This window comes from Mytilus trossulus, chromosome 3, assembly GCF_036588685.1.
Source record: "Mytilus trossulus isolate FHL-02 chromosome 3, PNRI_Mtr1.1.1.hap1, whole genome shotgun sequence".
In the NCBI taxonomy this organism is placed as follows: domain Eukaryota; kingdom Metazoa; phylum Mollusca; class Bivalvia; order Mytilida; family Mytilidae; genus Mytilus; species Mytilus trossulus.
The window spans coordinates 36,795,899-37,337,186 of NC_086375.1; the positions used below are offsets into that span (position 1 = coordinate 36,795,899).

Genomic DNA, 541,288 nt, shown 5'->3' on the forward strand with positions numbered 1-541,288 from the left:
TCATAAACAATAAACAAACTAAAGAAAAAATCTTTTATTTCTCAAAATTCATAATTTTATTGTCCCAATCATTTTTGATATAAAACTGTATACATTAGTTTCACAACTCTTAGGTTTATTTTATTATCTGTAAATCAAGTGAACATATAAACAGCTATCAGAATCATCTGATTTTGATGTTAATATATAAAATCTGAAGATACAGATAGCCAACATTTCCACTGGAACCACATTTTATAGATGTATTTCGCTCAATTTTTTTCTAAAAATTTCATTTCAATTAGTTAAAATAGTTTTTTTTAACTTTTTTTGTTTAATTTTTCATATTTCACTAGATATACATCTTTGTGCACTCTGAATAGTACAACAACTCTTTTTTTGATTATCATTTTTTCTTTTTTAATCTTTTTTTTCTGCCATTCAAGTCACGAAATACAGTATAATTTTTTTTACATTTCGTCATTTTAAAAGTTTCTAAAGATTTAATTTCATTTTAATATATTCAACGTAACTCAAAACACCTGTATTTCTGTGACTTGGATTAATAAATACTTTTAAGCAAAAATGGCATTTACAAGAGATCAAAGGCAAAAGTTAAGGGAATTCTTTTTTTTTTATAAAACTAATTTTGACTTTGGGACGGTAAACTTTTGAGACATCCTTAACTTGTACCCTATATAATTTGATTTAACCGTGTATCAAAACTATTCACGATCTTACCCAATGTAAATGATCCTGCATAATTTTAACTCAGAACATCAACATTAGATAAAATTAGGATTACCCTCAATACAAGGTTACTGTGACATCATTGACACATGTCTGGTCCACGTTGAAATCATGTGATGACCTTAATGAACTATGCCAACGATACATGATGGCTGTTCCAACATGAAGCCAACTATATAATGAGTAAAATAATGATATATGATTATGATAGCACTTATAAATGAACATTTTTGTTGAGTAAATGTACAATCATATACAACAATCAAATTGTGAGCTTTTCACTAGTGGCAAAATATAATCGGCTAAAAAAGTTCCTCACATTTCACCACATGCATTAAACAGGCATATAACAAGTAATTCCTAACTGGGCAAATGAAACAAACCCTAAGAAACAGGTATTCATATATCCAGCAGGCTTATTTGTTTCTGCTCTTAAATAACATATGGTTTTATCCTCTTAAGGTGTCACACATTATCTATCTGTTAAATTTTGCTGACTAATTTTTGTCGAGTGGTTGAACATTGCAAAACAATTTTGCCTTTTCAAGTCAATAAAATTAAAACCAAAGCAATCTTTTGGCTTCAGAATCAAAAAATAGATCCTTACACCTACAGAAAGTAAATTCATACATTATCACACATCCATGTGGTAAAATATGATTGAATAGTAATATAAAAACCAAAATATCATATCTATACTTTCTTGAAACTGATCAAATCTTTTAGATTTTTTACGAGCTTTTTTTCCCAGTATATAATCATTATAAATCTAAATTCATATAAGATCAAAGTTACTAGATCAATTTTTATATCAAATGCTAAAAACATTAAAACAGCTCTTGTGACAATCTGACAAATTTAGGTAAGTTGCAAGAAAGTGTAGATCACTGTATTTTTAGTCTTTGCTGGAATGAACACATAGCATGCTACCTAGAAAAATAATCAAATAGTATTGCACTGTAGAACAAATCTGCAAAAAACAATTGAATAGGAAAGTATGAATGTGAAATGGAGACTCATATAAACTTCAACAATCATAGCCCTACAATATCTTTACTTTATTCTTTTAATTCTCTATAAATTTTTTGACACCTTTTGGGTTTTTTCACTTTTCTAATTCACTTGACGTTATCAAATAAATCAATAACATTGATAGAGATAAAATAATGACTGTTGAAATTTACAAAGCCAATGATATGCATGCTGTATCATTATATGAAGTTTGAATTAATATCAAATTAGTGGTTTGGCAACGACAAAAAGTAGCACCTGATAATTTTCTGGATAGTTTATTCACCAATAACATAATTAATCTAATATCATTTAGGTGAAGTTAAAATTCCTACATTCTCATTCGACTTTTTTTAAATAGGAATTAATTTTTGTTTTACTTGGTCTTCATTGTATCAAGATTTAAAGATTTCCAAACTGAAAACATAAAGTTTCTTTTAATGAAAAAATACATTTAGAAATGAGAATCTAGGAATTAACTTTATCTAGCCTTAAAATTGCATCAAACAAATTCTAGTTTAACTGTTACTAGATTATTGATAAGATGAATTTGAGGCCAATTTAAATTTCTTTACATTTTTTGGATTTCAGAATCATTTATATTCCAGAAATATTTTTTTTTAATGTTCCTAACAAGCCCTTTCCAATTCATTGACAAAAAAAATGAAACTTAACAATTCATATAAAAAATCTAAAATAAATATGAAAAATAAAAAAATTCTATAATTTATAAAATATAATGATAACTATCAATAAATTAATTTTAAGCTGCTAAGCTTTAATTTTTCAAACAAATACCAATGAATAAATAAAAAAAAATTAACAACAATTCAAACTTTCAAACTTAAAAAAAATGAATAACAAACAGACTAAACACTTTCTCACCATGAGAAAAAGTGTAAGAAAATACAAAAAAGCAAAATAATTTAGCATTTTTTTCTTTTAATTATGATTCAGATTATCAACTAATCTCTGTGAAACAAAACTATGTAAAAATGTATAAACTGTACCAGTATATTCAGGGTACCAGTATAGCCAGTGTAACAGCAGGATTCATTTTTGTGTTTTAAAATCACTTGTACAAATGTACTATACAATATTCAACCTATTCAGAAAGTAAAGGAAAGCTGGCAAATATTCATGCATACAATTACTTTAAGACTATGTTTTACAATTAAAAATTGATTATTTGAATGCAGGTCTTTGTATAAATCAGATTGACCATTATACATCAATACCACAGAAACCACTTAGAATTACATACGTCATACAGAGCCACGACTTCATCAGCCAAGTCTACTGCTATTTTAGCAGTGTACATTACCCACAATTTGATTCTTACAAAGACCTGATCCAACATTTGCTGGTACAATTCACCAATAAGTCTTCTTCATATAATTTGAATTTGTATCATTGAAGAGTCAATAGTTAAAGGCCAACGACTAAATAATCTCTCCAATGGTTTAAAAAAATAATTTAATCAAATATTTGTTCAAGAGCAGTCTGGAGATTTTGACAGATTCAAGAAAGTAATATTGCTGAAAATTTAATTGATTTTTTTCTTCTTCAAATTTTGCAGTGATATTGAAACACAGAAACAAAACAGCAATCTATTAGCTACTACAGTACTAAAAAAATAAATAACATACAACACTGAAGGCCTTTTTTACAGCTGACAAAACTACCATGTTAAACCCAGAGTACCTTACTACATAAAAAAATTCACACCTGATTTAATAAGAAAACTTACTTGACCATATAATGCAACACCTCCAATCTATATACTTTTTTAGGATAACTGCAGCTCTGCATTTTAAGGTTGCAAAGCAGAACAATACTAAAATCATGGAAAATGAAAATTTAAATATTATTTTGCAGGAGCAATTATGATTTGCAAGCCCTAAATTCAGAACAACATTTATCTTCAGAAACATATCTTGTTTTTAGCATCTTCCAAGTTATTACATTGTGATTATTCCAACATTATATGTACAACCTTTGAATATCAAGTGATTTCACTTAATCTTTGATATTTGTGGACACACTGATATGTAACATTACAATGCATTTTGTACATTCAATAATTTAATGTAATGTTATTCATCCTCCATTAATTAAGAATATGTACTCACACTAACTAAGCCTTACACATTAGACTCTAGTTATAACATAAATTTCAAGCTCTACATAGCCTTTACTAAAAATTCATGCAACACCACTCAATAAAAAAAGCTCCTCTTACAGCATAATTAAACCCGTTTTGTACATATCAACACAACCAGGTTTCATTATACAAAAGTCAATTATGTCGTCTGCTACATAACACAATCACTGATAGTGTTATAATCCTTTCCCTCTCTTCATCACACTTTTCATAAAGTATATGAAGCGTTAGCATTTCGTTGCTACAAAGAACCTGAATACTATATTCCTTCTTTATATGTCCTTTTCATATTTAACGTTTTTCTTATCCAGTTCTAAAACTCCATCAGATTTAATAAGATGACCTTTAATTTATTCCTAATCCATATTCTTATAGTTCATAATATTTTCAACCTCTGAATTAATTCCTGAGTCCTGGGGATAAACGCTATAAATATCCTCTAAATATATTTTCAACAACAATTTTCATCATGAGTTTTCACTATGTGATTTTGATTTTTCCTGATGTTAGTTGCAAGACATCTCTGGTATTGAGATACCATAAATAAAATACTTGATTCATATCTGTTTTCGACAGACATCTGATATACAATTCAGATTCTATCTTTTATACAACACTTAAAGACAATTGGCTAAAACAAAAAAATGCCACTACAACAACCACTAGTACACATATTTGATAAATATTATTTGAATAAAAATAAATATACAACCATGTGGTCTTATAGTATGACATATATACAATGTAGCTGCCTTTTATACACATGATGAACAAATTTTTGTTACAATGTGCTAAATTACCGGAATTTCTAAACTTCTAAGGGACTGGTAGTTTTGAACGTCAAAATTTCATAGTTTCGTATCTAAATTTTTAGTTTTGATTATCTTTTTGTTCAGCAAATAAATTATGAAATGTATTGCATAGGTATAATTAAGTTGTTCTTTCCCTGATTAAAAATTCTCCCTGAATGACGAAAGTTACTGATTTCAACTTTTCCGAACATTCTATTCTTGGCGCCAATTACATCATCATTTCTTAAACTATTTATTTTAGATCTTGTTCCCAAAAGCTTTTTACTTCATATGAGCACTGGAGTAAGATACTCAAATATAAGTACTGTATTTCTATAAATAGCACTATTACTCTCTCTTCGCTATCATACCGGGCATGCTGGGCATGCCCACTGAGACACTTTTGTACATATACTCTTGACTACAGAAATCAATCGATTTTTTGTATCTTTTTTGCAATTTTTGCTTATAGATTATAAGTACACGTCTATGTACAATACAATGACTCATTTATATATATTGATCTGTGTAACCTTTCTGTTATCGTGAGATTTCTATAAGTACAAAATCATTATGTATATACACTTTGACCTTTAAACTTTGACCTTTAGATTGGAGGTGGGCCATTTACATATCTAAAGTCAGGTGCTATGGAGAAAGACCAGTTGCCTAACTCAGTAACAGTCTCTGGGTTTAATATGTAACCTATACCAAACATTAAAAAGACTGCCGCTGCCTGAACATAACGTGACTTCAGCCATGTTGATGGTGATGAAAATGACGATGATGCTGCCGATGACGTTCTGCCACTATTTCTGAAAGTAAAAATATAGCAATATAAAATTTGTAGAGAGAGGTAGAGAAACAAGGAAAAAGCAATTGACTATGCAGGTTGAGGAAAAACATCAGAAAATTAGATTTATTACTGATGTAAATTTTTGATGGGGGTCGTGTTCGTTTGTCTTTTGTTTTTCAAAGTTGTGTTTTGTGTGCTGTTGTTTGTATTTCCCCATGGTGTTGTCAGTATGTCATTGACTAATGAGTTTGATTTTCCTTTGGTATCTCCTGTCTCTCTATTGACTGTTTACAATATGGAGAAATTTACTTATAACAAAAATAATAAACTGTTATCACAGAGATATGTCTCGCCTTTTTGTAATTTTGGCAATGAATTGTGCCAATTAATGCTAATACAATTGCAAACCAAATATCAATGACCTACCACAAGTGGATCCCCATAAATTGACCTAATCACAAACTAATACATGTAATGTAAGCAAACCAATCAAAGTCAATAGACCATGACTGAGGGGATGGAGCCAAATAATCTCCATGGCAATGAGATGTGACAATGCTAATACATCTGCATACCAATTATCATTGAGGTACCACAAGTGGATCTCCATAAACTGACCTAATCACAAAGTAATACATGTAAAGTAAGCAAACCATTCAAAGTCAATAGACCATGACTGAGGGGGCGGAGCCAAAAAATCTCCATGGCAATGAGATGTGGCAATGGTAATACATCTGCATACCAATTATTATTGACGTACCACAAGTGGATGTCCATAAACTGACCTAATCACAAACTAATACATGTAAAGTAAGCAAACCATTCAAAGTCAATAGACCATGACTGAGGGGGCGGAGCCAAATAATCTCCATGGCAATGAGATGTGGCAATGGTAATACATCTGGATACCAATTATCATTGACATACCACTAGTGGTTCCCCATAAAACTGAGCTAATCACAAACTAATACATTGTTGACGCCATCGCCGTCGCATACCTATGTCTCGCTTTTTGACTCCATCAAGGCGAGACAATAAAATTGAATAAAAAAAAATAATGTCCTATTGTAAAAATGTACTTTTGTATATTTAAAGTAAAGAAGCCCATAACATCCAGATTAAAAGAAATCATATATACAATTGAAGAAAAAACAAAATAAGTGTCTTTTGATTGGTATTTTCGCCCAAAATATCAGCTCTTTATTAAATTCTTTATTGAATTTATATCACATATTTATTGATATTTTAATATCTACTTGATAGCAGCTAGTCTGGCACTTCTATACCCAAACTTACTTTTCTAATTGTGCTGCCAAGTCCTGATTGATTGTTCTCAGCAACTGTCCACATTTTCTCTGAGCTTCAAACAGCTGATCATGTATATCAGACATACTATTCATCATTTGAGTCCTGGTATCCTCATTTAGGTAGTTTGATAGCTGACCTCTCAGTACCTGCAGTTTCTGACTCTTCTCCTCATAACTTTTTAAGGCCTCATTTATCATCTGAATAGATGAAGTAAATGTTAATAACATATCAAATTGAAAATCTTAAACCCTAATGTCGTGTGTAGGATATAAAAAAAAAAGAAACATATCTAATGTTACTGATATTTTGATGTCAATTTCTGAAATTATGAACCAAGTAAGAATGACTGATTGTTTTAATTTGTTCAATGTGTCAATATTTATTACATATTCAGGTAAAAAATTAATCAATAAATATTTTAGAGGGTACTGTAATACTGAGGGGCATGCAATGATGTTTAATTGTGCATAATGTTATTCTTCAAATTTAAGGCATGAAATGTTTATTCACCATTCCAACTTAACATATCAGTATATTTATTAATCATACACAGCAGAACAAATGCCTTCATGATATTCATAGAAATTGAAGACATTATATCTATCCCTGTTGTGATTTAAAGTTTTGATGTTACGCTGATGTTTAAAAGCTCTCAATTCATGTATGTATAAGTTTGATGATAAACTGAAGTTTAAGGCTTATAACTTCTTTTTGTATGTACCTGAAGGCAAAGATCCTCTGACTGATCCTCTTGTGACTCCAGCCTAGAAGCCAGAACTTCTACATTGAACTGCTCCTGCAATAGTTTCTCCAGATCCTGTCTGGTTCTACTATAATCCTGCCAGATCTCATGGATATGTTCTAGTTTTGCCATCTCCTGACTAAGTCTGCAAAACAAAAACGAATTTTGTGTCAAATAACTGAAGGTCAGGTTTAAAAAGTACAAAGAGCCTTAGAGGACAGGAAAGAATTTCTTTTAACGATTTCTTCAAGAACATATGTTATCATTAAGTATAAGTATGGCCAACATTGTGATTGTGCTTGAACTTCTTCAAAATAATCAAAAGTGTCAGTGTTCCTTTTACATCATGTCTATTTTTAATGCTAATACAATTCATCTTGTTTAAAAATCATGTAATATCAGCATAATTATTTTTCTTTTTTTTTTCCAATCAGAAATAAACTATAACTGTGAATGGACTCACAAAAGTAATCCAATGCCTCACAAAAAACTATTACTGTGGATACATTTATTTTCGTGGGTACCAATTTTCGTGGATTATGGAAAACTTGCAAGTTCTTGGATATTTAATTTCGTGGTTTTGCAGAAGTCTACATACAAGCCTATAAAAAAATTTGTAATTCGTTGAACATTTAATTTCGTGGTTCACCAGTACCCATGAAAATTGGTATCCCACGAATAATAATGAATCCACAGTACCACATATAGCATTGAAGAAGTTAAGTTCAGTTATCTCCCCTTTGACATGTGGAACTGGAATTATATGACTTGAAACTGTGTAAAGTTTCGTCACTATACTGCTTGCAAGTAAGGAGGATATGGGCTTTCAAGGTACATTGAAAGACAGAGTGTTCCTGTATTAAACCCCACTTATTTTGTGGGGTAGAAAAAGAGAGCACTGTAAGATATAAGAAAACTCTGACAGCTATATAGGTGCAAATTTCTACAGCAGTACAATTTGTTATACCTTTGTGATCTTTCAGACATGGTCTGCCCAGCTAATTTTGTTTGAAATAGCAATTGGTCCAGATTAATAGAGGGGTGCTCCAGTTCGTAGACTGATATTTTATCCTCTAAGTGATAGAACATATCCTTTGTTTGTAACATAGTCTCATGTTTCTCCTGCAATAAAGTAAAATTATCTTATATAATAGATTGATTTGACTACTGTAATTCTGAAATGTTTGCATGCATTTATGATTGTGACTTAAAGTTATGAACAAAATCATGAGATTACTTTTTGCGATTGCAGTAAATGCTGCATTTAAATAATGCCATAAAAATTTTGTAAAATGTACAATTATTCTTATTATACTTTCAAAACAATACATTTATCAATACGTACACATATAAGATTTACACGATCAGGTCTGTTTATTGGGGTTACTGGTTCAACTTATTTAGTCAATAATGCATATGATTTTTTATAGGAAAATTATCCATGAACTGTTACATTGAAGAATAATTTTTCTGAAATATATCATTGTACATTCAGACATTTGGATGTATGAATAATAATAACTACCTTAACATCACTGAGACACTGTTCAACTTCCCTGATGTTTGAGAATTTATGATGATTTGGAATGACATCACAACCATTGACCTTGGATTGTATGTCCTCCAAACATTTATATAATGTTGACAATTGTTGTGACTGTAGTTGTCTGTCACTGGCAAAGGCATGCAGCTTCTCCCATTGGTACAGAATTTCTGAAATATTTATACAGAATAAAGTATCTTGTAACATCACATTTAAATTTGTATAAGTGTGTTCCAAAAGGGAGCATTAATTGAAGAAGGCTTGACCTGGGTTCATAAGACTTATAATGGTACACAAAAAACGTTCATCCATTTAACAGAAATATCTCTCTGGTTTTCTTTCCTTCATCTGGATTTTTCATAAAATTTCATTGCATACAGTTTCCCCTACATTTTTATCTGATTAGCATATAGGCTTTAGTTGTTAATGGAAAAGCAAGATAATGGCAAAAAAATATGTATTTAAGGTAAGATTTTATTTTTTTTCTCAATAAATCACAACCTTTTACCAGGTCAGGTTATCACATTTCATAATATTGAAGCATTGTGTGCTTGTTAATATTAGCTGTCAGGGGATAGTGTAGTATAATGTTATTTGCTATTTCTGTCTAAATCTGTTATTTGACTTCAAATTCTAGTAAATGTAGTTTTCTATTCATAAATATGAATTTTAGTATTTTTATTTTCTATATCAAAGAAAATAGTGGGGATTTTCTGACTGTTGAAGACCCTGGACTGTTTTCTGTTTTGGTTGAGTTGTTGTCTCTTTGACACGTTCCCCTTTTCCATTCCCATACAAAAATAATTTTCATAGTTTTCCTAAAGAATTACCTTGCAATGTATCAACATCTTCTTCTTCATCAGTACTAACAACTGTTCCTAGATGTTGTAGTACTCTCCTCAAACAATCTATGTTGGTCTGGCAGGTAGCTATAACTTCAGCCTAAAATTGTAATTATTAAAACTATTAGTACAAACAATAGACAATTAGACCATTTTGCATCCATACAGCCTTTATCCTTATATGTTAATTGTCAGTTGGCATTTGTCGGACACTAAAATATTAACTTAACTCAGAAATCAATAGAGCCTTATTTCGACTTTTGGCAAATCTAGCATAGGGCTTTGCTCATTGTTCAAGGCTGTACGGTGACCTATAACTGCTAATTTCTGTGTCATTTGGTCTCTTGTGGAAAGTTATTTCAGTGGCAATCATAACACATCTTCTTTTTATATTTAAATCATTTTACTCAATAAAGGAAACAGCCTAGACTATAAGATTTAATCTACATACAAGCAATTATTTTCTTTTTTATGCAGCCAATAAAAGAAATATATTGCCCCAACTGTCACCTAGATACACATAATCAATTTCAGGTTTATAATTTCATGAATCTGCATCAACATATTAATCCATAAATGTTTTAGTGTTATAGCTATTTCATATACTGTAAATTATTGCGAGATTTTAATTAATGCTGATAATGTGACTAGGTGAGTATCGCAGAAATAACCAGATGCTCCGCAGGGCGTAGCTTTATACGACCGCAGAGGTTGAACCCTGAACGGTTGGGGCAAGTATGGACACAACATTCAAGCTGGATTCCGCTCTAAATTTGGATTGTGATTAAATAGTTGACACAGCAGAGGTTTCTGACACAGAATGAATGTATTCAAATGAACTTAAAATTTTTGTTTTCTCTTAGAGCAATTCACTATGCTGTTGAATATTAATCCTCTCAAAAAAATGTTTGAAGAAATTTTCTTTTTATTTATGAAATTTCAAATGAGAAAAATTGAACCCAATTTTTTAATCACATCCCCCTTTCCCTTATTCCAAAACTAATTTCAATTAAAATATTCTAATGGAGTTTGCAACAATTACTACTCATTTAAATACATCATAAAATATTAAGATGTAAAAAAACTGCTTGTTATCACTGAATGGTAAAGATTATTTAAATTTATCAGTTGGTAGTAAAAAGTGAATATACATTGTATATTGTATATAACAAAGATTTAAGTTGATTCTGGACAAAGAAAGATAACTCCAATTAAAAAAAAATCTTGCAGATATTTCTTGCTTACTATACTGGACAAAGAAAGATAACTGTTAATTAAAAAAAATTTTGCTATTTCACAATATTGTGAAATTAGATATTTCTTGCCATTGCACAATACTGTGCAATTGAAAAGACTTGCTATTGCACAATACTGAATATAATAATTTTAGATCCTGATTTGGACCAACTTGAAAACTGGGCCCATAATCAAAAATCTAAGTACATGTTTAGATTCAGCATATCAAAGAGGCCCAAGAATTTAATTTTTGTTAAAATCAAACTTAGTTTAATTTTGGACCCTTTGCACTTTAATTAAGACCAATTTTAAAACTGGACCAACAATTAAGAATCTACATACACAGTTAGATTTGGCATATCAAAGAACCCCAATTATTCAATTTTTGATGAAATCAATCAATGTTTAATTTTGGACCTCGATTTGGGCCAACTTGAAAACTGGGCCAATAATAAAAAATCTAAGTACATTTTTAGATTCAGCATATCAAAGAACCCCAAGGTTTCAATTTTTGTTAAAATCAAACTAAGTTTAATTTTGGACCCTTTGGACCTTAATGTAGACCAATTTGAAAATAGGACCAAAAATTAATATCTACATACACAGTTAGAATCGGCATAATAAAGAACCCCAATTATTCAATTTTGATGAAATCAAACAAAGTTTAATTTTGGACCCTTTGGGCCCCTTTTTCCTTAACTGTTGGGACCAAAACTCCCAAAATCAATACCAACCTTCCTTTTATAGTCATAAACCTTGTGTTTAAATTTCATAGATTTCTATTTACTTATACTAACGCTATGGTCCGAAAACCAAGAAAAATGCTTATATGGGTCCCTTTTTGGCCCCTAATTCCTAAACTGTTGGGACCGAAACTCCCAAAATCAATACCAACCTTCCTTTTGTGGTCATAAACATTGTGTTTAAATTTCATTGATTTCTATTAACATAAACTAAAGTTATAGTGCGAAAACCAAGAAAATGCTTATTTGGGCCCTTTTTGGCCCCTAATTCCTAAAATGTTGGGACCAAAACTCCCAAAATCAATACCAGCCTTCCTTTTATGGTCATAAACCTTGTGTTAAAATTTCATAGATTTCTATTCACTTTTACTTAAGTTAGAGTGCGAAAACTAAAAGTATTCGGACGACGACGACGACGACGACGACGACGACGACGACAACGACGACGCCAACGTGATAGCAATATACGACGAAATTTTTTTCAAAATTTGCGGTCGTATAAAAACTTGCATTAAGATATCGTAAATATACATGTATTTCTGTATGCAGATTTTTAAGAAATTGTAATATTCAATCTGTCATTTTAGTCACATCTTCCAAAATCGCAATAATAAACGCATACAATAATTTCTGAATTATAAATTTCTGAAAGTTTTGTAAATTTAGAAATTTGTGCATGCATTTATAATAATGATTGTTGAAAAATGCACCAAAAAACTAACATTATTATTATAATTTCAGGAAATGATGAACAGAAAAAATGCTATCAAATTTAACTGGAGTTTTCAATTTTTTTTAAATTTTAGTAATGATTAAATAATAATGAAAATTTCTGAATTTATAGTATATTAAGATGAAGAAAAATCAACAGGATTCAGAAAGAGGTTGATTTTTATATATATTTCGGTCACCTTAACTTATATATAACAATATACTTTTTCGGATACTTGATATGATATCATTACTTTAAAAAACAAAAGTATCAAAACATGTTCTTAAAATAAAATCTTATGTGAAACCAATACCACAAGATTAATGAAACAAATGATTTTTTTCTCATCTCATATCCTTATAACACATGGCTCATTACTGAGCATTAAAACTCAATATTATATCTCATCGTAAGGACTTATCTAACCTAATAGGATATTGATCCTGTATAATGTGTTACTAAGTCAAATCATCTGTTCGAAGTAATTACATATTATAAAATGTTTATCAATATTGGTGGACTAGCCATAATTTAAACAACAATATGTTTTTCCTAATTTAATTTTTCAAACCTTTTCCACTTCAACAGCGATTATCATTTTTTATCACTAAAATAACTCAGTGGTTTTGACACAAAATATCGGTCCTTTGGGGTAAATTGTATTACTGTTCACAAACTACATGGTATAATCATTATAAAAATATCATAGGAAGAATTCTAATTATATCTTTCCTGTCTTGTGGGAATTTTGAAAAGAAACACTGTATAGCTAGGCTATCCTATTTGTTATATTCTAAGAATAGCTGCATGCTACCAATTTTTTATAACCTACATTTGCAAACATCTTAAAACTAGCAAACAAATTTCATAGATGCTATGGAAAATACAAAATATTTAAAAATTGAGAAATTTCAATGCACTGCAGGCAATCAAAAAGTGGTGCAGTGATTTCTTTTATATAGAATATCCCATGGGTCAAAGAAAATAATGCAAGATATATTTATCAATAAAGCATTTTTTTTTATTTTACTTACATATTTGCTGGAGTTAAGGTCAACTCCTGTTCCTTGGAAATCTTTGACCTTTTTCTTTAGGAACTGATCTGTGATTTTGAGCTGTTTGGCAGAGTCTTTGATGAAGAAGTATAAATCTTCTAAATCAGAATCAGAGTCATAGCCATGCTTACTGCTCTGATTGGTCTGAAAAGGTAAAAAAAAATATTGTCATAACCATGCCAACTGCTTAATCCTAAAAAAATATATATCAGAACATCTGCCGTAAAGTGAATTAAGGAATCAAAGAATTAATGAAATACCTGAATGAAAATAGACCTATGACAATCTGAGAAAGAAATTTCCTATTCCAAGCCTTCAAGTAGACAGTTTTCATTTTAAATTCTATGTACTGTGCTCTGACTTCCAAAAACCCATATAAAGGGCCATTAGATATCATAGCAATCTCAAACTAATTAGTGGGATACTATTTCTATGTGAATTAAGTGGGTAAAGGGACAACTATGTTTATATTTTAGTGTATATCAAATTTGTCAAAGACCAGATTGAGACCAGGCTAATATGAACTAGGAATATACAGTACAACCTGCCTTACCAGAAATTCTTCATGATTGAATGTTTTTTTATGTTCTGGTAGAATAAATCAGTTTTCACATCATCAGGAACAGAAAGGGTAAGGTCAGAATTAATTTTACAATACTGCAACGATTGAATCAGATGACACAATAACGAAACTAAATACAAGTACCCTATGCAATTGCAAATTTATATCAAACTACAACATTGATAAAACAAAATGGTTTCATAATAATTTTTAAAGACAAATTCATCCTAATCTGAAGCCCTGTGATAATTTTACATGTTAATGTCTTGTTAACTTGAGATTTAAAGTCACATTGAATGCACTTTAACAATTGCATGATTATTTTGATATAAGACACCAGACCACCCATCTTAAAACATGATCTTTGTTGGGGTACTGAAAAACTCAATACATCTTACAGGTAAATTGTGCAGTTTTAAAAATGAACTATGATAGAGACGTAGTCACGCAGGGATGATATGGAAACTATGCAGAAATGACTCAAAATTGTGCATCTGGTGCATATATCTGGTCATAGTTGAATTAATTCATTATGTGTTGCATATTTTACCGTTTAAAAAAATATTTATTTTTAGCCTTCAAAATATTTCTAATCATGCAAAACACATAACCATCTCATTTTAGCAAGAAAATATCAATAAATAATTTGAATTAAAAGCACTGCCGTATTATTATCCAAATTAATTGGTTCAAGAATAGACCACAAAGGAAAAACTTGAGAAATTAAACAGTGGAAGTTTTGTTCATTAATGAATATTCCTAATAAAGCTTCACCGCAACTGTTACGAGTCTATAATTAGCATCGGAAATAACTTTCCTGTCATCATATTGGATAATTATAATTTTTTGACATTATGTCTTCCTTTACATCAGAGAAAAAAACACAATTCTTATAAAGTAAAGACTAAAATAGCTTATATATCCTGACAAATTATATTCAAGCTTTTAACTATTTATTATCTTTAAAATTTACTGAAGCTTCTTTATAATCTAGGTGAATAATTAGGATAAACGCCTACATGGATCTTGAAAGTCAGCCTGCTTCCATTTCTGTGACGAAAAAGTATGCCAACAAATCAGAGGACTGCCAGTCACTGGAGAAAATTAAACATGGACAGTTTTGCTTAGTATAATAATCATCCCTAATGAAGCTTTCTCACTGCTTAGTTCAATAATTAACCTAGGAAATAGCTTTCCTGGTGATTGTAATTCACGACATTGTTTTTCACAAAAGATTATCTATAGAGCAGGAAAAATCCTTCTAACTTAGTAATGCTAAACAAGCACTTTTGTCTTAAACAAAAATCCCTTAAGCTTCAGAATCATTTATTGGCTTAAATTAACTACAGTTAAAAAAAACCAAGATGTACTTTCAACATTAATCTCAAATTCAATGCTATGCCTAACAGGAATACGATCAACCATCTAAACACTGGTGCTTCTCATAATCATTTCAAAGTACAATTATACTGTTGAATTCAAATTTGAAAAAAAAATATTGATCCATCATTGTACTAAACCATTTTAATTATACCACATGATTGTTTCCCCCCTAAAATATTTATATTCTTATTCGTCATGTATGTTAAAGACTTGTGCGTTTCTTAACATGAAAACCAGATGCATTTCTAGCTACATTGAAGTCCTTCTGCTGTTGTTTTTTCTATGTTCGGGTTGTTGTCTCTTTGACACATTCCCCATTTCCATTCTCAATTTTATACTTAAATTTTCTTTTATCTTACATCATATTCTTTCTATGCTTACTAAGGTACATATGTTCAGCATTTAATTTTTCATTTTTAATCATGACACAGGAATTCAATACTCAAATAAAACAATCGTGATGTCTTTGTCATTAATAACAAATAATCGGATTTATTTTTACAAAAATATTTTATTGCAGATTTTTTAATGTGAACACTAGCAATAAAATTTGTACTTTGTATTTACATGGCTGAAATATGTGAAACTGCACGTAGCGAACACTGTGTAACATGAATATGCATTTTGCATTATCAAATAACGGACTTGACATTTTTATGTTCTTCCAACTTTTAACCCAACCATTGTTCATCAATAACATTTTTCTTGTTCTATAACCGTTCTATTAATAAACTGATAAAATCTTTTCAACTAGCAGCACTTGGTCTATAAAAATCACATCTAACCATCAATTTGTAAAATTATTTTTCATTCACAAGCAATTAAACAGATCATCCATTTACGACAGATCAAATTATTCGCTAATAAAATTTCTCTATTTGAATTTGTGATTCCAAATGATCACTTTACACCCACACTTCTTGATCTAACAGACAAATTCTCGACAATATCTCATTAGTCACAATTAATGACAATCACAAAATCAATAAAGAACAAGCTAAAAGAAGTGTACCAATTTCTTAATGAAATTTGCCATTTCCCCCAGAAAGAGCATAAGAAAATAACCCTTACAAATCCTTACCAATTTTGGCTTTGACTTCTTTTTAGCCATAACATCTCTCACAATGGAAGAGGACTGGGCAGAGGTTATTTCCTCATCAAATTCCAAGTCCTGCTCTAGCTGGGCCCAGGAGATAGGCAATTCTTCTTGGTCCTCACCAAGGGACGTGTAGACTGTTTGCTGTTTATAGAAAAAGACATATATTGTAGTAACAAATATAATTTTCATATCTGAAGTTTGACAGTGATTTGATTTACAAGATAAAATTTTGTCATATAACCACATGCATAAATAATGAAACTACAAGATTGTAAAGAAAAAATGCTTGTCTTCATTTCTTGCTCAATTTCAATGTACTTTTTTCCTCTAAATTTTCCTCTGATTTTAAGTAAGAAATAGTGCTATCTAACTACTTTTGTTGTTTTAAGAATTGTTGCACATCAAATTGATATAAATATATTGTATCAATAACACAAGAGTGCACACACTGAAATGTCTCGCCTTCTTTACTAATCATTGATATTATGTTGATAGTCCTAAAAATAAAGCTTTATTACAACTGTCACATAAACTTAACATTAACCAAGACAGCTTAACAAAGACTAATGAACCATGAAAATGAGGTCACGGTCAGATGAACCATGCCAGGCAGACATGAACAGCTAACAATGCTTCCATACATTAAATATAGTTGACCTATTACTTATAGTTTTAAAAAAATAGACCAAAACACAAAAACTTAACACTGAGCAATGAACTGTAAAATTAAGGTCATGGTCAAATAAAACGTGCAGGACTGACATATAGATCATAAAATATTTCCATACACCAAATATAGTTGACCTTTGGCATATAATATTAGATAAAAAGACCAAAACTCAAAAACTTAACTATAACCACTGAACCATGAAAATGAGGTCAAGGTCAAATGACATCTGCCCGCTAGACATGTACACCTTACAATCATTCCATACAACAAATATTGTAGACCTATTGCATAAAGTATAGGAAAAACAGACCAAAACACAAAAACTTAACTACAACCACTGAACCATGAAAAATAGGTCAAGGTCAGATGACACCTGCCAGTTGGACATGTACACCTTACAGTCCTTCCATACATGGAATATACTAGTCCTATTGCTTATAGTATCTGAGATATGGACTTGACCACCAAAACTTAACCTTGTTCACTGATCCATGAAATGAGGTCGAGGTCAAGTGAAAACTGTCTGACGGGCATGAGGACCTTGCAAGGTACCCACATACCAAATATAGTAATCCTATTACTTATAATAAGAGAGAATTCAACATTACAAAAAATCTGAACTTTTTTTTCAAGTGGTCACTGAACCATGAAAATGAGGTCAAGTACATTGGACATGTGACTGAAGGAAACTTCCTAACATGAGGCATCTATATACAAAGTATGAAGCATACAGGTCTTCCAGCTTCTAAAATATAAAGCTTTTAAGAAGTTAGCTAACGCCGCCGCCGCCGCCGTAGCCGCCGCTGCCGGATCACTATCCCAATGTCGAGCTTTCTGCAACAAAAGTTGCAGGCTCGACAAAAACTGACCATATGTCTCTGAAAATTAGTTGTTTCTGACATGAAATCAGTGCTTTTACTGGTACTTGTATGCATTTTTTTCTTTAGATGTATAGTTTTTTTTGCTAAGAGATACAGGTGGTATACATGACAAAGGTTATTTATCCACAGTAGTTAAGACAGAGAAGCAGTTTTATCATTTAATTCTTGTTTGGTTTCAGAAGTGTTTACTAACATAAGACTGGGAAGCAGCACTATCATCATGGTCATCTGATGATCCCTGTTTTGTTACATACCTGGTGGTAGTTATCCCACCAAACTGGTTCTGACATGGAAGCAGTACTATTGAGTGGATCCTCATCCTCTGTACAGGATATGTCCGTCTGGGCTGTCACGTAGGCATCTGACACTGAAAAATAAATCAATGATGAAAACTAGATTTCTAATTTTTATCTACACTGATTTACTTAAGATTAATAGAAATCTATATATGAGTTGATTTCATTCTGTATGGTATCTTTTAATAGCAATCCATTTTTACTTTAAATGTCAATGTTTAGTGTTTTCTAGGTAATTTCATACAACACAGTTCATTTAAGTCGCCTTGGATATTTTATTCTTATTTCTCTAGAAACTTCAAATATTGTGTTTTATTCTTATTTCTCTAGAAACTTCAAATATTGTGTTTTATTCTTATTTCTCTAGAAACTTCAAATATTGTGTTTTATTCTTATTTCTCTAGAAACTTCAAATATTGTGTTTTATTCTTATTTCTCTAGAAACTTCAATTATTGTGTCTTATTCTTATTTTTTTTACATTAAATAAATCAGGTTCTGATATTCGGCCAAAATAAACCTTTATGTTTATGTCTACCAAGGGGAGTTGGACATTGTTGTTTAAGAACCATTACAGTTCAAAAATTTGTGGTTAATCACTGTATAATGTCCAAACATTTCTCTGCAGTCTTTAAAAATAAAATCATTGTAACTATCTTATGTTTTTGTGCTAGGTGGCAGAAAACAGTATTTTTTGTTTGGCCTTAAGAAAAATAGGGCTCATTTGAAGACAAATCATATATTAGTAAATTTTCCTAAATTATGATTTTGAAAATCCATTGACAATAAATACTATATTGACTGAATGGTCAATTAAATAAGTAGTGAAATTTTAATTGACCTTAATGGAATGTACTTTTCATTGATATTTGTGTAGCTAATATATATCTACCATTGTTCAAATAAAATACACACTGTATATCTCTATTAAAATAGTCAATATTTTAAAAATGACCTGTGTAGAATTCAACTTAAATTCAATATTTTTTTAAGGGGAGAGACTTCTCCAATCCATGATGAATGCTGGGTGTAAAAATGGCAAAATAAAATTCTTTTTGGCGCGTTACAAGTTTTGATTCTTAATCTCAAAGATCTCTCAAAATCAAAATTAATAGTTAAGTTTCATACCTTCAGTTTCTGGATCAGTAACTTCCACACGTGGTGTAGTATCATACAGTTTTCTCTTAACACCACATTTGGGCAAAGTCGATGAACGGAACTGTTTTGGAGTTTCATATTCCAATGTATTTATTGACGTCTCTGATTTGGACAGTGTCACAACCTCTTTATCACTAACATCACTGAACTGAATCACGCTCCATGGTCTATCTTTTCGTTGTTTTCGCTTTTTCAGTTTTGATGTGTCGTGGAACCTAGGGAGAGTTGTGGGTGACAATGAAGCATCGGAATTGAAATCCAGCCCCAATACGCTATCACACAATATTTCCTGATCATCTGTTGCTGTGGAGAACTCATCAGCGCCTTCATCACTATCCTCGCTACTTGCATCACATGAACTGATCTCAATTATCTTCGGAGGAGATTCAGATTTCCTCTTTACAGGAGATCTCCTTTCTCTTTTGGGAGACTTATTTTCACTGGTTGGTAATTTTTCACCAACAAGTGTGTCAACCTTTTCAATCAGTTTACGAATATCATCACAATCAGATTCTGTACTGGTGTGACCAGTATTGATAGGGGATACAGAGGTACCACTGCTATAACCAATGTCTCGGCTCTCAAGTCTGTGTTTGTTCCTTCTCAGCATTTCTAGGTCAGAATCGCTGCATTCCGATGACATTTTAAACTCCACTTCACTGACGACTGCACTGTCTTTTCCGCTGAAGTCCCCGGAGGCATGAGAAAGGCCACAGTTAATGTCAGTCTCTTCAACACATGTACTACTATCCTTTTGATCGCTATCTTCTGCAAGGGGAGATTCAACAAAATCGGCACAACGATTATTCACAGTGAAACTATCATCAGTGAGAGGACTGGATCCAAATTTTTCCCATCCAGAATTTTGTGGTATCCAACCTGATAAGAATGATGCTGATGAAAATGGTTTCTGAAATTAAAAAAATAAATACATTAAAACATGCACCTTGTAAAATTAAATATATTTGATGAAAAAAAATCTCAATTTTGTAAACAAGGTTTTTTAGCATACCAAAATCAAGTTTAAACTATCTGTTAATAATGAGATTTGGCCTTATGAGCTTTTTCTCCAAGCATCAAATTACTTTTAGCCCTGCTGAACTATATAAACTCATACATTCATGAATATATCTTCATCTTTATAAGATAATTCATAACAGTATAATGCTAACCAGGATATACTATATCCTTTAAGATGCACTGATACATATTTTCATTTTTAATAACAAAACAAAATTACTTCAGTCTTGAAAAAAATCCTTCTCAATACTTAATCTACAAATTAAACTTGACAAAGGTGTAAAAATCAATTCCCATCAGAGAGAAAGTCATAATTACAATTTTTATTATTCAACGTAATGATTTAATCTGGACATCATAAAAAAGCTGATAAGTCTTTTAATATAAATTATTACGTTAAGGAACAAAGAAGAAAGTTAACAAAGAGAAAATAAAAACCATTATAGCTTCCAGCATCATTCCCACATTTATTATTAAACTTGTAAGACTCTCTGTTCTTTGAAAGGTAAAGAACCATTTAGTATCCATGGAAACATCACTGAAGCATGAACTGTGAACTTTCCATTTTGTTAAGTTTTGATTGAAAATTTTATAATAACACTTAAAATCCAGGTATAACTGATGCAAATAATTTTTCATGTTTTTAATATCAGAAAAATGTTACGTCCTTTTGATCAAGTCCAATTTAGACATTAAATTTACATCAGAAGATTTTATGGGTGTTTTTGTACTTGTCCTTGAACATTTTCAACCCAATCTCCCAGGATTTGAGACATGTCATACAGTATGATATTATTTATACAAAGTTTTATATGTAACTGACACAGCCATATACGGGAGTATATATTTACCGCTGTTTCTATGAGAACATTACATAAATTTGGAAATAGAAGTATACCCTATAAATTAAGCATGAAAATTATTATTTCATTTTTAAGTACTAAGTTATACATAATTTAAGCTCAGAGCCTTTAAGTTTATTTAAATATTTGTTTAATATTGATTAATCTAATCCAATTTTCTGCATCTGTGTAATATTTTCTATTTCTGATGCAATATTTGTTTTTAGCGCCTAAAGGTATATCGAACACAACTTTATTATATGCATGTGCGATATTTACAGTTGATGTAATGCCGTCTGGCATGAAATGCACATGAGGTTTAACATGGTAAAGTATTGAGGTACTTGTGTGAATTGCAAGAGAATAACAATTGACCTTTTTAATAATGCAAAACATGGTTTTTTTCTGATTACCATGATTACCAAAATATTAAGTTTTTATGATTGCTGACCTTAAAATTAAAACTAGAGGCTCTCAAGAGCCTGTGTCGCTCACCTGTTACTGTATTTACTGATGTCGGTCATCTTGGTTGGTAGGTGGGGTCATTAGACACTTTTTAAGAATAGATACCCTAGTAATGATTGTGGCATAGTTTGGTTAAATTTGGCCCATTGTTTTAGGAACGAAGATTTTTGTACAAGTTATAAAAATGACGAAAAAATGTTCAATATTGACTATAAAGGGCAATAACTCCTTAAGGGGTCCTCTAATAATTTGATCATGTTGACTTATTTGTAGATCTTACTTTGCTGAACATTATTGCTGTTGACAGTTTATCTCTATCTATAAAAGTATTCAAGATAATAACCAAAAACTGCAAAATTTCCTTAAAATTACCAATTTTAGGGCAGCAACCCAATAACGAGTTGTTGGATTCATCTGAAAATTTGTGAGGGGATAGATCTTATTCTGATGTACATTTAAATCTTAAAAATTTTGCCCTTAACGTCTTAGTTTCAAAGATATAAATCAAAAACTGCATTTTACAACTATGTTCTAATTTTAGTCATGTCGGCCATTTTGTTTGGAAGGCGGGGTCATCAGACACATTTTTTAAACTATATACCACAATGATAATTGTGGCCAAGTTTGGTTAAATTTAGCCTTGTAGTTTCAGAGAAGAAGATTTTTGTACATGTTACAAAATATAACGAAAAGTTGTTAAAAATTGACTATAAAGGGCAATAACTCCTTAAGGGGTTGACTGACAATTTTGGTCATGTTGACTTATTTGTAGGTCATACTTTGCTGAACATTATTGCTGTTTACAGTTTATCTTTATCTATAATAGTATTCAAGATAATAACCAACCAGATGCTCCGCAGGGCGAAGCTTTATACGACCGCAGAGGTTGAACCCTGAACGGTTGGGGGCAAGTATGGACACAACATTCAAGCTGGATTCAGCTCTAAATTTGGATTGTGATTAAATAGTTGACACAGCATAGGTTTCTGACACAGAATGAATGTGTTCTAATGAACTTAATTTTTTTGTTTTCTCTTAGAGCAATTCACTATGCTGTTGAATATTAATCCTCTCAAAAAAATGTTTGAAGAAATTTTCTTTTTATTTATGAAATTTCAAATGAGATAATTGAACCAAATTTTTTTAATCACATCCCCCTTTCCCTTATTCCAAAACTAATCTCAATTAAAATTTCTAATGGAGTTTGCAACAATAACTACTCATTTAAATACATCATAAAATATTAAGATGTAAAAAAAGTGCTTGTTATCACTGAATGGTAAAGATTATTTTAATTTATCAGTTGGTAGTAAAAAGTGAATATACATTGTATATTGTATATATAACAAAGATTTAAGTTGATTCTGGACAAAGAAAGATAACTCCAAATAAAAAAAATCTTACAATTAGATATTTCTAGCTTACTATTCTGTACAAAGAAAGATAACTCTAATTAAAAACAAAATTGCTATTTCACAATATTTTGCAATAAGATATTTCTTGCCATTGCGCAATACTGTGCAATTGAAAAGACTTGCTATTGCACAAAACTTAATATAATAATTTTAGATCCTGATTTGGACCAACTTGAAAACTGGGCCCATAATCAAACATCTAAGTACATGTTTGGATTCAGCATATCAAAGAACCCCAAGATTTCAATTTTTGTTAAAATCAAACTAAGTTTAATTTTGGACCCTTTGGACTTTAATGTAGACCAATTTGAAAACAAGACCAAAAATGAGGAATCTACATACACAGTTAGATTTGGCATATCAAAGAACCCCATTTATTCAATTTTTGATGAAATCAAACAAAGTTTAATTTTGGACCCCGATTTGGACCAACTTGAAAACTGGGCCAATAATCAAGAATCTAAGTACATTTTTAGATTCAGCATATCAAAGAACCCAAACGATTAATTTTTTGTCAAAATCAAACGAAGTTTAATTTTGGACCCTTTGGACCTTAATGTAGACCAATTTGAAAAAGGAACAAAATGTTAAAAATCTACATACACAGTTAGATTCGGCATATCAAAGAACCCCAATTATTCAATTTTGATGAAATCAAACAAAGTTTAATTTTGGACCCTTTGGGCCCCTTATTCCTAAACTGTTGGGACCAAAACTCCCAAAATCATTACCAACCTTCCTTTTATGGTCATAAACCTTGTGTTAAAATTTCATAGATTTCTATTTACTTATACTAAAGTTATGGTGTGAAAACCAAGAAAAATGCTTATTTGGGTCCCTTTTTGGCCCCTAATTCCTAAACTGTTGTGACCTAAACTCCCAAAATCAATACCAACCTTCCTTTTGTGGTCATAAACATTGTGTTTAAATTTCATTATTTTCTATTTACTTAAACTAAAGTTATTGTGCGAAAACCAAGAATAATGCTTATTTGGGCCCTTTTGTGGCCCCTAATTCCTACTCTGTTGAAACCAAAACTCCCAAAATCAATCCCAACCTTTCTTTTGTGGTCATAAACCTTGTGTCAAAATTTCATAGATTTCTATTAACTTAAACTAAAGTTATAGTGCGAAAACCAAGAAAATGCTTATTTGGGCCCTTTTTGGCCCCTAATTCCTAAGATGTTGGGACCAAAACTCCCAAAATCAATACCAACCTTCCTTTTGTGGTCATAAACCTTGTGATAAAATTTTATAGATTTATATTCACTTTTACTAAAGTTAGAGTGCGAAAACTAAAAGTATTCGGACGACGACGACGACGACGATGACGACGACGACGACGACGACGACGACGACGACGACGACGCCAACGTGATAGCAATATACGACGAAAATTTTTTCAAAATTTGCGGTCGTATAAAAACTGCAAAATTTCCTTAAAATAACCAATTCAGGGGCAGCAACCCAACAACAGGTTGTCCGATTCGTCTGAAAATTTCAGGGCAGATAGATCTTGACCTGATCAACAATTTTACCCCATGTCAGATTTGCTCTAAATGTTTTGGTTTCAAAGATATAAGCCAAAATATACATTTTACCCCTATGTTCTATTTTTAGCCATGGCGGCCATCTTGGTTGGATGGCCAGGTCACCGGACACATTTTTTAAACTAGATACCCCAAGGATGATTGTGGCCAAGTTTGGTTAAATTTGGCCAAGTAGTTTCAGAGGAGAAGGTTTTGGAAAAGTTTACGGACGACGGACGACGGACGACGGACGCCAAGTGATGAGAAAAGCTCACTTGACCTTTCAGGTCAGGTGAGCTAAAAATATGGGCCATTTTCAAGAAAATGTTTGAATGTTACGTTATCTCCTGCATGAAAATCAAAATTAATGTAAGAATTTGATGACAGCATATGGATTTAGGCCTTTTTCTGTCCATTATACATGATATACATGTAGAAAAAAAATCCTAATTTAGCAATCAACAAAGGAAATTCTGAAATGCATTTGGAAAGTTGAACTTGAAATAAGGTTCATTTTAATATCTACATTATAAATGAAATGATCCTTTTGAAAAAGACACAATTTTGAAGACAAATATCCAACTGACTGACTATTCATACTTCCCGTTTGTAACCCGAATTTTGACATTTTTTTTTATCTTGGCCTAAGATCACTATTAAACTTCTTTTTCAACATCTATAATTTGTATGGCCTAAGAGCACTTTGTAACTTTTAAATTAACCTCTAAGTAGCACTGTAGGTAGAAATGGACAGATTCAAATTTGTTGTCTGCCTAAATGGCAGCAATTTCATTGTGTCTGTCAAGACCAAATCTAATGGAGACAATGTTTTTATAATGAATCATTCGTGTTTAATTTCCAAAGATAATAGTTTCTAAAATATTACAGCCAAAAAGTTTTGTTTGCTACTTCAAACTTTCTAAAAATTAGATTCACTTCAGTTGAAACACCTTTTAAACAAATTCTTATCACATTTATTTTAATGTTTTAAAACGTGAAAGTTGTATAAAAATTACAACTTCCTGGAAACGGAACAAGAAATCAGAGTGCAAACTACTCAATCAATTACCATAAAGTCATTGCAAACTATTTGACATCAAGTTTTAAAAAAGAATTGTAAGGAACTCACACGTCTGAATTAAAATCCTAAAACTCTAAACAAAGTATCCAAAATGCTCAGCTCAATTCAGTTTAAGTGATAAATGTTAAACTTAGTCTCCATTAATTCACAAGAAATTGATAAAATCCTAACGTGCTTCATACCTGGATATCACCGAGAGAATACAAAGAGATCACCTGAAAGTCAATTTACCTGGACTTCTGCAGATTGTGCATTAATTCATTGATTAAACAGAATATTACGTAAAATGCACTTTTTTCTTGCATCCATCATTGATTAAGCCAAGAGGGGACATGATTTCTCTATTTGCAAAGTACTGTGGGACTACCTGCATACGTGGTACCGGCCACGAGCATATGACATAGAAATCACTTCAACAGCTTGGGGATTCAATTCTTACCTGCAAGATTGATCAATTTATCCTTTTATCCAATTTATAATATCTTTTTTTAGTTGACTAATGTAATCGATATTCGATGTAAACCTTATTTGCTAAAGTACTTTATAGAACTTTTCCATAATCCAAAGTTTTTATGTATTAGATATACCTTGAGGGCGTTAGCCAGAACGCTTGTGTTTAATTTACACCAAGATTTTATTGTCAATGCGGAATGATAGTTTTAAATAATTTAGGAGGGGGGTCTTTCAGCAATTTGATTATATGTTTTTGAAAAGCTTAATGAATTCAGGGTATCCATAAAAAAATATCGAACTAGTTATTTTAACACAAGAAAAAAGATTATTTTTAAGGTCATATTTTTATCTCCAAGCAACAATTTCATTCATAAAAAGAAAGCTTGCAACAACTAAAAATACATCCTAAACAGATACCCTTTGACCCAATTTTGTGGTATAGTAAATACTAATTTGACCCAGTTTCGGTTTCCTAAATAAAAATTGATGTATCCCTGAAGAAATAACACAGCAAATGATTGTAATCATTGATTTCTGTTCTCTAAAGTAAATACTTTCTTGTCTCCTTATTTAAAATTACTTCTTCATTTATCATTCAATTCTTATTAAATTTTCTCCCTTTCTTTATATTCTTTGTCAATACCTTACACAGTTAAGAACTTGATTTAACCAGATGCTCCGCAGGGCGTAGCTTTATACGACCGCAGAGGTTGAACCCTGAACGGTTGGGGCAAGTATGGACACAACATTCAAGCTGGATTCCGCTCTAAATTTGGATTGTGATTAAATAGTTGACACAGCATAGGTTTCTGACACAGAATGAATGTATTCAAATGAACTTAAAATTTTTGTTTTCTCTTAGAGCAATTCACTATGCTGTTGAATATTAATCCTCTCAGAAAATGTTTGAAGAAATTTTCTTTTTATTTATGAAATTTCAAATGAGAAAAATTGAACCCAATTTTTTAATCACATCCCCCTTTCCCTTATTCCAAAACTAATTTCAATTAAAATATTCTAATGGAGTTTGCAACAAATTACTACTCATTGAAATACATCATAAAATATTAAGATGTAAAAAAACTGCTTGTTATCACTGAATGGTAAAGATTATTTAAATTTATCAGTTGGTAGTAAAAAGTGAATATACATTGTATATTGTATATAACAAAGATTTAAGTTAATTCTGGACAAAGAAAGATAACTCCAATTAAAAAAAATGCTTGCAGATATTTCTTGCTTACTATACTGGACAAAGAAAGATAACTCTTAATTAAAAAAAAATTGCTATTTCACAATATTGTGAAATAAGATATTTCTTGCCATTGCACAATACTGTGCAATTGAAAAGACTTGCTATTGCATAATACTTAATATAATAATTTTAGATCCTGATTTGGACCAACTTGAAAACTGGGCCCATAATCAAAAATCTAAGTACATGTTTAGATTCAGCATATCAAAGAGGCCCAAGAATTTAATTTTTGTTAAAATCAAACTTAGTTTAATTTTGGACCCTTTGCACTTTAATTTAGACCAATTTTAAAACTGGACCAAAAATTAAGAATCTACATACACAGTTAGATTTGGCATATCAAAGAACCCCAATTATTCAATTTTTGATGAAATCAAACAATGTTTAATTTTGGACCTCGATTTGGGCCAACTTGAAAACTGGGCCAATAATCAAAAATCTAAGTACATTTTTAGATTCAGCATATCAAAGAACCCCAAGGTTTCAATTTTTGTTAAAATCAAACTAAGTTTAATTTTGGACCCTTTGGACCTTAATGTAGACCAATTTGAAAATGGGACCAAAAATAAAGAATCTACATACACAGTTAGATTCGGCATATTAAAGAACCCCAATTATTCAATTTTGATGAAATCAAACAAAGTTTAATTTTGGACCCTTTGGGCCCCTTTTTCCTTAACTGTTGGGACCAAAACTCCAAAAATCAATACCAACCTTCCTTTTATAGTCATAAACCTTGTGTTTAAATTTCATAGATTTCTATTTACTTATACTAACGTTATGGTGCAAAAACCAAGAAAAATGCTTATTTGGGTCCCTTTTTGGCCCCTTTTTCCTAAACTGTTGGGACCTAAACTCCCAAAATCAATACCAACCTTCCTTTTGTGGTCAAAAACATTGTGTTTAAATTTCATTGATTTCTATTTACTTAAACTAAAGTTATTGTGTGAAAACCAAGAATAATGCTTATTTGGGCCCTTTTTTGGCCCCTAATTCCTAAACTGTTGAAACTAAAACTCCCAAAATCAATCCCAACCTTTCTTTTGTGGTCATAAACCTTGTGTCAAAATTTCATAGATTTCTATTAACTTAAACTAAAGTTATAGTGCGAAAACCTAAAAAATGCTTATTTGGGCCCTTTTTGGCCCCTAATTCCTAAAATGGTGGGACCAAAACTCCCAAAATCAATACCAGCCTTCCTTTTATGGTCATAAACCTTGTGTTAAAATTTCATAGATTTCTATTCACTTTTACTAAAGTTAGAGTGCGAAAACTAAAAGTATTCGGACGACGACGACGACGACGACGACGACGACGACGACGACGACGACGACGACGACGCCAACGTGATAGCAATATACGACGAAAATTTTTTCAAAATTTGCGGTCGTATAAAAAAAAGACATAATTCTACTGAAGAAATTCACCGTTTACAGTAACTCTATTTTCTCTTTATGTACATGGGTTAGGAACAAGACTCCATTAAAATAAAATATTTTAATATTTGACTGATGCAGAAGAGAGCAGAATAAATTTCTTAAATAATAGGTTTTATTGACCTAAAATTTTATTAAATTTCTTATACCAGGCATTCATGTTGAATTCTTATAACACTTTTGTATTAGGTAGAAATCATTGTGGTATTGAATGCAATCAATGAGATATTTCTATTACAATTTGACACTCTGTTCAAAGTCATAGTAGAAATAAATGTAGTATTTTTATTACAATGTTATACTTGAAATAAATGTATTTTTATTACAATGTAATAATTGAAATAAATGTATTTTTATTACAATGTAATAATTGAAATAAATGCATTTGTATTACAATGTAGTAATTGAAATAAATGCATTTTTATTACAATGTAATAATTGAAATAAATGTAGTATTTTGATTACAATGTAATATTTGCAATCATTATAGGATATTTTAAATTCAATGTTATAGATTTGTTACCAACGTTGTATTCCTTTTATAATGTTGCATTTGAGTAATATTTGAAATAAATGTTGTTTTTCTATTTGTAACTAATGTGGTATTTTTGTTATAACATTATGTTTATTTAATTCAAAGTACATGTAATACTTGAAATAAATGTTGTATTTTTATTACAATGTATAAATGTCTAGTTTAAAAACAAATATCAAAGGAAACAAAGATGATATCAGTTGTTTTACATATTTTACCCATATAGAAGATCTAATGCATTTTAAATTAAACTCACTCAGAAAAATATAAGTCAATTTATTTATCTATTCCTAACTGATTTTCAAGTGAACATATTTATACTTTTATTTCCTCATTTTTCAAATGCAATAAAAATCAAAGAATCAAATTTCAGTTACGCCTTGAACAGTTTAAATGGCTTCAATAGAATAATAATCATTTGGCTGTGTCATAACAACTTAATTTGAACCATAAACATCTCATTTAAGATTCAAATTTTATTTAAATAAACCGAGGTGTCAATCTTCCTCACCTATCATCAGCCCACCATTATATTAGATAAGTTGACTTAACTTTTATTGATTTTGCCCTGAGACAATCTATGTGCTTTATTTACCAAGTTTGTATCATTTATTTATTACTGCTAAGAACTAGACCTCTTCAATTAATTATAACTCAATTCCTTTGAACTCTAGATATAGTTAAATAATAGCGTTACACAACTCAGAACGAGACAGCGTCATACTATCAAGATCATCAACGATATTAAAAAGTCTCGCTCAGGTAATCAAAGTCACAAGCGACATCCTGATGCGAGCTATATCTTGGTCGTTTTATCCCAACATGAAGTGAACCTTTGTTGTTTTGTAGCGACTTTGATATATAATTTTTCCACAATAAACTACAAAGAGAATAATTGATTCGTCGGTAAAATTTCTTTATAATGAGATATTGCCATGTATGATTATGTTTCATCGTGAGCAAATAGCATCGCATAATGTGTGATACAAGTTATGTCAATTTTCCCTAAATGAGTTAATCAGAAATATAAACATGGTTGCTAGTGATAGCAATAAATAAAATTCCTTTAATCGTATTTATCCATACAAAAAACTTTAAAATGGAATAGCAAAATTATGGTAGCTTATGGTGATAAATCTTGAAAAAAATATCACTTTTTCCCTAACTGAGTTAATCAGAAATATAAGCATGGTTGCTAGTGATAGCGACAAAATGAAATTCCATTAATCCGATTTATCAATACAAAAAACTTTAAAATGGAAAAACAAAATATGATAGCTAATGGTAATAAATCTAGAAAAAATATCACTTTGGCTTCAGTCCAAAGTCCTGCTATGCTATCTCTGTTTTCGTTGGTGTCAAGCTATGACTTGGACTATTTTTAAGATAACCATACACACTAAAAATAAACAGACCATTTAAACAATCATCAATTGTATACTATGCTTTTAACCTTTTTTTCAACTTTGTCAAGTATTTGATAAGCTTGTATAAAGATAATCACAAATTTGCGTGAAAACATATCTGAACGTATGCTTAAATTTCTTGACAACCAAGGTAAACCAAATTTAGAGTCACAAAGCTATTTTTATTTAGTCTTTTAGGTTACTTTTTAGCCCTCTTTATATGTTTTCTGTAAATTGTTTACCTCTCCAAGTGGGATTGTGTAAAAGTCATTTTCCTTTTATGATTTCTTTATATTCTGTTTGTTAAAAATTTGTCATGAAAATTTAATCACTATTTATGGTTCTTTGGAGTTTTGAACTAATTGTTTCTAACTATCCCATTTTTCAAACAATCAATTTCTTCAAAAGGTTTTTTTTCAAAGCATTTTCAGTTGTTCCTTATACAGTTCTTCAAGTATTTCATATGTTTTTACTATTATTTTATGTTGTTGGAACAGTTTATCACCGTTTACAGTCAAGTGTCAAGTTTAAGAAATTGTTAGAGATCTCTAAAATAATTTCTGAAGTGAAGTGTGAGCTTTCAATATATTTTTCATTTTAGCGTCAGCATTTTAAAAAGTCTTCTTTTTAGCAATAAAAAGAATAACTTTTCAATCATTCTCCTTCTTGAGTAAAGACTACCTTTTTAGCTTTCAAGGCATTTTCCAGTCTACATTGTGATTCTAATGACTGGAGCCAGACTCCATGCCATCGTCGCTGTATCTGTTGGGCAGCTTGTGCGTGTTGAAGCAAATCTTCTTCAAGTTCATCTTGTAATCTGTCACTAAGTTTTAGTACTGCATTGATATTCCTGGACCTGGATTCTATGTCTTTCTGGAGCACCTGGAATTAAAAAGAAAGAAATTTTTAAAAATAATTTCATATCACATAACATTTTTGTACTTTTCCATCTCAGAATCTGAAGAACAATAGGTAAAAAATATGTGGTATAATTGCCATATGAAACAACTCTACACAAAGAAACCAAATTCCATAAAGGGTCACTGTACCGCCAGCAACAACAAGAAAAACCCATCCCCATAAATGAAAATAATGCCACATGGTTGGTTGACTTTCCATTGCTTTGATGCCTTAAGATTCTAAGAAAGGGAATTCCTATTTGATTGTTTAATAGCTTAATAAGTGACTGGTATAGATTGATAGTGTTTTAATCCAATGATATGATTGAGTGATTTTTACAATCTCTTCAATTCAGTTTGTTTCTCAGTCAAACTGAATGTTAAAAAATATAAATGTTGATATTTTTTGTCTCTCAGTCTAATACACACAAACAATTAAATGTAAATAAAACTGAAAAATTGACTTTATATTAAAGAGAAGTTGTACTAATATTCTGGAAAAAACTATATTTATAAATCTAGACCTTTCTAATTAACAATGTCCTCAACACCAACATTATAGAAAAATAAAGATAGATCCATGCAGTTTGCTATTGTATTCAGCTTGGTTTTGAGATACAAATTCAAAAGCTCAATTTTTTATCTGAATTTTCTTAGAAACTCTATGTAGATCACTGAATTATATACATTCAATTTAACACAAACAGAAGTAGATATACTTTAGTCCAGATATTGTATTTCTCTTGTGATTTCATAGACTTTAATATTACCTACTAGGCTTTACTTTCAATCAATGATTATATAAAGAATTAATCTAAAATATTATTGTCTTTGGTCACAATTCTGTCTTTGAAATGCAAATAAAGTATTATTTCAAGTCATTTTAACTAATTCTATTTTTTATTGTAATATGATGCAAAATAGAAAGATCACAGTCCCTTCTATGTTTTATTGTACTTCAAAACAGAAAGTCATGAAAAGCTTTTTATTCAAAATCACAGCCTGCAATTCTGACTTTGTTTATAAGTAAATCGTATATAAGAAAAATTAATGAAGATCCCGCTGATTCCCAACAAATATTGTAATGATTTCCGAAGCATTTCCCGTGATATATTGAAGTTGCAAAGAAATGACATAGGTTAAAAAGTACAACTAATTCATCAACAATAATATAATCAATAAAAAACAATTGTCAGGACAAGTTGGATTAAGAGATGAATCTATTTTGTATTCCAAATTATGTATGGACAAAAATGTGTGTCAATGTCTGTTGTAAAGGTCATCATGAAGGTTGCTGCAAAAAATAGCATTTTTCATCACTTAAAATGGATCTCATCCAACTTCTAATATTTCTATTTTGAAAATGACCATGCAAAACCTGAGAAAAAAACAAGTACATGAGTTACTAGGACACAATGCCCTACTCATGTAATTACATTTCTTTATTCCATGTTCACTAAACCAAGAAATCTAGGTCTAAATCCTAATTTGGCATATAAAATCTCATCTGTGTATAAAATGTCAACGCAAAATCTGCTGAAGGATGTCAATTCATTTTTATAAGTCAACATTTTTTTCTTATGGGGAAAAAGAAGGATCATCAATCAGAAACTTACATAATATATTAGGTGAAATATTTCAAAGGTCAACATGAGGGATAATATCTTGCAAGGTTGTAACTGATATACACAAAATATACCTGGACAATTCTATAATATTCAATCAGTTTTGTACTTTACTATAAGTGTAGCATCTGTGAACATTTATATGCAAAATCCACTAAATTAAAACAAACACAAACAACATTCTTTTTGAAAAAAATAATTTCAAATAGTAAAAAATATCTTCATACAAGTTAATTGACCAAGTTGATCAATAGCAGTTTAAAGCCACGTCAGCGCACATGGACCTTGTCACAGCTAGAACAAATTTTCCAAAATACCATAAAGTATAGAACACTAATGTAATTTAGTTGTCTATATTTTCCCAATTGATTTAAGATGGATATAGTTTATCTTATAGTATAAATCAGTTATTCCCTGCACTGGTCTTTTACAAGACTTAATGCTGTATGCTATTTTTAGATAACTAGATTCCTGTCAAATTAACCAAATTTAGAACAGCTTGAAGCAAAAAACAGATCGATATGCCAACCACTCTAAAATAATGTTGATAACATTTGGAAGGATTATTTTAGTTTATTTCTGGAAGTAAAAACATTGTTCTGACGAGATTCGATTTTCTATGCCTCAGTTTTCAAAGTTGATTATCAAACACAATACAAACAACAAGCAATGACCGCTTTCTTTAGGGACGAAATGTAGACTTCCTGAATAGAATTTCTACACAAACAAAGAATAAGAAAATTTCATTTCCTGTCTACAACAACTGGCCATTTCCTACGTTTCCTTCCATGCTGAATGGACTGATATAATTTGTCTATCTGGAATTATTTGTCAATGTCAATTTGCATCTGCTAAATGGACTTTATATGAAGGAAAAAATCACTTGTTCATTTGTTTATATGGTTGTGGATATTAACGAAATTTGGTTATCTACAATAAAAAGATGTAATCGCTTTTGTCATTTCAGTCCCTACTAGATTTAGCTAATGCCTTATATTTCTAAAAACAAATCCACATTTTTTCTTGTGGGAGTTTTTTTTTCATATGGGAAAAAGAAGAACTAATCCATTAGAAACTTGCCATACTTCATGTGCACTCTATAATTTCTTATGAGAAAACAAATATTTTTTCCTGGGAAACATAAATCACATATCTGTAATTCATGTGCGGTCCATAATTTTTGTACAAGATACGTAATGATAAATTTGTCTTGTTAATTTGAGTTGTAAATGGATAAATCTAGTTTAACATAAAATTATTACACATGCTAACAATTTTGTTTACTTCAGATCCATTGTAAGCAATGATTTTAATATGAAATAAATTTTAAAAAAGTTATAATATCAATCTCTGATCTAATTTTCAATTCAAATAGGAATATTTCATGAAAAATTGAAAAACAAGGAGAACCAGATGCTCCGCAGGGCGTAGCTTTATACGACCGCAGAGGTTGAACCCTGAACAGTTGGGGCAAGTATGGACACAACATTCAAGCTGGATTCCGCTCTAAATTTGGATTGTGATTAAATAGTTGACACAGCATAGGTTTCTGACACAGAATGAATGTATTCAAATGAACTTAAAATTTTTGTTTTCTCTTAGAGCAATTCACTATGCTGTTGAATATTAATCCTCTCAAAAAAATGTTTGAAGAAATTTTCTTTTTATTTATGAAATTTCAAATGAGAAAAATTTAACCCAATTTTTTATTCACATCCCCCTTTCCCTTATTCCAAAACTAATTTGAATTAAAATATTCTAATGGAGTTTGCAACAATTACTACTCATTAAAATACATGATGTAAAAAAACTGCTTGTTATCACTGAATGGTAAAGATTATTTAAATTTATCAGTTGGTAGTAAAAAGTGAATATACATTGTATATTGTATATAACAAAGATTTAAGTTGATTCTGGACAAAGAAAGATAACTCCAATTAAAAAAAATTCTTGCAGATATTTCTTGCTTACTATACTGGACAAAGAAAGATAACTCTTAATTAAAAAAAATTTTGCTATTTCACAATATTGTGAAATTAGATATTTCTTGCCATTGCACAATACTGTGCAATTGAAAAGACTTGCTATTGCACAAAACTTAATCTTAATAATAATTTTAGATCCTGATTTGGACCAACTTGAAAACTGGGCCCATAATCAAAAATCTAAGTACATGTTTAGATTCAGCATATCAAAGAGGCCCAAGAATTTAATTTTTGTTAAAATCAAACTTAGTTTAATTTTGGACCCTTTGCACTTTAATTTAGACCAATTTTAAAACTGGACCAAAAATTAAGAATCTACATACACAGTTAGATTTGGCATATCAAAGAACCCCAATTATTCAATTTTTGATGAAATCAAACAATGTTTAATTTTGGACCCCAATTTGGGCCAACTTGAAAACTGGGCCAATAATCAAAAATCTAAGTACATTTTTAGATTCAGCATATCAAAGAACCCCAAGGTTTCAATTTTTGTTAAAATCAAACTAAGTTTAATTTTGGACCCTTTGGACCTTAATGTAGACCAATTTGAAAACGGGACCAAAAATTAAGAATCTACAAACACAGTTAGATTCGGCATATTAAAGAACCCCAACTATTCAATTTTGATGAAATCAAACAAAGTTTAATTTTGGACCCTTTGGGCCCCTTTTTCCTTAACTGTTGGGACCAAAACTTCCAAAATCAATATCAACCTTCCTTTTATAGTCATAAACCTTGTGTTTAAATTTCATAGATTTCTATTTACTTATACTAACGCTATGGTGCGAAAACCAAGAAAAATGCTTATTTGGGTCCCTTTTTGGCCCCTAATTCCTAAACTGTTGGGACCGAAACTCCCAAAATCAATACCAACCTTCCTTTTGTGGTCATAAACATTGTGTTTAAATTTCATTGATTTCTATTTACTTTAACTAAAGTTATTGTGCGAAAACCAAGAATAATGCTTATTTGGGCCCTTTTTTGGCCCCTAATTCCTAAACTGTTGAAAATAAAACTCCCAAAATCAATCCCAACCTTTATTTTGTGGTTATAAACCTTGTGTCAAAATTTCATAGATTTCTATTAACTTAAACTAAAGTTATAGTGCGAAAACCAAGAAAATGCTTATTTGGGCCCTTTTTGGCCCCTAATTCCTAAAATGTTGGGACCAAAACTCACAAAATCAATACCAGCCTTCCTTTTATGGTCATAAACCTTGTGTTAAAATTTCATAGATTTCTATTCACTTTTACTAAAGTTAGAGTGCGAAAACTAAAAGTATTCGGACGACGACGACGACGACGACGACGACGACGACGACGCCAACGTGATAGCAATATACGACGAAATTTTTTCAAAATTTGCGGTCGTATAAAAATCATGAAAAAATTTGATTTTAAATAAATTTGTAAAATAAAAGAATATCCATAAGCATTGTCATATCTTCTAAATAAACACCAAAAAAAATGTTGTAAAAATATTTCAGTGACTAAGGTTACTGTGCAACAAATGCAAATAAACGCAAATAGACGCAGATAAGAATCCTAATCTTACCTTATATCTCTTAAATTCAAAATAGGATCTGATCTAAATCACGTTTTTTAAATCCTTTGTAAAAAAAATATCCTTTTTTTTTTTTAAATTTCAACCTTTAAAATAGCACTTTATTCCTAAACAAAAAGATTATTAAGCTTAAATGATACACTGAATAAACTGTGGTGTATCTATTCCGGAAAAAGTTTTGTACTATGATTACACCTGAAGCATACCTGGACAGGTGAATGTAATATTATTGATCTAACAGCAAACATGACGATTGGTTCCCTCAGGTTATTATAAAAACTTGTTATTAATTTACTATCAAATAGGTCCTGAGTAAACTAATATAGTACTATGGTGTAATAAAATATAGGAATACAAGGGATCAAATCAGAGCACTATGGACTAAGTTACCTAATATAGCATAAATATGATACATTGAAAAGAATAGTATTGTGAAAGTCAATAACCAAAGGCAAAAATCAGGATCTACGACTAATTTACATAAACTGCAATATTGCAATGTCATAGAAGATCAGCTGCATAAGAAAATTGTAAATAGTCATTTTTTTTAGTAAAATTCATAGTGATGATGCATATTTTTTTTATTTTTATTTTTATTTTGGGAACAACAAAGTTCTTTTAACATCTGGGGATATAGAATCTATTTGAAGGAACATGTGATTGTGTGATGTTATTTATGAGTACAATGTACATATTAACTGTATTTCCAGTTACAAAAAATTTAAGCTACAAAACAATATGGAGAACTATGGAAACAAAATAGTTCAAATCAAAATGTATTTGTTACTATGAAATGGAAAGATGATTCCTTAATATTTTTACAGATTTAAATGACTAAATAGACAAATTGTTCAACATGTTTCCTGACATATACTGCATTTTCAAATATGAAGAAATTGTCCAAATATAGATTATATAATCCCACTAGTTCTTTGTTTAATGGATGTACACCTTCTAATAGATATTTTGACATTTTGCATAACTGCATATGATCATTCAAGGTCATTAATGACTAGCTACTTAAGCTATTTCTGTCTCTAAATGACATTAAAAATTCAAATTCAATGACTTCATTTTTTTCTGAAAAATATTAAGAGAAACCAATAAGGTGAAAATGGCATTCCAATGTATAGTGACAAGATAACTATTAGCTTTATAACATATTTTGATAGCCCATTTGTCACCTAACGTACAAAATTTATGTATATAATAAATACTTGTACCTATAAATATAGGTTATTGACAATAGTTAAATCAATGACAGTCATATACAGAGTGGACACACACAGATAAGTATTACAATACCCTGGGTGATAAAGATCAAGCCAATTAAACGCAGACATGACCATAATCAAGACATGACATCATGTGACATACCTTATTATTACTGGATGATTTACATGATCTTATTAGCAACAGCATATATCACCCTAAATCGATACCAAACATAGCAAAGATCTTTAGACTACATTATTTCAAAGCAATTTGGACAAAATTTATCTCTTGTGAATAATAAATAAAGTATAATATTCCTTTTACAACATAATTCCATAATCTATTAATGAAATGTTTCAATACACAACTGGACTTTTAGTACATCTACCAGTTAAATTTCTAAAAATTTAAGACGAAAAACAGAATTTTTGCCTCACTAAAGTTATACCATCAGGAACACAAGTCCTTCACATTCATTTTGGTTAATGGAATAATAACTGTCACAAGTCATTCTGCAAACATTTCACAGAAAGCTATCAGAAAAATCTATGAGAAAATACTGGACATGTGGGATTTCCTCAACTTTTCTAACAGAGACCTTGTCCAAAATAGGAGAGAGAGAGAGAGAGAGATATGGAAAGCAAAACCTTTTAAATAAATTTGAAAAGTACCAATAAAATGCCATATGGACTAATTTAGACCCAGAAAGACACAACATCATGCTATGGTATTAAAGTTATAATGATCTTTCTGCTACACTTGACATTAGAATTCTACATAATCAAAACATAGACTATAAATAGGATTAAGTTTAAGTAGTGTAAACTAAGAAGATTATATGGTCTAAAAATTAACAATGTGTGAATATGACAGAGGTCTGGAGGTCAAAAGGTCTTTTTATCTAGAAAATCGCCAGAAATACCATATAATTTCATGGTAGACTGAATAGGATTTTCAGTATGAAATGAGTTATGATAAATATGCAGTCCATTTCATCAGGCTGGTCATTGAAATCTATTGAGATGCTTAAAGGATCGTGAAATAGCTGTAGCAAGGTTTCAATAGAGCATTTAATCCTAATCTGATAAAGGATAAGTATAAAGAGTAAGTGATTAACACCTGTATAGCTATATTTAGGTGTTGGAAAATATGAAAATGCTTCTAGCAAAAACTAACACCTCCTGCTCGTACAAGGCACAGCAATAAAAAAATCAAGACAAATGTTATATTCAAAACACAAGTCAAGTGTCAAGCATTTTGGAAAACTGATAAAAAGTCCATAAAACACTAGATAACTTAAGCAAAACAAACAAAATCTTGAGAATGTCCTGGGGTGCTCAGACAGGGTAAACGGTTGTTAGATATGATGGTTCATGTATCTTAGTTTGGCCAGCACATTCTTTATGCATAATACATGTAATAGTAAAGTTCATACAGATGACATAAAAAAATATCTTTACTTAAAGATACTAAATGTATTGGCAAAAATATTAAGCTTCCATAACTAAACATTTCATCCTGAAGCAGCTATTGTGTGGCATATTTATTGTTAAAGCCATAAAAAATGGTGAACTGATCCAGAGCACATAATATTTACTTCAAACAACATTTTAATTATTGACAGTGATTTTATCTATATTTTACTACTTTTATTCAGAAATTAATGTACAAAACATCTTACCAAATATGACAGACACTTTAGTCCTACATGGATGAGGTATTTGGAGATATGATTTATTGACAAGAGGAGATAAAAAGGTGTCTTCAGGGTTAGGAGGGTCAGAGACAATACAAATATGATAAAACTGACAAGTTTGTAAAACCTTGGGCACTTGATAACACTTTAATAATATTTGTCTGTGTATTCTTCAGACTACAATTAAGGCTTTCTTAAAACAAAATGTGTACTTATATTATCTTTCCAGAGTTTATCTGAAAGATAATATCAACCTGTTCATATTTGAAACAATGGTGTTTTCCCTATCAAGCTGTATTTCTATTCTTTGAATATGAAATAAGAAAAATACAGGTATATACATGTACAAAAAAACATCTTTTTTATCATTTCAAACTATCAACTTTTATAATAACAACAAAACATTATGACCACAAACTAAAACAATATTAACACCTCAGCATTTAAAAGAGAAAACACATTTTGGGGCTTATATCACTGTTTACAAACATTTGTAAGATACAGTTTCTATACCAATTTGTTCCTAAATATTGCATTTTACTATAGTATCAAAAATATTTGTTGTAATTTTAAAATTTCAAAGGAATTCTAAGGCTGACATAGTTGTATAATTGTTAAGGAACAAGTCAACAACACTCCAAAATGAAACATTAGAAAATCTGAAAAACAATCAGACCATCTAATGTAACAAAATCTTTCCCTTATTCATTTACACAATGAAGTACACTTCAAGAAACTGAAAAGTTCATTTAAAACAGAAACAGTTTGCTCTGAACCAACAATCTACCCTTTGTTGCCGATATAAAAGTTCAATGCAGATTAAAATCATGATAGGGTTAAAGTATGGGTCAACATGTGTAAATGTTTCTCATTTTAACTGAAGAAATATAAAATTGTTAAATTGTTTGCTTAGAAATCAAAATAATATTATAACAAATTTAGTGGGCATTCTCATGAATTTCAAAATACTTGAAATTTGTAGAAAATTCAGTACTGTTATTTCATAGGTCTTTGTAAGTATTTTAATTGTTTCATGTATTGTACACAACAAAAAGGAGAAAAACATTTGGCTTGCCATGAAAATGCAAAAATTACCACTCCATATATATAACCAGATAACTGTACTTTCATAAAAGTTTGCTTTATATCTTACAAGTCTAAAAGGTAGAGAGAATTTGAAGTACATTGAAATAGGTCTAAAACAACATTTTTAAATATGAAGTAGTGTTTTGATACTTTTAACTAAATAGGAATAACAATATTTATCTGTACAATCATATAACAATCATAGGTGTGGTCTTTTAACAAAGTCAATTTCAAAAGACTAACAAAGCAATAAAAATTTGTCACTGTTTAAATAATTTGTCCTTTTAAATTAAGTCTTTAAATGTTTTAAATGTTTTAAAGAGATTGCCATTAATCATAGGTAAAAAAAAATACAATGACACAACCAAGAATGTTACATAGATGACATTTTATTGTACTTATATGTACTATCTATTACATTAATGCACAAAAGGGATAACAGAAATAAAAACAAAACATGTGATAGAAGAATATACAACACAAAACGCCTGCATCTGACTCTTCCAAAAAAAACAGACATACAAACAAAGACAAATTACATTGGACAAGGCACAATATGTATACTAAAACCTAAAAGAAATACTTTTCAGCATTTTAAAACATTTACAATTGTGAATATCATAAAAAGCACATTACAGAAACTGTGCATGGACATTGTGATTACCAATTATCTTTGAGCTATGGCTTACTCAACTTTAATAAATTATATAACATGGTGTATCATGCTGACAAATTTTCAGAAATCTTTGATTTGCAGAATGGGAGTTAATTGGGACACCAATTACAAAACTTCCTCTGTTTTGTGGTTTCTGAGAAAAGTAGGACCCGAAATTTAGGTGATAGATTGAAACATGGATAGATGTAAAGCAGTATACCCTCTAAAGTGGGGTTATAAATGAAGCTTTAAACAAAATTTTATATATGTATAGATGAAGAAGAAGATATACTAATGATGTTGCAAAGTAGTTCAAAAGTAGTTTTCCAATCACCAAAAAATCTCAAACAAAGCCTTCTCAAAAGTTTAATAATTGTACCTGAGAGACAATTCAACATGACAGTTTAAATTTATATTATTAAATATCAAGCACCAATTAAACAGATAAACTAAATACTTAAAGGTTAAAACAAACATCAAATATATACAAGTCAATCTATATGTTGTCCAATAACTCCATTTATATATCTATACTGTGACAAGTGAACCCTGACACAAACACCATATGCATACAAAACATTTCCACGTTTCTTAAACGATTGTTTCTAAAGTATATAAAAATAACCACAAGACAATTATAAAATGAATATTATAATTGACAGGAAATGAAATGAACATCATACCTTTTAAATATGAGAGCAAGCGTAACACGTCCCTTGTAGATCATATCCTTAAGTAACAGAATCGGTATAAAAATGTAAAATGATAATCGCTATACTCAAAAGAAAAGTCACTGGAGCATGAAAAAGATTTAACTTCCAACCTGTGACTACAAATAAAACATAACAAGCATGAATAAGTATGTAGACTTGAGTAGGATGCGGAAAAAATGAGAATGTTACGTGTAGTTCTCAATCGATCAATTGTTAACTGATCTATTTTCTGAAGTTAGATATTTGTAAAGAGTTATAATGATCTTGTACTCTTTATCTGTCTGGGGCTTTAATCATTATTTCTTTTAAAAGAAAACCTTGACTCAAAAACAAAAGGTCCTAAAAACAGATTGACACTGGCATAAACTTTTAACTTATAACAAACAATTGCCTTTCTAGTATGAGAAAGCAAACTAAAACATATGTGAAAGGTCAAGATAAAATCAAATTTTCATGACCTTGAAAAATTCAGCACCAAAGAATTTATTTGCATTGAAATCCAAAATATCGTGCTCAAAATTTTCAAATTCATATACAATCCATTTATGAACATATTACGGTAATTATATTTAAATGTATCACCCGTTATTGATGGAAAGTTTGTTGGAATAACTTGAGGAGTGGCATCTTTTAAATATAAAAGCTTGATGGTTCAATTAACTTCCATAAAATGAGAAAATCTATTATTTGAAGGATGGTGGGTTTAAATCTATACATAGTTGAACAAAAACTTGGAAAACTCACTTTAGGAGTAACACTAGTTTTGATCATACTTGTTTTCTTATGATAAATCACTTTCTGTGTTAAGTAACTTAGAAGAATCTGATATTCACCATTTATGAATTATTCCCAAATATATATAAGATGTGGTATGAGTGCTAATGAGACAACTCTCAATCCAAATCCAATTTGTTAAAGTAAACCATTATAGGTCAAAGTACGGTCTTCAACATAGAGCCTTGGCTCACACCAAACAGCAAGCTATAGAGGGCCCCAAAAGTGTTGCAATTCAAAGGTGATATCTTATGACTGTAATAGTGTAAGCTTTCAGTACCATAATTCCATTCTGAGTTCACAAATTAAAAATATATATAACCATTTTAGAAAAATTTCACCTCTCCTCGATCCACATCAGGTATTTTCCCCTGTAATTACAATTTTTTTCCCTTTTCATGTAGGCATACGAGCCAGAATAAGTGACTATATATAGATTGGACAAGATACAAATTAGGCTTACCGTTATCATACATAAAATCCCATATGAATAAACCGGAGTAATCACTATCGGAAAACAATTGCACTGTGTTCTTTATGGCATACAAATATCTTTTCAAAATATGATTTAAATTAAAAAGTCTCCCTGAGTAAAATTCAGTTGATAGTAGTTTTTGTGATAACCTTTAGAAAGTTTGATCGGTTAGTTCATTTATTTAGTATTGTGTATTGATTTTATCGCTGTAAGTTAGCAGCAGGCTGGAAACAGCTTGTATCGACTCTCTCTAAGGAGACGCTATATAATCCTTCAAGCTTAACATCTAATTCTTCTTTACTTACATTGAAAAAAAACATATATATCCCTGGCATTTAAGAGATATTGATTTATAAAAGAGTCATTTACAAATTAGTTTTTAAGCAATCAAAAGTTTGGTTTTTTTTCAAATCCATTCAGAATTTAAAGAAGTTCCCTTAAATCCAATCACTTTAAGACAGACAGATAACTTTCCTAGAAGGACATGGAAGTTGTCGAAGGATTTTTGTTTTTAAGTAATACAAAAGTTCCTTTTCCATTCAGAAGTCAAAGATTGCATTTCAATCACTTTAAGACGGATATTAACTTTCTGAGAAGAACAAGGAACCATGTTTGCTATTTATTACATTAATATATAGTCTGCTTTGACATAATTCTAACCCCTAAATAGATATTTACATGTAAATACATATCATTATATAACATGAAAAAAATCACATAAAATGTCCTCTAGGCAAGCCCTGACATCTTACACATTGGTATACATGAACTCAGTTATAAATATAGTTATAAAATTTTCCATCAAAAGAATCCCAAAATATGTACATATATCAGTACATGTGGTAAATTTCATCAGAGTTGATGAACAGTCCACTGTAAATTCATATGTTTTTTTATGGAATGAGGAAAAAAGTATTTTCATGGATATTTGAATTCATGGTTTTGCCTGGAAAGTCTGCATGCAGGCATATGGAAAATGTCTAAACACTTAAATTCATGCTTAACCTGTGCCCACAAAATTCAAGGTAATAGATATTCCACAAATAGTCATGAATGCACAGTATTAAATTTATGCCACAGCAACTTTTCTTTTGACAAATGGCATTTTAAAATATATATAAATAAAAAGAAGATTGCCAATGAGACAACTCTCCACAAGAGACCGAATGAAACAGAAATCAACAACTATAGGTCACCAATGAGCAAAGCCCATACTGCATAGTCAGCTATAAAAGGCACAAAATGACACATGTCAAACAATTCAAATTAGAAAACTAAAGGCCTTATTTATATGAATGATTTATTTCAATAAAGTTAACTTGATTAAATCTACATATCTAGTTGTTCTTTCCACAGAATATTTTTTTCGTTACATCAAAAAGGGTGTCTTTACCAAGGCTTCAAAAATTTCCTGACGACAGCAGGACATTTTACAAAGAAATATTTTTGATGGTCAATGATCAGCTGGATTCTTAAATGTAACTGGAAGGATGCATAAGATATATGTGTCTAAGAGTCACTCTTTACATATATGACAGCATCAAAGTATCGTATGTCCATGCCTGGCCCTTTTGTTGACTTCCTATTCAATGATGTCCATGCTGTCACATTAAACAGATCCATGATGTGACGTACTTATAGACATTAATCCTTATATAAATCATCAAATGCAGTCTTATAAACTATAAATAATGTTAATTACTATGCTATACTGGACAAATTGGTCAATATATATTCTTTATTACTGGTCAGTTTACTGTTTTTCCAGGTGTTTACATGAATGAACATCTAAAATTACCATAACAATATTTATGATTGCTATATGACAAAAAGTAAGTACAAAGTTCACGAGAACACAAAAGACATACAAAGGAAAATAAAATACAGCTTATAAAATTTTGAAGGGAAATGAGACAACAATCCGACCAAAGAGCAGAAAACAGTCAGGTCACCAATGGGTATTCAGCACAACATGAAAATTCAGCACATGGAGGCAAGCTTCAGCTGGTTATAGAAAACAAAATATATATTCAAGTGATTACTGTAAATAAATTCAGAAATTATTGCATGCATTAATTACTGCGATTTTTTAGGAATTTACAAAAATGCAAGATTTACTATTCTGATTTCAGGAAAACCTGCAAACTGATAAATGTAACAGGTATCAGAATGCAAGTTCTTATTTCTGCAATACTCAACCACTTGCATCATTTGTATCAATAAAAGCATTGTAATAATTTCTGAAATTACAGTATTTAACAATGTAATTCAACCCAAAACAACATTAAAGCAAGACACTGCCAATTAAAAGCATTCAACTATCTCTATCAAGAAATCTAGTGAAAAAACGGACCTCCTTTTTAAAACAATATTCTGTGACAAAAAAATTGATAAAAATAGAACAAAATTGATACCTGATGAGAAATTCCCACTCTTCTTTTCAACAGTTCATCAGTACAGAATGAAAAGTGGAAGGATTTAGTAGTTACCATCTGTTCCCACAAAGTAGCTTAAACCTAATCTCTCGTTAACCAAATATATCCATTTAACACTTATTAATGATATAACATGGATCAGTCAAATAATATTTACATTTACAAAATCCCACCATTTTGTTTTGTATTCAGCAGACGTCTTTGAAGACCACTTTTGTCAAAAATTGCTGGAATGATTTCGCAAAACTATAACTTCATTAAAATAACTTAAGTGTTTTTCAAGTACAATAAGAACAACTCTTAACAAAGATTCGCATGGAAAATTTATAAAGTAACAATGCTTCTTAAACTGGTAAAATTTTGTATGGCATTTATGTCTGTTGCCATGGAATCAATGAAAGGTAACATTTATTGCACAGTGCGCTTTCAGAAACCTTTCTAGAATTAGAAAGACTATTCATGTTCAATTTATAGAAAATTTGACCCAAAACACATTAAAGCCTATACATCTCAATTAACCGTATTTTCATTCTCTGCAGTATTTGAATGAACGATTTAACGGAAATCTTGAGGGATTCTTAGAACTACTGTGGCAGATATCTTACTCCTGAAGGAAACTGATTGTTGCTTTACATTTAGATGAGTGATCAATATTTCATTGAAAAGACAGGATTTCCTGTGCTTTTCAAAGAAAAAAAACTTTTATCACAGAAACTTGCTACAGACTTATGCCAATCACTGCCTATTTTTACTTCAGATGGAGTAAAAAAGGACAAACTTCTTAATCAAGACATCTTTCATACAAAAATTATCATGAATAGCACTATTATTTAAAAGACTTTTTTATTCAATATTTAAAAGAAAATGGCAGATGGACTAATCATTTGTAAATCAAATAACTAAAAAGATATTAAAGTAGTAAAAATTTAAACAAAACAAATCATAATAAATATATATTTTCACAGCTAATTTTTGTTAAAAATGTAATTTACAAAATTGACAATGTAACAATTATCATTGAAATATTTGACAAAGTATCGTTGCATTATATTCTCTAAGGGGATAAACTGCACCGATAAAATCCTCAATGGTGCCATTTCAACTGAAAGCAAGTTATTTCTGATGCAGTTCTGCATGCATTTGAAAGTCAGATATAATCAATTATTATCAAAATTGTAAAGAATCTAATTTCAATCACGTAGTATTATATAACATCAGAGACGACATTAATAAACAGGTTCATATGACAAAGAAAACTTGAATTACTAACCGTGCACAAAAAGAACAAACAACATGTGATCAAATTCTGGAAGGAGCCAACTGAGACATATCTGTATTATTTCAACAGTGCAAGCAACAGACTGCAGACGACATATGGAAAGTACTGTTGGAACACTAATGAAAAGATTTTCTTTAATTCACTGTTATTGTTGAATAATAACCTGCATTTTTAATTCAAATTATGCTACAAGAACGATAGCATGAGTAACCAGTACATGACTGGTTTCCCATGCTATTTTTGATGCATTTCTCTATAGACATGTATACATTGTAGTCACCAGTTGATTGCTATAGACTGTTGACCTCTAAATATCATTTGATTTTCGTGTCTTTGGGTTGCTGGTTCATCTATATAAAGCCCACATCACTTCTTTTTCATACAATAAGACAATTGCTTGTCCACAAAATTAGATTTTCTGTCAGTGAACCAATTACATATATTTTACTGACAGCAAGGTAATTATAGAGGTCAAGGTCTTTGCAGGTACATGTACATGTATAAATATGCTGATCAAAGAAAACAATAGACCAGGAACTAATTATTCTAAGCAACTGTCATGACTGATGTGCTGAATAAGGGACATTGGATTAATTAAATAAAATAGTTCAAAGCATCAACATTCACTTGATTTTGACTTTTGTTTTAACTGAGTATCTTACTCAGAATTCAGATTATGACTATTTATACATGTACCATATCTGATTGTTTCAGCCAAAATGATTGTGAGACTTCAGAACCAATTTGCAGCTTTCAAATGCATATGCATATTATTGAAGGTTACTTCTGTTGAACATTATATAAATAAAAAGATGTGGTGCGGATTCCAATGAGAAAACTCTCCAAAAGAGACCAAATGCTGTAGAAGTTAACAACTAAGCCTACATTTCTTATTTAAAATTCAATGAGGAAAATAGCATAAACAACAGGCAAATGACTTACACGTGTTGTATTGAACAAACAAAATGGATTCTTGTCACAAAACAAATCACACATGTGTTAGCAAAAGAACAATGACAATAACCTTCAAGGTGCTTACAGGTATGAACACCCTGAACAAAGGAAGTGACAGACAGACAGTTTCTCCATCAAAGCAGCTAATATTGGCTAATGAGCCGAACAAACAAAATAAGTCGGTAGTAGGAAATATTTCAAAGCAACACTTCTGTAATTTACCCCATTCTCTCATCTAGCTTATCGATAATATACAATGCAATGATTAAGAGTGCCATTTCAGTGAGAACAATGTGAGATTCAAAGTCAATTACATAGATTTAGATTATATATGTTCTTTTCAAAGCAACACTTCTGTTATTTACCCCATTCTCTCATCTAGCTTATCGATAATATACAGTGCATTGATTAAGAGTGCCATTTCAGTGAGAACAATGTGAGATTCAAAGTCAATTACATAGATTTAGATTATATATGTTCTTTTCAAAGCAACACTTCTGTTATTTACCCCATTTTCTCATCTAGCTTATCGATAATATACAAGGCGTTGATTAAGAGAATCTTTCAGTGAGAACCATGTGAGATTCTAAATCAATTAAATAGCTTTAAATTACATATGTATGTTTCTGCAAGGCAAAGCATATTGCATGTGTTGACTCACTTTGATCAAGAGAAACTGACCTTTCTGACAGCGTGTCTGCATGTAATCCAGAACTTTGATCAACGACATGAAAATCCAGAAGTTTGATCTAATGAATCGATTTCATAATCTGAATGTTAATTTCAATCAAATTACACTAACAAACATTATATGTCCTCCTACATTGACATCCTACTCTATGTGTATTACGTGTATTTTGTATTTCCTACCTACATTAACGAGCGTTTTACCTGTCACTGATCAATCATCATTGTGACAATTAATATATAACATCACAATTAAAACATTTGTCAAAGTGAAAAGGACAAGATTTTTAAATTAAAACTTCATTTTTTTTTCAAAGCTTAAAATCAACATGTTTCGTAACATGTATTTTTTTTTACATGTACTTATATTGTCTTGATCATTACGTGTTCTTTACGGTAAATACATGTAGTGTATCATTAAAATACTATATAAAATGTTATGTACATACATATTTTCATATGAATAAACGTTGTTCATGTTAAGCCTGAAATTAATTTTCCTTTAAACTTATACCCTTCGGTTGAAAAAAAATGGCTAATTTATTACTGAATTTTAATAAAAGTTCTTATGCATGTGAACCTTTCAGACAGATGCATGATATTTTATTACATACTTTAAAATTTGCATTAAGGTTAAAACTCATTTCCTAAATTGAAAATTTATTGCCAGGCTCAACTCTGATTTTATTTTGAAAAAGTAATTTAGATTGCACAGTTTGGTCTAAATGAATTTCAAATGCAAATTTTGCTTTACTAGAATCAGTATTGGAAAATCTATTGCACAAATATTATATAATAAAATAGGAAAATTGACTTGAACCTATTCACCTGGTGGGATATTGAATGCGCCGTAAGGTAAAAATGGGTGATGAAATACAGAATATCATATTTTCTCATCGTTGATTATGAAACTAGATCTTGTGTTTCTTTGAATACTAAACGGTGTCACTGTTCAATTGTTAATACTGAATCTTTTTATTTATGATGTCTAAATCATTTCCGTCTTCTCCAGTCTAGCTATGTTCTACAGCCCACAAGCTATTCTTTTTAGTTTTTTTCCGCTGAATATCCGGTAGAATGAAGTGAAGACACTGTCAAACAATAAATGTATCGTATTTCAAGAAAATGGTAATTCTTTCTGGCATCTTTTTTCTAAATCCAAGTGGATTCAAGACTTTGATTTGTCAAGTAATGTTGTGGTTAAACAAAATGGCATGAAGTCATAAGAAAATAAACACTTTCATGTAAAGACTGAAGATTAAAGATTTGACAGTCAAAAAAAATATAGATTGCAGGAAAATAAAAGAATATGTTTCAATTCAAAATTTGTTGTTTTCTAAAAAAAAAATTATCAATTAGCATCCTTTAATTCAATGTCTGTGAAAACATAGCTCTATTTCAAAATCTTATCTTACAATATACATAAATTTATGACCAAAAAAAAAACAACAAAAAAAAACATGATTAATCTACATTCCTTTTAAACAATATACAAAATTTATTGTATATATATGTGTAGGAGAATGAACTTCAACTACATCAAAAATAACAATAACCCAACACCATGTTTACAACTTTCATCAATATATTTGGTCCAGTAAAAAATATTTTTGATTTATACATCTAATGGATAATATGTTTAACCTCAAGCCACTAAAATCTCATCAAGCCATTAATAGTCTACTTAACTCATATTTTTTTCTGAAATATCACTCACATCAAAGCATTCTTTTATCTATTCTTAAAATGTTTTGTAAAAGTTTGGTCATGCTGATCATTTTTATATTTTTTTTAAAGTGCTACTTAAGTATGCAATTTTTTAAGTACATTAAAAATGTAAAAACATGAAAAGTTTTTACAAGTCAAAAGCTATAAGACAGATAGACTTACTTCCCTTTAGTTTTTATTTGAATTACTTCCCTTTTCCCACTCAACTTTTCCTCTAAAAAAGAATAAAAGTAAACACTTTGTTTTGACCTCTTAAAGTTATGGATACCAGCTGGTAATCTATATAAAGTCAATGTTATGTCAACCCTCACCAGTATACTTAAATGTCTTTTTTTCTTAAATAACCATGAAATCAAAGCCTGTCTTTTTCTGTCTTTATAATCATTTTAGAACATTTAAAATATACAAAAAAAAAAAAATTTAATCTGAAAACAAATCAGAAGCTACAAGACAGTTTGACTTATTTCCCTTCCTTTTTTAATTTGAATTACTTCCCTTTTCCCATCTAAGTATATGTTGTATGATTGCCAATGAGACAACTTCCCACAAGATAACTATTTCTCTCAAAATTAATATTGTTTTCATAAACAAGGTCTCTGCATTAAAAAAAATCTTCAAATTGCCTGGATTTGTCTGAAATATTTCTAATAAAATTCAGAAACTAAATGATTGAAAGTTATTCTAAAGTTTGTATACCAGAATGCAAATTACATAAATTGATAATGGTGACAATAAGGGTGATTTGGCTTCATATGAGCTATAGATATCTACAACCCCTTTTTAAATAAAAAACCTAAGTTTTTTTTTGGCTATCTCTCTACTAATTCTCACAAAGTCATGAAAAAAGGTTAAAGATGCAAAATAATGAAAATGAAAAAAACAAAACAAAAAAAAACATTTGCTGATTATAAAAAGATGATATTTTAACAAGAATGTGTCCTCAGTACACATATGCCCCACTTGCACTATCATTTTATATGTTCAGTGGACCATTAATTAGGGTCAAAACTCTTATTTGGCATTAAAATGAGAAAGATCAGATAAGGAACATGTGTACTAAGTATAAATGGATTGAACTTCAACTTCATAAAAAACTACTTTGACCAACAACTTTAACCTGAAGCAGGACAAACAGACATACCGAGACTAATAAACAGACAGATGGAAGAATGGACATACAGCTTACAGACCAGAAAATATAATGCCCCTCTACTATCGTAGGTGGGCCATAAAAACAATTTATAATACAGGTAAATAAAAGATAAATTCAAAATGAACTTTAAATAAAACATTTTTAAAACATAAAGAGAAATACCTTCAGATACTTGTCTAGTACATGTAGTAATTTGTATACCTTTAAAATTTTGTCAAAGACTTGCTAGCAAAATAACAGAGCCTATTTTTATATATCTAAGATCAAGTCATTTCAGAATATCTATACACTAAAAGCAAAAGATCAGTGAAATATATAATTATATCTAACAACCATAATAGAGTCTTTATAATTTGATTATATCACTTTAGAAATTACATTTCTAGACTAAATGTCTTTAAAAAAATCAGAAATCTTTGGAATCTTCTTTGCTGCATTTACATGCACTTTGCATTTGTGAAACAATCTTTTATATTATTATTTTTCACAAGCATAACATTGGATTAAGCATTTAATAATGCATGAAAATTTGAAGGAACACTGGTTACTGGTAAAAATTCAGTGAAATAGCTAGGTGATTTGCTTATTTTCTATTCTATTCTATTCTATACTCGTAAATGATTTACAGAAATGTACGTAATGTAAAATGAGGATTGGATATTTTGGAATTTCTTAAAATTCATAGTTTTAACATGAAATGAATTGAATGCCTATTTTTGAGAAATTACTCCCAAGAAAGGATGGGTTATTTCCCTTTGCATAAAATCTGGTTACCTCCCTTTGCCCATTCGGTCCAACTTACCTGATGAATTTGCAGTAAATGTAGAACTTCTTCATCGTTGGTATTTGAGTGGAGTGTTAGCGAAAATAACTTTTGTTCAACTTCATCAAGCCATTGAGCCAATGATTTTAGATCCATTTGCATGTCTGAAAAAAGTAAAAAAGATTTACAATTACAGAGGATCTTTTCTTTACTGTGAATTTATCTATATTTTTGGGGTACCAATTTCAAGAGTATTTAGGGAAAATTATTCTTATAATGGATATTTCATTTACTGGTTTTGCCAATGTTTTTGTTTATGCCTATGTAAATTGGTTCCTTGATTATAATATCAATATATTGTTTACCAACTTCAAATATACAAACCTTAGAGAAAATTGACATCCCATTAATTAATAAAGAATCAACTGCAGTATTTTTACACTGAATAGAAAAAAAATAATTATAGTGCTTTATCATGGATGAAATAGACTGCAAATCATTAAAAGATCCAAGTCACAAAACCATGTGTCTATAAACAAAGCTCAGCCATAACAAAGTAGTTTGTTATCATAAAAACAGAAAAGAACTGCAGAGCGCTACTGTATTCACAATTTTTATCAGAGTAATATATCTACATAAAATAGATTCATCTACACTGTAAAAGGAAGAGTAAAATTGATTTCTTGTATTGGCTTGATCTTGATAATATTATGAAATCACATATTATTTGTTATTATTTCATCGCCAATTATTAATCATTTGAAGCTAGGAATCTATCCCATAATGGTAGAGACTTGATTGTATAATATTAGCGCTACACCTATTGATTGTGTAATCGTAAACAATCTATGTAATTGTACAGAGACATCGATAGATCGTTATTACCTGCTATCATGCAATCAGTGTTTCTACTTATATCTTTACAGGAAACAGTTTCCTCGACCACCTTCCACTGCTGGTGAAGGTGTTGTAGGCATGGGGTTACCTCCTCTTTAAACCCCGGGTGGCGCTCCACTAGCTGCTGGGCGTAGTCATTGATGAGGCGAAGTCTGGGAGATTGGTTCAAAAGTTCTTCTTGATCCTTCTGTTAAAAAGAAGAAAGCAGCACTTTATATGTAATCGAATTATTCATAAACTCTTCAATATGCAATTAAAATTGATTTTTTGGCATAAATAATGCAATTTAGGGCTATATAACTGAGATGTCAATCAATACTGCACTGTTAATTGAATAATGATACATGCAATTTTTGCATTAGGTTTTTGCAATTTTTTATGTGGGAAAATAATTTTACAGGAATACTTGCATAGATTAATGGCACAGCTTATTGTTGATAAAACAAATTAGATTATTAAATTAAACCTTTTTAAAAGGGAATACAAATGTTCTCAATAAATTAAAACTGGAATAACTTAAAAAATTCACAAGATTTTGCTTGTTGCTGCAGTCAGTTTTTATGGCAGCAATGACTTTTCTTAAAGAGTCTTGATTAAGATATTTTTGAAAACATTTTGGCTGAGGACTATTCCAGAAATAATGAATGTTGAGAGGGGAGGAGGAGTCAAAAAGCACTTTTTTATACCACACCATGCATTAGATTATAATTGAATATCTCATATAATTGTTATAAGGCTATCCATCAAATTTTAATACAGGTGCCTTGTTTTCAGGGTAAATTCAAAGGAATGTACTGCTCCCAAAATAAAATGATGTAATATGTATGACACATAAGAGCACAAAAAAAAATTATTTAGGTTTAATCATGAAATTAAAAGATAATGACCACAAGAATATAAACACAACAAAAATATGTCCTAAAAGTTTCATCCATCAACATGACAAAAACTCTTGACACATAAACACAAAATGACAAAATAAATCACTCTGTTATATAATTTGTGTTATGTAATGAATTATTTTTTTGGCACTGAATCATTAGTGTATTGATTTTTAGATGCACAGACATTCCTGGTTCAAGGAGAGCCATAACACAGCATTCTTGAAAATTTAATGTTACTATAAAATCAGGAAATTTCATATCACTGATCAGCAGTAGATATAAAATGTATCATTTACGTTCAATATGTTTCTGAATGTTCATGATAATAATTTGCTTTTTGGGATATTATATTTTTATTTTTATCAAAAATATTGTAATTAGCATACATGGATATCCCAAGCAAAAACATGTTTGCATAAAAGAATGCATGATCATAAATTTCATGTCATTGGGATTACTAAAGAGTACATGTTTTGCATTATTAAGATAATAATTATATTATCTTAATGTAAGAGGATAAATAGATGAAAAACAGCAGTGAGCATGGAAATAAAAGTTTCCTAGCATTTCAACATGCTTACAACATATGTCTATATAAAGAAGAAGATGTGGTATGATTGCCAATGAGACAACTCTCCACATGAGAACAAATGATAGTTAAATGAACAACTATCCTACTATAGGTCACTGTACAGCCTTAAACAATGAGCAAAGCCCATACCACTTACTTAGCTGTACAAGACCCCGAAACAACAAAGTAAAACCAAGAATACTAATGGTCTAATTGTTTGTCCTGGAGCAGACCCTTGCTTAATAATGAACCAAACAAAGTATAGACAACATATATTAAATGAGGATAAAAAGAGAAGAAGTGTATAAGTCTATTATACAGAGCTATGAAATTTGCAATGATAGATCAGAAGCCACAATAAGAAAATCAAAGTAACAGGATGCTGCCATAAAATGATCATGTAATATCATTGAGTCACACTTTTTTTTGTCTGCCATGGCATTGTCAGTTTGCGTTTGAATGTACATGTTGATATACTTCCCCTCTCTTTTTCAAAATGCATAAAATTTGAGCCAGTACCTAAAATACCTTCCAGTACTAACAGACATTTTGATAATGAAAAGAACCAGGTAATAGACAGATTGCAATGCATCATGTCACAGTAATGGCTGCAACTGCTTAGATTATAATAAGAGTAATGAAAATATTCCCTGCATAAATTTTACCTTGATAGAAGATTAGAATCATCAGCAATAAATATGCAAAAATAAAAACCTCATGAATAACTTTGGTCATTAAAATTGTAAAATCTACTAAGGATGGACCACTTACTAGCAACAGCAGTTAAAAAGTTTATATTGTTATTGTTTGCCATTTGAATACAGTCAAGACTGAAATAAAGTGCATCTAGCCATTATCACAAGTTTCTATTTCACTCTTTCTAGAAATAAATTAACACATATATGTAATAAAACCATGAAAACCATTGAGCCAACAAAGTTAATGGGGAGAGACTGACAAATTTTTATTGATGTTTGAATGTGGTTTTCTTTTCAATATTGAAAGTAATTATCTTTATTTAGGACATTGATAAATGGCTATATTTGGTAAGACTTGACAATGATGCGTTCAACTGTTTCATCCATGAAAATAATAGTTTGAATGTGTGTTTTTTTTCAATACTTATAGTAGTTATCTTTTATTCAGGACGTTGATAAATGGCTATATATGGTGAAACTTGACAATGATGCATTCAACTGTATGAAGCCATCATCCATGGAAATAATAGTTTGAATGTGGGTTTTTTTTTCAATATTTATATTAATTATCTTCATTTCGGACATTTATAAATGGCTATATATGGTAAAACTTGACAATGATGCATTCAACTGTTCAAAGCCATCATCCATGAAAATAATAGTAATTAAAAACGTACACCAGTGTTTAAAATAAGATGAGAGTGCCATGGATACAGGTTTAAAAGTTCAAGTATGATTTACAATGTATAAACTTGGCATAACCCTGCAGCCATCATAATAAATCAGATTAAAAAATGTGATATCTAATTCATCATGTTTTCATATTCTTAATAACACAGTAAATAAATACATAATCCTTTGTCAAAACTTGCCAATTATTATAAAACCTTATAAGTATCATCAAAGGACTGTGAAATGTAATACCAACAAACCAAGTCAACCCTAGTTCATCTTTACTTTAAGAATTGGAAGGTGTTCAATTATCAGTAAAATTTCACACAAAACATTGTGACCTTATGTATAACACATGTACTACGAAGATTACACATTTTAAAGTATACATTTTAATAGTAGAAAATGGTGGCTCCTCTATTATTATAATATCCGCCTGAAGAAAGAGTTCTTGCTCAATTTTATACACTATACATATATAGCAGATTGAATTCGGTCACTCATAAGAATGAAGACTTTCTCTACATTGACCCAAATTTGTCATTGGATCACCTTCAAATGTGTGAAAAACAATCCTTTTTAACTGTGATGTCAAATGTTTTCGGTTGTGACCTTAAAAAATCATGAGAAAAACTTTTCTTTTTCTTCAATGTGAGACTATAACTTGAAATAGGTGTATAATAAAGGCCGATTTTCTCTGGATAAGGAGTACACAGATATACTTGATAATTTAGTGCTTTTGTAAAATATTTGAAGAATAGTGACAATCATCCTATTGGCAGAGACTATTAACACTCGGATGGGGACGATAAATGGCTGACCCGTGTTAAGAGACACATTAAAGACACCCTTGTAGATTTCGAAAAAGAGTAGGCTAATGCCGCAACAAGGCAGCACTCGCACCAGCAAAGTGGAAAGGGATTAATATAAGTTGTAAAACTTGTTTCCCAATCCACTATAAATAAATATGTTTAAACTAAACTAAACTATTAATACAATTTTCCAGATATATATAAGGCATTCAGTCCATGTTTCATAGATTTCCGGTTAAGAAATTCCAAATACAAGTGTAATACCATTTGCATAAATGAAGGCTTTTTCAATTGTGATTGTATAATATTCAAAAATTATTGAAAATAAAGAAAGTACCATGTGCTTTTTTTCTACTGAGTTCTTCACTCCAGTATTGTTAAAAGAAACATGATCAATCAAACATTCTGAGGAGTCAGTTCAGGCCTAGGTCTATCTCTTTTTTACAATCAGCTGTAGTAACTACTAAAAGTACTGTGGATTCATTTATTTTCATGAGTACCAATTTTCGTGGATTGATGACAAATCACATATTCGTGGATATGTAAATTCGTTGTTTTGGCAAATTCTGCATACATTCCTATAGAAAATCTGTATTTCGTTGAACATTTAAATTCGTGGTTCCCCTGTCCCCACGAAATCCACAAAAATTGGTATCCAACGGATATTAATGAATCCACAGTAAGTCAGCCACCAACATGACCAATGCAGACATAAAAGTTGTTAGTGACTAACAGACAGTCAGACAATCAGTGGCAAATTATGAAAGCTTGAAGCAGCAGTTGAAAGTGACTGGCAAAGGAAGAGACCCAGTTCACAGGTTTAAAGTGAAAGGATCTGACAAAGCATAACAGATTAATCACCTTTTGCAAGTGATGGCTTTTCAAAGATATAAAATTGAGAATGGAAATGGGGAATGTGTCAAAGAGACAACAACCTGACCATAGAGCACACAACAGCAGAAGGTAACCAACAGGTCTGCAATGCAGCGAGAAATACCCTTACCAGGAGGTGTGTTAAAGATGAGCAGTTTTCAGTAATGAATGAGTGGACAGCAAGTTGACCATTGGTTTCTTAATGGTTGGTAAAGTATAGTTCTGATTAGCTGACAAACAACTATTTAAAATCACAAGAAAATAAGCCATCTTAAAATAAACAATCGTTCCCTTAGTATGGATGTTGACTTGACTTATTTAGCCTGACACTCAACAAGTTTTTAATCTAAAAGCAACATGGATTTTTGTTGGTTTCAAGAAAATGCAATTAATTTCACTGGGGTCATTTTTCAGTCTGGACATAGTCCATTATAGGTAGTGTCAGCTTTCTAATGGACAACATGTTCTATCCACATTTATCATAGACATATGCTTCTCTCTTGTAATTTGTTTCAATAATGACCACTGTAAACATGCCCATAAAAGGGAAGATAACTTTGACATTAATCCCCTGTAAGATTATTAATTGCCTATAAATTTCGTTTTATAGTTTGATCAATATGTTCAGCATCTGCTTGTGTATTTCTAAGTTCTCTGTAGCATTTCAGCCACCAGCAAGATAATCTATGTATCAACAGATCTTGTAAGGGAGGAGAAATTGACAGATAAGAATATATACAGTGTTTTTTCATTAAATCTATTTACAGAAATTTATCCATGATATTCAACATTGATTTCTCTGATTTTAAATTTTATGAAACTGCTATGGTATAACTACCAACCTGGGTATTTTCCTAATTCTCAATTTGGTAGAGTATTGGTATTTTTAAATAAATTATATGTAGGTATATCCCCATCTTTATTATGTTTATAGTGATTCCTAGTAAGGTATTTTAATATTTGATTGAGTTTCTGTAAATTTTACCGCTTTCTAGCATTAAATTAATTACCAAATACGTTACAGCTAATTTTTTACCTTTTGGACATTGGTCAGAAATTTTCTGGATAATATGAAATCTAAGTCTTGCTGTTAATAAAGTTCACTCCCCCCTTTAAAAATGGCATCAATATTAATGAACTTCCTGATTTTGGAGTCTCAATTTGAAGTTAAGAACCCCCCTCATCACATGACATTTCTCTCTCTCAACATGATGTAAATTTATAAACTACTAATCAGGTTAATGTAGAACAAGTTATTTAGACATCAATCTTGACTATGCAGAGATGGAAAGGTAATAGGGACCCATATGTCAGATAAAATCTAACTAATGAAAATTACTTGTAATCATTTCTAGTTGGATTAACCTGATATTGTATGGGCTATTTTCTTAACCCAATCTGACTTGATAACACCAATATATTTGTGTAATAGAATAACATGCTTCACACACAGTTCATTACTTTCCATGATGTTAATTATAATACACTAGAGTAATTAAATCACACAACCATATAATTGATGTAAGAATGTGGAATACATTAAATTTTCGAAGAACACTGGCACCAACACTACAACTTGATGGACTGACATAAATCATGATGGATCAATGCTAAATGCTTTAAATGTCCAGCGGCAAATATAACATGCATATAGGATGATATATAATATGTAAATGTCAAATAAATAATCCCTAATTAAGACCAATATGCCCAGCCAGAAATGTGACATATTAGATCACAATATTACAGTCTGTTACAAGACATTTACCCCATTTGTTTTGACTTCAAGTTGTCAAGATTTTTGGTCTTACTCCTACTAGTCCAGTATATAAAAGTAAGAAGATGTTGTATGATTGCAATGAGACAACTCTCTACCAAAGACCAAACATATAGGCTAGTAGCTATTGGTCACCATACAGCCTTCAACAATGAGCAATAACAAAACCATATAGTCAGCTATGCTCTACTTAATTTAGAGACTAGAAGATTAACTTTAGAGTATGGTAAGACTAACAAGAAGATTAACTTAAGAGTATGGTAAGACTAACAAGAAGATTAAACTAACAACCTGTCATACTTAAGGCAAGCATTGTATAGCAATCTACTTCTGTGTTGATACTGAAGGTGTTCACTAATGAAGGGGAATACAAAAAAGTTAAAATAGTATACATGCAAAATATCCATTGACATTGAATATAAAACCTGATGATCAAAGAATGTTTACAAGACCAAGTCATGTAAAAGAAAGAAGGAACATGAAATACAACATCATAAATTGACTTTTTGCACTACATGTACCATGAAATTAATTTTGTCGAATTAATTTGGAATTCCATAAAATACTGGCACCTATTTGGACATCAGATCTTCATTTTGAAAATTAGAAAGTTTACAAGAACTGAGGAAAGAGGGTAAGCCATGTAAAGTGAGATGACGCAATATTGAAAATAACCAGCTGACATACAGCTGATTTCCAAAGAAGATAGATGTAGAAAACACAGTTCATCTTAGATATTTGAGGAAAGTCATAGGTTGACTTTGTAAATATGTATGTACAAATTATGAGATGAAAAAAGACAAAATGGCATGCTTTGATGCACATATCAGGAAGTTGTACATGTCTCCAAACTGACTTGTTGTAAACAAAGTCGTGAGAAAAATTACAAATCAGAAATTTTAAGTAACCTTGACATGCCATTCTTCAAATGAGACAAAAACATATTTTTCTTTGATGAAAGACTTGACCAATTTTTCCTAGTTGTATTAAACATGTTTAAATATTCTTCAAATGAGACAAAAATATATTTTCCTTTGATGAAAGACTCAGCCATTTTTTCTTAGTTATATTAAATAAGTATTTAAACATCATCAAAGAAACATTTTTGTAAAGAAGCTGCAACAAAGACCTCCTATTTCATTCTGCATCAATAATTCCTTTTTGTAATGTAAGATATGCCAGAGTCTATCTATTCATCTTTGCCTATTTACATTATAATAATAAAAATAAAACACCAGTTAGTCTAAACACTCATCACTTCATCAACCCTAACTACTGACAATGGTATGATATAATATGATCATCTTCTATTAAGTGCTTCTCTAAAGTGTTTTAGATTTCACTGATGTCTTACATGTTACGTAATATCCTCTTACTGATAAATGTGTGACTATGAGTGTGTGTACCTGTATTACATGTATTAGTAAGCAGTCTAGAACTTTTTAACCTAAATTCAGATTTTGTTTATTGATGTTTTAATATATAAGTCTACCTATTTGTTATATTATAGCTGTCCGACTTTATTTACTTGATTAAGCCTTTGAAGTTTTTACAAAATTTATATATCAAATCAAATCAAATAATTTTTATTGCCATATAAATCAAAAACATGATCTGTGACAAACATAACATATATATACAAATATACACAATACAATATTAAAATACAAAATTTTTACACTACCAACACAAAATTATGATTCAGATGTTTTTTCAGTGTGCTTTCAGTGTTGTTTGATTGCTGTCTCACTGATATCCCCCATACATTTCTTTTCATTATAACACATACCCTATCTAAACAGACAAGTATATGATTCAATTTGGCCACTTCTAGTTCATACATAAGTAGCTTAATATTCAAAAGCCTTCTAGCTTGTCTGTAATGACTGATTAAAACTACTTATATGCCAGAAAACTGTAACATAAACTACCTGTCGACAAATGTCTGCACCTGAGCAAGTGCTTTCTAAGGGTTAAACATTCTTGAGAGAAGAAATATACTGAAACAATGTGCAAACTAAAGAGAATGCATCTTGTTGAAGTATTGATAATTGCAAATCTTAGCACATTAACCTGGTCTTAAAGGAATAAAACTTTGCTCAGTCCTCAGAGCACAAAAATCATGATCAAAACATGAAATCCAGCAATTTGATTGGTTGATTTTCGAGTCTGAGTACACAGATCATGCTCGAAAGTTTAATGACCGTGAGGCCTGGTATGAGAGTCTGGATAGAGTTTGTAGAAAGAATGATGGACAAAAGTTAAGTTAAGAAGAATTGGCCTAGAATATTACATAATGCAGAAATTAGGATTCCTCTTTTTATGCACCACTAATATGAGACCATTATTACAGAATAATGCATCTTTTAACTTAAAACTCATCAGAGACCATTTGATTTCTAGACATCAATGAAGTTAGAATAGATTGACTGCTTGCTTGCAAGAAAATTCAAGCATAATTTAAGCCATGATAGACAAGAAGCGCATAAGCAGCTTACAACATTTAAGCCTTTAAGGTCAAGGAACAGTAAATGGGTTATGTCGCAGATTTTGCTAAAAAATTGCATACAACCTTGGCTCGTTGAACTACAACTGAAAATCGAAAAAAATATACATTTATCTCTTTTATTTTCTGAGAAATTGCAGATTGATTTCTCTTACTATGGGTGAACATTTGTATAGGAAGCACATAAAATCGACGAAAAACCTTCTAAAATTTGTCTTTAAATCGCCAAATCTATAATTCTACTCTATAGATTTTTCTTAAAAAACTATATATTGTTGACACATAAATTTCTGTTTTAATGATATAAAATAATCATAGGGTCACCGACTTCGTTTTTTGTCTAATAATCATTTTGCTACCTTAATGGTAGTGAAAAACGTCAAAAATCAACGTTTTACGGCCTGCCACGCGATAACGTTACGATTATTTCGACGTTTTGTTGGATTTTTTCACAAAGAACGCATCTTTGAATGATGTATACCGTAAAAACGAAGTCGGTGACCCTATCTTTATTTTGCATCATTATAACGGAAATTTATGTATCAACAACATATAGTTTTTTAAGAAAAATCTATGGAGTAGAATTAGAGATTTGGCGATTTTAAGACAAATTTTAGAAGAGTTTTCGCCGATTTTATGTGCTTTCTATACAAATGTTCACCCATTTTGTAAGAATTCAATCAGTAATATTTCAAATGATAATTGAGATAAATGCATTATTATTTCGATTTTCAGTTGAAGTTCATCGAGCCAGAGCTGTATGCCAAATTTTACTGAAATCTATGACATAACCCATTTACTGTAACTTGACCTTAAGTACAAGGTAATAGAGTGCATATAAGGTGTTTCAGTAAACTTTTCCAATGGCAATGGTGAATTTTCGTAATGAATGTTGGCGATTGTCAGTGATTTACTGTCAAATATCTCTGTATATTCCATAAGTAACGAGGTATACATGGCTAGGTCCTAAATCAGAGTGTTCAAATATCCAATCATCCTTTTAAGAGTCATTTTCTAAGCACTAGCATAAGTGATTTTTTACTGTATCCCTTGTGTAAAGTAGTTTTGTACCTGAATAACAGATCTCCCATCAATACATGTTATATAAGAGTAATTACCTGAACTAAATACTTCTCCGATAGCATCAAACTACCTGTTGATTTCTGGGTAGTCTGCAGCACCTGAGCTAACCATGATGTTAGCTCATGATACTGTTTACGAAATTCTGTTAGCGAAACTTTATTGTTCTCACCAGACGTTTCCTCATCAGAAGTCTGAAAAAGAAAGATCGCAAAATATAGAATTCTACCTTGACATGGAAATAAATAATTCAGTTCTGTTAATTTTTTAATCCTCATGCTGTTTTTTACTATTGATCGATGATGGTTCTGATTAAAATCGGTCAACCACAACAAATCAATCAGCAGGATTAATGGCAGACACTTTTAATATTTCATAATTCTATCACAAGACAATATTGATGATCTAGAATGATGACACAACATAAAATCTATATATCTAATTTAAGCTTAATAGTACATGGTACTACAATATATCAAGGGATTCATGACAAATAAGCTTCGTTAAGCACTATTTCCTATTACAGCGTCCATAAGACATTATCGTCATGATCGTAACAGCTACAATCTTTTTTAGTTTGCTAATTATTTTTTGCATTTCATACTGAGAAAGAGTGTATAATATGTGTTTTTTTGCTACAAATATTTTTTGACTTGTTGCATTAATCTGTCTATTCTTGTATTTCAATTTTTTGTAAAAGATGATGACTTCAAATTTACAACATGTACCTAATAGTAGCATACAGTATGTAGCCTTGGCAGCCAAAAGTACTAATTAAGGCCATAAAAACATAAATTACCTGTCAACAAATGTCTGCACCTGTATAAGTGCTTTCTAAGAGTTAAACATACTTGCAGTTTTGTACATAGCTACCTTAGTCAATCTTTCTGGTCAAAAACAAAATCTGGATGTGATTTTAGTTTGTAGACTTGAGAAAAATTTACATTATTATTGAGGCATTTTTCTAAAGGCCCTTATCATTAAATTTGGCAAAAACCAGAATGATCGGAATCAGAGGAAATAGCTTCTTCCTTGTTCTCAAAATCAAAATAGTTCTTGTATAAACTTCTCAAATGATTTACTTTTTTTAAAGAGGTACAAGGTAGGTCTGTTTTAAAGCTCAACAGCTAAAAGCTTTTTAAAAAAAATATTGGTGCTATTTTAGAATTTCACAGTACATTGCAACAAGTTTATGTTGATACATTTGAATATCTGTCATGGCTGTATGTAATTTCTTAGCTTAACAATGCTTTTACATATATGCAGCCTTCATTCAAGGATGTGATTCTTATACCGAAAAATATTTCATTATGAACAATGACTTGATCAAATCCTGTAAACATTATACAAACTTAAAGGATCAAAGGAACAGCCATGCAGAGGTGCCCTTAGGCCAGAACACTGTACAGCTCATCAGGCTTATAGATTGTAATCAAAAAGAGATAACAGTTGCCCAATGCATCAAAATAGTATTAGTTAAGCCAATTATTAACCCTCAAACCAAAGTTAATTGGTATTTACATGTGTTTATAGCATTTTAATTATAAGTTAGAGCTACAGTTTTATCAAAGACAATACCAGTAACAAATACATTTTCAGGAATCTTGTTTTTGACAGATACCTACATGCATGTGCCTTTTCTATCTAAAGAACCTCATCTGAGTTTGCCATCTGTTTGATTTTATTGATTTTGTTATTTAGGGAGTATGGTATATTGATAGTGGATCAGTGATTCAAATTATTTCTAGACTTGGGGCTATTTTTAAGCCTAGAACATATTGTGCAGATGTCTTCTGTATTTTTATGTGCTTGTTTTCCTGTCTTTAGGCCTAAACCAAGCTTGTCCTGTTATTAAGATTCTGATGATAAATGTACATATAATCATATGCATCTCCAAACATAATAAAAAAAATGCATTTTGTTGCCTTTTTTTACTTTAGGGATTCATATACTTTAGGGTAAGGGTTTATTTATAGTGATGGTTTATAGGTCAGGGCATGTTTTAGGTTAGAGTTAGATATAAAGGTCAGGGCTAGGGTTAGGGTAAACTTTGGGGTGAAGAATACTTCAGTATAGCTCTGTAAGATTTGGGCCGTAAAAGGAAGCCCATTTTTGTACAGAAAATACTGTACGATAAGCTTGTACTATATACATGATATATATTCAATCAGTAAATAACAAGGGAGGTACTTTAAAAATTTTATAACTGTAGAAATCAAACCATCTTCAAACCCTTTTACTGACTGTCACTCTAGCAGATACAACAGGATATGCGTTCCTTATTGATATTTCAGAAGCAATCACTTTTGCTATCGTGTGCAGCTGATACTTGTCTTAGTTTCTAATTGCCATTGCAATACATTAGAATTTACAATCATGAACAGCAGATTTTAATCTGTGATATGTAATGCATCTGCTTTACTGATACTGATAGTCGGTTATGGTACATGCAAGTACAAATCCAGGATTTGATGTTAGGGGCGCTCCTCAGAACTAGAATTTATGAGGACCATATTATGAAAAATTTAATGGTACATATTTTATTCATGAATTACAATTTTTCTCCGTTTTTTAAGAAAGGCGGTGGGGATGTCAGATGTGCCCCTGTCTGAGCAACAGGGGTAATCTTTGTCATATATTTCCCCTAACGAAACAAGTCCCTGTATGGCATTCTTCTATCAAACACTATTTAACCCTCCCCAATAATAAACTTCCTTCATGTATATATACATTTAATATGCTGTTTGTAACTCAAATAAATCTCAGTGTTTTTATGCATTACAGGTAAACACTTATGGAAATTTTATTCAAAAATATTTGTTTATTACCTTTTAATAAAAATAAATAGACACTTTCAGTTGTAAAACAAATATTGATAGATAATACAATGCATATAAATTACTATTTGTCAGACTTGACAATACATATAGATAGATAGATGAATTGTATATCAAGTGTGTGAATTTTAGTTAAATGACCAAAAAATATATGTATATGTATATGTTACTACATCTAGTACCAGAGTTGGCACAAAATTCTTTTCGACTTTTTAACAAGGAACTACATGTATTGGAATCTGGAAAATTGATAAGAAATTTATTATGAAAACTAATCCAATTTTGGAGAGTCACCAGGCAATTGGGGTTCTTGGTTATGCGAAATGTTTTGAAATGCAAAGAAAGGGGAGGTTCTAACAAGAACATTCCTACATTTTCCCTCCCTCCCTTGATGGACCAAATGATTTTTGTAAAATCATGTTTGGATTTATAACATGTATAATGAATCATTGAAATAGTTGGGAGTTAATTAATGATTATTGGAAATTAAACACCCATACTCTAGGTATAGGTCAACATTTTTACATTGACATTGCCAATCATTTTATTTTCAAACAAGTGTGTTGTCCAATTTAAAGAAGACAAATTAGGTCAAAACAGAAGTGTTACAATGTATCATATAAAGTATATGCAATTTATGACCTGTATGTTTTAATATTTGCCCTAAGTATAACATACTGCTTGACTTCAGTCAAATAGACGCTATAAAACTGGTCCCCTTATCAATTATTCATATTTTGTACTTATAAATAAATTGGCGCAAAAGCATGACATATATTGATGAGAAGAGGTAACTGTCCATATCTGTTACTTTATATTACACAGAAATGAAGTAAATCGACTATGACAGGTATTGTGTAGGGTTGTTTATCTGTACAATCATCTGAATATTAAATTATAACCGTACCTTACAGGCATCCAGAATATCTTTATCAAAAAGGTACTGGAAATTATCTGTAAGTAGCTCATATTTACTGTACCGCCTTCTGAACTGGTCCTTCAAAGTACCTGCAGGGGAGGTACCAGGAGTGGTACCAGGGGTACTCTGCAAACTATCATCCATCAACTCCGAAAAAGATGGCGAGTGAGCTCTACTGCTGACCTGACTACTGACTTGGCTACTCGTTATTGAGACATCATCCATCATGACCCTCCTTCTTTTCGGTTCAGAAGGAAAATCCAAAATTCTTTTTAAATCAGGACTCGAAATGTTGTTCCTTTCCATCAAAGCAGGACTGTTGGTTCGACCGCTTTCAACAGGTGAAAAATTTAGTGATTGAGATGACATTTTATCCACTTTTCTTAACGGTGTTGTTGACATTTTTGATTTTTCTGTAGGATGTATGGTATAAATTCCAATTAACAGATCACTGTAAAGTAATATCTTGTTTCCCGCTTATTTCAGCATCAGGTGACCTTGAAATTTGAAATTCTTCCTTTTTGAACATTATCTTAAATCCCCTGATCACTCAGAATGACAAGAATTTTTTTGTAATTTCCTTTTTCCTTGCTGAAACAGCACGATATTTTCCTTAACTGTGAATCTGGAATCCAATTTCTAGGTCATTGATTCTAATGTCTGCTCAACATCTCTGGGTAGTTACTATAAAAAAACAAAAAATCAATCATAAACCATTCAAAACTCATCAAATATTACGGCTACAAATATTGATACAGATCACACGAATTAACAAGATTTAAATCCATAAAAATTCTGCCATAAAATGGCTGCTGAGGTGTAACATATATACACATCTCTAATTGTTCTATTTTTAGATTCAGTGATGCATTTGAGAAGAGCCTGCACATGTTCAACTTCATTCATTAAATTCCTTTGGCATATTTTGGCAACAAATGAACTTTTCAAAACAAAATCAATACTCTGGATTAATATTTAACTGATCATCTTAATTGGTAGAAATATAGTGTGACCTTTTAATATTACACCTTTGAATTCATGGCGAGGTGATAAACATGCTTGAATGACTTGTTAACATGTGCTTACTATACTTACATGGCGTTATTTATTAGAAGAAGACCTTGGCATTTATTTTTCCCAAAATTAATCAAAAGTATTTGTTTCAAATATACTGAACTTGTTTTAAAATCTGTAATTTCTCAGTAATACAGTAATTACAATTTGAGGCGAAACATCTAAATAAATGAAAATTAAAAGATATGCATGTTTATAAATCAGAAGCCAAAGGCCATATTTTAGGATATACAAACTAACAGGTTTATTATGTTTGTTTATTTCTTATTCTGTCAGTTTTGTCATATTCTATCATGAATAGTTATTGCATGTTAGGGTAACATCAACACATACTACCATAAACCCATCTAACCAGACAACAGTGTTATGCTGACAGCAATGATGTGTGGTCACACTTCTGGTCAGTTTGAATTTATAGACATCCAGTGCTCTGAACTTCTGACTCATTGTATGACCAACTATTGTTACTTTTTAAGAATACATATATATATAGCCACTCCTCCTCGGGAACTGTTTTATTACTTATGTTATACCTGATTCAAACATTAAGATATTTAGATCTGCATTACAAAAACTTAGACTTATCTGAATTCCTAACATTCAAACTTCAAAGTCATTTAAGTCTGGGTGGTCATTATATTAATCCCATTACTAATCAAGATTCCTAAGGCCAAAATATTAAAATTTTAGTCAATTAAGTGTTGTGGATACATCAAATCCACTTTCTTCATTACTAGAAGTGAAAAATCTTCAAATAAAATTCTATAAAAAAAAAAATTACGCAATTGTCAATTCCTAATAATGCTTATGATCAACTTAAGTGTGATAAAATTGAACCTAAAATATCCTCTTATACTGACTTGTGTTATATCTAAAACCGTTGAAACACATTGACCCATGATGACGTAAGCCCCCTCCAAGATTAAGTATCATTTTCAAATGTCATATTTCAGACTATCCTATCTTGAAGTTTATCATTATCATATCATAATTTTTCAACAATCCTTCATATACATGTAAAGTGGTTAATCTGTTTGGCAACTATCCAACCATTGTTTGTATATACAAATAACTTAAAATAAGCCATCTATATAACACATTAAAACACCAAATATTCTTCAAAGTGATAAATTCATTTTATTTTCATTCCTATTATATTTTAAATCCACGATTAATCCATTATTACGAGGAAAAAAACAATATTTACATTATTTATTACGAACACCTTACCTGAACAGGTCCTGATTATGTCCTATAGGTTTATGACACAACTACGACATGATTTAATCACCTTTTATGTAACTCTTATCTTTATTTTTTAAATAGAAATTATTACTACACAGAGGAAATAATTGTGTCAATTTTTGGTTTTGTACGAATATGACAAGGATATTTTCAACTTGTACAATGTACACAAGATATTGATATCCAAGTGTAACATGAATGACTTTAAAAGTACAATTTTAAGAGATTCTAATTAAGAATATAATAACAATTTTTTGGGGAGATTTTTTTCTACTTGTACATCAAAGTTATTGATATGTAGGTGAAACATGAATGTCTTTAAAAGTATTATGAAGATTTCATTCCTTTTAATTTACTAATTTTTATTTCTATCTAATTAAACAGAATACTTCACATTTCTATAAGGCACTAAAACAAATTGTCTCTCTCCATTTAAGATTCAGTTGTATAGGGCAAGCATGAGTAAAATCAGTTACATATGGATAAGCCAGGGATGGCCCCATATACATTTAGTAGTTTCAAAACACATTTAACATTATATAATAAAGTTAATAATGGTCCATAGATAGGGATCATCATAGACCTGTTTTACAAAAAATGGAAATACTTTGACCTGAGGATCAGACTAACTTTACAAGTTTTATATGTCAGTCACAATGACATTTCACAGATTTGTGGTTGTAATACCGAATACTTTCTCATTACAAACATCAAAAGTCTACATCAAAGAATGTCATAACTAGTTGTTATACTAGTACATAGATATAGGAAGATGTGGTGTGAGTGCCAATGAGACAACTCTCCATCCAAATAACAATTTAAAAAGTAAACCATTATAGGTTAAAGTACGGCCTTCAATACTCTTTATGTATATATATAAAGAGGAAGAGACCAAATGGCACTAAAATTAACTATAGTTTAGTCCAGTAGAACTGGCTTGCCAAAAAATAAAGAAGGTCCAGGTCATACTTCAGTCATGCTGATGGAAGGATGATACATCCAAAAATACATATCTAGGTCAGGACATTTCAAACTTTTGGCCTGGACATACTTCTTTGACCAATTTGTTTTAAATATATGCCACCGTGATGGTCATATGCTGTGCATGATTGTATGACACACATGATTGTATGGCAGTACACTTAAATGCCAATTGCAATTGGCATTTTTAAGACAATATGAAAAGAAGAAAATTGTATAGAACATCTCAGAAAAAATAACTTGAAAGCAATAAACAATTTTGGTTATAAATTTTTACGCCATGTAATTTTATAATTTTTTATTTCTTTTATTTCTCCCTTAACATGCTTAAATTTGTCTCATTTCATGTTTATTATTTTAAATATATGGAGATGCTTTTCTTTGTTTTGCCGCAAGCTTTTCAAAATAAATGAAAATGAATGCAGAATCATTTTAACCATTGTTGATGAACAACATAAAAGGATAGTCTGAGACTAAAAACATTTTTTTCTTCATAATTTTCACATGACAAGGGGGTCATTCAAACAGACCTAATTTTACAAACTAATTGAAATTTACATTTACACCCCACTAGTTTAACAAAATACCCTATATTTCTGATCCACTTCAGAATTTTCTAAGTGTGAAAAATAAGACACAAAAGCTTTATGAATAAGTAAACCACAGATTTAAAATAAATAAACTTTTCTTCAACAGTTTTATTTAAAAAGCAATAACTGGACCCAATTTAAACCAAATAATAGCGCTTTTTTCTGTAAAGGTTGTTAATATTGAAATCCTTTGTTTAATCTGAATGCTAATGTATATTTTTAACATCAATTTCTGATACAAAAGATGATTGTCAAAATCATTAAATCAGAAATATTTTTACTATTTATTTTTAACTGATTTTTTTTTCTATTCAATGGAATTAGTCATTGAGTTCACAGACTATTCTCCCCGCTGAAAACTAATGCTATTAAGGGCATTCCTATATAAAATGGTCTATAAAAAGTGAATGGATGAATCAATATACGCTTTTTTCAGAAGATAATTGCACCTTATAAATGGAATATTTTAGATACGCTTGAAAAAAATTCTATAATGTGAAATATGAAGTAGGATTGCCATGTGATTTTTTTATCCTCAATACCTGCAAGCTAATGACAATTATGGCGATAATGTTTAATATTGTTTTTCCTTACCTGTAATTACAAATAACAAAGACGTTATTGATATTCCATCAACAAACTTTGTCATTTTTTTTCCTGAATTTTATCCGTCCCACTAGCAACCAGCATGAAATACAATTCCCTGATGCTGGGTATTTAATCAATTTGAAATAATGTGGAAACTATAAGAGGAAACAACTGACAATCTTCCCTGTCATAAGACATTATATTAATACAGATATTTCCCGATATTTGATATAACTTCAAATAACATCTATCCATAATGATAAACAATGATACAATGCCTAAGGTAAAATCTGACCTAATCATGGAAGATCTCCTTGACAACAAACTGGTACTGGTCAAGCTGACCACTTGGGACTTGTTACATTATGGTCAGTAATGGCAATTATGTTCATTATTCATTTCAAGAATGTGTTTAACTGGCCAATAATTTCCTAATATTCTCTTTAATCAATGTTAATTAGTCAGAATTCAAAGGTCACCATCGAAAATAAGAAACAAAATTACTGATACTATTATTTATGAGTATTTCAAATATCTCTGAATAATTAATACAATTTCTTGGAATGCAAAGTTCATCAACTAAATATGGAAACAAATTGATGAGCTAGACAGCTTTTGCCAATTAAAATGCAGTTAATATAAAAGTTGGTTTGTATGTTGCAATAGCATTTGTAGAAATAAACTTAAACACAATCATTATATGGCATTCAAAAGCAGTCAAAAGAATGCCCAAGGTTTTTGTGAGATTTTTTAAATGTATACATTTATTTGTTTTATCCAAAATGTCCTTAAGATAATTGAAATAATTTGCCACTGGACATAAAGCAAACAAAAGTTGATCATTTTATCCCTCAACTGATAAAAATTAAACTGTCTGTAAACATGGTAAACGTACCCCCTTGGAGTTGAATATTATTCATTAGCTAGCAGTTACATGTTTGTAGTTGGGAGGCTGGAAGACCTCAGTTTTTGAATTGAAAGAGCTTTTACCATCACTGCCAATCAGACAATTCACCTCAGTTTTTGGTTGGCTTTCTGATTCTCAATCTTTTTTTAAGTATATGGTTATAGATTGCCACCTTGATATTCTTTGCCATTTTTACTCCTGTTCTAAGAATTCTACTATTGTGAAGCATTAGACCTACTGAGAATTTTTACCATATTTGAGAGGGTAATGTTGAATTTAAATCTTTCTTTCAACAAAGCCAAAAAGTCCTATCTTTGGAGTTAAAGGAGTCATCATTTTCATACAATTTCTTCTAAAATTGTCATTAATGCATTTCACTGAAACCTTTCAAGCCTAGTATATATATATATATGCTATAATCTGCTAAGATTTTCTTTTTTCTTTATATGATTAATCATATTTAAGCTTTTTAGAGAAAATCCTTAGCCCATCTCACTCAATTATCTATGGTAATTCATTATAACACATTGCTGCAGGTGTGAAAAGAAAACTGTCCTAACCATAAGCTCCTTATCTTTTGTTCCTAAACCACTTAGTGCTAGCATGTCCTGCTAGATTTAACAATACCATTCCCTGGACAACAGGAAACTTGAAACCATCCATCAAGATAGAGGATGCTGGGATTGATTTTTTAATAAAATTTCGGTCAGGTAAATAGTAATGGAGGATATTGATGTTATTGTCCTACACAAATTTTCAATAGCCTGTTGATCTAATTAATCATTAATTGTTTGATTCAACAATGCATGATAGCTTTACTATTATCAATCAATCAGCATGTCATTCAAACTAAAAACAAAACTGGCAACCAAATATAATGAATTTTCTATAAAGGTAAATTCTATAATGAACATGATGAGAAATTCTTTGCGAAAAAGTATAATCAAGTAAAAATGTGTCAAGTTCATGTTTTTATTCCTTAATTTCAAGTATATATGCTTTTAATTAATAGGATAAAGCTCTCTTATAATTTTGCACACTTATGGCACATTTTCCTTCATACATGTCATAAGTGGGGCATAATAATGTCCCTACATGAGTACATGTATCTAGAAAATTTTAATTCAAATTTGTAAAATTAAGCACTGATCTTCATTATCATTCTAGGCAATGTATCAGAATTCTCCAAAAGTGATTGTCAGAAGGTTTTGACTGCTAAAATTTCCAAAAGGACCACAACAATTTTGGTATTTTGCAATAGAAATAATAGTGAGGACCAGCAGATTTTTTCAAGGACCTACAGGAAAAGAAAGATTTTGAGAACTCTGATGTATCACTAAAAATGATTCTGCTATGCAAATGAATCAAATCTGTTTATAGCGTTTCAGGTTTAAGATTGAAATGAAATAGTAATACCACCTATACCATTTACATGAGAATGGGAAATGGAATTTGTAACAGCAGACTAATTGGAAAACAACAATAGCATTTTTTTTATTTCTATTCATGCGGCAGTTTTGTTCTGTTTAAAACTATTTTCTAATTTGTCTTTTAAATGTAATTTTACCCCAAATGAACTTCTTCTTGCTCAATGTACCTACTGAAGCCTGTTGCTTTTTTTCCATTAATTGAAAATCAAGCAATTTGTATCAATATGCCACTTCTCCCTGGCTTCTCTCTTGCTTCACTCCCGTTTTATTGCAATTAATCATGTAAATATACCATCTTTCATAATTTGGTATCAATTTTTAATGAAAAAAAATATTTCTACCCTCATAAAGGTGAAAAAAAAGGAAATGATGACCTAATGTTGAACCCAAGATTTCTTTTTTTAAACATCAATTTTCTATGACTAATTCAGAGTGGTGAGCCTGGCAAGAATTGTTTTTAATATTGATCTGAAAGCCTACCTATGAAGGCTTTATGGTGTATAGAGGAAATAAGCTTCAGTGTAGGGAGTATTATTACAATCGGCAATTTAGTTCTATAACAGCTCGTTTTCTCTGTTACTAAACTCATATTCCCTATTTATTAATATCAGAATTTTTATTAATTAAAATAAACTAATATAAATCATATGATATTATTTCCTATGTTTTTTTACTGATTTCTGTTAACCATTCTTTTAAAGACAACAATTCAAGTGTAGAGAATAATTGACCGACAACTGCAAATTGATTAAAAGATGTATTAATGTTGATTTTACTGGTTCAATACCAAAACTGTTTTGGGCCACATGGACTGTAAATATCTAAATAATACTTTCTTCAATTATAAATACAAACCTAAAGTGTTATTACAGTCACACAGATCATGGTCATACTGTGCATTAACTAAAGCAATTTTAAAAACAATGTTTTTTCATTATTGAAGATAGTGTGGTTGCCTATACATGTTTTGTGTAATTGCTAAATCAAGTTCATTTGAACTCTGGTGTTTTTAATAGTACAAATATAAACTACTTCTGTTATGAGAAGAAAAGGGTAAAATTGAAAAATAAAGTTGCTTAACAAATCATTTTGGTGCTCTCTTTGCTCTCCACATTTAGGCGCTAGGTATCAACAAATTTTTTTTTAAATTAGGACAGCATACACACATTTTGCCAGGGAATTTCATAAAAAAAAATACTTTAGAATCTGTAAATTATGTTTCAAAATAGATTATAACAAAAAAAGTACATCATATTTGAACTTGCAAAAACACAAATTTTAAAATATTACATGCTTCCCTTTCTGTGCAGGAATGACAAGATAATGTTAGCAATGAGAGAATATGTCATTGCTATTTAAATCTTCAATGAAGCCCTAAATGTCCAAGTGCAGATCTAGCATGGTATTATACATGTAGCAGATTAAAGACTTTTATCATATATTTAGTACAAAATACAGCTATTTTGTATATCTAATAAAGGTTCTTTTTTCCAGTCTGTATCACCTACCCTGTATCGCATACCCCGTATCGCATGGCTAAACCCGTATCGCATACCCCGTATCGCATGGTAAAACCCGTATCGCATACCTTTTTTTTTTTTTTTTTTTTTTTAAACTTGAGTCAGTTTTTTTGGGGTTTTTTTTGCTTAAGAATTTTTTTTCTATTAAAAAAATTTTTTTTTTTTAAATATTAAAAAAAAAAAAAAAAAAAAAAAATAGGTCAATTTTTTAATGACGTCATTGTTTTGTATGTAACGTCACGAACATCAAGTTTTTACAACAATTTTTTTGGCACACTAAATGCAACTATAAAAAATACAAAACACTCAATAATACAATAATAAACAAAATATTTTCAAAACTACAGATTGTAAGGTAACCTAGGTGCTTCGTATAAATAATTGAGCAGTTATTTTAAAGCTTTGAAACAAGACAAAAGCAGAACTGAAGGTAACCCAGTGCTATGGATCAGAAAACAGTTCATATAATATAAAACTCTTCTGTTTAAATATATGATAAAGCGTATAATACATGGCAAAATCCGTATCACCCTCGACCAACATCATCCCTCGGGCCTAAGGGCCCTCGGGCTGATATTGATGTCTCGGGATGATACGACATATGATACGGATTTTGCCATGTATTATTCTCTATTTAATTTGCTTTTAGATTATTCAATGATGTGGTAGATAATTATACACTTATTGGCCATGGTTTATAGCAAGTTTGTTGTCCCTGAGTTACTTATATTGGTCTATTACTTTTCTTAGTTATTTTGTTGTTTTATAAGTCAGTTTGGTTCAATTTTGTAAGCAAAAGCTCATATTCATCATTGTCCTCAAGATGTGCTTTTGGTTACTTGTATCATTGGATTGCTGTCTTTAGTTTTTGGCCTAAATGCAAGCTGGGACTATTACAGCTTTGTATTTTGGCTTAAACCCAATCTGGGACTCTTGAACTTTTTAACTACTCCTAATGTTTTATTCAAGTTCAATTTTCAGTCTTATATAGGTTCATCTTTACTGTTTACCAGTAGTCAAAATTACCTAAACAATTTACTCTTGAGTACATGTAGAAATCTGAAAAGTATGTAATATTTGTAGTGAGATGTAAGTGGTTGACATTGACACAGATGAACCCTGAATTCAAATGTGCAGGATAGTTGTTCAAGCAAATACATGTATGTGTATATATGTTTCTGTCTGGTTTTATAAATCTCAGGCCTCTGGTTATAGGGACAGGACAATTTCATTCAAATCCACTATTGGAGACAGAATGTCTTGATAGTAACATTTGTGATTATTTTTCAAGGAAATTTTGAATATGATATTACTATGACCTTAGACTACTGTAACATATAGATTCGGTGTTGATTACAAATGTCATTTCAAAATTGATGAGAACCTACCCTCCCCCTTTTTCTGATGTTTAGTAGTTTACCGATGCGTATTATTCACCCAATGATTTCAAATCAAATGAAATAAAATAGAAATGGAATCAGTGATATCTGACCCCAACTGTCAAGACTACATACCAATCAAATACTGTTTGTTTCTTCTTCTTTACTTTGACAAGTCGAATATCCGCCACACGTTTTTGCGGGGATGACCTGGATATCCGATTTGAAATTCGTATTCTAATTGGACACTCGTCATATTCTAAATATAATATGGAAATCACCTAACAGGTGCCCGATATATCTAAATTACACAAATTTCATTCAAACTAAAGTAAACAAATATCCCCTTTAAATTAAAAAAAAGAAGTAATTTTACCTTTTAACGCCATCATATTCCTCTTGCTCGAGTCAGTAGTCTCATCTAAACTTCAAACCATCATAAAACAGGTTTTCCGTCCTCTTTTACAGACGGCTTCACCTGGCTTATAAATACGATATCTGCCAAAGTCTAGGTAAAATTTAACATAGTTGTATGCATGGTCAACATTCCGAAACGAAACAATAAAGATGAATAGAATGTGTAAAAAGGCGGTGAATAAATTAAAATGATATAGGTTTTTATTTTCTTATGGTTGATCATGAGCCAAATTTTTACATACAAACCATGGATTTATATAGTAAGACTATACAAATCCTTGTACAAACTAAGACAACTGAGATAGAAAGAGCATAGATGTAATACCCATTACACCTATGGAAAGAGCAAGGGTTCTGATAGTGAAAATCTTTGTTATGTAATGAAAAATAATTCAAAAGATAAAGTTGGGTCAGGCAGAGCCTGCCATATAATACAATTTATGTCTCTAGTACTGACAAAGATCATAATAATATTACATTCATTCTGGGAACAGTATGTTTAACATATATATATGTATGTTCCTGATTCATTGCCATTTGGTACTTATAGTAACTTTAAGTAATCAAATGTCAATTATAAACTAACTGTGCCGGAAAATAAAATATACAAATAAGCATTTACACATCCAAAACAGCATGACAATTTCTCCTATTTTTGTTACACTCACACTGAGACTACTATAACACTGTGTTATAGTAGTCTCAGACTCACATGACAAAAGACTCGCAAGGAAAGTTGACAGAATTCGAATTTGGCCAGTTATAGGGAGAATGTAATCTTTCATCGGTAACTTTCTGTAATATTTGTTTTTTCGCGGTCTTTTTTGTATCATGGCCTGAAGGCAGACCGTTGGTTTTTCTTTTAAATATGTTTTGCACTTGATATTTTTGCCAGGGCTGTTCTTGGTGACTATAATGAATCAGGGAATCCTCTCGTTGTTAACATCCATGCATATGGTAACCTATACCAGTCCTTAAATATACTTTGTTATTTGCAGTATACCTCATAGTCAAATGTGGGAGTGCTTAATTGCTTTGTTTTTTATTGGGTTCTTTTTGTATTGTATTTTTTTATATTAACATTTCTCCGCACAAACTACTAATGCCTCATGTTTGTCTTTTTAAAGTGAAGATACACTTACCGGGTGCACTTGAGTGAATTTCAACATAGTATTCATTGAATAATAATACATTGCTACTATTTTGTTGAGTGTATTTTCTGTGGTATATTATTTTATTTTATTATTTTTATAACACTTGTTATACATCTTTTATTGTGTGTGTATTGCATATGTTATTGTTTATAATAATATTGTCTGTATCATATGCCCTCCTGGGGCCCTAATTAATTTGGAAAATATACCTGGGAATATTATACTAAGTATATAAGACTCCCAGCCTATACCGGAAAATGTTTGAGTTTTTGATTTTACCATTTGTTAATGGACTTTCCGTTTTGAATTTTCATTAGAGTTCGGTACTTTTCACGGTTATTTTACTATTTTTATCCATGTTATTTAGACTTTGTAACATCTTCTTATCTGATATCGTGCCTGAATGATACTGAGAAACGGTCCATATCTATTGAAGACGAGCAGTTTCTTTTATCTTTATCAACTCAGTCTCAAATCCTTTTTTTGCTGGAGGGGGGAGGGGACAATGAACATATGCTAGTATTAGATGATGTTTGAAAAAAATGCGAAAGACCCTACCAACGAAAAAAAAAAGGCAATAAGTTGAAGATAACGGAATGCAGAGAAGACCATTCATGGCAAGAAAAGAAAAACAATCAAAGACTGAGCTACTCTGTTACTCCGAATATATATATATATATAAAAAAATGAGACAACTCTCCACACTGAAGAGACAAAAAGACCGTGCAGACGGTATAGGAGATCCTGTTCCATATTTGACACCCTTTGTGTTTCTCATATTAAGTGTGTTGACAAGTAATTTCAATTATGAGAGGTTGCACTGACAAACTGTTGCAGTAGTATATTTTGGCCAAGATTCTAAGTTCAAAGGGGTTAACTCCTAGAAAAAAATCAAAGCGCTGTAAGTACCGTAGGCAGTTAACCAAAAACCAAGGCAAACATAATTATGAAAACATTTTTTTTTTTAAGATTTAAAAGAACAAACATTAATCATTCATATATAATTGTACATTTATGTTCATTTAATGAATTAATCATGAAGGCAAATAGTTCATACTTTATCAAGGTTTTCAAAAGCAACGCATATATCAAGTATATTTATTGTTCGTGGTCTGCACTCTGCAGTGGTACAAATTCGCAGTGATTACAGTTCTTCTAAGGCATGGCGTAAAAGAGAATTTGTTATTTAACCTTAAAAATATCACAGAATGTTTATGCATCGGTCATTTGCATTACATAACCCTTCAATGGAACTGAATGTGAGAATTTGAAATAGAAACCACGCATATCGTGACAATTAATAGACAAAAGTGTTACCGGTAGAAACAGAACATTTAAAAATAATTTCAAAATATCACAAAGAACTCATAGTATATTGACTAAGAAAACAAACAGAAAACTTAGACAGAAAGAAGGAAACCGCTAACAAACTAAGTTTGACTTTCTACCTTAGTGGAAATTTCGAATAATATGTGTATATGACTTTTACAATAATATTTTTTTCGAAGTGGCTAAAGGGCGATAATTCAAATGTACATAGAGGCTACAGTCATTGAATTAGAGATGATCAGAAATATCCTTAAATTCGTTTATTGAACCAATAACTAAACCCGATGATGGCCGTGATACGTGATTATACAACATGACAGTAAATCAATTCATTAATTTGATTGTACATACCATATCATATTCAAATTAAGGAAAGGCAGAAAATACAATTTTATCCTAAACCCAACCGAAATTACAACGATAATACAGGAAAGAAAACTGTGGTTATCTCCCTTTGCATGTAGTAAGCATGCTTTGTACAATATACGTTTGACAATATAGATAAATGTTTTATAACAGTAATATATATTCACCCAATTCACTGAAGAAGTTTGTGGAAGATAAAGTCTCTACGACTATAGGTGACTGTATTGCACAACACAAAAGGTCCCATGAATCGATCCTTAAACTTCTGACAAAAAATTACGGAGATACCAAGGGAACATTCAAAACATAAAAGACGAAGAGAATTGGCTGAGCGCCTAGCAAAAGACGGAAATTGACGAAAATTGGTTAACCGAACACTAAACAGTAAACTTGATATAAAAATAAGAAGATGTGGTATTATTGCTAATTTGACTACTATCCACCAGACTTTCAAATAAAGTGGATGTAAGCAATATTGGCAACCGTAAGGCCTTCAAAACTGACGAGAAAAATCCCAACCATATCGTCGAGTTAGACATGCTTGTAAGCGCTCAACCCTCCCCTAACATATGACAATGATGTTACAACACAGCCATTCCCTTACCTATGACAGTGCTCTGCAACAGCTTAACAGAAAAACGAGCAGTAAAAATCAGTTGCAACCGATTCAACTCAAATGATCAGTATATAATGCACAGAAATAACTTCAGGTGACATCAAAACAATAGATAAAAACAACGAAATTAGAGAAATGTTTGTATTAAGAATTATTCAGTTTACATTGATCCTTTCTAATTTTACGGTCTTTATACACAATATAACCGTAAAAATAAGAATGTGATATCCCGTTTCAAATAAGAACTTTACAGGCTTTACAGCCACACTTTCTAACATAAATCATTGTACGAATTTGGTAAAGGTATCAATTGATTTTATGGTAACGAAATCCTTATTTTGATAGTTTATCAGTTATTCATACTTGTAAATATCATTCATTGAGATCTCAAACACGACTAGAAACACGCGCATAGCGACAAAGTAGTGCAATAACCACATAATAATAAGAAGGGACAGAGGGACATCATCGTCCGCAAAGGGAACATTAACAATTGGGAACGAAAAAAAGTATCTTTTGTCGTTATTTTTGCGGGTAAAACTGAAAAATTCAAATCTAGCTTTAAATATAAGGACACTGAATTATTTCTGTATTTGTAAAATTTAATTTAAGTAAGTTACTTGGGGTAAATTTCTGTGGTGATATAAGAAATTTCTTGATTTTTTAAAGGCGAATAAATTATCAATTGTTTTAAATTTATGAATTGAATGTAAATTATACGAATCTATACTGAGTTTGTCCACGAACTGTGACCCATAACAATACAGGGACTAGCGTCTGCTATCAAAGGGTCTTCATAGGTGTCCATAGAAATGCCTCCAACCTATCGATTGCCGAAACAATCATAAATGTTGTCAAGAAGAAAATGTAAAGCTATAATCATATCCTTTATATTTACAGTTCCAAAATCATATCTAGATTCATAATTCTCAATTAATTGAACTGACCATAATGTATCCAAAAACATTTAAAGAGTGTTTGTCACTCCGAAAATAGTTATTAAAAATAACTAATTCTTAAATACCAAAGAGGGAACAGAACACTATTACTAGAATCTGAGATGAAACTATTTAAAGGGTTGTATGTGACGATTAAGAAGCCAACGCACCACAAGTACATATAACAATTTTCAGAGGATGCCTTAGCCTAAGCAGCAGTAGTGACTTGATACTTTACTAATAGACTCTATATGGAAAGCATGGCCGTGAATGAAGATGAATGTATAATTTCATTTTTAAGGACTTCCGTGTACGGTGTAGTATTTACGTCATACCATTTCCTCATTGGTGACTGCTTTGTCGATCGGTACGGACACAAAACTCTTTTCGAGCACTTGACCAATTTTGCTTTAAATCCTAGAAATTGGCTTATCAATGACTCTTTTATTAATTTCTATGTCATTTTATGCCGGATATTTACATGATATGACGACACTCGTAACAAAGGGCAAATAGGTTAATATAAGAATCATTGGTTAAACCATAGAAAGGGAGAAATGTGATAAACTTTAAATCTATGGAAACAGATCAAATATAATTATTAAAACTATATGACGGTAGAAAGTTGCTCTCCAGCAAGCAAATTCCAATAATTGTGAAAGAAACATTGTATAATGGCAGGCACTACAAACACGGGGGCTCAGACTGTACCAAAAATAGGGTTGATTTCGTGTACTCCGGATGGGTACACATATCCTGACATGCCGACTATATGGAAATAAAACCGGCAATATTGAAAGGGTTTGGTATAAATCTTAATGCGAGTTAAATTGGTTTAAAAAAAGAGTGCACATGCACACAGAAATGTCTCGTCCCCTCGACTCAACATTGATATCTATGTTGATATTCCTAAATATAAAGCTTTACTACAACTATCACATAAACTAATAAGATCCAAGAAAATGAGGTCGTCGTCAGATAGACCAAACGAAAAATACATGTTCGCCCTGCAATCTTTCAATACACTAAATGTAGTTGACCTATTGCTTATAGTTTCTAAGAAACAGACTCAAAGAAAACTATATAATCATGATTGACCAATGAACCATGCTAGGCAGACATGCACACCTTACGATCAATCTATAGGCATTACATATAATGAGTTGACCTATTGCTTAAAGTATCTTAGAAACAAACTTAATAATGAAAACTTAACATTGATCAATGAACCAACAAAATGAGGTCAAAGTCAGATGATACCTGCCAGACAGACATTTACAGCTTACAATCATTCGAGTCAACAAATATAGTGACCATTTGCTGATTGTTTAAGACTGAAAAACGGACCTATACACAAAAACATAACACTGAGTAATGAACCGTGAAAATGAGTTCAAGATCAAATTGAACCTGCTAGACTGACATGTACATCATAAAATAGTTCCATACACTGGTTGACCTATTGCATATAGTGTTAGAAAAAAAACAAAACTCAAAAGCTTAACTTTGACCACTGAACCAAGGTCAGATGACACCTGCCAGTGGGACATGTACACCTTACAAGCCTACGTACAAACACAAAATAAAGTATACGTATTGCATACAGTATAAGAAATAAAGGCAACAGTAGTATACCGCTGTTCGAAATTCATAAACCGATTGAGAAAAGGCAAATCCGTGTTACAAACTAAAACTGAAGGAAACACATCAAAACTAAGAGAACAACGATACAAAAGAAACACTAAAACTGCAACACACACAGAAACGGACATTTTAAGAAAAAAAATGGTCGGTTGAACCTGGATTTGCGGCTAGCCAAACCTCGCGCTTTAATGGCAATGTTAAAAATAACGCTAAAGAAAAACAGACCTAACTATAACCACTGAACCATGAAAAATAAAGTCAAGGTCAGATGACACCTGCCAGCTTGGCATGTACACCTTACAACCCTTCCATACACCAAATATACTAGACATATTGCTTATAGTATCTGAGATATGGACTTGCATACTATCAAATCTTTACCTTCGCTTCAAAAATCCATGAAATGAGATCGAAGTCAAGTGAAAACTGTCTGACGGGCACGAGGACCTTGCAAGGTACGGGCATATCAAATATATAGGTATCTTTTTACTCACATTAAGAGATAAATTGACATTACGAAAAATATAAAGGTTTTTTTTCAAGTAGTCACTGAACCATGAAAATGAGGTTAAGGATAATAGACATGTGACAGACGGACACTTCGTTACATAAGGCACCAATATACAATGAATGAGACAGCATGGTCTTCCACCTTCTTAAAAAAAATTTAAAAAAAACTTGTAAGAAGCTAGTAAACGCCACCACCAGATCACTATTCCTATGTCGAGCTTTCTGTACCGACAACAGTCGCAGGCTCGACAAAAAAAAACTGTCACCAACAGCTTATCTTCATCGGGCTTCGTCCAGTACAGGCAGTTACAGAAAGCACACTACAAAAAAAAATATTAAGAAAAGACAAAATAACTGTGTTTTCACAGTTTAGTAACCATGTCATGCAGTTTATTAGATATTAAAATGTTGAAACTTGAAGAATGTATCCAGTAAAACATGCATTTTAAATATTTCTATTGTCGGTACATAAGAACCCAACTTTACAACTTTATATGATCACTCAGACACATATCATACGTGTTACAAGAGGAAGTGTTCTTCGTCGTCTATTACACCTGATTTGCACCTGAGACAAGTTTGTCGGAATATGATGACACTACAATTATAGTAGTCTCAGTCGGAAAGTACCCTCATTATCGTCCTCGCTCCATCAGCAACATATGTACAAATATTATAAATGTAGGCATATTTGTTTGTTTCACCCTTAGCTGCCACTATATGTAATGCTAAAATTGAAAGAAAAAAAATGTTTTCGGTTTGTCGCTCAAAAAATAGATTGTTCTTCGCCGAAGGCGAAAATAAAAGTTTGCTCAGAAAAAAACCCAATAGAAATCCCCCCCCCCCCCCCCCCGAAAATCAAATGGTTACTGCCTTAGTAACTTGAGTGATTTTGAAATACGAGGTATTTGGATCATGTGGAATAAATGTCATTCCAACAATGCACCAAAATTATTCATCAGTACTTTGATCCAACCATACGAAGATGGAAAATTACTTTGCCGTGGGATAATAGTAAACATTGTTTTGATTCAAAATATGACTGCACAAGTATTTCAGTGAAATTTTGAAATGGAAAACGGATGGCTCCAGATTTGCCATCTTGTATCAAAATTTGAATGGGGAAAGATCCCAATTGCGAAAGTGTGCAGCGAGTATTCAGCCCTCGCGCAATTTGGAATTACCAACAGTTTTACTATTCGTTTATGATACATTCAGGTTACCAAAGAGTTTAATATTTTTATACAAATCCTTGATAACGAAGTGATTTATACCGTGTATGAAATCATGACGTTTCGGACTAATCTGGATACTGGATACCTGCGTGACCATTTACTGAAGGAGTAAAGCAGTATGTGTGGTCTAAGTTGCATGTAACTTATCCGACGCCAGTGGTCTCAAATACAATAGCTGCTGAGATTCTTAGTATGTTGTATTTGTTTTCATGTATTTTACAAACACCCCAGTCTAATTAAAATATAAAACTCGGATTACGACATCAGGAATGCATACGAGTATAACGATATCCGAGTTATATATTTTAATGAGATTGCCGACAACCCTTAATAGAATCAACTGAACATGAGCCTCTGTATGAAGGGAAGTCATTTCTTACTAGTTATTAAGTCCAACCTGATCGATCAGTGGTAACATCAAATTGATTTCCTTTCAACTATCGTGGTTAAAAGAATGACAATTGAACAAATGAATGGTCAAACTCATGAGCCGATTTTTCTTTTACCAAATTATTGCTCTCTTGTGATGCCCCTTCTTTCAATTCTTTATTTTTTTATTTATTATTATCTATTTTACTTTAGAAGTCTTTTGTTGTGTTAATGTGGTTGGTGGGTTGATGTTCCATTGATGTATGCACCACGTCTTTTATCTATACTATAAAAAAGAAGATGTGGTATGATTGCCAATGAGACAACTATCCACAAAAGACCAAAATGACACAGACATTAACAACTAAAGGTCATCGTACGGCCTTCAACAATGAGCAAAGCCCATACCGCATAGTCAGCTATAAAAGGCCCTGAAAAGACAATGTAAAACAATTCAAACGAGAAAACTAACGGCCTTATTTATGTAAAAAAAATGAACGAAAAACAAATATGTAACACATACACAAACGACAACCACTGAATTACAGGCTCCTGGTAGTCTATGTATACTGTTGTTCTTGATTTTTGAATCTGATTGAATAAAATACGTGTAGTCGTTCTTCAACGGGTAACAGTTTAGTGAGTCAAGACAAATCTGAATTTCACTTAGATTTTTTGTATTACTATGTTATATGTGTTACTACAGTATTATATTAATAACAAGATAAGGGATTTGTCAAAAGGACTGGAACTTAAAGACACACGTAACCAGACCACATATACGGTCTTCAACAAAGACAGGCATCCATTGGTCAATTATACAATATGTAAAGTCACGTCTAAATCGTACCGGGTCTAAAAAAAAGTTGAAAATAAATCAAAAAACAGAAACTATCAAATGATCCTTAAACATCTGTCATAAACGTCAAAGTGGTCAAAATAGCAAATACACATTTAAAAGACTTGGACATTAGGCAACTGACTTCTTACCACATATAATCATATGATATGGCGGGAGTTTTTTTTTGTAAACCCTTTCCCTTTTCAATCTAAATAAGGCATACAAATTAAGAACCAAATCTCAGTTTTAAGGTAGTTATTATGAACGGTATACTGCCATTTTTCACTGTAAAATAGCAGTTCACAATAAAAGAGGGGCGAAAGATACCAGAGGAACAGTCACACTCATAAATCGAAACTTAAACTGACAACGCCATGGCTAAAAATGAAGACAAATAATAGTACACAAGAAACAACATAGAAAATTCTAGACTGAGCAACACGAACCCCACCAAAAACTGGGGGTGATCTCAGGTGCTACGGGAGGGTAAGCAAATCCTGCTCCACATGTGGCACCACAGGCACTTGTCTCAGAATGTGTTATATTAAGGTATATATATGATATTTTTCTGAGCCGACAATTAAAGTGCCTGTGTTGCTCAGTCTCTACAAATATTTGCTCAAATCTGCACAATTTGCGACAGTTAGGTAATAAATGACTTAACTTGACTGTTTATTTGAACAAAAAAAATAAGTTTATTATTACATTATTCAGACTGATCGAGTTACAAATACAAAATTACGTATTTGTGCCGCTTTGTTTAAATCAACTGACTGGCTTGATTGCCAGAGTCAAGTTAGTAATTGAAGGGGAATTAACTCAAAAATATTTTATTGTTATCAACTTTACAAATCCTTGTTATTAAGGAATGATAGGAAAATATTTTTACTTGTAGAGAGAAAACAAGGTCGTATATATCATCAATAAAAAGCATGGAAAAAATATACGCAAATATTGTTAAAACTTTATATCATGCACATCCAAATTTAAAATGTTTCGTATGGTGTTTCTGTATTACTTTTTGACATACAAATTCTTCATAGCAAGAATGGAGTAAATCAAACAAAAGAAGAATATTTTTATTTTCAAAAGGGCATAAATATAAGATCATCATTAAATTTTCATTTCGTGAATAGTCACTTTGGTTCACAATTGCTTTTCTTTCTTAAACAGTCAGTATAAATAAACTATAGCAATTCAAATTCATCATTTATTCATATTATAAAAATAAACAGGAAATAAACGTATTACTCCATAATTACACAGTAAGTTAGTGTTTATGCAGAAACTTGCCAAGTTAAGTTAACAAAAATGGGAATTTTTAACGCGTAAAAATACTAAATGTACTTTGCGGTTATCTCCCATGTGTGTGAAATAGAGCATCCTGTTTTCATTTTGTGACAAAGTTGTCAGAAAGAACAACAGATTAATATCTTTGGAATTAACTATTTATTTGGAATATTTTTATAATTATGAGTGGTACAACAAAAAGAAGGTAACGCACTTAACTGATTTATAACTGTGTTATGACATATTTCTATTTGTTTTCGCTAAATAGATGAAAAATGGGTCAAACAGGTCCAGTAGTCCTTTAAAAACTGTTACACTTATTTGACCACTTTTCATTACAATAAAACCAAAAATGAGTAGACCTGTTAGTATTTTTAGATAAATTATAGTGTAGAAAAATGACAGAAATTATCAGTTCTTTTAAATTTTACCTGTTCAGGTGCTAGTAAATGCATACATTTTAATGCAACTTCATTTTGTTTTTGTCAAACCTGGATACAAACTTATTTGTTCATAGCTTATATTTTTTCTTCTTAAAATATCATCCATAGCCTTATGAAGATGATAGTAAAATATAAATGCTTCATAAAATCAAAATGACATGAACTATTTAAGAAAAAAAAAATTTTATGAAGGATAAAATAAATTATTACAAAAATATAAATCTATTTAACACATTATTTTAGACTTACTTGAAACAGACTGGACGAAAAGCTAATAATTGGATTTTTTGTTTTTAAATTTCATAGACCAAAAAAGTTAAATGACTTATTCTTAAACAGAAAAATTATAAAAAAAAATCAACACTTTCTTATTACAAAGAAATCATATTTACAAATGTATATATGCATCAAACACTAAAATGAAAAGTGTTATTCATGGGTTGGGAAGTTTGGCAACATCCATGGGCCACCATGTTTTGAATTTTTACCAGAATACAGTGTTATCCCCAGGGCCTATTACATCATGGTAATGTGATGCTATATTTGTTAATGTGATGGTATCTGAAGTTGTTTTCTTGTAGATTGTGTTATGGATGTGATGCTATAATTTTTAGAAACAAAATGGTATATATTTTTCCTTTTAACCAGGATGCTATATGAAATATCTGTGGAGAACACTGGAATACTATATAACAAAATTATGGACATATGTACAGTTGGATGCAGTTTTTTGATATAAAAAGATATCTACATGTTAATGTACAATGTAAAAATTATGAATTTTTTACCCTTGATTCTTTTTGTTGGTTTAAATTTTGTCATATGAAATTTATAAAATAAAATGTTTAAAACCTGTTTAAATTAAAATTCCTTTCATCATGTTCATGAAAGGAATTACTTTTAAAATTTGAAAATTTAATAAAAAATAGATAAAGCAATTTGAATTAAGTTTTACATTGTGACTTAATTTTATAGGATTTAAAGCAGAATTTATTGAAATTTTAGTTTTTTAGTCATTTATAATTGTTGTAGTATCAAACCATTTTTATGACTTGTTGAAAACTTTTCAACCACCAGCCTTCAGATAATATATATTAGGCCGTTTTTATTTAATTAGTTGGTTTACGGACATCAGCCCAAAAAACTTAGGGTAGGAGGAGGGAAAAAAAATAAATTTAAACTAGATCTTTCCAGTTTTTTTTTTTAATTGGTTTACGGATATCTGTAGGGCTCACACTTTTTCAGAATTATAGGGAGAAGTGACTTCTCTTTTTGAAACTGATAGGGAGAAGTGGTGAGATTTGAAAGAGAAGTGCTCATTCGTGTGGTGCCCTACAATGTTTGGATTTTACTATAGTATAAAGGGTCATATGTAAATAATGTTCTTTTTATATTGTTCAATTCATATCCGAGTATACAATTAAAGTAACATTTCAAATTAAAAGTTTACTTAGGTTCTTGTGAGAAACTTCCAACTAAATATTTAATATCTAGCACTAAATTGTTTTTTTTTATTTTGAAAAATGTAAAGAAATCTAATTATAATATATCAATTACAATTTAATTCAAAACTATCTTAAGTATGAAATTCAGTGTTTCTCATCAAAAAATATATAAGTTATTAACCTGGTCCATAATTTATTGATATTAGCTAGTGTGATAGTCTCAGAGTTAAGCAACTTTAATCAAGTTTGAAACAAATTCAATCCATAAAAAAATATAGTGAATTATAGACACCAATCAATTAGATGTAACTAAAAGTCTCTTAATGCATGTGACATACATAATTTTTCCCTTTGTGGTCAATATTCGTCTGTCAGCTGTTTCGTCCGTGCGTCCATAATAATTATTGTAAAAGTACGGATTTCGGTCTTAGCTGGTCCGGTTCAGATCCGTAGTTTAGAAATCGGTAAATGGCGGACGAATGCAAGAAAATTTACAAAAATAAACGATGTTTAACAAGTTATTTGGAAAGGAACATGACGTTTTTAATGCAATAAATGGATTAAACATTTACTAGAGGCAACTTTTATCACGTTTAAATGAAGTAACAAACTTATTTTGCCGTCGAAATTTAGGTTGATGTACGTTTTCGAGTGACAAGCACCGGAACTTGCAAAAATGTTCGAGGTGATGAGTTGTATTTTTTATCAAATAAACTGCTACACACTGCAAATACAATGCTTCAGCCTCTTTTCTTAAGATAATGAACCGTTTATGTCTTAATTTCTTAAATTATCAATAAAAAAATGATGTTTCATCAACTTGTTAAAAATTGAAAATGTCCGATGACGGATGCGACTGGTCTCGTCAAGAACAAGGCGACTTGTTTTCGATTTTGGGTGTCAGGGAAAGCTAACCAGTCACGTTTCCGGTGCACTGGTTTACGATTTTTTAGTGCAGTAATAGGAAACAGAATACGAAACGTAAACACAAAAATTCCGTTTAAAATTTTCTTAGTAAATCGATAAATATGAGGTCGGCGGAAATAATTTTTAAGGACAAATATGCGTTTATTTTTATTTGAATTAGGGAAAATTCGGGTCGGCGGATCCGTAAACCAACTTATTTAATAAAAACGGCCTTATTATCCTTCTTGAATCTTCACTACAAGGAAGACATTTCACTTTCACAATTTTTTTTTATCATTTGTATTTAAATTTTCATGTAGAAACTCAAAACATGTTCTTGATTATTTTGTTATGTTTACCATGTTTACGTTAAAATACACCTGCTTGTTTAAAATTTGTATTAAATTTGCTACTTAAATTTTTTATAAGTCCCATTTAACCTCTGGTTGCAAATTAAATTCACAGTTTAAGTAGTAAAAAAAAAATAGAAACCTGAATAATGAATTAAATGGAATTATCCAGAAACTGACATTTTTGCCCTCAAGGTCATATGTGTATGTTAAAGGACTAGATAATAATCTTACAGGTAAACAGTTGGTTAATTATTTTTTTTGTTAACTAATATTTTTAAGGGTGTTTTAGTCTTTTAAATTTATTTTGTAATAAATTTACATAATACTGTGTAACCGGTTATTTTCACATAGTGTTTATTTGGGCCTATTTTTGATATAATTGAATGTGCACAAAATTAATTCTGCTATATTTTTTTTTTGGCATATGTCAGTCTTTTCCAACAGCTTCTATTTCTGAGCAACATAAAAAAAATTCTGGTCAGCAGGTAAAAAATATCTTAGTTTAAAAAAAACCATCTATGTAAAAGGGCATTATACATTAATTATGTACATTTATATATATACAAATGTATATGATGTACAGTACCCTTATTAATTAATTAATTAATGTCTAAAGACTATAGGTGTGTAAGGTACTCTGTCAGGTATTTTACCACAATTAATTTATGTCAAAATATATGTATTTTAAGCCATTCTTGATAATTTTATAAACTTATGAGTACTTAAAAGGTCTGGTCAATTTCAAAACTAAGCAACTCTTAATTTTCTTTTAAAAGAAACTCTTTCAAAGGGAAATAACTCCACTAAAAAAACCCTCATCAAATTCACAGTTTTATCCCTGATGTGTTTTTGGTTCAATGTCTATTTTAATTAAAGTCATATAAATTTTATGTTATTCATATGCAATAACTTGCCCTCCAAATTTGCTAAATATCATTTTGCAAAGCTTTTGCAAATTATCTCATACTTTGGACCAAAACTGTAGCATGATAAGGTTTTAAAATGTAAGGGGCCCTAGATCTGTTTTGGAGTGGTCCACATGTACCTTGTTAAACTACTGTTTCCCTAGCCTTTCCACACTTAAGGAAGTTTGCTTGTCATGTTTTGATTTTTTTCAGATTCTCGGAATCCTCTAATTTTATCCATTTGAATGCCTTATTTAATCCCCTATCAATATATACTGGTTTTATGAAAAGCTTGTTATTTTGAAACTGAGTAGCAAAATTCCTTAAGTGAGTTCGAAACTTGCATGTTGCAGGTAGTGCTGAACTCAATTCTTAATTGACTAGGAATCTATAGCTACATTGTAGGATTGTCAGTTTTCCTGTAGAAAGTCTGGTTCTTTTGTGATCCTTAAGGTTTCCCACATCAATAAAAACCAACAGCCATGAATTAGTCGATAGAACTAAAAATGCTGTTCAAATCAATCAATCGTTTTAAATGTACATGTAGTCAATGAACTGAAAAGGATTACCTTTCACTTGTAACATTACACAATCATTGTGATTATTTGTACAATTCATTGGTAACAGTGTATATAAAATTGGAATTGTTAGTCCAATTTACCTTTTAATATTATACAATGTAACTACATGTATAATAAAATATAAATTTTGGCTGTTTGTCCCCTAGGTGGACATTGAAATAAAATTGAAAATGGCAATGGGGAATGTGTCAAATAGACAACTACCCGACCAAAGAGAAGAAAACAACTGAAGGCCACCAATTGAAAGTATACCTGTATATATCATAATTCGTTTTGACAAATAAGTTTTTATCCAGATTTTACAATAAAATAATTGACTTTTGATTAAAATGTATGCATTTACCATGTTCCCTTACGCCTGAACAGGTGAAATTAAAAAAAAAAAGATGATACTCCCTTTCCTACATGTATGTTACAAGATCCTGAATTTTTACACTGTCTAGAGTTATGCCCCTTTAGGCTTTACATTACAAAATTGAAAAATTGATGAATCTTTCGTTTTCGTTCTCTAACTTAAGTTTGTCTCATCCAAATGTAATGAAACTTAGTTATACACAATAATTATACCCACAAAACACAGATTCAGTTTGAATCTGAGTAGCGTCATTGTTACAATTCTAGAGTTATGTCCCTTTACAAATGGAAAATTGATAAAATTATCGTTTCTGTTCTTTGACTTTAATTTGCCTCAACCAATTATTTGACATTTATACACAATGCCTATTGGTCAAAACACAGATGAAGTTTGAATTTGGGAGGGGTAACTTTTACCATTCTAAAGTATGCCCTTTTGCAAATGGAAATATTGCTGAATTTCTTTGTTTTTTTACTTTTTTTCATCATATTGTCTTGACCATGCCTTGCTTTTTGGGGGCATTTTATTGTTGTAGAAATGACACCTATTGAACTCAAGTCCTCCAAGTCATAATTACTGAAACCTATTATAATCATACTTGTTAGGTTTATAAGCTTTTATGTGCAGTTGACCATATAATACCATCCTTTTGATTTGACAATTTTTATTAGAGTTATCATATGGGACTTTAACATTTTTTTTAGTTAATGAATGGACCACAATGACACTTTGATGTAGGTAAATCCCCAAAGACCTATATAAATACATACATTGTATATGGACAGAAATTGATTTTCTTTACCATTTGAAGTCGTGAACAGCTGGTTGAGCTTATTCCTTTGAATCAAGTTCTTACTCCTACATACATGTACATGTATTTCAAAACACATTTAGTAGATACATGTATATAGTTTTCTGTGATGTATGCTTGACCAGTTATTAGAGGTCTTGTTTCTGTCAATTTCCAAGATAATCACCAGTAGGAGTATAAAATATATCAGGCAAACTTTATTTTGGTCAGTTACTGCAAGGGAATCTATGATTTTTTTTTCAATTGCAGGGGAGGGGGGACTCTTAAAAAGTAAAGAAATAATACAGAGTGTTGCAAGTCAAAACAATTTTTTAACAATTTTTGCCATAAAAAAACCATATATTATCCGTTTAAAGTATGACCTCTACGTCCCTAAATCCACCATTGCACTCATTATTGGTATTTTGGTTCTTTTATTGATAAATTAGTAAGCTTCTATCCTTGTTTGAATGTTAATAGATGGTCCATGGATATTTTTTTTTCAAACGCTGCTCGCAGGAAAACATGAATTGTATGATATTGTCACAAGGTACATGTACCATCAATGACAATATTAATATGATGCCTTTTTACACCTTTACACACAAATTTTCTGCATCCTTCATAATATACAGATATACTGTGATCCAACTAAATTTTGCAAGCCTGGAAAGGGTATCTCAATGGGGGTTCTGTTCCTGGATCCTGCTAACTGTTTTATTAGATTCCTGTATCCCGCTTACACTTTGTACGTAAGCGATTCTCATTTTTTTGTTATTACCAGAGTCCCGCTAGACCTCATTTCCTGTTTTCACGACACAATAATTTGATTTTCACGTGTCAGCTTAAAAAAATCAGCAATCCTGCGTCACGCTTAGACCCTAATGAGACCCACTGGAAACGATCATTACAATTAATATTATTGACTTAAGCAAGTGGATATATGCAAAAATTGAAAATTGCAAAATGTTCTTATGCAGGAGAGTGGCCTAGAAAGGGCTAAATGAGAGATAAAGTTTTGACAAAATTAAGTTAGTTTTCAGTCATGTCAGTATATGCATGTTAAATCTGTTTAGATTGTATTTATTCTACATTTAGCTTTATCCTTTTAATAATAAAATTGAGATGTGGAAATGTGGAATGTGTCAGAGAGACAACAACCTGAGTCCTGACCATATACTTTCATATGAGACCTGAACACACTATAAAATTATACTAATAGGAAAAGGTACTCTGTTCTTGTTTGCATCTATTTAAGATAACAAATACATTTTTTTGTTCTCGATTTATAAAAAAAAAGTTACATAATATTTTACCGTTTTGTTGGTACAGAAACAAATCAGAATTTACATGACTTAGGTGAATGAACTACATGAAAGGATAATTCAAAATATATAATACATGTACTTTTATTTTATTATATAATCCTTCATACACCTGAATTTGATAAATTGTTAGTCGATCGCGAGATGTACATCATAATCATATTAATTTCATTCTGTCAGCTTACAGATAGGTTGAGATGTATATATTTATTAAGGTTGATAGTTTCTTCAACCATCAAGTCTCAAATGTCCCTCAAAGTTTTAAACACCCTCTAGGTACATGTAGCTTAGACATGAACGCAGGTAGCATCTCTATCAAGTCAATCTATCAAATGGCAGAATTTTTCCGGCATTATTTACTTGTAAATATTTAACAAGATACCCCATTTGTGCCCTTCTGCATGCATACGGTACATTTGTACCTTTCTCGATAGTTATCTCCTTTATTACAAGGGAAAAAACTTTGAAAATTATATAATATTTATTTTACATTGGGTGTTGATAAGTTAAAGAGGAAATGGGTGGTGAAACAGGAATCGGCAAAAAGACGATTTCGTAAATTCTAATTCGGTAAACATGCATGCATTTATTGTGTGATTTCTCAATGAATAGGTATAGTTTGTCCACCCTTTCAAGAAACATGCTCATTGTACAATAGACAGAGATATCTGAAAATCTAATTGGTATCTGCTTTATTGAAAAGGCTTAGCATAATTTATTGACTTTTGCACGTTTAGCCACAAGTCGGATGCCCCAGACTAGGGAAATTTGTTTTGGAGTTGTAAGTTTTTGAAAAACTTTGTTTGGACCAATAATAAAAATGCAAAATATTGGCCTACAGACTAGAGGTTGACAAAGTTTTTGGTCCAGACTGGACTTGAATGTCAGTTTACATGATTAACCCACATTATAGCATGACACTTTACTCTTGCAAAATTAAAACTTCATGTGATTATATAAATTTCTTTTCCTCGCTTCCCGTTTATGCTCCGTTGCATTCTTTTACTCTGATTTCCTTCTGCTTTCATAATACATGTATACTCCTTTTCTCTATTCCCTATTTCGTCTTCATTAAAATTGTTTCCTGTGTTCCTATCTCCCAAGTTCCTGATCCCATCAAGTCTGTAGCTGACAAAACCCTTGTAAACAAAAAATACTATTATAGGGGGTCATTATAGACAGTAAGAGTTGAAGTTTAGATTGAAGTTTGACTACAAACATATTACAACGAGAATAGCCCCCCCCCCCCCCTCAGAGTAATCCTGGTCATGATCCTTTCCATTACTTATGATTACTTTTAGGTGCACATCCAATGTAAACTCTTTGTGATAATATATGTAATTCCTGTAAGATTCAATTTTATTATGCCCCATTAATGGGTATTATGTTTTTCTCAACCCAATGTAATAGAATTTATACACAATGCTTACTAGTCCACAATACACATATCAAGTATGAAGTTTGGTAGCGTCATGATAACTGTTCATTAGTTCTGTCCCATTATATTGTTATATATATATCATGTATATGCAAGCAGGGGCATCACTGGTGTTCATGGAAATATTTCCCATTTTGTTTTTTAAATATATAAAACCAATATGAATAAAGATACAAAAATGATATACATGTAGATGTGTATGTATAACACAGAAAAACAAAAAATGCAAACAAAAAGTGAAGATATTACCAAAATCTGGATAGCAAATATTTACTGTTAGGGATATTGAACTTGAACTTTGCATGAACCTTAAAAGAATCAAAGGAAACAGATATTTTGAGAAGTAATAAGTACAAATGGTACATCTGTACTTGTAATATGATCAATTGTAACATTACAGTCGCCATTATGTTCCGTAAGAACTTTGATTTGGTGTTAAGATCAACCTTTACAACTTATAATGTGATTTCCCATGGTTGTATCTTCATAGGCTTATAACCTTACAGGAAACAGTCTGTTAATGTTCTCTGATTGTGTTTGTCTTTCCTTGTTTAGGGTCAGCTACAAGAAATGATTAATGATTTTACGAAAATTACTCATACATGTACATATGCACAGGTGTGTATTCTAGGTCTGCATGTATGCTAGTGCAGACCTAGCAGAGTCCATTACAAAACCTTGAAGGCAGGCGAAAGATATAAAACAGACCTTCGAATTCAGAAATTAAAAACAAACTGACAATTCAATGGCAAAAAAACGAAAAGAACTAAAGACACATATAACAGTATACAAAACTCAACATTGAAAACTAAAGACTAAGCAACATAAATCTCACCTAAAAGTGAGGGAGGTAACATCTTGAGCTTCTGAAGGCTAAGCAGATCCTGCTCCACATGTCACACTTAAAGTGACTTTTAGTGTTGCTCATGTACATACATGTACTTTTTCCTAAATTGTAAGTTCAGTCCTAGTGATAAGTCTAATCAGTAGGTCAGATCCAAGAAAAAAAGTATTTATTGCATCATGTCAGTTTAATCATGTCTACTATATATATAAACAAAGACCCACAGTATTTGAAAGAAAATGTTACCCTAGCCGACTAGCCATGTCTTGCAACTCTTGGTTGGTGGGAATGCTATCATGGAGGCATGGTAGAGTAATTGTATTGCTTAATATTAATTTTGTACTGTGAATTCATTTATTTTCATAGGTACATGTATCAAAGTTTTTAGGATTCAGAGAAAATTATTTTCGGTGGCTATTTTATTTTGTGGTTTGTCAGGATCTGTGTTAGAAAATTTGTACTTTGTTGAAATAATAAACTTGCGGTACACTTTCATCCACAAATTTGTATATCACTGGTCATAATAAATCTACATTTGTTGTTGAACAGGGTATAATGAATCTACATTTGTTGTTGAACAGGGTATAATGAATCTACAGTCAAAATTCTAATAAGAGACTAAAATGATGATTCCCATGAATGGGTGTGTATTTTTACCAAACAGCATGTTCTTTATGATGTCATCATTGATACTGATGATAGGATGTCATATATTATTCGTAGTCTGTACGGCTATAATCTGTATTATGTAATCCGTAGGAAATAATATGACAGAAAGTACTATTTCACCTTACTTAATCTTAATAATTATTGTCTGTAATCACAGCCAATGATGTAATAATTGCAAGTTATCTTATAAATGGAATTAAATTGAACTGTTTATTGACAAAAAATCTTTATGTAGCATTAGAGTTGAATCGTTGAATTTGGCACAGATTTGATAAAGCAAAAATTTGTTCTAAATTTTTTAACAAATGTTTTTTGCTAAGGTCAGGGATCTGTGGAATAAAATATTTTATATTACATGATGAAACGCAGGTTTCCAAAACACGATTTGATCCCTAAATAGATACAGCAACAAGCAGGCTCAGTTTACCCTATCGAGAAATTCCCAATATAAAAGATATTCTATTTTTAATTGTATGGAGGATTAACAAGATACATTTTATGGAAGTGAATGTAAAAACCAAAACATGATCCTAGAAAAAATAAAGAGTTTTTTTATCTGTAATCAAACCTATTTGTGGTTCAACATTGATAGAAGGCAAAAACCTATGAAAACATTTAAGATATAAACCCTGAAAGTCTTATATCATATAGGACTACTAATTCAAGCATCATAAATAATCAACTACTTCTTGTTATTATTTCTTTTGCTGACTTTTTTTCTCTTTAAAAACCATATGCATATTGATAGGAAAATAAAGAGATGTGGTATGATTGTCAATGAGACAACAACAAAATGATGCGTTGTAAACCTTCAACAAACCTGTTTGCCATAGGGTTAGCTAAAAAAGATGCTGGCATGACAAAATCTTATTAAACAATCATACAAGATCTAGAAGACCAACTGATTTTAAAAAAATTAAAAATAATTAGTAATTTTTACCAGACTAAAATATCAATTTGTACACTTCTAACAGATTTAGTGTAAATACATCATAAACAGTCAGAGAATAGCATGATCTTGTGTGCAATGCCAAAAATATAAGTATCTATAGGATGTATGACCATAAGAGTTTATAGCTCTGAATAGCAATACATATTTAGTATACAATGTAAACATGATAAATGTTTCAATATATGAATGACATACTCAATGATAAAGACAGTATAATGATTATAATCAAAGATCTGTATAACTATAGTGTTCAATTGATATTTAACCTTTAATAAATGACTACCAGTATTCTTAATTAAACATTTCAATTATTGTCTTTGGTTGTCCATTAATTATGTTCTGATGTCAGTTACTTATAAAAAAATAATAGGTTTTTTTTATTCGAAGAATATTTTGACTTCTTATAATAGTTTCTGTGAATTCTGATCAACAACATTGTATGTTTTAGTGATAGTTCAAATAAGGAAGCCTTAAAAAGCTTAAGACTCTTGGGTAAATGATATCTTGTTGTTTTGAAAAGTGGAAGAACTATACCTACTGGCAAGCATTTTCTCTGTTATTGATTCTTTTTAAATCTGACAATGAAGCCCCTAAAAAACGATGAACTTTATGTTTTCTTACATTTTGCCACAATGGTAACTATAATTTCATAAAAAAAAAGTATTTCATTTCAGTTGTCTTAAAAAAATCTTTCATAATGGAAATGTTGTTTTATTATTTCAGTTACCCTAATTGAAACAACTGGCAAATTGATTGGACATTTCAAGCAGTATTGTTATCATGGAACACTTAGCATTGACAAATAATGTCAACACACTCAAATTAACACATGAAGTCACATTAGAACTTTAAAGAAGATTGTTTATTATCAATGCTAAACAAACATCTGCCTCATTGAAATACAATAATATAAAACTTTTCATCACTGCTATGGTTTTAAAGCAAAGGTCACAATATTCTGTTATTGATGAAAATGTACCAGCTGAGCAAAATTCAGAATTGAAATGAGAAATATATGTTTTAAAGAAACAACCATAGGCTTATCCCCTCTCCCCCCACCTTGGTAGGAAAATTTTGGTTAATCTTAAAGGGAATCACTTAAACATGACTGGAGTGGACCCCCTAGTAGGGCAGTCAGTGGGCACACCTCATGAACATTTCTGGATCCAACTCCCACTGACAACAACCCAACTCATAGAGCCGAAAATCAGCACAAGGCCACCAATGATAGCTTTGCTACCAATGATATGTGTAACTACATTTTAATGAATAATTTTATTTTGTTTTTAAATTTTAAACTGGTTAAAGGATAACTACAAAAAGTAAAGTAATTGATGGTAAAAATAGAAATTGAAAGTCATGGGTTCATCGACAATATGTTAGGGTACGCCTATTTTAAGTACAGTAAGGCTTTTCACTGATATTGAAAAAAGTTGAAATATAGCATGATTCGATAACATCTTTAATTGCAAAAGTACGAAAGACTTTCAAAAAAGAAATGTTGACGTATTTATAGTCTAGAGCATCGTCTGGATTTAGATAATGAGAAGCATATTAGCTATATATGGCTAGAATTAGAAGCAAGGTTAAGTTAAACGGTTGAACTCGTATTATATGACTTCCTGTATAAAATTTTCACAAGGGACTGGTGCCGATATTGATCTTGTTAGCTTTGATAATTATGAAGTTATTGTCAATAGGTATCAGACCAATTTACATGCAAAGTTTTTTTTAGAATGTTCTTTGAAGAAGTAAACATTTGCATACAATTGCACCTTGTACCGGTAGTTACCTATTCATAGACCCAAGACTATTTAACATGTTGTCTTTCTTATCAAATCTATTATTGATCATCAGACCATATCATTAAATATCTTGTTGTATGCAAATAAGTATATGAAGGTCACTATACAAACTTGTATATAATTAATTACAGTGCAATTGTACATAGGTAGTTCATATCATACATATAGATATGTATAGAAAGTAAATTAGTAAACAAAGGTTTTAACCTACAGTAATGATTTACAAATAATCTATTTCTGGGTAAAAGTTTTATATATTTGTAGTGTAAGGTTCATTAAATGGATCACATTTTAAACAGCTGCCAAAATATAAATAGTGCCCAACCTCAGGTGATATTGGGCCTCTTGTTGGAGTTTCCTTTCAAAATACAAGCAATCTAATGCTAGTAAACATTACAATTTAAAGTTTACAAGACAACTCATATGACTTTTTATCCCCACATGAAAAAACAAGAAAAATATTAAAGTGTACTAGGATCTTTCTGTCAATTTTGGATCACTAGCATTTAGGTATTTCCATGTTTGTGCCTGTTAGACTGGAAGTCTGGGAACTTAACATTAACATTGATATACATTGTACATGTACATGTATATGCCCTAGAGCTTGGTAAGGCAATGATATTTTACCACTAAAAGGACAGCAAGGTTATACTACAAATCATTTATTTAAAGTTTACCAATATATGGTTGTTATCACTTGTTGTCAAATGGCATGATCTTATTTCATGGGGTGGGGTGGGGTGGGGGTTTGACCCTAGATCCCACTTATTATGCCTTGCTGCAGTGTAGGGGGCACTAAGTTTTATCCTTGTCCCTCTGTACGTACGTCCAGATGTGTGTCCCTACGTTCCAATTCTCTAACTTTAGTTTGCCTCAACCAAATGTTATGAAACTTATACACAATGCTTATTACCACAATATACAGATCAAGTTTGAATTTTGGTGCGGTCACTGTCACTGTTCTAGAGTGAAAACATTTAGCTTCTTTTATTTTGTGTCAGATTCCAGTGTAACACAACACATGGTTATTTGGAATAGTAGTTTATTCAAGCCCGTCTGGACCAGTGTCCATAACAGACGGTCTCCTTTATACAGTAAAATACACAAGTATATATACAGAATATAAACAGTGTCAAGGTTTCTATTAATTGAAAGATACAGGGATGAATATCTATTAAGTTGTCTCTGTTTGACATGTTTTGAACAATCTGGAGATTAATGGTCAAAGAATACACGCATGTCCAGTGTTTTAAATTATTGTTATTGCTACATGTCTCCACATGGTATGCAATACACGTATGTCCAGTGTTTAACTAATTGTTACATGTCACCTCATGATCTGCATGTAAATATTTCATATGCAGTAGCGGTCAATTGAACAACCTTTTACAAGGTCATGATTTTCTTAATAGATATTCCCCTGTATTTATTTTATTCAATTTAATAAACATTTTAAGAATATATAATCATCAATATAAATATAAATATATTTTATATATATTTATATACATATTTTTAGCCTATCATATTGTCACACCAGCTTGACTTTGCGGATTGCCTGCTAACCCCTGTTTACAAAAAATCAGCCAACCCCGCATCATGCTAAGAACCCAATGAGACCCACTAATAGTATGAATAGCTAAAACCTTCTGTGTTACAATATATGATTGATATTGGCTTAACATCCAGTGGCAAATATTGCATACATGCTCAAGACAATTGCAATATATATATATATATGAATGCATTGCTGTTCAGCAGATACTCACTGAATGCATAGCTTCATTTGATTTTACAAGAAATTAATGCATTTCCTGGATAGATACATGTATACATGTATATTGGTAGACTTGTATTGTTTGGTAGCTGTCTCATTGACATTTGTCCCATATCGCCTTTTATTATACTACAAGTAATGGTTATACCGAAACACTTTTGTATGCGTCAACTTCCGTCAAGTATGAAAACTTGTAACTGCACAATATATTAGATTCAAGCTGATGTTACTGTCAAAGTGTGTACAATGATATGCATTGTACAGTTGTATTTATTGAGGTTTCAAAATTAATTGCATGTCGTAGATCATATATAAAACAGCATTCAAAATAATCATAGAAATCAAATCGTGCTATAAGTTTGAACTTTTGGTAAAACCTGGGCTACCTTGTATGTATTTATGCATAGTAAATATAAAAGAAAAGAAAAAGCAGGCAATTCAATCAAATAAAAGGCTTAAATTTCAAATATGAATGTTTTTCTGTCCTCGTTTAATGCACTGTAAAGAGCGAAAGCAGTAGATGTCTTCACCGGTGTACGTGAGGAAACTGTTTGATTGATCAGGGACGGAATTATTAGAAGTTTATGACGTAAAAATGTTACATCACAATCATTTTACAATTGGCTCTTTTTTTTTCTGGTTTTATTTAATAACTATTCCAGACACTATTGTACGTCATACATGTATACATGCATGTAAAGTTGCATTCATTATTGTTGCGGTGTGAACAAAAAAAAAGAAATAACTTCGTGCTGAGAACTTGAACTTTTGGTTTAAAACTAGTCCATATTTATCTCCTTTTTTAAATTCTAACACTTTAAAGAAAATACTTCCAAAATAAGAAGAAGAAAAAAAGCTCCCATAGATGTAAAAAAAATTGAAAACAACATGTTTACTAGTAATAATTTCTTGTTTCTAAAGCGCTTTTCTAGATTTACCTTCATCAGGAACGCTCAAAGCCAAACATTTGAAATCCGAAGATGTATAAGTACCGGAACCATTGAAGACCTATATGTGAAAAATACTTTAAATAAATAGCCAAATTTATTTAAAGCAATTTTTGCCTGAGCGAGTTGAAACATTAGTTTCTTAATAATTTCTAAATTTGTAAACGGACAATTTTAGTAAAGTTTGTTACATCATATCAGTTCCGAAATACTGACTGCTAATCATGAGCTGATGATACCCTTGGGGACTGATGGTCCACCAGCAGAGGTTACGAACCCAGTGATGTATAAAATTGAAAACAAACATGTTTAATAATTTCTTGCGTCCAAAGCAAAAATGGTGATCAAAACTTAAGTAGAGATTGTGTGTTCAAAAGTGTTAAAAAAAAAAAAATTAAGAAATAATTCCTTCATGTCATGCTCTATTCTCATTTTAACATTGGTAGGCATTATATTTGCTGATATTTTACACTGAGCATGCTCATTTTAACATGGGTAGGCATTATATTTGACCACATTTTTCACCTCGCTAACAGCGTTAGCGAGGTGTAAAATGTGGTCAAATATAATGCCTACCCATGTTAAAATGAGCATAGAGCATGACATGAAGGAATTATTTCGATTCTAATAGGACAAATACAGTATTTTTATAGGTCGAAGCGTACGAAATTACCGTAAAAATGTTTGGCTGTTCCTGTATCCTCCTGGAGGAGTCTGTGCATTGCATTTCATATTTGATAAGTTTAAAAGCTACGAGCAGGGTAAATATATGTTGTTTCATAAAAAATATATAATAAAAGTGTATGTTAGCTGCTAAAATGTATATATTTTAAAGGATAACGATGGAAATAACGTTTATATAAACAGTAAGTTCGTGCGCATGTGTCAAACATATTTTGTGCTCATTAGAACACGGCTTTGTTTACAAGGTGTAATAAGGACATCATATTAGAACAAAGATTTTAAACCTTTTTTTAAAATATATAAACAGTGTGTCAGAAAACTATAAACCTGTACCTGTTTGTGATGTAGATTTCTGTCACTCAGAATTATGTATATCATAGGCTGATTTGTCATCTGTTTGTATATGGTATGATCAATTAGATGGAAAATATTGTTGAAGAATCTACATATAAAGTAATATAGCAGTCAAGAGACAAGATCTTGATGACATGTAAATGTCGTGAAACCAAATTAATACTAGTACATGACATGTCTTTGGATGTTTGTAATAATAGTAAGATAATTGCCCTCTTAAACCAGAAACATAATTAAGGTGCACTTTCTGTACTTAAAAAGCATCTTCAGGTTGGTAGTAATCCATGAAAATTTGTTGGGGTCTATTGCTATTGAGACATGAATGAAAGGTCTAGTTTCATTAGTTTGGTAAACAAGTGACAAACAGGGTCTCAATAAAAAAAAATGAAGTGAAAGAAGGACAGACAAATTCAGTATGTTCCTGTTTCAAGACAGGAGCCTGTAATTGGATGGTTGTTGGTTGTTACTGTAGGTCATATTTGTTTTTCCGTCATTATTTTGTACAGAAATCAGGCATACAGTTGTTTTACATTTGGCCTTTTATAGCTGACTTTGCGTTTACTCATTGTTGAAGGCTGTACAGTGACATATAGCAGTAAATGTACATGTGTACAGTGACAGCAACCTTAGTCTGTCTATAATAGTTGTAAATTCCTGTGCCATTTGGTCTCTTGTAGAGATTTGTCTCATTGGCAATCAAACCACATCTTATTTCCATAAAAAAAACATGTCAAGAAATAAAAATGAACAAAACAAAAGATAAGAGTTAACTACAGTTCACAACACATGTAAACTACAGAAAACTAAAGATTAAACAATATGAACCAAACCAGAGTCTGGTAACTACATTAGAAGAATCTGGAGTCCCTGTCCAACTAATTACACTGATTAAGGATATTTGAATTTGAAATACAGCAATTAATTTGAGTGTGTATGTAAAGGTAGAATCTTTGGTTAGCTTGCTTGTTTGCCGAACAATGAAGTATTTATCATGTTAGGTATACTATCCTTCTTTTGGGCTTTGGAGTAGTCTAGCCATACAGGCAGGAAGATTATTGTACATTTAAGCGAACCAAAAATATTATCTTAACTTACACACTCAGTGGATTCTGCTGTAAGTTATAGCTGTAGTGAGATGGGTATGTAGGCCGAGTTATAATTTTTAACCCCTTTTCGAAGTGCCAAAAAAGAATTGTTCCATTTGGCCTTAGAACTTGCATTTTTAGTCTAATAATACAAATTGCGTTGTAAAACAACCTGCACCTGCCAGACATTAAGTACATATTCCATTTTAGTCAATTCTGAATATTTGCACTAATAAATACACTCATTAATTTCCAAAATTTCTAGGTTACAACTAATACTGTTTAACCCAGTCTCTTTTTTACCTACAGTGTATGGTAGTTAATTTATATGTGGATAATTAATTACTGAATGCTTGTGGCTATGAAAATAACATTTGATTTTCATTTATAATCGATTTCATTTATAATTAATCACTTTTCTACTTTATTACATTTACATTTTAAATATGTAAAGTAGGTATACAAATCCAGGAAGTCAACTATTTATTGTTCATATATAAACAAAAGATGTTTTTGTTTACATTTTAAAAAATATTTCAAGGTCTTGATCAAAATAAACAATTTTCTAGGTAAATAATTGATATTAAATGGCAGAACTTCAGATTTTTTTTCTGCATTTTTTTGTGTTTACATTATGTAACACAGTTATCATCAATAGAAATTTAACATCTTTTGTTCCATATAATCAGTGAGTTCGAACCCTGCCAGTGTGGGTGCACTCGACTTCAATCTTAATTGTCAGTTGTCCTATTGGATGTCGTTGTTTTCTCTGGACACTCAGACTTCCTCCATCAATAAAAACTGGCCACCACGAAATATCTCAAAAGTGGCACATAAAAGTGGCTTTAAATCATCTACAACCAATCCACTTAATCATGATACATACATGTAGTTGTTTAAGGGACTTATAGTTCTTGTGTTTATATGCTGCAGCATTACTTCAATTGCTGGATGATTTGGATATTATTTTTTTCCCAATTTGTTCCTGTAAAAGTGAAGTTAATTTTTTAATGACTTTTTTAACCATGCATATGTATTCATAAAAATTCATCTTAAATACCAAGCATGACAACAAAATCTACATAACTTTGACTAAAAAGCATAGAAAGATATTATTATTCATGATGTTCAGTAATAAAGACTTCCTTAATAAAAAATCATTATGACCTTATGTATAGACCTACATTGTTAGAAAGGAGTACATACAATTATCTGTAATAAGATTCATTAGAAAAAGAAAAAGAAATAAATGCATGTGTATAAAAGATGACAAGTTTAAAATTTTGTAAGGCAAAACGTTTCCCCACATTGAGATACTTCCGTGTACAGAATTTAGTAGCTGAATAAAGCAATGTAATGGAATTTCTGTCTCATTGACATCCACCCTATATCCTCTGTTTATTTGAGATTTTATGGCATTTTAAACACTTAATATTGATCTAAATACTGTATTTTTTGTTAGTATTTATTTAAACTTCAAATGAAGGGTTAAAAATGATTCATTGAAGAATAGAAAAAAATAATCCTTTAGTGAAAAAACAAATTCACACAGACAGGATTTACATTATGACCCTAAAGTAAAATGAATCAACAAAATATCATAATTAAATCAAAGTTTTATCTTAGTTCTAAATCAATGCTGACAATGAAAGAAAAATATAACTGACTTGTTTTGACAGAAGATTACGAATTTTGAAATGAATGGAATAACTACTGGTTATAGTAAATGTTTGTTACCCTCAGAATTGAATAACTACTGGTTATAGTAAATGTTTGTTACCCTCAGAATTGAATAACTACTGGTTATAGTAAATGTTTGTTACCCTCAGAATTGAATAACTACTGGTTATAGGAAATGTTTGTTACCCTCAGAATTGAATAACTACTGGTTATAGGAAATGCTTGTTGCCCTCAGAATTGAATAACTACTGGTTATAGGAAATGTTTGTTACCCTCTGAATTGAATAACTACTAGTTATGGTAAATGCTTGTTGCCCTCAGAATTGAATAACTACTGGTTATGTAAATGCTTGTTGCCCTCAGAATTGAATAACTACTGGTTATAGTAAATGCTTGTTGCCCTCAGAATTGAATAACTACTGGTTATAGGAAATTCTTGTTGCCCTCAGAATTAAATAACTACTGGTTATAGTAAATGCTTGTTGCCCTCAGAATTGAATAACTACTGGTTATAGTAAATGCTTGTTGCCCTCAGAATTGAATAACTACTGGTTATAGGAAATGCTTGTTGCCCTCAGAATTGAATAACTACTGGTTATAGTAAATGCTTGTTGCCCTCAGAATTGAACAAATTGTTGCCATCAGAATTGAATAACTACTGGTTATAGGAAATGTTTTTGCCCTCAGAATTGAATAACTACTGGTTATAGTAAATGTTTGTTGCCCTCAGAATTGAATTACTACTGGTTATAGGAAATGTTTGTTGCCCTCAGAATTGAATAACTACTGGTTATAGGAAATGCTTGTTTCCCTCAGAATTGAATAACTACTGGTTATAGGAAATGTGTGTTGCCCTCAGATTTGAATAACTACAGGTTATAGGAAATGTTTGTTGCCCTCAGAATTGAATAACTACTGGTTAGAGTAAATGCTTGTTGCCCTCAGAATTGAATAACTACTGGTTATAGGAAATGCTTGTTGCCCTCAGAATTGAATAACTACTGGTTATAGGAAATGTTTGTTGCTCTCAGAATTGAATAACTACTGGTTATAGTAAATGCTTGTTGCCCTCAGAATTGAATAACTACTGGTTTTAGTAAATGCTTGTTGCCCTCAGAATTGAATAACTACTGGTTATAGTTATAAAATGCTTGTTGCCCTCAGAATTGAATAACTACTGGTTATAGGAAATGCTTGTTGCCCTCAGAATTGAATAACTACTGGTTATCGGAAATGTTTGTTGCCCTCAGAATTGAATAACTACTGGTTAGAGTAAATGTTTGTTGCCCTCAGAATTGAATAACTACTGGTTATAAGAAATGTGTGTTGCCCTCAGAATTGAAAAACTACTGGTTATAGCAAAACCTTGTTACCCTCAGAATTGATTTAACTACTGGTAATAGTAAATGCTTGTTGCCCTCAGAAAATTTTCTAGGAATACATGTAGCTATCATATCATCTACTTAAGGTAGAGGATAGTTGTCTTTTTGGTGAATCAATTCTTCAGATCTTTTTAATTGAGAAATGTCGTTGTATTATATGAATATAATTGTTTGATGTTTTGATTGGTTCAGACATCATTTATGAGGATACTGAGACAACAACCACAACAACATAATGTTCAAGTGCATAAGTTGTTCTTTGAAATATGAAAAATTTAAACACTACAGTACATTTTATCTATGTTTGTTTTAGGAGTTCTGAGAAAAGAAAGGAAAAGTCTAGAGATGCAGCTAGAAATCGAAGAAGTCAGGAAGCTGAGATATTTTCCCAGTTATGTAATGCCCTTCCTGTTCCAAGTAATGTCCAGGCCCAGCTGGACAAATCTTCAGTCATGAGAATTGCCATCAGTCATCTAAAATTGGCCAAAATCATAGAAAAAGCAAATGACGAAGGTAAAATGTCCTTAACTTTAAGGGTCATATTTAACATGCAGGAATTGTAGTTTACATTAAGATAAAAGAAAATGCAAAACAGGAAATTATTTACTTTATTAAAAGTACATGTAACATCAAGGTCATGAAGGTTAAAAACTGGTAATGATATTTATGTTATATAATTGGGGTCACATGTTTACATTTACGAGATTCAGACTCTTGTTACTTTCAGATTTAACAAATAGTTGAAAAGGGTTCAATTCATTTAAATTTAGAGAGGGGAAATATGCCTAAATTGCCTGATTTTGAGATCAACAGATTATTTAAAATCTTTTGGAAAAAGACATTTGTCTAAAAATCATTTACAATTTGCCCTTTCAGAATCTAATGCATTCTGGGTAATATTTTCAAAAGCGTACACCAAATCGTTGTGATTGGTTTAAAACGTTCTAAACAATGGAAATTCAACCAATGACGTATTGTTATTTTCATTTTGGGGTACGAACAATGAAATTACCCATGAATCTTTAGATTCTGAAACGGCCAATTTTACAAAGATGTTGACATGAGCCAAACTACTTTTGAGATGAGAGTGTTGCTCTTATTTCTTCTCTCTCTTTTTTTTTTTATATATTAACTCCTGGTAGAATACATGATAATATACAATTATAATACAACTATAGTTTATGGGCTATAGTGGCAAGACTTTGTCATCTTTTTTATTTTATTTATTCATTTTACATGACTTTGATTTTTTTTGGAAATTATGATCCTTTAATCTATTTCAGCCATGATGTTGTCAGTTTCTTTTTTCCTCATGAATTTGAATGTCCTTTAGGTATCTTTCACCTCTCTGATACATTTTCTGCTCTCTATTGGCAATATTGATTTAAATAATTTGTCTTTGAAAGTTAATTGCAAAAAATGATATATCTTTTATAAGCATTTGAGAAGTCATCATATTCTTCAACTATGATAAATGACATATTGATGTTCTCAAAGGTTTAATGTTTATCTTAATATAATTATCAAATATGACCATCTACCCTTCTCTAAAAATGTTTGGCTTCATAACTTTGAAGGTTCTGTGGTTAATAGATATGAAATTCCAAAGGTCATTATTTATTTTGAGAAGATGAAGCTGATACCATTTTCTCATAGAATTTGTATAAGAGAGAGATTGAGAAAATAAGATACATTTAGCGATGATGCAAGGGACATACATTGTAAATAGCCTATGGGCTTACTAGTATAGCAAGAAAAAATCAAATTGTTAAACATTTATTGGCATTTCAGAATCTGAAGGATTTTGGGAAGTTTTATTGTACCTCAAATTAAAAAAAACCACATTAACCACTGTTGGTAAAATATACATTTTTAACCAGTCACACAATTTCATAGTATGCTTTCGAAAATATTACCCAGAAGGCATAAAACCTGTAATGCTGAATTCTAAGCTAACCAATCCCTCTATAGAAAACAAAAAGTGAGCAAATCACACAAAAAAAAAAATACTCCCATGTCAAAGGCAGGTAACACATGAAATTGGGCTTGGGCAATTTAAATATCTAGAAAAATGTGGAAGACGTCATGTTTTTTGGAAGGGTCAGCATATTGCCTAAAAAATTAACTTTACTCCAATCATTTGCTAATAGGTATAAATAATTCAACAAAAGCTTATATCAATGAAATAAATTTTAATGAATTCAATATGTCAGAATGACACCAGCTTTGAAGAAATAAGATAAGACTTGTCAGTTTTTGAACTCCCAGGGAGAAAACTTATTCATAGATGCGAATAAATTATATAAATTTTATCTTTGAAGAATTCTGGTGAAAGAATTTAAAAATGAGAGAGTTTTTTTCTGACAGGCTATTTTCAAAAAAATAGAAATAATTAGAGGAAATACATTTTTTCTGACAGACTTTTTTCAAAAAATAGAAATAATTAGAGGAAAAACATTTTTTTCTGCCATACTATTTTAAAAAGATAGAAATGATTTAAGAAAAAAGGTGATATCTCCTCAAAGGTTTCTTAGATGTAGTTGAAAGATTTTCAAAACAAATAGTTTTTTGTAGAAAAGGTTATACCACTCGCAACAGTTCCTTTTTCAAAATATCTGTCTTAACTTTTTTTCTGATTTGTCTGCGTCAGTGTTATCTAGTCAAGGCTAAACTAAAAAAGATATTGAGTTTTTTTTTAGATTCTATTGATTTGTATGGGTTAACGCTAATAAACATGTAACCAAAAATAAAGAAAAGGCTAGATTTTTTTTGAATTTGAATATTTTAAAGATCTTTTATCGTACATGTTAGACTTCTTAGGTCAAAGGAAAAGGTATAATATTTGGTCACTATAAGGGCCTCTTAAAATAAAAAAAATAAAAAAATGCTTTAAATGTATAACAAATAACATCAATGGCCTTCAAATTTTCACAAGAGAGTTGCAAAAACTATGTGTGAAAGAACCAATATCAGTGTTTTGCTGTTATTAACCTTTTTGTACTGCAATATTGAATACAGCATTTTTGCACTGAAGTGGCATATAACAAACACCAATTAATCAATAAAGCAAATATAACCATTATTATAAAATCAAAACTAAACATTTTTAAGTGCCAATTCATATCATTTTATTTATTTATCAATAAAATTAAAAGTAATATAATTTGAAAGGATTGATTAGAAAATTTTACCATTTTTAAGTCTACGAAAATTATGTTCAGACAAAAAAAATTAATCCACTGTATAGATATTTTATGACTATTGCTAGAAGGCAACTGGGGTGGAAAATGATGCTTTTCCATCTGTCACTTTAATTTGCAAGGATGTTGAAAGCAACATCTAGTCACCCTGATGTTTTCAATACTTCCTTTCCGTCATTTTTGTCATCAGATAATTTCATATTTTACATTTTTTTAAGGAAGCTGGCTTGTCATGTTTTAGATTTTTTGTTAGATGTTCGGAATCCTCTGTTTTTATCCATTTGAATGCCTTGAAAAAATTTGCCTGGTGACCCTCATTTTTCTTATTGTAAATCTTGAACAGGTATGATGATAACCCATCTGTAAAAGTTGAATTAAATTTTAATTACTTTTTTGAGAACTTCAACTTGTCAATGATAAAGCTATGAAAAGTCAAGAGAGAATATTTTCCCGCCAAAATTTCAATGGCATATATCTCCAAAACAAGCATGGTGACCTATATATTTTTTTTGCTCTTTGAATTCCTTTTTAAATCACCTATCTATATAAACTATTGTTTGAAAAGTTAATTACTTTGAAACTGAGAAGCAAACTCCCTTAAATTTTGGATGAGAAAATGGCTCATTTGTGGATGATCAGATATTTTCATATTTTTTCTATTTGTTTATTTTAGATGAGAAAACTGATCATTTGTGGATGAAAGCATTAGAAGGATTTGTCATCATCTTATCAGCAGATGTTGATATCATTTTTGTATCAGAGAGTGTTGCTAAATACCTAGGCATCTCACAGGTATATAATCACTGTAAATTGACATGTCATGGTTGAACACATGCCATCTTTGAGACCCTTTATAGCTTGCTGTTTGGTGTAAGCTAAGGCTCAATTTTGAAGACCATACTTTGATCTATAATGGTTTACTTTTACAAATTGTAACTTGGATGGAGAGTTGTCTCATTGGCACTAATACCAAATCTCCTTATATCTATAGAAATATATCACTGTGTTTTATTTGGCAAAGTGAAAAAGAAATAGATTCCATCTGTATTCTTTTTAAAACTCAATTCGCAGTTTTAACAAAAAATCTACAAAGAGTTCTGATAACAAATAAGCTTCCTGGCATATATTTTCACAATTTTGTTAAACTTTAGATAATTATACCAAGGCTACTGATGCCTTCTGTACAAGATATAAAATAGAAATAAAATAATCTTTAGAATTATTAATGTTTGATTTTATGGGTCAAAGTCTGTTCAAACTCCTCTGTCAAAGTGATTTTATTTGTTAAACATCCGATTGCATTTGTAGCTTGTCGTCTGCTGAAGTTTCTTCAACCTTTTAAACTATGGATTTGTTATACTTTTAGATTGACTTAATAGGGCAGAGTTTACTAGAGTTTCTTCATCCATGTGACCATGATGAGATAGTTGATCTCTTGTCCCACAAGACCACCAACAAGAAGAAGTCATTGTTTCTTCGTATGAAGTGTACTCTCACAACTAAAGGAAGAAGTGTCAACCTTAAATCTGCTTCTTATAAGGTAATTTCGATAGCACATGCAAACAGAAGTCTTTTTTAGCCTGTTTGTCTTGTGGGACCACCAAAATTACAAATCCTGTGGTCCCAGTGATGTTTCGTGGACCTGCATTTGCAGAAATCTTTTGCAATCACTTATTTCCATTCATAGAATTGAGAATGGAAACAGGGAAAGAGTCAAAAGTAGGAAAAATCAAATCAAAGAGCAGAAAATAGCCCATGGCCATATGGCATCAACATGACCAAAGGGTCTTCAATACTGCAAAAAAATCTTGCACCCAGATGTGAGCGTCAGCTGGCCCCTATACAATGATGTATACTAATGCAGTGAAACTCCGAGCCCTTTAATTAAATCAAATTTATTTGATTTCTAGCACTAGTATTAAACTACATGAGGGAAGATACAAAACGTTTGGTTGATAGCAATGATAGAATCATGCATTTTTTTAGGGAGAATGTAAGATTGCAGGTGTAAGATTAAATTTGACATGGCAAAATTTGCAGATGAAATTCAAAAATAATATTTCTGCTATAAAGCATAGTTTTAGATTTTACAAAGAGAGATTTTTTCAGAAGTTTAGTGAATATATTTACTGGCTTTATTCTATTTCAAAATACTTTATTAACACTTAAAGTTTTTTGTCCTTTCCATTATCACCTTAACAGATGTATACGACACCACACATTGACTTATTGACCAATGTGGAGTGGACACCTGCCAATGTGTAAATAAATCTACTGGCAAAAAAGTCTTTAACCGAGATATTAGAAACAAATTAACAAGTATGGTCTTAAGCTGTGAATTTTATATATCTGATTCATAGTTTTGTATGCTGCAGTTAACATTTATAGATGTAATAACATTAATAACTGTAAACTACTTTTATATTGGTCCTATCTTGTGTACAAAACTAAATGTTAGTTATTTTAATTTGAATTTCATTCATTGGTCAATTTTTTTCCAAAAGTTTTAATTACATTCATTAAAGAATTGGTAGATTTAATTTCAACCTTGGACTATTTATCATATTTATCTCCTTCATTTGTGATTTTTTTCATACAAGTTTCTGTCCTTTCCATTTGTGAAGTTTTATTTTTGACAGTAGTTGACCACTTCATTAAAATAAATGTGTATAACATGGTTATCATGATCATAGGAATATTATGATCAGTGGCGGATCCAGAATTTTTCAGAAGTTGGGGCCCACTGACTGACCTAAGAGGGGGCCCACTCCAGTCACGCTACCCCCTAAATCCCCCCTATATCTGCCACTGATGATATCAGATGTCAGTTTTCAAGACTTTAGTATTAAGGGATAAAGCAAACATGATATTACAGAAATTGTGTATAGGTTGATGCTCTAAATATTTCAGTTTAAGTGTTGAATTTTGTTGGCTTCTTTTGATTAGTTTTATTTGATTTCTGGCACTAGTTTTAAACTACATGAGGGAAGATACAAAATGTTTGGTTGATACCAATGACAGGATCATGCATTTTTATAGGGAGAATGCAAGATTGCAGGTGTAAGATTAAATTTGACATTCATCTAAGCATAGTTCAAGATTTTTCTTTTTTTTTGTCTAAAAAGTAGGATAAGGTAGGTAGGGGAACAAAAGCTATTTTGTAAACACCTCTATAAAAACACCTGTTGGTTTAGAATGACGATTCTTTTTTCTTCAAGTTCAAGGTCAAATTCTACCCCACCCATATGTTTTTTTTACTTTAGGAAATTCCTAAAAATGAAAATATTGATTACTTTAGCAATAAGTAAATTGTCTTTTAATCTTTTTTTTCTTTGTTTGAAATTGAATAATTGAAATATCACCCACAAAGATGTCATTGATATACTATTATTTTTTTGGGGAAAAGTGTCTTTTTTCGATAACAAGTATTCATTTTCTGGTTGGCAATTTGTTTCTTATCCTTATTTTCTAGTAAATCATTTATAGTAAAATCCCTCGTAATATAATAGTATGGATTGTATTGTGACAGTAGATTGAAATATTCTGAAAAATCATAAAACACATAAATCAGACTTAAAATCATAAAACCTCAAGTAAATGAACGTGACAAAGACAACTAAAGTATGTGTAGAGTGCATAACACAATAATATTATGAAATTTTCAGCCACAAAAGGATATTAATTTTTTTTCTGGTTTAAGATTGCGTCATACTAAACGACAGCATCTGTTTTTATTATCAATTAAATTAGGAAGTTAAATAAAATTTAATCAACCTTTCGATTGGTCCAATTTTATTTATTAAATTTTAAAAAGAAAAACCAACTTTCAAAAATCACCTTTCAAAGAATTAAATGAAATGAAAGTAGAATTGATTATTTTAAACTAATGGATATATGGTGGTTATTGATTGACATTGAAGTCTGATAACCAAGGTCGTGATAATTAAAAGAGAATGATTTACCTATAGGATGCAAAGACATCCTAATGTTTCTTTTAATTTTCATTAGTAACCATGGCAACGGCGTTATGCGTAAATATGACATGTTCACATTCAGTTAATATTTAAGACTTGTTAATAACCAAGGGATGGGTAACTAATTAGGTGAAAATGTGTGATGACTTATATTTAGATGTACAATTTTAAAAGTCACAGATATGATCATTGAACTTCTTCAAATATATTATAGAGAAATTTTTGGCAAATATGGCAAAAACTTAATATTAGAATAAAATTTAGTGCGTCAATATTAGTGTCATTGAAATCACAATTAAATGATAATATTGCAACATGTAAAAGTAGAGTGGATAAGAAAATTTCAAATCTCGAGGAGGGATTGTCTGAACAGTAACAGATTCAGGGGGTGGACTGGAGGGGGGGTATCTAGGGATGAACACCTCCTGTTTTGACGATCAATGCATTTGCATGGGTACATATAGTTGATACCCTAAAATGGCTGGATCTACCCGTGCTTAAATATTTGATGTAGTAATGTTTAGGTTCATGATCTTAGCCATTCAAAATTAGGTTCAATATTGGTTTTAAGTTTACACTTTAATTGGTAGAAATGCGTTTAGGTTAAAAACCATGACGATACCACTGGGCTCGTGATCCATACAAATTTTTATTGTTAAACTTCAGACTTCTTGAGCAATCATTAGGGCTCCAAGTTGAAGTGATAGGGCATAAGCTTTGTTGATTGTGATTCTGGTTCACGATAAGTGGGCTCTGGGCTCCTGATTATTGAACTGTTGAGACAGTGATATACTCTAATATTAGTTTATCTGTTGGACATGATAACATGAAGTGTCTTTCACTAGCTACCTGATATTAAGTTTATCTATTAAGCATGTTGAATTTAGTCAAGTGTTTTCAGGTTAAGGTCTAAGAACCCTGCATATCTGATATCAATTTTATCTATTGTTGATGATACAGGGTTAAGTATACACAGATATCAAACATTAGGTTCACTGGTCGCTGAAAAATTTAGATTATAATGTTCATTGAAAAGTCATAATTGAAGGTTAATATTGGGGTAGTTTCATTGAATTGATTTTGAGAAAAAAAAGGGTTTGATATACTATGTCATTAAACTTTAAATTCAATCCGTCATCATTGCTAGTTATGTATGTGCACATTAGTTTCTTTCATTTTTTGCAACCCATGTTTAATGTAAAATTTGAGATAATGATCCTTTTCCTGTTTTATCAAAACAAATTGCTCTTCTTAGAACAAGAGAAAGCTGAAATATTTATTTATTAATTATGTGTAAATCTGATTCAGTGTCTCATATGTTTGGGCTGATCAATGCTCTCAGATATGAGATTCCTACATCGAATACTGTAAATTCAGAAATTATTGCGTGCATTTATTATTGCGATTTTTGTCATTTTAGGCTTAAATGCGATTTTAATTTTTACGATTTCGAGAAATATCTTATTAAATTCATATAAATTATTTCAAAATGCGAGTTTAAATTATTGCGTTTACAACTCAGTTGCATTTTTCGCAATAATAAAAACCTCGCATTAATTTCTGAATTTACAGTACTTAACTTTATTCTATTTTCCTTATTACTCCACTTTTTATAACTTTTCAGATATTAATTTACGAATGTCAACACATGGTTTTCATATTACCCTTGATTTTTAAGGCATTAGAAGTCAGTAGTAAAATGTAAAGATATCATCTTTAGATGTCCTTGTCAGTCTGTGGTTATGTATATATGTATTTATGTATTTCCATTAATGTCTCTTGATGACGCAGATAAATACTATTGATATACTGATAGGAAATCAGCAGAACAAATCATAATCCTCTAATTTGGTTTCCCATTACGATTTCCCAATCGTATTATCCTGAAAACATGTGCTATTAAAAATATAATGTGCACTGCTTAACCTGTATTAAATTATGCAGTGATATAAGTTATATAGTAAAACTATCAATTTAAGTGTTGTTTATAGGAATGACTGTCCTAGATTGTACTTTTATTTTTGTTGTTTTGGAAAATTTAGAAATGAGACTTTTTTTTCTCTATTAATATAGACATCTAATTTTCACTTATATAACTTTTTAAAAATAGAAAGAAAAAAAGATTCTTTTGGGGTTCTGGAGATGTCTTTTGATTATTTGTGATATTGGGTTGCTATCTAGTATACCCCACAATATTAAAAAGAAGATGTGGTATGATTGCCAATGTGAGAACTATCCACAAAAGACCAAAATGACACAAACATTAACAACTATAGGTCACCGTACAGCCTTTAACAATGAGCAAAGCCCATACCGCATAGTCAGCTATAAAAGGCCCCGATAAGACAATGTAAAACAATTCAAACAAGAAAACAAACGACTTCATTTATGTAAAAAAATGAACGAAAAACAAATATATAACACTTAAACAAACGACTACCACTGAATTACAGGCTCCTGACTTGGGACAGGCACAAAAATAAATAAATAGGCGGGGTTAAACATGTTAAGTATTTTTATTCATGTATTAAGACCAAGATATGCTGTTAAACAATAGGAAAGTGTCTATAGTATTTATTTCAAGCCTATGTCAATTTGACGTTTTGAATTAAGATAACTAAAGATATGCCTTGAGATTTGATAATTTAAGGACAAAATCTTAAAGACATTCAACAACTTTCAATCAATGGTACTGATTTTAGACTGGATTATTTACATGAGTGGGACTAGAAATATTAATGATAATTGATATCATTTCATTTTGATCATTACAATATCAAATGGATAGATAAAGGCAATGGTACCTAGAATACCCCTGTTCTATAGTCATAGAATGTTCTAAATGTCTAGCCTGAAGTCTTGCATGGCCTCTGGTGAAATGGTGTCCAGTTCAAAAACATAACAAAAATCTTAAGAAACTGTAAGTGAGTACAGAGGTTATGATTTAGGTCAAGATTGCCAACATTAACCAGTAAGGAGTACAGGAAAAGCAACACTTTAGTTTTGTACCTTTTCAATTGTCTAAAATATCTTTTTACTACAGAGGATCATATAGACATAAGACTTAGAGAAAAACAAGTTTTAAAGTACATTACCCTCTGGGTTGTAATTCAATCAATTAATATGCGTGAAAGACCTATTTTATAACCGTTAACTACCGATTAGTATATTCAAGGACTTCGATAGGATGTTATTTTATTATTTTAATCCAAAATGCAAAACGACAATAATAAGTTGTTGACGATATTACAAATTGAATGCATTATTACATAACAGACCTGCGTAAATTAAATGTTTTTGATATGCGGTGTATAGAAATACAAAACGATCTTTAAGTGCATATTCAAACTATTTCATAGTCCAATGATTCAGGAATGTATAAAAATAATATTCTCATGTTTATATAAAAAAAGAAGATGTGGCATGGTTGTCAATGAGACAGCTCTGCTCAAGAGACAGAATGACACAGAAATAAACAACTTTAGGTCACTGAAAGGCCTTCAACAATAAGCAGTGTACATACCACATTGTCATCTTTAGAAGACCCTGGAAATGACAAATGTATAACAATTCTAACAAGAAAACAAATGGCCAAATTTTATACAAAAATATGAACAAAAAACATATATATACATATACAAAGCAACAAACAACAACCACTGAATTAGGTAAAATAGGGTCCAGTTCTAAGACATAATAAAAATCTTGAAACTCCCAAGTGAGTGTAAAGGTTAATATTAAAAGTCAACATGACTGACATTGACCAACAATGAGTACAGAAAAAGAAACAATATTCTAACGATTTTATAGTCCAGTGCTTAAGGCATGCATATATACAAGTACATTAAGGACAATTCATTGCTATATAGATCAAATTATCTGATATTGTAGAATAGTAGGCACAAAAAACGGATAATAAATCTTAATGACTGAAGAAAAACTTCATGTTGTTTTGAGATAATTTGATATTTTCGTATTCAGAGTTTGCAGTATTTAAATGCATATGATATCTAGTTTACCAAGTTATAAAAAACATTTGTAGTGGTAGTATGACATGTCCTTGAATTAGATTGTTTACTTCATTCTATTTTGATAATGAAATTAATGAACATGTGTTGGAGGAGGTTAAAAGGCTTAACAACTATCATATTTTAATAAGTTGAATAATTTCATTCATTTATTTCCTCAATTATTTTTGATAAATAGGCATAAAAAATTGTTACAAATATTTCAGATGATAAAAACCTTCTGTTTATCAATACACTAATCTTGAAAATAGCATTGCCAGTATAGTAATTTTGTTTTAAGATCAACAATACTGGGTTATGATAGATATTGGACAGTGCAAAAGACACCAGCCACCGTATTCAATAGCCAAGGGTTATAATCTAGAAAGAGAGAAGGATGGATCATAATCCTCATACCCATAGCCAGACATAGGTGGGTTCAGGGGGTTCATATGAACCCCCCTCCCCTTGAAACCAAATAAGCACTGTTCAATTCAACGTTCTGTTCAAATTGTGAATGTTAAAGTCGAGTTCATGAGACCAAATAACCCCTCCTTAGAAATTCCTGGCTACGGGCCTGATCCTTAGCTAGTGGAGATGACCAATCACATACCTGAGATGACCAATCACACACCTGGCTTCTCAGAAATAAACCAAACAGACATACATACAAAGGCAAACAACACTCCATTTCAAGATAGCCTTGCTTGTTGCAGGCACAAAGTATGATGGGGTTTAACAATCCCCATTGGCTCTGAACATATTATGTAAAAATCAAACAAATGATGAAGAACTTGCAGTCCAGCTACCAACATGTAAGCCTTGCAATTCATTGCCTCAAACACATTGATCGATTGATGTTTAAGCGCCATTTCCAGCTCTATTGACTTCAATGTGGGTCAAATTTATATGTGGACAAAGCCTAAGAGAAGCACCTACCGTAGGCAAGAAAACTGACAATCCTGGTCACATTAGATATAGGAAGATGCAGTGTGAATACCAATGAGACAACTCTCCATCCAAATAACAATTTTGAAAAAAGTAAGCCATTATAGGTCAATGTACGGCCTTCAACATGGAGCCTTGGCTCACTCCAAACAACAAGCTATAAAGGGCCCCAAAATTACTAGTGTAAAACCATTTAAATGGGAAAACCAAAGGTCTAAACTATATAGATTGGAATTGAGAGTACCTGCTTCACATGGGGTTCAAACTCACAACCTCAGTGTTTGACAGGCTAGTGATACAGTATTTGGACTACTTACACTACTCTACAACTTAGGCCCCAAACCATAAAACAAAATAAGGGAATCTATATTAACTATTGACTAATACCTGTTCTGTCTACCCATGCCATGATTAATCAAGCTTGGTGGAACTAGGACATCTATTCTTTTTTTATCTACCAATGTTGCAACTCACAATAGTTTAATTATTATTTTAAACATTTTACAGTGAAACCTGACTAAACCCAAAACTTTCATAAACCAAACATGTTCCAAAAGCCTTTGGATGCCTACAGGTGCGTGAGTTTCTCGCTACTTTGATGACCCCTTGGTGGCCTTCGGCTGTTGTCTGCTCTATGGTCGGGTTGTTGTTGCTTTGACACATTCCCCATTTCCTTTCTCAATTTTATCTTTAATATCATATCAAATCATGTGTGTTGCAACCCTGATAAAACCATAAAAAATCAGTCACAAAGAGGTTTGGTTTAGACAGGCTTCACTGTATTATAAAATGTCAGTACACAGAAAATCTATGGTTTATGAATGTTTGAATTCATTTGAAATAGCCGGTCAATTATCCTCTTTGGTTAAATATGATTTCATTTCATTAATTCTTGCTTTTACCACTCTGTTTTTCAGTTTTAAGAAATGAATTTAAACAAACACTTGTAAAAGGTTTTGCCAATTAGGTATCTGAAAGATCGATTTATATCTGTTGCAGAAGCATAATGATATTTTATAATTGGAACAATAGAATAACTTCTTGTTATGTTCTGTCATCAGAATATTAATTTCAAAGGATTGAAAAAAAATTATGTTACGTCAATGTTTCAACAGAATTGAGACCAAAAAGCCTTTGTTGAATGCTATGGTAATATCATGCTACATTAAAACACAAAATTAAATGACAAGGTAGATTGAAGATGATAGAGACAGCTCTCATAGGTACTATCATCAAAGTTGATTGTAATTTCCATAAGTGTTTTTCAAGGAATATTTAATTACATGTAATACATGCAGTATTTGTATAGAGTCATAAAATATGAACAGTTATGGTTATTGTTTTAGAAACAGAAGGAAAAGCAAGAGATCTTTTTGTATACTTTTTAGCAAGAACCAATTTAATTTTCTGGTTTTATTTTGAATTGCAAGCTTTGTCTTTATTAGTTTTAGAAATTGATATTTTTATGACATAAACCACTACGAGGGCTATAAAAATAAACTTCAACATTTCACCTATATATATATTCCTTTGATAGAAGCACGATACTAAAATTGTATTCTAAATATACCCAATAAATTTATTTATACAAGAGTATTTCTATATTAAAATGGCTGATGACAAGACATATAGATATAAGAAGATGTGGTATGAGCTTCAAAGGGACAACTATTGATCCAAGTCACAATTTGTAAAAAGTAAACCAATATATACGACTTTATACGTCAAAGTAAAGCTTTCAACACAATGCCTTGGCTAACACCAAACAGCAAGCTATAAAGGACCCCAAAAATTACTAGTGTGAAACAACATGTATTCAAACAAGAAGACCAACAGTCTAATCTATATAAAAAACTAGAAACAAGCAACATTAATGAACCACATCAACAAATGACTACCACTGAACAACAGGTTCTTGACTTAGGACAGATGCAAAGAAATGCAGGGGGTTTAAATATTTTAACAGGTGCCAACCCTCACCCTAACCTGAAACAGTAGTATAACATCACAACATAGAAAAGTGAACAAATTAGTTAAGAAGAACTTGATTTTATTTCTAAAGAAGAATCTCCATAAGCATTTAAGTGGCCTTGATTGCTCGCATTAGTCTATGTACAGTGATCACTAGTCTACACTGAGGGTGTGAGTTTGAATCCCACTTGTTGCAATGTGCATTTGAATCCCATCTGACTTTACTGAGATAGCCAGTATTCTTGCTATATGTGTCTCCATGTATTCTGTCTTTCTCTTCCTGTAACAACTGGCTTTAAGATAGTCAAGAGTGCTAAAAGTGGCATTAAACACCAGCAACCAATAACAAACATTTAATCATCAATCCAGTATGACAAAAATTCCTTGGAACTATCCTGTCTAAAAATTTATTTGTTTATTTCAGGTAATCAGATTGTCTGGTGAGTTCAAAGAATTTGAGATGGAAGAAACTAGTGACGAGAATAAGGAGAACAATTCACAGCAGTACTACATTGCTGTTGGAGAGCCGATTCCACACCCATCTGACATAGAGATTCCGCTGGACGGCAATACCTTCCTGTCTAAACATAACATGGATATGACATTCACATACTGTGATGAAAGGTATTATACAAGAAATTGTGATGTTGTGTAAAGAAAAAATAAGGAGATGTGGTATGATTACCAATGAGACAACTATCCACCAAAGTTGAGACTGTTCAAATGAAGTGGATGCAAGCAATTAAAGGCTATTGTTATGCTTGTGTCTTAAATGCAAATCAGTGATTTGTTGTTAAAAAAATAGATCTTATTAATGCCATTGAAAAAATTGCTGAAGGAAAATTGCCTACAGTAATTATGAAAAGATTTTTATAATTGCAAACCTGATACAGTCATTTTTTTTTTTTGCATTAATGAAAATGTTACAATAGTTTATGAATATACAAGACACCATATTTATCCCAACTGAAAATAAGTTGATTCTTTCAAAAATCACCAAAACATATATCAGCAATCTTTGTTCCCCAAATTGAACTGATAAATGTTTTACAGTGGTTATAAAGGTGTGTTGAATATTTCAGGCAATTTTCATGTCCAAATGATTGCCTAATGTTATTTATTTTATTCAGAATTGAGAAATTGATTGGTTATGACAGTGAAAGTTTAGAGAAGGAATCTATTTATAACTACCACCATGCCTTAGACTCTGAGAACTTGGAGAAATGTTACAAACAATGTAAGTGGATATTAATAATATAGTTGTTATCAACCAAACGGATTTATAATTTAATCGCTAAAAGATTTGATTATTATATTATTAAAACTTTTTTCAAGCAATGAGTATAATCTTTTTGTCATGCATTAAATCATAGCTTTCTGTAGTTTTTAAGAGCCTTTAACTGTTGCCAAAAAAAACCATTTCAAATGACGCCTTTTAAGTATTGTTGTTGGTTTCTTAAATTTCTCATCGCATATGAATATAATAAGATGTTAGGGTGATTGTCAGTGTGTAAACTGCTGAACATTGCAACAAACTAAAGACATTTAGAGATTAACATATTCAATAATTTTTACAGCTTTCTATACATGTTGAGCTCTAAATGATACAGACTATATTAAATCTAAAATTGTGAATACATTTTACAGACTATAAAAATGAATGTCATCTGACATCATTAGAAAACCATTTGAACATGGAATTCCCTAAGGACAAAAAAGTCAAATGTAACCACAGACCATGTATCTGCAAGTTGTGTATATTTTGAGTTAAATTTAGGTAACAGGAGTTTATTGTTCAAATCTCATGAATTGATTTGGTAACACATAAAAAGATGAGGGAATCTTATAACACCCAAAAGTTACTGTATAGGGGGTTATTTTGACAGGGAGTAAATTTTCTCTTATTTTTGCTGATAACAAAATCAGGAAAATAAATTCCGCTAATTTAAAAGTGCACATGCAATGGTACTGATAAAAGTTTTGAAATCCGCCAAAACAATAACTGCTTAACTACTTTGAATGCCTTATTTAATGAAAATCATGACATTTTACACCCCCAAAAACAACCTGCTATACGGTAAAAGATTCATAATTTAGACAGGGTAAGCATCCTCGGCTATGCATGCATTACTGGCATACAAATCAAAAATGTTGAAATTGAGAAAGAAACCTTGTTTTATAAATTAGAAGTAAATGTAAAGACTGGTCTATCAAAAAATAGAATAATATGTCTGAGTAAGATGACACATACATTACTAGGGCCAGCTACTTTGTGAGCTTGCAGACTCAGCAGGCATGGTACCAGTATGTTTATGTTAATATTTATTCATCCAGAATATGTATCTTCTATTTGTCTTTATACTTGGCATCTTTCAAAGAATTATTTACTTGCATTTATTTTAATGAATTTCTTTTTATTTGACAGTGTTCTCCAAAGGACAGGTTATGACTGAACGCTACAGATTTTTAGCCAGGAATGGAGGCTATGTGTGGGTGATCACCCAGGCAACCATCATATACAACAATCGTACACACAGACCAGAAAGTGTTGTGTGTGTTCACTATGTACTTAGGTAAGGTGCACATGATAAAAAATGTTCTAAAAGAGTCACATGTTTTCAAAAGATTTTGATAGTCCATAAATATAGACACCTAATTTTCTTTCTTTTATTAAAATGTCTATTAGACCAATAGTAATGTAACTTTTTTGGGGCAAAGGAATCAGCTTATGTATTTATTCATATGTTTTACTCTATCAAAATAATGTATACAAAATATTTACCGATTTAAGATAAAATGTTAATTTGAAGAAGAAAAAAAACATGTTTCTAAACCAAAATACATATATAAAACACAAGAGTTTAAAACAAAAGAAAAAAACCCAGATACAAACAGAAATGGGAGAACAGTATACTAGTAACGATATCAAGCTAATGATATTGAAGTATAAAAGTAGCATATGTCTGTCATGCCACAATAGACCACTTTCTAGTTCATCCTTCACCGGAAAAAACTCGTCAATTATACGCGCCTTTATCACCGTCATCTGTGCGTTTAGTGGCGTCGTCACTTCCCTACAATGTTGAGCGAGTGGTTGGAAAATTATAATTCTATATTGTACGAATTATTCGGCAAATTGAATTCTGAAAATAGACAATCACCACTGCTGTCACTAGGGAATTGTCAGTAAGTACCTACAGAGCAACCATTATTTCTAGTTTATCCTGCACAAAGACGATCACTAAGACGCTTGATGAACGTAAATAGTGCAGGGATACAGGCGAGCCCCTCTATCTGGTAAATGACGTCATAAAGGCGTGCATAATTGACGAGTTTTTGCCGGTGACGGATGAACTCGAAAGTGGTCTATTGGATGCTCAATTTATAAAGTTTGAATGCCATATACATTTAAAAGCAAAAAGTTTCTGTTAATAAAGAATAAGAGACAAGGAAACTATATTTGCCTCTGGAGTCAATCAGTCAGTAATCAACCAATTCATGCAATAGGTCTTTTACTGTATGCAAATATTCATTACTGCAATTTGTTGTCTTTTTTGTAGTGGTGTTGAAGAGAAGAATTTGATTCTGGCTGGGTTCCAGAAAGAAATCAAAGAAGACAGTATGTTGAAGTTTTTCAAACCAAGCACTGAGGATGTCTTCCAACCTAAATCAGAAATCAACCAAGAAGAAATGGATATGTACATGGCTCCTGGCATGACTAACAGTAAATATATGTTCAAAAATATTAGAATCAAAATATTGACATTTGAGGCTTATTTATTATGATGATTCAATGCCTCTGTAAAAGGATAATGTATAATAAGGAAAAAATTCCAAGGTTCAAAGAAAACTCAAAACGGAAAGTCCCTTATGATATCAATTGGAAAAATCAAAAGCTCAAACATTTCAAACAAGTGGATAACCGGCCTGGATAACAGTTATCTTACTTCTGCCTTAGAACAGCTATTTCCTTATGTAGAAAATGGTGGCTTGGTTTTATAGCCAGCTAAACCTTTTACCATTTCATTGTTTGTTCCTAGTATCTTTATACAATGTACAACATTTGGAGGTGCAGGCCTCAAACTTAGAGCTAACATTTTGTCTTTCTGGTTATATTTTGTTGTATGATTGACATATCCTCTAAAAGATTCTTTTATTTAAAAAAAAATCTGTTGTTTTGACTCTTACAAAGGAACAATGTACTTTTACTTTCCGCTATTAAAACTCTCTTGACAATTTTTTTTTAATCTCAAGTTTTTATTTCTGGAAAACAGATAGAACTAAGGATTAATGAGCTCAGACATTGATGAAGTAGAATAAAACAAAAACTGTAAAACTTATAATCATCACAATAGAGTTTTATATGAAAATTAGTCTATGCTTTGTTTTAGCTGGTACAGGTAACAATGTTATTTCTGTTTTATAGGTATGATGGCAGATACAGCCATTGACCTTACTCACCTGGCACCTAATGCTGGAGATGCTTGTATACCACTTGCACTGCCTTTCGTCGCTTCTCCAGGTGAGCAATGAAGTTTATTTATTGAAGAAACTGTTGAAGTTTATTTATTGAAGAAACTGTTCAAATAAAGTGGATTTTATGAACTTAATAACCAGTACCTTGCATACTGTGGATTTATTTATTTTCATGGGTACCAATTTTTGTGGTTTGAGGAAAACTTACATATTCATGGATATTTAATTTCATGGTTTTGGCAAAGTCATGCACTGTTTTCTTTAGAAAACTTGTAATTGGTTGAACATTTGAATTCATGGATCTCCTGTACCCACGAAATCCACGAAAATTGGTATCCAACAAATATTAATGAATCCACAGTATTATGGCTTGTTTAATATATATATGTCTCCCTTTAACAACAGACATGGTTAAAGGGAATGTGAAAAATGTTCTGTTTAAAATGCTACTCTGATATACACCCTGATAGGTCAAAGTTATGTTTTTCTTGAGTTTTCTTTTAAAAATTAGCAAATAGGCGGTCTATACAGTTAAATTTAAATTAGCATAAAAGTTCATCTGTAATACTACATGTACTTTGATTTAGACACTTGCTGAGGGCGGGAAATTTGTGTCAAAATTCTGGATCTAGTTTCAAAAACATTTCCTGTAAAATATGCAGAAAATGGAAACCCCATATTATACTGTATTCAGATGTTTAATTCAATTATGTAATAGAAAATAGGAAATGATTCTAAGATAATATTTCTCAAAATGAATTTACATTATAATAGTAAGGCATTGAATTTTAATAAGATTTTTAACTTCAAGAGGATAATTATTTGCATTAATAATCATCATTTGATATTAATATAAAATAGAATTTTTTAAAAACACATTTCAGCATTTGATAGTTGATTTTTTTTAAATTCAAATTATGAAATATATATAGGTTCATTTAGTATGATTATACATTGAAAAAAAAAAAAAAATCCTTAAAAAAGATAGAAGAATTTGTATTTAATCTGTCTTCTCTTATATCAGTAACAATATGGTTATTGAAATAAGAAATATTGAGTTTTACATATATTTTGAGATCTCCTGCATTAAATTATTTGGAGCTAACACTGGTTATTTCCCCTTTGGAACTGAACAACTGTAAGGGAGATAATATTTTGTTTTGTCGTTTTCATCAGTTCCATTTATAGTTTTATCACCCACTATTACGCTATTTATTACCCACTATCTGCAATGTTTTAAAATTGAGCGGATGCTGGGTAATAAGTTTTATCAGGGATTTCTTTGGAAGAGGTTAACCAGGAATTTAGATTCTGATGAAAACATAAATTTTCTTTTGGCTAATCTGAAATCAGCAAATCTAAGAATTCAAATATTCAAGAAAATACAATTTTTCCTGATTCCATAAAATCAAGATATCATATTACCAACTTAACTTATTTTGTATGTTGCATTTATTTTCCAGAGATAACAACAGATGAGAATGTCAAGAAAGCTGAGGATCTCTTTCCAAGCTTTAAGAAAGAGCCTGATAGCTTCATTGCTTGTCGTGGTCAAGACAAATCAAAGAGTACTGGTACAACTCCAGTGATGTCACCAGGAGTAAGTAATATAGTTTAAAGATTGAAAAGGGGTGAACAGTTTAACAACTGATCATAACAAATCAAACCAAAAAGGATGATAAAAAACACAGGTGGTGCTTTTCCAGCAGTGGCCAAGGTGTCAACAATTGTTAAATTTCTACCTTTATTACATGTACTTAAAAGCCTGTTTAATAGGAACTTCTTCTGATACATTGATGATATTTTCTATAAAGTTGCAATACTAAAAACTTTTGAATACTTTTTTAAGGACAAGTATGCCAAAACTGAAGGCCATAGAAGTTATACACATGAAAATATTCTTAATCTTGACATTTTTAATTTCAGCAGCCCAGTCCTCCAACACCAGAGGATTATTTGACACCTTTCGACCCCAATGACATGGACTTTATGAACACTTTCTTCACTGATGCACTACCAAGTAACAATAATGATACTTTGGAGGTAAGTAATATTATATTTTTTCTAATTCTTGGTCAAGAAACCCATTCTGGACCCATTGTATAATTTTTTTTAATCAATTGATTATCTCAGAATATGATTGAGTGAGTTTAACAGTCATAACCTTTATAAGCTCTTCAGATGAAACTAAATATGCTAACAGGTGTTGAAATTTACAACTTTGTGGAAAATGGAAGGCAGACAAAGGTTTTTTTGATTATCAAAAATGATGCCAGTGGAATATATTCCACAGTTACTTTAAGTAAGAATCTTTACATAATTGTCAGCTGTTTGAAAACATTGTGTATATCAATACAGAAATTTCACACATATTGATATAGACAAAAAACATTTGAATTTTGAAATGCAACACGAGTTATCTCCTATTTGTTTCTTAATCAATTGCAGTTAATTTAATACTTACTTCAGTGTTTCTATATGTGAAAACTATATACAATTAAAAAATGGAAAAGTCACCTTAAAAATTAAAATCACTCTCATGTTATTTTAAATACAAGAATTTGTAAAACAATAATTTTTGTCAGGATAACAACATCTTGAGATTTTTATTAGGAAATGTACTAGAAAAAAATAGAATGTTGTACTATACGGAAAACAAAATATTACACATATTAGGGATTGGAATAAAGAACAATATTTTTATTTCCACAGGAATTAAGCATGAGAGCTCCCTATATATCTATGAATGCAGAAAACGACTTCCAACTTTACCCGCCTACAAGTGAAGAGTTACTTGGTTTAAACAAAGATTTCAATCCTATGTAAGTTGGAAAGATTGTTGCAAATAACATGCAACAAAACATATATATGATGGAGCTTGTTTGTAATATTGTGAATATTAATTACATGCAAAGAAATAACAATAATAAAATTGAGAATTGACATGGGGAATGTGTCAAAGAGACAACAACCTGACCAAAGAATAGACAACAGCTGAAGGCCACCCATGGATCTTCAATGTAGCACCTGCACCCTGAGCATGCTTCAGCTGTCCACTAGACAAAAATGTATACTAGTTCAGTGTTAATGGACTTCATATTTAACTTTGAAATATTCACAAGAAACTAAAATTAAAAATCATACTAGACTAACAAAGGCCAAACTTCCGGACTTGGGAAAACTCCCTTTCTAACTGTGTTGTAATAACAACCATACTGTAGCCACATTTCATGATAACTTTTGTTGTCTTGAGCTGTTGTGTGCATCAACAAAAATATAATTTGTTAATCTGCAATGACTGGTAAAAAGATGGACAGAATTCAACCCAAGTTGTACATATTCTTCAACAAATTAATATTACAATTTTTTTAATTTTTCAATAAAATTGAGAATGGATATGAGGAATGTGTCAAAGAGACAACAACTAGACCAAAGAGCAGAAAACAACCGAAGGTCACCAACAGGTCTTCAATGCAGCAGGAAAATCCTGCACCGGGAGGGGTGCTTCAACTGGCCTCTAAAATGAAATGTATAGTAGTTCAGTGATAATGGACGTCATACTAAACTACAAAATATATAAAAGAAACTAAAACCAGAAATCCTACAAGACTAACGCACATCAGAGTCTCCTGACTTGGGACAGGTACAAAAATGTGGCGGTGTTAAACATGTTTTTTGGAGATCTCAACCCATCCCCTATACCTATAGCCAATGTAAAACATAAACCACACAACAATACAAACAGTAAAACTCAGTTTACATCTAAAATTTCTCCTTCAGGTTCTATGAAAGAACAGAATCAGTGTTTATACCGAAGGAGAAGATATTCCCAGATCCACCAAAGGAGACTTCTCCAAGCCTCAGAGACTTATTGGAAGCCCAAAATGCTCTCTCCAGTATAGAGAGGCCACAGGATAAACAGATCCTTTCAATGAAGAGACCATTGGACAAGAGCAGTCTTGAGAAGGGACCACCTGCAAAGATGTTTAAGAGAGAAACTGGACAACACACAAGTCCAAAAGGCAAGTTTTTATTTAACAAAAAATACATTAGAAGGATAACAGAAATGATTAAAAATATTAGGCAGCACAACAGACTGCACTCAGCATCTAACAATCAATAATTACCTTTTCTGAAGAAGAAAAACCACCCCAGGTAGTACACATAATAGGTAACAAAAACAAGATGGTGTCATACCCTCTAGGCAAAGGTCCCAGAAATTTTGCAACAGGATTTTAGTCTGTTTTTGTGAGCTACACATTTCAACTACAATTTAAATTAAAGCAAATAATTTGAAAAAAAATGTAGTCCTCTATTGAATCTGCAGTTGTACTTTTTTTATTGAATTTTCCTTATATTTTTGTCTGTAGGAAATGTTGGATTTGAAGTACCTTTTCTTTCATTTGCACACAGGTCATCTTATTTGTGCCTATATGTTTAAGTGAAGTGACAAACCATATAAAGCATATCACTTTCTTTTCAATTTTTTTCTCAATAGTCTCTGCCCTGATTTCATGTGTTATTATGTTGTATTTTTTAGCCAAGTCCAGTTTTGACAGTGTACTCCTCAACCTGTTGTTGACAGGGGAGGACAAACAGTATGGTTACACAACTAAAGATCTGAAGTCACCTAAAGTTCCAAAGGTAAAAAATATCTTAATTGCATCAATGTCAATTCTATACAAGACATTTTTACTTACATATTTAAGAATATAAAACCTATTTGACACGTGTCTGGCATACAAAATTATAAGCTGGTATTTATTATGAGTTTTTATTTTTATGAGCCATTTATTAATGTGACGAAGGGACTAGAAAAGAATGTGAAAAATAAGTTATTGAGTATATGGTCACTCTTACATAATACATCAATAAAGTAATTCATTGCGAGGTTTGCTAGAATGGTCTGAACAAAGAGACAAAGTATAGGTTTGCTAGAATGGATTATTGGTCTGAACAAAGAGACAAAGTATAACAGCATAAACTCATTGCTTAACTATAGGAATGGTTTAACAATATGGAATACCATGGTTCCAAAACTAAATGTCATATAAAACCAAAATTAAAACAGTTGAATAATTATATAATAAAAAATTACCCTATAAACTATAATATTTTTAGAATGGTCAGTTATAAATCATGTCAGTAAGAAGTACTGACTACTGAGCTGATAATACAAATCGGGGACTAAGATGTGACGTACTGTTTTGGCTTTGATTTATGATCATAGTTTTAAAAAATATTTGCTCTAGCTTAACAAAGGATATGCATGAAATAATTTCCACTTGAAGTTAAGCAAGCAACAATCAATTAAACATTTTAAATAACAATTGTTGTACATCTATCAAACCCTTTTTGTTGTTATCAGGTGACCATAGCCCAGCCAAGAGCAGCTCCAAACATATCACAGCCACAGCGGACTATTCTCCCAGGAAAGGACCTCTGGTATACTCTCAAGATGATGACCCCAGACGTCTCAATGTAAAAACTTGACTCAAATGAAAGCTTGATAGTGTGTGTAGTCATCTATATATTCCATTTGTAGTAACTCTATGATGACATATATCTTATATTGTAAGGTGACATATATTGTATATTGTATGACGACATATATTGTATGATGACATATATACTGTATGACAATGTATGATGACATTAAATAGGGCAATGCCGTATTTCATCATCATTCTTTCGGAATTTGCTTCATAGCTATGGTACGTGTAACATAAGTTTAAGACCCAAGTGCAATTATGGTTGGTACTTTTAAAAAAGAAAAAATCAGTTTGAATTGTGCAAACGAGAGGTTTGACGCAAATTATTAAGCGTTGGTAAATAGGAAATTTCGCTTTCATGTAAATAAAAGATCAAAGCCATGGAAACAGGGTACAGGATAAGAACAGTGTTGTTGAATTGACTTTTGACAAATAGATATTTATGGAATAGCCTTTATTTACTCATTTTCAATTCTTGGTGGTGTATTTCTTTTATTTCTATTCCTGTCGCCCTGTGCAAAAAAAAGAGAGGATAAGTTTTCACAAAAACCTGTTTTGCAGATCATTTGTATAAAATCACAGGCTGTCAAATCTAAGGAGCGTCAACATATGCTTTTCATAAAACATGTATCACAAGAGATTAGAAATTTTTCATGAACACTTGGAAAAATACAGAAGAAATAATTTGTTTGTTAAATTTGCTGTGATGTTTTTTTTTCCATGGCACTTCAGTCACATTTGTTAAATTTGTTGAATTTTTGTATCAATATTAATTTGTATAACTTAAAAATTTTAACACTAGATCTAGAATACATTGTTTGAGATATTTTATTAGAATAAACTATCATGTTTTAACTCATTCTGACCAGCGTCAGAAGTTTTTTTAGCATTTCGAAGTTAGTTTCTTTCCCCTTCATCTATTATGTCCATTATTATTTATTGCAATTTTTTTTTTCTAATGCCTGTTTGCTTCTCATTAAACAAGTTTGAAAATCGGCCATCATGTTATTAATGTACATATAAATGTATATAGAATAAACTAAGAAAAAAAACAATAAAAAAAGGTTAAGATATACAAAAAATCCAAAAATTTGTAACAAAAAAAATCCAAAAAAAATTAAAAAGTAGAAAAAAAAACATAAAAAATATGGCGCCATTTTCATCTTGTTATTGCATATCATCTTTTTATTCATTGAGCATGTACACTTTTTTCATTTCAAATTATTAGCTAAGCTTGCTTATAATGAAGGTTTTATTCTCTTAAAGATAAAAAATAAATAAAAAATCTTGATATTTTTTCTTTCTATGTTGTTGTAAATATAAAGAGTCTGGCATTTCTTTTATTTGTTATTTCAATCTGTTTTAATTTAAGGGTTGAATATGTTGCACCTTAATTTTGTCATTTGTGACTCTTTTTCACAAAAAATCTTGCGACAAAAACATTATTGTAAATTGAACTGAAATTTTTATTGCTTACATTTTCCTTGAATTAATTTTTGCGAAATTTATCTCTGAACCATATTGGATCTTTAAACATATTGAAAATCAGTGTAGTAAGATAAAATATGTAGAAATGATGAAAATGTTCTGACAAATCAACTTATTTCTATTTCAAATGTTTAATGAATAGATTTGAATAATACCAAACTTGTGATTTTACTTTATTAGCTAATTTCCTCCCAAAAATCTTACCATCAAAATCGCTCTGAGAATTCCGTAATATTCTTTAATGACTTCAAATCCTTTTTCTGGTAAAATTTGTTGGTGAAAAGATTAGTTGTTCTCCTAAGGGATCACATGTTTTTATTTTGAAATTTTGCTTAACATTTACATTTTTTGTGCTCTATATCCATATACATGTAGCAAGAAAATTCATGGTGGCAGATTTGAGAGCAAAAACAAAAACAACCCAAAAATGGTAGCATTGTACTTATAGCTTTGGGCTGGTAGCTTTTAAGAAGGAATATGTCATGTATATGTTTTTTCGCTGATTTCAAATTTATTGGTTTCAATATTTTTTTTTACATCAAAGCAAAAAGAGTTGTCTTTCCCTCACATTAGATACAAGATACTGGATCCTTGTTTAACTGTTACTTTTCCAGTGATTTTAAAATTTAATTCAAATATATTTTTTTAATGGAAGCAAGAAGCATTTGAACATTTCTTATATATTTTAGTATTGTTTTTGTACAGATATTGTTAAGTATTGTGATAAGTTTATTTTGTGTGTTGTATTTTGTTTTTCAATCCACAAATATTTTTACATTGCATTTTGAGAGTTCTATCCATAGAAAGACAATTTTTTATAACATGTGTAACTTTTTCCAGGTCACATGTACAATCTGCCTTAAATTGTTAATGATAATATTAGATTGTTAATTATTGGTACAAAATTATAATTTTAGAAAATAGTGTATGCGAATGATATAATTGGTTATAGCTTCAATCCATTTCTTAAGAAATTCATTTCCAGGAGATCCTTGCTCATATGAATCCTGTTTCTCATTGCAGAGCAGCATTTCATAGTGATTTTGTTTGCTAAGTGTTAAGAGCCTTACTTCGCTAAAATGCTAAATGTTTAACAATTGTAAACCTGTTGAAAAAAAATTTGAAACAACTATGCAAAAATGGAATATATAGAGATTTTACTCAAATTATCTTTTTCATATACAATTACAATTTAAACAAATTCTAGATTTGTATATATATATACAAATGATATTAGATATTTAAGAAAGATCGAGATGAAGTTTTGATTTTTTTCCAGAATGTTTTCATTGCAATAAAGCTCATTTAATCGCCAGTTGATATTTTTCACAACATATTAGTCATATTAGAATTTAGCAGCTGAGAACCATAGTTTTCATGTTTCTTATTATATTTTTGACAATTTGCTGACTGATCCGCAAATTGTCAAAAAATATGTGAAGTGCAAAATTGACAAAAAAGTATCTTAGGGATCATAAGAACTATGGTTTCTCAGTTGATTATGACTTAACCTTTTTTTATTACCAAATTAAAGTATTCATTTTCAGATTTTCAGATTACAATATTTGTGATGTAATTTGAAGCAAATAATTTTCAGACATGAAATATACATTTTTACATTCAAACTGACTACAAACAATAATTAAGATTTGAAATTAATAAATATAAATCACAAGAAACTGGATAAGAATTAGTTAAAATATTGTTTGCATAAATCAAATGTCAAATTTTTAAATCATTCTAACTCTGCACAAAAAGAAAATTTAAATCATTTGTTATGACCTTAAATCATATATTTAGATACAGAATAGTTAAATTTTAATTATCATTTATATTCACAGAATTATACATGTTAATTTGTCCTGGATATGCTTAAAATATTTGCCACGGGACATCAAGCATTAAGCAAAAGTCAATCAGGATTGTCAGTATATAGGATAAAGCTGTAAATTAAGCATACTAAAGATGCCAGTATTGTTACTTTATTTATTTCTTTTTTATCCTTTTTTGTTTTGACTGAATTTCTATAAATAGATTTTCCATTTTTACTTAAAGATTAAGATTGTGACATGTGTCATGTGCCATTGTACTAAGATTTTTTATTAGTCTACTGTGGATTCATTTATTTTTGTTGGTACAAATTTTTGTTGATTGAGCAAAACTTGCATTTTCGTGGATATTTCATTTCGTCTAAGTCTGCATATAGGACAATAGGAAATTTGTTGTTCGTTGAACATTAATTTCTTGGTTCACCTGTAACAACGAAATCCACAAAAATCAGTAATCCACGATTAATAATGAATCCACAGTATATATAATTTATGTTTTGTTTTGTTTTTGTGTTAATTGTTTTGTTTCACCACATTATCAAGCATACTAAATTCATTTACAGAAAATTCATACGAACAACAGATAGCAGATCTGTAACTCTTGCTATCCATTGTATACTGGCCATTCTCCATTTTTGGATCATATTTTAATGTTTTGTCTGTATATTTATGGCTTTATTAATAAAATTTTATGGCCAGAAATTTTGTTTTTGTTCACTCACCATGGCATACTGGATATTTGATGTACTTTTACTAAGTCATACTTTCTATCTGTTATCATTTATATGCTAGCTTCAAATTAACTACATAGTGTATTGATATTTAACTTGAAAGCTACCTATAAAACCAGGTTTAGACCACCATTTTCTACATGAAGAAATGCCTGTACCAAGTCAGGACTATGACAGATGTTTTCCATTTCATATTTTGCTTTTAGTTTTGCCATTTGATAACGAAACTTCTGTTTTAAATTTTCCTTTTGGAGTTTGGTATTTTTTCTGTTTTACTTTTTCCTTGAAATGTTATTTTTCTATATGACAATCTTATGGTATAACCTTGTTGTCTCAGCAAAAAACAAATTTCTTAATCTGAAAGCCTACTTTTAATAGTAGGGTGCATTATGTGTTCTAGTCTCTGCATCCATCTGTTAATATATCCATCCCAAATCAGTTAAAACTTTTGGTTTAAGATAGTTTTAAGATTTGTATTAGAAGTTTGATGTCAAATCAACTTGAACTGTGTTCACAAATTCAACCAAAGTGAACTATTGAATTTGTACGTTAAATAAGGGTTTTGACCAAGATTTCAAGGTTAACTTAATATGGAAATAAGGCATGTGTCCTAAAAACACATATTCTTGTTAAGGTGTTTTTGTCCTTTAAAGAATTAAGAAATTCAAAACTTACATAAAAAGATGTGGTATGAGTGCCAATGAGACAACTCTCTTATCTAAGTCACAATTTGTAACAGTAACCCGTATAAATAGGTCAAAGTACAAATTCAACACCACGCCTTGTCTCACACTGAACAGCAAGATATAAAGGGCTAAAAAATTACTTGTGTTAAAACCATTTGAAGTGGAAAACCAACATTCTAATCTATATAAAAAAATGAGGAACTCTTATGAACCACATCATCAGAAGGCAAGTACTGAACATCAGAGGACAGGTGCAAACAAATGCAGTGGGTTAAAACGTTTTAATAGGTACCAACCTTTGCCCTTTTCTGAAAAAATAGTGAAACATCACAACATTAAAAAGATTAGATATATTTTTTATGAGCCATCTAAATTATGGTAACAGTGTGGAGCAGATTCTGATTACCCTTCTAGAGCTCCTGAGATCTACCCTTTTTTTTAGTGTGCTTCATATTTAGTACTCAGTCTTTAGTTTTTGTCGAGCCTGCAACTTTTGTTGCAGAAAGCTCACATATGGATAGTGATCCGGAGGCTGCGGTGTTAGCTAACTTCTTAAAAGATTTATAATTTAGAAGGTGGAAGACCTGGATGCTTCATACTTTGTATATAGATGCTTCATGTTACAAAGTTTCCGTCAGTCACATGTTGAATGTCCTTGACCTTATTTTCATGGTTCAGTGAACACTTGAAAAAAAAGTTCAGATTTTTTGTTATGTTGAATTCTCTCTTATTATAAGTAATAGGATAATTATATTTGGTATGTGTGTACCTTGCAAGGTCCTCATGCCCATCAGACAGTTTTCACTTGACCTCAACCTCATTTCATGGATTAGTGAACAAGGTTAAGTTTTGGTGGTCAAGTCCATATCTCAGATACTATAAGCAATAGGGCTAGTATATTCGGTGTATGAAAGGACTCCGACTGTAAGGTGTACATGTCCAACTGGCAAGTGTAATCTGACCTTGACCTCATTTTCATGGTTCAGTGGTTATAGTTAAGTTTTTGTGTTTTGGTCTGTTTTTCTCATACTTTATGCTATAGGTCTACTATATTTGTTGTATGGAATGATTGTAAGGTGTACATGTCTAGCGGGCAGATGTCATCTGACCTTGACCTCATTTTCATGGTTCAGTGGTCAAAGTTAGGTTTTTGAGTTTTGGTCTCTTTATCTAATACTATAAGCCATAGGTCAACTATATTTGGTGTATAGAAATATTTTATGATCTATATGTCAGTGGTGCATGTTTTTTTTTACCGTGATCTCAATTTCACGGTTCATTGACCTGTGTTTAAAAGTTTTTGTGGTTTGGTTTATTTTTCTTAAACTATAAGTAATAGGTCAACTATAATTGTTGTATGGAAGCATTGTTAGCTGTATATGTCTGCTTGGCATGGTTCATCTGACCTTGACCTCATTCTCATGGTTGATTGGTCTTTATTTAGTTATCTTGGTTAATGTTAAGTTTATGTGACAGTTATAATAAAGCTTTATACTTAGGACTATCAGGATAATATCAATGATTAGTAAAGAAGGCAAGACAGTTCAGCGTGTGCACTCTTGTGTATGTTTTGTATTGTGAACTGTTATTTGTCTTTTCATCTCTTTCGTATTTGACATGGCATTGTCAGTTTGTGTTGAGTTTGGATATCCTATTGGTATCTTTTGCCCTAAAGCTGCACACCCTTTTGAGCTGCGCCTTTTACCTTCATTGAAGCATTACAATAATTTGACATGTTTGAAACTACTCCAAAATTACCAGTAGAAGTCAATAATGTTGATCCCATATATTGTGGGATATGCTGATAAAGAAACATATAATGTATTTTATTTGCTGCTCTGAATTGATTTCTAAGACAGTCTATTTTGACCTTGAGTTCGTCATCCCATATACATGTACTAGTATTTAAAAAGAAAAACTCTTTTTCATCCATGTCATTTGGTCACTGATGGACAGTTGTCACATTGACAATCATACCACAATCATACCACATCTCCTAATATTGTTATTTCGAAAATAAAAAGCTTTTCCAACATGACATTATAAACATGTATTTCCATTCTCAATTTTACTAAATAAATGTATTCGAATATCTTGACTATGATCCTTTGTCACTTAGAAGAAAATCGTTAGAAGTTATTATCTAGCTGTTGGAAATTGAATATCAGAGTGTAGAGCATCAAAACAAACAAAAAGTATATTAAAAATAAGGATTGTTCAGTGGAAATGAAAAAGGAAAGACTGTTTCATCTTGTTATTAAAAGACAGTTGTTATTAGCAAATTAATATTCATCTTTAAAATCACTGTTTTAATTATTATTACATTTATCTTATCTTGAAGAGAAAATCTTTTTGAAATGTTTGACCTAGGAGCAATTACCCTTTGTGTTTATAATATAAAAAAAAAGGGGCGTATGACATTTGCGCCGATTTTAAATTTTTTCATTCTTTCATTTGCGCCGATTTCATTTTTTCATTTGCGCCGATTTTTTTTTTCCTAATTGGATTTACAGGTAAGTTCATACTTTTGCATTGGCTTAGCACAGAGTATAAAGACAAAACAAGTGACATTGCAATTGGTAAATGGCTATCCCAATGTTTCGGGTTACCATTCCTTTCCCTAATGAAATCGATGACTGCTTCACGTTTGACATTGTCTGACCCTCCGCTCCTTCTAATGAAAAATGTCATACATTCTGAGACAACGTACAAGTACGCATAACGGTAAATCAAATCGTGATGGCGTCCATAAAATGAACGAAGGGATGAATTCAACTTCACCATTTGGAGCTCTTTGTTTAATAGCTTCCTTGGGAGTTTATGAGAACTCTGTAAATGCCACCACCAGTACGTATGTCAGACAAAGAAAAGATGGCATTCGTTATTGACCATTGCGCCAAATATAGAAGAGACGAAATCATAAGAAAGGAATATATTAGATGTGTTGCCTATACATACTCGGCAAGAACAGATTTATGATTTGAATGTATTCCGTTTTTATAGATTTGAATGCTGTACATATGTTTTTAATTCGTCAATTTAGTATAAACAAAGTGCTTTACTTCTTGATTTTAAGCAGGATACAACAATTATATATATGTTATGATAGTGGGAGATATTATGGACATAATTGTGCAAATCGTGATACAAGCATGAAATTTGGTATAAAGGTTAACTAAATGATACTTATAAAAAATCCGCTGCTGGCCAGAAAAAATAATCATTTTTTCAAGATGGCCACCACACATTTTGAAAATGGCAACATACCAAATTAGCCAAAATTTGTTAATCCTTTAAAAGGAGTGAAATATGTAAAATCCATTGTTAGATTTGATAAAAAGAAAATGACAGTTCATAAATATTGACTTGAAAATACCTTAATGAAACTTAAGGTGACTTCCGGTTTCAAAATGTCGGATAACGAGTCAAAAATTTCGATTATTTTTACTTTCAAGATATTTTACAAGGGATCTTAATCCTTGAAAGATGTGTTATGTATAATTCAATGTAAGATATGATAACACGTTAAAAACAGCTCCTTAGTACGACAAAACAACACATAGCTGAAGACAAATAGTGGTTTCCGGTTCCAAATTAGATGAAAATACGTAAAAAATATTTTAATAATTTTCATCAACTTAACATGTAATAACAAAGCATGAAATACAAGCATGAAATCCGGTATACAGGTGTAATAAACGATAATTAAAAGAAATCAGGTGCTGGCCATCAAAAATTTCCATTTTTGCAAGATGGCCACCGATCATTTTACAAATGGCGTCATATCCAGTTGTAAATCTTTGAAAGTTGTGTTATAGGTATAATCCAATGTAAGGTTTTATTAAGCGTAAATAACAGTTCCTAAAGTACGAAAAAACCCACATAAATGACCAAAAAAAAAATGATTTCCGGTTTCAAAATGGCGGCAAAATTTTTGAAAATGTATTTTTTTTAATTATTTTCATCAACTTAACAAAAGATGTCACATTCTTTGTTAAGATTAAATGCCTAGTTTTGTTAGAAAGACAGGTTCGTTATCTTAAAATTATCGGACAGTAGCCAATAACAAAACTCGTACAAGGAAGGACAGAACGGTAGCATTTACAGTCACCAACACAACTGGATTTTTCGCCTCCTCATTTCAAAAGTTCCCGACAGGAGGATGCAACTTTAACTGTAGCCGAAGAAGTCCTCGATTTTCTTCTTTCATCCAACCCCAGTGTTCATGAGTTGGTACATAAATCAGGCTGAGCCCAAACTTATCCTCCTTGATACGCTGCTCTTTGGATGTGCTCCGAAAAAAATTATGTTGTTCTGTCGTACATGATGCAAACAAATGCTTCTTTTATGTCCTTGTATGTGTCTTTATACTTCAGAAAAGAAATAAGTACGTCCCTTACATGTTGAAATACTTCCTATTTCATCCAAACTGACATATTTTCTTAGTGTCACATGCACTCAATGTATGAATGAAAGGAAGAGTAGCTACACGAGGACCAAATGCATTTGATAAATCACGTACAGGAAGCCATCAAAAGTCTTCATTCCTGCCAAAACCTATTCACAGTTTTTTCCACCATATTTTTGGAGTGCTACAATTCTTAATACTACTACATCTGTGTCGGTGCTACCTTGAATTACCGTCCTACAACAATTTTCATAATCAGGCCGAACATGGACAAACATTCGTGTATCTGCTTCTCCATGCTTACAGGGGGTAGCTTGAAAGTATCCTTCTTAGTCTTTACAGAAGCATTTCTGTCGGCAAGACACTTGAAAAAGTTCGTTTCGTTTTCATCTTCATAGAGAAAACTACTCCAGAACCGAACTTTTTGTCTTCTCTCATCTAACCTTTCAATGATTCATTTAGTAAATCTAACACAATATCTACTCTTGAATAATTATCGATGCAAGATTTTATTTAAGGCCATATAACACAATTGTAAAATCATCCAATATTGATTCCCTACAAGGTGGCCTGGAATTCACCATTGCTGCTCTCGCAACGATAGATGCGTCAGAATTCGGATCTGCAAATTACAAAATGTTTCAAGTTTATCCCTTTGCATCGATTTAATACCACTGTTTAAAATGACATCCGAAGACAAAAACGGAGGAGCAGTTTGTCTTTATGGATTAAGAAATATTCCAAATAAATCAGTTTGTCCACTGCGACAAAAAATAAAAGTCTAGAAAAAATATCTAAGAGCTCTAGCTTTGTTTTTTTACAAAAACGTTTACAGTTTTATTTTACCGACATAATAGGAGTTGTTCTTTTAAATCTGGCTATAAGAAACCGGTTCTCCATTGTTTTGTATTTGCTTCAAACGATCTTCAAATGATTTGCCTTTGATCTTTTTAAAGAAACCCTTGTGTGTTCATTAAGTCGTTCATCTATTATAGAATGTCTCAAACCACTAGATCTTGCAAATTTATCTGATAGTCTACAGACTTCTGGTCTAGCTACCATCAATACGTCTAACTGAGGTCTTCTGTTAAACCTATGACAACACACCGCCCTTTACAATTGCATTATTCTGTTTTTGTATGATCAATTGTGTTATAAGAAAAATATTTTCTGGTCTTAAGTACAGTAAAATTATTATTTTCAAAATCAATTGCCACCTGTGTATGACTTAAGAGAAGGGAAGCCATATCTCGTCGTGTTGCTTATGTGATTACAAATCCGGTACAAAGTCTAATTCGGTAGGTCAAATTCATGAAAGGGAAGCGGATTGTAGTTACGACGTAAGGAACATATCCGATATCATTTGTGAAACGGTTATTCCATAAAGGTCAACCAACTCGTGATGGCGTCCGTAAAATTTAGGAAGGGATGATTTCAACTTCACCATTTGGAACTCTTGGTTTAATAGCTTCCTTGTGAGCAGTAACCCTCTATCAAGAAAATCATGATAGGAAATGCAAGCACGGGAATATCGTATCAATTGGGAGATATATACCCCGTATGCAGGTGCTGCTGGAATGTTGCTACTTAGAAATGGAAAGTTCACAATTGGAAAGCTGAAATCATCTCTTTTGTCGTAAAGTTTTGTCTTCAACCGACCCTCATTGTCAATTCTAGATGTAAGTCAAGATATGAAGCCGACTTAACTGTATCTGTAGTATCCTTTATCTCCAATTCGATGGGATAGATGCGATCCACATAGTCACATATTTTGAATTGTTTAGTGAAAGAACGTCATCTATATAGCGGAAAGTAGAGTTAAAGGATATTGCTAACTTCTTATCTTTCTTCCTAAGAAGTTCCTGCATGAAGTCAGCCTCATAATAATAAAGAAACAAGTCAGCAAGTAGAGGGGCACAGTTTGTTCCCATTGGGATGCCGACAGTCTCTTGAAAAAACAGGATGCCGACAGTCTGTTGTCAAATCATTGAACGTCACAGAGTCATGACATGATTATAAGTTCTGTGTTTAGCTTTCTTAAGACGATATATACCTTTCAAGCTAAAACACATAGAGTTATCTGATGCGCGTGTCTAGTACTAGGTACATTTGAACATACATACAAGAATATGCCGTTCTAGGTGTTGCAATAATGGTTTTAGTGAGGACACATGACACATGTGTCCATCTACCTTCACGTAATATATCACCCAGAATTTTATAACAAGTCATGTTAATGTGAAATCCACCTTACATGACGCTAAACTTATCTTCTCTGTACAAATCAGGGAATTCCAACTGAATATCCATTACCAAAAGTGGCTGATATGCCATTCCTGTTGAGTTTTTTTCTCGTTTTAACCACATTTTCCGTCTTATCTATCAAATACCTGATCATTGCAACTGAATTGGCTTGTTTTTAAACAGTGGCATCATAGATTTTACACTTACTTGCTTTTTAGAGTAATGAGATGAACTACGATTTATACCAGATTGCCCTGGTAGTGCATACAATTCACTCATTATGTCTATAAATAGTTTGCGCATGCGCAAAATTGTTAAATCATGTGTGTCATAATCTTGAAAAATGTTATCATACAAAATCATAATATCATTGAAAAATCCAAATCACTTATTTTATAGTAACATGAGTAAATAGTTTTAAATATTTTTAAATGAATTTTGTTACATTTTCGCGCATGCGCAAACCCTGTATGTGTCAAATACTCATGTCTAGTGAATTATTCACATGCAAAGAAGGTAGCTACTAAACCTGACAGCTGTTTTTCACCAAAAGAAGGTAAACGAAAAGTTTTCCAGAAAAAATCAGTATTTTCAAACTGACAAAAGCAGCCATTTAAGAAAACGGCGGTGGCCATCTTGAAAAAAATATTTTTTTTAATGGCCAGCAGTTGTTTCATTAAAAGTATATAATGATGATGCTTTGTGGTAATTATCATGCTTGTATCATCATTTGCACAATTCCCTCGATTTTGCCTGCTAATATCTTCCACTATGATTGACAATTCATAACCGTTATGTACAACTGGCTAACGGAAGAGGTCTTTAATGATGAATGAAAATATCATTACTGGGATGGAGAGTTTTTTACATTGGCACTCATACAACATCTTCTTATATCATTTCACCTGTAATTTACCTGTTATTTACCTGTAAAAAAATCGGCGGAAATGCAAAACGCCGAAAAAAAGAATATTTTTTTTAAGGAAGAAATGGTATGATTGCCAAAGAGTCCACTCTCCATTAGAAATCACATGACAGAAGTAAGCAACAATATGTCACTGTTTCTAAGATTTTTATTTTGATTATTGTTGCATTTATTGATTTAAACCTTTAAAATTTATGAACTAAGATTCCAAGGAGCAATCAAACTGAATAAGTTGAATAAGACAGATAAAACAGCATTAAAAAATGTGAATGAGAAAACGAAACAATAAAATGAAAACAGCTGACATTTAACTAGAGATTGAACAATATGTACTCCACCAAAACAAAGGTGAACTCTGGTGCATAAAACTGTAAGCTAATCCTGTTCCTTTAGTGACACTCCATTGTCCATGTCATACAAAATTTTAGTGATAATTGCCACTGATAATGGAAGACTGGAATGTGGCTTTGACAAATCAAAGATATCCAAAGTCATCTAAAACAAAGATAACCAGAAATGAGGCTAAAGCCTATGTCCAATCGAAGATGTCATAACTGATCTGTGAAACAGATAAATGGGATTGAGGTTATGCCAAATAGAAGATGTCCTATGTCATTTGTGACACAGATAAACAGGATTAAGGTTATGCCAAATCGAAGATATAATAAGTCATTTATGGCACAGATTAACAGGATTAAGGTTATGCCAAATCGAAGATATAATAAGTCATTTATGGCACAGATTAACAGGATTAAGGTTATGTCAAATCGAAGATATAATAAGTCATTTATGGCACAGATTAACAGGATTAAGGTTATGCCAAATCGAAGATATAATAAGTCATTTATGGCACAGATTAACAGGATTAAGGTTATGCCAAATCGAAGATATAAAATGTCATTTATGGCACAGATAAATGGGATTAAGGTTATGCCAAATCGAAGATATAATAAGTCATTTATGGCACAGATAAACAGGATTAAGGTTATGCCAAATCGAAGATATAATAAGTCATTTATGGCACAGATTAACAGGATTAAGGTTATGCCAAATCGAAGATATAAAAAGTCATTTATGGCACAGATAAACAGGATTAAGGTGATGCCAAATCGAAGATATAAAAAGTCATTTATGGCACAGATAAACAGGATTAAGGTGATGTCAAATCGAAGATATAAAAAGTCATTTATGGCACAGATAAACAGGATTAAGGTTATGCCAAATCGAAGATATAAAAAGTCATTTATGGCACAGATAAACAGGATTAAGGTTATGCCAAATCGAAGATATAAAAAGTCATTTATGGCACAGATAAACAGGATTAAGGTGATGCCAAATCGAAGATATAAAAAGTCATTTATGGCACAGATAAACAGGATTAAGGTTATGCCAAATCGAAGATATAATGAGCCATTTATGGCACAGATAAACAGGATCAAGGTTATGCCAAATCGAAGATGCCTAAGTCATCTTTGACTCAGATACACAGGATTGAGGTTTTGCCAAATAAAATATGCCCCAAGTCATCTGTGACACAGATAAATAGGATTAAGGTTATGCCAAATCGAAGATATAATAAAAAGTAAAATCTTCGTACCCCTGCGCCATTGGCATTGTAATGAACTTATTGAAATTTAAGTACTAAAGTCTACTACTACGGAAGAAATTTAAAAAAAAATAATATAAAGATTCTCACCCAGTTTGTTTTCCTTTTGGAATTATGTGTTCATGTGATAATTTTTTGTTGCCAAATGCATGATTTTTACGCAAATCTAGGAGGAATACACTCTTTAAAATGTCATTTTTTCATTGAAATGTACATGTTCCTTTATTCAAACAAAAGTGTTTTCAACTTTATCATACCGCAACACTTACGAAACCATGTTTAGTTACATCTATTTCAACTTTGCAAATTTTTTTTAGAATATTTTAGTCACGGGTTTTTGTCTTTTTTCTCATAATATCTCTAAGAAATGACTTCGGATTTTTAGCGCATTTCAAGTTTGTGATTGCGCTTCTAAACTAAAAATTACATTTGCAACTAGTGTACAAGTTGGAACTATTAGTTTAATACTATTCTTCAAAAACTCACTGCACAGTTATTGAGAAAAGTCATAAATCCTCTTAAAAGAGCAGTTCTCTTTGCCCTTCTTTTTGAGGATATTCCTCAAAATTCGAAGAAAAATGAATGGTTTTTACAGAAGAATTACACATCAGCAAGAGGAGACTTGTTTATTAACTAATAATGATAGAGGTTTGCTGCACATTAAATCGCATTGCTGGTTATCTGAGGATTAATTTGAGTCCTTAACCACATCTGTACGTCAGCAAATGGCGATGGAATAAGTCTCAGTAATGCCCCAAAACAATCTTGAAATTGGCTTCACCGGTAAGTTGTACCGGTGTGAATGGGAAGGGTTTTAAAATAGAGAAGAAGCAGCAGATAACAATGCTCAAGTCTTTGGTTTGACTCTGCCTGGGAGTGCTCGAAATCACGCACTCAAGCTACCACAAAACTACGAAAGCAGTCCCGATCATATACTAGTACATAGTAGTTATAGGAATTTGACTGTTTGTGATTAACAACCACGTGAAGAAAATCAGAAAGTATTCCATTGTAGAAATTTTATTATTTTCAAAGTTCTAAAGTCAAGGTTTTAAATATTTTTAGTATTAACCTTTCCGTTAATGATATAGATATCATGATCGAGGAAAGGGCAGTGGTCAATGTTTGTATTAGCTTTATTTAAAGTAAGTTCAACAGGATAAATATCATCCAAACATCTAAAAGTATTATTAAATTTGTGTATCAGATGTTGTTTCGATGGGTCTTTGTTGATTTTTGTCATAAATTGTAACTCATAGCAATACAAAAACAGGTCCGCAATAAGTGATGCACAGTTAGTCCCCATTGGAATTCCGATAACCTGACGATATACGGAATCTCCAAAGCGAACAAAAATGTTCTAGTAAAAATTCAAGGGCAGATATAGTATTGAAGAATGTCCAATTGGCATAGTTTTTATGTTCATTGCTACTAAAAAATGACCTAAAAGAGTTTGAACATATATATTCACATTCTGACTTTTTAAATGCCCATTTGATTAGGTATGTGATTTTTTTCTTAATTAGAATGTGAGGCAATGTAGTATATAGGGTAGAAAAATCAAAACTTTGAACAGATTAAAATTCACCAATATAAGCATGAATTTATCAAGTACTTTCAACGAGTTCTTTACTTCTTTTGAAAAACCACTAAATGGAATGAAACAAAACATGAAATAAATGTTTCTTATGAGGTGCTGAACATATGTTGTTACTTAAAGTCTTTGTAGCAAATCCATCATCCAAGATGGCTGCCAATGGGGGACTTAGTTTTACAAAGGACCCTATGGTAAATATCTTCAAATGTAATGTCTTCTTTTAGGAAACTACTTAATGGATTGAAATAAACATGGTTTGAATGTTTCTTTTTATATGCTGACCAAGTGTTGTTACTTTGCAGCTGATTTATCAATGTACTTACTAAGTCATTTTTAAGTATTTCAATGAAGTTATTGGTAATTTCTTTGAACTTGCTTTACAAAAGTATTCTTCATATGATTAAATTATGGGGCCAAAATTAAATTAAATTTGTCCTCAATCATTATAAAGGTACCTGTTATGAATTTCATCTATTTTTACATGATTTACAAAAACCAAAGTAGAATCAGGTGAGCGACACGGACTCTTGTGAGCCTCTAGTTTGTTTTTATATCGAAACTTAGGTTCAATAGGAAAGCAAGATTTGGAGTGATCGGTTTAGGTGTCAATACTCTGGTAATTTGAACTGAAAACAACTTTTATTAGATTAATAAATGTATCGATAATAATTAAATGGCATTCATTATATTTGTTTGTTTTCAATTGTTCTTTGTTTCACACGTATGAAGTACACAGAGTTGAAACCTATATCGGCAGGCCTTTAAAGTAATGTTTGCTATATATTAAAATAGTCGTTACAAACACAAGTCTATATTAATTTAGTTGGGGCGTATAATCTTTCCGGTATATTAGAGACCCATACAACGATCCACCTAGTGGTCTTTCAATACAGAAAAGAGCTATATTGAATGAACTACCTATGAAATATTCAGAGCGATATGATCCGTTCTGTCATAAACTGTATACTCGATATTAAAACAATACAAAAGAAAATTGTTCGTCAGAGTAACCACATTCAGTCAACCTTCATACAAACATATATGTAGTATGGTTACATTGGATTTAAAGTAGTGAAGATTGTGGAATTAATGTGATGTTTTAGGAATGTATGATTTAGGAATTATTTTGAGAAGTTCTTATGGCGCAAAGTAACTTTGCAGGTAATACTTGTAATGGTATTTTATATTTGCACTGCGAAACATTTTTTGTAGAGGCATATCTGTGATAATTTAAAAATGAGAGCCGTGGTGTAGTGGTTAGTGCATCGGACTACTAACACGAAGGTTCCTGGTTCGATTCCCGTTCGGGATGAAAATTTCAGGAACTCAATTTTCGGCTCTCCCTTGACACCATTTGAGAGTATGGTCTTGAGGAAACGATAATAGTCCGTTGGAAGGGGACGATAAATGGCTGACCCGTGTTAAGAGAGAGCCATATCTCTTGCACGTTAAAGACATCCTTGTAGATTTCGAAAAAGAGTAGGCTAATGCCGCTACAAGGCAGCACTCGCACCCGCAAAGTGGAAAGGGAATAATATAAGTTGTAAAACTTGTTTCCCAATCCACTACAAATAAATATGTTTAAACTAAACTAATTTAAAAGTAAATGACAAACCTAAGTGATGGTAATAGAACTTGTAATTATCATGGAAGTATTATATAGTCTATATCGCGTCCATGCATGCTACAAATAGTTGAAAATAACATTACTAAAAGTATGTTTCTACAATTATTTATTTTTTCTTATTTTTTTCTTCATTTCATCAGAAGTTAATTATAATGGCATGGTCACTCATTGAAGCAAACAATCCCCTCTTAAAGTAATGGTATAACGCTGAAGCCGTTGTTCCTAAAACTGCAAAAGATGTTATTTGAATAACTCTAAGAAGAATTATAGTACTCTATCGGATTACCGATGTAGTAATGTCTTTTTCTCCTTTCTGTATTTTACTAAACTAGAAGGCCACTTTACTATTGACGTAGGTTTATATTAACCACAGAAAAGATATCATCGATAGTTGTTGAGTTGGTTTGATCAGGAACATAAATATATCTCTGGTTTGGATTAATTTTCCATTTTTGTTATATCTGCTCTTATACGCTTTTATAGCACTCCGTATGTTGGCCGTGGCGTCATTGACGAGAAGGTGATAGTCGAAATGCGCAGCTGTTGCAATAATATTGGTACCCTTAATGTTATTGCATGTCTTATTGACGTAAATCGCACGTCTTTTTAGATCGGCAAAACAAATTTAGAACGGTGATAATCTATATTAGAGACTATATATGTCTATGTCTATAGGTATATATATATGTGTGGAACCCGATGTGTCAATGAATATTTGGGTTAAAAATTCCGAATGTTTGCAGAAGTCTAGAAATTAATATATGCATCCGAGTTGTTAATAGATAGTGTCAACGCGAATATATTTTACTTGTGAACATTTTAAAGATTTCATGCTGAGACTATACTTTACTGTTTAATGGTAGTCTCAGTTTCATGCACATACATTTTCACTGTCAGTCGAGCTTATTTCCTAATGCGTGTAGGGTAAAAATTTGGTTGGCTTGTTTGCTTTGTTTGTATAAACGTTTATTCAATCTGTGGTAAAACTGGCATCTTCAAACAACTTGAACACACACATATGTAGCTTCCCATAAAATATAAATGTATTTATATTTCATTGAACGTTATACAATTTACAATTGTACAAAATAGAAACATAGCGAGCAAACTAACCAAAGTCTGGCTGTACATACATTTGAAAATTAGCTCTCATATAAAACAATATCAGAGGTGCAGACCACTCAAGTAACTCTAAGGGAATTGTTCCTTTTAATAAAGATTAAAAAAAACGGTCAATTTAAAATTATTTTGTGTCAGCTAAATTGTAGAACATCTGCTGTTGCTGATCATTCCAGGAACTCCAAGGATTTAAGTTTTTTTTAATAAAGATCTAAAAGTTCCCCGCACTTCCCTACTTAAGGAAAGCTTTCGTGACACATTAATTGATTGATTGAAATAATCCAAGATGTCCATTTCCCTTAGGCTAATTGTTTGCGTTAATCCATCAATAAAATTTAAATCCCACTAATTACATTTATTATCAATATTACTTAATACCGTAAAAAATTAAATACCACCAGTTCAATCAAGTTATTTAATAAACAACATGGCGCACGGGAGTTCCTAGCAACAAACAATTGATCTGTGACTATTTTAAATGTCATTGATAAATTCAAAATATATATTTTCATCTTATGATTAGAAAGTGAAATTAAGGATTAAATGAAACGGGATGTTTTGTCTGCCACGACCGACTGTAACTCGGTATTCAAGATGAAAGGTTAGTTGACTCTTACACTTCAGACCATGCTCCTGTAACAACAGAGCGTACATCAATCATCAATTAAGCATACATGTACATGTAATTTAAATATCAACATTTAAATAATAGTTTAAATAATTCATTTGTTAAATTTAGGTCAATCATATTTCATGTTTGTTATGAATTATAAGGCAACGCGAAGACAAATAAAAGGAATGTATAAACTTTTATCAAACAGTTATGGCATAGGTTTACTTTAAAACTTTTTATCGTTGACTAACGGACATTTCAATAATTTTAAATAAATAAAGCCACCTGGATTACACCTTTAAATGGTTTATATTGCTACTGGTATTTATAGTACTCATTTTGTTATAACTGACAAATAATATATAAACTGAATACCTCCCAAAATCAATGTGTCCCAGCAAACAGTGGACAAGTAAAGGCTTATCAAGGCCCTACATTTGACTAACTTTATATGGATTTAAAGGATTCAGAGTTAAGCCTTTCGATATGGCGATAAATTGAAAGTATAGTCTTCCAATGATTGGAGACCAGTCTAGCTAATGGACTTTAGGAAGTATCAGATGCCATTTTTCATCGTATAATCATGTCAACTGATTTTTTTAAGCAAATATTTTGAAGTTTTTTTTAAAATTACTTTTATTGGTACCGATTCAATATCTCCTTAATTTTATCATGCCCATTTTATATAAATTTTATTGTTTTATCAATGCTATATTTTTTAAATCTTTTTTGTTTTAAAAGTTTTAAACATGGGCTTTTATATTTTATTGTTAATACTTATATATGTATATGGAAATATATTGTAAAGCGCTTAGGGTAATTTTAATATTATATAATGCGCTGTTATAAATACTGTATAATAATAATAATAATAACTGAACAACTGAAGGCTTGTTGGTTTGGTATCAGCATACATTCTTTTCTTGATTATAACGTATTTTGGGTTGATTTGAACATGAGTGCACTTTATTATGTTCAAACAATCAATTTTGACTGGCCTTGATGATTAGTGCAGCAATCACTTTGATGCCGGCGAATGTTGGTTGGTTATTTTGAAGAGTGCATAAGTAATGCTAATTTGTCAATTTCATGTTGGTGTCAATGAAAACACACCAACCATGTAAATGCCACCAAGTTTTGTTTGTTGGTGCTGTCTACTATTGTTTGTTTATGTAGCCGATTGTTGTTCGTTGATGGTGTCAACTGTCACGCGAACTGCCGTTTGTTGATGCTGTCATCAGCTGTTGTTTATTAATACTGGCAACTGTTGTTTGTTGATGGTGTCAACTGTTGTTTGCTGTTGATGTCAGATTAATTACTCTCTTTTATGCTTTCAACAGTCTTGTTTGTTTATCATGATTCCGTATGGAGTTACTTATCCTTCTAATGCAGCTTGCCATTTTCAAATATGTCGACATCAGTAGACCATAGACATAGAACAGTGGTGGTCTTGAGATTGAAATACAATTCGTTCGTCCGCTCATAAAACTGTCGATGCATGATCATACTTGTGTATTGTATTTTTGTCAGCATACACTTGTACGTATCCCTCCATATTGTCAAGAATAAACTTTACTTGAAATTTCTCCATTGAAAATTATCTTCCAGAATATTTCTGCCAGTGCAAATGATATTCCATAATAGTTCTTCCGGTTGAAACAGCACCATAATGCTTTTTTTATATTTTGAACCAATGTTAAAAAGCTAAAGGAACTTCTCTTTCATATGACTGCCACATAGTCTGTAATATCATATTATTGATGTGAAGTAATGGTATCCCTCACGGATACTTTCGCCGTATTATAAAACGATGGAATGCAAAACAAAGAACGTCGCTTCATATTTTTGGCAGTAAAAGACCCTTATTTAACTCCTCTATTTAATCAGTAAAAATTTCCTCCTTGATTTTTTGGATTGGTAATGGCATGGTTTATTACTATTGTTCATGTCTGTAACTTAGTTTTCCCCTCGAGGTTTTCCTAACTTTATTTTGGTGAACAGAGTTTATTACAAAAACCAAGTTGTTCCACGTCTAAATCCACTGACTACCGATGATAACGCTGTGCGAGGAGTCTTACTAAGAACTATAACCCCTATAGTTAATACAGGTATTTGTCAGTTTCTTAGCACTGACACATGTTGTACAATACTAGAACAGAAAAAAGAAGATTATGTAAACATATATCAATGATAATTGTCACTCTGTTTGCATAGAACTTAGATTAAATACATATAAATGTTGTCAGTGTCTTGTTAGGGTTGATACTGTCTTTGTCATACAGATTTTGATTAGTTCTAACATATAAGTAAATAAATCTTAAAAGTTTGCGCGAACATCCTTTACTGGTGGAATGTATGTTTAGGACAGTGATTTACTTTTTTATAAGGTAGACAAATAGAAGTAAATTGTATGATGTTAATCCCCAGTTTTAAATTTATCTAATTACTTATATGTTACTTGTCTGTAGCACAAAGTACTCATTCATCAAATGTTTTAAAAGAAAAATGATAGGAGGTAGTCATTGTTAAAAATACCTTGGATACATGGGTGTATATGTGTAATAATCATTTATTTCTGTTCGAACTGTAAATGCATATTAAACATGGACGTCTGTTTGAACTGAATGCATATTCAACATGGACGATGAAGTAGATTTAGTTAGTATTTGCTCAACTGTGGGCTCAAATATATGTAAGTAAAAATTCAGATTTTGTTTTTTTATACGAATAAAAGAGATTTGGGGTTAATGTCATTTAGAAAACAAGCAAAAACACAATAGAACCAGAGATGTATATACATACCTTACGACTTCAGAAAAACGGTACTGACACTCTAAGAAGCAAGTTTGAATTTGTTTTCTATGCGAGTAGAATATCGCGTCTCTCAAGTCCCTATATTTCTTTCCTATTTATCTTACCATTGGACTGATGCATTACTACGAAGAAAAAATAGGGTTACGGTATATAGAACAGAGGTCACCATCACCCGTCCATCCCCCTACCAAATATGCATACGTTGTAGTAGTATTTTCATTTCATTATGTGTGAAGTTTTTATTGAATTTAATGTATGTAGATTCGCTGTGTCTTATTCTAATGTAAAGAATAAATCAGATATATAGACAATTATTATACACTGAAACCCGCTCGATTGTCAGATATTTATTCAGGATCTGTTGAAAGTGATAGTAAATATTTTCACCGTAGATGCCTATCGAGTTGGTATCTAAATATTTAAAAATTCAAAGGTCGTTGAAAGTGATGCGATTCATATAGAGAATATTGATTCAAGTTTCAAAGTAAATATTGTCTTAATTCAGTGACTTAGGTACCGCTTAATAATGTGGATGATAATGGCTTATAAATATAGACACCATCAGTTGAAAGTTCAATTTCGCGGAATGGTGGGTTGACAAGTTAGGTGTCTAAATGAATACTACGTTCGGAAGGTTCTCCTCTCGAACTTCATCAGCCCAGTGTAACATTGGAGATAACCTGCAAGATGATTTATCAGATTTTCAGGGAGAACAGTTATTTCCAGGTAGGGTAACATTTCAAGATTATGGCCCTTGTTCGAACGTCAGATAGGATGGTGTTTTTCAGTTTTTGATACTTTGGATGCAACCAGAATCATTTATCAGGATGTTTTCATGTCACTAGATATGTTGGTTAACAATAATGATAGGCCAATTCATTCAATGAAAGCTTTCTCGGGGCTAAACATATAAATTTTAGATCACAATTAAATTGGCGGGGGCAGGGGATGGAGAAATAGGAAAGCTGAGGTAAAAAGCTAAAATGTAGCCAAGTTTGACAATTTAATTCGATTTTTTTCAAGTTTAAGAACCATTAAAAATCTACAACTGTGATAAATGAATGCTTCGTATGATTATTATAATAATAATTGAAATAAAAAAATAATTAAATTTGACTATTTTTATTTACCGTACACAACTATGTAGTATAATACTAACTACACTAGTGCGAAGACATGAACTTTTAATTTTCATATCGTCATGTCATGGTGTAAATAAGTTGCATTTGTCAGCAGTTCGATTATGTTCAGATTGTCAAGTTCTCAGTGTCATTTACCAATTTTGTCATTGTAAGTTTGTCATGTTGTCGTGTTTTGTCTTTTAATTCATTTTTTCCAACCCGTGCTTTCTTGTATACTTATTTGTTTACAATCGATTAATGCAACAAAAATCTCCAAAACTAACATAAAGAGCTGAACTATTTACAGCTATTTCCCTAATGCATGGAAGTTAAAGGATTGGTTGGCTTGTTTGTTTTGGTTGTATGACTGTTTGCACATTATTGTAATTAAGTTGTACAATTGCAATCAATATTTAGGGTAGGCTTTGGCTTGTATAATACTTGTGGATGCTTGAGCCAACATTTATACAGACAAAGCAAGCAAGCCTACTAAATCTTTAAACCACACACATTAGGAAAATAGCTGTAAAAGATAATAGAAAATTGAATGAGATTTAACGAAAGCGTTGTTGAAATCTGATCTGATAATTTACACAGAAAGTGTCATTTGCACAAAAAAGAACCTTTTGAAAAAATCAAATAATGTGCAAATGTAAATGCATCCAAATTGATTGCCGATAAAAATGCTTCTGTAAACGCGATACAATTCAGTTTTTCTTTAGTTCGATTAGTAAAAAAAAAACCTACAACAAATAATACTACCAAGTGACTAATGCATTTACTTATCATGTAACGTTAATTGAAAGAAGTCTAAACATTCCATCAATAATGAACAAATAGTGAAATCCGCATTCTGCGGCTTTTGAAATTTACTTGACACATGTGTTTCACTACATTGCATTTTGAGATGAATAACAACAATACAAATGCCATTCTGACTTTGCTTTTCAGTGTTTGTTTCATGGCTGCTCGGAAGGAAATGAGTTTTTTTTTTTCTTCATTCTTTTCTCAAACAAAACTTAAGTTATCAAAACTGCTCAAAACACTAACCTGTCAGGAGCATTGCTGAATGCTGGCTATTTAACTACTCCTGTGTTTTTTTCAATAACAGAAAATCCATCTAGCCATTAAAAACATTCATCTCTATATGTTTGATTGAAGATTGACTAAAGATCAAAAATGGTATCTTATCCGTAGTTTCGGATAATCCTGGCGTGTTTACCGAAATTCTGATAATTGTATTAGCAACCAGTGACATTGGAATGAGTAAACCAATAGCTGATTTAATTTCTTTGAGATAGTAATTCGTTTCAAGTATATGACAGCATATTGTAATTTTCTCTCGTAAGGACACTGTAATTATTCAGTTCTCCTTGTAAAAAAAAACTTAATAAGTTTCAAACTTAATTATGAAGGCTTTTCTCATAAGTGACAATATACATTCTATTCAAAAGGTTTAAAGGCAAAGGTGGTCGAAATTAACATACAATTTTGTTTGTGCGTTTTGTTCCTAAACCACCGTATTACATAAAAGGCTGATATAGTATTTATAAAAAATCGAATCATATTTATGGTGGATGAACGTTGCCATGAAACTTATTCTGATGTGATGCTTTTTAACTCAATCGATTTCACTTTACAAATGTAAATTATTTCAAAATGAGTTACTCTTACATAGGATCAGAGGGTTCACTCTGGTTCTCTGGCATATCGGAATATTTGAAGGAGTTAAAACGTTTACCACATTCCGTATCATGGGCTCCTAATATGCCATGGACTGCTTGGACATTCTTAAGCCTTAAAACAGGTCAGTCCACTTTTGCGCTTTCTAATCAAAATGAATGAACAAAAATCAGTAGAAAATTCGGATAAATGTATACATTTTTGTCTTTTCTTGTTCAAAACCTTCGTCTTATTATATATATTAATTTACTATAGTATTGGACGATTGGTAACTGCAAACTTACCTTTATATTTAGGTTTATATATTATTTAGGCGATCTGATAATGTACAAATTAGTCTACCACACTGTAATAACACCGTTTATTTTGAGACAAAACATTACATAGTTTTTGTATGATAAAAAGTTTTGGAGTTACTCTACAGATTGATGAAACATCGTTTGGTAATACCCTATTGACAAAATACTATTAAAATCAAGAATTTTTCAATTTTGTGTCGGATGGGCTATTTTTGGTAATACAATTGAGAATTGAGATTTAACACATACTGTTTTGAACAAGGTAATTATATTGGTAACATGCGGAGCTCAGCATAGTCGCATATATTAAAGCAAAAAGCAGTTATTCCGGTTGGGGGGGGGGGGGGGGGGGGTGCTGAATTCTGCCCGAGTCACGAGAAGCTAAACATTCAACCCAAGTTCTTTCCATGACTTTCTCTTTTTTGAAATGGCTGCAGTCAACTGTGTTGCACAACAATATACTATCGTTCTAACATAAAACATCGCCTTACTAATAACTTGCATTCTGTGTATGATTAAAATCATCAATTTAATGCCTTTATCAAATCAGAGACATATAATGTCTCTGATCAAATGTATGCGGCCTTCTTGATTTCACGGCCCGCATTCGAGGTAGTTTGATCTAAAAACGATAAAAGACTGTCATTATAAATTACTGTATATAGTTGTGTTTAAACGCACGTTATCTTGATTTTAAGCATAATTACAAACATAATATTATCAGCTTCCAATCAATCATGGATCGAAGCTTCAACCTTGCAGAAGATTGTCATCCGCGTATTCAATCCTAATCCGACTATACATTTAGAAAATGAATTTCCGGTTTCATGTACTCTCGTATATGGAAAAAAGCATGACACAAATAAACTGCAAAATCGTATGACAACAATGGTAACTACGGTTGAGCATGTAATTTTCTATGAATCATTGATTATCACTGTAACTGCAGATCAGTCGTAACAGTCCCTAGAGTATAGCTAGAGTCCCTCCTTGTTCTGGATTGGATGCCATTGACTAACACTGTCTTTGCAGTGACTCTGAGAGTGACTTTGTTGGTAATCAGTTTAAGAAACCCACACAGCTAATATTATTATAAGATTATTTTTACTAATTCCTGATGACTTTTGACACTACTGTTCTCTTTGTCTTTCTTCATCCAGTGGCGGATCCAGAAATGTTCATAAAAGGGGGAGGGGACACAGACTGCATGATAGCAGGCCCGCTCTGGACAGTGTCATGCTTCAGTCATTCCTTACATATTCAACCAAATTTTTCCAACACCAAAAGGGGGAGGGGTGCTGGTCCTCTGAAAAACCCTCTGAATCCGCCTCTGCAATCTTCATTGCTATTATTAAAACTGCAGTTTAAAAACAAAAAAAATAGTCTTTCCAATCCCTCTAATTTTTCAAATAAAATTGACAAATTGATAAATGCCAATCCACACACATTGGCTATGCCATGACAAAAGAACACTTTTTTTTATCAATAAAGTATATAATATAAAAACATACCTACAGTGTACCAACTGGTAGATAACATCATCGTATTAACAATATGAACAAAAACAAGTACTTGCAGGAAAAGAATATTATAGAACCAGATTAGTTATTGATACATACAAGTATTGATAAAAAATTTAAAAAATCAAAAAAAATCTATATACATTCTGTATGCTAAAGGTTGAAAGGCCCACTGATTTTAGAAAACAAGATACACTTGTGAACCATTTAGTTCACATATGTATAGCAATTACATACTTTTCCACTAGGGGGATTTTTATTTAAAAACAAATTTAATTACTATCATTTATTTTATCACTTCTACACATGCTAAGGCTTAAAAAACTGTTAAGAAAATCAAGATATTTACTGATTAAGTATATTTCTTTGCCAAGTTAAATTTGAAGTCAACATTTAGGTTATCAAAAAATGTCAAAAAATCAAATAAATTATTTATCAAACAATAATTAAATTATATTTAAGAAATAAGCAGAAATTTGTTGACTGTATAGGGAGTAGTCATGAATTCTTTGCAATTTGATTTTGATTTTGTGTGTTATTTAAGATTCAGCAATCAATTAGGTAAGAACATATTTGTATTTTGATTTATTCATATTTCCCTTTTTTTCTATAACGTTATGTAGAGAGTGAAGAAATTGCTTCAACCTAAGCCTGTCCCATCCCAAGCATGTCAACGTTCATGTGTCAATTTTTTTCATAGCTGCCATTTTGATCTTGCTGTAAAGAATAGAAGCTGTGATTCAGCTGAAAACAGGTCATTAGACACTTTGCCATTCTTTAATTTTTCTCTTAAATGTCTTAATTAATTTTATTATAAAAATGGAAATTGACCAGACGCTTTTGCATCACTTTTTACAAAAATATAACAAGTAATTGATCAAAAGTTACTGTATGGATGTGGATGCACTAGATACCAATTTTTGTTGTTTTCAAAGGAATAGGTCAATAATGAATTCAAATGTTCAATGAATTACAAACTTTCTAAAGGCTTTGTGTGCAGAGATTCTCAAAACAACAAATACAAATATCCATGAAAATGCCAGATTTCCACTATCCACATGTTCACAGTATGCTGGAATGACTCGTGACTGCAAAAGGGGGGGGGGGGGGTGTCCAGCCATTTTAAAAAGGGGGGTTCCTAACCCAGGACAAAGGGGGGGGTTCCAACTACATGTCCTCATTCAAATGTATTGATTGTCTAAAAAAAAAGGGGGGTTTCCAACCCCGGAACCCCTCCTCTAGATCCGCATCTGGACTGGTTGTTTGTGCAAGACTGTGTTTTTGAAAAGACTTGCTGAAGTCTAATTGATTCACTGGACAGTGACAGCTGGTTTAAAACCTAAAATGGGTAAAGGGATGATATGTGTTGTTTCTGCAATGCTGGTGTCATGACGCTAAATCATATTTTTTATACGATATAAAGCAAACATGTGTTTACCTATGTTATGAGATATAAAGAATATCTTCCCTTAGACATATTATAATCACTTCATCAGTTATTTTAGAAAGACAAAGTATGAGAAGCTAAATACATAAAAAAATAACATTAGAAATGTTCTTGTAAGTGGTCAATTCTGTATGCTTTTTATGAGGAGTTGTTTAAATCAAGTATCAAATGTTGAAACCTAAAATTGTTCTGATGGGTTAAACATCTGTAAATCTAAGGTTTAGTTCACTGAAGCATGCTTTTTAGTATGTACGATATTGGTTTCAATACCCAATAAATTTTTGAATGTATTAGGAGAAATTCAAATTGTTTGACAAAAGTTTTTTTTATGGGTAACACTTTTAAATGTTTATGTGGAAATAAAGTGTTTCACCAAGAGCTCATGTTGAATAAATTATCAAAAATATATGAAAATATAAAGGAATCCCTTTCCCACTTATTCTATCAAAGTTTGAAGAAATTGTAGCAAAAGGTGGATCAAGACCAGATCTTCCTTCATTCAAAACAAATTTCAATCATGTCATTTCATAGTAGTCCTGACCAAATTTGGCTAGTTGTGAAGTCATCATTTGTCATTTAGGAAATATATTGAATCATTTATATACAATTTATATGATTTTAATTAAAACTTTTTCTTTTTTATTTTTCAGCTCTTGAAATAACCGGAGAAAATTTAGAGGATCTTTTAGCCTATGACGATTTGTTTCTGGATTATTTCAATGCATTCCTGTCTCTCCCTGTAAGTATGTTGATCCCTGTACTGTTAAACGTGTTATGTTTAAATCCTGTATTATTATCCACGGAACCTTCATTTGTATGTAACGTACAGCCTAGGTTAAATCATTTAAACCGTTAAGTAAGTGGGTAAACTTCCAAATTCAAATATTTTAATGTCATGAATAGAAAGTATAAACAGTTTTATCTGATTTATAAGATTGAATACATTAGAATTGTATAGAAAAAGATAGTAGGTTGTCAGATTTTATTGTTTGAACTAAATCGGGAAAAAACAATGTATACGGAAATCCATAATAATCCAAATTTTCATTTTCCTGACGATTTGAATTCATATTTGGTATGGGATTTTAAAGAAAACAAAAAGTTCAAAGGGTTGATACTTTCTTTTCATCTGAATTCTTAATGTAAGACATTGTTGTTAGGACATTACACTAAGTGTACTGCAGTCCTAGTTCATAAAGGTATTTAATGGTTTGTTAACACTATGATTTTAATTTTCAAATTTTATTTTAAAAATTTGAACAACAAACTCATTTGTATGCCTCTGTCTCTGATTTAATGTAAAAAGATCAAAATTAAAATATTTTGGCTGCCCTTTTATACAAGTTTATCAGGTACTGATATAAAATGAACACTGACAGAGCTATACATTGTGAAACAATGAGGATATCTACAGGCCCAGTGTCCTTAGAAGACTGACTTTTTTTTAACTTTTAAAAGTGGATTTAGTTTAATGGATTAAAAAAAGACCTAACGTGACTTTCTTATGGTACTCTCCTTAAAATGGTTCCTACGATTAGAATTATGTTGAAAAAGTCTGGAGGTAGTATAAATGTTTTGATATTCCTCCATTTATTGGATTATGAGCTTTTATTGAAAAAAAAACCAGTTTCATACCTCAAATAAATTGAAATGGTTCCTCCAACATTCAACCATACAAGTTAGTGGTAATGAGTGTTAAATGCCCCTCAGACTCTCACAGGGAAAGTTATCAAGCTTTAACCCTTCTTTTTTTTTATTTCTTCTTCTTAGTGCAAATAATTAAAAAAATATTATGCTATCATATTCTGAAGAATATCTGTATTTCTCTTGTTTTTTTCACCTGCAAATCATGTCAAAATTCAATGCCATCATATACTGAAGAATATGTGTGAACTACTTTATATGTTATTCATTAGAGGTTTGTACAGACCAGTGCAAAAAAATAACACAATTTGATAACTATTTAGGTACATTCCATAAGATGTCAAGAATTCCGTTTTAATGAGAGCTACTTCTTTTTTGTAGTAATATACCCAGGTACTCAATTGTAGCTATTTGTATTATGAGGGGAGTCAACATAGTTCTTCTTTGTAACAACTTTTGAAGGGTTCGGCAAACAAAATGGATTTATAAGTAATATGAAGTACTTACAAAAGTGGTACCTTGAGATATTATTTTAAATTTTATAGCATTTGTTGTTTGTGGGAAGAATTGTTTAAAAACATATTATGTGTATGTCCTAATTCAGGAACTTTATCAATGATTTCATTTTTTCACAAAATTTGTCAAAAAATGACTTTTTTGTTATTTAAAGAATCTCTTGTGTTGATGGTTTGTCTATACAGTTTATTCACAACTTTAATAGATACTTTAGGGGTCATTTAGATCTGGACATATTACTTTTGTTTCCTGTTGAAGATCAGTGGCGGATCCAGAACTTTTCCTAAGGGGGGGCCTGCTGACTGACCTAAAAGGGGGCCCGCTCCAGTCATGCTTCAATGATTCCCTATTTAATCAACCAAATTTTTTCCACAAAAGGGGGGGGGGGGGCCTAGGCCCTCAAGGCCCTCCCCCTGGATCCGCATATGAAGATTTCAATTTGATCTTTGGATCTCTAGATGTCTTTTAAGTTTTTGGTGTTTTTAGATTTCTATCTCATTGTAATTTGACCATATATACCGGTATTTGGCATAGTTTAATTCATATGGAAAGTAATGAAGAAACAGTATATATTAAGCAATTTTAATCTATTATACAAATTTCATAGGCCAGATAACATATCAATAGAAGGTATAACAATGCCTTGTGGACATTTGAGCTACTGATCCATAAGTCTTAAGAAAAAGATGATGTCTAATTTACTTTAAAAGTGGATCTTTTAATGCTTAAACCTTAAAACATGTAAATGGGAATTATAGATCTGAATTTGATGTAGTTTTTAAAGCCCATTAATGTTATTATTGTTATCAGGTTTCTATATCAGTTGATTTTTTCATATCAAGAACGAAAATTGATCATAATTTTCTCCCGATTTCCTTACCATTGTGTAGATATTGGACGATAGCTGTTTGAAAATGGCTTAATTAGGATGGAAATTGATGTTATGATGTCATAAATAAAAGTTTGTCAACAGTTTTAACGGCCAAATGACAATCAATAAATATCTTATAAGCATAATTGATTAAAATACAACCCGATATTAACTTCTTGACAAAAGCGAACCCTTAAAGTTACAACCATATATTGATTGCAGGTGGAAACTTTATTCAACGGTTGTTATGTTATTTGATTAGAATTAGATTTCAAATGAGAAACATGAGTTATGCATAAAAAAACAGGAAAACTTTTGTTAGAAATGTGTTTGTACTGATGCAGTTATAGGTTATCAATATTTTTGTCCATTGTTATGCAGAATATTTCTACAATTTGAAACGACTGAATAATTGGCTTCAAAGAAGCCTGGTGAAACAGATTCTTTCAGACATTTTTTCTTTGGTTTTAGTTGTATTTTCATGTGGACTAATTACACTAATTATTTAGAGTAAGATTTCAGAGGAAAAAAGTTTGGTACTGTGGATTCATCATTTTGTTTGGCACTATTTATTCTAGATTAATTGGGAAAAAGTGAACCACAAATTTAACCTTTCAACAAAATATAATCTATTTTGGCTAAGCCAACTTTTATGTAGAATTTGTCAAAACCATGAAATCAAATATCCACGAAAATGAAATTTTCACTTAATTCACAAAAACTTATACCCCTTAGAAATAAAAGAGTTTACAGTAATATGATATGTATGCCAATGAGTAGGCTCTATTTTCTAATATATATAGATTGCAAAATCCTAGATCAGTGTCCACTTCAAGTATTGGTTAATGAACTGGAATATTTTTAAATGAGGACGTCAAATGTTTACCATGGACAAAACAAATTTATATACCAGCTTATTTCATACCATGTAAATAACTGTATATGGTTAATTATAAACGTACACTGAAGGTCACAAGCCATATTGTCCTTTTGGGTTTTAAAGTAAATATTCAGATCCTTATGGTTTGAAGACATGAAGTTATTTTTATTGTAATACTTAGATTACATATTTCTCTCCATACAATTCGGGAAAAAAGTTTGCTGTTGTATTATTTTTAAGGTATATTGCTCCTGTTTAAGGTTTTAAAATCTTTTCTGTTTAAATTAAGACTAGAAATAGAGTTTGGATTATCTTTCATAAGTGATAATTAAGCATCATAATTCATAAAAAATTTGGTGAAGGATATGAATCAATGAAATAAATCCTATTCCTTTTAAAATTTATTAATTGTATTCAAATCTTTTGTTATCATTTAATTTCTAAAACTTAGGACTGTTTATATCATGCTGTACAGTATTCGTATGAGTACCTACATGTTTTCTCAGGACATTTGGTGCTCTTCAGATGTTCTTTATTGTTGGTTTGCTTTTTCATTGGTGTTTTACCCCGACTATGTTTACACTATACATATAGAGACTGCATATCTATATATCCACCAAAATCAAAATCATTGATTTCATATTCTCATAGTTGTTCATATTTCAAACTAGTGAAATATCATTTTGATCTTTTTCCCCGAAAATGATACTACAGCATGTTTGAACCAAATGTTTCTGAAGTGGTTGTATATACTTGGTACATTCTTCTAAGTGCCTTTACAATTTTTAAAGTTTAAGTTTATAAAATTTGCTTTTGTTGAAGATTGGGTTCTTACTGCTTGCTGTGTGGTATAGATTTTGTTCATTGTTGAAGGCCATACAGTGACCTATAGTTGCTAACATCTATGTCATTTGGTCTATGGTAGATAGTTATCTCATTGGCAATCATATAACATCTCCTTAGTTCATTCTAGTTAAAAAATGACGGAAAAAAATTCTATAAATCTTTAAGCTTACGAAATCTTTAATGTTTGCATAATGAACCAAAAATCAAATAAGTAAGGATCAAAAGATAGTATCTTAAGTGTGTTACACCACTGTCAAAGACTAACATTTTAATTGATTGATTATATTATATTCAGTAGGGAGAGCACTTTATCAATTCTTTAAATGTTATGTAAATGATAGAAAATTGATATTTACATATTTTGCCTAGTCATGTGTAGGTATAAATATTACCTATGATTATAAATTCAAAATTTGTCTATTGAACCACTTAAATTATTGGTAATATTTCTCTGAAGTAAAATTGAGTTCTTTTTAAATGTCAGATCTATATTTAAACTTGTTTTCAAAAGTTGAGAATATGACAGAATAAATTTTGGTTTGGATTTTAAATATTATTAATTTCTCATTGACTGATATATTGATGTAGATCTTTTCATTACATTACTATAGGTACTCAGCTGATGAGCCTCTTTATTTGATTATTACATATTGTGGTCGAGTGGTAATCCATATACAATTGATAGGTTGATTGGTACTTAACATCCAATGGCAGATCTTACATGCACACTTAGAATGATAATACATGTACATGAATATTGAAATCTGTATCTAGTGGCAGATATAACATGCACACTCTTGATGTTAATATATGTAATGTATAGTTAAACCTGTATCCAGTGGCAAATATAACATGTACACTCAGGATGATAATGCATGTACATGCATAGTGAAACCTGTATCCAGTGGCAGATATACATGCACACTCAGGATAAAAATACATGTATCGGGCCATTTAAAACTGACTATACAGTATAGGTTTTTCTCATTGTTGAATGCTGTATGACAGCCTATAATTGCTTTCATCCACTATATTTGAACTTTGGTGGATACTTGTCTTATTGGCAATACCACATCTTGTATACCTGTTATAAAGGTAACCTCTATGAGGTGTCAATCTGTCTTTTCAAGTCACTCTCTTCTTGTCCCACTGTAAAAGCACATATGCATTTTGAACCTCGATTTCAAGGTCACCTCTCTTTTAAGGTCAGTTTGACCTTGTCCAAAGAGTTGGGTTATTTCCCTTTGGTTGCTTTGTCAAATTATAAATAGGAAAGTAAGAATAAATTCCTTTGATGTTCTTTTGTGTTCATGTGGTTTAAACTGTTTCACTTTTCTTGTTTTGTATATAGATTAGACCATTTGTTTTCCTGTAAATTTTGGGATCCTTTATAACGTGCTGTTTGATGTGAGGCAAGACTCCTTGATGAAAGCGGCACTCTAAATTTTTGGTTTACTTTTACAAATTGTGACTTGGATGGTGAGTAGTCTTATTGGCACTCATACCACATCTTCTTATAATTACTTTTTTTAACAGATTTTGTTAATAAAAAACCCCACTATATATTTTCAGGTATTTCCACAACGCCTTACGTACAACCGTTTGACTGGTGCCTTTGAAGAATGTGATATAAATGAAAGGTCAATCCATAGTAGTAGTACCCGTGGTAACAACAGTGATGGTCTGCCCTATGGACCAACAGACGAAGAAAGAGAGAGATTGTTAGAATGGGCAAGAACTGACAGACTGCCACTTTTCCTCAGGTATTTATTTTCGTTTAGAAAGATTTTAAACATTGCTGTTACTTGAAATAGTAGCAACAAATGCAATGCATACTAAGGAATTGATTAGTTTTTGTTAGGTCATTTACAACAGATATATTATGGTAGGCCATTGTTCATCTAGGTATCAATTTGTCTGTTCTTCTGTTTAAAAAAAGAGTTGTCTCCCATGTGAGGGTTAAAACAACTAGTAGAGCAAAAAAAAATTGGCTATTGAGGTTGTGGATTGCATCTCTGTCTCCAGTATCATAGTTTCACTGTTTTTCATTTCATTAAAACAGCTAGTTTTTCAATATATGCTTACAATTTCCCTATAACAGCAGGAAATAGCAATAACATGTAATGCAGGATAAGTCTCTGCAGTTTTACAAACTACTATCTCCCAAGCAATATGAAAAATTAACAAATAGAAAAACATGTATTCAGTGTTTGTTTGACAATTCAACAATGAGTAATCTTAAAAGTAGGGATAACATTTGACATGAATCAGTTCTATTAGGACTTGTGTGTGAATAGAATTTGTTGACACATTATTTGAACACATGTGAAAGATTATTATTTAATTAAACGAAACATTCAATTTATCTTATAAATGACATTCTAATACTCATGATAAAGTGCAAAATATATGCGAAGAAAACCTTTTATAAGGAATGTGTTTGTGAAGTAGACAGCATATGTACTTGGTTTGTTTGCCAAAGTTTAATTTAATACAAAAGAGAATTTAAATTCTTAATACATCATCTAATCCAACAGATATGACATCAATTGCTTGTTTTTGTTTTAAAACCGCTAGTTTCATTATTTTATTAAAAGACCTATTTCTACTTGTATGCATGGAGATGAAATATTTCTTTTGAAAAGTTGACAGTTTTACGGTTTTTGCCAGTTAAAATGCATCATTTAAAAAGTAAAATCACAAAAATACCGAACTCAGAGGAAAATCAATTTCGAAAGTCCATAATCACATGGCAAAATCAAAAAACAAAACGCCCCAAAAACGAATGGACAAGAACTGTCATATTCCTGACTTGGTACAGGCATTTTCAAATGTAGAAAATGGTGGATTAAACCTGGTTCTATAGCGCTAACCCTCTCACTCCCTTTCCTCCATAATGACGCCTTTTGACACCACCCCCCTTACTCCATAATGACGCCTTTTGACGCCTGTGTAGTACCTCAGTTGAAACACTTTGACTACAAAGTGTCTGCAGTTGACTTAATAAAATTTGTATCCAATATGAAAAGGAATATCATAGGAACAACTGACTTAAATTTATTTGAAGAAATAGTTGTTTTTCGCAATGCCTAAATTCTTTAAAGCATATGTTCAGCATTTTATCAAAAAAATCCTATGCAAATCAAGTATGCCAAAAAAAAATTTCAATGGAGGAAAGGGTTAATAACAGTCTCATCAAATTCCGCTACACACATGCAATGTTTCAATCTTGTATCACTTGTTTGGACAAAACATTCTTTTGTAAAGAAAAATCATTTTGATTTGAATGAGTTATACCCGTATTAGAAACCACTACTTGCTCAGAGTCTGCTTACGTCTATGAAGCATAGGAATTCATCTCTGGTTTCAAGTTGCCCACTCTTTGTTTTTTTGTACAAAAAATCATTGCTTCATTTTTGTACATCTTATGATCTTTTCCCTGTGTATAATTGGTTTTAGCTGTCTTTCTTCAACTTACGGTATTTTATAACGCCATGTTATTTTTCACTTTTCAGAAATTTTAATCATATTCATTTGTTTTTTTCAGCACTCAACTATTCAGGGAATTTAAATTATGTAAATTATTATTACGTCCACTGGATGACCGATACTCAGCAAGTCGTGGCTCTAGTCAACAAATTAGAGGATATAGTCGGCAGTCGGAGAGTTATGTGTCTAGTTTAAGTAATAGTGCTGATAATAGTGCTCATGATGAGATTGACGATGATGACTTTGGCTTTGGAGAGGGACAGTATCGTTACTCTGCACTGTTCCCTTACCAGAGACCAGGGAGCAGGGCATACAGTGTTCCAAACAGAATTTATTTAGGTTCAGGTAAGGGAAATCATTTCCAGCTATTCAGAAAGAGAGGGAGGGTAGCAATGGACTTTCAAAATATCGCTACAACCAAAAACCATTTTTTTGCATTATGGTAATAGCCACATACTGAAAAAAAGACTGATAATGAAACTCCCTTCCTACCCTCCCACCTACATTACAATGAAATAGCCCTTATCAAAAGATATTGAACATCATATACTACAGGTATTCTTTGCAAAAAAGAAAAGAAAGGATATGGGTTATCTGTCCATGTCAAAAAATCGGTTCTTGCACATTGCATAGCAAAAAATCAAAAAGGCTAAGAAGCAGTAAGCAATCTTGTATTTAGAAGTGTTTGTCATACCATTATTCTAAATTATTGTTAGCGAAAAACTTCAAGGAAATATCTAACCACAATTTTCAAAAACAGTTGAGATTTTAATAAGACTGGACACAAGAACTTTGTTGTATTTTCAATTTTATTTCATCTTGCACTTCATGGAGTATACAAAGAAAGTTGTATAGGCAGGAGTAAGGGACTAGGAACAGCTTGGAGATGAGAGGGAAGGAAGGGTGAATAAGGGGAATGGAAGGGGGAATTGGGGATAAGAATTAATTCTCAAACAAGGACCAAGTTCTTTAATATGAGATGTGAGAAATGAAAGTCTCAGGTAAGTTTTGAAGCTAATATTTAAATGCTTACCGGTATATAGTTGAATGTTGGTCCCTAAACTTAGTAAACACAACATACTAATTATTTATTGAAAATGGTTGGCTTTTTAGAAACAACATATAGAGGAAGTACAAATACAGAAACACAACATTCTCAGGAAAAGGCTATAATTAAAAGTGCTACACATAGAAAGAAGAAACAGAAAGATGGAAAGTATGTACATGAGATGTTTAAGTGCTTTGTGTTGCATTACAAATAAAAATAAAAGAGAAATGTGTAGACCATATTTGTCTCAGATAATATGGAATGAAAAAAAGCCTTAATGAGCTTTACTTAATAAACTGACATGTAAAATAGACAATTGTCAATCATTTAAAATAATACAATGACTTTTAGATGTCTTTGTTATATTGTTATGTTGGGTTGCTGTCCAAGATAATTTAAGAATTTGTATGTCGAATTTAACTTGAAAACAGCATATCAATAACCTAAAGTTGTTACAAATGGACTGTGACTATCTCTATGCTTTAAAAAGGCGTGGGGAATTTAAAGGAAACATTTGAAAATTACAATTTCCATTTATATGATGTATAACCAGTATAATGATTTAATTTAATTCTGTGTTAACTGATCTTCATATATTTTACAGACCAAATAGTGAAGCCAAAGAGGGTAAAGCTTCTGTGAAGTTTGAAAATCCTGGAGGTAAGATTTTTATGCTTTATAAAATTGAGAATGGAAATGGAGAGTGTGTCAAAGTGACAACTACAACACCATAGAGCGGACAACAGTCGAAGGCCACCAATGGGTCTTCAATGTAGCGTGAAACTCCTGAACCTGAGGCTGTTCAGAGGCTGATATTAAAGAAAGGCTTTTTTTAGGATAAATCATAAGAATATAATGAAAATTAATACATTATGAAGCTTATTTTGACTCCCAAATTGAAAGTTATTGGATCTGTCTTTGCCATCATTGCAAAAAATAAAAAATATAGAATTACACCTTGAACTATGAATTTTAATGATAAAATATTCTATTTGGTTAATTATATTTTAATAATTGAATTACATGCATATATTGAGTTTTGGATATAGTATCCCTTTTACTATCTCATTTCTAAATTATTTTTTTTTAAACTAATAAATAGCAGCTTAGTTTTTATTGTATGTGTTTGAATTACAGATGATGTCAAGAAATTACAATTAAAACAAAAGAAATATACCTCAGAAGCAGAAGAAGCATTTCTACGACATGCAAGGTATGTTCTTTGATATTCATGTTTTAAGTTCAGAAATTTATACAAAATTAAAAAAATCCTGATTATGTACAAGTTGGTTTTGAAAATTTAATGTACAATGTTTTCATATATAAATGTTACCTAGAAAATTGTTTTTTATGTGATTTATTTAGAAAATTTCCTTTTTAATATCAGATTCATTTTATAGAATTTTATATTTACATTTCTATTGATATTTGCAGTTCAACCAGTTTGCCAAATAGCTTATTAGAATCAATGTTCCTGGTAATATTTGCCACTGGACATTGCAGAGACATAAATCATTCAATCATGTTGTGTTTAAATTATTATAGACTTCATAGCATTTACCCTCCATAACTCATTATTTTATGTTTTCTAGAGTATTATCAGCCCCTGTTAACTATGAAGATTACATGAGACACCCATTGTTTGGAGATTTTGACTTCCTGTTTGGGGAAGAAGAACCTGATCCTAATGGCCAAGTTTATGTTCAATTTGAGGATGAACGAGGGAGTGAAGAACAGACAGAAACAGATGTAAAGAACTTAGAAGGAAGAACAAGAATGTCTCTTCAACAACTTAAAGAACAGATTTTAGGAACAGTAAGTTCTTGTTTTGAAGTTTTTATAAAAGGCATTGTATGTGTTGCTTTCAAATCACTGCTTAATAGCATAATATGTTTGGAAAATGTGTCAATGAATTTAGAATTTACCATTTGTTAATGTTCTGATGATGGCTTATAATTCTATAAGGACAAATTACATTTTTGTTTTCTGATATTTTGAGTAGAGAAGTTATATTATCAGATTTCCTGACAACTATATCACATTTCTTTCTCTTTCTTTTTGAAATTCAGTATTATGGATATGCTACATTAGGTGTATCTTTTTATTACACATTTATTTTAATTAAAAATGATAACATAATGTTTGATTTGACATAAAAACCTCATTGTTAAAGTTTTATTACATGAATTCACAGGAGATCTGATATTTTGATATTTCCTTATTCTATTTTAGTATCATTTTGTACTTTTATTACAATGTTACAATATTAATGTGTTCATACAGGGAAAGATATCAAAATGAAATAAAAAGTAAAAAGTCAATTATCAATAAGACATGATATATCCATCGAACACAAAAGGACTTAAAAGAGAAAGTAACAATTTTCAAACTACTGTGCAACATTAAACAATGAGAACACACCACATTGTAGTATGAGTTATTAATGACTGCTAAAATAAATGTAAAAACTATTAAATTATTTACTTTGAAGACAATTAAAAGAATGTAAAAATAACTATTTACTATGAGACATGAGCTGTAAATGACAAAACAATTTTAAAAAGTAAATTAATTATCACTTAAAAATAAGTTTTTTATGTTTTTAATGATGTTTTTTGTAGAATGAAGGAATGGAAGGTTTTAAGGAATTCCTAAGCAACACAGCTGGTTATGCCTTATTAAATTTCTGGCTGGATTGTGAATATTATAAAGATGCCATGGAAAACTTTGAAGATGAAAGCAGTAATGATATTAGAAATAGATTATTTAGGTTTGTATATACTCTTGACTTCCATTTATAAGGGACATTGTGGGGAGGGGACAGGAGGGGGTGAGAGGGTTAGTGAATAACAATCTGGAGACTGTATGGGAAGGGGAGGGGAGGTGGACAAAGGAGGGGTTTATAAGAAATAGATTGTTTAGGTTGGTAATTTCTCTTACCTTCCATTGATGGGGGACAGTGTGTAAATGGGGAGAACAGGAGGAGGGATGGTGATAAAAAGAAATAGTTCTTCAAGTTGGTAACTTCCCTCTCATTGAAATGATGGGTGGATTTAAACTTCAAAGAGGAGTGATTCCCTCCCATATAGTTGTATCAATCAGTATGTACCTTTTTCTATACCCCTCCTCAAATGTTACTGCAAGTAATATTAGCTACCCATAGATGTTGATAAAAAAAATTGAAAAATCTATACATAACATTTGGTGAGATAATAACTTATGAGTAAAGAGTTTAAGAATGACTTAAAGAACAGTCTAAAATTCAGAATGTAGAATGTATCACAAACCTTATCAAACACACCTTACCAAAGCCTTTGATATTTAAAGTAACTAACATTTAATCTTTGTCTTTTTCAGGGATATTCAAGACAGATATAAAATGAATTTAACAATTGATGCCAAAAATAGTATATCCAAAGCAGCTAGTAATGCTAATCTAAGCCATACAGTATTTATCCGAACTCAGTACGATGTGCTACGGAGGCTGAGGGCATACTGGGTACCTCGCTACCTCATTCATGTAGAGAGGGAACTTAGCCTGAGGTAAGTCATACAGTATTTATACAAACTCAGTATGATGTGCTACGGAGGCTGAGGGCATACTGGGTACCTCGCTACCTCATACATGTAGAGAGGGAACTTAGCGTAAGGTAAGCCATAATAATGGTATTTATCTGAACTCAAAATGATGTGTTAAAGCAGCTGAGGGCATGCTGGGTATGCTAGTAATATATTTAATGGGGGATCTTAACCTATGGAAGGATGTATTGCATTTAAAATTCATTTTGATGTGGCCAAGGGGAAACTAGATACCTCCATACATTTTAAACATAAAAATTAAGACAGGCTATAAGCTTATGAATATTCATACAATTTTATATGATGTGTTTTAGTTGGTTGACCAGTTATTTGGATATTTTAGTAATTTATACAATAGAAAGGGGAATTTCAGTAGTAAAACTTAGCTATGATTGTACAAAAAAAAACAATTTAAAAAAAACAATGCTCTTATCAATGAGAGAATAATTTTTATGGGTAACAAAAAAAATGTATTGAACAATGAAATGGATTTGTCGTATACATAGTCTGAATGCCACAAATAAAAACATTAAAAAACAAACAAATAAAGATTGGAAGCCAAAAACAGAAAAAAATATTAGTATTGCCTCCCCAGGGGGCTCCACCAGACTAAGCTGGAGCTTTTCAAAAATGCTCCTAGAAATGTTATGTCATTGTCTGTTTTTATGTGGCATCTATACCTATGGGCTTAAGAATTCCATGTCTTCTGCTTTATTTTTCAGTCCTTATGCAAACAGATTAGAAATACCTAAACTATCAGCGAAGACATTTACTCCATTTTTTCCTTCAATCTCATTGGTCAGTTCAATGCCAGTATTACCTGACGATGTCCTGACCTTCTCTAAAACAAAAAATTGGGAGCATCTGAGTCAGGGTGGTCGGAGACTAGATTCAAGGATATCGTCAGCAAAGTTTAAGATGGGGCAAGCACCACCACCAACTTCTCAAAGGTGAGGGTTATAATTTTACATTTTACATTACACAGGTGTGATGTCAGCACCATGCAGTTCTTAAATATATAAGAGATATTTATCAAATGTTTAGGTTCCTTGTTGTTTTTGCTGCTTTTCTTTCTCAAAAGCCAGGTACTGAAGCTGAACAAGTGATATTTCAAGCATGTTATTAGTATATACATTAGGTAGAACTTGTTTTATAGAAGGAATGGTTACAGACTTGGATTGGAATAAATGTTTAGGATTTATGTAAATTTTGTTACTACATGTATTTTTAAAGTCTGTCCTTCCACTAGACTAGACTAAACCTGAAAAAATTTTATTATCTTCTCAATGTTATTTCTCATTTGTGGCTACCCAGTTCTTTACTCTGGGAAGGAGAATAACTCTTACCAGAAATTTTTATAGTTAATTCTAGCATTAGGACATAACTTCCAGAACAGTGCTTTGTCAGTCATCAAGCTCTGCCAAAGAAATGTCAGAGATAAAAATATTCTAAATATTATATTTGTCTGCTTGGCAGTCATCTGCATTGTGTGAAAAAATTGAGGGAAATTTCATATTCCAGATCAGCAGCAATATAGTCTGAAACAGAAGAAAGCAGACTTTTATCTTTAAGATTGGAAAACTTAGTTTGATATAAATGTAAAAAAAGTTTTAAATGATTTAACACGTGTCTGTTTGATATTTTGCACAGACGTGTACTTGCACAGTTGAGGTTTGTATGGCGCAAAATCCTAATACTGTTTTGTGTGATTTCATCATAGCTAAAATAATCTACAAGCATATAATGACCTTCTTCAATCGGATTAGTATAACAGCAAATAAAAATTTCACTTTTTCAAAATTTGACTGACAGAATTCATAAAAAAACCTGAAATAATAACGGGAAGTACAGTACCAACTTCATTTAACTAATTTTTGGAAAATTTAGAAGTGTCTGAAGATGATGAATATATATATGTTTACGTTACGGAAAATGGATTATTTTAGCGATGATATTATTTGACTTATACCTTCACTTATCACCTATTAAATGCTCACTTAAATTGAAATTTTTCATCAATTAAAGCAGAAACCATGCTTACATTAACCATTTTTTTGCAAGTGGCTAATTCTGTATAGATTACAAAAGATTTAAATTTTTTTTTTATATAATACTGTTGAAGTCAGAAAATGGGAAAATTAAGGTATTTATTATAAAAGGTAAGTTGATAATTGTCTGATCTTTAAGTTGTGATTTTCTGGCTAACTTGGTGTTATCTTTGGGTTGATAACACCCAGTTTACCTATCAGACTTAAATACATACCTTTGTTTGTTAAAAATCTGTTATTATCAATCAGAACCCATTGATATGCAAGTTGGAGATTGTCTTCTGCAATGCACAAGATTATGAAACTGTAATATTCAATTAATTTTTAGAAGTAGGCACATAAAAGTTATACCCTTATTTCAATAATACTGAATTATGCCTTGGTAGCACACCTTAAAATTTGACAGCATAAAAGAACTTTTTTGACCTCTTGTTTAAGTTTTATGCTCCCCATACAAAACTTTAAATTAAGGAACTTATCACTGCACCTAACCTAACAGTTATACCATATAAATATTGAACAACCTATGGTGGAGGACCCAAGCAGAGCAGTTATTTCCTGATTTTAGTTTTATTAGTATATAAAGATGTATTGTCTTGTATAAATATTTTACAATAGTATTTTTTTTAAATCCACAGATTTTAGCAGTGCTTTTCCAGCTATTAAACTTCTAGCCTTTCATTGGCTTTATATTATACCTTTGTATTTTTTTCTGTTACACTTTTGAGGATTGCTAAATCTTTTTGTGTCACTGTTTCTCAATACAAATCATATATTGTCACGATTCTTTGTTTTTACATCTTCTGTTTGTTTTTCTTTATTTTTAAAAGTTTCTTCCAAGCTAAGGATTGTCAAATTTTGATATATTTTAGTTGAATGGAAAGATTTATTTATTTATAAATATATGACTTTAAATCAATAAGAAAAGAGAGCTACCAGGACAATTTGAAATTAATTTTTACCTCTTTAGTTTAATTTGCTGTATTCTGAATTGGTATTTTGTCATACACTAATAAACATAATGTTTTTAAATACTTTCAGATTTGGCTTGGATAGGTTTCAGATAGCACTGGCTACAGATAAACTAGCAGGAGGACCCTTTCAACATTTCTTAACAATGTAAGCATTGTACACATTACAAGTTCTTCTAAACTTTTATAGCCTTTAGATGATTTAAAGGTTGACATATGATATAGACAGTTTTGGATTGCTTCCTTTGTGTCATTTTTCAATTTTAGTCATTGGGAAAAAATATCATAATAATCCTTGGTAGAAGATGGTAAAATGTGTTATAATAAAGGGATCACAAGAGAAGTGTGTGGATTCATTATTATATTTTGGATACCAATATTTGTTGGTGTAGTGGGTACAGGTGAACTTCAAATTCAAATGTTCAAAGAACTACAAATTTTCTATAGGTCTTGTGTACATAGGGGCAAAACCATGAAATGAAATATCCACAAAAATGTAAGTTTTCCTCTATTCATGAAAATTGACACCCACGAAAATAATTAAATATGCAGTACAAGCTTTAAACCTAAACAAAATATTGCTAAAAAAATTCTGCAACATCAGTAATTTGTGTTATCTGGTGCTCTGAATAGTAAGATATCTGGTACGACATATTGTCACATCAAATTGACAAAGTTGTATGAAAAACTACCCAAGTTATACCTCTATCTTTTTGCAGGCAAGATAACAAACTGTTGTTGTCTATGTTGCTGTTCTGGCAAAGTGTAACAGAATATGGTGCTGCAGAAGAGAGGTCAGCTGACAGATTATTACGCATGTGTCATGCCTGGACTATTTACAATAATCACATAGCTCCTAACAGTTATCATTATATAGGTAAGTGTGAAAATCTGTTGACAAATTATGGATAAAAGGTTTGGTTGTGATTCAGTGTTTTGTCAAAGGTATATTTCTATTCTTGGTAGTACAACATTATACAAGAAAAAAAGTTTGAAGATTGATAGAGAGCAATCTTATAAGAGGGTGGTAAAGGGTTATTTTCATGCAACGTGTTTTGCCATTTTTATTTCACGTGCAGCCGTGAAAAAGGTTCGTTATTCACCGTGTTTTGTGAAATCGGGAAAAAGATCAACATGCAAGAAATTTTTAATTGTTCGTTCATCGTGAAATGGCAATATTATTTTGCGTTCTTCCGTGCAGATACCCTCCCTTTACGCCCCTCTTATAACACATATCTAAGAAAAATAGTCAATAACATTGCATAATGAAAAAAAACCCTAATTATGCAGACAACAGAAGTTTCAGCCAAAAAAGCATCACTTACAGATGGGCAAGCCCAAGTTTTTAGGGGAAAAATTTATGGCCTAGTGTTTCATATTGAACACTTCAAACACAATATGTCAGTGATATTACGTTTGAGTTATCTAATAAATGATTCTATTTACAGGTTTTTCTCCATCGGAGCAGGATGAAATTCACAAACAGTTACTTAACGCTACAGACTTTATAGAGGCTTCAGTTTTTAATAGTGCTAAACAATATGCCATGTCTAGATTACAACAGGCCTGGATCAGATATCTCAAAGAGGACCTTAAAGGATTCTTAGAGTAAGTTATTTAATTTAGTTAAATTGATTATGTGTTTAGAAATGTTTCCCCTTTTAATGCTTTCTCAAGTGAAAGAATTAAACTTTTTAATAAGGAATATTAGTTTCTCCAAAAATTATAAAACTGATCAACTGACATGTTTAAGAAGTGGATTATTTCCCTTACTTTAAAACTAATGCCAATATTACATTGAACTATTCTGAGTTGATCAATTTAAGTCTGAAAATCTATCGGTAATACCAAAATAAGGTATCATTTTCAGTGCTGATGTGTTAGCTCTAGGATTATCACCCCTCCAACAACAGATGTTTACTTGAATTTTTATTATCATTTTCAGTGCACATGTATAAGGATTGTATACCCCTAATATTCTTCAAACAGCCTATTTTAACTTTAAAATTTTGTATCTTTTCCAGTGCCCATGTGTTAGCTAGAGGGTTATCTCCCCCTCCTACAGCAGATGTGATAGAAATAACAGTATTAAATGACCAGTTAGTGATATCAAGACCTGACCCTTGGGTCAGAAGGTAATTGATAGTTATATGCATATTGCATGTTTTATATAATAATAATATTTTGCATGCAGTAGTTTCTTTCAGAGTCATTGTCTATCTTTTCAGCCCTATTACTCTACATATATAGCAGATATTTTAATTTCAAAATTTTATTTCTTTTCTACCATTACTGACCATGCAAGGGCTGTATAGCCAGTCAAGGTTATTAAAAACTTCCATGTATATATCTTTTCTACCTTAAGTGTATTTTGTTTAAACATTTTCTTCATTTGCTGATTTCATATATATAATTAAATGGAACAGATATAATATAATAAAAAAGACGAAATTGTGCACCTTTAACAAAACTTAAACGTATTATACTTTGGTAGTTTAACAAACTCATGCAAATGTATTTTAAAAATTATTTCTGTATGACACCCTAGAATTTAATTTTATCTGGCCTTGAAAAGATGAAGGCTAAAAGGATAAAAATAAACTTTTAATTATTTTACGGTTATACATTACAGCAGGAAGGATTCACCGTCAGTGTCAAACATTTTAAGCAGGTATAGGACAGTACCTGTATCACATGTGTTCTACCCCAACACAGCTTGTGTCTAATTGTTACCACTTACTAACTTACATGTGTACAGAGTCCATAGATAAATTCTTAAATAAAAGGATGAAATTAAGTCACTGTATTCTCAATTATTGTAGAAATTTTGATCATATTTAAAATTTAGACAACTTTGCCTACATTGAGAAATTATAAAAGCTTACTTCAGTAACATTCAGTTTTCAATAAAAGTATATAGCATTTATATTACTTTGAAATACATTCGAAAGTTCATATTACGATCCAATCCTGAAATGGGTAGAATTTTAGCTATGGACATAACAACTAACACATTAAATACAGTCATGATGCACATAATGATCCATACTCCTTATTTGGGAGAAGATCTGAAATTGTTATAATCGTTGTGTATTCAACAATGAGGATGAATATTAATGATAGAAAGCCTATGAAAAAAAATGTCTGTGGAACAGTTAACAATAAATAATAGTCACTTTATTGATAATCTTGACCAACACTTATAACACATTGATGCACTGATGTTGTTTCAGCTTTCACAACAACAAAATTTGTTTGCAACATTTTCCCCATGCCATTTTAACTAAAGTGTTTTGTTTTTGTATCGTTTGTCACTATTTTATTAACATCTGCATTAGCAGAAGTCACACAGTATTTCTATGCTTTAGCCATTGGAAGCTTTTTTCATTGATTTGTGTATGTTACCAACCAGAAACACTGTAAATTCATATTAATCAAATTCTTTTCCTTTAAATTTTCCTGCCAACCAACAAGCCAACGACCTTTTTAACTATAAATTAAACAATTATCAACCAAAAGGGGATCTTTTTATGGATATCCTAGGAGATATGAGGCTAAGTTTTAATGGATAGTTATGTAACGAATAGTTACTGAAAACAAGTTTCATCCTAAATAACTTATGATTAAACTATAAAATGCTAGTTCAGAAACAAAATCCAATGACAGTATTGAAAAACAAATTTTGAAACTTTTGCAATTAGTTTTTTTTTTTGGAAATTCAACCAGGGCATTTCTCAAATTAATAAAATGACTCAAAATTTTAATTTGTATTGTTCCACCTACAACTTATATCTCATTCATTCCATAAAAGGTAGCATTTATGATTTTATATTTAAAATCAGTTCCTTTTGAAATCCCTCGTCTTAAAATAATGTCTGAAATAACCTTGATATTTGGACCATGGTGCATTTAAAGCCTAAAGACTACATGTGTGAAACTTTAAATCATTGATGAAATAGCTCGATGAAGTATCAGATTAATAGTTGTTCAATCAGCGTTCAATCAGCGTAATTAAAGTGTATCATATTTCATTGTAAATAATTAAAACATCAATTTATTTAAAGTAATAAATTTAAGTTAATTTAACTAAATAGGTGCCCTATTTGTTTATTTAAAATAATGGATTTTGATTTATTCTAAATTTCAATATTTTATATTATAACAGGGTTCCTACTACTGAATCACAAAGAGCTAGACGTTTAAAAGATGCTTTTCAAGATGATATTGACTCAGAAAAGAGGGCAGAGCTTCGTATGTTAGCTAGACTACGAAGAAAAGACATGGAAAGAGAAAGACGAAAAGCAATTAGAAATGCATACAGGAGGGTTAGAGAGGCAAAGAAAAAGAAAGGCTCTGCTGAGGTATTGATTTACATAATTTTTAGGCCACTATATTTTTTTTTTATGGATTTGAGAGCACCTATTTTTGTACCGACAAAATGTGAATTAGAAAAAAATGTACCCTCAGCAAGTGTCAATTTCAACTGAATATTTGAAAGAAAAAGTTTTTCTATTAGATAACATATCTGATTTTGTTGTATCAACAAAGATGAAGGTACTGTGTTAAACTTAGTTTTGTTGACAAATGAAAGTGTCTTGTCTTAGCTTAGGCAATGTTTAGGAGCCAAAAGAATACTGTAAATTCAGAAAATTATTGTGTGCATTTATTATTGTGATTTTGTCATTTTAGACATAAATGCGATTTTGATTTTTATGATTTTGAGAAAAATCCTGTTAAATTCATATAAAATATATCAAAATGCGAGTTTAAATTATTGAATTTACAGTAATCTGTTTAAATTGTGATTGGTTAACTTTTATTAATGGGTTTTGTTGATATGAAATACTGATATGTTTTAGCAGAAAGAAGATGGAGAAGAGGAACTTGATGGAGACACAGAAAATAAAAGTCCAAAACCTCCACCTCCATTTTCTGAAATGGTGGACAATAGAAGGTATGGATACATTACATCAAAGTTTTTAATAATCCATGAATGTTATTAACACATAAAAGGTTATAAGAGATGTGTTTGATTTCAAAGTTTTCTAAAAAGGAAAATTCTTCATTTACAACTTGAATATCTGTTACTGAAACATTTTCTGAAAAAAAAAATCTTGTTTGATTTTGTTTTAATGTAAAGCACACCAATTTATTTAATTATGCAGTTGTGATCTCATCTGCCGGAAAGTAAGTATAAAGTTACATGCTCATTATGTTGTGACCTTTAAGAATATATCCCAAATTAAGGTTTAAAACCATATTTCTCAATACACTGAAAATGGAAATGTAATAGTAGAAGCAGAGCATTATGTCATCTGAGCACCCATTCTGGGTTTGACTGCAATCTTTAAAAATTCACTCGGTTTGTCTGTTTTCCTGCAAAAAGTTGATGGCTCTCTCTAAGCTCTTGAGATTCTTCTCCAAATTAAAAATATACATGATATAGCCAATAGTGCTGACAGTGGCATCAAACACAACAATCAATCAATCAATCTATAGAGAATAATACATGGCACAATCCGTATCATATGTCGTATTATCCCGAGACATCAATATCAGCCCAAGGGCCTTTAAGCCCGAGGGATAATATTGGTCGAGGGTGATACGGCATGTGATACGGATTTTGCCATGTATTATACGCTTTATCATATATTTCAACAGAAGAGTATTATATTATATGAACTGTTTTCTGATCCATAGATTAGCACTGGGTTACCTTCAGTTCTGCTTTTGTCTTGTTTCAAAGCCTTAAAATAACTGCTTATACAAAGCACCTGGGTTACCTTACCATTTGCCTGCTAATGTTTTAAAAATATTTTGTTTATTATTGTATTTATTTGAGTGTTTTGTAGTTTTTATAGTTGCATTTAGTGTGCCAAAAAATATGCAAACTTGATGTTCGTGACGTCACATACAATATGAAAACTTGACGTTCGTGACGTCACATTCAATATGAAAACTTGACGTTCGTGAAGTTGCATACCAAACAATGACGTCATTAAAAAAAATGAACTATTTTGAGGAAATTTTTTCTTAAACAAAAAAACCCAACAAAAACTTACTTTATGTAAAAAAAAAGATAAAAAAAAGGTATGCGATACGGGGTATGCGGTACGGGTTTAGCTATGCGATACGGGGTATGCGATACAGGGTAGGTGATACAGACTGGAAAAACAACCTTTATTAGATATACAAAATAGCTGTATTTTGTACTAAATATATGATAAATAAAACTATTTTATTATTGTTATTTCAGCATTATGAAAGCATTTAAGAAGCACTTACAAGAAGCAGATGACAAGGAGCGATTTTTTATGATACAGTTATTTCATGATGTGGAAAAATATTTAAGTTATGGTGGCAATAAAAGTGTGGCAAAGAAGAAAGATGCTCAGGCTACTTTAATTTATAAGTAAGTGGCAACTTTTTTATGAACATTTATCATAGTAAAATGAAATAAAATATATTATTACTCTAACATGTAGCAGTGTTTTTCTTCTTAGATTGGTACCGATAATTTCTCTCAATAAGCTGTGCTAGCTGAGTATTCCTTTAGCTCAATTGGTATAGCAAATTGATTCATAGTTAGTTCAGTGCTTATTCTGGTAGGAAACCAAATTGCAAGAATGTTGTCTGATAATTCTATGACATATTGACAACTGTGTAAAATGTTTTCATGAAAGTGATAAAGAAAATACTTTTGTAAAGCAATCAAAAAAAAATTGAGCTTAACAGTTGCTTCAATTAAAGGTTCCTCAAACTAACTTTTTAGCTCACCTGACCTGAAAGGTCAAGTGAGCTTTTCTCATCACTTGGCGTCCGTCGTCCTGCGTCCGTCGTCTGTCGTCCGTCGTCCGTCGTCCGTAAACTTTTACAAAAATCTTCTCCTCTGAAACTACTGAGTCAAATTTAACCAAACTTGGCCACAATCATCCTTGGGGTATCTAGTTTTAAAAATGTGTCCGGTGACCTGGCCATCCAACCAAGATGGCCGCCATGGCTAAAAATAGAACACAGGGGTAAAATGTATATTTTGGCTTATATCTTTGAAACCAAAACATTTAGAGCAAATCTGACATGGGGTAAAACTGTTGATCAGGTCAAGATCTATCTGCCCTGAAATTTTCAGACGAATTGGACAACTTGTTGTTGGGTTGCTGCCCCTGAATTGGTTATTTTAAGGAAATTTTGCAGTTTTTGGCTATTATCTTGAATACTATTATAGATAGAGATAAACTGTATATAGCAATAATGTTCAGCAAAGTAAGACCTACAAATAAGTCAACATGACCAAAATTGTCAGTCAACCCCTTAAGGAGTTATTGCCCTTTATAGTCAATTTTTAACAACTTTTCGTCATTTTTTGTAACTTGTACAAAAATCTTCTTCTCTGAAACTACATGGCCAAATTTAACCAAACTTGGCCACAATTATCATTGTGGTATATAGTTTAAAAAATGTGTCCGATGACCCCGCCTACCAAACAAAATGGCCGACATGGCTAAAATTAGAACATAGCGGTAAAATGCAGTTTTTGAATTATATCTTAGAAACTAAGACATTTAGGGCAAATCTTTCAAGATTTAAATGTCCATCAGAATAAGATCTTTCCCCTCACAAATTTTCAGATGAATCCGACAACTCGTTGTTGGGTTGCTGCCCTAAAATTGTTAATTTTAAGGAAATTTTGCAGTTTTTGGTTATTATCTTGAATACTATTATAGATAGAGATAAACTGTAAACAGCAATACTGTTCAGCAAAGTAAGATCTACAAATAAGTCAACATGATCAAAATTATTAGAGGACCCCTTTAGGAGTTATTGCCCTTTATAGTCAATATTGAACAACTTTTCGTCATTTTTGTAACTTGTACAAAAATCTTCCTTTCTGAAACTATGGGCCAAACTTAAACAAACTTGGCCACAATCATTACTAGGGTATCTATTTAAAAAAAGTGTCTAATGACCCCACCTACCAACCAAGATGACCGACATCAGTAAATACAGTAACAGGTGAGCGACACAGGCTCTTGAGAGCCTCTAGTTTATATTTGGAAAACTTTCATATGGTGAAATATTTATCAACAATTTGACCATGTACTTTTAAATGTTTTGTTTTGATAAAGGTATGATTACTTTTTGTCTAATTTTGTTTGAGTCAATTTACATTTCCCAAATCATTGCAGAACTTATGCAGATTCTCATGGGAAGAAGAAAATAACATTTAACGAGAAACTTCAGTCCAAGTTTTCAGAGAGACCAAAAACACCAACATTAAAAGAAATGCAACATTATATTCTACCAAAAATAGATGAAGTTTTTAAACCTTATATTCAAGTAAGTATACTATGGATAAAATATCACTGATTTGAATTGTAAGCTTGTTTAGCACTGATGACATGAAATTTCATTTACAAAGCAGTTTTTTTAAACCCTTTCACCGATTGCTTCCCAGACAGAAGCTACGCTGAGACGATGGCTTCCCTGGCTACTATTACTCAAGTGGGAGATCTTCATAATAAATGTCAATAAAAACTTGTTTGTAGTTGTGATAATTTTTCTTCATAAAATATTCAAGTTTTCAAATTTTCGGCATTATCTCGGTGAAATTCTCAAAATTCTGCTCTTTGACCCTAAATGTAATTTTTAACCCAAAACGGACAAATTTTGAAAATTTTAATGAGGCTGTACAAATTCCTCACACTAAACATTATGCATTCCAAGTGTTTTGTACATAAAACAACATTTTATGTTCAAAAAGTGTACTAGTTTGGCTTCAATTTTTAACCAGATTTTTGTGACAAAAATGTCGGTTATTGATTTGGGGATGTACAGCGGGCAGGTGGTCTTGAGGCAATCAAATGTTGTCCGTGCATTAACTCATGAACCATTCAACCAAAGCTTTTAAAATTTAAATATGTTGTTACTTTCAACTTAATGAAGGTCAAGTTCAATAATGGTGATTTTGACTTTTACTGTTCAGGAGTTATGATCCTGGAAAGATTGAAAAATGGAGTTTCCAGTCGTATCCGTGCATTTATGCATGAATTGTTCTACCAAAGCTTCCCAAATTTTAATATGTTGTTACCAATGACAAAATGGAGGTCAAGTTCAATAATGACAATTTTGACTTTTACGGTTCAGAAGTTATGGTTCTTGAAAGATTGAAAATGGAGTTTCCAGTTGTGTCTGTGCACTTAGGCATGAACTGTTCTACCAAAGCTTCCCAAATTTTAATATATTGTTAATGATGACAAAATGGAGGTCAAGTTCAATAATGACGATTTTGACTTTTACCCTTCAGGAGTTATGGTTCTTGAAAGATTGAAAAATGGTGTTTCCAGTCGTGGTCGTGTATTTTCTCATAAGCCATTCAAACAAAGCTTTTGAAATTTTATATGTTGTTACTGATGACAAAATAGAGGTCAAGTTCAATAATGACGAATTTGACTGTTACCGTTCAGGAGTTATAGTTCTTGAAAGATCGTAAAATGGCGTTTCCATTCACTTTGTTGCATTTACTAATGAACCATTCAATCTAAGCTTTTCAAATTTTAATATGTTGATACTGACTACAAAATGGAGGTCAAATTTGATATTGACGATTTTCACTTTCAGCATTCATCAGTTATGGTTCTTGTGATATTGCCAGGACACAAATAAATGTTAATAAATCCGGTTTGCTGTCGTTGTGACAGCCTCTTGTTCCATATTCTTTCCAAAAAAAATGTTCCTTCATTTCAATTTCTCGTAAATTCCATAATTTCCTCTGATTTTGACACGGTTTTCAACAAAGGGAAGCCCCATGTTTACACTTTCATCCGGGTATTCATCAGAGAAACATAACTCATGTTTGCACTGTGTTGAGCAGGAAATATAAAAGAGGTATTGCGATCCCTGTAAAATGGAACCCATCGGCGAAAGGGTTAATATAAATTGAGATATTTTTGGACAGTTTCTTCAAGGGTAAATGGATTTGTCTGGTTAAGAATGGGCTATCCCATTTAAACAGTGAAGTCTATTGTGAAAATAGGTATATTTCCTAGCTGGAAATGGAATATCCCAATGATAAAATTGAAGTCCATTGTGAAAATAGGTATATAACCTAGCTGGAAATGGAATACCCCTCAAAACAGTTGAGCCCATTTTAAATTATAGCTAAAAATATGCAATCTTAAAGGAACTGAACAGTTTTTCAAATGTTTAACTTATCATTATCATAGGTGAGTAACTTTCAGTACTGACTTGGTGCTTATGTAACCTTTCCAGATTTATGTTCACTATCTTGAGTGATATTTCAAATGAGTACTCATATAGCAGGTTGTCTCTTAAATTCAGTTTAGTGTTCACTCAAGATTTAATATATGTATAGCTGAAGCGAGTAGATGTAACTCATCATAAGTAATAAAGAATACCATGTACCGATTTGATAACTACTAAGTAAAGGAATATTCCATGATATAAGGGGGTGGAAATGGGATGTAAAAAAGAAGTCTGTGAATTTGTATAAGGCTTAGGAACAACCAAAAATTGACAAAATGATTAATAACTTATATGGACAATGTGTTTTGAGAAATTGGGACTTGAAAGGATCCATATTATTGCAATGTACATGTGTACTGCAATAATATTTTATTTAGGAGATAATCCACCAGCTATGGTAGCAGACTGGTCCATTTTTAAAAGGTAATTTTGGATTTTAGATGGTATATACCAAGTCAGTCCAGTCCATTATTCAGAACAGACTGTTTTCAAAACAAATTAAACTTACTTGGAATGGTATAGCCTTTTTATGGCCTAGTCCTTTTATATGATTCGTTGTATTATTAAAGTCAGTTACTGGTTTTACAGTCAACTGTTTAAATTTTTTAGGAACTGTTAACTTAGTGCTCATTTAACATAAAGTATTTTGAGCTTATTAAAGACTTCTACTGAGGACATATGATAAAGATAGGTCACTGATTAAATGTAGGAAAGATAATTCCTTAGACGGATTGACTAAAAATAAATTAAAGATTTCCCTTTAAACAGTCTGTTGAATGCATTGTTGCAGATTACATATGTGAAAGGGGAAGTTATCAAAAGGGAATTAAATTTTGTTGTAACCCATTAAAACAGTGCAAGCCAGTTTAAATCACACTGAATCAGTTTAAATCACTCTGAACCAGTCTTAATTCCCTTTATATACACTAAATGTAGTCTTATTGCAAATTAACTAAAGACTTTGAACCAAGTCAAGTAGTCTTGCTTTTGTTAAACATACAATGAGGAATCTGAAAATGTTTCCTATCAAATTTTTCATCTTCATGCCAACATCCAAAATGGCTGTAATTTATTGGAATATTTGCATAATGCATCTCGCCTAATCCAAAGGTTAGGTATTGTGATAAACAAAAAAAAATAAGTGAAGAGATCTGGAAATTTCCTTTAGAAGCCAATTATTTTGAAAAAGACACATAAGAGACTACAACGTAAAAGTCATACCAGAAATGTCACAAGGCATAGTATTATCACATGCAGCGCTATATAAAAGAATGAAATATGTCTTTCAGGATAAAGCAGCAGAAAATGGTATGGAGCCAAGAGAATTTCTAAACTTATCTCAAGCAGAATTGTCACTTAGACTGGATACTAACCTAGCTGTGCCTAATTGGAAGAAAGGGAGAAAAGGAAAGGTAAGAACCAGTTCATATCATATGTCATGCCATTGCTGTTTTATAAGCACATGTTTGAAGCTGTTTTATTTTGGTTTGTTTTATAATTTATTATTGTGTTAATTTATAATCTTAGTTTATATTAGGATATTGTTATAGTCACAAGATTTTTTTTATTATTTTGTTTTCAGAAAGTCTTAAAATTACTATGGAAAACTGAAGTTAACAGCAATACCAAATATCTTCTTGGTAATTTTAAGGACAAGTAAATAAAGTAAAATGTTGTGCAGAAAAAATACTGTGCAGTCAAAAGTAAAAAAAATATCTATGAAATATCACATGTATTTTTTTTATATGCATGTGCATGGTTTTTTTTCACTGTTTTGAATGTGGTCCTTGTGAACAAAAATGTGAGTTTTGATTAATTGATTTCTTATTGAAGCATGATGAAATTGAGGAGTTTTTAAATTATCCATCCTCAAATTTCAATAAGGTGAAGTATAAATTTATACATGACTTTGTAGACAGATGGAGGTTTTTTATTTGTATTTTAGTTTAGCACTTTTTTAAAAGTTGTTCATAAAGAAAACTACTTACCAGGAGGGGAAAAGTATGTTTTTAATGTCAAAATTTCTGTTTGGAAATAACTTTTAGGAAAGTGCAATTGGGAATTGTGTTTATATTTACATAACTTGTAAAGTACTTGTCTTTTTTCAGGTGATATGTATTTATAAATAGCAAAATAACTTATTGAAAATATTTTTTTTTATTTCATTTCTGTGAATTATTTTTTATTTTTTTTTGTTTTGTATTGTACTGTTATTATTTATATTGTGAGCGACATTGATGAGTCTTATGTAGACAAAACGCACTTCTGGCGTATTAAATTATAATCCTGGGACCTTTGATAACTATTTATGTTAAATTCAAGGTCTATTTTTGGATTAATATGAATTAATTTTTAAATTAAAAAAGTTATTTGAACTATAGAAAGAAATTTGAAGTTTGAGAGGGAAAAAAAATAAAAGTGAAAGGATTTTTTTTTACATGTTACTTTTCTCTAATACATGTATATTTTATCACTTAGTAAAAAATCTGAATTTGAAATAAAAAATATTTACAGACTAAATAATTTAAACTGAACCTTATATGAAAATGTCAAATAATCAACATGTTAGAAATATCTCGATCTGTGTTTTAATAACAGACAGAGGAAAATGAGGAAAGTGCAGATAAAGATAAATCCCCTGAGGTACCCTCAGACAAGCCTCCTGATGGGAAGGCCCCTAAAGACTGGAAATTTGTGCAAAGAATGAGAGTGCCTCAGGATAAACCATGTATGACTGTTGATATGTATACTCATGGCGAATTACAAAAAATGGGTGGTCGTAAAGTTAGATTTGCTAAGGAAGCACAAGTAAAAGCTGAGGAATCAGAGGACGATATATGGGGCGAGGTAACATGGAGTGGCATGGGATATCTTAACATTGTAACATACATGTGGCATGCTCTAAGTGGTGCTCCTAACTTGAAGAGTTATATGGTATCTCAACAGTAACTTTGTTGACTTGCAGTATGAGCTGAGCTAGGCTCTTCTTTGCTGCCTATAAATGTCTAATATTTAACAGACGTTGGGTGTGATTTCAGTGGTATTCCAAACTTTTTAAAGTAACAGTAACATAATGTGCTTAATTGAAGTCATTACTATTCTCTTACATGCCTTAGAGTATATATGGTTTTGGACAATGATGTTCTGTTACTAGTGCTAGTATTGGGCATAAAATCTATGTCAGTACACTGAGCAAAGGGAATGGGCCTTCAAAATATGGGATAAATGATAAAAATAAGACATTTCTGTAGGTATTGTTGAATAATGAAAACATCATGCAAAATTACTTGAAAATGCCTGAGCAGGCACAATGAACTTTTTCATTTAGGGAAGCAGGGTGCTATAGATCCAGTTTTCCCATAAAACCTGTAACAGATGTAAAAACAATGTATAATTATTTTTTTGGAGGAAAATGATATGAATCAAACATTTGGACATACCTCAGGGCTTGGTAATTTTTTACTGTTGATTTTTGAGAGCTGAATATGATAATAGTTTAAAATTGTACAGCATGTTTATTTTGATGTTTTTAATATATTATATGTATAACACAAAGTGAGTGTCATTTACAAGACAGATTAACATAGAACTAATGCTAACCAAAAGAAAACATAGTCTTATCAGGGCCTTTTATAGCTGACTATGCGGTATGGGCTTTCCTCATTGTTGAAGGCTGTACAGTGACCTATAGTTGTTAATGTTTGTGTCATTTTGGTCTTTTGTCTCATTGGGAATCATACCACATCTTCTTTTTTATATTAGAAATTATTTCTTGCTGTGAAGTGAGGTTATGAAATCAGTCCATTCATTTGCATTTACCAAAATGCATCATTCATGTAGCCTTTGACTGTCTTCTGCTCTTGGTCAGGCTGTTGTCTCTTTGACTCATTTCACATTTCTCGATATTATCAGTTTAAATTTAGGTGTTAGATTTAATGGTTTGGTCGCATTCATATGAAGTTTAAACTTAGTACATTTTTTCATTATGATTTGAACTTTTAAAAGTATATTCCAAGTTAGGGTTTTGACCCAGATTCCATAATTTACTGAACATAAAAAGATGATGTGAGCTGGACATGCTGTTGTATGGACACAAATTTCTTGTTTTGTGTATTTCCTTATTAGGACAATTTCTCATGCCATCACAAATGGTCTTCTTAATTGTGCATTCATATTAAAGCACTGATTTATTTTTCCTTTGGTGTCCAGTGTTGTCTGTTGTGCCTTTCTTTGAATTGTGGTTTTTGGTTTGCCCACTTTGTATCTTCTTACTTTTTTGTTAGTAACTAATTTTTAGATGAAAAAAAAAAGGATTCAGAAAGGTGGTTTAAATTTATACTATTTATTTTTTATCATTGAATATATGGTTTAAAAAAATATACTAGTTTTTCTACAAAAGATGAGCAAAATGGGATTCTTAGGTCATGGAGTAAAGGGTGTAAAGTACTGCTTTATGTAATACAAAATTGATTGAAATGCTTATATTTAAGTGCTTTAACTTGAAACTGTATTGTTTGTTTATGTCTTTTGTGTTGTCTTTTATTGCTCAATTGGTTTTAATTTATTTGTTATATGATTGTACTAATTTAGCTTTTTTAAAATTTATTTATTGGAGTCTTTTTAACTAATAAATAACTTTTCAAATCTTCATTTTAGTATAGAACATTTAATTAAAAATTTCTGAAACTTATATAAAAAGCAATAATACAAATAAAGATGCTTATATTTCAAATTTATTTTTTCTTATAGTGAAATATATACTTTTTTTCCTTTACCTAAATATGGCTTTTTGCTTTGCCATTGAATTGCATAGTTGCTGAAATCATGTTTTACTGAGCAGCTTTTACATAAAAGAATTTAATTTTGATGCAATGTTATATGATGTAAATCTACTTTGCATAAGCTATGTCACATGATGTAAATCTAATTTGCATAAGCTTGATTCACAGGATGAGTCTCCCGTGCCACGACGTCCACAAAAGGTGGAATCTCAGATGACTGTTCGCAGGGTTACACGGAAGTCGAAGGTAGCTCAGCATGGAGTGGTCTGAATATGTTTTGCTTTGCATGGCGATAATTCAGAGTACAAAATGACAATAGCTTAGCTTGCTTTCATTGCATGTTATGTGTTTTTAATAAATCCCAGATAGCATTGTAGTGGACTTAAAAATGTGATGTTTACTGTAATTGTTTTACACTAACAGATATCTAGTTTTCAGAGAGAGAGAAAATTTTATAGCAGAAGCAGTATTATTGTATTTTTACATAGTCAAAGGAATACAGTACCATGTCTTAGACTTTTTATACATAGATTATTTAGATAAGTCATCAGTAGTGTTTGAGAATAGGTTACAACCCATGTGGCAGTTTTTGAAGTTTATGATATGTACCGGTAGAATATAGCCATTTTAAATATTTTTCATAGTCTTAAAGAAAATGTAGAAAAACTTTTAAACTAGAAGTACAGATTGCAACCAGATACTCCCAGTTACATGCATATATGTTGGTTTTACAGACGATAACCAAATTAGAAAGGTCTACTTTGTTTTTTTTAAAAGTGTAATGAATGTATTTTAGGCCATAGAAAGTTTAAGGGGTCTATCAGGGTCAATGCATGTGAAGTTATTAAATTTTATTGCTGTAGTACTTTCAATGCTTTGTCTGTTGGTATTAACTAGTCCTGTAGATGATGAATTATCCCTTGTAGGTGAGTTACCCCATGCACATGCAGACAACCTCACACAATTAGTTTTATATAAAAAAAAAAAGTAGATATCAGAGCTTACTAATACACTCAAATAAATGTAATTGATGTCATTGCTGGAAACAATATAAACATTCCATGAGATGTTGAAAAGAAAATTATTATGTTGGAAGACATAACCCATGCTAATATTTTAAAACACTATAGACAAGCCTCAAGAACCTGAAAACCTGTCATTTAAATAGAAGATAGCTCGACAAACTGTTATTATGCAAGGTTATTTTTCCTTTTTGTTGTAACTGAAGAAATTTGTAAAGAGGTTAAAATCTTAATATTTTGACAGAATTCCATACAGAATTAGGTTTTAACTTATGGTATAGGATGGTAATTGTTTTAAAGGGTACAGGAGGCTTAAATCTTTTTTCTTTTAATCCCTTATTAAAATTGTACCATCGGTAAATTTTAAGGTTAGGTTTTCAGTGGATTTTATTTCATGATGAATAGATTTATTGTTAGAAGGCAGGGGGTCTGAATACAAGATTCTTTGATCTGAAGATTTCATAGTCCTGTTAAATGAAAAAAGAAGATCTGTTTGATTTTCTTATATATATAAAAAAAAGAAAATTCATTATGGAATTTGTCATCTTTAGGACAGTCCAATATGTTGAAGTAGTCAATTTCTAATGTTGGAAAAGTATTTCAGACAGAAATGCAGAATAGAAATAAGAAAATGATCCATCAGACTATCGTTTTTTAAGAATTTAAGGGGAGTCAGAGTATTTGTATTTTTTTCTTATTTGATATACAGTAAGGATTTAGGCAATTCAAAATAATTGTTTGAAAATCTTTGCAAACTTCATGAAGCAGTTCATGAAGCAGTTTAGAATTGTGTTTGTATTAGTAATTGAATTAATAGATATGAATTGGTAGAAGGATTTCATTCTAACATAGAACAAGAGTTTATAACTGTCTTGAAAATAATGTCAACTACATGTATTTATATTGTAATGATTTTTTTTTTTTTTTTTGAAATATATTATCAAATTGAGGCATAGAAGTCTGTGTTTAAAAAAAAATGTATGAGAATTGTACAGAAACAATCCTGAATTATGATTTTGTAAATTGTTTTTAATGGTGAATTCAGTTCAAAATATCCCCTGCATGTTATAATCCTAGCTCTCAATGCACATGCTGGCTTAATGATCACCTTTTAAGGGAAAGGGGAATTATTTAATCTAATGTTGTGTATGACAAAGACCATTCATCTTCAGTGAAAGAACCTTTATCAAGCACAAATTTGGTACTTATGAATTTGGTTTGAAAAAACCCCACCAAGAAATGTTATTCAAAAACCTGCAAAAGCAAGGATATTTTTTATGGAACAAGGAAATTTGTAGATATAAAGAATAGTACTTTATCGTACTTCCCTAATAAAAGATGTAATTTTGACTTGAACTTGAAATTAATTAAAGCTACAACTATGCTTATTCCAGAGCAAAGTTGATATACCAGGCTAAATATTAACTGGAGACAGTTTATATATGGAAAAAATATTATTTTTAGAGCCTTTTTTTTTATTATTATAAATAGAAATAAGTGCTGGCCAAAAAATTCTTGAATAGATGAATGGTCTTTCCAATAAGTGGATTTTTGTTTATTTACTCTGATATTCACACATATATATATACCGGTATATATAATTTCAGTGGATGGGGTAATCAGACATTTTTTTTTTTCAAGGAAAAAGATAATTTATTCATGTACTAACTGCATATTATTACTTATTTTATAGACTGGTAGGGGTCACCCAACGAAAGAGGACAAAGATGAGTTTAACAAAGGATTAAAACAGGCTGCTGCTGGAAACATGACGCTACAAATGTTGTATTTCTATAAATATCTCCTAAAACACGGTGAAGACGATGGAAAAGATAAAGACAAAGATTTTTTCTTTTACATTGAAAGTCTGAAGTTCAAGGTAAAATTTTGCACAAAAGTTGGACCCCTTACCTTATTTAACATTTATTTTATAAACAAATGTGCTTTCATATGAACAATGTACTTGTGTGAAAACACAATTGCTTCATGAAAGCAGCCTTAAAGGTCTAGCTTTACAGATACATGTTGACACTTTCTAGGATATGAAAAGATAAGAATTACAAGAAATTAAAAAAAAAAAAATCTCGGACATAAACACTGACCAACCCAAATTAATAACCAGGCTCCATTAAAAAAATAGACTAATAAACAATGAACAACCACAAACAAAACATGGCTTGATACTGGCACAAAATGTTGAAGTGTAAAACCAGATTTATATGTGCACACACATCCCCCTGTTAACATTGATATTTTCAATTTGTATATTCCTGAAATTTCAAATTTAGTAGCAAGCTGTAGTAAAGAAAAAATTTCTGTTCTTATTTTTTCAATACACCACTATAGTAAATTGAGAAATTATTGTGGCATTAATTATTGCGATGTAAGGGAAGTCTGCATACAGCTATATGTATAAGATATCAAAATGGGAGTTCTTTTTATTGCAATACTCACCTAGTGGCATTATTCCCATTTTCAAAAACTTCGCAATAATTTCTGAATTTACAGTTATCTCTCCAATACAGGTCTAATTCAGAAGTAGATTTAAAGCTGTTTTCTTGTCTCTTTTCCAGGAATGCAGTCAACCATATGCTGATGAAGAGTTGTTAAGAAGAAAGGTCCAGTCTATATTAGATTGTTTCCTTGAATCAGCTATCACACCAACTTTGCAGGTAATAAATCAACAAATTATACTTCAGAGTATATATTGTAATATTTTGTATATTTGTCTTTTTCAGTCTTATCTTCAATAAAAGTTGTGGAAGCAAGACTTATTTGTAATGTTTCTACTTTTCTCCTTTATGGCCACCATAACTATTTGAAAAGTGACCCAATTTAAAAATATTTTCATGCCCAACCTTCTTCAGTAGGGGCATTATGTGCATCCACCTGTTCTTCTGTTCCTTTGTTTGTTTGTTGGTCTGTTAATTGGTCTGTCCGTCTTTCCTCCTTCAGGTTAAAGTTTTTGGTGAAGGTAGTTTTTAATGAAGTTGAAGTTCAATCAACTTAAAACTTAGTACACATGTTCCTTATGATATGATCTTTCTAATTTAAGAGCCAAATTTGAGGTTTGACCTGGATTTCAGGGTCCAGGGAACATAGAAATAGTGCAGGAAGGACATCCATGTACTATTGACACATTCTTATTTTGCTATGAAAATATGCAAAAGTTGTCCGTATTGTGATAAAAATATTCAACCAATTTTGAAAAATATCCAACTGACTTTGCCTGAAACATCATTCACAATAGAAAAAATGCTTGCACCTATAAAAGTATTAACTAGGTTAATAGACCAAAACCATTTTACATTTCATGAATTGGGGTTGAAAAAAATTAATTTGATCTTTTTTTTAGATTGATATATCGTCAGCTTGTTGTGAGAAAACCCTGAAGGCAGCCCAGAAATACCTGACTGGGAAGGAGGTTGTACCGAGTGTATTTGATGAAGCTATGGTACAGGTTTATCCAGACCTACTGGGTTACTGGGCAGGATTTAAAAAGACTTTTACACCTCCAGAAGATCCTAATAAACGTCCAAGTAAGTATTGTATATGTTTCAATATCAAGTTGGTCCAGAACAGTATCAGTGTCCTACAAGTAGCAGTTTTAATTTGTTTAGGTTAACAAACATTGATAATGTTTTTTGTGTTTTGATTTTCTAAGATATTGTTTACCATGTTCCATGAAAATATGTCAAAATATGTTATTCAAGCTTTAAACTATGGAGCGATTCTTTTATTTCATATTCTTCCTTAGTATGATTGCTAATGAGACAACTCTCCACCAGAGATCAAATGATATAGAAGTTTTAAAAAACAATAGGTCACTATATGGCCTTCAAAATTGACAAAACCCATGCTGCATAGTCAGCTATAAAAGGCGAGAAAATACAAGTTTAAAACAATTCAAACAAGAAAACTAACGGCCTGATTTATATATAAAACATTGAACTAAAACAAACATGGTATAGAGGAAGTACACATCCCGATCCTTTTCAACTATTATAAATTCTGTATAGCTGATGGTCTAACATTTGATGTAACCTAAATGTATTTATTTTCAGTAACGAAATATCAAAAATTATTGAAATCAAGATTAGAAAAAATAGACGGTTTCCAACTGCCATCACAGGTATTCCCACTTCCTGCTATACCAGAGGGCGCTATACAGGCATACAGTTTTTCTCTAGCAGACGGAGTCAAATGGAGGGTAAATACTTTTTCTACATAAATGATCATCACATGCACAATTTAAAAACATTTTTGTTTCATAATTTATATTCTTTGTAATTTCTGTTAATGAATTTTACATAGTAGTTTGGAACATGACACATTATTTTCACTTCCATGTTCTCTTGTTTGATAAAATATGTAATGGTATTTTGGGGCCACTTGCTTGGTCCTTTGAATAATTTTTCAACATCATTTAGATTTCACAAGACACTAGTCAGACAGATATCAGTAATAATATGTTAGAATTGTGTCTTCAAATTTACTTTTGACCCTCACACTTTTTTGAACTAATGTGTTCAGATATTTTTCGATTCACATATCAATGAAATAGTTGAAAAGGATAGACAAAGCCAAATAATCTCCCTTATGATACTGTGGGAGACAAATTGTCTCTCTTACCTCCTCTTTATTATTTACAAAGTTGAAAATAACTTTTGAAAGCTAACTGAAAAGCTTGTAAATAAAGATTCATGTTTTCAGGGTCAGCAACACTATTTTAAAATATCAAATAGGTAAAAGTCTATTGTGTTAGGTCATGATTTTTCCTATAGTATAAGCAATTACCGTTAGATGTTGGTGTCCTTGTATACTATATTGTATCATGGGGTTCCCAACAGTATATTATTTATATACTTCACGATATAATATAATATATTGTATCTTGTTTTGTATTATATTTTCAAAATAAAATACTTTATTTAGATTTCTTTTTTTTTTTTTTTTTTTTAAATTTTGAAGCCTATTATACAATATATTACATGATTAGGATAATTGTGCATCCTATAGTATTTGTGGTTTTGACCAATGTACCATATGTTGCGCCCTTATTTTATAGCCTGGATCTAGTCAATCTGATTCTGAAAATATGTCGAGAAAAAATAGCCGTTTTGGAAGTATTCAGAGTCTAGGAAGTGTTTTCTCAAAACAAAGTGGCACTGTACCAAGTATGACCTCGAGTCATACTGATGGGAACAGTGTATACAGTGAAAGCATTAAAAGTGAATAGGTAAAACAGGCTTTTTCTGTAGGCACGGAAAGAATGGAACAGGTGCGGATCCAGGAATTTAACTTAAAGAGGGCGTGCAATTTAAGTTTGATTGCCAATTATAGGAACACTAAAAAAAAAATAGTTGTTTTGGAATTATTTTTTTAACATATACTCTTTTTGTTCAATTTTTAATGTTGCACGCCCACTACATTCCCCTCTAAATCCGCCCCTGTAGTAGTTGGCTAGATGTATTTGCCAGAATATGATATCCAGGATTTAGACAGCGACATTGTGATTTCTGCTCATCTTCATTGCTTTCTTTATTTCATCTGCCTATGAACTCTCCATCTGTATTTATCCAGAATAGTTGTCAAGTCATAGGTAAAAAATGTCTGTGAACTCAGCTTTGCTGACATAAGTTACCATTTTCCTTTCCTACTCATGTATAGTCTATTCTGTATTATCTTCATAAGATTCTGTCATCACCTAGTGCTAGTATTTGTTCAGATATGATATTTATATGAAACACACTATACATAATATTACAGAAAGAATCCGTGTTTATGGGATCAATGGTAGGTCTTAGAATCTGCTTGTAACTTAGATATACATGTAGTAACTAATTACTAAAATACGGTTAAATGAATTTATCTTTGAAATTTTTTTGTATTTTAAATGATCTGGCTTAATTTCAGTTTTAGTCATTTACGAATAAGTTTATGGTTAATTTTTAACTTTTAAATTGTGTTTTTTTTTTTTGCTTCAAATTTAAATAAATTAAATGCATTTTTCAAAACTTTTACTTTATTTTTTTTACAACTTTAAAGAGATCTGTAATTGAATCATTATATCAAAACTTGAGATTTTTAACAACTGAGTAAAAAGTGTTTTTCCTCCTCCATTTTGCATGGTAATCATGCTATACTCCTATTCAGTTGTGAAGCTTAGGTGAGTGCCTTAGTGCATGCCAAAAGGTATAATCATAAATAGAGTGTGATAAAACTGTCCATTCAGCAAAATACTATAAAGCTTCAAAAATTATTTATATAGAACTTATTACTAATCTCTTCAATGAATGCATCTATCTTTTTAGCTTCATATACAAAATGGATAAAAGTCTTTCTTGCTAAATTTATTCTTTTTCAGAATATACTTTTTAGTTTAAAAGTGGTGTCTACAATCTGAAAAGATTATTCTATTACCCTTAACTGGCTATGGTTAAGTTAAATAAAACTGTTCAATATTTATATCTTTATCCATGCAAATAGATTTGGGTTTGTATGTCAATGAGACAGCAACCCAATGACACAAATAAAACCAAATGATATCTTTGCAAAAAAAAATTTAAAAGTTTTGATGGTTTGAATTAGTCCAATAACTGAGGACATGCTTTACAGGCAGGCCTCTTGTTAGGTTTAAAGAAACAGCATAGATAATTGCAGCATGAGCTTGACCAATCCAGTATTTATTCCAAATGCATGAACAAAATTTATATGACATATACTAAGTATATTTTTTCTGATTTTTTAAAATCATGACATTCACAATAAAATTCAAAAGTAAAATTTGACAATGATAGGCATAACCTGTATTCTTTTATATTTTGAAACAGGAAAATTCCTCTGAACTAAAATGTAAAATTCCTGTTGGTTAATCAGAAAGAAAGCTTATCATGGTGCATAGTTTCTTTTCTTGACAAAGTATCAGCGTCTTTGTATAATCAGACATATCCTGGAATATTGGTTTTTATTTAAAATCTGATTATTTGGTGACTGAACAGGCACTGGTATTATTGCAACCTTTTTCCTAGTTGTTGTTTTTTTTCTGTCTGTTTGAATTTGCAAAATGAACTGTTATAAATTAAATGACTGTTCCTACAAGGAGATATTTATTGCCCATTGAAAGCACTTCACATTGAAAAATAGCTATTGTATTTTTCAATGGGACAGTTCACTTTGAAGAAATTTAGATAGCCATGTTAGGACCAACTGGTTATGGGGAATGGTTTTATAACCTTCACAAAACAAAAATTATTAAAAGAAAAAAAAGTCTGAAATTAAGTAAAATTATGCTATAAACTTGATATTTAAAAAAAAAATCTGAAATAAAGTTAAAAATTAAAATATGTTTTCTATAAAACAGGATGATGGGGTAAGTCAATGGTCTGTTGTATTTATTTGTTGTGCTGATTTAAAATCTTCACATGTTTTAAAAGCTATCAAAGAAACAACAACAATATTTTGGGGGAATGATGCACAAAGACAATACATATATATTCTGGTTGTTATCTTGCATGATTTAAACTTGATAATTTAAAATTAGCATGCGTTTATTGCTTTTAAAGGAAATTTTCAAATTTTAGGTTCAATCGTTTTTTTTTACAATTCAGAAAGTCTTATAAGTTTGAAATGACATTGTGTAACCTATAGTTATACCAAGGAAAAAAGCTGCAAGTTGGAAAATTTTGAAATTTAGGGAATTAGAGTTCATGTTTTTAGAGGATAAGGACAAGTGCTAAAAGATTAAATGAAATTATTTAACATTTTTACAAATAGTCAGTTAAAATGATCTTTTTATAAATTTGTAAGAGGCTTGTTTTCCCCCCCTTTTATGACAATCAGTCTTTTCAATGTCCTGCAAGCTGTTTTGTCCTTCATTAATGTATTTATAATGTACTACTGACGTTTGTGAAGATTGACAGTGCATGCTGCATTACAACTGCATGTTTTGGTGTTTTTTGTTGACATGTTCAAAATGTTTATGATATTCTTATTTATAATGATTTATTATGCAAAGAAAAACACAAAGGGTAATATTATATATAATATATGTTTCTGTTCAGGAACCACCAGCTGTTAATTTGCTCAAAACAGGGAAAGGTAAAAGTGGCATCTTTTATTCAAGTTAAAAGTAGATTTTTAACTTTTGGATTATCAACCATTTTAACCTTTTTTAAATTGTAGTTTAAATAGTATATATTTCTTGAAAGTAGCAATCTAAAAAATAATTATTTACTGGTAATAATAAAAAAATAACCATTCTTTTGTAGCCCCTCCTATTTTCATCAATACACACAATACACATAAAATGTCCACGTAGATGGTGTGATTTTCAGACAATTTATTTTATTTATTATTTTATAATAATTGACTTCATCACATAGTTTTTGTTGGCATTAACACTAAACAGGAGGTGTTGTAGGATAATGTTTTGTCAGTATGAGTATTAGGTAGCCTTTTTGGGATACAGATCAATCGCCTTCAGTTCCTAGATTTACATCATGAAAACTCTTAGTATGTGCATAATCTCTGGCAAATCTATTCAGGTTGTTGCTTTTCTAAAATGTGTTCAGTGGAAATGAAAATGTCTTAGGTGACAGATTTCAAATAGCACAAAATTCTTAACAGATTTAATCAATTGCCAGACAATATGCATATACATGTATATTACAGACTTTTTTGTCAAAAGTATAGAAGTCTTTAGCCGTAATAGTTGTGCAAAATAAATATCTATTTATAATTATTTTATCTAGGAGAAGTTTAAAGTAAGTATATCCCATAGTTTATGGATAGACATACAGACCGTTGACTAGTGTATCAATCTTGCAATCTATATGCACCGTCATCTTTCATTTTTTTCCGTGTATGTCTCTTTTCTCTGCATGAATATTCATGACTATCAATTATTGTTAAACTGCATGAATATTCATGTTTTGTGTGGCTTTTTGATAAAAGATCAGTTCTCAGTTCTTTAATTTTGCACATACAACCAAATTTTCTTCTCTTAAGCTTTATTAAAAAAAAAAAATCTTTAAAAGTGTGTTTAATTCTGTGGTTGTATTTCAGTGGGGACTTACTTATTCCTAATTTTATCTACTTCTGACCTTAATGTCAAAATTACTAAATACAACTGAGAAAAAGGAGAGACTTTGATACAAAAATAGTAAAAATAGTAAAAAATAAAATAAAATAATAGTCTCAAACATATTTTAGAAGTCCAGTTTCTTTAACAAAAAAAGAGAAAATACTACACTAAAATATATTGACTGCATTATTATTGCTGCTCTTTGTCTTGAATGTTAGAAGAAAGTCCTCAGCAATGAACTACAATCCTTACACCAGATAACAGAACAAGACTATTTTGATATTTAAGCTATGTGACAAGCTGTAATCATGTACATTCATCCTGAGAATAATCAAATAAAAGATTTCTGGGACTTTCCTAAATGGATAAGTTTTATTTTTGACAGAAACAAAACAGTATAATGAGCAGTATAGGTGAGGGTAGGTTTCAAAGTGTGGAATATAATAGTAACTAGCATACAGGAAACCCATCTAATCCAGTTTTATAAGCAGAAATTCTAATTTGGATATGATTTTTTTACAAGGAAGTCTCATAATGCATGATGCATGTCTTTAATGAATGTCTTCTATAATCACTGGGTTTTTGTGAAGAAATTTGCATGAAACTGTTCATCATCTTCAGTCAGTATTGATTGTTATATGCACATATTAAACCGCTGAAAACTATTTAACAAAGATATGAATTTGTAACAATTCTTGAATGTTATGACCAATTCAGGAATTCAACTTTGGTCCTTATAAATTAGATTGCAGTCTCCACATCATCATAAATGGCATCTGGGCCAATTGGAGTTAGTGCCCATAAGATCTTACATCATTCCTCAATCAATTGTTCCTCAAAGTTTTTAGTATTTTGAAAGAAAAATCAGCCTACATGAAGGCTAACTCTCATTCAAAATCTAATGTTTACTGGGTAAAATTTTCAAAACATTGGAATTGGTTTGAAATATCCCATTCTTTTCTTTTTTGGGGGTATGAACAATGAAATGGCCAACAGTATTTTCAGTATATGAAACAACAGATCGTATTGATAAAATATAAGAATTTTTATAAAAATATTTCATTAATGGTATTTATCACATATAATTTACATGCCCATTCATTACATCAATCTTATATTTCCTGCTTATTCTCTTTAGAAACAATCTATAACATTTTAATTGGTAAAGCAAGTGTGGATACAGATCAATGTGGACACATATCAGTGTGGACACAGATTAGTGTGGATAGTAAACTAGTTAACTGTAAAAACAACTTTAGGAAAATATCTTTGTTAAAGATATTCAATCAAACCTAGATAATAGCATATCTGATCAGTAACATTGATTTATTTAGAGTAGATCACAAAGAGGCAGCCTACCTGACCTTAAAAAGCCTATGTCCCAGGCGAGTAGGATAAGGACTAGGAGTTTGTCACAATTGAGTATGAGAGGTTCTACTCAAGAGAATTTAAGACGGGCACCTGTTGTCAGTTTTAAACATGATTTTAAAAAAGTTGTCAATAATACAGAAAAGTTGTTTAGAGAAGGTACTAGTGTGAAAAGGCTTTGAGCAGAGGTCAAGGTTATGAAAGCACACACAGATTATATGTTTGGAAAAGGTAGCAGTTTGGTGGTTTTGTTATAAAGGTCAAGCATTTCAGGAACCCTTTTTTTTTTTTTTTTTTATCACATTGAAATTACTTTAGCACAAGACCCCACACTTTTTGAGGGTTTTCAAGTACTGTTGACTTGGAATGTTTTAGGTAGCACATGTTAAACAGTTTATTTTACTTGTTCAGTTTGTTGTTTATTTTGTTGTTCACTAAACACAGGTGACATGACATTGACAGGTGCTAGGTAATTGCAGTTTTTATGTGGGCACAGTGGGCTTCTACAAATGACTTGAGTAAGCTCCCTTTAAATCCATATAGACCATTGTAGTATCAACATCTGTGTGAATCCTTTAGGAGCCAGCTAGAATCTGGATGATTAACATAGCACTTTAGGTTTTGTAGATTGACTGACATGTGTTGCATACTATAGTAAAAAAAAATGAGTGTTGTATTTGAAGAAGAAAAGATTTTATAATAGATGTTATTTAAAAGCTTATCTAAATACAGAGCTCATTGTGCATGCCTGTGACATTAAGGTTGATTTCAAGAAAAACTAATTTTAAGTACTGTATCATGTATAGTTAGAAACATACATTTCAGTCAGTGATTGCTATTTTATAAAATGTGCAATATGAAATATGAATTTAGCAAATGCATCAATATTTTTTTATTTTTCTGTTTCAAAAGTTCAGAACCATGCATACACAGGTTTACTTGGTTAGATTCAAGCTCAATTAGGAAAATCTGTAAAAACAGCATACAAATATTTTATGATATATCTTATATTGATTGCAAGACAAGCTTATGAATATTTTTGTGCCTCATGTATTTTCAGTACCTCATTACCAAGCATTGTAACTAATGATATCATTGTACATGTATTACCATGTACTCATTTATCTTTCAGGATATTAGTTTTTGTAGACTCAATAATTGTATGCAATTGAAAATAGACACACATATTGTCTGCCCATGCACTTTTTGTTTGGACAGTTATTTTAAATAAATTATGGCATATATTAATCAAAATATTTGTTTATTAAATAATTTATATCATTTTTTTAGGAACTGTCTAATAGTGAAGCAGGAAGCATTATGGGAAGCCCAACAGGAGAACATTCTGATATAACCACTGCCGTTTCGATGCGTCGCCCAAGTATTGGTGGCACCAGAGAATCAACTCGTAGTAAAAAACAGAAGGCAAACACACGTTTACAATTACCTGGAATTCAGCCGACAACAGCAGGAGAGAGTATAGCAGCTTCTGGATTGTAGTTTATATTGTTATATTTAATTATTGGAGAACTGTGATAATTTGTGAAAATGTGCTCTTTAAACTTTGTACATGTTTTTTTTTAGTCTTCAAGTTAAGAAGTACTTAAAATTGCAGATATGAGGGACAAAAGTTTTTTTTAAAAGTTCTAGGCCCAATTTTACAAAATGTTGAAAGGCTAAATCATGATTTTTTTTCAAATTTACACTTAACTTTTATTCGCTTGTTTTATGTTTTGTCAATTTGTTAAACAAACAAGTGAATTTGTGCAAATCTGTATTTGAAAACCTTGTTTTACAAAAAAGAATGCTAAGTAGAATTGGTGTTCAATACATATATCATCATGAAACAAGGAAATATTTTTTATTCACATTTTCCATAAAGTGGATGAGATGCTACAGTAAGGTGAAAATTGTGATAGAGAAAATTGATGATTATCAGAGACCTGCAACAGTTCAATACAAATAGCATCATGAAACAGGAAACATTTTTCAATTCAAATTTTTCATATAATGATGTTATAGTAAGGTGAAAATCGTGATTAAATGCGCTGGAGAAAATTGATGGTCATTAGAAATCTTCAGTAGTTAAACAGTATTAATGTAAAAAATGATTGAATTGATATTTATTTCGTCTGAATTCTCATATTTATAGCTGCGCTGATGAAGTTGTTATTGAAATATATATCTCAGACTTTTTTTTACAACTAATGGTAACTTTTTTCCAAAGATTGTTAAGGAACAGTTCAAAGTTTACTTGGCTTTAATTCAACTTAGGTTCAAAAAGTTTATTAAAAGTTTTCTATTTCCCAGTTCTTTAATGAGATGAAGGCAGGTTATTAAATTTTTTGTATAATGGTACGATATGTTAAATTAGTTTTATGACCCGTACCATTTGTGATATGAATCGACTGTGATATTTTTTTTTATACAATTGTGTTTTGTATAACTGCTAATTATTTGTATGTTATTGCTCAAAGCTTTATGTTTGTGTAACAGAAGATTTGTTAATTCTTATTTCAAATTTTAAATATCTGTTGACTTCATATTAAAAAGTTAAAACTTGAATTTTTTGGTTTTATATGATAACTTGATTGATTGTTTGTTTGTGTTTCACCTTAAGCACTCTTGTCTATACCTAGCTGCGGTATCGTAGCTCTTTAGGTCCTTTTGTTATTTTTTGACTATTTGCCATCTATGGTCCGCAAATAGTAAAAAAATAACAAAAGGACCTAAAGAGCTACGATACCGCAGCTAGTCTATACCATGGCGACCATTTTTATGAGTGATGGAAACTGGAGTACACAGAGTCCAAATACAGTCTTTCCATCAACAAAATATTCTAAGTACCAATTGTATCCCACTTTCCATCAAAGAAAATGATTAAGTCCAACTTCCATCAAACTTATTTCATTTCCATCCTATTTACCATCAGATGGAATAAGTGCCATCATATTATCCAACAGGGGGTAAAAATGCCATTCAATTTTCCATCAGAGGGTAAACATGCCATCCAATTTTCCATCAGGGGTTAAAGATGCCATCAAATTTTCCATCAAAAGAATGCTGATGGAAATAGTATTCCTAATTTCCATCATCCTTTGATGGATTTTTTTGGTTTCGGATGGAATGCCATCAAGTACCATCAAATTTCCATGAATTATCCATCAAGTGTTGATGGAAAATGAAGAAATTGATGGAAGATCTAGGGAAGGGGAGATTGATTGTTTGTGTTTCATGACTTTCAGCTTTATCCTTGTGACTAGTTTTTATTGGTTTTAAGGAAGGTGGAGTATCTGAATAGAACCATTAACCTTCAACAAGAAAACTGGCATTTCTTACCAATTAAGATAGCAGTTGAATGCATCTGTCATGAGTGGGGTTCAAACTAACAACCTCATTGTTCATAGGCTTTGGTTCACTGTAGATGAAATAATTTAACACCACTCGGGTCAACCAAGACCCACAGACATTGACAATCAAACACTTAGTTTCATTCTTAACCGTTTGTATATGTTTTTTTACCCCAGGAGTAGATTACCTTAGCAGTATTTGGCACAACTTTTTGGAATTTTGGGTCTTCAATGCTCTTCAACTTTGTATTTGTTTGGCTTTTTAACTATTTTGATCTGAGCGTCACTGATGAGTCTTATGTAGACGAAACGCGCGTCTGGCGTATAAAATTATAATCCTGGTACTTTTGATAACTATTTGGTCATCCCAATATTTAGCCCTCAATGAAATCTGGAACAAAAAAATTAAATAGGAATGAGGTAAGGACTAAATGACAATCAACATAGACAAATGAACAATGAGGTCAAGATCAGATGAAACCTAACTGTAAAACATAAAATTGAGAATGGAAAATGGGAATGTGTCAAAGAGACAACAACCCAACCAAAGAGCAAACAAGGCCAACAATGGATCTTCAATACAGCAAAAACTCACACCCGGAGACGCAATTCAGCTGGCTCCAAATCAAAAATGTATACTAGTTTAGTGTAAATTAAGTCATACTTAACTCTAAAATATACACAAGAAACTAAAATTTAAAATCATACAAGACCAACAAAGACTTGGGATAGGCACAATAATGCAGTGGGGTTAAACATGTTTTTTGAGATCTCAACCCTCCTCTATACCTCTAGACAATGTAGAAAAAACAAAGGCACAACAACGTGTTCACATTGCAATTATACCAAATATAGTTAACCTACTGCTTATAGTATCTGAGATAAGGACTTGACCACACAAACTTACCCATGATGATGATGGCATGATCACTGATCCATGAAATGAGAATGAGGTCGGGTGAACCTTGTCTGACAGATATGTAAAGCAGGCAAGGAACTTGTAAAGCTGATGTAGTTATCATTTTACCTTAATAAGAAAATAAATTCAAATGACAAAAGCAATCGCTGAACCATTAAAATGGAGTCTCAGATAATGGAGGTATGACAGTCAGAAAATTCTTTTATATAATAAGGCATCTGCATACAAGATATGACCTAGTAAGGTCTGTTACCTTTCGAAATACAAAGCTTTTAAGTTTGGGCTAAACCATAAAGGTATATTCGATTCCCAGTCATTGTAACCTGTTTTGAAAATGGACTACTGAAAAGTGGTAATCAGATCCATAGCATTATTTAATATGGATGCTTTTAAGTCCCAATCTCTCAAAACACATGGTCCATATTTTACTAAGTTGTTGTCTCTTCTTAATCTTTTTGTCAATATTTTATTGTTACTAAGACTTGAACAAATCAGACGTCACTTGTTTTTTACATCCCATCTCACCCCTTACATTATGGAATAATCCTTTACGTATTGGTTATTTGATCAGTGAATGCTAAGGCTTATTACTTATTATCAGTGACATCTAGTCACTTGAGTAGTACACATATTAAAGTCTTGAGTGAACACTTATCTAAATTTAAAAGGCAACCTGCTGTATTGTAAGTACTGGTTTGAAACATCACTCAAGATAATGAACATAAATCTGGAAGGGTTATATGAGCACTGAGTCAGGACTGAAAGTTGTTCACCCATGTTTTCAATGATGAACTAATCCATATTAAAAACTGTTCACTTTCTTTAGTTAGATGAAAAATACATAATAGGATTCACTTATATTTACCTATATTTCAAAATAGACTTGACTGTTTTGAGGGATATTCCATTTTCAGCTAGGTTAAATACCTTCTTTCACAATGAATACACTATTATAAATGGGATAAACCATTCTAACCCAGACCAGGCCATTATTATTGATGGAACTTAGTCCAAAAAATGATATATTCTTTTACTCTTATTGAAGTTGACAAATTTTGTTTTCAAATTGCTTCCCAACATAGTAAGATACAAACACCAAGAGATAACATCTCCCATTACCCATAATCTACCAAAATATTTAAATGGGGAACTTTTTATTGCATTTCACTGATTGGGAAACATGTTAATAGACCCTCACACAAAAAAATCTGTATTTATGATAATTTAAACATATAGTAAGTCAGGAATCTGATCTACAGTAGTTGTCGTTTGTTTATGTAATATATATGTGTTTCTCGTTTCTCGTTTTGTTTATATAGATTAGACAGTTGGTTTTCCCGTTTGAATGGTTTTACACTAGTAATTTTGGGGCCCTTTATAGCTTGTTGTTCGGTGTGAGCCAAGGCTCCGTGTTGAAGGCCGTACTTTAACCTATAATGGTTTACTTTTTAAATTGTTATTTGGATGGAGAGTTGTCTCATTGGCACTCACACCACATCTTCCTATATCTATATAGTAAAATCCAGAATTTGCCTTTTAAAAAATGGACAAGACTGCTACCTTAGCCTAAGGATTATCTCCCCTCCTCAATAAAATATAATTGTAGTACTCATATACATAGCATTATTTAATATGGATAAAATTGAGAAAGGAAATGGGGAATGTGTCAAAGCGACAACAACCCAACCATGGAGCAGGCAACACAGGATGCTTTTAAGTCCCAATCTCTCAAAACACACGGTCCATATTTGACCAAGTTGTGGTCTCTTATTAATCTTTTGGCAATATTTCATTGTTACTTATAATAAGCCTTAAACAAAACAAAGACTTCTTTTTTACACCCCATCACACACCCTTACATTATGGAATATTCCTTTACTTATTGGTAATTTGATCAGTAAATGATTTGGCTTATTACTTATTATCAGTGACATCTAGTCACTTGAGTAGTACACATATTAAAGTCTTGAGCAACACTTATCTAAATTTAAAAGGCAACCTGCTGTAAAAGTACAAATTTAAAACACCACTCAAGATAGTGAACATAAATCTGGAAGGTTGTTCACCTAAGTTTACAATGATGAATTGATTCATTTTAAAAACTGTTCACTTACTTTATTGATAAAAAATACATAACAGGATTCACTTTAATATATTTACCTATATTTCCAAATGGACTCGACTGTTTTGAAGGATAGTCCATTTTCAGCCATGTAAAATATAGTACCTATTTTCACAATGGACTACACTATTATAAATTATAAATGGGATAAACCATTCTAACACAGACTACCTATATTTTCAAATGGACGTGACTGTTTTGAGGTATATTCCATTTTCAGCCATGTTAAATACCTATTTTTACAATGGACTACACTATTATAAAGGAGATAAACCATGCTAACCCAGACTGCCTATATTTTCAAATGGACTTGACCTTTTTGGGGGATGTTCCATTTTCAGCCAGGTTAAATATCTATTTTACAATGGACTACACTATTATAAACGAGATAAACCAAACTAACCCAGACCAATCAGAATCCATTATTATTGATGGAACTTAGTCCAAAAACTGATATATTTCTTTACTCTTAATATCTCCCATTGAAACCATTGATTTTATGTTAATAGCCTTAAATATAGAGTTACTACAAGTATCAATTATCACATTAACTTATGATCCAAGAAAATAAGTTCAAGGTCAGATAAACTATAGCTAGAAATACATTACACCTTACAATCATTCCATGCATTGAACATGGTTGATCAATTGCTTATAGTATACAGGAAACCAACCAAACCATGACAACTTTTTATTGACCAATGATCCATCAATATGAGGTCAGATGAACCCTGCTAGACAGACATGTACACTCATTACATGGAACAAATATAGTTCATGTGTCAAATAATGTATCTAATATAAGATCATATAAGAAACAATATTAACCACCAAACAACTTTTCATTGATAAATGAACCATGAAAATGCAGGAAAGGTCACATGATACCTGCCAGACAAGCATAAAAACATTTCAATCATTCAATACACCATGCATAGATATAGTTTAAGAAAACCTGACCAAAACACAGAAACTTTACATTGAACAATGAACTTGAAAATGAGTTGGCTGCTAGACAGACATGTACACTCATTACATGGAACAAATATAGTTCATGTGTCAAATAATGTATCTAATATAAGATCATATAAGAAACAATATTAACCACCAAACAACTTTTCATTGATAAATGAACCATGAAAATGCAGGAAAGGTCACATGATACCTGCCAGACAAGCATAAAAACATTTCAATCATTCAATACACCATGCATAGATATAGTTTAAGAAAACCTGACCAAAACACAGAAACTTTACATTGAACAATGAACTTGAAAATGAGTTGGCTGCTAGACAGACATGTACACTCATTACATGGAACAAATATAGTTCATGTGTCAAATAATGTATCTAATATAAGATCATATAAGAAACAATATTAACCACCAAACAACTTTTCATTGATAAATGAACCATGAAAATGCAGGCAAGGTCACATGATACCTGCCAGACAGGCATAAAAACATTACAATCATTCAATACACCATGCATAGATATAGTTTAAGAAAACCTGACCAAAAATACAGAAACTTTACATTGAACAATGAACTTGAAAATGAGTTGGCTGCTAGACAGACATGTACACTCATTACATGGAACAAATATAGTTCATGTGTCAAATAATGTATCTAATATAAGATCATATAAGAAACAATATTAACCACCAAACAACTTTTCATTGATAAATGAACCATGAAAATGCAGGAAAGGTCACATGATACCTGCCAGACAAGCATAAAAACATTTCAATCATTCAATACACCATGCATAGATATAGTTTAAGAAAACCTGACCAAAACACAGAAACTTTACATTGAACAATGAACTTGAAAATGAGTTGGCTGCTAGACAGACATGTACACTCATTACATGGAACAAATATAGTTCATGTGTCAAATAATGTATCTAATATAAGATCATATAAGAAACAATATTAACCACCAAACAACTTTTCATTGATAAATGAACCATGAAAATGCAGGCAAGGTCACATGATACCTGCCAGACAGGCATAAAAACATTACAATCATTCAATACACCATGCATAGATATAGTTTAAGAAAACCTGACCAAAAATACAGAAACTTTACATTGAACAATGAACTTGAAAATGAGTTGGCTGCTAGACAGACATGTACACTCATTACATGGAACAAATATAGTTCATGTGTCAAATAATGTATCTAATATTAGATTATATAAGAAACAATATTAACCACCAAACAACTTTTCATTGATAAATGAACCATGAAAATGCAGGCAAGGTCACATGATACCTGCCAGACAGGCATAAAAACATTACAATCATTCAATACACCATGCATAGATAGAGTTTAAGAAAACCTGACCAAAAACACAGAAACTTTACATTGAACAATGAACTTGAAAATGAGTTGGCTGCTAGACAGACATGTACACTCATTACATGGAACAAATATAGTTCATGTGTCAAATAATGTATCTAATATAAGATCATATAAGAAACAATATTAACCACCAAACAACTTTTCATTGATAAATGAACCATGAAAATGCAGGCAAGGTCACATGATACCTGCCAGACAGGCATAAAAACATTACAATCATTCAATACACCATGCATAGATATAGTTTAAGAAAACCTGACCAAAGCACAGAAACTTTACATTGAACAATGAACTTGAAAATGAGTTGGCATCTATACCTTTGGCCTCTGATGGATAATTTTATTATTATCAATCATGATATGTCTTTTTGTTTCCATAAGCCTGATACAATTTACCATGGTGCAAGGGAAAAATTACTACATCAAGTGGGTAAGGCTTGACAATGATCTTTAAAGCTCAGCAACAATTAAAATAACAATGCAAACAAAAAAGTGTCCCCAGAATAAGGATACGCTACTCCAACTATCATTTTCTATTTCCATGAAATTGGGGTAAAAACTCTTATTTGGCATTAAAATTAGAAAGATGATATATTCATAATATATAGGGAACATGTGTACTAAGTTTAAAGTTGATTGGACTTCAACTTCATCAAAACTACCTTGCCCACAATCTATAACCTGAAGCGGGACAGACAGACAGACAAAAGAACGAACGAACAGACACACGGACCAGTATTTTATAATACCCCTCTACTATTGTAGGTGGGGGCATAAAAATTCTCCTGCAGAAAAAATACCCATCACTGTCCCAGGTAAGGTAAAGGCACATATTCAAACATGTTTAACCCTGCCACATTCTGTATGTGACTGCTCAAGTCAGGAGCCTGCTATTCATCTGTTGTCATTTTTTTGCTGTATTTGGCATTTCAAGCCTTTTATAGCTTATCGGATCTATGGAGTATTGAGATCGCTCATTGTTAAAAGCCATACAGTAACCTATCGTCTTTAAAATTGGATCTCTGGTGGAGATTTGTCTCATTGGCACTCATACAACATTATATTTTCATATGGTATTTACTATAGATAACAAAGTATATATGAAAGAAACGTTTTATTTTTACTATCACAGCACCTCATCAGCAGTATAAATCAATATTGGACGGTTGAGTTATAAATAGATTCACAGTACATCAGTACTGGACGGTTGTGATATAAATAGATTCACAGTACATCAATATTGGACAGTTGAGTTATAAATAGATTCACAGTATATCAATATTGGACAGTTGAGTTATAAATAGATTCACAGTACATCAATATTGGACGGTTGACTCTTAACATTTTAAAAACACTTAGCAGTCAGGAGTATCAATACCATAGATGTAAATATTTTATTTAGAAAAGTTACTAGACTTTTATAAATATTTCAGGAGTGCATTAAAAAATTAAAATCACATTAGTTGCATAGCAATTTCTTCACAACAAATTATAAATACAGTTTGTTATGTGAACAAAACAAACTTTAAAACAAAGAATCGATAATATGACAATGAATGTGTTTTGAAAATAAAATCAAATATGCATAATGAAAGAATTTTGCTGTTATATAATGACTTGAATGCAGAATTTACATCAAAAACAAGTTGATGTAAGTGTTCAACAGTAGTGTGGAAACAGAAACTAGAAAATCCATCAGCAGTGATCACAAATACCCTCTATAACCAATTTGTATACATTTTGTACCAGGTAGACATGGATAAGTCTAAAAGCTTAGTAAAGACAAATCTTAAACAATTAGATTAGAAATTAAAAATATGAGGTGCCTCATGGCACTTAATTTTAGCAATTTTCTGAAAGTTTCATTGAAATCCAGTTGCTTGGCTTAGCAGACTGCAAAAACAGTCTGATTTTCTCAGTTTGGACGTCACCTTGCACCGCTGGGCGTAAGTTACACATCCACATTATTGTGGACATTTCAACCCTGGCTACGCCACTGGGTGTAATTATAACTTAGGTTTAAAATACTGATAATTTGGTTGATGTGATATAACACTATATTTATACAATAAAAAATAAATTATATAAAGAGTCTTCATAATATTTACATACTTTTCTCTAAAAAATTATATTTACATTTATATCACAGATGGGTATAATAATAAAATCTTCATTCAAATAAATTAAATAAATCATAGAAAAATAAAATTCATAATCTACAAAAATACATTAACAAAATAAAAAAATAAACTCCAATAAAATAGTTTAACTGTACAAAATCAAACATAAATTCCTAATTCTTAACTACAAAATAAGGGACAGTTTTTATTACAATAGTAAAAATATGTAAAGAAAATTGTAGAAAAATAATGTTTATTATATACGTGGACGTGGACGTGGCAGAGGTCATCATGAATAACTTGCTTTTTAATATTATACATATTACCATATCATTATGTTGACTTCCTTTAACATGTTTAAAGTCATTTACATATAATTTATATATACATGTACAACTTTATATATTTCTTCTTTTTTTTTTTTTGGGCTGATAAATTCATATTCTCATTTGAATAGATTTTTCAAATGAAACAGCCATTATGTGAAGAAGTCACACTATTACATGGTCATATATATGTAACCTCTGCTAGGTATAAAAGTTCGCCTTTTTTATTTTATTTCATTCATTTTTATTTTTAGTTTTCACATTTGAATCATACTTTTGATCTTGAATTAACCCAGGATATCAGGTTATTCAACCCAAACCAGTTTAATAGTTATTCAGTTAAAAGAGGATACATAGAAAAGAAATTATCTGTCATTATATCATAGACTATTTGTATTTAGAAAACCATTGTAAAAACTATCCTCTAAATAAATCTACTTATTTCAAATATTTACATTTCTGAATATTTTCCTTGTTGTCTCTTCCTTTTATTTAGAGACAAATTTTTATTATTTTTTTTTTTATAGATAGAAAATCTATTCTATTATTTATACCAGATTTAATTGTATCAACCAAAATGCCAAAATCAAACCAATCATCTGTAAAATTTGGTTATTGGAATATAGGTGGCTTATTTTCAAAGGGCATGAATAAAGCAGAGGATCCCCTTTTTCTGAAACATATAGAGAATTACGACATTGTTTTTTTAGTCGAAACTCATGTGGGATATAATTCCCAAATACACAATATTGGTAAATTTCATTATCATCCAATATGTAGAAAATTATCAAATAATAACCGTCATTTTGGGGGTATAGCAATTCTACAGAAAAGTCACGTTAAACCTCATGTCAAAATATTGATTAACAGTAATCCAGATTATCAATGGATTAAATTAGAAAAATCCTTTTTTGGATTTAAAAGTGACCTATTTATTTGTGTACTGTACAACCCCCCTGTTACGTCTAAATATACCCAAGAACTCTCTTCTGATATTTTTGAATGCATAGAAAAAGATATCTTTCAGTATAAAAAAATGGGTGAAATTTTGTTATGTGGAGATTTTAATGCCAGAATAGGCTCTGAAAATGACTTTATAGTAAACGATGATTCAAAATTTACTCCAATTTTTGATACATACCCTACTGACAAAAACATTATGACAAGAAAAAGTCGAGACCAAAAAATTGATCAAAGAGGCAAAGAATTTTTGGATTTTTGCATAAGTAAACAAATAAGAATTTTAAATGGCAGAGTTCTTGGTGATACATTTGGTAATTTTACTTGCTATACCCCCAACGGTGCAAGTGTGGTTGATTATGTTGCTGTGTCGGAAGAAATTCTTGAAAATGTACTGTATTTTAAAGTATCCAGATTTATTCCCACATTATCTGATTGTCATTGTAAACTTGAGTGGGAATTATCTGCAAAATATTGTGTTCCTGGAGAAAATGATATTCCAATCCAGTTGAAAAATATGACACCTAATTATATCTGGACTGACTGTTCAGCAATAAAATTTCAAGAAACACTTTCTTCAGATACACTACAAAACTACATACTAGAATTCAACAACAGCACAATTCAATTTACTCAGACATCAGTAGATGAAGCATCATCAAAACTTTCAAACATCTTTTTATCAGCAGCAAATCTATCACTTAAACGACCTTTAAAAAAACACACAAACAAACAAAAAAACAAAAAGTGGTTTGATGCAAGTTTACAACAAGCTCGAACTAACTTGCTTAATTATGGAAAAATTTATTCAAGATTTCCATATGATCCAATTATCAAAAATCACTTTTATAAACTGAATCGTGAATACTCCAAACTAAGGAAATATAAATACAAACAATACAAACAATCATTGATTAGTCAGCTGGACTCCTTGCACGAAGAGAATCCAAAACTGTATTGGAACTTAATTAATGAACTACAGGAAAAAAATGAAACTAAAAAAAAATGTGGAGTACAACCATCAACTTTGATATCACATTTCCAAAAGTTGTCACAACTGAAAGGTGAATTTCAAAGTAGATATACAGAGCTATGTGAAAAACTGAAACAGTTAGAAAACTCAAAATGTTTCAACGAGTTGGACTCCGTTATCACTGAGTCCGAAATATCCAAAGCCATTTCACACTTAAAATGCAATAAATCATCAGGCTTGGATAACATTAGTAATAATATGATAAAGAATGGACAGACTTTCCTTTTAAAAAGTTTTCAACAGATGTTTAATACTTGTCTGTCTTCAGGTATATACCCAACATCTTGGGCTGAAGGTTATATTACACCAATTTTTAAAAGCAACGATACAAGTGACCCTAACAATTATAGAGGAATAACAATAACAAGTGCAATTGGAAAGCTTTTTAATAGAATATTAAGTCTAAGACTGGACAAATTTCTTCAGGAACATAATATTATACATGATAGTCAAATTGGATTCACAAGGAAAGCCAGAACTGCAGATCATATGTTTATTTTAAACTGTCTTATTAACAAATACTGTAATTCAAAAGAAGGTAGACTGTTTGCCTGTTTTGTTGATTTTCAGAAGGCTTTTGATACTGTTATACATACAGGGATCAAGATTAAATTACTAGATATTGGGGCTGGGTCTTATTTTTATAACATTATTAAAAGTATGTATGAAATTAGCAAATCATGTGTCAAAATTCAAAATCAAGTAAGTGATTTTTTCCCATTAGATATTGGAGTCAAACAAGGTGACAACCTCAGTCCGAATTTATTCAAGATATTCATAAATGATTTGCCCAGATATTTGTCAGATACTAGAGACCCAGTTAATGTCAATGACAAAGATCTACATTGTTTAATGTATGCTGATGATATTGTTTTATTATCTACATCAGCTGAAGGACTACGAGAAAAGCTGGGAATGCTTGATAAATTTTGCAAAGATTGGTGTCTCAATGTGAATACTAATAAGACAAAGGTGCTGATTTTCAACAAGGCAGGCAGACATGTAAAACAGATATTCACATTTCAGAATATAAATCTGGAATGTGTTTCAAAATACAAATACCTAGGTTTATATTTAAGCTCATCTGGTTCATTCAGTTATGCTCAAAATGAACTATACAAAAAATCCCTGAAAGCTCATTTCAAATTAAGGAAAGATCTTTTATCACTTAATCCTGATGTAAAAACAAGTATTCATGTTTTTGACCACACTGTAAAACCTATTTTATTATATGGTAGCGAAATATGGGGGATGTTTAATTCTCTTTCCTCTAAATGTAAGAAGGAAGATATATCTTTTGAAAAATTATATTCAGGTTTACCCTGTGAGAAACTTCATATAAAATTTTGTAAATTTATACTTGGGGTACACAAGAAAACAACAAATGCTGCAGTGTTATCTGAACTTGGAAGATTTCCAATATATTTTAATATTATAAAAGGAATGTTATTGTACTGGTATAGATTAGAGAATTTAGGTGATAATTTTCCTCTATTAAAAGAGGCATATACACAATCAAAGACACTACATCACATGAATATAACATCATGGTACGGTTCAATAAATGTTGTTTTTAAAATACTTGGTATTGACTATACAAATGCCATAAATGCTCCATTTTGTGAATCCTTATACAAATTTAAGAAATATATACAAACCAAGCTATCAATATTGTTTATTAGCTGTTGGAAAAAACAAATAGATAAATTTTCAGACAGTAAACTGAAAACCTACCTTTTATATAAAACAAATTTTGGTTTTGAAAAATATCTAACATTGATCAAGAATTTTGAACTTAGAAGAAGTTTTACTAAATTACGTGTATCTTCTCATAGATTACAAATAGAATTAGGTAGATATCAGGGTATTCCCCGAATTAACAGAATATGTAATAAATGTTCTTCCAATACTGTCGAAGATGAGGCTCATTTTCTATTTGATTGTAACAAATTTGAGGATGATAGAAATTGTATGTTAGCTAGTATTGCACAATATAATTCTTATTTTAATCATATGAACAGTCAAAGCAAAATTATCTGGTTATTTAGTGTAGAAAATGTTGAGTTACTTAAAATAATATGTAATTTTATATACAAACATCTTCCTTAGTGAAGATTAGTTAAAGGAGATCTATGTGTGTATATACATTTGATTGGACATAGAAAATTATATTCATCTGAATATCACCAACATACTAGCCGATTAAAAAAAAAAAAAAAAATTGTTAAGATATATTATTTATTCAAATGTTCTCTTATATCCCTGAGGCATCGTCCCCTGGTATCAACTGCATTCAAGTTACCTATGATGCTTCCTTGTTTGCTTTTGATACAGGTAGGAAAGAGACATTTACACACATTTTACATGCCTATGGCCCATAAGGTATCGCCCCCTGGTGTCAGCTGCCTTTAGGAAACCATAATGCTTTCCTATTTGCTGCTGACACAGGATGAGTCATGGACATGTTTAATTTCTACTTTCTTTTTGGCTAATTATTATATATTTAATTGATCCAACTTTTTGTGTACTATACATATGTGGATATCTATTTTTCTTTTTTTTCTTTTTGGGCTACTTGTTTGTTATCTATATCAACCACACTTGCAATAAAATGCATTAGTATTAAAAAAAAACATACTATAGATTCTTTATCTACGTATTCTTTAAGAACTTAAATAGTTCTCGTTTAACTTTTTTTTTTTTTATCTCATTGTTTGTATTGTATTATGAAAAAAATTATTGATGTTGTAATGTTTATGCCCTTTGGGGCCCATAATTGGAAAATAAAATATCTTATCTTATCTTATCTTATCTTATTCACTTATAAATATTCAGCAGTAGTGTTTTTGAAATGCTACATTTCATAATACAATTGACTATCAAGTAGAGAGTCAAAGCTTCCGTAATTTTTAATATGTCTAGTTAGCATCACAGTAAATTTTTATTCATCTAGCTGACATAGTAAAGCCACACCCCTCATTACCCAAAATCTGGATGGCTGTTCAGAGGGTAGGGTAACAGCAGTAACAAAGTTTGTAGAATGCCCTGTAGAAGACAATGTCCCTGCCCTGGCAGAAGTTCTGTATAGAGGACATTCATACACATGAGAGTTTTCTTCATTGTTTTCTTCTTTTTCATCGTCTGGCTCTATTGCCGTTGTTGTCTAAAATAAACAAAATATCATATTCAATAAATACTGTACGGCTTACAGTTTGTTCTAGTAAATAAATGTCAACCTAAACTGTACAACAGCTTTTTTGAGAAAATGTTACAATCAACTTTATAGTTTATAGTTTGTTAGGCCACTGTTCTGATTAAAGGAGGGTTGGTGCCTTCAGACTAGTCCAACTTTGCCACATTCTATATGTGCCTGTCTCAAGTTAGGAGCCTGTATTTCAATGGATCTCTTTTGTCGCTGTATATTACATTTATTTTTCATTCAATATGATGTACATAAATAAAAGGCTGTAAATTTTCCTCGTTTGAATTGTTTAACATCTGTTATTTTGGGCCTTTTATAGCTTACACTGTGGTAAAGGTTTTTCTTATTGTTGAAGCTCGTACATTCACCTATTGTTTTTAACTTCTATGTCATTTGGTCTCTTATGGAGAATCATCTCATTGGCAGTCATACCACATCTTCTTATTTTTATATTTATTTTACAACTTGAAATCCAATGTCTTAGTCTGTAAGTTATATTTTAGTTTTAGCTTGAAAAAAGAATGTTAATACATGTATATAATAAGAGCTTAATGACATTGTTATGACAGTGGACACCTAATCATGCTAAAGCTCAGGTATACAATGCACTTTGAAACAGTGGAAGTGTTATTAAGTCTCTCTTTAGGGGGTCTCATTGGGGGGTTCTGATCCCGGATCCCACTTATTGATTTGTCAGATTCCTGTATCCCACTTACATTATGTACGTAAGCAATTCTCCGATTTTTGTCATTTCCCTGGTCCAGCTAGACCTCATTTCCTGTTTTCACAACACAATAATTTGACTTTCACTTGTCACTAATCCCGTGTCACGCTTAGACCCCAATGAGACCCACTTTATAATGGTAATGAAAACTACAAATATGACTAAAGTATCGAATTCATAAAGCATATTGCATTGATATGTTACATCTTATTTTTACACCCACCTGTACTGGTTGGAATAATATCTCAGGTAAATGTGCAAATCTAAATCCTGGTAATGAATCTTGTAAACATTCTGTTTTAGGATCCCATCTGGCTCCATCTAGATACAGTCCAAATATTACAATACCATCATCTGTGTGTGGTTTACCCTGAAAACAAAACATATAAACATTGGTAAAGTAACTTATGTTTTTGAGATAGAAATGATCATCTTTTAATTCTATAGACTACTAGAGGAGTGTTTAACAAGGGTCTCACATTTCAGTAACTTTTTAGAAATGCAACTTACAAAAATCTAAATCTCTGATAGACAAAGGTAAACCTCTTTCAGTAAAAGCTATAGTTCTGATAAACTGTAAATTGCAGTAAAAGCTTCATCTCTGATAAACAATGTGTCTGTAGATATCATATAAGGTAGTAAAACTTATATTATTACTTATGGATTATGTAAATATAATTCATTAAATGATGGGCAGTGTAGTTGACTTACAGAAAAGGCTACTTTTCTGAAGTCAGCATACATAATTTATATCTTTGTTGTTAATTTCTGTGTCATTTGGTCTCTTATTTAATAGAGTTGTCTCTATCATACCACATCTTCTTTTTTATAATTATAGTAAATGGTAAAGCATGAACAACTTACAGTGAAAGCTACTTCTCTAATGGACAATTTCTGCTTTAGGTCACCCAGACTGTCTTCAGTGTCAGTCTTAGCAGTCAGTACTTCAAAGTTGAAGACTAAAGAGTCAACAGATATTCCAACCTTCCTGGCATGGTTCTGTAAAACTCCAGTTAAGAACCCTGTAAAATACACCAATAAAGAGCATTTCATTTATAGAACAAAAAAAATATTCAACACAATAAATTGCTTTTCACAGGGTTTGGTAGTTTTAATACCAAAGTATGTAGTCTCTCTCTTTTGGTCTTAAGCTTCCTCTACCAATAAAAAAACTGGTCAAAATGATGTAGACAAAGAAAATGAAAGTGGCTTATGAAAGACCAACAAAAAAATGCCACAACAAACAATTAGGATTTAATATGATGATTATTTCTAGTTACTTTTATAATGAAAAGAACAGTCTCTCTCTCTTATAGAGTACACTAAATAAACAATATATCACTCTAATGGGTCTAGTTTTACTTGTCTATCAACAACATGTTTTTCTCTTTATACTTGGAGTCATAGAAATTCTACTTAATTCAGACCACTGCCTCAACGTCTAACACAGATTTGTGTACCGAAGACCAACTTCACTTTTGACCACACTTGACAGAAATATACATTTTCTTGTAATATTTTAGCTTCACAACATAAATCATTTAACAACAAACCAAAAAGGGACTTTTTTTGCAAAAATCATAAGGTAACCTCTCAAAAAACTGGAGATAGAATTATGCAAAATAGGAGTCAGTTTTTGTGGTGGTTTATTAGAGTATAGTTTTTACCTTGAGGGAAGAAGAACCCTGACAACCAGAAAGCTCTTGGTAAATTCCTCATTAAATCTTCTCCCTCTACTTCTGGGGCACCTTTTGTAGATACTGCTTGTTTGATTAACTTCTCTGTATTGGTAATAATCAATTCTGCCCACATGGCAAAGAAATCTACTCTTAGTTTCAGATCATAAATCCAGGAGCCAAGGGGTTTACACGATTCATAGGCAGCATTCTAAAAATAAACATGTGAAAATGTACTAAACCATAACTCTAATTGAAAACACGTTTTAGTGCAGGTTTGTAATTAGAACTGAGACTGGAACCTGTCTTAAGTCAGGAACCTTATTTTCAGTAGTTGTTGTGGTTCAAACGTGTTTCTCATTTCCTCGTCTTTTATATAGATTAGACCGTTGGTTTTTCCCTTTGAAGTGTTTTACACTAGTCATTTTTGGGGCCCTTCATAGCTTTTTGTTTGGTGTGAGCCAAGACTCTGTGTTGAAGACTGTACTTGATGCCTATAATGGTTTACTTTTACAAATTGTGACTTGGATGGAGAGTTGTCTCATTGGCACTCGTACCACATATTTATCGGAGACTAGAAAGGATCATTACATTAATAGCCAAAGTGACTGACACCAGGTTTTAACATAAGAATTATACAATCTTTTTTTGCTTTCTCAGGAATTGTTTTACCAGTACTAAATATGTTTCATGATAAATTAATTTTCTTTCAATTGAAGACCCCCACAAAAGCAACTAATTTTCTTCTTATTTACCTTCCATCTCTGAGGAACTCTCTGTGCCAAGAAAGCACTGTAGGCCTCTTCTAATGCATCAGACATGATTATCTCCCCTCTGACTGCTTTCAGAAGTTCCTTTAATGATGTATGTATGAGTGATAACAAATTATTAAATCTATCCACTTCCTGCCGGAGTACTGTCAACAATGCTGAATTTCCTACCACAGATTCTATACAGTCCTGTACAACTGAAAATACAAAAATAGATGACTCGTCATAGTTAGAAAAGGAATTAAGAATTCTAATTAAAAACAAACCAGTGTCTAGTTCAGTGGTTAATATTGGTGCACGTCTGTTATATTTGCTTTTTTTTTTGGAAATTGTTTCGTTATAAATTAGGCCTTACATTATCTCAATTGAAGTATTTCACATTTTTTATGTTGGGCCTTTTATAGTTGACTATAGGGTATGAGTTTTTCTCATTGTTAGAGGCTCTTTGGATGCCTATAAATGTTTACATCCATTCCATATGAATTTTGGTGGATAGTTGTACATGTATCAATGCCAATCATATCTTCTCATTTTTATATAACTCATTCATAAAAGAACTTGAAATTGGTCTATTGGGATTGATTGAGGAAATTTTGCAACCAGCCCAGAAAATACGGATTGTTTATGTTATTAAAATTTGCTGTTACAAAATATTAGAAATTATTATAAATTAAGGAATGTATCTCCCTCATGCAAAGCTCTGACTCCTTTCACGGATTTGGCTATACTTTTTGTACCCTTTGGATTATAGCTCTTCATCTTTTATATAAGCTTTGGATTTCAAATATTTTGGCCACAAGCATCACTGAAGAGACATGTATTGTCGAAATGCACATCTGGTGCAAGAAAATTGGTACCGTTAGTTTTATTTCCTTGAAATATATTATACATACTCTTTGCTTTATCCTTGTCCTTCATTTCTGGTATTTCTTTAAACAAGATATTTTTGAGTGTTGGTCTGGGAACGTTCTGGTGAATCATTGGATTAGCATCTTCATCACAAATAAATGCTTCAATGGACTCAGGTAATTCCTTCATTATGTTCTCAGAAATCTCCAGTACTATCTGGTCATTACTCTTATCACTCCTAAAAAGAAAAAAATATGTTTTTAGAAAAAAACAAAGATTTTGTATATCTTGTTCATATCCCAATATAGAAAGCTTGTCTGGTTAGACAATCATTTTCTTCAATCCTTATTTTGGAACTGTGAGACTGCATAAAAGATAAAATATACTTCATACTCAAAAAGATTGGTACAATTTGGATGAAACTGTCATTATAACAGTACATTTTGCCAATTTTTTTTTTTGTTGATGCTGAAACTAGAGATCTATTTTTTAGTTTGTCCTCCTTTAGATTCAGCAGATAGAGCAAACTAATATGTGTGTAATTTTAAATCAAATTTGATCTTTTGAACCAAAAAGATTTGATATACGGTAACATTGTAGTAGTAAGTTTCATAAAAATAGGGTTAAAACACCTATATATCACTTTAACTTATTACTATTTGCATGGACAGCAGCCCACTGTGTTAAGATAAGAACCAGTCTAGTCTACTATGGCAAGGGAAACGACTTGTGTTATAAGTTTATAAGCAATTTGCATAAAAACTAGAGACAGACTTAGCAAGTCTTTGTTTGCAAATTATTGTAAAAATATAATTACCCCATAATATCTAGAGACAGCCTTGGCTGAACACTGACAATTGTTTCTATCATATCATCTGCCTGTAAGATTCGACAGGCTCTCTCTGCATTCTCTGTCATACCAAACACTTCTGGGGAATCATAGCTAGGTAATGTCTCTAAGTATGTAACAATCTGAGGGAATGCACAGTTCGTCTTCAATGGCCGATAAATCTGTAAAATAACATGAAGTTAATTTCTGCAGAATTTAAAATGAAAATTGAACAATAACCTAAGAGTATTTTCATTTTTAGATATAACTGTACAATCCAACTTACCTCATAGTCAGGTTTAGTTATTTTAAGAGAATGGACAGAGTGTCCCTTTTCCTCACTTTTTTTCAAAAATGTTATTGCAATTGCATATGTGGGTAAAAATAAACTTTGTGTTTGTAAAAATAAATCATAGCATTCATTAAGCAGAAAAATGCCTGAGCTTCATACAATGTTTTACTATGCACGAAGCATTCTTGTTCTCCATTGCATTATGAACCTTTTACTACCATGAGCATCATGCAGTTATCTCCCTTCAGACAATAGAAAATAATAAAATGTTGAAGTATATATTGTTGCAAAGTGTAGAAACGAAATATCGAGTGATGAAATAAAAGGGTTTGTGTAAAGTGTCAACTAAAAAATGATGCTAAATTAATACTTTCTGAAACTGTCAAAATAAATCTTGTGTAAACGTTAAAGGACTATTTTTTTTTAATTTAAATAAAATAAAGACATGTTTAGAAATGTACAAGTACATTCAAATTTTAAAATGCCAATAATATTTGTCCAAGGCCAATATAAAATAGTATTATAAATATCACACTATTTTTTTACCTTATTAATTTAAGTATAAATAATATGATAATACACCAAAACCAAGATTATATACGGTTTAATGTGATATCTCAATCTGTACTGTTTCCCTATTGACTTTTTTGTTTGTTAATGACAAAATCAGGATTCAAAATGATCTCTGTATAATACCATTATAGTAAAAAAAGTAAGAAACATTTGCACTGGAGGCCAGTAGTGATAAACAAGTTGTAACCTCTGTCTTGTAGACCAGCTTTGGCCTCTGAATTTAAGGGGCAGTATTGATCATAATTTGTAGATTCTGAATTTAACTGGAAGAGTAATCACAATTTGTAGACTCTGAATTTAAGGGGAAGAGTAATCACAATTTGTAGACTCTGAATTTAAGGGGAAGAGTAATCACAATTTGTAGACTCTGAATTTAAGGGGAAGAGTAATCACAATTTGAAGACTCTGAATTTAAGGGGAAGAGTAATCACAATTTGTAGACTCTGAATTTAAGGGAAAGAGTTATCACAATTTGAAGACTGAATTTAAGGGTGGTATTGATCAATATTTGTAGACTCTTAATCTAAGGGCAGTATTGATCACAATTTGAACCCTGTGAATCAGCTGCTGTGAATTTAAGGGGAAGAGTAATAACAATTTGAAGACTCTGAATTTAAGGGGCAGTATTGATCATAATTTGTAGATTCTGAATTTAATAGCCATATTGATCAAAATTTGGAAACTCTGAATTTAAAGAGGGTATTGATCACAATATGGAGACTAAATTTAAGGGGAATAGTAATCACTAATTGTAGCATATGAACTCTAGGTTTAAAATGATCACTAAACTGTTGCTACAACAGTCAAAGGGTGTCTGAGGAAATTATTTAAGTTTATATTTTATGTTATCAAGACAGATAAGAACAAAAATCAACAATCATATTATGTGGCAATAAATATATCCTTAAACTCCACTCAAGCATATGAGAAAGCCGAAGACACATTGGCTCTTTTCAAAATTTCTTATAATATCTGTTTCAAACAAAAGAAATCTTTTAAAGATAAGCTAAGGCTAGTTCCAAACTATTTCCTGTTTCAGAAGTAACATGCAATTCTCTAAGAATAAATATTGTTTTGTAACTACAACCTATTTAATATTTTGTCTAGCTTCTGTCTTAATCCTGTGTATACTGAAAGAAAAATGTCATGCACAAGATTTCTATAAATTAAGTTTGTAACAAGCATAATGTATAATCTCAAGCATGTTGAGACACTGTTCAAAAGTTAAAAAATATTTGTGCAATAATAATATATTAAACCTCTCCCAAATTACAAATTCTTACATATGTATGGTCTAAATGAAAATTTCAAGATCCTCAAAATAAGAAAAGTCTGTTGTAGACTTGGTTTCAAAATTAATAGGACCAAATGAATAAGACCCCAATAAATAGGACTGTAGTTCTGACTTTAAACACTAAACTGAAAATTTCACCATAAGCAAATTCAAATTTTACTTTTTCAAGTTTTCAAATTATTTTTTTTTACTGATACCCTAGATTAATAAACAGTGTCACAACATACAAAGAGCATAAGCAAAGATTTTGATCCAGTGTATTACTCTTACCTCTTCTGGTACCTAATCAAAATGTTGTCAATATTTACAATAACTCAAAATACAGTGTATGGACATAAGTATGTGTAACCTACAACCTTTTGGTATAAATTTCATAAAATACACAATGTAAAACACTTAGAGACATTTATGGTTCTTTGTTAAAATTAACCTAGGTCTTGAGTTCAATAAGAGTGAAGCAAGTTTAAACAAAACAAGAATGTGTCCCTATTACACATATGCCCCATCTGTACTATCATTTTCTATGTTCAGTGGACCATGGAAATAGGGGAAAATATCTAATTTTGGCAATAAAATTAGAAAGAACATACCATAGAGAACATGTGCACTAAGGTTGAGTTAATCGGACTTCAACCTCATCAAAAACTACCTTGACCAAATCTTTAACATGAAGGGGGACAGACGAACAAACGGACAAACGAATGGACAGATGGACACACAGACCAGAAAAAATAATGCACATAAATAGGGCATAAAAGTTTAACTTAAGAACTAACAATTTGGGGCAAGGCCTACCAAGCACCTGTACATCTAATTGACTGATTTTAATTCACTATGCCATTAATTAAAGTTACTAAAGATTAATTGCCAATGAACCAACTGGTTAGATAAAATGATGTAAACTGCAAAGTTGTAGTTACATTCCAGGTGAACCCTCCCTGTAAGTCACATTCCAACTTACAAAATCTGTAGAATACAATAGAGTACATGGGCAGAAAACTCTTCCCATCATTTACCTGTGTTTTACAACTGCAAGTAACTAAATTACAACAACATTCAACTACCACAATCATGAGAACTAAAAAGAGCACTTTGACAGAAAAAACAGAACATTGTTGAATTATATCACTTTATTTCTATGTTTCTAACTATCATTTCAATGTACCCATTCAGGAAAGAAATATTTATTTCATTTTTGGTGTTTAATGCCACTTTAATCACCATATTTAGGCTGTTGTGTGGCAGCCAGTTTGTATTGCTGGAAAAAGCAGGAGTGCCCAGAGAAAATTTACTGTCAAACAAACATATCTCATTGAAGTTAAAGTTTAAAGCTTAATGAACATCTATAAATACTATTAGGAGCTGTTGTACTTCATAACCACAAGATCAGACAGACATACAGGGTGGGTACTAAATAGCCACAATGCCACCCAAAACCAGGTCTCAGGGGGTATAATAAAACTTACCCCATCAGGCGAATAACTATAATCATCAGACAGAGCACTAGGACAGAAGAATCTTCCCAGTAGAGCATGTAAACATCTTCTATCCCATTCATCTGTGACACGACCACCATAGGTTACCTCCCCTGTTAGGTAGGTCAAGGCTTTCCATGGAACATTAGGATGTTCTGTTAACAAGTTAGATAACTGCAGCATTGACACCTGAATAAAAATAAACATGTCCTTAATATTTCTGCAATCAATTATAAGACTTGCAATAAAATTACTATGCAGTGCTTGAAGTTCTTGTTTTATGCATCCTATGTTTGATTTCAAAATTTAAATTCTGCAATCAATATATGCCTTGTGAGGAAACGGTAATACAATGCTTTATGTTCTTATTCAGGTCTGATTTTAAATGTATTTGGTAGACCAGTTTGGTAATCTATTGTTAAAGGTGCTTAATATAGGAACATGTCAAAGGAGAAAAAAAATAAATGTTCAAATCAAATTTAAAGATATGTACCAAAAACTTAAAATTCTTTTCCTTGCAGTAACTAAGATTACCGGAAGAAGAATTGTTTCCCAAATCTATGAATCTAGTTTTCATGAAATGTTCAAATAATTTTTACAATACCTCTAAATCAGAATCATTAAATCCATAGACAATATTCCATCCAAGTCGGCCATACTTTCTTCTTTCATGTATGACACTGTTAAATAGACATAGACCAAAGAGAAGTTTGGGCCAGGCTGGTCCTGGTCCTACATCTTCATACATCTTCTCTGTAACAACACCAGTACCAGACCCACCAAAAGCCCTCAACATGTTGGCTTTTAGACCCTGAGGTGGCTCTACTGTCATCTTAAATAAATATCATATACATTTGTTATGATGTTAAACAAAACTGTACTTATAAAGTGCTTCCATTTAACATGTACCTTATTTGTGCAACATAAACATATTGCTCTTACAAAGAAAACAATATCATTCATAGTGCAAACACAATTATATTTAATTGACTACTGTACATTTATCCATTCTTTATGGATCAATTCTAAGACCAGTTTTCTATACCATTTTTGTAATGGACATTCCAAAATAAAGCAATACAGTCAAAACTCCTTCTTTTCTAGTCTACTCTTCAAAATCAAAATTACCTTCATGCCAGTTTGTAGTATAGATATAGGGAAACAAGGATCTGGATTAGAACTTAACCATAGTCTAAACTGTTTATCTACTTCTTCTGTAGAGGCATTGAATCTAAAAATAGACCATCATACATAAATTAAACCCTATAATAGCTATGCTCTAAAAAGTCATAAAACATTTTTTTTTTAATATCTGACAATGTAACTTGAAATTTGTACTTGGTCTACACATTTTCCTTTGGTATTATTTGTATCAGAGACAGTTAAAAAAGTTATGATATAGATATTCCATTTTTGGGCAATTTTACTATTGTGTCTGTTTGTTTTGTTCACACATTGTTGTCAATATAATTAAATTTTATGCAACTGTCATACAAGTGGGAGGTTTAGCTAGCTATAAAACCAAGTTTAATCCACTATTTTCTACATAAGAAAATGCCTGTACCAAGTCAGGAATATGACAGTTGTTATCCATTCATTTGAAGTGTTTGAGCTTTTGATTTTGCCATTTGATTAGGGACTTTACATGGCAAGAGGCTGCCAATGTCAAATCACCATTTACTAAATTGATGGATAATATCAAAAGTGTGCTCCCATTGATATTCTCAGTATGATAAGACTTCTTGTTATATATCTTTCAAAGATTGGTGTAGTCACTTATTGAATACCTACTTTTCTACAATAGCCTGGAGCCTTGGCATCCATGATGAAGCTAGATGACAATTCTGTAAGAACACCCATCTTCCTTTCAGTATCTTGGCCTTATTAATCAGTTCTTCAGCCTTAGGACCTTGACCTCGACCAAGAGATATCATATCTAAATGTACAGTACTACCTCTCTCTTCTTTGGCAAATCTGATTAATTGACTGGCAGGATCAGTACCTTAAAAAGAAAATATCAATAAATTAGTGGCATAAAAAATACAAAAGCTATCACTGAACTTTAAATCTATTCTTTTATCAATATGGATATAATACATGTACTTCGTTTTATGCACTTTCGAAAAAAAACCTGATTTTTTATAAACCAACAATCTGTCAATATATATGTTACAATGAATTTGTATAATCAGGGATTATGTAGAATCACTGATTTTTCAGGGATTATGTAGAATCACTGATTTTTCAGGGATTATGTAGAATCACTGATTTTTCAGGGATTATGAAGAATCACTGATTTTCAGGGATTATGTAGAATAACTAAAATCATTTTACATAATCACTGATAATTTTAATTAGTATTGTACAAATTCCCTAATATGATTTCAGGGATTATCAATACATGTAATTAAAAATTCCAAAGATGATGAAACAAATTAACGCAGACAAATTATCATTTTTTTCTTCTTATTCCTTGAAAGTTTAAGTAAACAGTTTTCATTCCTTATCTACTATGTGAATCTTAAGTGATGACTTTTTCAATTTATATTTTATTCAAGTGTTGAACCTCATTATGTTACTAACAAATAAGCTCGGCACAGGCACAGGCACAGGCACAGGCACAGATGTTGTTGCTTGGGTTGAAGAAACGTATGCTCAAAAGTTAATGAAAATTGCAGAGGAAAAACAAAATGCATCATAAATCTCAAACCAATTCTACTAGTGGTTTGAGGAAAGGGAGATAAAAAAAAAAATGTTCATTAGTCACAAAGATTGAAGAAGGATATCGCCTTGCCAAATACATGTACATGTAGTATGGACTCCTGCTCGGATCTTTTATACACAAAATCAGTTTGAGGTTGCTGATTTCCCTTCATTGTTACCTACAGATATTTGTGCTGAAAACTCGATTTCTCTGAGACGTGCCGTAAAATATGATTCGATATGGAGGACAAGGTTTTTTAAATGTTGACATTGTGGTAAAAACAAATATGAATTTGGTAGATATACCTGTAGAAAAGCAGGGCAAATGTGTAATAGTTGATGCCATCCAAATCTAGTTTGTAAATAAAATGTTTATTTTTTAAATATTGTGCATGAAATTTATATTTATCAACACAATTGTACGCATAAAAATAGTTTTAATGACAATTTCATTTTAATTCATATTCTCAACCTAAAAACAATTGCTAAAACAATACGATAAAAAGAATAATCAGTATACCATTTAATATTTTCATACTTACTTCACCAACCCGCCCTTGTGGGCTGGCTTGATATTATTAATACTGATACAGTCTGTATCAAAAAGGGTGCGCTTGATATTAATATTGATAAAGTCAGTATTAAAAACAAAACATCAATTATTCAATATATATTTTGCTGATCATTTAAAAATATTGTGCTTATCATTTAATTAAATTGTGTTTAACATTTCAATATTTTTGTGTCTTTCATATAAATATATTATGCCTAACATTTTACAATATTAAGGTTATTAGTTTGATATAATACTGTTAACTTTTATTATATTTCAATATGTATATAGTTTAGTATCATTTCAGTTATTCTGTATAATCCCTGACATTTTTTCTAGTGATTATACATAATCCCTGAAAATTTAAGTGATTATATATAATCCCTAAACTAACCAGTGATTATAAATAATCCCTGAACATTTTAGGGATTCTACATAATCCCTGATTATACAAATTCACTGTAACATATATATGTGTTTTATCCAACGCCATCATAGGTTTTAAGGTTGTTTTCAATTTATATTTGTATAAATATATATACATTGTTGGGTTGATGTTTACAGGAGTTGTATATATTTGTAAAATAATAAGTTAAATATAAATAAATAAGTAAATATATATATATATATAGGCGTAAACAATAAATTTCACATGTGCAGATGTATATATTCATAAAATAAAATAGTAAAATAAGTTAAAAAGTTAACAGTTCCATTCAATGACGGTACGTCACAATCCTCCTTAACGACGTCGCCCATAATGACGCCATATCAGTTATCCTGAAGAGTCCCAATGGAAGGATGAAATCGATTGAATGGAACTGTTAACTTTTTAACTTATTTTACTATTTCATTTTATGAATATATATATATATATACAACTCCTCTAAACATCAATCCAACAATGTTAGACCTGTAAATTTGCTTTCGCAAATTTTTTGTTCTTCCCTCGCCGGGATTCGAACCCATGCTACTGCGATATTGTGACACCAAATCCTCTGCACTGTAGCCGTCCCGCTAGACCACACGACCACCTGGGCTTTACAAAAATGAAGCTTTCACTGGCCATGTGTTAACTTTCCAAGTCAGTTTTAATCTAGCGGCATACTACAGTAAAATATAAGGCATGGAGATGTTATTTTTACAGATCAGCTAAATTATCTATAGTAAAGGATCCTACAAATTAGGTGGTCGTGTGGTCTAGCAGGACAGCTACAGTGCAGGCGATTCGGTGTCACAATATCGCAGTAGCATGGGTTCGAATCCCGGCGAGGGAAGAACAAAAAATTTGCGAAAGCAAATTTACAGGTCTAACATTTTTGGGAGTTGTATATACATTATGTACACAGCCATGTATCACCATCATTGATGGCGATCCGATGGATACGTCTGTTGTAGAGTTGTCACTGGCTCAGACGTACTTAAAATTAAATTTCGAAATGCTCTAAAAGTCCTTTAATTCTCTACATTTTTCTCCAACCGGTTTCACATCTTTGTGATAATCATGGATGAATGTAACTAACGATAATATAACGTCACAATAATAAGTCTGTAACAATGCATTAAAGGAAGTAACCCTTACAAAAGTAACGTCTTATCTGTTTAGGCTTGGTTTGTACTTTTGTATATACATATTTTCTTTATTAATTCTCATTTCTTCAGTGAATTGGTGACGATTGTAGAGAAAAATGTAGAGAATCAAAAAACTTAAAGAGCATTTCAAAATTTAATTTTATTTATATTTCTACTAGTGTGGACACAGAATTTAATTTTTAGTATATATATATATATATTTCTCTAATTCTTCGTCAATTTATCCCTTTCTGCACCCATTGTATAAAAAAAACTTAATCAACGTGTGGTTTATTTGATCTCAGTACTTCATTGGTTAAAATCCTATTGTGACGTCGAATTTTCTTGCTTTCCTCTGAATTTCCTATTGTGATGCATGAATAAAAGGCGACCATGCCTGACAACGTCACATAGAAAGAACATATCTTTTTGCAGATCATTTGAAAAGAAGGAATAAGTCTGCCTGCATAATGTTAGAAAATCATTAGAGAAACAGATTCCATATATATATATATATATGCCATTATATCTGAAACTCAATATGATTTCTAATTTGATTTATACCCACACAAAAGGTGTTGAAATTGAGATAATACAGTATGCTTCCTTTTCTAAGTGTGATAGTGTAGGCAGCTTAGTATCTAAGAAAAATACTATTTATAAAACTCATTCAATATCAATCAGAGAAGTATAAAATATAAGGCTGCAATGACGTAACTGACTGACATCATACGATACATAACTAGCTTACAGTAATGATGGTTGGTGAGTATTTGTCATGAATTAGTTTAAACATATTTATTCAAAAGTGGATTGGCAACTTATATTAATCCCTTTCCACTTTGCAGGTGGGAGTGCTGCCTTGTAGCATTATTAGCCTGCTCTTTTTTTCGAAATCTACAAGGGTGTCTTTAATGTGAAAGAGATATGGCTCTCTCTTACCGTCAGACATTTAGTGCCCCCTTCCAAGGGACTATCATTGTTTCCTGAAGACCAGTAAGCAATGTTTGAACATCATAACTTTATGAGATTTGAAGAAGACAAACTTTCAAAATGCTGAAAATGTTACCATGCAACAAAAAATCTGTAATACTTAAAAATTTCAAGTACAAATCAAGTACTGTAAAAACAGGTACCTAAATATTACAATAATTTTAAAGTAACAAAATAGGACTGAATATTAAAAGTAGATTTCCAGTACTACAGATTTTTTGTAGAGATGTAGTACCAATGCAAAAGTACCTGTGTAGTATAAAAAAGATGATGTGGTGTGATTGCCAATGAGACAACTATCCACAAAAGACCAAAATGACACAAACATTAACAACTATAGGTCACCGTATGGCCTTCAACAATGAGCAAAGCCCATACCATACCCATAGGTCAAGCTAAAGTATGTTAAGAAGTGAAATCAAAGTCGGTTATACGAAAAAAGGTTATTGTTTCTTGCTTATTCAAAGAATGAAGATGCAGTTGTAAACACCAAAAGAACTGCTGCTTTATTGAATGATACCAATTGTTTTTAAAGGAAATTCTCAAAATTATAACTGAAAATTAACTAAAGAACATTAAAATGTCATAAAATACAATTCCATGCTTGTATAACCTTAACTAATTACTTACCCTCTGTAGTTAAAATAAAACAGTCAAATAATAATAAGAAACTAAGTCTAGTATTCATTTTACAAGAATGTAATGACTAGTGAAATGTAAATGTGCTTATAAACATGAAACTCGCATCTAACCCTTTCACAGACAAAAAATCTGTCTTTTCATGAATTATTTCTGCAACTCAAATTTTTACCAGTAAAATGGAAGCAACTTTTCTTTACTTTATCAACTGACAAAATCATTCCACAATTTACAAAATTAGAAGAAATTTAAAATACTACAATCTACATATGCTATGATTGAAAACAAACCTGGTGAAAGTATAAAGATCAGTGGAGTTTTTGACGATGACTCATCATATATTTCTTTCAGATCAAATGATCCAGTGGACAGATAACTGCTGCTCATCTGATCCTCAACAAACTTCTGAGCTGATTCCACTAACTGTCCTGGCCTTAGAACCTTGATTATTAACAGTCTTTGGAAACCAGTCAGTTGTTCCCATGGGAACACAATACCATGTTCTGTCACTTCACCTACACAATAAAAAAAGTTATAAAATAGATAATTGGGTTACCACATATAAATGGTAGTTTAGGTAAATATTGTTACTAGTGCAATAAGACTGTTTCTGTCCTTTAAAAGAAATTTTATCTCTGGATCAAATAAACATAATACATGTAGAGTGGCATGGATAATAAGAAATATGGCAGTCAGGATTTGTTTCTGTCAATAAGACTCTTGGAAAAGTCCAATAAGCTGACTTTTATTTCAAATAATAACAGTTGTTGATACCAGAGGAATAAGTTTTCGTTTACTTACCTTTCGGATTTTTAAATGGTTCAGTCATCAAATTATAAGTATTTTCCAACTTGTAAAAAGTATTCCACTGTGTACTATTAGACATAATACTACGGCAAAGTTTATCCATGTCAGGTAATGTAGCCTCTAAGTGTTGACATTGCTGCCACATAGCCTCAGATATCCACTTAGGAGGACTTTTCTGCTTTGTTTTATCTCCTCCGTTCTGGGCTTCTAATCTTTCCATTGCAGTTAGTCCTATAATTATGTAAAAGATTCTTACAATTGTAATCAACCAGTTTTTTTTCTAATCTAAGTCTGTAACTACCATAGCTATTTTGTTTACCATATAATTGATGAACAGGTCAGGATTACTGAAGTACCGGTACATAAGATATTGACCTCTCCTTGTGGAATGTCTCAAAATTTGGTTTTTAAATTATTATTACTCATTTGATGTATCTTCATTTTTTTACTTTCTTTCATTTATCAAAGTTTCTCTTGAACAGTTTGGTATCAAAACTTGACCCTAATTTTATATACCACTTTGTCACATGAGAAAGTATTGCAAATTTGCAAGTATTCTGATTAATGCATGTTGCAACCAATTTTAGTAAAATAAATATTAAGTGTTATAGTCTTAATGGAAATATATACAAATGCATTGCGATCATAAAAGCAAACAACACAATTCCTTTACTTACCATCATGTTCCTCTAGTGATTTTTCATCCATCATTTTAGCCATGATATTTCCTTGAAGGAAAACCTGCCATTCCACATCCTCAATTTTGCCCAGCTCAGCAATATCTGCATACTTGGCATTAGCTCTCATTATGCTAGAGCATAACATGAAGGAAAATGTCAACTGATGTCTGGCAAATAGTGCCACTGAAACCACTCTGTAGATACTGGATGTAAGTCTAAAATATAGGGAATAATATGGAGAAAATGTCAACTAGTGTCTGGCAAATAGGGCCACAGAAACCACTCTGTAGATACTGGATGTTAGTATGAAATATAGGGAATAAAATAAAGGAAAATGTCAACTGGTGTCTGGCAAATAGTGCCACAGAAACTACTCTGTAGATACTGCCATGGATTTAAGTCTGAAAGAGAGGGAATAGAATGAAGGAAAATGTCAACTTGTGTCTGGCAAATAGGGCCACAGAAACCACTCTGTAGATACTGGATGTCAGCCTGAAATATAGGGAATAAAATGAAGGAAAATGTCAACTGGTGTCTGGCAAATAGTGCCACAGAAACTACTCTGTAGATACTGCCATGGATTTAAGTCTGAAAGAGAGGGAATAGAATGAAGGAAAATGTCAACTAGTGTCTGGCAAATAGGGCCACAGAAACCACTCTGTAGATACTGGATGTCAGCCTGAAATATAGGGAATAAAATGAAGGAAAATGTCAGCAGGTGTCTGGCAAATAGTGCCACAGAAACCACACTGTAGCTACTGGATGCCAGTCTGAAATATAGGGAATAAAATGAAACTGATGGATATTTAGAAAACAAAAATACAGAAACAACTCTGTAGAAGCTGTATGTCTGGCTGAATAAGAGAAATAAATGTCCACTGATGTTGGCAATCAGTGCCACAGAAACCATGACTAAATTTTTGGAATCATTCTACAAGATTTGAATGTCCACTGACCTTTTGCAAATAGAGCAATAGAAACTATTATACAGCCCCTTTATCAGTAAAGAAGTGTTATGTTGTATGTATTCATCAGTCATCACAGACCATTCCTACACAAACCAAAAACAAAGAAACAGCACTGTTATTACTGTTCTTCATCGCAAAAAATCATAGAGGCAAGGGGGTACATAGAACATTTTGAACCAGTTGGTCATACAAAATCTGAAAACTTAAACTCTCAAAGTGAAACCACTTTTCTTTAATTCTATGGAAATTTATCCCTTTCTGAACCCATTGTATAAAAAAATTTAATCAATGTGTGGTTGCTGGTAGTCTCAAAAGATCATAAGATGATTTTAAGGGTCATGACCTTTTTAGCTAACTGGATGAATCAAAATATGCTCACAGGTGTTAATGAAATTGACAACTTCGTGCAATGTGAAAGGTACTCCAAGGGGATTTTTGGTTATCAAAAAAAGAAAATATATTTTTTAATCATTAGAGAAACAGCTTTTTACATAGTTACTAGGGGATTATTGGATTTATCTAATCTCGATAGTTAAATTATAAATTTTAAAGTCCTCACCGAGGCAGCTTGAACTTTAAAATTGATAATTTAACTATCTCGATTGGATAAATCCGATAATCAACTGGTATCAATGTAAGAATCTATATTTAACACAGTTCATACCTTCCATGCACTTTACAGTATAAATTGAATAATAAACTATTTCAACATGTACATAATGTATTAATTTAAGGCTTTCCTCCATCAATAATAATTTTATGAGTTTTTTTTTCTTGCTAAGCCCAACATTTTATAAAATAAAAGAAAGAAATCTACAAGATTCAACATCAATAGATTCCAGCTGTTTTTGAAATCATCGTACATGGAAATCAATTTACTTAAAAATTTGAATGAATCAAATATTTCCTCATAACATGCAATATCTAAATTAAAGAAGCTTCAACTATTCTCAAGAAAATATGCAATTTTCTATGAAATTTTAAGTGCATGACTTTATTTTTTTAATTTGTTTCGTATTGATTTTTTACAAAGTTTTAATGAATCTAAAAACTGATTATTTTTTTATTTCCTGGAAATGTATTAAATTTTCATAATAATACCAGCAATAAGATATCAATTACATATAAATAAAAAAAAATCTAGCTGGTTGTTTTTTAGCTTCTGCATCAAATGACATTTGAAATGTTCACAAAAATAAAATTTATGTTAAAAATAGTAAGGTCATATTATACTCATATATCAGATTGAATTTTATCCTTTTAAATTTACTTCATTATTTGCAAAAATAGCAATTGTCATACATCTGTCAAAAAAAAAATGTCTGATATACCAAACAATTTCCGTTAAGTTTCAAAATATGGTAATCAGTGATAAAAAAAATATAGCGCACTATATGTTGTTGCATTAGAATTAATTGTTATCTGATGCAGAAGATACACTTTTAAGGAAATATAGGATTTCCCCACCATCATATCTCATGTGATGCTATTTGGTTCATTCAACCTTTGCCAACATTTTGAAATTTAGGTATAAAATTGTATGAAAAAATGTTGGCATAGGTTGAATAATTTGTTACAGATTTTAAAAGTGTTATAAAACATAAATTAATCAGGGGCTAATCAATTTACAACCAGTTTAAACCTACCGTTAAAGTATAAAGGTTTTACAAGTACAACACAAGTGAAAATGTAGTTGTGTGTGTTGGGGATCTCTTTTCCATATAGGAACTAGTTAAAAATTGATATAATGAAATGATGAGGAAAAAGAAGAATTTTATGGATTTTTATTAAAGAAGCAAGCATCTTGTCATATTAAATATATATCAGTATCATTCTCATAAATACATGTAATATAAAATATATGATCAAAATATTAAATTGTATATAAAATAGTTTTCTTCAAATACAATGGCATAATACACTATTGATACTCGTGTATTTAATAAGCACTGAATCATGTAAAATATCTATTATAAATGTTCACTATGAATTCTAACATATAGATAAAGGAAGATGTGGTGTGAGTGACAATGAGACATGATCTCTCCATCCAAATAACATTTATAAAAGTTCGCCGTGATATAGCCTTTTTGTGCTAATGCAGCAAACAAAAGCAACAATCATTTATAAAAGTAAACCAGTATAGGTCAATGTACGGCCTTCAACACGGAGCCTTGGCTCACACCTTTTTTTAGTATACACACAATAATTGAACTACAAACATGCAATTGTGAATTTCTAGAAAAATATGGAAATAAATGCAGAAGAATGTATTCCTTAAACAGAAATATTTATCATACACTGAGTTTACCAGCTCTTTGTTACTCTAAATGTATGCACATAGGAAATTGTTTTCAAAACGAAGGATAATCATAAGATATACTGGATTTGTCCTGGACCCGATTGATTTTAACGTATAAATTACATAAACAAACGACAACTACTGTACATAGAATTAGAAAAAAAAATACTATTATGATTGTCTCAAAAGTCATACTATAAGATATGATGCTGCATCTGCACAATCAACTGCGTGGTGTCATGTTATCCTTTGGTCTCTTGTGCAAGTTTCACAAAGATATCTCAGGAGTAAGACATGTCATAGAATGATTTTAAAGTTTATTCTAGTCCTTAGTGGTTTCACAAAGTGGTCCTAAATTTTGACATTTTCTAAAGTTGGTCACAAAGTAAGGACTACACAAGCGGTTTCTAATGATGGTCTTGGGATAGTCACAAGTTTGTTTGTATAAATTACACTCATTTTTTAGTAGTTTTGCAAATTATCTTATTATCATCATTTTATCAACAAAATAATGAAAAAAATTATCATAAAAATTTGCACCAATAAAATAGCATTATATCTCTTTTTTCTCAAGTATTGTTATATTTAAGTGTTTAATTTCAGAAAGATAGTCTTTTTTTTCTCATTTTTATTTTTTATTTTTTTTCAACACAATTTTGCTAGTATCAAGGGTTCTATTTAACAATTTTTGTCCTTTTAGAAAAAAAGTTATTCCATTTTTACTACAACACAATTTTCCAAATACTTTCAAAGAGTATTTTTAATGCTTAAATATACTGACTGTATTTTACCTTTTATTAATTAATAATTGCTATAACAACATGTATTGTATTTTGTTTGTAGGCAAAGATTGAATAAGTTTTTATCAAATGTTGGCATAGGTTGAAGACACCTGCTATTTATCCACTTTCAACTTTTAAATTTTAAATATTTAAAAAGCTTGGCAAGCCTCACATTTTAAATCTTTCAAACTGAACTGTCTGGAGTAGACAAATATTGTAACAAACTTGATGCAGTTGTAGAATCTACAAGTTTATATCTTTACCTATTTATCATATCTAACATATGTTTTTTAAGCTCAGCAGGATCATCAGTGTTAACAGATGGCATAGATTCCCTTAATTTTCCAAACAACTCAATGCTGGCTTTGTTGTCCATGCTAACTCTGGTTACACTCTGTCGACTATCTGGTCTAATTACTCCAGTCAGATGAGGACTTATACTGGATTTCCTCTCCATCTCCTTCATGGCAGCTACATTCTGATTGGTTATACAGGAAATAAACATGTCCTGCTGGAACCATTCCAGAGAGAACTGGTACATAACATCAATACCAGATAAATCAGCTAATACAAAGTATAATGTGGCTCCTCTAGTAGCTACCTGTCAACAAGAATAAGAAAAGATTACTTCTGGGAACCAGTCAAGAGAGAACTGGTACATAACATCAATACCAGATAAATCAGCTAATACAAAGTATAATGTGGCTCCTCTAGTAGCTACCTGTCAATAAGAATAAGAAAAGATTACTTCTTGGAACCAGTGAAGACAAATCAGGTATATAATAAGTCACTCAATGTATCATGTTTTTTCTCTCTAGAAGATACCCATCAACACACATTAGAACAGATTACTTTATAGAACCATTCATTCATGATAAATCTAATACTTCAATGTATAATTTAGATTCTCTAGAAGCTATTTGTCAACAAAATTAGATCACATGACTTCACCAGTCAAAAGAAACAGGTACATAATGATCAGATGATGGAGAACTTGATGGCTCAAATAGAACTTTACAAGCCAATATATCCATCTATTCACAATCTGTTTAACTTACAGAACCCAATTATTAATTTCTAAGTAAAATAATTACTGTTAATTCATAAATCATTGTTCAGTTTTTATTAATGCAAATAATGAGACTGGAGAAGTATCGCAATAATAAAATCTTGAATTCTGATTTCTGAAACACATATTTTATGCAGATTTTTTTGAAATTGCTATATATTATTTAACATTTTTGTCCATTCCTCAAAACCTGCAATAATAAATGCATGCCACAATTTCTAATAATACAGAAAAGTTGATAAAAGGCAAACAACAGTTTGAGAAACACAACACAAAAAAACCCAAAGATTGGGCTATCAGAACCCGACCAAATATCAGTGCAATGTGTGTAAGAACGAAAGTGGAAGGGAAAATTGGGATGTTTAAATCATGCTACTCATGGCAAAACTAGGATCAACTTACAGGTAAATATTTCTGTCTTGCCACACTGAGTTTTTTCTCAGTGTCTTCTGACTTTTGAATTCTTTTGTACATTGCTTCTGCCATTCCTTTACTCTTCTGTAGAGTATCGACCAAATCCTGATCATCAAGAATATGACCTGGAATATAAATAGAATAGCAAACTCATTTCGTTCTAAAACAATTGATCAGATGTTCAACTGTTTATTAGATAAACTAAATAGAAAATGTTTTACTCCTGATTGTGTATGACCTACAAAATGTTAAACTCATTGCATGACGTTAAACATGAAAACAGATGAGATATTCTAATCTTTAAAATTATACAATTGTAGGCATTTAAAATTCTGCACTTACTGGATTTGTCAGTTCACAGTATGACAGCACTTTGTTTTTTTTATCTCTGTTAAGTTAATTGCAGTTATTAAGTTTTTCAAAGTTTTATAATAACTCAATGCATTTGAATGGAAGCTTGTAGCTGGAACCCCCCTTTTTTAAACGGCTGGTTCCACCCCTGTAAAATAATAATTACTAATATAACTGAACCAGATTTTCAAAAATTTTACTGATGACAAAACTTTAATGTATATTTGTTTTGATAATTAGTAATTATTTTCAACTCTTATCAAACAAGTGAAACTGGGAGCTACTGCTCACTGATGATACCCCTGCCGCAAGTGGATAATATTAATAGTGTAAAAATATGCAAGTGTTTCGGTAAACAGGAAGTTGTTGAATGATGAATCTGAAAACGCATCACACGGTATAGCTGACTTACATAAATCCTGAAACTAAATTTCAGAAATCCTTGTATTGTAGTTCCTGAGAAAAATGTGACGAAAATTCTCAACTTGGCTATCATGTGTAAAATCATACAAGTGTTCGGTAAACAGGAAGTTGTCAAGTGATGAATCTGAAAACGCATCACACGGTATGGCTGACATATATAGATGTTGATACCAAGTTACAGAAAGGGTGGATGTGTAGTTCCTGAGAAAAATGTGACGAAAGTTTCATGGGACGGACTGACAGAGGTAAAACAGTATACCCCCCCTTTTTTGAAAGCAGGGGTATAATAATTTCTTTTAAATATTCTACACATTTGTCCTTTTCTTGTACTTTTATGATAGATAATTGTCTAAAATATTGCTAGTTATTAATAATTTTAACTGAATCCGGATTTTCAAAAATTTTCTGATGATTGCTTAACATCCTGCAGCTAATACAAGCCATATTAAAGATAATTATATTTCTAAAAATCCATTGTAAAACAGGATGTTTCTTGATATAAACTGTGTCAACCCAATAGAATAGGAAATTTTCCTTGATTTATAGATTGTATAAAAAAACCTTATTAAACGAATCAATCTCCATACGAATAAAGCTAATGTGATCTTTCATCTTAAAATGTCACAATAATATAAAGAAATTAAAAGATTTCACAAAGACAGTCTCTTTTTTGAACTGGAGTCAAAGATGCCAATTTCTGTATAATCTATGCGAATTAGGCAAATGACTTGAGTTAACTTTTGTGTTAAAGAAATGTTTTGAGCTTTTGGTTCAAACAAAAGACTGACATATAAACTGGATCTGGCGACATGTCTAATTGCATGTCATTGATTCATTCATTTGAAACATACATCACAAAACAGATTATTTGAATTTCTATAACATTTCTATAACATTTCTATAATATTTCTATAACATAAAAGAAGTACATAATTTTTTTGTAGTTGTCATGTGTTTAACTGTTTAACAGGTTTCAAGCAAAAAAATTAACAAAGTTACTCAAGCAAGAAATGTAGGTCAAGATGACTCACATGTTACTGTACTTTTTGAAACAGCTTATTAATCCAATTCTTACCATAAAGATGGACAAGGATAAATTTAGAACATAAAACCATTTAAATATTATCAATATTTTCTTTACTGGAAAATACAAAGGCTCAAAATTTCGGTGGAAGGTGGAGGCAACCTAAAGGGTATGGGGGATTTTTTAAATAATCACCTTCTGTTTTTTGCAGTAAACTTAATGATTTATCCTCTAAATCTCTCAAAAATTGCAAATCTGCAGCTATACTTTCTAAAAGTTCACTTCTTTGGTTTTCAAGCTGAGGTTTTTCCTGCAATAACATGAAATAAATGTTTCAATATTTACGACAGAACAACAACATTTTGCTCATTGATTTGCCAATAAACTATGTTCATAAAACTTAAGATATTGTAATTATTCTAACTTCAAATGTCTATAATTGTTTTATTGGTATTTATCTGTACAAGGGCAATTAACTGACTGATATAACATTGATCAACCTTCTTTGAGCCATTAAATGATAACTATTAATTCTAAACGATCATAAAATAATAACAAATTAAGCGTTTGTAATAAACAGACAATCATCAAATACATATGGGTTTTTGTAAACAAACTACTTTTGTGGCAAATTTTTCATTTATTAAATTTTCCATATGTTTGATGTTTATGATATATTATAAAAGATAGTAGAACATTTTTTTGAAGGCCATACAGTAACCTGTACTTGCTTACATCCACTTAATTTCAATTTTAATTGATAGTTGTCTCATCAGCAATCATACCACATCTGCTTATCTTTTAATAGCATTGGCTTTCTTTCACATGTGGGCAATTTGAATTTTGAGTATATTAACAATTCAATTGCTTTACTGACTGATATAATTTAGTCTTTAAAGGTATGAATAATCATAAGTCCTTGTCTGGTTGTTGATTGTAACATAGATTATACATTACATTACAACAAGTCCTTAATACAATAACTTCTCAAAGTTTGATATTAGAGCCTTATTCCTCTAAATACCTCTTACACTAATATCATAGTGTTACTAACTTGCTGATTCTATTTTGGCCTATGTATTGATTCAAGATCTGCTGTATTAGTCCCAAGGGACATAAGGCCAAGGGCCAATACACCTGACCTAGAATCAATACTAGAAGTAGATACAGCTGGTCTTTATTGAAATACTTATTAACCGAGCCAATCAGCAGTATTAAACATATGGTTGATATGTGTTGATATTTTGAATTCCATATTAGGCATGCTGATTTTAGCATATTAGGGCAAATTATTCAACAAGAGTGGACACACTGAAATGTCTCGCCTTCTTTACTAATCATTGATATTACGTTGATAGTCCTATATAAGTATAAAGCTTTATTACAACTGTCACATGAACTTAACATTAACCAAGATAACTAAACAAAGACCAATGAACCATGAAAATGAGGTCAAGGACAGATGCCAGGTAGACATGAACAGCTAACAATGCTTCCATACAACAAATATAGTTGACCTTTTACTTATAGTTTAATAAAAATAGACCAAAACACAAAAATTTAACACTGTGCAATGAACCATCAAATTTGAGGTCACTGTCAAATAAAACCTGCGCCACTGACATATAGATCATAAATTATTTCTATACACCAGTCATAGTTGACCTATGGCTTATAGTATTAGATAAAGAGACCAAAACTAAAAAACCACTGAACCATGAAAATGAGGTCAAGGTCAAATGACATCTGCCCGCTAGACATGTACACCTTACAATCATTCCATACAACAAATATAGTAGACCTATTACATAAAGTATGAGAAAAACAGACCAAAACACAAAAAATTAACTATAACCACTGAACCATGAAAATGAGGTCAAGGTCAGATGACATCTGCCCGCTAGACATGTACACCTTACAATCATTCCATACAACTAATATAGTAGACCTATTGCATAAAATATGAGAAAAACAGACCAAAACACCAAAACTTAACTATAACCACTGAACCATGAAAATGAGGTCAAGGTCAGATGACACCTGCCAGTTGGACATGTACACCCTAAAGTCCTTCCATACACCGAATATACTAGCCCTATTGCTTATAGTATCTGAGATATGGACTTGACCACCAAAACATAACCTTGTTCACTGATCCATGAAATGAGGTCAAGGTCAAGTGAAAACTGTCTGATGGGCATGAGGACCATACAAGGTAAGCACATACCAATTATAATTATCCTATTACTTATAATAAGAGAGAATTCAACATTATAAAAAATCTGAACTTTTTTTTCAAGTGGTCAATGAACCATGAAAATGAGGTCAAGGACATTGGACATGTGACTGACAGAAACTTCGTAACATGAGGCATCTATATACAAAGGATGAAGCATCCAGGTCTTCCACCTTCTAAAATATAAAGCTTTTAAGAAGTTAGCTAACAAAAGTTGCAGGCTCGACAAAAATTCAATAAAACAAGTCAAAACCAGGCCTTCCCAATAGATGTTCTCTGAACCACATATTCATTTAAAGAAAAGTGACATACATACATGGCATTGTCTTATTTATTACAATTACAATAAATAAGTAAATGTTACAAATATTTTCAAAGTTTTATAATAACTCCATTTTAGTTCAAACAGGTGTTTTAAAAATAGACATCTATTTCCTTCTTATTTTGCACAGACTAATAAAAAGTTGGTTAATGTACAGTTTTTATATTGACACAACAAAAGCTGTCTTAAATCTTCCTATTGGGATGAAATAATGAGTATTCTGTTCATTTAAATGATATACACCATTATTGTCTTAATATAAATTATTCCGTTAACTATAACCAGGATAACACTCAGTTTTAATTAGATTGCATGAAAATAGAATATCACGACATAGCCTTAAACTGAATTAATTTTTAAAGATCATAAAAAAATATGGAAAATTACTGGATTTTTTTCAGTCTAGTACAACTGTTCTTAAATATTTTGATAATAAACTCATTGAATAAAGGGTTGCACATAATGGGGTACAAGGCACATACCCCAATAATTATTAGACATTAAGGAAAATTCCAGAATAGCGCATACAAACAAATGAAGTTGGCAATAAATCTAACGCACATACAAACAAATGAAGTTGGCAATAAATCTAACGCGCATACAAACAAATGAAGTTGGCAATAAATCTAAAGCGCATACAAACAAATGAAGTTGGCAATAAATCTAACGTGCATACAAACAAATGAAGTTGGCAATAAATCTAACGTGCATACAAACAAATGAAGTTGGCAATACATCTAACGCGCATACAAACAAATGAAGTAGGCAATAAATCTAACGGGTCAAAGATTTGATTGCACTTGAAGTAATATATTGTTGACACAGAGATATGTCTCGCCTTTTTGTAATTTTGATACTACATGTATATAATGCAAACATTGAATTCAAATGGCAATATTTAAACATCATAAACTATGCAAAACATTCAAAGGCAATGAACCCTGACTTAAGGTACAGGACCAAAAAATCTCCACGGAAATGAGAAGTACCAATTCTTTTCAAACTGCATTCCAAATATCATTGACTTGTCTGAAGTTATCATAAGTGGGGTCAAATATCTCCATGGAAATAAGATGTGTCAACACTAATACAATTGTATACCAAATATCAATTATAACCTACCCATAGTGGTTCCCTAAAAACTGACCTTATTAAAATAAAACATTGTCAATGCCTTCACTGTACACACCACTGTTGTCGTAAACAGCCGATTTAAGTTTATTTATTAGACTCCATCAAGGCGAGACAAAAATTAGAAATATTAATGCCTTTTGGTTGCATCAGAAAACAAAATGTGGCCTGAAAAGACTAATTTGATTTTGTGAGGAATAACTAAAATAATTAAAAACATTTTCTTACCTGTCTAACAACTGCAGATAAAAGCTGTTCCTGTAGACCCTCAAATGTCACTGTAAAGTTGATGATATTAACTTGTATATACACAGCAGGTAGGTAATGTGGGTTGGACATAGATGTTGTCATGTACAACCTGAAAAAGAGGGGTTGTATATACTGTGGATTCATGATTATTCATTGGATACCAATTTTTCATGGATTTCGTTGGTATAGGTGAACAACCAAATTCAATGTGTAACGAATGACAAATTTTCTAACGGCTTATATAAAGATTTCAGCAAAACCACGAAATTAAATGTCCATGCATAGGCAAGCTATCCTTCATCCATGAAAATCAGTGCCCACGAAAATAAATGATTCCCCTGTAATAAACTTCTTTTCTGACTGGTCCCAATTAGGTGGTGTTACATCTTTAAAAGTCCATTCAAATCATTTTTGCTCTAGCAGTGCTAGGGGCAATCTTAAACATGCAGTGAGGTGAGTTTTAACACTTCATAAATATAAAATGATTTGCTATAAAGTCACATGACACCAGCAACGGCACAGTTCTGTCTGAAAATTTGAATAGACATCATTATAAGTGACCAGTCCTGTTTTTTTATATCTATTTATCTTATGTTTTCATCACATATTATTTCTGCTTTACTCCAGTAAATATCTTACCTAAAATTATCATTAAATTCTATCTCTGTATCTCCAAGTTTGATGACTGTGTGTCCACCTCTAGTAAATGTTTCTCTTAGAAGTACAGGTCTGAGAGCTGGATCTAGAGATTCTGTTACTTCCTATAAAACACAAAAAATACACTTTTCAGAAGAAATTCAATTTTCTTTCATTTTATTCATGAAGGACTGTTGTGATTAAATGTAAATTATTAAAGTCAAACGACAATGCATTCTTAGTTTGAATCAAATAATTTGCAGGACTTTTTGATAAATAAACAAGAATGTCCCCAGTAGACAGATGCCCCACTCACATTATCATTTTCTATATTCAGTGGACCATGAAATTGTGGTCAGAACTCTAACTTGGCATTAAAATTAGAAAGACCATATCATAAGGACCATGTGTTCTAAGTTTCAGGTTGATTGGACTTCAACTTCATCAAAAACTACCTCGACCAAAAACTTTATCCTAAAGCAGGACAGACAAACGAACGATCAAACGGATGGACGAACAGACAGACAGACAGACGGACAAACAGACCAGAAAACATAATGCCCCTCTACTATCGTAGGTGGGGCATAAAAAAAAGGCAGCATTCTTTCCTAAAACAAAAGAATGTGTCTGAGGACACAGATGCACCCACTCAGGCTTTGCAATGAAAATGGGATGAACAGAAAGGAGCAAAGAAGAAAGGATTGAAAGACAAAAGGACTGAAACATGGAAGGATGGACATTTAGGGTAACAAGGTCCTGTCACCTAAAGAATATTTATCAACCAATTATAAATAAAACATTTTTACCATCAGTTCAGATCTTCTCATCAGTTTCAAAATTCACTATTAACTTTACGTAGTAGATGTTGCTAGATTAAAATTGTTCATAAAATGAAATAAAATTTTGAATTTATTACTGGTGAAAGAATTCCTTATGACAATTTTGAAGATCTTTATTACTTTTCTATAAGCAATAAAATACATTACAATTTGTCAGATTTACCCTATATTAAGAAAATAAAACATGCTTTTTGTCTCACTAGTAACATGATATCTTCCTTGTTCACTGATTTACATGTAAAACATTTTATTTTTTATCAGAAAATCTTTGTTCTAAATACCCATTTAGAAGATGTTTGTTCTAAATACCCATAAAATATGTTGGGTTTTTTTCTGTAATAAGATATCAAGGAAAATTTCCTTTGTCAGTGTGTGATTTTTTTATTTTTTTTAAAGGAAATGTACAAAATTGTCCTCAATATACTCATAAAAACAATAAAGTCATCTATTAGATATATGACCGGACCGAATCGCATGTCAATAAGTGGGGGAACTAGCTGACATTCTGCAACCCAGTTCTGATCATATTATTTTGTAGGGGAGCTAACTCTGAATAATGATGGTAGAGCATAGGTAACGCATTGTCTGGTTTTCTTTGTATAACGCACAAGAAGTCAATAAAACACTAAGTTCAATGATGATATATTAATTATTCTCGAATTGATAAGCATTAATATGTACAACACAAGTAATACATAAATACGAATATGCAACTAAGTCACCATGGTGTGACCAAGCCTAAATATTATCCAATCTCTAAAATTACATTAAGTTATTAATAATAATATATTCCAAGTCCCTTTCTAAAACGCATCTCCCTAAATCTCAATAATCATTTTATGTATATCATATTAACTTGACCAATCAAAATACATAACTCCCGAAAAGGGGAGGGTAATTATTTTAAAACTTATGGTCCCTTAGATACCTTTTTATCAATTACAATCTATAGTTAAAGTATAAAATTATGTAACTAAAATATAACACTTCTATTGTATCTTATCTTAAAAAAGGAAATAGCTAATTACAGTCTTATTGTAATATTTTGAAGGTGCTAATAGCTTTTTCTCAAGGTTACCTTAATCCCTAATCCAGAATTAAGAAAGACAGTCTAATTATGTTTTCTTTGAGATGTAAATTATTTGCATTTAGCCTTTACTTAGTTTTGACATGTTGACATTCTAACACTTTAATTCATCCTTAAAGAAATAAAGAAAATATAGGTTTATTTATACAAAACTATTCAAAAAATATTGCCAAGGAAAAATACCTCATTTTTCCTTGGTGATAGATACACTGTTTATTACAGTAAGACTAAAACAGATGTCGTCACTTCAAAAATCAAAAGTCATCAGAAGGCGAAAAAAATAATGAAAACAATGAATTTGATAACCAGAATCAATAAAGGTAAATATCGTAATTAATGAATAATGACATTCTACCGTTAAAGGAAACTTACAACGAATATTATTTCAATTCCAATCTATTTCATCCTAATAATAGGACAATTGAAATGACAATGCATTATGATGGTGTAAACAATCGAACAGTATACGCAAAACTGAACAATCATTACTTATAGTTCATAGAACTTAGGTGATAATTGGAGAAATTATATATGGTCACAGAATATTGTCAACAAGATGTGAAATAGGTAAATTAATGAACTGATTGTTAAATACCTGATATTCGCAAACGTATTAATAAATCATTCAGAAAAAAATTCTTTGACGCAACCAATGGAATTTATTTCATGGAAAAAATTCTGAAAGCTGTCTGCCGCAAGACATGCAAAACAGTATGCAACAATGAATGCATCAGACGACACTGACATTTTGTTTTATGTTCTAAATGGATATGGAGTAACAGTTTCATACTTAATCATTAACATTGTTACAACGATTCTTGGTGTTATGATTTTATTTCTGAACTTTCTCGTCATCGACACAATTCGTCGGAAACATGAACTAACGAATACAGCAGATGTTCTTTTACTAAGTTTGGCGTTAGCAGATTTTCTGACGGGAATTTTGGTGCTGTATAATACAGCATATACCATGACAAATTTCCAAAACTCTTTAGAGTGTAGATTTAGATACAGTCTTTTACTGACAGTGGCCATATCATCGGGTTTTCACCTCTTAGCGCTCACAATTGACCGTTATATTAAAATCATAAAACCTTTACACTACAGCAGACTGTGTAAAAGATCAACGTTTCTGACTACGTGTATCTCGGTGTGGATATTTGCTATACTCGTAGGATTAATACCAACGTTTGGATGGAACAACAATTATGAGGAAACCAATGGTGATAACCTTTTGTGTAGTTTCTTTGGTACTCTGCATGAAGATTATCTTCGGATGATTGTAGTTTTGTTTTTTATACCCGTGATTTTGATGCTTATTCTTTACAGCCACATTTTCAAAGTGGCTCACAGACATTCTAGACAGATAGCCGTACAAGAAAGAATGGTACATCCACATGCAAAGGATAAATTATCGTGGAAATTTACAAAAACAATCAGTATTATTATAGGAGTATACCTTCTCATGTGGCTCCCTACAGGTAATTATTAATAAATTTTGAATTATTAAAAAAAGTGTTTTCTAACCTAAGGCAATAGATGGCCATATTTGCAATAAAATATTGGCTTTCAATGCTATATACTAGTCTATTTGCTGTTTTAAATGACCATCCAATTAATTTATTTTAATGCAAGAGATACTGATTAGTGATGTTTGTATGAAAAGATTATCTGGTGTTGATCAAAACTTTGTTAGCATTTACAGAAAATGTACACTCTATACTTGGTTCATATTGTTTAGAAATTTTGTCCATCAGATTAAAGTAAAACTAAGTCTTTTGCTGGGAGCCTTATTGGTTGTCCAGTCTGCACTAAAGTGAAAATAAATCCATAGGAACCCCATAAGAACCCAACTTATATTTGGCTTGAATTTTAACTGTACAAGGAAATTTTCTAACAATTTCCTATCAGGTAATGTAATTTGTAAAATTTAAGCCCCAAATAAGAATTAAGCCATTAAGAAGCCAAGTAACTTCCTCAGATTACTTTCATTTTCAGAAAAGACAATGATAATCTTTATACCAAAAAATTCCACAATAAAGTTATGACAAAAGTTCATAATGTCACCTGCCTACACCAGTGCAAAAGCTTGATTCAGGACAAGACTCTATCTAAAATATACATCAGTCTTGCATTAGTACTTTTGATATCATGAGTTTTGTCTTGATTAAGCTATAACTGTGTGGCTGTCTGCTTTCAAAGTTTATAATTTCTTCAAGAAAAAATTAAACTGACAAAAAATACCCCATTTAAAATTTGGATCATTTCTGTGCACTGTGCATCAAAATATAAAAAAAAAAATGTGTTTAAGGACACAAATGACTCCCCCAAGCTTTGCATGGACAGACAGACAGATGGACAGTCAAGAGTACCACTTCATGCCTCCGTTTCTAACAGATCTTTTTCTAAAGTCAAGGAAAGAAGAATTTTCTGACAATGCTACAGTAAGATTAAACAGTTTCAGCTTGAAATTGGTTGCCAATGAATTAAGCTCATTGTAATCTTTTCTATAACTCCTCCAGCAATTTTTCTAATAATACCTTACTTAGTACCTATCTGTACTCTGTCCTGGATGTGCTGACCAGAGACAAAGCTTTATTGTTAATAACTGCTAGACAAGATAAATAATTAATTCATAGCAGATTAAAGACAAATCAATAGAACTAATTGGTGAGTGAACTATTGTTGACATCCAAGAGCTAGACACGTGAAAACCCATTATCTGTGGGGGATACAATTGTAGTGGGCATTATGTCAGTGGCAGATCCAAAAATTTTCATCAGTAGGAACCACTAAAAGACTCAGAAGGGGCCTGCTTCAGTCATGCTTTAGTGATTCCCTAAATAATCAACCAAATTTTCCCACAAAAGTTTTGGTTGAAGGTAGTTTTCCTTGAGGTTGCAGTCCCATTAATTCAAAATTTTGAATACATGATGCCAATTAAAATTTTGACCCAGATTTTGTGGTTCATTGAGCAGAGCATGGTTTTGTTCAATGAACAAATTCTTATAAGACACACATTTTGGTTTTATTTTTCAATCAGTAATAACCATCTTTGTAACTGAAGGTTTTTTTTACCAGAAGTGTTACTGTATCTTAGTCACTTTTATTTGGTCTATCTGAAAGCAACTGAAAAAGGATACCCTGTAATCTTTGCCAGTAACTGGTTGGAATATACAAGCTCAACTTATAAATCTGGAGAGTTTAAGCTATCAAATTATCTATCACAGTGTTAGCCAAAATACAGTTAGCTAGAATTGTCGTTAATTTCATTTTGTTACATTCATGTGTTATAATTCACTATGAACTAAATTTTCTATTACGTAAGAGAAATGATTAATTAAAAGGTGTAATAATAAATCTGCAACTATTTCTACAATTTTTTTGTTCTAATGCACAATTGGGGAATATGCAATTGCATAGAATAAAACAAAAGTATGAAAAATAATCCTTCACTTTTATAAAGCTATAATCCTAGGAAATATATTTTTTAGAATAGATGTAAATAAGTGATGATGTTCTCAGTTTCCAATTGTTATTGTAAACAAAATATCTTGTTTCACTTCATAAAACTAGAAAACTGACACATCAGGAAGGGCCCAAATTGCACATATTTATTTCAATAAATTTGCTTTTTTCTATCTATTCATTAAAACGAATTGCTTATAGAAATGAATACTAAGTGCAGCACATGATCATTGACAGAAACAAATAATTAACATTAATGTATACAATACAATACTATAAGTTATATGGTTTGCTACTGACCCCATACAGATCCATAGAGGGTTAGTAAAATCCATATGGGGTGAGGCCGGAGGCCGAGTCCCCTACGAATTTTATTCATCCTCTATGGATACGTAGGGGGTCAGTAGTTAACCGTATAACGAATTTATCGGATGCTGGACTTTTTCTGTGGCATTTTGTTGAAAAATAAACAATGAAACACAACAACATTAATAGAAGACGTTGCAATTAACGCGTCATGAACCCCATATGAAACTTACTAACCCCATACGGTCGCATAGGGGGTCACCACGTGACGGCGTTTAACCAATCACAACGTGATAATTCATCTGTGGTCCAATAAATGTTCATAGGGTATCAATCCTTATACAAGTTTAGATGCCAGGAAATACTTAAAATATGCTTTACGTAAATATAAAGTTTCATTTATATCTGTGCATTGTTAATATTTCATGTTTTTCAGCAGCAAAAAAAGTAAATCTAACTACATGTAATTTGTTTTCTGTTATTTCCACACAAAAATAATATGTAAATATTTGCATGGTAACTGTGCAAAAAATCAAACATTGACCTACTTCCGGTATGTGATTTAACATAATATTACTTTTTTATTTCTAACAGGTATTTTGGTGATCTTGAATGTGGAGGGAAAGTTGTACCATAAATCAAATTCAGACAAAGGAGTAATTTTAATCTACACTTCAGGATTGGCGTTCTTCAACAGCTTATTAGATCCAATTATTTATGCCTTTCAAATATCATCAGTGAAGAAGAGATTCAAGTCAGTGTTCTGCTGCGGCAAACAGAATTCTATTGAAAATCAAATTTGTACAGTTGGATACACAACAAATATGGTACTCATAAAAAGTGGTGTTCATATTGAAACAATTAATACTTGATGTTCCCAAGAATGTAAATGAGCCTGTCTTTATAAAATTTATAAAAAATTTGAAACTGTTTTTTAGTGTACCGATGGCCATCTTGAAAGTCAGCCATTGTTATGTTAGCTGGTGGATATGGCAACCACATGATTCCAATATATAAAACCAAAAAAAACTGGGATTCTGTATTAATAACAGGACTGTAAAATACAGTGAAACCTGACTAAACCAAAAACCTGTATAAACATAAATCCTGTATAAACCAAACATGTTCTCAAGCAGCGTCATATCAAGTTATATTAGTTGTGAACCTGATAAAACAGAACATCAGCCAAAACAGAAAAAAATCTTAAGTCCAAAAGAGGTTTGGTTTAAACAGGTTTCACTGCATATGTCAATGTTACAGTAACTGAACAACAAAACTGAACCAAGTGGCAAGACAGAAGTCTTTTCAAGTATTGTAAAAGTAAACCATTATAGGTTAAAAGTACGGTCTTCAACACAGAGCCTTGACTCACACCGAACAGCAAGCTATAAAGGGCACCAAAAAAACTAGCGTAAAACTATTCAAACAAGCCATGTTTACATCCCAAAGGTTACAAACACTTTCTTAAGATTAATTGTTTAATTGATTATTGCTTAACCCTTTATCATGAATTTGCTACCTCGCAAAAAATTCTCAGATAATTTTTTTTTAATAAAGATCAACTTATTTCATCTTAGAAAACCCGATTAATCTGATGTAACGTAAAGCCAAGGTTATAATGAGTCTAATGAATTGTGAATATTGCATCGATGATAAATTATCAAAGGAGAAAAAGGCATTAATCAAACATCAGAAATCTTCACAAGTTATTGTTTGTTACTTGTGCAGGGTTTTTAACTCTAGCAATAAACAGAACCATTCAGTAAATACAACATCTATTATCTTGAAATCTCTCGAGGTAAAAATATACAGTCACTATTCCATCAAAAATCTTGAGGGAGATTGTTTTCTTATTTAAAATGCATTGTTTTTTAAATAAAATATTTAATCGTTGATTTGAATTACTAGATGAAGCAAAGTGAGAATGGTACCATATTAATTGAGAGATATATATTTCAATATAAGGTTAATTGGATATTGATCTTGGAATCTTTGAATCTATGAATGTATATAACCTATGGTTTCTAATAAAACACTGTTAATAAAAGTGAAAAATTTCAAATCATATAAGATTCAAATACTTTTCTGGATGAATGCTGAACAGTCACAAGATTGGAAAAGACATTGGGATCAATAACATCAAAAGAAGCATAAAATACATCAAAGAGTTAATAACTTAACCATGAAACTCACAGGTCAAACTTTGGTCATTTTCTCAGAATTCAAAGTACCTTTCTGGATGAATACACCAACAAAATTTAGAAAACATATTGGGATTTATAACATTAATTACAAACTAAAAACACTTTGAAGATATTAACAGAACCACGAAACGCAGGTCAAAGAATACAGACTTCCTAATATGAAGTCATTTAGTTCAGTTTTTTATTAATGTAACACAAATATTTCTGCAAATAGGAAAACAATCTCAATCCAAATAACCCTCACCTGTTACAACTCATCATTGTCAAATTAATGACTTAATATGAAGTCATTCTGTTCATTTGTATTGGAAAAATGTGCGATAATTTTTAATAAGTTCATTCAGCATGTTGAAATAATTATTAAAGTATCGGCAAACAGGAGGTAGGTATCTGACATATCTGAAAATTGCTCACACTTTACAATTTATCAGTGTCACGCTGCTGAATTAATATATAGTAATCCTGTTCAATATTTCCTGAGAAAAGTGTGACAAACTTATTTTTTATGCAAATGGATGAAAAGGTGATTGTAATATAGGCCTTGATTTAGAGTGGTGGTGTAACAGATTAAATCCAATCATATTGATTAGCTTTAATATGAGGCAGGCATTACCTGTAAATGGGGACGAGGTCTGTCAACTTCTAAGCAAGGACCGAAGCTCATAAACTCGGCAATCAATCCTTGCCGTCACCGCTATTTTGTATTTTCTGCGTCAGGACTTCCGAAAAGTTGGGAGAGCCGACAACCTTGCTTCGGAAGTTGCGAAGTCTGTATGAATTATTTTTTTGTTACTTAAATATTTGTTAAAAAAGAAAGAAACGGAAATACCTTAACGTTTCCGATTTTGGTTCTGTTGTTAGGGATTTCAGTTGTGACGTTATTTAAGTTATGAGGTCATATGCAATGTAAACAAAGAAACACTATCATCAGGTAATGTTTTTTTCATATCAAGGAATTATTGAAAATGAAATTGGTATTGCATTCATTCCTATTTTTATACTAGACTGATAAATATATATTTTGCTCGAGGTTTCATACAAATTGCAGGAATTCAAAACATGACATCAAATTTTTTTCCCGATTTTAAGTTCATTAGTACTTTTCCCGATTTTTTTTTATTTTTCTACTGTTTTTGGGGAATTTCGTCCCCATATTAAAAAGATGTGGTATAATTGTCAATGAGACAACTCTCTACTATAGAGACCAAATGCCATAGGAGTTTACAACAATAGGTCTCTGTTCAGTTTAGTTGAAATTACTGTGTCCATATCATATTTGGCTATGCTATCATTGAAAAGATCAGGATATAAGCACAACATTTACAACAAGAATTGGTTATTTTTGGAAAACCTCATATATATGCCTGACAAACTTCATGATAAACATTTGAAGTATACTCCATATTATTGTTATCAATGCACACAAAAAAAGACTAAAAAGAGAAATCTCCCAAAAAAAACCCTGACATTTCTAAATCAAACATCCTTTATTACCCTTTAAATGTAATGTTACAAAACAGATAATGATTTCAATCACTTCTAATGTCAACACAGAACAAATCCTACACCAACAGCTAACATGATATTAATCATAAACCTTGAAATTTTGATTTTTGATTTCCTTTTTGAATTTTCCTCGGAGTTTAGTATTTTTGTGTTTTTACTTTTATGTCAATAGGATTGCAACCCAAGGACAACAAAAAAAAAACCCAACTAAAACACACCTAAAAATTAGAACTGTATAATAGTCCTAAATGACCTGAAAGGTAATATTCAGTGCTGAACTTGCATTGTTAATGATTTAGACTGAGAGTTATCTCCCATCTTAACAAGTCTGTAACAATAAATAAAATCATTTATTCCCTCAAATGCAAATATGTAATAAATGTTAAAATAAGCAAGATTGCACAACTTATAATTATCTGTACTTGTTAGTGATAATATTTCAAATAAGATGTCAAATCTGTTAGAAAGAGAAATGAGTACTGCAATAAGGGGAGATAACTTGTACAAATGGCACAAATTATAAGAATCAAGATTATTCTATGCAAGTTTTTACACTTCAGTGTTCTATTATTTCATTGTTTTACTTCTATAGTTGTTGTGTTTCCCTGGATTTTAGTTTGTATCATGGCTTTGTTTTCTCTCAATTGTTTAAAGACTTTTGAACAGCAGCATACTACTGGAGTCTTATAACGACTCTGAACCAAAAACATAAAACTGAAAGAACTCCTTTGAAACCATCTTTTGCAGCATACCAGTCAATGTTAATTGTAGCAAAAAACATGTGAACTTGAAACCTCAGAATAATATCTTACAGTAAAATTTCTAAAATTAATCAGTTTATAGGAGTTGAAGCACCTGAGGAAACACGATTTAGGTAAATATAAAAAGCTTTGATTGTTTTCAAGGTATAGTTAGTGTCTTATGTCAAAAGACAATATAAAAGCAAGCTAATCATACGTAAATAAATTATTGATAATTTTTCAAGGTTAAGTTTGTGTCTTATTTCAAATATTTCATATAAGAAAGCTAAATTTCAAACGGATCATAAAATAAATAACTTTTAAAAAGCATGGGTTTTTCCCAATAAAACTCTTAAATATCTTATTTTAGAAATAGTTTAAGAAAAACTTAGTTAAGTTCAAATCATATTTCCTCTTAATCATGTTAAGAAAAACAAAATATTTCTGATGTGTTTTCTCTATGTTTTGGAAATTCATATTTTCTGCTTTTCTGCTAACAACAAGGTCCAATCTGGCAAAATACTTTTAAAAAATATAGAATAATTGGACTAAACTGAAGTTACATGACAATTATGCATGATTAAGGCATCATAACTTCATTAAAGCCAATTTTAACCCATCATTAACCACCTTTTTAATAATATCTATAATTAGATCCCTTTACAACATCTTAAACAAAATTGCTTTCAACACAGGGCTTATTTTAAGCACTATACAAAGAGTAAACTCAGATAGTAAAAAAATTGGCAATGAATTAATGGTTTTGTTTCTGATAAGAATCAATTGATAATCTCCATTGGTCCGCTTATAGAAAAAGAGTAAATGGATAATTTTTTGAAGTAGCAAATCAGGTACAGACCTTCAGTAACATAGCCTCTCCAACTCTGATGGCACTCTCTAATGTTCTCATATAATTAGGATCTGATGCTGCCACTATTTTTAATCCTGCTCCTTCCATTTCCTTTATATAGCTGTGAGAATAAAGGGATTCAATAATAGGTTAAATTTTGAATTATTTATAGAATAGGATGTAACACAGACAACAAACTTATTTTGAAGATATATTAGGGCAAAATATAGTCCAGACTGTTTTCTAAGATTAGACATGCTTATAATTCATAAAGATGTCATAGAAAAACTTAAGTATGAAAAAAACATATTTTTCTTTTATTCAAAGATTTATTGTAGAATTTAGATTTTTTTTCCTCATGATTTATAAGATTTATTGAATCATTCTTGTGTTTACATGTATAAAATAAATCATATTTAGTGCAAAGTTGTTTTCCCCTATATAATATTAAATATTTTTTTTATAAAATATAACATAATTTACTGTCCAGAAACTTTCTAATCGATCCTTTCTAACAACAAAATAATTATAATGTAATAACCCAAACAGAAATTAAAAATAGACATATTTGTCCATCAAGAATTTCAGGTTTTAGATATCATCAAAGAAACACAATGATGAGAACAGTAAAGTCAATTATACAATGAAATAGAAATATAATTATCCCATAAATTTATTTTCATATTGCAATTTCTTTCTCAAAGGACATTACAAATTTTATAGTTTCTAAATTTATTCCAGTGGTCCCCCAGGACTTTGTAGGCAGTAATTCTCACAGATTTTTATGCGATATATTTCTTATTAGTTCCACTACCTTTTAGTAATACACAAGAGGAGATTAGATTTAAGATAATGATTAAATGAGAATTAAAATTCAGAGAAAATATAATATGTGTAGCATAATCTATTTCGTTTCTCTTAATTTTCTGTTCCAGGAATTAATCAATGATTTCATTATTAATAAGTACTTTTAGTACAGCATAGTTTAAGGAGGTGTTATTATAACACAAAACATAATCATCATGACATAGTGGTATGGCAACTAGAACTCAATAATTATGTAAAGTTCCTTCCTAAGGTTTAAATTACCAAGGTAAAGAAAGATGGTTATGGCGCTTATACCCTGTTTAAAGTTCAATTTACCCAGGCAAAAAACAGGTGGTTCATGAGTTCAGGCCTTACCATAGTATTACGAGAAGCAAAATGAGACATTGTAGGGTTTAAGTCCTAAGATTTAACTTTGCTAGATATAGTGACAATTTATTTCATTCAAGCTTTTAGTTATGAATGTACAAATGCTTTTCAAGTTTTGGCAATAGGGTTTTCAAGTCTTCTTATGTGAGTGATAGACAGCAACTGATATGGTTTATCAAGTACTAGGAACAAACAAGAATGTGTTCCAAGTACATGGATGCCCAATCCGCATTATCATTTTCTATGTTCAGTGGACTGTGAAAATGGGATAAAATCTCTAATTTGGCATTAAAAATCATATGGACAGACGAACAAACAGACGGAAGCACAGACCAGAAAACATGATGGCCATAAATGGGGCATAAAAAATTGATAATTAGCCATAGAAAAAAATCTACATCAATAACAGAAAAAAACTTACTTGAAAGCTTGTCCTTGTGGATCAATGAACAAGGGAAATTTCTGAGCCTTCTTCACTATTAAAGCATTCTCTGTAGAGTGGCTGTCATGAGGCAATCCCTCATTCTGCCACTTCAAAACCTGCAATATTTTTACATTTTATTAGGTCATATACCAAACTATAAAAAAAAAATTATAATCAACTTTTTTACTACCCCCACCCCTATTAGAAATTATTCCAGTTTTACCTACTTTGAAAAAAATTTTGTTTTACTAAATACATGTAAACCTGTTTGTTTAATATGTCTATTTGATCAAGTCAAGCCATTTCAATTGATATTTTATAGTTTGTCTTTCTATGTTGTACTATTACACTTGTATTTCAGGTTAGATCTTTTAAACCTGCTGCATTTGTTTTCACCTTTCCTAATTCAGGAACCTGTTTTTCAGTGGTTACCATTTATTGATGTGGTTCATGAGCATTATTCGTTTCTTATATAGATAAAATTGTTTTTTTGTTTGTTTGAATGGTTTTATTCAAGTACTTTTTGGAGCCCTTTATAGCTTGCTGTTCAGAGGTAGCCAAGGCTCTGTGTTGAAGGCCATACATTTGACCTACAATTGTTTACTTTTTGCACATTGTGACTTGAATGTAGAGTTGTCTAATTGGCACTCATTCAACATCTGAATTCAAGATATATCAGAAAAAGAAAGACAAGTTTTGATCTACTACAGGGGTACATGTACATAAAAATCATTGCTGTAAATAATTTTTTAAACTTACCTGATGAGCATCTACAGTACTTTTGACTAGATCAAACTTGTCTGTGATTGGTATCTGAGCAGATTTAGACATGTCTACCCAGGACACCAGTAGATCCTTCCTGTATTTAGCTGTATATGGTCCTATGTAAGCTACAGAAGCAGCAGCCACTAATGTATCTCCTACTAGGCCTTGTAACTTTAGTTCTAATGTCTTCACTGATTCCTGCCATCTGACCTAAACATTATAAAACAGAAGTACATGCATTTTCATGAGAATAACAAATTTATTTCATACAAATATACTTTGGATTGTAATAGACATACATGCTGAGTTTTTTGTTTTACTCTCCAGTTCACAGGATGAGAAACATAGACCCCCAACCTAGATACATAATTCTGAATTCAAGCTGATGGTATTCAATTATTAATTTTTGAGTGTTTGGAAGAGATGAAGCAAATACTAATCTTAAAGTCTGCAAATAGTTAAGCTCATGTTTTTTTCTATAAGAGGTGAGAAAGAGGTGGTTGACTTTTCAAGAACAGTGCTGCCAAAGTAATATTTTCCTAAATTTAATAATGCAGCTTTTCTTTAAACTACTTTTGATAATTATACGATATCAGAGTGTAAATAATTACCTTTTCATTAGCCAGGGCATCTATGAGCACTGCAGCTCTCTGTAATCTTAGTCCAGTAGTTATCTTCTCTTGTTTTAATGATTCTCTCTGATTGACACTTTCTGTATATCTGTCTTGTAACATGTTCAAATGCTGCTGAATCTGAATTATAAAAGAATAAAATGTAACACAAATATAGAAGTCTTATTATCTCTTATATCAGAAACTATAGCATTTTCTGTTATATTTTTTGCTTTTTCTCCTGTTTGCAGTCCAAAAAAATAACAATTCTTACATTTTTTGCTGTTTTTTGGTAGGATCGACCAGAAGGACATTGTATTGCACTTACATCTTTCTTGATCCATTTGTTCATCAAAAACCTGCACATCACTGGTGGTCTCTGTTATTTTGAAGATATTCAAAATTAGCAAAAAATAGGCTGTTATGACCTTGGCATATAGTATAGACACTTACATAAATAAAAGCCATTTTGAGCTTCACATATAGTATGGATGCTTGCCCACCATTTAAGAAATATTATTTATCTAGTATTTTTTTAATTGTGGCTGTTATCTTTCCAAAAGTTAAAAAAATTATACCTTCGTAAGACTAGCTTGTTTTTGTGCCAGACTTCCTTCTGCAAGTTTAAGTGCTTCTTTTGCTTCTTCAACACGTTTCTGTTTAGGTTTTACCATCTGCAATGAAAAAATGATATGATATATACCTCATCTTCAATGGAAATATGTGACATGACTAAATTCAAAGTCTGACAGTATACTTAACTGTCTTGGAAAGACAGGGGTACTAAATCAGAATAAAACCTCAGTTTTACCATGGGAGATAACCACAACATAGCTTCTTTTTTTTTAAATATATTTTAAAAAAGTCATAGGTTAGATATAGGAAATTATCCCCGGCTTAGTATATATCTAGGATTTTGATTGGTTAACGCACGTTGTTACAAAACCCATAGCCCCTGGGTGTTGCTAACCCATATCCTCGGACGTTGCTAACCATTATACGGGGGATCTTCACGCAAGTTTTCCGTAGTTCCATGATTGCCCCTTGTGAAATATTGAATTCTGTAGATTATCCATGATGTTTGTAATTAAATATTTAATTCATTAACCATTTTGTTCTAATATGCCGATCATTTACACTCATTTCATTAAATGCATCACTTGACTGTCACATTTTCAAGGAATGGGACTACTGACCTAGCTATGCAAATTACCCACGTTGACGTCACACCATCTATGGCGTAACGCTCACAACATTGGGCGCCAAATTTGACTCAAACCAGTTTCTCTGTCTCCGTATTAAAAATGCCTTATATTTGACTACCTGTAGGGTTCTACCAAAGGTAGTAGTACCCTACACCACGTAAAAAATATGTCAAAGTTACAAATTTCAATTAAACCTTTTTAGAGAATGAAAAAAACGTTGTTTTCGCGTCACACTTTGTACCCGAGTTTCCATAAAACTCGCCTGATTAGGACTAAGACCGGGGATTAATTCGTTATCCACGTTCATATCCGTAGATATGGATATTTTAACACCCTTCAGTAACCTGTACACCCTTCAGCTACGCCTCATGGTGTACTGGGGTACTTCAGGGTGTTAAAATATCCATATCTACGAATATGAACGTAGATAACTTATAATATGGTATGAGTGCAAATGAGACAACTCTCCATCTAAATAAAAAATTATAAAAGTAAACCATTATAGGTCAAGGTACGGCCTTCAACATAGAGCCTTGGTTCACACTGAACAGCAAGATATAAAGGTCCCCAAAAATTACTAGTGTAAAACCATTCAAATGGGATGTTCTTTTAAATGTGCATAGTACGCTTGTAAATCTTCAGACAAGACTTGAAAAAAATCCCACTGTTATACAGCTAGTAAAATGAATCAAAATGCAAAATGTGATAGTTCTTGCAAAACAAAATTAATGATATCTTCAAAAGATGTACATCAGAATTTTAATTTTGTGTATATTACCTTGTTGACTTCATAATAATGTTCCAATGCCAGAACCCACAGACAGATAGATTCACATGGTCCAGAGTTCTGTCCTACTGTGATTGGATTAAAGTCCTCATGTTTGGAATATTTCTTCAGTTTGTGGAACACCTTTGCATAAACACAGTTTCTTGTAAACAATTTTTATAGATAGAATAAGTTAGTTCAGACATTTTTTATTCACTAATATTCATAGAATTACAATTTTTATAGGTTTCACTTACAAATTTATCAATAATGTTTAAATACCAACTTATTTTGGGGAAACCTCAAAATAAATCAGTGTTTAAGTTCTATAGGTTAAATAATTGTGACTGACTTTTTTCTTTGATATAATTCATATATGAGTCAAAAGAAGACACTACCATGCAAGATGACATCAATTTATCATTTTTTATTGCTAATATTCAAGTTTTTCAAAAATATTTGTGGTACTTACTCTCCCTGGTAATGTGTCTTTGTCAAGTGTCAGTAAATTTTTAAGAAAGTCTGGTTCTTTAACCATTTGTTTAGCAGCAGCCCAATCATCTTTCTTCTGGAACAACACACATACAGCTCTCAAAACACTCTTTACCAATTCTGGTGGATTGGCATATGTCCTGGAAACATATAAACAATACATTACACTCACAATTTACCAGTATATTCAGTCATTTGTAAACAAGAATGTGTCCATAGTACATGGATGGCCCAATCACACCTTCATTTTCTAAGTTTAGAGGACCATGAAATTAGGATCATAACTATAATTTAGCATTAAAAGTTGAAAGATCATATTATACTAGGGAACATGTGTATTAAGTTTCAAGTTGATTGGACTTCAACTTCATCAAAAACTACCTTGAACCAATAACTTTAACCTGAAGCGGGACAGACGGACGGACGAACGACACACAGACCAGAAAACATAATACCCTTAAATGGGGCATAAAAATAATAACTTTATCCTTTCATCTTGCTGCTATCAATACCATATATCTCTCTAAATCAGTGTAAAATAAAAGTTAAGTTAGATTTGTTTAAAAACTATTAATAATGTTCACCCTTTTTTATACAAATAGGACATTTATTGTTCAAAACAATATTTCTTCACTGAAAAAGCCTTTTTTTTAATAAAAGGTTATACTAACCAACGTTTTCACAAACAATGAAAATTGATGCCCACAAAATAATATACTTTTCAAGTACTTCCTCCAATATAAACAACCTACCTGACAACTCTGACATCAGATTTATCTAGTGATTTCAAGGCCTCTTCTGCTTTATCTAAAGCTGGTAATACTGTTGCTAAATCTCGCTCACATTCCTAAATAAAAAGTGAGTTATATGAAAGATGTATATCTATACAGTATAATATAAAGTGCCTAGAAAATCAACCTAACGATGTTAGAGTAGATTTGATTCTTAACTTCCTCCCCGACACCAGGACTGGAACCTTTACTTTTTATTTCTTACTTCTACGACAACACCGCCTAGCATTGCGCAGAGACCTTTTCCCCTTCTCTAACTATATAGATGTATGTGTTTGTCCTGTTAGTGCTAATATTTCAATTTGAGAATGACAGCTATATCCCCATTATAATTCCATTATGTTTTTCGACTTAAACATTTTAACTTTCAGTGCCATGGTACCATCTCAAAATCAAAGATTTTAAATAAAAAACAAATTATTATTAACTTATCTTTTACAGTATAAATGTAAGATACTAATAAAATATATATCCCAAATCACCATCCAGCTTTTTTTCCATAAAAAAATCTCACAACTAAAATTGATCATAAAATATACAGAAATGCTTAAGGCCTACAAGTATTTTTTCTATTAAATTTTTTTTGTGAAATATGTTGCTGAAATGGCATTTATTAGGTATCTTAAAAAGCCTAAGGTCAACTTTGCCTGATTAAGAATCAATCTAAGGGTATAACAAAAGGATGAGTATCACACTATCTTGAAGTGGACTAAATCGTACCTCAGCATATTCCTGTACAATTTCTGTCTCTCGTTTCATGATCTCCTCCTCTTGTCTGACTATCTCCTGGACTTGTTCTACAGCATCCTGATCTTTCTGTAATTGTTCTAACAATACCTCAGTATCCTGTTACAAAAATAAAATTATAAAAGTAAGACTTCAAATTATTTCAAAAATCATGAAAGATATGGATAAACGGATAAGGTGATAACAGCATACCACAAACTCAGTATAATAACTCCATATGAGAGAGTCAAATATGGTTCCAAAACAAAGACAAGCTATTCAAATAAACTCTCAATAGTTCAATGGTTATGATTTGGAGCTCACAAAATAGAGTACATTTGTTTTAGCTAAAACTCTGCACATTTTCAATTTCCATAAAGTTATTTGAAAAAAAAAAAAAAAATCCAAATCATAAACTAATTTAGAGGTTGTCAAAATATTTCTGAACTAAAAATATATTTGAATTCAGGCAGACAAGAATAGGCATAACGTTGCATGGTGAATTTTGAGACGGGAAATGTTACCCTCTGTTTTTCTTCAATCTGAGGTCCAAGTGTTTTGAGTCTTTCTTGGTAAGTTCCCACTAGATCATTAGCTTCTGATAGTTTTGATAGACCATTCTCTAATCTCTCTCTGAAATAAAATATAGAAAGATGCACAACAAGAATCTTGCAGTTATATTCATAAATATTTTACATTCACATCTTGTAAAATGTACTTAAAAGTACAATATGTTGAAGCCAAGACATAGGCTATCTTTTGTTTTGGTCTACTGGGGAATTCGATTTTAATGTTAGACCTTCTTATTGGGGCCTTTTATAGCTGACTATGCGGTATGGGCTTTGCTCATTGTTGAAGGCCGTACGGTGACCTATAGTTGTTAATGCCTGTGTCATTTTGGTCTTTTGTGGATAGATGTCTCATTGGCAATCATACCACATCTTCTTTTTTATACTTCAAGCATCATGAAACTATTCACACCTGGTCTATACTTGGGATAAATTAGAGCTATTCATTAAGTGATTGCTTGATAATTGATGATCTTATAGTGAGTGACCTCTAGATGTTTTATAGTGTACTTATGTTTTTTGGTTGCCGTCACAATACTCTACATCTAACTTTTGTATTTACTAGTAAAAAGATATTTTAATTTGTAGTCATGAAATTCTTTAACAACAAAATAATGACATTCCCAATAAACTAACTTTATTTCTGTCATAATAATCTTTATCTTTAATTAATTATCTGTATCCGTAATATCAATGAGAAGTATTTTTTTATCCTTATAATCTATTGGAATTACTTTTTTTTTTTCCTTTTATCAAAAACATCTATAAGAATTTTTTTTATCCTTAATATCAATTTTATTAATTAAAGTATGCCATACTTGTTATTAATGAAGGACTGTTTATTTTCTCTCAACATCTTGGAGTAAAGCCTGATGAACTCCATATAACTACTAGGAGTTGCGTAGTAATGTCGTCTCATCTCATCCCAGTATTTAAGAGCAGCTGTACCAATAGTGTTATGGATATCTACACAAACTCTTCCAACTCTTTCTTTAAGAATCTATAACACAAAATACATGTATTTCAATTGGAGTAATGATTTTTTTTTTTAATCTGTTGGATTAATGGTAATAATATAAATATGAATTGAATGTTAAATTCTCCAATACAACTAGTAAAACAATTCAGAGTTTTGAATAATGTTTTATAAAACTGGTCAGTATTTGGTAAATAACTTTTACTTTAAAGTTGCAACTTTCAATGGTCATCTTCTAAAATTTAATAAGAAACCATTTTTTTTTTACATACTTTTTCCTTTATACAGGCTGTTGCAGAGAGGTTGTTATATTACAACTAAAACTAAACCCTTCATCTATTCAATGGTTAGGTGTTGACATGAATATTGCTGGATTGAAAATCAGTTGAGTTAGGTGATTTTATGATAGATTAAACCCAGTCCTACCAAATCAGTTTTTGCTTTCACACTTAGATTTTTTTAAACATATCAATAAGAAACTGGTATACAAGAAAAAACAGGAAAACAAATAAATAGTTTCTGGTGTGAACTGTTTCCACTTGCCTTCAAGTCATAACTTTCATCAGCTATAAACTCTGCATTCTCAAAGAAAACTTCTGCCACACTCAACATGGCTTCCTCTTCCCATTCATCATACCAATCAATGGTACAACAATTAACAAATGCTGGGTTCATTCGACATCTCTGACGGAACTTACCCCCAGCAGGGCTGAGTGTCAATACAATGTGAAGGTTACGTGTGACACGACCGGTAAAGAACTGATATACAGAATCTTTAGTGTCTGGTATGTCTGCCTGTGATGCTGCTTGTCTAAGTTCCATTCTGATAGCATCTAGTTCTTCTGCATCAAACAGATCTGGTACTTCTCCAGAATTCAGGATACAGTTGATATCTTCCAAGAAAGATTCCTACAAAATCATATGATTTTTTTTTTAAATTATCGAGTATTCAAGAGCTATAAATTAAAGACCTGATTAATGCACTTTTTTTTATGTGAATCTTAGGGATAATGCCAAAGCTGTTAATCCTTTTTCAAGTTCATGATGTAGATAATTGCAGTGTTGATCTTAGAGTTTGTTTGGTACTGATAATCAGTTAGATCAGTTTTAGAATTTTTGAGTTCATTTTCTATTGCCATACAATAATTCATTCAGTGAAAAAATCTTTGTTAACAGACCTTTTCAATTTTAACACCTTCATGAATAAACGTTATTATTAGAATATCCCTACCTTTATATTATCATCATGCCATGGGACACATTACTTGCAAGAAATATATAGTATAGTTTCTTTCCAAATTTAAAGTTCATAATCCACTTATAATGATTTTACAGATATCCTTATTATATATTATATATATCCACAAATCCACAATCTTATTTATAATTTATTCTTCTTCTTACTTTAACAATATCAGCATCTGTTAGTAGAAACACAATGGTCAGTCCTTTAACTCCACTAAGCTTAAACACTTGCTTCAGATCATCTCTAAACTCTGTTATACCATATCCTCTGTGTAAAGACAGTTTGAATAACTCAGATCCAGCAATATGACTAGCTAGCTGTACTACTGTTGACTTTCCTGTTCCATCCAAACCAACCTATAATAGCAAATAGATTATTCTACTGTCAAAGATAAAATTTAAAGACACATTTATCATGTTTAACAATAAAAGCTATTTACAATCATGCTAGTATTCATGAAATTTCATATTATGTAACCTTTAATCTATTTGAATCATGACACAAAGCAAATTTTTTAATTTTTATATCAGTTTTCTTTTCATTCAATTTAAAGTCATCGTTGTGTTTTGAAAATACAGCAGCACAAACATAGTTCAGATAGTATGTACCGGACATTTTGGTATATAATTAGTTATCATGCTATTAATCAGCCTCAGCACAAAAAAAATAATAAGAAAAACTGATGTTTTATTCCCAGAATAATAATTATGTTGTAACAGACATCATACTGAAACTTACGAGAATCATATGACCACCAGGTTGTCGGAACACTCTTGCAGCTCTTGTGACATGTTCTACTGCATCCTTGAAGAACACCATTTGACTTGCCTACAAAAGTAACAAAACAATAAAACAATTGTCTCTGGTTGCAGCATCTTTCAACCTAAAATTTAAAAAAAATATGTATACTTTGTCTTGTTATGTTCCATGCTCATGTTTTTCTTAAATGTCATGTGACATTAATTTCTTGTATGTATTTTATTTATATTTATGATACAGTTGAATAACAATACCAAACCAAGGCAAATAAACAAGCATTAAAAGGGCCAGAAGAGCCATTTGTAGATATGCATTAAATTTGAATAACTTGAAAATATCTTTTAATGTAAATTCTTATAAAATCAGTGATACCATCTGCTATAGATTTGACATAATTAACAACATGACTGTCACACGCACAAACACAGTTGACAAAACACACACAGAAATATCTCAACATGAGCACAAGATGATAAACATTAATATTTTTGAAACATCTATGAAAATCTATTATATAGGGAATTAAAAATAATGTAATTGACATATACAGTTAAAAAGATATTTTGTATTTCTTAGTTGAAAGGGTTACACTTCACTCCCCTTTTATCAAGTCCATTATTTCAAGATTAAAAGTGCTGCAAGTTCATTCATATTTTTGATATAAAAAAATGAATCAAGACAGTTTTTGATATTTTTTTCTTTCCAAAAAGGTTAAAAAATAATTGATTTTAGTGATAGTTGTAAAAAAATTAAAAAAACAAATAGGCACAGGAAATATAGAGCACAGAGTTCTACTGCATATTAAACGACCTGTATTGTAGCTCTTGAACTAGACATTCTGCAAATAAACTCAAATCCTTAGTACATTTCCCTTTCATTTCATATGTCAGAAAGAAAAGTTTGGCTGACAAAATTAATAATTTTATATTTCAACAGTGTTACACAGTTAGCATAAAAACATGACTTCAAAGGGTCTTCATAAATAGATTGAACTATAACAAACAAACAAATATAAGAAAAAGTCAAATGAAAAATTGTGATGAACATATAATTTTTCAAACAGATATAAATGAGGAAATCCTACAGTACTGATACCATTCAAATCACCTCAACAAATTTTAAAGATGCGACAAATACGCATATAATGTATAACAGAATGACTTTTTAAACTATCTTATAACTTACGACATTTTCTAATCCCTAAAAGGTAAGTTATTTCATAAAAAAAGGACAGTAAATATATAAAAGATTTTTTAAACCGTCTGCTTTGGCTTTTAGGACCTGGAATTTTGATTGATTGATTGACTTTATGTGTTTTAACGCCACTTTTAAGCACCGCTTTTGGGCTATTTCGTTGTTGCCAGTTTTTATTGGTGGAGAAAGATGGAGTCCCTGGAGAAAACCACCGACCTTCAATAGGAAAACTGACAATCCTAGTCAATTAAGATTGGAGTTGAGTGCACCGGCAAGAAAGTGGTTTGAACTCACAACCTCAGTGTTGACTGGATAGTTATAACAGAAGTAACTACATGTTTTGTACAAAGACCACACTGCAACCGAGGCTTCTAAAACACTTTTGATACCCCTCTGCTTGGGCTTTCTAATGTTTAAGATGTCCTCAATCAAAATGTTTTATTTTTTGGCATTTAAAAAAAAATCAATTAAAAATAAGGGGCATAAGAGACTGATCGGTCTATACTATAATCTCTGTACTTGTATATTTACTGATATGGTGGTCAAACATTTCATGTGCATGCAAAGTGATGTTTTTCAAGTGAGTTTGTTAACATATATATTATCTTTAATATATGTATGTGTTATGTTATTTGTTTATATTTTGAACACTGAACTCAAATTATTGACTTTTATATAAATGTATATGTGTTACATTATTTGTTTATATTTTGAACACTGAACTCAAATTATTGACTTTTATATAAATATATATGCGTTACATTATTTGTTTATATTTTTAACACTGAAGTTAAGTAAGTGAGTGTCAATTACTGTGACCGCAACAGAACTTACCAATGACTGAAAAACAGACCATTTATAAATATATTAAAAATTACAAATATTTTTTACATAACACCTCATAAACAAGTCAAGTAGTATCTTATGTGTAACTTTGTATATGCATTTTAAATAAATTATATAAATCTCTATTTTCAAAGAGCCCAGTTGAGAATAAACTCTAGGTTTTGTTTTCCCCATTTGCTAGTTGAGATACCTACATACTCACCATACAAATACAAGTAGAATTCCTTGATAAAGGAATATTTTTCAATCATTGCATTTTCAAAAATAAATTTCATATTCTAAATTTCTCACATCTAAGAAAATCAACATGTATTTGGAATGAAAATTAAAAAAAAATCGCACACAAATATCTTGAAACATGAAAAATATAAACTATAAAACAAAGCTATTCCAAAATTTCTGATTTCCATTTGACCTAAATAGCCAAAAGAACAATTAAAGCTTTTTCTATCTGAGTCTAACTCTCCTCTTTTGAACTATGAAAAAAATAAACTGCAACAAAAAATGTGGCGCTACATAAAAATCCTTGGTGCAGATAAAAACATGGTCTTACCCTGATATAAACACCAAACTGATGTTAGATATAAAACACATGTATTAGTCAATGATTATTTTGTTCATCCAAGTAGATTATTCATTTTGTTGACATAAAGTCATTTGAAAAGACTTATGAGAACTTTGATTCACACCACATCAGTGCAAAATGCTGTATCACAACAAAAGCTTACGAGATGAACAAAGGTTAGATTTATACTTAAAAGTAAAGCAATCTAAAAACTACCGTTAAAATTCTATCCCCTACAGTTAGTTCTCCAATGCAGTCTGTTATTGATTTACATGTGAAAAACCAAAACACCTAAATTTTCTTCAAATTGTTTTATCCCCCCTCCCTTTTTTCACGGATAAGGATGACAATGTCAAATTCCATGCTGGTAGTAGGTCAGTGAAAGACAACAAAAGTCACACATTTCTATATGACAACATATTTTTGAATCCATTTAAACATTTATTTGTCACATAATAAATGTACACTTGTCATGTGATAAAAGATACATTTGTCACGTGATAAATGTACAATGACATTATAAACATGCAATTGTCACATGCTAAATGTGCACTGGTCACATGAAAAACATGCACTTGTCACATTGATAAAATGTGCACAAAATTATTGCATGCTGCTATTCAATTAAATTTTAAAATATCATTACCACATCACAATTAACAAAATAACTTTACCACACCAGCTAGATAAGGATAATCTACCCAAAACCATTACTGCAAATCCTGTTATCCTTAAGCAAGTATTTAGTTCTACATATTAACATTAGTTAATTAGTTAGAAAAAGCTCTACTGTTGTAAGTTTGTCAATGTTATCACTGTTGACAAGGCAAATATTAAGAAACACTATTCAATATTTGAAATATATGACAGCAACCCAATGACACCAGAAAAAAATAACCAAGAGGTCAAAGCTTTAAACCTTGTCACTTACCTACCTAATGGATCAAGATGGTCAAGAAAATAACAATTTGATAAAATAGAGTCCACTTAAAGTGGTGGTCCAAAGTTTTACCATCAAAATGTATCAGGACAGAATAAAACTAGCAAATTCCCTTACAAAAGAGTCTAAGAACTAAATGAAATCAACTTTATAAGATTGGTGCAGCCTTAGAGCTTACAGGGATTAGCCTTCACAAAAAAAGAACAAACCAAAAAATATTAAAGCAGGGAGATGTAAATACTGAGGAGCTATATTACTAAGAGGAACATAAAAGAGAATGACCAAAACCATCAAATGTCATCTTTGCGCTGAAGGAGTAGGAATTTAAATTTCTTAATAATTTCTAAATAGATCAATGAGACATTCAGTCTAACTCTGAGCATTAAGTTGCTGTATTGGCATTTACACCAGAAAGATAGAAAGAACAGAAAAATCACAATACAACGAAGACAATAGTTATAAACAATGTTAAGGAACAGGGCAATCTTAGATTAAGATAAATTTTGCTGTATATTACCGACCATGAAAAACAGAGAAAATTAAACACACATGAACAAAAATTTCAAATACAGGGAATTGTCATTGGAAGAATTTCTCAATGAAAGGCACTTCAAAATAAAATAAAATTTGATAACTAATTTGTTTAAGGATGAAATGTGCATTTGGTAATTGGAAAAAAGTGCTTTTATTTTCATTCTTAGAACTCATTCTTGTATCATAACTTGTACTCAATTGTTAATGTCAGCCATTTAATGTTAATAAGGTAGACATTCTGCACAAACCATTCTTGTTATTAAAGGGAGCAATCTCACTTACTTCTTTAGCTAAAGTATTGTCCTGACCCTTCTAACCAAGCAAAACAATAACATTAAAGTGTGGATTTCAAGGTGTACCAATAAAGACAACAACATTATCATCAATCATGTATAAAAAAAAACCAGTGCTAACCCAGATTGATTTGTTTCACAGTACAACCAAAAAATCCAATTTTGCTAAAATAAATATGAATTGTATAAAACCATGACCAGTAAAATAAAATACAAAGTTTAAAATCAAAATAAATTATGCTTTATATACCATTTCTTCAGCAATATAGAAAAACTGAAATAAAATGTCATTAATATATAAAAGCAAAACAAGAAATGTGGATTTTCCATACCAACATTTTTAGAAGGACTGAAAATTATTTCGTACAGTCAAATTAATCAATAAAATATTGGTTTTTCAAGGAGAAATTTAAGGTCCCCATTGAATGAACTCCAAATAGAACAATAGCTATTGTATTTATTCCATGGGCAATTAACTTTGGAAAAAATTATATAACCAACTGATTCCAGGGAAAGATTTTATTTTCTTTGCAACAAAACTGAAAAATGTTTCTCCAAAGAGCAAAAAAAAATTGATTACATATATCCAATATAGAAGGTTTCTAATTGAATAAGTCCTATAAAAAATTAAAAATATCTGAATAAAATTTTATCTAATGCAAACAAAAAAGATGTGTTTTTCATAAGAAATGACTTGGTGAATAATTTTATAACTAACATTTTTGATCTGTGCACTATATATTGTTTATGGGTACTAAGCTCTTTATAATTTATATTTAATTGGATATATGATATATTTGCTTAGAGCTGGTAATTTTCATGAGTTAAAAACCATTCTATAATACCTTTGTGTTTCCAAAGCTCATTCTCATGTAGTATTCCTCCAGAACTTGACGTAACTTCTTTCTATCGCTGATGGGTCTGTACACACGTGCAGAAGCCTTGTCACTAACATCAAAGAAATCTCCAAACAAAATCTGTTCTGACATCAGTTGTTCTGGTGTCCATTTTACCTGATTACATCAAAATATTGTTAGTCTGCTGTCGAATGTATTTCATAAGATGTGGTATTATTGCAGCATTACAATATAATAAATACAGCTGTAGAATTATTGAAGCTTTTCTGCTTATAACCTTGGATTATATTTTTTGAAATCATATGATAAAAATGAAAATGTTTGATATGACTAAAAAAAAAATCAGATCGCAGATTAGCAGTGTCATTTGAAAATCTGGGATCTCAAAAAATCCTTCTATAAAAATAGAACTCATTTGAAACAATAAAAAACTTAGGTTTTTCAAGAGTAAACACCTTCAGAGAAAAGTAATTGAGTAATCAAAAAGATGTAGAAACAAAACTTAAGATTTGTCTAAAATGTCAAAGATTTAGGTATTTAAAAAAAAATATTGTCTAGGATTTTTTTCTTTTTCAAAGTATGATAGTTTATCCATATCTACCAGGCAATGGTATCAATATAATATTTCCACTCTGCAGACTCCCATTAAATAATGGATCCTACATACCATCAAGTATTTGTCTATTGAAAAGCCTTGAAGCTTAACCCCAAGAAGCTGATACAATTGGAAAATTAAAAAAAAAAAAGTAAAAAACTTAATTCCAAATAATAATAAATACATGCCAATAGTAAAAGATACCTGCTGAAACAATATAAGTTTAGAAGTCACAAACTAAACATCATGCTTACCCTAACTTTATGTTCATGATCTTCCTTAAATTATGATACAGTTACTATAGAGTTGATATTATTTCTAACCCATCATTCCGCTGCAGTGTTTAATTTTAAATCATGATTATCGCAACCTATCTTTGCACATGTATATTAAATTCAGAAAAAGCAAAGAAAGAATTTTGAAATAACTGTCCATTAAATAAAGAACTAGTAACAACAGATAGTTGTCTGTCAATATATATTTGTTCCACTTAACTTTATTCTAAACAATGTCATAACAACTTTTCCTGTTGGAACATTTTATTTTATACCCTTTTTTCCATAAGGAACACATTCTAATATATTTGTTCCAGTGGAACTATTATTTTTGTTAATCATTTAATTATTTTGACATATCAGTCTATATGAACGACATATACAAATATATTTAAAATAATAACAAAAAACTTAATATCATGCTTATTTGATATGTAAAGCAAATTTTATAATCATAACGTTATCACCATTCAGACTAGGAAAAGGAAACTGGGAATTTTCCACATTCAAAATCTACTTCAATTAGTTTTCAATACTACTGACTAATCACTATTACAAACAATGGGTGATCTACAATAAAACCAATTAATGAACATGGGACACGGTGATCTACAATGAAACCAATAAACTATGGAACATGGGACATGGTGATCTACAATAAAACCAATAAACTATGAAATATGGGACATGGTGATCTACAATAAAACCAATCAACTATGGAACATGGGACATGGTGATCTACAATAAAACCAATAAACTATGGAACATGGGAAATGGTGATCTACAATGAAACCAATAAACTATGGAACATGGGACATGGTGATCTACAATAAAACCAATAAACTATGGAACATGGGACATGGTGATCTACAATAAAACCAATCAACCATGGAACATGGGACATGGTGATCTACAATAAAACCAATCAACTAAGGAACATTGGACATGGTGATATACAACAAAACCAATCAACTATGGAATATGGGACATGGTGATCTACAATTATATCAATCAACTAAGGAACATTGGACATGGTGATCTACAATAAAACCAATCAACTATGGAACATGGTGATCTACAATAAAACCAATCAACTATGGAACATGGGACATGCTGATCTACAATAAAATCAATCAACTATGAAATATGGGACATGGTGATCTACAATAAAACCAATCAACTATGGAACATGGGATATGGTGATCTACAATAAAACCAATCAACTATGGAACATGGGACATGGTGATCTACAATTTAACCAATTAATTATGAAATATGGGACATTGTGATCTACAATAAAACCAATCAACTATGGAACATGGGACATGGTGATCTACAATAAAATCAATCAACTATGGAACATGGGACATGGTGATCTAAAATAAAACCAATCAAATATGGAACATGGGACATGGTGATCTACAGTAAAACCAATCAACTATGGAACATTAAACATGGTGATCTACAATAAAACCAATCAACTATGGAACATGGGACATGGTGATCTACAATAAAACCAATCAGCTATGGAACATGGGACATGGTGATCTACAATAAAACCAATAAACTATGGAACATGTGGATCTACAATAAAACCAATCAACTATGGAACATGGGACATGGTGATCTACAATAAAACCAATCAACTATGAAATATGGGACATGGTGATCTACAATAAAATCCATCAACTATGGAACATGGGACATGGTGATCTACAATAAAACCAATCAACTATGAAATATGGGACATGGTGATCTACAATAAAACCAATCAACTATGAAATATGGGACATGGTGATCTACAATAAAACCAATCAACTATGGAACATGGGACATGGTGATCTACAATAAAACCAATCAACTATGAAATATGGGACATGGTGATCTACAATAAAATTCATCAACTATGGAACATGGGACATGGTGATCTACAATAAAACCAATCAACTATGAAATATGGGACATGGTGATCTACAATAAAACCAATCAACTATGAAATATGGGACATGGTGATCTACAATAAAATCCATCAACTATGGAACATGGGACATGGTGATCTACAATTAAACCAATCAACTATGGAACATGGGACATGGTGATCTACAATAAAAATCAATCAACTATGGAACATGGGACATGGTGATCTACAATAAAATCAATCAACTATGGAACATGGGACATGGTGATCTACAGTAAAACCAATCAACTATGGAACATGGGACGTGCTGATCTACAGTAAAACCAATCAACTATGGAACATGGGACATGGTGATCTACAATAAAACCAATCAACTATGGAACATGGGACATGGTGATCTACAATAAAACCAATCAACTATGGAACATGGGACATGGTGATCTACAATAAAACCAATCAACTTTGAAATATGAGACATGGTGATCTACAATAAAATCAATCAACTATGGAACATGGGACATGGTGATCTACAATAAAACCAATCAACCATGGAACATGGGACATGGTGGTCTACAATAAAACCAATCAACTAAGGAACATTGGACATGGTGATATACAACAAAAACAATCAACTATGGAATATGGGACATGGTGATCTACAATTATATCAATCAACTAAGGAACATTGGACATGGTGATCTACAATAAAACCAATCAACTATGGAACATGGTGATCTACAATAAAACCAATTAACTATGGAACATGGGACATGCTGATCTACAATAAAATCAATCAACTATGAAATATGGGACATGGTGATCTACAATAAAACCAATCAACTATGGAACATGGGATATGGTGATCTACAATAAAACCAATCAACTATGGAACATGGGACATGGTGATCTACAATTTAACCAATTAATTATGAAATATGGGACATTGTGATCTACAATAAAACCAATCAACTATGGAACATGGGACATGGTGATCTACAATAAAATCAATCAACTATGGAACATGGGACATGGTGATCTAAAATAAAACCAATCAACTATGGAACATGGGACATGGTGATCTACAGTAAAACCAATCAACTATGGAACATTAAACATGGTGATCTACAATAAAACCAATCAACTATGGAACATGGGACATGGTGATCTACAATAAAACCGAACAACTATGAAATATGGGACATGGTGATCTACAATAAACCAATCAACTATGAAATATGGGACATGGTGATCTACAATAAAACCAATCAACTATGGAACATGGGACATGGTGATCTACAATAAAACCAATCAACTATAGAACATGGGACGTGCTGATCTACAATAAAACCAATCAACTATGGAACATGGGACATGGTGATCTACAATAAAACCAATCAACTATGAAATATGGGACATGGTGATCTACAATAAAACCAATCAACTATGGAACATGGGACATGGTGATCTACAATAAAATCAATCAACTATGAAATATGGGACATGGTGATCTACAATAAAACCAATCAACTATGGAACATGGGACATGGTGATCTACAATAAAACCAATCAACTATGAACATGGGACATGGTGATCTACAATAAAACCAATCAAATATGGAACATGGGACATGGTGATCTAAAATAAAACCAATCAACTATGGAACATGGGACATGGTGATCTACAGTAAAACCAATCAACTATGGAACATTAAACATGGTGATCTACAATAAAACCAATCAACTATGGAACATGGGACATGGTGATCTACAATGAAACCAATCAACTATGAAATATGGGACATGGTGATCTACAATAAAACCAATCAACTATGGAACATGGGACATGGTGATCTACAATAAAATCAATCAACTATGAAATATGGGACATGGTGATCTACAATAAAACCAATCAACTATGGAACATGGGACATGGTGATCTACAATAAAACCAATCAACTATGAACATGGGACATGGTGATCTACAATAAAACCAATCAACTATGAACATGGGTCATGGTGATCTACAATAAAACCAATCAACTATAGAACATGGGACATGGTGATCTACAATAAAACCAATCAACTATGGAACATGGGACATGGTGATCTACAATAAAACCAATCAACTATGAAATATGGGACATGGTGATCTACAGTAAAACCAATCAACTATGGAACATGGGGATCTACAATAAAACCAATCAACTATGGAACATGGGACATGGTGATCTACAGTAAAACCAATCAACTATAAAATATGGGACATGGTGATCTACAATAAAACCAATCAACTATGGAACATGGGACATGGTGATCTACAGTAAAACCAATCAACTATGAAATATGGGACATGGTGATCTACAATAAAACCAATCAACTATGGAACATGGGACATGGTGATCTACAATAAAACCAATCAACTATGGAACATGGGACATGGTGATCTACAATAAAACCAATCAACTATGAAATATGGGACATGGTGATCTACAGTAAAACCAATCAACTATGAACATGGGACATGGTGATCTACAATAAAACCAATCAACTATGAACATGGGACATGGTGATCTACAATAAAACCAATCAACTATGAAATATGGGACATGGTGATCTACAATAAAACCAATCAACTATGGAACATGGGACATGATGATCTACAATAAAACCAATCAACTATGGAACATGGGACATGGTGATCTACAATAAAACCAATCAACTATGGAACATGGGACATGGTGATCTACAATAAAACCAATCAACTATTGAACATGGGACATGGTGATCTACAATAAAAATCAATCAACTATGGAACATGGGACATGGTGATCTACAATAAAACCAATCAACTATGGAACATGGGACATGGTGATCTACAGTAAAACCAATCAACTATGGAACATGGGACATGGTGATCTACAATAAAACCAATCAACTATGGAACATGGGACATGGTGATCTACAATAAAATCAATCAACTATGGAACATTAAACATGGTGATCTACAATAAAACCAATCAACTATGGAACATGGGACATGGTGATCTACAATAAAACCAATCAACTATGGAACATGGGACATGGTGATCTACAATAAAACCAATCAACTATGAAATATGGGACATGGTGATCTACAGTAAAACCAATCAACTATGAACATGGGACATGGTGATCTACAATAAAACCAATCAACTATGAACATGGGACATGGTGATCTACAATAAAACCAATCAACTATGAAATATGGGACATGGTGATCTACAATAAAACCAATCAACTATGGAACATGGGACATGATGATCTACAATAAAACCAATCAACTATGGAACATGGGACATGGTGATCTACAATAAAACCAATTAACTATGGAACATGGGACATGGTGATCTACAATAAAACCAATCAACTATTGAACATGGGACATGGTGATCTACAATAAAAATCAATCAACTATGGAACATGGGACATGGTGATCTACAATAAAACCAATCAACTATGGAACATGGGACATGGTGATCTACAGTAAAACCAATCAACTATGGAACATTAAACATGGTGATCTACAATAAAACCAATCAACTATGGAACATGGGACATGGTGATCTACAATAAAATCAATCAACTATGGAACATTAAACATGGTGATCTACAATAAAACCAATCAACTATGGAACATGGGACATGGTGATCTACAATAAAACCAATCAACTATGGAACATTAAACATGGTGATCTACAATAAAACCAATCAACTATGGAACATGGGACATGGTGATCTACAATAAAATCAATCAACTATGGAACATGGGACATGGGGATCTACAGTAAAACCAATCAACTATGGAACTTTGCCACTGGTGATCTACAATAAAACCAATCAACTATGGAACATGGGACATGGTGATCTACAGTAAAACCAATCAACTATGGAACATTAAACATGGTGATCTACAATAAAACCAATCAACTATGGAACATGGGACATGGGGATCTACAGTAAAACCAATCAACTATGGAACTTTGCCACTGGTGATCTACAATAAAACCAATCAACTATGGAACAGGGGACATGGTGATCTCCAATAAAACCAATCAACTATGAAATATGAATCATGGTGATCTAATTTGTGGTAAAAAAGCTGATAGCTAAAAGTGTATTTGTCTTTATACCTACAGTAGTTAAAATATCATTTTGAGTTTATTCCTTAATTCAAGATTCATACAAATATAGCTCATAATGATGACATTGTATCAAGAATTCAAAATACACAAATAAATCTGCTTCATATTTAGACCTTTTTCTCGAAATGACTACTGATGGTAGGTTGAATACCAAAATTTATGACAAACATGATGATTTTAATTTTCATATTGTCAACTTTCCATTTCTGTGTAGCAACATCCCAGCGGCACCAGCATATGGAGTATATGTGTCTCAATTGATATGTTACTCTAGAGCTAGCTCAAAGTACATTGATTTTGTTGAACGATGAATACTGCTTTCTCAAAAGTTGCTAAGACAGGGCTATGAATCAATTAAATTAAGGTCATCACTCAAGAAATTTAAGGTCGCCATTATGAGCTGATTGACCATTACAACAAAAGTGTGTCAGAAATCATATCTGATATTCTTCCTCAGTCATAATAACCTTCCATCATTACCGAACTAAACATATATCACAACTTGTGCTGTCTACGGTGCAGGAAATGCTTACCCTAATAGGGTTCCTGATTTCACTCCCAGTTATTAGTGGAGTTCATGTTGTTTCTTATTTATTATTTACAACTGTTGATGTAAATGTCTTTTGGTTTTGTGAGTCCTTGTTTACTATTTGGTTTTGATTGTTATTGTCTCTTAACTGAAGGTCTACATTCCAAGCTGTATTGCAGAACAAGAATTGTCAAGTTGTGCAAGGAAGTGGGTATAGGAAATTCAGAGAGGGAAGCTAAATGCAGTAGCAAATGAAGTTAGTGAAGTTTAAAATTATTAGTATGAGGAGCTTTTTGATTGGAGGATAACAAACTTTACTACATGCTCTTTACTGTCAGGCCTCAAACGGTCATTTTCACATACCGTTAGCATCCAATTGGTTAAAATGTTACCATTTTTTTGTCAAAATATCCTTATTGTGTTTCATCAGAGATATCAAAAAACAATCAGTACAGTTTTTTGAAAAAAAGAACATGATTTGTCTAATTTTTTTATCCTCTGAATGAAGTGTACATTTTATCATCAGACACCATTAATTACCATAAGCGTCATTTGACAAGGTTGTTTACCGTTATTTGACATGAAGGTACGCCAATTACTACCCTCATACTAATTTACAAATATGCAAATAATTGCTTGAAGAAGTGATTAACATTGAACTGTTTCTAAAAAATGAAAATGGCAAATTCACTCAAGGTCAATTAAATATGAAATTTGACACCTCACGATTCTTTTTGCTGCAAATATGAGATTCACAAATAATATCATCATAATATATCACCATAAGTATTTGGGAATTGCTTGCAAAATATATATTTATGTATATGGTCAAAAACAATTACTCCTATGATATTTCCTCTAAACAACAATTACTGCTATAATATCCCCCTACATTCTAAGGATGAAAATAAAATTACACTAATTAGCAATGGATTATTACTGCATGCCCCAACTAAGACTTTTGGAACTTTTATCATACCTTTGCTCTCTGATTTTCCCCTTTCTGTAGGAAAATAATATTTTTATCATTTATACCATTTTTACAAAAGAACATTAAATTTACCAGTGCATAGAATTTGTGTCACTTGGTGTAGTCACATTCAGCTGGGTTGTCTTTTTAGTGCACCAGGAACTTTTTTTTAGACAAAATCCATACTTTTGTTGTGTTTCAAGTAGGCTATTAAAATGACTAAAAATTTTGAGGTTTGACCAAAATAATAAGGCTACAGAATTTGAAAGTACAAAAAATGTACTGATTACTTTTTGTAGAAAAATACATTTGTTAAAATATTTGTCTATATCATATATATTTGTATACCCAAGATAAACTTAATCTATCTTTTGTACCTTGAAATAATCATGAAGATTGTCTGACAAGAACTGGTAAAACATAACTCTATCCTCTGGACAAATCAGCCTGTCGTGGAAAACTCTGGTCACCTCATGAGCAAATAACCCTGCAATATTGTCTTTGCTGACGATAACAGACTCATGGGCTTGCAATAATCCTTGTATAACCTATAAAAATATAAAAGTTTAATAATTCATTAAAAATCATAATCAGTTAGACAATTCATTGCAATAGACAGCCTCATTTTAAACTGACATACTTTAAAAAGAAATCTATATGACCTTTCCATAAAAAGTTATAAATATTTGATTTGCTGTTACAGAAAAATGCATTGAGTGTATAGGTAAAGGTAATATCTTTGGTTAGCTTGCTTGCTAACTCATCTATGAAATCATTATTAGGTTAGGTATACTACCCCCCTTTCAGAGTAGTCTAGTCCTACAGACAGACAGATTGGTTATTTGACTTCTAGTCTACTCTTACAGGAGGGAAGTATACCTACCTTAATGACTTCAGCTTGCAAACAAGCTAACCATTTTTCACCTTTACCTACACACTCAATGCATTTTGCTGTAAGATAAGAAGTATGTGTTCCTTAGGGACTACATCAAAAAGATCGATGTAGGATAAAAAAAACTTAAATCAAATAGTTTGGGGGTGGGTGGGGGGTATTTGTCAATCAGTTTTTCCCAAATTAAGTTAAAAGGGGGGTGTGGGGGGTCAAGGAAAAAACTATGTGAATTAAGTTTTTTATCCTTCATTGAACTTTTGATGTCGTCCCTTACCTTGGACAAATCCCTCAAATTAAATGTATAATGTGATTTGGCTGGTGTGGGGAGCATGTTATTTCCCATCCTATAGTATACAGCTATGCTGGCTGACACCAAGGGAAGTAACTGTTCCTTTACTTCTGAAGCAAATTCTCCCTCCTGGAAGAATCTCCCCAACTGGACTTGGTAGATATGTTGTAGAGATCTTGTAGATGGTAAAGGCATAGCAAATATACTGCAATTAGAAATAGTGTGAATAGTATCTTGTAGATGGTTAGGCATAGCAAATATACTGCAATTAGAAATATTGTGAATATTATCTTGTAGATGGTAAAGGCATAGCAAATATACTGCAATTAGAAATATTGTGAATATTATCTTGTAGATGGTAAAGGCATAGAAAATATACTGAAATTAGAAATATTGTGAATATTATCTTGTAGATGGTACAGGCATAGCAAATATACTGCAATTAGAAATATTGTGAAAATTATCTTGTAGATGGTACAGGCATAGCAAGTATACTGCTATTAGAAATATTGTGAAAATGATCTTGTAGTTGGTAAAGGCATAGCAAATATACTGCAATTAGAAATATTGTGAATATTAGCTTGATACACAATTTTATCATGCTTTTTATCCAAGAAATTTGTATAAGAATGAATTGAAAACATTTATTAAACTTAATATGCACCAATTTTGCACATTTATGTTATTTGGAACTTTAAGAAAGTTTAAACTATAATAACCCAGCAAAAGCTGCCAAAACAGAAAATATAAATACATTCATCTATATGATTAATAGAAAACATTAGTTATGGATATACAAGTGTACATAGTTAGCTTATTACATCATTATACTCTGATCAAGGGAAGTAATTCTATTAAAATCATTCATTTACCAGAAGTTCTTGAGAAGCCTTGGACTGATGGGATTTCTACCACCACCTGGAGGGCCACAAGCAGCCACAACAGTTACATCAAATATTGTCTGAAATATAAAAAAAATAATAAACCAATAATAGTTAAACTGCAAGCAACTGCTCACTGATGATACCCCCGCTGCGAGTAGATATAGTTTTAATAGTGTAAAAATATGTAAGTTAGTTCCTTAGAAAAATGACGAAAATTTTCAATTTGGCTATCATTTGTAAAATGAGGTAAGTGTTTTGTAAACAGAAAGTTGTTAAATGATTAATCTGAAAACTTATCACAGTATAGCTGACTAACATATAAACCCTGAAAATGTCAGAAATAATGAGTAAGATGCGACGAAAAATATTCTTGGGACAGATGGATGGACTGATGAATGGTACCACTGACTTACTGACAGATGGAGGGACGGACGTACTGACGGAGGTAACACAGTATACCCCAATTTTTTAAAGCGGGGTATGATAATGTCACAATTAACTTTTCCTATACAAATTTACTACAATGGTAGTTAGTTTCTTCATAAATACAAAATTGGAGAAATGTTATAAAAAAAAAGGAATTTAGGGCCTTATTAAGTCAACTATATGATGTAAAATATGCAAGATTAATTCACTTTTACAATTACATTTGAAAAACACTTTTTTATTGATGCATTCAGAGTAATATTTTGAAAATTTACATACCTTCCATGTGAGGCTCTTTGTATCATAGAATCCACCTGATTCCAAGAACTGTCTCAGAAGTTCTAGAGGAGGTTGAGCTCCATATTCCTCTGGAGCTGGCATATTGAGATCATCAACAAACACAAACTTCTTCCTCCCTCTGGGAGCCCCAAGTGTGTCCTTGCCCTTTTTCATCAGCTTCAACATAATATTGTCCTGTAACCTGGCTGATGTTGTCTGAGCACTGCATTGTATCATAGAATACAGGATACCAGTTGATGCTTTGGGTTTAGAGGATCCCATAAGGACATTTAAATCTTGACCTTCCTCTTCTTCTCCAAACTTAGTGAGGCTAGCAATGTTATCCAGTAAAGAGGAATGTTTAGAGGAGTAATTTAGGACACTGCCCAGGATTGTATTACTTTTGGTTGTTGTACCACCATCTTGTGATAGTTTTCCCAACATGTAGTTTATTAAGGCTGATTTACCAACTCCAGAATCACCTATGAAAAAAAAAAATGATTTTAATTCAAGTATATTTTTTGTAGAGATTTTATCTCAAGATTTTTGCTCTTTTTTCATTATTCAAATTTCAATTTTACTATACTGCAGGAAAACAATTTATTTTTTTCTAAAACATTTTCAAAAAAAATAAATTAACAAAATAATTTCCACAACATTTTTCACTTTATATACAAAACTTTTTTTTTTTCAAAACCCCCAAAAAATACCCACAATTTACTGCAATATTTCAATTGTTTTCAATTGAATGGTATTGTGCGTCATTTCATTTTAGTTTTGTCTTTTATTTTCAAAATGTTTTTCCTAAACAATCATACAGCTTTAACCAATCAATGGATTGAAAAAAAAAAAAGATGACCAAAACATCATTTAACAAATCTTACCTGTCAATAACACAGCTCGTCTATTCAGGAGCAATAACCCTGACAGGAAGGAGAACCTGACGATATCTACTGTTGGTGTAATCTCCTGTTCTTCTCTCTTCTTCTTCTGACCTGAGGATACCCCCATTGTCTCCCCTATAGTAATGATGGCTCCTCTCTCTATTAACCACCTAGTGGTAGGTACCAGTGTATCCCAAGGAACAAAGTTACCAGATTCCATGTCAATAAAGTAACCATAGATACTTCTGTTTCCTGTTGGTAGTCTTACACCTGAAAACAAAAAGATACTTTTTAACATAGAGCTACTGTATGTTATGTTTAGTTTTTTATTAAATTTAAAAGGATTTTTTGGATTGATAAATGAAACATTTTTTAGTAATTGAATTGTTTAAAAAACTTACATGCATTTAAATCTAATAAAAAGATAAATTTACTAACTATACTTGACTAAAATACATAAAGGAAATAATTTGGTTTAAACATATTTTTTTATAGTGGATTGGGAAACAAGTTTTACAACTTATATTAATCCCTTTCCACTTTGCGGAAATAATTTAAAGTGATTATAAAAAAAAAGAACACGTTCTTTCTGGAACATCAAAATTTCTGTCATTCAAAAAGCAGTATGCATTTACATTCAGATAAAACTGAGAATGGAAACAGGAAATGTGTCAATGAGACAACAACCCAACTGAAGAGTAAAAAACAGCCATTTTCCTTATTAAAAATGAAACAGATTTGTTTTGCTGAATTTTCCTTCAAATTCTAATTGATTTGAATTTAGGATGTCAATAAGGTTTATCAATTCCCTATATTCTATTATACACAAACAATAAATCGAATGTGAAAAAATGTCAAATACCTAGTGGAGGTTCCACTTCAAACAGTTCTCTCATGAAGTTATCAAACTCATTACAGATGTTGATATCCTTCTCTACTTTATCTTGTCCACGTCTGTTAACATTATCGTCCTCATCAACATCTTCCTGTCGATGGAAGTTTCCTCCAATACTCCATGTGTAGGCAAAGACATAAAGTTTGCCAAGTACATTTAAAAACTGGCTGGGATTCTTCATGAGATATAATACTCTGTCTGACTCTGGGTCTGGTCTGAAAAAACTTTATAAAAAACAAATAAATTTTACACAACTTTCCATGTATAAATACCTTTTTTTATAGTAAATAGTTCTAAAATAAAAGGTAGTTAATGAAATGTATGTTGTATTTTATTTATGCAATGATATCCCAAAATTTTATTTTAGAAATAAAAAAAAACCTAATCAATGCAGGTTTTACTGTACACCCATAGAGATTAAACATGCTGTGTGTTTACTCATTGAATATTTTTTGACATTTGTGGATAAGTTATTTTTGAATTATTGATCTTTCAAAACACAAGTAGATTTTTTATTTCTAAACAAGTTATTATTAACTATTATTTAAGGAATGACTATCTATGAAGAAATAACATAAAAAATTGGGTGCACACTGAATAAAGCGCGTAGCCGGTTATTTAACAGTGTGCACCAAATTTTTTATGTTATTTTGAATACAGAAAAAATATTACAGTTATTTCTTATAATTTAATTCTAAATTCCATTTTAAACTGTAGAAAACCATGAAAAAACGTTGATGACGTCACGGTCAGATTAAATTTAAATTAAATCATATGTTCAATATCTTTTGTTTCTCATGAAATGCAGGCAATTTGAATTTTGCATGAATATCTATGCAGCTGAAAGGTTAAAATACACTGCATCATGGTAGTCCGTTTCTGAAGTGACCTATGTGAACAGTGCAAAATATCTTGCCATAACATGTATAAAGATGATTAAACAAGAATGTGTCCCCAGTACACGAATGGCCCACTCGCAATATTATTTTCTATGTTCAGTGGACTGTGATATTAGGGTTAAAAATCTAATTTGGCATTATAATTAGAAAGATCATATCAAAGGGAACATGTATACTAAGTTTCAAGTTGATTGGACTTCAACTTCATCAAAAACTACCTTGACCAAAAACTTTAACCTGAAGTGTAACAGACAGACGAACGAACGGACGCACAGACCAGAAAACATAATACCCCTCTACTATCATAGGTGGGGCATATGGGTTACATGTGATCTTAACAAAAAAGATCAGTAAATTAAGGTCAGTGGACAAAAATGACTTGTGAATGTGTGCATAAATTTACCATTTCACAGTGAATATGTGTTCAAATGATGCTGCAATATTTTCAATGATGAAAATGTGACTTAAATTGTAGACATTGATAGTGTTTGATTATGACACGTCACACAACTTACTCTGAGCTGTACCCCGAAGAATAAACACTAAAATATAAACTACAACTATATACTACAGGCAAAACACTAGAATGTAAACTACAACTGTATGCTACAAGCAAAACACTAGAATGTAAACAACAACTGTATGCTACAAGCATTATCTAATAATGTAATCCTGGGTACATTGAATTTATATTTGAATAATAAAAATTGAATTCAAAATGAAATTGGATATAAGGTATGATGGATATGCGAAAAAAACTAAAATGTACACTACAACTGTATGCGCATTGGCGGATCCAGGAGGGTTCCGGGGGTTGGAACCCCCGGTTTTTTTTGGACGATAAATGCATTTGAATGGGAGCATATAGTTGGAAGCCCCCTTTACTCTGGGTTGGGTACCTCCCCTTTTTAAAATGACTGGATACGCCCCTGATGCTACAAGCACTATCTAATAATGTACTCCTGTGTACATTGACTTTATAATTGAATAATAAAAATTGAATTCAAAATGAAATTGGAAATAAGGTATGGTAGATATGTGACTATTTATGGATTGATCCTTAATGTATGACACAACTTTTAGCACTTTTACGTTTTCAGGGCAGCTAGTTTTATTGGTGGAGGAAGATTAAGTATTGGAAGAAAACCATTGACTGTAAGAAGGAAACGGGACAATGAGAGTCAATTCAAATCAGGTTCAAAGACATCTTGCAACATATTTCTGCAACAAAAGATTTCAAAAAGGAATTTATTTTGTCTATCCAAACTTCTGAGTAATAAGTTAACTCACTGAAGAGATCAGTTGTTTGTAAATTTATGTTCAGTCTTATGAATTTTTTTTTAAACTTTTGAAATGCAAATAAATGTATTTTGAGGCAGATTGTGAGCTTAAATGAACGGTGACCCCATTTTTTGATTTGATTTTTCTTTTAAGTATATAATAAAGTTTATTTATACAAAGATATAGCAAAATCCTATATTAGAAAAAAAAATTATTTATACCCAGGAGCCCCCTTAATAAGGAACTAATTTTATGAAGCAAAGAACTACCAGCTTATACTACACTGAGCTATTCTCCTTTTTGACAAATCATTTTACCTGCCAGTCTTTGAAGTGGTTTGACTGCTTTCCTTTGTTATACTAGGAACACTAGCAGGTTTTTGGGCTCGTTTCCTTGATCCTCTGAGCTTAGATCTAGAGGAGCTTCTACTTGAACCTCTACTTTCAGTTCTAAGGTCACTTTCAACCTTTTCTTCTTCCCTGTCTGTAAGAATATCAAATAAAATAGATAATTTATTTTTAAATTGTGATAGATAGTACTTTGATAATGTTCCTTCATCCAAGCATATCTTAGATGTGCAGGATGAAGGTCATTCTTAGAATATGAGCCTGAGGCTCGAAAGTAATGAATTAGCTTAACTTCTCTATGAGGGGTGAAGCTTACATATAATATCTCTGTTTAAAGAAACAAACTATAGCCACCTATAGCCAGGCCAGTGACCTTGACCCTAGTATATAAGCACCTGTTCCATAATAACTTGTCATAATTTAAAGCAAGTTTGTGTCGACCAAATATAAAACCCAGTGGAAAAGGGTGGGTCTGACTGATAATCCCTAGGGTGGGAATTAATTACTTTCGAGCCTCAGGCTCATATTCTAAGAATGACCTTCATCCTGCACATCTAAGATATGCTTGGATGAAGGAACATTCTTATTCATATTTCGCCTTCGGTCTCAAGTAATGAATTAGCTTGTTTAAAGTGTAGACACAAACTAAAAACAATTTTTATATAAATGCCAACATTTAATAAAAGATAAAAATCACAAGATCATCTAGTAACTACAACTGAAGAAAAGTGTTTTAGTACTGATATTATTTACTTTCCTGTTATAGAACTTGTAAAAAGTTTTACCATATGTCCAGACAAAACTGTTGCCATAATGTCCTTAATAGAACATCCTGAAGCTAAATGCACTTATGAAGAGGTTCCTCTAAATGAGTTAACCTTAAAACCTCGGATAAAATTAGAACTCTCTCTAACTATCTAAACTTTACGAAAAGACTTAGATGAATTCTCTCACCTATTTTGTATACAAAACATGATAAATCATTGTCTCAATCAACACAAAGTTTTGGTTTATCAAAACCTTTGATCACCTCATTAGGTAAACTAACTAACAGATCTAGTATTTTTCAAAAACTCATGTATATGAAAAAATAAAGTGCCATGTCTCTGAATGAAAGACATAGAATGTAAATCTACAGCTGATAAAGATAGTACTTCAAGGCAGATGTAGTCAAGGCAAATAAAGACACAAGTATAAAAGACAGTCTTCAATGTTTAATACTCCAATGAATATTAAGAACTTAAAAAAGATAGCACTAAATTCATCTCCCAAGTGAAAGAGTATCTAACTCTTCAATTGCAGATTCAGGTTTAAGCAACCTTCCACAAATACATGTAGTAAACAAACAAATTCAGTAAAATCTATTTCTTAAAGGATAAAGTCTGTTTCAACATAGACCATGAAAAATTCACATTAAACATGCTGAATATGAAAAGCTTGTGTTTTACAAAAATTTCAATAATCAATAACATCCTTTTTTAGATGGTGATAAGGAATTGGTTCTCTAATTGAACACACCAAATAATGAAATTTCTCAAAAAAATATTGATAATGCTAGATAATAGATGCATGGTCTCCAAGATGAAGTGTAAATATATTTTACAAACGATTCTGAAATCTCCTGTTTATATTAAAGTGATTTCTGAGTATAATATACACGTTTTTACCCTACTGCACAATCAACCCTTCAGGTGTTGGTTCACTTAAATTTTTTACAATATACAGTTAAATTAAGTCTCTTCCTGACGGAAAGACATTATCTTCAGTATGTAACATTGTTACTAATTTTTATGCTTAACAGTTTAACTGGCAAAGAAATTAAAATTGGTCTTAGCAAAGAAAACCATCTCTGAGCAAGCCAAAAAGGATAATCAAAAGAGCCTTCTGAACTTTATCACTAATAATTTTCTTTATAAATATCCCCAACAATGAAAAAGATGGGAAAATATAAGGTCTTAATTCTGATCATGAAAATAAAAACATCTCTGAAAGGAGCTTGTTGGTCAAAAGACAACGAAGTAATTATCTACAGATTGAAAATGAAAATGTAATAACAACAAAACAAATACATCTTCTTTCAATTGACATCCTTTTGAATCTGTAAATTTTTTAGACATATGATAAGCATCAAAAATTTTCTTACCAGGAATATAAAGAGCTGTGATAAAAATGTTCTTTCTTGAACACCAAGCCCAAATAATGAAATATTTGTAGTAAGCATGTTAAGTGACAAAGAGGATACACCTACTATTGCATAATAAAAGCTACTGAAATTGTATTTTCTGATTGTATAACTCTCTGTGACTAAAACTTTTTCTCCAGAAGAATATTATAGCCAACAATACTATGAAATCTATATGAAATGAGTGCATACTCTTAAAGAAGCTCTGTCTACCAACAGAAACATTTTCTTCAAATTTGGATCCCAAATCCTTATGTCAGAGGAATCTGGTACAACCCAAAAACTTATTTGGATGGGTCTATAAAGCAAATTTTTAATTTCTGATTTTAAATTGTTAAAAAATTTCACCTATTGATGATAATAAACACTGTAACAACTATACAGTGTTTAAACATTATTTCTCGCCATGTTTCTGCAATGTAACATTCCCACAGATACTGCATTAAAAGCATTCATCACAAGACCAATATATGATGTAAATCATCTATAATACAGTTACACAATTCTATTTAAAAAGAATTTCCCAAGGGAGATAATTTTACCATTTCTCATCTGTCAGAAAAAACTTAAATTATATAAGCTCAGTATCAATAATGAGACAAAGGAAAACAATGCGCTTCCAAGGAATGAGTACCAACTTCTCAAAATTTTTCTGAAGCACAGCTTATCAAGCATTTGCACCACTACTTCTGTATTCACAATACAATCATCTAAACTCTGATCCATAATAAAAGAATCATCAATGTATAAACTATAGCATGTATATACTTCAAGTGACATTATTTCATAAATACATAGACAGGTTTTAAAACCTTAGTAAAAACTCTTGATGCAGAAGCCAATCCAAAACAAAAAACATAAATATCATATCAATGTCTTTTCCACATAAATCAGGAAATTGTGATATAATTGTAAACATAAATGATACTTAAATATGCATCTGTGAGATCTATAGATGTTAGCTCTATCTATATATATATATATATATATAGATAATTATCCTAAAGAATTACATCTAAAAGATAAATGGTCCTGCTCTAAATGCTGATAAGCCACAAACTAAGTTTGTTTGAATTTTCAAATAGATACAGGCCTTGAAGACCAATCTTTCTTAGGAACCAAGAAAATATAGGAAATAAACTGATTTTCCATTGATCGATCAACCCTTTAAATAGCTCTCTTAGTTATCAATTTTTGGACTTCTGAAATTAATTCATCCTTATGAAAGGTGAAATGTATTTAATTCAAAAAGGATAAACCTTGTGGTACATCATTAAAAATAATTTTATAACCATTTCTTAATAAATCTAATATCAATAGATCATTAGTAACATTTTCCAAATCAAAATATTTAAGTTATCTACCATGTCTACTGTATATATAGCAACTGGTTGAGAAATGTGACCTCTTCAAGATTCTCTGTTCCCTTTTGGAAACCTCTCCCTCTCAATGAAGGGAATTGCCTACTAGTATAGTCGCCCTGTTGACCAACAGAGCCTCTGCAGTTAAAAAACTGATATTGCCTTTCCCATAACAGCTGGGAGTAAATTAATTGCTAGACCTGGAACCTCTTCCAAGGAATCTATAATTTGCTTTAAAATCTTTGTATAAACACTAAGTTTGCTTTTTGTAATCATAACTAGAAATGTGATAAAGCAACTATCACAACAGAATTACAAATAAGTTTTATCATCTAAATATTTCTGAGCATCTCCTATGGTTTAACCAGAAAACCATGGTAAAACAAACAAACATAATTTTATAATAAAATCCTTGTATTATCAAGATCCAATGGCTCATTCTTACAACAAGAAATAGCCAACTCAACAATAGGGGTGATGATCAACCCCTTAATAAAGTATCTCTGGGTTTCCTGCATCTTTGAAACCACAGAGTGGGCCTGTCTAGGCATTGCCATTTCGATTTTTTAATTATCCTAGACACACTAGGATTGTCACCGTTCTCAGAGTGATAGTATTTCCTCTATGAACTTTATATATACCTGATTTTATCAAAATCATGATTAAACTGTTCAACAAACAGGATGAGATAATGGACCATTAATCTCACTAAAAGAAGCCTTAAAGGCTTCTGAAAACCTTAATGCAGGATCAAAAGATGTATCAAAATCAACTCCGGCTGGACTATCATCAGCCATGGCACATACTCCAAAAGGAGGTACATACACCGTATCATTTCAGTAGATAAGATCAAAATTTAGAACTAAATCTTCATTAAACTAAGCCTCTAATGGCAAAATTCAAATATAGCAGCAGGTTTCTCTACAAACTCTGCTAGAGTTGAAGGCAGTGAAACTGTCTCAAACCTCATGATTCATACAGGTTCTTTACTACATTAATAATAAATAGTAAATGTATCAATATACATGCCTATCTAAATCTCAACAGCACTTTCGTTAGAAACAATCAAAAATCAAGTAGATTTTGAAGTTATACAAGTAACACTAGATTTTAAAACTTACTTTTTACAGGTTCTGTTGCTTTGTCAATTATTTCCAATTGCCATGCCATTATGATCTATTATAAAACTACTAGGTTTTATAACTGTTTAAGAAGAGGATTTATTCAAAATACCTCTTGTATTCCTATTAAATTTATCATCTTTAATTTCTAAAACATTCCAGAGGTGATGAAAATCATAACCATCACCCTTGTAAGTGTAAACATCATTCTAAACATCTTGCAAAAACAATACATTTGCATAAACAAATTCAGCCATTGTAATACAAAAATGTGTACCTGTGCAGGTAAAACACGTGTAAATTGTGAAAAGTACTCACGACCTTCAGGTGAATAGAAATACTTTTAAATATCTACCTGTTTAACAAACAGGAGTATGAATTAAGTAACACATGTGCTATTAGGCAAAAACTAAATGAATATATAAAATTGTCATACATCGTAGACAATAAAATATTTAATTAATTTCCATGAACACTTGTCATACATCGTAGACAAGAAATTTTTAAATTCATTTCCATCAACAATTGTCATACATCGTAGACAATTCAGGAATTATTATTTGAAAATAACAAAATAACATTAGAACTTGTCGTACATCGTAGACAAGTTAATGTAACTTAAATAACTTTCTGCCAAATTTAAGATAAAAATAAAATAACTAAAAAACTTATGTGAAGTGTTCACTTCAACCCTCTAGAAAAATAATGACAAGTTATTATGGAACAGGTGCTTATATACTAGGGTCAAGGTCACTGGCCTGGCTATAGGTGGCTATAGTTTGTTTCTTTAAACAGAGATATTATATGTAAGCTTCACCCCTCATAGAGAAGTTAAGCTAATTCATTACTTGAGACCGAAGGCGAAATATGAATAAGAATGAAGAATATCAGTTTATCAACAGTAAACAGGACATATACATGATAGCAAGCAAATGAAGAACAGTACAAATGTTATTTGATCTCAAACTACATATAACGTATAGAAATACCAAAGGTAATTTAATAAAAATCATGAATTAGGGTCCAATTCATATTCATAAGATGCAAATAAGTTTTGTCTGAATAAAAAAAATTATCTGTTATGCTAGAAATGATGTCATGATGTTCTTACAGAATAAAGCAAAATACATGTGTTAACAAATTTTCTTCCGACTGGCCAGTTAATTGGCAGTAAAAGAATAGGTAGATGCTGGTAATACATTTATTGTTCCCATCAACAATAAAGAAAACATTCACATTAAATAACTAACAAAAATTAAACCAAAAGTGTATCTAATATATACTTATGTTTTGATATACATATATGGTATTATATAAGTAAAATGATAAGATTATAACATTATAAATGAATATGTTTAAAGCTTCATGCACAGAATTTTTAAATGATACAGGTTAAAACCAATGACATGCTCAACCTAAAGTAAGATATGAATTATATTGTATAGTATGAACGAATAATGATTGTCTGTCAAGTTTGTTTGTATATCTGGGATGAAAACTGGAGGCGATAAAATGCTGAATATGGCTTACACTGTAGGGATAAGGACAGGATATTATAATGATGATGCAAATTATGATGAAACTGTTATATCTTTTTACAGCAGATTCCATTGAGTGTGTAGCCAAAGGTAATTATTTTTGGTTAGCTTGCTTGTTAGCTGAACCGTAAAGTCATTGTTAGGTAAGGTAAACTACCCTACTTTAAGAATAAACTAGTCCGACAGAAACCCAATCGATCTGTCTATTGGACTATACTACTTTAAAAAGAGGGTAGTATACCTGACCTTATAACGACTTCACGGTTTAGCTAACAAGCAAGCTAACCAAAGATATTACCTTTCCCTACACACTCAATGGAATTCGCTGTAATGTGAACTATTTGTTTGTTTATCTTGATGAATTTGTAAGCATAACTGAAGCCATAAGCAGCTGGTGCATAAGCATGTTTTAAATGGGATAAATTTTCTGGGATTTTTAAAATAATTTAAATATGAAAGTGTCATGTATAAGCAAATTAACATGCATAACATTCTATAATAAACAGCTAAAGCCTTAATATGTAAGGTGAAGGCTATACTCAATGATTCCGTTAACTTACCATCAGCAACTGTTCAGAGCAATGATAAAATTTTTAATAATATTACAGTACTCAAGTAATATACCTAATTCTGTTACAACTACAAATAATGTCATAGTGATACATCATATAGGTTTTAATAAAAAATAATGTAAAAATTAAAACATATTTTCATCTCAGTAGTCTATTCTGTTTTATTGATAACAAGAACTGTCCTGAAACATATCAAGTTAGATACCCAAATTGCTCAAGTTGAACTTAGGAAAAATTAAAGAACCTTAGTGAGCACGCTCACATACCCCACGTCCCCACATTGTCATTGGAGAAATAAAATATGTGTAAGAAAAAAAAATTGCATCATAATTTCCTGTCAAAATGCACATCTGCATAGTATGTCCTTATTATCTACAAAGTTTCATAAAATTAGGTTGTGTTGTTTCAGAGGAAATAAGCAAATAAGTTCATGAAGTTCAAAGGGACGTAACTCCTAGAAATAAAATTGCATCATAATTTCCTGTCAATATGCACAACTACATAGTATGTCCTTATTATCTGAAAAGGTTTCTTAAAAATCTGTTGTGTGGTTTGAGAGAAGTTGCGATGTGAAACTGTTGCAGTAGTACATTAAAGTAATTAAGTTCAAAGAGGCGTAACTCCTAGAAAAAAAAATGAATCGCAATTTCCCGTCGATATGCACAACTACATAGTATGTCCTTATTATCTGAAAAGGTTTCGTGAAATTCTGTTGTGTGGTTTGAGAGGAGTTGCGATGACAAGAAACAGGACTGACGGGTCAAAAATATTATACCCTCCGCAACCCGTTGCATGGGGTATAATGAGGTGCAGTACCCTATTTCAGCTGAGCAATACTTTTTATTGTCAGACTGATTAAAGATAACCTGATTGAATGTAAAACAACAAGTAAACTTGTGATGATACCCCTACCTAAACTAGATAGTTCTAATAGTGTAAAAGTGTTTGGTAAACAGGAAGTTGTTGAATGATGAATCTTAAAAAACACATCACACAAAATAGCTGACTCATATATAAACTCTGATACCAAATTTCAGAAATCCTTGTAATGTAGTTCCTGAGAAAAATGTGAAGAAAATTTTCAACTTGAATGTACTTTGATATCATGTGTGATGAATCTAAAAACGCATCACACAGTATAGCTGACTCATAGTAACCCTGGTACCAAATTTCAGAAATCCTTGTAATGGAGTTTCTGAGAAAAATGTGACAAAAATTTCAACTTGGATGTACTTGGATGTTTTAAGTTTTTAATAAACAGGAAGTTGTTGACTGATGAAACTTAAAACAACGCATCACACATATAGCTGATTTATATAAATCCTGAAACCAAATTTCAAAATTCCTTATGTTGCAGTTCCTGAGAAAAATGTGATAACAAAAATACTCATGGGACAGATGTACAGACTGGTGGACTGACAGACAGAGGTAAAACAAGAATTTGTCCATAGTACACCAATGCCCCACTCGCATTTTCATTTTCTATGTTCAGTGGACCGTGAAATTGGAGTCAAAACTTTAATTTGGAATAAAAATTAGAAAGATCATATCATAGGGAACATGTGTACTAAGTTTCAAGTTGATGTAACTTTAACTTCATCAAAAATTACCTTGACCAAAAACTTTAACCTGAACTTCGCACTATCATTTTCTATATTCAGTGGACCATGAAATTGGGGTCAAAACTATAATTTGGCAGTAAAATTAGAAAGATCATAGCATGGGGAGCATGTGTACTAAGTTTCAAGTTGATTGGAATTCAACTTCTTCAAAAACTACCTTGACCAAAAACTTTAACCTGAAGCAAACAGACGGACGAACGGACGCACAGACACACAGACGGATGAACGGAGGCACAGACCAGAAAACATAATGCCCCTCTACTATCTTAGGTGGGGCATAAAAAAGCATATCCCCACTTTTTAAAATGGGGATATGATTAAATGATATGCAGGCCCGTAGCCAGGAATTTCCAAAGGGGGTTATTTGGCCTCAAAAACTCCACTTTAATTGTCACAATTCGAACAGAACGTTGACTTTAACAGTCATTAATTGTTTTCAAGGGGGGGGTCGTCCGAACCCCCAGAACCCCCCTGGCTACGGGTATGATATGCTGATCATACCCCAAGTCATGCTTCAACTCCTTAATTAGGACCAAAACACCGACTTGTTTTGCCACATGTTTTCAACATTAAATACCAAAAATCGTCTGAACAAAAATCTCTAGATATTCATGACTGTTTTGATATTCATCCACACATTTACACACAATAACTTTCAGAAAGATAGTAAAAAACAAAAGTTTTGAAAAAAAGACTTCACAAAGATTTTTTTTTTGTTGGCATCAAGAAAAGGTCAAGCAAATATGTTGGTTTTAGCTTTATTACAAACACACATAGATATAGGAAGATATGGTGTGAGCACATGTATTTATTTGTAAAAACCTACACACAACTTTTAATTTTTGACTAGAGTTTACAAAACCAACAATTTTGCTTTGACCAATCAAATAACACAGTCACACAGATCTACATTAAACACTATACCTAATTTTCCAAATCTGACACGAAAACGCTTTGGTATGACTAGCAAAATAAACCTTTAATTTTAAGTCAGGACAAAATATTTGTTATAACATTTGTTCACCAGTAAAGTTCAAAAGAGAAAATATTTGTCAGGTTCCCTTAACCATATCAAAAGTGGAAATATTTATTGGGGGGTCTCATTGGGGGGCTCCGATCCCGCTTATTGTTTTGTCAGATTCCCATATCCCGCTTACACTATGCATGTAAGCAATTCCCATATTTTTGTCATTTCAAGAGTCCCGCTAGACCTCGTTTTCCGTTTTCACGACAAAATAATTTGACTTTCACGTGTCACGCTTACAAAAAATCAACAATCCCGTGTCACATTTAGACCCCAATGAGACCCACTTTATTGGGATCCTTGAATTATATACAGAAGAGAAACATATACTTTTAGGTACAGAAAATTGATAAGATAAAAAAAAATCATAATTTTGCCTTTACCAATTAACAGTGCAATAGATTAATCTTAAGGTAAAAATCTTTAAAATGTTTTTCCATGCATAAATGTGATAAACAACCCTTATTCATTTTGCAGTGATTTTTTTACAAAGATAATTAAAACTACCACAATAGGACAAAATCTTATTACCTTTTGCCGGTTTAGGATCTAGTGAAAAAACACAGTAATCTGGTAGTAAAAATTATTTGTAAATATTTCTTATGTTCTTTTTGATGTTATCTAATTTAGACAAATGATAAGCCTTGTTTCATACACAGTTTTATGAAAATTGAAATAAATAAACACTGTAATACATAAAAGACATGTATATTTGAAAATCTCTTATTTAACCTTTCCAGTGTTTTGGAAAGTGAAAGCATGTTTTCCAATGAATGAATTTGCATTATTTTTTATAATTTTATTACTGTACACTAGTACCAATTTAAATTGCTATATAAAAATGTCAGCCAGTTGCAACAATACCTGAAAGGAGAATCTTATTAGTTCACAGACAGTAAATAAACAATTATGTTATAAATATACAGTATTTCCAATGTTATTTCAACTGATCGAACCGAGCTTACGTTTTAATTTGCATAAGGACAGCCTATTTGAAGATGTGTATGCTAAGGATGATTGCTGTTATAATTATAACTGATTTCTTATCGCCTATCAGTGTCATCAAAGGAATTTACAAAAGAATGACTGGACACTGAGAGTTTATTCTAAAACACCTATCTATAGATGGACTGGTTTATGATGAGCAAACCAGTTTGACTCCGCCCAGTCAAGTGAAATAAATTGAGTAATACAACTTGGTATCATACTGTAATAAAAACTCATTTTTTGAGAAAGTTGAAGTTTAAACAAAAATGCCTAGTTATTCAAAGCAGTCTTTCACACTTCATATATTATACCTGGATTTCCAAAGCCTCCATGTTGTAACATAAAATCAAAGTAGGCGGTCAGGATGTTACACAAGGTCATAATGGTGGATAATGTCGGAGCTTCAATAGGTTGAAATCTTATATACTTCTGTTTAAACTTCAGACCTTTCTCTATGGTGTAATCAAATAATGCCATTAGATGCTTCTTTGCACTCTCTGGCATATCTTTAGGTAACTTCTGAAGCCATGTTTTCACATAGGGCTGCCATCCAAGATCTACTGGGTCCTAATAATAGTGAAATTCAAAGCCAAAGGTTAAAGTTGTTAAAAAAAGGAAAACTATTTTTTTCATTTAATTTTATCTAATTATTGAACTATGAAATATGAATGCAGTGGCACATACTGTTCTAGAAATCAAAGCTATTAACTTATCTGATTACCTCAAACTGCCAACATGGTTCTATCATAAAAAGTAGGATATAGTGCGGAAAATGTGTTGTCCTATAAAAGGAGACTGTAGAAGAATACCATCTCTGGTTTAACACCATGTGCTCACAAATTATCAACCTGATAGAGGGGGAGGGGATACCTTTTTATGTTAACCTGTTTTGACCCTTTTCTAGGTGTTGTTTAATTATCTGAGATCAATCTAAGCTGTTACCTGTTTTCAACCCACTTTGTTAACTGTTATCAGCATTTTTGCCTATTTTGTTAACTGTTTTTGCCAAAATTGAGGTGTTGTTAACATGCCCCCTCCTAATAGGAAAAGTAACTGACACTATGCAAGTCAACCTGTCCATAGTTTTGCTGACAAATAATGTAAAGTATATGAATTTGAGTTTTAAATAACATGGGTTTCTGACATGCTTTTGAAACAAAATTTAAACCTTAGTTGCTCAAGTTTGAAATGTAGGTCAAGCTGACCAAACTACAGAATTTGACAGTACTGTATAAAAGATACAGATTATGAGAATTCTTACCATGTACACCATAGCACATCTACTGATAGTAGCAGGACTGGCTTGTGACAGATTGTCCACTTCAAATATCAACCTCATTCCAGAGGCCAGATGAATTCTCTGACCATTGGCCAGACAGAGAACTTTAGAATCGTCGAGTACTGTGTTGAGATTCTCCACCCATAAAGTATCTACAGGGCCGTCTAACACCAACCATTTCCATTCTATATGTAAATTCTGTTCCTTCTTCTCTTCCTCCATATCACTCTCTGTTTCACCTTCTTTTGGCTGTAAGAATATGTGAATTAATAAATCAAACAAGGTAGAGCCTATTTCATGTATGAAGTTTGTAAAACCATTATAAGTCAAAATATAAAAAAAAATGTAAATAAACTGACAAAAGCTTTTGATACAAGAGGAAGCTTTATATCTTTGTTATAAAAGACAATTTTGGATGTATGCCAATCAGAGTTAATGAAAAGAGCAACTTATTCATGAATAACCCCAGTAAGATAATCAAATGAATAACTGACAAAAATGAGAGATTTATTGTTCAAATTTTCATAAAATGTTGCATACAAATAACACAATCAAATGCAAATGTAAATTATTATTTTTTTAGAAACCTAACCTCTTGCAAGTTTCAGAATAGAACTATTTCAAAAATTTCTCAATTTACAAAATTAAATATTAACTTACTGGATTAGGTGTAGATAATGCTGTGAGTCGAGACACAGGTCTAGTTGATGTACCATCTTCTGTTTTAAGTAGTGTTGGATCTGATGAGAACTTACGAGTAGCTGAACCTATCAATCCATCATGCCATTCAAGAGTATTAGAATCTATCTCACCATACAATTCACCCAATGTCACACATTTAGGATTCACCTGAAACACTTCTACATGGCCTTTCTTAGATCTGTTATGCTGAAAAATCAATATGAATCAATCAGTAACAATATTTCATTTTCAAAATAACAACTTTAAGTCAAATATTTGCATTATCACAATTTCATTGAATATTCCTTGGAAGAAATATAGCATTAAAAAGTCAATTGTTGGTAGATAAAAATCTTTTATTTTGAAAATTCTTTAATCAATGTTTCTGCAGCTGTTCTCATTTTATTCACTACATGCATAAAAGCTGTGTCAAAATATCATGAAGGAACAAAAACTACTAGTGAGCAGAAGTATAACAAAAGATGCTTTGTTGTCCCCTTAAAATCATAAAATCAAGAATCAAATTTATTAAGTATTAACTTTCAGTAGATCCATGATATTTGTCAATCCAATACCACTGATAGCATATTTTTAATTTGCTTAGACACAAGCAATAACCTAATCCAAAAAAAAGTTTTGTTATGGCCCTTATTTTTTTTGTCAAGTGCTGGTACGCAAGTTAGGACATTTAGGATGTCATTGTGGCATCATAATTGCCACATTTAATTTTTAGTCAGCTTGTGTTGTCCTGTTCTTTTCACAAAGAAAACAATTTTGACAGGATTTACATTTTTTTTCACTACAGTTCCAAAATAACAGTTCTTACCATTCACTCTGATTTTACTCCCAGAATGCAGTTTTCACTTTCTGGGAGGGTCTACAACTTACCACATAATGTCCTTTATTCTTGTTTAATTCATGATCAGATGGGGTGATAGTTGGGAGAAGTACCAATGCTTTCTGTAGAATACTTCTGATTGTTGTTTTACCACCTCCTGTGGGCCCCACTAACATGATACCATGTCTAACCATGATCTGGTTATAGAACTGTTTTACTTTATCTACTTGGTTACTCCATGACTGGAATCCATGATCTCTAATAGACATGTTGATTGCTCTCTGGAAAGAAAGAAATTATTATTTAATTTGCTCTAGCAAACATTCACAGGCCTTCTTCTTCTCAAGATTCGTCATAACTGGTTGTATGCTATATTTCGTGAAACTATCTTTACAGAAAATGTAGACATACAAATCACATTGTTGTCTACCTTAACAAAAAAAAAATTTTTGCTTAGAAAATAATGTTTTCCCTGGATCAAATAAATCCTTATAAATTCTTCATTTCTCACAATAAACAAAAATACCTTAATTTCTTGAGTTGTCACCCTTGGAAACTAGAGGCTCCAAAGAGCCTGTGTCGCTCACCTTGGTCTATGTGAATATTTAACAATGGAGACTGATGGATTTATGACAAAATTGTGTTTTGGTGATCGGGATGTGTTTGCAGATCTTTCTTTTTTAAACATTCTTGCTGCTTACAATTATCTCTATCTATAATGAACTTGGTCCAATAGCTTCAGAGGAAATGTAAGTGAAAATTTACAAATTTTAGGAATTTTTTTTAAAAATTGACTGAAAAGGGCTATAACTCCTTGGAGGGTCAATTGACCATTTTGGTCAAGTTGACTTGTTTGTAGATCTTACTTTGCTGAACATTTTTGCTGTTTACAGTTTATCTCTATCTATTATAGTATTCAAGATAATAACCAAAAACAGCAAAATTTCCTTAAAATTACCAATTCAGGGACAGCAACCCCACAACAGGTTCTCTGATTCATCTGAAAATTTCAGGGCAGATAGATTTTGACCAGATAAACATTTTAACAACTGTCAAATTTGCTCTAAATGCTTTGGTTTTTGAGTTATAAGCCAAAAACTGTGTTTGACCCCATATGTTCTATTTTTAGCCATGGCGGCCTTCTTGGTTGGTTTGGCGGGTCACGCCACACATTTTTTAAACTACATACCTCAAAGATGATTGTGGCCAAGTTTGGATTAATTTGGCCCCGCAGTTTCAGAGGAGAAGATTTTTGTAAAAGATCACTAAAATTTACAAAAATGGTTAAAAATTGACTTTAAAGGGCAATAACTCCTAAAGGGGTCAACTGACCATTTTGGTCATGTTGACTTATTTGTAAATCTTACTTTGCTGAACATTATTGCTGTTTACAGTTTATCTCTATCTATAATAATATTCAAGATAATAACCAAAAACAGCAAAATTTCCTTAAAATTACGAATTCAGGGGCAGCAACCCAACAACAGGTTGTCCGATTCATCTGAAAATTTCAGGGCAGATAGATCTTAACCTGATTAACAAATTTACCCCATGTCAGATTTGCTCTAAATGCTTTGGTTTTTGAGTTATAAGCCAAAAACTGCATTTTACCCCTATGTTCTATTTTTAGCCATGGCAGCCATCTTGGTTGGTTTGGCGGGTCACGCCACACATTTTTTAAACTAGATACCCCAATGATGATTATGGCCAAGTTTGATTTAATTTGGCCCAGTAGTTTCAGAGGAGAAGATTTTTGTAAAAGTTAACGACGACGGACGACGATGGACGACAGACGACGGACGCCAAGTGATGAAAAAGTAAAACTTACTTCTAGTACACCATAATCCCTGTCTGGAGGTGTAATTCCTGGGAACAAATCATCTAAAATACTTTTGAACAATGGAACATCTTCAGCCAAGAACTTAGGTATATTAGCATCTTGTAAAGAATGCATCAATATGTAAGATTCTTCATTCTCAGTCATCACTTTGTCCATGTGATCCTCCCTAAAAAAAAATCCAAATAAAAACATATGAATATTACTGCGGATTTACAATTACTCACAAGGTACCAATTTCCATCCATTAATTAAAAAATACAAAACTCTATTTAATTATAAAAGTTTGCCCTTTTGAGTGAAGTTTAGGTGAAATAAAAGGAAAACAAGTTTAGGTACAATACTGATTTTTAAATCTTTTTCAAAATGTTTATTTGCATCTTTTCACAATTTATGCAGATTAGAATGTATGGACTTTACATTCATTAGCTCAATTTATAATAACAAGCTATTTCTTTTTAGTTGCTGTTGGCTTTGACTAGCTTTCAGTGAATGTGAGCTTTGTGTCATTTGTAAGTTGTTTTTTTGGCAAATTTTCATTTTTGGACATATATGTACTTACTTATGTTGAGCGTGTCTCCTTCCATGACCAGCCATAACCAGAACAGATTTGATGGCTCTCATACCAAAGTCATAATGATCTTGTTGTGACAATTGTTTACTGGCTAAGTTATACAGCTGTACAATCTTCCTGGACAGAGGCTTAGCTGATCTAAATCCTTCTGAAAAAAGCATGATTTCTGCTATCTGTGCATAGTCTGGTACCATCATAGCAACCTGTCTAAATAGGGTCTTCAAATTGTCGGGTAATTCTACACGTCCTGCATAGCTGTAATCAAATAATAAGTACAGTCAGACAACATCATTGCTAATAAGTTTCAAACTGACATGCAATTCTGGAAGTTTAACATAAATTGAAAAATACATGCTATAGATTACAATTGCATGAAAAGATATCACATTCTGTTCAGGCAAAATACACATTTCATGAACAGCTGTAAACAAGAAAATAATACCTTGCAAAGACTTTACAGGTCTATCATACATTTGGTAATGGATAAAATAATATAATAATAAAGGTTGTGCATATGTGACTATGAAAGCAATTCAGATTGTAATATTTCAAGAGTCTATTTATTGTGAATGAAATTTTTTTTGCATATTGGTTATCTGAAAGGTTATATCCACTTGCAGTATTGTAACAAGGGAAATAATTATGATATTCAAGGTACAGATCAGAATCCTAATGCATAAGAAGTGTACTGTTCAGTTCTGTTTTAGAAGCAGAAATCTGCAGTTCTATCTTTCACAAAACTTACGTAGGATTCATTGTAATAAAGTATCCACAACTCATATCCAATTTGATGTCCTTTCCTTCAAATATAAATCTGGGAGCTTGAGCATCCTTGGCAGCCTTTATAGTGTGAATCTGTTGAGCGACCACAGACAGTACCTCTATATCAATACGATTAAACTCATCAAAACAACACCAGCTTCCAGACTGTGCCAATCCAGAGAAAAACTTCCCTAATGTCTTAAAATCAAGTCCTTCTGAACAATTAAATACTACACACAATTTACCCATTGCCTGTAAAAGAAAAAAATAAAGCATTTTTAAAAAGGATTATAACTGATTGTTTTTATGTCCTATATTATTTTATTGTATCTAATGTGTTTTCATGCAAAATTTCAACTTGTTCTACTTGATGAATAAAAGCATTTTTCATTTTATATTGTAGGAAGACAAATCTTGTTTTATTTTTTTGGTGTATTCATTCCCCTTTTATCTTCTTCAAGTTAATATCTATTTTTTCATACTTTATCATCAATTTCTTATCAATTTGCTTTTTGAAAATTAAACTATGTACATAAAGGGAGATAATTCTAACCTTAGCTAAATCTTTAACAGTTTCAGTTTTGCCAGTACCAGCAGGACCTGCTGGAGATCCTCCCAGATGTAAATGCATAGCACCAGTCAATGTAAGGTAACATCTGTCTGTTAGCTGTGTAATAACCAGACGTGGGGAACATCCAAGGTATTCATATCCATACTTAAACTGTGCATTGGATTGTAGAACTTGACAGTGATTACTTTGTTCATCCCACTCATACCGCAGTTGTCTGAAAACAAAATGTTCATATTCAAAAAAGTTCAAAACTATCAATTTATGTTCTCTCATGACAAGATGAATATGCATATTATTTAATAAATTCTATAACAACTTTAATTTTAACACCTTCAAGATCAAATTGTCATTCTAAAAAATGGGGAGAAAAAAATCACATTTTTTATATACAGTCGACACTTGTTATCTCGAAGTCAGTCGGACGAGAGAAATATATGAGATACACATAGTTCCACTCAAACAAAAAAGAGTAGTTTGACAAACCAAGGGACGGAACACTTGCTTAACTTGGTTAAACTCAAATAAATCCAGGTAAATATGGGAAGGGGATCGATATTCTGGTATCAGATCGATGTATTAAATGTCATGGTCTTTCATTATTATAATAACATTATTTTTACTTATTCTATTATTTCAGTTACAACTTTTTCCTATGGCTTTTTTTCGAGAGAGTAATTTCCATTCGCTAGTATTGTTATTCAGGTCGGTTATAGTTGACAAAATTGTTTTTTCTCGGATACATGAGATTTTAGAAAGTTTAGATTTTTCTTCATTTTGTTTAATCTCACTCTTTCTTTTCAAAAAAAAATATAACAAGATTAAAGACGCTGTATCAGTAGTTTTATTATTTACTATTATTATTTATTATGATTATTTACGGAAGTCAAAATTATCACTAATTATTTATATAATTTCTTAGGTAAACACTAGTGGAAATAGCATGTCATAAATTAATACAGTGGTCAGTCACTGTAATTTAATTTCACGTGTATTGTCAGAGTAACTCTTCAATCCATTTAAATCCTGGAGGTCATGTTTCGACATATGTGTATTAGTTCAAGATAGATAATGAATTTTGAATGCTTTTAACCTTGGAACCATAAATTTAGTTCGACTCAACCGAATTTTCGACTCATCAGGAGTCGAATTACATACATTTATATGGAACAAAGTTCGGACCACATGAAAACTTTGACTCATCCGAAATTTCAAGACAAGGAGAGTTAACTGTATATTGTATTATAAAGTTACAATGATTCTCATACTTTGATAAACAATTACAAATATTTGGATATTTCTAAATTCACCTACAGTATGAATGTGACTATTTGTGCTGACTGGCAGCTAAATACAGACAACTTGTTTGAGATTTCTGTTTTAGATTCCTGTCTTTTAGACAATACTCTATGTAACCCCTTTAACTGATAAACTATGTAAAGTTTCATTCAAGATCTACTTACTTTTTCCAATCAAAGTCCTCCTTTGAGGTAACTTTATCCACTATCATGGTGTGAAGAATATCTCTGTTATGGACGTTGATGGTCAGTAAAGCCTCTATACTCATTCTCTGAAAGCCTTTGATATTCTGGGACACAACACCAGCTAGCTGTTCTAATGATTTGATAAGATTACTCTGTACCTCTGTAATGGCTGTGATTGGGTTAGGTTGTTCAAAACATTTCACTACATCTTTGTTCAACATTATTTGAACCTGTAATTGAAAATGTTATTGTGAGATGGTGTTATGAGTTTTCTTAATGAACAGAAAAAATGCAGTTTTTCAAACAAAATCTTGGAAAATACACAACATTCAATCTTTTTTTGCTTTTGCAGCTGTTTTGTATTCTTTACAAACATCAAGCTTTTTTTTAAAGCTGTGTCAGACTATATTTTTTTCAAATTACAGGTTTATTCAATGATGTTACAAAAAGTATCACCCTTCCATCTAAAATTTTAATAAAGTTATATTTCAAATCTCAAACTACCAAAGGTTATTTTTCAAATATTTGTGTTGTCTCCTTGGTCAAATAAATCTCATTGATACTACTTAAATTTTCTGGTGGATTTTGGTTCAACAATGCAAATTATTTCTCGTTCAATTAAACCATATGCCTTAACAAATTCATGTTCTTAAGTCACAGGGATGTAAGATATTCTAAACATTTACAATATACCTACCACAGTTAAGACAACTTGTCCAGGATGTTCCAGTACCCATTTGGACAAATCTGAATTGTCCCAATCACTTATTCCTTTCTTTAAATGTCTGTAAAAAGATATTAAAACCATACAGTGATATGGATAATTGATGGCTATACACAACATTACTGTAATATGATTAAAAAAGGATGTCCTAATTATATCCTGATTTCTGTTTTTTTTTGTTTTTTTTTAAAAGCAATGTGGGTTTTTAAAACTTCCACTTTTCATGATGCTTGTTTCATGTGTTAAAAAATAACTTGGATGTATAGCAGCTGGTCAAAGTGAATATTGAAATGATATCATTTTCTTTTCATATAACAATGGATCAGATTCACACCAGAATGAAAAGTTTTTTTTATTACATAAGTCAACTTACTTTTTGACAGTTTCAAACATGACTGTCTCAAAACTAACCAGCCACTGAGGAGTATTTCCTGTTCTGATACGACTGAAAATAAAGAAAAAAGTTTGCAATATACACTTGTTTAGATTTGATTTTCCCACCGTATGAAAAAAATGACCGAAATGTTTTTCTTATCGTGCACACTATCTGGGAGAATTATCATAGCTTTCACCTGTATAAGTTTATTCTGGTCATAAAAAAATCGCATCAAGGGTGACCCATCTAACCAAACTTGAAAGACTAAACAGAGCTCATACATTCAAACTATGTCTTTCTCCCCATTTGTATAGAAATTTCAAAGTCCATGTCTTGCTCCAAGATATGCATAATTCACTAAGACACAAAGACAATGTTTTAAAATTGGAATGGAATGAAAAAATGGCATTTGGATTTAAAAATAGTTTATAATTTACTCTTGCTGATTAAAAAAAAATGTATTAACAATAATTAAAAAAATATAATTCTCTGCATAGACAGAGAGAGAATCTTCATAGCTTAGACATATATGTTAAGCTGCACTCCGGTCCTATTTTCCTTGTTAATGACATCATCATGAGTAAAATAAATGTCCTTTTTGTGAAGTTGCAAAAGTCCACATACTTTCTGAGATTTTAAAATGAAGATATTATACTTACTTTTTAGGCATTTCTATTTCTTCTCCTTCATCTGAGATCATCTTCCGTACAATTCCACCAGTTATTTCCAGAGATTTTACATTTCCAAAGCATTTACCCAAATGTGGCTAAAATATATAAATAAATATGAATCTTACATATTCAAATAACCAAAACAAATAACAAACACGAGATTGAAAGAATTTCTTAACATCAAAACAATGATAAAGATTACTACTGTTACGTTTAATATCAATATCATGATGAAAAATTTAGTTAGCAATTAATTTATATTTGAATTTTAAAACATTATACAGAAATAAAACAATTGTCTGATATCTATGTAAATTACCTGTACAGCATTTGGATTATCAGAGTTGGCCAGGATCTCCAACAACTCATCATTACTGAGAAAGTAAAACCTGGGGAAGGCAAATCTCTTCGTCTCAAGATGATCCTAAATAAAACATAGAATTAAGATTTACTTGAAAGAAAACTTGTTCTCATTTATTCTCAAAATTTTCCCTCTAAAGATTTCTTAACATAACCATTTCAAGTGTATATAATTGATTGACTTTTTTTTGTGTTTAACTCAACTTACAGCACTTTAAGCTATACCCCGGTGGCTAGTTTTAATTGGTGGAGAAATCTTAAGTGCCAGGTGAAAAATATAACTTTTGGCAATCCCAGTCAATTAAGATCTATGTCTGCTACATGTGGGATTCTAACTCAAAAAACGCAGCGTTCACAGGCTTTTGATGAACTTCTTATACCACTTGCTAACATAAAACAATTCTAGAATATGCGTATGTTATGATTATTTTATTTGTACTTTCATTTCACATTTTAAACTGTTGTGAGTTGTAATCCACACTGAGATGAACTTTTTTTGTTTAAATGTACTAGATATCAAATTTTCATTATAAGCAGATATAAAACACTATTCTAATATACCTCTAGATTTTTCTGTATAATATTGAGTGTTAAGTTATTTTGTTGTAGCGTCTCTAGTGTTCCAGGCGTAAGAGCTGACTTTATAGCATTGGGTCGATCCTCTACTCTCCTCATTAAATCTTTCCACGCTCTGTCTACTTGCATGAACATCTTAAATTCTCCTTTTAATTGTCTACAACATAACAATTAAACAGTTATTTCAAGAAAGAAATTTTTAGTTTGAACACAAATAAAAAGAGTTCTCATCATAGTTAATTACAAAGTCAGACTATATGTTGTTTTTTTTTACTTTGAAACCTCTTCTCTTAACTTTCATTTGAGTGAATGTGTTAGAATGGACCCAGGTCTGACTCTAAAAGGACAAAAATATTGGTCTGTTGAAACTTCTGTGTTTGATTGATTGATTGATTGATTGATTGGTCTTTTAACACGATTTTCAGCACTATTGTGCTACTTAATAGCTGTAAGTTTTATTGGTCGAGGAAGCTCGAGTGTCTGGAGAGAACCATTACCTTCAGTGGAAAAAACAAACAATCCTAGACATATAAGATTTGAGTCAAGCCCACCTGCCACATGCAGGATTTGACCTCACAACCTAAGTTTTGACAGGCTTACTTTGACTACTTAGACCACTCGGCCACAGAGGCTCCCATCTGTAGTTTGAAATTAAAAAGTACTTAATTTTACTTAATCAAATGTATAATAATATGTATCCAATGATACCTCTGTATATCAGGAGCACGGAATATCTTCTCAATATATAACCATGTTCGCTGACAGGACAACCATTCATCTAAGGTACGTCCAAATACCAACAACTTTCTTTCCCATTCTTCCACTTGACCCTATGTTATAGAAAAAAAAAAAGTTGTAATTATGAATATAGAATAACAATAAACAATAGGTCAGACTAATGAATGAATTACACTTTGAACATCTTAACAAAAGGTAAGAATGTAAAAACAATGTGGAACAGTGTGTACTACTCATACATCTGATGTACTCAAAACATTTAGCTTCATATTTTCCAAATCAATTTCAACATCAAGAAGTTGATGTGATTAAAATTGTCTGTTTTTATCATGTATTAATATAACACCAGCCTACCTTAATGGGTGATACATATCTGGATCCTCTGATTGTACCAATAGTAACTGCACTTTCCTCTAACTGTGCCATGATGTCATCAGCACCTCCAATAATATAGGTGTCTCTACTTGGCTGTGGTACAGTACGGAAGTCTGTTTTTTGCCATAATTGAATGATCTATAAATTCACAAAATTCAATGCATTATTTTACCCTTTAGAACTGTCTCTGATTAATTTGTGCAAAATGCAAGAGCTTGCAGCATCTACAAACTTTAATCTAATGAAGTCATGAAAATTGGATTATAAGACTGGAATTCTACAGTACCACAAAAATGTAACTGATAGATATTGTGGATAATTAACAGAGAGCAGCATTACAATATCTGTTTATACAAACTTCAAAGGTGTTTGTATTCTGCTATCTCATATTGTATTTCTAGTAGTGTTCTATTGTATTTTCTTGTAGACTCTTATTATATATTTCTTGTAGTCTCATAGTGGGAATATTATTTCTGTAGTTTCAGTAGGAGGTTGTGTAATCTTTTGTTTGTGTAACTGTTGAGGGATACTGATATAGCAAATCTCAATTAAAGTCAGCATGGCAATATGATAGCTAGCACACACAATGAACATAAAAGACCAGATAACTACTACAAAACAAACTGCAACCAAGGCAAATATAAAGGGTTTCTGTATGTAAACCAAAACATAGTCTCAGCAAATCATACTGGCTTAAAGCAGAAAGACAATAATATTTATTAAAAAATCATTTAATTTTGGCCCTTGAGAAACACTCAGCATACAAACAGAATTTTGTGTTCCTGCCTGAGCAAGTCAGCTTGCAGCCTTCATTGTAAGGAAGAACCTGTCTGCCCGACAATGCACCAGCCGGGGAATGTGAAGCGAAGGTTCTCCATTTAGGTGATGAGACTAGGCGTCTCATCGGCAGCCAGGTTTTGCAAGGTGTGCCTGGGGGATAGCCTATGTACTAGTGAAGTAGCAGGGGTCTATCAAACTGGCACTGGAATAAATTTGATAAAATTTGTCCCCGAAATGCTTGGGGATGAATGAAATTTTTGAAATGACCAGTGATAAAATTCTATTAAGGTCCAAAAACTCAGATGGAAACAGATGAGTGCCCCCAACAATATATGTTCTTCTTTAACATGTTTTTTTTTATATCGAATAACAATTATACAGATGAAATTATGGAAACTATGTACACAGGGGTCAATTTACCAACAATATTTCATTATATACCAAATTTCAGGAATCTCTGATTTGTGGTTTCATGGGAGCAAACAACTTACAATTTTAAGTACAGATTGAAAATGGATTGATTGATGTTTAATACCACTTTCCAAAATATTGTGCTATTTCTTGGGAGAGGAGGTTCATTTTTTATGGTGAAGGAAGCTTGAGTCTCTGCAGACACATTAAAAGATGTCAACAATTATATAGAGAGGATGTATAATTACCTTGTCTAACATCTTCTCTAGTGTTTCTTCATTGCTGGCTGTTGTAGATATGTCCTGAATCTTATCTTTCAGTTTTATTATCTGAAAAACAAAAAACAAATAAATAATAGTTTAAGGGTGAAGCAAGATTCATACACAAATATTCTTTATTTATAATATTTGATTTTCAATTGTGAGTGTGTACTGATGACTCCCTTTAATAATTAAAAATACCAAAATTGTGTTATTTTTTAAAGATGATCAGTAAAAATTTCCAGACCCTTTGAGTCAGCAGTGTAAACAATTTAAATATCTATTAACCTTCATTTCTATCAAGTTTCCCAGTGTAAATGTCTTGTCTTTTACAATAGATTTTCCTATCATTCTCTCTATTTCATCCCAATGACGCTGTTTCAGTGATGGGTTTCTCAAGCTGGTAATGATTGGCATACTCTGTTTAAATTCCATTACTTTCTCCTTCAGATGAGGGACAACCTCATTGTGTGGTAATCCTATGAAAAATATCAGTAATATATTAATACATGTCATAATATAGTATTTAATTATTTCCCTGGCGTAGGGATGGAAACGTTCAAAGTCTTTTTAGCATGAATTTTAGTTAAATGTCTATAATATAATATACAACTAGGCATTGGCTAGAGGTAAAGGGGGAGGGTTTAGATCTCATAAACATAATAAACCCCGCCACATGTTTGCGCCTGTCCCAAGTCAGGAGCCTCTGGCATTTGTTAGTCTTGTATTATTTCAATTTTAGTTTCTTGTGTACAATTTGGAAATTAGTATTGCGTTCATTATCACTGAACTAGTATATATTTGTTTAGGGGCCAGCTGAAGGACACCTCCAGGTGCGGGAATTTCTCGCTACATTGAAGACCTGTTGGTGACCTTCTGCTGTTGTTTTTTCTATGGACGGGTTGTTGCCTCTTTGACACATTCCCCATTCCCATTCTAAATTTTATAATATATATATATATCATCTAAAGCTACAATCGTTCTGGAAGAAATTTAGTTGAATAGAATTTTAAGCATTTAAGAGGATGAGAACATAAATTTGTGAAATGATATTCCGTTTTAGTCTTTTCAATTAGAAGAATATCACATTTTATTTAGTATAAGTTTTTCAACATTTTATTTTATCTTTTTGGATTGGTAAAATGAGATTACCTTTTTCTAACATGTACACTGTTTGTGTAAACTTGCTGACATTTTTCTGTAGACTTTCTACTTGTAATGCATCAAATAATGTATTAATCCATTGTTTCTCTAGCTTGTTCCATTCCATTGTTGAAGTCCATAGTGCTTTTCTCAATGTTAGATCCCTCTCTACCTCTGGTAAAGCTGCTTGTATCTCCTTGGCACTGCTGTCATCTGATCTGTCCATTAGCAGGTATTCTCTAGATAAAAAGACATGTTATATGCAATACGTTTGCAACAATGTTGATAACTTTTATACATTGTATCCCATTTCAGTGGAATACTGTTGACTTCATTTATACAGTGCATCAAATATCACTGCATCAATATTAATTACTTTTTAGTGTATCACATAACATTACAAGAATGATGACTACTGTACCCCATTTCATTACAACATTTGTGGCTACTTTTATACAGTGTATCTCATATCATTGTAATAATATTGACTATTTTTATAGTGTATCCCATTTTGCAATATTGTTGACAATTTGCATGCAGTGTATCGCATATCATTGTAATTATGTTGACTTCTTTTATAGTGTATCCCATTTTGATGAAATATCTTGATGGTACAATACTTCAGTTTGTTTATACTTAAATATTTGATTTATGAAACCAGAACTAGAACATTAAATTTGAAAATCATGCAGGTTGTACAAATGTTTATCTTGAATATGAAATAAAAAGTCAAACATGTACAATCAAATTCAACATTTTTTAACTAGGAACAAACAATTTACCACTGTATACATTTACCTCACAGATTGTCTGAAAAGAATAAATTGTTCACATGCTTCAGAAAACATAAATTTTGTATTTATTACTATTAGCCAGGAGTTTCACTACTTCTTGTGTCACACAGTGATGTTAAAAACGACAAAACCAAGAAATGATGCTTTTGTCTTTTTTCAAATTGAGGTGATGTCATATGTGGGTTTCAAATGTCAATATCATAATATGTAAGCGCTTTCATGCCTCTTGTATGTATGCCTCAGAATGTAAAAAATTAGATAAAGGAAAAAATGTTTAGGAGCAAAACATGAGGTTTTTTTTAATTATTAATATCATTATATTGGGGTAAATCAGAAATAAAGTATCGTGAGTATAGGGTTTCACGGTTAACAAAATTACTGTATTTGTCCTATAAGAATTTATGGCAGCCATAGATTTGTTTTCATTTAACTATGGGTAAGGCATTTAATTCCAGACCAGATGCAAGAATATATATATATCTAATTTAAAGGAATTTCTACTTTCTAAGTATTGAATTTTAATTACTTACTCTCCAAACATGTTCTTCTTAGAGTTAGCAAGTGAGCTACCAAATCTCTCTTGGTATGTGACATAACTATGTATACGCTTAGACAGTGATTGTACATCCTCCTGGGCTACTTCTATAGTATTTATAGCTCTGCCAGGATCTGTGTCTATACTTAAAAGGTCAGGATTCTTCACCTCTTCTTTCTTTTTATTCAGCTCTGAACGAATCTGTTGTATCAAGGTGTCTAGGTCTCGACTGAACTTACGAATATTCTCATCCTTCTTAGCTTCATTATACAGGATGGTATTCTAGAACAAAACATTTATGAATAGAACTTTGGCCAACATTTTCCAAATACAAAAATTCTATATAATACTGTAAAGCATAAACTTTCACAAGCAGTTTATTTGATTTTATTCTAGAACAAAACATTTCTATTCATAACTTTGGCAATATCATTCCAATTACAAATATTCCATCCCTTTGTGTAAATTCACTGTTTACAGAAGACAAAAATTAAACCTTGTGAGGTTTCACTGTTTATGATTTTGCAGTCATTTATTCTAATTCAGTAAAGTATACCTTCAATCCCTGAAAACTTGGAGCTAATGTCTGGTATAAAGCCATTTCTTCTGGTAAAATGTTAACTAAATAATCCTTAGCTATCGTGAATAACTTGTTCACAAGTAGAAACTCATTCTCAAGGGCAGGTAACTCTGAACTAATCTTTGACAAAAAGGTCAAATGCTCTACAAACTGTTCAACAGATTTAGGATAGTTGTCCAATTTCCTTGCTGCACCCTGAAAACATACAAAGTTTCATTCTTAAAACTGACTAATTATTCTCAAAATAATCCATGAATAAGTTGAAATTTGGAATTACAAACATTTCAATTTAGCTATTGAGAGTGGAGAAAAATATCACATGAGATAAAATGATTTTAGACAATATGAAGCAACTAGCCAAACTAACATTTTAACGATTTTCAAAAATTGTGTTCTTTCTGTGAGATGCCATCAAAGCATGGTCACCTTTTTGAAATATCACATAAGTAATCTCAGAGAAAAACTTAAAATTGAAGTCTATGAAAGACTGATAAGCAAAGCTCTGGTTAATTATCAAACAAGAGGCTGTCACAACGACAGCAAACCGGATTTATTAACATTTATTTGTGTCCTGGCAATATCACAAGAACCATTACTGATGATTAGTGGAAATGAAAATCGTCCATATCAAATTTGACCTCCATTTTGTCATCAGTATCAACATATTAAAATTTAAAAAGCTAAGATTGAATGGTTCGTGAGTAACTGCAACAACGTGAATGGAAACACCATTTTACGATCTTTCAAGAACCATAACTCCTGAACGGTAAAAGTCAAAATCGTCATTATTGAACTTGACCTCTGTTTTTTCATCAGTACCAACATATTAAAATTTGAAAAGCTTTGGTTGAATGGTTCATGAGAAAATGCACGGACACGGCTGGAAACACCATTTTTCAATCTTTCAAGAACCACAACTCCTGAAGAGTAAAAGTCAAAATCGTCATTATTGAACTTGACCTCCATTTAGTCATCAGTAACAACATATTAAAATTTGGGAAGCTTTGCTAGAACAGTTCATGCGTAAATGCACGGACAAGACTTGAAACTCCATTTTATGATCTTTCAAGAACCATAACTCCTGAACGGTAAAAGTCAAAATGGCCATTATTGAACTTGACCTTCATTTAGTTGTCAGTAACAACATATTAAAATTTTAAAAGCTTTGGTTGAACAGTTTATGAGTTAATGCACGGACAACATTTGATTGCTGACCACCCGCCGAGCATCCCCAAATCAATAGCCGACATTTTTGTCACAAAAATCCGGTTAAAAATTGATAAAATTTCAGGTTTAAACCAGATAAGAATTACAGAAAAGGTTATTTTGCACAATTTTCTTTATTGATATCTGTGAACACCAACCTTGATGATAGTAAGTAAGTCCTCATTCCTTTTATTGGCAATAAGTGGGAGTTTGATGTGTACTGTATCCACAATGTTGGTAGGATAAGGTAGACAGGTCTCACGGTAGTTCTTACTTAGAACCTGTATCATATGTACTCTCTTTCTGATCGTCATTGCTTTCATTTTACCAATCTATAAGACAAAAATAAAGAAATGAAGCAATCACAAACAAGCACTATTTTACTGATATCAGTACTAACTGCATGTGGAAACCTAACACTATAAAAATAAGATTCTGACAAAAAATATTATAATTCTCTGTAACTTATATCAATCCTTTAACAAACAAGATTGTGTCCCAAGTACACTGATGCCCATCCCCACTATCATTTTCTATGTTCAGTGGACCGTGAAAATGGGGTAAAAACTCTAATTTGGCATTAAAAAAAGAAAGATCATATCATAGGGAACATGGGTACTAAGTTTCAAGTTGATTGGACTTCAACTTAATCAAAAACTACCAGGTCCAAAAACTTTAATCTGAAACGGGATAGATGGACGAACAGACGAACAAACGGACGAACACACGGACAGATGCACAGACCAGAAAACATAATGCTCATAAATGGGGCATAAAAACTAAGTAGAGATCCTAAAACTAACAATATATGTCATTATAAAGATGTAAATGCTATTTTCCTAATAAACAGTATTACCAGTATTCCATCATTACACAGATACAGCAAAGGGCAATAAATGTTGCTAAAAGACATTTTACAGTTATAATGTTTTGCTGTAGTGATTTTGCATGCAATAAACATTGTATATCTTACTTCACCAGTATGTTTAGCTAAAACACCACTAAACTGATCTGTTGACCAAGGCTTATAGGCCATTGATTCTTCTACATTCAACTTCCTGGCATCATCTACCATCAGACAGTACTGATCAAACTCCTAAAACAAGAAAAAGTAACATTACTTCATATATTTACAAATATACATACAACAATATTGCAGATATTCTTTAAAAAGAACAATTATTATTTCAATGTAATACCTAAAGAACAAATGTAATTTCAATGTAATCTTTAAAGAACAATTGTTATTTCAATGTAATAATAAAAGAACATTGTAATTTCAAAGTAATATTTAAAAAACAATTGTAATTTCAATGTAATAGTTTTAAAAAGAACATTGTAATTTCAAAGTAATATTTAAAGAACAATTGTAATTCAAAGTAATAATTAAAGAACAATTGTAATTTCAATGTAATAATTAAAGAACAATTGTAATTTCAATGTTATATAAATGTAAAGAACAAATGTACTTTCAATATAATATTTAAAGAACAAATGTAATTTCAATGTAATATTTTTAAAAGAACAAATGTAATTTCAATGTAATATTTAAAGAGCAATTGTTATTTCAATGTTATAATTAAAGAACAATTGTAATTCAATGTAATAGTTAAAGAACAAATGCACTTTCAATGTAATATTTAAAGAACAATTGTAATTTCAATGTTATATTTTAAGAACAATTGTTATTTCAATGTAATAATAAAAGAACATTGTAATTTCAAAGTAATATTTAAAAAACAATTGTAATTTCAATGTAATAGTTTTAAAAAGAACATTGTAATTTCAAAGTAATATTTAAAGAACAATTGTAATTCAAAGTAATAATTAAAGAACAATTGTAATTTCAATGTAATAATTAAAGAACAATTGTAATTTCAATGTTATATAAATGTAAAGAACAAATGTACTTTCAATATAATATTTAAAGAACAAATGTAATTTCAATGTAATATTTTTAAAAGAACAAATGTAATTTCAATGTAATATTTAAAGAGCAATTGTTATTTCAATGTTATAATTAAAGAACAATTGTAATTCAATGTAATAGTTAAAGAACAAATGCACTTTCAATGTAATATTTAAAGAACAATTGTAATTTCAATGTTATATTTTAAGAACAAATGCACTTTCAATGTAATATTTCATGAACAATTGTATTTTCAATGTTATATTTTTTGTATCATATTTTTAAATGTGTATGTGCATACAACAGTTTGAATGCTTATCAAGTTAATCAGATACTTTCAATGATTAAGCAGAATAACCCCTGGTTCAGGCAAGAAATTTATTAGTTAGACATGCTACTAAAATTGTTCAGAGCATAGAAAAGTAATCCGTGTTTTTGCATTTCCAAACACCAAAACATAAATTATACCAATATATGAACTTCCGAGAAAATTCCTTTTCAATTTTTTTATAACAAATTTTACAAATATATCAACTTTGTCTTTAGCCTATGTTCTTTCTGTTTTATCAGAAATTCAGCATTTTTACATATATCCTCCAAGTATTCATTATAGTGGAAGACTATTCTTGTAGAATCCATGACAAATCGCCCAACCACCTAATCGGATTTAACCCTTTTCACAGCTGGGGCAATTTTTTTTAAAAGTGGGGCGATTTGGTGTGGGGCTATTTGCCAGTGAGGCGAGTTGGTGTAAAAGTGGGGCAATTTGGTGCGGGTTGATTTGCCAGTTGGGGGATTTGTCCTGCTTCCTACCTGTAAGTTCTATTAGTTACCTTAATTTACCTTAAAACTAATAAGAAAGTAATTAGAAGAAAATTTTAAATTTGAAACTGAAGAATGGGACTTACTTTAGCATACTGTTTGACAAGGTTCATCTCCATTTCTATGTATTTATGTAATTCCTCCAATAAGTTATTGTATTCATAGTCGTCACTAAAGATAAACTGAAGGTCAGGCCAAGGTCGTTCATATTCTCGTCTCTCCTCCTCCTCCTCTACATCAAAGTTCAACTTCAGATCCTGTATTGGTGCTGAGTAGAAAACTTTTAGTCTTGGTTCTCGTAACATGGAAACAACTTGAACTGAAAATGAAACAGTTTATTCAAAAATTAAATTTTATTTTCTTTAAAATTAAAAGAGTCACTGTCTCTTTGTATAATTAAATATAGGATGACACACACTGAAATACTTGGGCCATGGCTTCTCTACTTCTGAGATCTTACCACAAATAATGGATTTTTTTCAAAAGTATTTTCTCAATCAAGTCACTTTATGACTAATACATTTTCATCACTCTTTCTGGGATAATATATTTGGAGATTAACAAAAGTACTTACATGTATATTTTATTAAATCCAATATTATAATAATAAATTTTAGAACTGATCCTAGCACAGTATAAAATCAACTTTAAAAAAAATTTCTGAACTAGTCATCAGCTAAACTATGCCCTGTAAGAACTGTTTCTAACTAAGAGTCACTTACCAATGGTTCTCCTAAACCCAGCTACTATTTCATCTATACCCTGTTTGAATTGTTCCTGATTTGGTGATATGTCAACAACTGATTTGCTTGGTAGCGTTGGTTTCCTGAAAACAAAACAGTAAATTATACCACAACTGAACTAAATTCATGAACAAAAGATTTAAGATAACATGAAATTCTAAAATCTTTTTTAAGAAACTGCTTTTAATTTTTTTTTATTATGTTAGACTTCATAACATATTTAGTAATTGTAAATAGAAGAAAAAAAAATTCAATCCTGCTTTTTAATAGACAAACAAGTATGAATCATATTAAAGAATATGTAGAGTATATATTATTATTATCAATGACATAGAAACAATACACCATAAAAGACAGAACATTCAGTCGTCATCTGATCCTCAACAACAAACAAAAATCTTAACGATTTTTCTGGGGTTAAATTGTCCAGAAAGGTCTTAATATTTTAGAATAGTAGAGAATTGATTTTAAAATGTACATAAAAGTTTATTATACCAGAAAGAAAGATTCAAAGCACTTGATTTATAAATAGTATTTCTAAAATGAGTATAACGTAGCATCTTTCTTTGTGTGTCACTGACACTACTTTATTTAATTAGCAATTCTTGGTAAGTAAGTTGTGTATTCAATGTAACAAACCTTCTCTCTGTGTAAGCATAAGTTAACTGTTTGTCTCCCTTCTTTTCTTCATCCTCATCATCATCTTCTCCTTCTTTAGATTCTCTGTGGTCTTCTCTCTCTCCATCAGTTTCTTCATCCGAATAATAATCAGATTCTGAGTCAGAGTTCTCTGTATCTATTAAAGAGATTACTGTTTTACTGACAAATTTAAAAACAAAATAGCGTAAATTCCAATGTTTTTATTATTTCAAAAGTAAGAAGCTGGGGTGTTTTTTTTGTGTGTTCATAACTCAAAATTTACAATTCCATTAATTTCTTCTAAATTTACAGTTGGGACAACATCCATAATGCGCCTTGAAATGAGGAACTCAAAAGTCATGTGTAAAGAAAAAATCTCTGTGTAGTGATATTGGACATGTTTCTATTTTTAGCAAATGACTGAACTTAATTATTTGTTGTGATTAGGAAAGTAGAGGAACATAGAATAAATGTGTAAAAACTATGGAGCTATTGAATGTGTTCAAAGTATTAAATTTTCAAAGAACTTATTGTGTTAGAAAGGGGATATTTTACCACAAGGAGCCGCATCACAAGAGGATGTTCCGGGTTTGCTAATTTAGGGAAAAAGTAATTTCACTTCGTACCCCGAAAATTTAACCACATATGTGAAAATGTCACAGCTTCAAATTGAGCTATCATACATATCCAAGTTACCGATATGGACTGAGCTACAGGAAAAAACGTTACCATTACCGCCTATGTAAAAACAATTAAAGATTTTGACCCAGTTATCTTAAAATATTAGTAAAGATTGAAAAAATACTGAAATGATGGAAATTCTTGATTTACAATATTGAAAATATAAAACCTTGTAAAGGGAAACAATCAAACATTTGGCAGACTTTCAATTTTTCTCCATTACCTGTTGCTGATTGTTGTTCATCAGTGAACTTGACCACCTTCTTTCCTGATCCTAATTCAGTTCTCTCCAGGGTCTTCCTCCTAGAGGATCCTGGAGATGATGAATGTCTACTACCACCTGATAGGGCAGTTCTTTCTTTAGGGGTATTCAACACTAGCTGTACATTAAATACTGCTGCTGCTATTTCTTCTACAACATCTTTTTGTTTGATTTCTTCCAGTACCTAAAATTGGTATGTGATAATTTTGTTTTGGTAAATTCACTGCATGTAAATGAACCATATACATGTATGAATATGAATACTTAATAAAACCAATTACCAGTCCATAGCATACTCTTGACAGTAACTTTCTTCTGAATTTGTGGGTGAAAAATAAGTACGGATTTAAAGAAATAACCTCTTTCTAATGATGCTAATATAATTTCAGAAATTTTTTGCCCACAAAAGACATTCTAATATGACCTAGATTCAATGATGTTTACCCACCAATAAATTGTAATTAGATAATTCAACCCCTTCTTTCTTTATCTTAGTTTTAAAGCATAATATATGTGTTTATAACCACATCAATCGAATGGAATAAAGTTAAAAATAGGAAATTGAGTATCAGTCAGCTCGAAAACAAATACATATATATTTCATTCCCTCGCCCCTAAAAAATATTTATCACACACCTCATTAATATCAGGAGGACCATCAAACAATTCTGGCTGATCAAAATCAAACTGTGGAATAACATAGCCTTCTTTCTTTTGTACCTGTCCTGGTTTCCCAATACCACTGGCCCTGTAATACACAATTATTTGTAAGTTACAATTATGATAAATTATAACTCTGAAAAACACAGACCATTACACAAAATGTGATACTGTGGATTCATTATTATTCGTTGGATACCAATGTTCGTGGTTTTCGTGGGAACTGGTGAACAACGAAATTAAATGTTCAACAAATAACAATTTTTCTGTAGACTTGTATGCAGACTTCGGCAAAACCACGAAATTAAATATCCACGAACTAGCAATTTTTCCCTAATCCACGAAAATTGGTACCCACGAAAATAAATGAATCCACAGTACTGTAAGTTCAGAAATTATTACTATGTTTTTATTATTGCTAAAAATGTGAAAGGGCCATATTCCCAATAATTCAAACTTGCATTTTAAAATTTGTATATGAATTATACCGGATTTTTCTCAATATCGCAAAAATTAAAATAAAAAATTACAAAATCGCAATAATAAATGCATGCAATAATTTCTGAATTTATAGTACTCAATATTCTAAAGAATTGGTTCGAGATTTATCAGTACATAAAATACAACATGTTTAGTTTGATGCATGTAATATTTGCCACTGATCTTGAATATTTGATGGATAAGCAGAAAACAACAAAATGAATGTAATACACCACCAACTTAGAGGAATGTGGTATAATTATATACTTTGATACGCATTCAATTTTACCACACATCCGTCTTTGGATCAGTAATTTACCCATCAAATTGATTTTACCCAATATGAAGGGAAAAAAATCAATGAATATCAACATTTACTGGTCCTGATATGCATGTAATATTTGCCACTGGATGTTACACACTAATATCTATCATCATCCTCAACTATTAAGAAACAAGCAAATGAACCCTATAAATCTATTGTTATATACATTCTTTCCTATTGAAGGTCAGTGGTTTTCTACAGGCACTCTGGCTTCCTCCGCCAATAAAGAACTGACTGCCACAAAATAGCATAAATGTGGTGCTTAAAAGTGGCGTTAAAACACCAAAATTCAAAAAATCAATCATTATAAAAAGAGTTATAATTCATCCATCCATTTCTTATACTGACTGATCATGCTATTTTAATACCTTGATTCAGGTCTACTGGCCATATAAACACTACTTCTTCCTGACTGTGTTCCCATATCTGAATCCTGATATGAAATTAAAAGAACAAGTGTTAGCTTTTCAAAAAGATGATTTTGAAATGTTTAGAGAATTAATGTGAATAAAAATTTGTAAGGGTTCCATGGAACCCAGTGTCTCGCCTACTTTTGCTGTAACTCCCAGGCTCAACAAAAATGAGGAAAACAATCAATAAAAATATTCCTCTTGATACTATCTTTTGATTGTAAGAAGCTTCTGTCCAAGTTTGGTGAAAATTTCAGGATAGTTTATGAATCGAATAAATGTTTGAAAAACTTTAACTGCAGACTGTATGTAAAATTAACTGGAAGAAAAACTAAGTCCATTTATAAGTAAAATACAGATACACAGGTACCAAATATTGACAAAATTTCCTTTCTAGATACTAGCTTTTGATCATAAACAAGCTTCTGTCCAAGTTTGGTACAAACTTAAAATAGTATAAGAAAGTTATTAATTTTTTTTTTAAATTTAACCACAGAGTGATTGTGTTGTTTCCTGGCAAAAACCCTAAGTCCATTTAAAAGTATAATACGGAAAAAATGGATTATTTTATTTACATAATTTACTTCTGGATACTATCTTATGATCATAAACAAACTTCTGTCTAAGGTTTGGTACAAACCCAGAATAGTTAAAGAAAGTTATTAAAATTTTCAAAAACTTTAACCACAGAGTGAATATTTGTTGACGCCGCTGACGACGACGGAATGTAGGATCGCTTAGTCTCGCTTTTTCGACTAAAGTCGAAGGCTCGACAAAAATTATGGGTTCTGTGGTGAAAAATTAAACATAAGTTTGTATTTAATAAATTACTTACCTCATTAAGATAATAATAACAAATCATTGCTTAAGTCATTAAAGAAAAATAAAACATTTATTTCATGTTGTTCTACACTTTTTAACTTATATGTAATGCCTGAATATTAATGCAAAATTTGCAACTGACTTATTACTTGTTCAAGATGCCAATTGGAAACAGAATTTAGAATTGCGGATGGAATATTTTCTAAAACAGTTGTTTGTTTAGATACTCGCATATATATAACTTTTCTGACTTTGACTCAGGACCCCTGGCATTTATTGTAAGATTGACAAACTAATCAAAATATGAGTCAAACCAAAATTTAATAAAATATTTTAAAAAGTTTACATCATGATGAAAAAATGTACTAAGTTTCAAGTTGAGGTGACCCAAATTTCATGCTAAACTTTCTCAAACTAAAACTTGAACCTTATACAAGACTCATAAATTAAGGAATTCTTAGAAATAAAATTGAGAAAGGAAATGGGGAATGTGTCAAAGCGACAACAACAAAAGTTTACATGTTCAAATCAGTGATAAAGCTCAACAGCATGCATTTTAACTATGGTAAGTTTAACAGAAAACTATAAACTAAGTTCTTGTTTATATACCAATAACCATGCTGTTAGATAAAGCAAATAGAACAATTTTGTTTTTTAAATTTACAAAATTTAGTACATGGCAAAACAAACAAAGGATAAAATAAAGCAACTCAACATTTTCTAGTAATTTGCTAAAAAAAATGAAGTCTAGGAATGATAGTAATTTTTTTTTTAAATAAAAGGAAAAAAATTATACTATTGTAACTAATGCTTGATTTGAAAAGTGCCAAATTTCTTTAATTAATAGATAAAAAATATTTTTTTAAGGGGTTTTCTTTTTATTTCATTTCAATTCTTTTTTTAGTAATTTCAAATGAACATCCAAATTTAAAACAAAAAGAGAGATACATTGTACATATGATACACCTGATTATAATATTGTGACTGAAAAGATATATATATGTGTAAATGTGTACCGGTGTATTGACATATAAATGCATAAAGGTAAATAACGTAACTGTACATTAACAAACTAAAACTGTCAATAACTGTAATAAAATCCTTACATAATATGGCGACAAATATTTAGTACGCTGAAAATCATAAAATTATTACAGACAAAAACGATAAATAGTAGAGTAAATATTATAAAAGCAGATATAACTATATATTATGCTGAAATAAAAACATTATCATACAAGCCAATCAGCAGAGAGAAATAAGCATCACGAACAAACCTTTTTCTTTTTGACCGGAACATCATCATCATCAGATGAACTACCATCCTCAGATGGAACATATGTGGATGCCTGATATAAAACATCACACAAAAATCGGTAAAAAAATATATTGCACTTGGGATTATAATTGTGATTTAATTTGTTTCAGGTGTACTATGTAGATAAATGAAAATATAGTATATATATTCCCCATATCTCAAATAGTTATCAAAGGTACCAGGATTATAATTTACTACGCCAGACGCGCGTTTCTTCTACATAAGACTCATCAGTGACGCTCATATCGAAATATTAAACTAGAGGCTCTAAAGAGCCTGTGTCGCTCACCTTGGTCTATGTGCATATTAAACAAAGGACACAAATGGATTCTTGACAAAATTGTATTTTGGTGATGGTGATGTGTTTGAAGTTCTTACTTTACTGAACGATTTTGCTTCTTACAATTATATCTATCATGAACTTTGCCCATTAGTAACAGAGAACTATATTTGGTAAAAATTTACATAAATTTACCAAATAAATGAAAATTGTTAAAAATTGACTATAAAGGGCAATAACTCCTTAAGGGGTCAATTGACCATTTAGGTCATGTTGACTTATTTGTAGATCTTACTTTGCTGAACATTATTGCTGTTTACAGTTTATCGCTATCTGTAATAGTATTCAAGATAACCAAAAACGGCAAAATTTCTTTAAAAATTACCAATTGGAGGGCAGCAACCCAACAACCAGTTGTCCAATTCATCTGAAAAATTCAGGGCAGATAGATATTGACTTGATTAACAATTTAACTTCTTGTCGGATTTGCTCTAGATGCTTTGGTTTCATAGTTATAAGCAAAAAACTGCATTTTACCCCTATGTTCTATTTTTAGCCGTGGCGGCCATCTTGGTTGAATGGCCAGGTCATCGGACACATTTTTCAAACTAGATACCCCAAAGATGATTGTGGCCTAGTAGTTTCAGTGGAGATTTTGTAAAAGATTACATAGATTTATGAAAAATGGTTAAAGATTGACTATAAAGGGCAATAACTCCTAAAGGGGTCAACTGACCATTTTGGTCATGTTGACTTATTTGTAGATCTTACTTTGCTGAACATTATTGCTGTTTACAATTTATCTCTATCTATAATAATATTCAAGATAATAACCAAAAACAGCAAAATATCCTCAAAATTACCAATTCAGGGGCAGCAACCCAACAACCGATTGACCGATTCATCTGAAAATTTCAGGACAGATAGTTCTTGACCTGATAAACATTTTTATCCCATGTCAGATTTCCTCAAAATGCTTTGGTTTTTGAGTTATAAGCCAAAAACTGCATTTTACCCCTATGTTCTATTTTTAGCGGTGGCGGCCATCTTGGTTGGTTGACCAGGTCACGCCACACATTTTTTAAACTAGAAACCCCAAAGATGATTGTGGCCAAGTTTGGATTAATTTGGCCAAGTAGTTTCAGAGGAGAAGATTTTTGTAAAAGATTACTTTAATTTACGAAAAATGGTTAAAAATTGACTATAAAGGGCAATAACTCCTAAACGGGTCAACTGACCATTTTGGTCATGTTGACTTATTTGTAGATATTACTTTGTTGAACATTATTGCTGTAAACAGTTTATCTCTATCTATAATAATATTCAAGATAATAACCAAAAACAGCAAAATTTCCTCAAAATTACCAATTCAGGGGCAGCAACCCAACAACCGATTGACCGATTCATCTGAAAATTTTAGGGCAGATAGATCTTGACCTGATAAACATTTTTATCCCATGTCAGATTTCCTCAAAATGCTTTGGTTTTTGAGTTATAAGCCAAAAACTGCATTTTACCCCTTTGTTCTATTTTTAGCCGTGGCGGCCATCTTGGTTGGTTGACCAGGTCACGCCACACATTTTTTAAACTAGATACCCCAAAGATGATTGTGGCCAAGTTTGGATTAATTTGGCCAAGTAGTTTCAGAGGAGAAGATTTTTGTAAAAGATTACTTTAATTAACGAAAAATGGTTAAAAATTGACTATAAAGGGCAATAACTCCTAAACGGGTCAACTGACCATTTTGGTCATGTTGACTTATTTGTAGATCTTACTTTGCTGAACATTATTGCTGTTTACAGTTTATCTCTAACTATAATAATATTCAAGATAATAACCAAAAATAGCAAAATTTCTTCAAAATTACCAATTCAGGGGCAGCAACCCAACAACCGATTGACCGATTCATCTGAAAATTTCAGGGCAGATAGATCTTGACCTAATAAACATTTTTACCCCATGTCAGATTTGCTCTAAATGCTTTGGTTTTTGAGTTATAAGCCAAAAACTGCATTTTACCCCTATGTTCTATTTTTAGCCGTGGCGGCCATCTTGGTTGGTTGACCGGGTCACGCCACACATTTTTTAAACTAGATACCCCAATGATGATTGTGGCCAAGTTTGGTTTCATTTGGCCCGGTAGTTTCAGAGGAGAAGATTTTTGTAAAAGTTAACGACGACGACGGACGACGACGGACGACGACGGACGACGACGGACGACGACGGACGACGGACGCCAAGTGATGAGAAAAGCTCACTTGGCCCTTCGGGCCAGGTGAGCTAAAAAGCAAACAAATACAAAACGTCACTATTTATATATTTAACAAACCAGTAAAATTTAACTACCTGAAGTGTTGCTATGTTACATTAGTAGAATCTATGTTAACTTTGAACTTTATAAAATGGCTTATCAAAATGTAGAAAAATTAATTGTAGTTTTGGCATGGAGAAATTAGCAAAAGAATATTTAAGCTGAATGATATTATAAGGATTTTACCAGGAGGAATATGTGCTGAAAAGTCTCATAAAGATGGGACAATGTCAGTGCTAGGATGCTAAAGATATAAGGGATTGCAGACATTTCCTTAAATATAGTACCCCACCCCCCCCTTCCAACCACAAAGATTTATTATCCATTCTTGAATCGCAATGGTGAAATTCAAATGGGGTCATGGGTCCTCTATCAAGTTACTTTTGGATCCAGCTGGCTCATCATAGTCCAATAGGTCAATTATAGTGATCTTACTTTGACCAAAAACTGATTAGTATCAAATGTTCAAAGACTGCAAAAAAAACTTCAGAAAGGCAAGACCAGTAAAACATTTGGCTTTAGCTTCAATATAACGTAATCATGATTTACCATAAACCAGATTTTTGTTCAGTTATACATAGCTGATTCATAATAAAGAAATAAGTAAAGCATATACTGTAAACCAACTAACTTTCACAAGTGATTTTATGAGAATTTTGCAATTAGAAAAACAGTACTAATGTAAATTATCTTCAATGAGTCAATCAAGGACCTTCTCTTACATGATTACTTCATCTAAAAAGGTCTAAACAGGGGAAAAATCCTGCTAAAAATTAGATGCTTACAGTATATGAAAGTACCAGAACTTATTGTTAATACTAATGTGTGTTCAAACTACTTATGTGATAAAATGTTATGAAACTGTTATTTGAAAGGACATTTTGCTGGTTCAATGTTATCTGTCAAACTGAACATGGCACTAGGAATATTTTTGTCTTTTAACATATATGAAAATGGTGGTGCGTATTATACACAACTGCGTACAATACACAGCTGTATACGGTACATACTTTGCTTAAAGAAGTGTATAAACAAATACAATTTGAGTTCATTAATGAGATACTTGAACCTAATTTAATTGAAACTGTTGCTCTACTTCAGTTGGTCAGATAACTAGTATAAGATGAAACCAGTCTTAAAGGAGCAGGGAACCAGAGCTGTTGTACAGGAAGTTATTCTCTAAGAATTAACTCACCTCGTCTGAATCATAATCATATGGATTCAGTTTCTTTACAGATTTTCTATACTGTTTTAAATATTATTTTAAAAGATAAGATTTTATCAATTGAAAAATTATGTATTCAGTTTTATCAAGTTCTTATATCAAAATTATTTGTCAATAAATAACAGAATGTGCTTTATAAAGTGAATGAAATTTTATAAGATGAAATGATGAAAATGTTTGACATGAAAATAAAAATGTTATTTAAATAATCATGATTATGTGAGCTTAATAACGTGAGCTTTCTATAATCAATTAATAAGTCCCTTGAATATGAACAATATCTTTTTGGAATAAAAGTTGTTGATATGACATACAACACAATAGATAACTCATTTTGAACACATCTACACAGATTTGTGAACTACTTAATTTTTGGAACTTTTGCAACTTTTCATTATGATTATTTAAATTCCTTTTAATTTTTTAGCAATGCATATTTTCACTGATAAATCATTGTTCTATCTAGCAATTTTTGAATTTTCAACCTCCACTTTTATTCTTACTAAGTTTTTACTAAAAATACAATGCTTCTTTGTGTATCTAGCCATTTTGATATCCCGAAAAAAACACATCATTAGCATAAATACAAACAAATATCCAAAATAAATTATACCTTTTCTTCATCTTCATCTGTGACATAATATGATGTTGACAGATGTTCCAGTAGTAACCTCATAGCAGTCACTACGAGTCGCCGTAACATTTCTAATATCAGGTAATCAATAGACTTCAGGAAAGCAGCCAACCTGGCTAAAATCTTCCTCCATTCAGCAATCTGAGCATAAAGGGGCTTTGAACCTATAATACATCAATGAATAATTATTCACCCTTTAAGTAGAATTCTTTTCTGATTTAGTTACCTTCTACCACTCACCTGCATCTTTTGTCAATTTATCCATATTTTGCACATCTTTTTCATACTAAAGATTAATTCATATTTTATCTTATTAACAAGCTGATCTTCAGAAATAACATCTACCCTTCAAATTTTATTGAAGCTCATTCTAACCAACACTCCCTCCCATTTCTATAATTTCAAGAAGCCCCCACATGTTTTTTTTAAACAAATTTTTGGAAAGCTTTATAATTTCTTATCACTTTTTTCTTCCTTTTTCTTTTCTTCCAAAGTCTTGATACCAAATTTCTTCTGTAGTTTAGCTTTACTATCTAACTTCTTGACTTCTTCTTTTGGAGGTGCCTGTATATGAACTTTCTTTGTACCCTCTGGTCTTATACCATGTGTGATTCCTTCCATTTCTGCAACCGTCTACAATAACAAACAATCTTATTAGAATTCTATCAACCTATGTTGAATTTAACTCTAATGTGTTGCTTAAAAATAACATTACTATTTGACATGCCAGATATTCATTTTTTTTAAACTATAAACTCAGTAAAAATATGAACCAGTAGATTCAAGTTTAAGAAAATTGGGAACCAAGAAATATTCATGATGGCTTTGTTATGGCTTTCTTCTTTGTGATACTACAGGAATGAAAACAAAAGCAAAAAAATTCTTACATCTTCTAAAATATTTTGCACAAAAAAAATGAATAAGTTTTGTAAAATAGAAAACCACAAATATAACATAGCACCAAAATTACATAGATTACACATACAGTGAATTCAAAATATGTGACAACAGTTTCATTTTATTGGGTCAAGAAAGAACCAATAATCAAATCATGAGTCTTTTTACTGTCTGCAACTGTCATACAAGTGACAGGTTTAGCTAGATATAAAACCAGGTTTAATCCACCATTTTCTACATAAGAAAATGCCTGTACCAATCAGGAATATGACCGTTGTTATCCATTTGATAGATGTGTTTGAGCTTTTGATTTTGACATTTGCTTAGGGACTTTCTGTTTAGAATTTTTCCCATAGTTTGGTATTTTTGTTATTTTACTTTTAAATGGACAACTTACTGCACATGACTCCCAGACAATGTCAATTATCTTATTTCTCAAAGCATTCAACTGTCCCAAAGCTTTCTCAGCCTGTACCACCTGGATGTCCTTGAATTCATCCAAGGTCAATGTGGCAGACCTATCCACAACAATCAGAATAATAGCATTATCTTTCTCTCCTATACCATCTCTACTACCACTGGCAGCCTCTAGTAAACTCCTCACATGTATCAGACATCCCTGGAGTACCTCATTGGCTACAAACAACTGCTTGTACATTGTATTTCTATATAAAAACAAGTAAAATGTGAAAAAAATGTTCATGCTTTCGCTTATTTTCATCTTTTTAAGTGTTACTGATCCTATTTGTAAGTATAAAACAATTTTATAATCCTTTGACCTAAGAAATAAAATATAGAATGATAGATTGATGAATGGACTTAATGACCCAGTGTCAAGCTAACAATTATTTTCTCTCACATTACATTCAATTTATACGCAGCCATGACATCTATAAGCTCTGCAATGAACAAACATTTAGTTTCAATGCAATTTTACAAATCTGTGTAACATTTCAAACATGTTAACTAGAGTTTTTAATAAATCCGTTTCTTTTAAATAACAACATCTTTACTTACTTGCTTCCAGATTTTTTCTGCATACGAACATTTCTCTTCCACTGTTTAAATGTCTTCCATTTCCTGTATGATAATTAAACATAATAAATTTGTATCATTAAAATTATTTCATTCTGAATTAATAATATGTTTCTTGAAGGTCCTCAGCTTCTCTCTTGCTTTTATCAAAAATAAGAGTTTGAATGTTTATCTCTTGATTATTTTTCTAATTCCCTTCTTTTTTTTTTGCTTCTGCAAAACAATTGTTTGAATTTCTTTTCACATTATATACAGGTATCTGAAATGGGAATTCTTTGATTTTATTTGTACAATTCACTTTCTTCTCAAATTTGATCATAAACTATAAAATATAAATAAATATTCTATTTCCATGCTCTAAGTAACATGCACTTATAATAGAGAATTTACCTAAATTGAACAAATACAGGTAGTTCATGTATCATGTAAAATAATCTTCGTTCCCACAACCACCATAACACAGGGGTGTTGGTTGACAATTCCTGACCATTTGGTCCCTGAGTACACTGCAATTTAAGAAACATTGATAGTTAATTCTTCATTATCAGAAAAAAATCTTTCTTCATACTGAATTTTAGCATCTTAAGAAAATCCTGTAACTCTGGAAAAGTGGAAAAGTACAAAGACACCATTTCTTTTCATTGGCTTAAGTTTTACATAACATAAAGAGTTTGGACAAACAAAGAAGTAGACACATATATCTGTAGATCCCCTCTAAAAATAAATCTGTTTGACAAGAGAATAACAAAAATAAAAATAGTTTCTTTTTACCCTGGTTATATAGGATGCACTGATTGTCCAGTAGATTGGTTGACTTCTGGCTTCATTAGCAGAAACAATCTGTAAATCATACGGCATGTAGCGAGATCTCTTATTCTTCCTATTCTTTGGTAAGCAATACAAAAATTCTCCATCATCTTCCTTAACATTTTTCTGTGCCTAAAAAAAAACATAAATAATTTTACTACAACTATGTGATTGATTTCTATTTGGTGGAATCTCTTTTACAATAAAGTATGCATATTCAAAACAATACAGCTTTTCCTAGAAGATCTGTTGCAGTTCTTATATGTGGTATTACTTTTTTTTTAATCTGTTTTTTTTTTATGAGGGACAAATTTGCCAAAAACATTTCCAAATAAACTACCAATTATTCAAACTTTAGTATCATGTTGCCTTACAAACAACATATTGTGATTTCTCACGTAAATAAAAACAAATACTGTAATTTTTCATGTGATTTTTTTCTCCACTACTCAAATCTCTTTTTCATTTAACCATTGGTTTTTTTATGTGAATATTAAACTTATATGTATTTTGTTTTCCATCAGAAAATAAACAGACAGACTCTATGACTTCTTAAATCTGTATCATATAAAACATTGAGTTTTGTTACCTGAGGATTTAGCTTTGGTATATCTGATATAGTTTCCATTGCCTTCCTACAATCAGGACCATGTCTTGGTAATTCTGTAGTCCATCCTAAATTACTTCTTAATTTCTCTACATTGTACATGACATCATCATTCTCTGGTACTACAATATGAGAAATAATGTTTACCATCTTCAATGTTATAAGGAATACGTTGTATATTTGAACAGTGATAAAATTGCTTTTCTTCAGGATGGTTACACTTAGTACATAATAAGAATTTTTTGTAAGAATTCTTTGGCGGGACTAATAAAAAGAAGACATTCTCAGAAATATAATAATATGCAAAATTATAATTTCAAATAAAATTGTGTGTAAAATCATCTAATCCACGTGGACTTCATATGAACTTGGTAAAAATATTTAGGGAAAAAGTCATGAATTCAAAAAAAATATTTGAAATTCATTGTACAAGATACAAATATGAAATTCTTTGAAAATACAATCATGCCACAATATAGATGGACCGAAATTATTTAATTTTCTTTAACAAAATATAGTTTTATTTATCAACAAGTGAAACTGTGAGCTACTGCTCACTGATGATACCCCCGCCGCAAGTGGATAATATTAATAGTGTAAAAATATGCAAGTGTTCGGTAAACAGGAAGTTGTCGAGTAATGAATCGGAAAACGCATCACACAGTATAGCTGACTTATATAAATCCTGAAACCAAATTTCAGAAATCGTTGTATTGTAGTTCCTGAGAAAAATGTGACGAAAATTTTCAACTTGGCTATCATGTGTAAAATCATACAAGTGTTCGGTAAACAGGAAGTTGTCAAGTGATCAATCTGAAAACGTATCACACGATATAGCTGACTTAGATAAACCCTGAAACCAAATTTCAGAAATCCTTGTATTGTAGTTCCTGAGAAAAATGTGACGAAAGTTTCATGGGACAGACGGACTGACTGACGGACGGACTGACGGACAGATGGACGGACAGACAGAGGTAAAACAGTATACCCCCCCTTTTTTAAAGCGGGGGTATAAAAATGACAAAACTCATATTATCAAATTACTACATAGAATACAGTCATGCCCTATAAAAGTTTCACTTTGCAGGCCCTATCTCATCTGCTATGAAACTAAAAATGACCTTTTTTTTCTTGAAAATAATTAACAAAAACATTTAAAGTTAAAAGAAAGTTAATGAGTTATTTCAATTAGTTCTTCTTTAATTAAAATTGATTGATTGATTGCTGCTTGCTTAATCATATTGATTTAGAAAAAAAATACATTGTTACCATGCAAAGAAAAATATTACTATCAATTTTGTTTGAAATACAAAACACGTCTTGAATATTGTTCCTACAAAAAGTCTTTTTGCACTTAAATATAACCTATTTCATGCAAAAAAATTATTATCAATTTTGTTTGAAATACAAAACATGTGTTGAAAACTGTTCTTCGAATAAGTCTTTTTCACTTAAAAATATAACATATTTCTTGTTTATAAATAAACATGCTTTGAATCTAACTTTTCATGCATAAAGTGACATGCAATGGTTCATCAGAGTGTATAAGCTTACCTTCGTCAACTGTAAATGAATAACATATATTGTTAGAATTAATAAAACAAATTTAAATTATTTTTTCAAGCTTTATATATGCAATGGCTGCCTAGTCAGTAGTATTCTATTAGAAGCAACTATACTATATTCAAGGAATCTACTTGATTCATGCAGGGTGAATATGAATAATTTTGCAGGTTTTTTCTTAGTGGTTTTAATAAATTTCACTTTTTGGACAAGGTATTAAATTCCTTCATCAATAATAAGTTGGCCATATACATTAATATTATTGCTTTCTCCAAACTATTTGTGGGAAGGATATCCCCCCCCCCCCCCCCCCCCATTTTATGAGATCAAGCATGCATAATATTAACCTCATCAGGAAAATTTCAATGTTTATGGTAAGTATGTATACCTAAATACCTTAAGATATCTTATCAGTAAAAATGCCAAAGGAAAAAATCAAGGCAAGATATAGAATCCCTTAATCAGAATGAAACTCAAAAGTCCTTAAGTAACTTCTTATGATGGGACTATTTATTCTAAATACATACTAAATATTGTAACTTCTGGAAAAACATATGAACAGTAACATCTATAACTTCTTTTAATATGACTACATACATTTGCCAAATATCTAATCAAAATAAACTGAAGCATTACAGAAAGTGTTGAAAACTTTACAGTTCCCATAGGTTTTTCCAGTAGGGGACTAATAATTAGATGATCATTAGAATATCACAAATTTAGAGGGTTATTCTATTCATATATATATTTATGTACATGTATTAATAATAACTATTTGAATGGGTTTTCCAAAGTTGTTATAGCATCCTTTTATTTTATTCTTACATCGTTGTCTTTTAGTTACCATAATGTCAACTATGGCACTGGTTCTTTCAAGTTCGGTATCATCATCTTTTACAATACATTTCAATTATAAAAAATCAGTGCTATAAGATTAAACTGCCTTTTGCAGAAACAGCATCATTGCCAATTTCAACTTGATTCAAAACATATCAGTTAAAACTGTCAAATCAGCAGATTTATTATTTATAATGTTAAGCTATTGATCTGATGAAATCATTCTTACCACTATCATCATATCTGTTCTTCCTCAAGTAATTCAATACAACATTGGATTCCTTTTTCTTTGCTGAGTCTATTCTGTTAGAACGTGCTGAAGAACTGTTACTGGAGAGTGGCCTCCCTTTCAAGGGTCGAGTATCAATTATAGGGATTTCATCAGGAAAGTCTTTGTTCAGGATTTCATCATCATCCTCATCTTTTGCTACAGAATATGGTGATTTTGTCGGTGACCTATCTACACTGACAGGTAGATCTGTTGATGATGGTTTTGATACTTCATCCATACCTGATTCTAACTGCTGAGAAGAGTGTGGACTAACTGTAAAGAATTGAAGAAAACAATAACAATGTTTTTCTCCTTTTTCTTTGTCCGATTTGTACAAGAAAGTAAGTTAAACTCATTTTTCCACTCAGAATAATCAATTGAGGAATATAACTTAAATTATTTTTCTGCTGTGTGAACAATTACAAAATTTTAACAAATGATATAAAATGTCTCATGGAAACCTTTTATGATAGTACCCTCCAATATGACCTTGTATCTCATAAATTGTCAGCTCTTTATTTTGATTAAGATTTATCAGAAAAGTATAACATGTTTTACAAATTTAAAACTATGACTACAATCATGTACATGCCAAACCAATCCATTTTGATCAAGTATGAATAATGCGCAGCCAAAAAAGAATTTCTAAAAAAAAAACAAGGTGCCACAAGTCAAGACCAAACAGTCATCTCTAACTTCAGATGCTCTTTAAGAAGAGTTTAAAAGTAAAATAAAAACATAACGAAGTTGTACTAACTTGACTTAGCACCATTAGTACTGGGTTCCGTTCCAGGTCCCATTATCTCTGCTAACTCTGCTAACACTTCTATTTCCTCTAACTCTTTGTCATCATCACCATCATACATTGTCATGGGAGTTGCTGGCGCTGGTTTAGGCTGTGGCTTGTGAAGCCTGAAAATATAAAAAAAAAATATAAACAAATATTAAAGATGACTCTTGGCATCATTTTCTCAAAAAAATTGTTCAGTCACACATATTGTTAAAAAGTCCCCAATTTCTAAGATAACATTGTATAAGTATACAATTTAAGTCAAATTTATGCAAAACTCAGTGGTTGTTAGTTCATGTCTGTCATATTCACTTTTTGTAAAATTTTATAACAGTTGGCTGTTAGTTTTCTCAAATGAATACATTGTAATTTTACATTTTCACATTAGGTTCACCTGGTCTTTTATACCTGGACTATACAGCATAGGTTTTTCTCATATTTGAAGGCTGCATGGTTGCCTGTATATAGTTGCTAACATCCACTTCACTTGAATTTGGTGGATAATTGTCTAATTAAAATCATACCACATTTTCTTAATTTTTTTTATCAAAATATTTTTTTGTCATTGGACACAGCTTAACTTATGAAGAAATATTTTTCATAACTTATAGAAATATAAAACCAAATTACTCTATATGAGTGCGATTGTGAGGAAATTGATATTTAACTGAAGTTACTGTTCTATGTAATTAGTACTTAAATATATGTACATGTACTTACATTAGCAATTTTACCTGACCATATCGGGAAATAGGTATTTAGACGGATCTTAACATGTACGTGTGATCTGTTTAAACCGGTTTTTGATAAAAATAAACGAAGAAATGTCAATATGTTTAGGACTTAATTAAATCCGTATTTTGGTAAGATTGTGCAAACATACGAATTTTATTGTGTCTTACACTTTGAGAAGCGAATAATCTGTAACTACTTTATTCAAATATTCTGTAAAAACGTTAAGTTTGAGCTATGAAAGTCAAGTGGCTAGAGAATTTTTCCTGAGGAAGTTTTAAAAAAGTGCAAAAAAATATTTTTACAGTGGTTTAGCTTTCATTAGTCTTCACTGTCTATAGATTAACAACTTTTGGTTATATTTATAATTCAGAATCATCATTGAAGGTGGAGCGCGATTGCGCAGTTAATTAATTACATGGATGTGCCATTTGTATGATGAGTGACCTTCCGTGGTATTATGTGCCAATTCGAAAAAGTTATAAGAGAATTGTCTCCCCTTAACAGGTTCATTTTTTTATAATTATAATTAGGTTTCTGATATAATTTTGAATAATTACAAAATGAATCAATGCAATATATTTCAGTTTTTGTTATTGATGTATCAAAACAATTGATGAACGAATATAATTTCATAAATTTGAAACGTTTCAAATTTTTACATACCAATATAAAGAACTTTTTATCATTTTTAAAATAGACTATGAATAAAAATTGCATGAAATTACTTCCCTTGATGATAGATTGATTGGGAAATGAGCCAGAGTTATCTATTTGTGATCACAGAGAGGGACTAGCAAGCAAATTTTGATTGCAGCTAATTCATTGATAAAACAATGTTCCACTATAAACGAATATTATTTTATACAAATATAAGGACTAAGTTAGCTAAATCTACAAATTTTATTTGAAATTATGAATTTTTATTGCAATAGATTAATATGCTACTTACATGCCTACAGTTAGTACTGTTTTATCATCCCCTTGCTGGGTTTTTGCTTTAATCTGATGTTGTCTTTTCTCATAATCTCTTTTAAACATAGTGGTTCTAAAGCTTGATGGCATTTGGTCAGTTTTACCAGAGGGTGGACGTGGTATACCAGGACTCTAAAAAAACATATAATCAAAACATAGAACTAAGTGAAAAGAAGTCTATTCAATAAATATTATGTTCTTTGTAAACTTATTTCATTTTTTTTATTGAATACAATTTGAAGTGATACCAAAAGATTCTTAACACCCTGGCATTCGGTAAAAAATTAATAAAACCAGATGCTCCGCAGGGCGTAGCTTTATACGACCGCAGAGGTTGAACCCTGAAAGATTGGGGCAAGTATGGACACAACATTCAAGCTGGATTCAGCTCTAAATTTGGATTGTGATTAAATAGTTGACACAGCATAGGTTTCTGATACAGAATGAATGTGTTCTAATGAACTTAATTTTTTTGTTTTCTCTTAGAGCAATTCATTATGCTGTTGAATATTAATCCTCTCAAAAAAGTTTGAAGAAATTTTCTTTTTATTTATGAAATTTCAAATGAGAAAAATTGAACCCAATTTTTTAATCACATCCCCCTTTCCCTTATTCCAAAACTAATCTCAATTAAAATATTCTATTGGAGTTTGCAACAATAAATACTCATTTAAATACATCATAAAATATTAAGATGTAAAAAAACTGCGTGTTATCACTGAATGGTAAAGATTATTTAAATTTATCAGTTGGTAGTAAAAAGTGAATATACATTGTATATTGTATATAACAAAGATTTAAGTTGATTCTGGACAAAGAAAGATAACTCCAATTAAAAAAAAATCTTGCTATTGCACAATAATGTGTAATAAGATATTTCTTGCTTAATATTCTGGACAAAGAAAGATAACTCTAATTAAAAAAAAATTTGCTATTTCACAATATTGTGAAATTAGATATTTCTTGCCATTGCACAATACTTTGCAATTGAAAAGACTTGCTATTGCACAATACTTAATATAATAATTTTAGATCCTGATTTGGACCAACTTGAAAACTGGGCCCATAATCAAAAATCTAAGTACATGTTTAGATTCAGCATATCAAAGAGGCCCAAGAATTTAATTTTTGTTAAAATCAAACTTAGTTTAATTTTGGACCCTTTGGACCTTAATGTAGGCAAATTTGAAAACGGGACCAAAAATGAAGAATCTACATACACAGTTAGACATGGCATATTAAAGAACCCCATTTATTCAATTTTTGATGAAATTTAATTTTGGACCCAGATTTGGACCAAGATTCAAGAATCTAAGTACATATTTAGATTCCACTTATCAAAGAACCCAACCGATTCATTTTTTGTCAAAATCAAACTAAGTTTAATTTTGGACCCTTTGGACCTTAATGTAGACCAATTTGAAAACAGGACCAAAAGTTAAGAATCTACATACACAGTTAGATCGGCATATCAAAGAACTCCAATTATTTTGGACCCTTTTGGCCCCTTTTTCCTAAACTGTTGGGACCAAAACTCCCAAAATCAACACCAACCTTCCTTTTTGTCGAGCCTTCGACTTTAGTCGAAAAAGCGAGACTAAGCGATCCTACTTTCCGTCGGCGTCGGCGGCGTCCACAAATATTCACTCTGTGGTTAAAGTTTTTGAAATTTTAATAACTTCCTTAAACTATACTGGATTCATACCAAACTCGGACAGAAGCTAGTGTATGATCATAAGATGGTATCAAGAAGTAAATTTTGTAAAAATAAAATTCCTTTTTTTCCATATTTTTCTTATAAATGGACTTAGTTTTTTCTGCGGGGAAAAATTTTATTCACTCTGTGGTTAAAGTTTTTAGAATTTTAATAACTTTCTTAAACTATCCTTGGTTTGTACCAAACTTGGACAGAAGCGTGTTTATGATCATAAGATAGTATCCAGAAGTAAATTTTGTAAAAAAATAAATCCATTTTTTCCGTATTTTACTTTTAAATGGACTTAGTTTTTCTGCAGGGAAACATTACATTCACTCTGTGGTGAAAGTTGTTAAATTTTAAAAACTTTCTTTAACTATCCTGGGTTTGTACCAAACTTGGACTATTATAAGATAGTATCCAGAAGTAAATTTTGTAAAAGTATAACTCCATTTTTTCTGTATTTTACTTTTAAATGGTCTATAATTTTCTTCCAGTTAATATAACATACAGTCTGCAGTTAAAATTTTCAAAACATTTATAAGATTAATTAACTATCCTAGATTTTTACCAAACTTAGACAGAAGCTTCTTACAATCAAAAGATAGTATCAAGAGGAATATTTTTATTGATTTTTTTCCTCATTGTTGTTGAGCCTGCGATTTACAACAAAAGTAGGCGAGACACTGGGTTCCGCGGAACCCTTACAAATTTTATGGTCATAAACCTTGTGTTTAAATTTCATAGATTTCTATTTACTTATACTAACGTTATGGTGCGAAAACCAAGAAAAATGCTTATTTGGGTCCCTTTTTGGCCCCTAATTCCTAAACTGTTGGGACCTACACTCCAAAAATCAATACCAATCTTCCTTTTGTGGTCATAAACATTGTGTTTAAATTTCATTGATTTCTATTTATTTAAAACTGAAGTTATTGTGCGAAAACCAAGAATAATGCTTATTTGGGCCCTTTTTTGGCCCCTAATTCCTAAACTGTTGAAACAAAAACTCCCAAAATCAATCCCAACCTTTCTTTCGTGGTCATAAACCTTGTGTCAAAATTTCATAGATTTCTATTAACTTAAACTAAAGTTATAGTGCGAAAACCAAGAAAATGCTTATTTGGGCCCTTTTTGGCCCCTAATTCCTAAAATATTGGGACCAAAACTCCAAAAATCAATACCAACCTTCCTTTTATGGTCATAAACCTTGTGTTAAAATTTCATAGATTTCTATTCACTTTTACTAAAGTTAGAGTGCGAAAACTAAAAGTATTCGGACGACGACGACGCCAACGTGATAGCAATATACGACGAAAATTTTTTCAAAATTTGCGGTCGTATAAAAATGTAACATCTTCCAAATTTTTCTGAACTTGGCTATACAATTGACTTCAATTTATTTTATATTCAATTGAACTGTTTTAAATTGCAAATTTTAGTTTTGTATTTCAGTAGCATAATGTGTGTTTAAAATGGTTGAACAATACAAGCTAAGAAATAGACAGCAACCCCCCCCCCCCCCCCTGTCTTCTTTTATAACATCATCTGGATCATGATCACCTGCAAAATTCTTGGAGGAAATGATCCAACAAAAACTCAAATTTATAGCTTACTGTTTCGGTGTTAAAGACTGTACTTTGACCTATAATGGTTTTTCTTTAACAAATTGAGAATTGGATGGAATGATTTCTCATTGGCACTCATACCACGTCTTCTTATATCTACTTATCTTGCTAAAACTTGACATAAAATGGTGGTATGCTGTCAAATCAATTTAATTTTCATGGTGATAACCTACTGCTAATAATCTTGAGTGAGTTACCTGTGAAAGTCCTTGATAAGCCACTGGTTTAAGTGGCAATCCTCTAACCATTCGCAAAACTTGAGAATTTTCTGGCTTATCTACCAATCGAGCCATGAGATCAGCAGCTTTTCCACTTCTTTTCTGAGATGAAGATTCAAGAGTTAATTCTTCTATTGTTTTTGCCTTGGCTAAACTATGTCCTGGAGCGAATGTTACCACTTTGGTTTGTTGTGTTGGTGTCTTTGGTGTCCCATCTCTATCTGTCTGAAAGATATCAGGATCTCCCAGATCTTGGTTAATCACTGTAGATTCTGAATACTGAGATTGACTGAGGTAGCTTGTCCTAGATTCTCCTCTTATATCTGCCATCTTTGTTTATCAGTAATCTGCTTTGTAATTAATATCTGAAACTGTAAAGATCAAAAACTTACCGGTATTTATCTTTGTAAAAATTATAAATCTATTTTCAAGTTTTTTTTACTGTGGATTCATCATTACTCATATGGGATAATAATTTTCATGGTTTAAGAGGTACACATTTAAGTGTTCAACATAAATTTGTAATAGACCAGACCACTAATTTGAAATATCAACCAAAACACAAGTTTGCCTCAATGCACTAAAATTGGTACTCAAAAAATAAATAAATCCACAGTAACATGACTACATTGTGTACATTGTATATGTTTGGTTGAATTTTAGGGAGAAAAAAAACACCATTTAAATACAGATAACACACTGAATAAGTTGTCTATTGGCCATATACTATAAAAAAAAAAAAAAAAAAAAAGCATGGAGAAAAATGATTATTGTATTGCATTATAGTGAAAGATGTATCGATATCTGAAACATTAGCCAATATAGTCTTGGTTCATTTCAGATAGATTTTGGATCAACAGCATGTTAGTTGCATAAATCAACTTGTGGGTGATGCCAAATGAACTTAAGATACAACAAGAATGTGTCCTCAGTACACAAATGCCCCACTCGCACTTTCATTTTCTATGTTCAGTGGACCGTGACATTGGGATAAAAACTCTTAATTTGGCATTAAAATTAGAAAGATCATATAATAGGGAACATGTGTACTAAGTTTGAAGTTGATTGGACTTCAACTTAATCAAAAACTACCTTGACCAAAAACTTTAACCTGAAGCGGGACAGACGGGCGAACTGACGGACGAAGGGAGGGACGAACGGATGCACAGACCAGAAAACATAATGCCCCTCTACTATCGTAGGTGGGGCATAAAAAATGTATCAGTCAGGTGAAAGGGTTGAATTAGAAATGTAAATCTATGATAGAATTTGACAAGAGGAATCTGATACAATAATTTCATTTGCTTTGAACATTGTTAAATAACCTGGTCATCATAGGCACTTGTTTCTATCCATTGGAAGAACCACTATCAACGTATATATACGTTGATAGTGGTTCTTCCAATGGATAGAAACAAGTGCCTGTGCTGGCCATTGAGAAAAATATTATACAGATGCATAGAATAGGTCATGCATATATGAAACACCTTTTTGAACTGCAACATTGAAATTACCACTATCCCAGAAGACCTTATTCTGTTGTGTTATGTTTGTTATCTCAGTGTCGGATCTAGAATTTTAAGGTGCAATTGTTCACTCTTCCCTGGCCAGGATTCAAACTCATGCTACTGAGATATAGTGACACCAAATATGGCTGAGCAATGCAAACTATCTTTTTAGATTTTATGCTTAAAAAGTGTACAATGTATATGTTTGGGTTTTTTTTATCAAAGGGAGCATCAGGCCCTATGAATCTCCAACTATTTATTGACGTTTTGTTGTCAACAATTAACAGCCATATGTGGTGTTGTCAGGTGAGAGAATTTTTGGAGGAAATTGGGAGTATAATACATGATTGGGGGTGTGATATAAACCATACCGCTACACTCCGAAATCGGTGGAAAGAGTTTGAGATAACTCTTTTTACTTAAGTAGGTGTACTGTAAATGCAGAAATAAAGGTAACTGAAACTAATTAAGTTCATGAACTTTAATATTTGGCTCAATCAGAACATTGGTTTAAATGTCAAATTATATAATAACTCCACATCATGACAATTGTTTTATAACTCAGTTTGTAACTGGTATTTGCCATAATAATTTGGATATTGTCAAATTATACATCTAGATAATAATATCTTCTCTAAACAACATAATTCAACACATTAATGTCTCAATATAAAGACCATCTCTCAGACGACCATCAAATAGCAAGGTCCTATAGTCTGCAAGGATAAAATGAAGCAGAGCTAGTGTTTATAAAGTGCTGTGTGAAGTGCATTCCTTGTGATAAACAATATTTTCAAAACATGCTCATCTGAATAAAGGGGATTCAATCTCTAGATTGAATGACTATCAATTTTAGAGTTATCAACTGTGAAGAAGGCTCTCATTTACAGAACTTATTATACCTATTTACATTTTTCAGTGAATAACTTCAATGCTGTATGCATAAGCGTCACTACTCCACTGCAAACACCGTTCGGTGTCCGCCATTATAGTTTATCTTGGCAATACCCACAATTCATTGCTTAAAGTTGAAACCGCGGGAAATTCAAAACTTTTTAAACATTTAAAAAAAATAGATCTCATCTATAGTTTACTTTAATACATTTAATTATATCACGTGAGACGTGTACTGTATCATTTTTAAAAAGAGTTATTAAATTCAAAAAATTAAAAAATGATTTTTTTTGTTAAGCAACCACAACCATGGTCTGCAGAGATGTATTTATATATATACTTGACATACTTTAGTAGGCCTATAGAAAGTCACTATTTATATACATTTAAAATATCTCTTTGCTAGGTGACCGCGATGTTTTACAATTTCACCAGACAGTAAAAGATATGTAAAGTGGCCTGGGGTGCCCATATTCGCCGGGGACACAATTTCGCCGTTTTATGATTTTGAGGTGTAAAAACTTCAAGCGATGGTTGAAATGAAAGACATATACCACTAATGATATTATATAACAAATATGATTATTTTTTAAAACTGAGACAACATTGCGGCACCTGCTGAAAAGGACCGAAAAATGGACAACGATTTTCGGCCAATTTTATGAAGATAATACACGAATTCAAAGAAGTATTTCTTAGTAATTCTGTGTCTGAATGCCCTATATTTCAGTTCTTTTAACACCTTTTAAATGTCTACTATTCATCTCTAATTAAAGTTGTGTTTTTTTTGTTTTAAATAGATATGTAAAAACTGCGAATATGTGTCCTCCATTGACAAACTGTGAAAATAGGAAATTTCAAACACCCTTTAATCTAACTTTTAAGATGATTATATTCAAACAAACACGTTTTCAAGCTTAAGAATGTTTTGCGTTTGAAGTTATCTTCATATAGAAATATCAGTATACTTCATAAACATTTAGACCTGAACATAAACTGTAGAAAACATGAAAAGATGTGGCGAAAATGAGCACCCCACTCTATATAGTTATACTTTACAATTCAAAGCGTTTTTCTTGTTTTCAAAGGTTTTTTATATGTATTTTTATGAGTATTCAGGTTTGTTGTTTTTTCATTTGAATTATAATACGTATTTACACAAAAATCATAATTATTATCTATTTCTTTTCAAAGAACATGTACTCAATATTTGAACTATGCACACAGTAAACGAAGTTGTCATGTCAGCATTTGGACATATTTTGACCACTTTTCACAGCTTGTTTAACATTAATAATTTAAATTTTGATTTGAGGCGTCAAAAACAAAACTTTAATTATTCGACACAACGTATTACAGAATAAAGATGTGACGTTTGTTGGTAATAGTTGCTTGTCACAGTCCTGACATAAACAAGCCCATGAATTAATTAGTTTAAATGTCTTCGTTACGACAAGTTGTCATTAAAAAATAAAAAGTGAATTTGCAGGCCAAACAATCAAACGATACCGTTTCTTCCTTACGACAGGTTGCCATTTTGCAAATTTAACAAAACACACACGAAATTGTGACTTTGAAGTTGAAATACCGAATGATTATAAGTGTTCCAAAAGTAATATAGTAAAATAGAAAAAAAAAACGGAGAAAAGAAAAAAAAATATGAATACAATTGACGAGAGTGACTTTGAGGAACATGAAGAATACACAGCTATATATAGAAAATCAAGAAGAAAACACAGACGGAGAAAACATCCTGCTCCAAACACGTCATCTGAGGGAACACTCAAAACAAAAACACTCAGTCCGTTTATAGTAGGAGCAAAACCACAAGTGGATAAATTGGACACAAATGATATCAACAGACTTGTTCATGATACTCTTGGTGAAATAGGAAAATCATCTCCCCATTTTCAGACAGAAATTATCCTTGAAGAGAAGAGGAATCGAGTTTTTCTTGGAGAATGTGCATACGATGAGGATTTAACAATATTGCAAACCACACGAATTTGGAAATGTAGAAAAACTGGAAGAAATGTATGTATTTTTTTCATTTATATATATGTAGTCAAAATAAAACAGAAAGAAAGAAAAAAAAATCGTCCAATTTTGCCTGCTACAGAGCTTGCTTACAATTTATGTAAACTCAATATCGGAAGACATAGTTATGTAAATGAATTCAGCAATTATGCATCTTTAAATCTTTAATTTCTTTTCTATACATGTAATCTTACTAAGATTTGTTTCTTTTTTAGAGTCTTGATAAATTCCGTCGTGTGGTTGAGTTCATCACTTTTGCACAGAAAATGTTCAATTGGTACGTATTATATATATACTCCATACGAAGTCTTTTCTGTACTGGACGAATTTACAAATGTAGCTATCATCAGTTGTGTCTCATATTACTTTTCAAACCATATTGCAATCAGTTTAAATGGATTTGTATAGGTTTATTCTTTCATTGTTGTAAATCAAAACGATATTACTAGAATATTTTTACAAACATATAACAGTTAAAGTAAAGTAAAGTAAAGTAATCTTTATTTAAAGTCGGGTTGCATATAGAAGAATAACAATGAACATGAGCTCTTAAGAGCTCTTTAAAGTTACAGATGATCTAACATATTTTTCTAAGTTTTTGCATACAACTTCGACTACCTCGGCATGCCATGAAAACTTAAAACTAAAATTCGAAGAAATTAGACATTTCTCTCATTTTTATATTATCATCAAATTCTCAACACATAATCGCCATTTTCCGAAACTTATCCTTAGATAAACATATGTTCATGACGTTCTAATGTGATTTTACTGTTTCGGGTTAGGATGAAGGATGGCACCTGTTAAAACGTTTAATTCCGCTGCATTTGTGTGCACATGTCCTAAATCAGGAACCTGTTTTTCAGTTGTTGTGGACTGGTTTGTTGTCAAGAGTAGACTCAACTAGATGTTGTCCATGTAAGAGGTTCACGTTTCCGTTTTTATATAGATCATATCGTTGGTTTTCCAGATTGAATTGTTTTGCACTATTCATTTTGGAGAACTTTATAGCTTGCTGTTCGATGCATATGGTGAACCAATGCCCCATGTTAAAGGCCGTAATTTGACCTATAATAGTTTAACTTTTTACAAATTGAATTGTGATCAAATGATATAGAAATTAAATACATAGGTCACCGTTCGACATTCAACAATAAGCAAAACTTATACCGCATAGTCAGCAATAAAAGTCCCCAAAATGACAAATGTGAACTTTGAACAATTCGAAAACTATTACCTGATTTATGCACAAAGTAATGAACGCAAAACAAATATAATATACAGCAACAAACGACAACCACTGAATTACAGGCTCCTGACCTTGGATATGCATATACAGACTGATTGGACGGGGTTAAACATGTTAGTGGGCGCAAACCCCTCTTTTAACCTAGGACAGTTGTGTGACAAAACAAATAAAATTCAGTTAAAAAGGGCTTAACTCATCAGATCGACACAAGACAGAAATAGTTTACATCTACCAAAAATAAACATACCGGACGTGGCAAGGTTCTTTTACACCCCATAACAAAACAGACACTAAATATACCGACCTTAGAGAAGTCACAGTTACTAACAACTAGCTTAAAGCCAAAAGCAACTAAAAATCATACATTGATCTCGAGTAAGAAAGAGTATAGAAACAGAAATTCCATTTTATTTCAATAAGGATTTTTTTCAAAGTCTTTTTATAACTCTTTCCAGCGACAGAACACCAAAGCTGTCACAACAGGAAACTATATTATTTTTCTTGGACACACAGACACTCGAGAAACAGGATAAAGACTCACCAAAGTTACTATTCGACATGACTCCCTTCAAGTCTATAGGACAGGTAAGAAGATGACTGCTAGCTAGAAATTGTGACAAAATGTCTGCAAATAAAGTTTCAAGCGCACTTGTCTTAAAAATAGAAATATACATTAGAGATGCCTGCATGCACATAATGACATGACAAGAAAGTGTTAATTTCACAAATCATATTATTTTATTTTTTACAAATTTTATTATAACATCAACGATACCAATTTTTCTGCACCAGATATGCATTTCAACAAATTTCATCAATCAATGTCTTTTCAGTGAGGCTCGAGGCCAAACTATTTTAAATCAAAAGCTTATTAAAAATATGAAGAACTATTTAAACTGTTTTATTTCAGAGAAGCTTTGTGAATTCAGTAAAAGGCGTTCTACAGAAAGATCCAATAAAACGAGCAGAGAAAGATGTATCAGCGGTATGTACTATTATATTTCATACATTTCGATGAATTTCGGAGATGCCCTTATAGAATCACATTTCAATGTGATTTGGAGCTACTTAGCATTTCTAAGGCATGTAGTTTATAGGTTTGGTTTGCTTGCTTGCTTTGTTTGTTAATCTTAAACTGTATACATTATATCTAAATTTGATAGGACATTATCAAATAATCAAATTTACCTACATGCAGGTTTAACTCCGCCATCTAATATATCGTTTGCAGATGGCAGTCCTTATTACAATGCCTGAGAAAACTTAAATACAAACAAAGCAAGCAAGCCAACCAAACCTGAACTTGCCAGCATTAGGATAACAGCTGTAAATGTTTTTTTTTTTATTAAAGGTGTAAATTATTCGATTCCACAGCAAATCTATTTAAAGTATAGATATCTAATTTTGTTATATTCATATGACGAGATACGACGAGTTATGACAGATCTGAATTTCCACAGTTCAACTATGAACCGTTTATATGGATAATAAAACTGTAACTTGTAGTACTAAATACAAACTGTATTCTGTTTCAGTTGCTACATGTTTTACGGAATTTCGGTAAATTTTCGAGTTATCCACAACATATACAACAAGGAATTTGTCGAAAGGGATGGTATTCCAAGTAAGTATTGCCAAGTTCAGCCATCATATTGATCCTTTCTTGTCATTTTATTCTCTTTAATTCAAGTAGAAATAAAAGACATCTCTGCTTGAGTACACAGGAAGTTCGGTTATCCGATAAAATTTCTAACTTACCCTTTGAAAGTGCATAGCGTAGCCTGTATGCTAAAGAATCCACACCATCTTGGCATTACTAGTACACCTTTGTCGTTTGAATTGAAGCACTCGCTTACAATAAGACCTTGTTAGTTCGTTTCTAGCTAGATTCATTGTTCAAAATGAACAAGCTGAATACAAGGTGATATTTGCCACTATATTTCTAAGCACGGACACCGTCCAAAGGTTGATGTAGGGAGGACAAGGGACACGGCCCCTTTAATGGAGCTGCATATACATATGTATGATAAATGCATATTCTTTTAACAAGCATAAAACGTTGGCTAACTAGGGCCCATCACCTTTTTCAAAATCCTGGATCCCCACCTGCAGTTATATTTGCATTTTTGTTTTAGAAAATATACTTACTCAAAACGGAAGGGAATGAATTATGTGGTAATAAATTATACTGATCTAAAATTCTAAAATTCTGACTCATTTTTGGAGCAGAATATCGTCTAGAGGATGTTTAGTCAACTTAAATTCAATCTTTCTTTTTTCTTTTTTTTTTTTTTTTTGGGGGGGGGGGGTCGGTTTTGTTTGTATCATTGAATATACTTCAGGTGAAATCTGGCTTGGGGTAGGGTTAGTTTATCTCCTTTTAATAAACGCATGGAGAAATAAAACGAAAGCAATCCTTCTTTTGATTTAAAATTGGTCGATAGGAATATTATTCCCTTTATTCTTTTTAATTATACAGATTTGACAGTAACCATGTGATAGCCAGAGAAGGAAACAAAGCTGAATTTTACTATATGATACTATCAGGCGTTGGTAAGTCTGCTTTTACTGTTGATAAACTAAAACTGACTGAAATATTGTAACGTGATCATGTACAAAAACAAGAATGTGTCCCCAGTACACGGATGCCCTATCCGCACTATCAATTTCTATGTCTAATGGACCATGAAAAAAGGGGAAAATCTGTAATTTGGCATTAAATTAGAAAGAAGATATCATAGGGCACATGTGCACTAAGTTTCAAGTTGATTGAACTGCACCTTCATCAAAAACTACCTCGACCAAAAACTTTAACCTGAAGCGGGACAGACGGACGAACGGACGGACACACAGACCAGAATACACAATGCAGCCCATAATTGGGGCATAACAAAGGAGGAGCCTGTATTTTAGTTTTTGTCGTTGTTTTCTGTCACTCTTCTGTAGCGAAAAATCAGGCCGTTAGTTTTGAAATGTTGTCTAGTTTGCAAACGGGCCCTATTACAGTCAGCATAATATTATATGTTTATACATATGGTAATACTTGTGTTTTCTCAACGTTGAAGGCTGTATTGGGTCTGATATAGCTGCCTACATCTCTATCCTTTAGCCTCTGGTAGACAGTTGTTTCATTGTCAATCATACCACATATTTATTTATGTCACGGAAAAACATAAAAAATAATACTTCTATGCTTTTATTATACTCAGTAACTCTATATTAATTCCATTTCAGCTGTGTCACGTTGTCTTGGCACCACTATAGATCCACAAGAAAGAAGAAAACAACTGGCTGAATTTCACAGACAAGGAGATATCATTGGTGTAAGAACGATTGTTTACTAGTATTCTATCACACTATAGATAGTGCTCTGCACATTCAAAAATAAATTTGTGGTCAAAATCAACAGGCATCGTATATATGTATTTCTGTAAAAGCATGCAACTTGCAGACATCAAAACCATCAATTTAAAGCATGAAAAACGTTTTATAAAATGAAATGTTGTTTTGTCTCCACATATGGTTTTAGTAGATTACTAATCACTGTAAAAATGGGCAAATTCTGCCAATGTTGCAAAAAGTTTGAAGAAAGAAGTTTGAACAGAGACATATATATATATCTCTGGTTTGAATTACATGATTTTGGTGAGCAGTGCTGCCACTCTTACTCTTACTGTTGCTGTTTCTATACGGATTAAGACATGAACTAGTAACATGCAACCATGACTGAATGCATTATTTATTCTTTTGTAGGAGAAAGAAATTCTAACAAACTCGGGAAGAAGTGCTACATATGTATCTAAAGAGCCACTAGAAGTGCTGGGTCTAGACAGAGATGTAAGTTTTTCAATGGCGTTTAAAGGGCTTGTACGATGGCCTATAGTTGAGGGTTTGGATGGGGTTAAATGATTACAGAATAATGCCCTTAAAAATGAAGATTAGAGAATAACGGGCAAAAAAATGAAGATTAGAGAAAAAAAGGGGTTAATTTTTTAAAGTTTATAGAAAAAAAGGGGTTATTTTTTTAAAGATTAGAGAAAAAAGGAGTGAAAATTAAATGTTTACAGAATAACAGACCCCCCCTAAATCCAGACCCTCATAGTTGTTAATGTCTGTGTCATTTTGGTCTTTTGTGGATAGTTGTCTCATTGGCAATCAAACCACATCTTCTTTTTTTATATTGGCAAACATAATTTATCCAAATTTCTTTACTGTCAACAGAAAGAATACCATATTATGAGTCTTTGCTTTCAATTTGAGATATAGTGAATATGAAACTTATGTATATAAAAACAATTGCGCTTACTTTTTGACACCTTTTGGTAAGGATGCAAATAAAAGTGTATTAACTTTAATAAGAGAATACTGTATCTTTTTCAGATTTTCTTAGACATATTTAAGTCAGCAGGAGGAGCAGAATGTATTAGTTTTCTTAGGTAAGACTATGAATATTTACAAGTTGAGCGACAAAACTTTAAAAAAAAATGTCAATGAACTGTACATTGTTAAGAATCCGGCACTGAAGCACATTTTTTTTTATCATGGCCTTGTAAAGAAATGGGTCTTAAATTTCTGTTGATTAAAACTTGAATTAGATGAGTAAACATGACATGCATAATACACTTACTGTTTCTTCTATAGACCTCTGTAAGGAAAACGAAGATGTGTATATAAAAGAATGCCAACAAAGACAGTTTTTGAAAAGGACCATATGAAGCCTTTACCACTTTTTCTATACATTCACGATGTTTCAAGTTTTCACTTTTATATTGTGGAATCTGCCCAAAACTCTCGCCCTCTTATTTTAGTTTTGAATCCACGAACTGACATCCGAATTAATTTATGTTTGTAGAACAATACCAGATTTACAAGACTTTCCATTAGAACTGCTCCAAACACATCATTTTTCCTGCTCTACACATTTCTACAAGTAAGTATACTCTTAATTTTTTGTTTGTTTGGTAATCCTGCATTTGATAACTTTTTTTCAATCAGAAACTTTTAATTCATAAATATACGAATGCATTCCTTAGTACGTCCAGCTGTTACGAATTTTGTTTTTAAAAGACAATATAATCTAATAAATACATAAATCCCCTGTAAATTTCAGGAGAGGAGCAGTAATTGTGAAGAACAGTAATGATGCAGAATGGGTTTATGTCATAAGATCTGTAAGTATTTTTTTACATTTCGTGAGCTTGATGAGCGTTCTTCACTATCAGCAACATATGACGGACTGTTATACGTTATTATCCATGAAACATATTAGCGTCTTTATGTTCAACAAAACGTCTAGTATCACTGAAAAATATATTTGCAAATGCGTTGTAGAAATGGAAGTGAAAGTAGTAGACCTTGGGATAATACCAGTACCACAGGCTCAATCCGTTTAGAACCCGGAGCATGGTATTTGGAGTCCAAATCACTGAGTCTTATCGGTGTAGTTCAGAACACTATGCGATGAGTCAAGCGTTAATCCGTATGATAGATCCCAAAGCCCTTCAATCTAATCAAAATATAGATCTCTGATATCGTCAATCTACATAATATTGCAAAGCCCTCAAGGGCTCTATCAGAGGATATGCAAACCCAAATACATTGCTCAGAGGATACTAGCCAGAGCCTCTATGATGAAGCATGAAGCCAAACGAAAAATTAAGATGGACCCTGGAGCCCGGATACATTAAACATTAATGACATGAGTAATCAATATTTTTCTTCTTAAATATTGAATTTTATCTGCTCCTATTTCAAAATTGTAAGAAGTCGTTGTTTTCTTTCAGGGATCATGTCAAGCATTCAAGGCTGTACGAAACAATGAAAACCAAGATACACAGAAGACCACAGAGAAGAGAAAACATCCGTCATTACTACCATCTTTACGATCGAACAGCATAGGTAAATAAATAAATTTTGTGTATTTACTGTCTTCTGATTGGTTAAAATTATTAGTTTTATTTTCAATGTTGTCAATTTTTATGGTGACACGCCCACTCTGACGTTGTGTATTCATACGCCAACATGTGTGTACGTTGTTATTGTCAAGGTAAATAATATAAAAAGTTCTTTGAGCCGTATTTTTGATAGAAATTTATTTATAATGAATGGCAATAATTTATTTTGATTTTATTGAACCATAAAACTAATTTTTGACTCTTCACATTTAACATAATCCGCTTCGCGGATTATTCAATGTGAAGAGTCAAAAATTAGTTTTATGGTTCAATAAATTCAAAATAAATGATAGCCATTCATTAAATATAAAACTAATAAGTAAAACAGAAATCAACTCTAGACGATTTTGAGAATTTTGAAAGCCAAAATAAAACTTGTGAATGGTCAAAATTTAAGATTTGTTTTAACACTTAATACAAATTGCTCCTGAAATAATCAAAACTTGGAATAATAGGAATATAAAAGTAAACATGGGAGTTGAAACAATCACAATCCAAAAACTAAATGAAACGTTATTTTTGTCAGCTTACTTAATTTTTATTTTATAGTTAGATGGAAACTATACTACTGAACTGTTATCTGACATATAGTGTTATCAGTAATCCATAATACTATTCAATAATTTGTTGAGAACAAATAACTATCATGATTGATTGATGCTTGCTTTATGTCCAGTGGCAAATATTTCATGAATATTCAGGTGGCGAAAAACACAGCTTATACAACAGAGACTAAAATTTTGTAATATATGAACACCATCGTGATGTGTATTTCTTCATTTAAAATTTAACAGACTGTACAACTTCAATTTTTCATTAAATTTAACAGACTGTACAACTCAATTTTTCATTAAATTTAAGACTGTACAACTTAAATTTGTCAATAAATTTAACAGACTGTACAACTCAATTTTTCATTAAATTTAACAGACTGTACAACTTCAATTTTTCATTTAATTTAACAGACTGTACAACTCAATTTTTCATTATATTTAACAGACTGTACAACTTCAATTTTTCATTAAATTTAACAGACTGTACAACTTCAATTTTTCATTAAATTTAACACTGTACAACTTAAATTTGTCATTAAATTTAACAGAATGTACAACTCAATTTTTCATTAAATTTAACAGACTGTACAACTCAATTTGTCATATATTATTTCAGATTCCCTCAAAAGCAAATCATCAGAAGATAACAAGTCACCAAACAAGGTAAACATTTTAATTTCAGATTTTCTTTATATAGTTACTTATATGTAATTTAAGTATTGTTTATACAAACAGAAAAGTTATTTCAGTTTTCAAGTAATTAATTTTATGATAAAGATGCTGACATTATGGATGCAATTAATTAACATACACAGACCACTTGTTAAAATTTGACACTTTGAAGTTACAACTGGAATCTCACTAGGAGGCACACTAATCTTGTCTTAATCAGATACATGTCACAAACAATCACTGTGGGAGAGGAAGCAGAATATGATACCAGATCTCTTTAATACTGATTACACAATAAATAGTATATTATTTGAGGGTCAGTAGGTCAGTCTCCTCCCCTGGATGTTAGATGTACCCAATCTGTGTGTAAAGCCTATTGCATGGTCTTTGTATAATCAGTTTCTTGGTTCATAGCAGCCTGACTAGTTGATGGAGTTTTACAGTGCTATTATTCAATTTACCTCCCACCTTCCCCTTCCTATAACACCTTCAATATTGTTTCATGACTAGAGAAACAACTCAGCTTAAACTAGTGATATTTTTTTCTTTATTTCAGTTTTCCTTAATGGAATTTTATCACTGGTCATTTCTAAAATTTCATTCATCCCCAAGCATTTCGGGGACAAATTTTATCAAATTTATTCCAGTGCCAGTTTGATAGACCCCTGCTACTTCCAGTGGCAAATAGTTTATGAATATTCAGGTGGCGAAAAACACAGCTTATACAACAGAGACTAAAATTTGGCAATATATGTATACCACCGTGATGATTATTTATTCATACATATAAATAGGAAGAAAGAAATAAAAGAAAGGGGATTGTAGCAAGTCTAAATTAGACCCATCTACCATAATAAGAAAATATTTTTTCTTATAATTGGTCCATTTACATTTTAATCCTGGGAGAGTTCTTTATTCTAAATTTAGACTTGTAGCTCTAACAATTGTCATTTATTTTCAGGCCAAAACTTTGAAGAAGAAACCTTCAAAGACACAACTGCCAACAATCAATAAAGCCAATAATTCACTGGTATCACAAAGCTATGATGAAAACATCAATACTATCAAAGAGGTAAGAACATGTACTTCTGAAGATAAGTCACCAAGGTAAACTGGGGTATAGCCAGAGGTCTCCAATATGACCCTTGCTGTGAGGGTATCCAGTAGTTGTGTTTGATGTCAACAAACAGTCATGTTAAAACTATTGTTGCAGTCTATTTTGTTTAGTGTCCATTATGAAATAAAAAGCCATATTAGTTCTTTTAAATTATCTCCATTTGATTGAAGCTTTTCTAAATCAATGGTGAATTAAACTGTGATGTTAATCAAAGGGCTTGAAAGCACTGAATGGTAAAGATTGCTCTAACTTATCAGTGGGAAGTAAAATTAAATATTGCATTGGTTGTTGTTAATTTAACAGCTATTCTAGACAAAGGAAGGTGACTCCTATTTTTAAGATAAGGTTAACAATGACATGATTTATATTTTTAGAACAGATATTAGATTCATGCACCTTGTCAAAGTTGTGCAATTTTCTTGACAATTGAAATATCATTTTATGCCTTGAATATCTGAGCATATATTACATCAATAAATATCTGGATAGGATGTATGTAATGTTATAATCAATGCACTATATTTTGTGTATCAAAAATGTAGTGATCAGCCTTGGAAGATTGTCTTTTTTTGAGATATCAAGTCAGTCCCATAAGGTTTTGGTTGCATTTCATGCAAACTTTACCTAAAAACCTAATCTTGATTTGCTGCTGTGGTTTGTGTATACTTATCCACTCCTTTCTCATCTGGACATGGGAAGAAACCACAGACAAGTTCATACACAAATCTTGCCACAAGTAAAACCAGAATATATTGCTTTTTTGTTTTAGACAGCAAAGAAATCAGTAAAGAAAACAAGAAAAGAGACACAGACTCCAGTAGATAATCCAGTTCACTATGCCAAAATAGATCTGGTCACAGAAAGGGAATGCTTTGTAAGTTCAGGTCTACATTGCAAAAATGTCAAATTTAGTTAAATATTTTCAAGCGTTAACTTTAAACAAATGCAACAGATTTATTAAACATCTAAAATAAAAAAAACTAAACCCAGTCCTGATGTTTATCATAATTGTTATCTATGTTCTTAATACCTGGCTGCAGTGTCATTTTTTCACATCTAATCCCTAAGAATGATAAGATTATACATGTAATGTTATTCTGATATTTATCCTTATTTTGTAGGGTCTGCAGTCTCTTCTGTTTGATGATATGCCAAGTTTAAGTCTAGTAAGTATAATTTTTGCATATATTATGGTTATAAATTTACTCTCGTTGTTTTCTTTTTATAATGAAGTGCAGAATACCTATCTACCCCAATACTTAAAATTTGTGAAAAATTATATGTTCTCAGTTTATATCCTTTAGGTAAAAGATTTCCCATAAATTGAAGAAAAAAAAATTAAACAAGAATGTGTCCCCAGTACACAAATGCCCCACTTGCACTATCATTTTCTGTGTTCAGTGGACCGTGAAATTGGGGTAAACACTCTAATTTGGCATTAAAATTTGGAAGATCATATCATAGGGAACATGTGAACAGAGTTTGAAGTCGATTGGACTTCAACTTCATCAAAAACTACCTTGACCAAAAACTTTAACCTGAAGTGGGACAGATGGACGAACGAACAGACAGACGGACGGTCGGACAAACGAACAGACAGACGGACGGTCGGACAAACGAACAGACGAATGGACGCACAGACCAGAAAACATAATGCCCCTCTACTATCGTAGTTAGGCATATATATCGTAGAGGGCCATAAAAAAGTATATTCGAAGGAGACAACCACTTAAAGACATCATGACATCAACATACACTCTTCTAAAGACAGATTTTCATACAAAATGTCATGCACTAAATAAGCTTGAGTTGAAATTTAAAATAGCTATAATAAAAGTTTTTCTAAAATAAATTGTCTGCAGATTTTTGTTTTTATAGTAAATATGTTTTTGTGTTTTTTTGTAGGTCAGTAATGGTGCAGAATGTGTCCTAATTTCAAAACAATTCTTAAAGGAAAATATGGATACAGAAACTAAGAGAAGATTACAATCAAAGGTAAATTGTTTACAGTAACATACTAACCAATATCTAGTATACTAATGAACACGTATGTTCAATAGTTGGTGTTTCAACTTGTTTAGACATTCTCATCAATGTTATTAAACATGTCAAACCTATGATAGGATTGATTTGATTGCTGAACGTAATGTTAAGCATAAAAAAACAACTTAAAGGATAGGATTAAACCACTAATATGAGATAAAACTGTTTCTCTAATTCTTATCCAATTAATCCTTTTCCTGACCTGTTGAATTTCTTTATTTAATTGTGGTTCAATTGATCTCAATTTGTCATTGGTCAAAATGCCATTATTACATCATATTTTCTTACTTTCTAATGAAAACATACAAATTATAAAGGTATAAAGATATAAAGAGTACACTTTTAGAAAGCAAAAAAACAAGACATTTTGAATTAACCCCAAAACTATGATTTCTAATGTTTTTTTTGTTTTTTTTACAGATAGCACCATATCCCAATTTAGTACAGATAAGGAATGCGGTAGATGACAAACTAGCCTGGAAGTCATACAGAGATCAAGTTCTATATGACACAGTAAGATAACACCACTGGACTGACCTAGTTAAAATGAGTTTGTGACAAAATTTTGTGGTTGTATGTAGATTAATTTGTTAATTTTATCAATGTTTTTGTTTCGAATGATTAATTTACATATTAAAGAATGTTTTATACAGTGTTTTGTTTTTTTGTGTGTGTAGAAAATAAAATAAACACATTACATAATACATGAAAAACATCAATGGGTCACCACCAGAGACATACCAGTAACTGTATCACCTGAATTAATTAACACTACCACATTTCCTTTTATATGTTTTTTCTCCAAGGTAAATTCATGCCTTTAAAAAAAATATATAAAACAAATTTTCAAATAAGCTGTTACATGCTTTGCCAAATTCACATACTACCTTAAAAGTTGAAGTATATACCTAAATCATTATCAAAATAAGATAACAAACCAATTAATGGCAACAATCACATTTAATAATAAATTAAAATCTTTCTGATGATCTGGCTGCGACAGTTCGTAAATTTCCATATACTTTTGATGGTGGACTTCCTACAATGAAAGTTTAATACATTTAGTTAAAGTGTAATTAAATTTACTAATGAATACACTTAATAAAGAATTAATGTAGGTACATTGTATGTAAAATTGGTAAAGACATTTAAACCATAACAGACCAATATGCAAGGAAAAAATGAATCCAACAATGTTACTTCACAACATTTATGTGCACAAAACATAAAAAAATATTGCACATTAACCTAGAAAACAAAGACTTGTAATTTGACATCCAACCTTTCTACAATGTAGCCTATTTGACAGTAAGAAATGAACAATCCAAATACACCAAAATTTTACATGGAATGACCTAATAAAGTTGTGGCAGTCAAAACAGAGAGCCAACAATTTTCAAGAGGTATGTCTCTTTGCATTAATTTTTCACATCATCTTGAAAAATAACATTTTCTGTAATGAATAGCTAATTATCCTAGATAGAACGGCAATACATTGACCTATAATGGTTTACTTTTTTTTTCAAATTGTTATTAGGATGGAGAGTTGTTTCATTGGCACTCACACCACATCTTCCTATATCTATGACACAAAGAGTATACACAGTGGCATCTATAGGTAGTTGTCAATGTTAATATTTTACTGCATAGATGGTCTGCTTTCTCACTGACTTTTACCCTCATCACCTTTATTAAAATTATATTATTTTTTTCCAAGTGCACAAAAGCAAATATAAATTTTCTTCAGTTAAAAATTATGTCATAGACTTGGTTAGTCTTAATCTCTCTTTCCTTTCTTTTCATTTTCTCTACATATTAACATTTTCTTTAAGGATTTCAGATGTGAAACAATCTTCCTATATATTTTTAATTGTAATCTACTTACCCAAAATTAAGTTACATATTGCTGTTCTTGCTACTTTTATATTTTGAAAAGATCCTAAGATGTGAATTTTACTGAAAATAATAAAACCTAAGTTAGTAAATTAATTATAGAATAACTAATCGAAGAATTCAAATAGAGAAAAATATTCAGCAAGTGACCAAACAACACAAATAATTCATGAATGTGCTTTGTGTATGAGTTAATTATCAGTGTTGTTTAGTCACAAGTAATTCAAGTAATTCATTGCAACCAATGTAATAAATCAAATTACTTAGATTAAATAACTAAAGGAATTCAATAAATCTCTTTTCCCTCCAACAAGAATGGGTTCATGTTGAGAAAATTAGTTTTTTAATTCCTGCACATGTTTATCAACAACATAAATCATACATAGTGTTTTTCCTTGGTTGTCATCTGACATGATTGTTTTTAATGAATGTTATATGTCTATCAGTTTTTTATTTAGATTTTTTTTTTTTTAAATTGTTGTTTTCCCGGAAAAAAAAACGTAAAGGTGAACTGTATGTCTTTACACTCTTATCAATGGGTCTGTATGTGATGGTTGTTTCATGGGCAATCATACCAAAACATATTTACATAAATGTCTGAAGGCTTCATCTAAATTACACCTTTAGCAAGCTGCCTTACCTTTACAATATAAATTTCTATACTTCTAGACAGGATTTTATATGACCAGACTAGTTTAGGAGAAAATATGTTGTTATTTTTTTTATAATTATCAATGCAATAATGTTTCACCACTTTAAAACAATTACCTGTCTGCTAGAACTATTCTGGTTTTTGTTACATTTTCTATTGTGAATTTCGTTTTTCCATTCTTTCCTGCCAATCGACCAATTGCTCTGGCTAAATGGTCACCTTTTAATGGTTTGACTGGAATGTTCAAAATAAAATTAAATGATACAACCATGTGACAATGAGATAAATGATAGAGAAATTTAAGGATTTCTTTATCTAAATGGTTCAATCACGCTGCTGCAGATATCCACTTTCAGTTTTCGGAGGATTCTCTCATTTACAATTCCTGGTTTACTTCATATTTATAATTTTTTACAATATGAATGGACAAGAATTTAACTAAAAGATCTAAACAGACTGAAATCAATATCAAGACAGCATTAATATATAGTAATTTGAATCTGTACAGGGACATAATATGATTGTAATATACATGTTGTTTAAAACAAGAATGTGTCCATAGTACACGGATGCCCCACTCACACTATCATTGTACATGTTCACTGGACCGTGAAATTGGGGTCAATACTTTAATTTGGCATTAAAATTAGAAAGATCATATCATAGTTAACATGTGTATTAAGTTTCAAGTTGATTGGACTTCAACTTCATCAAAAACTACCTTGACCAAAAACTTTAACCTGAGCTTCACACTATCTTTTTCTTTGTTCAGTGGACCATGAAATTGGGGTCAATACTTTAATTTGACATTAAAACTAGAAAGATCATATCATAGTTAACATGTATACTAAGTTGATTGGACTTCAACTTCATTAATAACTACCTTGACCAAAAACTTTAACCTGAGCTTCACACTATCTTTTTCTTTGTTCAGTGGACCATGAAATTGGGGTCAATACTTTAATTGTGAATTAAAATTAGAAAGATCATATCATAGGGAACATGTGTACTAAGTTTCAAATTGATTGGACTTCAACTTCATCAAAAACTACCTCAACCAAAAACTTTAACCTGAAGCGGGACGAACGAACGGACGAACGAACGAACGAACAAACGAACGGAGGCACAGACCAGAAAACATAATGCCCCTCTACTATCGTAGGTGGGGCATAAAAAATCAATCATAACTTAAAAGAAAACATGGTATATGGACAGAAAGAAGTTTTAAACAGGTTACTTTTGACCATCTTTCTTTTTTCTGACTACTGTACATGTAACTACTCTTTCTTGATCACAAACAAAATGAAGTTAATAGATAAAGGAAAATCATGCAGAAAGTTTAAAGAATACTAGGAAAAGGAAATCTAAAATAGAAAGAAAAATCATAACTAATTCCTTACCATCTTGTACCTGGAATGATTCTAGGTATAAATCATCTAATCTGACGAGTGCCAAACTGTCCTGAAATATATAAAATTTATTTATTTAAAAAGTTTCGAAACAATGTTTTAATATTTGTTTTATAAAATGAAGGTAAAACTTTTACACTACAGTTAAATTTGATTTTGTGCTTGCTCATTATTGAAGGCTGTAAGGTAACCTGTATTTGTTTACATCTTTGTCCTTACCATTGGCAATAATACAATTGTACTGTATCTCCTTATCGTAATATTTAAGATACATTTATTGTTATTTAAAAAAGTCTGTGATACAGAATTAATATAAGAGGACATACCAAACTTAATGGGGATAAACAGAGTAAAGTTTTGAATATAAAAAAGATAACAACTCTTAACTTCATTGTTTCAATATACTGTGGATTCATTTATTTTCGTGGATTGAGGAAAACTTACATGTTCGTGGATATTTGATTTCATGTCTTGCCAAAGTCTGCATACAAGCCATGAAATAATTTGTCATTCATTCAACATTTAATTTTGTGGTTCAATGTTCCCACAAAATACACGAAAATTGGTATCCAACGAATAATAATGAATCCACAGTAGGAAATAATTGTTAAATTGTAAATGGTGTAGCATAAATTTTTTTTAATTAAATTTTATGATATGATATAATATTTGAAGTTCCCTGTCTGCATTAAAATTGTAATAGGTTGTCATTGTTACAGTTCAAAGGTTGTATTGTGCAAAAAGGTGGGCAAGACATCATCATACACAAGAGAAACAATATAAAGTAAATTAGATTTAATTTTTTTCTGTACAATGAACCCTTACATAATGTAACCTGTTCAATCAATCCAACATATTCAAAACAGTTGGTCTTTTACAAAATCAAAGTACAATCACTATATGCAATACTTCAAGGTTAATCTTAATATTGAGAACATATTCACAATTTTAATTTTAGTTCAAAATTTACATAACTTACATCAACATCAAAACCTAATGTGAATGCGCGTACAAAATCTGCAGCTTTCTGCAATGCTCCTATTTCTTTAGTTTCTTTACATGTCTGAAAAATATTATGTTGATTTTATTTACAAATAAACTTGTAAATTACATCTGGCCTACTATGCTTCAAAACTAAAAACAGAAAAATTATAGAGATATGTCTCTTCTGTTCTCATTATGACAGACAAATGGGCACAAAGAACTTATTGTCTTGTTCTGACAACTTAAATATGTTTGAAGGTACATTCTGTATAGTTAATAAAAAATCTATACTACATTTATCCTGTATATTGTGCAAATATATCACTTGCCCAGGAAATAAATTTTAAAATTAACCACCTATATAGTAATTATAACACTGAACTTTTTTTATAAATATGTCAATCAACAGTTGCTGAAAACAGGTGGTCCTCTTTGGCTTACTCAGTCACAAATATGGCAATAAAAACCTAATGCACTATATATAGCCAAGAGTGAAGAAAGTGGTGTTAAATATTAACAATCAATCAATATGATCAAAACCAATACCATTTAAAAATCATGAAGATATCTTTTCTTTATGATGTTGTAGTGCTGTCTCATTTATGTATATCACACAATGGACACACTTCAATTTTTGTACTTGAATGCAAAATTTAAACTACATCCATGTTTTTAAATAATTGTCATGAGGTTTGATGTGAACATGTAATACCTTTATTTCTACATTCCTTGATTTAAGATTGAATCTGACTTGTAAATGGAGATGTTCTACTATAGGTGTAAATATCTTCATCCAGTTATCCTTTAAAGGTGTGTATCTGTTTGCTGGAACTGCAATCTTTCTTAGTTCTGTTTTCCCACCCTGAAGAAATAAATACATGTAAATTTCTACATTATAAACAATTAATCAGTTGTGAATAATACCAATGCACAAGTCTATATCAAAGTGTAAAAATTACATGTACACTCCCTTAAATGTTTTGTGTATACTTCCTGAAGTGTCAGAATTTCGTTCCTTTTTTTTTATGTTAAAATGTATATCTGACTAATTTTCGCTTCATCTTATATTAACTACGATACCCAACCAGTGCAGAATATATGTTCTTTTTACTATTCAGTCATGTACATGTATGTTACCATCTTCTGAGTTAAGAATACATTTAACAGACAGGAATTGTTTCTTTCAATGAAGTCTTTATTCTCAATAACCACTATGACAAAATAAAATTTAGCTCTCCAGAATGAATAAGGAAAATTTGCCATTTCAGAATCTTAAGGACTATGGGTAGTCTCATTGTTGCACCACAAAATGAAAATAATGTTATACATGTATATATGTCACTAGTTGAATTTTCGTTGGTTCTAACATTTTTAATAATTCTCATTTCAACATTTTGTTATAAGCACTAATGAAATTATTACCCAGAAATATATATTATCATTTCTGACACAGTTAATTCACCAGAAGTCAATTTTGTCATACCAGCAAGACCTAAACGAACAATAAAAGCCAAAACTTATTCACACTGTGAAACTGACAATATCATCGAACGTCAAGTTATCAATAACACCAGAGGACTTAAAAGTACCAAAAAAGCAACTAACCACAGTACAAACATTATTTTTTTGTGGAAACAACTATTCACTGGAACCAAATACCAGATAAAGTTGTGCATGCAGGTTCTGTAGAGGCATTTAAGACCGCTCTACAAGAACACCGCCCATAACAACGGTGCTCTTCTCCACCGTGTATAAAAGCCTAATATAACAGGATCTAAATGTACCACTACAGATACAGAGTAAATTATTTCATTGATACTGCTATGCTAAAAGCCTTGGAAGTTTGCAGCCGATTCAAGTTAAAAACTTTAATTCAATTGCTTTTCTCTATTGATAGTAAAAATTTATTTTAAAAAAACGACCATATTTTGGTGAAGGAAACAATTAATTTCTCTTCAAAGAAAAAATGGATTTATGATATAAAGGAAGATAATTTATAAAATATAAATTTATTTACTGTCAATTTGTCCCCACTGATTGGTGGAAATACTGGACGTTTTGGAGCAGACTCTGATGTTTCCATTGACTGTGGATCGTCTGTTTGTTCTTTCTGCAACTTTCTTTTTCTCGATTTCGTCTTTCTTGGTATGAATCCATCGTCTGTTTCTTGTGAAACCGTTTCCATTTTTGTGTTTTGATTTGTAGAAGTTGCCATTTTCACGTGTTGTAATAAAGGAAGTTATCGTCTGCGCATGCCCGTGTTTTCTTCAAAGTGAAAGTACACAGGGGAGATAATTCAACACATGAAAAAAAAAAGATAAACAAAATAAAATGGAAGAGAGTAAAATAGGATACAAGAGTTGGAAATGGACAGATGCACATTTTTGCAATCTACCAACACATACACTGTTATATCCAGGGATGTCATGTGGAATCAGTACAACACCACAAACAAATGTTTATGGACATGCTAAAGTAATAGACCCAGATGGATCCAATAAATTCTTGGTTGCTTCCAGGGTTGGAAAGTTCATTTCATTAGAATACCAGATAACTATGGACAAATTAGCACCATCAGCAAAAATAATACCATTTTCATATATACCAGGTACATAGCACAGATTTTCATCTCTAGAACATGAATGTTTCATCTTTATAAATTAGAGGAGTTATAAATTTATAACCATAACTGCTTAACAAAATAGTTTAATTTGATCCCTAGATGTCAGTAAATTATATGAAATATGAACAAGACAAAGAGCTTAAATCCTCCCTTAGAGAAACAATATGAATTGAACTTTTACATCTGTTTCAGAATTGACCAATTTGTTTATACATGTAGTATACAATATGCACAAGAAATTTTATTACTTTAACGACACATGGCTTCGCTGTTTTGATGTAGATCAATTATAATCAGGATATCTTAGAATTTATAGAACATTTTTCACACTTTTTTTGGAGCAGAGTTGGTGTCATTAGATTTGTTGTGTAAATGAGTTCCCCTGCTTTCCTGACCTTGAATTATTCATGAATATTCATGAACAATTCATGAATATTCATGAATAATATTCATGAATATTCATGAATATTCAAGGTAACAGTTCATGAATATTCATGAATATTCATGAATGTTAAATGGCACCTTGAATATACATGAATATTGTTTGAACTGAATAAGCTTGAATATACATGAATAGTGTATGAGCTGAATAAGCTTGAATATACATGAATATTGTATGAACTGAATAACCACGATTAAACATGAATAATTATCTGTAGAATATTCATGAACATTAAATAGGATGTCTATGAATAATGCATGATTAGAATCACCATGAATGAAAAATATATATCTATCCCAATTTTGAATGCTAAATACATACTCTAGAATATCCTTGAATATTTAATGAATATTGAAAGGTTGAATATTCTAGAATAACCATGAATATTGAAAGGTTGAATATTCTAGAATAACTATGAATATTGAATGGTTGAATATTCTAGATTAACCATGAATATTGAAATAAGTGTCCTTGAGAGGTTTTTTGAAAACCAAAAGCAAATACAGACATTTAAGTTTAAAATATTTTTTAATCATGATAGCTGTGAAATATGAATTTTACAATCACATTCTCCCCTGCGAAATGATTATGAATAGTTCATGAATGGTCATGGATGATTCATGAACATAATTCATGAATTGTTCATAAAAGATTCATGAACAGTTAATGAACTAGACATGAACTACAAATGGACAAGCACGTTCATGAACCAGTGAATAATGAACTATTCATGAACAGAAAGTGTTCATGAACTCTTTGGTTCATTAAAGTTCATGAACAAAAATAGTTCTTGAACTTTTATTATTCATGAATTGTTCATGATTTTATAGTTCATGAACACGCTTGTCCATTTGTAGTTCATGTCCTGTTCATGTATAGTTCATGAATTTTTTTATGAATGATTCATGAATTTGTTCATGAATTTGTTCATGAACCATACCAGTCCATGAATCATTCATGAACACATGTACTACTGTGTTTATGAACTGTTCATTAGTAATTTAATTCATGAACATTGCCTGTCCACTTGTAGTTCATGAACTGTTCATCTAAAGTTCATGAAATAATTTAAAAGGATTTTTTTGAATTTTCATTTTTTGTGTTATTATCATAAGTAAACTTCTCTTCCTGTCTGTAATTAAAATTGCTGTATCAGGACTTCCAACTAGAAATGCTAAATAACATCTTGGTGCAGTTGTTCTGCTTGAAATTCTTCACAGTTGAACAGATCTTTTAATCAATAAATGCATCTGAGTTTCCCCCTGCAAAATCAAAAATCACTCCACAAAGAATCAAAAGTCCTTGATATTTGTTTTTATAAATAAGCACTCAAGATTAAACAGTTTCTAACAGGTATAATACAATGTAATAATTTAATTTAATAAATGTTGTTTTTATTAAAATATCAATAGAGTAAGATTAATAACATGAATATCACTTCAGCCTTTTCATGACATTTCAAATAATGTACCTACCCCCCTTTTTCCCCTTTTAATTTACCCACACACAATCATAAGAGTGGCTGAAGCATGAATTATTTTTACCTTGAAATACAATATATTGTACAAATCTATCAGTTATTCCTGAATGGAAATCATTAAACTAACACTGTAAAATGTAAAGGCTACTTTCTGGTGTTTTATATTTATTTTAATTAATCAATAATTATTATAAAATGCTTCAACAAATAGTTATTCAGCAAAAAAATATAATCAAAATATATATAATTTACTTATCTGATAACAAATCTGCTTTGTTTTGACAGCTATATTACTTCACTCCTCATCAAACATCTTCATTTGTATTGTAAGCGTCAAAAACATCATTTTGCTGACGTCATTATGACGTTTTTCTATTCCCAGTCACTTGTAATCATTTGTCTACATTGTAATCTTTTGTCAAAGTCATTGAAGCGTTTTACAATAGGTAAACGTAATTCATTAATAATGATAATTATTGACACCAGTCTGCAATGTTTGGGAAAGAATGAATTGTCATTAATCTGTCCTTATTTTCCAAGTTCCTCTATGTGCTGTATGATGGTTAAGAAAGGCACATTGTTTGAACTTTGAGAGACAATCAGAAATTACATCTTTAGAAGAAAGAAATTAAGTTTACCAAATTTGTCATGATTGTAAAAACGAAACATGAGAAACATCTCCAGCTCAAAGTAAGTTACAAAACTTCAAAGTTAGTCCCAAATTTTGTATGACTCTAAAAATGTAACACTCTTCTGGCATAGTATGAAAAAAAGAAAAAGGTGCTGAGCTAATATCTGTTGTTAAATGATTTTTTTTTAATGATTATTTTATTTTCTTTAATTTACCACAAAAAAGAGAGATATTTTATTTTTTCATATTTTATTTTTTTTCTCCAACTTTTTCTCTTTCTCCCAGCCTTCCTCTCCTTTCTCCTACCCCCTTTCTCCTTTCTCCTACACCCTTTCTCCTTTCTCCTACACCCTTCCTCCCTGTCTCCCTTACCCCTGTCCTCCCCCTCATACATGTATTTACACTTTTGCTATTCAACTGAATTTTGTCTCAAAATGATCTCAAGATCTGTAAATGAATAAACTAGAGGTCATGCTAAAAGCACTTTAATTGCGATGTCATGATACAATGTAATGGATGTCAAATTTTATGAGAACTTGTATGACAGTCAAATTTATGAATTTTTTTATAAACTTTATGTATTCATTTATTCATTAAAGTTCATAAAATGTTCATGAACATGTGTTATGAACAATTTATGAACATTATGAACTGACTTACAGTTCATTAAAGTTCAGAAAATATTCATGAACTGCATTTTATGAACTATTCATGAACTAAATTCATGAACGAAACTTAATGAACTCATTATGAACAGTCATGCATTGTTCATGAACAGTTCATGGTGGTTCATCAGTTCATGAATTTCATCTCGCAGGGGCAGTGAGTGTTTTGTATGAAGATGTTATGAATATCACCTACATGAGCTATCTATTAAAATTATCATATATTTTTTTCATTTAACTGTGGAATGCATACATGTACATGTATGTTATTCCGCATCAACAATCAAGTAAAAATATACGTATACAAAAGTCCTAGAACAAATTTCATTATCAATTTTTATGCCGTTTACCACAAATAGTTCTGAGTCATTATCATGCAGCTTTATTCATGCTTATTCATGTTTGTCACACAATGGAAAAAATATTCTAAGTCCAAAATTTATTCCTCATTATTCATTCTTATTCATGAAATGTATGCAAAAAAATTCTAAGTCCAAACATTCATTCTTATTCATGTTTATTCATATTGACAAAAAGGGTTTTATTACCACAAAAAAACAATTTTGAATGAAGGAAACTTGATTATACTATGATATAGTAAGTGACTAGCATTTTAAGAACATTTATTTGTTGTCTCCAAACAGTTATTAAGAATTCATGTATATTCCACTTAATTCATGTTTCATATTCATGAATAATTTTGACACTGGAATAGTAACCATGAATGGAAGTGGAATATTCATGAATATTCATGAATATTCTACTTTATTCATGAATACATGAATATCATGAAAGCAGGGTCTTCACAGGAAGATTGACAGTACCATATATATGTATAACACTTTTATTTTTTTTATTTACAGCTGGAGCAGAGTTAGTGTCTTTAGATGTAATTTGTAAATCAGTTCATCACAAAAGAATTGTTGTTGGTGTAACATTTATAAAATTTGAAGAAGAGGTAAAGAAAACAAAATAAAAAAAAAGAAAACATATTGTATAGATACAACTGTGAATATAAAGGAATGAACATTTGAATTATTTGGTTTAAGAAACTTTTTTTTTTAGGAAAGATGATATTATTTAAACATACTTATTATTGATTGTGTACTTTCACTTTGAAGAAAACACGGATATGTGCATACGATTTCATATTCTTTGATTTGATACATTTTGAAAAAGGGCTGTGAAGAAAGACAATTGATTGAATAGTTAGGACCACATGCTTAATAATTTCAATTGGAAGTTCTCTCAAAAAAGATGATTGAATAATTCTGTAAGTAACAAACAACCAAATTGGTGTTTAGTGCCACTTTTATCCCTATTGTCTATTTTGTATTTATCCATTTTTATTGGTGGATTTAGTCTAATTTTAAAAAAAGACAACCAACATATAGTAGGAATACTGACAATCCTAGTTGTTTAAGATTGAAATCTAACCCACCTTCCACTTGCTGGGTTAGAACTCACAACTTTTGATGACGTGTTAGACTGGTAGTACTATGTTGGAATTAATAAGACCACTCAGCCAGCATGGCCCAAAATGTGAAAAAAAAAGAATCCTGATTTCTAGTGTTGTCAAATCGTACACTTAAAGTTTAATTTATTTTTTGAATGCCTTATCAATAGTACCTTACACATCAATATAAGAAGTTGTGGTATGAGTGTCAATGTGACTACATTCCATCCAAGTCATATATTTACGTTTTTTTATAATATGGTGAATTGAAGGCTTTTGGTTTTATTATGCTTGTCTGTGAAGATTCCTTTTTACTTTTAATAATCAATAATACACAGTATCAACTATGGCGTTTGTACTTCAAATTGAAAAATTAAAAAAACCTGTCTTAATCTCGTAGATTTGAATATGTCTGAAACTGATGATTCTTTTTGTCTTGTTGTTTCTGAAAATAAGGTGAGGTATTTCTATTAAAATTGATACCATCAAGTATCACATTGATGACATTCATGTTGGTTTGCTGTTTACAGTTTTTGAGTTAACATTTAGTTTATAAAATTGAGAATGGAAATGGGGAATGTGTCAAAGAGACAACAACCCGACCAAATAAAAAACAACAGCAGAAGGTCACCAACAGGCCTTCAATGTAGCAAGAAATTCCCGCACCCGGTGGCGTCCTTCAGCTGGCCACTAAACAAATATATACTAGTCCAGTGATAATGAACGCCATACTAATATAGTATGACAAAGACTTGCACGACGGAGATTGCACATTCTGATGTAGGTCTACACAATATAAGATCAAAAATAAAACAATGAAGTAAATCTTAAAATTTAATCATATAATTGATTAAAAATTACTGTTAAAAAAACATGAAACTAATTATGTTCCTTAAGATCTTGCCCCGAGCTGAGAGAATTTTTTAAATTAATTTTATATTTTTGGATTAACAATACCAATCAATATACTGGGCAATTGTTTAGTCAAATTAGTTACAATGATGAGAATTTTTAAAGAAAGCACAAATATTTAATGATTTTAATACAAATTTATATCAAATCTATTAAAATTGAAAAAAGTCTTGTTAACCGGTTAGCCTTTTTGGTATTTGGTATTCGGTCGTTCGAACTACTAATTTCCAAAATATAGATTTTCTGCAAAGAAATTTTATTATATTTTCTTCCCAGAGATTCCCTTGGTCTTAGAAACCAGAATTTTATTTAAGATATATGTCATTGACTTATATATCACATCCATTTTCAGTAACAATGAGATCAATTATTGTGTATTTATATTTTTACAGAGTGAAGATGCAGAGAGCACATGTAAACAATATTTAAATCTGTACTCACTACAAGAGGAATACTCGGGATTTGATAATATAGATGGTAAGTAATACATGCATTCTAAAAAAATGAATGTATTTAAATGTAAAGGCGGCTCCTGGGTATAAATGATTTTTTTTTTCTAATATAGGATTTCGCTATGTTTTTTCATAAATGAACTTTATCATATACTTAAAAGAAAAATGAAATAAAAAAATGGGGTCACCGTTCATTTAAGCTAAAATCTGCCTCTGGAAGAAGCATACATTTTTGTTAATGTCCTTTTTTTCTGTTGAACTAATAGGAGAAAAAGAGGAAATATCGAAATAAGAAAATAACCTAATATAAGAAATCGCTTAAATTTTACAATTATTTAGTTTATGTACAGCTTATTTGAAAACAATAATAAAAAATACAGGTCACCTATGAGTTAAAAAAGATATTTCAAATTTAAGGCAAAAAAAATGGCATTATTGCACCAAAGGGAGATAATTTGGAGCTTTTTCAATTTTTAGTCATCTGGGGCCAAACCAAATCATATTTTTGGGTTGTTTTTTGTACCATATTATAAAGTAACAACTAAAAGTGTAATAAATAAAATTTGTAATGAAAAAATAAAGGTTTAATTTTTTTTTTGCTAAAATTTTTGTACCCACGAGCCACCTTAAGTTATCTCCCCTTTTTGAATAAACATATTGTTTGAAATTTCTGTTCAAGGAGTATGTTATGTTTATTTTTAATTTATAAATTTTATTGATAGTACTTAAAAACAAATATCAGTCAAAAGAAAACATTCAAGTTAATTTGAAATATGGTTTCCTAAGCATACATCTAAGATTGAACATTGCTGTACATTTTTTGTTTGTATTTGTATGACTGTATGTTGTTTAAAGCTGGTGAAAGAAGTCTGAATATTTTTTGACAATAAAAACAAGCATATTGTTAACATGTATTGTTTTAAAAATATGTGTTTAAGAAACTTATAATATTCAGGGTAGATTTATTTTTCATGTTGATATAGTCAGAGTATATATATATATGTATTCAAATTGTTTTAACCAGACTGTATTTATTTTCAGATTGTTTCAGCCAGAGTATAGATCTAGACTTTACTCCTTATCAGTTAACACATACAAGGTCAGTCTATAAAAAGCACTTGTAAAATTAATAATTAAAAAAAATTGAACTGTTTATACATATATATTGACGGACTTTAAAAATTCTACACATATTTTGTTTATTTTTTCATCAAATCGTGACTTATATTCATTTCATTGCTTATCATGCTTCTCATACTTCTTTTTGAATAGAAAAATCAATATCTGGATTTCATCAGACAATCAAACATTGCGGAAATTTTACATCGCACAAATTTCTTAACGCGAAATCTGAATTGCATACATTTTTTTTTGGAAAATTTTTCTTCATTAAACATTTCTTTGAATCTATTGCAAAGTTTTAATAGTTGCTGATTATTTTATAAGGACTGTAAATTACATAATGAGATTTCAACAACATTTCTTTTCTTTTCAGTATATTTGTAGCTGGTAAATTAGAGTCTGTGTTTTTGTTGATTGGCAGTGATTGTAAGATCCACATGTACAGAGAAGTCTCAGTAAGTAGCTTTTGTTAGACAGTGATCATGGTAACGGTATGAATCATATACAAAGTAAGAATCAGGTCAATATTTTGTATTTTAAGATAGACAAATGTACGTCTCAATACAATATGTCTTGCTCTTAATCCCATATATTCTATACAAATAATGTATGATTTCAACAGAAAAATCTTAATATCATTACCATAATTGAATGGAAAAAGGACATTAAAAAAATGACAACCACAGACAAGGTCTGAAATTCAGAGAGTGATAGGATTATTATATTTTGATTATCATTTTAAGAAGACATTCTAATTTGAATGTTACAGGCTTTATTTGATTTTAACCTCTGGTTCTGAATTTAATTTTGTCTGGTACATATATTTGAAAAACAGAATGTACACAAAATCATAATCAATCTACAGAATATATTCCTGCAAATTAATTTCTTGATTGACATCATTTTATTCACACAGGCAATGCAGCAGACCTTCAGAGAATTTCCTACAGATGAATGTTTTCCTGAGTTTAAGGACATAAGTACATGGTAAGCATTTGCTACAATTTACAGTGAATAGCATTTAATTTTAAGTGTTCAATGGATAGATTTTGATTACCAGTACTATAGATTGAATTATATATTTCAGTATTCATTGGATAGATATTGTGAAATGTTAATTGAATTATATTTTTAGTTCATGAGATGCATTGGGTAGATACTTAAATTCCATTTTTTAGTGTTCATTGGATAAAATTTGGGTACTGTAAATGGAATTATATTTTTCAGTGTTCATTGGATAGATATTGTGTATTTTAACCAGTACTCAAGACGATTGACAGCCAGAGGACACAGAGATGGTGGGATTACTGTTTCACATGTGAATGTAGATAGTAATGGTCAGTTTATTTTCATAATTCAAATGTATATACAATTAGATTATTTTATGCTGACGGAATGTTAGAATTAGAAAAATATTAACTTACAACAAACTGTTCAAGTCAAGATGATAATACTATGTATTCAAAAGAACTAGGACTATACTAAAATGTCTCTATATGGCAAGATACTCCTTTTTCTACTAGTAATACATACAAGATTCATATCTGAAACTTACACAAGTATCTAGCAGACTCATTTAAAGTACAGAGCTATTTGCCATTTTTGCAGATACACTTACAGGGGTTAAAATTTCAAAGTTCATACATCATCTTATTTGAAACATTCTATTGAGATTTAGATTTATAAAAGATAAAAAAATATTAAATTATCATTAGAGAAACCTTTTCTTACATAGTTACTTGTGGATTACCTGATTTTGCCAATCTCAATTGTTTAAAAACTGAATTTTAAATAAAATTGAGAATGGAAATGGGGAATATGTCATAGAGACAACAACAGGAGCAAAGAGCTGACAACAGGAGCAAAGAGCAGACAACAGGATCAAAGAGCAGACAACGGGAGCAAAGGGCAGACAACAGGAGCAATGGGTCTTCAATGCAGAGAGAAAATCCTGGAGATGGTCCACAACTGGCCCCTAATGATAAAATTGTGTACTAGTTCAGTGAAAATGGACATCACAAATTTAGTTTTTTTTAGATTTTGAAAAATTAATTCATCACTGAGACAAGTATTTTGTTAAAAAGTATAAAGAATTGTCTCCCTTTGCCATATTATGAGAACAATTTTGAACACATGTCTGTTTGGTTTCAATTCATTTATGAACTCTATTGTAGAGATGTTGAGTTCCTGGTCACTTCAACATGACAGCCCTATTACCTGTATCAAAATTTTTACCTTAGAATATAGTGTATCTCAGCCAGGATTTATTAGTCGTAAGTATATAGATGTGTAATATGGTCAGCAGGGTTTTCTACTTATTTTCATGAATGCATCACTTCTTTTGAATGGGACAATTGTGTTTGGGTTTTTTTCTGTTGAATTTCAAATTTAGTTATTATTAGTAGATAATTTACATGTTATAATAGGTTAATTCAAATTTATTTATTGTCAGTCTTCATATAAAACATGATTTCAGTTTTGTGATGTTTTACCATAATCTACCAAATTCTAGCATACACATGGATATTTACTAGTTATTAATTGAAATTATTAACTATTACTTATGATATCATTATTATTGCAGAGAGAAAGGATAAGTCAGAACAAGAAGTAGATCCTGTCTTCCATGTATTAGCTCTGAGTGCACTAGAACCGGCAGCTGTATATAGGTAAGGAATGGAATAATATCACCACATTGTGTTCCTCTTAACTGCAATGTAGATTTTAAAAATTCTCTTTAAGACTTTTCTAACAGTGGTTTGCACGCTTAGATGAAGTCAGCAATGTTTTGTTTATATTATTGTTTCATTATAAAACCTAAAATTAACACTAAAAGGAGAATTACCGAAAATATAAGACATTACAAAAGACCACACAAACCACCAACACTAATCTCTTAAAACAGACAACCATAAAATACGGTCTTTATAGTCTAGTGTGGCCAAGGCATAAAATATATTTGGGTTAAATCAGTGACATATAGAATCTATCACTGCATCAAGTGTGATACGATATTTATCCATTCGAGACAGTTAAATTTTCAAATTTAAAACATGAGGATCGCCGAGCGTTTTAAATATTTAAAATTTAACTGTCGAGAGTGGATAAATATATTGTATTACACAAGATTTGGTGGTGGAATCTATTTCCCTAATGATTTTCAAACAATACGCAGGCAAACTTATTCCTTCTTTGAGACTGATCTGCAAAAAGATGTGTTCTTTCTATGTGACGACATCAGGCATGGTCACTATGCAGTCACAATATGAAATTCAGCGGAAAACAAGAAAATTCGACGTCATAATCGGAATTTAACCAATGAAGAACTGATATCAATTGAATCACAATATGAATAATTTTTTTTATACAATGGGTGCAGAAAGGGATAAATTGTTGAAGAATTAGAAAAATATGCATAAGCAATATTATATATTTCAGGATCACTGACCTCTTTTCTCATTTTTACCTCACCTGGCATGGCCATGTGAGCTTATGCCATCACTTGGCGTCCGTCGTCGTAAACTATTTCAAGAATCTTCTCCTCTGAAACTACTAAGCCAAATACTTCCAAACTTTAACTAAATGTTCCTTAGGGTATCTAGTTTATAAATTGTATCCTATGGCTAAAATAAAACATAGGAGAAAATGATTTTTTTTTGCTTTTGAAGAAAATAGGACGATTCAAAGAACATTTAAATAAATTGATTCCAAAATAATCATTGATGAGAGATTTAACCAAAAAAATTAAGGTGAGTGATTCCGGCTCATGAGAGCCTCTTGTTTTTATTGGTTAATAAAAAACATCCTTTCATTATGCAGGAATGTTTTATCAAATGGTCTTAAAGAGCCCCTAGTATTACCACAGAGTAACAAGTTTGATGTACCTCTATGTGTTTGTATCGTGGATATAGATTTTGATGGATGCAATGAAATAATGATTGGAACATATGGCCAGGTAGTAATAATTATATTTCAAGTCCTAACATTTATGTGAAGGTCATGACAATTGTAATTAATGTTAATTTTTGTTGTTTTAATCTTTTTCAAAATTGCTAGTAAAAAATTTACATTTAATATTTATTCCATACTTCTGAAGAATTTAAAAAAACAATGTTTATTTTATACACAAGGGAGATAATCTTCATTTACAAATAAACTACACAATAGTCTTTTGTTTGGAAATAAATGTATTTTTGTACATGATAGAGTAAAGTTTAAATAGCATTTGCATTAAAGATCTAAAACTATTATTTTTGAAGTAATTTCTTGTATTTTCATTAGTAGAGGCCAAATTTTACCCAAGTTACATGTAAAGGAGATTTAGATATGCATCTGTAATCTGCTCTTTGGTTGGGTGTTGTCTCTTTGACATATTCCCCATTTCCATTCTCAATTTTATTAATGAAACAGAAACTCAGCAACAACAAATAGTTGGTGAATACATATATGACTTATGCTATTATAGATTAATCTTATTTTTCTTTGCTTTCAGGAACTTCTTGCATATAAATTTATATCACAAAAGCATACTACAAAATCTGGAAAATCTACAGGAAATGAAAAATTAGACGAATTTGGTGATATAAATGATCCAAACAGAAACCGACATCTATCAGATGAGAAGGAACAGAGACTAACACCTGTTGACATTCAAGACTCTTTAAGGTCAAAATCACATGAAAATCTGAACTTCAAACATTCTACTGAAAATATAACTCAATCTAATAAGCAACACAAACAAGAGGACTACATGGGCAAGAAATGTGACCATTTTCAATTGTTATGGCAAAAAAGTTTTGCCTGCCCTGTGATGGGCATTGATAGATTAGACATTATGGGTGATGGGATGGAAGATTTGGTGGTAGTTACTCTTAAAGGTGTCCATATTATACAGGTAATTAAAATATTTCTATATAAGTGCATTCATAATAATCTGTTTGTATAACACTTGCATTAGTAGTTGCTCTTAAAAAGTTTTCTGAACACCATAAAACAATAGACACACAATTGTAAACTGCTATCTGTACATCCAATTTGATATGTCATCTTAAATTATAGTGTATTTGATATTATTGTTGGTTTATTTTTTTTGTATTGTAACTTCATTTAGGTGTTTCAGGTGTTTTGAGTGTATTTTAAGTTCATATAACTTTTCTTTAAAGGAATGAGAAACAGTGTTCAGTGTTGATTTCAATGGTTCCTCAAAGCAAATAATATATATATTTAATTTCAGTACACTTAATGTAATCTTTATTTTATCCTGTAGCCTGACCATTTACTTCAGTACATTAAATGTAATTTTATTTTTATTCTTTCAGCCCGACCTGCAGGAAATTGCTAAAGTTTGCCTTGAGAGAATGAACAATATAACACAGAAGAAACACAAAATTAAAAGTGATAAACATTTATCAAATGTAAAATCTGTACAAAATAAAGAGAAATAAAATATAAAAAAATGCTGTTATTTCTTTTGAGTGATATTTGACAAAGCATATAGATGACCATAGAGGCTCTTGCATTTATAATTGGATGAAGCTTCACATATCTCAACAATAATTAGAAGTTGTAAGATTACTGCTTCACTGCCATTTACTGCCATGTAGCAACTATCATACAAGTGATAGGTTTAACTAGCTATAAAACCAGGTTTTATCCACTATTTTCTTCATAAGAAAATGCATGTAGCAAGTCAGGAATAGTTGTTATCCAGTCATTTGATGTGTTTAAGCTTTTGATTTTGTCATTTGAATAGGGACTTTCGTTTTGAATTTTCCTCAGAGTTTGGTATTTTAGTTATTTTGCATAGTAATTACTCAGGGATAAAATTTCACTGAACTGATCTGTTGGAAGAAAAAATGGACTAGTTTGAATCTCAGACTGACTAAATGTTGGGTACACAACTGTTTTACACTAGTTCTGATGGCAGAATCAAACAATACAAAATACAATTTATGATAGTCATTTTATTATACTCCTTTTATTATGCATCTCCATTCAAACATCCTTCTGAAGATTCACAAATATTGGGATCATTTAAAAATAACCAGTAAACACTTGGTAATTTCTACTATATAAAAACATGTATCCTTATAACTCATAATAAAAAAAAAATCAAGAAAAACAATAACAATGTGAACTATAATGAGTAGTACATATATATAAACAGTCTGTTGCAAATATTATAAATCTACAAAGGGAAATTATTCTTACCCATGAAACATAGTTATAGAGGGTATACTTTTGAGGTTTATCCATCTGGCACCTCATTTATTTTAACTTTTATTTCTTTTGAGAGCCCTATTGTATTATACTAAAGGGAAGAATTGACCAATAGCACATACTAAATCCTGTAGTATTGGTGTTTCTTATTTGATCCCTTAAAATACTATTATCTAAACAGTGTAGCATGAATTTGGTAAATGGAAAAGTCTGAACCCAAAACCATATTTTTAGTGGAGGGATATGAGAAGTGTTAATGATTTTTGTGACCTTTGTAATAGACAATACTGAATCAAGAGTCTTATAAAGAGATTGTTGTGTAGAATATTGTATTGGGGTGGGTTAAACAACTTAGTCGAAATTGACCTAAAGTTTTGAATGTAATTTTTGAAGAGCAGATAACAAATTATAGTGATTGCAATTGCTAACCCTGCCCTCTGAGCCATGAGAAATGAAACAAATTATTCCAATCTTTATATGAAATACTTCAGACATTCTCAAAGCACTAAATACATCAAATACACATGTATAAGATGTAAATGTTCCAGAGTACAAGTGAAAAGCAGTAATAGCACCTACAATCAATCACTAATACAACACTTAAATATGAGTTACGTTTAAAAACTTAAATTGTTCAAATCAAAAACAGGTAGCAATACAAATTCAAAGTGTTTGTTAGCAGTCTGGGAAAGACTGCTTTCATAGATGAAGTGGATTTTTAAAGGATTTCAGGAACCTGTGTAGACACTGCATTAGATTTCTCATGACAATATAAAGTCATGCAACTTCACTTCTAAAACAATAATTAGAATCTCTACCCTAAATAAAAAAAAAAAAAAGGTCTTATCACTTTAATAACAGACTTGAAACTGAAAGCCCTGCTTAATATTAGGGTATTACATACTAATTACAATTCATTGCAACAAAAATGATATTGAGGCAAAAACAAATAAATAAAAACACTAAAACTATTTACAATCTTATATAGATATGCTAGATACAATCATCAAATGCAACTACACAACCAAAGTTGTCACAAACTTGCAGCGCTCACAATTCATTTTAATCTAGAAATACTTTGAGGAGAGCTAAAATTTCAATGCCTTGCTCCTTTGTTTGTATCCATGTTTGACAAAGAAAAACCTTGAAAATTACCCATTTAATAACAAAAATAGGAGGTGCGCAATTTCAAAATGTAAGACAGAATATGTTAAAGTGTTACTGAAGTATTTATTAATGGTTCTAAATTCTAATGAATGGTATTGGTAAACGATGCCTACCCCTTTTTGGAGATATAACCAAAAATAAAATTTGTGGCGCAAATTGAGCCACCATACACCAATAATCAAGGATGAAACCACTAAAGGTAACACTATAGCCTTCAATAATTAGTCAAACCAATACTATTTGTTAAACTTAAAAAAACAACCACCTCAGAATGAAATAATTCAAGAGGGAGCAAACCATCTGATTAGTTGCTAAAAATATATCAGGCAGCAACCAACAGCATCAAATGAATAACAGGCTCCTAATTTAGAACAGGCATATCAAGAATTTTGTGGCCTTAACTCACATACCTTTAGACAGTGGTGCAACAGCACTACTCAGGAACAAACAAAATCATTTGAAAAGGGTTTAACCCATCAGATCAGCACATAGAATACAAAACTAACAAAAAGACAAAAGACACAAGAACCCATGTAAGTACTTGCAGTTTCTGAAAACCTGTTAAAAGACAATTTCATCTAATAAATAAACCATATATTTCCAGATAGAGACCATATTTTTCTACAGGGAACCATTATAGTCCGACCCTTCGAAAAAAATACATAAAATGTACATTATGACATTAAAAGATGAATGGAAATCTTTGAAATTTTCAATAAATTCAATAAGTGGTTTAAATAATAAAATTGAAAGTGGACAATGACAACATCCACTAATGATTTACATAATTTTTTCATTGTAATCTTGTTATTGATTGGAGAGGAGTTTCAGAAAAAAATGTGAAAGAATTTACATACAGATGAATAAAAGAACAGACACATCAAACACTTCAATAAACCCTATTTTTAATAAGCAAAGGGTATAAGATATAAATTAAAATATTTTTGTAAACATTTTATTAGTTTTTTATTTTTTTAATTTCTTTACTTCAGGTGGTTTTTTTTCACAACTGCCATATCAAGCATACATTTTGTAACAATAAAGGTTAAAACAGAACAATTCAATTATATTGTATTAGGGTCAACTATCAAAGTTATAAATCAAGCTTTTGCTATATTTTTTTAATGTTAACTGTATTCTGATTATGATACATATTATTATTAATTCTCTATATCTAAACATAACCAACACAGTGATAATCAGAGGCCGATTTGGAGGGGGCCCCAGACTGATGAAAATTTCTGGTGCCGCGACTGACTGAATATTTTTTTTATTTACAATAAAAACAAAACACTTTCAAATTAACAGAGAGCAAATAACAAAATCAGTAACATATTTAGCAAGTATACCAGTATCCTTAAAAGCAGACTAGATGAATGAAACAAACATGTTTCACACTAACATTCACAATTTTAATAGATCTTTATTCATTACATTACATATTAAAATATTCAATAGGTGTAATGGGTAATTTGTTCACCAAGGAAACAAACAAGTCAACTCTCCTGGTATATTAAAAGGTCATTGTTTATACAAAACTGTCCTCATAATGAAGGTTCTGTTTGTAAAGATTCTTCTCTGACCTTCGCAAAAGATATATTCCTTGAAAGATTTCTCACAGTATCAAGTTTAACTGTAGACTTAGTATAATATAAACTTAACATCACTAACATAGTTAGAATATTTATTGTAATTCACATTTATATCTAAAACGAAACTTTTAATTTAAATGAAAGAAAATAACAAAATATAAAGTAACTATACCAGTATCTTTAAGAGCAGACTAGATGAAGCAAACAAATGCCTTTTACACTAACATATTTATACATTTTATGTGTAACAATTTTAAAATCTGATTAAATTACAGATTATGTGTCTAAGATTTGCTTATAAGGATCTGAAAATGCACTGTTTTACTTTCTCTTTTAAAAGATCCTCTCATTTTGTCCAATTAATAAAAAACCTTCAAATACTTGAAGGCTGAAATTTCATTGGCTGATTTAAGTATAGCCATAATAGAAAGTAAAATGGGGTGTTGTCACATTTTTGTAAGCAAATCTTGGACATATGATCTATAATTTAATCATATTGACAATTTCTTTTTCAACTTATATTAGTCAAGACTAATCATTCCAATATCACATCACATGGTAAGGACTGAAAGACTTAATTTGGTTCAATTTTTCATTTGAACACAAACAACCTGATCACCGGTCAAACACATTGTTAACCAATCACTATGATGGTTCAAGCTTCCATTTCTCCTCTTCTTCTTTCTTAGCATCTGGTCTCAACTGGTTTCTAGCACCTCCCAAAACATTAGACAGGGCATCAGGTCCAATAATTAATGGGGAGATAACTGCTGATGGGATCTGTCTCATGACTCCGCCTACAACTCCTGTCACACCTTTTTGTTCATGTTCTGTGTTAGCACTCTCCATAAAGTTCTGTGCTTGTTCAGAGAGTCCCTGTAAGACGAATTTTTCGTATTAATTTCTCATTGACTGATTGATTGATTTATTATTGATTGAATGTTAATTTTTTCATTACAACCATTCTAGCCACAATCTTTTGTTTCTTTAAATCTTCCAAATCCTGTAAGTTAACTAGACCATCAAAATCATTTTTTTGTATATCTTATATGAGGGGGGATAGGAGGGGTCCTGATCCTGAAATCCCAGGCTTAAAAACACGAAATTCAGAAATCCTGGGATTAATAATACGAAAAATTATCCTGAGGTCCAGAAATCTGAAAAAAAAGAATTCCCGAAAGGGTAAATCCTGAAATCCCGAGCTCAAAAACACCTGATCCCAAGTCCTGATAAAGGTCCTATCCCCCCTCTTAAACGACTGAATTTTTTTAATGGTTCAAGTCATATTGTACTTTCTTCTGAAAGTGTCTCAATCAGTCCATTACTACTTATTTTGCATGAGTATAGTGTACATAGATTTCCTCCATTGTCCAATAGTTGACAGTAACATTTTTGCCTTATCAGATATTTGAAACCATCTAAATCTATATTATGCAAATACTGTCTTTTGATGTGGTAAATGTGTGGTTTAACTGACTTTTAAAAAACTGCTATTCACTGAGGCCAAGCGCAGAAGTCAATATCAGTTTTTTTTAAAGTCAATTAAACCACATATTTACCGAAACAAAAGACAGTAATTTTTTATATTCCATATTCCGAGAAAAATGTATGTAACGGAAAATATTTACCAAAACCAATTGTACATCAAACGGTTTTTACCAAAATTATACACATAAAAGCATGTGACGTTTTGTGCGTAGAATATACTTTTCTGCAGGTAAATATGCTTATTTATTCAAATCCCATTCATATAGAAAAACCTACTAAAGTTTTAGCAATATGGAATTAATAGAATAGTTCTAACCTCTCTTAACACAACATATGCATTAGACAATCCTTCTCTCAGATCTGATGGTTGACCTTTCCTTCCATACTTCTTACGTCTTCTGTGACCTTGAATTCTTACACTTGGACCTGGTGACACCATATCATAGGTTAGCTCAGCTACATACTGTAAAACAATGGTAATTTGTAGAAATTCACTTCATTCCACAACATTTGAAGATCAAACTGACTTTTTTTCTGTAAATTTAAGGTCATATGCAACAGTGATTTTAGCATGTCTTTTTTTGTTTCTTTTCAAAGAACTTTTTAAAAGCAGCTCACACTAATTGGATTTACCGGAAAACATGTTAACAATAATACTGTAAATTCAGAAATTATTGCGTGCATTTATTTTTGCGATTTTGTCATTATTAACCAATATGTGATTCAAATTTTTGCGATATTAAGAAAAATCCTATTTAAGTCATATACTAAATTTCAAAATGCGAGTTCAAATCATTGCGATTTTAACTTTGTCGCAATTTTCGCAATAATAAAAACATCGCAATAATTTCTGAATTTACAGTTAGTGAGTTTGGCAATATATATTCTATGATCCCTATATTGGTTAATGTGGTCTGATATTCGGTCCAATAATTTTGGGTAAATTGTGTTATTCCTTTTTATGAATAACATCTCATGGCAAGATTTAAGTAACTTCTGAATTGTGAATGAAGAAAATAATTTTTCCTTTAATTTAAAGAACAAGAAACATGTGGGAAAATACTTTTGATTACCATTTACCATAAATTTAGTTTGGATACTGTAAACCTAGATATATTTATAAAGTAACCTTTGTTCACAACTTCAATGTATAACCATTTTGGAAAGGAGCTAAATTCACACATTGAAGATAAGTGTAAAATTCATATTAATATTGTAGATTTGCATTGCACACTTTCTCAGTGTGGTTGTCCTTTTTGAAATTTAATGTGATATGGAATGGGTGACAGAATAAAACCTCTATGAAAAAAAGCCAGAGAAAAGAAAACTTTTGAAAATAGGTACCTGAACAGACTGAACAACACGATTGGTCAGTTCTAGGAATGCCATAGCTGTGGAAGTAGAAAAGGAACTTGCTCCTCTTTGTAATCCTCTTACAATGCGACCATCTTTTCTGTACTGTTCTACTGGTAACCAGAACAAATCTTTTACACCTTGTGCTGAAAGGTATTAATAAACAGCAAATTAGACAAATATAAAAACTCTTTATTTGCAGTTAATTGCAGGACCAGAATGGTGGGGGGAAAATATAAATCCTATCTGCTTATTTCTTCAAGGTTATATGATGTCCTATAAGTTTCACTTTTTGTTAAACTGTTTTTGGGGTTGATGTCTAGTATGACATTTATCCCTGATCTCCCCATATTCATTCTTAGCCTGTAAATCAGTCGTTGTGTATTGTTGACATGGTTTGTAAGTGTTTCTCGTTTCTTGTTTTTATTTACCTTAGAGTGTTGGTTTTCCTGTTTGAATTGCTTTACATTGGTTATTTGAGGGGCCCCTATTGGTTGCTGTTTGGTGTGATTAATAACTCTGTGTTGAAGGCCATACTTTCACCTATAATGGTTTACTTTTTACACATTGTAACTTAGATGGAGAGTTGATTCATTGGTACTCATGCCACATCTTCTTATTACTATTTAAATAATCACTTTTCTATTTACTTACCTAGCTGTACAAATGAGTGCATTGGTCCAACACCACCTAGGACACCTGCTAACTGGTTCTTTTTTATATCTGTTAACCATTCATTTATACAGTAGGCTACCAGTTTATCTAACCCTAGTAATCTACAACATAATACAAAGTCTTGATTAAAAAATTGGATGGACTGAAGTATGTCAATAGTAACACTAATAATCAAGTCACTGTCAATAACTGTGTTGTAAGGGAATATCTTTTGATAAATTTGCTTTGTACTCTTTAAGTCCACTAAATAACTATTGAAACCACATCTGTTCAACCCTTTTAATTATAAATAACTAGAAGATGCCAACAAAATGGTGGTACAATTGGACGAGTGTTGAAACAAAAAGTGTGGACATGGTAAGGATTTGGACACGGTTAATGCATTTAATTCTTTTTCTTTAAAGAGATGAAATTAAGCAACATAATGCAAAAGACCCTATTTGGATATTATGGTAATATGTCGACTGATCATGTGTGTAAGCGTATGAGACGTGAACTGATACAAGTCTGAGATTTTCTCAAAAATTGGCACTTTCTGTGGGAAAAAGATTGTTTGAAAGACAAATTAAGGAGGTACAAAACACTACATTTTTCATCTAACAGAAATATTTTAAACTTTGTATGGTGTTAGAGGAGTTACAGCTCAATTAAATCGGTCTCTTCCTTCAGTGGTATAGATAAGGTATCAAATGTTGAAGTTCAAGACATATATATAGAACAAAAGAAATCTGTTTCCCATCTGTCAGAAACTTACCCATGTCTGTAAGTCAATCTCTTTAGTTGTAACTCGGAACAATTCAACTGGGCAAGGCCTGATAGTAATCCAACTAAAGTTCCCTGAAAAATTATAATAGTGAAAAATAACTAATAACAACATTACCAAAACAGTATTACCTCAAGATATTTTCAAAACCACAAATTTTAAAAATATCCACAAATATGCAAGTTTTCCTAAAACCATGAATATTGGTACCAACAAAAATAAATGATTCCACAGTAGCATGGTAAACAAGAGGCTCTCAAGAGCCTGAATCGCTCACCTTATTTTTTTTGGTTAAATCTCTCATCAATGATTATTTTGGCTTTTTAATTTATTTAAATGTTCTTTGAATCATCCTATTTTCTTCAAAAGCAAAAACAAAAAATCATTTTCTCCTATGTTCTATTTTAGCCATAGGAGCTATGTTTCTTGACATACAAGGAAATAAACTATAAAATTTATACTAGATACTCTGAAACTCATTTAGCCTAAGTTTGGCTAAAATTGATACAGCAGTTTCAAAGGAGAAGATTTTTTAAAGTAAGTCAACATGATGAATAAATTGTGAAAAAAGTCTTTAAAGGGCAATAACTCCTTAAGGGGTCAATTGACAATTTTGGTCAAATTGACTTATTTGTAGATCTTACTTTGCTTTACATTTTTGATATTAACAGTTTATCTGTATCTATAATAATATTCAAGATAATAACCAAAAACTGCAAAATTTCTTTAAAATCATCAATTCAGGGGCATTATACCTGCAAAACCAGTTACCCGATTCGGCTGAAAATTTCAGGACAGGTAGACCTTGACCTAATTAATACTTTAACTACTTGTCTTATTTGCTCTAAATGCTAGAGTTTTTGAGATATAAGCCAAAAACTGCATTTTAACCTGTGTTCTATTTTTAGCCATGACGACCATGTTTTTTGACGAAATAGAAAATAAAACACAAACTTTATTTTATACACCCTACTGATCATTCAGTTGAAGTTTGGTTGAATTTGGTTGAGTAGTTTTAGAGGAGATTATTTTTTAAAGTTATCAAATATGATGAACAAATTGTGAAAAATTGTCATTAAAGGACAATAACCCCTTAAGGGGTCAATTGACAATTTTGATCATCTTAACTTATTTGTAGATCTTACTTTGCTGACCATTTTAGCTGTTTACAGTTTATCTTTATCTATAATAATATTCAAGATAATGACCAAAAACAGCCAAATTTCCTTAAAATTACCAATTAAGTGGCAGCAACCAAACAATGGGTTGTTTGATTCATCTGAAAAGGAGTAAGACCCTTTTTTGGCCCCAAAATATAACAGTTTTACAAAATTGTTTAAATGTAAACTTTTAGTTATTTATTTGACAGTTAATTGATTCTGCTACATAAATATACAATGCACACGTTTCGGGTTGTAGCACCATTAAGTCATGCTAAATTACGGAAATCTTCAAAATTCTATCATTTTAGTTAAATTTTAGACGGTTTCCATGTAATACGAAAGTGGCCGCATTCGTGTTCATCCTTAATATTGAAATGTAAGTTGTATTTCATGATAATACATAACATATATTAAGGTTGTGGATGAACACGGATGCGGCCACTTTTGTTTTTGACAAAAATCATCTGAAAAGTGTCGTTTTTTGGCATATTTGAGAGATTTTTCATATTTGAGCTTGAATCAGATCGTTTTTAAGGACTAAATCAATTAAAATCTTACACATACATTAATTGAATCAAGTGAAATAGACACTTAAGTGTTTAAAAAGGGGTCAAAATCTTTTGTCAGATGAAACTGAAATTTGAGGCTAAAATGAGTCCTTACCGGACCTACTCCTTTCAGGGCTGATAGATCTTGACCTAATGAGCATTTTTATCTCATGTTAGATTTGCTCTAAATGCTTTCGTTTTTGAGATATAAGCCAAAAACTGCATTTGACCCCTATGTTCTATTTTTAGCAATGGCGACCATGCTTGTTGATAGATCAAAACTTCGGATACAATTTATAAACGAGATACCCTAAGGAACATTCAGTTAAAGTTTAGAAGTACTTGGCCTAGTAGTTTCAGAGGAGAAGATTCTTGAAATAGTTTACGACAACGACGACAACGACAGACGACGGCAGACGCCAAGTGATGGCATAAGCTCACATGGCAATGCCAGGTGAGCTAAAAAAATTGAAAATCCTTTATAATTGGGTCATTTGTTCTGAAACTTTTAATATAAAGATGCAGATTTAATTTATTTGTTTATACATATTTTCATTAAGCTGATATCAGACAGTGGAGTTGACTGTATTACAATGACTACTATTCACATTTCTTACAATATTGTATTTAATGAACATACATTTTTAATATGATAAAACTTGAAGTATATATCGTCTATATCTTTAAACTTTATTAATAACTTACATGTTCTGATAGAACACGCTTTTTACCATGGTAATCAAGTCGTATTGGCACATCAGGAGAAAATATGAAAGACCTGAAAATATAAAATTTATGTTAAAAGAATTTGTCTAAATGATATTTTCTCACTTTCTAAAATAGCAAAAAGGGTTCTTTTGGTTTTGTTGTTTGTTTGCCTTCTTTTCAGTTTAATGGGTTTCATTTTTTAATAAACAGCTGCGCCATGAGCGCATGGTACGCCCGACGTCTTATGTGGAAGTTATATGCAATAATCATAAATAGTTTCTGAGAAAGTTTTAAGCAATAACCATATATAGTTTTTGAGACACGGCGGAAACCCCCACCCTGGTTTTTTTTTTACCAAAAAACTAAATATCACTAAAATAAAATTTTGAATCAAAACCGAAAAGTATACAGATCTTTAGATTAATATAACAAAGAAGTGTGTAAAGTTTTAAGCAATAATCATAAATTATTTTTGAGTTACGGCGCGACATGAAAAAAAACCTCCCCTGTTTAACAAAATACTCAATAACTCAAAAATAAAATTTTGAATCATCACCAAAAAGTATACAAATCTTTAAATCAATATAACAAAGAAGTGTGTAAAGTTTTAAGCAATAATCATAAATTGTTATAGAGATACGGCACAACATGTAAAAAAAAAACCTCCCCCTTTTTTACAAAATACTCAATTACTCAAAAATGAAATTTTGAATCATCATCAAAAAGTATACAGATCTTAAGATTAATATGACAAAGACATGTGTAAAGTTTGTAGCAATAATCATATATCGATTTTGAGATATGGCGCGACATGTAAAAAAAACCTCCCCCTTTTTTACAAAATACTCAATAACTCAATCACCAAAAAGTATACAGATATTAAGATTAATATAACTAAGAAGTGTTTAAAGTTTTAAGCCACAATCAAGAATCCTTTTTGAGATACAGTGCGACATGTGAAAAAAACACCCCCCTGTTTTAGTTACAAAGTGCTGTAAATCAAAAAGTTTAAATCTAATTTTCACCAAAAAGTATACAGATCATTTGACCATCATAAGAAACAACTATATTAAGTTTCATGAAATTTGGATAAGTCGTTCTCAAGTTACGGTGCAACATGTTTAGGCTGGACAGACGGTACATCAGACAGAGGGACGGACAGACACCGGACATGTGTATACCATAATACGTCCCGTCAAAATTTTGACGAGCGTATAAAAACCTAAAAGGAATTTTAGGATGACAAAATCATGGAAAAGGCAAGAGATCATCATTTTTTTTATTATTATTGAAATAATACCTATCAAATCTTAATGACTTCACAAAAGGAGCAACAAAGGACTTACTTTATAAATATGGGCTGACTAGAAGGTTCTATAGATGGCTCAGAGGAACAAGGTCGAGGTGTATGTTCCCCATCACTAGATCTAGATGTGTTCATCTGTAAATCCTGAACTTCATCAAACATCATTAATAGTTCTTGTGGATCAGTGTCTTCCTCCAATGCTTCAGGAAGACCAACAGTCATAACTGGTTGTGGTGGTGACGGAGCATTAGGTCCAGAGGATGTCCTTGACCTTGGTTTTGATTCTGTTTCTTTCTCTGGCGGTACAGTTTGTTCTACAGTACCTCCACTTATTTCAGTGAAAAAGTCTCTCATGAAAAATAACGAATCCTAAAAATATAAGAAAGTAAACATGGATAAAAGAATTATTTGATTTTGCTTAGCTGGCAGATCTTATTATTATTGAATAGACAAGGACAGTATATAGTAGTTCCAACCCTAAATTATATTAGTTAAATAGACAAAAAGACTTTAATTAACTGATGCCTAGATTTTTCTAATATGTTTTCAGAGTTAAATACAGACCTGTCAATCACCAAATACAAAAAAAATCATATCATGATGATCTACATTTGAAAATCTGTAATTTCAAATAATCTTATTCACTGTCAATAAAAGAAACTATTGAGGATATAGTTTACTATAAAGACAACAAAGATTGTAGAACCTTGTATAAAGGACTGCATAACCTTCAATTTTGAATCTTGTAACAACAAAACAAACCTGAAAACATAAATGATAAGGGATGACAACCTTTGTTATTAAAATGACCTTTTAAGTGACAAGGGTTTTCTTGAAATGGAAAATATTATTAACATGGTTGATCTTACATACCTGATCTACATTAAGTCTTAATGGCTGAACAGATATTCGTAATGAACATTCTTGTGAGTTGTTTGGCGGTTCTGGTCTAACATGGACGGCTTTTACTAACACCTGTAATTAACATAAATATATACATATACAAATTAATCTGGATGAAAAATGCTAAGCAAAATGATGTGAAACTTAATACAAATTAAAAACATAACATTTGTGTGTACATGTGCCACTAATTTGTATGAAAATAAAACGTGATTTACTGTGGAATCATTATTATCGTTGGATACCATTTTTAGGGATTTGGGTTGAACCAAGAAATTAAATATTCGAAGAATGACACATTTTCTTTAGGTAGACTTATGCAAAACCATGAACATGTTAATTCATTAAAATTAAAATAAATGAATCCACAGTAAAATGTACCAGAACTATGAATTTGGGGACAGGAACAAATCAAGTAATGGAAAGTTGGTCAACTTTTTTTCTCTAATAAGTATCAATGTTCAATAAGCAAAACTTACCATACTTGAATTGGTTTGTTTAGGAAGAGTTTCAGATGAATACTGATACAGCAGTTTGTTTATACCAGACACAGATAGTCTGTCTCTGATCTCTACATCACTGATTACTAAGATCTGTCTAGAGGCTTGTTCTGTATGACTTGGGTAGGTCTCATGCTGCATTCGGATCTGTTAAACAGACATGGAATGTAAATAATTAATGTTGTTTATACTTTTAACAAATACAGAAAATTTTAATAAAGATTTAAATCAATTCTGTTCCCATTTTAACTTTTTGATTGACAAGAGAAAACTTTGTACAAAAATTTAAATATTACCAGTCAATGAACTAACTATATATTTTATAAATTTTCAATATATCACATGAAGAGGATGACAAATTGCTGGAAAAAATAAAGTATGGTTCTTCTCTTGTTCATTAAAACTCAGCCATGGCTATTCAAAAACAAGAAAATGACTGACACATAAATAATCTATAATCAAAATGGTGCTGACCCCTATTTACAAACTGAAGCCAGCTATAGGAAAGAAATGCAAATGCATCACTGTTTTCAAAATATAAAATATTTGTTATCCCTATAAAAAGTTACCTTGGTGAGCTGTAATTCCATAAGAACATCATGATCTCTGCCTGGACCACCTCTCACTTTTGCTGAGAGTCTGTCTGAACCAGGCAGCTTTGGTCGATATCCCATTCTTATCTGGTGTTTGCTATCACTGAAAATATAAAAGTATTCCATTGAACTTCTGCAGTAAATAAAAATACATTTGTACCAGTTCTAGCTACTTTTATAATCTGTCATTATGACAACTGCCTGTATATATGCTATACATATTTAAGAGATTTGCTCACCTAGTTTATTTTCTTAAATGTAACAAAGCAAGATTTTTCATCTTTATTTCTAAAATAGAGCACTCAAAATTTTTTTTGACATAAGTGTCAAAAATCTAAATTTGTATAACAATTTGTCCTCCTCTTAAGCCCAGAATGTAGTAATATAGTAATACCTCATTTTTTAAATGTGTTCATAATTTTCTTTTTAAATAATGAAAGAGTCTTACTGGCTTAAAATAATTTTAAGACCTTGTGTCAGGAAATTGAAAGCAAAACACAATGTTGAACACAAAACAAATAGAAATGTTTACCTCTTCTCAGGTTTGAAAGACATGGTAGTATCTTTATCTGAAATAAAAACAAATAAATGTATGCATGGTTATTGATGTTTGAATGTTTAAAGTCCACAACATAATCTTTAAAATATATTCGGAATATCAATATTTTTAAGTAATAATAAATATGGATTCAAAGCCTGCTTTATACTACACTGATTTGATCCACATTCAAAAGGAACGGGAAATGTTCCAGAATGAGAAAGTTAACAATAAACTGCAAACCACAAAATTAAAACACACAAAGATATGAAGATGTAATTGTTTGTTTATTATAAATATAAAATCTGTAAACTAGATTTTACCTTTTCATTGTTTGTGATTACTTACCAAAAGATGAAGATTTAGGAGCATCACTGAAGTCTCTACCACCGTACATATACCAGACGACAGTCAGCTCCTTCAGTGTATATCTGTATTCTGCCGTAGGATAGTGATCAGGGGCCTTCAGTAGGTCTGTTTTACCTGTAGGTTGACTGAAGTGATTGTCCTTTATTTCTATAGGATCTGTTGTGAAAACTCTTACACATGGCTCACCATCTTTTGGCTAAAATTCAAAAAATTTCATACTTTTAGAATTTTAAGACAAATGTATTACAATAGTTATCTCTCATTTGAGCAAAGGTTCTTTTTTTTCTAGCTCATAAAAAAACCTTCATGTTTTCAGTTTTTCTTCTTCAACTTGTTGGAAGAAAGGAAGCATATATACTGACATATAGACATAAACACAAATATGTCACAGTTTTTATTCCACATTTGTGTTTTTTTTTATAAACAAATTGCTGACATGTTTTAAGATTTTCAGTAAAACTGTTTTTAATTCTTTAATACTGAAAGTTGTGTAGAAAAAAGGGAGAAACTACAATTTAATTTTTTAATCACTAGATTGATGTTGTTGAGATTTGTTAATATAAAACTAAAGAGCTGTTGCTTTCAAATACCTTCATCATTTTACAAATGATTTCTTCTTTTGTCAAACAGAGAGGAAATAAAAAGTTATGAATAACATCATTATAAATACTTACAGCAATACCTATGCCTGGATCATCAATTATACAGAAATCTTCATCATCACTGAAATTCTCTGACACCCCACTATATGTGCTAGCTACAGAATCAGCACTTGCTGATATCACTATTGGTCTCATCATCCCTGCATGGGGCACCTCACTCATACCTCCTTCTGTGGTGAAAAACACTTCTGTTCTATGAGCAGATGACTCTTGTCCATCTATTGAAAAAAAGAGATTGGTTAAATTAATTAACATTATTGGCGAGTTTTTTTGTTGTGTAAGTGTCCTTAAAAGGGTAAAGGAAAGAACTGGCATAACAGATTCATCCTAGAATCTTTTGTAAGTGCCCTCCAAAAGGTGTATGAAATAGCTGGCAAAAACAGCAAAGCATATTCCTTTCAACTTGAGCTCTTACATTACTTCAAATTTTTTTTCATGAGAAAGAAAATCAAAGTGTTTTAAACCAGGTTAGAACCAGATGAAAACATCAGTTAGACGAGAGAAATTTATTTACAACAGCCATCAATGTTTACATGTATTCTGTACAAGAACATTCTGAAATGGTATGACCATCTTATTAAGCTCTACTATAATTCTAAAACTGACCTGGGCTGGTTATTACACCTGATTCCTGCATGGCATCCTCGACCAATGTATGTAATTGTTCTAAACGGGATTCAGACAGACCACATTTTTCATCCTCACTGTCATCATCTATGGTTTGTTGGCTCTAAATATTAAAATACATCAAATACATTTATTATCAAACAACAGATGGGATTAAACGCATAAAAATACTGTAAACCAACTTATTTTTGAGGATACTTTATTTCGCATTTTACCCTATCTTTACCTCTTAGCGGCTATTTAATTTTGCGATTTTCTGATTGATTTAATGAATTTAAAATAAAGTTGGTTTACAGTACATTAATAACTTTGAAAGAAAACAATAAACGTATTCACACATTTGGTTTTTAGCTGAATCTTGCCTCCGAATGACCGTAGATCTACTCCGAATCACCTTTTGACGTCAAGCAACAATTACTTTTAAATTGTGACGTCAAATATTTTAAATTATGATGTCAAAGTTTACGGGAACCTGTGTGATTTTACGTAATGGCAGACAAATTTGCATACAAGTGTAAATACGTCTATTAGTTAAATAAATTGAGATGCTGTTGACCAATTTATATATAAATAGTTCATATTTGTAACAAGGAGCTTACATCATCAGTAGAGATAATATCATCAGAGGTACCAGTAGAATTTAAATCGTCTGCTTCTTCTACATCTAAATCCCCATCTGTAGCAAAGTATCGTATCAGATCCATCAATGCTTTACAGGAATCTGAACACGTCCTTATATTTAAACGATTTGTTGAAACTTTGAAATCTGTCTTTGGAAATCTCTATAAAATATTTTTAAGAACATAATAGTCTGTATATTGATTACAAAAACATTCAAAATATACTCTTTTTATTTACTAGTAGATATAGGAAGATGAGGTATGAGTGCCAATGAGACAACTCTCCATCCAAATAACAATTTATAAAAGTAACAATAATAGGTCAATGGACAGCCTTCATCACGGAGCCTTGGTAAGCTATAAAGGGCCCCAAAAAGGTTTTTTTCTTATCTTTTTTTTTCTTTCTTTTTCTTTACTGGACATGTATCTAATTGAAAAAGATGCAGCGGAAAAACTAAGAGAACTGTAATGTTACTCATCATGGTTACATTATCCCATCACATAAGTGTACCAATAAATCAATTTTACAAATACATGTATTGTTTAAACTTAAACATGCAATTTTACCAGAAACTAGTCTAACCTAAAGCTGAATTTTAGACTCAACCTTTAAATACACACAAAGTACTTCAGCATCTTGTTTAAAAATGCCAAAGCAATATTCTTATTTTGCTTGGTGCTTATAACTTAGAAAAATCTGATATATGCTACTTGTAAAAATAATAAGTTAATACTAAGGAATTCAAACAGAATAAATGGTATCTTACTTGATCTTTGCCATCGTTCATCCTTAGTGCAAGTTCAAATCTTTCTACGTCTGCCACACACACATAATCTATCAAAATAAACCATAGTTATAAGGTAAATAATGAATATCATATAAAAAGCAGTATAAATGATAGAGAATAAAAAAACAAAAAAGTAGTTTTGCATGCCATAGAATTGTAAAATCAAGTAAATCTTTTTCATACTATGGAAAAACAGAAAGGATCATCAAAATGGCTTAACAGATGAACATTAACAGTATTTTCTTTCAAGTCAGCTGGTGATAATTCGCCGTTTCAGAATCTAAAGCACTATGGTAAATCTCATTGTTGAGGGGGGATAGGACCTTTATTGGGACTCTGGGATTGGGTGTTTTTAAGCTCGGGATTTCGGGAATGACCCTATAGGGATCCGGGAATTCTTTTTTCGAATTTCAGGACCTCTGGATTTCGTGTTTTTAAGCCCAGATTTCGGGGTCTGGTGTTTTAAAGTCCAGGATTTCGGGATCAGGACCCCTCCTACCCCCTCTCATTGTTCGTTACAAAAAAATATATTAATTAATGTTATTCAATTGGTTGAATTTCCATTGTCTATGATGTTTTTTTACCAATCAAAACGTTTGCTGTACACTTTTGAAAATATTACCCATTCTGAAATCGTAATTTGATATCTGTGAATGAAATAACCTAAGTTAACTTACCTCTCTGTAAATTTATTCCTGGTTTTGATGACTGTGATAAAAATAAGGAAGCATCATCTAACACGAACCTGAAAGGAATAGTTAAAAAGTAAAATAACAAAAAATTAGAATACTATACTTAGATATAATCTATATTAATTATACTTTATGGATATCTCTTCTTCATTTACAGTCTATTTTATGAAATCTGTGAAGTTCTTTAATTGTTTGCATATACTAACCTTAATAATGAGGTAGAAGATTCAGCTACAATATTACTTGATATACTGAAGGATTCAGCCTTTAACAGGGCTTTTGTTGGGTTCTGTAATGGTCTGAAAATATATCAATACATATATTTATCAATACACAGAGGCAGAATTAAAGGGGAGGGAAGGAGGGGCCTACTTCATAAATGGAACTTCATATATGAGAAATGCATAGACTATTTACGAGTATCACTCTAAACATTGGCTTGCCAGCTTGTCCCCATTTATAAATAATTAATTCTAAAAATTTAGAGTTAGAACCATACATTGAATTTTCTATTAAATGAAATATATTGCAAGAAATTTTAGACAAATGTCAACTGAAAATTAATACAAAATATTTAGCAAGATAACAATGATCAATAACCATGCCGGTGACTAATTTCACTCAAAAAAAGGCAAAGAGAATAAAAACCCTCAAGAATACTTAATTTAAAATTACAGGCAATTCTTAATCATATTATGTTTGTGATAATAAATCCTCTGACAGGATTATAAGATATGGGATTTTTTTTTAATAGTAACAGACAAATAGTAATAATTCCTACTTTACCTATAATCTACTGAACATTTCCATAAATGTACATGTAATTCTGTCAATACTTTAGGGGCTATATAACCTAATACTTCATAATCCTTGGCATCTAACAGATCTAACAGCTACAAAAACAAAAAGTTCAGAAACATTTGTAGGTACATGGCTTATTATCAATTTAAACTTTTATACAATACATATCAAGGTTTATCCAAATGCTTTAATGTGGTACCTAACACTACAGGGAGAAAACATTTTAATTACATTGCGTTGTTAAGGGAATATTAAGCTTCTCAATGTCAGATCAAAATAATTTTTTGTCAAACTGCTATATAACCAGTGTATTTTTTTCTGATTAAACGGTTGGTTCAATTTTTTTGAAATTTTTATATTTTTGTCAAAGGTTCAAAGTAAATATTGCCAAATTAATTTTAGTTCAGGTGTTGGGTACCACCTTAACAGACAACTTACATGTTGAATATAATATAAACTATGTTGGGAAAATAAGTGACAATTGTTACCACCATAATTTTAAAATTTAATGATGACATTATTCAAAATATGATTCTTTCAAAGTTATCCTCTACTTGGCTGAGGTCTGGTCAATTTATAGCTTACTAAATGTTGTTTTATGACATCTTTTGTATAATTATAATTGATAGATTTAAATATGTTTTTGAATGTATTGTCTTATTTGTATTCAGTCTTCATAGTCATGTCACTACTGGACTTTTATCTTCATGTGTTAAAAGCATGACTCCTTATAAAAAGTTTGTTAAATCTTTTAAATTTCCTGTTACTCATATAAATCTAAAACATTAATTAACCTTTATATTCATTATAATCTATTTCTCAATACCTGTGATATCCAACTGCAACCAGATTCTACTATTTTATGGCGCAATGTGGCTCCATGAACACCCAATGATACCAAAAATTCCTACAGGAAAAAATGAAATAAGATTTTGAAATTGCTTTTCATTGAAATATACAAATTATTCATACATCACACTTAGCAGGATGACTACTTTTTACCTGATTAAAAGTAAAATTTTATTTAAAAACAAGAAACCCATATCTTTTTCTATTCTAAATATAGTTTACACTGCATATATTTTTGTACAAATGCATAAAACATTCCAAATTGTCTACAAAAACATATTTTTTCTGCCTATGGAAAATGAACATACAAGAATACTTCTATATCATTCTAGATTACTTCAAAAAATTACTTAAAAAATAATCATATAAGAATAAAAATGGCATTCAATTATTTGGGGAAATTAAGGCTAAAACGTTGAACCCTGTGGTAATATATTGCAGGATTTCAATGGAACATATTCTGATTTTGATTGAAATAATTGCCATTGGACATCAAGTATTAAATTATGATTTTATGCACCTTTATAACTTTCTGTGAAATGACTAACCAGATGCTCCGCAGGGCGTAGCTTTATACGACCGCAGAGGTTGAACCCTGAACGGTTGGGGCAAGAATGGACACAACATTCAAGCTGGATTCAGCTCTAAATTTGGATTGTGATTAAATAGTTGACACAGCATAGGTTTCTGACACAGAATGAATGTGTTCTAATGAACTTAAAATTTTTGTTTTCTCTTAGAGCAATTCACTATGCTGTTGAATATTAATCCTCCCAAAAAAATGTTTGAAGAAATTTTCATTTTATTTATGAAATTTCATTTCAAATGAGAAAATTGAACCCATTTTTTTTTATTACATCCCCCTTTCCCTTATTCCATATTAATCTCAATTAAATTTCTAATGGAGTTTGCAACAATAACTACTCATTTAAATACATCATAAAATATTAAGATGAAAAAAAACTGCTTGTTATCACTGAATGGTAAAGATTATTTTAATTTATCAGTTGGTAGTAAAAAGTGAATATACATTGTATATAACAAAGATTTGAGTTGATTCTGGACAAAGAAAGATAACTCCAATTAAAAAAATATATTGCTATTTCACAATATTGTGCAATTAGATATTTTTGGTTACTATTCTGGACAAAGAAAGATAACTCTTATTAAAAAAAAATATTGCTATTTCACAATATTGTGCAATTAGATATGTCTTGCCATTGTGCAATACTGTGCAATTGAAAAGACTTGCTATTGCACAATACTTAATATAATATTTTAGATCCTGATTTGGACCAAATAATCAAAAATCTAAGTACATGTTTGGATTCAGCATATCAAAGAACCCCAAGATTTCAATTTTTGTTAAAATCAAACTAAGTTTAATTTTGGACCCTTTGGACTTTAATGTAGACCAATTTGAAAACAGGACCAAAAATGAAGAATCTACATACACAGTTAGATTTGGCATATCAAAGAACCCCATTTATTCAATTTTTAATGAAATCAAACAAAGTTTAATTTTGGACCCCGATTTGGACCAACTTGAAAACAGGGCCAATAATCAAGAATCTAAATACATTTTTAGATTCAGCATATCAAAGAACCTAACTGATTAATTTTTTGTCAAAATCAAACTAAGGGTTAGGGTTAGGGTTAGGGTTAGGGTTAGGGTAAGTTTAATTTTGGACCCTTTGGACCTTAATGCATGTAGACCAATTTGAAAATGGACCAAAAATTAAGAATCTACATACACAGTTAGATTCCACATATCAAAGAACCCCAATTATTCAATTCTTGATGAAATCAAACAAAGTTTAATTTTGGACCCTTTGGGCCCCTTTTTCCTAAACTGTTAGGACCAAAACTCCCAAAATCATTACCAACCTTCCTTTTATGGTCATAAAACTTGTGTTTAAATTTCATAGATTTCTATTTACTTGTACTAAAGTTATGGTGGGAAAACCAAGAATAATGCTTATTTGGGCCCTTTTTTGGCCCTTAATTCCTAAACTGTTGAAACCAAAACTCCCAAAATCAATCCCAACCTTTCTTTTGTGGTCATAAACCTTTTGTCAAAATTTCATAGATTTCTATAAACTTAAACTAAAGTTATAGCGCGAAAACCAAGAAAATGCTTATTTGGGCCCTTTTTGGCCCCTAATTCCTAAAATGTTTGGACCAAAACTCCCAAAATCAATACCAACCTTCCTTTTGTGGTCATAAACCTTGTGTTAAAATTTCATAGATTTCTATTCATTTTTACTAAAGTTAGAGTGCGAAAACTAAAAGTATTCGGACGACGACGACGACGACGACGACGACGACGACGACGCCAACGTGATAGCAATATACGACGAAATTTTTTTCAAAATTTGCGGTCGTATAAAAACCCAACTTTAACAAACTGGAAACACCAATGTTGGAATTAACGGATAATTTCTATTCATATCACACAGCCATGTTTGTAACCCAGCACCAACCTAGAAATTATCGTACATGTTCTTACCTTTACTTTTTCGTCTTTAGTCAGATCATTAATAGCAGTGGTATCTTTCTTGATTCTAACAGCTACAGAGAGCATGTCTTCATTACTAAGATCTAATTTATTGTTAACCCCTGTTTCTGTGGGGTAGATTTTCCTACATTTCTTTAAACACGCTGGGATATAACTAACGTTCTCACAAGTTGGTACTAAGGAAAAATCTTCAGATGGTGATAAAGTACCTAAAGAAATAATAACATATATATATATACACAGTAAAAATGCAAGACACATTTTTGTGTGTGAATAAAATGATTTTAAAGTTATGTCTGTTCAGATAAAAACAAGAATGTGTCCACATTACACGGATGCCCCACTCGCACTATCATTTTCTATGTTTATTGGACCGTGAAATTGGAATAAATTCTCTAATTTGGCATTACAATTAGAATGATGTTATCAAAGGGAACATGTACACTGAGTTTTATGTTGATTGGACTTCTACTTTATCAAAAACTACCTTGACCAAAAACTTTAACCTGAAATTTGCACTTTCATTTTTCTATGTTCAGTGAACCGTAAAATTGGGGTCAAAACTCTAATTTGGCAGTTAAATTAGAAAGATCATATCATAGGGCACATGTATACATGTACTAAGTTTCAAGTTGATTGGACTTCAACTTCATCAAAACTACCTTGACCAAAAACTTTAACCTGAAGCAGGACAGAGGGACGAACGACATGGCACAGACCAGAAAACATAATGCCCCTCTACTATCGTAGGTGGGGCATAAAAATGAAGGAAAGATAAATAGAATTTGGTATTTGAAGAATCTATTTGCATAGTAACATTTTTTTTTTACACATAGCTTCTATAACTTCATTTACTCATTGTTTGTTATATTTTGAGGGAAATTTTAATGTTATATTGAAATTTTGTTCTAAATTCAATTTTATTTCTATTATTCTTATTTACGAGAATGTTTTCTATGAATTTATTATCAAAATGTTGAAATATGACAATCATTCAAAAGATAAAATTTTTAGGTAACCCTTTTATACAACAGGTTTCCCACTCTTCTATATTACAGCATATGTTTAATCAGAATGATAATGTTACAGTGAAGTAATAGTGCTGATTTTTGTGACTGTTTGCCTGGCTTTTTATAATTTGTGAATGCTGTGCTTTAGTTTTTATGTTTGCTTTTAGTGCTTATGCATGTGTTTAATATATAATATTTAAAAAGTGCAGCCTAAATGTGCATGAAATGTATGTTCTATGTCTTTTATGTTATAATATTTGTATTGTATATGATTATTATGTAAATGTATGTATTTGTTGTTTATAAAAACTCAAAGAGCTTATGTTTATTTGTTATGTAACATGCCGACTATAAATAAAGCTTTGAATTGAATCGAATTGAAGTCAGCTAGTTTACAAGACAAACATTATAGCATCCTACTGAAATGTCATATAACCAAAAGATTATGTCATTATATGACTAATTGTGACGTGACCAGGGTCCATCTGGTTGCTGTTGAAACATATATATTATCTTCTGGAATATTTTACCTGAGCGATAGAGTTCCACCTGGTTGCTAATGAAACATATATATTGTCTTCTGGTATATTTTACCTGAGTGATATAGTTCCACCTGGTTGCTAATGAAACATATATATTGTAGACTTGGATCTCCTTTGAAGTGTGACACTGTAAACAAGTTTGCATTCTGTAACACTGCAACTGCTGCACCTTTAGTGTCTTCTGCCTATCAATCATAATAAAAATTTATGAAATGATCATAAAAATACAAGTTTAAAAGTATGTTCAATGCCATTTTTTTATGTATCCACTGGTGAAAATCTATATGTATTTTTTGCTAAAATGTTAAACAATGATCATTAATAGATTGCAGCTCTATCTCATAATATAAGTTATATGGTTCGCTACTGACCCCTTACGGATCCATAGAGGGTTAGTAAAATTCATAGGGGGTGAGGCCTGTGCTGAATCCCCTATGGATTTTATTCACCTTTTATGGTCTGTAGGGGGTCAGTAGTCAACTGTATAACAAATTTATCGCACGTTAGACTTGTTCTGCTGCGTTTTGTTGAAAAATAAACAATGAAACACAACATTAAAAGATGACGTCACCATAAACGCGTCATAAACCCCCTATGAAATTTACTAACTCCATACGGTCTCATAGGGGCTCACCAGGTGACGGTGTTAAACCAATCACAACGTGATAATTTACCCCCGTTGCGATAAGTAAACACAAAATCAGCTTAGCAAGACAGCCATTTGTTAGATTTTTTTCAATTTCCAAATTTGCTGCTAACAAATTGAATCCAGTGACAAGGAGTATCAAGCTGTTTTACAATGTAACTGAAATAGTTTCAGAATTGAATTTAATCTATGTTCCATCTTTTTTCATTTTCTAAAGCAGAGTTTCAATTTTTAATATTTTCCTCATGTCATATTATGTACAAATATTTGCACCATGAATTAAAATATGAAAAAAAATATTCCATATTGGTACCTTTAAAAGTGCACCATACCTTTGAATTTAATGATGTTGTTAATTTCCCCTTATCAATCCTGAGAAGCAGACACATTTTACATGGCTGATTACTGTTTGTATTTGACTTCCTTGGGTACTTGCTGTCGTGGATACTGTAATAATTGTAACTATAATCTTCTTCTTCATCTGATGATTCTGGAAAAAATATTAGCAGAACAAATATTTTAAAGATCCTTTGGGCCACACTTAAAAACCAGATGCTCCGCAGGGCGTAGCTTTATACGACCGCAGAGGTTGAACCCTGAACAGTTGGGGCAAGTATGGACACAACATTCAAGCTGGATTCCGCTCTAAATTTGGATTGTGATTAAATAGTTGACACAGCATAGGTTTCTGACACAGAATGAATGTATTCAAATGAACTTAAAATTTTTGTTTTCTCTTAGAGCAATTCACTATGCTGTTGAATATTAATCCTCTCAAAAAAATGTTTGAAGAAATTTTCTTTTTATTTATGAAATTTCAAATGAGAAAAATTGAACCCAATTTTTTAATCACATCCCCCTTTCCCTTATTCCAAAACTAATTTCAATTAAAATATTCTAATGGAGTTTGCAACAATTACTACTCATTTAAATACATTATAAAATATTAGATGTAAAAAAACTGCTTGTTATCACTGAATGGTAAAGATTATTTAAATTTATCAGTTGGTAGTAAAAAGTGAATATACATTGTATATTGTATGTAACAAAGATTAAAGTTGATTCTGGACAAAGAAAGATAACTCCAATTAAAAAAATTCTTGCAGATATTTCTTGCTTACTTTACTGGACAAAGAAAGATAACTCTTAATTAAAAAAAAATTTGCTATTTCACAATATTGTGAAATTAGATATTTCTTGCCATTGCACAATACTGTGCAATTGAAAAGACTTGCTATTGCACAATACTTAATATAATAATTTTAGATCCTGATTTGGACCAACTTGAAAACTGGGCCCATAATCAAAAATCTAAGTACATGTTTAGATTCAGCATATCAAAAAGGCCCAAGAATTTGATTTTTGTTAAAATCAAACTAAGTTTAATTTTGGACCCTTTGCACTTAAATTTAGACCAATTTTAAAACTGGACCAAAAATTAAGAATCTACATACACAGTTAGATTCGGCATATTAAAGAACCCCAATTATTCAATTTTGATGAAATCAAACAAAGTTTAATTTTGGACCTCGATTTGGGCCAACTTGAAAACTGTGCCAATAATCAAAAATCTAAGTACATTTTTAGATTCAGCATATCAAAGAACCCCAAGGTTTCAATTTTTGTTAAAATCAAACTAAGTTTAATTTTGGACCCTTTGGACCTTAATGTAGACCAATTTGAAAACGGGACCAAAAATTAAGAATCTACATACACAGTTAGATTCGGCATATTAAAGAACCCCAATTATTCAATTTTGATGAAATCAAACAAAGTTTAATTTTGGACCCTTTGGGCCCCTTTTTCCTTAACTGTTGGGACCAAAACTCCCAAAATCAATACCAACCTTCCTTTTATAGTCATAAACCTTGTGTTTAAATTTCATAGATTTCTATTTACTTATACTAACGCTATGGTGCGAAAACCAAGAAAAATGCTTATTTTGGTCCCTTTTTGGCCCCTAATTCCTAAACTGTTGGGACCAAAACTCCCAAAATCAATACCAACCTTCCTTTTGTGGTCATAAACATTGTGTTTAAATTTCATTGATTTCTATTTACTTCAACTTAAGTTATTGTGCGAAAACCAAGAATAATGCTTATTTGGGCCCTTTTTTGGCCCCTAATTCCTAAACTGTTGAAACCAAAACTCCCAAAATCAATCCCAACCTTTCTTTTGTGGTCATAAACCTTGTGTCAAAATTTCATAGATTTCTATTAACTAAAACTAAAGTTATAGTGCGAAAACCAAGAAAATGCTTATTTGGGCCCTTTTTGGCCCCTAATTCCTAAAATATTGGGACCAAAACTCCCAAAATCAATACCAGCCTTCCTTTTATGGTCATAAACCTTGTGTTAAAAATTCATAGATTTCTATTCACTTTTACTAAAGTTAGAGTGCGAAAACTAAAAGTATTCGGACGACGACGACGACGACGACGACGACGACGCCAACGTGATAGCAATATACGACGAAAATTTTTTCAAAATTTGCGGTCGTATAAAAATTGGTTTGCCCAAACCCTACCTAAAGGTTGAGACAGTGGGTAGGTAGGTAGGCATTTTCTTTTCTTTTTTCAAAAAAAGAAATTGAACTATTAGATGTTTATTAGTCTTCATGCCTATTTGATTAAAAAAAAACTTCTTCAAATCAAGATAATAAAAGAATTTGAGTAGACAGCTTTTTTCTGGTAGGTAGGGTTTGGGCAAACAAACCTATTATTTATTATGGACTTATGTAGTTATGTTACCTGGTAATAGCAGACCAATCATGAATGGTTTTGCATTCAAGAATTGTTACTGTTCTAAATGTGACTGACTGGTCTTTCATCAGTTACAAGCATGCTAAGACTTCTCAATTCCAGAACCTCAGTTATGGTTGGGGTACATGTATAATTTTTATTTAAGAGTAGTGTTTGTGGATTGTCTTGTTGGTTTTACTTCTTTTGGACAGGGTATTGTCTTTTTGCAAATTATGGCTTCTGATAATGTCCTAAGTATCTTCTTTTAATAACAAGCTTGAATTCCGAATTCTTAGTAATTATCACATTGTAAAAGAGTTTATAATTTTTGGTGATTATATGTACAGTTATATCCAATATTATAGAGGTGTTACCAATGGAATTTGTTCTAAACATAAATGCATACCATACTGAATAGCAGATTTTGCTAACTCAAAATTATCTTGCAGAACTTGAGGATAACAACTTAGATCAAATGGCTGAATAGATCCTGAAGCTTGGTCCTGAGTAGGTAAAGGTGATGGTGCGACTGGTTCCCATAGTAACAAGTCATTATTAAATCTGAAAGACATAACTTTGTCATTTGATATTTCAAAGGTGTGAAGTGGAAGAAACAATTCAAACTGTAAAAATAAAAGAACATACACCAGAATGTTACTTGCAAAAATATTAAAATGAATCCTTTGTTACAGAATATTTTTAGAGGAATTTAAAGAATAATTTGTAGGCTACTCGAACAATTCATAGTAAGTTTACCATTATACTATGGAGATTTAAGATGTGGAATGTATTCCACATTTAAATCTTTAACATTCCCTGTCATGTCATGGTCTTTAATTACCTGTTATATAGAACTTCATAGAAGTTTTTACTAGGTAGGTAACAGTTAGCCATTGGTAAATAAATCTCTAATGTTATTTCTGTATTGTTTAAACAGGTATCCTGGAATTCCATCATCTCATCTCTGTCCCCTGGTATGACCATCTGTCAAAATACAAAAATTCTTGATTAGTGACTTCAGTTCAATTTCTACACTTTTAAACATGTAAAAAAATGCTCTGCAAGGGCGCAGCTTGATACGACTGTGTAGATTGAACTCTGAACAATTGGGGCCAGTATGGACACAATATTCTAGCTTGATACATCTCTTAATTTAGATTGTGATTAAATATTTGACACAGCATAGGTTTCTGACACAGAAAGAATGTGGTCTAACGAACTTAAACAATTTTTTTTTTTACCTATTATGGTCCAATATCCAAAATCTAAATACTTGGATTTTTGGTCACTTTTTCCTAAACAATTATGGCATTAACCCCCAAAATCAATTGGAACCTTGTGGTACAATTTCAGAAGGATCCATTAGACACATGTTATTGTTGACCCCTTTTGGGCCCCTTGTTCCTAAACAGATGTACCATAACTCCCAAAATCATCTCTCAACATTCATATGAGGTTTCAAACCTTGTTTTTAAAATTTCATAGAGATCCATTCACTTTAAACAATAGTTATTGTATGGAAATTTAAGTGTCTTCGGAAAACACTGATGACCATGACAATGATGTGATACCAATATACGAATAAAAAAAAATTTGCGGTCATATAAAAAAACCAACTTTTTATACAAAGAGAGCGCACACTATAGTTATCTGCCCTACGTTATCATTTTTGATCTATCTTATGTTAACAGTCCTAAGGTTCACTACAAAATCACATCAATTTAACAATATTCATTTTATAAATGATCCAAAAAAATAAGTCAATATAAAAAAGAAGATGTGATATGATTGCCAATGAGACAACTCTCCGTAAGAGACCAAAATGACACAGAAATTAACAACAATAGGTCACTGTACAGCCGTCAACAATGAGCAAAGCCTACACCGCATAGTCAGCTATAAAAGGCCCCAAAATGACAATGTAAAACAATTCAAATAAGACTACTAATGGCCTTATTTATGTACAAAAAATGAATGAATAAACAAAATTGTAACACATAAACAAACGACAACCACTGAATTACAGGTTCCTGACTTGGGACAGGCACATACATACATTCAAGGTCAGATTTCAATGTATACACCAAATAAAATTGACCTATAGCTAATAGTATACAAGAAACAGACCAAGATATGAACCAATAAACCATGAAAATCTTATCACAGTCAGATGAACCCTGCCAGACAGATATGTACATCTTATATTCATTCAATATATCAACTTCAGTTCACATATTGCTAATGGTTATTAACAACGAACGAAACACACCATTGACTTTTGAACTAAAGTTACCGTGTAAATAAGGTGAAAGTCCGATAAAACATGTCAGACTGATATGTACACCTTACAATCATTCCTCACACCACATATAGTTGACCTATTGCCTACAGTATTGAGAAATGGACCTAATCATGTAACTTTAACCTTGATCACTGAGACATCTAGACATTGCAAGGAACCCATATACCAAATACACATGTAAATGTCTCTCAGTGTAAGCTCTGGTGCTGTAGGACAAAGGGCTCCCAGGTCAGAGTAGGTTTAAGTGATTCCAGAGTAACTTGACTGTACTCAGATATCATATTAAGCCATGAAACATCGGTGGAATTTTACTCATTTCCCTCAGTGGTGACGTTAGTAAGCTATGGTGCTGTAGGACAAAGGGCTATCCTGTTACTCATAAAAAGTGAGAAATTTACATGATAAAATTATTTTTTTAAAAATATTTTCAAGCAGTTCCTGAAAGATGAAAATGAAAAAAAAACCCAGTTTATGCCACCTCCAGATAGTAATTCCCATGTTTAGCATACTAAAACTTTTGTTGCAGACAAGACACAAATTATCTAATTATACAGTTAAAAAAGTATCTTTGTTTACTACTAAAGCTCATTATCATAATAACGACATTTAAAAAGTTATTGAGAGGAAGATTTCAAATCTGAAACAAATATTTATGCACAGAAAATATTGTTTCAACACCTGGACAAGGTTATGGACTAACATATAACAGCAAATATTTTGTCATCGTACAAATTAGATGAGGGACAAAAAATATCCAGATTCTCCCAAAAGAACATATATCAATTTCCTCTGATTATACTCATAGAAAATTCAAATCCTACTAATGATAAAAAAGTTTGTTTTTAAGTTCTATCATCTATGTCAGCTGAAGTCCATGTCATTATCAATAAGTATTTACTGATTAGGTGAATCAGGATCATATATATATCTACATTAGATTAGATATACTTATCCAAGGGTGTATCTTGACAATTGACATTGAAGAAGCAGCAAAAGAGAACTAAACTTTTGTCATTACAACATTTAGAGGTATGGTATTTAGTTAAAACATTAATTATTGTATTTAATGACTTGTTAGGTATAAACTGCAAAGAGGTGTTTCTTTAGTGATTTTCCTAACTTTTTCCAAATGGGGTCTGGGCCCTAGGCAATTGGGAAAATGTGTTGTATAATGTGTGAATTGGGAAAAAAAAATCAATCATTGGTTTCACCAATTTAATGGGGTAATTGATTAAAATTCCAATTTTCTATTATGACCAAATTTTATATCATATTTTTTTTTTGGTGCATTGTGATATATATAACATCTTCATGCCTTATATATCATGTACTGTAGTACGCCGCTAGATTAAAACTGATGTGGAAAGGTAACATACTGCCAGTGAAAGCTCTTTTTTAGAAAACCCAGGTGGTCGTGTGGTCTAGCGGGACGGCTGCAGTGCAGGCAATTTGGTGTCACGATATCACAGTAGCATGGATTAGAATCCCGGCGAGGGAAGAATAAAAAATTTGCAAAAGCAAATTTACAGATCTAACATTGTTGGGTTGATGTTTAGACGAGTTGTATATATAATATATATATATATCATCAGGGTTTTCCAAAAGTTGATTAATTGAGAATTTTCTGTGTTCATTTGGGAAAAAAATAGGGTTTTTCTTTTTGGGAATGGGGCCTATATTCTGACCCAAAATAAAGGCAGGAAAATCACTGTTCTTAAATAATAGACCCCCATAGACCCAGTATTACATTTAGGTAGCAAGAATAGACCCTTCACCACAATGAAATCTATTTGTAGAATCGGAACATATTTAACAGATTTTTTGCAATGTTTCCGACAGTATTTAAGAATTTTTTTTTTTTGTATGCACATATGTGGTTCCAATATGTATTTTGCAGGAGAATAATAGTCTACAATTATATCTACTGTGTAACTAAACAGAAACCACACCATTGGTAACTTAGCGTGGCCAGTTGTCCTGTTTAGTGTGGAGCTGTTTGAAAAAGCCAAACCAAACTGAAGAATAAAATGCTGTGTTGTGCACAGGTTGATACAACCACAGTTCAGTGGTTGTAGTTTGTTGTACATTTTATTTGTTTTACCTTCATTGTATTGTGCATAAATCACGCTGTTAGATTTCGCCTTTGAAATGCTTTACATTTGTCATTTCAGGCCAAATATCACCTCCCATTCACAATTAATTAACTATTTGGACCTCAACAAGAATGCAAAATAACTTTTATCTTGGAAATTTTCAGGTCATGGCATCCAGTAAACCTATTCCATGTGGACCTTGTAAAGAAGGAAAAGTTACCACTAAAGCTGATATCTGGTGTTACAACTGTGATGAAGGATTGTGTTCAACATGTTCTGGTCATCACAAGAGATCTAGATTGTCAAGTGATCATAAAACCATTGATATTAAAAGTTATAACCCATCTGTCAGAGCTATCAAAACAGAATGTGACAAACATGGTCAACAGCTTAACTTGTATTGCCCCAGTCATTTAATGCCTTGCTGTGATGAATGTATCTCCACTAGTCATTCAAAATGTATAGGAATAAAAAGTTTAGCTAGCGTTGTGGAGAAAACCAAGATCGAAAAATCTAAAGAATCTGTAGAGAAAGATATAAATTCCATCTTACATCTCTTCGGTAAAATTGTAAATAACAAATCACAAAACATTAAAAAAGGAGAAGAAGAATATGTAAGCTTAAAGGATTTCATTGTGAAAATACGCAATGAAATAGATGAACATTTAACCCATCTAGAGAAGAAGATTTACCAAGAAGCAGAAACTATCTTGAATCAGGAAAAGTCCAAGGCAGCAGATTTAATAGCTGAAATTGAAGCAAAACAGAAAAACTTAAAGAAAATGCAAAACCAATTACATACAGTCGAACCACACATTTCAAAACTACAATCATTTCTAAGTGTTCATCAAATTGAACAAAAAGTACATCAATGTCAACGATACATAGATGATCTGGAAAATGACAACAGGGCAAAAGAATTTACCATCAAAATGGAGCAAAACAATGAAATAGAACAGATGATAAAAAAGTTAGAATCCTTAGGAGAATTAAAGGTTGTTAAAACAGATATGGATTTGAATACAGAAACAAGTGTGAAAAGGGAAGCACAAGTAAAATCACAGGAACAATCAAACATAAGCAAAATGACCATGAATATTGAGAAAAAGATAGATATCCACATGCATTGGGTGATTAGTGATATGATTTGTCTGATGGATGAAAGACTTATAATAGTGGAATCGTGTAATGAGGTAAGGCTTCTTTCTCCTGATGGCAAGCTTGAGAAACAGTTTCATATACCTGGTGCAGCCTGGTGTGTTACACAGATCAATCAGGACACTATTGCCCTAACTCATCCTGGTGAGAAAGCTATTAAGATCTTCAATATGGAGAATGAAATAGTAACCAAAGTTATCACATTAGATAAAAAATGCTGTGGATTATCATCATCAGATGATTCTCTTGTTGTTGGTTTGAGTAGTGATGAAATCCGTATTGTAGACTTAGAAGGAAATACACTGAAGTCAATACAAGTTCAGTGTGAATCAAACCTAGATTGCCTTGTTTACTGTAATGATAGAGTAATCTATAGTGACTGGGCTGGTAAAGCAGTATACTGTGTTGATGTATCAGGTAAACAGATCTGGCAATATACACAGGATTTATCAAAACCAAGAGGACTTTGTACAGATACTTATGGTAACATTATTGTAGCAGATAATGGCTCTCATAGAATAATAGTTATATCAAAAGATGGAAAGGATAGTAAAGTACTGCTATGTGATAAACTGTCTTCTAGATGTATTTGTTTGAAACAGAATGAGACTTCAGGTTTTATTTGTGATACGAGAGGTCTAAACTTGACAAAATTCAATTTATCTTCTGGATAAAATAAACACTGAGGAAGACAATGATGTCACCTGACTTTGATACATGTACTTCAATTAGGAACTTGTTATTTATTTTTATTAAATATTACACAGAATCAGTTAGCTTAGTTAAACCTGTCATCAGTTATTTGGGATCATATCCTGTGTTAGACCTTTCCATTATTTTGAACATCTTTACTTCTAAAATAATGAGGTCCAATTGGTTAGTCTGCATGATATAAAATCCATTAATCAAAGAACTCAATTTTATATATACGAATAATAAAGACAAAAGGATTGATTGAACCACTCCAGCCCTTATGTTTTTCACATATGACCCTGGGTTAAAATTTCAGTGGGTTCAATTTTCCATATTATCGTAAGATGAAATGATCCACAGGGCTGCAGAGGTAGAACCCTGAACGGTTGGGTCAAGTATGGACACAACATTCAAGCTTGATACAGCTCTGAAATTGGATTGTGATTAAATAGTTGACACAGCATAGGTTTCCGACACAGAATCAATGTGGTCTAAGAACTTAAAATTTTTAAATTGCACATTTAACTTTTATGGTCCAACATCCAAAATCTAAATATATGATTAGAATCAACATATCAAAGAACCCCAAGAATTCAATTTTTGTTGAAACAGGTTATTGGGGTAAACATTTTTAGTTTCCAAAAAATCTTACTGCATTACAGGTAACAGTATTCATCCATACTAATTTTGAACAAATTAAGTCATCTAATAGGCCTCCAGATTTTTTTGAAAATTTAGTGCTGACCCCAAGAACCGGTTTGGCAACGACATAACAATTTCAAGTTTATTTACAATTTACACAGTGTGTATAAGTTACTTATATTAAAATGAACATATGTTCCCATAGTTTGGGACTTTTATTTATTATAGGTTGCAAAATACAAGCAAAGTTTAGATGTTTATGGAGTGTCCTATATTTTAACTTTAGTGGAACCTTAAAGCTGAAATAATTTGATATATTGTATTTTTAGGGAATTTGTAACAGTTAAAGCAGAATAGAATTCATTTCCTACCTCTTCACTGACATGTTTGTGGGTGTCTTCTTTACTTCCATCCTCATCTTTACCATACATGGATTTCTTGTTGGAGAATGGTGATGGATCCACTTTGTCAAACTGACACGCCCCATTCAGAGAATCAAGAGGGGTATTATTGTCAGAGTTCATTCCTTGTTCATCCAGTAAGGATATGATCTGTTTTGATAGTTTTAAACTTATTCTGAAATTAAATTGAATGTATAAAACTGACCATTAGTCTATATGTTTTACTTTTTGACATACATAATTACTGTGAAAGTACTTCTATTCATGGGGTACCAATTTTCGTGGTTTTCGTGGATGACTTTATCCACAAATTTAAGTGGCCAACGAAATAAAACAACCATTGTCCAAATCAAGACATGAAAGTCAGATTTTCGGTATTGATATGCTAGTATGAAAAAGCGCTCATTTTATATCCTCATAGTTCTGGTACATATGGGAAATAATAATTTAATGATGGGCTTGATTTTGATCAGAATTATTTGACAATTTAAGATTCGTTGATAGCATTTGTTTATGTTACTGTTTTCTTTAGGTGACATGTGTATGGCCTAATTAACACCTTTGATGGTCTTTTAACCGTTGATCACTTTATCATGAATTAATTAGTGTTATCACTACGGTTTACGTGGGTCAATGTTTACTTTGCAATTTCCTTCAATCAAGACTATTTGTAACCTTCGTTTCTAAAGGCTTTAATTCTTTTTGTTTAAGAAAACCAACATCCACGAATTTAAAAACCCACGAACATGTAAATATTGCTCAAACCACGAAAATTGATTCCCACGAATTAAAGTACTTTCACAGTTTCTTGTGTCTTTTGCATGTATTTTTTTCTTAAATAATCATATATTTTTATAACTTTGACTTATCAGCTTATGAATAAATAATTCATTAGATGGCCTATCAATTAACAAATAATAAGTGGATAAAATCTTAATTTTGACTTTCAATACTTTTCTCTTGACTCAAACAAATATATAACCTACTGAGGTGAATTAAATCCATCTTCATTGTCATTGTCCCCACAGGCATAGGCAAATGGTTCTGGTTCATGGTTAGGATCCAGTAGAAAAGAACCTGAAAGTAATTATCCAATTTTTATATTTTGTATATCTCAGCAATTTCATCAGATCTTCTTATACCTTTGGTTTTTAATGTTTGACACAAGACATTCAATAAGTAACATTGCACCAATTCATTTTCACCTGAATGACAAAGTCTTTGCACCCAATGCAGCCAAATCAAAAATATTGCTTTAATATGGAAAGCATTACAACCAAAAGAGTCTTCTATTACCCGGTACTAATTTTCTTTTAAATGGTTAGTTCTATTCTCATATTCCAAATAGACATAATCAGGTTTTCAAACTAAATGCTTTGCTGGAATTCAGATAGATTTAGGATGAAGTCAAAAAGGTCAGCTGTTTACTTGAGCAATATTGGTTTCAATACATAACAAATGTTTAAACAGATTTGGGTAAAATTCAAATTGATTTGACCCAATTCATGAAAATAATATACACCTGTATAACCTATATGTTTAACTGTATATATATTATAAATGTAACACTGTATAGCTTCTTTCAGCTTTTTTTCATTTGTGCTGCCAACCTTAGATAAACCTAAGTGGCAGAAATAAAAAGCCATTATAAAATTCTCAACAGTACTTATAAAAATATGTTTCATCTATGGTTTTTGTGAAAACCATTTTTAACATTAAAATGAGATTAAAGCAGATGAGGCAAGTGGGAATAAATAATCTTGATAGTTTTATCAACTTTTAATGATAACTTCTAGCAAGGATTTGTATAGTTAACTATACAAATCCTTGCTTCTAGATAATAATTATGAAAACAAAAGACTTCACTGATAAACGAATTTTACACTGATAAAATTATGTTTGCATTTCATTAAAATTCATCACAAATCTATATTCATTGTGTATTTAGCTAAAAATAAGGAATTTTGACCATGTGATACACATAATAAAGAGCTTAGCCATGAGTTCTTGATATGCCAACACAGCCCACCCCACCCTCATAAATCAAACATTTAATTCTCATTACCCAAAAGCAACAAAGCTGAAAATGATAAAAAAAAATTATAATAAAGAGAAAGATTTTTAAATTAACAGATAGATAGATAAAATCTCGAGTGATTAAGTTAGTGAGCTATTTTTCACCGATAACAAGTATTTGGATGACAGGAAGTTGGTGATCAGTTGAAATTTTAACAAGAGAACACATGAAGGGATGAAAAGCCTGCTTTATTTATGTTTAAAATCTGCATGACAAAAAAAAAAACATTAAAAAAACCTACAAAAACTTAACATAGATTAATGAACCATGAAATGAAATCAAGGTCAGATGAAATTCTACTAGTCAGACATGTACACCTTATAATACTAAATTTTAGAAGGTTTCTAAAAGTAGTTCCTGAGTAAATGCAAGTGTCCAATAATAAGTGTATTCTAAATATTACTGCAAACAACAATTATCAGAAGCCTAACATAATGAAAAGCTTTCTGATTTGTTTGATGGACACACTACCATATTGTTACTGAAACTAATGAGTAGTACTTCACTTCAGATTTGACAAATTGATTCATTTGTAAAACCTACCATGAACTTCTTTACAAATTACGTCCATCTGTAACACTGACTGTTGGGATTTTATGGACGTTATAAATCTAAAATCATTCAGTTTTAATATCACCATTTCTTCTCGTAGATTTTTTTTCCACCATGGAAACCTGTCGACCTGTGATTGTGGTCTTAAATCAGGAATTGGAAACCTGGAAATATATTTTATCAAATTAGATTATTAATATATACGTAGTTTATATGTGAAACATTAAAAGACAGAATACACTACAAGCATACTACATCAGATTTGAAATCAAATACATGTATACCATTTAACATGAGGAGAAGGGTTGGGATCCCCTAACATGTTTTAACCTTGCCACATTTTATATGTATGTATGTGTCTGTCTCAAGTCAGAAGCCTGTATTTCAATGGTTGTAGTTTGTTGCTGTGTTACAAATTCCTTTTTTTGTACATAAATTAGGCCGTTAGTTTTCTCGTTTGAATAGTTTCACATTTGTCATTTCAGGGCCTTTTATAGCTGCCTATGCCAAATGGGCTTTGCTCATTGTTTAAGGTTGTAGGATGACCTATAGCTGTAAATTTCCTATGTCATTTGGTCTCTTGTGAAGAGTTGTTTCATTGTCAATCTTACCACCTCTTCTTTTTTTATATGATCATATGTAACAATATGATGAATTGTTTATGACTACTAAGAATATACTTCATAATAAACTTACCTGATATAGAGTTTAACATTAGAACTATTCACTTTTATATCTGTTGTCATTTCTGATGAATTAGCACCATCTTCTAAGGTCTGACTGAACGTGTCTGGGACCTGAAATGATAACTTGAATATATATCTTAGAATTGGATGGACTTGAGAAGTTGCTTTAATTTACCATACTATATTCTGTAGAAAGATGCTGAAGATATCACCACAAGTGATGCCTGGAATTTATCCCGAGGCCAGACATGCCTTTGACATAGTTAATTAGTGAAATTGTCAAGTAAGTTAATGTGCTGCATGTACCTTCAGCTTTTATAGTTGTCATATAGTCATGATAGTGATATGTTTATATCATATAGCAGGGTTTCCGCTGGCGGTTGCCATTTTCGCAATTTGCGAAAAAATAATAATTTTGGCGATTAAAATTCGTCATTGGCGAAAGAATTTGGCGAAAGAAATATATATAACGATTTATTTTCAGCCATCTTGTTTATTTACTTTTTTCAGTTTTCTCTAACTTTACCGATCATTCCATACTTTGAATTCACCTTGAACTCGTTAAGATTTTGACAGAAAATCAATAATCAGCTGATTGCATTCATAGCTATCGACATCAAAGGACTAATTAATAAAGGTGTTGATTGTATAATATGACAAATGATAAGGTTAAATGGCTTCTGTCACATGTCACAAAGGGAATAATTACCTATTTTACGACGCACGTGTTTGAAGCAAATTTTTTACGCTTCCTCTCCTTCTTTAAAATGATAGTCAGAAAAGAAAATTGTTGTTATGACGAAAATGTTCAAAAGCAAGAAAGGTCTCTGATTTAAAACTTTATCATTCAACTTTCAAATAGATTATTGATTTGAGTTTGTACTTCAAAGTAGTTTCACCTACACACGTGTTTCAAGCGTATAGTTTTACTTATTTACGATGGTCTAGAAAAGGAAACTGTCGTTATGAAGAAATCTATTCAAAAGGTTTGCATGAGAGTAACCCTTCAATGTAATGACCACACCTTACAAAAGGGATCAATTCCAAGTGATAAGATGCTTTGTATTGTTGTAAAAACCACTTCTTATTATGGGGGGGGTCTGGAAAAAAGGAAATTTTTAAAAGAAAAATATAATTGTGTTACTTGGCGAAAAAAATAATAAAGTGGCGAAAAATATATTGTTTTGGCGAAAGAGGTGGCGAAAAAAAAAATTGACCCAGGGGAAACCCTGTCATATAGGATTATACCTTCTTTTCAGCTACTTTTTGTTTCATGAGAATAAGAAAAAGTAACAAAATGACAAAATAGTGAAATGAAAATGGCATAACCTCATCACTTTTATGAATGAAGGTCAAACTATCACAAAATGTCTAAATTGTACAGCAATTAGCTTTATCCATGTTTTTTTTCAAGAGGAAACAATTTATACACATTGATACTTATTTTACTGAGATCTTGTATCTTATTTGTGCAAACATTTCTATCTGGTCAGCATAGTTGGTGACACTGACCTGTGATGTGTGGTTTTTTTTTTTTAATTTTAATTCTGGCTACAAGAACATTTGGACTTACCCCTGTATACATAGGTATATTTCCTGTATGACTGCATGACCTTGACCTTGGTGGTGGTGACAGCAGACTATTAACTCTGTCAATGATAGTGACATCAATTTCCGACTCACATGCACCAATGGTAACATTGACATCTGTTCTTGGGCTGATTTTTCTTGATCCCTGCAAAATGTCAAATACAAGGTTAACACAACTTCGCATCAATTTGAACTAGGAAAACTAAGGCTACTGTTACTGTCTGTTATCTTTAAATTTCAATACCAAACAGGCATTTTTGGAGAAAAAAAACCATTCTTTTGATAAATGATCAAATGAAAAAAATTATGTGTCTGTCCCAAGTTAGGAGCCTGTGTTTAGTGGTTGTCATTGATTCATGTCTGACATATTTGTTTTTTGAAAATTGTATTGTACAAATAACGCTGTTAGTTTTCAGACTACTGTGGATTCATTCATTATTATTTGTTGGAGACCAATTTCCGTGGTTTTGTGGAAACATGTGAACCACAAACTTAAATGTTCAACGAATTACAAATTCTCGGTAAAGTTGTATCCAGACTTTGGCAGAACCACGAAATCACATATCCATGATAATGCAAGGTTTCATCAATCATCAATTGGTACCCACGAATATAAATGTATCCACAGTATATGGTATGAGTTTTTCTCATTGTTGAAGGCTTAAGGCTGACATATAATGCTTTTTTTGTCATTTGAAGTTTTACATAGGGATTTTAATAGGTACATTTCCATTCTCAATTTTACACTTTATATATAAAAGTCATACAAAGTTTAAAAGAAAAATGGTCTATTAATTTCTTTTGATAATATACATTTCATGGTTCATGAAAATCATAAGATCATGAAATGTAAACAGACAGACAAATGTATAGGGAAAGGTCAGAAAACGTTTCACTTTCTATTCTATACATACATGTGATGAATATATTACCTAACAGGGTATAATGTATGCAATAAGACTTAAAAGTGATCTTAAGTGTACTGAAGCATTCCTTCCCTTTAATAAACTGATCCAATACATGTACATGTATCAATACAAATAAGTACAATTGTACTTATAAAGAATTTACAGGACGTTTCTGTTTCTGTTTACAATATCAATGAAATAAGTTCAGATGTACTTAAAATAGCATTTCCAGGAAGTTTATGTTTTTGTTTACAATATGTAATGAAAATTGGGAGTAACAATAATGTGTATCAAGGGAGATCAGATTACCCCAAAAAGGTTATTCAGTATAAAGTAATTACTGTGACTTGACAGTAAGAGGATTGTGGTTTTCTAAAGCAGTTAGTTCAAATTTCTGACCAGTTTGGTTTGATCAAACAAACTACAGGTCAAGCCACAGTCACAACATATTGTAATTTCACATGTGTTTTAAAGCTGTCAGAGTATTTCGCCATAAAAGTCTTGAATACATTTAAATATCAATTGAAAACCTATCAATGGTTTTCTTGTTGTGTTTTGCAGAGGTTATCCCATTGTCTAATTGTAAAACTAGGATGAATAGAGGAATTTGTAAACTATGCGTTAAAATGACAAAACTAAAGCTAAGTCGTTGAACTCTGGGTAAAAATAGTTTTATAGTAATGAATTTTGACTGGATAACATATTTTGATATGCTTATAAGAAATTTAAGGCTACATCAGTGCAGAATTTAGTCTTTTTAACAAGGAATTAAATGAATCATGAATATTTTTTTTATTCTGGAAAATTGATCAGAAAAGTATGATGAAAGTTAACTCAACTATATAGAGTTAGGCCATTTATAGGTTGTTGTTTGGTGTGAGCCAAGTCTCCATGTTGAAGACTCTGACTGTACTTTGACCTATAATTATAATGGTTTACTTTTACAAATTGTGACTTAGATGGAGAGTTATTTTTTGTCTCATTGGCACTCAAACCACATCTTATTATATATATTAGACATGAACACAAAGGATCATTAAACATTCACTGATATTTCATTATGAACTTACAAACCCCCTTTTATTCAAATTAACTATTATATGAAACTTGAATTATTTTGAATTCTGGAAAATTGATCAGAAAAGTATGATGAGAACTAACCCAAATAAGTAGAGTTAGACATGCATACATATATTAGGTTAATTTAATATTCAATTATATTTCATTATGAACTAACTAACCCCCTTAATTCATGTATGCATGGCTAACCCTCATAAATTTTGTAAGTTTTCCGCATAAATCTCTTATCAATTTTCCAGAATTCAAAGTTATTCCAGATTCTAACAATTCCTTGGTTTTTTTATAACTTTTGCAAAAAAATAAACCACGAGTTTCTCTACAGTTTTCTATGCAAATGAAGGAGGTCTCATGGAGAACGAATGAATGAAAACTGTAAACCAAAGAGAGATCCTGAATCAAAATAAATTTTAAATGTTGCATTATTAAATAGAAAGACTACTTCTTTGTCAAAGTTTGAGTTTATGTTTGGTTTTTTATTATAACAGAAAATGTGCTAAAACCAATATTTACATAAAACATTTATAAAACTTTTTTACAAACAACCCTTAGGCCACAAACAGCAGATGTCTACCAAGTAATTTGTTACTATTTCCTGTTACAATAAGGTGATTTAACTTCATAAATTTTTTTAAAACTTTCATACTAAAAATTTAGTTATTCTCTTCAGTGAATTTAAATGTTGATTCACCTTTTTTTTGCAAAATATTTTTCTCATTTGCATTGTTCCTGGTATGACTATTCCCTTCTAAATATAAAAATAAGGTGATGTAGTATGATGTTGCCTATGAAACAACTATCCATCAGAGTCCAAACAATGTATTCAACTAAAAGTCAGCCCACATACTTCAACAATGAGCAAAACGCAAACCCTGTCAGTGTAGTCAGCTATTGAACCCTGGCATGCGTAATGTGAAATAACTCAAATTTGCAATGGTATACATGATTTCAAATGTTTTCCCTTGTATGCTTTAAGACCTAAAGTTCTTTTTTCATTATATAATAATTAACTCATTCAGCAACATCTAAATGTCTTTCAAACATTAAGTGCTGCCCCATCATTTTCTCCTGCATATATGTATGCACTGCTTGTTACACAATTTTATGTTGGTTTTGGCATTTGTTTTTATGGTGTCTTTGATAAATGACACCCCAAATGCATTTTGCTGTGCATGTGTACATATATATACACATTTACTCTACATGACTGTAAATTTACCTTTGTTTGTTCTATATAAGTTATGGTGGCTTTAATACATGGAGCACTACCATGCATACTGCTGTACATGTGTGTACATTTATACTGACAATAAATTTACCTTTGTTTGTTCTATGTAAGTTATGGTGGCATAAATACACCGGGCACTACCGTGCATACTGCTGTACTGTACATTTGTGTACATTTATACTGACTATAAATTACCTTTGTTTGTTCTATGTAAGTTATGGTGGCTTTAATACATGGGGCACTACCATGTATACTGCTGTACTGTACATGTGTGTACATTTATACTGACTATAAATTACCTTTGTTTGTTCTATGTAGGTAATGGTGGCTTTAATACATGGAGCACTACCATGTATACTGCTGTACTGTACATGTGTGTACATTTATACTGACAATAAATTACCTTTGTTTGTTCTATGTAGGTTATGGTGGCTTTAATACATGGAGCACTACCATGTATACTGCTGTACTGTACATGTGTGTACATTTATACTGACTATAAATTACCTTTGTTTGTTCTATGTAGGTAATGGTGGCTTTAATACATGGGGCACTACCATGCATACTGCTGTACATGTGTGTACATTTATACTGACAATAAATTACCTTTGTTTGTTCTATGTAGGTTATGGTGGCTTTAATACATGGAGCACTACCATGTATACTGCTGTACTGTACATGTGTGTACATTTATACTGACTATAAATTACCTTTGTTTGTTCTATGTAGGTAATGGTGGCTTTAATACATGGGGCACTACCATGCATACTGCTGTACATGTGTGTACATTTATACTGACAATAAATTACCTTTGTTTGTTCTATGTAGGTAATGGTGGCTTTTTTACATGGAGCACTACCATGTATACTGCTGTACTGTACATGTGTGTACATTTATACTGACAATAAATTACCTTTGTTTGTTCTATGTAGGTAATGGTGGCTTTTTTACATGGAGCACTACCATGTATACTGCTGTACTGTACATGTGTGTACATTTATACTGACAATAAATTACCTTTGTTTGTTCTATGTAGGTAATGGTGGCTTTTTTACATGGGGCACTACCGTGCATACTGCTGTACATGTGTGTACATTTATACTGACTATAAATTACCTTTGTTTGTTCTATGTAGGTAATGGTGGCTTTTTTACATGGAGCACTACCGTGCATACAGCTGTACAAGTGTGTACATTTATACTGACTATAAATTACCTTTGTTTGTTCTATGAAGGTAATGGTGGCTTTAATACATGGAGCACTACCATGTATACTGCTGTACTGTACATGTGTGTACATTTATACTGACTATAAATTACCTTTGTTTGTTCTATGTAAGTTATGGTGGCTTTAATACATGGGGCACTACCATGTATACTGCTGTACTGTACATGTGTGTACATTTATACTGACTATAAATTACCTTTGTTTGTTCTATGTAGGTAATGGTGGCTTTTTTACATGGAGCACTACCATGTATACTGCTGTACTGTACATGTGTGTACATTTATACTGACTATAATTTACCTTTGTTTGTTCTATGTAGGTTATGGTGGCTTTAATACATGGAGCACTACCGTGCATACTACTGTACATGTGTGTGGCGTGTTGTTCAGCATCTTTATTGAACACAAGTAACTGAAATAGAAATATATATGTACTATTGAATATACCCACTGATAGATAACAAAGTGAAAAGAACGGAAATATTTCAAAAACATTAACAGAAGGAAACAATAAACACCTTTGTATATTACCAGTATTATAAGCCTTAATTTTTGCCCTTCGTCTCACTTTGGCGAACTTTGAAGTTAGCATTTTTCAATATCTTCAACTATCTGCATGTAATACTGATACAAGTTTTACAAACTTTGCTTAAATAACTGGTAATTGCTTGGTTTGTGTAAAGACGGTATAGACAAAGAAATGTCATATATGATAACTAATATAATTGGCACATAAAAGCAGACTTAGATTAGTCATGCTTTTCCTTTTGCTTTCAGTTAAACCCTTTTTTTAATTGTAATGACCACTAATTAAGTCATTTATGTCCATCCTTAGTTCATTTCACCTTTTTTAATGAATTTATATATTTTTACCTATATGTCTTAGAATAATTTTATATTAGCTTTTTAGCTGATGTTATTTTTATTTCTGAAAACCAGAGATTGTAAGGACTTAAGCTCCAGGGACTTGTGAATTTTCCATATTTTCTTTATTGTCTTTTATTTCCCATGTTCATTCAAGTATTAGGCTAGTTAAGTCATAATATAATAAAGACAAACTAAAACAAATTGTATTGTGTTGTGGTAAACAATTTGCAATACATTAACTTAATCAATTTCCTGTAAATTTTATTTTTCTTGATATCTATTACTAAAATAGGTCAAAATTTAAACTGATTTTGTTGACAAAACACTGTAATATAAATGAATTCAGTTTAGTTTTAACATATTTTTTTTTATAGTGAATTGGAAAACAAGTTATTACAACTAATATTAATCCCTTTCCACTTTACGGGTGCAAGTGCTGCCTTGTAGCGGCATTAGCCTGCTCTTTTTCGAAATCTACAAGGGCGTCTTTTAAATGCAAGAGATATGACTCTCTCTTAACATGGGTCAGCCATTTATCGTCCCCTTCCGACAGACTATCATTGTTTTCTCAAGACCATACTCGCAAATGGTGTCAAGGGAGAGCCTCCCCCGAGCAGGGATCGAACCATGAACCTTTGTGTTAGTAGTCTGATGCACTAACCACTACACCATGACTCTTCAGTTGGCTGTTTCAAATAAAATCAAGTCTTTTAAACAATAGAACTATTTGAAACAGACGTTGCTGACATGCATACATTATCATATCCCAAGCAATTATGATATGCCAACCTTTCAGCCACTCTAAATTTTTGTTTTTTTCTGGGGTTTTTTTTGTTGTTGTTTTTTCATGGTTTTTTTTTGGGGGGAGGGGGTATTCACAATAAAAAATTAGATATTTTTCATTTGCTTATTCAAGTATTTCAATGCAGTAATCCAAGTAAACACTAGAAAGAATAGACAGTACACCTTGAAGTAAACACTAGAAAGCTTTTAAGGTGGTACCCAACACTTGCACTAAAATTATTTGGCTCGTTTAATTTTCATAAAACTTTGTCGAAGTACTAACTTTGACCTTTTAACAAAAATATAAAAATTTCAAAAATTTTGAACCAACCGTTTTGTCAAAAAAATTGCACTGGTTATATAGCAGTTTGACAAACACCAATTTTGATCATTGAGAAGCTTAATATTTCTTTTACAACACAAAGTAATTAAAACATTTAGCTGACTTTACAGAGTTATCTCCCTGTAGTGTTAGGTACCACCTTAATCAAAATAATTCAGATTAATCATTCTTTGCTTCAAGTCCAGTGGCAAATATTTTATGCATGTTCAGGACAAGACCAAATAAACAATACATACAATTAGTAGGTACATATACTGTCAAAGACGTAGACTGGGATGAAGGGTGGGAAATTTGAACTGCCAATAGAAAGCTGGACAGGAGCAGGCTTTTTACGAATCAACAGGCTACCTACAGACCTTAAGAGTTGTCACAAGTGCAGAGACAGATAATCTAGAGTTTGATCTACTTTCTGGACAGTTGCCCATTGCTAAAGGCTTCTTGTTGACCTATAGATAGCTTATTTTTATAAGTCATCACATTGATTGTCTCATTGACCTTTACCCTTTATCTCTTATCATTTATTTCAAAAAATCGTTTTTTCCCATTTCATATACATATACATGTATTTTTAACAAGATTGTAATAATGTATTTTTAGATCCAGGATCTTATCATGTCCTTTAATGTCATTTTAAGTCTACAAGTTTTGTATAGAGAGGACTACTTACTAGCCAAGTTCAAATTTTTGGTAATTCCTTTTTAGTCATATCTAATTTCATATACAGGTGAATCATAAATAGGTAGTAAAGAGCTACCTGTACTTGTATTTGTTTTAGATAAATAAATATCAACTTAACATGAGACACTGTTACTTTGCAGTATTTATTTGAACAACACTTGTACAGATAAATCATGTACAATATAATAAATGCCTAATCAGAAGATCCAAATGCTATGATGGACTGAAAATTTTAGTCAGATTAGACAGAAGTTTCAATATTTCATGAAATAAATGCCTGAGATTTGGCAAATGTTGTAAAGATCAAAGGAAAATGCCACAAAATATGCTTGGGAATGCTCGAGTCTTGTGCACATAGTCTGATAGTTGACAGCACTGATTTTTGTTATAACAAGTTTAGTTAACAATGCCATAAATGGGCAAGCTCTTTAAAATACATTTATCATAATACACTTTTGCAATTCTACTAATGCAAAAGGAACTGCACCTGAACAGGAAATTTTTTTATGTTGTTTTTTCATAATAAATTTTTCTGCGAAAATTTAAATGACGATTTCTTTAAAAATAGTCTTACAAATTTTCAGACAAAATAGTATGATTTATATAATAGTGTACTTTCAGCTTAAACACTATGCTTTATATTCTAGAGGCTTTTCCCTTTTACAATACCAAAGACATATAACCAACATACCAACTTATATATGTCCTTGACAATACCAATCAACAAAATCAGTTTTTCATAGCTTGTCTTCCTTTATCATATACTAAGTGCCAATACAAAGTCAAGGCCTACATGTATTTTCCAAACTATAGAAATTGATCAAAGGTCTTCTTTTGAAAGTGACCAATCACTCTAAGACTTTGAGGACTATTGAGGATATAAGTTGTAGAAAGTCAAAGCATTTTTCAGAGCTTTTCCATTTTCAGATTTTTAAGTTTTAAAAATTGTAATTTATATTTTGGATGACTGTCCTTTCTTCCAACTTTAATTTGATAAAGATCTAACTAATGATCTTCATTATTGGATGAAATAAAGATCTTTATAAAGTAAGGCAGATTAGGAAATTTCCTTTGCACCTGACAGGTCCAGTGAGATCACATTTGGACGAATATTAGTGAGTTTTGAATTTGACCATATTGGACTAAATGCAACTTTTTGTTGATTTGATACCAAACTGTTACAGTTATGTTACATAACTTATGTATCATGTAGTCAAATGTTTGAGAAATGCATCGATACAAATTTTTAGTACTTATATTCATTGAGAGACCAAAGGGGACTTAGAATATGTTTTGTTTTATTTCTAAAGGCACTCATTATATAAAAATCCAGACTTTGTTGATTAATCTAACGTCTTTTTCTGTCCTTGTATGAATATTCTATCTTTCTTTTTTTTTTCCAGAGGTCATATGATTAATCATGGCCAAGATTCCTTCATCTTATAGTGAATCAATGATGAATTTATTTATTTTCCTCTTTCTTTATGAAATAAATCTGAGCCTGTTTGTTTTCAGACTTGCACAAAGCAAATAGATATAGGATATGTGCATTTAATCGGGTATCTATACATAGTTGCGGTTTTGATTATGCATGAGACCTACAATATCAGAGTGAAAGGTATTTTCCCAATAACTTAATTATTCTTTTCATCTGAAGACCACATAATTTTAACTCAGGCATAAATCAAGTTCTATTTTCATTCTATTTCAATGAATTTGAAACATGCATCAGAATTATGTAATTCAGTGATTGTGGTTTGTTGCTGCAGATGTCGGTCATATTTGTTTTTTTGTGCATTATTTTGTACATAAATCAGTCCATTAGTTTTCTCATCTGAATTGGTTTACGACTATACAGTATGGGCTTTGCTCATTTAAGAAGGCTGTAAGGTGACCTTAAGTTGTAAATGTTTTACCGTGGAGAGTTGTCTGTCTCATTGGCCTTAATGCAATATCTTCTTATTTTTATTTGCATAAGCATACTTCAATGTGAAAGTTTCCACAAGTTTCTTAAATTTTTAATGGAATGTTCAGGAAAATTAAATGTGTACCAGTATAACAAAATCGAATTAACCGGTACATTGTAATTTGTTGTACTGTCTTAATACTGATACTGTCAAGTGGTCCTGAAAATTCGACCTAACAGTACTGTCTAAAGATAACACTTAAAACAGTAAAGACAGTGAAAGTCAATAAAATACATGAGAATTGAGGGAAAGTTCATTAACACATCAACCCAACAGCTCAAATGTACCTAAATGTAGAAATCTAAAGGTTAATATGTAGTCGTTACCAATCCATACCTAACAAGATAGAACAACAAACTTGTAAGTCACCAATAGTAGACAGTAAAGTCAATACAACACAGGAGATTGGGGGAAACATCAACAGGACACCAACCCAACAAGACAAATATTTTAAAATGTAGAAATCTATAGATCAATATGTGGTCTGAACATATCCGTAAATTAACAAACTAATAAATCGCCAAAAGTCTAGACAATTTCAGTCCATATATCTTTTTAAAAGATTACTGGACATTTAACAAAGTAGTTGACCTATCTTATAACATGGTGAACCTTGCAGTGGTCAAATTATTGTTAAATACCTGAGGAAAGGTAAACAAATTGTATTTACTTATGTGATAGGTATCTACAACGGGCAAACAAACAAATTTATATTCATCACCATAAAAAGTTTGACCAGCAATTTGATTTTACACGATTTACAACTTAACCTAAACATGGGTGATCTCACCACATCTCCTTATTTTTGACCAGCAATCTGATCTTACATTATATACTACATATACTATATCTTAGCATAGGCAATTATACCACATCTCCTTATTGTTATATACTCTTCATCTTGGATACAAAAAAAGTTGTTGAATATTGGTGTGTTCTGTATAAGATATATAAATAGCTTTATCCTGTGGATTCATTTAAACTGGTTGCGTGTTTGTCCCACATATATTGTAAAATAATTGTAAGCAACAAATAAAAGACATTTATAGGTTTCATAAGTGTGAGAATTGGATATAGTTTTATATCAAATCATGTTATTTAATTTCAATATAAGAATAAAAGAGCTTTCAGAGAGTTTATTAATACTTAATAAATTAAATATCATGAGTTGATATCAAACAATATCCTATTCTCATAAGTTGTTAAACCTATTCTCTAATGGTCAACACTATCATTGTGTTAAATAAAAAAATCTGTGAATTGATAATAAAATTGAGAAAGCAGATGGGGAATGTGTCAAAGCGACAACAACCCGACCCTAGAGCAGACAACAGCCGATGTAGTCTTTTGCACTTCATGCCAGTTTGACCTCATCTGTCCTTTTTCAGTCTCAAACTTTAACATCAGACATTTTAAGACTTTTTGTACACTTTAGAATGTAATAAAATATGAGAAAAAGAAGATTCTAAGTTGAAAAGACAGAGTGATTTGTATATTATTGATGGTCTTTGCCATGGATGAAATGTACATTGTGGTAACCTTTGCAAGTCATTTATGACCTAGCCAATAGAAATGCTGTTATATAGTCTAGGGATGCTGGATAAGCCAATCAAATTAACACTGATTTTTGTATTACTTTTTTGTATCACACTCTGAACAGTGTTATAAATATCAAATAGAAATATCTATTAATGCAAGAAATAGATAACAGGCAACTGAGCCATAATAGGAGAATGACTATCATTTTAAAAAATTGTAGTTTTGTATATTTGTAAGGAATAACTGCATTTATAAGTCTCACTGTTGCCTTTTGATGGTCTCACAGCTGCCAAGTACAAAATGTGCTACCTTCAATGTTTCAGATATGATTATTCCTTATTTGTGTGAATTTAGCTAGTGCTACATAATTAACTTTGCTTGGTTCAGAACCAGATTGATTGATTGTTGGTTGCATAATGTCCAGTGGCAAATAATTCATGTATTTTCAAGACAGGGTTTATAACCAGTGCTGGTAGGCTGTTTAGAGTACCATCTGTCAGTATTAAATTTATAACTGCATCAGCAATTATTGGTAAGTTCCTGTCAGATACATTTTAAATTATTTAAATACTAAGATGCATCTAGATCTCCTAATAAAAGAAACTTGATTTCATCATCAGACTAGCCTTTAAACAATATGGTTGCTAATATAAAGTGACATTCCCCCTCCCCCCCAAAAAAAACAAAAAAAATTACAAAATTATTGTAAGAAGATTGATTCATTTATATATCCATGATGTTATTTTGTAAAAGTGAAATAAATATACTTTAAAAAATGTCAAGTGTGTGTGATCTTATCAATGTGAGTGAGAGAAAAAACAACACAAACAGGATATCTCACAGTTAAGGTATAACATATAAGTGAAATCACAGAAAAACAATAATTAGTCCTCACACGGTATTATAATTTGAACCTCATACTGCAGATGTGAAGTTAATTAATAGGTGTGTCAATCCTTTTATTTTCAATATAGGTGTCTCAATCTGACCAACTAATTTTTCACCTTTTCTTCCATTACAAAAAGCTTATAATTAAATCATCAAACGTGAGCAAGATAAGGTCATGAATAAGTTGTACCTGGAGTTTTAACACAGGAAAGTTAACTATTACTCGGTCAAACCTTGAATTTAACACGAGACCAAAACCACATAAACATATGTCTTATTTTAACAAATGAATGAAATTGACAATTTTATGTAATGACAAAGATCCTGTATTACCTGGTATAAAGCATGCCAAACTTACATAATAAAGAAGGCGAAAATTTGTTTTATTAAGTTTCTTTTTTTTTGTTAAGAAGAAATAATTTGACATGCAAGGTTACAAAAACTGATACATAGATGATAGTCACATGAACATGTATAGTAATTTCAAATTATGTTCGTCATCAAGCATTTAGATACTAAATAAAATGATAATGAATTTTAAGAATATAAAAAGATGACATGAGATATGACATTGAGACATAACTTCCATTGGCGGATTCAGGGGGTCCTGGGGTTGGAACCCCCCCCTTTTTTTGGGACAACCAATGCATTTGAATGGGAGCATATAGTTGGAACCCTCCCTTTACTCTGGGTTGGGAACCCCCCCCCCCCCCCCCCCCCCCCTTTTACAATGGCAGGATCTGCCCCTGACATCACAAAAAACACTACAGGTTGCAATTATGTAAATAAATGGACCATCTACCAGGGCAAATGTGATTACGCCTCCCGTTCATAAAATCCAGTCCTAAGACTATTGAAATGTTTAGAAAGGATTTATACCGTAGGATCTGGAATTTCTCATTATTGGTCTTCTGCTGTTAAAATCCATTCAACCATTTTAATATACCATAGACAATTAATGGAGAGAATTCACCATAAAAAATTGTCAAACCCTGACACTTTTTTACTATGAAATATATATCCTCAAAGTCAGGAACCGTTACATTAGTGCATTTCATATTTATTTTATGTTTTTGGCAAAATAAGGTCGAAAAAATATTTGCCTCGCTCCGCTCTGCGAAAGATTTAATTCTCCGCCCCCTCTTCCAAATTTCCTGGAAACGCCCCTGCATTTGATGTGAATATATTACTGGTAAGACTTTCTAAGAAATGTAGTTAGCACCAAATTCCTTAATAAATGACATGAACATCAATTTGTTACTAGAAACAGGAGCCTTATGTTGGGGAAAGACATATCAGAGAATGAATGGTTGAACAATGGTTACAGATTGATTGATGGGTTTCTCAATTTTATTCTCAAATTAAATATGTTTGCGTCATACACACTTCAACATCAATAATTATAAATACATACTGAGGAAAACCACAAAGTTGAAGGTGGGATGACCATGTAGTATTTATACAACATAAAATGATTTGGTTGTCAATTTTTAAAACAACCATATTAAGATTTATTATGAAAAATATGGATGAAAAATTAACTGGTAAGTAAAACAATTATTTGCATCTTGTACCAAGTTCTGGATTTCAAATTTTCATTTAAAAATTAAACTCAAACTTAATTTTTTTATTGACAAGAACCTATTCAGCCATTTTTTATACATTCTAATTTCGGTCACAGAATTTTATAATCACAACTGAAATCATGAATGTTAGTTTCCATTATTGCGAACCTAATATTGGCACATTTTTTGTAATAATAAAAACTTCTAAAAAAAAGAATTAATGATGTACAAAGTTCATAACAGAATCTGTTTAAAATGAAATTTCCTATGTCAATATAAAAAGAAGAAGATGTGGTCTATTAGACAAATATCCACAAATGACCATATAACGCAAATGTTATCAAGTATAGCTAGTAATCAACAAGGAGCCTAACTCGTACCCTATAGTAAGCTTTTAAAAAGTCAATAAAATGATGAAAATGTTGAACACTTTAAACCCGAAAAGCGATTCAAATGAAGACACTGATGAAATCTGTGTTACCCTGCTGGCAAAATATGAAGAACATTCCATTTAAGTTGAAGCCGAGAACAGTAAAAGAAACTTTTTCTTCGTGTTAAAGGATACAACAATGCTCTCTGTTACTTTCTGTTTGTGAATATCTTAATTTTCATGAGCATTGGGTTCTGAGGCAATTAAAGAACCTTCAAAATTCAAGAGGCAAAACAGAGTAGGGTCAATTTTCCTTGTATTTGTTTCAACATTTGATATTCCTGCCCCCAAATAATTTTCGCATCTATTTTTTCCTATTTATAAACCAACTTTGATATTCTAATAAGAACAATTAACTTGTACATGCGCAAATAGTTGTGAATGTCAACACAAACTTTCAATTTCGACACAGTTGTCGAGACATTTACATGATTTATCGGAAAGAAAGCTCATACAGGGCAAAAGTAATAGTTACCAATCATGAACCTACCTGTGATTACTCATTCCTTGAAATTTTTTTGGTAATAAACGAGTTTGAAAATAAAGTTTTTGTGTATGGTGTATAACAACTTAACTATGCACGGTACAGAAGGATTGATGTGGTCAGCTAAACACTGTACACAACGCTTCTTTCGGAATAAAATATCGTAAAATGACATATGTATTTAAGATTTCAATGCCAAATATTGAAACAGCTATACTTATGACACACACACAGTGGCCTTCTATCAGGCAAAGAGTTGCAATGAATATAGAATTATATCGGATGAGACGAGCGCCAACTTCTTTGACAAGTATTTGCACATGTTTTTAGTAATCATTCTTGTTTTTTGGAAAATAATGAGACATCTCTTATCATCAACCTACAACCAAATCATTTCTTAAAACAACAATTATGTTTAGATTGAAGTACACATTGATATCATGTTAAAAAAACAAAGATTTTTCGTTACCGTGTAAGGTCAAAATCCCATCCACTCGCTTGGTTAGTACCTATATCCGCTGTACGATGATACACGGTGACAAAAGTTAATATCAAAAAGAATGTAGCATTTTTACTTGACACAAAAAGTTTTCTCTTTCAGAGCATCAAACAAGATGCCTAGTATATTGCGTCTTATTAGTGACAGGGCTACAACTGACTATGATATTAGCCGCCGACTGTCCAGTGAAAGAGTGTACATGTCATGACCGGAATTCTCCCAAAGATGAGAGAATTATAGACTGTCGAGATAAAGACCTTTTATCCATTCCAGCGATTTTTTCTTCCGATGAAATATTCAAAGAACTGACATTCAGCAATTCAAACAAAAGATGCAGGGACAATATCCCTTCAACATGCAGGAACAGAATTATTCAAATTGCCAAAAATACTTTTGCAGGACTTAAAGTTCGTAAACTTGACTTCAGTACAAATTATGTACTTTTAGTACCTAGTGATGCTTTCAGGGGACTGGAGACATATCTGACAGAACTTATCTTAGAAGGTGACGATAGAAACAGCGTCCCCTTTGCGTCCTTAGCACATTTGACTAACCTTAAGTCATTAACTATAGAACATTACACTCTTAATAACAAAGGTATCATTTCATTTCCACAAAAATTTCCACAGCTGGAAACTCTTGTGCTAGATACACTTCAGATGCAGTATATTGTACCACGTTCCGTTGTGGGCAAATTTCCAAAATTGAAAAGATTAGAGATATTAGGAAATCCAGACTTCTCATTATTCCCCCTAAGAGCTTTAAGACTCCTTACTTCATTGGAACAAATCCATTTCATAACCAGATGCTCCGCAGGGCGTAGCTTTATACGACCGCAGAGGTTGATTCCCTGAACAGTTGGGGCAAGTATGGACACAACATTCAAGCTGGATTCCGCTCTAAATTTGGATTGTGATTAAATAGTTGACACAGCATAGGTTTCTGACACAGAATGAATGTATTCAAATGAACTTAAAATTAGAGCAATTCACTATGCTGTTGAATATTAATCCTCTCAAAAAAATGTTTGAAGAAATTTTCTTTTTATTTATGAAATTTCAAATGAGAAAAATTGAACCCAATTTTTTAATCACATCCCCTTTTCCCTTATTCCAAAACTAATTTCAATTAAAATATTCTAATGGAGTTTGCAACAATTACTACTCATTTAAATACATCATAAAATATTAAGATGTAAAAAAACTGCTTGTTATCACTGAATGGTAAAGATTATTTAAATTTATCAGTTGGTAGTAAAAAGTGAATATACATTGTATATTGTATATAACAAAGATTTAAGTTGATTCTGGACAAAGAAAGATAACTCCAATTAAAAAAAAATCTTGCAGATATTTCTTGCTTACTTTACTGGACAAAGAAAGATAACTCTTAATTAAAAAAAAATTTGCTATTTCACAATATTGTGAAATTAGATATTTCTTGCCATTGCACAATACTGTGCAATTGAAAAGACTTGATATTGCACAATACTTAATATAATAATTTTAGATCCTGATTTAGACCAACTTGAAAACTGGGCCCATAATCAAAAATCTAAGTACATGTTTAGATTCAGCATATCAAAGAGGCCCAAGAATTTGATTTTTGTTAAAATCAAACTTAGTTTAATTTTGGACCCTTTGCACTTTAATTTAGACCAATTTTAAAACTGGACCAAAAATTAAGAATCTACATACACAGTTAGATTTGGCATATCAAAGAACCCCAATTATTCAATTTTTGATGAAATCAAACAATGTTTAATTTTGGACCTCGATTTGGGCCAACTTGAAAACTGGGCCAATAATCAAAAATCTAAGTACATTTTTAGATTCAGCATATCAAAGAACCCCAAGGTTTCAATTTTTGTTAAAATCAAACTAAGTTTAATTTTGGACCCTTTGGACCTTAATGTAGACCAATTTGAAAACGGGACCAAAAATTAAGAATCTACATACACAGTTAGATTCGACATATTAAAGAACCCCAATTATTCAATTTTGATGAAATCAAACAAAGTTTAATTTTGGACCCTTTGGGCCCCTTTTTCCTTAACTGTTGGGACCAAAACTCCCAAAATCAATACCAACCTTCCTTTTATAGTCATAAACCTTGTGTTTAAATTTCATAGATTTCTATTCACTTATACTAACGCTATGGTGGGAAAACCAAGAAAAATGCTTATTTGGGTCCCTTTTTGGCCCCTAATTCCTAAACTGTTGGGACCGAAACTCCCAAAATCAATACCAACCTTCCTTTTGTGGTCATAAACATTGTGTTTAAATTTCATTGATTTCTATTTACTTTAACTAAAGTTATTGTGCGAAAACCAAGAATAATGCTTATTTGGGCCCTTTTTTGGCCCCTAATTCCTAAACTGTTGAAACCAAAACTCCCAAAATCAATCCCAACCTTTCTTTTGTGGTCATAAACCTTGTGTCAAAATTTCATAGATTTCTATTAACTTAAACTGAAGTTATAGTGCGAAAACCAAGAAAATGCTTATTTGGGCCCTTTTTGGCCCCTAATTCCTAAAATATTGGGACCAAAACTCCCAAAATCAATACCAGCCTTCCTTTTATGGTCATAAACCTTGTGTTAAAATTTCATAGATTTCTATTCACTTTTACTAAAGTTAGAGTGCGAAAACTAAAAGTATTCGGACGACGACGACGACGACGACGACGACGACGACGACGACGCCAACGTGATAGCAATATACGACGAAAATTTTTTCAAAATTTGCGGTCGTATAAAAAACGGCATTTCAACATTTCAACATGCAGGAAACGCACTGAAATCACTTCATAATTTAACTGAACTGGATCTGTCCCATAATAAGTTAAAGGTCTTACAATTTGGATGCTTTAATCATATACAACAACGATTAGAGTATCTAGGCCTTCATTACAATAGATTAGATGGAGACGGATTGTTAACTCTGACAGAAGGTACTTGGCCAAAGCTGAAAAAGTTAGAACTAAACAATAATCCTCTAGGAAAGAGTGGCATTCCTTCAAACCTATTCAAAAACATGCCAAATCTGGAATATCTTTATCTCATGGAAACTCAGCTCATTCAAATAGAACATAATGACTTCATTGGATTGTCCAATCTTCATTTTCTTGATTTATCTGATAACAAAATCATGCATATAGATTCTGGAACCTTCATCCATACCCCAAATTTAAAGAAACTTGAACTATGTTCTCCAAAAAGATCAAGTTTTAAACTGAACTTTACTGCAGAAACTGCACAGGGACTTCAGAATTTGCGAAGTATCAGTTTACAAAAAATTCAACTCAGGCCGACTTCATTTTGGAATTCACTGAGCGTCATGACTGGTTTAAATGACATAAAGCTTGTAGATAATGGACTGTCAAATATTCAAGATTTAGCATTTCAGTATAATACACAGTTGAAAAGACTAGAGATCAGTAGCAATGGTCTTACTGAACTAACACAAAATCAAATTGATGGCTTAGGTGGCAGTCTAAAATTACTAGATTTATCTAATAATTTTATTTCTTTAATCGATAAATGTTTTATTGAAGAACTTGCAGTCTTAGATACATTAAATCTGAAAAATAATCCTTTGCATTGTGACTGTAAACTGAAAGCACTGAAAGAATGGACAAAAGTTAAACAGGCCTCTTATGAATATTTTGAATATTCTCTAAATGCTGAGTGTAGAACTCCTAAAAGATTAAGGAGCAAATCTCTAACAAGATTGTCAGAAAATCTTCTTGTTTGTCCAAATGCTATACAACAGATTCAGTGCCACAATTTCAGTACACCTACCTTGGTCAAACCCAGATTTAGAATTGTTAAGAAAGGAATGGCTTTAGGTAATCAACACATTAAAGCAGTGCCACAACTTCACTATATCTATCTCAATCAGACACAGAATTAGAAATGTTTTGTAGAGATGGCTAAAGGATATATGTTCCGGACCATATGAGTATTTGGACCATACGCGTATGGTCATGACCATATGGGTATATACTGATATGGTCCGACCATACGCGTATGGTCCGACCGTACGTGTATGGTCGGGGTAATAAACACTCTGTTACAGTTTACTTTTAATACTTCTAAACTCTTCATATGGCATGACTGTTCAGTAAAAAGACGCTATTATTTAGGTAATTTTATTATTTTATTATAATAAAAATATTAGCTAAATAAAAATTAGAAGTTTCACAAAGTTAATTTAACTTACTTGTCAAAACTTTAATAAACACATTTTATACCGATGGTCATTAACGAGTGAATGGGCAATATGTCGACTTAAAACAAATAAATGCCAAATATTTCTTGATGAACTATTACACAAGGAATTTACTGGAAAGTAGCATAGTTTATTCAAATTGTCTTGAGAAAATGGTGTATTGGAGATCTAGAGCTTCTAAAAACACCGTAGACATATCGGAATGGCCCAAGACCTCGGTATCACTGTACGCAGCTACAAAAAAGGCTAGCTTTTCACTCGCAAATAAAATGTGTAAATGAAAAGGATCGTACACAACCAAGACTTGCAAATGCAAAAAATAATACTATACAATGTGGAAGTAAATGGCAACCCAAGCCTACATGCAAGAATGTATTTATCGATGGAAACTAACTATGGCATCAATATTTAATTTTACGTAGTATTTGAAATATAAAAAATAAAACATTGTCATGTAACCATCATTGTTTTTTTAGATAAAGTTTTTGTATTAATAAAACTTTTGTAATGTAATTTGAAAAAAAAATACCTATATGGTCCAAATACTTATATGGTCCGGCCCGTTAATAACCAAACAAGTATTATACTCATAAGGTCCGACCATACGCGTACAGTCAGACCATACGCGTACGGTCAGACCATACACGTATGGTCGGACTATATGAGTATACGCATATGGTCATGACCATAAGTGTATGGTCCAAATACTCATATGGTCCAGAACATATACATATGACAATCCAGCCTAATTTTCATCCATTTTGATTTCAAAATTTGCTAGAATGAAAGAGTGGAAACAGGTTAATCTAGCCACTTGACTCCCCTCTGAATCTGCAATTGTGACAACATATGTACCAGAGACTATCAGCTGTAATGAAATTTTACCCGCCAAAACAATCTAACCTATAATGGTTTACTTTTTAAATTGTTATTTGGATGGAGAGTTGTCTCACAGGCACTCACACCACATCTTCCTATATCTAAGGAAAAAACAAATGTCTAGAATTTCGACTAACAAAAAACCAGTTACAAAGGCTTCATATGATATCATACATGAATCAAAAACCTCAATCAATTATTTGTAGCAATGAGGCATAACCTTATTTAGCTTCTTTCAAGAAAAATCTGAATTGAAGGACTAGCATCAACCAAGTTGCTGCCATTTGATTATCTGTCATAAATATTGTGTCTGTGTATACTGGAATCAAATAAGTATAGTCTGCACAGAAGAACTAGCTAAAGTTGCCATCATGTTGCCATGTCTGATTATATGGACTTTATGAATGCTTTATATGTGTACTTGGGTGTGTACCCTGATTAGGAGCTCTCTGTTGAGGCTTTCATTGGATAAAACAGTTGCCATTATAGTGTGTTTAGCACAAGTTCTGAAACTGAGTGCATAAACTGTTTTTGTTTATTAGTAATAAAGAATTGAATAAGATGAACCTTGTTAACAATGATTTTCAATTCCTAACTAATATCCACAACAATTTGTAGTTTTTTAATTACATATAATGTAAATCAGATCATTATCGCCATAATCATTTTCTGGTTGTACTATCTACAGAGGGAATAGAAGGGGTCCTAATCTCGAAATCCCAGGTTAAAAACACAAAATCTAGAGGTCCCGAAATTTAAATAAAGTAAATCCTGACATCCTGAAATCCGAAAAAAATAACTTCGGGATTCTGAAAGGTTGAATCCTGAAATCCCAAGCTTGAAAACACCCAATCGATGAGTCCTGATAAAGGTCCTATCCCCCCTCTATCTACCTACCATTCAACTTTCAACAAGATGAAGTAAAAGAACATAAAATGTCTTGCTATTGAAAGGCTATTACAAATGTAACCTTATCAGTTGATGAGGCAAAGTAGATTTGGCCAAAATTGAAAAGATCAAAGAGAAAAAACAATAGATCAAAGGAAAATGCCGCCAAAAAAGCATAAACATGTGTGAGTCTCACGCTTGGCATCCCTGTCCTATGTCAGACAGTCTTATATATCATGTTTAGGATGCTGATGATGATGATGTAAGGCTGTTTAATGTCCAGTGGCAAATTAAATGTATATTCAACACATGAGTTAAGAAGTCCAGAATTATAGACTTTAAAAGTAGACTTAAAGGAGACATCTGTTGTTTATTGATTCTCCTTTTATAAATACCTGTACATTAGAATGTGCAGCTGTATATTATAAAATAGTATATGTTCTGGTTATTTAACTGGATAGAATATTGCCATCTGTTACATGACAATAGTTTAATAAACATGTGACCAAATTATGAACCATACAAAACTTAGTAAAAAAGGACTACATCAAACTGCAGGAATTATTGTTTGGTTTTAATATCTAAAACCTTACATATGTTGACCAACATTCTTGAAAAGGGTCAGTTTAGTTTGAATTTTATGCATTTACAAAACTGTTAGATATCAAAATCAATACCTAAGGTAAAACAGCTTGCCTCAGGTGAATTTACTGAGTTCAATCTAAACAAATTTGGTTTCAAAAACTTATGTTTTTTAAATCAACAAATATATAATGGAAGATGTGGTATGAGTGTGAATGAGACAACTCTTTATTTAAGTCACAACTTATAAAAGTAAACCATTATAGGTCAAGGTACAGTCTTCAACACGGAGCCTTGATAAATATTATTGAACAGTACTGACCAAGTGAATGATATCTGTTATATATTTTTGTAAAAATCATTGTCAGTTAAATGAGTTCTCATTGGTCATATTATTTATAATGCATCTTAACATCTCATACACAAATCACTTGAGCATTTCCCATCTTCAATAGAGGTTAAAGTACCACTAGATAAATCCATTTATATGCAAAATAAGCTATTCACCATCTTTCCTTCAATAAAATTGAGAATGGAAATGGGGAATGTGTCAAAGAGACAACAACCCAACCATAGAGCAGACAACAGTCGAAGGTTACCAACAGGTCTTCAATGTAGCATGAAATTCCTGCACCCGGAGGCGTCCTTCAGCTGGCCCCTAAACAAATATATACTAGTTCAGTGATAATGGACGCCATACTAATTTCCAAATTGTACACAAGAAACTAAAATTAAAAAAATACAAGACTAACAAAGGCCAATCCTGACTTGGGACAGGCGCAAAAATGTGACAGGGTTTGTCTATAAAACAACTCTACAACAGGATCACCACTTCATGTGTTGGTTCCTCAAATTTAATTTCAATGTTTATGAAAATCAAAACAAAGAAGATGTGGTATGATACACAATGAAATAGTTCAAATAAAGTGGATGTAAGCAATTAAATGCAACCATTCAGCCTTCAACAAAATTTTCATTTTCATTACTGCTAAGTTATAAGTGAAACAAAACCTAGATACTTTTCAGCAAGTAAGTCCTAAAAGTTAGTTAACTTAAAACTATCAATTCAGACATGAATACACAAACAACTTTAAGTCACCATACAGCTTCAACAATGAGCAAAACCCTTAAAAGTATAGTATTAAATCTGTAAAGGATCCATTTAGGATGAAATGTAAAACCATACAAAAGAAGAATTGTCTGTGTTCAAACAATGAACAAAAAAAGAATCTGACAGATCGTAACAAAAACATTTTAATTTTTCATGACAATAAGGTTTTCCATGATCATTGACATAAGCCTTGTAAAGACATGTAGTAAAAGACCTGTTACATAACAAATTTCTTACCCATGTCAATTGGCATAAAAAAATGACAACCTTTCTGCATCCTCTGTTTCCCCCTACAGTATCACTACTACTGTACATGTGGATTCATTTATTTTCGTAGGTATCAATTTTCGTGAATTACTGAAAACTTACATATTCGTGGATATTTGATTTCGTGGTATTGCAAATCTCTGTACACAAAGCCTATTGAAAATATGATATTAGTTGAACATTTGAATTCATGGTTTACCTGTACCCACAAAACCCACGAAAATTGGTATCTAACGAATAATAATGAATCCACAGTATCAAATCTGTGCTATGCAAAGATATCAACTCCCATCATAGTGATACTTTCATATGACTTATATCTCCTAAGAACAACAACTGAAGTTATCAAAGCTGAAACAATTCAACCTTACATATAGGAAATAGTTCATATATATATCTTATCATTTTTTTTCCCAAAATTAACCACATACTTTTTTTTTGTGAGCAAAAACTTGAACGTGACAATTTCCATTGTACAATGTATAGTCATTGAGGACAATCAATCCTTAATGATCTCATCCTCTTACAGTCAAACTGAAATGCAGGATCATCATATATGGTACCAAATATTTATTCTGATATATAACATACAATGGAATGGTAAAGGAAACTACTTTAATAAAATGCAGCTGCATCTCATTTATGATTTGAATATAAAGTGCATTTTGTAACTGATACATACTAGTACTAGGAAAAAACACTCAAGCTCTTAAAAAATAAATTTGTCAATAGGTACATGATTAACAAAAATTGAACTAAATATAAATATTTACGTACGTAGAAGTTAAATACAGGAAAACCACAAAGTTCGGAGAGGTGATCTGATGACATTGTCAAATTTTTACAATTGAAAATAATTTGACAAGATAAGACAAGATGAAACATTAAATGCATTAAATATGAATATTTCAAACCACAAGGCATGCCGATGAGCAAGTAATATGTATTTACATATTTACAAAATGTATCAAAAGATAACAGGTAAGATATACATAATTTTAACGACTTTTTATACAAATTTCTTTCCACATTTTACACCTTGTTGCATGAATCTGCTGCAGGCTTTTTTTCAAACATGAAATTTTTGAGAAAAAAAATCATGAAAAAATCTCTCATAAACTAAGAAAGACTTCAACTTTCACAACTGTTGTTTCTGTTTTGTATCAACAACAGGATATATATAGTAAGGTTTCTATGATGAGGGTTGTGAATTTGTAGGGTAAATGTCTAGGCTGATGTGGTGGGGGGGGGGGGGGGGGGGAAATTCAGTAAGATCTATAAATAACTAAATGGTAATATTTGGTCAATTCAAAAACAAGATGATGGTCTTGTTTTAAGAGATGTGATTGCATCAATTAAAATAAACAAAACTATACAAAAGTTAAAAAAAAGATAAATCATCAGAACAAATTATGGTTTTGCTAGCACCAGTGCTTTTTTTGTTGTCCTCAGATTAAATTTAATAGAACAAAATCTATCTTCTTTAGATGGTGTTGATGGGTTTAGAAGTTTAAAATGCTTCCCCACAACTGCAGTTCTTTTGGCTAGGCAAGATTCCAATATGAATAGTCATTTCCAAATGCATGAAATATTTGCCACTGGTCGACAAGCAAATTTTACAATAACTGAATTTTCTTTTTTACAAATTATGGACACGTAATCCAAATTTCAATATTTGAAAGTAGGTGCATATAATATTTGCATGAACAAAAGTTTATTTTTTTAAGTATTTTTTGCGAAAAATAAACTGTTTAATTTTAGTATTAATGTCCATATATAAAAAATAAATTTTCATAAACTTACCAAAAAATTTACATAGAAATAAAAGTGCTCACATCTAATATTCTTAATTACATTCACAAAATTATTGATAATGTTCATTGTCCTACTAGTTTTTCCTTGGATAACTATTCTTATCAAATATGTTTTTTTTACCATTTTATCATTTATTATCATTTTAAGCTACAAAAGAGGGACAAAATATACCAGAGGGACAGTCAATTTGTGCACATAATTAATATATGAAAGAGTTTGCTGAACTAAATTTTGACACAGATTAATTATAAAGAACACAATTTGTGGTTTTCTTATGACAAAGGTTTTCCTACTATTTAGATTTGACAATGATTGTGTGTAACAAAAATTTGGTGACAATTTCATGTTTAACCAAAATATTTCAAAAAAATATTCTCCTAGATATATGGAAAATAATTGCACTGCATCCATTGAATAAACGAGTAATTTTTTTTTTTAACTTGATTGTTTTTTTTAACTTGGTTAATTAATGTTTTTTTTTAATTTCTGAAATAATTATGTAAATGTCAAAACAACAAAATAAAACTAATTTTAATATCCTTTAATCTAACAATAATATTAAAGTTGCTCATAAAAAAAAGTTTTAATACAATCCCTCTTATTTATGTCCGATCATAGCTTTAAATTTTTTTGTTAATTAACTTATATATTGAAAATTTTTTTTTTTTTTTTATTAAAAGGTTTATCATTTTTTCCAAAAAAAACCTAACTTTTAGTCAGCGGTAACAATTACAGTAATAGGTTAATACATGTTTGACAGCATTACATAAGTTTATCTGAATCTAATCCCTTAGGCATGACTATTAACATCAATGGTCATTTCATTGTTCACAAAAGGTGAAAATTATCAATTTAATACAAATTATCATTTCTATACAAATAATGAAAAGTAGCAGTTTAACGTTATTGTTGATTATTTACACTTTCAATAAATCCTTTTTTCTATGGAATGGTGATAACGACTCTTATTCAGTAGGTTAAGGCCCTTTCTATTGATCCTATGTCAACATTTTTACCTGTTAAAGTAAGCATTGTGATTGGTTAAGTGGCAGCCATTACAGATACCTGACTCACCTGGTTATTTTTACCTGTGTAAAGGTGTGTGACGTTGAAATTGATTTAGAACAAAAACAAAAGTTTAGACTTGCTTTCTAAGACAAAATGAGATAAGCAAATGTAACAATTAACTGGGAAATGTACCAAAGAACATCTGTGACATAGTGAAACCAACATCATCGAAAGGACTTTGATGTTTACCTGCTGATTATTTGTAAACAAATTGTACAGGTAAGAAGGTGCACACTCATCTTATAATGAATATATCTATGGTGACATCTTCATTTCCAGGGCTGTGGTCAACAATTATGTCTTGATCTGTCTAAATTGACACTTTTTGGTCTTCAATTATGGAATCAAATCCTTTTAGAGGGAAATCAGATGATAGAGTGAATATCTTTCAGATGAAAACTTTTATAAAAAAAATGTTCACCTAAGTGGAAAAAGCAATATAAAAACAAACATAAAACTGTATTTTTGATGAAAATTTTCAGATAATTTGGCCAGGTGGTCTTTATAATGTATCCCTAGTGTAAAACTTTACTTTTTTTTCTTTAAAGTTGATCTTTTATGTGCATTTTTGTAGAACACCTTACATATCATCACTATAATGTTAGGGCAAATTCACCTGGCTCTTAGCCTAAATCAAATGTTTTATTTCTTTATATTCTTTTCATATCATTCTTTATGTACTATTCATAACTATTCATTCTACTTTGGTGAAAAAATGGATATTTATCTTACAATCATAAAGTTTAAAAAAATGAAGGATTTAAAGGATAAATTTTCCTAAAAAAATAATTGATTGTTGGTTGCTTAACATCCAGTGGCAAATATTTCATGTATGTTCAGGATGAAAAAATAATAACAAAGGATTAGCTTATATAAATAAAGTATAAGCTTGAAATAAATGTTGACAACTTTCCATCCCAAATTTGGTGGTAAATCAGCTGATTTCCTGGGACAGTAACAGTACATTTTAGTTATCCTAGATTGGCTAGAAGAACAATACCCATGCATATTTAAAGAGTTATCCCATTAAAGCTGGTGATCAGACTAAAACATAAAGATCCTTGTAAGATAACGAACACAATGGCATGTTAAATTGTTACGAAATCAGTCATGTCTGTTGTTATACCTCTGGCTAATTCATCATGTATATGCTATATACAATATACAACTACGTGAACTTCATTTATTGAGTAATTCATTACAGGGTAATAACTTACACCTTAGTCAAAAATTATTCATAAGTTTGAAATAAAGTGACATACTTTTTCCATTAAAAATATTTTCAAATTTACGCTTCAATATTTTTACCCAAAATACATTAAAACGCTGTTTGTCTGAATGCTATTTCAAGCATACATTAATTCATAATTGTTTTTTTTAGATTTTATTTATAAAACTATATTTTTTCAGGATATGACAAACTTGAGATAAACTTATAAAATCATTGTATTTTTTTAAAATCATTTCAAAAAAAATTTGATTGAACTCATGAAAATAGTTGTGTGAAAAACAGGATATCATATCATACAACAAATTGTCACCTAATAGCAGGACAACTTGAAAATTTTGTTTATCACCTGATTTGCATTTCCTATTGTCAATTAATTGATACAAATTTACTTCCTATAAACTTCAAGGGTATCAACATGAACTTAGAAATTCCATGCATATGATCTTTTAATAAAAAAAACTGATCATGAGGATAATCTATTAAATAACTATGCAATAGTTTTACCATTTTATTTTGATTAAGTCATGTATCCGCACAAAGAGCATATTGCCACCATTCCAAATAACCAGTCGCCAAAATTTTTGTTAAATTGATAAAAGTTACAAATTTTGGATGATTAACTGGATTTTTGAAGTTCAGTTTTGAGGTAAAGGACAAAAATGGTTAAGATCATAACATATTAAAACTGTGTAACACATTATATGACATTTTCCCTGTAGAAAGAAACCAAAAGTAAAGGAGCAATGAACACTGATTTTTGAAACTAAAAATATATTTCCAAGCATCCATATCAATTATTTTTCTTTTTTTCTTTTCAGACCTTCACAAACAATGGGAGGATATAGAATATACATAACAATATTAGTGATATGGATGGAAATGACTATGATACAAGGAAACTGTCCAATAGCTGAGTGTACTTGTCTTGATGGACAGCCCCCTTCTAACGAAAGGATAATAGATTGTCGTGAAAAAGGTTTATTAAGTGTGCCTGCCATAAATGCTACTGAGGAAATATTTCAAGAGCTAACACTCAGCAATGCTCCTGAATCCAATTGCCGAGGATTAAGTCCACAAGCAAAATGCAACAGAATTCTACATATTTCAAGTAATGCATTTGCTGGGCTGAAAGTAAGAAAAATTGACTTCAGTCAAAATTACCTGGGATCATCAGTGGCAAGTGATTCATTTAGAGGGTTGGAAACATATCTGACGGAACTCATTTTAGAGGGTGACGATACAAACCTTGTTCCGTTTTCATCATTGACAACACTTACGAAACTCAAGTCATTGACACTTGAGCGTTTCACTCTAAATAACAATGGCATTGGCATTGAGTCATTTCCGCAAGACTTTACTGATCTGGAAACACTTGTCTTACATACACTCAAGATGCAATTTATATCAAGTAATTCTGTCTCAGGAAAATTAAGGAATCTGAAGAGATTAGAAATATTAGACAATCCAGACTTCACAACATTCCCCCTTGGTGCTATACGAAAACTAACAACATTAGAACATATTCGGTTTGTGCAGAATGGCATTCATACGTTTTATCAGGCTGCAGATGCTTTTATTGGTCTAAATAAGCTAACCACATTGGATTTGTCTCATAATGAACTAGCAACCTTACAGGCTGGGTGTTTCAGTCATTTATATGACAATTTAGAATATCTAGGTTTGCACCTGAATTATTTAAATGGACAAAGTTTGGTCACTCTAAAAGAGGGAAACTGGACAAAGCTCGAACAATTAATATTAGACAGTAATCCGATAGGTTCCATTGAAGTAACTACAAATTTGTTTAAAAATATGCCACATCTGGCAAATTTAAATTTACAACAAACCCAACTTACTCGAATTGGACAAAATGACTTTGTAGGCTTGTCAAACCTACAATTTCTTCATTTATCTGGGAATGAAATCACACATATTGATCCAGGAACCTTTAATAAAACACCAAGTTTAAAGGAACTCTATTTAGATTCCGTTGGCAAATCAGATGATAAATTGAGCTTCTCCAAAGATACTGCAGAAGGACTTCAGAACTTGCTACGAATAGACTTTAAACTGTCTCACATAGAACCCATTGCATTCTGGGATTCATTGAAAGTAATGACTAATTTACAACACATATATCTAGAAAATAATGGACTTTTAAACATTCCAGACTTAACATTTCAATATCATACAGAAATGAAGAGTTTAGAGATAGCAAATAATGGACTAACTGAACTTACACAAGCTCAAATTCACGGTTTAGGAAACACTCTCACATCTCTGCAACTAACTGGGAATAATATAAAACTTATCGATAAATGTGTCATTGAAGAACTTTCTGTGTTAGAGAATTTATACTTGGATCAGAATCCTATGCATTGTGACTGCAAACTGACAAAGTTATATGAGTGGGCAAAACTACAGGAAAGTAGTAATAGTATTTTTGGATATATTCTAAGAGCTGTCTGCAGTACTCCACAAAATCTTTACAATCGACTTCTTACTAATGTATCATCCAGTGACCTTGTTTGTCAACCAGGTACGCAACCAACTCAGTGTCAAACTTTCACAACATCAACAACGAGTACAACCACGCCATCTACAACTACTGTTCCTTTACCAGTCATTTCTCTTAATATCGGTGTTCGTGATGAACAGGGTCTTTCATTTTCTTGGAATGTTCTAAATGAAGATCAGTTGTCCAAATTTTTCATTACCCATCAACAGCTTGGAACTAGTGAAACAAATGACCCAGTACAGGTTGATTCAAACCAAAGACAATGGACACTGAATCTAGACTATCACAAAGACTATTCAATCTGCATCAAAGCAAAAACAACTGACAACAGAGTTACTGTTCCTGACTGCAAGAATTCGTTAGGAGGTATTAAGACAACATTTGCACCAACTGCGAGCCCTTCCACAGGGTTAGGTTCTGGAGAAATTGCTGCGATTGGAGCTGGTTGTGCACTCGTCCTTATTCTCATCGTAGTGATCCTTTTCTTCCTAATAAGGTATCAAACACGCCCAAAATATAAAGACACACCTCCTGTTCACTTTACTGCATTTGCTGCAAGACCGACAACTGGATATGATTCAAAACGTTTCTCAAAACCAAAGAAACCTCATGCAAATGGTGATCTTAAAGTAAGTGCTATATCGTCAGGCAAGACTGGTGAACCGTCAAGTCCTAACAGTCGCCATTCGGCAGGAAGTTATCAATATCTTAATGAAAATCAAATGATTAATATACAACCCCATCTAAACAATGGTAAAGGAGCTAGTGGCACATCACGTGACCTTCCGTCACCGCCAGGTTACTACCAGATAACTAACAACCCAAAACATGCTGCACCACAAGGATATCTAAATGACCCTCATATGAAACAAAGAGAGAATCAAGGATATTTAAAAGATTCCGACTCAAAGGAAAACAGAAATTTGAGAGATTCATCATCCAATAAACCTCGATATGATAAAACACCAGGACAACTTAAGGGTCAAGCGCCACAGCCTCACTCTTACGTTAATGACCATCAAGGGTCACCCCCAAGTGTTTATACGAATGACATTAAAGATAGGCCGCTTCCTAAACCAAGGACTAAACATTATGAAAATAATAACACTGCCGGATTCTTAAATCATGGATTTGATCTAGACAGTCCAACACAAAGTCCAACAGACAGTCCGTCAGACCATACATATCATGAAATAACTCCAGAAACTGAAATATGAAATCTGGGATAATATAGTGCTATTAATCGGAGTCCTTAGCCTGGATTACAATGTGATATCATGTTCAGTGTGAGAATGTGACATTCATAAACAGGAAGGAATTTTATGATACTGTGTGCCTACACTCTTTCTGAAAAAGGACTGATCTGGTACCAGTATCAGACATGGTCAAAAGGACAAAGCCATTCTCATGCAAAGAACATATTTTTTCAATAAGAGAAAGATTGCAAGAAAAGAGAATGAGCTAATGCCTTAAAGGCTCAAAACAATTTTGACTGATTGTGATAAAATGATATCAGTGAACATGTAGATCTGTCCATTCTTCTCATGATTAACTGTTGTAGAGAACGAAATATAGATAATATTTATTTTATGAGGAACAATTTATAGTAAGTAAGTGATATAAGCCAAAATGTACTAGTTTCATATCATACATCATAAAAAGTAGTAACTGTGAGTGTTTTATTTACTTAATAAGTAATGTGTACTATAATTGGAATAAATTTATGTATGGCATGGTATATCTAAGAACATTATAATACATTCAGGTTAAAATACTGTAAATAACCAAGGAAGATCGTATTTGGATAATAATTTTATCACTATGAAATATTCACAGATTATCATGAACAGAATATGGAAAGAATTTAAGTGAAAATACATTCCTGTCATAGCAATATTTGATTTTGACTCCCTTCCATCTATGCTCATTTTTCTTGAATCTGTTATAGTGGTCTTCTGCTAGTGTACTTTCCCCAAATGCAAAAGACCATGAGTTGATTTTGGACCACTTATAGAATTGACTTTCAAAGCACACATTTCTACAAAGAACACTGTTTCAAAAATAAAATCAAAGGACTGTCAGCTTAGAGTCAGCAAAATGTGATTAAGAAAGGAAAATGTCCCTGTGTGTATCTTAAGAACTAGCACATTAACAGTGTACACATTTGTGTACAGATCTGTCTACACATTTTACATTAACAAGTTACTAGTTAACCAACTTCTTGAGACATATGCATTGCCACATTTTGATACATCTTTATTTTGACTTTATGATTTAAAGTAAACGACTTCTTTAAACATACATGTTCCGTTATTTTGATACACAATTTACTTTGACTTGATGGTTTAAACTATCAGTGCATGTCTGTACAAATTCCTATGCAATATTACACAACTCTTTTATGTATGTCAACAAACGCAGATAAAAATAAACACCTTATGGTTATATGCAATCCATTTAAAAGGGTACAACTATACCTTTCTAGTCTTTAACTTATTTGTGTTCTATTGAAACTTTTGTTTACTAACTATGTGATAAGTTCTATAAGCTTATAAACTTATAACCTTCATGTGTGTAAGCCATTTTGTTTTTTAAACCTAAGTTAACTTTAAGTTGTTTTTTTATCCTTTTGACTCTTCACTTTCTTTCTTTCCATGTTTTATTTATCTTTTCCATTTAAAAAAGTCTTGAGATTTTCTATGTTTTATGAGAGAAACATTTGAAAATTAATGAAATTTACACATTAACATCAATTTGAAGATAAACTTTTCAAAGTAATTTTACAAACCAGATTTCATGAAATAAGTTAAGTTTGCACCCTGTTATTGTACACTTTCAAAATTTGCCAAATTTCGACATTATTTTCATTTTATTCATTTGCTATGTATATTGTTTAATGTCTTTCTCTTTTTTGTTGTTGTACATTTCCATATATCTATTTCCTTTCATAAATTACATCTATAATATGCTCAGTGAAAAAGCAGTTTCACAATAGTTGTTACAGTGTTATAAATTATGTTGTTTTGATATTTCAATACAAAATTTATGTAGATATCACTCATTTCTTTCAAATTTTTATTGATGTTTATTGCATTTTGTATTAGAGTTATATTAACCACAAATCAATAGTAACGTTTATCAGTCATGTGCCATAAAATATGTGTAGGCGTTTATTGATCAGTATTGTGTATTGGCTAATGTAAACACGATGATTAATACACTTGTAAACATCTCTTTCTTGTTTAGAAAAACCACTTTTAAATATTTCAACATATTTAAAAAAAAATTTTTTAAAAGGATACAAATTCAATTTGCGTCAAAACATTTTGATTTTGGGAAAACAAAACACAGGAAGAAATATAAATAAATTTAAAATATAGTTAACGCAAAACCACATGAATGAAAATCCGGATAAGTTATCTACATGGATTGTTATACTACTTAATTTTCTTATTTTCAAGTTCCTATTACCTTAATTGGAAACAAAAGATAATCCCACATATCAACAAAAATCCCTTGTTCTAATACAGTGGACCTATGCACACCTCAACTCAGGAATCTTTACAAACTATGATCAGGCACTTGATTTTATGAAATTTTGTATAGGTTGTAACATATCAGTGTCCTTTCTTGAACAAATTGGAAGCATGAAACATTTCTAAACTTTACAAATTTTTAAAATTCTGATGATTTTACTTAATTAAAATTAAAATTCATAAAATAATGTTCCCATACTTTGTTTTCTGTGTTTTCTGAGGACAGGCGGGTACAATGCTGAGTGAGTTAATCAAGTGAATAATTATGAATATGAAAGATGCTTACTGATATAAAAGATGTTCATTATTTACATTGTATATTGCAAAACCACTAACGTGATAAACAATTCAATGATGTAGAAAAGTGCCTTCATGTGTATTTTTTCAGGCATTTTTTATACATTTTTTCAATAAACACATTTATTTTAGTTTGTTGAGATATTAATATTTTTCACCATTACATTAAAGATCACCAACTTATACATAAAGTCTATGTTTAAAAGTTTAAAAGTAAAAAAAAAGAAATTCAAATTAACTTTCAATTACACTTTACCAAGGGTCTTCTTGGAGAAAACACAAAATACATACTCATTAACTGTGTTCATCATATTTAAATGATTTTTTCCTTTGCTCTCTTTAGAAGACGTTTTTCTCAAAGCATAATCAAATTGACATATTATTTGTACATAATCACGACTAGTGCTAGATTTACATATCAAGGATACTATTATAAAAAAGTTATATTGTTAAAAATATTGTATAGATTTTTCCAGATGTATATATTTATGTCACCATAATATATTATTATATGAATATTAAATTTTTATGAATCAATATTAGTTACCTTTCTTATCAACTATGCAAAAGACAGTATAGAGGATCAAAAGACCCTGTTGCTCACCTAGGTCTGTGTGCATATTCAACAAAGGACACTCTATGAGATTGTAGACATAAATAGAATTCATGGCAAAAATCTTTTTTTTTGCTGATCTTATTTTATGATGGATCTATACATAATTGGTTGCTGAATGTCTACTGTCCAGTGGTAAATATTTCATGCATGTTCAGGACGAGATTAACAATACTAAAATACAAACGGTAGGTCCTGTAATAGGGGCCATCCATGATGAACGCATGGGAAATTTGAACTGCCATCAGAAACTGAGGGTATATTGGATATAAGGGACAGAAATTTTACACTGGAACAGATCACCTAAACCCGTCAAAAAGTTGTTGCAAGGGATTTTTTAATGTACCAAGATCATGGCACTCTCTTTACATGAGAAATTGGATTTAACTTCCCTATTCTGACCAGATATGGCTCCAAACTTGTACATCAGACACAGCAAAACAGACCCCCCACTTTGACAAAGGTTTCACCCCCAGGTCAGAGGAAAGTCAATGCTGACCATATTTCTATTCCCCAGTCATCTTTTGGGGCCCTAATGTTATGAAGATTCTGTCTTGTTTAATATTAGAAATATGATAATGTGGATTCATTTATTTTCATGGGTACCAATTTTTGTGGATTGAGGAATACTTGAATATTCATGGATATTTAATTTTGTGGTTTTGCAAAATTATGCCTACATTTCTTTAGAAAATTTGTTATTCATTGAGTACTTAAATTTGTGATACCCCTGTACCCTAGAATTCCACAAAAATTAGTATTTAACTAATATATATGAATCCACAGTAACTATATTTGATAAGAGGGATCTTTGTCAGACACAGTTCCCCTGACCTGGATCAGATATCAAGGTTAAGTTTTATGGTCAAGTGCATATCTTGGATACCAAAAGAAATATGTCAACTATATTTGGTGTACGGTATCATTGTAAAGTGTGAATGTCCATTTAACAGGGATCATCTGACCTTCACCTCCTGAACATGCATCACTGATAATGTTAAGTTTATGAAATACTTTTAAAAATACCTTTATCTTAAACAGAAGAGTAATTATAATCAGTAAAGCAGGTGAAACCTTTTAGGAAGCACACTCTTCTTTTAAAGAAGATAATCATTTTACTCTATGGCATGAAATTAATGTATATTGTACAGTTATGCTTCTGAACTTGAACTTGTTAAAAGGAGGGGAGAACTTGTAGGCATGTGTGTTGTGTTGTAAATAAAAGAATACATTAGATTTATGTTAAATTCATAAAATCTAAATTATCTTAAGGCTTTGCTGAAAGGTTGTAAAATAATAAATGAAATCATCTGAACTTGAGAAATAAATTATCCTGTCAGGTGTACACACAGGAAAGGGTGATTAAATAGCATTATCCTGACATCACCAAGGACATTATAACAGTGACTTTAAAGGTCCCATGGATTAACACACAATACTGTGTGGCAGTTTTATTACTGGAAGAACATATCTAAGTACTGGATAGAATTTGTATTGAATGCCAAAAACCATTTTGGTATCACCTATTTTAAGAATAGAATGATATAAGCAGCCTGATGGTTTATCTGCTCACTGTATAACTTTTCAATATAACTTCTGAAGTAACAAGTTGATCGATTGATTGCTATTTTTTTTATGTCCCATCAACTAAAACACATTGTTAATTGTGGTGAACACATTATCATTAGTCAATACTTTTTTATAAAGAAAACCTCCATATGAAACCTGAATGTCTTATATGTCAAGGCCAGTGTAAAAGTCATCACACCTTCAAGCATATAAACACATGATTCTAAATCTGTATTCCTGCACTATTAAAGTTCATCAAGCGTCTTAGAGATCGTCATTGTGCAGAATAAACTAGAAAGAATGGTTGTTCTGTAGGCACTTAATAACAATTTCCTAATGACAGCAGTGCTGATTGTCAATTTTGAGAATTCAATTTGCCGTAAAATGCGTATAATATAGAATAATAGTTTTCTAACCACTCGCTCAACATTGGAACGGAAGTGACGACGCCCCTTAACGCACATCAACTAAAACCAGAGTTTTTGACGGAAATGCATCAACTCGAAAGTTGTCTATTGTTTTAGTTCTTTCCAGGAACAGCTGTTTCTGTAACCTGCAATTATACTTATATTTATATATGTATGAATATTCACTAACCTCTGTGTAAGTTGGCATGACAGTTTTATCTCTTCTGTCAAACAGACATTCTACCATCTCAAACATACCAACAGTCACATCCACAGTCATTGTATGATGTGTAGGAATAGTCTTCTCTGTACAGTCAACAGTCAAAGGTTTGCCAAGTAACCTAAATATTACAGAAAAGGCAATGTCATCATATATTTAAGAAATTGTCAGATGAACACACTTGACCAGGTCTTTTTTTTACTAGCTTCCTAAAAACCAAAGTAATCTTTTCTATATATCTGTTAACAAGAGGCTGTCAGAGTAACAGCAAATCAATTTTTTTAACATTTATTTGTGTCCTTATCACAAGGAACAACATATTAAATTTGGAAAAGTGTTGGTCAAATGGTCTATGAGTTAAGCACAGACACAACCGGAAACATCATATTTCAATTTTTCAAGAACCACATCTCCTGAAAGTGAAAATTGACAATTTTAAACTCCATTTTGTCATCCTCAACAACATATTAAAATTTGGGAAGCTTTGGTTCATAAGTAAATGCACAGCCATTGTTTTGTAGATGCCTGCCTACCCTGATGCCAAACCAGATGTCCACAAGCCCCTAGAGATCCAGTTAAAAATTTATAGAGACATACCGATGTCCATTACAAGTACTGAAGGTAACAAAATAAACGAAGAATGTTTGCATGAGACACAGATGCCCCATCTTGATAATATATGGCAAATTCTAAATTGTTAGATTTACAAGAAACACTACTCATGATCTGTGGAAGTGATGTAACCCAAGTGTGAATATAATCTGTGTATAAGTCTCATAATATTTGGTTGAGGGCTTGAGGCAAACTAAAGTTAGAAATCTAGAAATATTTTTCATTGATAAAGGGAGATAATTCAATAGGTAAACCTGACCTCACTTAAATTCAAACTTTATCAGTGTTTGAAGGTAATAGGTGCTTATATGTTATATAAGTTATGTTTGTACATAATTTGATTTTAATTACTCAGTAGTCATTATTTTAGGATTTTCCCAGGATGTGTATTTTCTTTGCTGTTGAGATGAAACAGATTTATTATCATATGTCAATCAGTTAGATATGAAGTTTATCACATGTTCTTAGCAGGAGGTCTAATTTCATCAGTTCCAATACAAATATACATGTCTTGTTAATTAGTGACCACTTGTGGCATTTGGCTTCCTTTGTCCTTTGTTTCTTGATACATTAATCTGGGTGCAGTTTTAACTCCTCCCACTTAGGAGTATTCCATTAACAAGTTGTGTATTAAAAACCTGTGTATGCTGCCTTGAGTATTATATCTAAATGCAGATTAAGCAGTTATAGAATAGTCTTGGCTAATAGTGCTAATAGTGTTTTAGCTAAAAACTTGCCTCCCACCGACCCCTCCTTTCACCTTCAATATTGCCATGACAGGGGAAGCAATCTCAGCATTATGTTTATTGATTTCATTTATGAAATTTTATCACTGGTTGTTTCAAAAATTTCACTCATCCCCCAAGAATTTCTGGGGATAAACTGTCAAATTTCATACAAATTCATTCCAACACCAATTCAACATCAACACTACTAGGCTTCCTCATAGCCTCCTTATAGGCTTCCTCATTGTCTCATTATAGGCTTCCTCATAGCCTCATAGGCATGATAGCCTCTAGGAATGATAGCCTCATAGGCTTCCTGATAGCCTCATGCATTTATTTTGAACCATCCTTCCAATTGGGTTGGTGTGATGTCAAGCCAGGAGTCTATACTTTGCTACTTTTCAGTATGCACATAGCTAGGCTCTTGGTTTAGGCATGGAGCAAAAAATTATTTTTTTTAGCTGAGTAGTTTCCCCAAGGGCCAAATTATAATTGTGATGTATATATATAAAATAAAAGTTGTAATTAAATTATGATTTATGTTTAATTCAAACATGGATACCAATGGCATTGCTACACAGTATTTCCCAGGAGTTTATTTACAAGATAGGTGATAGCAGGAAAAAAATTAGGTTGATAATAATGTGAGCACTAAATCCTTAATTTTACATATCATGAGTTCAAACGGTGTGTTCTGAAAGAAATCAGGGGTAATTAAATTATTTAAATTACTATGAAATTAATATGAACTCATTATGTGTGACTTTGAGGATTTTGTTCACTGACACATTTATTAGCAAAATTAAAATATAGGGCCGAAAGTTAGATCAGGATGGTTTAATTGTCAGGTCAAAGAATTTGCAAGAAGATATGAGGTTGGATGTTTGCTCAGGTGTTAACACACATTTCCCTATTACATAACAGATTACAACAGAAAAGATACAGTATAAACAAAAGACAATTAAATTAGATTAGAACAGAATCACATCAAAACAGAAATAAATTTACCCTAAAAAATATTTACAAAGAATCAGAACACAATGCAAACATGGAACAAATGACAATTAAACATATTCAGGATCATTTCTGAGAATTTTGTATAAATGGGCATTGTGTTTAAGTTTCATAATATTTGGTAGAGGCAACCAAAAGTAAGAAAAGGGAATCTAATTTGGGACATACAGACATGGAGAGTCTTAATGCCTCCTCCACATAGGCAGGGGAAAAATAAAGAGATTTTTTTCAAGTTCAGTTTTACAATAACTGAGATAATTTCCGAGACAAAGCTAAATGATGAATAAATTACCTAATATGATCATACTTCAACACTTCCACAAAACTTTTTCTCAAACTTTTCATGTCCCCTCTAGCAGCTGTTGCAATAGTAAACACCTTTTGGAAGTAGGACATAGACAGATCTTTAATGTTATTTTCTTGTGTTCGTGTCTGGCCATGCTCTACTTTAGAACAGGGATTGTCATGTAAAAGTGCCACAGAGAAGAATGCTAGTCTCAGTCTGTAATGGGAAAACTCTGCTGAAGGATCATCTAAAATTTTCTTCATTGGATCTGAAAATATTAAGACATAATAGATATCATGGAAAACCCTGCATGGATAAAATGATAAGTAAACTCTTTACAATAACCAGTAAAGAATGAACATCGTATTTCTTCATCACATTGACTTATTTGGTTCTTTCCACAATTGTTGTTTTTAAGTCTGCTGAGGATGCTGAGAATCAAATATCTAAAATTTGTTGAGAAGTTTCTTTGTAATAGTAAAATATATTATTCAGATATGGTTTTCAAAGTGTTGTATAAAACATCTGATATAAACTAGCTTATGTGTCAACTTAAGGAAATGAGTAAATAATTACCCTTAGGCTTCCTGTGTTCTGTTCTACCAGATTGTACAGCTGAAAATATATTTCAAAAATTATCAACATAAAATCAAAGGACAAGCCTAAAATATCAACTTTATCATAAAACACCACAAAGTTCACAAATTGGTTCGTAAATGGGTCTATTCCAAAAGTCTTAATGCTCAATAAATCAGTTCCTTTCATAAAAGTACATAATACAATCCAAATTAGACCCATTTTTGGCCGCCACCTACGATCCAAAATGTTTTGTAACCAAAAGATTCCAAATTTGATATAGAATTTATCAATATAAATTCTTTTTGGATCGTGGATGGCAGCCAAGGTTAATTATGCCAAAAACAGTTTTGACCAAATTGACCAAAACTGACCTATAATACAAATTATGTATATTTAAGGGGTCATAGCTACAAAAATTTTAAAGGAAGGGGCAAAAAAGGTATATTTCAGTTTTAACAGTATTATTGTAAGTATTTATATTTGAAATTTGTAATCGTTTGGCCCAATTCAAAAAAACATTAAAAATTTAGGGCCAATTTTAATCCTTCGTGAACCTTCTCTTTTCATATAATTAATCTGAAAATAGCTTTATCTTCTTTTTTTAGTATGACCTTCCTTTTTTCGGAATACCCTGTAATGGGTAAAAAAAAATACTGATTGTTAAGAGAACTTACTTCTAAGATTTTTTTGATTAATCCTTTGAACTCAAATGGATGGGTTTCAATCAGGGTTTCCCCTGGGCAATTATTTTTTTCGCCACCTCTTTTGCCAAAACAATATATTTTTCGCCACTATATATTTTTCGCCAATATATTATTTTTTTCGCCAAGTAACACAAATATATTTTTCTTTTAAAATTTTCCTTTTTTTCCAGCCCCCCCCAAATAAGAAATGGTTTTTAACAAAACAAAACATATAAGCACTTGAAATTGATCCCTCGTGTAAGGTGAAGTCCTTTCATTAAAGCGTTGCTCACATGCTTACTTTTTGAATAGAATTTTTCATAACGACAGTTTCTTTTCTAACCATCGTAAGTAAGTAAAACTATATGCTGGATACACACGTGTCACTGAAACGCCTTTAAAGTACCCACTCAAATCAATTATCTACGTGAAAGTTAAATGAAAAAGTTTAAAGTCAGAGACCAGAGTTTCTTGCTTTGGAACAAGAAGGAGAGGAAGCATAACATTTTTGCTTCAAACACGTGCGTTGCAAAGTGGTTAAAAATTCCCTTTAATTCAAACTTGATTCATATTTTGTGGTAATAAGCATTGTGTATAAATTTCATAACATTTGGCTGACACAAACTAAAGTTAGAGAGTGGAAACGAAAAATTCAGCATTTTTTCCATTGGTAAAGGGGCATAACTCTAGAACTGTAAAAGTCACACCACCAAAATTCAAACTTGATCTGTGTTTAGATGAAATAAGCATTGTGTATTAGTTTCATAACATTTAGTTGTGGCAAACTAGAGTAAGAGAAGGGAAACCAACTTTGGGACATTCAGACAAGGGTTAAACTTAATGCCTCCTCCATTATGGCAGGGGTTTAAAAAGAATGAAAATGCAAAACACAACAGTAAAAAGAAAATGCAAAACACAACAGTAGAAAGAAAATGCAAAACACAACAGTAAAAAGAAAATGCAAAACACAACAGTAAAACGAAAATGCAAAACACAACAGTAAAAAGAAAATGCAAAACACAACAGTAAAAAGTCTGACTGGAAAATGATGCAGCATTTTTTTTATGTAGCTTAGAATTTTATAACTTACTTGAGACAGTACTGTATGAAGTTTGGCTTGTAAAGGAAGACTCCATGTCTTTATGTTGGCCTACAGCATAAAACTGGTCCTCACCACCTAAAATATACAGATATTGTCAGATCACTGAAAATATTGTGTTCAACTCTAATAAATAAATCTGTTTGTTATTAAATTTCATATGAAAACATGACAGTTCCCTTCAAAGACATAATTCTTTTTCAATAAATATCTAGAAGTATCAATGAAGTTTACCCAATAAGATTTAATATAATAGTTTATATAAAACACATGTTGTGTTAGGCTCTGATCCTGTCCATAACGTTAAAGTATGGTATTAGTTTTCTGTTTCTGTTTGCTTTTTCCAATCACATTGTGTTGTAAAATGATGCCCTTTATGTGTTCTTGATTAGATTAATAAAATTCTTATCTTATCTTATCTTATCAGGATAGAAATCTATTACATGTAAATGAATAATATCTTATAAAATGAAGAAAAAAATGTGAATTAGTAAATTAGATAATCTTTCCAGCTAGACTATTTTCATTTAAGAATTGAATGCTTCTTTTTGTAAATTTATTGGGTGGTAAAAGCGTTGACCGAAGTACATTTTGTATGAAGCGCGGAAGCGCTTCATTCTAAAAATGTACGCACGGTCAATGCTTTTACCACCCTATAAAGTTTCAAAAAGAAGTATTCAATACTTATAATTACATTTTTTTAGCTAAAATCATGAAAACACGATTTTTATCCGGTTTTATTTAATTCACCTGTGCACTTTTTTGTGGGACCTCGTGTCATCATGCATGAAAAATGTTATTGTCTGATGCAATTGTTTACGGAATAACATGTTAGCCAATCAGAATAACGTATTATAATGAAACTTACATCTAATGTAATTATATAAAAATGTTTCCAACCAATATCTAAATGACATAAGAAGTACATACTTATAGATTAATGATTTTCTCGCTTGAACCTTCTGAAAAAATTTCATAAAGATCTATTGACTTAAACTAAAGTTATTATTGGGAAACCAATGTGTCTTTGGACGACGATGACGCAGACGCAACGACATCATACCATTATACAATCCCAAATTTTTTTTGGGGTCATATAAAAAAATGACCATACATCTTGATTCAAATTTAAAACAAAATATCATATAAGACTATAATACCAAAAGATCCAGTCATGATATCATGCATGGCTGTGAAGTGTGAGATTTCCTGTCTTTGTTGATGTATTCTACCAGACTGTAGTTGTCGCTGAAGATCTTCCTCAATCTTTCGGTAGTCATCTGGACTCATGGGTTTACTCTTACTTCTATTTCGCTTCATCTTTCTGTCACTTGTAGCTTTTTAAACAGAAATGTTTAGTATTAATTTATTAAGTTATGCCAACATTTTTCTGTGCAACAAACTTTGACAAAGAAAATCCACAAACAATGGTGCATAGTATACAGGTTGTTAAAGTGTGTTTAGACAATTAAATTTCTTTCATCAAAATTAATTTTAATCTCTCAACCTTATACAAAATCCACACTGGAACAGTGCAGTTTCTTAACAAAACAAAGAAAATCTTTTAAATTACTCAATTTAATAAAAAAATATAATAGCAAGTCTTTGAAATATTTGTTCTCCCACTACAGTTTGTGTAGGAAAATTCTGTACTCATTTTTGCCTAAAATCAATCTGATAAAAAATATGAAAAAAGTCATTGATTATGTAAAATGCTACAGTGAAAATAAGGAAACATGAAATCTCAATCAGAGTTAATGGGATGTCAACAAGTTGTCCATATGATAAACTTTACCTGGAGATGACAGTCCGTCTGCTAATGCCCATAAAGCATGGAACTGTTTTGGACACAAAAGGATATGTACAGCACCAAGCTCACATTCCATTTCAACCTGAGAAAATACAATAAAATATTAATAAATACAATCTTAACAAGAATAGTGTCATCTCTGCAATGAAAATTAACAAACCAACAGACACACTGACAAAAAAACATAATGGCATTCAATTATCAATGGTGGTTACTGTGGATTCATTTATTTTCGTGGATTGCTAAAAACTTGCATATTCGTGGATATTTGATTTCGTGGTAATGTAGTTCTCTGTATATAAAAGCTATTGAAAATAGGGTATTCGTTGAACATTGTAGTTCACCTGTACCCACGAAACCCACGAAAATTAGTATCCAACGAATAATAATGAATCCACAGTATACAGAACTGAAAATAGTTGCCATTTTTTTTCTTAGAAAGTGTAAATGATGCAACAAATCTATTGACAAATTACAGTTTAAAACTGCATTTTAATCTAAATAAACTAAAACACTTCATTGAAGATAATGAAAACAGATTTTGTCTAATCTAATTTTCTATGTAACATACAGAAACCTAACTTTAAATGGCTACAGTAGTAATAGTACTTATATAGTGCCTATTGCTAATTTTATAACGTATTATTTCAGCTACTTTACAAGATAACCTGAGATTATGTACATATATATGCATGCATACATTTAATAATTGCATCTTCCAGCTGGATGTGTTTATTCATTAATGAAATACTGTATTCAGAAAATGTTGCAATGTTTTTATTAATCTGAATAATGAAACTGGCTGATAATGGCAATGATAAGAACTTGCATCCTAATATCTGATGCATATATGCAAATTTTCTGAAATTTCAATAATTAATTTCACATTTTTGTGCATACTTAAAAAAATGCAATAATAAATGCACCCAATTATTTCTGATTCTAATGCAATTTGTTTGTAAGGATAATGTTCATTAGACATTGATAAATATTTTGAAGGGGTCAATTCAACGTTCTACCAGTCTGTAACTGAGAAAGCCACCATTTTCAATTCTAATTTTTTAGGGTATGTTATTTCTCACAAAAAAACATGAAAGTCACATTATGAGCCTCAAAATGTTCTGTTTGTCAACATTGAAACCATTCTGAAGGGTACGGAAGGTATCAATACTTCTAGAATTTTATGTTTGACATCGTGAGTATACATATGACGTCATATTGTTTAGTTGCTAAAGACAATGACACAGTTTCACAGACTTTTTCATTTATGTCATTTTACGCCAAAATATTTGTTAAATGGTATTTCTTTTGATATGCTGCATTAGAATGGAGTTAACTGTATTGTAAGCTTGGCCTTGGTAAAACTTGATTTTACTGTCACAAATATCTGTTTACCTAGCTCCGCTTACGCACATCTAGGTAAACTCAATTTGCGACAGTAAAATCTACATTTTACGTAAGACCCAGCTTAAAAAACAATACAGTTATCTCCTTAATTTATAGTAATCTGAGGGAATTAAAACTCCTGCAAGTTACCTTAGGCCCCTGTATTCCTAAACCTTCACCAAGTTTTACTTTCAGTTTCAATGTATTTTTTCCTGTCATAACAGCCACTTGTATTGGATCAGAATCTGGACTAGGTAGTGATGAGCTTTGTTCTGATTGGCTAAATGGTGGTACAGATGACAATGTACTACTAGTGGAGTGAAACACCTGTAAAGAAGCAAAATATATTTTTTTAAATACATTTCAGGAAATGATTTGCTGTTATTATGTTTCATTTTTAAACAGAATGTAAAAGAGTCAATAATTGTAGATTGTCAATGTTTTTTCAAAAGAAAAGCGTATTTCTCAGCTTCAATTTTATGAAAGGGCAACAGCCCTAAAAACAAAAGTTAATGATACACATCTTTGAGTTTAAAGGACAACTGATAATATGTTTACTGCTGTTATCATGTGAAACGCCTATGAAATAAGTTAATGACTCCAAACACTGTCTTTGATTTTTTTGTATGACATGTCTAAAGACACTCTTGTCCCACTGTTGTAATACCTATACCTTTTCAACCTCAATTTAATGGTCAACTCTCTTATAAGGTCAGTTTTCTATAGTCCCAAGAGTGACCTTTATATACAGATGTGTCTGTTAATACCTCTTATACATATTTATTCTAAAAACCATTTTATACTCACTGATGGCGACACAGGTGATGAAGGATCTGAGCCAATGTCTGGTGAACTAAACTGCCGAGAAAGACGTGTAAATTCATCACAGAATATCTGTATACCTTCCATACTTATATTCTTGTGGGATATGGCTGACGGTTCCCACTTGTGCATATCATCAACGGAACTGCCTTCATCTAATGCTAAATCATCAAAATATTCTATCCTGAAATATCACAAAACATGTAATCACTTAGAAGGAAAATTGACCATCCCTATTCAATTAAGATTAGAGTGGAGTGCACCTGAATGAGTGCGGTTCAAATTCACAACCTCAGTATTGAATAGCTAGTGGTTACAGTAATAAAAATATTCTATTCTCAAACACCAATGATAAAACAAGACTTATAATAAATGGCAAAAATAATCAAAATTAGTTTGAAAATACCAACGGAAATTAATTTTTTATGAAAAAATATTGTTGATTCTGTACATGTACTGTTTAAATAATATAACACATGTTTATCTTTTTTACACTTTTTTTACAAATATTTCCTGAAAACCCAATAAGAGCATTAAAGAAAACATATTGAAAATTAGAGAAATTGTAGCACTAACAAAAATTTCAAAGGAAATATATAAAATTGCTATGAGCTTACTTCAAAGAGATTGATTTTCAGAGGCATCTAATTTTCACTATTTTGTATGCCACAACACAATTATATCGTAATATAGTTGATGTTAATTAGGGCTTATTTAGGTGCACTCAGAGGAGAACAAGAATGTGTCCCAAGTACACGGATGCCCCACTCGCAATATCATTTTCTATGTTTAGTGGACCGTGAAATTGGGGTCAAAACTTTAATTTGGAATTAAAATTAGAAAGATCATATCATAGGGAACATGTGTACTAAGTTTCAAGTTGATTAGACTTCAACTTGTTCAAAAACTACCTTGACCAAAAACTTTGACCTGAAGCGAACAGATGCACGGACGCACAGACGGATAAAACGGAGGCACAGACCAGAAAACATAATGCCCCTCTACTATCGTAGGTGGTATCGTAGGTGGGGCATAAAAAGTACGTGTTTTCAATAAAATGACACATGATATTACATTTTTAGTTTTTCTTCCTTCCTTACAGCTACAGAATTTTTCAAAACAACCAAAATATTGTTTTGTTAATATATCATTAGTCCTGTGTATACTGTTGGCTTTTCTAGTTGCTGTGATATATTGAAAAGAGTTCCGTATAAAATCGTAAGTATTTGTAGTTTACATAATTGGAAATAAAAAACTTAATAAGGACAGCCAATAATAATAACTAATGAGGATAGCAAGGAAATGGTACAAAGCCATAGGTTTGTTTTTTCAGAAACAAAATTTTAATCATACAGAAAATTCTTACCCAATAAAACACCTATAAACATGATGTCTTTTATATCAAAATATTAAATAATAAATGGAGAATGTGTCCCTATGGACAAAGATGATGCCCCCGCTTGCATACAACATATTAAAGGAACATAACTCTAGCAAGATAAAAGTGACGCTACTAAATTTGTACTTGATCTAAGTTTTGTGCATCTTCGCTAGCCAAGGGTTACGATCAACTCACGCTCTTTTCACCCTTGGTGGATTGAGATAACATTTCGGAGACACAAGGTAAGGATTTCTATTGGTTGCAGTCAAAACTCGCTGCATCCAATCAAAAAGCGCCTATAACATGATCAAGTGTAAATGTAGAAAGTGTTTGTAAACAATTACCACATGTTTATTGTGCAACAAGTCTTTAAATCCCTAAACATACGACTATATTTAAAGACAACTTGAATGTTTTTAATCAACCAATAGAAGTTCCAGTGTAGAACCTAGACGATACCTTGTTTTTACCTCCAAATTGAAGAGTTAAAGTGCTACCATTGGTTAAGAATAATGTATTGGGAATGGGCGTTATTTTTATCTTCCGATAGATGGCGCAACATTGTTATCACAAATGTTGGCTCAATCTGCCAAGGGTGAAGACAGCGGGAGTGGATTGTTACCCTTGGCTAGCGAAGATGAGTTTTGTGGTAATAAGTATTGTGTATAGGTTTCATAATGTTTGGTTGAGGCTAACTTATGTAAGAGAACAAAAACTAAAAATATTTTGTATTTTTTCCTTTTATAAAGGAGCATTACTTTAGAACTGATAGAGTGACTGCTAAAATTCAAACTTGATCTGTATTTTGAAGTAATAAGTATTGTGTATAAGTTTCATTACATTTGGTTATAGCAAACTTACTGGTTAGTTATAAGAGAAGGGAAACAAGAAAATTTGCAATTCTTCCATTTATAAAGGGGCACATTTCTAGAACAGTTATAGTGACGCCACCAAAATTCAAACTTATTCTGTGTTTTACGGTAACAAGCATTTTTTTAAGTTTTATTACATTTGTATGAGGTAAACTCATGTTAGAGAAAGGAAACCATTTAACCAACATACAGACGGACAAGGGTAAACCTAAATGGTAGTGGAGGAGGCATAAAAATGTAGACAGCTGATAGCAGTTGTTTAGTCTTATTTTAAGGAAAAGAGGTTTAACGCTTTTGAAACAAGAAGCCTGAATTGCTCACCTTAATTTGTTTGCTCAATTCATTCAATAAGGTATCAATATTTTGAGTTTTGTGATTGACAAAAGAAACAATTCTAATTTCATACCTCTAAGAGAATGATTGTTTTTTCTATTTATAAGTTATAATGTATTCAAAATAAAACCTAACAAACCATTTGTTTGTCAAAAACCATTTTGAAAGATAGGAATCCAAAAATAAAAGTAAATTCCTAGTGTATGCAATGATAAGCCTTCTCTGTTTCATACCTTTTTATTCGTATCTCCAGTGCTACTCCAGTTTCAGCTTGCATTGGTAGATGCTCCAGTCTAATAACTGTATCATTCAGTGTAACCTTAACTCTACTTAAAACTGTAATAAACAAGTAAATTTAAATACAATCTTGAACTTTATGTTTTATTTCTTCTTCTTCCGTTAATACCCATATACCAAAACCACTGATAATAATCATACTAATAAATAACAAAAAATAGTAAAGTGCAATACCACACGACAGAGCCGAGGGCTGGTTTAATAACAACCATTAAATGATATTTATTGTATACAAATTTCGAAGCAGTACGAAAAGTCATCATTTATATAGATATATATACAACTCGTCTAAACATCAACCAAATTAGATCTGTAAATTTGCTTCCGCAAATTCTTGTTCTTCCCTCGCCGGGATACGAACCTATGCTACTGAGATATCGTGACACCAAATCGCCTGCACTCTAGCCTTCCCGCTAGATATATATATATATATATATGTATTAGTATTTCAATACACACAAACATTTGTAAACAATCGATCTCTTAATGCATGATACAAACTAATATCAAATAGCATGGATGTAAAATTAACGTGACCTATCGAGTAGACCCTGTCGTGCCGAATGATTTAACCGCCAAATCACACAAACCACTTAACCTAAACGCCACCTATATGGGCAGACAATTCAGAAGAAAATAATTTCATTCTAATTCATAAAATCAACCGACTGAAATTATATTTCTTCTTCCGTTAATACCCATATACCAAAACCACTGATAATAATCATACTAATAAATAACAAAAAATAGTAAAGTGCAATACCACACGACAGAGCCGAGGGCCGAAAACACAAAGAACGGGAAAATTTAAAAAAAAAAAAAGGTGATCTATATTATGTAATTAAGATCTGAAAATAATGCTAGAAATTATCCAAAGAATCCTTCACGATAATATCGTTTACCGTTTCGGAACACCATCTACCGTGTCTCTATAAACTTAAAACCTAAATTAGCACAAGCACTAGCACCTTCAGACCTAAAACTGTGAAACCCATAACACTTAATATCAAGAACATACGACAGAAAACTTCAATAAAGAGCTCGCGCATCCTATAGTATGACACTGGCGTATTCTTTTACGTAAAACATCAACATCTAAACATTTGGAAAAAATCCAAACAAAAAGTAGAATAAAATAAATAAATAAGTAACCCCATCAAAATAGCTAGAAAAATCAGCCCAATGCAGAAATAAATCAAATGTTTCACCGACACCTATACGAATGACACCTTCTCTCAATCTGTATACGCTTGTTTTGAAACGTTAAATGACAATAGACATATAATGATCTAAAGTAACTTAAAATAATCACTTCGTCGAATAGATAGCAACTCAACTCGCAAAAGCACTGAAACACGTACAAATATCAAATACGCTGATTATACAAGTCACCAAAAGAAAACATAACAACCCACATTACATGCAGTAATTCTAACGAAACAGGCTCCTTTATATTCGTAGGAGTAGGCAAGCTACGCCTCACATCTTCTAGTAGGTTAATTACTAAAGACGAATTCGTCGGTAAACATGATGATCCAATAAGAGAATGTATCCACTGTAAAGAGTAAAACGGTTGTTCAACTGGACTAACAGTATTTCTCGAATGTGTCAATACAGCTAAATATAAACCAACGCAAAAAGCTTTTGCTGGTACAGTATAACCATTTTCAATTCTGTTTGATCCAGCGTAAAATACTCAGATAATATCCTTCATAGTTGAAACTGCTAAGATTCCTACATTAGTTCTGAGAGAAAATTCACTTTGCTAACTAGTGAAGCAGGTTAATTCTGCAATTCTTCCGGTGAGTGCCTGCAAAAATATATTTGTAATTAAAAAATAAAACATAACTAATAAAAGCAATCTAAAATTATAACTTTCAGCTAAGTATTATGCATCTAATTATCCACAAAATTCATATGAAATCTCAAATCAAAAACTGAGATTCAAATCTAGTAAAGCTAGTAATCTATACCTAGAGATCAAGAGAGATCTATCATATACATGCAAGAGATCAAGAGAGATCTATCATATGCATGCTCACATCAAAGTGATAGTATACATGCTCACATCAAAGTGATCTATAATACATGCTCACATCAAAGTGATATATGACTGGATAAAAAATCCATCATTAATGCTATTAAATATGCAAATGTTAAATCAACATTGCCAAATATGGTCTTTTTACTCTACCAGCTATATAAGCATGTCTGTAAGTAGAAAGATCCATAAATGTTGTCACTTCAGAAAAGAAACCATCACCATATAGAAAAACCATCACCATATAGAAAAAGCTTTAGCCAAAAAACCAGCAGAGAGCCAGTATAGAGTAAAAGTTTAATTTTCACTGTCGAAAATACATTAATTCTTGTGGGAACAAAGAAATAGGTGAAACGAACAACCCGTTAATCCCTCGCCAATCAACCGTGAAAGCGTCAATACCTGACGAATTCACATTCCAAAATCTGGAATAAAAACTATCAATTTAAAAATTGTAACCAGCGGTAAACTAGTCAACCTCATGAGGTCCCCTAAGGGATTCAACTATCTGAAATACAAATTCAGAATTAGCCTGTGGCCAATCATCAACTATCTGAAATACAAATTCAGAATTAGCCTGTAGCCAATCATGTTAATCAACAATCCGACTAAGATAATCTGCTCTCTTATCCTCAGTACGTAGACTCACTACCATGTCAATATAAACATTGTGCAATATATATGTGCTAAAATGTCTAAAATCAACTTTTGCAATACTGATGTCGTGCTCCTTTCACTAACAACATTTTTAAATGTGGTTACTAGTAATCTTATATTGTTGCAAGCTAAAAAGTTTATCAACGACAAAAATACATTTTTCACTACTGTGAACTCCTTCCATTTGGAACTTGTAGAAACCTCACATTCTGTAAACCACATATCGTGAACAATATTACATGGGTTTTCACTGTACGCTATAGTCTGCCAAGAACTTCAGATTTAAAAGGTTTAATATTGGCTTCATGTGCATTTAAAACCTTAAATCTTTTTATTAATAAGACCAATACTGTCTACAGATAAATGTATATTACTGCTCCGGTATGAATGAACACTATTTATATCATTAGACAAATGTCTTGTCAATAAATATACAATATTGCCTATAACTTGAGAAATAGATATATTAAGCTGTCCTGGCTACCAAAGAAGCTATATCTCCCTAACAAATACTTTCCGTTTTAGCTAAACACAAATCAATGTATGAAATGATATTCATTATATTGTGTATACAATTGTCAGGAATAGTAAAAACTCCTTTAACTTAGCCCCTGAAATTATAAGGTTTTAATAGTAGTCCACAGACGTCTCAGCCTTGGGTATAAAACCGCTACTTGTTGTATTACATAATTCCTCATCGTCATGTGTACCGAATGCATCGTCTATATAAGTACATAATAATCTGCTTATTTTCTTCTCTCCATTTTAATGAGATATTCTAGTAAAACTATAACAAGCAGAAACACCGTTAAAGTCCCATACAAATCACAGATATTTAGTATGAGGTGGAAACATATAGACTAATGTATAACATACTTAAACGTATATGAAATGGTATAAATGTAATGTTTTGCAATACGCATATCTTCAAAGTTTACACTTGTCTTCCGCAAATACCTGTCATATTCTGTCTCAAATCTGATTTTTAACGTGTTGTTTAACTGAACAGAAACAGTTAACGGATTCACAACAAAGTGAATATTTGACATCTCTACAATTAAATCATAGCTTATAAATTAGTAATCGCTGATTTAACAAAAGAGGTATCTTAAAAATAATAAATTATTTGACAAACAATAATCGATATTGTATTTGAATAGAAAGGTAATATACAACCATCTCTTATAGTATCTATAATAAATATAGGCGTATCAATATCCATTTAAAATTGAATGTTTCTGCTAAGTCTATCCTTAACAATAATATCAAATTGACCTACTTGATATTCAATAAAATCATTGGTCAAATTATAACCAATACAATTATCTATTATAGCTAAAATTTATAGATAATTTAAATACTCATCTTTCAAAATTTCACTGAGGCCAGGTTTGGTGGGTGATTTCCTACTGTTCACATACGGACTGCTGGACCTGAAGTGTGTGTAGGACCAACAAGAGTAGTATGTTCCCTTTTTCTTTTCTCTTCACCTGGCAGTGGTACTCCATCAACTGATTAGCACACTGTAACTTATCCAAGTCCACCAAATTTCTCTCTACCACCAATAATTGCCGACTCAGTACCTCTACTTTGTTGATTTAAAGCAGTTAAAACAGTTCTCAATGAAATATCGGGTTCACCTTCATAATCCAAGACTAAATTCGAACGTACTAATCGACTAACACAGCTAGAAAAATTAACGTGACCTATCGAGTAGACCCTGTCGTGCCGAATGATTTAACCGCCAAATCACACAAACCACTTAACCTAAACGCCACCTATATGGGCAGACAATTCAGAAGAAAATAATTTCATTCTAATTCATAAAATCAACCGACTGAAATTATATTAAATTAATTATCAATTTTCACATGTTCAACCTTTTATATTGCAGTTTATTCCATTCTGGATGAAAACCTCTGTAACAAAATTTTGAATTTGAGCATTGATTTCTTTTTAACTTACAGTAATGCAAAGGATATTAAGCCTAGATCATATATATTACATGCTCAGTCTTCTAACAGACTTACCATTAGAATGACCTGGCATTACTGACCTCTAGATTTACATCCCATCATTTTGTATTCATTTTTCTCAATAAAAATATGTATCAAAGCTCATTTTTTCTGAATACTGGTATCCTTTAACAACTTTTTTTTAGACTTGGGTAAGGGATTCATGTATACTACATATGCATATGTCTATTGTTGAAGAATGTCCTATGACCTCTAGTTTTCTTTTGTCCTTTTTTCATATTGCATTTGGTTGCTGTTCATTGTTGTATACATGCATACATCTTTTATTTGGTTTTCAAGAAAAAAATACCTGAATAAAGTTGTTTTTTAGAATCGGGCAAATTTAGCGCTTGACATACGAGTATTATAAAAAGACACTTGTCGATTGTTGAAGACTGTATATATAAAAAGAAGATGTGGTATGATTGGCAATGAGACAACTATCCACAAAAGACCAAAATGACACAAACATTAACAACTATACATTTTAGGTCACCGTATGGCCTTCAACAATGAGCAATTGTTGACCTAAAAAAAATCTATGTTGACCTAAAACAAATCTTTTGACTGTTTTTTCATATTGCATTTGATTGCTGTTCATGGTGTATACACTCCTTTTTTTTTATTATTAAGGAACAAATACCTGAATCAATGGTTTGTGCAAATATCTGAACTCCTTCGTATGGCTGTGATGTGTCTTCTGTGAGACTTTCTTCTGAAGTGGTACGCTTTAAACAATCTTCAGCTATTTTCAAACTGGAAGTCATACTCATTGTACTGCTTAACATAGACTCTAAACCTCCAGCTGAAATACAAAGAATTTTCTTAAAGATACACCCAGAATGTGTTAAATTTGTTAAATTATCTGACTGAAATACTTTCAAAAGGGAAAATAAATTTTCCATTCAAAACCTGCTCTATGTTTCTATGACTTCTGCTGTCTTCTGAATGTAAAAGATTTGTAATTTAATTGTTTGTTAGTTGTCTCCTTCGGGTGTAAGCAAAGACTACTCTTAAATGTATCAACATACTAAACTTATGATCTTTTTTTCTTTTGATTAAATCTCTTTTTTAATACTAAAATATTTACAATTTATAAATTACATATACACATGTAACACATATAAGCATTCATTTGTTAATGTCTCTTCTTAAAATTACTAAGAATGATCTGTATGCTTTGATTCTAGGCAAAACATTCATACAAGTTCATTTATACTTTACTAGAAGGTATTAGGATATGAAAATTTACCATGTTGATTTCTTTGTTTGGGTTGCAATGTAATCTCCAAACCAGTTATTTCCAGTTCTGTACTTTTTTGTATCAGACAAGTCCATGGCACAGAGACAGATATCTCATGTATAAAACCGTCTACAACTTCTAATGGTATATTGCTACTTTCTAAAGCTTCATTCAAAGACTGAAAATATATAAAAATAACATACATGTACAGAAAGAATCAAGTTTTCTCATCAAAATCTGTTTCTCTAATTCTTAAAAGATTTATCCATTTCCTCACCTGTTGATTATTTTAATTGATCAACAAGTATATTTTTTTAATCTCAGGTCTCAGTAGTTAAAAATCAGCGTTTAGAAAAAAACTCTGTATAATGGTTTGTTGCGGAATGATGGAATATCATAATGACGAACAATGGTTAAACTATATATGGCACCGACAACTTTGTTGCGGGGCCATAAAAAATAGGAGTGGGAAAACTGATTTTCTGGACAGAAAGACGGAGTGCAAATCTACAGTCCCCTTCTTCTTCATCAGCAAGGGACTATAATATTAACTAATGAATATTACAATTAATGCTTCATTACAATTCTCATATCTTTTCATAGCATTGCATGATGGAATCTGCTTGTATTTATATAATGATCTGAACAAAGTTAAGAAGTCAGCCTGGAACCAAAGACTTTAAGGTCCTTCAAAAATTAATGGAATGATTTTATATCTCCTTTGCATGTAAATTTATGTCATGTTCTTTTCCTATTTCTGGTAAGTCAGGCCTAAATTAATATATTGTTTGTTTCCCCAATCCTGACCTTGCCAAGCCAGGTGTAGGTAGGTAGGTAGGGAAATCATTTAATTTTTCCTAAAAGCTGGAACAATGCCGGTTGATCTGGTAAGCATGAAAATTGGAAATGAATAAAATAATATTTGACTAAGTTTGGACAATAAAATTTAATGAGTAGGACCGTTTTGGCAGGGTCGGTCAGGATTGGGGAAACAAACAATATTTTATTTTAGGCCGCACAAACAAAACCTTTTCTATCTAAATATTGTAGTTGGTGTAATTTTGGCTTGGTGCCACATTTGGAGCAGGATCAGTCTACTATTCCTTGCACCTAAGATAACTCCTGGTTTTTGGTAGGGTTTGTGTAGCTCAGTCTTTAGTTTTCTACGCTGTATATTGTGTTTAGTTGTTTTGTCATTTTCAGTATTTTGTTACCATGGTATTGTCAGTTTGTTTTTTTGTTTTTGACTTATGAGTTCAAATATTCCTTTAGTATCTTTCACCTCTCTTTGAGCACATGTGCAGTGTTCTTGAATCATTTACAACAATATATTTAACATCTACTTGGTAAGCAAGTTTTTCCATGAAAATACACAGTATAACCATTGAACACACATCATATTCACTTTTAAATTCCTGTGGTGACAAAGGATGTGTGGACAATGTACCTGTACAATTTATACACAGCCAATGATGACACAATGTACATCATTCCTGTAAAGTTTGATAAGAGGTGTGGGAAAATATAGAAAAATGTGATGGCATTGCCGCAAAATAGGAATCAGATGCTAATTGATCCATCATTCTGCCTCTGATGAAGGTCCTTTTTGGATCGAAACCAGTCAGGCTATGAAACATCACCAGGCGCTGTTAATTATGTGTAATGGTATATATACTGTATTTTTATGCTTTTACATTTTTCTCACTGATACACATAGTTAATATGGCTTCTTCTAACGAAAGCTCCATTTGGAGTTAATGGGTTTAGAGACTAATTATGTCAGTACACCTTCCCTAAATTGCCTTGGAATTAGATGCTACTTTATAAACTGTAAATGGTGATTACTGCATGCATGTACAATTGTATGAAAGTTTACATTTGAATAGGGGTGTCATTGGGGGTGGTAAGGGGTGTTATGATCCAGGATCCCGCTTACTGTTTTGTCAGATTCCTGTATCCTGCTTACACTTAATAATGTACATATATACATGTAAGCAGTTCTCATTTTTTGTAATTTCCTGTGTCCAGCATGACTTCATTTCCTGTTTTTCACAGTACAATGATTTAACTTTCACCTGTCACGCTTACAATAAATCGGCAATCCCGCGTCACGTCACAATACACCTTATCGCTATTTGTCAGCCATTGCTGGATATCACACAGGTTCCCGTAAAATTTTGATGTCATAAAACAAAATGTCTGACCCCACAATGGAAAATTGATTGTTAAATGCGTCAAAAGTTAAAACTGGCGGGTCAGCCGGGATTAGCGATGTCACAAGGGACTGTATACATTGCAGTTTGCTGCACACGAACTGGAATTGTTTATAAATACTAAAAGTGATAGAGGGCCATGCCAAACGTTTAAAAGGACAGATAAACAAAGTAAGTTCTGTTAACATCAGCAACCTGACAGTGAGACCAAATAACTTGCATTGTTTACAAAATAGAAACATACATATTATTTTACATGTGACCCATATAACACATTTTGAACAAAAGGGTTCACAAAATAAGAAAATTTGAATTTTGTGAATAAAGGTCTATTTGTTAAGATATTTCTACAAATATAAATTATTAACAACCTCAACATTTAAATCGAGTTGGGTGATGTTTCCTTTGCCACTGGAAAGATTGACGCTCAGCTGATCGAGAGTCAGCTTCTCTTTCAGAAACTGTCCAAGATAGTGTTGTAAAAGGTATCTGCATGCCCTTTTCTTCACATAATCTGACCACGGAAAAGTCCAAGGCATTGTTATTTCAATCTAAATGATAAATAAATTCATTCACAAACGTAAACAAAGATGACCCATCTTTCTTATTTACGGAAATTACGCACGTGATATCGTACGGACTGACCAATTTATGTGTCGCTGATCCCGGACATTACTGCTACATACACATTTTTTTTTAAACTTCGTTTTCTGTTTAATGACCTTTAATAAATACATTTTTTTAGTATAAAAATCATTTCAAGAATTACCAAAAGAATATGAATATTAATGAAAACAAAATTTGAAATTTTGGGATTGTACTGTTTATTAAAAGTTCACATTTTGTCTTCAGTATATAATGTTCATATATATATGAATATGAGTTAGTAATTGTATTGTTACTGTTGTATGTAAAAAAAATGTTTGTATGTATCTATGCAAATCAATATTCCTTTTCCTTATTCGCAAAAGTAATTTACCTGTAATAAAATCTGCGCAAATGATAACAAAAATCGGCGCAAATGAAAGAAAAAATCGGCGCAAATGAAATGCAGATCGGCGCAAATGCAAAACGCCGGTTTATATATTTTTATATATATCATTTGTTCAAATTTTGCATAGGATTAGAAACAAAATGGGAAACAATGATGCTCCTACAAATTTTTATGCTATTTCCTACACTTTTTTCCAGTGCTTTATTTAGATGGTATCGAATTTTTGTATTTATTTACTTAGTTTATTTTATTTTATTTTATATTTTTTAGGGGGGGGGGGTCATTTTAGATCTGTTCTTCTATAATTTTCAAGCCAAGTTTGCTCAACTTATTTTCTCTTCTTTATTTTGAACTCCATTATTCTCCCCACCCACGCCCAATTTAAAAAATTACATTCACACGAATGAAAGTATAACATCTTCAGTATCAAATAAGAATTTTTGCTAAAATTTCTTTACTATTTATTGAAGAATCATCATGAGATCTAAAAAGTCTATCCAAATTATTTTTGCAAAGAATTCCGCTCAAGTCGGTGCTAGGGGCCTTATAAAACTTGCAGTGAAGTGAGAGTTTTTTTCTATTGGCTCGGCGTTAAAGGCCGCACTGTAAAAAGGGGCGGATCTAGCCATTTTAAAGGGGGGGGGGGGGGGGGGTTCCAACCCACGACAAAAAAGGGGGGTCCAACTATATGTCCCCATTCAAATGCATTGTTTGACAAAAAAGGGGGTTCCAACCCCAGACTCCTGGGTCCGCCAATGCTGTAACTATGAGACATTGAGCAGTAATAAAAGCGCTGTTCCTTCGCTTTTTGTGGTTTTTTTTGTTGTTGTTGTGCATGTACTGATTTTGAGTCATGGATGGATACTCCATATTCTTTGTTTTTCTAATTTAAAAAAAAACTCACAAACCCAAAACTTCAGTGTGAAAAAGGGTAGAGGTGGGTCTAAAAAAAAACTATCCCTAAGTACCTATAGATAATTTTTACACAATCTGACAATGTGCTTAACCTGTAGACTACCTTCAGCAAAAAAATCCACTATAACTAATATTTTTTTAGTATTAATGCGAACAAATGGAGAAGACCGTAAATATAACATGTTTACAAATAGATAATCAATTATTAATTTAAAAGTACTTGTACGAAGCTATAGCTACGACAGAGGTGAAATGTGAGTTTTAGTTTTTGGCCTTATCCTACAATTGACTTTATGCATTTAATAGTTTGCCTTGAAAGAAGAAAAAAAACAAAACTACACTAGCGGTATTGATATAAGGAGTTACTTGTTTCAAAGAACTGAATTACGAATATATAGGCAGTAGAATTTTTGAAATTAACAGAATATATATGCTACACATTATCAGATTAAACCTACGATTAACATGATAAAGTAGTAAAATAATATGTCAACTTAAAGTAAGGGTATTTCATTAGGTAACACTACGTGGAGTTGCCTCAATAATATATCATAGTAATTGAAACATTACATTTTTTTATATGCAGAACTGTTATGTTTATGCTTTGAAAATGAATTTAATTAAAAAATTATGTCTCCCGTAGTTTTACAAATGATAAAGTATATTAGGATTTAGCAAGGGAGTATGGTATGGTTAGTTTCACCTGCAAGAACATAAATCAAATTAGATATTTAAGTGATACATAAATGTCATATTAATAATTAATACACGAATGGTTAAAATGAAGAAATGAATATACATTTAAAAAAAGAAAGGACATAAAAACAATCTTGCTTGCGTTTCAATATGATCGACAATAACTTGAAACACTTCACTGATTACATGTGAACTGATTTTATAATATATTTTTAAGTATGTGCTTGAAGCCATATTGCATTTGTTATACTTTCTTAAAACAAGTGTACATTGTTTAATGAAATATATATCAAACACAGTTAACACCCTTTATTTCATCGCGTTTCAATATTTTTTAAAAAGTGACAATATTAGAAATAGTTTAAATTGATTGACTACAAAAAGTAAATACATATGCATAAAGTAATTATAAATGACTACAAAATAAAGCAATAGTTTTATTATGGAAAAATAACTGCAAAAGATGAAACATTAGAATACCACTACGAATTTAATTATAAATTGCAGTGAAAAGAAATTTTATTTTACAACCGGGTTAAACATGCAGTCTTTCCTAATGAAGGTAACTGAAGGAAGATTGCAAACCTTTCTCTTACATTGGTATATAGTAATGTTCTCCCCGATGGAATGTGGCTTTCACAGCCCTGACGGAGTAGGGCATATGAGTATGTATGCTTTGTCGCAGCCAATAATTGAATCTCTGACTTTGTTACCGGACGGGTTAACAATTCATACCCAGATGGTGAAATGTTATAAAGATTGTTTAGAAAAGGTGAGAGAGTTGGTTACTTGAAGGAACAGGGGACTGAGTGAGTAGAGTGGGAGAGTGAAAGAGTGGCAGATTGGGCGAGAGTATGTGTGGCAGAGTGGGCGAGAGTATGTGTGGCAGATTGGGCGAGAGTATGTGTGGCAGAGTGGGCGAGAGTATGTGTGGCAGAGTGGGCGAGAGTATGAGTGGCAGAGAGAGTGGATGAGTGGAGAGAGAGAGAGTGTATGAGTGAGAGAGAGAGAGTGTATGAGTGAGAGAGAGAGAGAGAGAGAGAGAGTGTATGAGTAAGAGAGAGAGAGAGAGAGAGTGTATGAGTAAGAGAGAGAGAGAGAGAGAGTATGTGTGGCAGAGTGGGCGAGAGAGAGAGTATGTGTGGCAGAGTGGGCGAGAGTATGAGTGGCAGAGAGAGTGGATGAGTGGAGAGAGAGAAAGAGTGTATGAGTGAGAGAGAGAGAGAGAGAGTGTATGAGTAAGAGAGAGTGAGTGTATGAGTGAGAGAGAGTGTGTATGAGTGAGAGAGAGAGAGAGAGAGAGAGAGAGAGAGAGAGAGGATGAGTGAGAGGATGAGTGAGAGAGTGAGAGAATGGATGAGAGAGTGGATGAGTGAGAGAATGGATGAGAGAGAGTGGATGAGTGACAAAGAGTGGATGAGTGACAAAGTGGATGAGTGACAGAATGGATGGGTGGATGAGTGAGAGAATGGATGAGAGAGTGGATGAGTGAGAGAATGGATGAGAGAGAGTGGATGAGTGACAAAGTGGATGAGTGACAGAATGGATGGGTGGATGAGTGAGATAGAGTGGATGAGTGAGAGAGAGAGAGTGGATGAGTGACAGATAGTGGATGAGTGAGAGAGTGTGAGAGAGACAGTGGATGAGTGAGAGAGAGAGTGGATGAGTGAGAGAGTGTGAGAGAGTGAGAGAGTGAGAGAGAGTTAGAGACAGTTACAGAATGGATGAGTAAGAGAGTGAGCGAGTGAGAGTAAATGAGTGAGCGAGTGAGAGTAAATGAGTGAATGAGTGGGAAAGTAAGAGTGGGAGAGGGATAGTGGGAGATTGAGTGAATAGGCTAGAATGTGAGTAGGGGAGAGAGTGAGTGAGAATGGGGGACAGAGAGGGGGAAGAGAGAGAGAGTGAGTGAGAGGAGGACTGAGAGAAATGGGGAGAGAGGAAGAGGAGCAACTGGGAGAGAAATGGGGTGAGAGGAGTGAGTGAGTGAGGGGAAGAGGAGAGAATGGGAGAAAAATGGTGGAGAGAAAAGTGAGTGGGTGCAGTAAGTTTATATTTGAAAAATTCCATCATAATTGACAGTATCAGCCAACTCAGAACATTGAAAACAATCCTCTTTTATGAGAACAAACAACCCGTCTTTTTAAGAAAAAGAAGCAAACTTGGACTGTATTTTATCCTGTCCCTTATATGGTTTTATAAGAATTCTTTGTCATTTCTGTATCTTTCTGATGCCCCCTTAATAATGATAGGTACTGAATACAATTAATACAAAACATTATAACCCTTTCGTGAATTATTGGTATATTTTTGTCGCTACTTTGAAATCAATTCTTTCACTTATTTATAAAAGAACATTCTACAAGTCGGTATTTAAGTGCATGTATCATTTACTGGGGAATTATGGCTTCAATCATCATAACAGTAATGCAATAGATATACTAGTACAACTCAGCGACATGGTTATGTTTATGAAATTTCTCTTTCAACAAACAGGACAAAAGTTTTATCTCTCCAAAGTCGAATTTTTCTTCATTTTTTTTTGTTATTGTGCGTGAGAGTTGTTTAGTTCATGAAATTAGAGTCTTAAACAATTATTTCCAGCTTCCTTTTGTTTTCTTGTCTAGCTTGAATTTGTCAATGACTATTGTTTACAGAAACAGGTGTTATAATAGCACATTATACAAGTTAGTATACAATTGCATGTATCATTTATGAACAGATAATCAAAACTCGAATACATGTTTATGTCAACAATGAAATAGATCTACTGATCTCCTAAATGGAGTCGTTTTTATATAATAAATATCCGAAGTCGGACAACCATTTAAGTGTCTTAGCTCTAGTATCTTAACCAACACACTGCAGGCTGTTCACGGAGCCAAACGAAAAACAACTGACGGAATTTTACCAAAAGATGAAACACAATAGGTCGTTTATTTTTTGTAGAAAATGATCTTTTAATTAAACATACTCCGATTTAAAACAAAAGTGTTTAATTTTTCCTACGCTTTAGACTTCGAACAACATTCATTGGTGGGTGACATTGTTGCATGGTTGATTTTGTAAGATACACATTTGATTTAGCAAGACAGTAATTAAACATTAATATCAGTATGCATGCAACCTTTCATTTGTTTGGTTCCTTTTTTTGTGACTATAAATTCTAGTTGGGTCATTTCGCGTGCAATGATCAACCGGAGTCAAACTTATTCATCGAGTTTATGTCGTCTTTGACTTATCCAATTCCCTATATATATTTCTCTTAAAGTTATTAGGCCTATTATTGCTAAGTTATTCATTCAATCTATATCATCTGGTTTTCTTTAAGGTATTTGTTATTTTTGTTATTTTTGTATTTTTTTTGTTGTGTTTTTGCTTTTTTTAAATGATTATTGCAGCCCTCATGTTCAGACTTGATAAAAACCGGAACGTCATTATCTCTGCCATCGTGACTAGTCTTCAGGACATTTACACCAAACTCTCTGCAAAGTCACAGAATGAGATAAACTTCTATCTGAAATAAATTGGTGAATCAATGATGCAGCTATGTGAACATCCGGATTCAACAGAAATTAAAACGAATAAGTACACGTGACATTGGTCAGCATTCGTTTAACATAGTAATATTACATGTAGAAGTGATATGCGTTATATTCTAATACTATCATATTCGAGATCTCCACGACCAGATTGAGGTTTCAAAGAATGTCAAAGGTAAAAACAAAGAAATCAATTGATGAAGTGAAGTTAAAACAAATAGTTTGTTTTTTTAAAATTGCATGCTGAATTGTATGCGGAGCAGCTACAAATTTATACTGCTGATTTTTTTGGTCGTAATTTTGACACTTTAAAGACTTTTAATGCCACCTTAAGATTTATAAGCACGGGTATAATGTTGCATTTAGCTTCAAAATGCCAAAATGAAAATGAAAATCGTAAGTTGTGGACTATCACGAAACATACAACGATGTGTTACAAGGTCTAGACGAATCTCTTATTCCCCATACCAACAGACTTTGTTTTGCTCGTGAATAACATGTGCTAAGCGGACCATAAATCTGTCTCATATTTTCCTTATTTGAAATAATCTCACCTTCTATAAATATCTAGGAATATGATTGGTTAAACGCAATGTCGTGGAGACCGTGTAGATTTCATATAAGGCTACTAGGTAGGGCTTAATTCAATACACGATTAGTAGTGGCGTTATGTCCCTTGATAACAACACGTTGTTGAGGAAAATCTTAAAGGTTTCAACGGACGATGAAATAGATAATGAGCGATTGAAATAAATTCATAAAAATGTGTTTTATGAATTTATTTCAATCGCTCATTATCTTATTATTTTTATTGTTGGAATTTGTTTTTGTGTAGTTAAAACATATTTATTTTGAGTGGATTGGGAAATAGTTATCAAAGGTACCAGGATTATAATTTAGTACGTCAGACGCGCGTTTCGTCTACATAAGACTCACCAGTGACGCTCATATCAAAATATTTATAAAGTCAAATAAGTACAAAGTTGAGGAACATTGAGGATCCGAAATTCCAAAAAGTTGTGCCAAATACGACTAAGGTAATATATGCCTGGGATAAGAAACAGTGTGCTATGCTGAAAGAAAAAACAACAACACAGAACTCATCGTTTCAATGCACAGTTATTTCAAAATGCGAAACTAGAATTAGTAAATAAATGCTTCTGGAAATATGTAAAAGAACCCTCACTCAATTGGAATTCGTGGTGCGAAAAATTTGATGATTCAGTGATGAAGTAAAGGGCATACATTCATCTATGACATCCACAAGTGAATTGCGTTGACGCTTGTTAGCTGTACACGTCCGAATTATATCATAGTTTGCTTTCATAATCGACAATATGTTTTATCAAAATAACGACCATTTAGAAAAGATGAATGTCTCAAATTGTCAACTTTTAAAATTCAAGACAAAAACCTTTTTCTATTGAAAAGTATTGATACTTACATTTTCTACAGCCATAATTGTATACAGTTTATTGTGAGAACCTGATGCATACATGTGACTATATGACACATACATAAAAGAGTTGTTTCAAAGCTTACTTCAATATTACTTTAGGCAAGATATATGAATGAAGATAGCTTAGCCGTGAAACATGTAGATTAACCCTTGATTTGGGACTTCTTAATAAAAAAGCAACATATAGCATTTTTTTCTTAAATACTTGACCAGATGGTATTTGTGATTGGCTTTTTCAAACTTATTTTAATCCCTTTTTAAATGTTTTGTATATCCAGATTCTAAGTGTGCTTCCCAAAATGGCCAGAGATTCTAAAATATTATTATGTGAAATATTCTAGAATAATTATCAAGCTATTTGTCAGTGGTATTTGTTATGCAATTCTAAAATAATATTTAAAAAATTCGATCCACATATTTACAAGTGCAAACTTTTACAAACATTTGTTGTTTTGGTATGTTTTTAACATTATCATTTTTCAGTATATCTGAATCAAGATTCAAATTATAACACTGGCAGGTGTTTCCCTTTTAATTTTTCATATGTCTATTAAGAGATTAAGGGAATCCCAGCACGTTGTGATCTCACAGTGTGGCTAGATGTCACTAGAAATCATTGTTAACATACATAACTTCTGCTCATATTGTTAGGATCACTTGCACTTAGAATTGCTAGGATTAGCAACAAAAAGTGTGCCATCATATGAATTATGTATTCAAAGGTTAAACAATACGCGAGTCAAGCAGAGTTGTATGGTTATTACTTTAATAACTGTCTTCAAGTATTGACTAATCAGACATCTTATTTAATGAAGGTAAAGTTTTATATGCTTACTTCTTTATCACTATTTTAATGTATAAAAATATATATATATCTGATCCCAATTCGGAGACTTTTTGAGCCATCCATGTATTAAAATTTTGCACCTTTTTGTATAGTTTTATAGATCTTTGTATGATTTTCAGTGATCTCGTTTTATCATTATAAACCAAATTCATTCTTAGATACGAGGTTTCACAATGTAGATAGATACGTTTCCGCTGGCAGAAACTAAATGGTATTTTTTTCTCACAATTCGGAAAAAAGGTTATTTCAAAGCATATGATGAAAAAATGTCCTCTACCACTGAACAAGCAATTGTTTGTTGCTGTATAACAGGGGTTGATAAGAGATTGTTTACCTAAATGAATTTTGATTTTCTGTGTTATATTTTTTATTTGCTCACCTGGCCTATAATTGTAAAAATTCAAAAGTTGAACGAAGGTTCCCTTTTCAAATTCATGATTGCAAACTGTAAACAAATTATATATGTTCTATCAGATGTTCTATCGTAAACACTTAGAATATTCTGCTCATCTCATCCTTAGACATTACATTCAATATTTTAAAAAAAACCAACGTTATGTACACTTCCAGGGAATAACGACTGACTGTTGCTAGAGTAAGACGTGCTGTTATTATCGTTTGGTTTGGTTTTTCTTTTCATCTTAAACATGATTAAAACTTTTCAAAATTCGCGCTCTTATATATATATCCGCTCACGTCAGATTTACCGGAACATTGCACAATTCACTATTAGATTAGTCATTACACATGTCATTTCATAATCATGATAATGTTTAATATACAGGTCTGTGTTTCCTTTAAACTATTTATAACTTTATTATTTATACAATTATTGTAAACCTATGTTGAACTATTCTTAAAGAAAAGATTTAGGACATCCCAGCTCGGAGTGATCTAGTGGGACAAGATACATACATGATGTCTGCTAATATTGTATGGATCAATGACCATTAAAAAGTGTGTGCAATCATATGGAAATACAGGTACAGGTAAAAAACATCGTGCATAGATATAAGATAACGACGAAACCAGTATTTTTTTTATTCACATATATTTTTTATTCATGCTTTATTGTTATTATTTTACTGTGGAAACATTTATTTATATGATTATTCTGATCCTGATTTAGAGACTTTTTGAAATATCCATGTAATATAAATGTTGCACCTTTTTTATATACATGTATAGTAATATATATCTTTATGGGATATAATTACGATGAGATAAATTGTTTTTTATATGGAAAACATAAAGATAAGAGGTTTTATAATTCAGAAACTTGGTATATTCGAATCGACTGGGGAGTCAAGACAACTCGCTTTACTGCAAAATCGACCCAGATCAAATCGGTTCACTTTTCTATCAATTAGCCATACTTTCTTCCAACTTCTCATGATGTACAAATAAGTCAAAATTGTCAGTCTCCTTCTTGTAGGATTTTTCTCTCTTTTATTTACCTTTTCTATAGATCATAACTGTATATAGTTTATGATGAGCACTGCAAACAATTATTTGATTTCGTTGGATTGTAAATCAAACGTAGAAACTCTCAAACATTTGTTCACAAGGTTGTTGGATTGGCAAGTTCAAACTTATTTATTTGAAGTGTTTTTATTTATCAGGGTATTCTTTTTTCTATATGTGCTTCTCAAAATGAGCAGCGACACTTATATGATAAATATGTGAAAAAATCTCGACTGTTCGTCATGTTCATACGTTGTAAGTGCTATTGGTTTTGCAAGTTTTAAGTAATATTAAAAAACATCAATCCCCATATTAATAAGTGCAAACGGTGGAGATTTATTTCCCCGAGGGTATCACCATCCCAGTAGTCAGCACTATTTTGTTGACTTGAGTTATCATTGATATGTTTATAATAATAAATTAACTGTTAACAAAATATTTTGAAATACTGAGGCTTTTCTACCTCAGGAATAGATTACCTTAGCTCTATTTGGCAAAACTTTTAGGAATTTTTGGTCCTGAATGCTCCTCATCTTCGTACTTTATTTGGTCTTTTAAACATTTTTGATTCGAGTGTTACTAAATGATGAATCTTTTGCAGACGAAACGTGCGTCTGGCACAAGTGTAAAACTTTAATCCTGGTAACTATGATGAGTTTGTTTACATTACCTTTATTGTTTAGACGTGTTTTTTATTCTATCCTTTTTTAATATTTCAAATTTTTTTGGTCTGAAACAAGATTCAAATTGTTTTCGAAATTCGCGCTTGAGACAGGTTGTGTATCTGACAATTTACCTGTAATATGACGTGATTTGTATTTTTCTTAGTCATTAGGTGCTTCCCGTTCAATTTATAGTATGTCTATTTAAAGATTTAGGGCATCCCAGCACGGCGTGATGCCACACATCAGCTAGTTTTCGGAAGCAATCATTGTGAAGTAACTTTTATAATTCTGCTGATATAGTTTGTATCAGTGGCACTTAAAATTGCTAGGTCATAAAAATGAGAGTGCAATATAAATATGGAAATATATATGTAAAGGTAAAATAACTTAATATCACACACATTTATAGATAATGGCGAAGAAACCGTCTTCAAATATTGACGAAATCGTTATTTTTTTTTAAATTAAGGTAATATATTTTTAAATTTATGTTTTATTATCATTATTTGAAGATATGAAGGTAAGTCATTTTTTATTCTGATCCCGACTTGTTGATCTATCTTTGTATTATGAATTTTGCAACTTTTTTATAATCATTAAGATCTTTCTATGATTTTAATGAGCTCGATTGTTGTTTATAAATAAAAAAAAACTCATTTTAAAACACGAGGTTTCATAATTTAGAAGATACGTATTAACTGATAGAAAATAAATTGTCATATTTTTCTCAAATCAAAATAAAAAAAGTTCTGTCAAATTTAAAACAAAGTTACGTTGCTTAAATTTGAGAAAGAGTAGTTTGATATGATATTGATATGCAAATGCACATGATGTATGATTGTCTACTTCCACCGACTAGAAATGGACTTCTTCCATTTAATGTTTGCTATCTTATAACATGTTTTTAAATTAGCGTGTTTACCTTAATGGTTTTGGCTTTTGTGTTTAATCCTTTTTATTTCACTCCTTAATCTCCCTAAACTACTACTATTGTTGTTTAAATGAAGCTTTTTAAACAGTTTCAATTTCAGCATAGAAGATATAATTTCACAATTATCTAATAATTTTACTGCTGTATGGTCTGACAAAATCAATTCATGAAATTGAACGAATTTCATGTTTTAAACAGAATACTGACATTTTGACATTTTGTCATTAAATATTTCAGGACATGCGACTTATAAATATGGTAGTTTGACTTGAGGAATCCAGAAGACGAGAAGATGTCATTCCCTTTCAAGTCTTCAACAGACTTTGATCAGAGACTAACATGTCTCAGCTTTGATACACTGAAGTGTAACACATATTTATCAATTTTGCACAAAATAGTATTTGATGATTTGACGGAGCTGCTCAGGGAACTGTTACACCGTTCCATTGCTGATTATCAAATAGAAGATTATTATAAAGCAGTTAGGGGACAGTTCACCGGTCGATTTACTCAGAGAGAAGAAGAACTCTTTACTACTGCTGCAGGATATGGATACCAATGTTTTGATATTACAATCCTAATAAAACTTCTTAGACATTTCCCCGAGAAAATCCATTTTGAAACACATATGTCATCACTAGCCAGAGTAAGAAATGAAATTTGTCATTTACCAAACACGGATATTACTCATTCGCAGTTTGAAACATATTTTGATGAGTGCTGTGATATAGCCTCAGCCTTGGAGGACTACCTAAAGAAACCTAAGTTATTGGCACAGAAATTCCAGATTATATACGAAGTTAACACGCGTCCCAAAGAAGGTAATATTCATTATACGTGCCATTTGTATATATATATAATAAGAGTGAAGAAAAAAAGTCGATCACTGACGACAACAGTAATAATGTTCCTTTTGAAGATCTAAAAAGTTAATTTCTATATTTCTTCTCTTTACAGTCAATATTTTTTTTTTCAATTTCAATTTCAAATTCTTTATTACTCAAGTGTAATGTTGCAAGATTTGTCTATACTCCAGAGTAGCTAATTTTAGGAAGTATAATTGTAATAAGTTTTATATGAGTGCTTACTTTGTTTTGTAGATAGGACTGACTTGCTAATAGATGCATTAACTCTTGCATTGGCCGAACTGAATACTGGAGTAAGTTTTGTTTGTGTTATTCGCTAAAAGACATTAGTAGACCTCAAAATTAATCTAACTACTGGAATATTGAGAATTGAAGAAAAGTTTTTCACTTTTCTTGTTAACATTGGTATATTGTTGAAAATTATGTAATTGCAAATTTTTAATTATATGAAAAACAGTAGGACTCTCAATTAATTTCCTTTCTTTAAGTTTACACGTTAATTGGACGCAGAGAAATGATAGAAATAAAATTCTACAGTTTCAGGTAGATAAAGAAAGACTATATAACTTAGAGGAAAAGATTAGTCGGATAGATAGACAAACAAATGAAAGACATATACAAGTGGTTAATTTAAAGAAACTAGTACAGCAAGTAAGTTCTTTGAGTCAATTTGTTCTTGAATAAGAAATCCAAACATCAAGAATTAATAATTCAAAGAGAGTAATGGAAAATATGTGAAAGATTTATGATATTTGTTTCATCTTTATATGATATGGCATGGTTCTTTATAAACCTCATCAATTTGAAATATGCAGTGAAAATTTCTATTTACAGGTGAAGAACAAATTTGATCCTCAAGAAAAAGGATATTGGTATCGAAATGCACAAGGTAACATTTCTATAATGCAATGAATATTTTTGTGATAAAATGACAGTATGTCTATTAAGGCATATATTTGTAACTGTAACTTTACGTTCAGTTCTAAATCAGAGGAGAATGCTAAGATTACCTTCAAAGTTTATATATTCATTTTGTTGAATCAAATTTAGGTTACTAGAATGTTGATTTAGAGTTTTTTACTTTTCTTTAGATGGCAATACTTATGCATATAGGGTATTTATTTCAGAAGGACTATATATCGAGCCTGATATTCTCAACCACAGAGAGACAGAACCACCTGATAAGGTAAGGACCAAATAGTTATCAAAAGTACCAGGATTATAATTTTATACGCCAGACGCGCGTTTCGTCTACATAAGACTCATCAGTGACGCTCAGATCAAAATAGTTAAAAAGTCAAATAAATACAAAGTTGAAGAGCATTGAGGATCCAAAATTCCAAAAAATTGTGCCAAATACGACTAAGGTAATCTACTCCTGGGGTAAGAAAATACTTAGTTATTCGAAAAATTCAAAGTTTTGTAAACAGAAAATTTATAAAAATGACCATATAATTGAACCAAACATTTTACAATGGGTAATTGGTAAAGTAATGGTCTGAAGTATAATATTTACAAAACTGCAGGCATATGAATCGGGTTAAAAAAAACATAGAATGGAAAACGTTTGCCAGACATTTGTTTTATTGAAAGGAAAACCAAATCAAGTAAAGAGATCAGTGGTAATATCGGAACATTGTGGTAGGTGTCTTAAGATGCTCAATACTTACTAGTTTTCTATACTGTTAAATTGTTAAAAAAAAATCAGAGAAAATGTTCCCCCAGGGAATGTAATGTTTTACAAAATTTCTTGATATCCATGATTGACTGGAATAGACATTATGACATTTTCCTGTCTTTTAAATAGCGCAGAAGAGGTAATTTTATGTGTGTCTGAGGATTTTTTCACAGTTAATCATATTTTGTTTTATTTAAATACTTAATATATACAAATAAAGAGATAAAAACATACTGATCTACACATGATGTTCCCTCAACTTGATTAATTCTTAATGTCAAGATTTGATTAATAATTTGGTATTTTTGAACTTTCGTACAGGCTATACAAGATTCTATTTTGGACATACCAGAAGTAGTAACAAAATCAGTTGAAATAGAAAGTTGGGAGAGGCACGAAAATATACAAAATGTTATTCCATTTTCTAGGTGAGATTTTTCAAATGATTCGCTTTCAAACAAATAATTTCCTGAAGCAAGCTAATATTGATACACACACATTGAATACCAATTTGAATCAGCGTTGGAAACAAATGGTTGACCTTCAAATCGTAAGCATATATCTCAAATAGTAAGGTTATTAATGATGGCAACACTACCTTATAAACATACGGAGAAGTTACACAGAAAACAAATACTTTCCAAAGTACTACAGTATGAGGTATAGTTTTTTTTTACATTAATTTAAAAAATCATTATTTAGCTTTAGTTTAAACATATTTATTTAGAGTGGATTGGGAAACAAGTTTTGCAACTTATATTAATCCCTTTCCACTTTGCGGTTGCGAATGCTGCCTTGTAGCGGCATTAGCCTACTCTTTTTCGAAATCTACAAGGGTGTCTTTAACGTGCAAGAGATATGGCTCTCTCTTAACACGGGTCAGCCATTGATGGTCCCCTTCCGACGGACTATCATCGTTTCCTTAAGACCATACTCGCAAATGGTGTCAAGAGAGAGCCAAAACTTGAGTTCCTGAAATTATTTAGCTTTAGTTCCGTATATTTTTAAAAAACGCTTTACGTTTCAAAGAAAGTTAATGTACAAAACCTATTGTTGACACCACTTTGGAAAGGTTATAAAACAAACAAAAAAACTAAGTGTAAAGTTTTCAGAAATGCAGCTCCTTCATATTTACTCTCTATTTCGTTTTCAGTTGCAGTCCCATACAGCAATTATTTTATCTTGATCATTTGTATAATATTAACCTATCTGACCTCCATGATGAATATGTTGTTGTCCCCGCAGACAAAGCCCCAAATAACATCGTTTTTATCTGTAAAAGTCATTACATTAATTGCTTGATAAACGAATTAGGTATAGACATTTCACTTGGAAACCCAACATATACCCTCACGACACTTACCAAAGAGGAAATCCTGGATAATCATAGGTCTGTTCTTTGTTCCTTTGGTATTTCAACCAAAGGTGAAGAACTGGATCTTCCATCACTGTATTGGATACCTAAACTACATAAGTGTCCTTACAAACAACGGTATATTGTTGGGTCTTCCAAGTGCTCCACGAAACCCCTTTCTAAATTATTAACATCCATTTTATCAGCAATCAAAGACGGGCTTCAAAGTTATTGTGAAACTACCTATTCTAGAGGTGGCGTGAATCAGATGTGGATACTTAAAAATTCCAAAGATCTTTTAGAGTACATACAATCTAACTCTCTTTCATCTTGTAACAGTATTAAAACATTTGACTTTTCTACTCTTTACACAAGTATTCCACATTCCAAACTAAAAGACAAATTAAAAGAGTTGGTATTACTTTGCTTCATAAAAAAGAATGGCCAACGTAGATACAAGTATCTTGTCTTAGTGAGGGATAAATCATACTTTGTAAAGAACCATTCTGATTCAAACAAAAAATTCTCTGAAACCGATATTATCAAGATGCTTGATTTCTTGATGGACAACATATTTGTTACGTTCGGAGGACGTGTTTTTCAACAGACTGTCGGCATCCCAATGGGAACAAACTGTGCCCCTCTACTTGCTGACTTGTTTCTTTATTATTATGAGGCTGACTTCATGCAGGAACTTCTTACGAAGAAAGATAAGAAGTTAGCAATATCCTTTAACTCTACTTTCCGCTATATAGATGACGTTCTTTCACTAAACAATTCAAAATTTGGTGACTATGTGGATCGCATCTATCCCATCGAATTGGAGATAAAGGATACTACAGATACAGTTAAGTCGGCTTCATATCTTGACTTACATCTAGAAATTGACAATGAGGGTCGGTTGAAGACAAAACTTTACGACAAAAGAGATGATTTCAGCTTTCCAATTGTGAACTTTCCATTTCTAAGTAGCAACATTCCAGCAGCACCTGCATACGGGGTATATATCTCCCAATTGAAACGATATTCCCGTGCTTGCATTTCCTATCATGATTTTCTTGATAGAGGGTTACTGCTCACAAGGAAGTTATTAAACCAAGAGTTCCAAATGGTGAAGTTGAAATCATCCCTTCGTAAATTTTACGGACGCCATCACGAGTTGGTTGACCGTTATGGAATAACCGTTTCACAAATGATATCGGATATGTTCCTTACGTCGTAACTACAATCCCCTTCCCTTTCATGAATTTGACCTACCGAATTAGACTATTTACCGGATTTGTAATCACATAAGCAACACGACGGGTGCCGCATGTGGAGCAGGATCTGCTTACCCTTCCGGAGCACCTGAGATCACCCCTAGTTTTTGGTGGGGTTCGTGTTGTTTATTCTTTAGTTTTATATGTTGTGTCATGTGTACTATTGTTTTTCTGTTTGTCTTTTTCATTTTTAGCCATGGCGTTGTCAGTTTGTTTTAGATTTACGAGTTTGACTGTCCCTTTGGTGTCTTTCGTCCCTCTTTTATTCAAATGATTTACATTTCAGTCCAACATCACATCTGGAGTCCTTAAATGAATGTGCAGACCACGATTATAAAACAAGTACTAACACAGATCAAACTGCCATAGTAACATGTGGGGATCATTCTGCAGCTTTGTCAACTATAAAACCTGTATTTTGTGATACAAGAAGATCAAATGAAATTGAAGGATCGGTGGTTCATCTAAAAGGTGGAGCTTATCAAAGATGTGGATTGGGTCAGTCAAGATCCTTCCACTTCCACTTGGGAATTGTTGAAAATAAAAGCGTCTCGCCAAGCTCAAGTATGTCGGTTGATACGATTAACCAACTTTCAGATGAAGAGTCTGGGGCCTGTCGAAGTCAGAGTCATGATGAGCTATCAAAAACAAACAAAAAACAATACCACACGAATCAAACTTCAAAAAGAAAACAGAAACAAGTAGGAGGCTCTTTAGCAAATATAGATCTGCATTCGGGGTATCCACTTCCTTCTCAGGGCAACGTTTCTAACTTGAATGGAACTGATATTCCTCAAAATCATAAAAAGCAATCAACAAAACCACGCTGGTTGAGAAAAGGATTATCTTTGATACCATCCAAAACAAAGCAACTGTGTGACTACATATTTTCATCTAAGAGAAATAGGTATGGAATATGTTGTATTTATTATTTTCATGAAGGCAAATTCGTTTTAAATTAAACGAACGTTAATCACTCTCTTGAATGCCATTTATAACTGTCTAAACATGTGGACAGGAAAGTCAATAATGAGGATTCGATTGTAATATCGTACTTCTGAATTTGTACTACTGTGCACGATTAATACCAAGTGCATGCTTTAAGTTTTCCCAATTTTTAGACAATTGATGCAAAATTTATTTTTAAATATATTTGAACAATTGATAGAGTTCACAAGAAATGAGAATTTAAACTACACAAATTTATATCTCATAATTTGTATAACCTTTGATAAAAGATTAATAATATATTCACTGATTCAATGTGGTAATTGTTAGTCTAACTTCTTTTATATTTAGAAAAAGTGAGAAGAGAAAAAAGAAAAACAAGAGGTTGAATGATCTTAATGTAGATTGGAGGCTGGATGATAGAGAACTGAATAAAGAATTTGAGAGTGACATAAATCAAGGTAAGCCGATTCAAACTTCAATCATCCTTTTATTTTCATGCAAAATTTAAACCTTGAAGTTGAAAAAATAAGTTTTAGAAGAGAATGGTTATGGTTGACCAATAAGCGCGTACATTTTATACACATCTTTGAGTGAATAAACGTTAAATAAAAATGTTATGTCTAAAATTGTATGACATATATATTCTGAAGTATATGAGATCACCCCCAGTTTTCGGTGTGGTTCGTGTTGCTAAGTCTTTAGTTTTCTATTATTTGTCTTTTTTTTAAGCCATTGTGTTGTCTGTTTTTGTTTTCGATCTATGCGTTTGGATGTCCCTCTGGTAACTTTTGTCCCTCTTTTCCTGTCAAATCATTTTATAGTATCAATTTGAATATCAAGTAATGTGAAATGCATTGTACTTTCTGTTGAAAGCACCAATGAAAGTTTTGATGAATTATAATTAGTAAAGACCGAATGAACTTTTCAGATATGACAATTTTTGCTTTGCTTCTTTGGTCTGTTAATAGAGTTAACAAATGGAATAAATGAATACAAAATATGTTTATGAATCCATTTACGTTTATTATTGCTCAAAGATTTGAAAATAAACCCAATAAATTGTCCTTTGCAAATGCAACATTCTAAATATATTGGGAATTATTTCACCAGCAGTGTGACAGGCATATAATACTTTTTATTGTTAAGTCACTTTCTTATCTTTTATTTTCAGATCGTGAGAGCTACTGTGACACTGCAGTTGTTCTCCATTCCGATGACGACCATGAAAACGCCCAAAAGTTTGAAAAAAAACTACATGTCGGAATTCCAAAATTGAAAATAGAATTTAAAGCTGAAGTGTGTTTACCAGGACAATATCGGTCTAATGTGATCCCATATTTGACAAGACAATATATTTTTGTTCTAGTAACTCAAGACTATCAAAATTCCCAATTTTTTCAGCACACAGTCAAAAGCTGCCTCGCCGAGTCTTTAAAAGATAAAAAATGTGGAGAGTTAATTCCAGTTTTAATGACAAATCAAGACATACTGCCAGAGGAGTTTTTGGTAAAGAAGCCAGTGCTGTTCTATGATGAAAATTCAATGGAAAATCTTTTCCAATCAATTAAGTATAAAAGTATGAACTTACAAGGACAAGACCAGCAACCAGAATAAAACTTCAAATATAGTTCTTCTTTCATGACAATGAATAGACCATTTTCGAGTTCATCCGTCACAGGGGAAAACTCGTCAATTATACGCGCCTTTATAACGTCATTTACCAGATAGAGGGGGTCGCCTGTATCCCTGCACTTTTATCGTTCATCAAGCGTCTTAGTGATCGTCATTGTGCAGGATAAACTAGAAATAATTGTTATTCCGTAGGTACTTAATGAAAATTCCCTAATGATATCAGTGCTGATTGTCAATTTTGAGAATTCAATTTTCCGAATAATTCGTACAATATAAAATTATATTTTTCCAACCACTCGCTCAACATTGGAACGGAAGTGACGACGCCCCTAAACGCACAAATGACGTTCACTAAAATCAGAGTTTTTGACGGAAATGCATCGAACTCGAAAGTTGTCTATTGATTTACGGAAATGTGTTTGTTATTCGATAGTTCTTTATCTGTTATTTAACGTCTAGTATTCTTTACCAAATAATATTCAATAAAATGGATGAGATATTTAAAAGTGAAAATGAAATGCACACAAAGTCTAAAAGAACTACAAAATGCATTTGTGCAAATAAATAACCAAAACAAACAAATAAAGTTTTAATTTCTTTGAAATCCATCTGATTATTTTTCTTTCAATTATTTATTTATTCATTTTTAAAATTTTGTTTCTTGTTTTTCTGTCTTACTTAAAATATATATCTTATATATCTTTATATTTCAGTACTACAATGTACTTAAAAACACAAATTATATGTTTTCATAACCTGTACATTTATTAATGTTTGATAATCTTAATAGTAAACTTCGTTTTTGATAGTACTGACATGGTATATATTTTTTTTAACTAAGAAAAATTGTATGTATAACAAAAACTAACAGCTGTATAAATATGTTATTTACTAATGTTAACGAGGCCGGTATAATATACCGGTACTTGATGTTTTCCAACTAACAAATGTACAGATTTAAATAAAATATGATAAATTAAGAAAAAAGATAAAATGAACATAAAGTGCTAATGAAATTGATTTAAGTGCTCATTATTTTGTTTTACAATCATCTGCATGTCGATTTTACTGGTAGTCGACTGAAATTTTTATGTGTATCTAGTTTGAAATATATTAGTTGACAAAAAGTAGTATTTTATATATTTATATATGGTAATCCTGATGCACATAATTTCGATCGGTCTCTGTGTGCTTCTTTCGTATTATTGGCGGTTATTGCTTATAACGTTTTATACCATGTGGGTTTTCTGACATGTTGAGCAGGATCTGCTTTCCCTTTCGGATCACCTTAGATCTGGATATTATTATGAAGTTCGTGCTGTCTTTAGTTTTCTGTGTTGGATTTTATGTACCAAAATTTTCTGTCTGTTCGTCTTTTTCCGTTTTTGTCATGGCATTTTTAAGTTTATTTTAGACTTATGAGTTCTAATATCTCTTTGATATCTTTCATCTCACTTTTTGGGTAGGCAACGAAGTTGACGAGAGAAAAAAAATGAAATGCGTTTATGGTGCATGAAGTTAATTCTTATATCTTGTTATATTTGAATCATATTAAGTACAAAGATGGTTTAGCGATTTAAAAAGATGCTAAACAAAATACTTTATGAATGTTTTAAATTCATATATTTGGTTTTGATGTTATATTTTTTATTCTTGTGGTGTTTTGTCTGTTGCTTGGTCCGTTTCTGTGTCCTGTTGCGTTTCGGTGTTGTGTCGTTGTTCTCCTCTTATATTTAATGCGTTTCCATCGGTTTTAGTTTGTTACCCCGATTTTGTTTTTTGTCCATGGATTTATGAGTTTTGAACAGCGGTATACTACTGTTGCCTTTATCTAAAATACCAATATTACACATTGCATTTGTTTACAAGTATATAAAAAGACTGTGGTAGTTCACTATGATATTATAATGAAAAGCTGTAATGTCAACGCAAATGGATGTATGGAAACCCAAATGATACTGGTATTGTTTTTACTGGGTTCCCAATGTATTTTGAGAGATCACATCAATATATCATCATATATTTGACATTGGAGACAAAATGGAAACAAAATGAACCAAATATAATATACACATACTATAGAAACCTTTTATGGTGATCCATTTACTTAAAATCTATCTTAGTGTCACAGATATAATAAAGAATGGAAAAAGTAACATCACAAAAATACTGAACTCCAAGGAAAGTTAACAAAGAAAGTCCTTTATCGAATGGAAAAATCAAAAGCCCGAACATTTCAAACGAATGGGGAAAAAACTGTCATATTCCTGACTTGGTACAGCGATTCTCTTATTTTCATTTGAATAAAATGGAAGATTAAAACTTATTATAAAGCTAGTTAAACCTCTCACTTTTATGTCAGTCGCATACAGTTCAATTAAATTGAAATCAATGTTTGAACAAAACAAACAGACATATAATAGGTAAAAGTTCAAAATAAAACAACAATAAAAAAATAACAGGGGAACAGCAGTCAAAACTTAACATAAGTCCCTATAAAAACAAACAAATTACTAGTAGTCATAAAGAACAACAAAATGGCATATTCGAATCATATAAGCAAAATTAAAAGACAAGAATACAAAATATGACCATTTCACAATGACACAATGGTGGGACGTATAAGTACCAAAACGTAAAATCACAAAAATACTGAACTATAGGAAAATTTAAATTGGAAAGTCCCTAATCAAACGACAAAATCAAAAACTTAAAAAAAAAATGAATTAAATCAGGTTTTATAGCTAGCTAACCATCTCACAAATAAATTTCCCTTAACAACTTAATGAACATTATGTGTTGATAAAATTTACACTAATTGTTGGACATGTATATGTACGCAAGGAATTGTACATTTAAAATTCCTTTTAAATATACAATTCCTTGATGTACGCACGAACAAGCCTTAGGGATAATCTTCGTGCCCATTTGCCTAGCGATTGGGTATAATGGTTCCGTCTTGAAAATGTCTAAAATTTTCTAAATTTACATTATTTTGTCAGGAGGGATCTTTTCACATGTAGGAAGATATATACACCTCGAAAACTCCTTGAGGAGACGCTTAGTTTTTTCAACTTTTTGCCTTTTAAATTGAGAAAAAAATGTCAATTGTGAGGTTGCATGGTAAGGCCACAGTCTGAGTTCACTCAAGCAGTGTGAAATTTACAACAATAGCACAAATATTGCATAATACTGTAATCAAAACTGCACGGAGTTTAAAATCTGGAAACTTTGAGAAAGTTGGATATTATCGATCTTTATTTTGTTCCTTAATATTTTTGTTCTCCACAGTGACTTTACTGTGCTTCGAAGAACTTTTGTGTAGTTTTGAAGCACAATTGCAATACGTATGTTTTGTCTATACTTGTAGCAATTTAAAGTGTTTGTGTTTTGTTAAAAGTGTATTTCCCAGCATCGTTGTTTCACTGCAAAATTGTATAAGTAATCAGCCAATTAGTTTCTCCTGTCATTCAATTCCTATACATTTCAAAGAGCCTGGAACATTCCAGCGACGCAAATAATTAAAAAATAAAAAAAAAACATGACTAGAAAAATATAAAGAAAAGGAAAATGTATATTGGTAAAAATGAAAAATATAGATTTTAGCAATAGGGTGAAAGCACTAGAATTTTGACGTCAGAATACAATCGCGTTGTGGATTCTTTTAATTCTATAGCACTTTTGGACTATTTGAAATCTCTGTCTATTTCTTAAACTTATTCTTACATACTTTTAACCCTGTATGCTAACATTGCCTATGTGAATTTTTTTTAAATTGTTTGTATGTACATTGAACGACAAATATATGTGACGTATACAATTTTCTGACGTCAGACACGCAAATCAAAGAGCGTGTTTGTACAGAGATATTTTTGTGTTTTGTTAAATTGTTCCTTTAAAATTGTTACACGATGATGACTGCTGTATCCATAGTAGTTTGACTATTTTATTTATTGTGTCTGTTTAGTTAACGCATAATTGTAAATATAACGGAATTTGATGTCATCAAAGTGAGAGGGTTAGCGCTATAAAACCAAATTTACTCCACCATATTCTACATTTGAAAATGCCTGTACCGAGTCAGGAATATGACAGTTCTTGTCCATTCGTTTTTTATGTGTTTTGTTATTTGATTTTGCCATGTGATTATGGACTTTCCGAATGGATTTTCCTCTAAGTTCAGTATGTTTGTGATTTTACTTTTTGCATATATATTAAGTAGTTTTAAAAAATAAAAAAAATAAAAAAAATAAAAATAACGAAGCACGCGATTTGTGAGTCTTTTTTGTTCAACATCAAATTTTGAACAAAAACGATCGCAAGTTATACTGCAATGCTCATGAATGAATTTCGTTTTAGATTTTTTGGTGAAATGGAGCGCTGAGTTCATATGCTTCTAGAAGCATATTTCAACGTGTTATTTTTTCATTATCACATTTAAATGTTGCAAAAAAAAATATGTACACCGAGTGATTCATATCTTATTTTTGTGATTGTCAGGGCTTCTCATTACAAACAAAAGTCTTAGATAAGAATAGAAAACAGGTATTTACTCTACATCCTTAACTGGAATAAACATGTATGAGTACAATTTAAAAAAAAATTCTTTCATATATATGATGATTTCTCTTCTGAATATACTTAATCTTTCAAAAGAAACATTGGAAATGTATGTGTTATTCCATTCAAAACAAATCCCGATGTACTTAAACGAAAGAAATTTATTTTATGAATTGTCATATGCAAAGATTACAGTCTCTATTTAGAGAACCCCGACATATTGTAACCCGGATTTGTTTTTTTTTCTCTCTATCGATTTATGAATTTTAAACAGCGGTATAATGCTGTTGCCTTTATGTATACTGATATTGCCTGAAATCGTTGTTGTCAGCAGCCAGTTACACACTAGATAACATTTAAATCCTTTCAACTGTCTTTGAATTCAGAGGAAGGTAAAGATTCAAGAAAAACAAATCAATATACTAATAATATACCCCACCAAACGACATACGTACAAGTCTAATTTTTGATAAAATGTTCCCTCCTCTCCCATCCTTACATAACAATTAAATAAAATGTGCATGATTTGATTTGCAGCAAGCCAAGTTTACGAGTATATTCCATCTACGCCAGGGACTTACAACCTTACGACTTTTCAAGGTGCGCCAGAGGGTTGCATCCTGTTCTGCAAATCCTGTTCTGCTAAATTTAGATACACGTATTTACAAAGCCATAACGAAATAGAAAATGTTGAAATTCCCAAATACATATGTCGTTTGAGGGTATACATTTATTAATTTTTTTAGCATAAAAACAGTCAATGTATAAGCATTCAATCAATATAACAAGAAAAGTAAAATTTAGAAAGTAAAAATACATAGAAGTAACACATTGCAAATTCAGTAAAATATCAAGAAAATAGTTCAAAGTTCATGGCTGTTGCCATTTTTGCAATTCATTGGTAATCCTGTAAAAAAATAGAATAAAGTAAATGTAAAGTAACATTGTTATCATAGGCAATTAACAAAATGCATGCATTATACACAATTATGTGTAGTGCTAGATAAGAAAACTTTATATGTCTTTAAATGCTGTGTTGCTCAATCTTTTTTGTTTTGTTCTCTGTTTATGTGTATTAATCGCCTTGAATCTTTGAACTAGACCCACAATTCTTTACTTGGTAAAATTTTATTTGAAGTTCACGACCGTCAAATTTTAAAGAAAAAAAAACATATTTATTATAAGAGTTAAGTATACTCCTTAATGTCTTTTTGTTGTGGGGATACAAAAGTACACATCCACGTCCACTTTGTATTTCCATTTGTATCCATCAGGTGAGTCCAGCCTTTTCACATGATGTTTATAATATATTTTTATGTTGACCTGTTAAAGCAGTGCAATCCAGTTGTTGTTGTTTGTTCATTATTTTGCACATAAATTAAGCCGTTAGTTTTAAGGTTGAATTGTAAATATATTTGTCATTTCAGTACCTTTTATAGCTCACTATGCGATGTGGACCTGCTCATTGATAATGGTCAAACGGTGACCAATAGTTGTTAATTTCTGTGTCATTTGGTCACTTGTGGATAAGATACTTTAGTAGTTGTCTCATTGGCGATTTTAGTCTCTGATGCATGTTTTTTTATTATTAATTGGTTTTGGCTTTTAACTAACTGTCAGTAACTGCGAGTACTCTCAAATCGTATTTTCTTGTTAACTCGACCTGTTGATACTGTTTATAATGCTTTTTTGTTATTTTTTATTTATATGGATCTTGTATGTACACCAGCTTTGATTATTTGTAATATCTTCAATTTTTCACTTATTCTTACTCCATTTGTATAAACTTCAAGATTATAATTATTTTTTTAAAACCGTTTTTTTTTCGCAAGTGAATATTGATTGGTTAAATATTTCTCAGTGATGTCCTGCCATGGCTTTGTTTGAATTTGTTTGTTAGCTTGTTGGTCATGAATGTTTGTCTCTAATATTTAATTAACTGTGGATTTGTATTCAGATATCGCAGATCAAATTTATTCGTTCATTGTGTAATCAATCATACGTTTTTTGATTGAGTTAAGTCTGCCAATTGATATTTTATCGTGTGTTTTTCTATGTTGTGATGTTATGCTATTGTTTCAGAAAAAGGGAGAAGGTCTAGATCCATTAAAACGTTTAATCCCGCTGAAAATGTTTGCACCTGTCCTAAGTCAGGAATCTGATGTACAGTAGTTGTCGTTTGTTTATGTAATATATACGTGTTTCTCGTTTTATTTATATAGATTAGACCGTTGATTTTCCCGTTTGAATGGTTTTACACTAGTAATTTTGGGGCCCTGTATAGCTTGTTGTTCGGTGTGAGCCAAGGCTCCGTGTTGAAGGCCGTACTTTAACCTATAATATGGTTTACTTTTTAAATTGTTACTTGGATGGAGAGTTGTCTCATTGGCACTCACACCACATCTTCCTATATCTATGTCCCATCTTCTTTTTTTTGTATCATAATGGGGTCAGATCGTAAAAAAAGAACTATTTACCTTTTAAATCCATAAGCCTTGATGACTTTTCAAGAATATTCCGGGCAAGGTTAATCTGGCGATGTAGGCACTCGGTTGTTTTGTTAATTTGTTCAGCTGTTGTAAATAAATGCACAGATTTAAAGCTAAATTTTGAAAATGAGTATACATTACCGTTAACGATAAATTCGAAGGAGCATTTACGTACAGAGTGCAAATATAAAAGCAACATGTATTTTCTATTGAATAAAAACCCTTATTTTTCTTTAAAACATATAGTATAAATAGACTGATCGTAATGGGTTTTTGAAGACATCAATCATATGATATACATACAGAACATTTTCATCAATTTTCACAGCTTTTGATAACTATTTTACTTTTAAAAATTCGAGAGATCTTTAAGAAAAAAATCAAATTATTTACAAAAACTTGAGATTACAAATTTGATATCATCATTTAAAAGGGAACCAAACAAAGGCACATTTTTCATTATTTATACATGATATAATACTTTTAGGAAAGGAATGATAAAAATACAAACACTTACCAGCGTAGAGCCCAGTTCGTTGGATTTTCCCTACAACGGTGTTATCTTGATGATTGAGAAGGGCTTTGTTAAGGATTCTCAGTTTGCTTGTGTTTTCATTTATTGTTGTTTTCCAACTAATAATTTCATGTTCTAGTTTATTTTCAGCGTCAAGTTTTTCGTCTTGTTTAATATAAATTTTCTGTACATGTTTCAGGATGTCTTGCGTTCTGGTGGTTCTGTTTTTTTGTAGTCGCCAAAGAAGAACTACAAAGGAGAGGGTAATCCGATTGACAGAATATAGTTATAAAAATTTGATTTCCCCCCACTTGTCTTTTGTAGTATTAAAAAAAACTTACCGCTGTAATGGCGAGTCAACTTAAAGATGTTATATTTTTTTTATGAAGCACTCTTCAACTAAATATTTAATAAAACGAAAAGGTGACAGATAATGGTATAACTTGGCATGCCCAAAAGGACAAATAGCTAACCATGGTTTTACTCATTGATAAAGGCATTACGGTGACATACAACTTCTTGAATCAAAGTCATTTTGGAATATGGTGGATAGTTGTCTCATCAGTGGCAATCAGGCCGTATTTATAATATCAGGTCAGTCTCGACTCCAAATTTAAAAGTATTGTTCAGCAAATATTTTGGACGTCATTGAAAACCCAAACGTAATAAAAACATTTCATGTATTAAAAAAAAGTCGAATTATGTTTAAAGGATTAAAAAATTATAGAAAGAGGCTCTTTACACATATCCTTCGCTAAAAAGTCTTTGTAAGTAAGTAATGAACTGCTTTTTTCATCGAGATGGGCCCTTTATATTTTGTTGTTCTGTGGGAGCTAAGGCTCCGTGTTGAAGGCCGTACATTGACCTATAATGGTTTACTTTTTAGCTCACCTGGCCCGAAGGGCCAAGTGAGCTTTTCCCATCACTTTGCGTCCGTCGTCCGTCGTCGTCCGTCGTCGTCCGTCGTCCGTCGTCCGTCGTCGTTGTTAACTTTTACAAAAATCTTCTCCTCTGAAACTACTGGGCCAAATCAAACCAAACTTGGCCACAATCATCATTGGGGTATCTAGTTAAAAACATGTGTGGCGTGACCAGGTCAACCAACCAAGATGGCCGCCACGGCTAAAAATAGAAAATAGGGGTAAAATGCAGTTTTTGGCTTAGAACTCAAAAACCAAAGCATTTAGAGCAAATCTGACATGGGGTAGATATGTTTATCAGGTCAAGATCTATCGGCCCTGAAATTTTCAGATGAATCGGTCAATCGGTTGTTGGGTTGCTGCCCCTGAATTGGTAATTTTAAGGAAATATTGCTGTTTTTGGTTTTTATCTTGAATATTATTATAGATAGAGATAAACTGTAAACAGCAATAATGTTCAGCAAAGTAAGATCTACAAATAAGTCAACAAGACCAAAATGGTCAGTTGACCCGTTTTGGAGTTATTGCCCTTTATAGTAAATTTTTAACCATTTTTCGTGAATTAAAGTAATCTTTTACAAAAATCTTCTCCTCTGAAACTACTGGGCCAAATCAAACCAAACTTGGCCACAATCATCATTGGGGTATCTAGTTAAAAACATGTGTGGCGTGACCCGGTCAACCAACCAAGATGGCCGCCACGGCTAAAAATAGAACATAGGGGTAAAATGCAGTTTTTGGCTTATAACTCAAAAACCAAAACCTTTTGAGGAAATCTGACATGAGATAAAAATGTTTATTAGGTCAAGATCTATCTTCCCTGAAATTTTCAGATGAATCAGTCAGTTGGTTGTTGGGTTGCTGCTCCTGAATTGGTAATTTTAAGGAAATTTTGCTGTTTTTGGTTTTTATCTTGAATATTATTATAGATAGAGATAAACTGTAAACAGCAATAATGTTCAACAAAGTATTATCTACAAATAAGTAAACATGACCGAAATGGTCAGTTGACCCGTTTAGGAGTTATTGCCCTTTATAGTAAATTTTTAACCATTTTTCGTGAATTAAAGTAATCTTTTACAAAAATCTTCTCCTCTGAAACTACTGGGCCAAATCAAACCAAACTTGGCCACAATCATCATTGGGGTATCTAGTTAAAAACATGTGTGGCGTGACCCGGTCAACCAACCAAGATGGCCGCCACGGCTAAAAATAGAACATAGGGGTAAAATGCAGTTTTTGGCTTATAACTCAAAAACCAAAGCATTTAGAGCAAATCTGACATGGGGTAGATATGTTTATCAGGTCAAGATCTATCTGCCCTGAAATTTTCAGATGAATCGGTCAATCGGTTGTTGGGTTGCTGCCCCTGAATTGGTAATTTTAAGGAAATTTTGCTGTTTTTGGTTTTTATTTTGAATATTATTATAGATAGAGATAAACTGTAAACAGCAATAATGTTCAGCAAAGTAAGATCTACAAATAAGTCAACAAGACCAAAATGGTCAGTTGACCCGTTTTGGAGTTATTGCCCTTTATAGTAAATTTTTAACCATTTTTTCGTAAATCTTAGTTCTCTTTACAAAAATCTTCTCCTCTGAAACTACTGGGCCAAATTAATCCAAACTTTGCAACAATCATCTTTGGGGTATCTTGTTTAAAAAATGTGTGGCGTGACCAGGTCAACCAACCAAGATGGCCACAAAGGCTAAAAATAGAACATAGGGGGAAAATGCAGTTTTTGGCTTATAACTCAAAACCGAAGCATTTAGAGCAATCTGACTTGGGATGAATTTGTTTATCAGATCAATATCTCTATCTGCCCTGTAATTGGAAGATGAATCTGACAACCTGCTGTTGGGTTGCTGCCCGTGAATCAGTAATTTTAAGGAAATTTTGCGGTTTTTGGTTATTATCTTGAATATTATTATAGATAAAGATAAACTGTAAACAGCAATAATGTTCAGCAAAGTAGGATCTATAAATAAGTCAACATGACCGAAATGGTCAATTGACCCCCTAAGGAGTTATTGTCCTTTAAAGTCAATTTTTAACAATTTTCATAAAATTTGTAAATTTTTAATTAACATTTCCACTGATACTACTGGGCCAATTTCATTATAGATAGAGATAATTGTAAGCAGCAAGACTGTAAAGTAAGATTTAAAAACACATCACCATCAACAAACACAATTTTGTCATGAATTCATCTGCTTCCTTTGTTTAATATTCACATATACCAAGGTGAGCGACACAGGCTCTTTAGAGCCTCTAGTTTTAGATTGTTATTTGGATGCAGAGTTGTCTCAATGCCACTTACACCACATCTTCCTATATCGTATATAGCTATCATACATATCCAAGTTAACGATATGGACTGAGCTACAGGAAAACCCGTTACCATTACCGCCTATGTAAAAACAATCAAAGATATTGACCCAATTGCTTTTTTCATCAAGATGACCGTGGGGTCTTACCGATGTATGGCTATCGCCTAAATTTCCATTATGCAAATTAGTTTTTGGTTTTCAACCGATCTATGAAAATTATAGATATGCGGACACTATCTAGTGCAAAACAACACTCCTTATCGCTTGTTTCAAATTCATTTTTCCAATAGACATCCCTATCAACATTCATCCAATGTCCAGTACTTCAGTACTTTGATTTTTCTTAACAGTTAAAGATAATTTGTAGACCGCAAAAAAGATATTGGTAACACGCGCTTAACTTTTGTTAAATCAAAGAGGAAAATGTGTGTGAGACACATTAAACTGTACAATAAAAAGATATTGTATAAGTTCCGATGAGAAAACTCTTCACTAGAGACAAATTGACACAGAAATAAACAACTATAGTATAGGTCACCGTACGGCCTTCAACAATGATCAAAGCCAATGCTGCATATTCAGCTACAATGTGTCTGTTTTGTATATGTTACATGATAACTTACCATTCATTTCATCATTACATCCATCAATTTGCCATTGTCCATGTTTATTTATATTGTTTAACACTTTCAGTTCTGCAAATAAATCAAATTAAAACAACATCAAAATTATTGTATTTTGACAGTACTTTGCGATATCTAAATCAGATATAGTTTTAAAAAAAAAGGATAATGCTCCGTAACCCCACAACCCTGCGTCGTAGTTTTTTTTTATTTAATGTTAGAATGTTGACATTTAGCCGAGAATTCCATGAACTAATAGAAATGGTAGTTTCCTTCTTTAACTTCGATAGGGTATATAAACCTTTTCTACGCATTTAAGGTTTAAGCTTTGCCTTAGCGTGAAGAACGACAATAAAGTAGTTGTTCCATTCATTAGGTGCATGTGTATCAATATTTTGGTTATTAAATCGCCACGTATACTTTCTTACAACTAAACAATCATAAAACTATATTCTAGCCATACAAACCTTTCAGTAACTTTGAATTTGTTAACTGCTCCTTTAGAAGGGTACATATGAAGAAGGTGGCCAGAATAAAAAGCACATACTTCAGTTGTAGTTTGCCAATAATACTGAAGCTGTGAGAAAAGAAATGAAAAATGTTTAAAAAAAAACATATTGATAATACACAAAGCAACACAAATGTATAATGTTTTGTTTTTCTTCAATCTTGGTTTTTCAAAACGCAATAACTAGTGTGTATCAAGGAAAATTTAGCAAAAATCACCATTTATTTAGTAAGAAGTTTGTGATTTTTTCACCATTTCCAAATACTTAAAACTAGGAACTCTTACCCTAACACATCCCAATTAATTATTGGACGATCCTTAACTTTACTGATATCAATCGGACGGCAGACAATCAAATTTGAAACCATCAAAATAATTACTGCAGCATACATCTTTCGAATTGGTGACATCTTTAACGTTACTAAGATGGTAACGTTTACATCACAAACAATGCGCCGACAGCAACGCCACCAACGTCAAATATACTTCTTTTCTCAACTGTGGTATTTTGTGATAGTTGCTTTTTACGGTAAAAAATTGCTAGATAGAAGAAATAATTAATCATGTAGCCATGAATGTCCCATTTCCGTGGTTCAACTATAAAACCAATATGAAGCATTATTGGTTATACAATATAATTAAACAGAAAATTCACAAAATGAAATCTGACACCATTTCCTGAGAATAACTTGCTATGTTTCCGTGAATGCTTTCTCATCATCTATATATATATATATGTGTACTTTTCTAAAAAAATTAGGGTACTTTTATATGGCCTTCCAAATACCGTATCGATCCCTAACATCACTGAAGAGACATTTATTGTCGAAATCCGGATCTGGTGTACTAAAAATTATTGACACCGTATGTTTGTGGCATAACATCGTGACCACAAAGTTAATTTTCATCTGTTTAGTATTAAATTTATAATAAGATCCATTTTGTTACATCTTGTGATCAAAACCGCAATTTTTATACGTGTGCATGTAAAACAAATTTCGTTGTAGAAGGGTCTAAAAACAGCACAAACAACATTTTCCAAAAGACCAAAAATGTGAAAAAGTATATTTAAACAAAACGCATTTGACTAACAGGTAGAACAACTGATGTTCTTTAACCCTGCTGACTGCCATTGGCGATTGCCAAATAAAATTGATCACAAGGTGTAACAAAATGTATCTATATTTAAATTTAATACTAAACAGAAAACAATTTAACTTGTGGCCACGATGTTATACCGCAAACATACGTTATATATATATACAGAGCACATAAGGCAACTGTTATCAGGAATTACCGAAAGAGTCTTAAGTAACATACATTAAAATAGTTCAAACTCTATTCTTTATCAGTAAGTGTCACATCATGAAATATTGGCTACTGGACATTGAGCACACAAACATTAATTGATTTGTTTTGATAATTGGTTTCGAAAATATCTGCAAAAACACTTGCGTTATGCAATAACTAAATACAGGGATTGAACACACAATTAAAAAGGAAGTAATTTAGTAGGAATAAAAGAGGTTTAAAATGTAATCAATGATACACCAAAGTAAAAAAAAATACATATACAGGTCAAAACAGTTCTTTGTCTTAGGTTAACTTAACAAAATGAATTTTCATTTCACCTTTTTCTTCGTGAGACATTTTGATTTAGTTTACTGCACGTAAAATGCCAGATTTTGATTGGCTAATACGAGGGAAACAATTTACTCTATCACATGGCTGAGCTGGAGACAATTTGATTTTACTGTAACCCTTTCGTCCAGAACACTCAAAAATCGACAATTTAAAGGACAACGAATCGAACTTACATCAAGTAATTAAAGATAATGCTTAAGTTCAACGTTTTGGTTGATTTCATTATTTGACTGTCAAAATAAAAAAAAATGAAACATCTTGCCTCGCCTCTGTTTATTTTTCTAATATCCGTGACTTCAATGTGAAGGATTTAAAAAGCAAAGAATGGTCGGCTTGGAATAAGAATAGTGTGACTGTAACCTTGGGAACTAGCACATTAAAAAATCAGGATGAGCGTGTTAATAAAGTACAAAGCAGGGTTCATCAATCCAGAAACTGAAATAAAACTTTTATTAGTTGCTTCTCCACCAAGCTTAAAATTTATGTAAAATAGCATAAACTGATTGGACTTTCAGAATAATGTGTTCAAGTAGTGATTTGTCTTACAGTTGACTGTCATCTTGTGACATAGCTCATAATTTTGTTGTTGTCTCAGTTTGTAAGTCAAGTACATAAATGGTCTATTGATATCACCAATAGCTATTCTATACTAGTATTAGTACTGCAACCAGAGTACATTTTTTAAAACTTTAATGGTCCGGAAGAACACACACCTAAATTATATATAGAGGGATAGAGAAAACGTGTACAATACGAAAAGTTGGGTCGCAAAAATCCAGAGTGGTCACATTTTTGTGAAATTGAGGTCAAAGGTCAGACCTAAAATATCAATACTTCAACCTCAAGGACAAAAAGGAGAATTTTTCTGATATATATTCAATAGAATAGAATGCTATAAATAGATTCAATCATAGGCATATGCTTTTAACGATGTTAAAACGACAAATTTGACTACTTATATGAAGAGCTGCCATTACAAAATGGCGTTGATTGGGAACCTTCTGATTTTTTTCCATTTATGACATAGCAAAAGAAGAAATGCCTTGACCTTTTCACATCCATAAACTTTTTTATTCCATATTGGTATTATTTTAGTAGGTTTCTGTATACGAATTGGATTTTGAATAAAAAAGCATATTCACCTGGGAAAGTGTTATTCACGCGCTTTTACATGCAACGTTATGGTTTTGGTATATATGTTTGTGATAAAATACATGTTCTTATGTAAGGAATAAAACAATTACTGTCTTTTGTTTCGGTAAATATGGATTTAATTGACTTTTGAAAAACTGATATTCACTTCGGCCGTCGGCCTCAGTGAATATCAGTTTTTCAAAAGTCAATAAAACCGCATATTTACCTCATCAAAAGACCGTCAGTAATTGTATAATATTGTGTATAGTGTTTCACTACAGTATATTACAGAATTGCTTTCTAAACTATAATACACCAGTTTATCAAATTATTTCAATATTTTTTCTATCTTTGAAAAAAACAAAATTCAAGCACTGAAACATTTAGCATCTAAAAGGTTGTGTATTTTGTGAAACTTAGTAGCTAGTTATAGATAAATACATATTGTGTATTTGATTTGCAACGTCTGGACAGATCATTTATAACATAAAATCTTTCATAGTCACCCGAGGCGAATGCGAGGTTTAAAAAAAATCATAAGTGTTACATGCCTTGATTAAGGGTTTGGTTGAGTGTAAAACAAAGTCAGTTTGGTGCATGAACATTGTCTTCGTGAGATAATGCTGGTAAAAATGTTATCTCATCCATTTTTTAAAGGATGAAAAATTATACAACGTAATGCCAATTTTCTGATGTTGTAATTCAAAATCAGTCATGATCCTTCTATAACTGTTTAAAAGCGACACACACTAGCTCAAGTATTCCTTAAATAGGGACATGAATTCATCTCTGAGTCATCATAAAAATGACCATATACGGGTTCAGAACGCGTATTAGCGTTTACAACACACTTCCCTTTTTTTACAAGAACAAGTTCGGCTCAGGACGGAGTTTGTTCAAAGCAAACACAGTTTTTGAGTACAAATGCCATCCTGAGCGTAAATATCGTTTAGATTCGGTCAAACTCGTCAGATATAGTCTTACCTTTGCATAGGAAACACAAAAGCCGTGAATGCGAGTACAAAGTTTCGATCAATGTTCGTGACCCATATTCCCATCTGCATATGAATAAAAATATTTGCACGGCCAATCCGAAATGTAATGGGGCGAATGTTGCTACAGAAACGATTGATTTTGTAATATCCATACATGTACGATTTTTTGTTATCTTTAGGGAAAATATACGGTCCAGAAGCGCAATTAAGTTACAAATGAACTCCAGGGCCCAGGTTGAAGACCGGACCGTGACCTATAATGGTTTACTTTTATAAATTGTGACTTGGATGGTGTGTTGTATCATTGGCACTCATACCACATCTTCCTATATTTATCAAGAATCTATGCGGGCATCATTTCCATAGAAATACCTAAACGAGGACATAGCTCATAAGAGCACTGGCGGTAGGGTAAGTAATTGTTCTTCTTTTAATGTATCCTTGATATTTTCAGACACACCTTGGTGTAATTCTGAAAGTCTTAACATAGACTTCAATTTTCCTGCAGCAGATATGGCATCCCCTATATTGAATTCAGAGCTAAACTCTATATTTCATATCCCTTGGCCCAACTGTGTCTGAATTTTAAGGTGTCACAATATCTAGTTCGTTCTGGAGTTTGGCAGTTTGGTAAGCATCAAAGACAACCTTGGGTAAAAGTGATCGGTTTATGTAGAGGATGTTCTACATGAGAAAGGCTTTTTCTTATGGAAGAACAGATAATCACTAACAATCGTTATCAATGAACTGACAGCAAGTTCAAATTCTAATTTTTCGGTAACTGTTTTACCTAATTGCATAGGAATTGACAGTTCTTGTCCATTCATTTTTGATGCGTTTTGTTATTTGATTTTGCCATGTGATTATGGACTTTCCGAATTGATTATCCTCTAAGTTCACTATTTTTTGTGATTTTACTTTTTTCAATAAGTACTTGGTAATGCATGGATAAGTGATTACTCACATTAATAAGCACAACTTAAAAGACTGTCAGCACGTTTAGAAGACTCATTTTTGTGTAGTTATGTGGTTTTTTTTAAAGGTTTTTCTTCTAAACAAAAACAAGTGTGGACACAGATGAGTGTGGATAGTATGTTTGGATGTTTGACAGTGTCTTATGACAAAAGGAGTTCTATGTTTTTCCTATATGGTGTTATTAACTGTGTTGCACGGTGACAAGCGATCTGAGCATAAGAGTGTTATTTATTCAATATGTTTTTATGTTCAATACAGACACGGGGAGACAGTAATTACATTAGTTACCAAAGGATTATGATAGAACATGTTCTACAACTTAGGTTTTGGATATATTTTGTAACTGGGAGAGCAACACATAATAGGTTCATTTTTTTCACGTGTTTTTTTTCTAAATAGGAGATGATATCTAGATTTGAGAACATGATATAAGGAGCCTGTAACTCGGTGGTTGTTGTCATTTCAGGGCCTTTTATAGCTGATTAGGCGGTATGGGCTTTGCTCATTGTTTATGGCCGTACAGTGACATGTAGTTGTTAATTTCTGTGACGATTTGGTCTCTTGTGGAGAATTGTCTCATTGGCAATCATACCACATATTTTTTATATGTATTTGCTTACTGTTGGTATGGTTCTATTTATATTACTTTGTGGTGGATCGTCAGTATCATTAGTAAATTATTTTTTTTAAATGTCGAATTGGTTCCTCAGATAAGAATACCAAAGCTGGTCGAAGCAAAGACACATTTTGACCAATATGAAAATGATTTCACACAAAAAAAATCTTTGTGAGCATGCTTCAAAGACTCATAACTGTTCCAAAAGTAATCTGATAGAATTTGAAGCTTGTTATATTGTATGAAACAATGATTTAAGCTGATTCAACTACTATTCCGGACAAAGAAAGATAACTCCAATTGAAAATTACTTGCTATTGCGCAATACTGTGCAATTGAAAATACTTGCTATTTCACAATACTGTGCAATTGAAGATTTCTTTCTTTTGCGCAATACTTAATATAATAATTTTGGATCCTGATTTGGACAAACTTGAAAACTGGGCCCATAATCAAAAATCTAAGTACATGTTTGGATTCAGCATATCAAAGAACCCCAAGAATTCAATTTTTGTTAAAATCAAACTAAAAAAGTTTAATTTTGGACCCTTTAGACTTTAGACCCCCAATTATACAATTTTCAATGAAATCAAACAAAAAAGTTTAATTTTGGACCCTTTGGGCCCCTTATTCCTAAACTGTTGGGACCAAACCTCCCAAAATCAATAGCAATCTTCCTTTTATGGTCATAAACCTTGTGTTTAAATTTCACAGATTTCTATTTACTTAAACTAAAGTTATGGTGCGAAAACCAAGAAAAATGCTTATTTGGGCCCCTTTTTGGCCCCTAATTCCTAAGCTGTTGGGACATCAACTCCCAAAATCAATACCAACCTTCCTTTTTTGGTCATAAACCTTATGTTTAAATTTCATTGATTTCTATTAACTTGAACTAAAGTTATTGTGCAAAAACCAAGAATAATGCTTATTTGGGCCCTTTTTTGGCCCCTAATTCCTAAAATGTTGGCATCAAAACTCTCAAAATCAATCCCCACCTTCTTTTTGTGGTCATAAACCATGTGTTTAAATTTCATAGATTTCTATTCACTTTTACTTAAGTTAGAGTGCGAAAACTAAAAGTATACGGACGACGACAACGTGATTTTTTTTCAATTTTGGCGGTCGTATAAAAATTTAGTGGAGACAAACTTAAGTTAAGAGATCAGAAACTAAAAAAATGTATAATTTTTCCATTTGTAAAGGGCATAACCCTAGAAAGTGCTTGTAATCACTGAATGGTTATTAATGACTGCTTTAATTTATTAGTTGGTAGTAAAGTTTGCATTGCATTGTATATTGTATACAGCATTGATTTAAGTTGACTGAACAAAGATCAATTTTCAAAGAAGATTTCATAAAGCATTGGTATTAGGTAATTCAACAACCATTCTGGACAAAACGATAACTCCAATTAAGGGTCTTGAATCTACAAAAATGTTTGTTTTTGGCCCTTAATTATTAGACTGTTTGTCCAATAACCAACAAAATATATTCCAACCCTCTACTTATGATATTAAACATTGTGGTACAATTTCAGAACAATTGAAATACTTGTACACAACTTTTTATACTGACACTAGATTAAGGCTTGTTTTGGGCACCTGTGTACCCCTTATTTCTTAAACCTTAGGGACTATAACTCCCAAAATCAATCCCAAGCTTGCTTTTATGATTATAAACGTTGTGTGATAATTCTATTGATTTCTATTTACCTATACTAAAGTTATTATCCGGAAACCATCCATCTTTCGGACAGGATACTAATTTAAGACCGCAAAATTTTTTGTGGTTTTGTATAAAAATGTTGAACATCTGCAATGAAATATAGTTTAAGAAATCGATTAGACTAGATAGGCCTTATGATTTTTTCCTCCTAATTGAAGGACCATTTACACTCAGGGCTGAGTCTTCAGCAGGCAGTACAGATGTATTAAAACAACCTAGCATCATATTGCTAGTAACGGGAGTAACATTGTCGGGTAAATTTGTTCCCACTTTTTTTTTTAAATGTTTGGTTCAAATCAAAATAGAATGCTTTTATCTCCCGAATACTTACATTGTACATAGAGGTGATACTACTTTGACAAATCCTTGTCCATGAGAGTTGTCTGTCAAATCTTAATTTTACAAAGAATGAATTGCATAACAATGAACTGAGCTCAAAGCAAAGTACTTTAATAATACACTTAGACAAAGAGCTAAATCCAGTGATATACTTTGTACTACAGGTCCTTCATGAACATCCATCCACCAAAACCATATCTCGATAACATTCCATACTACATGATCCTGAAAAAGACATGACTTTTTTTTTTATCGTATTTTAAGTATATATGCACAGGTTAAAACTTTACTGTGGTATAATCATTCAGTATCTAGCAACTATCAATTTGCTTTATGCACATATTGATAAAGGTTGACTGCTCCTCTGTTGGAAAATTAGAACACACCTCCACCTAATTTTAGTCAACTGACGAAGAAAAATTCAAAACTATATAAAATGTAATCGAAGACTTGTCAGTGTCTATTTACCATTGCAACTGAATAAGATTCAATATCTACAACCAATGAAAATCAAATATCCCTCTAATAGGATGTTTTTATATGTTGTGATGTTATGCTATTGTTTCAGAAAAAGGGAGAAGGTTTGGGCCCATTAAAACGTTTAATCCCGCTGCAAATGTTTGCACCTGTCCTAAGTCAGGAATCTGATGTACAGTAGTTGTCGTTTGTTTATGTAATATATACGTGTTTCTCGTTTCTCGTTTTGTTTATATAGATTAGACCGTTAGTTTTCCCGTTTGAATGGTTTTACACTAGTTATTTTGGGGCCCTTTATAGCTTGTTGTTCGGTGTGAGCCAAGGCTCCGTGTTGAAGGCCGTACTTTAACCTATAATGGTTTAATTTTTGAATTGTTGTTTGGATGGAGAGTTGTCTCATTGGCACTCACACCACATCTTCCTATATCTATTAGCATTGAAATCCCAGTTTTCTACAATGGTATTTACGTGGAACGTAGAACTAACAAAATTGAAACAATATATCTTAAATATTTCAAATGCATGTACATTTAATAATATTAATTCTTCAAAATTCACTATATTTTTCCTTCTTTGGTTTTCTGTTGGAGACTGTATATTGACCTCTATGTAGCCTTTTCAACTTATAAAAAGGGGGGGGGATACATTTCCATAGAATAAAACTTTTCTGAAAGAATTGATTCCATTTGTTTTCAATAAATAATAAATATTAAAATCTATAACAGGCATCTAGGAACAGGCTCAACATTATTTCTATACATATATTAATATATACCAAAATGTGGACAAACCTACATTAAATATTCTACTTCAACAACTTCAATTAGTGGAGGAGATCAAATTAAAAAGTCACAATGGTTAAATACTCCAATGGAAGTCTTTCCTGCTAAAATCTTGACGTGTAGAATGTGATATACCATTTTTGGGTCTATATACATGTACTGTCCTTTAAATTTAGGTCATTTTGACATTGCAAAATATAAAAAAAATGTTAACTATGGTCTCGAAATTGAGTTCTTTTTCACAAAATAAACCCACTAAAACTGAACTTTAAATGCAAAAGACACGTAAATGGCAAACAGATATTGCTAGTATAGGGAATAGTCCAGGATTATACATGTTATTAAAGAATTCTTGAAATTTACACCGATTCTGTCAGATGAATGGACTAGAATGAGATAAGTTATATAGACATAAAGGTTTTTTCCAACAGTTGTGGTGTTAATTAAATCAGTTGTATTTTATGGATGACATATTTATGTATATACACTTATACATGTATGTACTAAGATCATTGGCTTTGCAATGCATTGATATTTTTCAATACCGATTATCTATTTATTTTTCTATTGTTGGTATTTTTCAGCTTCCTAAAACAGTTTTAACACAACATGAATGCAAGCTTGATATGGTGTCCTCACACATTTTGAAGTGGCTGCTAAAATTTTGGTTGGCATATGTGGCCTTTTCTTATCAGTTATTTATTTGTGCTATTAACAATGCATTCTGGCGTCACAATTTCATTTGAAAAGGCATGCAAAGTACAAATTCAAATGACATACGAAAACACATGTACATGTATGAGGGTAATAATGGGGTACCTTATTGTACAGAATGAAGATATTGCCAAAAGAAGATAACGGTAATTTTAAGACATGACATGTTCACTTTTTTCAGACGATAAAAAAATCAGCTGATTTTTTTAACAAATTACGCTATTTGTTTTCCAAAAGTTATAGTAAGGCCAGGATTTTTTAATTTGTTGGTTTACAGATCCGCTTGCTGATTTTGCCGATTTCCAGAATAAAAATAAAATTGACTTTTCATGCTTTTTTTATTCTCGCCGACCCTAACAAATGCATTATCCCAGAAAAATAATTAAAATAACCTTTTTTTTTATGAAATGAAATGCATTAATCACTAACAGAAGTGATGACAATTTCTGTCGTGAAAAAAAATGAAACTTCCAGTTAACGTTTCAAAAAATAGACAAATCAATTATCAATGACCTTGAAAAGTTGTTTGAGCAAATAATTTTGCAGAAAGAAAACGGTGTTTAAAACCAATTACACAATAAGTTCGTTTCCCTTATTTGTCACCAGTCCGTAATATTCATGTTCTCATAGAAATAGACTTGTCCAAATGTGGACAGGTGGAGGTTCAAGACATCAAGTTAAAGTACTGAATTTTAACAAATCATTTCATATTTTCTTGTTTCATAGATAATAAAAAATATCTTCCATTTGGATAAAAAAAAAACGGGAATCTACATCTACATCTACGATAGTCACTTGAAAAGGGTACTTCGACCCATCACTCATGAATGACATGGAATGCATGACAACAGATTATTTAACCTGATATTCTCGTTTTACCAGTGGACGAGTCTATTACGTTTTTGACACATGTGTTGAAATTTATTTTGGTACGATAATTTTACATTTTTTTTATCATTTATCGTGCTTTTATTATTATTCACCAAGTTTTGATAAAGAGCTTTGGACGTACATCTGTTGTTCTTGTTTGTGAAATGACGATTTAATTTCGTCTTCGACAGTGTACCCCCCCCCCTTTTCACGGGAAATTATTAGACAATTTCATTCGAAGTTTACAGCAGAGCAATAATATTTCATCAAACTAAAATTTAAGAATGACAAAATAGTATGTCAAACATATTATTAGAAAGGTGAAATCTATTTTTATTTTGCATATCAGGTTTCTGTCCTGAATGATTTTTTTTCTTTTTTTTCCCCGACCGACCGATTCGACTTTTTCATGGAGAAAATCAGTAAACCAACAAATTAAAAAATGTGGCCTAATGATTATTATTTGAGAATCTGTCATCACCTTCAGGATATTTTGACTAATCACAGCGAGTTAAATTAAAACTAATTTGAAGCTACTACGGTAGCCGAGAATGACTGTTTGCACGTGACAGTATAACACCCTCATGTATGTACATGTTTAATATCAGCTTTTCTACACATAAGCCAGTGAGCCGCAATGAACTTAATGGCGAGTGAGTGTAGCTAATGAGGTAATGTGAATCAAATTGTGTCCTCAGTGGGGGATATATTAAGGGATCTATATACGAAGAAAAACTGATAATCTGCTTATCATTCTGCCTCACACACTTGTTCAATGATGTATAGATTTTTAGCTTATCTACACATGAATATCATAAAATATTTGCCAGTGAACCGCAATGAACATTTTAAGCAAGTGAGCCCAGCTAATGAGCTAAAATGAATCAAACTGTGCTCAGTCAGAGTAACTCAGTTGGTGATATTTTAAGGTATCTTTACTAAGAAAACCTGCAAATCTCAGAGGTGGATACAGAACTTTTCATAACTCCCATCATGCTTCAATGATTTCTTACATGTATATTATCAACTAAATTTTCCACATCCCCTTTGTCTGTTTATGCATCTGTTTATCGTTCTGCGAAATACATGTAGCACTAATACTGGTTTTTCCCTCCCTTACTTGGCCCTCGACAGTTGCTTACCTGTTTTTCTTTCTATCACTGGCATTTTAAGACTAGAAATTTCATGCATGCGTTTAAACCCGACATAAAAACCCATGTTCTATTGACCCTTTCGGGATCCGGGGTGTGTCTTTTTTTGAAGTTCTCAATCTGGAAGTCTGAATTTGATATTTTCTAAATTCAGGACTTTATAAGGATTTCATCTTTTTAATGTCATGATTTCGGGATCAGGACAACTACAATCCCACTCTTAAATAATGACTTATTTTGACTTACCTTCTAATTTTATTATAAAAAATCACTACTCAGAACAGGAACAATGACACAGTGACTTTATTTAATCTACTTCAACTACTGATCAACTGATATGCAAAGCTAAAAACAGACACATAAATAACATAAAATAGTGATTGAAAGATTGATTGCACTTTAAATGTAGAATTCAGACACGTGTTACATGAGAAGCCGGTTTGGTTACAAATAATTATGTCACATGAAGGGCACTGATGCCACAATTTGCATTGATTTTGCAATACACTACAGTCCACTCATACAGAACCCATTATCATGCAAACATGCAACGTGAATGTGATTGGTTATCAAATAATACAGAATTAATGCATGTACAGTTTTAGAAGAAATTAGTTCGTTAAAGGTCCTGAGTTAGATTCTCACTTGGGGTGCTAAAAATATCAGTACATCAGAAGGGTAATTTTCACCCTTTCACACACATCTCTGCGGGAGATTTTGCGGGATTGTTGAAAACTTGCATATTCATCACTATCTAATTTTGTGGTTTTAACAATCCAGACAGACAAATAGCAATAAGGTGTTTAGGAAAACATGACATAAACCTCCTTCATATAAGACAAAAAACATGGGAACTCATACTGAATGGTCAAATGTGTTGAATATGAAAATTGCTGTTGAGATGGAAAAATCACAAATCAGCCGTTAATGTAAATGGACTAAAAGTATGACTTTTGCGCAAATTTAAAGGGAAATGACGGGGGAAGAGGCAAATTAGCGTTCAAGGGGAGCAAATGCTGTTTGAATTAGTAACGGGTTTTAAATGTAGAGGGAAAGTGGAGTCATCTTTTTAGACTTAAGTTAAATATAACTTATGTAGACTTACCTTCTAATTCTATAAAAAAAAACACACAACTCAGAACTATTTCTAATCCACTTGGACTACTGATATGCAAACCTAAAAACAAAAAGAAATATATCATAAAATATTGATTGAAAGATTCATAACACTTTAAAAGGATAATTCAGACACGTGTTACATATGTTTGTTTACAAATAATAATGTCACGTGATCGCGCACTGACCTCGCATGTTGCATCGCCCTTACAATTCACTAATACATAACCATTTTCATGCAAACATGCAACGTGAATGTGATTGGTTATCAAATAATACAAAATAATGCATGAACCTTTGAAGAAGAAATTATTTCATCAAATAGATGCGATTTTCCCTTTCGACACGAATACGGAATAGGTCGAGTTGACATTTCTGTCTTAGGAGATAGTATTGAGATAAATGGGATAAAACGGACCGTCAAAAAGGTCTAGAGAAGCACATTAGTAGAACCTTAACATTAATAAGTAATACTTACCAAAATTTCTCTAATTGATAAACTATATAACTGAAATTTCACAAAAATACCGGTAAATAATTTTGTTGATGGTGATGAAGCTGGTTAAATTGGCGCGAAAAAAATATTCTTACTTTTATTGCTTCACGTAAAAAAAAATGTATAGAATTGAATTCGACTACAGTTCAGCATAAAAAAACGTGAATATGCAAAAGCCTGGTAATATGTTGATGATAAAGTGTGTATACATTTTCGTAAACGAAGTTACCCGTATACTTCACCAAGAATTACATTGTCAAGAGCGCAAAGATCTGTATGTCGTAGAACAATCGGAACTACTCGGCCTTTCTGGTTGCACAAAGTTATTTGTACTGCATAGCGAGAATGGCCGAGTAGTTACGATTGATCGTAGAATTCAAGGTCAAGGTACAACATGTTTATATTAACGGATTTTTTGCGTTGCTATTAAATCATTGAGGCCACGTGATTGAAGCCATCTATTTTTATTGCGGGTTTCACATCTTTAAATCGGAATTATAGAAAAAATAAGAAAGGAACTGAGCGCGAAATCGTATAAAAGTGTCAGGTTATGAGAATACCTGACGATCAGTTTGATCACATGTATGGATTTCTGTTGTTTCTAATATAAAGTTCCCAAATGGTGACTGGGAAAACGAAATATGGTCACTTGGTCTTCTATCGACCGGCAGTAAAACGAAGTGGGCGTCCGATTGGCTGTGCGGGATGTATCAAGTTCGCAGTCACGTCCTGTCAGAATGGAAACGTTAATAAGAACCCTTGCAATAACTCTTTGATGGGTCCGTAGGTGGCCTGTTGCAAATGGAAATTTTCTGTATTTCAATCCAATATACCAACATTATTCAGTGGCAGTTCCTTTTTTTCCCGACCATCATCCCGAATGGCCTCCAATAGGACAAGACCTACTTATTGTTTTATTGTTAAATTGTTCTCGTCCTGAACATGCATGAAATATATGCCACTTGACGTTAAGCTACCAACAATCAAACAATCAATCTAATTTAAAGACTCAACAATTAGCCTTCTGGTGCAAGTCTAATAACATCATTGATGATTCGCCCAAGGAAAAGCAGAATGTCTACAGAAATTGGTTGTAGCATCACCTTGTCACGCACCAAATCTCTGCAAAACTTCAATAGTTTTTTCCCCCGACCACTTGCATGCATATAAATTGCTCCGACTCGGGTTAAACATTGACATAAGAATGTATTTTTACACAATATCAACTATAGTCATTAACCGGAAAAAACTCTTATCTGAAGGATTTCGTTAACTTTTATAAAAAGTCAAAATGTTATTTACAAAAATATAACTTATTTGTAGAAAATACACGAAAGAACTACTATAAATTTTCAAATCACTCAAAAATAAATTAAATTCTACAAAATCTACATAATCACATCGAAACTATCAAATTCATTGTGAAGGAAAAAAATAAATGGTGAAGCTGATTGACGGATAGGAAATTTCCGTAATTAAAAAAGGTACAAATGATGTTTTTATTTTTACAGAGGCGTAGCACTCAAATTTATATTGGTACGGCAAAAAATAAAATGGGTCGCGAAGCGAGTCATCCCGCCTCGTTGAGGCGGATATTCGCCAGGGTTCGGGCCGCTTAATGGCCAGAGAAATTTTTGGATAAATGGTGCAAAATCCTGCATTCTGACACTTAAATTTAGCTTATGAAAACAAATATTTTTTTAGTAACAATTTGAGTTATCTCACTTTTTTGAAAGTCAAATTTAAAATATAGAAAAAAGAACAGAATTTGAAACATGAAATGTGTCAAAAAGCCAACAATCCAAATGGATACAAAAAATGGAATATCTTTGCTTGTAAAAAAAAGATTGCCGATAGTGCAATCTTATTAATACAGTTTACACAAGACAGCAACATCGGAATGAGTTAACAAAGACCTGTCATTTTGGGATGTCAACACTAAATGCGCATCCGTTTGGACGAAATAAAATAGTATCTCTTAGACCCCGTTACATATTTTTTATTTCAATTAGAATTTCAAAAATTATTTCTTGAAAGGAGTAGGTCCAGTACGTAAGACCCCTTTTTGGTCCCAAAATATAGCAGTTCTACAAAATTGTTAAAATATGAACTTTTAGTTATTCATTGGACAGTAGAATGCTTCTGTTACATAAATATTGGCTGTTTTTGACTATACAATGCACATATATCGGTAACTATCACCATAAAGTCATGCTAAATTACTGAAATCTTCACAATTCTAGCATTTTAGTTAAATTTTTAGACGGTTTTCGTGTAAAACGAAAGTGGCCGCATTCGTGTTGATCCTTAAAATTAAAATGTAAGTTGTATTTTATGATAATACATAACATATATAAAGGTTAAGGATGAACACGGATGCGGCCACTTTCATTTTTAACAAAAAACATCTGAAAAGTGACATTTTTCGGCATATTTGTTAGATTTTTCATATTTGACCTGGAATCGGGTGGTTTTAAATGACTACAATAGGTCAAATCTTTCTCATAAACTAATTGATTCAAATGCTATAAACACTTAAGTGTTTAAAAAGTGGTCAAAATCTTTCGTCAGATGAACCTGAAATTTGAGGCCAAAATCGGTCCTTACCGGACCTACTCCTTTACAATCACACAATTCATTAAATAAAAGCCAGTGGCCAACAATAAACGAATAATCATTTAATTATTTTAATAATTGGCGAAAATAAAACAGGAAAAGCGCCCCGAACGCCAAAACAAAATAAAAGAGATATATTTGTTTGATATATTTCTTCAAATGCAGAAACAAACTGAAAACACGTAAACATTTAATATCATTTGGTTCATGTTAATTTACACTTGGGTGTACATGGATGGGTGTGTTTTGATGTTGAGTTGGACATGATTTACAATTGAGATTTCAGAACTATATTCCACTATGATCTTTAATATAAATATATATACCAAAAGTGCGCATATTCAGAGCACACAGTCTGACTTCTTCCGTCTACAGTGTACAATTTCAAGGTGGAACTTTTATGCACCAAGTGTTTTACCTTTTATAGATGATGCATGTATGTTCTCAGGTTTTTTTTATTATATCATTTTTCACGAAAGACAGAATGTCAATTGAACTTACATTTTGGATACAGTTTGCAAGGTTTGTCTGCAAATATGCACACTACTGGTTTTTTTTTTTTTTTTACTTTTTATTGCCATGCACTTTCTTGAATCTTTTGATTCTCTCATTTATCAAATAATTGTTTTTCTGCTAACTTTGAATAATTTCAATTCACATTTTTGTCTCCTTTTATATCCTTTTCTCCTTTCTCCGGCCCCTTCTTTTACTTTTCCCCCGCTCTCCCTTCTCCCGCCCCTCTCTCTCATACTCCATGTCGTCCCAATACCTTGTCCAGGCCCTCATATATGTATTTCTATTTGTATCTATCTGTTATTGTGTTGTACCGTTACACCACTGTCCCAGGTTAGGGGAGGGTTGGTCACCCGCTCCAATGTTTAATCCCGCCACATTTTGTATGTTCCTGCCCCAAGTCGAGGGCCTGTAATTAAGTGTTTCAAGTGTTATAGGTCTTTAATTTTCTCATTAGTCCTTTCCACCTTTCCGGTGGAAAGACCTATTGATTTCGTTCTGACTATTTTTTCTTCTTCCGCCAAATTTTTTTCTTGCGAAGTATTGCTGTTTCACAAGATGTCGCTTAGATATTTGTTGGAATATTATATCATAAAGTGTATGCGCTTTAAAAACTGACAACTGTGTAACCAAATACTTTACGTTGTAAGAGTTACCTCCCCAAACACTGATTTTCTTGTGGCCACTACTCCTCTGTAACCGTAAAAGATAACGACAAATTTGTTTTAGAAATTTGCTCATTATGTCTTCAGGATTAGGATCTTAAATTGACTGAAGCTATCTGGAGACTCCATATGAGAGTTGTTTCCCCTTCTGCATTTGAAATAAGTGATATGCATATGAACTCTTTAACCTTTAGGCGTATAAACCTAGAACCGCTTTATTTGGTGTCCTTGGGTCCCAACTTAAAATATGAGGTCAAGGTCAAAGGTCAAGGTCATGATCTCAATTTTGACGTTCACTTCAAACTGCTTTTTCTTTGAAAAAAGTTGGGGGTATTTGAAAACAATATGAGCAAAAAGTTAGTCACGACATTATTTATGTCGTGAAATTTTGTTGAAAAAATATGCGTAGTATTTTGGGTGTTTTCATGCTACTGAAATGGGAAAATCAACAAATTGACTAATTTTAGCTCCAAACTTTACAGCTCTCATAATGCGTACATGCAATTTATCTTTGTAAATCATACAATGACCACACACAACTACCCACCTGCACCCCCCCTTTTTTTTTTAGGAATCCCATTTCTATTCTATTATAAAAATGCTAATCCATCATTTTTTATGAATAAATTTCTTTCTGAAATGCAAATCTTTTCCTGCAAAATGAAATCGAAAAAAAAAAAATCCGTTAGCAGTATATATCACGTGCAGTCCGCTTAAAACGTTCCAATCTGGATTGAGAAATTAAAATCAATGACGTAGAAATCAATCCAAAGTTCGTAAATAGTAGTAAAAACCTAGATTCAAACTTCTTAACATGTATTAAAAATCAGGAGGATTTTGAAAATAAATAACTCAGCCTTGAAAATCACAAAAATAAATGGTTTGTTCTGTGGTAGTTTGAAAATAAATTACCTGACTTGCAATGTATTGAAAATAGATAACTTAGATGGTCTATACCTTCTTGGGCCTTCAGCGCTTCCAAAACCCTTTAAAAAAAATACGTTGGCCATTCTTTTGAAAGAGGCTAGGTAAAAACCAAACTTTAATACATGTACTATGTATGTATGCAATACATGTATATTGGTTGGGAATATAAATAATTCTTTTGATTTTCGTGATAAAAGGTATAAAGTCACTTTATCTAATTATACCAATTATCTTTTATGATATGCTATGTATTTGTGTTTTGTTTGTCCTGTATCACTATGTATTATCTTAATATGTTTGTATCTATTGTCCTCTTGTACACAAGTATGTGTCTGAGGTTATGAATGAAATCTTGATTCTTAAAATTTCTGCAGGGAATAATGATTAATTTTGACTAAGTGGTACGCAATAACTTGACTTTATTATTAGAACATGTATGATTCATAAGGTCCGAGACCACAATTTTCGTCCCTTGATTTTCGTTGTAAAGTAGGGGGGGGGGGGGGGGGGGGTGAAATTACACTGTAAACAAATTTGGGTCTAGAATTCTTTAGGAAATTAGTGATTTGGTCCAGCTGAAAAAGGTTAAAAATTAGCACTTCGGAAGCTGTCAAAAGATTTCAAGACACCCTAAACACAAAATTGTCCATATGTTGAGTTAGAGGCGATGCAGTTTTCTAAAATTTTGATATAATTTGTCCCAAAAGTAGTACAACACACTGTCAAAATTTCATTGAGAAAGCGTAGGTGGGATTTTTTTTTAATTTTTCATTTAAGGTGGTACCTAACACTACAGGGAGATAATTCTGTAAAATCAGCAGAACGTTTTAATGACGTTATGTTGTTAAGGGAATATTAAGCTTCTCAATGATCAAAATAAGTTTTTGTCAAACTGCTATATAACCAGTGTAATTTTTCTTTTAAAACGGTTGGTTCAAATTTTTTGAAATTTATAGATTTTTGTCAAAGGGTCAAAATAAATACCTTGTCAAAATTTTATGGAAATTAAACGAGCCAAATTAATTTTAGTTCAGGTGTTGGGTACCACCTTAAGTTCTAAAAGAAATGCACTACAAATTAATTGTGGTCTCGGACCATAATTATTTAACAAATATTCAAAAAATTCTATGTTTTCGAATATCATAAATATAGTTATGAAAAGGAGTAATTAGTCCCTTGCTTTAATGTAAATGAAAATGAAAAATCTTGTTTCAATAGTGCAGAAAATGAAGAACGTGTCCTCTAAGTTTACAAAAATAAATAACCGATCAAAAACAAATCCTCCCCCCCCCCCCCCCCGAATACCAAATGGTCGTCCCCTAAGTGAAAGAAAATTAAATCCGTTTGCACATTCTTTATACATAGTTGTGATCAGGACGACGCCGCCTCTCTCTGCAAAGGATTATATCAGCTTGGTGACGTCACAATCACTGCATACGGTACTACCTTTAAATGAAATAGGGGTTTTCCCCTTTTTCGAAAAAATAAAATAAAAATGTGCACGTACATTTAAAACCATGCAAGTCAGGTTCGATTTCCTTTAAATACAAAATTGAATACAATGAACACACAATAAGATCAATAAGCAAATAAGACACACATTCTGGAAAGACCATTATAAAAAAAAACTTTTATAAAAGAAGATGCAATGATTTTTTTTGTAGGCGTGTAACATATATCCTTGCATGTTCCTACAAAATGTCATAATTTTAATAAAACTAAAATGTTTCACAGATCCGTTTTCGCGTGTTTCTAGAGGTTTGGTTTCGTGTGTTTAAATACGGGCACAAGGCTCTCAATGTCGTTTTCACGTGTTCCTTAAGGCTAGGTCTCTAGTGTTTAAACATGGGCAACAGGCTCTCAATGCCTATTTTACGTGTTCCTAAAGGTTTGGTCTCAAGTGTTTAAACACGGAGACTAGGCTCTCAATGCCGTTTTCAAGTGTTCCTAGAGGCGTGGTCTCTAGTGTTTAAACACGGGCACCAGACTTTCAATGCCGTTTTCAAGTGTTCCTAGAGGCTAGGTCTCAAGTGTTTAAACACTTTGACTACGCTATCAATTCCTTTACAACGTGTTTCGTGAGGCTATAAAACTATCTTTCCGGCTAGCAATCAATAAATCAAGCAAGCAACCAACTAACCAACCAACCAAACCAACTTACCAAGCAACCAATTAAACAATCAATATATAAATCAATAAAAATCAATCAATCCTGTTTCAAAGTGGAAAGACCGTAATAATTGTTTTTTAAACAATTGATTTATATTTATAATTGTTTTACAATTGATATTTCGGGGCCTTATATAGCAAACTATGCAGTATTGCCTTACTTATTGTTGAAGGCTGTACGATGACCTAAAATTGTTAATGTCGATGTCTTTGGCCTATTGTGGGGCGTTATCTCAGTGGCAATCATACCAAATCTTCTTTTTGTAAAATATCAACACTTTCAAAATAAACACTTTGTTGTAAATATGAAAAACTTATAATGAAAAATTAATGTCTCTGTAAACTTTATGGAAAATTTTCTTTTATGTATTGGTCGACATGTGTAAAAACAGTTATTATGAATATCCCCTATTGAGAGGCCCCTAAAATACTGTTATTTCGAGAAATCGTTCTTGACAGCCAGTGAAACACCAAATGACATTTGTTTTTTTAATTATTTAAAATGGCTGTGTGTTTGAAAAGTAAATATCTAAGAAAAACAAATGAAAATACTACTGATATACCCCACCAAACGACATACATACAAGCTTACTTTTTTAATCAAATTTTCCCTCCTCCCTACCCTCACATGAAAAATACCCAACGTGTGCATGATTTGATTTGCAGCAAGCCAAGTTTACGAGCATATTCCATCTACGCCAGGGACTTACAACCTTACGACTTTTCAAGGCACTCCAGAGGGTTGCATCCTGTTCTGCAAATCATGTTCTGCTAAATTTAGATACATTTATTTATATAGCCAAAATGTAATAGTAGATGTTGAAATTCACATATACATATGTCGTATGAAGGTATACATTTATTTATTTTTTAACATAAAAACAGGTAATGCATAAGCATTCAAGCACAATAACAAGAAGAGTAAAATTTAGAAAGTAAAAATACATACAAGTAACAAATTGCAAATTAAGTAAAATATTCAATATATGAACATTAGTGATAAACAGAAAAAAGGTCAAGTAAATAGTTTAAAGCTCATGACTGTTGCCATTTTTGCAATTCATTGGTAATCCTGTAAAAAAGTAAAATAAAGTAAATGTAAAGTAACATTGTTATTATTGGCAATTAACAAAAGGCATACATTATACACAATTATATGTAGTGCTAGATATAAAAACTGTATATGTCTTTAAATGCTGTGTCGCTCAATCTGTTTGGTTTTGTTCTCTGTTTCTGTGTATTGATCTCCTTGACTCTTTGAACGAGACCCACAATTTATTTACTTGTTAAAATTTTATTTGAAGTTCATGACCGTCAAATTTTAAAGAAAAAAAAAACATATTTATTATAAGAGTTAAGTATACTCGTTAGTGTTTTTTTGTTTTGGGGATACATAAGTACTCATCCACGTCCACTTTGTATTTCCATTTGTATTCATCAGATGAGTTCAGCCTTTTCACATGATTTATATAATATATCCTTATGTTGTCCTGTTAAAGTTCTGTTGTCCAGTTGTTGTTGTTTGTTGTCGTGTTACTCATATGTTGTTTGTTCATTATTTTGCACATAAATTAAGCCGTTAGTTTTCAGGTTGAATTGTTAAAACAATACATTTGTCATTTCGGTACCTTTTATAGCTGACTAAGCGGTATGGACTTGCTCATTGATAATCGCAAAACGGTGACCAATAGTTGTTAATTTCTGTGTCATTTGATCACTTGTGTATGGGATAGTTATCTCATTGGAAATCATGCCACATCTTCTTTTTATATCATAATGGCGTCAGATCTTAAAAAAAACAAACTATTTACCTTTTAAATCCATAAGTCTTGATGAGTTTTCAAGAATATCTCGGACAAGGTTAATCTGGCGATGAAGGCACTCCGTTGTTTTGTTTATTTGTTCAGCTGTTTGTAAATAAAAGCATAGATTTAAAGCTAAATTTTGAAAATGAGTATACATTACCGTTAACATTAAAAGCGAAGGAGCATTTACGTACAGAGTGCAAATATAAAAGCAACATGTATTTTCTATTGAATACATTTTTTTATTTTTCTATAAAACATAGAGTATAAATAGACTAATCGTATTGGGGTTTTGAAGACATCAATCATATGATATACATACAGAACATTTCCATTAATGTTCACAGCTTTTGATAACTATTTTACTTTTAAAAATTCGACGATATCTTAAAGAAAAAAATCAAATTAGTTACACAAAGGATTAGAAATTTGATATTATCATTTAAAAAGAAACCAAACAAAGGCACATTTTTCATTAATTATACATGATATAATACTTTTAGGAAAGCAATGATAAAAATACAAACACTTACAAGCGTAGAGCCCAGATCTTTGGATTTTCTCTATGGAAACGGTTTTATCTTGATGATTCAGAAGGGCCTTGTTTATACTTTTAAGTTTTCTGTTGTTGTCATTGATGGTAGTTCTCCAGATTTCAATTTCCTCTGCTAATTCTTTTTCTTTGTATTGTATTCCATCTTGTTTGTTGAAAATTTGTTGTAACTGTGACATGATGTCTTCGGTTCTGGTGGTTCTATTCTTTTGTAGACGCCAAAGAAGAGCTACAAAGGAGAAGATAATCCGATTGACAGAATTTAGTTATGAACATTTGATTTTTCCCCCACTAGTCTTTCGTAGTATTTAAAAAAACTTACCGCTATAATGGCGAGTCAACTTAAAGATGTAATTTTTTTGTTATGAAACACTCTTCAACTAAATATTTAATTAAACGTGTTTTTCTATTAATAAAACGAAAAGTCGCCAGATAATTGTATAACTTGGCATGCTCAAAAGGACAGACAGCTAACCATGGTTTTACTCATTGATAAAGGCATTACGGTCACCTACAACTTCTTGAATCAACGTCATTTTGGTATATGGTGGATAGTTGTCTCATCAGTGGCAATCAGGCCATATCTATAATATCAGGTCAGTCTCGACTCAAAATTTAAAAGTATTGTTCAGCAAATATTTTGGACGTCATTGAAAACCCAAACATTTAAAAACATTACATTTACTAGTATTAAAAAGCCATAGAAGAATGTTTAAAGGATTAAAAAAGTATAGAAAAAGGGTCTTTGCTAAACCGTGTTGAAGGCCGTACATTAACCTATAATGGTTTATTTTTTTTAGATTGTTATTTGGATGGAGAGTTGTCTCATTGCCACTCACACCACATCTTCCTATGTCGATGTATAGCTATCATACATATCCAAGCTAACGATATGGACTAAGCTACAGGAAAACCGTTATCATTACCGCCTATGTAAAAACAATTAAAGATATTGACCCAATTTCTTTTTCATCAAGATGACCATGGGGTCATACCGATGTATGGCTATCGCCTAAATTTCCATTATGCAAATTAGTTTTTGGTTTTCAACCGATCTATGAAAACAATAGATCTGCGGACATTATCTAGTGCAAAACAACATTCCTTATCGCTTGTTTCAAATTCATTTTCCTAATGGACACCCCTATAAATATTCATCCGATATTCAGTACTTCAGTACTTTGATTTTTCTTAACAGTTTAAGAACAGATAATTTGTATACCGCAAAAAAGATATTGGTAACACGCGCTTAACTTTTGTTAAATCAAAGAGGAAAATGTGTGAGACACAAACTGTACAATAAAAAAGATATTGTATAAGTTCCGATGAGAAAACTCTTTACTAGAGACAAATTGACCGTGACAGAAATAAACAACTATAGTAAAGGTCACAGTACGGCCTTCAACAATGATCAAAGCCAAGGCTGCATATCCAGCTACAATGTGTCTGTTTTGTATATTTTACCTGATAACTTACCAGTCATTTCATCATTACATCCATCTATATGCCATTGTCCATGTTTATATATATTGTGAACAACTCTCATTTCTGCAAATGAATCAAATTAAAACAACATCAAAATTATTGTATTTTGACAGTACTTTGCGATATCTAAATCAGATACATTGTATAGTTTAAAAAAAAAAGGATAATACTCCGTAACACCACGACCCTGCGTCGTAGTTTTTTTTTTTTATTTAATGTTAGAATGTTGACATTTAGCCGAGAATTCCATGAACTAATAGAAATGGTAGTTTCCTTCTTTAACTTCAATAGGGTATATAAACCTTTTCTACGCATTTAAGGTTTAAGCTTTGCCTTAGCATGAAGAACGACAATAAAGTAGTTGTACCATCTCTTAAGGTTTCATTAGGTGCATGTGTATCAAGATTTTGGTTATTAAATCGCCACGTATACTTTCTTACAACTGAACAATCATAAAACTATATTCTAGCCATACAAACCTTTCAGTAACTTTGAATTTGTTAACTGCTCCTTTAGAAGGGTACATATGAAGAAGGTGGCCAGAATAAAAAGCACATACTTCAGTTGTAGTTTGCCAATAATACTGAAGCTGTGAGAAAAGAAATGAAAAATGTTTAAAAAAAAAACATATTGATAATGCACAAAGCAACACAAATGTATAATGTTTTGTTTTTCTTCAATCTTGGTTTTTCAAAACGCAATTACTAGTATGTATCAAGGAAAATTTTGCAAAAATCACCATTTATTTAGTAAGAAGTCTATGATTTTTTCACCCTTTCCAAATACTTAAAATTAGGAACTCTTACCTTAACACATCCCAATTAATTATTGGACGATCCTTAACTTTACTGATATCAATCGGACGGCAGACAATCAAATTTGAAATCATCAAAATAATTACTGCAGCATACATCTTTCGAATTGGTGACATCTTTAACGTTACTAAGATGGTAACGTTTACATCACAAACAATGCGCCGACAGCAACGCCACCAACGTCAAATATACTTCTTTTCTCAACTGTGGTATTTTGTGATAGTTGCTTTTTACAGTAAAAAATTGCTAGATAGAAGAATAAATTAATCATGTAGCCATGAGTGTCCCATTTCCGTGGTTCAACTATAAAACCAATATGAAGCATTGTTGGTTATACAATATAATTAAACAGAAAATTCACAAAATGAAATCTGACACCATTTCCTGAGAATAACTTGATATGTTTACGTGAATGCTTTCTCATCATCTATATATATATATATATATATATAGATGAACTTTTCTAAAAAAATTAGGGTACTTTTATATGGCCTTCCAAATACCGTTTCGATCCCTAGCATCACTGAAGAGACATTTATTGTCGAAATCCGGATCTGGTGTACTAAAAATTATTGACACCGTATGTTTGTGGCATAACATCGTGACCACAAAGTTAATTTTCATCTGTTTAGTATTAAATTTATATAAAGATCCATTTTGTTACATCTTGTGATCAAAACCGCAATTTTTATACGTGTGCATGTAAAACAAATTTCGTTGTAGAAGGGTCTAAAAACAGCACAAACAACATTTTCCAAAAGACCAAAAAAGTGAAAAAGTATATTTAAACAAAACGCATTTGATTAACAGGTCGAACAACTGATGTTCTTTAACCCTGCTGACTGCCATTGGCGATTGCCAAATAAAATTGATCACAAGGTGTAACAAAATTGATCTATATTTAAATTTAATAATAAACAGAAAACAATTTAACTTGTGGCCACGATGTTATACCGCAAACATACGTGATATATATATATACAGAGCACATAAGGCAACTGTTATCAGGAATTACCGAAAGAGTCTTAAGTAACATACATTAAAATAGTTCAAACTCTATTCTTTATCAGTAAGTGTCACATCATGAAATATTGGCTACTGGACATTGAGCACACAAACATTAATTGATTTGTTTTGATAATTGGTTTCGAAAATATCTGCAAAAACACTTGCGTTATGCAATAACTAAATACAGGGATTGAACACACAATTAAAAAGGAAGTAATTTAGTAGGAATAAAAGAGGTTTAAAATGTAATCAATGATACACCAAAGTAAAAAAAAATATATATACAGGTCAAAACAGTTCTTAGTCTTAGGTTAACTTAACAAAATGAATTTTCATTTCACCTTTTTCTTCGTGAGACATTTTGATTTAGTTTACTGCACGTAAAATGCCAGATTTTGATTGGCTAATACGAGGGAAACAATTTACTCTATCACATGGCTGAGCTGGAGACAATTTGATTTTACTGTAACCCTTTCGTCCAGAACACTCAAAAATCGACAATTTAAAGGACAACGAATCGAACTTACATCAAGTAATTAAAGATAATGCTTAAGTTCAACGTTTTGGTTGATTTCATTATTTGACTGTCAAAATAAAAAAAAATGAAACATCTTGCATCGCCTCTGTTTATTTTTCTAATATCCGTGACTTCAATGTGAAGGATTTAAAAAGCAAAGAATGGTCGGCTTGGAATAAGAATAGTGTGACTGTAACCTTGGGAACTAGCACATTAAAAAATCAGGATGAGCGTGTTAATAAAGTACAAAGCAGGGTTCATCAATCCAGAAACTGAAATAAAACTTTTATTAGTTGCTTCTCCACCAAGCTTAAAATTTATGTAAAATAGCATAAACTGATTGGACTTTCAGAATAATGTGTTCAAGTAGTGATTTGTCTTACAGTTGACTGTCATCTTGTGACATAGCTCATAATTTTGTTGTTGTCTCAGTTTGTAAGTCAAGTACATAAATGGTCTATTGATATCACCAATAGCTATTCTATACTAGTATTAGTACTGCAACCAGAGTACATTTTTTAAAACTTTAATGGTCCGGAAGAACACACACCTAAATTATATATAGAGGGATAGAGAAAACGTGTACAATACGAAAAGTTGGGTCGCAAAAATCCAGAGTGGTCACATTTTTGTGAAATTGAGGTCAAAGGTCAGACCTAAAATATCAATACTTCAACCTCAAGGACAAAAAGGAGAATTTTTCTGATATATATTCAATAGAATAGAATGCTATAAATAGATTCAATCATAGGCATATGCTTTTAACGATGTTAAAACGACAAATTTGACTACTTATATGAAGAGCTGCCATTACAAAATGGCGTTGATTGGGAACCTTCTGATTTTTTTCCATTTATGACATAGCAAAAGAAGAAATGTCTTGACCTTTTCACATCCATAAACTTTTTTATTCCATATTGGTATTATTTTAGTAGGTTTCTCTATACGAATTGGATTTTGAATAAAAAAGCATATTCACCTGGGAAAGTGTTATTCACGCGCTTTTACATGCAACGTTATGGTTTTGGTATATATGTTTGTGATAAAATACATGTTCTTATGTAAGGAATAAAACAATTACTGTCTTTTGTTTCGGTAAATATGGATTTAATTGACTTTTGAAAAACTGATATTCACTTCGGCCGTCGGCCTCAGTGAATATCAGTTTTTCAAAAGTCAATAAAACCGCATATTTACCTCATCAAAAGACCGTCAGTAATTGTATAATATTGTGTATAGTGTTTCACTACAGTATATTACAGAATTGCTTTCTAAACTATAATACACCAGTTTATCAAATTATTTCAATATTTTTTCTATCTTTGAAAAAAACAAAATTCAAGCACTGAAACATTTAGCATCTAAAAGGTTGTGTATTTTGTGAAACTTAGTAGCTAGTTATAGATAAATACATATTGTGTATTTGATTTGCAACGTCTGGACAGATCATTTATAACATAAAATCTTTCATAGTCACCCGAGGCGAATGCGAGGTTTAAAAAAAATCATAAGTGTTACATGCCTTGATTAAGGGTTTGGTTGAGTGTAAAACAAAGTCAGTTTGGTGCATGAACATTGTCTTCGTGAGATAATGCTGGTAAAAATGTTATCTCATCCATTTTTTAAAGGATGAAAAATTATACAACGTAATGCCAATTTTCTGATGTTGTAATTCAAAATCAGTCATGATCCTTCTATAACTGTTTAAAAGCGACACACACTAGCTCAAGTATTCATTAAATAGGGACATGAATTCATCTCTGAGTCATCATAAAAATGACCATATACGGATTCAGAACGCGTATTAGCGTTTACAACACACTTCCCTTTTTTTACAAGAACAAGTTCGGCTCAGGACGGAGTTTGTTCAAAGCAAACACAGTTTTTGAGTACAAATGCCATCCTGAGCGTAAATACCGTTTAGATTCGGTCAAACTCGTCAGATATAGTCTTACCTTTGCATAGGAAACACAAAAGCCGTGAATGCGAGTACAAAGTTTCGATCAATGTTCGTGACCCATATTCCCATCTGCATATGAATAAAAATATTTGCACGGCCAATCCGAAATGTAATGGGGCGAATGTTGCTACAGAAACGATTGATTTTGTAATATCCATACATGTACGATTTTTTGTTATCTTTAGGGAAAATATACGGTCCAGAAGCGCAATTAAGTTACAAATGAACTCCAGGGCCCAGGTTGAAGACCGGACCGTGACCTATAATGGTTTACTTTTATAAATTGTGACTTGGATGGTGTGTTGTATCACTGGCACTCATACCACATCTTCCTATATTTATCAAGAATCTATGCGGGCATCATTTCCATAGAAATACCTAAACGAGGACATAGCTCATAAGAGCACTGGCGGTAGGGTAAGTAATTGTTCTTCTTTTAATGTATCCTTGATATTTTCAGACACACCTTGGTGTAATTCTGAAAGTCTTAACATAGACTTCAATTTTCCTGCAGCAGATATGGCATCCCCTATATTGAATTCAGAGCTAAACTCTATATTTCATATCCCTTGGCCCAACTGTGTCTGAATTTTAAGGTGTCACAATATCTAGTTCGTTCTGGAGTTTGGCAGTTTGGTAAGCATCAAAGACAACCTTGGGTAAAAGTGATCGGTTTATGTAGAGGATGTTCTACATGAGAAAGGCTTTTTCTTATGGAAGAACAGATAATCACTAACAATCGTTATCAATGAACTGACAGCAAGTTCAAATTCTAATTTTTCGGTAACTGTTTTACCTAATTGCATAGGAATTGACAGTTCTTGTCCATTCATTTTTGATGCGTTTTGTTATTTGATTTTGCCATGTGATTATGGACTTTCCGAATTGATTATCCTCTAAGTTCACTATTTTTTGTGATTTTACTTTTTTCAATAAGTACTTGGTAATGCATGGATAAGTGATTACTCACATTAATAAGCACAACTTAAAAGACTGTCAGCACGTTTAGAAGACTCATTTTTGTGTAGTTATGTGGTTTTTTTTAAAGGTTTTTCTTCTAAACAAAAACAAGTGTGGACACAGATGAGTGTGGATAGTATGTTTGGATGTTTGACAGTGTCTTATGACAAAAGGAGTTCTATGTTTTTCCTATATGGTGTTATTAACTGTGTTGCACGGTGACAAGCGATCTGAGCATAAGAGTGTTATTTATTCAATATGTTTTTATGTTCAATACAGACACGGGGAGACAGTAATTACATTAGTTACCAAAGGATTATGATAGAACATGTTCTACAACTTAGGTTTTGGATATATTTTGTAACTGGGAGAGCAACACATAATAGGTTCATTTTTTTCACGTGTTTTTTTTCTAAATAGGAGATGATATCTAGATTTGAGAACATGATATAAGGAGCCTGTAACTCGGTGGTTGTTGTCATTTCAGGGCCTTTTATAGCTGATTAGGCGGTATGGGCTTTGCTCATTGTTTATGGCCGTACAGTGACATGTAGTTGTTAATTTCTGTGACGATTTGGTCTCTTGTGGAGAATTGTCTCATTGGCAATCATACCACATATTTTTTATATGTATTTGCTTACTGTTGGTATGGTTCTATTTATATTACTTTGTGGTGGATCGTCAGTATCATTAGTAAATTATTTTTTTTAAATGTCGAATTGGTTCCTCAGATAAGAATACCAAAGCTGGTCGAAGCAAAGACACATTTTGACCAATATGAAAATGATTTCACACAAAAAAAATCTTTGTGAGCATGCTTCAAAGACTCATAACTGTTCCAAAAGTAATCTGATAGAATTTGAAGCTTGTTATATTGTATGAAACAATGATTTAAGCTGATTCAACTACTATTCCGGACAAAGAAAGATAACTCCAATTGAAAATTACTTGCTATTGCGCAATACTGTGCAATTGAAAATACTTGCTATTGCACAATACTGTGCAATTGAAGATTTCTTTCTTTTGCGCAATACTTAATATAATAATTTTGGATCCTGATTTGGACAAACTTGAAAACTGGGCCCATAATCAAAAATCTAAGTACATGTTTGGATTCAGCATATCAAAGAACCCCAAGAATTCAATTTTTGTTAAATTCAAACTAAAAAAGTTTAATTTTGGACCCTTTAGACTTTAGACCCCCAATTATACAATTTTCAATAAAATCAAACAAAAAAGTTTAATTTTGGACCCTTTGGGCCCCTTATTCCTAAACTGTTGGGACCAAACCTCCCAAAATCAATACCAATCTTCCTTTTATGGTCATAAACCTTGTGTTTAAATTTCATAGATTTCTATTTACTTAAACTAAAGTTATGGTGCGAAAACCAAGAAAAATGCTTATTTGGGCCCCTTTTTGGCCCCTAATTCCTAAGCTGTTGGGACATCAACTCCCAAAATCAATACCAACCTTCCTTTTTTGGTCATAAACCTTATGTTTAAATTTCATTGATTTCTATTAACTTGAACTAAAGTTATTGTGCAAAAACCAAGAATAATGCTTATTTGGGCCCTTTTTTGGCCCCTAATTCCTAAAATGTTGGCATCAAAACTCTCAAAATCAATCCCCACCTTCTTTTTGTGGTCATAAACCATGTGTTTAAATTTCATAGATTTCTATTCACTTTTACTTAAGTTAGAGTGCGAAAACTAAAAGTATACGGACGACGACAACGTGATTTTTTTTCAATTTTAGCGGTCGTATAAAAATTTAGTGGAGACAAACTTAAGTTAAGAGATCAGAAACTAAAAAAATGTATAATTTTTCCATTTGTAAAGGGCATAACCCTAGAAAGTGCTTGTAATCACTGAATGGTTATTAATGACTGCTTTAATTTATTAGTTGGTAGTAAAGTTTGCATTGCATTGTATATTGTATACAGCATTGATTTAAGTTGACTGAACAAAGATCAATTTTCAAAGAAGATTTCATAAAGCATTGGTATTAGGTAATTCAACAACCATTCTGGACAAAACGATAACTCCAATTAAGGGTCTTGAATCTACAAAAATGTTTGTTTTTGGCCCTTAATTATTAGACTGTTTGTCCAATAACCAACAAAATATATTCCAACCCTCTACTTATGATATTAAACATTGTGGTACAATTTCAGAACAATTGAAATACTTGTACACAACTTTTTATACTGACACTAGATTAAGGCTTGTTTTGGGCACCTGTGTACCCCTTATTTCTTAAACCTTAGGGACTATAACTCCCAAAATCAATCCCAAGCTTGCTTTTATGATTATAAACGTTGTGTGATAATTCTATTGATTTCTATTTACCTATACTAAAGTTATTATCCGGAAACCATCCATCTTTCGGACAGGATACTAATTTAAGACCGCAAAATTTTTTGTGGTTGTATAAAAATGTTGAACATCTGCAATGAAATATAGTTTAAGAAATCGATTAGACTAGATAGGCCTTATGATTTTTTCCTCCTAATTGAAGGACCATTTACACTCAGGGCTGAGTCTTCAGCAGGCAGTACAGATGTATTAAAACAACCTAGCATCATATTGCTAGTAACGGGAGTAACATTGTCGGGTAAATTTGTTCCCACTTTTTTTTTTAAATGTTTGGTTCAAATCAAAATAGAATGCTTTTATCTCCCGAATACTTACATTGTACATAGAGGTGATACTACTTTGACAAATCCTTGTCCATGAGAGTTGTCTGTCAAATCTTAATTTTACAAAGAATGAATTGCATAACAATGAACTGAGCTCAAAGCAAAGTACTTTAATAATACACTTAGACAAAGAGCTAAATCCAGTGATATACTTTGTACTACAGGTCCTTCATGAACATCCATCCACCAAAACCATATCTCGATAACATTCCATACTACATGATCCTGAAAAAGACATGACTTTTTTTTATCGTATTTTAAGTATATATGCACAGGTTAAAACTTTACTGTGGTATAATCATTCAGTATCTAGCAACTATCAATTTGCTTTATGCACATATTGATAAAGGTTGACTGCTCCTCTGTTGGAAAATTAGAACACACCTCCACCTAATTTTAGTCAACTGACGAAGAAAAATTCAAAACTATATAAAATGTAATCGAAGACTTGTCAGTGTCTATTTACCATTGCAACTGAATAAGATTCAATATCTACAACCAATGAAAATCAAATATCCCTCTAATAGGATGTTTTTATATGTTGTGATGTTATGCTATTGTTTCAGAAAAAGGGAGAAGGTTTGGGCCCATTAAAACGTTTAATCCCGCTGCAAATGTTTGCACCTGTCCTAAGTCAGGAATCTGATGTACAGTAGTTGTCGTTTGTTTATGTAATATATACGTGTTTCTCGTTTCTCGTTTTGTTTATATAGATTAGACCGTTAGTTTTCCCGTTTGAATGGTTTTACACTAGTTATTTTGGGGCCCTTTATAGCTTGTTGTTCGGTGTGAGCCAAGGCTCCGTGTTGAAGGCCGTACTTTAACCTATAATGGTTTAATTTTTGAATTGTTGTTTGGATGGAGAGTTGTCTCATTGGCACTCACACCACATCTTCCTATATCTATTAGCATTGCAATCCCAGTTTTCTACAATGGTATTTACGTGGAACGTAGAACTAACAAAATTGAAACAATATATCTTAAATATTTCAAATGCATGTACATTTAATAATATTAATTCTTCAAAATTCACTATATTTTTCCTTCTTTGGTTTTCTGTTGGAGACTGTATATTGACCTCTATGTAGCCTTTTCAACTTATAAAAAGGGGGGGGGATACATTTCCATAGAATAAAACTTTTCTGAAAGAATTGATTCCATTTGTTTTCAATAAATAATAAATATTAAAATCTATAACAGGCATCTAGGAACAGGCTCAACATTATTTCTATACATATATTAATATATACCAAAATGTGGACAAACCTACATTAAATATTCTACTTCAACAACTTCAATTAGTGGAGGAGATCAAATTAAAAAGTCACAATGGTTAAATACTCCAATGGAAGTCTCTCCTGCTAAAATCTTGACGTGTAGAATATGATATACCATTTTTGGGTCTATATACATGTACTGTCCTTTAAATTTAGGTCATTTTGACATTGCAAAATATAAAAAAAATGTTAACTATGGTCTCGAAATTGAGTTCTTTTTCGCAAAATAAACCCACTAAAACTGAACTTTAAATGCAAAAGACACGTAAATGGCAAACAGATATTGCTAGTATAGGGAATAGTCCAGGATTATACATGTTATTAAAGAATTCTTGAAATTTACACCGATTCTGTCAGATGAATGGACTAGAATGAGATAAGTTATATAGACATAAAGGTTTTTTCCAACAGTTGTGGTGTAAATTAAATCAGTTGTATTTTATGGATGACATATTTATGTATATACACTTATACATGTATGTACTAAGATCATTGGCTTTGCAATGCATTGATATTTTTCAATACCGATTATCTATTTATTTTTCTATTGTTGGTATTTTTCAGCTTCCTAAAACAGTTTTAACACAACATGAATGCAAGCTTGATATGGTGTCCTCACACATTTTGAAGTGGCTGCTAAAATTTTGGTTGGCATATGTGGCCTTTTCTTATCAGTTATTTATTTGTGCTATTAACAATGCATTCTGGCGTCACAATTTCATTTGAAAAGGCATGCAAAGTACAAATTCAAATGACATACGAAAACACATGTACATGTATGAGGGTAATAATGGGGTACCTTATTGTACAGAATGAAGATATTGCCAAAAGAAGATAACGGTAATTTTAAGACATGACATGTTCACTTTTTTCAGACGATAAAAAAATCAGCTGATTTTTTTAACAAATTACGCTATTTGTTTTCCAAAAGTTATAGTAAGGCCAGGATTTTTTAATTTGTTGGTTTACAGATCCGCTTGCTGATTTTGCCGATTTCCAGAATAAAAATAAAATTGACTTTTCAGGCTTTTTTTATTCTCGCCGACCCTAACAAATGCATTATCCCAGAAAAATAATTAAAATAACCTTTTTTTTTATGAAATGAAATGCATTAATCACTAACAGAAGTGATGACAATTTCTGTCGTGAAAAAAAATGAAACTTCCAGTTAACGTTTCAAAAAATAGACAAATCAATTATCAATGACCTTGAAAAGTTGTTTGAGCAAATAATTTTGCAGAAAGAAAACGGTGTTTAAAACCAATTACACAATAAGTTCGTTTCCCTTATTTGTCACCAGTCCGTAATATTCATGTTCTCATAGAAATAGACTTGTCCAAATGTGGACAGGTGGAGGTTCAAGACATCAAGTTAAAGTACTGAATTTTAACAAATCATTTCATATTTTCTGTTTCATAGATAATAAAAAATATCTTCCATTTGGATAAAAAAAAACGGGAATCTACATCTACATCTACGATAGTCACTTGAAAAGGGTACTTCGACCCATCACTCATGAATGACATGGAATGCATGACAACAGATTATTTAACCTGATATTCTCGTTTTACCAGTGGACGAGTCTATTACGTTTTTGACACATGTGTTGAAATTTATTTTGGTACGATAATTTTACATTTTTTTTTATCATTTATCGTGCTTTTATTATTATTCACCAAGTTTTGATAAAGAGCTTTGGACGTACATCTGTTGTTCTTGTTTGTGAAATGACGATTTAATTTCGTCTTCGACAGTGTACCCCCCCCCCCCCCTTTCACGGGAAATTATTAGACAATTTCATTCGAAGTTTACAGCAGAGCAATAATATTTCATCAAACTAAAATTTAAGAATGACAAAATAGTATGTCAAACATATTATTAGAAAGGTGAAATCTATTTTTATTTTGCATATCAGGTTTCTGTCCTGAATGATTTTTTTTCTTTTTTTTCCCCGACCGACCGACCCGACTTTTTCATGGAGAAAATCAGTAAACCAACAAATTAAAAAATGTGGCCTAATGATTATTATTTGAGAATCTGTCATCACCTTCAGGATATTTTGACTAATCACAGCGAGTTAAATTAAAACTAATTTGAAGCTACTACGGTAGCCGAGAATGACTGTTTGCACCTGACAGTATAACACCCTCATGTATGTACATGTTTAATATCAGCTTTTCTACACATAAGCCAGTGAGCCGCAATGAACTTAATGGCGAGTGAGTGTAGCTAATGAGGTAATGTGAATCAAATTGTGTCCTCAGTGGGGGATATATTAAGGGATCTATATACGAAGAAAAACTGATAATCTGCTTATCATTCTGCCTCACACACTTGTTCAATGATGTATAGATTTTTAGCTTATCTACACATGAATATCATAAAATATTTGCCAGTGAACCGCAATGAACATTTTAAGCAAGTGAGCCCAGCTAATGAGCTAAAATGAATCAAACTGTGCTCAGTCAGAGTTGGTGATATTTTAAGGTATCTTTACTAAGAAAACCTGCAAATCTCAGAGGTGGATACAGAACTTTTCATAACTCCCATCATGCTTCAATGATTTCTTACATGTATATTATCAACTAAATTTTCCACATCCCCTTTGTCTGTTTATGCATCTGTTTATCGTTCTGCGAAATACATGTAGCACTAATACTGGTTTTTCCCTCC

General features: G+C 31.4%; 13 protein-coding genes across 20 annotated transcripts; 7 read left to right on the forward strand and 6 right to left on the reverse strand.

Annotated features, from left to right (window-relative positions):
* Window positions 1-510: 510 nt before the first annotated feature.
* On the reverse strand, window positions 511-77,613 carry LOC134711374 (uncharacterized). Of its 5 annotated transcripts, none has more exons than XM_063571929.1 (16): window positions 77,460-77,613; window positions 67,358-68,053; window positions 63,652-63,807; window positions 53,729-53,927; window positions 52,883-53,007; window positions 31,837-32,037; window positions 19,690-20,629; window positions 18,522-18,634; window positions 16,699-16,857; window positions 13,652-13,816; window positions 9,915-10,026; window positions 9,067-9,254; window positions 8,509-8,663; window positions 7,521-7,686; window positions 6,788-6,996; window positions 511-5,510 (listed from the first exon to the last, which is right to left on the reverse strand). In XM_063571929.1, the coding sequence occupies exons 2-16, from the start codon at window positions 67,769-67,771 to the stop codon at window positions 5,303-5,305; spliced, it is 3,510 nt and encodes a 1,169-aa protein (XP_063427999.1). In that variant the 5' UTR covers window positions 67,772-68,053; window positions 77,460-77,613; the 3' UTR covers window positions 511-5,302. The 5 variants fall into 5 exon arrangements, with proteins under 5 accessions (XP_063427999.1, XP_063428000.1, XP_063428001.1 ...); XM_063571930.1 differs by lacking the exon at window positions 77,460-77,613 and adding an exon at window positions 77,219-77,326; XM_063571931.1 differs by lacking the exon at window positions 77,460-77,613 and adding an exon at window positions 71,854-72,109.
* A 10,228-nt stretch (window positions 77,614-87,841) lies between these two features.
* LOC134711376 (hypoxia-inducible factor 1-alpha-like) lies at window positions 87,842-133,643 on the forward strand. The gene is made up of 15 exons (XM_063571934.1): window positions 87,842-87,997; window positions 108,826-109,025; window positions 112,386-112,504; window positions 113,079-113,252; window positions 123,037-123,236; window positions 123,743-123,849; window positions 125,038-125,185; window positions 126,173-126,336; window positions 127,039-127,134; window positions 128,552-128,688; window positions 129,015-129,131; window positions 129,801-129,910; window positions 130,869-131,110; window positions 131,629-131,732; window positions 132,457-133,643. Exons 1-15 carry the CDS (start codon window positions 87,975-87,977, stop codon window positions 132,571-132,573), a joined length of 2,058 nt encoding a protein of 685 aa, XP_063428004.1. The 5' UTR covers window positions 87,842-87,974; the 3' UTR covers window positions 132,574-133,643.
* A 21,164-nt stretch (window positions 133,644-154,807) lies between these two features.
* On the forward strand, window positions 154,808-205,313 carry LOC134711377 (uncharacterized). 3 transcript variants are annotated; one of them, XM_063571935.1, is made up of 30 exons: window positions 154,808-154,993; window positions 160,988-161,076; window positions 166,667-166,857; window positions 168,642-168,928; window positions 169,697-169,799; window positions 170,236-170,291; window positions 170,769-170,844; window positions 171,224-171,446; window positions 172,253-172,401; window positions 172,989-173,174; window positions 173,933-174,160; window positions 174,861-174,881; window positions 176,300-176,377; window positions 176,949-177,106; window positions 177,678-177,837; window positions 178,254-178,364; window positions 178,862-178,900; window positions 180,395-180,590; window positions 181,089-181,183; window positions 182,486-182,641; window positions 184,416-184,566; window positions 187,782-187,904; window positions 189,091-189,339; window positions 191,442-191,519; window positions 193,989-194,174; window positions 194,869-194,967; window positions 195,651-195,834; window positions 196,360-196,505; window positions 198,065-198,091; window positions 204,039-205,313. In XM_063571935.1, exons 1-30 carry the CDS (start codon window positions 154,882-154,884, stop codon window positions 204,246-204,248), a joined length of 4,167 nt encoding a protein of 1,388 aa, XP_063428005.1. In that variant the 5' UTR covers window positions 154,808-154,881; the 3' UTR covers window positions 204,249-205,313. The 3 variants fall into 3 exon arrangements, with proteins under 3 accessions (XP_063428005.1, XP_063428006.1, XP_063428007.1); XM_063571936.1 differs by lacking the exons at window positions 154,808-154,993; window positions 189,091-189,339 and adding an exon at window positions 157,029-157,195; XM_063571937.1 differs by lacking the exons at window positions 154,808-154,993; window positions 189,091-189,339; window positions 191,442-191,519 and adding an exon at window positions 157,033-157,195.
* A 13,447-nt stretch (window positions 205,314-218,760) lies between these two features.
* Window positions 218,761-345,824, reverse strand: LOC134711379 (dynein axonemal heavy chain 6-like). Its single transcript, XM_063571938.1, has 85 exons — window positions 345,724-345,824; window positions 343,293-343,684; window positions 339,749-339,903; window positions 338,032-338,186; window positions 337,233-337,547; window positions 334,586-334,725; window positions 333,961-334,128; window positions 333,580-333,695; window positions 333,172-333,234; window positions 332,552-332,819; window positions 331,722-331,890; window positions 331,237-331,421; window positions 326,767-326,838; window positions 324,626-324,690; window positions 323,429-323,540; window positions 322,754-322,976; window positions 321,850-322,006; window positions 321,190-321,293; window positions 320,554-320,786; window positions 318,710-318,832; window positions 317,895-318,068; window positions 316,507-316,725; window positions 315,946-316,232; window positions 314,631-314,860; window positions 313,767-313,957; window positions 313,467-313,547; window positions 312,007-312,165; window positions 311,623-311,744; window positions 310,900-311,071; window positions 310,298-310,402; window positions 309,967-310,073; window positions 309,305-309,376; window positions 308,905-308,992; window positions 308,187-308,437; window positions 306,709-306,940; window positions 306,139-306,407; window positions 305,382-305,648; window positions 304,811-304,988; window positions 303,033-303,263; window positions 302,124-302,351; window positions 301,446-301,712; window positions 300,496-300,751; window positions 289,748-289,913; window positions 288,665-288,691; window positions 287,218-287,465; window positions 286,356-286,625; window positions 285,472-285,953; window positions 284,755-284,843; window positions 283,868-284,087; window positions 283,079-283,249; window positions 274,222-274,389; window positions 273,366-273,395; window positions 268,984-269,073; window positions 268,404-268,601; window positions 267,543-267,908; window positions 266,842-267,023; window positions 265,979-266,087; window positions 265,449-265,574; window positions 264,690-264,784; window positions 263,918-264,077; window positions 263,458-263,589; window positions 262,053-262,148; window positions 261,475-261,615; window positions 260,858-261,073; window positions 260,096-260,214; window positions 258,490-258,601; window positions 247,484-247,605; window positions 246,824-246,953; window positions 243,102-243,216; window positions 241,097-241,233; window positions 239,889-240,226; window positions 235,571-235,788; window positions 234,888-235,124; window positions 234,377-234,601; window positions 229,418-229,628; window positions 228,755-228,857; window positions 228,231-228,458; window positions 227,618-227,815; window positions 223,981-224,174; window positions 223,208-223,401; window positions 222,300-222,511; window positions 221,536-221,755; window positions 220,733-220,890; window positions 220,092-220,238; window positions 218,761-219,105 (listed from the first exon to the last, which is right to left on the reverse strand). The coding sequence occupies exons 2-85, from the start codon at window positions 343,641-343,643 to the stop codon at window positions 218,884-218,886; spliced, it is 14,982 nt and encodes a 4,993-aa protein (XP_063428008.1). The 5' UTR covers window positions 343,644-343,684; window positions 345,724-345,824; the 3' UTR covers window positions 218,761-218,883.
* LOC134709397 (adenosine receptor A3-like) lies at window positions 249,522-254,102 on the forward strand. The gene is made up of 2 exons (XM_063569563.1): window positions 249,522-250,887; window positions 253,775-254,102. The coding sequence occupies exons 1-2, from the start codon at window positions 250,128-250,130 to the stop codon at window positions 254,050-254,052; spliced, it is 1,038 nt and encodes a 345-aa protein (XP_063425633.1). The 5' UTR covers window positions 249,522-250,127; the 3' UTR covers window positions 254,053-254,102.
* A 1,547-nt stretch (window positions 345,825-347,371) lies between the features above and the next one.
* Window positions 347,372-359,915, forward strand: LOC134711380 (uncharacterized). The gene is made up of 18 exons (XM_063571939.1): window positions 347,372-347,749; window positions 347,968-348,029; window positions 349,457-349,586; window positions 349,912-349,986; window positions 350,537-350,625; window positions 351,481-351,554; window positions 352,236-352,324; window positions 352,755-352,838; window positions 353,382-353,437; window positions 353,854-353,931; window positions 354,112-354,172; window positions 354,785-354,899; window positions 356,126-356,172; window positions 357,143-357,253; window positions 358,068-358,172; window positions 358,420-358,464; window positions 359,204-359,293; window positions 359,762-359,915. The coding sequence occupies exons 1-18, from the start codon at window positions 347,375-347,377 to the stop codon at window positions 359,861-359,863; spliced, it is 1,788 nt and encodes a 595-aa protein (XP_063428009.1). The 5' UTR covers window positions 347,372-347,374; the 3' UTR covers window positions 359,864-359,915.
* Window positions 359,916-360,282: 367 nt separating this feature from the next.
* Window positions 360,283-366,560, reverse strand: LOC134711382 (RNA-binding protein PNO1-like). Its single transcript, XM_063571942.1, has 7 exons — window positions 366,297-366,560; window positions 364,992-365,141; window positions 364,275-364,358; window positions 363,287-363,347; window positions 362,003-362,120; window positions 361,227-361,297; window positions 360,283-360,380 (listed from the first exon to the last, which is right to left on the reverse strand). The coding sequence occupies exons 1-7, from the start codon at window positions 366,492-366,494 to the stop codon at window positions 360,313-360,315; spliced, it is 750 nt and encodes a 249-aa protein (XP_063428012.1). The 5' UTR covers window positions 366,495-366,560; the 3' UTR covers window positions 360,283-360,312.
* LOC134711381 (KICSTOR complex protein kaptin-like) lies at window positions 366,543-379,506 on the forward strand. The gene is made up of 12 exons (XM_063571941.1): window positions 366,543-366,887; window positions 370,984-371,078; window positions 372,881-372,965; window positions 373,982-374,039; window positions 374,436-374,517; window positions 374,979-375,049; window positions 375,290-375,399; window positions 376,237-376,335; window positions 376,647-376,731; window positions 377,882-378,017; window positions 378,555-378,956; window positions 379,381-379,506. The coding sequence occupies exons 1-12, from the start codon at window positions 366,611-366,613 to the stop codon at window positions 379,504-379,506; spliced, it is 1,626 nt and encodes a 541-aa protein (XP_063428011.1). The 5' UTR covers window positions 366,543-366,610.
* Window positions 379,507-380,005: 499 nt separating this feature from the next.
* Window positions 380,006-475,039, reverse strand: LOC134711383 (autophagy-related protein 2 homolog B-like). The gene is made up of 43 exons (XM_063571943.1): window positions 474,790-475,039; window positions 472,215-472,383; window positions 471,606-471,767; window positions 466,186-466,288; window positions 463,352-463,550; window positions 462,695-462,871; window positions 461,144-461,240; window positions 460,509-460,685; window positions 459,340-459,426; window positions 457,564-457,602; window positions 456,994-457,255; window positions 454,321-454,471; window positions 423,377-423,487; window positions 418,620-418,781; window positions 417,057-417,157; window positions 416,352-416,524; window positions 414,718-414,808; window positions 413,702-413,906; window positions 407,284-407,426; window positions 406,849-407,003; window positions 404,035-404,192; window positions 403,109-403,241; window positions 401,496-401,713; window positions 398,964-399,044; window positions 398,123-398,229; window positions 397,543-397,635; window positions 397,322-397,389; window positions 396,624-396,691; window positions 395,836-396,018; window positions 395,216-395,339; window positions 394,622-394,827; window positions 393,927-394,143; window positions 393,573-393,609; window positions 393,017-393,143; window positions 392,427-392,594; window positions 391,918-392,019; window positions 391,085-391,413; window positions 389,736-389,808; window positions 387,311-387,393; window positions 386,536-386,657; window positions 385,873-386,027; window positions 384,845-384,991; window positions 380,006-383,916 (listed from the first exon to the last, which is right to left on the reverse strand). The coding sequence occupies exons 1-43, from the start codon at window positions 474,955-474,957 to the stop codon at window positions 383,686-383,688; spliced, it is 6,162 nt and encodes a 2,053-aa protein (XP_063428013.1). The 5' UTR covers window positions 474,958-475,039; the 3' UTR covers window positions 380,006-383,685.
* LOC134711384 (slit homolog 3 protein-like) lies at window positions 441,914-450,664 on the forward strand. 2 transcript variants are annotated; one of them, XM_063571945.1, is made up of 2 exons: window positions 441,914-442,057; window positions 446,009-450,664. In XM_063571945.1, exon 2 carries the CDS (start codon window positions 446,022-446,024, stop codon window positions 448,923-448,925), a length of 2,904 nt encoding a protein of 967 aa, XP_063428015.1. In that variant the 5' UTR covers window positions 441,914-442,057; window positions 446,009-446,021; the 3' UTR covers window positions 448,926-450,664. The 2 variants fall into 2 exon arrangements, with proteins under 2 accessions (XP_063428015.1, XP_063428014.1); XM_063571944.1 differs by lacking the exon at window positions 441,914-442,057 and adding an exon at window positions 443,930-444,178.
* Window positions 475,040-486,168: 11,129 nt separating the features above from the next.
* Window positions 486,169-494,699, forward strand: LOC134711385 (uncharacterized). The gene is made up of 9 exons (XM_063571946.1): window positions 486,169-486,749; window positions 487,029-487,087; window positions 487,332-487,445; window positions 487,629-487,683; window positions 487,922-487,980; window positions 488,794-488,900; window positions 491,372-491,992; window positions 492,385-492,494; window positions 493,208-494,699. Exons 1-9 carry the CDS (start codon window positions 486,221-486,223, stop codon window positions 493,648-493,650), a joined length of 2,097 nt encoding a protein of 698 aa, XP_063428016.1. The 5' UTR covers window positions 486,169-486,220; the 3' UTR covers window positions 493,651-494,699.
* A 3,973-nt stretch (window positions 494,700-498,672) lies between these two features.
* Window positions 498,673-501,765, reverse strand: LOC134710746 (uncharacterized). Its single transcript, XM_063571142.1, has 4 exons — window positions 501,735-501,765; window positions 501,235-501,480; window positions 500,706-500,801; window positions 498,673-499,135 (listed from the first exon to the last, which is right to left on the reverse strand). Exons 1-4 carry the CDS (start codon window positions 501,763-501,765, stop codon window positions 499,092-499,094), a joined length of 417 nt encoding a protein of 138 aa, XP_063427212.1. The 3' UTR covers window positions 498,673-499,091.
* A 3,204-nt stretch (window positions 501,766-504,969) lies between these two features.
* LOC134709399 (uncharacterized) lies at window positions 504,970-506,089 on the reverse strand. The gene is made up of 3 exons (XM_063569565.1): window positions 505,898-506,089; window positions 505,572-505,681; window positions 504,970-505,176 (listed from the first exon to the last, which is right to left on the reverse strand). Exons 1-3 carry the CDS (start codon window positions 506,020-506,022, stop codon window positions 505,064-505,066), a joined length of 348 nt encoding a protein of 115 aa, XP_063425635.1. The 5' UTR covers window positions 506,023-506,089; the 3' UTR covers window positions 504,970-505,063.
* Window positions 506,090-541,288: the final 35,199 nt, after the last annotated feature.

Coding starts and splice junctions, on each gene's coding strand:
- LOC134711374 (XM_063571929.1), bottom strand. CDS start 67,771: ATGTCAACAACACCGTTAAGAAAAGTGGATAAAATGTCATCTCAATCA. Junction 53,008..53,728: donor CACTGATTGCATGATAGCAG/GTAATAACGATC, acceptor TACTTTTTTCAG/ACATGCAAATGGATCTAAAA. Junction 20,630..31,836: donor ATGCCTTGAAAGCTAAAAAG/GTAGTCTTTACT, acceptor TTTTAATTTCAG/AAACCATTTTCATCAGCATC.
- LOC134711376 (XM_063571934.1), top strand. CDS start 87,975: ATGAGTGGTACAACAAAAAGAAG. Junction 112,505..113,078: donor AATACCTAGGCATCTCACAG/GTATATAATCAC, acceptor TTATACTTTTAG/ATTGACTTAATAGGGCAGAG. Junction 131,733..132,456: donor AGTCACCTAAAGTTCCAAAG/GTAAAAAATATC, acceptor TGTTGTTATCAG/GTGACCATAGCCCAGCCAAG.
- LOC134711377 (XM_063571935.1), top strand. CDS start 154,882: ATGAATACTACGTTCGGAAGGTTCTCCTCTCGAACTTCATCAGCCCAG. Junction 161,077..166,666: donor ATGCATTCCTGTCTCTCCCT/GTAAGTATGTTG, acceptor ATATATTTTCAG/GTATTTCCACAACGCCTTAC. Junction 168,929..169,696: donor CAGAATTTATTTAGGTTCAG/GTAAGGGAAATC, acceptor TTGGCTTTTTAG/AAACAACATATAGAGGAAGT.
- LOC134709397 (XM_063569563.1), top strand. CDS start 250,128: ATGAATGCATCAGACGACACTGACATTTTGTTTTATGTTCTAAATGGA. Junction 250,888..253,774: donor TCTCATGTGGCTCCCTACAG/GTAATTATTAAT, acceptor TATTTCTAACAG/GTATTTTGGTGATCTTGAAT.
- LOC134711379 (XM_063571938.1), bottom strand. CDS start 343,643: ATGGCAGATATAAGAGGAGAATCTAGGACAAGCTACCTCAGTCAATCT. Junction 304,989..305,381: donor AGGAGACACGCTCAACATAA/GTAAGTACATAT, acceptor ATTTTTTTTTAG/GGAGGATCACATGGACAAAG. Junction 274,390..283,078: donor ATCTTCATGATTATTTCAAG/GTACAAAAGATA, acceptor TGATGTAATCAG/GTAAAATGGACACCAGAACA.
- LOC134711380 (XM_063571939.1), top strand. CDS start 347,375: ATGAATACAATTGACGAGAGTGACTTTGAGGAACATGAAGAATACACA. Junction 351,555..352,235: donor TATGATACTATCAGGCGTTG/GTAAGTCTGCTT, acceptor ATTCCATTTCAG/CTGTGTCACGTTGTCTTGGC. Junction 352,325..352,754: donor GACAAGGAGATATCATTGGT/GTAAGAACGATT, acceptor ATTCTTTTGTAG/GAGAAAGAAATTCTAACAAA.
- LOC134711382 (XM_063571942.1), bottom strand. CDS start 366,494: ATGGCAACTTCTACAAATCAAAACACAAAAATGGAAACGGTTTCACAA. Junction 361,298..362,002: donor AGAATAGTTCTAGCAGACAG/GTAATTGTTTTA, acceptor TATTATTTTCAG/TAAAATTCACATCTTAGGAT. Junction 360,381..361,226: donor AATATGTAACTTAATTTTGG/GTAAGTAGATTA, acceptor CTTTCATTGTAG/GAAGTCCACCATCAAAAGTA.
- LOC134711381 (XM_063571941.1), top strand. CDS start 366,611: ATGGAAGAGAGTAAAATAGGATACAAGAGTTGGAAATGGACAGATGCA. Junction 376,336..376,646: donor TCAGCCAGGATTTATTAGTC/GTAAGTATATAG, acceptor TTATTATTGCAG/AGAGAAAGGATAAGTCAGAA. Junction 378,957..379,380: donor AAGGTGTCCATATTATACAG/GTAATTAAAATA, acceptor TTATTCTTTCAG/CCCGACCTGCAGGAAATTGC.
- LOC134711384 (XM_063571945.1), top strand. CDS start 446,022: ATGGGAGGATATAGAATATACATAACAATATTAGTGATATGGATGGAA.
- LOC134711383 (XM_063571943.1), bottom strand. CDS start 474,957: ATGCCTTGGACTTTTCCGTGGTCAGATTATGTGAAGAAAAGGGCATGC. Junction 460,686..461,143: donor AGACGGACTGTCATCTCCAG/GTAAAGTTTATC, acceptor CTGTTTAAAAAG/CTACAAGTGACAGAAAGATG. Junction 418,782..423,376: donor CCTACATAGAACAAACAAAG/GTAAATTATAGT, acceptor GACATTTTGCAG/GGATCAAGAAAAATCAGCCC.
- LOC134711385 (XM_063571946.1), top strand. CDS start 486,221: ATGTCATTCCCTTTCAAGTCTTCAACAGACTTTGATCAGAGACTAACA. Junction 488,901..491,371: donor AATGTTATTCCATTTTCTAG/GTGAGATTTTTC, acceptor TTTACATTTCAG/TCCAACATCACATCTGGAGT. Junction 492,495..493,207: donor TGAGAGTGACATAAATCAAG/GTAAGCCGATTC, acceptor TTTTATTTTCAG/ATCGTGAGAGCTACTGTGAC.
- LOC134710746 (XM_063571142.1), bottom strand. CDS start 501,765: ATGACTTTGATTCAAGAAGTTGTATGTCACC. Junction 500,802..501,234: donor ACGAACTGGGCTCTACGCTG/GTAAGTGTTTGT, acceptor TATTTACAACAG/CTGAACAAATTAACAAAACA. Junction 499,136..500,705: donor AAGGCTTATGGATTTAAAAG/GTAAATAGTTCT, acceptor ATTTTTTTACAG/GATTACCAATGAATTGCAAA.
- LOC134709399 (XM_063569565.1), bottom strand. CDS start 506,022: ATGTCACCAATTCGAAAGATGTATGCTGCAGTAATTATTTTGATGGTT. Junction 505,682..505,897: donor ATTAATTGGGATGTGTTAGG/GTAAGAGTTCCT, acceptor CTTTTCTCACAG/CTTCAGTATTATTGGCAAAC. Junction 505,177..505,571: donor AAATTCAAAGTTACTGAAAG/GTTTGTATGGCT, acceptor ATTTATTTGCAG/AACTGAAAGTGTTAAACAAT.